Source organism: Ischnura elegans, chromosome 10 (assembly GCF_921293095.1).
Source record: "Ischnura elegans chromosome 10, ioIscEleg1.1, whole genome shotgun sequence".
NCBI classification, from domain to species: domain Eukaryota; kingdom Metazoa; phylum Arthropoda; class Insecta; order Odonata; family Coenagrionidae; genus Ischnura; species Ischnura elegans.
In genome coordinates, this window is record NC_060255.1 from 95,525,335 (window position 1) to 96,036,819 (window position 511,485).

The window sequence follows — 511,485 nt, forward strand, 5'->3', positions numbered from 1 at the left end:
AGTGCAGTTTCACGATATGCCCTGCTGCATTTTCTATAAAATCCACTGATGCAGGTGCTTTACTATTGATGTAAATTCAGTGGAATTTTAAAAAATCGGGAAGCAAGTCATAGAAATTAAAAGTAGAAAGTTACGATGAACCCTGTCACATTCATTCTACTCCTGGGATGATGGATCGATAGTATCAGGTGATCAAACTACGGTCAGGTTAACTCATTCTAAACCTTGTGTATATACCCAGGACTAGACGATCATCTACTTTTGCAGAGTTACCTTCAAGTGCTCAAAATGTGGAAAAACACTATTGATGAAATTGGCTTTGGATTTTGAAGGAAACTGTTTAGGAATGCTGTGACCAGGATTCGAACATGGATTTCCCAAATTATTATTATTAAATTGTTACAAGTAGGCCATTGGCCTGATGGTAACATGTACATATGATGAAAAAACAATTGAAAACATTGAAAAAACAATAGAAAACATTATCAAAAGCCATTTGTTCTTCAACCTCTTTTTAAAACTGTGTAAATTTTTCGGGAAGGACTCAAATAGTTTAGCTGGTAGGTCGTTCCAGTCCCTTATGGTCGTATTCAAGAAGGAGAACTGCTTTGCATTTGTCCTTTGTGATCGGCACTTTATCTTGAACTGGTGATCATTTTTTCCAACAAAGCTGGGTTTTGAAATGTCCTTCCCAAATTCTTTCCATGCTTTTTCCCCACTCATTATTCTAAACATGCCACATAGCCTGCTTCTTTTCCTCCTCTCTTGTAAACTCTCCCACCTCAGAACTCTGAGCATTTCTGAAACACTTTCCATTTTCTTGTGCTTTCCCAACATGTACCTAGCAGCTTTTCTCTGCAACTTCTCCAATTTCTTCACCTCTCCTTTAAAAATGGGTCCCAGACAAGAGATGCGTACTCTAATGTTGGTCGTACTGGGGTTGTATAGGCCATTTCTTTGGTGGCCCTGGTGCTTTCTCTGAGGTTTCTCATCACCCAGTGCAAATAATCAGAGATCCCAGTAGTTTATTTGGGAGAGCTCCTGGCCCTGATTCAGGAAATCTGTGTTTAAATCTCAGTCAAGGCAAATGATATTTCCTTGATGGCATTTTTGCACGTTCCCTTCTATTAATCACCATGTCTTATTTCAGTTATTTATATAATAGAGTAGATTCCGGTTAATTGGGACGTATCAGGACTTGTGCATTTTGCCCCAATTAGGGCCCTCTCTTGTATATGGTCATAAAAAACTTTGAATTGATAGAAAGAAGACTAAAGAACGTTTATAATACAACCTAAGTTTATTAAACCATTACTTTCATTAATAAATCAGATTTTTTAGTTAAATTATTATCATTTGTAAGAATTATAACAATTTAGTTAAAAATATTTTTCACAGCCTCGAGCAATGCCGAATGAATGTCTTTTACTAAGTCCTATTAAAGAAAAGTCCTATCCTCTTGCGGATAGTATAACAACAAGAGCTTTCAAAATAGGGCAAGAATAGGAACATTTGTGAAAAATAAGAGTAAATCAAAGGAGAAAAATATAAAAAAATAGCATTCTGAAAACAAAAAATTTTAATTTCGTCGCGAGTATAGACTCTATGTCGCCGACTCATGGCCCGATAAAGCAGCATGCTGTCCCAATTAAGCTGAGAATACTCTGGGATATTCCTCCACTGGGTTCTGTTCTTCAAGATCTGCCCCAATTAAGCGGCTGCCCCAAGTAACCGGTGGACCCATTAAGCGGAATCTACTGTATTGGGTATTATTGGTTTATTGAACCTCTGGGTATTTTATTTGGCTTAGAATTAAAAGAAAAAGATAAAATTTTAGATTATATCCATATCTATGTTTACAAGACTGCCGAGTAACTGCTGTAGACAGACATGTAACCAGAAATGTGGTGTGGGGGAGTTTGAGTGGTATCCGAGTTGCTTGCTCCGATATTTTCCTGTCATTTCGCATGCATCAGAAAATAATAAATTTCATCAAATCAGTTATATATTTTGTTTGTGTAGTGCAGAAAGTTGAATTCCTTGTTGGTTAACGGCAGACATTAAACCCAGGGGCGGTCAGGCCAGGTCGGCTGGTTGGCAATCGCCGAGGGCCCCAAGCATAACTAGCCCCCTTAGCGCTCGTGTCTATTGTGAAGCATATTTGAGAGGGTGAGAAGCCAAGGGGTACAAGTGATTTTTTTCTCAACAGAGTTGGGTTAAGTTAATTGTTAAAAGAAATACACAAAAATTGGTTGCCATGGGATACGAGTAAGTCTTTTTTTTGTGCTGAAATAGAGTGGAAAATCAAATGTATTACTGAATATCTAATTGATGTGGTTTGTTTTCTTTACCTAATTTCTGTACCTAACTCTGTATAGAAAAGAGAAATCACTTGTACCCTTTGGCTTCCAACCCACTCATATGAAAGGTGTAATAAAAAACGACTGATATTACTCGAACGAAAGTTTTTTTGCAATTATAAAATTTTAGATTTTCATTAGTTGCTTTATTTACTACATACTCGGTGTAAAAAGATTATATAAAAAAATAAAGGTGTCAGAAGGTAAAAGAGGACCTGATACTTTCTGAGAGGGCCATTCGAAAAGGATAATTTAGAGGTTTAATTTTTTTATATTTCAGTGCAGTTTCAGGGAACAAATTCACTAAATGCATAACAGAACAATAATACAGCATTTTTATAAGCTGTGAAATTCTATCTTTACATAGAATTTTTTCTTATTTATTGAAATGGATATTTTTTATTAAATCTTATCTAGTTTTTAATAGCCAGAAAAGTGTCAAAATCTATTTCACGGCATGCTAAAATTTTCCGGAGGAGGACCTCCGCATTCCCCGGTAAGGATGACCACATCATGAGCCCCAACCGAGGGTCCGTAATCACCTCAGACCGTCACTGATTATATCGTAAAATGGAGTGTCAGAGGATAGGTGCCTGTGGGCTTGTGGTCTGCTCAGCAGATGTATCGCAGGTAGTCGCTAAAAGGGAAAAAATTTCGGTGGCTCTAGCCCTCGAAGCCCCATATACAAGGAGCTTAGAAGAATATGTGTAATATATTCTTATAAGCTCCTTGCCCATATACGTGCCTGGCTCTAGAACCTCTTGGATAGCGGATGACTTTTTTATTGTAACCTATTACATCGATACATACGGGTATCGATTACAGCAACTTTAGAATTGCGTGTCTACACAACGTGGGGTAGGGCAAACGTTCATTTTTAATGTGAAGTCCTTGAAGCGCGTGACTAATTGCTGTCCACAGCGGTCGCGTGCTCGCGGTGCATTCTGGAAAAGGTTCGTGCATATTTCCCAGAAATTCGCCTGCACTATTCTCAGATCTCCGTGTTCATCGCAAGCCAAGCGTTCATTAAGGCCGTTTTACAAGGAGCACGTACTCGCACAATCTGACGTGTGTACGAGGGCGCAGTTACGTCGCGTAAAGCGGTGAATCGCTAGAACGCAAGCGAGAATGCGTGGATGTGAGATGGAAAAATAGTCCCTGCTCTAATTCCGTTCGTGCATTTACGCAATAAAGATAAATGCAGTTGTTACGTACGCAATTCTGTGCCCCGTTTAAAACGGCCTTTAGCAGTGGCGCCGACTCCATGTGGCTTGAGGGGGCCCGAGCCCGCTCAAAAATTCCTTATGGCTGTGAGGAAAAAATGTGTCAGGCTTGTCGATTTTCCCTTGAGTGTCCAGATATCGAGATTCGAGTCATAAGGGTTCTAATGTTGATCATACGACTCTTCTAAAATGCTTAAAAAACCTAAAACTACTACTACTACTTATAAAATTTCCCGGGGAAAGATCCCCGGTTTGGGCCCCCCTAATATTTTTTGTAAGTCGGCGTTCCTGGCCTTATAAGCTACCGCAACTGTTGCTGTTCATTGAGCAATTCTCCAGTCCAATGGTCGCGTTCATCGCTCCGGTCTCAGGTTCAAGGGGGTGAGGTCGAGCAGATATCCTGGAGCGTACATTTTCTCCGCATCTAATTTATTCGTAACGTCATCTGATGACGCGGGAAAAAGTTTTTTTTTATCTTTTACCAGTATAATTTCGCCGCTGAATGTTTCCTGAATAATATTCTAAATTTGTGGATTATTTTCGCAAATACGGACCCGCGGAACTTTAATGGTTTGGATAACTCGTAAATAGTTGCCGCCAAGGTGAGTGCTTTTCCGGCTACCCTATTAGAATAGGGGGATATTTCACTTTCTTTCGTTAAGCTGCCGATGACGTACGTAAACAGATACGCCCATTTATACATGTCGCCATTAAGGTCGCTCAATTGGGACACAAAGGTTATATTTTCACCAGAAGAGCCAATTCATGTCATGATTTTCAGCTAGCTGTTTCGGGTTCACGCATCTACAGCGCGAATGACAAGGTTTGTGACGTTAGTGGCCTAGCTCCTTATGGCTGCTCTCACGCAAATGTTTTGACTGTGGGAAAATATTTTGTCCAAACAATTCATTAACTTGATCGGAATGTCGATACGTTGGATTTGTTCCTGCTAAATGCGATGCGTCGAGAAGTCACGAAATCGGTCGCTTGGCATGCGATGCGGGGTGTAATGATCGCGGGGTAATTTGCGGAGCGTGGACAGAAATATTAAAGGGGGAAAGGAGATAAGGAGGAAGCGATGCACGCCATTCACCGTGCCCCATTCAATCCCATCGAATTGGCGATAAAATGGGGCGAGTTAATTTCGCGCGGAGCTTGGTTGAATTGTCCTTGCACCCTGTCTAGTAGAAGTTGCCTTGGAAAGAAGACGAATTACCATTTTAGAAGGTAATAGGGTAGTTTTCTTCATCAAAGAAAACGAAAGGCATTGATTGCGATTCGTTACCCACCATTAGTGTATTCATAATATACAAATTATTTGGTTTTAGAAATACCGGTTTAGACGCATGGCAAGGGTCAATTTTATCCTCATTAAAAAAGGTCAGATTGGCGCCCATGCGATGCCACTTCACGTGACGTCACAGAACCTAGTTTCTATACGAGTAGATAGGAGTTTTACATCGTCTAAGGTTACCAATGCATGCATGAGGCACAGAGCTCAGGGAAACATGTCTTAATAATCACCTATTAAAACTGGCTAAGGTCGGAAAGTTTTCTTCGCTTGATAAGGTATTAATAATCCTTATTTAAGCCAAGCGCTACCAGCGCAGAGTACTCTGCTACCTGCTAGCTATGCTAGGATATCCTGCGTCGTATCAGCGCTCAAAGCCTCGCCCCAAGGTCACCTCACTTGCGGCAGCGGGAACCAGAACGACGTCACACGGAGATTTCCCAGCATTCATACTTATCCGTTGCGTTTTCGCGCGCTTGAAAATTTTCACTTTTCATTTAATCGCGAAAAATAGATATCGTCATTTAAAGATGTAAAAGGGTGAAATACGTTCTCCAGGAGTAATAATCTTTCGATTTTGGCATTAAAAAATAATAGGAAACCACCCAATTTGCTTGCTCAACTCAAGTATTGAAATAAAGCGAGAGTTTTTTTTAAATTCCGATGCTTTTCTGCGTGTGATTTTTGGAAGAAGGTGTATAAAACTGAAACTGAATCCATTTCGGATTCCAGTGACTTTCAATTCATCTAAATCTCGTCGTTGGGAGATTTCAAGAGAGTGATGGTCAGTCTCTTTCGTTAGTGAAATAAAAGTCTGTTTACCTGGAGCTTATGTTCTCTCCACGATTATTCGAGGAAGAGAAATCCATTCAAATCGTTTGAGAGTTTATATTGAAGATAATAGTTGGCGTTTGAAACATTTGGTGTAAAGTGGAGGATTTCGAAAGACGAAAATGCCAGGCAATACTCTGCAGATTGGGTTCCAAAATGGAATTTTACCTGGTTCTGAAGGTATCTCTTTGGCTTCCAAATGAATATTTATCGATGACATTATATTTCATGAAGTAGTAGTTCCATCCTTTACTGTGTAGGATCTCTAACATCGTAATTTAGTGCAATGAATCCCTTCAGGAACAAATGATATGGCGGTAGAACTCTTTTTGCCTTCACTCAAGATTTGGAATACCAATTTTCATGCAGTACACTTTAATGATTTTTTGTGAATTATATATTTAGATATACTTTCAAGATTAGTTCATAGTAGCTCTGCAAACAAACAAAACAAAATTTTTTAAAACAAATACAACACCCTAAGTCAGTCAAGTGAAAGAGGGTCTGTTTTTCAATACAGTAGCGTTTAATGCAAAAAAGAGAGATCCCTTTAGAAAATGTTAGGAAGAACCAAAATATGTGGAGTTGAAACAATACGTTGAGTTGAAACAAATTGGGGATGAATATTAAAGTTATTGCTATTGTCTTGAACGTCGAAGAAATTTATCGAGCATGCGATAAGCGTTGTTGTTAAAAAAGACATTTAACAATCATAGAATATACACGAAAATTATGCCTAATTACCATAAAATATTCGAGAAGACTTTAAAGTATTCCTGCGACATCATATCGTGACGGCACATATTAAAATTACATCCTTGTGTTTATGCCACCCTTTAAGCACGCGTGCATGTTTGGTTGGCTATATAAAAGGGCTCTGGAATACAATGAGCTAATGTCCATTTCCAAATTAAAGCGACGTGAGTTTAAATAATTGTGATGGCAGTGATAAATAATTGCTCAGAGAAATAACATATATCGATATGAAAATTTTTTATGATAGATACTGGTAATTAAAATGTTTTTGCATTTTTACTAACTATTATAGATTATGCTGTAGCGTTAAATTGAAAAAAGGGATCTAATATTTTGATTCTGCTATGAAAGGTGTAATTTTGGTGATCTTTAACATCATTGTGTATAATTAAAAATCCTTTTCAGTAAATGGGATTTGTAGTATTTTTACGACAATGATTAGCTTTCACAAAAGTATCGACACTATAATAGCTATTGAAAAATTACAAAATCAATGGTATCTAAAAAAAAACTGGCGATTCCATCTCCTCAGAAAAAAATTTCAGCGAGTGTATGACAGTTTCTTTCACGATGTTGAAGTGTTTACCACAGGAGACATACCATGATCAATACTGGATTTTTTTAAATTATAAAACTGCAAATGTGGAGACAGACTTTTACAAAATGAAGAGGGCCCTGCCGGCCCACTCTCTAAGAAAGACCCATTCATGTATTAATCAAAGAACCTGCATAATATCCATTATTTTTTGCGTTGTCTTATTAATGCTGCATTTCTTTTGCAACAAATTCGTCGACAATTGAAGATGGTTGTTGCAAAAGGTAAGGGTGGTGTACAATGGTTATTGAAGAGACCTCCAAAAAAACCAGAGAATGGTTTCCACATGATTGCCAAGGACTTTCTTTCATCCTCATCCATCCATGGAGCATCGTTGGTGGCTGCTGCTCCTCGAAGGACAATACTTGAGAGGCAAGAGAAAACCTTGTGGACCCTTATTTTTTGTGCAGCAATTGCCTCTTATCTTAGAGCATTTAGTTTTTTAGTTGTAATTATTATATATTTAATAATCTATTAATTATTTGAATAATAATTAATTTAATTAAATATGATAAATTTTCCTTGCCATTTTTGTTGGGAATGATGAAATCCATAAGTCTGTGCAAATTAAAAAGTTTCAACGCCACACATATTGATTATAAATTGCTCAAGCATTCATGTGAAATTGTTCAAAAATAGAAGTTTTCCTGCTTTTGAAAAAGTTAATTCATTCCCTTGTCCTTTTTTCTCATATTTTTTCTATGGCTTGAAACAGTCTGTGAATAGGCCAATGATTTTTAAAATCATTTAGCCTGATAAGACAATGGACCCTTTATTGGGCTTCCTCAGACCCAAAACTTGAACTTCAATATATCTGGCAGCTTTCAAAATTGAAATGTGTTGTTTTGAAAATGTCCTTTTTTTAGGTGCCATCAAAACATTAGCGTACTTGCCAAAAGTCATGAAAATTCCCCATTTCCTGATTCTATCATTCCTTTGGCTGCGTGAATCATATGTATATTCACCTTTATTTAAATTTCCTGGATAACTAATCAATTCTACCCTATAAGAAAACGACATTTTTATTTCAAATGAATGTTTCTAAATTGCTTCATATTAGAATGAGTTTTGAACACAATTTTATTTTTTAATTTAATAAAGAGATACACATACAGCAATACTGCCAATTTAAAGTGCACTTATAACAACAAATGTTAAATAATTAAAGAATAATTATTTGATTACAAATTTTAATAGAATATAAAAGAAAAACAAACATTTATCCGGCTATCTAGTCATTTATGCGATAAATATGTTAATGCCGGATGAGTAAAATTTTTAAGTGTCAGACCAAATGGATCAATATCACTGGGTAGAGTATTTATTAAAAGGGAAAGCCTATGGAAAAGTGAGCGCTTAATTACAGATAGCCTGGGTGTAGGAATGTGGAGTAAAGAAGTAGATCGGGTGTGGCGGGAAGGTACTCTAATGTTGAGGAAGGAAACAATGTCAGGACTGTCGAAGTGGGAGTTAAGGGTATGATAAATGAATTTGATGTCTGATTGAAGACGGAGAAGAGAGAGACTAGGGACGGATAAAGAGGATAAAACTGCACTAGAAGGTGACTCGCGGAGATTTGGGTTTCTAAATTTTACAATTTTTGCAAAAAAGGTTGTAACACTGTTAAGGGTGGCAAGATTAGACATTGACCAAATTGGGGAGCAATAGTTGATCACCGGAAGAACTATGGTTGAGAAGTAGGATTGGAGTGCCTTAGTACTGGAGATATCCGTGAACCGGTAGAGTAGTCCTAAGAGTGACATGGCTTTAGATTTGATCGCATGAATGTGTTCAGAGAACAGAAGTTTTTGGTCCACAATAATTCCAAGATCTTGCATAGATGACACACGATTAAGAGGCAAGGAGTTAATTGCATAATCAAAAAGGATAGGATTTTTCTTTGCAGATATTGTCATTGTGGTGCACTTTTTAAAGTTCAATTGCAGCCTCCAGAGAATGCACCACTCTGTGGTCTTTTTTACAGCAGCCTGTAGCATATTACAGTCTGCGAGATTATTTATCTTTTTAAATAGTTTGCAGTCATCAGCATAGAGTAATGTATTGACTTGGGAAGAACGGACAATAAGGGCAAGGTCATCAATAAATAGGTTGAAGAGGTAAGGTCCAAGAACGCTACCTTGAGGCACTCCAGAGGTAACGTTAGACCAGGAAGATGAGATACCAGCGAGTATTACTCTTTGGGATTTGTCACGGAGGAAACTGGACAAGAGACTGAGGAAGTTGCCATGGATATTAAAGCGGGAGGCGAGTTTATGCAGGAGAAGTTTATGGTCAAGGGTGTCGAAGGCTTTGGGAAAATCCAGAAAGATGGCGTCAAGTTGGGACTTTTCGGCCATCGATTGTACGGTATGTTGCAGAAATATAGATAGGTTTGTAAGACAAGAGCGACCCGGAAGAAAGCCGTGCTGATCAGGGGAGAGAAAGGGAGAAGTAAAGTAGTAAAGTCGGTTAAGGATGATCCTTTCACAGACCGAGGAAAGAACGGGAAGTATTGAGATGGGCCGATAATTAATGATGTAGAAATACACCTTAGATTCACCTTTGTTAGTAAAAGTGCCTGTTTTTGGGATCTGTCGTGTTTGTCATGGTACTTAGATTTGGTGATATGAATTCTTTTCATAATTCTATTTCATGAGCTACTGATCATTTAACTTTTATTTTCGGTTGAAATTTGGCAAAAAAACTGAAATGTTCATTGCCTTTAATTTTCTTACCTGGCATCAAGCCACAGAATAGCTCATTCGTATTATTCACCGAGGAAGTGTTTCATGTTACATATTAAACTGATGGTTCATTCATGCAAAGATTCATTTATTTCTCAGACTCACCTATTCAACCTGCGGGTTGGTTGGGATTGGTCAAGGTAAACTCTCCCCACACTAGCCTCAGGCATGGGAAATTATCATATTTAGGTCAGGAAGGCCAGTTCCTTTGCCTGATCCACCTTGAACTTTGAGGATTTTTGATCGGATGTCCAGCGGCTTCAATCAAGATTTGAACTTGGGAACTTGTGTTCAGTATCTATGCCAGTGGCGGCTGGTGGTAATTTATCTAGGGTGTGCATTAGAGCAGATATATAGGATGATTTAATTATATTATGTTAATCCTAATCCATGAGCATCGTATTTCGTTGTAATAGAATACATAGCAAGCAAAACATATCACTGGTACATTCTACCCTTAAAATTGCATGAACATAAATAATATTAGCATGCATGAAAATAATTATTCTCAACACACCTTTACAAGTGACGGTAGTTGAAATTCATTCTCTTTTCCTTACACCCTATGAGGAAGTAGTGTAGAAAACGGCCATACAGATGGCTCTGTAGACGGACTAGGATCCTGGGCGCAGGTAGTGTAGGTGGCGGCTACAACCTACACTACCTGCTAGTCAGTCACCAAAAATATGCGTGTGCGCACTTGCATCGTTTTGAGTCTGCTCCTGCTCCCATCACCCATTTGAACTGTACATACCCCCCGCATACTTCATCCCGCCAGAGCACCCTCAAGCGATCGCGCAGACCGAAAATGCGCCCGGCATGATGCCACGGGATCGCACACTTGTAGAGCGGTGAATTCGAAAAGGAGATAGCTGTAGCGTTCGGAGGCTCATGTTTCTTGCATATGCAGACAGTACTTTTATCCTTCTCGTAGCAAAGGAATAGTTTTCTTTTATAATTTATTCATCTTTGGGTGTGCACTTGCTAACATGCGTATACGCACGTGCCGCCACTGATCTATGCAGCTTTGTTTAGAAAAGCATTAGCCCTTAACCTGCTCCCATAATCTGTAAACGATCGCCTTAGCAGACTGCTCCCATTGTTTATTGATGATTTTCATTTATTAATATATTTTGAAATTATTTTTTTGCATAATTGTAATACATGTCCTGAAGTTCATCATTTGAAGTAAAATCAGCAGAAAATTGGTCAATTAAATATTTTTGAAATATTTTTTCCTTAAGTAAAAAGCTATAATTAATAAAATTATGCAAAAACCTAATAAAAAAAATGTTATCATTTTTTTGCGCCTGTGGGGAGCTCTATTTAAGCTTATTTGCGCAGTTAAAGGGTTAATAGAGGAATTAAATATTTAAAAAAACGTTTTCCAACTTTTACAATTTCCACTCAGTTCATTTTCCGGCTCAGGTTTTGGAAAAAGAAAAGCCAGGAAACCTCGTTTAATGGATAATACCCTGAGATCAAAACTTCCATGCCCTCTCCCTATGCTAGCTTGCGGTAATTAAAGTATTCCAAACTCGCAGGTTTTGCTGGTTGCTCTTGATGATTCTTGCTGCTGGCGGTGCTGTTTCTGTTAGCCTTAGCACATGGTCCAGGTTTGCTGACAGTCCGACAGTCATCTCGGTGGAGCGCGACCACTGGGTGTGGAGGACACCGGTGCCAGCTGCCACTATCTGCCCTCGGCCCCCACCTCCTGATCCCACGGAAATTCTGGAAGTAGCTAAGTGGTCAGTCGATCTTCACCAAGTTTGGAGGTTTACCTTTGAGTGCATACCTATGTTTGGGGGCACCATCTTGAGAAATTCTCTCTCCTAACATTATACCTGATTCAAATTGAGATCTGCAAATCATCTTGTGTCACAGGATCATTCATTTGGATCCATTAATCAAAAGATATAGATTCTAATTATGTAATTAGTTTGGTATGCATATCATTCAGTTGAAAACCATGCACTTCTAATTTATTCATGTTATAATTATCTTAAGTGTCAGTGTGTCATTAACTCTGAATTGTATTTATTTATGCCTTCATGAATTTAATATTTATTAAATACACATTGATTTTGATGAAATTGTTGTGGATTAGAGTACTTGAATGCTTTATGCATCCCCTTAACAAAGCAAGAAACAAGTAGATACTACAGAAGGGCTTAAAAAAGATTGGATGGCCTAATTTAAATATAAATAATTTATTTAAACATAATTTATTGTGCAACCTATAAGGTAATAATCGTAACAATGTAAACCATATCTTCAAAAGCTTGTAACGTATTCACAAAGATTGGCAGCCCATCACGATACCATACTTAAAGTGATCTCTACTGTTTTTGCCTGTGCCATCAGTATTCCCAACATCTCTATCTAGTTTAAGTTGGGTGGCGTCATTTGCTTCTGTCATGCCTGCCTAAGTGGGAGGAGGGGAACACACAAGGGATCTGACTCACGTTGGAATCCTCTGCAAAATCCTCATGAACTTCTCCTTACAGTAAGAAATATGTATACTGATGAAGCCTCATTATTTCTTGTCTCAAAATTTACTATCATATTAACCTGTTTCTTTTGATGCTATAGGGTGCAAAGCCGACATGACGAGAAGGAATCAGGCACTGTTCCAGCGGACAAAGAAGAGGCCTTGGTGCTTGCCTTTCTGGAGGCGTTCCGTACAGCAACCCTGGGCTCCTTGACCAACCTCAGACCATTTGCCAACAGCCAAGACTTGTTACCACCTGCCAGTGACCTCAAGGACCTCTTCATCAAGGTGAGACATTTGGTTTGACATGTGACAGGAACTGTCATTTGTCATTCTATCTCTGGACATAATTCATGTATACTCCAGTGGTTAAGGGTGGTTGTAGAAACTTAACTGTTGCAAAGAAACATTGAGATGATAATGCTTAGGATACAAACAGAATGGGAACAAAAGGAAGAATGGTTGGTAGGAAGAGATAGAGTATAGGATTTTAAGAAAGAATGAAAGGGAACAGGCCTTATTGTCGATTGAAGATGGAACTCCTTGATGGGAGGGTAGACGTCTGAAATTATTCACAAATTCAAACTTACCTTAACTGGTAGAACACTTAAATAATCTTAATATAATATTCATAGCCTAAGAAAAATGATATTTTACGTGAAATCACGAGGAAAATATTCATAAAATCCATTACAGCAACATTCCATTTATGTTACAGGCTACTGTTTTGGCTGTTATCCTATTGCTGCTGAGTCAATTTTCCAGACACCTGAATTCTTCCTCTCTTTTCAGCTTCTCAACTTCTAGTGGGAACATAGCATACCAGGGGGGACCAAAAAATAACAGGAATTACGCACTAACTTTTTTCTAAATAAATATTTTCCCACCAAATTTTTATCACCTTCAAAGTAATCCCCATTAACTGCAACAAACGTATCTGATCATTTCTTCCACTGTTCAAAACTATTTTTAAATTCACTTAAATCAATGTTCTTCAGGCCTTCGAACGATTTTTGTTTCACCTCTTCAACATTTCCAAAACATTTTCCTTTCATGAAGTCACAGGGGCAAGGTCCGGTGAATAGGGGTGAACAATTTGTGTCATGCCGTTTTTTGTCAAATACCGCTTCACAGACAGCACGGTGAGGGGTGGGGGGTGCGTTGTTGTGGTGGAAGAACCAATAACATGTGCTGCCAAAGATCCGCCCTATTCTTCCGAATGTTTTCCCTTCACCTCTGCAAAACCTCCAAGTAGAACTGCTGGTTTACCATCTTGTCTGGAGGAACAAATTCCGTGTGCACAACACCTCTGCAGTTGAAGAAGCAAATGAGCATTATCTTGATGTTCGACTTCACTTGGTGTACTTTTTTTGGGTGGGGAGAGTCGGCTGTCTTCCATTGACTTGATTGCTGCTTGGTTTGTAGGTCGTATCTATAGCACCACGATTTGGGTGCTCTTTCAGCTGAACTTGCAGCTCCAGGCAGGCCTTAAGTCGACGCTCCTTTTGGTCGTCAGTGAGAAGGTGAAGGACGTTAAGTTCATCATGGGAAAGTATATTGGCGAAACACTGGGAAACTTGTTGAACATAAAAGCCATTTCATTTTCTAACTCTGCTTGATCATTTCCTAGCCTGCAACAGTCACACTCAGGCTTAATTTAAGTTCTGAGAAGGTTACATATATTTTTTTTTTAATTTCCTGGGAAAGATTGGATAAATTTCCCTGAGAGAGGTTGATGTAGGGGTACCCCTCAGATACCCCAAAGGGTGGAAGGTCCACTGGCCCGAACAGTGGCGCAGTGAGGGGGGAGGTTTTGGGGGTTAAACCCCCCCCCCCCCCCCAGAGCTCAGAGAAATGCTTAAGTTTAATCCATTTTACTTAATTGGATTTATATTACTGATAGAATAGTGTAAGGATTAATAAAATATCCCTCAGAAAGCCGTAAAACTGACCATTTTGAACCATTTATCTTAAAATTCTGCAATTTATTAATCACCTAATCGCACTTATCGCTTATCCTGGTGGATATTCCACACCCCAAACACCCCGGTATTAGTTGCACCTAAACCCCCCCCAGCCTTAATTCCTGGCTGCGCCCCTGGGCCCGAAGGCTACCCCCCTCACCCAGGTTAGAAAAGGGTTTCTGTACAGAGCCTTGATCCTTCAAACAGAGTCAGTCTCTATGTACATGCCTTGACTTCTGCATTTTGTGCTAAACGGATTTCTTTACATGATTTCTTCCATGCAGCTGCAGCCGAAATTCAAGTTTAAGAGCAGCATCAGCGGCCTCTCCACCAGCCAAGAGGAGCCTCCTCCATGGCATGCCGTCCTGAATGAGGCTGGACTCTGTTACGTCGTCTTCTCCGGCCTTGACCAGATGCAAGCAGCCAGAGCTGCAGAGAGGTGTAACTCTAGCATCCTTAGTCAAGTGATAAAAATAGCATAAAGTGATCTAGTCAAGTCATCTAATGGGAATTTTTGTAATTAATGCTTGGAGCCACTCTAAAATGGAACCAAAATCCAATTGCTTTTGGTCTCATGACTGTAAGTAGTGTATATTTATGAAAGGTTGAGTGCCGATTGAACCCATGGTTATGTTTATACTGTTGACTTTTGCAGTGGGCTGGTGGCTCAACAATGAGCAGGCATAGTAGGTTTTCAATATCTATGTGATCCTGAACAGTATTGTACATGCGTCAAATTATAAAATTATTGCATGCAGAGTTTGTTTTCTTAATAATTGTGAGGAATGGAGCAAGATAATACCATTTAATTAAGTTTGTGCTGACCCCTTTCAGTGTTGTTTCTTGAGTTTCTCAGCTGCTTCTTACCATATCTTCTTATCATATAGTATATTGGTTGTCTTTTTATTAAATGATAAATATCACTCGCAAAAAAACTAGGAGATGTACCTAGTTATGTGCATGTCCAACCATCTAACTTATCTTTGACACTAAGTGGGCCTAGGGCAATGTGTACAAAAATCTATAACAACTTACCCTTGATTATTAAGAATGAAAGGAGAGCGCCTCAATTAAAAAAAGCAGTCTTTTCATTTCTCATTGATCAATGTTTCTATAGTATAGACGAATGTCTGTGTTTTATAACAAATTGAGATGAACATCTGTGAGTTTGAGTGATTGGGTTCATTGTAATTTTGGTTTCTTCGACGTGCCTTGTATACATGCCCTGTTCATATCAGTGCATTGTGTCTGCTGGCAGATAAAATTGTTATTATTATCAATTTGGAGGAAGGCCGAGGAGAGTGAAGTCAAATACGCCATGGTCACATGCTCTTGCTGGCTTTGTTTTTGGCCCCACATTCTCATTTTGAGTGCCCTCTCCTGATAGACTTACTCAGTGGATTATTTTTTGCAGGGACAGCAGACATCCGCTCACTGTGGCGGCTGGCAACCCACTAGACGGTGACGTGAACATCCAGCTAGTGCAAATCAGTCACGGCTACAAGGTGTGTGGTTACACTTCTGAATGTTGTCAGTTCTCTTTTTTTTCCTGTTTCTCTGCATGTTGCTTTGTCTTAACTCTTTCACTGCCACTGGGCTGATATATCAGCCCTTGCTGGTTGAGCAAAAACTCCCAGGGGCCGATTTATTGGCCTGACTCATTTGACTTTTTTTTTTTCGTGATTTTGACCTTTTCAACGGCTGCAATTTAAGCAAACCCTCATAATCTTACTGTGGCTATAAGATATACATATATCTTAAGTATTGTGAAAAAAATCTAGATAGTTTAAATAATTAAGTAGCTGAAAAATTTTAAAATCTGAAATGTTGAAAACTCCGGAAAAAGCCTGATGTGAAGTCTGATTTTAGGATATGTTGGCGAACTTGCTAAATAAGCTGATATTGTTAAAGGGTTTAAATAATAGCTGGTAGCACTTTTCCGTAATAATTTAATGCATTTCGGCTGACAGAGCCATCTTCTGGTACAAGAAGTGACAAGAAGACAGACAAGAAGGTCTTCTTGTACCAGAGGATGGCACTGTGAGCCGAAACGCATCATACGTATTAAAATATTGTGGAAAAGTGCCACCAGCTTTTATTTAGATATGTTGAACTTCCACCATGTAACGCCTGAGTCTGTTGAACTTATTGTTAAAGGGTGTTTACGTGGTGCATTTACCCACCCGAGAGATGCGTGATCATGTTCTCCATCAAAATTGCTCCGTGTAAACACCCAAAGTGTGCAAATTGTGTACAAATAGGAAATAGCTTCTGTTCGAATTGAATCTATTCGAGTATGGCTTTAAACACCAAGAAATCCCTAAATATGTGAAATAAATTTGATTCTTTGGAGTTATATATTTATAGCTTTTTATTTTTCAAATTGTAATTATTCCTTGTACCTTTTGTAGCCATAACTGAGTCCAGTTATTATTTTAGCAGCCAACTTGTATATTCGAGTTACATACCTCCATTTCAGATGTACTTCCACAGTCCATGGGACCAAGCAGATGTCTTCTCGAGACCTCTGGCATCAACCGTTGGCCACTACGTGAGTGTGGATCTCGCTGCCGCTGCCATCATCACGACTGATGAGGCACGAACTGGACTTGGGGTGGCTCAGAGAAAGTGTCGCTTCCAGGTGAGAGATGGAGGTGTAGACATTCCAGGATAGTGATTCAGACCCCTTTGGAATCTGTGGACCACTTAACTTGAATCTAATTCATTGTCTTGGGTGTAACTTCATGGAATCAACTAGGGATGAGTCAATTCCCCATTTTTTTGATTCCTATTCTAATTCTGATTATTTCAAATCGATTCCCGATTCTCGATTCTGATTCCACCGCCTCTTATTCATACTTACAGGTGGGATATCGATTTGTCAGTCATATTGCTGTCATTAGAATTTAAGAATTGTATGGAATAAATCAACAAAGACCATTAAGTGGTCCAAAAAATATATTTAAAAAAATCGCAAATTAGAATTATTGACATACATCCTCAGCTTTAAAAATAAATATACACTTTTACTGTTTCAAGGCATAAATTAACTTAACAATAAAAAGTGCACAATAACTCAGGTGTGTGGCGGCCTTTATGTCTCAAGCTTGGAGTGTATTTTAAAAATATTTATCTTCTTGGAATTGATGGAATCCAGAATCGACTTCAGGCGATCAATTCTCGATCTGGTTCCGTGCTCGAGAATCGGTGGAATCGAGAATCGACATTTGGAATCGACTCATCCCTAGAATCAACTTAACATAATGATATGTAAAATTTCTATACATAGGTAATTACACATTCATTTAATACTTTACAACCTTGGTTTTTATGTGACATGTGGCACATCTGGTGATGATGTGCCACTTTGACGTCTAGGTCATAAAGTATAAAATTTATGTGGAATTATAAAATTCTTACATTTCATCTCTCAACTTTAATATTAAATTGTGGATGGACCATCCCTAACCATACTCCCTATCAGATAAAAAAAAAGTCAAATGTGATGTAGTCCAATCTTAATTTTTCATAACATGGTAATAATAGCTTATAAATCATTTCTTATGGAAGAAAAAGAAGAATTTATCATATTAACCCCAATTCAATGTCCAATATTTCACAATTACTATTGGTGAGCAACTTGTTAATTTTTCCTGTGGACCAGTCCGAAGAGTCTCATGGACCAATTGCTGATGGAATTGCTGTTCTCGGCCAATTGATTTGAGGAAGGAGTGGTCCAAAATTAAATTCTTTTTCTGTCAATGTCAGAGACCAATCTACCTATTGAATTTTCTGTGATTCAAAACCTGACCTTTTTTATTGAGGCAGGCTATTAATTTATCATTTACCAAAGGGTACTCACAGTGAGAGGAGGTTCCATGATGCAAAGTACCTATGTTTGGGGGACCTCCTGAAAATGTATTTTGGGGGAGGATCAAAATTATATCCAATAAAATAAATTACCTCATGAAAATAGCTGTAATAATTGATGAAGAGAGGCACCTGCTATTCATATATTTCAAAAATAGTGCAATGAATCAAAATATAGCAGTGTGATTGCTTTTAAGCCACATGAAAGCACTAGTAATGGAGAAAAGGAAGGTTGATATGCAAGCCATTTGTAGGTAATTCAAAGACGCTTTCACACCAAAAGTTTAGGTTGCGGCATATTTGTCAGATTCTTGAGGAAGGAGGGCTGTAAAGCTAAGATGGTGGTCGTTCCTGTTTGCTAGTTTATAGCCATAGTACTGTAAGCAAGGCATGAACAAAGTTTCCACTCATTCTTGTTAGTGAAAAAGAAATAGTTTCTATGGTTCAATCTCTAATACAACCACAGCCACCCATGCAGGGATGGTAAATGAAAGGAAATGAAAATGTTTTGTTTCGACCCTTTGGAGGGAAACGAAAATACAAGGCCTAGGTTTAGTTTTGATCCGGCATGAAATTAAAATCAATAAGGAGCTTAGTTTCGACCTGGGATGAAACTTTACTCCCGGGGAAGAAACTAAATTAATCGAAACTCCGCTGCTCATAGCTACGATTCAATCCCAAAAGTTGAGTGGAGGGGGAAAAGAGGGAATAGTTGCCACCCATTACGTTTGATATGCTTGTAGAGAGGTTAAAATATTGAACGTAAAAATCGAATGGCCAGTTTGCGTTCTCCGTTCTCCTGTTAGTGGTAAAAATATGAGTGCCCCATGTATCTAATGGCAGTAGGCCGTACCTCTACTTCATTCAAGTATACTTCATGCTTGGTGTGTGGGTCGAAACTGATCAGTTCTAAGGTGAAGCACGTGGTCCCTCTGGTGCGAAACATTGTTTTCGTTGCGTCATTGCGTTTCGTTTCGTCCCAGAATTTTAATTTAGTTTTAACCCAAAATAGTTTTGACTCTGATTTCGTTTCGACCCTAAGTTTAGCTCCCTGGGTTTGAATCCATTTCATTTCGCTTCTAGATTTCGCTCCCGGGAACAAAGCTATTGAAATTTTACTGGTTTTGACTTTCATTTAGTTTCTATTGCCATCCCTGCACCCATGTATGTGCATGCGTTAGTCTGGTGATATAAAATAAATGCAACATGAAGTATGATGCAAGCCCAGAACTAGGGGAGGGCAGAAAAGTACCCTGGATGGTAGATTTCAGGGGGCGGCAAAATTTAAAAATTTTGTTTTAAAAAGTTATTTAATTTTTTTTATTAAATTTTATAGCAATAATTATTAATTTATAAATAATTAAACAATAATATTAATAAAACTTCTTAAAAGCAAACATACAGTGTGTAATTTTAATTACTGCATGTAAAAAAATAGCTTATGGGTATATTATATTTTAGTGGTGGGAGGGAGAGGGCAGGAGCAAGGGGTGATCTAGGCAGGGGGGGGGCAAACTGATATTTGCCCCCCCCCGCAGACAAAACTCCTAGTTCTGGCCCTGGTATAATGTATGTATGCTGATTTAAACTAAATACCTATCAAAAAAACTGAGAGGTGGCTAGATTCTGTTCATTTTATCCTTGTAGAGTTGCTGGTGTGTTTAAAGCAAGTGGGGGTGGGGGTAGGGAAAATTTCTCCAAACGTTACTTTCCCTTGGCCAATCAGCAGACAGCAGGCATGGCCTAGTGCTTTGGAAATTCAGTCACTCTCAAACCTCCGTCGAGTTAAACTTGTAAATCTTCTCGTGGAGCAGTGTTGACAAACCTCACGCAATCTCCTTGTATGTCTTTAAGAATGCCTTTTACCTACGGTGCTTCATTCAGCCTGGTAGCTGACAGTGTCATGGGCTTCTGTTAAGGGATTATCCACAATATCTTCCAAATGAGGAGGTATATTGTCTCGGAACTGGGGCCAAAATACCTGTGGCCACCTTTGACTCACATGTTTTCAGTGACAAACTAGGGAGGCTATATACATTTTGCACCGTTAAGTTTGCTCCTGCTCTCAGTGTTGGTATTACCTCTCCCCCATTAGCGAAGCCCACAAAAGCCTCTCCACAAACATAAGTGATTGATCATAAAATGAAAGATTATGTGGGAGCTTGCTATCTAGTCAGATGGACTAACTTGTCCTCTGTTGGTACTCAACTGATTTTACCTTTGCTTGCAGGATGAGCCAGGGAGCGAGAGTAGCAGTCCTTTGCCTCACGGAGAACTTCACTACTCCTTTAACTCATGTCGCTCACAATGCCGTGCTTCTTTGGCCCGCAAACTGTGTGGCTGCCATGCTGAGCACCTGTTTGGTGGGCGACTGCAACCAGTGACAGCTTCATCTGACAGCAGCCGTAAATATGCAGGTAAGGACCAGGACAGGAAATGCTGATAATGCTAAACAGGCACTTATGTAAAATACTATGTAATTCTTTCCGGGTAAGTTATTGGCGAGCAGCCTTCTCAGGATTTTGATTGGTTTGAATCGTTGGTATCACCAATGTTTCAATGGACGACTCCTTCAACGTCATTGTTTGCATCGCAGTGGTCGCAAATTTATTCATTCACCTTGATGATGATGGATGAATTTTTCATTAAAATGCTGGTGATAACACTCATTACCATCCTATACTATTATGTTTTGGGGTAACTCCCCTCCTGCAGCTAAGGCCTTCTCCCTACAGAAACAGGCCATTAAGGCCATCTGTAAGATTGCAATCCGAACAAGTGGTCGGCCACAGTTTGTCTCCCTCAGGATCCTCACACTTCCATGTGTTTATATTCTTACATGCACCACGTTTGTGAAGTGTTATCCTCATTACTTTCAAGTTAACTCTGACTTTCATAGTCATGACACTCGCTCTAAAAATGACATCCATAGTAATCTATATTCATTTAGCCTATGCCTGAAAGTCCCCTATTACTCTATTGCTGCAATTATTTACAATAAGCTACCATCTGGTTTAAAATCCCTTACCTCACCAATGGTTTTTAAAAATAGATTGAAAATCATGCTGTATAGCAAATGTTATTATAGTGAGTTCAGGAATTTTTTAACGACATTCTGTAATCTGTGTTTTACTGCAATTCTTTTATGTCTCCCCCAATGTAACCTGTATTTTTGGCGAAACCCACAGAAAATTGTATCCCTACGGTGTTAATAAATATTATTATTATTATAACATATATAACCCTAGGAGACTTCACACAATATAGGGCACTTTAGTTTTTTGTATTTTATCTTTTTTTTTAATCTCCCCCTCCCAGAAAACAGCACAATGAGACAAAAGATAACAATGGATGAACGCGAAAGCTATGCCATGGATAGAGGTAACCTTCCCAAACAGAACTCGAACCCATGACCTTATGGCTGGCAAGGATTTTACTCCTCCATCATCAATGCTGGCAAGTTTTGCAGATTTTCATTGGCTAGCCTTTGATCAGACATGCTATATATGTGTCATTATGAAGGCAATGATATGCATATATCCATGAAAGCTGACCATGAATGCATTTGTATGATTAGGGTCTCAAAGATACAGAGTGCGAAACGGATATGTGGGGCCAGTGGATTTGTAATAATATTGAAGAGGGTGCCATGCAGGGGCGGATCCAGGATTTTTTTCTGGGGGGGGTACAAGCAAGGCCGTGTCCAGGATTTTGTTTTGGGGGGGGGGACACAAGGATACTTCGTAATACAAAACGAACGCAATGATAATGGGAATTAATTAAAATCTTCCATATTTTTTAAGGTTCTGGGGGGGGGCACGTGCCCCCGTCTCCCCCCCCTCCCTAGATCCACCTATGGTGCCATGAAAATTTGTTCTGGTACACAGAATATTTGAATAAACACAGGGCCATAAGGAAAAATAATTCAATTTATGCTCTACTTTGCGTTTTAAAATAGATATGTATATGTAATGCATAACTTTTACATAAACACCTTCATGGATTGCATACTTTTTGAATGCCATAGTCTCTGATTTTTACTCTTGCTATTTATATGTTTACCCGGTTTGTCCCGGTTACTAAAGAAAAATTATCATAGATTATTAAGATTATTTTCTGCACGTTAAATTTGACCACATCAGATAATAATTCAGTATAGAATTAATAGTGTATGCACATGGCCACTCCCATTGTACATATAGAAAATGCCTAAGTTATAATACAATAATACAATGCTAAATCCCTATTTCATGCTTTCTTGGCGTTTGAATAATGTAATTTTGTATTTATTTTCTCTTGTAGGCGATGCCACCCCTTGTGACATTGCTGGCCTTATCTGCCTATCACAGCATGAGGGTGAGTGATTCTCTAAATAAACTTAGAAGCTGCTGGGTTTCTGTGGAAGGTTTTCATGCCATTGCACTGAAACACGTACCTGTGTTTTGGGTTTCATCCTTGTTCTGCTCATGGTGGTGGAACGTTACTCCTATTATGCTGCCAGCACCCTCAGACCAAGCTGTAGTGGGTATGCCTTTGAATCCTCATTGGAATCTGTTGAGCAGTCCCCAAATTACCCGAGATCTACTAATGCTGGCAGATTCAAAGGCATCTCTACATAAGCTTAGATTGAGGATGCCTACAGCATAATAGGATAAACATCACCACCATATGCAGAATGTGGATGAAAACCCAAATAAACAACCCAAAGATTTGAAACTATGCACTTGGGAAAGCGCTTTACCCACAAGGCTTCCACTCTCTCACCGATAAGAAAAAAATGGACAATATATAAAAAGTATCCATTTATGCAATTATCCACATCTTCAGAAGTTATTAAACATTAGTGGCCATCATGATTGAAAGAGACTGTATCAAATTCCTATTTTAAAAGCCATGATAGAATGACATGTTTCAATTGCAAGTGTGCTAGGATGCACTATGATCAAGGTGGTAGATAAGGGTGGGGTGAGTGGAGGAATTTTCGAGGACTCCATTCTAGAGGAAAATTCCTAACCCTGGAGGTTCTAAGTGTGGAAATGTCAGCTAAATTGTTAGCTAGGCAAAGGGTGGGAAGGTGGGAGCCTTGAGCCAATGGGTAAAGACCTGAGAGAAAAAGTCATAAATTTTGATGATTTTCTGTGACTCTTGGAGACTGTGACTATCTTCTTCTTCTTCTGCTTCCACCGTATTGTTTGCTGTCTGATGCAGTGGCGCCGACTCCATGGGGCCAAAGGGGGCCCGAGCCCCCTCAAAAATTTGTTATGGGTGCAGGAAAAAAATGTTTCAGGTTTGTCGATTTTCCCCGGAGTGCCCAGATATCGAGATTCAAGTTATCAGGGTTCTAATTTTGATCATATGGCTCTTCTAAAATGCTTAAAATACTTAAAACTCACTACTTATAAAATTTCCCGGGGCAAGATCCCCGATTTGGCCCCCCCAATATTTTTTGTAAGTCGGCATCCCTGGTCTGATGAAACCAGTTTCATTGGCAGTTCCACCTATATCATATGAGAGCTAGTAGCTGTCCTCTCTATTGAAGTGTTTCAGCAAGATCCATAGCCTTTTGGATTAACCTTTGGAAGTAACTCCTTTCCTTGCCAATCACTCTGGAGTTATTGTCACCAGACAACAAGCAACAGGGTGGGAAACATGATTGCATCAATCATTCACTGCACAAGCTACTGATAAGTGTAATGGGTGGATTGCCTCTTCCATTAGCCTCTCTGGTGGAAGTTCCACCACGAATATCCACCGAGTTGCACCAAGGAAGGAATGGCTCCACCCGTGGGCATAGATAGGGTCATATTAACATCCTATTTTTGGGGGAGGGGCAGTTTATCATCAGGGGCATGAAACACCTCTCAGCGAAAAAGAATCGAGGTATGATATGCATAGACAAGTGGAATTTAGATATTCATCATTCATTTTGTCACATTCTTTTTAAGCTGATGAGCTAAAAAATTTAATTTGAGAGTCACCTAAAATTTGCCATTTTTTCAATGTTTCCAAAAACTGCAGTGGATGATATCGCCTCCCCACACCTAACCCTTAATCCGCCACTGGGCATAGACAGTATTTAAACTGTGCCCATGCAGGGGGGATCAGGGGCAGGGGTGCAGCTAGGAATTAAGGTTGGAGGGGGTTTGGGTGCAACTAATACTGGGGTGTGTGAGGGTATGGAATATCCACCAGGATAAGCGGCGGGTGCGAGATTAATAAATTGCAGAATTTTAAGATAAATGGTTCAAAATGGTGAGTTTTACGGCTTTCCGAGGGATATTTTAATTATCCTTGCACTATTCTATTAGTAACAGGGGTGCAGCCAGGAATTAAGGCTGGGGGGGGGTGTTTTAGATGCACTAATACCGGTGTGTGTGGTGGTGTGAATACCTACCAGGATAAGCGATAGGTGCGAGATTTTTAAATTGTGGAATTTTAAGATGAAGTGTTCAAAATGGTGAGTTTTACGGCTTTGCGAGGGATATTTTAACTATCCTTACACTATTCTATTAGTAATATTAATCCTATTAAGTAAAATGGATTAAACTTAAAAATTTCTCTGAGCTCTGGGAGGGGTTTCATCCCTCAAAACCCTCCCCTCACTGCGCCACTGATCAGTGGTGTCATGGCAAAATTAGTACTGCTGGAACGCACTTTTCTTAACTTTTTTTACAAGTAAGTGTTATTTGACTATTTTGTCTTTTCTTACCCAGTGCCGGAACGGCGTTACGGCACCATGACACCACTTGGGGGGGGGGGGGGGTATGGAACCATATGACTGGCCCTGTCTAGCAGATTGTGACTGCAATATATTAGCATAAGAGGCAGCTGACATGTACCTTTCCACTTATCCGACTCACTTAGCATCTTTTCACTCCCAATGTCCGCCACCTCTTGCCGGCCACTGCGATTGCTTATATGCTCAAGTGATGTGAAAAGTTCTTTGGAACGAAGCTTAAGAGGGCACGCTGACCAATGGGATGTAAGTGATGCTTCCTGCTAGGGAGAGGGCGAAAGGCAATGGGGCAGTTGGCTTCTACCTTCTTGTATGGTTATGTGAATATGTGCAGTGGAATGAAGGAGTTTGATAAAGGGGGATTTGGTTGGTGTGGCTAGAGTGTTGGCTTCCCACCCCATGGGCTCGGGTTCAAATTCCGGCAGTGGCAGAGAATTTTCAGAGACTCCCCGATCCCTGCTTGAATGATGTGTGGAGGATATTTCAAGCGTATACACTCCGTCCGTCGGATGGGACATTAAGCCATGGTGCCCTTGGGGCCTTTTGTTAAGAGCAAGCTAATGCTGATGCTAGGTTTCTCTCCATCCTTCATTACCTACCCATCCCTTGTGGCACAAATGACTTACAGTAAACTGTCGGTCGCCTCCTACAAATACCATACCATACCAATATGTAAAAGAAATCAGTGTTTCCTTCCGATGTTCCCTCCCCACACTAAAGTTGCATAATTTACATCAGCTATGATAGTTTCGGGGGGAGGCAGCTACCCTATCCTGCCATCCCATTAGCTATTCTTATGTTTCCATAAAACATCACTCAAAACAGGTCTTTAAGTCCTCTGGTGGCTAGTGGCGCAGCGAGGGGGAGGTTTTGGGGGTTAAAACCCCCCCCCCCAGAGCTCGGAGAAATTTTTAAGTTTAATCCATTTTACTTAATTGGATTGATATTAATAATAGAATAGTTTAAGGATAATTAAATATCCCTCAGAAAGCCGTAAAACTCAACATTTTGAACCGTTTTTCATTAAATTCCGCAATTTATTAATCTCGCACCTACCGCTTATTCTGATGGGTATTCCATATGCCCACACACCCGATATTAGTTGCACCTAAACCCCCCCCAGCCTTAATTCCTAGCTGCGCCCCTGCTGGTGGCCATCTCACCAATGTCAGCTCCTTTTGTTTCCTTTCCACTACAGATCTTCTGATTAAACTTCCAGCATCCCATCACAGTCTAGAGAATTCCTGCGAGTGCCTTTCCCCTTGTGAGGACGTCACCTACGTGGCAGCGAGGACGGAAATCATCCAATGGTGTGTGATTCAATGATCTTGCCATTGTTATTTTAATAGAGATGCATTTAAAAGAACCAAAGAGTCAATATGAGTGGATCACTGATAGGAACTGGTTGTAAAGTGAACAGTTTTCCAAAACTGCCCATTCCCATGATATGTACCGTAAATATATCTGCACAGCACTTGTATGGCTTATACTTGGGCCTGCAGGCTATGATATCTAAGATATGATCATGATTTGCATACATATTCATAGTTTTACTTCTATTCAATGTTAATTTAAACATTAGGTTGAACAAAATCGTTTTTGATAAGTGATATTTTTTCTGTAAAATTGCTTCTCCAAAGCCACATTTTGAAATTAATTTATTTTAAAAAGTGCTATTCCATTTGTATAATGTATATTGATATGTATTAACAATCAATTGAGTGAAAATGTATTTGTCTGAGCATTACTTATAGTCTTTGGTGGGGTATTGAGGGACTTGAGTATTCTTCTGCAGCACAACACTGCCAAACACTTGGCTTTTCTATTACTTAAAATATTTTTGGCTATTCAATAACAAAATTGAATTATGAAATATGTACCTAAGGGGAGTTGTGTTCTACCTAGTTTGGGCATTATTGTTCTTCTTGATTGTCTCGATTTAAAAAAAATCATATGTCCACCAATTTCAATGTCATCTACAAAGTAAGAGTGGTTTTTAACTGGAATAAATTTATTAATATCACCTCCTATACCCCCCCTTCCCCTCTTATATTTTATGTTATATTAATCCTTTATAAAATGGGGGGGGGGGGGGGTGGACAGTGTATTCATCCCTTAAAAACTTTTCTATTAGCTACCATATCATATGCAATAAAAAGCAAAGAAAAATGGTCATTTTAACGTTTTTTAAAGTTTTTTTTTTCAATTTTCACCCCCTAAATCTTTTCAACCCCAGTCAAGTTTGTCTCTCTCCGTGACCCTTATAGCCTTAAAACGTCAGCTTTTTCAATCAGAAGCAGATAACAGTGGTATAAGTCACTTGAAAAGCAATAAATTTAGATACGGGGTTGTTTTCCCTAATTTAGGGGTTGCTCGTAAAAATGGAGGGTGATAGAAAAAAAAAAACGGAGGTCATTTTCGGATTCAGCGACCCTAAATTAGCCAGAAACACCCTAAATTGTAGCCGGGCATTTTTTGAACTTTTTTTTTGCAGAACAGGGTAATAGCTGCTCCCATCCTCATTTCCAAATTCTAATCTAATTCTTTGCTTTTATTTCCTGGTTGCTTTACTATCTGGAAAGGCCCCTGGGCAACACTGTCAGGTGGGGCATCTCCAAGTACCCTAGGACTCGGCACAAGAGAGACGTGCTCTTTGGATTTTCAGACTTGTTGGGTAAGTAGGAAGTTGTCGATTTAAATGCATTGGATTTTGATAGCTTTGGATTTTGATAATACATAATATCTTACTGGGTAAAAACTTTGTAATACAGGGTTTCCCATTTATCTTGACCATCTGAAATAACTTTTTGTCCAGATGCAAATTCAAAAATGTGTCAAGCAAATGTTCATTAGCCGTCAGGGGGACATTAATCAGCATGATTGCCTTCCTGGTAGCTTTGTTATTTGCAAAGATATGAACAGCGGTATGTCTTTTTTAAATGGCACCCTATATTTTTTATTCGGCAATTCATTACCTCTCCTACAACTCCTCTTGTTCATATCTTTGTAAATAACAAAGCTACAAGGAAGGAAATCATACTGGTTAATGTTATGCTAATATATGTATCATGCTAATTAACGGCTAATGAACATTTGCTTGACACATTTTTGAATTTGCATCTGGACAAAAAGTTATTTCAGGTGGTCAAGATAAATGGGACACCCTGTGTAATTAGTTATGCTGATTATAAATTTGGTGTTATTTTAAAAATATGTACTATTTCCTCAGGCTGCTGTACTCTTAAAAAAGATGATAAGTTAATATTTCTCTGTTCTGTTTCGTCATATCACTGACAGCGACATGAATAGTAGTGACAACTCTGCTAGGATTCCATTATAGCTCCTTTATCTCTCCATTATAACTTGCTATCTATGACTATAGTTGCATAAAAACAAAAGAGGAACAGTAAAAAATGAAACAGTTAACTGCCTAACTACTCCCAGTACAAACAAAGCATTCAAAAAATGAATATAATACTATTTCTTCTTAGATGCCTTCCTATCTGTAAAATAAGACTATTTTGTTTCATACCATTCAAGCATGAAATCAGACATGCTAATTCATAGTCTCTAAATACTAACATGATAGTGAAAGAGGGGCTTTCTGAACATTTGCTGTCATTTTGTGGAACCTATAACCCTGCACATTCACAAAATCAGTCTATGTCAAAACCTTCCAAAACCATGCTAAAAGAATGTCATGAAATATTATTTCAATGATTAGAAATAGAAAAAAAAACTTCTTCAACATGAAATATTTTTTCCTGTTGAAGAAGTTTTTTTTTCTATTTCTAATCATTTAAATTTTCCTTATGGTGCGATTAATTTGAACATTTAGTTTTTCTATCTGGAAACTGATGGAACTGATCTTTATTTTTTTGCCTATTCCGTTGGTATTGTATTCCTGCAGGACTGCAGTCCTACAATAGTGGGTCCACATGTGTCCTTCCGTAGATTGACTAAACTAATATCTAGTCCCTTCTTCATCATGCAATCCAACTAATTAATATCTTACCGGTGGACATGGATCTGAATTGCTCCCTCTCCTGTAGCATATAATAATTCAGGCCATTCCTCTTTCAGTCATATACCACATCCCCAAACACAATAAGTTAGCTGCATATATTTTATGTATTTGACTACAAAAATATTCACTAAAAATTCTTTCTGTCGGGGGAAGGAAGAAAAGAGGAAATGAGGTTGAGACCGCTCCTTGATAACTGCATCCCTGCCCTTTCAAAAATTTTTCTTTGTAGTGAAGTCTATTCGAGTTCTCCACCAGGTAATCTCCTCCATGGCTGCCGATGTTTTGGGGTACGAGTCGTACTCTATCTTCAGGGCTGAGTGTCATTTCTCGGAAGTTGTTCGCCTTTTATAGCGTGCCGGGATATCAGGTTCCCTCTGATTGGCCCTTGGTACATATTAGCCAATCGGATTTTATTCAATTCAGGTTTCCATACGTTACTAAGGGAGTAACCGCCATCTCTGTTGAAGTTTTTGTCCGTTAGCCGGATCTCTATGGCCTCCTTCGTAATTCTTTCCCAATAATTCTTCATTGTGGAAGGACACATGTGGACCCACTATCGTAGGACTGCAGTCCTGCAGGAATACGATACCAACGGATTAGACAAAAAAATAAAGATCAGTTCCATAATACGAAGGAGGCCATAGAGATCCGGCTAACGGACAAAAACTTCAATGGAGATGGCGGTTACTCCCTTAGTAACGTATGGAAACCCGTATTGAATAAAATCCGATTGGCTAATACCAAGGGCCAATCAGAGGGAACCTGACATCCCGGCACGCTATATGAGGCGAACACCTTCCGAGACATGACACTCAGCCCTGAAGATGGAGTACGACTCGTACCCCGAAACGTTGGCAGCCATGGAGGAGATAACCCGGTGGAGAACTCGAATAGCCTTCACTACCAGCATACGCCGGGAAAGCATCCGATCTTTTTTCAATTTTTCTTTGTCTTCATACCATCCAATCTCACTTCTTACTCAACATGCTGGTATGGATGTCTCCTTCTGCAGGTTCAATGGGTGGTGCTGCTGGCCTCTTCCTTGGCTGCAGCCTGCTCAGTGCTGTGGAGTTGGTGTACTTTGTGACCCTGAGGGCTTTCTGGGCGCTTAGGGAGAGGCACTCGCGACGTCGGAGGACTGTCCATTTTGCTAAAGAGGCTCTTGATAGAAGTGCAACACCTTCAAGTCAACAGAAGGCCAAAAAAAAATCTGGAAGCTTCACACATTCCCACTCTACCATAGACTCTTGCAGCACTACTTTCAATAGTGTAAGACGGAGTAATCTGAGGATGGGATGGTTCTAATCTTTTGTCTGTTCTTATTCCAGTTTGGTTCTTACGATTGGTTTCCGTTCAGGCTCTTTATGAAGCCATTTTTTTTCATTGAATGATTTTCAAAGTTACCAATAATTTTTTTGTTATTGTGAAAACTGCCAGGAATAATGTATCAAGTTATCTCTTAAGTTATTGGATCCATAAAATAACAACAGTTATACATACCTAGTATGTTAGCAAAATCATGCTCAAGAAAAGTTTTAAAACTAGGTTTTGTCATAATTTTTTCGGTTTGGATTCAATTTAGATTTGAGTTTAAGGCTTACCAAGAGAGAACCAAGAATCGAACTTATCCACTCATACAATGTTTCAATATCCCACAAGCGATAAACTCTGCATTTTTTTATTTTGTAGCATGCCTAGTCATCATACCATCACGTAGTAATACCAGAACATATCCAGTGTAATCTGGTCACCTTTTTAGGTGTAAAAGCTCATTACTGCATACATTTTGGTGAGTATAGCTTATCACAAATTTATTTAATATATAAAGTTTGTCATCCTTAGTGGCATACTTCTTTCAACACATGTGAAATGCATGGTGGTAGGTTACTCAGAGCCTGTTTGTTAGTTAAGTTTATTACTCATCAGCCAGCAAAAAGAAAACTTAAAATAGTGTGTCACAGATTGCACGTTGCAGCAGAATCATTTCTAATGTCAGATTGTCATTCATATCTTTTTAACCCTATGTTAATTCATAACTCGTTCTACTACAAAATCTTTCACTCACTCCGTTTGAGAACTGAAAATTGGTTTCCCCAAAGTCACACCAAATGGCATCCCTAATTATCCGTCCCTAGTTCACTGTTGTTTTCCTCTTACCACTTACACTAAACCTAGACCAATAATTAGATACAACATATGTATGTACTTGTATGGACCTGAAAAGTTGCATCATTAGGCCAGATTTACCAATTGCGAGCATTGCGGTAGTCACAATTCACTGGGACATGAGTGTGGCCCCGGATGAAAATCTTTTTAAAAATTTTAAGGAAAAATGTAGTACCTAAAAAGTATGGTGTGGTTGGTGTGATAACATATATCATAAAAGTCTCAGTTATCCTCTTGGTTGCCTAACTTTGATGCTTTTGTAATGGAGCACTATAAAGGACAATGATTCTGCATGTAGAAGCACCTTAGGAACACTTTTACCTATCTGTGCGGAGCTCTCTGGAAAAGTAGGTGTACCAATTGACCATCCTTGGGACCAAACAATCTTCATAGGAAGAAAGATCTGAGGTTTTCGCGGCGTATGATGTTGTTGAAGTTATTTCGGGTTTCCCACCGGATAAGGTTCTCCATCTCTGCCGACGTTTTGATGGACGACACGACCATCTATATATATCCATCCATCCATCCCGGTATATGACCAAAAAAAATTACCTTACAAATCATTCATTTTTGTTTAATTAAATGATTCTTGTGTACTTCTATGCAATAAAATCCTTTACATGAATTTTTAGCACTTATATTAATTATGATAAAATAATTTTTTATAGTTTTAGTGAATTGTATTCCTCAATGTCCATTATATTACTGCTAAAATATTGGTTGAAAATTGTAAGGGTTCAGCATTAAAAAATTGGTATGTTTCATGTTTTAACATTTTTATTCACTCGTAGAGTATTTGTTCATAAAAAATTGCTAACACTAATAGATTGCCACAAATTTATTTTTCCAGTTATGGAAAATGAGTCAAAGGGTCAGGTAGAGGCCCCGAAAAGTGGGGATAATCCCTCATTAATCTACGTCATGAAGGGAAGCGGCATGCCTGAGTTTATTGCTTGGGATACCATCACTCTCTATCTTCTCCATCAACCATACCTAACTTTTGTTCTTTTTCTTAACCTTTTCGCGCCGAGCTCCTTCACGGGAAGTTGCTTTTGGCTCTACGAAGGGTTTGAGAAATTCTTTTTCGCCCCGTACGGCGTTTTTTCTTGGCTTGGGACTGTGCAGGTAGTCGCTTCCTCCCCTTAATGACCTTTCCTAGCAGGGTCCCGGACCCTTTCCTCTGCAACTGGGCAAATATAATCCTCGACCCTTTTCCCCGAAGGCAGCCCATCCCAGCGTACTTTTGCGGTCAGTTTATTGTTGCCAGTGCAATTTTAATTTTTTTAAATTGTTACTGTTGCATTAAATGTCAGTTCATCAATGTATTCCTTTCATTTTGCAATGCCTGTACAACTTTTAAACGAAGTTCTACGGTTATTTTTAGGGTTTTCAGCAAAACGGCACTATATCATAGCCAAATGAGCTTTTCCGAGAAGAGTGAGGTTATCATCTTCCACGTGCATATTTCAGTAGGAGAATACTTACACCAATATACTCTTGGGTGTTCCAGTTGGAGGATAATAAGTTTTTCCAAGAAAACATTAATGCTCTAATGTGTCCCGAAATAAGCCCGTGAGGGGCACAGGGCAGACCACCTTAATGGATCCTGACCAGAGAACCAAGATATGATAGTAATTACCTGGGTAGAGCAGTTCTCTTTCATTCATGGTATGGGCTGCATCGCACAGCAGGGTTCTACAGAAACCATCCCTGGTATAGGTAGCGGAATGCATACAGATAGTTAACGGCTAAATTTGAATACACGCCAAGAAAATTTTGAAAAGAAAATGAGGTATTCCGAGAAGAGTGAGGTTATCATCTTCCATGTTCATATTTCAGTAGGAGAATACTTACACCAATATACTCTTAGGTGTGCCAGTTGGAGGATAATAAGTTTTTCCAAGAAAACATTAATGCGCTAATGTGTCCCGAAATAAGCCCCTGAGGTGCACAGGGCAGACCACCTTAATGGATCCTGACCAGAGAACCAAGATATGAGAGCAATTACCTGGGTAGAGCAGTTCTTATTCCTGCAATGGTATGGAATGCTTCTAACAACATGTGTCTACATAAAACATTCCCTATTGGTACATTAAATTTACGAATTTTTAGGATATGCATTAATCAGTATTTGTGGCAAAATTCATTTATAATACCTTTGTATTCAAAGGTTGGTTATTAAAAATAGTCGCTGTAATTTTGGCTCACGACAAAGACATTAGGATATTCTATCGAATTTCACCGCAAATGTACTCTTAGAATGTAGCTAACAGAGTAACATATATTTTTAGATCTAAATCATTACAATATCGCTCCTATAAACTTGCTAGTAAGTTATAAAAATAACAATTAAACATCTAACCTTAGCGTCTCCAAAAATTGTTCTAGGTGATGATCAACTCCGTTAATATGAACGCTAGAATTTTTGTTTAAAATTTGGAACCAATCAGCAGAACATACAGAATGTAATTCCTCGCATTGATTTTCAATAAATGCAACATGAACGTTTTTAGTTATTTTAACTTATAAACAAATAAGTGGCCATGAGCACCTTCCTTGAGTGGGACACTGAGAGCCGGAATGAGTCAAGGTAATCCCCACACGGACAATAGGAAAGGCGCGCCGAGGGGCCCTAATGGCGGTTGGGACCCACTTGGCATGCTTGACCACGAAACCGTGAAAATACGGCCTTTGGCCTTTTGCTTCGAAAAATTCAAGCCGTGAAAAGCCAACCCTCCTTTAGCATCAGAAAATTCAGGCCATGAAATCACGCCCTGCGTAGGGAAGAGGTTAAGAAAAACTTTGATATCTCCACTGCAAAAACGCTCAACAATCACCCACGGAATCAAATCCGCTCATCTATAGTAGCCCAACAGTACGAATCCGCTCAGCTGGCAGTGTCCAGAGCATAAACACTCATCTCCTATTCTCCAAGCTAGGAGGTGAGCATTTATGCTCCAGACACTGCCAGCCGTCCGGATTCGTACTGTTGGGCTACTAGATGAGCGGATTGGATTCGGTGGGTGATTGTAGAGCATTTTTGCAGTGGAGGTATGGACTTGTTCAGCTATAGCTTAAATTAGTATGTTCATATGCATGCGAAAATCTAAGTTGGCTGTAGCCAACCATAGATGCAGATTGGTTTAGGATTAAATGTGTCTTTTTTCCAGATTCTGCCATAGGATGAGAAGAAAAGCTCAGCTGCCTATGAAGTAGAAGATTTGTATACAAGAAATTCATTTACATATTTCCCAATAAAATTTAAACGTTCAGCCAACTTGGCTAAGTAACCTTTTCTCTTCACTCCACAATCGACACTGGTGTCAGTATGGAATATAGGAGCTAAATCCTACCAGGGACACGAGTTAACCCTTTCACTGCTGTGGACGTACTTTTTCTTCCTCCCTACCATGCGGTCAGCACTTTTGCCAAAGCACTTCGAAGGGTCCCTAATCCAGGACCCTATCCCCGACCAGCTCACCCATGCAGGACCATCTCCTCGACCCTACCAGCAGGCAGCCTACCTCCCGCAAAGTGACCGCTCTGACTGCAATTTGAAAATCAATCAATCAATCCGATCATCAAAAAATGATTGTTTTCATCGCACTCCTGCCAATGAAGCAATCAAGTACGTCTTTGAACCGTGTTTCTGCAACGAAAAATAACGATTTTGTTAACATTGTTAAAATGACCATTTTTCCTGTTGTCCGCAGCCACGTTTTTAGCAAGTTAACAAAATCGTTATTTTTCACAGTAGAAACACGGTTGATAGACGTGCTTGATTGGCAGGAGTGCGATGGAAACAATAATTTTTTGAAGATCGGATTGATTGATTGATTTTCAAATTGCAGTCACAGCGGTACTTTTCGGGAGGTAGGCCCCCGCTGGTAGGGTCGAAGAGACGGTCCTGCATGGGTGGACTCGTCGAGGATAGGGCCGCGGATTAGCGACCCTTCGGAGGGTGTACCACACCCATCCTGGAAGTACCTGCTCCATGGGCCCACGAAACGCATTTTAACCTTTTCGCCGCATGTGAGGAGAATGTTTTCGGAGATAGAGCAGCAGCGAAAGGGTTAAATGTTAAAATAATAGTAACAGTGACTTGTCCATCACACAAATGACCTCCTCCCAAATGACCTCTGCCAAAGAAATTCCCTCATTCCAAGTGATGGGAGGAATACGGCAGTTTTATACATACTGCAAGTATGCTTGGTAGATAAGTATGCGGCTTGTGAAAATCCTGTTGAGGATCTCCAGAAATTGGGGGTGGCTCCGTATAGACTAGTGCGTGGTTATTTCCTTACATAATTATAACACGATTGCACGATGATGAAGTTCATGGAGTAATCTAACACATGGGTTTTCAACGAGAAATTCCATACCAAAATGGGAAAGTGAGAAGAAAATAATTCTTCGTCAAAACTTTCGTAGGTACTCGTCATGATATAGGTAACATCTTCTTGGGCTATGTAACCGCATTATTCGTTGATCTCTGATCCGATTATGACTCCCTTGAATAAGAGACCACCTTCGATCGGGAAACGTTGGGGCCACCAGAACTTTGACGCGGCGACACAGCCAAAAAAGTTTTATAGTTTTGTAATATGTAAAGAAGATTCTGACGAAAACTGGGAGAGTAAGATGGAATTAACTGCACACTTAGTGCTTACCGTTGATACATTCTGCGTTTCAGAAAGAAAGAAAATTTTGAGGTAGGTATTTGGCAAATTTACTCGTTGTATCATAGCGAGGATCTCCTCTCCTCTCTGATCATAGGTGCGGCCGTCTTCCCGACTAGAACGCGGCCGTCCAAGGTAAATAAACCTAAAGCTTCAGCAACGTCAAAACAAGGCGAAGATAACACGCAGCTGCCGTAATAAGTTCGGTTAACATCATAATAACAGCATATAAGCGAGAACGTGAGCAATTTGAGGTATACATTAACTTAAAATGAAACGCATTTAATGAATAGTGTTGATTTCTCCATTCATGACCACTTTCGATGGCTGCGTCAGACCCATAACAAGATAAATATCGGTTACTATTAGCAGAATCATATGGAAATTCTGTAATGCGGCTAACTAAATCAAAAACTTGATAAACATTTCAGAAAATATTTCTTGTCTATTTCAAATGATTTTTGTTGACAATCGAAAAGTTTTCATGATTCTGACTTGAACGCTACCTACCGGTACATATTGGAAGCTGAGTAACCAAATTTACGTGGATGGCAAGCACTGGATTTTCAGATTGTGCGGAACAATTTATTTGTTATTCAATTGAATTGAAGATATTGTAAATATGAAGTAAGTCATTTGCTATATTTTTCGAAGGTATTTGCTGGGGTTGGATGCTTATTCGTTCAATGTATTACGTTTCTCTTCTGTTAGCCATGTTGTTTGGGCAGGGCTGACAACTCTGGTAATTTCCTCAAAATAATTCATAATATGTATTTATTTTGTTATTATCGTGCAGCCCGTTCACAGGCCTTGATGAAACTTCTTTTGAATTACACTACAGAAATGAATGAACTTCAGTGCCTATGCATTAATACGTTGTTAACGTAGTTGACGGAGTCTAGGTTATTAATTATTTTTTCATTTAATAATATCGTTTGTACTTTTCCATAAAATACTAATATTTTTATATTTGAATAGCCTATTAAAGTGCGTCACTATTTAATAATGTGATTCCGAATAATCATGTAGCTTAAATCCCCTTACATATTTCAGTTGCATCGAGATGACGGCAGACACTGAAGAGCAATTGAACGTTGTACCTAGAGATACTAAGTGTTTTATTTGTAATGCCAGAGTAGGGACGTCCGGAAGAAGCAGTTTCAACTTCTTTCAAACGGATACTGTTACTTCTTCCTCACACAAACAAGTGTACTTCTGTATTGCATCAATATTGGAATGTGAGCTCCTGGAAGAATCAGTGCATAGCCAAGTTATATGCAAAAAGTGTTACAAAACAATAAATGAAATAGATGAATTAGAATGTAAGACCACTGAGCTAAAGAATGAGATCTACCAAAAGTATCAACAAACTTCCCAAAACCGTGGCGAAGATTTGGACTCCTCAATGGACTTGTCTGATTCTGAAGTGGGCTATGATGATCAGAATGATGACGATTACTTAGGCAAGAAGGTGCAAAAAGTCAGAAAAAAACCGCCGCCAAAGAAGTTCAAATATGTGAATCCTTTGAGTAAAAAGAAAGAGCTAATTCAGAAGGTTAGTTGGGGCTCCTAATGTAGCAACATAAGTATTGCATGCATGCATGTGCCCTAGTGACACGGAACTAGAACCTTAGTATCTTACGTAGAGCCAGGTTAACTTGGCATATTTACTGAAGTGCAGAAGTGGCAGTTTTGGTTCCATTAATATGGGCGAGATGTTTCTTGCTGATCCGTGTTACGTGGGTTGGCCTAAGTTGTAGTAACTGGATCACTCTTTAATGAGTCAAGAAGGAGATAAGTCAAGCCTTTGTACTCTCGCGATAAGTAATTTTTCCGAAGTATATTTCTATCAATGCTGTTCGTAATAGAGCGATGGTCAATAGCGCAATAATTATTACGACCTATGCTCACAGAAGCGAAAGAAGCACATCTGCGCACGTAATCTCGAGTTTTATGTGTATGTATAAGTTTTGTGTGACTCAATGCGACGTAAACTGCTGTCCAGTGCAAGTCGTAAATCTCAAACTTGTTCCCTGTTTGTTGTCATTGGTACAACGTAGTGTTCACAGTTGCATAAGTAACTTGAATAAAAGGAGACGCTGGAATAATTGGCCATCCATTTTATTCCATTTATTCATAATATAAATATTGAATTGCATATAGTTCATGGGCAGGGATTAACTCTTCTTGTGGTACCTCTTAAATATAATTTCTTCGTTACTTTAGTTCGAGACACTCATTTTATGGTTTTATGCCGTTCTTTGCTCAAAAAATTGTGTCCCTACTATTCTAATCAAATTGTGTTCGTATAGTGATCGAATTGGTTCCTTGTATGCTTCAGAAAAACGAGTCATGTGATGAGGTGACCCTGGATGGTAGTGCTCCGGAGAATGAGCCTGTGGATCCAAAGTTCCCCTCGGAGGTGCCAACTAGGGATCAAGACTCCGCTGGGGAGGAAGTTCAGCTGCAGAAGAACGAAGTGAAGGACGAGGGCAGAGAGGAGGAGGAAGGAGGGGATAGGAGGCTGATGGAGGGACAGCAGCAAGACCAAAATGCTGATTCCAACACAAATGTCGTACTAAAAGATGGAGATTACTTCAAATGTGTCCCATGTGACCAGAAGCTTCCAAACACATCATCCGTTCAGGTGAGTCTCTCTTGTTTTCAAAGCATTCTACCGGTTTAGATACCTATCTAAACCGTAATCATGTCCATGTAATCCTAGGATTACATGGACCATTATGCTGATTACCCTGGCCTGTCTCCCCTCCCAACTTCCCTCTTTGATGCACAACAAGGTCTACTCCCTTATCTATAAATCCTATCCTCTTCTTTCCCATTTCTCTCTGACGTAACATTCTTCCATCAAACACTTTTTGTCATCCCCTTCCTGCTCAGTACGCACTTTGTTCAAACCTGTTTCATCTGTATCTCATGAAAAACTTCTCACCCACCATGTCCAGCATTTCATTGTTCCTCCTCCTGCCTGCTAACTTCACCTTCTCCATTCTCCTTGACATCAAAATTTTTAATGCCTCCAGTCTTTTAATGCCCATAGGGTGATCAAATAATGGAGGATATTCTGATTGTATAAACTATTGGTAATACTAAATCATTGGGATTGAAAAGTAAGCACTTCATAATAGTGGAAATTTATGTATCTTCAAAAATTTTCAATAACTCTTATGAAAAGTTTCCTTTTGTTTTTCTAACTTCATTTTTCTTTAGGGAATCATTTGAAACATTAGGAAATGTTAAGTTAATTCTTTTTGGATATCTATTAACTTGTTAACGTATAAATATTATAATTTATAGTATATATATTATTTATAATATTTGTATGTTGTTATGTTCTTGTTCAAACAATCTGTTGACCATTACTGCCTTTCATATGCTGCCATCTAGGTGCACCTGAGGCGTGTCCATGGTGTTCGTGCATTTGTGTGCATCCTTTGCACGCAAGAGTTTGATCGCAAGAAGGACTTGGCACTCCACATGTCTGAGGTGCATGGTGAAGCATCTGGGCCTGAGGGTAAGCTACAATACTTAGGATGCATGATTTTAACATTTACTAATGGAAGTCAGTTATTACAATATAGTCAGATATTAAAGTGTCATTGATTTTTAAGCGTTGCTGTTTAACTGCCAAGATTTAATTATTTATAATATATGTGCTTACTGAAAAATTGAAGTTACTAATCAATTAGATCCTCATTACTTCTCTTTTGGATGCAGTACTTTTTTAAGTGCATTTCACACACAAGAGCTTTTCGAACTTTTATGAATAATTTTGCTGGAATTAGAACACATCTCCCGAAGCAGGTATGCAACCAGATAGACCACCAAGCCATCTTTCTCCATAGCAAATTTCAGCCTGGGTTTACTGAATAATGTGTTGACGTCTCAAGTCCACTCAGTGGTACAGGGGTTGTAGTGCTACAGAAAACATTCATTTCTTTAGGGTAGGTTTTTACTCTGCGGAAGTGTCTTAGTCCACACAACCTCCATCTTCTGTGCCACTGTATGTGCTCGGTACATCAACACCTTGTTCAGTAAAACCGGTCAGAAATTTGCTAGGAGGAAGGTGGCTAGGTGATGTAACTGGTAGAACAGCTTACCTAGATCTGGGATCAAATCCCAGCTTAGCTAAATGATTTTACAAACTTTTTCTTAACTTGCTTTGTTGGTATTTGTCATTTTGTCCAGGTCAAATCTTGCCAGTTAATTAAAACCCTCTTTCCGATTAGATATCTCGCTGAAATTTTCAGGATAACTTGGAACCAGATGACAATACACACACATTCTAACTAGAGATGGGTCAGTTCTGGTACCCGGTTCTCAGTACTGCTGGTTCTTGGCCTGTGGAACCGGTACCGAGAACGGGTCGCATAAAGTTGGTACTTAGTAACTCGCTCGGAATGGTGGCGAGGATTTGAATTTGGCACTTACAATTTTGCGTTAATTCATGGTTGCCCAGTTTATCCATGGTGTCAATGTACCGATGTGTTTAGCAGTTTATTGTTGAGATTCTGAGAACTGTGACAGTGAAGCATGCGAATAAGTTGTCAATTTCAGAAACAATTTAAGGTACATCGAAGAATACAGAATATATTTTGAACTGACTCACAAGTTGCATCAAATTAATGGGTGATGTGTTCAGTAGTTGGGGGAGTTTCACTATTGCCCCTGATGTTATGCAGTATGTGAACTGTGGTCCAAGCATATTCCGTGTGGCCCTTTAAAATCAACATTGACCACTTCTGGTTTCAGTGAACGCCTGTTCAGTACTGCAGGCAATGTTTCTGCCAAAAAAAGGAATAGATTAGACCCATATAGGGTAAAAATGTTGAATTTTTAAAATCAAAACCTGGAGAAAGAACAGTGGCTGGCTGATGTAATTTGACATATTGATCGATCATGTATTCTATAACAATGTGTTATTTAAACTATTTTTCATGGCAAATAAAATTATGGAGAGGATCTTAAGTTTTTTTGCAGAGCTTTACTGCTAATTTACATCTTTGGTGAATTTATTTTTATTCACTTCTTGTGGTTGCTCATTTAAATTTGCCATTAATTCAGATAATAAATCCAATTCATCCTTAGAACCAAGTATCGAGAACCAATTTTGGAAAACCGTACTGGTACCGGGAACCGAAAATTTTTTTGAACCGACTCATCCTTAATTGTAACACTTATATTATGATTAGAACTTTATCTTGATTTTTGTTCAAAATTAAAAATGGATGACCCGATGGCGACCCTGTGATCCTTAAAAGGAAAGAGTTAATAGTATAATAAAAACAAATTTTTATAAATAAACAACTCTTTTCTCACTAATTAAAAAGAATAAATTTTCTCTGAGCGTGACAGAGTCTCCAAATAAATTGCTTCAAAGACAACAAAATACTTAGGGCACATATTCCATTATTACACTCGATTTACACCTAACACCAATTATGATATAATTACTATGGAACAGATTCAGGGTGTGCCTAACATTTTTTGTTTTGTATGAAGCAATTCATTTAGAGACTGTCAGGTTCATGGAAAATGTATTTTATTCTTATTAGTTAGCGAGAAAAATGTTTTTTCATAAAAATTTACTTTAACATTGCAATATTATATTTTATTGGCAAATTCACCCTAGGTGTAAGAAGTATTTAAAATTGTTGGGGTTTGAGGAGCCATGCCATATGAAGGGGCCCCTCGGATGTCTCTCCAATTCTCTGGCTATGCATGATGCTCCAATTCTGTACACCTTGCAGGCAATGCTCCAACAACAGTGGTGAAGAAGGAGAATGGCGAGGAGACGGTGATGTACCTTTGCGAGCTGTGTCCAGAGGCACTGAATACTGCAAAGGCACTGCGGGAACACAAGCGAGAGGCACACGGAAAGGCCAAGCATAAATGCAATGTCTGTGGAAAATTCTATGGGTCGCGAAATCTCCTCTCAGAGCACATGAACGTACACAATGGAGTTCGCCCATATAAGTGTGAGCTGTGTGAAAAGACATTTGCGTCAAGGTTAGTGCTTTAGGAAGGAATGAGGAAAGGTTTTTACCCTTATTTGTGATAAAAATTATATTTTGAAAATGCATACCATCACACTAAAATCAGTGCATTTGCTCTGTTGTGCATATTAACTTCTTAGGTCCATTGGCCAATATGCCACATTCTCAATTACATCTGTCTTTTACTTATATTTGTACATCCACATTATGATCATAAAATTATTTTCTTCTGATGTCAGAAGAAAGGACTGTTGTTATTGAGGAGGATATGTATTTTTCATTAATCATTATTTTTAAAAAGTATTTTTTTGGAATTGAGAAAATTTTCTTTTGTGGAATCACTGTGATCTATCCCTAGGATTGGAAAAATCAACAGAACATTTTATTTATTTATTTTATTTTTATTTTATTCTCAAACCACCGGATACAGCTCTTACTGGCCATTTTACACCGGGGTGTTCAACAAATGTAACAAGTTAACGTACACAAACGACCATGCCCTGGATCGGGGAAACCTACCCAGGCGGGACTCGAACCCGCGACCTCTTGTTTGACAGGCGAGAACGTTACCCCACCGCCACCGAGGCCGCGCCCGACATCTCACATTTGATAAAATCTTAGGATGAAGATTGGAAAATTAAAAAGAAATATTGTATACAAAATTATATTTAATCACCTTTAATTTAATCAAGAGAAGATTATTTGTTATCTGAGTTCAGATGGGGTTGGCCATGTACTAAAATACCAACTAATTGATAAAAGCAGTCCTTGGTTAAAACATCATAATAATTCTTAACATCACACTTATCAATTCTAACGTAAACAATATATGAAACTTTCCTCCTACAATGCAATTCAAAATTAACCAAACAGCATATAAACATATTTTCACTACCCTTCAGGCTCACGCTTAGGAGGCCTTGCTAATTTTTGCTTTTCGTTGTTTTGAGCCACTTAATGAGTGATAGTAGGCTTAATACAATCATGATTGTAATATCTCCTTCCTAACTTATCCTTAATCAGACACTTGTACACCAATCAACCCTCAAGTGATGCCCCTTTTTCAAGCTCTCATCACTGTCTTTCTGCACGCCACCAAGTTTTTCACACAACACCCTGATTCTCGCCCTCTTCCATTGTTTCATTTATTTCCCACACTTTGGATTGGCCTCAGCATAGCATAGAGACAGATGTTTCCCTCCAGTGTCAAGTATTGCAGTGTTGGTTTTGGCAGCTCAATTCTTATGTTAGAAATTGAAATATTTAATTTTATATTCAATGGTGCCTCAATTCAATAAAATGTGATTCTGGGCAATATTTTCATCATCCTTCTTCCACTTCAGGTACTGTCTAAAGGTTCATGTGAAAATCCATGATGCCAGGCCCCGCCCTCACATGTGCCAAGAGTGTGGGAAGACTTTCCTGTGCTTGCAACACCTACAGCAGCATGCAAGGACACATTCGGACAACAAAGACTTCGTCTGTGAAACTTGTGGAAAGGCGTTTGCCACAGCACGCAACTTGGAGGTGAGGTCTTCTTTTGTTTCATTTTAATCAGCACCTATTCCCTTTTGTGTTCTCTGCCATAGATTTCAATTTGGTGGCTTATAAGTTTGGGAAATGGTGCCACGTCTTTTTTAGTGTAGCTTCTATGAAAACATTTTCACAGTCCCACAAGTCCATCAGTCAAGGAAACTGGCACTAGTGTCTTGACCCTCTGACTCCCTTCTGTGTTATTGCACTAACTGAATCCCCAGTTCTGGTATTCTTTCTCAGCATCTTGTTTAGTCTAATTAGGTTTGCAAGGGTCCATGGTCTCTTGGAAACCAATAAATCTGGGAATTAGGTATGCTTGAATTTTCAGAAGTGGTTCGAAGAAGAGTTTCTGGTTGAAGTCCAGAATTTTGTTGTTCTAGCTTATAGGTGCAAGGTAAAAAAACCATACTTTTCAATTAAATTAACCATGAAGGGTGTACAATAAAGATTTTGGATAGTAATTAATTGTACCTAACATAATCTAAATAATTTTTTTATAAATTAATAAATAAACCAAAGGCAAAGCTTGCTTTAGTCACACCCACTCAGCCGCAAAGATAAATTGAAGCAGTTTTAGCCCTTTAGATTTTTGTGCATACTTATATTGTAATGACAATGCCGACACCATTTCGAATGAATTTTGCAGGTCCACATGGTAGTGCATTCTGGGGCCAAGCCATTTGCGTGCAGCGTGTGCCAGAAAGGCTTTGCGCGGCGTGCTGAGTTGGTGGACCATGAGCGTACTCATACTGGTGAGAAGCCATTTCAGTGTGAGACTTGTGGCGCAACATTCAGTCAGCGCAGTAACCTCATCTCTCATCGGCGAGCCACTCACCTTGACGATCGTCGCTTTGTCTGCGATGATTGTGGTCGGGGATTCAAGCGACGGAGGCTCTTGGATTACCATCGGAAGGTAAGAGAGACTTCTGCACTTCGTCCTTTCCTCTTCTACTGCTGCTTCAGCTGACTGACCACCCCTTTTTTTGTCCAACAATGAATTTTTGTTTGACACCCTGACTGCCATGAAGGTTCAATTGATAATGTAATTGTAATTAAATTGGTAATGGTAATGAAAGATCCAGCTATGCCATGCCTCTCAGTGATCAGCCAGTGAGTGACTAAATGCTTGTGAATTTCTGATGCTGTGGGTGACCTTGTGGTCACTTGTTTAGGCATGGATAATGAGCAAAGTGGTCATGAAGACTGCAGTACTTCAAGACTGTAAAATTCATTTGTAATTCATTTCCATTGATATTTCTACCGGACATGAACCAATCATATACAACTGATAGAATAAAATACTAATGGTATCATAGGAAATGTGTGCTAAAACTCAATGGAGGTCTACAAATTAGGAAGTGAATTTCCTGGAAGTACAAAACTTGATGATGCAGCTGTAGAATTAGAGGGTTTACAGCGAACTAGCATCTCTCAATCTGTGATACTATGATACGATGTGTGTACTTGGTAGGTTACTATCTAATATAGCAATCTCCACCCTATCTCAGCTTTAAATGTTGGTGTATTGAATCTTATATTGATCAAATTTTGAATCTTTAGCAGGTCTCTTAAATTATAAATTTAGGGATGGATTGGTTCTACTTTTTTTTTTGTTCTGATTTTGATTCTTGATTATGGCCCTCAGTTTAGCCCTCAAATTACTCTATTTTCATTGTTAAAGAAGTAATTTGTCCAATTTGTATGCTCATCTAGGATACAGATAATTGCATCTTTGAGGATGCTTCCGTTTTCTATTGCTGAAAACATCGTAAGACAATTGTAGCCATCTTGAATAGCTTTAATAATACAAATCCTGTAAACAGAGCCGTCGCTACAGCGATCCCTCTGTGGGGCAAAATATAATTTTGTGTGGTATGAGAATGGATTATAACCTAGATTTTTTCACTATGAGAGGACATGCAGTAAGCATGAAAGGGGTGAAAAATAAAATCGTTAATTTCAATAAGTGAACTGGGTTCTAACAAGTTTTCCTGCCATTTTTTTCAACATGGATTCTTATTGTCATTGATTCTGGTTCCAGTTTAAAAAACTGTCATTTAATGCTTTTTTGCAACCCACTTACTTCCAAGTGAGCAGGTTTCAAACTTTTTCCTGCAATATTTTCTCTGAACTGAACTGAGCTTAACTATGAAACTGAGAACCAAACCAACCCATCCCTACTAAAAATATGCCTAGCTGTTTAGCTTAATCATCAAGTTTTAAAGTACATATTAACATCAAGTTGCTGATCTATCTCCTTAATTTGCTTCTCGCTCTCTTCATTTGGGCAGGCGGCACATACTGGAGAGCGCCCTTACACGTGTGGGACTTGTGGTGCGTCGTTTGTCTACCCCGAGCACTACAAGAAGCACATCAGGGTGCACACGGGTGAACGCCCCTACGCCTGTGAGGTGTGTGGCAAACGATTTGGCTCACGGGACAACCGCAATGCGCACCGCTTTGTGCACAGCGACAAGAAGCCTTATGAGTGTGTTGTTTGTGGGATGGGCTTCATGCGCAAGCCCCTGCTGTACACGCATATGCAGTCCCAGGGCCACCTGCAGGACGCCATCGTCATCAACCAGCCGCGCATCACAAGCGTGTACGAGGAGCGTGGGGTAGGGGGGCAGCATTCGGCAGCTGCCGGGGGACAGGGAAGCGGAGCAGCCAGTGGTGCCACCACCCTCGTCAATGGTGCGACGTTGTACGTGTCGGAGCGCCAGCAGGTTCTTTCACCTGGTGGGTCAACACTCAATGGTTGCGGAACGTCCTCTACGGGTGCAGTGGTGGTGGAGGGCGTTGAAGTGGTTGATGTGGGAGAAACAGGCGGTGATGACCACAGGCACAGTCCCACCCGTGGTAAGTGTCGAAGCCACTCATCTCCCTCATTGCCTGGTTCATGTCGTGAACTCTTTTCCACCTCGGTTATAACAATATGAACATGATCAAATTAAAATTTATCAAACTTATTACCATATTTCTCCGAATATAGTCCCCCTCTGATTAGAGTCCCCCCCTAATTTTGAGTCCTCAGTTTTGGGAAATAATTAAAAAATATGCTTGAATGTAGTCCCCCTCTTTACTTTTTACACGGGAATTTTTGGAAAAAAAGGGGGGACTATATTCAGATAGATACAGTATTTAATAAGAAAATGTATCAACTCATGTAACGATGTAAAAATGCTAACGTGGTCCCTATATAGTAGTTATCCATTCTAGTGGACCAGTCAGTAAGTGAATTCATCGTATGTTGAACTGAAAATTCTTTTGGTATAATAATATCGGAATCAGTCTAAAAAACAAGCATTGGTGCCAATCCACTCTCTGTATGCTACAAAGCCAATGCATGTGAATTGTCATGGGTTATAATTATTAAAATTTGTATTATATAATATACAAATGAAGTGAAAGCTCCTTTTAGTGAGTATGGAATGTACAGAGAATTGTTATATAATGAGTGATTGGCGGTGTACAGTCAAAAGGCCTATGATTGACTTGTAAAAACAATATGGATATAGGAAGGACAAGAAGTCCCTGCCATGCTATGCAATTAATATTATGAGGCATATCTCATTTGAGCAGTGCTTAAATATTTTACATGAAAGTAAATGGGGGTCTTCCATTTTACTCATGAAAATGGAAAATAATAACGCTGAAAACAGATGGGCATAGATTGTGCCACCAACTAATGCGTTTTCTAGTGGTATTGTTAGTTAATTACATTTTAGAATGCAAGATTTTCCATGTCTACATTATGAATTCTGAGCTTCACCTTTGAAGCGACATCTTGTTCAAGACATGCTGCTGAATCAAATTGTGGGTGTGTCTGTGACCATGTTATATTAAAATCCCTTCCTTGATGATCACTAAATCATCTCATCACATAGGAATTAATTTTTTTCCTCAAATTTAATTTCTTGAAGCAAATTTCTTCAAATTGGCGAGTTGTCAATCACTTAGGCCCGTATCATATAAGTCCCCTCGAAGTTGAAGTTGAGGATGGCCTCGTTTGAAGCCGGCCTAGCTCGACGAGGAGATCCCTCGACCGCGTCATATCATAAAAGTCTCCTCCAGCTCGGCTCATAGGAGGAGGGGTTTGAGCCAGCGGAAATGACGCATTATTGAGGACGATGTTTCTGGTTTCAGAGTTGACAGTCTTCCAGCATTGTTCCATGTTCATTTTTTCGAATCGTACATGCGCAGTAGCGATATATCGAATGAGGCCGGGGATATACCCGCCAATATCAACAATAGAAACAGAAATGGCTAACAAGGGGAATACACGACCTTCGGGTGGCCGTTTGAGCTCAAATTTTCTGATTCGGTAGATCACGGCTATCAACTAAATATGCCGAAGCAAGGCGACGCACTTCTCAAAACTTTTCGAGAAAAAAGCAATTAAAAATCGTAAAAAACGGGTCTACGATATATATCCGGTATTTCCTTACCTTATACAAAGCAGCGGTAGCCCAGTGGTAACGGTGGTTGACTGTGGATGTAAAAGGATGGCGAGGCTATAGGTATATTAGGGTATTGCGAGTGTAAATTGTCTTCTGTAGGGGTGGGGTCAGAATAATGACATTTAAATTATTAATTGGGAGGGAAATCCACCCTATCGACGGATTATGCTTTCATTGGGAGTTTAATTGAGAAAATTATTCGTAAGCGTGAATGACGCGTGTATACCGTCAAAAATACAGGGCAGTCGATGCGGCGGAGGAAAGAACGCGTTCTCCGTTTGTTCGAGTAGTATCCCGAAACTTGCAAACGAAGAATTTAGTAAAATAAAAAAAGTACCGTGAGGGAGGATCGAACTCGCCGTCCTTACATCCACAGTCAACCACCGTTACCACTGGGCCACCGCTGCCTTGAATAAAAGGTAAGGAAATACCGAATATGTACCGTAGACCCGTTTTGCTTCGGCGTCTTCTTGCTTCGGCATATTAAATTGATAGCCGTGATCTACCGAATCAGAAAATTTGAGCTCAATCGGCCACCCGAAGGTCGTGTATTCCCCTTGTAAGTCGGAGCGCATGGCCAGGCAGTGGCAGGAAATTTTGTGCAATTTGGTGGTCAAGTACATGAACATTCATGTATGTATGTTCATGGTCAAGTACAAGGACGTAATTGAGTGTAAGCGCTCGGATGCGGAGTCCGTTTTAAGCAAGGCAAGATGTTGGCAGAAAATAACGGAAAAGTTTAATAATCATGGATGAATAATCATCATCTTCTCGCAATGGCGGAAGTCACCTCAAACGCTTTGAGCCGACAATAATCTAACCTCAAAGTTTGAGCCGAGGCTGGCCTCAAAATTCGACGTTTTTGAGGTTGAGGTCGGTTTTATGATATCGCATCTCCTCCTTCTGACGACAATGAGGTGGAGGCCGGCTTCGCGGGGACTTTTATGATACGGGCCTTAGGCTGTACATGCATGGTGTTATCGGAGTGCTGTCTCAGGGACAAAAAATATGTTAAGATGCACATTAGATTCACTCACCAAATATTTATAGCCCTCCCTAATGTATTTTTTGTGAGACTGCTTTGTTTTGTATTTCTTTTTCTTTAATTATAATGCACTGAGCGGAAGGAGGAGAAGCATCTTGCCAATTAGATAGCAACAAAGAGCAGTGGGGTGGATGACGGGCAGAGTTAACCTTGAGTTGTGTCAGGTTTACGTGTGGTAGATTTTTTGGAAAATTGATGATGGGATAAGAAAGTAGTCGGAATCAGTTTGCATATTCCCTGCACAATGAGCAAAGACAACCTTGCCTACGAAAATATCTTTGGCTTTAAGTATGTATTTGTATCCAAGATGAAGTCAGCATTTTTGGGCTTCCTCTGCATATGCTGACAAAGATTCATAAAAGTTTTGCAAGCAATCCTGCTGGTGTCATCAGGTGAAGAAAACTGTTGTGAATCTTTGTCAACATATGTGGATGGAGCCGGAAGATTCTGACTTCATCCATTCAATGCCACGGAAACTTGCAACCAAGATCTGCCCACGGCTGCATCATGCCCGATGGCAGGATGGCATGTTATTTGCCTTCTTGAGAGCTCTATGTATATTGTTTCCAAGTGTTGCAGATAGTTTGATTGCATTCACACAGAACCATGTACCGCTATGACTGCCTTTCATGCTACTCCATGTGGTGCAACTGTTTGGTACAGTGTCAAGAAAATGGTGCCTGTCGTAAAGATGAATATTTTTAGCCTTCATCCTTCACCTTCGAATATAATGAGTGCCTGATATAGTGAGCAATTTTCCAGGGATTATGAGCACTCGTCAAGTCCAGCTTCCACTGTATATAGGCAGAATCATTTCAGATCAAATGTTGAATCTATCATTTGTCAAGCCTATCTTGAAGGGGTGTTAAATTTATGCATATGTCTCCTCCTCTCTTGGCAGTGGTGAAGCGAGTGGCATGGGATGTTGGTGTAGACAAGGCGTTGCGCAGTGAGAGGGTGCACCACAAGGGTGGCGGGCTCTCCATCCCCTTGGACGATGATGGGACAGACGTTGACCAAGGGGATGTTGTGAAGGATATGGGTGATGGGCGCCATGTGTACACCATTTCTGCCAAGGAGCACATAATATTGAGGCAGGCTGCAGATGGTGCTGAGCAGAGGCTACGAGATGATGCGGACGATGGGAGTCAGATGGCAGAAGGAGAGGAGGTAAGATTGAGGAAAGGAGGGAAACATGAGCATTTCTATTCTTAGACATATTCTTTATCTAGGAAAATATCCTGCTTCTTTTTCCCCTCCTCATTTATTGTCTTCCCTCCCTCCAATCTCATGTAGCCTGCATATTTCCTTTGACATAGATTTTGGGGATCCCTCACCCTTTATGCTGCTGCAATTATTATCTCTATCAGTCTCTCCTTTCTTTCAAAAGTTTTCTTTCCTTGCGAGCCTTTTCAAATACTTTGTGGCCTTTTTTATCATCTACCACTTCTTCATTTTCCTCCAACCAACCTTACCCTTGTTTTGGTCGTCTTTAGGCTTTTCTCATTTAGTTTCTCAGATTCCCAGTTATTCTACTCTGAATTGTACAGAAGACCATTTTAAGTTGGTATTCTTCCAATCTCTGGCATCCAGTCGTTGAGGTTTCATTAGGCCCCCGTGTCAGTTGTGTTTTTCCTTCCAAAGAAACGTTGCTTTTTTTCTCATTTTAAGTGGTAATGATTGCTAAGTTTTACTTGAACCAATTCCGGCTTGCTACATTGCTGATCTTTCCGTGTCTGGCTGGCAGGTGGGCGAGGAGGGTGAGGATGAGGAGGTGGAGCACCTGATCATTGAGGGCCCCGTGCACTTCACGGAGGAGGGCACCGAGATTACCACGGCACTGGGAGGGGGCATGGTCATTGACCGTTACCACCACCACCCTCATCAAACGACTACTGTGGTGGGGGGGGATGGCAACGAGAGGGGAGCGAGGGTGGTGACGCTGTGTCCCACAACCAACGTGCCCTCCATGCACCACGTCACGTCGACGGCAAACCTTGTGCACCAGCACTCGGGACAGCATGGCACCTCGGCACTTATAACACATCAGCCTGTTTCAGCAGGGGTTGGTGGTGCTGTCACTGTTCATCAAGATCTGTCTCCGACAGTGGTTGTGCGCCAGAATGTGGACGCCCCGGTGCACTTGGTGCAGATTCGAATTCCATCAGAGGAGACAAGCCGTGCGGCTTGGCTTAACCTTGTGAACCAGCAGTGATCCCTCGTGAGTGTGTGTGTCCTAATTGTCACTTGGCTTGTGTCCATTGAGGACTTTGAAAGAATGATAGGAGAGACATTTCCCAAAGGAGGCACTGTGGATGAACTGCGTGTCTATCATGTTTCAACTCTCTTAATCATTTTGCTTGTTGCCCTCCTGGGTGTGAAGAGGTCTGGCTCTTTCTCTCTTCTCTGCTGGCATAGAGATCTGTTATCATTTATTATTTATAATGGAGAGAAGGGTTGAGTGTTTGCAACACTTTGATGATGATTTGTGGTAGACCATGCTTGAAGAATTTTCCATTGGAGATGCTAAACGTAAAGATATGAATAGGGAAATAGACATCTCCTTTTTCCATTTGGTTTTCCTTCCATAATTCTCTAGTTTTTATCATCTTTCCTAACTCTGGTTTAAAATATTATTTGGAGTAGTGTCACATTGGCATAAGTGGAATTGTATAAAAATGTAAGTTCCTAAATGGTGTTGAAAATTTGTGCAGCTCAGTCACATTAGTTTGTTTACTGGTTCCCAGTTAGTTAATCAATTGCTGGTGTTTGTGCATTGGTACTTTTTCAATATTTTTTTCTCTCTGTCCTTCAGCTTTACAATTTTTTTTCCCTACAACTTATTATCCATTCAGATTCACATACATATATACAACCAATTACCGTAATGCCATTCTTTTAAGTTATTGTTAATTTCCATTCATAACAGCATTTCACTCTTCCTGCTATCTTTTTTGAAATCATACGTGAAAGATTTTTATGAGGATAATTTATTTACCTATTGCCATCAAATTTCTTCTTTGAACTTTGTTTCTATCTCTGATAAGTAATTTATGTTGCATAAGTTTTCCTCCCAATACCCAGGTAATAAGTGATAGTAGTCTAATCAGCAATTTGGGTGTAAGTATATTTTACTGTCCTAATTTCATCACCCACTTTTTTGTGAGCTGTTCCATACTTCATGAGGCTATGAGATAGTTATCAATTTCAAAGTGGACTCCTTATTGCATAGTGCCCAGAATTTTTGCCTACAAAACTTTAGGCTGCAATTGGATTTCAATTTTGTCTCTTGTGGGTCTATGTGTGGAAAATTATGGTTTGATAGTCCTATTTTTTCGTCATATCCTTTTGCATCTATTCACAATGTCTTTTTAACAAGCATTAGTAATGAGTTTTGGGAGTTTTGCTGCCGGGAAATCGATGGAAGTGGCTACTTTGGTGGATTTTGCTATATGATTCAAGGAATTACACTGTGTGCATAATCCAGTTTTATGGAGTATCAGGCATGGTGGACTACTCCAGTGATTTACTCTGCCAAAGAGCTCATCCCATCTATGTCGAGGACAAACAAGTATATGACCCTCCATTGTATGACTCTTCAGAGGTGTGGCATGTTGCTTTGCACAGTTAGGGCATATTTCATCTGTCTTGCCCAATTAATGATGTTTTGGAGGATAAGCTCCTAGGAAAGACCAGTTGTTATCACACTGGCTGCTCTAATCTCATGTATCACCTCCTCATATCATGAATTGATGATTTTTCATGGGCTGCATGTGATTTTCCATTGAGATGGATACTTGGTTGTTCCACGCTGTTGGTCTATCACTGTGGTTGCTATCGTTGAAATACTCCTTGCCATGAGGAAGAGAAGGGATGAGTCAGAAGGCTGCAAAAGTGGTCTCCCAAGTTTTCCTTGAAAGTGTGGATTTCTGTTGCGGCAGGTATCAAATCCTAGAAAGTTGTACATTCCTTTCAAACTTTTATAGTGCCATTGTTAATAAAGTGGATGGTCCTATCTGTCATTTGGAGAAGAAAGCTTGCATCTTATGTGCTCATAAGTTTCAAGCCAAGGAGGCACATCTTAAGACTGTCTTCTTGTGAAGAGAATCAATTTAAGTTACTGAAGTGTGGTAGTGTAATTGATTGGCAAGGAATAGAGGAGTGAATGTGTATGTAATTATTTGGTGTGCATGAATATTGAATATATATTTGAGTGAGTGCTCATATCCTGATAGCCAGTGTGTTTGTATGGACTTCTTCTTGCAATACATGAAATCAATAATAAATAAATGGTCTAGACATTTAAGTCTGTATTATAATTTTTCAAACACAATTGATTAATCAGTGTAAAATACTAGTTGTTTCCTTCAGGTCTACATAGTTGAGCTGGACAGCAATGGCCGAGGTGATACCAATTTCGATTTATTTAAGATATATATCCCTAAATAAAGAAATATTCTCTAATCCATTATGTCAACTAATACCTTCATTTATTTTAATATTATCATCATTGAATCACTGGATTAGCCAGAAATTAAATCTGGGGGTTTTCATGATGATTGAAAATATTTTTCATAATACCTGAACTTTCTATGGATATTATTTGACATTACTTATGTAATGGGTAAACATTAGGTTGAACAAAAAAATAAACATTTGCGTAACTAAGTAGGTATTAAATATTCTAGATTTTGAAGGATATTTTTAACAGCCTATTTTGTTTCAAGAGGGTTGACTTCTGTTTTGCATATACTTCTAAGGGCTAATGTATTCTATGGTATATGCAACCATGTTCTTTGATATCGTCCAACCTTTGGCTTGTTGAGAGTTCTCCCTGTTCCATTATTTTAAGAACAGCTGCTTTTTAGGTTGGCTTTGACCTGTGTACAGTAAATTTTGGTCTCAATTTTGGACCCACTTTGGACTGGAAAACAATAAGTTGGATCAGAATTTGGGACTATTTTTAAAGCACTATGCGGTGAATTTTTTCAGTGCTTTTTTTCTGGGACCAGGTATTTTAGTTACTTCATTTTTCCTCGTGTTAGAAATATTGTCCTGAAATAAAGATGAAAAGATGTGGTAGTTTCCCTAATAAGTGTCATTTGGTGATAGGTTTTAATCAGTGCTCCCAGTTTTTGTTACTGTCTCATTGTTGCCGTATAAAAAGTTAGGTAAGAATTGTAGTGATTAATAATTTCTATTGGCCTTCTGTTTGCATACTAGAAACTTAGAGCCCTGGTTAGATTGAGGCTTGGGCTCAGCACTGATAGCATACTCTTTGATTTGAACTCATTATAAAAAAATATTTTGACCATCAGAAATAACTGTCCTAGTTATACATATGTATTTGTTCTTGGATAACCTAACCTATGACAGTAGTACTTTTGTCTGATGGACAATTCTGGCTGCTTTAAAATGTACTTTTTTAGGAATCAAAGTTGGTCTATGTTAACTACAATATTGATCTGAGTTTATAGTGAAAAAATTCCTGAGTATTAGGCCAGAGGCCAATGAAATACTATGAGATTCATAAGCATAATAAGTGATAGAGTATCACATTGAGGCTCTGTGATTTCATAGTCCCAATTTAATGCTAGTCTAGGTCAGTGGCGTAGTGAGGCGGGAGGCCTGGGGGGTGCGGACTCCCCCCTCGAAATATAAAAATACAATTACTTTCCTTCATAACCTTCATAAAGAAAAAAAATAATTGAAAAATCATGTACATATTTACAAAAGGTGTCTTCGACAAATGAATTTTTTTCAATTGTGAAAGGTTTTAAAATTAGTTTAAAACACTCTACTTAGCACCCTGTTTTTCAAAAAAATTTCCCCCCTTGGTTTTGGACCCCCCGAATGAAATTCCTGGCTACCCCACTGGTTTAGGTGTCCAACTATTGAAGCTTAATATAGATTTTGAAGTTTCTTGTTAAAATATGTTTTTTCACCGATGGTGGTCTTTTTTGATGCACAGTGACGGAAGAAATTAATGCAGATACTCTCCATTGTTGCTTGTGGTGTCCAGAGAAACTGCAAGGAACAGCTCTGAGTTAGACTTTGTGGCAACTGTGAAGAGAGCACAATTCACTTAGGGTGTTTTGTAGTGGATGGGACGTGAAGAATCAAATGACAATAATGAGTCCAGGCACCCTACTCATTGGTGGAAGGAGGTTTTTAATTTCTTTATCAATCCATTTCTAATCAATTTGTACTTCAATGTAAGCCTGAAGATATTAGGAAATATCTCTGCATCCTATATAACAGCATACCTTGTGGCCTTTCGGTTAGCCATGTGGACTCTATAATCAGAAATTCGTAAGTAATAGTGATTTATTTTGGCTATCTAAGTTTCAATAGTGACATTGGTGTGTAACTATGACTTGTAAATGTAATATATATTCCAGTGGTTGGACAGGAGTCTGGAAGTATACCAACAAGGTCGAAGTAAATGCAGGAAAGGTTCAGAGGATGGTAATCTATATAAACTTTGCATGTCCATCTCCAGCATATTAAAGCTGACCTGAATAAATTAGCATTTACATAGTTGGATGAAACAATGAAGATTTTAGTAAAGTTTAAAAAGTTTGTATAAATAATATGAAATATTGTCTCACCAAAGTGTTTTATGTACTTAAAAAATAATTCAGAACCTGTTTTTTTATCTTTCCCATGTCAGGGTGGAGTAAATATTGGTGACATTTCAAGTTATTGATTCTAAGGTAGGTTAGAAAGATGGATCTATTTTTATACTCCCTTTGAGTCATGCTGAAAATAATGCTGGAGGTGTGAAGGAAGTGTAAATATTGCCATTTAAATTTGCATGCAGCATGCTAGGGCCGCGTCAAACATAAGGATCAATGCAGATATGAAAGATAAAATTGCTAAATGTATTCATTGTATTTCTATCACATGCCTTGAAAACCTGAGACATTTGGACATTACAATCTAGGTGTGCAGATTTTCCCAAAGTGCATTGGGCCCCTATCCTTAAAACATATGTATGTACTTATCTAATTTTCAAGAAGCATATAAAATTTTTATAGTTTTTAATGCCATGAAAATTGTAATGCATGTCACACAATGCAAATATTTTTTTTAGTGATTTCTTGTTTCCTGCATTAACATTCATAGAGATTTGGAAAAGATGTTTTACAAGTGCAATATGTGCATGGAGCCACTGGATTTCAATGTATTTTATCATTGACAATTGGTCTCTGAAGTTTTATTTAGTGTTTAAATTAAGTGAAAATGCTAATTGAGGTTTACACCTATGTCGTCAATGGGAGCCAGAGATGTTTCTCTCATGGCTACGACTTTTCATATAACTGCATGGAAATAACTGATCCAATTGATCAGAAATTGAATAAAGTGCAAGCTAATTGTATTTGAAAATTTGGGGTGATGAATACAATTTTTTGAAAAAATTGTATTCATCACCCCAAAACAGCACTATTTGGATTTTACATCAGGGCTACGACAAATAACAATGGATGACCACAAACATCTGTACTCTGTTTAGGTGTAACCTACCCAGGTGGGACTGCAACCCACAACCTTCAATGTGGCAAGTGAGGACTGTACCCCACCATCACAGAGCCAGACATATGGTGGATTCTGCATATAATCTCAGCTGATTATGAATTCACTGTTTACAATTTTCAATTTTCCCAATTTTTTCTCTACTTTCACAGTGAGTGTTGAATCGTGTAGTTTTATGCCTTATTTTTAAATGCAGCAAAATTTGCATGCACTGACACTATTCAAACCGATTCCTCGTCTGAAAATAAAGCTGATTCAACGTACAATGGAATTTGCTTTATGATTGGTCCTCCAGAGTGAATTAATGTGGTAAATCGTATTAATGAATATGTGTTAGAAGAAAGATTTGTTGCTTTCCCAGTGAAAAGACTGTGTGAGGAATTTTTGGGATAGCTACTGGGTCAGGAACTGCATTTCTGCTGACGTTTTGATGTCTGACTCAGCCATTGTCCTCAGGGTTATGAGGACTTAGCCTTGAGGTCGATGGCCGAGTCGGACATCGGAATGTCAACAGTAATGCAGTTTCTGACTGGGTGGTGATCCCGAGAACTCTTCATGCAGAATATCTATTGGGTCTGACCTTAAATTTCGATCAGGAAATGAGGTGATTTAAAACCTAATCAGGGCCTTTTATGAAATATGATTGGGTCTGATCTAAAACCTGTGTCCTTAAGAAGGCTCTCTTCACCATAATTATGTTTGCCACACCAAAGCAGTCACTCTTACCCATTGGATGGAATCCCTCACCAGCCAAATTGGCAAGGCCATAATTATAATTCAGGAAATTTTAATGCAAGTTTTAATCTTACTACAATGCTTGATTGATATAATGCTATCCTCCTCATACTTAAAAATATCAAAGCAAAGCCTCCGTACGCCTTCTAGTGTATGCCTTTTCTTCGACTCTTTTCATTGGTATGAATATTTTCACAACTTTGTATCTCATGGAAATGACTTATCTCCTGATTATTTTCTCTTAGTTTACTCTTCATAGATAAACCTTCTGCATGATAAGATGATCATTAGGGCTATCACAACTAAACTTTTAAAACAAAAAACTATAATTTTTTTTAAGGTGATGATCAAAGTTAAAATGACTCTGTGGGTGTTGCATTGAATGTGTGGATAAATACGGTGCAATAGTGTGGGTGGTAAGGTTCAAGGAAACTGAAGTTGGCTCTGATAAGAGAGCAGCATTATCACTCTACCGTCATTTTTTCATTCTCCAAGTGGATTCCATTCACGGCGGGGAAGTGTCAGCTACATGCTTCAGTCTCCACTACAAGTCGAACTTTTCAATTAAGGCTTAGAAATCCACTGATTTACTTCAGTTCTAAGTAGTCTATTTTGCTTGCCATGAGCTCTTTTTTCCATTCCTTTTCTTTCCCTTATCCATGCCATGCATTTTGCCTCCCCTGCTCTGTGCATATAGAGTACGTAGGCTTTTGCTAGGACTGTGTGGTCCCCATCTTTTAAATATGCCAAGAGCAAGAAAATGGTGACTTGTATTGGACTGACGGAATAAAAAATGAAATCTATAGATAAGCATTAAGCAAAATGAGGAAGTGCTCATTCAGAGACCACTTCAATAGGAGTGAGGAGGAACTTGAATAATTTTTCAGCAGCCACTTTACATGCAGGATCAGTGCAGTAGATGATAGTCAGGGATCCTCCCAGACCTTCCCCAAGGTGGCAAGAAGCTCCATTCCCTAGAAACTCGGGGAAAAAAATTTTATGCTCGTACAAATTAGCACTGCAAACAAGTACAGACTAGGCTCGGTTTTTTGTTATGGGGTTTCTGTATTTTTTTTCCTTCTTTGGTGGTGTGCATTTTCTCTCAGTGACAATCCATCTGATTAGAGAAATTAGTTTTATATCTCCTCCAATAGGGTAGTTTCCTTCATCAAAGAAACCGAAAGGCATTGATTGCGATTTGTTACCCACAATTACTGTATTCATAATATACAAATTATTTCGTTTTAGAAATACTGGTTTAGACGAATGGCAATGGTCCATTTTTATCCTCATTTGAAAAGGGCCAGATTGGCACCCATGCGATGCCACTCCACGTGACGTCACAGGGACCTAGTTTCTATAGGAGAAGATAGGAGTTATACATCGTCTGAGATTACCAATGCATGCATGAGGCGCAGAGCTCAGGGAAACATGTCTTAATAATCACCTATTAAAACTGGCTAAGGTCGGAAAGTTTTCTTCGTTTGATAAGGTATTAATAAACCTTTTTTAAGCCAAGCGCTACCAGACAGCAAGGTACTCAGCTACCCTCTAGCATCCTGCGTCCTATCAGCGCTCAGAGCCTTGATCAAGGTCACCTCACAAGGCGGGAGGGGGAACCAGAAATACGTCACACGGAGAGATTTCCTTACCCGTCGCGTTTTCGCGCGCTTGAAAATTTTCACTTTTCATTTAATCGCGAAAAATAGATATCGTCATTTAAAAATCTAAAAGCGTGAAATACGTACTCCAGGAGTAATAATCTTCCGATATAGGCAATAAAAAAATAATAGGAAACCACCCTATTACAGTATCCTCTACTTACGAAATTTCAGAGATACAAACATCAAAAAAATGAAAGCGTGCCCGAAATTTCAAATTTGGCACCTTTGAGGTTGGACGACGCAACGCGGTGTGGCATAGAGGCATGGGCGGTCTGGGGTGATTAGGAGCCCTCGGGTGGGGCTCATGATGTAGACCTCCTTACCGGGAAATGCACTTGTCATCCCCCGGTTATTTTTAGGAAATTATATGCTCGGAAATGGATTTTTTGATGCCATTATGGCTCTTAAAAAATAGTTAAAAGTTAATAAAAAATAGCAATTTCGTAGTAAATGTACCATGAAAAATGAGAGTTTCACAGCTTCTAAAATTTTATAAGTTTTTATGGTTCTATTATCTATTAATTAGTGGATTCGTTCCTTGAAACTACGCAGAAATAAAAAAAAATACCTCTAAAATAACCTATCCGAATAACCCTTTCAAAAAAGCATAAAGTTCTCTTTCATAAATAAAAACGAACAAACTTTGTATTAATCCACTTAGTTTCATTGAAATGAACTTCCACAAAGTTGAGCCTGTGACTATAGAGATTATCTTTCATCTTGTGACACTTTTATTTTAATTTTTAACATAGTCTTTTTACACAGAGTATGCATTCAGTGTGGAACATGTAGAATTTTCTAATTGCAAAAAGAAACTTTGGTTCAAATAATTTGAGTATTTTTTAATGCTCCTTCCATATATGCTTCACGATAGACGCGAGTGTTGTGGGGGCCGCCTAAGCTCAGGGCCCTCGGCGATTGCCGACCAGCCGATCCAGCCAGACCGCCACTGCACAGAGGAATTCGCTTTTTGGGCACAGTCTAAACCAAGTGTCGATTAAGCCGTGGTGAAGTCATGAACTGTTCGCAGCGGTTCGCGCGTTTTCCCTTCCCGCGGGGAGCGAATATGTTTCTGCTCCGGCCACGTCGCGCGTGCAGCAAGATCAGTTCGTCACCATTGCGAGTTTAACGCAAAATTGTAATGCACCAGTGGCGTAATTAGGAATGTGCTTTGAGTGAATGTGGGGGGATGAGGAGGGGGTTGTGGGGCTACCCCCCCCCCAGAAAACGGGGAGTTAAGGAAAATTTCTGAAAAATAAGCTGCCTGAAAATGCATTTTACATCATTTTGGGACTAAAAATTTAACTTTAATCAGATGCATTTTTTATGAATCAAATCCAGACAAGGCTTTTAAATAATTTTTTGATTTCTCAGACGCTTTGGGGGTGCGCTTTATCCCCTCCATGGTTACCAGGCGCGCCGACTTATAAAAATATTGGGGGGCCATATCGGAGGTCTTGCCCCGGGAAGAGTTATTATTCAAAGTGTGTCGCAGCACCGTAACACTATCATAATTCAAACCACTTGTTTTCAGTTAACCTGCTTACTACCTGATATTTATTTGTTTTAACACATTGTTGAATGTATTTTAAAAGATAACTATCGTCAAACATGGGAAATAAAAAATACCAATATATTTTTGTGATTTCAGCAAGCATAATGTAACTTAATTATTATCTTGAATTGTTGAGGGGGCTCCACCCCCCCTAACGAAACTTTGAGGGGGCTCGGGCCCCCTCAGGCCCCATGGAGTCGGCGCCACTGATGGTTACGCACTGTAATGCAGTGTTGTATTCCGCAGGATAACTAAACTTTTCGTAGCCTTGCTAAGGGTTTTCAACTTACGAACGTGGTCTCGGAATGCACCTTGTTCATATGTTGAGGACTTACTGTATCTTTAAATATTTTTGTTGAGCTGGTGTCATAAAAAATTGTATTCGAGATCCATCTTACATTAGCTATTTCCATCTTTATCACTACTTTTTCAATAATTTAAGGAGGGGACGGTATTCCCTTCCCTCAATCCGCCCCTTTGGACAAAAAGCGGATAGGTAACCCTTACCCTCAGGGAGAGCAGTTGTTACACTCATTTTTGTTAATGCTGGTGCGCTCAAAATCCAATTGACATGAGCATCAGTGGAATGGTTCCTTTTGGGGAATGGTGAGGGAAAGAATGGCGAGACATAGTGAGCTCCTCCAGAGCTTGACGTTTGGATCTGAGCCTTTATAAAACATAAATTTCAATGGGCGTGATGCTTAAGGTGGAGAGAAGATTGAAGCTATTTTCATGCACTATTAAGCCGACAGAGAGCCAGTAAATTGAATTACACTCGTGAACGACTACCACGCAAACACGCACTTCCGTGTTTCTACGAATATTTCCTCGGATGACAGGTGCTTACCCACGGATGGATGATAGTGTTGAAAGTAAGCGATAAGCGCCTTTCTTGCGCCATCAGATTTCCGCTGCCCTATTCTGCCAATTTAGGCGACCGGATATTTGCTACTTCCTCTCTGCCGGAGCTTTTCTCCGACGTGTATCCATAGCCGATGTCGTAATGACTGCGAAAGTGCTAGCGGACCCTTTTGTATCGCTGGAATGAATGGAACTCCCTTCTGTGGGTCTCGAAGGTGTGGAAATTCACTCGGAATAAGTGGACCTCAAGGTATTTCATAAATGCCGTAGAAGGTGGTTTGTCTTCCGGTCGAATCAGCCAATTTGAAAAACAGGAAGTAGATGGCCCAATTTGTTTTCAAAGGATGGCAGGGATGAAGAAACAAGGCCGTAAGCATACAATTTTTCTGGAGGGATTAGAGTTAGTGGCGAGTATAATAGTTCGTGTCTTGGGAGAGGGCAAGATCAATTCGAGTTAAGGTTGAGCAATTTTAAATAAGCACTCTCCCTGATATATTGAAAAAAAAACAATCATCAATTTTCACTGAATGATGTAGCGACCATGTCCTCGCACATTGATGATTAAAGTGATTCCGATTGCGGATTTTTTCCTTTATTGTACTTATAACGGGTGGATGGGTTTCTTGCCCCCCCCTTTTTATAGGTCTTGAGTAGAGTGCTAAAAAAGGGCGATGAAACTTTGAAAAAAAAAAGAATTATGATAATAGCTCGGGTAAATGAAATTACTGGAGGGGGTGACTACCCGAACAGTCTTTTTCCTACTACGGCCCTGCGGCTTCCTGTCCGTCACTTAATTTAGTTAAATATCAATGCTTTATCATGAAGGACTATCGTATGCCTGAAGAGGGAAAGGTTGTTCAAAACGTTTTTGAAATAGGCCTTAAAGGAACCATCCCCAAATGAACTTACCTTCCAGTGGCGTGACTAATGCTTTGGGGGTTGGAGGGTACATTTTACATCATTTTTGCTCAAGAATTTAAATTTAAATAGATACAGCTATTAAATGTCATAACTAGACAATAGTTTTTAATATTTTTTTATTCCTATGGGGCTTTGTGGGGGATCTATCCCCTGATCTGTCCCCATAGTAACGCCACTGCTCCCTTCCGAAATACATCGTCTTCTCCAAAGAAATCTATCGTGGAAAAAAATAATGGTTCGGCCTTTCATAGTGGCAATTTTATCTACTAAAGGGTTAAAAACATGAATCGATACGAGGGAGCAAAGAGAAGCTACCAAGGAGTCGAAATATGAAAAAAATGGGGTGCGTATACCCAGAGGTTTTCGTAGTAAATAAGGCGGGTAGGGGAATGGGTAGAGCAAGGCCGTAGCCGCCGTAGCGAACCGAGTCAGGGGGGGGGAGGGAGGTTCAAACCACGTTCACAGAGATTTGCAGGCCCGCCTAGATTAGATACAAGGTGAAAGGGCCTTTGATAGATCAAACAAAAGCGGCTCTGTAGTTGAAACCCTCCCTCCCCCGAAATCTGGGTGAGATGTGATCTAAAATGTACTTGTACACCCTCTCCAAGAAATCCCCCTCCCTAACTCTAGAAATGTTTTCCCGGCTACGACTGGGGTGGAGAAAAAAGTCCTTAAGCATTCCTGGTCTGGGGCGCAGCTAGGAATTGAGGCTAGGGGGGGTTTTAGGCGCAACTAATACTTACGGGTGTGGGGGTATTGCATACCAACCAGGGTAAGCAGGAGTTGCGGGGGCCCTCCTCCAGAAAAAAATTAAGAATAATGGTTCAAAATGGCGAATTTTACGGCTTTCTCAGGGATATTTGATTAATCCAAACACTGTTCTATAAGTAATACTAATCCATTAAGTAAAATGGATTAAACTAAAAAATTTCTCTGACCTCTGGGGGGGGGGGGGGGGGTTTTACCCCCCAAAACCCTCCCTCGCTGAGCCACTGTTCCTGGTATTTTATCTCGGCGGCCGTGCGTGGAATTTTATCTCGGCCGAGCCGCAATTTATTAATCTCGCACCTACCGCTTATCCTGGTGGGTATTCCAGACCCCCACACACCCCGATATTAGTTGCACATAACACTTTTATCAATTTTGGTCCTTCAAATGTTTTAATATATACATTCGTTACCATAAAAAATCATTTTAATGTATATAAAAGTGTAACTTGTAATAAAAATCACAAAGTAATAATATTTAGCTTGTAAAAAAAGTTAAGAAAAGTGCGTTCCAGCAGTAATTACTAATTTTGCCACGACACGACTGATCAGTGGCGCAGCGAGGGGGAGTTTTGGGGGATGAAACCCCCCCCCCCCCCCCAGAGCTCAGAGAATTTTTTAAGTTTAATCCATATTACTTATTAGGATTAATATTACTAATAGAATAGTTTAAGGATAGTTAAAATATCCCTCGGAAAGCCATAAAACTCACAATTTTGAACCATTTATCTGAAAATTCCGCAATTTATTAATCTCGCACCTGCCGATTATCCTGGTGGATATTCCATACCCTCACACACCCCAGTATTAGTTGCACCTAACCCCCCCCCCCCCCCAGCCTTAATTCCTAGCAGCGCCCCTGGCTCATTCGGCCGGTCCAGTTGATCTTCAAAATCCTCTCCTCTCTGGTTGTACCTAAACTCCCCCCAGCATTAATTCTTAGCTGCGCCCCTGGGTGGGCATAACCTCTAGACATGGATAAATACGAAAGTCAAAATATAGTTTAAAACATTTATTTATTGACCTCTCATGAATGGCACCCCTTTCCTGACATATGCCACGCAACAAAAATAAATTATCCCTCAGGCTTCCACGCGTTTTCGGGAGTGCATTCATTTTATATTCTCTTGAAAAACAGCTAAATTGATTCCACTGAGAGGAAATCGGAACTCTGAAAATTTTAATTAATATGGAAAATACAAAATTGTTAAGCAATTATTGACGTATACGACTATAGTGGTTTTCCATGTTATGCCTATCTATATATATAAAAGAAAGTCGAAAATCGTGTTAGTTAGAACACTTATAACTCGAGAACGGCTGCACCGATTTCAATGAGATTTGGTTCTTTGGATTCGTCTCAGGCGGGGTTAACATAGTTGTATAAAAATTATTTTTTTATAATAAAAATTCGGACTTCGATTCTGAAATTTGCCCGTCTTATTTGGGTGGGCTAGGGAGTGGGCCGAAAAAAATTGGGTGGGCTCACCCTGTCCCACCCCTGGCGTCTGCAGATTGTTCTCGGCAAGGAAGTCGAGTTCCTTGTTACTGCGTAACTCATGAGTGAGTTCGCTTGCACAGCCTCTGGCCGTGAGGCCAATGAAGCATTGCTAATTGAGTGTGTGTGGGTGAGTGTTGCTGATTAATAAAGGAATTCATTCCATGCCGCCGAGAGTGGGATGGAATTTGAGCTTGTGCCTCACAGCTGTAGGGCGTATAACTCCCCCCTCCCCTATTCTTCTTCGCTCCCGAGGCCCTCGAGCGCACAAACTCCAAGATTTTTTTCTTTCCTTCATTGCGCTCTGTTATACCAACGAGGTCATATCCATTTTTTTTGTGGGAGGACATATGCTATTTCAGTTTGATTACATGAAAATAACGAATATTCGGCCATTGGTATTTAAATTGTTTCATTTCCAAAAGACGCACTTTGGACGTCAACTCGTTTTTAAGAACCGCTCATTCATGAACGGTAACTGGTTCACTCAATTGATTCGATCACTACATGCGAAACAAATTATATGATAATTACTCAGAATTGATACCATTACTTTTCTTATAGAACGTTCTATATATTTCTATGTTATAAATTTAGTGCAGTCTAAAATGGTTTAGCGGGAAGAGACAGGTGATAAAATTTACACAACAATAAATGCGGTTCAAACAAATGGGGTATTTCTTAAGAACGATTCATTAGTGTTTCAGCTCATCAGTTATTTATTTGACCGGTATCAGCCTGGAATTGCACCTCATTGAGAAAACAACTCTAGTTTAGGCTTTTAATTTTGTTTGTGAGTGAATTTTTGTACTGACCTTATTTGGATACCGACCACCTGTGCCTGAAATGTTCATGCGACGAAGGAAGCTCTTTCGAAGGTTGAGTTGCTGTCGTATTACTCATCACCACGTAACCCATTGAATACTGCGTAGACAACATCATACTTCCACCGATCGCAACCCTGAGTGGCTGTGGCATTTTACCTCCCGTACTTTTGTTTTGCTCCAAATTTAATCCCAGCTTATCCATATTTTGGTATCAAATTTTACTACTTAAGTTAAGTAAGCCACAGTAATGTCTAAACCAGCAATTGCATTGGCAGTATTTTCGTCAGTAACAATACTAACTGTTTGGCAATATACAGAGTAAGTACATTTTTAAGATCACAGTACAATGACGCAAGTGGATGTACAAATTTGTTGATGTTATCGGTGTGCAGTTGGAGTTTTTGTGACCTAACTGGGATTTGCTTGGAAACAAGATTCATTTTACTTTTCGCTTCTTAATGCTTCACTTGCTTTTGTAATTTGTGTCAGTAAGTTAGTTTGTGCGTATTTACCACTGATTTATTATTATTTTCGCGTTCAAATTCATTGTACATAGTTCAATAAGCTTCTCTCATAGCATAGAATTCAACCATATTTGGACCCCCGCTTGTAGCTTATAGTATTCATCGTATGACTCACCTTAATTTAGTGAATATTTTACTGTAATTTAGAAAATTTTTGTAAGAATTGAATAATTTATTTAATTTTCCTTTAGGTTTCTAAATGGAATTGCAAAAATTGTTTGTTTGGCCCTTTTCTTCATCTTCGGTATCATTCCACTTACGTTCAAGTATTCCTATACGTTTCAACGGAGCATGTTATTTTTACCATTTGGTAAGTTATATTCTTCATTCGGAATAAAGTAATCAATCATATGCGCTAGATTATTCTCTAATAGGATATTTTTCTCATGTAAACAGTAAGGTGGCCGAGAAACGTAGATTTCGATAAGCCAGAAAAGCTGGGATTGCATGGAGCTCGAAACTTCTATGTCACCTCTTCAAAAGGAATAAGACTTGGTGCTTGGTAAGTTTATTTAATTTAATTTTTTATAAATCTGGAATGTTTTTTATTAGTTGATAGGAACATTTACTCACTCCCAAAATTGTATTCTGTTTTTATAAACATGGGTATTCATCTCTCAATGCGTTTTGATGGTTGGAATTGTTATCTAGTCATAGTTATTTGAGTCAAATTGTGAATAACTCTGTATTTCTATCGCGTTAAAGTTTTTATGCATATTTTTGGGTTATGTTAAAATAGTGTTATGTGAATATCCTTATATTTCTGAAAACTTAATTCTTCCAGACTTAAGTTATGATTGAATGTTACATCTTCAATTTTGTGGGGCCCTTGTGGATTTTCAGTGATCGCTGATTATCAGTTGTGTTTGGTCAGTGATTGTTGTTGTATGTTGTCAGTTTTTCATTATACTTGGCTAGTTTTATTTTTTGTGGTGTCAAGAACTCAGAAGTGCTTGTTCATGTTGGGGAAAACCTTTAAATGTCATACTAAGTCAGTAATTCATGATCATTGACCATTGACAATTATGTTGTTGATGACTACCTTGGACTTAAAAATGTACAATTCCCGAGTGTATTGCCATTGGAAATCAATGATTAATTCTATTAGCATTGATCAAGCCTAATTCACAGAGAATGTGACTGTGCCTTATATCTTTGATTACCCATGCTACCTGGATAATGCCAGGCTGTGGAATGCAGCATGCCTGGGTGTGGCTAACATAACATTACTTGAAATTTGCCCATCTTCTCTCGTTGTAGGCACATCCTTCCTCAGTCCATGGTGAAAGAGTCTGAGAGTACGAGTATTCCAAAGGAGGAGTTCTTTGAACAGGCTCTTTCCAGAGGTCAGCCAGTCGTTCTATACATGCATGGCAACTCGGGATCCAGGGCTGGACTGCACAGGGTAGAACTATACCACGTCCTTCAGAAACTGGACTATCACATCATCGCCTTTGATTATAGAAGTATGATGTAACCGTTGTCTGTTGAATTAAACCCTTTATCTTGCCTGAATATGATCGATGTCATAACTCACAAGACATGGAGAGATGATGGGCTCCTTCACTAGTCTTTCTATGATGTCTTCTATGACAATGTTTTGAAAGTAAAAAAAAAACTTGAGTATTTTTGTACAACTGCATTTTTCCTTATATCGATCTGTCACCTTTGTCTCAAGCTATTGGTGGCTAAGAATTGATGACCGTAACACTTTCGCAATTAGTGATGTCACTAACTCATGCTGGGCAGTTCATAGCTTTTCCATTGTCTCTCAGCCTAGCGCATCTGCCTCTTGTGGTTGTTGTTTGCAATATTATGAGCGATTGCTTAGTGAGGGGTTTTCCATGAATGAGTAAATGATCCAGGATTCTAATGATATCACTTACTCATGAAAGGTTAGCAGGAGCTAACATGTTCTCTTTTATTAGACTTACAATAGATTGGCTCAATGGGGAAAGATTCTTGTCATAATTTGTAATTTAATAACAAAAAACTTGTCATAATTTGTCTTTCCATTGCCTTCACCGATACCTGTAAATAATTTTGTTTAGTAGCCCACACAGAAATGAGTTTACCCTACTGTGTACAAACTTATTACAGTAAAACCTCCATGTAGTGAACCTCTCTATATCATAAACCTCCATACTTCATACCAACCCTTTGGTCCCATCATATTTAAAAGTAAATTTATGGGCAAACCTCTTTGTAGAGAACCTCTTTATCGTGTAAAACCTCCACTTATCATACCAAGGAGATACCCCCGAGACAGTCAAACTATCTCTGCAAATCGTACCGAGACAACTAGAGACCATTAATGCTGCCACGATTACATGCATGGAATGACATTTTCAGCGATAAATGTTTCACCCGTATTTTTTTTCTTATACACCTTTATTATGCTGTAATTTTCATATTAATCATTAGTTCTGGCCATTTTGTTCCATATGAGAGTATACCTAACAGTAAATAAGAAAAAAAGTATCAAACTCTCAAAATCATTTTAAGTGACTGTTGAATTAAGATAGATCACATCGTTTTCTCTCGAATCATGGCAAAAATCGTGTGATAGCACTCGCTTTCTGTAATTATTAAATAATAAATGCATGTTCACTAATGCATGCATGTTTGTTTGAACACATTAATATAATGGTTTAAAAGACAGTAGTGCCTTCATTTCCAAAGATGTTAAAATATGGTGCCTATCACTGAAATTTCTCTATAGTGAACCTCTATATATCAAATTGCCCAAATTTTGGTCCCCTCCATTACAATGTAAAGAGGTTTTACTGTAAGTAATCTCTTTTAATCACCTTACAGGTTATGGAGATTCAAGTTCTGTGGCACCCTCGGAGAATGGAGTGGTGGATGATGGAGTTTGCATGTACAACTGGACGAAACAGAGGACTGGAAAGGCCCCTCTCTTTGTTTGGGGCCACTCACTGGGCACAGGGTGAGGCTTTCATTCATTCTCTCTCAATAGGCTCTGTATTTGTAATACCTATTTTCCTTAGCACTATATCAGTGAATAGGGTGGTTTCCTATTATTTTTTTATTGCCTAAATCGATAGATTATTACTCCTGGAGTACGTATTTCATGAATTTACATTTTGAAATGATGATATGTATCTATTTTCCGCGATAAAATGAAAAGTGAAAATTTTCGAGCGTGCGAAAACGCGACGGCTAAGTATGGATGCTGGGAAAACCACATGTGACGTAGTTCTGGTTCCCGCTGCCGCAAGTGAGGTAACCTTGGGGCGAGGCTTTGGGCACTGATACAGCTCAGGATGCTCGCAGGTAGCAAAGTACCTGCTAGCAGGTAGCGCTTGGCTTAAATAAGCATTATTGATACCCTATCAAACGAAGGAAAATTTCTGACCCTAGGCAGTCTTAATAGGTGATTATTAAGAGGCGTTTCCCTGAGTTCTGTGCCTCGTGCATGCATTGGTAACCTTAGACGATGTAAAACTCCTATCTACTCGAATAGAAACTAGGTCCCCGTGACGTCACGTGGAGAGGCATCGCATGGGCGCCAATCTGGCCTTTTTCAAGTGAGGATAAAATTGACCATTCCCATTCGTCTAAACCGGTATTTCTAAAACCAAATAATTTTTATGTTATCGATACACTAATGGTGGGTAACGAATCGCAATCATTGCCTTTCGTTTTCTTTGATGAAGGAAACTACCCAATTGCTGTTGCAGATGTACCAATCAGCAGATTAAATGTTTGACTGGTAGAGATTGATGCTTCTCCAAATTTTTTGTTAGGCTACCATTTATACTTTCTCAAAAAGAAGCATTTATTTTGAATTGGTTGCTTTTGATCTCTTTTAGTACATGTATACTTAACCTATAAACTTGAACGTACGGCTTTATATTTAGCAAAAGCAAATAAAATGTATGAAGTAAGGTTTTTCGAGTATTGAATCTTTATCGAAAATTTTTTTTCTCAATGTTGCTGTACTTTACTTTGCTAATTGCAATTTTTTCCTTGCATGTTTGCTTATTTCATAAACATATACATGTGTACGTGAAGGCCGTAATGATTTTTATTCCTCTGTTTGCTAAGTAATCGTATTTTAATCCTAATTAAAGATTCTAATCTATACTAAAACTATTGCAATTGAAAGGAATGGTAAAATGAGTAACACTTCACTTTTAAGAAAACTTAAATTTTTTTAATTGACTCAATAGCAATTAAAAATTTTCTTACACTAATGGGATATTTGCACAAAATGAGATTAATAAAAATTTCATAAAAAATAGTTTTCAGGTAAAATTACTGTAAAAGTTACCTGTAACACTAATTGTATTTATTTTTGATTAAGTATCCGCCACCATTTTTCATTTGGCACCCTGACCAGAGGTCACAACCAAAGATATATCTCAATACGGTATGAATTGGGGTTAAGTTTAGTAAACATTACTCAGTTGTTTAACTGGTAGGTTGGTTTAGATAGGTCATGGCTAGAGGTCCGTGAAAGTGGTTTTATTCTTTGCCAAAATTCGTTTTAAAACCATGTGATTTCGTTGTTATAGAAAATCTTGGCGGTGTTATTATAGTGCTACAATTTTCCCACATTTATAGGCAATTTATTATTTTATGGTACACGTTTCATGAATACTTATACACCCATGTCTCGTATAGCGCAATTTCGATATAGCGCAAATTCGTTCCTCGGGGAAACATTGCAACGCAGTGTAGCCTAATCAAAAATCGTAAACGCTCTCGTGATAAAACGTGAACTTGCGCTAAGTACACACGAAATTTCTATCAATCTACGTATATTAATATTATTTCTTGCCTCAAATCTTCTTTTTTGTTTATATATTAATCGAAATCCATTGCTGTGCAATGGCCAAAAGTATTACTCGTCATTGGGTCCAGATAGCCGGCCTACCGAAGTAATTTATCTCGTCTCCTTAACAGAATGAGTTAATTTAGATCATTAATTAAGCGTGGGGCTAGTGGAAATGAGTTTTTTTCAGCAATACGGTTTGAGACGTAATTTTTGCCGTCATAGGTTATCGGGCGATTGACTTCCAGGTAGAGAGTCTACGCTGAAGCCTTCAAGGTCATCGGTATTCACGGGGGAGAAATGGAGCGGTGGCCGAGTTGCGCATGAATAGCATCAACATATAAGAGGGTCCGCTGTAGAGTCTCAAACACAATAGCTTCGTTCCCTCCCCGCAGTCGTAGGCCCTCTGCGTCTCAAGAATACAGTTCAGCAGTAGAAGGTGATGTCGATAGAGCCATGCAGAGTAAAAACCAAGATAAAATGGCAAAAAATAGGAATTCGGGTAGAAAAATCAAGAATTTATCAAGAAAAACCATAAACCCAGAAGAGAAATTGATATAGGTCAATTGCTTTGAAAATGGAGAACGTCAAAGCGATATTGCGCGGAAGTTTAAACGCACGATGCCTTATTCTGAATAAAGACGAAGTTAAAACATCTGTGACCTCAGCCGCACCAACTTCAACCAAGCGGTCTACACATACGGAAAGTTCATAGTGAATCAGTGCAAAAAGACGAGAGTGGTAATCGCTCCGAGACATTTAGTGAAAGCTCCGGTTGGTTCCAGAATTTAAACGGCAAGCAGGTATTTTCAGTGCGGCGATATCAGGTGAATCTGCAAGTGTTGATAACGCAGTCACCACAACATTTTCTGATGAACTCCAAGCTGTGATTGAAAGTGGCTCCTTTCCCCCTCAACTAGTTTTTAGTGTTGACGAGACGATATTCTATTGGAAAAGAATGCAATCTCGTTCATTCATTTTCAGGGAAGGAAAACCTGGGTCAGGTTTCAAGGCATTTAAAGACTGTTTCACGTAGCTGCTAATGACTCGGAGGACTTCAAATTAAAATGATTTATCATTCATAAACTCCGCTAGCTATGAAATGGCATTTAAAGTAGCATTTTCCTGTCATTTCGATGAGCGACAAAAGGGCCTGGATGACACAATAGTTGTTTTTAGACTAGTTTGAAAAATCGTCAACTGCCAGCAACGCATTACGATCCCCTGAGATAGCAGATCTTAGCCCACCCGCACGACAGGATGGAATTTCGAAAGCACGTAAGAATTTTTTTTAGCGTGAATACTATCTTTAAAGATGTTTTAAACTATAAATATTTATAGAAATAATGTTTTCTAAGGCTTTTTATGGGAATATAGATGTTTTAGAGGAAATTCAATACCCAAGACCTATGCTACCAGGAACGCTTCCCTATCTTCCCTATGTTAAAACGCTCTCGTATAACGCAAATTCGTATAGTGCAAAGACCCCAAGGAACGCATCCCTTGCGCTATATGAGACATGGGTGTATGTACTTTTATTAAGCATTTTACGTAGCATTGAACACAATTTCGATTGTACAAAATTACTGATAAAAGTAAATGAAAAAATGGTTCAACTTATGTTGGTTCAAGGTATATGAATGGTTCAAGTATGTAGTCTTGGTGAATACGATCGGCAAACTGCAAATTCCCACTACCTCTGTGCATACTTCGAGAGCCATTCCAGAATTTTTGGATTGTCAAGTTTCTCTACACTAAATAAAGCCTTTAAAAATGCTTCAGTAGTAGCAACAACAAGCTCCTCCTTCGCTTTCTTTGACTGAGTGACTGTGTGTTCAAATGATAGCTGTCTTTTTGCGGGTCCCCTTTCTTTCGCACGTTTATGTGTATAGCTACTGATGTGATTTAACAATGTGTCACATCTTTCAAATTCAAATCTTTTATCGCAAACTTCGCACAGTAATACTCTGTCTTTCACATGAAATCCTTCTGAGCTGAATTCACTTGCCCTGGTATGAGCGGTATTACTAGTTTTTGGCATTTTAAAATTCCTTTCCTTTTTTCGATATTTAAAGCTGGAACCACGAAAAAAAAACTTTCCACTGCAAAACATAACCTGTCACGATGGTGTTTTCAAACTGAGTGCTGGATAGCTACGGCATAACCATAGTACTGTATAACTTACAAATTAGCTGAAATGTTTCATGTCGTGGGTTCCCTTTCGATACCCCTCACCCAGGTGTTGAGGGAAGGTAGGACAGCAGCTAGATACAACAAAATCGCTTCGTTTTGATTACAGCTGATGCCAATCGGTCAGGAAAGGCAGTGAAAGAAGCACACATAGCTAAAAAAAAATGGGATTCAAAGAAACTTGAAAAAGTATTTCCCATTTACCAAACCTGAAACATCTAGATTGAGACACTTTCTCACCTGAAGAATTAGATATTAGGTTTGGCCAATGTCAAAATGATTTTTTTTTGCATTGAAGCTCAGTGGAGAACCGAATTTCCGACGATCCTTCCGCTAATAAGGAGAACCCCCTCCTTATTAGCGGAAGCGGAACCCCCTGTTCCTTCTTCCCCAACTTGCTAGGGCTTCGTGCTTTGAAATAACCATGCGTGTGTATGAATGTCTTTAAACGAATTGAATCGTGCAGTTGACGGCATGGTGCCGTTGACGGCCGCCGTGGTCACCACGGCACCCATTTCAATCCGGCCCGGCACCGTCTACGGCGTGAAATACAGGCAGTGATACATTGAGGCCGCTTTCTGACGAAACAACTTTTTGCCGGCCGCTGTTCACATCACGACGCCGTGAAATTCAGGCCGCTTTGAGACGAGATGACTCTCTGCCACGCTGTGGGCCTTGCCGTGAAAGGTGGCTCACAGCCTGCGGCTGTGTTTAATTCAACAGAACTGTTACATTAGACCCACACTCAAGGTTTTCCTGCGACAAGTTATCCAATAACGCTGTCTAATGCATCGTGGTGAGTCACGGGAATTACTGCTCGGCACTGCCGCGTGCCGTGCGCATGAGCTTGTATTTTTGCTCTTCCACGGCCGCTTTAAATTTCTTTCAGCACTTTTTATTCATAATATCAAATTATTCAAGTGAGAAAGCGCTTAATTCTAAATATTTCAGGATTGATTCATGGGAATCGAAGAGAGAGGCTGTGATAAATTTAACAGCAAGTTCTTGCGGAGAAATCACTACAGTGCGTGATTTTACGCGGATGCGTTATATGCGAGACTAAACGAGCCAATTGACCTTGGAATCATAGTGAGATATAGCAAATGAACGTCGGCAGCGTTAAACAATGGATGATGACTCATTAGATGTGACATTTTCGCTAATTCACCTAAAACAGCAAAAAATGCAAAATTTCGTTTTTATTTACCGATTTCGCGTTATTTCGCGATATCGCGTCTCGCGAATTTCACGGAACTCTAGTTATGGCAGAGCTCATCTCAGACCATGGCTAGGCATGTGAATAGCAAACATTCGAGATAGGTTGGCTAGTTCCTTTCCCTTGGCCACCTTACACTGGCAGAATTTTTTTTACTGAAAGTGTCTGCAGATTTCACCTACAACTTGAACCCAGGACCGTTTGGTGGAAGCTAAGGGCTCTACCATTTTACCAGACAATCGCAATGTGTCAGGAAATAGTCATGAGCTAGTATGTAATCTGCTTGGAGGAGGGTAGCATTGACATTTTTGTCTGAAGATTTTCGCAGTTTCTTTTATCCATCTTGTTAGTTCCTTTCGGGAATGGCTGTGTTGGTAACATTTTCTACTCAAAGTTTCACTCCTACTGGAAGCATTTTCAAGAGAAAGTGCTCCCAGTTGGAGGAGTGAAATTTTGAGCCGTTTATGCAGAATCACCCGAAAGGAACAATGATAATAATAATAATACTAATTTTTATTGTTCCTAGAGATCACATATGTTCCAGTGACATTGCACAGTGGGCGGAAATCGAAAAAAGCTTGACAAAACTAATATCTCCGTTATTATTCAACGTAGATCCACGATTTTTTCGGTTTTTAATTATTTTTACCTCCTTAATCCGATTCTAATGTTATTTTTGCTCTAGAACAATCAGGGGCCTCTCTAAGATGGCGGGGATCCGAGATGCGGCAATGGCGGAAACAGTAAAAATCCCCTGATTTTAATATTAAAAGCGCTGCATGTTAGATGCTTATTATATTCATACAAGTACTATAACTGACTTAGAAACTTTGATACATAATCCTAAACAACTTTACCGTGATGTATCGATACATCATAGAATGTATAGATGCGTGGTATCTATATAATATTAAGGATATGGATTTTACCAATGTATTCCACGGAAATTAATGCAAGTATTTTTCGATTATTTTCATTAGAAGTTAAAACCATATTTCTGTATATGAAATGAATGACTGATGAAATGGAAATAATGCATACCTGAGTAAATACAGTTTTAGGTCTTCGTCACCTGAATCAATCTCGTCTCCATCTGACTCTGCGTTCTCGTCAATCAGAAGGAGGTTCCTAGCTCCCTTAGGTACCTTCACATTTCCGTATTTCGAATCGATTGATGAGGATACTATTGTGTCCGAAGATAGAAGAAATCTTCGAAAAATAAAATTTTGCACTGGAAAATTTTCTGGAGTGCTGCTCTTTGAACCTCCTAATATCCTTGTGCCTCGATTCAAGGGCCTCCTTCGACAATTGTCCAATGGGTAGCACTGCTGCGTTTACAATACACGCTCCATGTATTAGAATCTGATGCACAGTTGGGGGTATATAATACCATTCATAGTGCTCCACATAAAGGGCGGCAGTGGAAGAGCAATACCCGCGGAAACAATCTTCATCAATTAGAAGTCGCTAATTTCCCAAAAAATCCTTTATCTCTGCATCTCCCCCAATGCTGAATTTTTTAATAGAAATTTGAATGCCAATAGTTTTTTCGACTCTACCATCTACACCATTCCTTGGAACATAGCATCGAGCAGTTCTTTTCGAGTCACTTTCCTCCTCTTCATTTTCTCCCCTGTCGGAGATAAAAGCTTCTAAATCTACAAGCCACAAAAAATTGCTACATTTTCTAACGTTGCCTTATCGACATAAAATATTTCTACAACTAGTGGTTTTAATCATACCTGTGACCGATTAATGTAATCTCTCCGTCGTGTACGACCTCTCTGTATTAGAGTAAGTTCGACAACCGGTAACCAATCGATGGGCTCACCTAGGAGAACTCCTCTGTCAGTAGTCACTGTGGCTAAAAGACGTCGATGTTTCAACACTCACCAGCTAAGTTAGACTGACCGTATGAGTAAAACTGAGGAAGCAAGACATTATCTAAGCCAATAGAACGTGTGAATTTTTGGGAAAACCGCCCGGTAAATTGCCAGCTAACTAGTTCACTAGCGTGGTCCAGAGAAGCGATCTTTTGGAGGGCATTAACCGATGCACGTGCGCTGCGGTGGTAAAACAAATAGCGGCGAGTTTCAAAGAAACAACCTAGCCCCAAACACCAAATTCAAGAGCCCCACATTTTGAAGGAACAATAAGCTGGAGTAGTCAAGAGGTGTTACTTAGAGAACTACCCATGGAAGTAGTGGAAGCGGATTACCGCCCCAAGGAACAATTGCGGTCTGTCGGTCGTGTGCACTCACCGCGCCTGCTTCGATTCTTTCCTTCTTCTCAAGGTTGGAGGGATTTCTAGTTTGAAGGGACCTAAAGTGCGGGAAATTCCCTGTGCTTATGTATGTGAGAATAAGTACGAATAAGGGAACAAAGCATTCTGCCGACGTATGGTCACACGTCCTCATCGGGCTCATGGGTGACCGGCGGCAGCGGCAAATTTTCTACTTTCTATGTTGCAACAAGAGAGTGCGAAATTTTTTTGGACAAAATATTGCCTTTACTTTTAGATTTCACATCTTTCCTAACAATTGGGGTAAAAATAATAGTGGTGGAACCATTATTTGCTTTAAACTGGAGCAAAAACCAAATCAGGGTAACCCGCGGCCGGGCCGGGCGGCAGCGTTGACTTTTTATACATATCCCATCTTTAAAAGCAAGGTAGCAAGTTGGAGCAAGATTTTTCTTTTGGATCATATAGTCAAGATTCAGGTCTTTATTTCCATATGAATTTTAAGATCGAGTCTCGTCGCCCTCATAAAGTTTTTTTCCACTTTATGTCAAAAATAGTCAAAAAACAATGCACTTTTAAATGTTTAATTATTATATGAAAAATTGATAAAAATAAATAAACTATCCCGTGTAATTCTTAGGAAAGGTTTACTCTTTTACAAAATATGTGTTGAAATTTATGGAAAACCATATTAACGGCTCAATAGCGAAAGTAAATACTCGATGTTTGCAGAAATTCAGAATTGATATTTTTTATAATTTTTTCTCGTCTTTAACGGATTCTAATGATTTAATGGATGGACCAAATATTAAAATAGCCATAGTTCCTTAATCCTTGGACATTATTCTATCGGACTGTACCATTTTTGTTTACCAAAAAAATAGTGAAAATTTAGGGTTTTGTCACACCTTTTTCGATTTCCGCCCACTGTGCATTGGAACTAACAAGATAGTGATATTAATATGTTTAAAACTCTGGGTGGAATCTTGGACCTTCTAAGTTTACCTTTAGTTTGAGTGGAATATTATTAATTTGTCCGTGGCATATGATTGCAATGTTTTTAATCACTTTCTTTATACTCATTAGGATCTCAGCACATGTCCTTGCGCAATTGACTCGGCTTCAAATGGACGTGAGGTCAGAGGATGGACAGCAAATGTATATCCCCAAAGCCCTTGTTCTGGAGTCTCCTTTCAATAATCTCCGAGATGAAATCCAAGACCACCCCTTGGCACAGGTGAGTTTAACTGTGAACGTGGATTTCAATGGATTATCCTTTTAGGACATGACTATGGACCAGTCAGCAGTAAGCATTTACATTTTCACTTGCCAGTGAGAGGGCTGCAGACACTATTGGATGTGTTAGAGAAGCGTTGCAAGGACTATGGCAGGAGGATTAAAAATCAAATGGAGAGCTAGGTGGTGTGCTTTTGTGAATCATTGCGAGTTGAAAATGTGAGGCTCTACGTAATAGTTGATTGTCACAAGCTGGAGTTGGTGGAAGAGTTCAGTGATTTGGGTGGCACAATAGAGAAAAATGATTTTGGACCAGGGACAGAGCAGTAAGGATATCAGGGAGGGAATTGCATTCGGCATTCATGAACTGGAAAGAGCTGGTAAGAGTATCATCATTTAAGAGTTTAAAGAAAAGGCTAGCAAAGAGTCTGATATGGAGTGTAAAGGCAGTTTTCACGGGGCTCGTACTAGCACAATCAGAGGTGTGTACGAAGGGGCAGTCAAAATTGTGTCGTGTGAAGCGGTGAATTGTAGAACACATAGGAGAATGCATGGATATGAGATGGCAAAATAGCCCCTGTTCTACTTTCGTTCATGCATTTGCGCAATTCCACGCCATTTTAGAAATCAATCCAGTTCTAAACTGTAATTCTGTGCCCCTTGTAAAGTGGCCTTAACACTTTTAGGTCTAGAAACATTGGCACTTAGGAAGGAAAATGAGAAAAGACAGGAGGCACTCAAAATGTAGGTGTGGGGGAAGGAAGAGATGCAGTGGATGGAGAGGAGGAGGAATGAAAAAGTGCTGGACATGGTGGGTGAAGAGGAGCAGTTTCTAAATGAGATGTTGAGGTGACAGAAGGGTGGGATGGAGCAAATACTGAGCGGGAAGGGGATGTTGAAAATTGTGTGTGAGAGAGTTAAGCAAGCTTGAGAGAGGAAGGAAGGGGATAAGAATGTTAGTTGAAATGAAAGAGATTACTCCTTGTTGCAATTGAAGTCCAAGAGATGTGTAGATTGGCAAAATGCTCCATGTTAACGTACATTACCAGTAGAATACTTTGAATAAATTGAACAGAAATTCCATCAGATAAAAATCATTTTTCTTGTCCTGGTTTTGAACTAGGAACATCCAAATTTATGCCTAATACTCTATACTTTGATGCCGAAGTCAGAGGATGGACAGCAAATATTGCCCAAAGCCCTTGTTCTGGAGTGTCCTTTCAATAATATTCGAGATCAAATCCAAGAGCTACCATTGTTTAAGGTGAGTTTATAATTAGAACTCCGATGCATTATTTTTATAGGATATGAATATGGCCAGTACTGGTCCATAGTCATTAGAAAAAAATAAGGGCAATTGACTATTGTAAATGCATATTCCAGAGAATAACTCAGTTATACATATTACTATTAGAGCCAAAAATTGTTGCCAAAGAAAACTCAGCTATAATCCTAACTTAAAGACTGTCTATAAATGTCGGCATCACAGAGGTACACTATGGACAAAATTTGTAGTTAAAATTGAAAAGGTGTATTATTTTCTTTGGTATCAACTTGTTTTTGTTGTACAAATTCTGTGCCCAGGGTTGCTCAGCGGAGGGCTGCTAGCTTAGCTTGGGAACTATTAGCTTGCTGCCGAGTCGATGCTTTTCATGAGTGGGACCAAGTGAGTTTTTATAACTTTTCTTTAGCAACAATTCTTGGCTCTCATACTATTATGCACTACAGAGTTATTCTCTGGGAAATGCATTTATAAGAGCCCTTTTGTTCACTGTTTTGATTCTTATGCCAAGTCATAGAGAAGTACTTGAAAAATAGCAAGCAATGTGGGGGTACATATTGTTTTTCAAGCTTCAAAAACCCATACCTTTTCTCACACAATGTCGGATAAAAAAATTTTATTGGAGTAGTTACTGATTATATTCGGGAAACGTAGAAGTTAATTTCCTTTCTTATCTATTTTATTTCATTACAACCAATTGAGTTATTACAGATACTTTCAACTCTGGTATCACGACTTTTTGCAAGGACAGTAGTTATATGTATCAAAATTTTATCCTTCATTACTAAAAAATATGTTATTATTGAAGTTGTAATATAAGTGGGAATAAGTGGTATCCTGAAGTTCAGGGAATTCCTGATATTTTAGGTCTTCCTGAAGTTTGAGACAGGAATAGGTTGCATAGGGAAACATTTTTTTTTTTGTTTTTGAATTTTTGGCCTTAACATGTGTTACACTAATATTGAATTTATTTCATATTGGATTTGCACTATTTGGCTCTGTTGCACTATTCCATTTGTAAATGAGACTGGGTGAATGCTACAAGCATACATTTTTATAGTCCAACATTGGATGATAATTGTTACTATGTGAACTTCTTCCATGTTTTTTAAATTGAAAAGACTGGCACAGTTTTAAGCACTCACTACATCAGAGTAAAGATATTTCTGAATTAAATTTTACCGCATTGTTATGTACTAGGATGCGTTTTGGGCTCATCAGATTCACCTTTGTCATTTAAATAGCTCATTTCTAGGTATTCTATCAGCCACTTTTTTGTATTTTTTCTATTTGAATTAATTGTATTCTCTAATGATAAGCATTTCATACTGGTAGAACCCTTATATATTTTTCTCCCAAATAGTTTTCTATTCTCTCAGTTAATTTATTTTTAACTTCCGTTTGTCTGCATGTCAGTTCTTCACGTGGATGCCGTGGTTCAGTGCTTTCTTCCTTGATCCTGTGAAGCAGAATGGTCTTGTGTTTGAAACTGATGTCCACGTCAAGAGCATCCCTATACCCATCATAATCCTGCATGCCGAGGATGATGCTGTTGTCCCCTATAAGCTGGGACGTAAAGTAAGTTTTGCTGCACAAATGTGCGTGAGATGCAATGAGTGTGAAATTCACGAGAAGGAAGAATACTTGGTGGAACACCATTATTGCATCCAGTTTAAAAAATTACCTTAAATAGCTAAATTTTGACTGGTGAATACCCAGAAGGCCTAGTTAATTTTGTTTGGTTAATAATACCTATAAGAAGTAGTGATGAAATTTTAATCATTAAAATTTGTTGTCTCCACAAACTTTTGTAATTGATGTGTACAATCTACAATTTGAAGAACTTGGGTTTTAGCATTTTATTCATATGAGTTACCTGTGAGCGTAGGATTTAATATGCTAGGATGGACATATTGAATAACCAGAGAATCTGTGGTAGTGTCTTTTTCATGGTTAGCACTGAATTTGGCTGAAGGAGTCATGTAAGTATTGTATTTAATTAGCCATATTCCTATGCTTGTGCTCATTGTTATATATTGTCTAACTCTATTACTCCAAAATATTTTAAAGGAATATTTAGGTGATTATTATTGGATTATTAGATACTGTGTACGTGATGAAGCATTTAAATCATTCATTTCATGAAGTACCAAGTTTACCATACCGTATTCTTCTGACGATCATAGTCTTTTATAAGATAATTAGATATATTGTTATATATAATATAATTAGTTATATTATTTTTAAATAATTTCTTTATTTTGGATGCAACGAAATTTTTGGAAAAAATATAAAATATGCCAATCTTTGCTCTTGTCCTGTAGTCACTCATTTGTAATTCAAGTGGTTAATTTTCTTTATTTCTTTGGAAATACACCGTTATTATTTGTCACATTTACACATGCATGCAGTATCTGATGGTGAAAATATTTTTCAAAGAGAGAAATGTTCCATTAATTGGTATCTAAGTGCTTTCTGTGAGTGCCATAGTGCTTGTAGATTGTGTGCCAACAGTGTTTCCTGAATTTCGCCCCATTCATTCTACTAGGGAGTTGAGCATAGTTGCACACAGAATTTAAGAAGCGATAGTACATTTTAATTAACGAGCGTGATGCGCCCGCTCCCAGAGGGCTTCCCCCGCTCTTTTCAATGCAGGTCCACAGAGGGATAGGCGCGTTTCTAATTTTAAAATGCAGAAAAAAAGGCAGGGTCTTATGTACAAATTTTATTGGAATGTTCATGTACAAATTGAGGTCAGAGGACCTCTTTAAACACAACATTGGAAGTAATTACACTATACTCTGTTAAACGCACATGGTGACTCATACTTACATATCAACAGGAGACTTGAATGTGGAATCAGCCGCATTTGATAAAAGTTATTTAAGAATGCGAGGTATTGTTGCAAATGAACAAATGTATCAGTTTGTGCCCCGTTAACGCCAGGAATATTTACCGTTTTTTTTGTTTTTTTTTTATTATTTAAAAACCAATTTTAGGAAACAATGGCAATATTTAGGAAGAAAGATATGCCGTCGTATGTTCTCTGATAAATTCTGTGCATTTTGGTACCTCATTTGTAGAGTTTGGTTGCGTATAAGTTGAGAAAAAGGTATCTATACAGTAGAAATAAAATAGAAGATAGATCCTCCTACACAAGTTAAAGTGCAGTCCGTCTTAGATGAGAAAAAATGGCCTCTAGTTTCATCGTGTTAATTTCATAATGTGGTCGACTGTCAGTTGTGTAGCTGACTCAATCATCGATCATTGTTGAAATACCATTGTTATTCTTATCTGCAGCTGTACCACACAGCCGTGCTGTCTAGGAGCCCAGCAGATCCCCCAGTGATGTTTGCCAAATTCGATGGCTCACACGGATTTGGTCACAAGTACATTTGCCGGTCTCCAGAACTGCCATCCATCGTCTCGTAAGTAAGACTTGAGATGAATGGAAGTGGATGAGGGAGGAGTGGAATGAATGTGAATGATGAATTCATCTGAATCCATGATTATACCTATATTTGCTTGCAACTGCAAAGATCAAGAATTTTATTGGTTTTGAATTATCAAGCACAAATGTGTAACGTGAGGTTTAATTCATTCATTTATTATTTTCAGTGACTTCACGATTTGGGTTTGTCCTAGATTCTGATGAATACAAAAATACAACCCATTTGAGTGCATGGTTTGCCATTAATTGTTACATCCATTGATTAATAGGCAGAAATTTCCACTTTGTTTAAGTTATGCTGCAGTACACTGCTCAACTTATTACTGTGTCCAAGTAATTGATATCAATTTTTGATCTCCTTCTGTGTGAATGTGCAATTTGAATTTTTTTGTTTAACATTAGGAGGGCTGAAGGAGTTAATTTTGACTCATTCATAATGCTGCTAAGTTTATCTTAAAATTAGACTGATTTGCTGTCCTTGGAATTCTTTGGAGGCAATGTCTGCAAGTAATTTTTGTGGCTTGTGGCAGCAAACAGTTTTCGATGCCAGTTGTCGCCATGGCAGGTATTGGTCACCAACAATGGAAAATTTTGCTCAAACCAGTAGTTAGAGCAACATAGGCCTCAAGTATTGAGTGTGAATTCTTCTGTTATTACCTATTAATGCTAAATAAATTTTGGGAGATCCATGACTTGGTTTTGAGCTACTCTATGTTGGCAGTGTATTGACATGCATCCTGTATTTTGATGTGAAGCAACAATCAAGTTATCCCCAGCAATGATAGGTCAGTGCTATGAAGTCCTTAAAATATTCTATTTAAAAATATATATTTTTTTCTTATTGGGATAGAAACAACCCACGCAAAAATGTTTTAATTTTTGCGCTTATAATGTACTAAATTCATGTAATAAACATTTGCTTGGACATAGAAAACAGTTAACGCAAGCATTTCATCACACTTGAAGGAAGACCCAACACTGACTACCAGAGTATTGAAAAGTGATTTTTTTGTACATAAATTTTTTTTAACAACAAAGCAAGCAAAGAGGCACGAATTAATTATTTCCAGTGGTGGGTTATACTTAAAGGAATATTAGAAAAAAAACAATTTAGCTTGATTCACGTATTGCCTCAGGTCAAAATTTGATGTTTTATAGAGCCATGTTTTTGATGCAAAATTTTCTAAAATCTCATGATACATATGAGTTCAGAGAATTTTAAATATCCTTTAGGATATTTTTCAATTAGTATTTGGAATCATTACGACTTCTTTGGTAAACCTGCAAATTTTCATAAAAATTGGATGAAAAGTATGGCTGAGACAAATTATTTCCCTCTGGAGGTGCAAATGCCTCTGGGGACTGCATTCACTGAAAAACTGGTTACACCCAAACTTCAAATGGTCGTGAAAAAAAAACTAGAGGAGCTAGCCGAGAAATATTTTACACTGTTTCATTCGTGCATGGAAGGATGGAATTTGCCAGGTTTCATCAAATCTGAGTCTGTGGGTGTCATGCCTGGATGAACTGACTTGGAATTACCCTAGTTTAGATCTTTTTGGTGAAAAAGAAGGCCAGCTGTGATGTAAATATAATTAGTGTTGGCCTGCATATGATTTGGTATGGTTGTAATGTTTTCTGTCCTTCCTTTATCTTCCAGGAAATTTTTCAGCGACTCCCTGAAATTAGGGAATGCCTCGGAAGGATCAACCCCTTTCAATCACCAGTGATGATTCACAGTTCTTTGATCGAATTTGCTTTCCACCGTGCAGATATCATTGTATTTCATGGAGATGTTTTTTTTTCTGGGAGGCGGAGAGGGCAAGTTGTGGGTTAGTAGTGATTAGGGGAAGTACTCAGTATTGTCTCCTCATACATGACGTGGGTCAGTTGTTGAATGCGGAGAATCCAAAGATTTTTAAAGATTACCAATAAGTCCTTTGAGCACATCAGACTGTTGCTTAGTTAGTTGAATGAACCATTGAGTGAGAGCAAAGCTGCTCTATGATAACCAAGTGCTCTGAAGTTGCAGCCCTTCTGTGTCTTGCAAGTGATAAGATGTGTCTGTTGAATACAAGGAGAAGGAAAAACCAATCACGTGAGTGTTTTGGGTTGGTATGTGAACCATATGGCACAATGGGCCATGTAATGTAATTTCTGCAGTGAAAGAAAAGTCTTTATGCTGCCATTATCCTTAGTCAACTGAACCAGTTTATACATCTTGAGTGTGTTGTGTAAAGATCTTCAAGTATTCCATTAAGTTTTAAGGTTTTATGCTTGTTAAATAAATGCCAAAGAGAAGGCCAGCATCTGGGTGGATAGTCTGCTTTGGTGCAGACACAGCTAGTCATTAAGTTATTTCACAGAAGTTGGGAAAAATGATGTCAGGTATTTATGGTTTAATGTGAGAAAGCTTGATGCTGGTTAGGAATGACTGATTCTATTTTGATATTTTTGATTATAAGATGGGGTATTTGCTTGATTTAGCTCTGTAGTTTACTCAAAACAGATACCTTTCCCATTATGATACCATTATTATCCTGTAAATGTGGAAAATGATATGCACATGTCCTCAAATTCAAAATCACCACTCTTAAACGATTTCAGTGTCAAAATTCAAAACCTCCAGTGAGTAATTTACAAATGAAAAGTAGTGTGTAAATAGGATAAAAGCTACAGCACCTGTTCAAAAAACATGTGGGAATGTGTTGCTGAAAGATTATTGCTTCAGTAACATAATCAGTTGCTTTTACTATGGCTTATCTTCATCATGAGATAATTCTACTTTTATGTTTAAGTTAGCATGCATACATATAAGGCTGTAGCAAAAAGGGAGAGTTCTAATTGCTGAAATGTATTGGATATGAGGGAATGGAAAAGCTATGGTCTATACAGAATGCTAAAGATATGGTCTTTAGTGTTGCCATTCTAAATGAAACACCTAAAAAAATGTTATGCCTATAGCCTTGATGCCTAGCCATCTCATACAATGAACATCAATTATTCATCATCCTTTTGACTGATTATCAGATGCATATTATTGCAGCAAATGTTGTATCCAGTTTACTTACAGGAATAAGAGACCAACTAAATGCTTTTGATGACTTGACTAAGATACTGACTTGAATTATTTTTTATATTGAAACATTTTTTACTATATATTTAGAATATTCATTAAAAGTATATTATTACACCTATCAGTTAGGTGAATGTCATAATAAGCAGGAAACAGGGAATTAAAAAAATCAGAGGAACATCTTTTTTTTATATGCTCACGATATGCAGTAATGTTGCTGTGAACTCATATTCAACATTATTTTTGGGAATGAGTTAGAATAATTTTAGAAATGGCTAGCCTGCCAGGATTTTTTTTCAAGTGAATGACCAATGTTGAAACCAAGCCCTCCAACCTAACTATACTTCAATGTAAATTTAATTATTTTGATCTTCGAATGATTTAGTGGTGAACCTTTATGAAGTTGACTGATAGTACACTCAATAGTGTCTTTTATTATACAATTGTTAATAACTAATTAGGAATTTTTGAAGTATTTCACATGAAGATTCATCCATTTCTTTTAAAAAAGAACTGACCAATTTGTGCTTCTTAAGTGCCAAATTACAGTAATTATGTTATTTATCTTATCATACAGTAAAATCATCTGCAAGGGGTCATTCTTCTTGCTCACTCAATGAAAGAGAGTGAAGATTCTGCACATAATTAGTTTCTGAGCACATCCTAGGGGGAATAAATGCATACCATGTGTGTTTGGCTGGTGAAGGTAATTGGGGATAAAATTGAGTTTTTTTTTGGGGCTTTTTACCTCTTTTTTTTATTAATTTAATCATTCATTGAAAAGTTCCCTGTCATTCAGTGGAGTTTTTAGCTAGCACTACCAAGATATTTTTAATTGAAAATGGTAAGACTGAGTTACCTACTTGTACTTTCTGCATATATTTATCCTTTGAATTCAGAGTTGAACCGTGCAAGAAAGAACAGATAAGAAAAAATGCAATGATGGCCCAATAAACCTGAATGGATGGATGCATTTCTGGAAGAATTGCTTGATTTTTAATTTTGTCACTTTCATTCAAATGTACCAGAATTAAATAATGTAAATTATTTATCTATTTATTTAACTTTTTCTCTGTGTTACTGGATGTTAGTTTAATATTTAGTCCTATGTATGGAGAGGATTCCACTTTAAAAGACAATTAATTTAAATTATAGACTAGGGCTGATAAATATTCTATCAGAAGCTTAATTCAATTTTTTACTATGCCTAAAAAAATGTGTGCAACCTAATAAATAATCAGGCCCATAAATTTTATTTCAAAACCTTTCCGTTATTACAGCCGTGAATGTAATATTTTATCATCTGGTCAGGAAATTAACTCATGCTGTCAAGGTATTTGAAAAAAATAGTTTTATTTGGCCCAATTACAGTTGTTTTTTGTCATTCCACCTCTGGTTTTGTCATTATTCAGATTTACATTACTTAACATCAATGCTTGGACGCTACAGTTAATCCAAATGATGGACTTGCATCTGGCTAGTGAGCTGGATGCAAGTGTTGGAGATAAACTGGACTAAGCGTTGACCGTGCAGTTTTTGTGCCCCACCATAATCTCAGTGAATAATATGAGTAAATTTACTCTCTTCTCACCATGGGGCTAGTTGCTTGAATAAAATATGGATTGAATAAAAATGTGGGCAATGTATTTGTGAGGTTTTTAATGGTGTTTGAGACCTGAAGAGGATGTTTTTTTGTTTCAGTGCTATTTGTTAGCCTTTGGGACTTTGCTAATTCTCTATAAAGGATTGCAAAGCTTTCTCTTTTATTTGAAACTGGGCTAAGACTGGCGAATTTGTAGCTTTTGATATATAAGTAAAGCTGTGGTGATCTTTTTGATGTAAAATATATGGAAAATAATGTTCAGATATTGTACATTTTTTACCAAATAAAAAGGATGTTATTTATTGAAATGTGAAAAGGTATTTTTGTCACTAAATCATTTATTGATGAGTAAGAATGTTACCATTTAATTACAGCTTTCTGCGGTTGAATCTGAAAGAAAAAATCTAATCCGAAAAAATGCAAAAAAATGATTTGGTGGCACACAAAAGTTTATTTTAAATTAGGTACTTCCAAGTTTTAATTAAAAAAGGCAGCCTGCAGAAATGGAGAGGGAAATTTTGATGATTGTTTTTGCAATTGAGTCCTGATTAAGTTCATCCTTATGCCACCAGCTTAGGAGCATACACTCTTGTGTTCAGTCTTTCCTCTTGAAGCGTCTGTTCTATGACAAGCTGGGCCAAAGTGTTTGTGCCATTCTTTTTTTTCTCTCTTTTAGTCCCACTCTTTTTTTATTTGTTTGCAACACTGGAATGACAGTGACATAGCGTAGAGTCGGGGTCATATGGGTCTCACCATTGAGGTAGATGGTGCAGGTGCTTTGTCTATTCCTAGTCCATTGAATCTTTCATGCGAACTTGCGGCCAACCAATTGCGTGGCGATGGTTGGTGTCTTAATTTCGGATACTCTTTAAGTTTTCCCGGCATTGGTATTGAGTTGGCCATCACAGTCCTGAAATATCCTATTTTATTTTTTTAGTTTTTGTTTTTACTTGAGTAAGTTGGGAATATAATGAGGTCATTTCGTATGTTTGTAGTTTTAAAAATGACATGGGGAAACGTGGTTCTCAGTGGTGTGTACAGTATGTGTTTGTAGCAACCTATGATGAGAGATAATGATTGAAATTCATATTTATCATTGGAACTACTAGTTTCTAAAGTGGGATGTCAGGGTATTAACTTGTTTTGCAACCAATTGTGCCTAAATAACATGCTAGGTAGGCAGTGGTATACCAAGGCTACTTAGATAACTAGATGTTAGCCATCCCCAGCAGTGGCAGATTCAGGATAGAGACATGGTGCTAGGTGGGGGGTAACCATCCACAGTTGTAGGAACAAAATTACAGTTTTATTTAGTGTAGATTGGATACAGAAGCGGGTGACTATAGCCCCCCTTAGACCCTCTCTGAATCTGCCACAGATTCCAGTATGTACTTCAAAGGTTCAGGATCGATGACTTAAGTATCAATTTTGGTCACTGGTATGCTGATGTAAATAGGTGACACAATTCTATCCAGGACCCATATTTTTCATTTAGAGTATTGTTTCTTATCACCTCAATGGCTCTGCTTCGGGTTAACATTTTTTCAAAAATTTACTATCTGTAGACTGAGAGCAAAAAGATTTTTTGAAATAATTTTAATTGCATCCTAGGGGATATATATCGGCTCCAAGTAATTTTAGCTACACCCAGCGAAAATTCTGTGAAACAGGCTCTGATCATCTAGCTATATTAATGAGTCACTGTGGTTTTGATTAGTCTGTGAAACTAAATTATCTGGAATCCAAAAGTTTGAATTTTTGTTTCATAAGGTAAAAGGAGATTGTGAGAGAAGTTACTGAAAATGCAAAGCACGTGAGAGTTATTCAGTTGCATAAGGGGAGAGTTGCCTCTTAAAATTTTAGTTTTTATGAGGAATTACCAATATATAGCTGAGAACTTCAGGATTGATTCAGGATTGAAAACTCTCCATGTTGGTAATGGAGTTAAACTTTGTCAGGTTCATTATTATATTAATATGGGCACGACCCGGGTTTTGTAACGTATGTAGTTACATCTATAACGTAGCTACAAGATGTGACTACGTTACGAAACCCGGGTCAGGCCCATATTAATATAATAGTGAACCTGACAAAGTTTTACTCCTTTATTTCCAATTACCAATATGGTGGATGGGAGCTTCATTTATTACGTCCTATCTTCTCTGTTCACCACATTGACCATCACAAGTGTGTCTAATCTGCTGGTCATGCCGTTGTGTGACGAAGGTGGGAACCCATCTTGTTCCCATCATACACTTCCTCTCTGCACAAACATCGTTCCTCTTAGTTCCTCCTCAGATTCCGGAGTCTGGGTTTTTGATGATTTCCTTTGCTGGATCGCCATCGAGGAGTTTATCGTTGGTGATGATGCTCTCTGGCGGCCTGAGGAGGTTTGTGCAAGTGCCATCTTCCTGGTCAACGCCTGCCCTCTTCTTGCGAATGAAATGCTTTCCCACTGAAGGGAACAGTGGACGGATGACGGGCGAGAGCAGCTTTGGGTCCATGTGCTCTAGGTCGTTGAATCCGGTGGCCCAGGAGACTGTTAGTCCAATGCTCAGCACGATGATGACTCCAATGGCCGTGTACCACAGGTAGGAGATGGAATACAAGAAGAAGGGGCTCTCCCTAGATTGAGGAAACCAAAGCAGTGCTATCAATGTAATGAATAGACACACATCACGGCAAATGCTGTCGGCTAAACTTGCGAGGCTGGTTGAGGACCAGCTTCACAAGTCAATTGGTGATCCCATAAATGTTACGTAGGAGGATTTTCCAGTTGCCTCTAAGTGTGCTGTCACTCACCACGTAATTGAATGGGTTTACAATAGTTGCAACTCTACAAAATATGATTATCGCTTAGCATAATGATCATCGTGCCATTCAACTGTAATGTAGCACATTTATATTTAATAATTTATAGGTCCATGCGACCACTTACCACGCCTCCAAAGCCCACTAACAAGAGACAGTGATGGATATTGCATGTAATCATTAAAGAGTAGTATTGAGTTTTATAATTTTCAGACTTAAGCCATTATATTTATTGATAATTTTTTTCAGTGATAATTTGAGCTATCCTTGAAAATTGAGCACTCATATTTTTACCACAAACAGGAGAATGGTGAACACAAACTGTCCACGTAATTTTTAAGCTCGATGTTAACCTCCGTACCTCCTATTTCGGGAATCTAAAAAAAACTATCATCGAATGGTCTTAATGGTCTTAATGGTTTCGTTTCGTTTTTGCAGTCTTTCCTGGGTCTTTTTCAGTCTATATTCCTAGGTTTTCATGGTCTATTCTCTCTTATCCCCCTCCAATGAGCCTCTGGGATCGGAACTTAACTATAAGCAGTGGAATTTCGATTAATTTAGTTTTGTCCCTGGTCGAAACTTAACTCCTTGGTGATTTTAACTTTTTGAGGGAAGGAAACTAAACCTAGGCGTCCTATTTTCGTTACCCTCCTGGTCAAAATGAAACATTTTCGTTTTGTTTCACTTGCCATCCCTGCAAACTTCTGTGGTTGGACATCCTGTTGGGTAGGCACACCAATTGACACGCTTAAAGGGAAAACATAACTTACAGGATTCTACACTTAACTATTAATCCTCTTGTAGCAAATCTTTTTGCTGGGGCATGCATTCAAACGACATTTTTGGTCTGCACACGTTCGTTTTAGAAATCCCAGTTTAGACCAATGGAAATGGTCAATTTTAACCGCATTTGAAGAAGGCGAGATTGGCACCCATGCGATGCCACTCCACGTGACGTCACAGGGGCCTAGTTTCTACACCAGTAGATGGGAATTTTACGTTGTCTGAGATTACCAATACATGCATGAGGCACAGAGCTCAGGGAAACATCTCTTAATAATCAACTATTGAAATTGTCTAAGGTCGGAAAGTTTCCCTCGTTTGATAGGGTATTAATAGTCCTTATTTAAGCCGAGCACTACCTGCTAGCTGTTTACTTTGCTACCTGCTAGCAGTCTGCATTGCAGCAGTGCACTTATTCTCGCCCCAAGGTCACCTCACATGGTGGCAGCGGGAACCAGAATGACATCCCATGGGCTTTTCCCAGCATTCATACTTAGCCGTCGCGTTTTCGCGCGCTTGAAAATTTTCACTTTTCATTTAATCGCGACAAATAGATATCGTCATTTAAAAATCTAAAAGTGTGAAATTCGTACTCCAGGAGTAATAATCTTTCGATTTAGGCAATAAAAATATAATAAGAAACCACCCTATGGAAGGCCTGGAATGAGTTAACCCAGAATATCTGACGCATGAGATGATGATTGCCGCTCACTTTTCATAGGCCTCCTCACTGTGCAGATATTCGGCGGCAGAGGTGGCATTCCACAGCAGGGTGTTTGTTGTGGTTGGGGCAGCCGAGATGTCCAAGGGCCAGCTCCCAACGGGGCATTCGGCCGTTGTGGTGAACTTCTTGGGGAAGGTGATGCGGCCTGCCGCGATTGCTGCCTGGGTGCCCAAAGAGATCCACGACACCATGGCCATGCTCACCAATCCACCAGCAAGGGCACCCTGCAATGGCACCAAAGAGAAAAAGAAAGAAGTTCAAGGATTAAAGTGTAAAGGGAAAGGGCAGACTCGGAGGGGGGAGGGGGACCGTGGTCATGACTCCCCCAAATTTTATCAAACATTCAAAATTTTATTAGTTTAGTAGTTTTTGTATCCTTGAATTGCTAAAATTGTTCAGTTTCATCTGTTATTAAGAATAAAAATGAAATTTTTGGCTCCAAAATGCTTAAAAAAGGGTAAAGTTATTTTAAAAAAATTTACGTAGGAGAATGTCCCTGTCTCCCTGATTGGTATTCCATACTCCCAGACCCAGGTCATGATACATTTGATGCTGAATTCACCCCTGGGAAAGAGTAGGGAGGCGTTCATGTACAACATGTTATCTACCATAGAATTCTGTGTCCACTCACGAATTTAAATTCTCTATCATCAGTCACCTCCACCAATATGCCTTTGTTATATTTACTCAGCATTGCATTGATCCATTGACCTGTTTTGTTTCTTATTATTCACCTGTTTTTCTGTTTTTTAATCTTAATAATTTATTTATTACCTCACCCAATGTAAAAAGCCTTAATGCTGTTTTTGGGATGTTTAAAAAACATAGATAAATATATTTTCATTGCAAGTGAAACTTTAGAGGTAGTATTGCAGTGGCTATAGCCACTGGTACTATTCTAAACTGTCTACTGAACTAAACATTTAAATGCACTACACTGAAACTTGGCTTTAATATGCTATTTCAATTTAATGTGATGAAGTAAATATAGAATCTATATACCTAATTTACTATATTGCTCCTTTTGATGGTCCGATGGGTGGAACCAGTTGTTGAAAGCAATAATACATCGTTGATGTTATAAAAAGTTCAGTTTTCTATTTCTTTATGGAAAGACTCCTTGGTGTCCATACCATATTAAGTATGTAGTTATAAGCACTTTTTGAGTGTTTGAGAAACTATTTGGGATGAAGAAAGGTTCACTTACCTTTGAGTTTGCCCATGGGAAGAAAAGTCCAAGAGAAAAGATTCCTAGCAGGGGACCGGCTGTAATTGCGGCCATGCTCTTTGACGCCTGCAATCGGTGAGAGAAAAAATAAATTTGCTGGAGAGAAGTGCACTGAGTTCAATGGAAGCATCCCCATTCCTGATCAAAGTGAGCCAGGTTCTCCAGAAACAGCAAATCATTCACCATTCCGATGGAGGAAACTTTGTTGTTTCTCAATTCATATTTAAATTGTCTCAGTATTTACATCTAGCGATAAATTTAATTTTTTTAAACCCAGTTGTTTCTTGATCAGAGATATTGATCACAGCCAAGAGCCACTGAAGTAAAAAAACTGGAATGCTAATACCCCCTGCATTATTGAAGCCAAATAATTGTGCATCTGGCAAAATGGAGGATTACCTCTTGAATTGAGTCCCCCTCTGAATATAGTCCCCCCCTCCCCCCCCGCTAAATTTGAGGCTTCAGTTTCGGGAAAAGTTAAAAAAAATTCGTTTGAATATAGTCCCCCCTTTACTCTTGCCACAGGCTTTTTGGAAAAAAGGGGGGACTATATTCAGACGTATATACATACGGTAAGTAGGTAAATGGGAAATCATGCAACTTTGAAAATTTTTTTCCCAGCTAATATTATTTTAGATAAGATATCAAATTGGGAGAAAAATTACTTGAATCCATTATGAAAGCTTTTGAGTCTCAGAATCTGCACCCTTTTTATTCTGTGCAATTTCCTATCTAAAATCGATACCTCCAATGCACTCAACAATCACCCACCGTATCAAATCTGCTCATCTAGAAGCCCAATGATATGCATACGCTCAGCTGGCAATAGCCGCAGCACAAACGCTCACCTCCACAGCTTGGTGGATTTGTATTGTTGGGCTCCAAGATAAGTAGATTTGATTCGGTGAGCAATTGTTGAGCACTTGTGCAGTGGAGGTATCAAAATATGTGAAAGTTGACTATGTCTGGAAAGAGAAAGGGAGCCCTGATGGACTTCAGACAAACTTTATATGCTGCCATGTGTGGTGCATGGTGACTAGTGTTCCATTGTTTTGAGTCCAGTGGCAGCTGCTAATGAAATATTTTTTAGGATAAATGATGTCTCATTTCTGGATCAAAAATGCCAAAAAGAATTGGCCAAGTAAGTATTTTATTGACTCAGCTACCCATGAATGTGTAAGTTGGTTCTAGTAAAGTGCGATCTAGGTGCTTTCCCATTATGTATAGTTGAATGAGGTTGTTTTATACAAAATGTTTGGTTGATTTGGACCAAATATGACTCACCTGAATAAGTGTGCCCAGCTTCTCAACTAGGAAGACCAGTGTGACACAAACACAGCCGATTATCACTACGGCAACCTTGAGAACAATACTGGCTCTTGCCTCTGTGTGCTTCCAGCCAGACATCGGGCGAATGAAATCCTCGTAGAGCACACCTGTCATTGAGTTGAGGCCAGTGGACATAGTGCTGAGGTGGTTACATGAAAATTTTTATAACCATGGTTAGTTGCATTCTTTGATTTTATTGCGTATTTCATAAGGTGTGATAGGCCTTGTAAGTAGAAATGTGATAAAAGAAAATCTAACTCAGTTTTGGGTATTGCAATGAAAGGAATACAGTATCTTAAGCTGATTGTTGGAGATAAATGTATGACTGAACACAAACAGTATGATCAAAGATAATTTCATTATTTCATAATTTCAAGATAATAAGTCATTACAGTGCGAATCTTACGGTAAAATTTTTGATAATTCTGTCAATAGAATGGTTTAATGGTAATTGTGGTCTACCATTGACATGCAAAGCCAAAGTTTTGTGGTAAAATTTCTAGGCAAGTGGAATTTTTATCTCTTATATATTTATGTGAAATGAACAGGTAGTCAAGAGCATGTTATGGGTAAAATATGTGTACAAAACTGAACACATTCTTGGGTTTCATGATAGATTGACCAGTCTGCTGAAGACATGCAAATGAATCTCATTTGAAATATGTGTGCTGGTGTGTTTAAAAATATTAATTCTTCGGGGAATAATAATAAGGAATATTGATACCTTGGGGCTTTTTAAAATCAGATAGGAACACTTAATCCTCAGCAAAATGTACTATGTATATTGTGGATGAGTTTGCTCTTTCTCTGAAAAGCCGAAATGAATTGTAAATTATATATAATGTAAAGCATTTCAAGTTTGTACTATTATAGCATTAACAATCTTATCATGTGCATTTTTGTTATTGTAATATCTATAATTTAATTCTTATTTTGAAACTGCTCCCAATAATCACTGTGTTGGCTTTTGGGGATGAAACCATATCAAGTTGTCACTATTCACAAACTTGGCTGATGTTTCGAAATCATTGTAGGACTCCATCTTTTGGGCACACTAAATTATCAGCTGGAGAGAGGTGACTTGTGCCTGTTGTAAGGGTGTGGCAGCAGAGGAAGCAGGTGATTGCTAGAAGGTTCTAGTATCTCTTCAGTTGATTGCTTTAGGGGCCCAGAAGATGCAGTGCTGCATCGCATCGAGTAACAGATACAGAAAAAACTCAAGGGTGGGGGCGCAAAAGATATTTTGAGCTAACTTTACTTTTTATCGTAATGAAAAATAATCAAGTTAAATGAAAAATTTAAAATAGTTTTATTTAAACTGATTGTATAAGATTTGTCAGTTATTTCCACAAAATAAGAATTACATTATAGGTATTATAATAACAACAATACACATGATAAGATTGTTAATGCTATAATAGTACAAACTTGAAATGCTTTACATTATATATAATTTACAATTCATTCTGCTGCATTGCATCAAGTATATATAAGTATGAGATACTAAAAAAACTCAAGGGGGGGGGGGGCAAAAGATATTTTGAGCTACCTCTAATTAATTTTCTTATCTAATTTTTATCGTAATGAAAAATAATCAAGTAACTTGCAAAATTTAAGATAGTTTCATTTAAACTGATAGTATAAGCATACAAAACACAATACCATCTTATTATATAAAAAAATTACAATTGTTGTTCTGCAATGTTCGGCAATGTGGGCACCCTTGCAAGGGGGGGCTCGCCTGTGTCCCCCATATATGCATCAACCACAAAACCATTGATCGCATCACCAGGTTTGTGAAGAGTGAATAACTCTACATTCTTTCACCTTGAAGACCAAGGTAGTGGAGTGATTAAGTTTATCCTAGAAAGCCTGCCTTTTAGAATCGCTCTCAAGAACTTTGCAATGAAGGTAAAGAAAATTGGACTTACCTGAGTGCAGCACTGAATACACCTGATATGAAAACACCAGGAAGACCTGGGATAGTGGACGACATGTCCATGACTAGGTACGGCAGCAGCTGATCTGGTTTCTTGATTGCCTTTTCTCCGGTGGTGTGTGTGTTGCAGACAGCAAAGCAATTTAGGTGATGGGAAAGAAAAAAAGGAGATGAAGAGGAAGGTGTAGAACGAGGTTGTACCAAACACGTAGTCGCATTTTCTATGTCCTTTCAATAATTCGGGTACAGCTGTAAGCAATAGAATCAGTGGTGTAGCCAGGGGGTCTGGACCCCCCCAAAATATAAAAACTCAATAGTTTTTCTCCATAAAAGAAAAAAAAATATTGAAAAATCATGAATTTACAAAATATTTATTTAACAAACGAAGTTTTTTCGATTATGAAAAGTTTTAAAATTAGTTTAAAAACCCAAAAATTAGTACCCCGTTTTTCAAAAATTTCCCCCCCTGGTTTTGGACCCCTCCTGAACAAAATTCCTGGCTACACCCCTGAATAGAATTTTATGTATACGGCCTTGGTGGACTCTATGTATGTATTAATAATGTCAGTTACCTCTGAAGTCGACAACAGCAAAGAGATGTTGGTGATGGAGATAGAAGAAAGCAATGAAGCCGAAAGTTATAGACCCATGTTTGCTCAATGCTCATTAGGGATGGACTCCAAACGATAGGCCTTCAGTGCTTAATTTATAAATATTTAGGTACAGTAATGGAACTCACACATTTAATCCACACATAATTTTCAAGTGTAAGCATACCCCTCCCCCCAAACTTCCAACTTTTTAAGCTAATTATTACAGTCAAAATGAGGAATCACGTTTTTCCTAAAATTAAAAAACGATGAATTTTTTTATAACACCCAATTTTCCTTGAAAGGAGCCGGAACACTGTTCGTGTGAGTTCCAGCCCTGGGAGGACCCCCATAACACCCCAATGAACTCCTATCTGCCTCATTCACACCACATTTTTTTCAGCTAAAAGTTGTGAAACTAGCCCATTCTGAACTAGGAAAACTGAATATGTATATGGCTTACCATTGGCTGAAACTATTGAAGCCAGTGTTACTGAACGATGGAAGAGTTGATTATTGATATTTGTGGTCAACATGCAATCATTAGAACTTGTTAGCATTTATTGATGGAGATCTTACAATTAACCCTTTCCTGCTGGCCCCCACAATTGAAAATCGTTTTCCATGCTACGAGTAGCATTAGAATATTTTAAACCTCTCTGTGTGGGGCCCATTTATGGGGTGGAGTTACCCTGGTATTTTTGTTCCTCAGATTTGGGACCCAACTCAACTGCCCGTCCGTTACCCCAGCCACTGGACTAGACACTCTAACCCTATCATAGCACGAATCCATGGTCATCTTATTGCATTACCAGTGTTTTTTCAATCAAACATTGTATGTATTTGATTTTCAATAATTTACTATTCTGAAAGAATTACTAACACTTTTTTAAGCATTGTGGAATTTTAAACGGATTTCTAGCATTAATAACAAAAAAGTCAGTAAATACAAGGTAATAAGGCTATAAGTCTAGAAGTCCGTTATTTTTAACGCTAAAACTTCAATTAAAAATTGCTTGGGTGCAGAACAAAATGAAGGATTCATTTCAAAGTATAAAAAAATTGTAGTATGCAATAAAATATATCACTGAAAAAGCTATTGAAAATATAACCACTTTGCAATGGATTCCTGCAGTGAGGATGGTCATAAATGAGTGGGAGGGTCGTGCGTAATTGCCGAGGAGTGGCTCTAGGAACTCGCTAAGCTGGGTCTCAGGCCGGGCCTGAATGCATCTGACAATTGCTAATGCAGCAGTCACTTCCCTTCTCTCGCGTCAGTTGGAGCTGACATCCGGTCGTTTGCATTGAAAAATCCATGACACCTATACCCAACGGCAGGTGCTCTGCATTTGAAAATACCTGTTGGCTCCACCTGACGTCCGATATCTCAAGTAAAAATGTTTCCCTTGAAACAGAACTGATTCTGGGCTGAAACTCGACTGAATGGGGGGAAACTGCCTTGAAACAACCTTGTTACTGCACTTCACTGCCTTGGCCTCAACAAGAAAAAGGTCACTCAACTGAAACTCTGATGCTATTCTCCCTTGCAAGTCCATTGCTTTTGAACTGATTCTCCCTTGCTGCATGAGTGCTCCACTGACACTGGACTGGACAGTTGGCTCAGGCCAGGCCGAATTTATGACACCACTGCATCTCTCTTGCCGCATGTCTTTACTGCCTTGCCACAGAGCTGCGGCAGCATTGGGTATCCCCTCTCCCTCATGGATTTGAACTGCTTCTCCCTTGCTGCACATGAGCTCTACTGGCACTGAGCTGGACAGTAGGCTCAAAGGCCAGGTCAACTTAATAACTCCACTGAATCTCTCTTGCCGAATGTCTTAACTGCCCTGCCACAGAGCTGCAGCAGCATTTGGGTATCCCCTCTCCCTCATGAATTTGAACTGCTTCTCCCTTGCTGCGCGTGTGCTACCCATCGTAAGATTTGCCAACATACGGAACTCTTCTACCGGACATATACGCGACCCCTGTTTCCAGCGGCAATGTATTTTTTTAATTTAGCTTTTGGCAACACGTATACCTTTTCCCGCGCGTCAAGCTGTCGGTTGCCGTTATTTCTCTCGAGTTGCTAGGAGCAAGGTGAGCGTGGGTTTTAGTATGAAAAGATCGATGGCATGAATATTTTCCTGGTACTTCGACGTTTGTTAACGGCAAGAATTAATCGAAATTAAGGTGAAGGGGAGAACGAGGTCGGTGGTGGTGACTGCAGTCATATTTAGAGGTAAGCGTTTTAACTTCTCAGATGGCATGTTTATTCCTTCCATGTTTAGCCATGAGAACGTTGACATTGAATTCGTGTTTTAATCCAGGCACGTTTAAGGATTTCAAGCTCCTTTTTTGGGGGTCATACAGCCAATAACGAATTCTTCTTTCAACGCGTTGGCGACTGCCGTCCACTTTTCCTGCCTCATGGATACCCCGGACGAGGAGGATAATACACTGACCGGTCATCAATGCCGCGGATGCCGCGCCGTCCGTTAGTCATCCTACGGAGGACCGGACTCAGTGAGCTCGAGCGGGCTTTGGAAGAAATAAGGAATGCGGGTATGTTTCGCTATAGTGCAATGTATATTTACTGCTTATACTTATTTGTTACTGCTGAATGCTTTGGAATCTTACGTGGTTTTCGTTTGGAGTTCACACATAGCCTAAGTAACGAGTCATCGCTTCGTTTTTCATTTAACTATGATGCAAAGCGCATGCTTCCTCAGTGATAATTTAAGTTTTGCTTTCTATAATTTGAATGGTTCACATTAATGCACCATATAACTAATAAGCCAAGTAAAGGAGAGTTTTTCATGTGCAATTTTGCTAATTTGATTTTGAGTTAACTCGTTTGTGACTCTCATCAGTCATGTTTCCTCTCTTTTTCAGGAGCATCTAACTTCCATGACTTCTTTCATTTGGAATATTTTTGTATGTGCTTTTAACAGTTATTAATTTATTGATGTATTTTCATGTTCTAATAAATTGTGTCTTGAAAAATGTTGTGGTCATTGCAGTTATAATAACTATTGTTGATCGCAATCACCTATCCACCCTTTATCTCTTATCATGCATGCAAAATTGTGGGAGAAATCTGTTATGTGATCATCCACTGTTGGCTGGGTTGCGCAAGTTGTTAATTGGCTGTGTTTCATATGATTTGACAAGGGAATTTTAATGGATTGGGTCGGGGAAATGTATTCAGCCAAACAAGGGAGTTTCAGCCTGGCATACAAGGGAGTTTCAGCCTAGCTATCCAATGGAGTTTCAGTCTAGCTGGCCAAGAGAGTGTCAGTCTAGCTGGTAGCCAAGGGAGTTTCAGTCAAGTTAGTGGCCAAGGGAGTTTCAGTGTAGCTAGCCAAGGGAGTTTCAGTTTAGTCAGCCAAGGGAGTTTCATTGGAGTAGCTGGAGTTCTTAATTGCACTGCTACTGCACTGCCATCCCTCTCCCAAACTCCACTGGTTTGTTTCAATTTCAATGCAGTTTCAGCATAGAAGCAAGGCAGTGAGTTTCAAGGTAGTTTCAGCTCAGTTTCAGTCAAGTTGCAAGGGAGAAATTTTTACTTGAGCGAAAGGGTTAAATACTATTGGTATTCTGAGATCTGACATTCCACACTACATTGGTTGATGATCACCAGAATATGGATACAGATTCCTCTGGAATAATAAGGCTAAAAAGGTCACTCACCCCTCTGAGCAGTGGGTCACATCCATGGAAATTGGCATAGACAACAAGTCCTGTGTAGCAACTGAGGCTGACGATTGCCATGATGCCCACTGCCAAGATCATGGTGGCCCTGAGGGAGGAAAAAAATTATCAAACTCACACTAACTAAATGGTAAATGGCAAAGAAGAGCCACCACCAGGAGGTAGAACATTATGTTTTAAAGATTAGATGTATGCATTCTAATTTGAGTAGCTTGTATGGGAAAATATATTAAAACCAAAGTACCTATTGATACTTTGCATTTTTATTTTAAGCCAAAGAGTGTTATCAATACCTCCAAATATCATGAAACAATTCATGGTGAAATAAAAACACAGTACTATTCCACAACCTTATATTTTAGTTCTGTGTTTTTATTTCACCATGAATATCTCATCGTTCCACCAAGTAACGCCTAAATCTGTTGATTTTATCATGAAACAATTAGAAATGCCAATCAGTGGTGGAGCTTACCTCCACAAGTGGAAGCTAATGAATTTAATCACTCATTTTTTAACCATGTTTTTCAATTTTTTTATGATCAGAAAATGTGAAGTAGGTGATTCAGAAGAGATGGGGTACCAAAAAAAACCTATAGTAATATATAAATTCTAGTTAACTTTAATCAGTTTCGTTTTTATTAATTACTGTAAAAAAAACAATGGTTTGATAAGATAACAACAGCAATGTATCGGCAATGCCTCTATCACTATTAACCGTCTGCATTAAGTTTAAAAGAATTTCAATTAGCTAATGACATCTGTTGGAATAAGGGTTTTGATAAATTTAAAATAATGTAATAGGTAATTTATTATTTTTGAACCAATTTAAAGGGTAAAAATCTGGAGGTTTTGAAGCTAATCACTTGGATAATAATCAGTGGATCAAACAATGGAATGAAATGGAGTCTTTTTATTTGATTAACTTAATCAGAAATAAAAAATGTGGGCAAGTAAACCGGGATGGAAGTGGAGACATCTAGTTAGAAGTTGGTACTCACGCGCGGGCCTTTTTCAAAGATGACATGGCCAGGCAGCGCTGAATCATGGCCTGGTTGACAGCACAAGACGCGAGCCAGCTCACATAATTGCCCAAGGTGACGTTCCAGAAGGTGTGGCGCACTCGAGGGTCCAAATCAAAGCTGGAGGAGTACATAACAAGGAAGCAGATGATGAAGTCAAAGGAAGTGTCCTACTCACACCGTTTCTGCACCGTTCATTTTGGGGACGAATTTGACAATAGTGTTGATGGTTCAATACCACATAGTTTCAGTAACCATGTTCATTTTATGACATTCTATTGCCAGTTGTCAATGACCGTACAGTTAGTTGACTATTAATATTTGCGGTCAACATACAATCAATAGAACTTGTTAGCATTTATCGATCAACATTTGACAAATACATACTATGTACTGGTATTCTCAAATTAAACATTCCACAATTCAATTGTTTAATGATCACCAGAATATGGATACAGATTCTTCTAGAATAATGTGGTTGAAAAAAATTCATTTTCTCGTGGGTGAAACCTCATGAGATATCATTTGGGTTTAAAAAATTATTTTTTAAAAACTAGTTTAGGCAATTAATTGACACCTTGCCGATTATTTAGATTAGTAGTTATTTTCCCAGGTGTATTTCCCCATGGCGGATACATATGGGGTCATGCAGGGACGCCAGCATTGCTGAACATTGCAAAACCAAAATTGTAACTTTTTTGTATCATAAGATGGCATTGTCTTGTATGTGTGTATAATCAGTTTAGATACAATTGTGGCGGAGCTCTTAGTTTCGAGTGCCACCACGAAGGTCAGCCACCTGGCTGAGGTCATTACCCTGGGGCCCTGAGGTCCCTGCCGATGCCAACACGGTATGGAGAGCCTAGCGCCAGGGAGGCGCCGCAATGAGACGCTCACAGAAAGGCAACGGAGAAGGACTTTACTTTCGTGTAAGTTGTTGAAAGTGCTGAATTATACAAATTCCTTCACAACTTTCTTTGCATGTGACTTGATTATTATTTTATTATGATAAAAGTGAAGGTAGCTTAAGATATCTTTTGCCGCCCTTGAGTTTTTTCTGTTTGTTAACCAGCTTATTTACATGAAACTTTTGTTCGTCAAACATTTTGGTAGCGGACAGTCTCGTATGCTATAGATTCCTTTGTTCAATGAATTTTGTAGAAAAAGAGTGCATGTTTTTTGTTGAAAAATAGATTCTGGTGTAAATTTTTAATATTAAATTCCTTTATGGGAACAAATGATAATAACTGACCTTTGATTCTAATTGTAGGCAGTTATTTCATGAACCGTCAAATGTGCTTATGATTGGGTGTTGACCTGTAAGTATGGGCCAAACCTCTTAAATCATCAAAGACCTTCATAATAGTCGTATGGTCATCTGGTGCTACAATAGGGAATTTTAAAGCACATCAGGTTTTTTTTATTTCAATATAACAGGCAGTATAATTATCAAAATATCTTGTGAAATTTGAAAAAAAAACTTGAAAACCATCAATTAGTATTGGAAAAATTAAAGGTATGTGCTACAAAATTTAATTGTTTACTTCGCTTTTTTGTATGAAGCCTATAGTGTAGCCTACTAATTGTGGTCTCCTGAATTAGGATGCCTTTTGTTGCTCTGATATGTTGGGGTAGATGCTCGAATTGTCAATGATAAATTATGATATGTTACATAGATTTCATCAGATAATTATATAATGAATATACGAGTGGGTTGTTGATTTCACTTCATCTTAACGTTGCTCCTAGAGTCCAAGGGTAAGAATGATTGATTCCATTCAGTTCTGGGTTCCAATCCCAGTGGTGGCAAATATTTTTTAGAGAATGCCCAATCCCTGCTTTGAGAGCTTTGTGGAGGCCCCTTCAAGTGCAGCACTCCATCTGTTGGATGGGACGATGGGCTGTTAAGCCATTTGGCTCCTTTCGTTTTGAGCCGATGCCAGGTTTCTCACCATTATTTTGTCCCTACCCTTCCCTAACTGTGCAAATGATCTCAGCTGTCGGTCACAGTGGCAGATGTAGGGGGAAGGGGATATATGGTGTACCCAGGATCAAAACTAGCGGGGGGGGGGGGGCCTTAAAATTTTTGCATGGAAAAGGTGAAATAAACCAACATTTTAAGAAAATTATTACTGCACTTGATTTATAAAATTGTTTGCTTGAAAAAAATATTTTAGTTAGATGTCTTAATATAATATAATTTTTCATGGCTCAAAAGAAAATTTGTTGAAAACTTTCATTTCAATCCAGCTCTGATTTTCCCTAAAGACTTCCGCAATTTTTGCTTCTATTGGGGGCATCTGCCTCCTCCTGCCCCCTGCTAGGTACGCCCATGAGAGGGATCACAATGGCCATGTCCCCCTCCTAAATTTTATCAAAAAGTTTGCTTATCATAACTGTAAATCTTTTCCAATGAATTATTTTCATATTTTCTGTTGAAAGAAACATTAATACATATTTTAAAATTATTTTAAATGTCAAGTTGGCTAGTTATTTCCTCTCTATAGGTATATATATTTCTGAAATGCCTAAAGTCGTTCAATTTCAGCTGTTGTTAAGAATAAAAATGAAATTTTAGTCCAAAAAAATATGTAAAAAATGGGTATTTCATAAACTTTTTGCACGGGAGAATACCCTTCTCTCCCGTATTCCATTTCCCACAGACCCAGGTCATGAAAACCCCCCAAATTTGATCCGCCTCTGGTCGGTCATCTCCTCTTAATACCTTTTCACCTATAATATGCAGCGACCCTATGGGATCCAGAAGACTTAATCCGTGAACGGAAAAAAAATCAAAGGAAGGCTGCGCGGTTCGTCAAAAACTGCTACGGGCGAACAGACAGCGTTACCCAGAATGCTGGGAGCCGCTGGAGACTCGGAGGTTGCGCGCTAAGCTTATAATGCCTGAAAAATTGAGAAAAGATATCTTTAAGAGCGACACGGAGAACATCATCTTAGAGCCCCACTATATTTCCAGGTCCGACAGAAGCGATAAATTATGAGAGATATTTTTCCGAACGAATAGTTATGGAAATTCGTATGGTATGGTATTTGGAGGAGGCGACCGACAGCTGAGGTCATTTGCGCCATGAGGGAAGGGTATGGAAGGAAGGGTGGAGAGAAACCCGGCGTCGGCATTAGCCTGCTCTTAACGAAAGGCGCCAAGGGGACATCGGCTTACGTCCCATCCGACGGAAGAAGTGCCCTCCACACGACATTCAAGCAGGGACCGGGCAGTCTCTGAAAAATCTCTGCCACTGCCGGGATTTGAACCCGAGCCCGTCGGGTGGGTAGCCAACACTATAGCCACCACACCAACCCGATCCCCCCTGGAAATTCGTTTTTCCCTCGAACCATACAGGAGTTAAATAAATGATGGTCGTAATATTGTCTGAACATTTGCTTTTTATATATAGACGAGTGGTGTCATGGTGCCCGAACGCGCCGGAATGCCTTTCCGGTACTGGTTATCAAAAGACATAGTAGTCAAATAGCATTTTTATCAAATTTGTTGCCTCAAAATTTCTAATTTATACATTCGTAACCAAAACAAAAAATTTAGTGAGAAAATGTAAATAATGACTTGTAATACAAACACACACAGAGTAATATTTCACTTCTAAAGAAAGTTAAGGAAAGTGCGTTCCGTCACGGCTAACTTTGCCATTATGTCACTGATGCAGATGGCTGGTGTCCTAACACCCCCTGCCACACGCCTTATCAGGCGGCTGGCGGGGTAGTTTGTAGATGTAGAATACCATACCTTGTTGGTCGCGCTACAGCGTGTGTGTGGTGTTTTTGATTTAATTCGATATGAGGATGAGCACACTCACTTGAAGAACTCGATGCGTCCGGTTACCTGGTTACGGCGCCATACTTCCGCCACTCCTCCGGCTTGTATGGTTCCCACCACGAGGATGGTTATCACGCCGCCGAACATCACCGCCGTCTGCAGTGTGTCCGTCCATACGACCGCTTTCAGCCCGCCCTGTAACACCATCGTAAGATATATGTATCACTCCTGTAAAAGGGGTCTCGCAAAAACTACGATACTTCGGTAAAACTCGCTTATGATGAATTTAAGGGGACCTTCTTTCTATTTTGTTATAAAAGAGATTTCTTTATATCTATAATAAAGGATTTTGCCTCTTAAATCACATGATTGCCTGCTGATATTCCGTAAATAGTCTGTATAGGTACTGCCACCGCAAAGCGAAATGCATACGTAGATGCTATGATCTCCATAATCAGGCAAACGCTGAGTGCGGAAAATATTCTTCCCAACAAATATGGAAAATTATTTCGCCTTTCAGTAACTCCCTATACAATGGAACTAATTGTAAGCAAAAAACTCGTGTGACTTCATTCCAAAACTTGGATGATGTCCCTCTGCGTGATCGTTAATTGTAGTATGATGAACCCATAGAAACGGTGTTTTTGGGATCATGTATCATATAGCTTAAATTTAAGTATACCGGGACTAGCTAGAACTATAAGGTCTCCCTCAATCCACAAATTTTGCGAAAATTCCACAGAGAAAAAAATCATTCGCTTAAACCGGGATTCGAACTCAGATCCCCAGATTTCCGATCGAGTGCTTTCGCCAGTTAAGCTATCGAAATTTGTCGACGGGAGGGGAAATCTGTCGACCGGAAATCGCTGTATTCGGGTTCGAATCCCGGTCAAGGTGAATGATTTTTTTCTACGTGGAATTTTCGCACAAAATAGTTTTATTCTTAATACCAAAGCACCCAACCAGTCGGGTGGAAAAAAATTTCGTACGTAAAACGATTTTTTAATTTTGTAGATATGGTATGATGATATTGTTACTATCATGGCATCCATATTTTCTAAATTAATGCTTTGAGAGAATCTATTACTCCCTTTACCTGCAGTTTGTGAAGTGTGTTAGACCCTTTACCACCTTCTTGAGCACGTAAATGAATTCTTTATAATGTATGAAGTGATACTACTTTGCACTTTTCTTTATAGCATCACTTCATACCTTATAATGGATATTCACAAATTATCTGCTTCTTCCATTCAATTTATAGAATTTTTATTTACGCTTGTTATAATTTTCATAAAATATTGCTTTCATTCCCCTTTTACATGTTAAAATGTTACAACTCCAACGACCACGGTTGGCCCCCCCCCCACATCTCCCCCAGTTTTGATCCAGGGTACGCCCTTACAGTCTAGCCGGCGAGAGTTGTCCTATGGCACTTTAAAAGGAGGGGCGGAGAACGCTGCACGGTTTGCAGCCAATCGCTGTCCCCCAAATGCACCTCACACCCTTACCTTGTCATACTTAGTAGATACAGGGGCTGGAACCAAGGCCGTAGCCAGAAAATATTTGGGGGGGGGGGGGTTTATGGAATAGTAGACAAGCATAAAATTATTTTTATAAGATAAATAAATAGCGTATACGGTTAAATATACATATTTATTATAAACCCTTAAAGGAAAATATAAAAATATTATTATAAAATTGAATTTAGCCTTCTAGCTTTTTTTGCAGCGACCAAATGAATTAACTCCTCGGTGTCGATGTCAATTCTGCGGTCCCTCAGGAGGCTCATAAGTCACTCACCTCTCTACTAATTCACAGCACTATTATTTCACACACTGCACCACAACTACACACACTGCACCTACAAATTTGCTTAGATAATTGACTTAAGTCGCATTGGACTGCTAGATGTCCCCGCGCCGCTATATAATGTCGTCGTGTGAGCACCAAGCGAGCATAAAGTATCCATTTAATTTTTTTCATTTCGGGGGGGATCAATCCCCCTTGATCCCCCTGGCTACGACCTTGGCTGGAATTAGGAGTTTGGTCTTTTGGGCTAAGAGGAGTTCTCCCAGTTTTACCCACCCCTTCTCCTGATCCCTCCTCGCTCCCTCCCCCACCACTAAAGTTAAATACACCAGTAAATTTTTTTTGTAAGATGCGTTAGTTCAAATACACACCTTATGTTTGCTGTTAAGAAGTTAATATCATTTAAAAATATAAATTAATAACTTTTGTTAATTAATTTAATTAGAAGAATTATATAAATTATTTAATTTTGGCCACCCCCTGAAATCTGCCGCCCGGGGCACGTGTCCCAGCTGCCCCCCCATAGTTCCGGGCCTGCAACTACGTCGCACAGTGGCCATAATGATATACAAAATAAATAGCCTGTCAAAATGATTCCAAATCTCCCATATTTTAAAGTCAGAATAATGAAATCCTCGTTTTTCTGTTAAAAGTTTTGATTTTCATGGTTCTTAGGGTAAGGATTGAGTCTGAGCCGTTCGAAATCCAAGTAGAGGAAAGAAGAGGATAGCGGGTCAGAGAAAAAACGGGTTGGGAGTACTTGGCAACCGCTCAGTGATCATAGGAGACGACCACCGCTTCCAAAGGCACGCGGTTCAATTGTCCGATCTATTTAGAAACCCTTGCCTCCCGCTCATTGCGTAACTCCGAATTTATAATGTCATTGCGTGATTCATTCCCTTGTTAGTCAATTGGTGGGACAACGGAGGAGAGTGCAATGGGGCCTTAGGGGGAGAGATTAATGAGGGCAAGAGGGCCCATTCGATGCTATTTTCGTCATCCATTTCGAAGGCTGAATGCAAGTCCACGTTGGATGTGAGGAAATCTAATACTGAAATGGTAGCCGTCGTATTTATATTATTTCCGTAAGTGGTTGTGAATTTCGACTATTAGCATCTAATGAGCGTTATTTGTAGCTGATCTTTGGATGTTAAATGCAATCAAATAATTTTATATTGAAAAAATATGGAATCTGTTGTGCTATATAGTACAATGAACCATCTTGAAACGAAAATCCTGAAATATCCTCTGAAAATTTCGACTATTCGTATCTAAAGGGCATTGTCTGTAACTGACCTTTGCATATTACATGAAATTAAATAATTATATGTTGAGAAATTATGAAATAAGTTGTGTTATATAGTACAATGAACCTACTTGAGACGAAAATCCTTAAATATTCTCTTGTGTTTTCCCGGCGTAAAGCGTTTAAGAAGGTTCCTACCAAGTGATTATTGACGATGCTGCCTGAATATGGGAACCAAACAGTGGCGGATGCATATTGGGGGCTGCCCGCACGGCCGAACATTGCAGAACCACAATTGTAACTTTTCTATATCATAAGATAGCATTGTCTTGGATCAGTGGCGTAGCCAGGGGGGGGGGGGGGGGGGGGGGGCCGGGGGGTCCGAACCCCCCGAAATATAAAAGCACCATTATTTTCCTTAATAAAAGAAAACAAATTATTGAAAAATCATGAATTTTCTAAAGTATTCTTTTAACAAATGAAGTTTTTTCGATAGTGAAAAGTGTTAAAATTAGTTACGCCAATGTCTTGCATATGCGTAAAATCAATTTAAATGAAACTATTTAAAATTTTGCATGTGACTCGATCATTTTTCATCAGGTACGATAAAAGTAAGGGTGGCTCAAAAGATCTTTGTCACCCTTGAGTTTTTTCTGTATCCGTTACTGGAACCGACTCGGTTTTTGAAACGTCGGCAGCAATGGCAATAGTAATCCTATGGACCCGAAAGCCTTCATGGATAATATCCTTAATTTTACGGTTGCCACTTACGCCGCAGGTAAGGTTGTTGACGTAAAAAATATTCACCGGTGGCTATGATTATATTCTTCTTTAGATTTTTTATCTATTTAGGTATACACACATGGAAATTAGAAATCACGACGGTCATCAATCTTATTATAGATGTCATTTCCATTGCCAAAGTGTGTATCAAATAGATCTTAATCACCTTCCTCCTGTTGTAGTTGGTGATCATCAAATACCGTTCAGTGACTCTGTTCGCACTCTTGGACTAACCCTCACAAAATATTTGTATTGGAACCAACATGTCAATGACATCTGTAATAAAGTCAATATCACAATGTATCAACTAAAACTTCATAAGCACTTATGTACTTCCTACATCCACTCGAAAAATGTTAATTTCTACCCTGGTATTCCCTTCCTTTGATTAATGTAATCTTATTTATAATGACATGCCTAAAGAGCTGGATAAAAAGTTACAAAGGCTACTTAATTCATGTGTAAGATATGTATTTAATTTAAGAAAGGATGTTCGTGTATCACAGTACAGAATCAGCCTTGGTTGGCTAAATCTTTGTAACCGAAGAAAATATATACTCGGTGCTCTTCTTTTTAAGATTTTCAGGGATTTCATCATACCAGGAATCCCTAATTATCTCCGGGATATCTTTATGAACAGATCAGTAACCACTCTCATGTCATCTCGCAAAAAGGACTATTTGCGTTATCTTACTCCACGTACAACTACCTACCAGAAATCATTTCTAGTAACGGCATCTAAATTTTGGAATTCTCTCCCTGAGGATCTAAAACAGAAGGGCTCCAACCATGCATTTAAATATAAATTATACATGGATTTACTCAATGGAGAGCGAAAATAAACTCCCACATAAAATACAGCCAACATATTCCGTGTGTTGTCAAATTTCAATCCTTGTTTACGAGCCATTTCTTTATTATTTGTGTATCAAACAACCTTATTATGTTATTACTTGATATTTTCATGAACTTTGTGCTTTTGATGAGCCAATTATTGTAAATTGTGTTTTCCTCCAAGGGTATACCCAGAGCATGAATAAATATCAAAGTACCAGTTCACTAATATTCCAATCAAAAAGAATATCTCATTTTTATCTTCTGAGAGTCACCGTATTCTGCAGAACCCACGAGAATTTATCGGGAAGACCCATTGAAGCCGCACCATTGATCTCTGCCAGCAACCTCAAGGGTGATTCAGGGTAGTGGCCCTGATCATGGCCTCCTTTAACCCTTAATCGGTGACGTGCGGTCTGAGAGACCGCTGCGTTTCTAAAAATTATGAATGTTTTCAATATTGCTATTTCAAAATATCTATAATCATCGTGAGCGTCATAATTTAATATAACAAGGACTCTCAAGCACTCTTAAACTTTAACGCTATTATTATTTATTTCTGAAAAGTTGAAACTGAATAAGAGTAGCGGTCTGTGAGACCTCACGTCACTAAATTGGAAATCCAATAAACGCAATGCTGGTGGAAATAATTCAAAAAGTTGTTTAAAACAATTCCCAGTGATTTTGCAAGAATAGTAACTATATTATAAATTTGTAAGGAAACATTTATAGTTGCATAATGTGGATAATTAAGTAGTAAATTAAAAAAAAGTACCATGGTAAAAATAATAACTCTAATGTTTTTGATATCAGTTTTTTTATCCTGTTTCAAATAACAATTTTTACTGAAAAAGTTGGTTCGTATTTGGAATGCATAATATTAAATATATGTATTATAGTTGAGAAGTCAAAGAAACATTAAAATAGACAATAAAAATCTCTGCAACGCTTTACGAATTTTTGTTTTATTGCGGTATATCCCAGACCGCACGTCACTGGTAGTGTAACAAGAATTGCACGTCACTGCTTAGGGGTTAAATGAAGGGTGGAGATGGAGCAACTCACCAGCGTGGTGTAGAATATGCAGACGATGCACACAATGGGCGTTATCAGATGCAAGTTGAATCCGGTCACTGTAGCAGACAGACATGCGGGGAGAAAACGGAGAAAGGTATCAGTCAGCTGCGAAGGGAACTGCATTTTCCATCGCCTTCAGGGACCGGCGGTGTCTTGAAGTAAGGCTCTTCACCCTCGTGAGTAGATACGTTGCAGTTTTTTAGAATTTCCATTGAGTGGACTTGGTCGCCGAGTAAGAGCGCGTGTTACGAAGTGCTTGCGTCAGGCTGGTCTCATAATTTAATGAATGATATCGTAACACTAATACGCAAGTATTCTCACCTAGCTCCAGTGGCGCAGCGAGGGGGGGTTTGGGGAATAAAATCCCCCCCAGAGCTCAGAGAAATTCTTAAGTTTAATCCATTTTACTTAATTGGATAGATATTACTAATAGAATAGTATGAGGACTAGTATAAATATCCCTCAGGAAGCCGTAAAACTCTCCATTTTGAACCATTTGTCTTAAAACTCCATAATTTATTAATCTTGCACCTACACCTTATCCTAATGGGTATTCCATATCCCCCCAGTATTAGTTGAACCTAAACCCCTCCCCCCCTAGCTAATTCCTAGCTGCGCCCCTGCCTAGCTCTATGTTCAAGATTTTGAATGAGTTCCAGGAACTCCGCTAGAAAACGAATTTTTGAGGTGGTTTTGAATGATTTCTTCTTGCTCGTATATTGTAATCTTAAAGAATATATATTTTCTAAAGCTATTAGAATAGGACGAAAATGAATATGTAACTATTTGTACATTAAATAGTTTTTTTTCTCGTGGCTGAGATTTAAGCCAGCGAGTGCGTCCACCGGGCTTCGGATAGACCTCTTAAAGGGATAAAAGCGAATATTATTGCCGAATTAGTAGTAGAGATAAAAAGCGACGCACAGTGGGATGAAATCGAAAAAGAGCTGGCCAAATTTCAAAATATCGACTTTTTCATTTTGAACCGGGAATGCTATATTATCATTTTAGAAGGTCCAGGGCATGTGAAACTTCTGAATTTAATTTTCTGCCAAAATTTTTGTTTAATTTTTATAGCTCGCCAAAAATCAATAAAAATCTATGAAATCGTGAGTACGCGATTTATACGTAAAAGTGCAACGTTTGTTCTCCACGCAATGAAATACAGTTAATAGTTCGGAATTTTTGAGGATATTTATTGATAGAACCACTCTTTTAGTGAATTAAGAGCAAACTTTTGTTTTAGTCAATTGTTATTTATTAACTTTATGAATGGTTAAAAATATCACTGTTTTTCGTTAATTTTTTACCTAATGCTGGGATAAAAGTAGTTACCGCATCTTGCCGCTCCTAAGATATTTACACCAAGAGTTAGAATGAAGTCTATATTATTAGACGGAAAAGAATAACCTTGCTCCAACTTGCTCCCCTCCGATTTTTTCGTGGTAAAGCAAAATGATGTCGGGCGATTGTCGCGCCCCATGACCCGCAATACACGGAGTAGGCACTCGGGAACTTACGATGACATGCGTAGTAGTACATTTGAGAGACTGGATTTCCCCTTAATTGTGAGTGCATTGTACTCAAATACTTGTTATTTGCTGTTATTTATGGTTTGTGCCCTCTTCTGACGGTTATACCCCTGGGTCTTTCCGCGGGGGCCGCGTGCGGATGGTAAAAAACCAAACGATTCGCGCGCTCTCCAAGACCTTTGTCCTCGGCGGCTACCCCTATGCATCCGGATTTGTTCTTTTACTATGAACACGTGCAAGTATTTCCATTCTGAAAATTGGGTTTTCCCAAAATACGCCGTCTATGCGATTGGTACGCTCATTTCTAACCGAGTACTCAGTATCAGTCTCCCTTCAGTATTCATTGCTGAAGTGTGTGCCGAAGGACGTTCACCGTTTAGTTCCCCAGTTATGGATACAGCATTAGTGACTCGCCACGATTTACATAGTGTGATATTGGCAAATAGAAGGGGGACCATCAAGCAGAAGAAATCGTAAGTACTGGAGTTTTTCACGAAACACTTTTTTGGGAGGAGATGAGAAATTAAAAACTTTGCTTGCGGCCTTCATTCAAAAAGTGTTTTTTCATGAATACTTTCGAAAGTGGGATGCGTGCACCGGAGTGAATAGTAGATTTCTGAAGTTGAATCATATTTGGTTAAAACAGCCAATAACACTTCCTGACGCTGTTTCTCATGTTCGAGACACTCCAATTTTAACTCCAACGCTCAGGTGAATGCTAATGTTTACGGATAAATGATAATATGTACTAAACGCATATACAAATGCGCAAGTATTTCATTCCTTGTTACCTTAGTCCGTGAATTGTAATTATTTCGTAATTTATCATTGTTTTAGGCTTAATAACTGAAAGAACTCCTCATGTAAGACCGTCACTGCATTTCGACAGTGTAAGTGAGAGGTCTAAACGTGGAAAAAAATAAAACTGAGAAGTTCTACTTCACTGGAGGAATCAAGTGTAGCATTTTCCATGGAATTCGTGTAAAACACACCAGGAAAATTTCTAGAATTTCCACAAAATATGACCTTTTCCATAGGCTTCTGATTACGATCTATTTCATCAGATCCTTCCATTTCTTGTTCTGCGGGGGTTCCCCTTAAAGTAAAAAAAAATACCAGAGGAGGTGAAAAATCTTTTGGTGAATAGCAAAAATATGAGGAGTCTTTATCCTCTGACTCAGAATAGAATTTAATGCGGCACACCTTTGTTTTGAGAAATTTGCAATAAAAATATTTGTTAATGGTATTAATTTTTATCATTACTCTTCAATGACCAAAATTTCAGGTTTAAAAGACTCATGAGCGATTTTCAACCATCATATACCTTATGAGAAGCTACCAGATAGCTTAAACATAGTTGAAAAAGGAAGAAATTCTGAATTTCCCTTGATATTCCCATATCAAAATATCGACTTGCCCCTGGTAACTATGGTTCCCGCGTAACTTTTCCCTATTTTTAAATTTTATTGCCCTCCTAAACAACGCTCTGAACTAAATCATCCTAAATAAGTTTCATTGTGTCCATACAATACCCAGTTTACAAAAAGTTTCATTCATTAGCAATACTTAAGCCTACAGCGATTTTTGGCCGCCTTTTTTCGATTTCAGCCCACTGTGCGACGGTGTTCGAAGGTGATATGGGTCCGTCCCTGGGTAAGATAGGTCATCTAAATGACACATTAAGCCTGTGAAGATGCTGTGACTTGGCAAGAAGGAGGGCGCCAACAATTATGCCTCCCATCACCCGGGTGAGGGGGCAGCAGCCCTTATGCATGATCACTCACAATTACTTAAACGGCTGTAGTACTGCGATGTGGAGGGCAAGGGGAAACCACCACTTACTATTCCGAGGAGTCGCAGGCACTCCAATTTTAAATAATCAGACATGATGGAATTCTCTCAGGTAGGATGTAAAAGAGAAGAAATACGTCACTATGAAAAGGCTAGCGGAAGGGAGAGCTGCTTCAAACCCATCTTAGGACTGTTGAATCATGATGACGATGGTGATGAGAGATGATTGGCGTTTTCCCTAATGCAACTTCAATTTAGCAAGACTTTTGATCGCTCTAGGAAACCCTGAATCACTTCGGGTTGTGGCCTTTGTTCACTTCAACCCACTTGTTGAGGATAGTCACCTTGACTGAATGCCAGCGCGGGAACGTAGATGACAATCGGAATGTAGAGTATCTGTGGACAAACAAAGAAAGAGAGGCAATGAGCGCATTGGATACTCCATGGCGTAAATAAGACCATAGAGTAAGTTGATACTAAAGGCTGGGACACAACCAACGCAAACGTGAGACGGTATACGGGATCCGGGAGAACGTGAGATGGGGAACGCCACCGTGCGGTCACAATTGACGTTCCCGTGGCCGGAAAGAAAATTGACTTACGCGCGCGCAGTGGTTTTGTTTGTGGTCTTCAGTCTTTTCGTTTGTGTGTTGGAAGAGTTTTGAGGAATGTTCGAAATCGACGAGGATAGTATGCACGTAAATTAAATTAAGTAATGGCTTACCTTAACTGACTTCTCTTCAGCTCACGTTGCACGACAACAACAACTGCTATATTCAGCAATGGGCGCCAACAATGATGTATCGCTGTGATTGGCTTCTCGTGTACGGGACACGGGAAGAGATGAAAGTTGCCCATCTCTCGCGTTTACGTACTCTCCGTAAACGGTGGTTGTGTCCCTTCCATAAGCTTTCCTTTCCGCCATATTTTTACCGATTCCCGTTAACGGCTCGCGTCTCACGTTAGCGTTCATTGTGTCCCGGCCTTTACTCTATGGTACTACCTATCATAATTTGTGGATTGTTTTGATGGTGATTACTGATTATTGCGACTTTCTTTCAAATACGGTGCAATTTGCACAACAGTCAATTAATATGTGACTCTGAAGCATGCGTGAATAGCGTTTTCAATTTGAATTAATCACGGTGCACAACTTACCATTTTCGTTATGAAGATGGCTGATCCCAATAAACGAACGCTGGTGTTGAACCGGTGCTTCAGGTACTGCAAAAATAAAAAAGCCAAATAGAATCATGTAAACCTTTATCTGCGCACTACCCGAAAAACCACCACGAGATCTTTTAAGGAATTATGCCATAGGAGTTAAATAATTCTTAGGTCTTCAACCTTTAGTGGATCTCCCCTTTTGAAATTGGAACTAAATCATCAACATATCATCATCAAATTCAACCTATCTACAGAGAAGTTGATGAAGCAATCGACTCCTTATCGAAAGGTACACCGCGCCTCAGCTACTCCTTTAATTGGCATCCTCCTCTATTGTTTTCACTCTTTTGAGCGATTCCTTCCCCCAAACGGAAGTTTCTCCCCCCCCCAAACGAAAAACAAATAAAAATTTAATGACGTCACCAACTCATGAAAAGTAGGAGTCAACTTAAGCGTTTTTTCATTTTAAAATTAGGAGAGAATGAGGAGTATTCTTGTCGTCTTAACATATATTTCACTTCCATCCATTTAACGAATCACAATTTCGGATTTGACTTAAAGGCCCCATTCCGATCGTATTGCCAACGACTCTGAATCAAGGGCTTGCATTGGAAAGCGTTCGGATGAATGTGAAGCACGCCCTCTTCAATTTCCTTCTTGTCCACAGCGGCCACTCACCTCGTAAGATGAGGTGATCTTGAGATCGTAGAAAACGGGTATGTAAGCGATGGCCATGGTCGCGCAAACGAACACTTCCGAGAAGACGATGACCCAATACTGCGTCCCGAACGTGTAGATCTCGGCCGGAAGTCCCAGAAGGGCGATTCCCGAGATGTAACTGCAAGGTGTGCAAAGGTTGAGAGTTAGTTATTTTTGTTCATTTCGGTAACTGCTGCGTCGAAATCAGACTCTCCTGATAACGCTCCCAGTAGGAGGATCGAAAAGTCGGGTTTAAAATGACTCCGACTCAGTAGTTCCCGAGAGGAAGAAATATGATCGATATAAAAGGCTGTCACAACCTCAAAGAAAAACATGAAGAATTAGTGAATTTTCAAAACTTAACCCTCTCTAACCCAGAGCTGATTCTGGGAGAAACCGAATTAGAAGATTTTTCAATTTGAAAACTTGAACATTTTACACTCAATGATAATTATCGTGGCAGTTTAATATTTCGTCATTAAAATGTGCACTACAAAATAGTAGGTAATTTAGATATCTCCTAAATAGAGCTAAAAGTTTAAGCATTTTTGATGTTGCTTAGAAACAACATTGGGTTATTAAGGGTTAACTTAGATGCATTGCTGTTTTGTGTAGAGCCAACCGTACACTTTCACAAAATTTAATACTTCTCCTTTTTGACCTATACAGAGTGGAGAGAAATTTTGCCAATAAATTTTAACCCTGAATAGCTGATGCCAAAAAAGGCGAGAATGTTATGTTATCAGATGTAAAGTCTGAATTCCAGTCTATTCCATGCTATCGCCTTTAACTGCTCCCCTCCACTCGAGGATGGGCAGATTTTATTCTTTAATAATAATAATACATATTATTATTTGGGGATTCATATTGTTTAACTTAGTCCCCCTTTATTTCAAAATAAATAATGCTTATTAAATTAACGATTTTAATAAAATCCGATAATCAAGAAAAAAACAAAATACAAAATAATACAGCAATGTTTTTCCCCGCAAGATATGCCACATCCCGGCCTGGCAAATAATCAGGATTCTGTGTGAAGAATAAGTGCAATAGATGTGGTGAGAATGAAACCACATTCTCCACACAGACTCCTGATTAACATTATTTAGAAATCCTGAAGTGAGAAGACATAAGAGAGAAGAGTACTCTGAAGAGGAAGGAAGAAGAGACTTCGTGAAATGAAGAAAGAAGAAGAAGAAACTGCAGAAGAAAAGTACAGAAGAGTCCGCAGGCCGGGATGTGGCATATCTTGCGGGGAAAAAAATTACTGAATTATTTTGTATTTTGTTTTTTTTCTTGATTATCCGATTTTTTTGATTATCCGAATAGGAGTACAAGCTGATGCCAGTAGGAAAAAATGACTGATGATGTTTCAGCAGTAAACGCACCATGTGTAAACTAAAGAAACTTTAAACCAAGCGCTCCTATTGGGCGCGAGTTTGCCCTGTTGCCGGATGCTCTGGACAACTCATGACTTCTACTGCTTTGTTTGCCGGAGATCGCGATTCATCCAATGCATCCGGCAACAGGGCAGATAGAAATTTTTGGTCCATTATTAGAGGGACTGACTGCGGTGTGGATCGCGGGGTGGACTTGCCTGGCGATGAGCGACATGGAGATGGGTAGGATGCCCATGGACCGCCCTCCCATCAGGTACTGCGACGTCGTGTCCTGCCTCGTCTTCGCGAAGAACCCGAAGTAGACGCCCACGAGGGCAGAGACGACCAGCATCGCCGCGAACACCAAGTAGTCGAGCACCGCGAAGTGCTTGAGAGCGACATCCTCGTCCTCGCCGCCCGTCGACCACGCCGTGGTGCTGTCGGTGGTGCTCGTGGTGTCCATCGCGGCCGGCCCTGAGGAAGACAACACAATTAGATTTTTCAAATGTGATTGCTGGTCAGTTATCTTCCCTCTCCTTAACCCATTCGGGTAAATAGGTAGCGATTCGCCGGCGTGATACAATTTTCCTTAAGGTAAAGACACAGCAAACAGCCGGTAGAGTGACTGTCGTTAAATTTTAAATTTTTTATGACTGATGAATAAATATTATCCTGAAAATAAATATAATGTACTCAAATGATTACAATTATCCTATTACAACAGAAACTATGAATTATACAATAAAATATTATGTTGCATACAATATTAGGTCGGTAAATGAAAACTTCAAGAAAAATTAAAATGGTATTTAGGCCCGAAATTTCCATGGAAAATTAAGAGGCGAATGGGTTAAGTGGGACTGATATTATTCTAGTTATACCCTTGAATTCAGTGGCGCCTCCTCCATGGGGCCTGAGGGGGCCCGAGCCCCCTCAAAAAATTCGCTTTGGGTTCGAAGAAAAAGTGTGTCAGGCCCATAGATTTTCCCCGGAGTTTCCAGATGTATAGATTCGAGTTATCAGGGTTCTAATGTTGATCATATAACACTTCTAAAATGCTGAAAAATCTTAAAACTCACTACTTATAAAATTTCCCGGGGCAAGATCCCCGGTTTGCCCCCCCCCCAATATGTTTTGTGAGTCGGCATCCCTGCCCATGATTACCCGTTGATGTGTAAATTACAAGGAGTTCATTTGAAACATAATCACATATACAATAATATTGTATGTTCCACAAAGTTTTTAACAGTTTGATCCAGGTTTCGACACTGTACAGTACGCCATTCTCAAACCTTTTTGGAATGACGTAGTGTACACTTCCACCAAATATCGCCATCCACCCTAAATTAATTAGTCATTTATTCAGTGGGTACCTATCCAATCGAAGGGGTTAATACGATGGCCTCCCCCTTCGTGGACCCGGGCTCAAATCCCGACGGTGGCAGAGAATTTTCAGAGACTGCCTGATGGTTTTGTGGATGGCACTCCATGTGCAGTACTTCGTCCGTCGTATGGGACGTCAAGCCATGTTCCCCTTTGAACCTTTCGTTTAGAGCATCAGAGCCTTATGCTGACGCTGGGGTTCTCTTCACTCTTAGTACCCTTCCCTATCACGCACGAGTTCTTAGCTGACGTTTGCCTCCTTCAAAGTAGGCCTTCCGACTGTCCAGAAAAGTATGGTATAGCCATATTTACGCTGTGGAACAAGGTTATAAAACAATGCTTAATAAACAAAGCCATATAGCATTTTCAGACGTCCAGACTAGACTGCTACAAAGTTATGTAACATAGTTTTATAACATCTTTTAATCTTTACCGACAATGGTTTGGGAACATTTTACAGTTTTATATAACGTATTTTCGATGTCATAAAACGAAGTTATATAACTTTTTTGTTTTGTCAAAGTGGTTTTCCGAAAAAGTGTTATGTAACATGACGGTACAACTCTGATATATAACATCTTGATTCTGAAAACTGCATTTCATTGCAAAAAGTTATATAAGATGGTTTAGTAACATAGTTTAAATGCGTCTTACTGTTGCCGCGAGTATCACAGCTAATTTGGAAGTTCACGGACTGGGTGAGGTTGGGGGTTTTACTTTTGAATTTTATTAGAATTTGTAATATAAGCTGCTCTTCTTAATTATTTATTCATATTGACCTCTTTTGAAAATTGGGTGAAAAATGACGTTAAAACTGCCCCAGGATTTTTGACCAGTTGATTGCAACCTTTGATATTAAATCCGGGAAGAAGTTATTCTTTCATTGGTGGGAAATATGAACAGGAAACTTAGCGTTCTTAATTCGAACAAGATTAAGATTCCCATGGCAGATATTTCGTTACTACGGTGAACGCCTTACGCTTTATTTTTATTATGCACAAGGTACACCGATAAACAAGCTAATGTCGTTTTCATGAAATTTTCAAAGTTTCTCTTCCTTATTGTATCCAATCCGCCGATACCTAAAAAAACGTGGAATTTTGACACCTTATTATTTCAAACACCGTTTATAGTATCCAATAAGTGTTAGACTCCTGATATATGTTTTATTTGCGAGTTAAATCACCGCAAATAAAAAATAAAATATAGATGTACTTTTGACTTCACGATTGTCGTGCACCATTTATGAGAGTTACTCTAAACGATCGAAAAAAGACAGGTTACTTTGCCACTTACCTTCAAATAATTATTGTAATAATATCATAATAGTTTTATTTTAATGAACATTATGCTACCCTCGACGTAAAAAATAGGAAATTGTCACCAGAAAAATGTATGCATTTACAAACAGCATTTTATGTAGCATAAATTTGATTTTGCAATACCTCAGGTTCAGTGTTTTTTTTAAACACCTTATTTTGTCTTATTTTTTATATTTTATGGCGTCCAATCAATATTTGGATGGCCCTAGATAGCTGATGCCAGTGAAATATTTAATCGTGACATTTTAATGGGGCGCCATGTATTTTTTACGTATTTTTGTAATCGGGCGATATTTCACATTTTTTATCGGACCACCGTATTTCTCCAAATTTCAAAGCTTACTTTCGGATTCTCGATTCATTCAAATATCATGATATATTCCATATTTTTTTATCGCTCAATTGTCGAGAGGAGCACGGTGGATGGGTCGCGTCGCACAGTGGGCTAAAATCGAAAAAAGCTGGCCAAAACCTCAAAAACATTTTTTTTGAGATAGGAAGTAGAAACTTCGCATGAATATTCTCGAATAAATTGTACATAACTTTCCAAATTATTTCTTTCCTGTGTTTTCTCGTTAACAATATATGTGAGGTCAAAGTTGAACAAATTTAGCGAAAAACGACCAACTTTTTTTTCTGAAAATTGCCAAATTTATCCTCATGCAGTGGTTTCATGTATAGTTTTATCGACAAAAATGTTATACAATCTTAATTTACACTTCTTTTTCTTCCATTTGAAGGGTTTAAACGATTTTTTTCATCAATAACTATAGATATATAACAAAATGGCGGAGCCTGTTTTCAGCCCTTTTTTTAAATAAACGTAGAGGAAAAGTAGATATTACCACGGACTTCCGCCAAGTGACTGATAGCACGTCGTTCTATGAAGCTTCTACATAGTGGATCTAAAGTAAAACCTTATGCCAACTTGCAACTCCGAATTTTAAATAGTTTTTTCGAGCGTGTGGTCTACTCCGGTTCTAGCCGGGGGCGGCGGAGAGTACGGCGACGCGGCACGCGTGTGGATGCAATATGGTCTCATTCACTTTTATATGTAGATAATAGATATAATAGTGATAGAAAATAATCACCAGAAAGTGAATTTAATAAATATTGCTACGAATGACTCTTATTATGCAATCACTGGGTACTGCAAAAGATGCATTGAAAGGTTTCTTTCTTTGAGTGCATTCCATATACTACTACGGAGAATGGACTTAAATCGTGCGCTTAAAGTAGGGAAACGGACTCTTTTATTAACTCAAAAACTCTATTTCTAGGCAAGAGCCCTTGATGATCCATGGCCTCCACTTCTTAACCTCCCATACATATTTAAAGGTCTACCGAGAAGATACACGCCCAGTATCGCTTCCGCTGTTACCATCGTTACCGTGTTTCAAACTTCTTCCGGTAAAGGGCGTCTTTCAGTTCTAGAATCGCTAATATAGTCTCCAAAGAGACAGCATGGATGGGGCCCAATTCCATCTCATAGAAGGTTCGTTTCTGCTGCCACTTCGGTCGCATTTTAATCGGCTTTCAAAAATGTCCGCGGCACTGAGATTAGTGCAATTCGATCCACTTTATTCCAATATTTAACTAGTAACTTATACCTATAACTATTACCCGAGTAAAAACGGAATAATTCTGGTGTATAAAAGGTCTAATGTCCGATAATAAACGTGTATGCACAAGGAACCCGATAACGGGACCGTTATAGTTATTCCTTTCTCCACCAGGGTTAGGGTTTCTCGTTGATGACCGAAAAATGGCAGTGACCATGCAAACGGTGGCACTTCACTTATACTAAACGGGTAAAAGACATAGGCAACATATTAAGTAGTAGTATATGGGTAGTAGTTAAGTTAGTAACTGCGAGGAATAGCACTTAAGAGAATAACACATCATGTATATAAATTCTGCTTAACACTCCTAATCACACCTTATTTTTCCCTTAAAACTCGGATCACTTTGCTCGTCAGCGACGCTGGTGGCGATTTCTGTAAACCCATTTAAAGGCGCCGAGAGTGAGGACACGTTTATTTTATTTTCACACCACCGAATACAGATCATATTGGCCATTTTATATCGGGAGATTCAACAAATTTAACATTTAAATGTACACAAACAACCATGCCCTCGTCAGGGGAAATCTACCCAGGCGGGACACGAACCCGCGACCTCTTGTTTGGCAGGCAAGGACGTTACCCCGCCGCCACCGAGGTCGGCTAAGACGTTTAGAGGCAGTCTTGAGGCAGTCTCTTTTGTAATATACGTGATCGCGACCAGTACCGCAGCGAGGGGGGGGGGTTTGGGAAATAAAACCCCCCCCACCAGAGCTCAGAGAAATTTTTAAGTTTAATCCATTGTACTTAATTTGATTGATATTACTAATAGAATAGTGTAAGGATTAATAAAATATCCCTCAGAAAGCCGTAAAACTCACCATTTTCAACATATTCTTCAACTTTCAATTCATATATCGCACATACCGCTTATCCTGGAGGGTACACCATACCCCCACACATCCCGGTATTAGTTACACCTAAACCCCCCCAGCCTTAATTCCTAGCTGCGCCCCTGGTCGCGACTATAATCTCCATCACCCCTTTAAGAGCGCGGTTGCCTCTGCACCCACCTTCTCCCTGCTCCTTTCCCGCGCGCCTTGGACTCCCGCCGGGGCGCTGCTGAGGAGGCCGTGCACCGCTGCTGTCGCTGCGTGTGGTGCACGCGAGGGACGGAGCACCACTGCTGCTCCTCAGGGAGGGTGGCTGGGCCGCCGCCCGTTGGCCCACCAGCCAATGAGCGGCGGGCGCGCGTTCGTTATCAAGATGCCTCCTTCCACGGCGATTTGGTGCCGCGATGATGGCCCGATCGGCGAGGAAATCAATTCACTTAGCCGTCCCAAAGTGCCCACATCCTCCGGCCGTGGACACCGACTGCTGATTTCGTCGCTGCAGCCAGCCGAGAGCACATCGACTCTCTCTCCACGCGCGATTATCAAAAAGGCAAAAGGTGCAGCTGCAGCCATACACCCCCTCACCTTACCCTCCACAAGATTTAGTTGGAGGTCTGCCAGTGTCGGGCCTTGCCAAGACACTGCCTCAAGTTACAATTCATGTAAAAACAATCTAACTGTTCTACACTTATTATTATTATTATTAAAATATTCTACCGATTAAGGCAGGTTACCATGGAGTACTTAAGAAGAATTCTGGGAGCCTCCCCTTCCTTTACGCACTTCCCTCTTAAATTATGATACGGACCCCGAGGATCTTGTCCACCTCGCTGCCACCTACGCGATTCCATCCGAGGGTTATTCGATCAAACTGCATGTTTTCAGGGAAGAGATAGTTGGTAGGGTTTCCCACTTCCATTCCAACAGTGTTTTTTTACGTGACAAGGTCATTTTTCATCACAAATTTACCGTAATAATGATCGAGAAAAGTACGGAGATCGGAACCGCCATAATTATGTAATGAGGCCATGAGCAAAGACCTCTCAGAGACGCTCCTGAGATGTCTCACTTGTATCATAGAGTAAGTATATATAGAGGGCTCACCGCACGTACAAAAATCGTATACAGTTTTGGTGTAGTTCTGGAACAATTAATCAGATGGCGAGGAACAATGTTTTGCGATTTTTTGAATTTGCTCGTTCCACAAGTCTAAAAATATATTCTGAAGCAGAAAGGGTCGCTACGCTTAGTGGAGACAATAGTAATTCGATTTTGTTTATAACAATTGTTGTAAAAAATATTTCCTCGAATTTCGGCTAGTAACTTAACTTTTCCGAGTTTATATAATAATCCATTTGCCGGCAGACTGTTCTTATTATTAAATTGAAACTTACAGGAAATGTTTATTGTACATATTTTTCTATGCTGGTAAACTTTAATTTGTTCATAACTCAGATTCAACGTTGTTATGTGTGTTTATATATCTTTTGGACCAAACATCTGAAATTTTGTAGGGTAAAAATCAATCGCCTGCTAACTTTCGTATCTTACGATATAGGTCCATACATGCTGCGTATGAAATTTGGATAAAACTATAAATTTATTTTTGGTGAAAAAATTGTAAAGAAAGAAAGAATATACTTACTCTATGCTTGTACCTCTCATGTGTCATGAGACACGTCAGAGACTTTCCTGAGATGTCTCATGTGACATCTCCGAGACAATTTTTTTGGACATAGTGATATCTCGAGGAAGTCTCCGTAGGTCTCATGAATATCTCTGACAAGGATAGTGTAACAAAAGTGGGTCTCAGATTTCAACCAAATATTTTAGTGTTGCAATCCATCGGGGGCTTTCTACGAATCACCCCCACATGGGATTATATAACCAATAGTTTAAACAAAAAACGCAGTTAAAAATTTACAGGTTCATGTGGGATGATTCATGGACAGCCCCCGATGGATTACAACAAGACAAAGTTTGAAGGCCGATTTACACGGGGCACGGAATTGCGCAGGTTAAAACAGCATTAATTTCTAAAATGGGGTGGAATTGCGCGAATGCATGAACGAAATTAGAACATTGACTATTTTGCCATCTCACGTCCACGCATTCTCGCATGTTTTCTAGCAATTCACCGCTTTACACGACGCATTTTTGACTGCGACTTCGTACACACGTCAGATTGTGCAAGAACGTGCCCGGTGTGAAACGGCCTTGATTGAAATATGAGACCCAGTTTTGCGACACTCCCCATATAATATTCGAGATGTCGCAGAGATGTATTCGGGACGCATTTCTGCCATGTGGGCACTGGGTGGGAAACAAACATTCTGGGCGTCATCCCAACCCGATCCCTACCGAAGATGAGCAAATCCTTGAGGCTTTTTCTTTAACCCTTTGAGAGCCAACCTGTTTTCCAAGTACTATGATAAAAGTGCCGAGTTACTTTTGCTGATTTTGCAGTAGGTTAGGAAAAAATAGGTCTCAAAAACAACTAAAGGTTCATTCTAACTCATAACTAATTCAAAGGTTCAACTAATTCAAAAACTTTAAGAAATCCTTATTATATGTGGTTTCACCTTTTCAATGCATTATTTGACGAATTTTTGGTAATATGAGTTAATTTTTTATAATTAAAAGAAAATAGTTGATGTTAAAATAAAATGAATACTGACTATTGAATTATTAGTGAACTATCAGCAATTAAGAGAGACATAGCAGGAGGCTCAAATTAACATTATTGGCTGATGGATTTGCATTCTCATTCTGAGACAACGATTATAAGTAGTATATTATAAGTAGTACAATTGTATACATTGTATACAATTTTTACAAATTTGTATACATTGTATAAACTTGTATACAATTTCGCTTTACAATTTATACAATTGTATACAATTTTATACAATCTATGAAAATGTGTAAATTGTATACAATGTACACAATTGAGTAAAGTAAAATTTGTGTACAATTTACACATTTTTTATACAATTTGTAAACAGATTTATACAGGAAATCCTGTGTACATTGTATACAAAATTTTCATTGGGGGAGCGCTATCGCGCTCCTGGCACTTTTCGCGAGAGATAGGAGGATCGCGATAGCGCTCCCCGTAAGGGTTAAGACCAACCAAATGATTAAAGTGATGTCCCTTCTTGTCTTTGGTGGACCCTCTCCATTGACCCGATTCTTCTCTTGAAGACACCTTTGCTGACGGAACGACCACTATTACTTGTGTGCCCAACGCGGAAGAGTGAGGGTGGACCGAGATTTTGGCGGCCAATCAAGCCCTCGTCCCCGCTCTCCCCGACGCATCACGGCGGTTTCATCCGGATCCCATGGACACGCTAATGCGAGGTCACTGCAGGGTGGACGCGGGTTACGAAATCACCCTCCTCAGGGATATCTCCTTTAAAGTTCGAACATGCCCGTTACTCATTTCTCCTTCGGTGTCAAGTAAAATACATCAATAGAATATGGTCTTATCAGGGGCGGTCTGGGGTCAATGGGGGCCCTCGGGAGGGTCTCAAGTTGGGCCCCTCCTTACGGAAGGATTCCGGAAAATTTTACGAAATTGTATGCCCGGAAATGGAAATTGACGCTATTTTGGCTTCTTAAAAACCACATGCAATTTTAAAAAAAATTGCAATTCCGTACGAAAAATACCATAAAAAGTGAGAATTGCACAGCTTATAATATTTAATAATACATTATGGTTCTATAATCTATTTAGTGAATTTTTTCCTTGGAACTGCACTTAAGTCCAGAAAACCTTTAAAATAACTTTTTCAAAAAATCATCAGATTCTCTTTTATCTTCCGACACGTTTATTTTATTTATTTTTTTGTACAATATTTTTACACCAGGGATGCCGACTTACAAAAAATATTGGAGGGGCCCAAACCGGGGATCTTGCCCCGGGAAATTTTATAAGTAGTGAGTTTTAAGTTTTTTAAGCATTTAGAAGAGTTATATGATCAAAATTAGACCCTGATAATTCGAATCCCGATATCTGGACACTCCGGGGTAAATGGGCAAGCCATACACATTTTTTCCTCACGCCCATAACGAATTTTTGAGGGGGCTCGGGCCCCATGGAGTCGGCGCCACTGGTATTGTATATATATTGTGTGTTATTATGGGATAGTTTAGTGGATGAGAGGCCAAGGGGTGCAAGTGATTTTTTTCTGAGTAGAATAAGGTACAGAAATTGATTGAAGAAATAAACAAATTCCTAATTTGGTTAGTTAGTATATGATTCTGAATATTATTTGAAATATACCGATTAGGTGATTTTTGAGTATAGGTTTATGGATCCAAGGGACGGTGGCTCGAAAAATTTTGGGAAACTCTGGTCTACGAGAACCGAAGCGGTGAGGAGGTGCAGATCCATTTCGTTTGGGCTCTGGGTAAGATATCTACCGCAGAGCTTGTGGGTGCAGGCCGCGCTCGCAGGCGTAAATCTTATGCGGGAGAGACACATGTTACGCAAGAAGTGGACGGGGATTTTTTTTATTATCTCGGAATCAGTGACGAACACGGGTGTTTAAGGAGCAGTGGGAAGAACTTTACGACCTTATAAGACAATGGACCCTCACATGTGCAGTCGGGCGGCGGAGAATCTCAGATAAGGTTGTCCAGGAATGAGCTCCCAGAAGTCAATGGGGAGAATTTTGATACGAGAAGGTCACGGGAAGAGAGGAGCCTGAATGAAAAAAAATATGCATGGAAAATTCAGATTGAAATGCAATATAAGCATCACTCCTATCCAGGGGCGCAGCTAGGAATTACGGGTGGGGTGTTAAGGTGCAACTATTACCGGAGTGTGTTGGGGTATGGAATACCCACCAGGATAAGCGGTAGGTGCGAGATTAATAAATTGCGGAATTTTAAGATAAATGGTTCAAAATGGTGAGTTTTATGGCTTTCTGAGGGATATTTACGTCCCTGTAATAGCTGCAATTTGATTAACTGATTGTATGATTGATAGAAATTAGCAGGCAAACTGTTATATGTGTGGGTATTTGAAATGTTGGACGTAAAAGTAAATTCATCGGGAGGAAAAATATGAAATCATAAAAACGTCAATTAGTTTTCGGGGTATATCGACTTGAATTAACATGGGAGCCTTATTGGACTTAAACTTTTTGGCTTTTATTTTGTACTTTTAAATGTCTGAGAAACATGACATTCCCTTGGCATAAACTATAATTTTTGGTTGATTTTTTGGTGTGGTTGTCATTGCGATGAATTGATATTTATTATCTTTTTTAATTTTTTTGAAAGTGTCCAATGCTTTTCTTACGGGAATAAATTTGGAATTTTTTTTGACAAACTTGCAATAATCAAAGGACAAATTCCTTGAAACGTAAGATACTAGATTTTTTCTTGATGTTTTGGCTATCTTGGAATTTTCATACGTTTAAACAATTCCGAGGAATAAACGATTTCGATTTTCCTTTATTAATCCTTACACTATTCTATTAGTAACATCAACCCAATTAAATTAAATAGATTAAACTTAAAATTTCTCTGAGCTCTTGGGGGGGGGGGGGGAGTTTATCCCCAAAAACCCCCCCTCGCTGCGCCACTATCCCTATCATACAAGAGGATATGTGAATTGCTAAAATTCGAGTTCTTCAATGCAATTTGACTCCCATTGTGTGTAGACTAACGGTTTCTATCCGTAACTACTTCTAAAACATATGAATTTAGCTCTAAAAAACGTATTTATAATAATAAAATCAGGAGATCCAAGCGTGATGGAGTAGAATGATTCCATACTGGAATGAGCGCTCGCAATTTTCCACGGTTAAATTTTTTTTTATTCCGACCTAGGTTCCGATGATACCATATCATCTTCAAGGCAGAAAATGATTCCAGTATCATTTTGTTTTTGTGACCATTTTGTACTTTGAAGGTGATGTAGTAAAATGGAAATCTAGGTCGAAATACAAATTTTATAATCATGGAAAATTGCAAGTGTTTATTCCAGTATTCATAATAATATTCGCTCGTTGAAAAATCCTAACCCTATAAAATTGCACAATACGATGGTTTCCTTTTTTTCATTGCCTAAATCGAAAGATTATTGAATGAAAAGTGAAAATTTTCAAGCGCGCGAAAACGCGACGGCTAAGTATGAATTCTGGGAAAACCCCGCGTGACGTCATTCTGATTCCGGCTGCCGCCGTGTGATAAGACCTTGGGGCGAGGCTGTGAGCGTAGCAGGTAGCAAAGTGAACAGCTAGCAGGTAGCACTTGGCTTAAATAAGGATTATTAATACCCTATCAAACGAAGGAAACTTTCCGACCATAGGCAGTTTTAATAGGTGATTATTAAGACATGTTTCCCTGAGCCCTGTGCCTCATGCATGCATCGGTAACCTCAGACGACGTAAAACTCCTGACTACTCGTTTCACATGTGACGTCACGTGGAGTGGCATCGCATTGGCGCAAATGTGGCCTTTTTCAAGTGAGGTTAAAATTGACCATTCCCATTCGTCTAAATTGGAATTTCTAAAACCAAATAATGTGTATGTTATGAATACACTAATGGTGAGTAACGGATCGCAATCAATGCCTTTCGTTTTCTTTGATGAAGGAAACTACCCTATTAACACTCAGTTATATATGATATAGTATTGGGAGGCGGCGTGCGACAGCTACTGATATTTGCGCCATGAGCGAAGGGTAGGGAAGGAAGGGTGGAGAGAAACCCGGCGTCGGCATTAGCCTGCCCTTAACGAAAAGGAATACTTCATATTTTTGTGGAGTGGAAGGCAGACAACAGTCTCCTAAAGTTCTCATCTTTTAAGTCACGTGGTAAGTTTAGTCGTTGTGAACGAAACTTTAAAGTCTAATTAATTAGAAAAAAATGGAGAAATGCATGTCATTTTTTAATTAAATACTCAGGCTCCATATTTTGTAAAGAGCAAACAAAATAAGAAAGCATATACATTATGAATTGTTCAATTTTGGTGGTACTTTCTTTTTCGCTCAGAGGTGGGAACCCAATTATTATGAGCGAAGCGTCGTTATTGAGTAATTGGCCTGCTAATTTTGTCCAAGACAATCAGTTCAGTACCACACCAATCACAGCTCATTTGCCGGCTTCGGTGGCGCCGGGGTAAAGTCCCCGACTGCTAACTTAGAGGTCGCGTATTCGAATCCCGCCTGGGTGGATTGATCACCATTCAGGGCATGGATGTTTGTGATTGTCTATCAAGTTAATTGTAAGAGAGGGCAACGCTGTCCTAAATTCGCTTGAAAAATAAGACTAAAACTATATTTTGTTCATGAATAAATATATTTATTTATTAAGAATTTACCACTTATATTGGTAATATTTAGTCCAGGTGTGTCAACAGTTCTGTGTGCTGAGGGTCGAAGAAGTGTTGAAACTAGTCAAGTTGACTACTATATACCTTGCAAAAAAATCATTTTTGACGTTTGCATTGAGCTGAGGTGCAAAATTGCTCTCACATTTCTTTCCTAATCACGTTTTCTTTTGTTAAAAATTTTTGGCGACTCTTATGCGTAAATAATAGGTATTCCGAGTACATCAGTTGACTTCAGCCGATGCCGCTCCAGTTCCAGTCGTATTTTTTCCGAGACAAATTGCTCTGTTTTAAGAGGACGCATGAATCCTGCTCAACTACTATTTCACCTTCGTTTGTTTAGCTGTTCTCCCATCTGATAACTGACTCATTCTCGGTTTCTCTGTCAGTATAACCATCAACGTGTTGTCTTTTCACAATATCTTGTAGATTACCCATAGATTTCACAGGAGTTGTCTCCCGTGTGTTTTGCTGAAGGATTCTTTTAAGACTGATGGTTTTCTCAAGTTCTTGATAACTTGATCACTTGTAGATCTAACAGAAGCACGTACTAGCCGCAGAAGACTTGCTGTTTGATTTTACTCAAAATCCTTGGTGGATGACCGTAATTGAGTCCGTTGGTACAGGTGAGCATCATTGGCTATGATTGTAGGTGGCGATTGAGATTTTTTTAAGCAGTAAAAAATTAGAAGTTTTTTTTATAGAGGAAATTTTATAGTTGCTCCTATTTGCAATATTTTATTTTCCTAAATTGACTGTTCCTATTCAAATAACAGAAGTATTCATCACTATTTCCCAAACTTTTTCATGAGCCAGGGGGTGCTAGTGCAATTTTTATATACTGTACATGCTTAGTTTCTATGACAAACCTTCCTTAATTACTGTAGCGCCTATACATGTATGTAACATTATTGGATAAAACACAATCCTGTCTGTGCAGTTTAACCATGCTGAAGAATGAAAAAGAATTGGAAACTTCTGCATTATTTTCCATACTTTTTCACTATTGAAAATTCATGGCGCTGTCAATAATTGTAACGTATCTATTTTGAATCTCTCACAACTCTAGTGTCATTGTTACATCCATTTCGTTATTCTTCTTCAGATGTCATCAGCATTTAAACCACGGCTCTATTTAGGCCTAATGAACGTAGGTTAGTTATTGCTTCTATATTAGGCCATAATTCAACTCAAGCGATACAGAGGGCCCGTATATATCCCTCATCAACCCTACTCTTATCTTTTCCACCTCTCCGAGAGCTGTTGGTCCTATTTACCCCTTTCGCGTTGGTGCCCTAAAAACTCTGGCCTAACATTGCATGGGGTCTTTTGACATCGTCTAGAAAATTGAAAATATTCATAGGATTTATTTTGGTGGCGTGCACAGCGTAATTTTAAGGAGGGAGGGGGTTAAATTCAGTGTAAGGTTAGTTTGATTACTTTAAAAGAATCCCCTCCATGGCATTTATACTTAAAATGTAAAAATTAATTTTGAAAAATTGGGTTAAAATGGTAGTAAATGCCAAAATTTGGGACTATTTGACGAGAAAATGCGATAACTACTTGACTTATGACGTGAGTAACTTTTCGACATGGGCGAACACAGAAACTATCCAAGCAATTTTAGCCTAAAAAACGAATATCAAAAGTGTAGAAACAAATTGCGGGAAAATCTCCGGAACGCCGCCAGTAATTACTACATGTCATAACTTCAAAAGGCACATAGAAACACTAAATTACAATGGAATTTGCTTAAAGAATTAATTGGTGAAAAACAAAGAGATATGATGCAGTTAGAATTAAATGGAATTGTTATTAATGATAAAAAACATTTAGCATCTGAATTTAATAAATACTTCAACAAAATTTTTGAATGTGCAAAAGTAAAATACAATAATGAGAAGAGGCCATGTACTCAAAACCCCTGTGCTAATAAAAGTGAGTTGAAATCCTTTTTCATAGAACCAGTCGTGCCAATTGAAACAGTAAATTTAGTAAAAAATCTTTCGTTTAATAAGTCCCCTGGACATGATGGTATAGATGTTAGAATGTTGACATTAATCATTGATGATGTTGCTCCTGTGTTTGCTCACGTTTGTAATGTTTTATCAATGGCGTATTTCAGAGCCCTTTGAAGAAAGTTGTTGTTATACCAGTGCATAGAAAAGGGGACAGACAACAAATCACGAATTACCGACCGATATCTCTTTTGTCAGTATTTGCAAAAATTTTAAAAGCCGCCTTCTGAAATTCCTAGATATGACCACATTTTTTTAGCGAAAATCAATTTGGACTCAAACATGGATTGGGAACTGAAGGTGCTCTAGAGAAGCATATGACCGAAGTATACAATTCAGTCAATTCAAGCTCGCGAACTATTGGGTATATATCTAGACATAGCAAAGGCATTTGATACACTCTCGCACAAAGCACTGCTAATGAAACTTGAGCAGGCTGGAATACGTGGATTATCACTGAAGTGGTTCGAAAGTTATTTGTCGACGAGATCACAATGTGTAAAAGTGATTAATTATTTTAGTGAGTATGTTAATATTGAGACGGGAGTACCACAGGGCTATGTTTTAGGACCAATTATGTTTTTGATTTACGTAAGCGATTTATGTGAAAATAAATTCAATGGTGAACTCACAGCCTTTGCTGATGATATAGCACTGTGCTACTCAGCTCCTAATTGAAGTTGTGCTGAAACATTTGTTAAAGAGGATCTACGTTTCTTGGGAAAATGGTTTGATTTCAATGGGTTAGAGTTAAGTGAAAAGACGAAGTTTATGTGCTATGACATATGTAATACAAGTATTTTTAATTGTAAACTTATATTTCATCATTCAAATTGTTTCAATTGTGCCTGTAACTGTCCAGTCATTGATAGAGTGAATGAAATAAAATACTTGGGAGTAATTTTGGACAGTAATCTACGCTGGGATAAACATTTAATTACAGTAAACAAATGCCTTAGAAGTGCCTTGTCCAAATTTTACTGCCTACAAAACAAATATCCACTTCCAGTTAAAAAAAAACATTTATCATGCTCTTGCTCGTTCTAAAATTTCTTATTGTATAATCTGCTGGGGCAGTGCATACATGAGCACATTTAAGTGTGCACTCGTTTTGCAAAAAAAATAATTAGGGTAATATTGTATAAAAATTATTATGAGCACTCATTTCCGTTGTTTGTGGCCCTAAATTTGATGCCACTAAGGCATTTGTATTTATTCAAAGTGCTTTAATTGTTTTTTGTCAGAAGTGGAAATATGCCGAGTGGATGTGATAAATCCAAATGCAATTTAAGGAGTAAATCATTTCTAGTAGCCAAACAGACCTAAGTTAACATTATATAAACGCCTTTTTCTTTACTTGGGGCCAAAGTTATTTCATTTACTGCCCACTAGAATTTAAAAAAATAAATCCTCAAATGTAATGCTCATACTTGCTAAAGACTGGCTTTTCTCGCAAGAAATAGTTGAAAATTTATTTTGATGTTGTTTATTTAAAACACTCTTGTATCATTTACTGCCTTAATATATTTTTATAGGCATACATTTTGTTATTTGATGGTGGCTCAATTCTGGTCCTATGACCTTGGAGACCACCTAAAGCTCCTTCTCCTGTTATTTTTGTATTCAGATGTAAAAACAAAATGTAGGAGTAAATAAATTATTATTATTATTATTATCATTTGGGTTCAATCATCCACATACTACCCAGCATTCCACTAATTTATTGATGAGAAGCATGATACCATATGACCTATGATAGATTTCACCATTCTTCACGTAAAAATTTCGCTCGTCAAAATCACTCAGGCATGTTCTACTTTGTTCAGTTATTTAAATTATCTTGCTCTCCCTCCTAAAGGGAGTGTAGGAAAAGCGGGTCTCACAATTCAATCATATTTTTTAGCGTTATCCTTCGGGATTTGTCCTCAAACCCTCCAATATGGGATTATATAGCCAATGGTTAAAACAAAACAAAACAGTTAAATCTTTACAGGTCAAATACAATTCCATGTTAGAAACATTATTTAATGTGTGAGTCGAAGTCCAGTGGTTACGATATTCGACTGTTATGCTGATGTATAATGATCGACTCTAGGTTGAGGCACTTGTTTCATAGCTTCTTTATACTTTTTATTTCACAGAAACCTGAAATTCACCATCATTATCATGATTTTCACTGAAAATTTTATTTTTATGCGCCTACATTTTTTTCTGCAATTTTCACATTTTTTCTCACATAAGCCTCTTTCAAGAATGTTGTCTCTGTGTCGTCAGACGGCAAAATTTCGACAATATTAATCAGAAGTAGCCATCACTTCTCAATTTATTCCGGTCTAACTTTGCTCCGCGCCGACAATATCGCTGGTATTCCAGCCATCGTCATAAGTTCAAGCGCTGGTTGGGAATTTTCCGATCGACTTACATCGGATACATTGGCGACACTTTTCAGACTGGAAGCTGATTGGATGATTTTCTTCTTTTCTGTAGAAATTTCTTACACGAACGATGGAGCGGGTAACAGTCTTCTCTATTCACACATTATTTGTATCCTTTATTATTTCAATGGCCTTATGGCTTTGGATAGTATTTATTTTCAACATCATCGGCAGTTGCTTCTTGAAAGAGAATGTCTTGGCCAGATCCACTCCAGGCGTGTTCCGTAATAGTGGAGAGTTAGATTTTTTTGCTTTTCGTTGACGTTTTAAGAGAATAAATGTCGAACAATGCCGAAGAAAAACTAAGAGTCAATATAAATCAGCAGTTTTTGGCTGGTTTGCGCGAACTTCATTTTTCGGCTTTTTGGATTTTGGCCCTCGTTGCGTCGCCATGTTGCGTGATTTATGGTCAAATGGGGTCAGGCGGAGGGTTCTCCTTATTGCTCCGCACACATTCGCACGCGTCTATTCGACAATGCGAATCATTCTGGCGCGCGAACGCCGCTGGTATTCTCGGATGTGGGCGATAAAACCGTCAGAGATTGCGAGTAGAATTAAAACGCAAGTCATCTTAAGGTATCTCGAGCGCCAATGCGTTCGATTTACGTAAAGATGTTCTTTAGAATGGAGACAGCCATTGATTAAATTTTTTGGGACTTCTGCATACCTAAAGGATACCTATATGCACTCGATATTGAAAGGAGACTAGATATGTGCCGGATCAGGGAGTTTGCCGGAACTGTTCCGACAGGTGAGCAGTGTCAGGAAACTGTTCACCGCCGGAATAGTTGCTCCGGCCACTCATCAGATTCGTTAAGGGATTTAAATTAAACCGATTCCAGGCTGTGTACACAGTTCAAATTACCATGCTACTTCACTCTTGTTAAACTTGTAGTTTAGACTCCAAAAATCCAGTACATTATCTAATATTATATTTACTTCGTGGACGTAAAAAAACAAAAACAAGCACTTCGAGAAACTTGTCTTTTTTATTAAAGGTTGACAATAATACGGTACAATGCTTTCTACATTAAGTAATAAATATCATAATGTAAGTATTTACAATTTTGATTGAAAATTTAAATGAAGACAGTGCAGAAAACGAACAAAAACACAAATATTTATTTAATCATCCCAAAAATAAGGGAGTTTGAGTCCAAAAAATTATTTGTTGTACCTTTGATGGCGTAATAATTTTGTGAGACACATGTGATTTGTGATACTAATATGGGAAACTTCCCCCCTGATGCGAATATGGGTTATTTTAGAACTTGTAGTTGGATATGAGTGACCACTACAAGTTCTAAAATAACCCATATCCTGAAACATCTTTAGAATTAGCAAAGGATCAACGTAAGGATAGGTTAAGATGAATCAAATAAGAACATCTCATGGTATTTTATATTTCAAAAGAATGTGAACTTTAAAAAAATTAAGTAATTACAATAAAGCTAGTAGACGAATAGGAAGTTCACGATATATCCACGGTAGGCAGCTAAACACTTGCCGTGCTGAACTTAATATAGTAGATCTGTACCCCTGTGCTGGCCATTTTCAATTTTGTGTTATTTAGTTCAAAGTATACCAGGACTAGCCACGGTGATAACTTATACGGGAGTCACCCGCAATGCACAATCATGCGAAATATCCACAGAGAAAAAAAATCATCCGCCTTGACCGGGATCCGGGTTCGAATGATTTTTTTTCTCTGTGGATCTTTCGCACGATTGTGTTATTTATTAACAACCAACCTTTGACGAGAAGAATTAGAGTTTATATCATTTTTAAGAATGAATTTTTCTTTTTTTTTTCAATTTTTTTACTTAGGGGTTAGTGCCACTTGGTTTAAAAAAAATGGCAAACCACGATATTTAATAAGGCGGATGGCGTAATATTACGCCCGTAGCAAAAGTCGAAGGATCTCACGTCGCTTAATAGTACGTCCATAGCACGCAAAATGAGAGATTTCAAGAAAAAAGAGACCCACTGATATGCTTTAAGAGTACATGCAGGGGCGGATCCCGCATTTTTTTCTGGGGGTGCGTCGGGGGCACAAGTGTCTGACAGATCTTCTCATATTTAAGATTTAAAACAACATACAATAATTGCTGTTCGAAATATTCTATTTACTTTAATATGAAAGTATTTAATATTAAATTAAATGATTGAGGCTCCGTATTACACAAAATATAACGAACGTAATGACAACCGTATAAAAATCTTGTCTATTTTTTGCGCATCTGGGGAGGGGGGCACGTGCCCCCTAAATCCGCCTATGGATACAGAGGTCTACTCTTTGGGGTTTACCTCCCCAGGGGCGCAGCTAAGAATTAAGGCTGGCGAGGGGGGGGGGGTGTTTGGGTTCAACTAAAACTGGGGTGTGGGGGTATGGTACACCCACCAGGATAAGCGGTATTTACGAGATTGAATTTTAAGATAAATGGTTCAAAATGATGAGTTTTACGGCTTTCTGAGGGATATTTTATTAATCCTTACACTATTCTATTAGTAATATCAATCCAATTAAGGAAAATGGATTAAACTTAAAAATTTCTCTGAGCTCTGGGGGGGGGTTGATCCCCCAAAACCCCCCTCACTGCGCCACTGTACCTACTTCCCTATCCCCATGAAGGACCCGCAGCAAGATTTGAGAGGTTTGACTATAATATTCTTAATATATATTTTCCAATAATGTAGGAACCCCTCTTTTCCCCTCCTATACTTACTTTTAGAGCCTCTTCTTCCCTTTGAGTTACATTTTGTTCTACGAGAAAAATTAAAAGCCCTTCTGTTCGATTCCTCGTGAAATGAATATTTTTCTAACGGCAATTTTTGTGAATTTCACCACCTCTCACGCTGCGGGTTTGAACCTGTCCGTCTACTAAAGAGTAGGGATGGTCGGATCGGATACCTCGGATTCAAATATCCGCGGATATTTCCCTTCATCGGATTCATCGGATCCAAAGTCGCGGGAGACATCGGATCTGGATCCGAAATTTTGAATGTATTCAGTGAATGCAACGCCCCATAAGGGTGGAAAGAGTTCTGATTCTATCTTCGAATGCGCCGTTGCATGCGATTATTGTCCTACTCATGAACCGTTTTGTTTGAAAGCCCTCGCAAAGGTTTCGTAGGAGAATTTCAGCCGTGGAAAATAAAAAAGGCAAAATACGACTGGCACATAATGTGACTCTTCCCAAGAGATTGAACAATCATCGGGGTAATCTCAGCGTCAGGAATTGAAAATGCATTTGGATCCGAAAATATCCGATCCGAAAGATCCGGCTCCGAAAAATCAAGGATCCGATCCGAATCCGGATCCGAAAAAATCCTGGATCCGTGCATCCTTACTAAAGAGTATTAATTCATTGAATGATCGGGATAGGGAGCTTGAAAAATGAAGTGCACGAGGGTAGAGAAGTTGGGTCATGCAGCCTCATAAAGAACAAACAAAAATGTCGACTTTCTCATTCATTGTGCTACTCAAGTTTTTCTCTGCCTGATTCATGGGCGCACCCAGCGAGGGGCGGGGGGGGGGGCAGCTGCCCCTCCCCCCTAGAAGCAAAAATCGCAAAAGTCTTTTAGCAAAATCAGTAGGTACTGTATTGAAATGAAAGTATCCAACAAATTTCCTTTAAACCCACGTAAAATGATAGGTATTAGTATAAGATAAGTAACTACAATAAAACTATTTTTTCAAATGTCACTACTTGGCTTGCCCCCCCTGGTTATGATCCTGGGTACGCCTTTGACTTGATTCATTTTGGAGATCGGGTGGCTGGCCCTATCTTATGTACACCCAAGAAAAAGTCTTGTCGGAAGGTTTTTTTTAAAGATAAACAAATATATCTTGCCATAAATCTTACTCGGAGACTTCTTAAGTTAAAATCGTAGCTAGTCTTTATTATCTCTTGTTCTATTCTAGTCGAGCGAACGTTATTTGTACTAGATATCTCAAAATCACGGTAAGTAAATTGAGTTCCATCAAAATCAATTTGCGGAGTAGGATGGGTTTGGCTCTAGGTGACTCGCTGCATCTGTTGGCACGTGGCTCGCCCTTCCCCGCTCACTCTGTCGCCAAGGGCAACGACATTGACCTAAGAGGTGTCCGAAAGATTTAGATGAATAATCAGTGATGTCATTCAGTGGCGCAGCGAGGGGGGGTTTTAGGGGATAAACCCCCCTCCCCAGAGGTCACAGAAATTTTTAAGTTAATTCTATTTCACTGAATTTGATTAATGTTGCTTATAGAATAGTGTGAGGATGAATAAAATATCCCTCAGAAGGCCGTAAAAATCACCATTTTGAACCATTTATCTTTTTTTCCGGCGGATGGATTTTTTTACACGATCAATAAATTTCAATATGAGTGCCCTTAGTCGCTCCGCGCTCGACAAGAGAGAAAGCAGGCTTCAACATTAGCCTACTCCTAAAGAAAGGCACTTATTGTTAGTGCACAACGGCTTTACGTCCCATCCGACTGACGGAGTGCTACACATGTAGTGCCCTGCTAAAAGCACTCAACCAAAGATCGGACAGTCTCTGAAAAATCTCTGCCACCCTATCCCTCCTATCATCCTATGAATTGCTAAAAACGCACCATTCTTTACCCTGTGTACTAACATAAGTACACTTATAATCTATTCTGCAACAACGATAAGCAATCGATATGTTTCAGTAACCGTAACATTTAATTTATAGTTATTGTTACTTAACTATACGTTTCCAAGAATTTGCGTCTTTTCCACGAATTTGCTCATTCGAGATTTAAAATCCAGCGAATATGATACGAATTCATTGCATTCTAATATCAAAATATCACCTATCCATAGCGAATAGAAGCATAATGTTTACCAGGCAAGAAACGAGACTTCCTGCTTCTGTCCCCTTGGCGCCTGTAGCAATACAGACCCTTTCAAATTATCTTTTTTATTTGCGTAATACTTGCTTAAAAAATTAAGTTATCATTTTGAAATTTTCAGCACTAATGAAACAGACCGTTGCCAATGCATGCCCTAGATATCAAATACGATTGTTCACCCCAGAAGAAATGCTATGGTAAATTTTCTTCTTTGAGATATAGGTAAATTTTGACAAGTCTATTTTATATTTAGGAATTTCATTTGGGGTAAACAATAATGTTTAAGATAGAGAATAATGTTTAAGAAACAGGCGAATCTTGAAAAGTTTTTACTTATTTCGCATTGATTCGCATTGGATTGATGCAGCTCTTCGCTCAATTATCCCATCAGCTGATCTTTTAACAGCTACGTAAGTCATCATCCTTAATCACCTGCCCTACGTATTTTATTTCTTGCCTACCTCTGCCTTTCTTCCCTGTTAACTGCCATTCAACGATCTTTTTCATCAAATCACCGTGCCTTAAGATGCCATGCTAAGATTTCTTAAATTGTGCCATGTACTATCCAAGGTTTTCAAAATAGTTTTCTCCTACTATTCTTATGGCCGTTTTACATAGTACATGGAATTTCGCAATCTGACGTACGTGAGACGGCGCAATCAAAATTGCGTCGTGTAAAGCGGTGAATTGCTAGAACACATGCGAGAATGCGTGGATGCGAGACGGCAAAATAGCCCCTGTTCTAATTTCGTTCATGTATTCGCGCAATTCCACGCCATTTTAGAAATTAATGCAGCTCTAACCTGCGCAATTCCGTGTCCCGTGTAAAACGACCTTTAGAGTCTATTCTATAAACGCTGAAAATTCCAAGATGATGACGCACGTTCATTATCGTAAGGGATGTTTCAGGCTAAAAGGCAAAACTCGACCTGATGTTGACGATTACTCCGGATAAATCGGCGCTGGGTTTCTCTCCAACCTTCCTCCTTTGAATCAATGGAGGAAATGACCTTGGCTGCTCGTGGCTTCCCTCAAATAATTAATGTGCCCTTGCTACCACTCACTGGCGTCACCTCTGAAGAATGCGCTTATCTGTAAGGTTTGGATAGTCCTGCTTCGGCACCGGGGAAAGTAAATATAGTTGGGAGAGATCTTACATAATGGAGGTATACAATGAAAAGGCATCGCACTCGAGTAGTCAAACACGGGCGACAGTCTTAAGTCGACCCGAGGAAGCAGGAGACTGCATTTGGTGAGGAATGAAAAAGAACAGTTCAAGATGGCTGGTAGGAGAATGCTAAAGCAACATAAGAGAGGACAAATAAAAAACTGCGGGATTCTCCCATTCTCTTAAAATATCTTTACTTATTCTTAAAAACACATAAAAAATCGACAAGTACAATCAGGGGCGGATCCAGGATTTCTATCTGGGGGGCACAAGCCGTGTACAAGATTTTGTTCTGAGGGGGCACAAGGATACCTCGTAATACAAAACGAACGCAATGATAATGGGACCGTAGATATTAAAAAATCTAGCATATTTTTTAAGGGTCTAGGGGTAAGGGAAGAAGCACGTGCCCCCGTGCCCCCACCCTAGAACCGCCTATGAGATAAACCCCTTTCCTTTCCCAAAACACGGTTCCACAACATTTTTGCAGTGGCTATCAACTCGGGCGACATTTTTCTATGACGACTATATGCAAAAGCTTGATGCTCGATATGATAGGTGCCTTAATATTACCGGAAAGTACGAGGAAAGTGTTTTAAAATTTGGACTTCTATCTAAAATAAAAACAGTTACAAAACATTTTACTGTTTTTCTTTAAACATTTCGAAACTATACTTACTTAAAATACGCGCCTCGTACAATAACGGCCGCGAGCCGAGGTTGTCAAATACTTAAAAAAAACTTCTCCATCGTGGTAAGTTCCAGAAGAATCTCGAGGTGAATAATACCTTTGTCCGCATTTCTCTTATTTGATGCAAATGTGCCGCCTTGGTTGTGCGTCACTGGCCGCATCTCGCCATCCAGTGGCGCAGCGAGGGGGGGAATTTTGGGGGATAAAACCTCCCCCAGAGCTCATAGAAATATTTAAGTTTAATCCATTTTACTTAATTGGATCGATATTACTAATAGAATAGTTTAAGGATTATTAAAATATCCCAAAGAAAAGCGTAAAACTCACCATTATGAACCATTTATCTTAAAATTCCGCAATTTGTTAATCTCGCGCCTACCGCTTATCCTGGTGGGTATTCTATACCCCCAAACACCCCAGTATTAGTTGCACCCAGCCCCCGGCTTCTCCCTACCTCTCCCCTGCTGGCTCATGCGACCCTTACTGTCCGATTAGTTCGTCATTTTCACCGCTGGCGCTACTTGTGCACTCGTCCGACGTCAGCCTTGCGATTGCATGGGAAGTAATGCGTCTTGGTGATTCATTGCGATAAACCACGTTTTTTTACAGTCTTTTCCTGCAACGGAGGCCAGTTTTACTTATGGTATATCGTTGATCGAGTGTTTAGGAGTTGGAAAAACTCTCTATTTCAGTTTAAAAGGAAAATGGTGGGCAAAAGATGTATCGTGCCAGGTTGTATGTACCTCTGGGTATGACTCTAACTTAGAAAAGGTGCATATCTTTTTGGTGTCAAGGGAAGAAAGACTACGAGCTGAGTGGCAGAGGTGCATTCCTCGTGATAATTTTATCGTCAAGTATCCGCAAGTTGTTTGTGAAAACACTTTATTGAATCCGATATTCTTCGTGAGAAGATTATCACGGACAACGAGGGAAACGTCGCACAGTGGTCCGGATCGCGAAAAAGTCAGACAAGCATCAGATTTTCGTTGGATGTTTTGAAAAATTGCTCCCTACATGTTATTTGGCGAGCTATTTTCATTTCTGCAGTTATTTTTACGAAAAAACTATTATTTCATGCGATATCGTGGAACTTTAACTTATTAACTGGCTAATTGTAACGCTGACTGCATAGATAAACGGTAATCATGATAAAATATGAAAATAAATGATAATTAGTTGTATAGAATGAGTTAATATTCTTTCAAATTAGTCAATAAACAAAAAAAAACTGCTAAAAGTAGGGTTTTTTGGTGCACTGACTTACGTTAAAGAGGTACGATTTCCAGATTTCGAGAGATTCTTCTGTATGGACTAAAAAGTAATTAATAAATTAGTGTCAAAATAGTATTTAAGTGACTCTTTTATTCTCATAAAAGCATGGTTAATTCCTCATAAATTTACAATTATGTATTACAATTGTTCAGCATCAGATTCTTCTGAATCCCTCCCATCCTCCTCTTTTCATTCATTCGAAGAATTTTGAGACTCTTGCAAGACCAAGAGATCACGAACCTCCTGCGGAAGATATTTAAGGCCCCGGCATTTGTTTAGTTCAGTTCCTAATGTGCTAATAAAAGGATCCGATATTAGGATCAGTCTCCGGAAAATATCCTCATTAGTTTGAAGTCGAGATATTTTTATCGCGTGATGCTCACGATATATTCTAATGTCTTTATTGCGAGATTCCTGGGCCTCCTCCGATAGTTCTCCAATACGAAGAAGAGCCGACTCGATGTCATCTGCACCACTTTTTGCACAGTGGGTGGCATGTAAAACCAACCATAATGTCTCACAAAATTTTCCGCTGTATCCATACAGAACTTTTTAAATTTTACTGAATCAATCAAAAATCCGCAAGACAAAGACCTTAAAATTGTTGAGAAGTGAAAGATTAACTCTTCCTCTACTCCTGAAAATTAATTAACTATGTTATATCATGTGAAAAATACTGCATAAAGCAATAATAAAAAGATGTTATATTGCAACAATGAAAAGAAAGCATTCAAAAATATTGACCCTCGCCAGTAGGCTCAGCCGATAGGCGAGAATTTTTGAAAAAGCCCCTAGCTGAGTTTTCATCACTGGATGTACCATATTTTGGCTTCGGCACATCAACTAAAAGGCCCATTCTCTTTTTAAATTCGTAGGTACCAATTAAAAAATAAGACTACTAGGACAATATCCCAGGGGACCCCATATCACCATTAGAATACAAGGAAAATACGAACCTGAGGTGCTTTGAAGGTTGCGAAATGCAATATCAGGAAAATCAACAATTTTGTCCAACCAAGTGCAATTCCGCTTCAAGTGCGATTTAAAAAATATGGCAAATGCTGGAATGCCAGCGAACTTATTCTTAGTGATATCCTCGAAAGGAACGACCTTTCCTTCCCGTGCAGTGAGCATCGAGAAATGATGCTTGCTGCCATCATTGTCCAGTTTTTGAATTCAAGGATGAGGCAAGCTGCACGGGTGGAGAATGCCGAGGTTGGCCGAGAGTATGCCTCCAGAAGGAGAAACTTAAAGTTTTTGAAAAAATAAATGCTATTCATTTTAGCCTTGTAGAAATATCTTTTTTGATCGTTCACACCATTATATTGTTTAACCATTCCTTTGCTTGTAGTGCTTGTAAGTATAAGTATGCCGTGTGTTGCTTTCCAGATGCTGAATCTACAATTACAGTTATCATAAGGATTAATATTTTCAGTTTATAGGAATTCATATTGGTATCTATCCAAGGAATGGAGCAGCTAATACAGCAGTGGCGAAACAATGGGGGAGGCGTGAGGAGATAGATAGGAAAAAAATTAATGAAAAGTAGAAAAAAAGATGATTTTCGGTGGGTATTGGAAAAGAAAATTAATTGGTCTGAGCTATGGAACTCGAGAGGTAAATATTCGGTCTTAAGTTTTACTGTTGAGAGGACTTACTTAGCAGTTACGCTTGTTACAAATAATCAATGTGAAAGCTGTAGCGGCAAAGTTACGCGAAAGCTTTTTGGCTAGGTCGGCACTCGTTTCTCCTCAACTATCTAGGAATAGTAAAGGGAGATTGCCATTGCTTCTTTATTGCCGCTTCATTTACTAAGTTTTCAGCCTAATACTTCTGTCCATGCTATTGAGTACCTTACCGATATTCTCCGTTAACACTTCGCAGTTTTGCTTCCATTGCAAGGTAATTTCGACCGATGTCCTTTTCAGGTGGGTATATTATCTTCACACCATCGTCCTATTTGTCTAAAATGGCTCGCGGAAATGGGATCTACAAAAAACACACCTTTATTATTTATCCCCGCTGGATTAAGCATTCAAACACCCGATTTCGTAGACTATTTTATGACCGTTTACGGAAGCTACTGCACCAGTTTTCACGAATAAAGCTATTTTATATTCTTTAAAACTGAAGCGCGTAAGAGTGAGTACATGCGCGAAGCACGGCTTACAAAATTTTTATAAATATAGTGCATCAAGTTACCTCACAGCCATATCAACCCATGTAATACGCCCGGAACGACCGGACGAGTGTACTGCTAGCGCTTGACGGCCGGTATGGGAACTAATCGGACAGTAAGGGAACGTACGTGGAGCCGCGGACGCCGGGGGCTGGTTGCACCTAAACCCCCCCAGCCTTAATTCATAGCTGCGCCCCTGTCGCCATCCATACGAGGTTGGGCCGAAAAATGACTTTTTTTCAGGAACGAATTTGCCCTGTGCGGGAAAGTTGCCAACTTATATCAGAGCCTCATTTCCGAATTTTTTTCATGATCAGATATTGTTAACCACTGCAAGGGCGCAACCAGGATCATAATTAGGGGGGGCAAGCCATGGTCTAGAGGGGAGGGGGCAAGCCATGGGATTTATGAGATTATTTCCTTGAAAAAGTAGTTTTATTTTAGTTACATATCTTATACTTAGAGATACGTGAAAATCGCACTTTCATTTTTATTTTATCGCACTTTCAATAACAGTTTATCGCATTTTGTAGCGTCTATTTTTTATTTTCATAATGAGGTAGATGACGATAAAATGTAGTGAAACACATTTATATGACAAAATACAGAATATTTTAAATAATTATGTTGTAGAACAATAATAAATTAAGGAATAAGACATATAGTGGCGGAGGTGTAGCTTGCCCACGACATATATCCTTGAAAATATAAATGTTGCAGATATCATATTAAACTAATTTTGCGCCTGGTTTTTATGCCACATGGCGTGAATAAAAGGGTATTTAAGGGCATGATTAAAAATGCAGGGTGATCGTAAAAACATCTCCCAAAAAGATTTTTTCAACTTTAACTTTTCATCTCTCCAGGAAAGTATCAAAATTTTTAGTTGCTTATAGGTAGTTTTGATCGTCAAAAGGAGTAATTTTAATGCTCATTTGGTTCATATTTTTTTTAATTTTTCATAAAAATAGCATAAGACTTATTGAGGGTACAGATTTACAAGCAACCTTTCAAAATTGACAAAATATTTTTCACACACATTCAAATTGATAAATTAAGTTGAATTACATTCGTAGTTTCCTCTAGTATGTGGACATTGTGATTTTAGGTTTTAGATTAAACCCCATTCAGAAAACGCATTTTCTCCAGTAAATAGGCTTGGAAGTGGACGTGTGACTTAATGGGGATCGCATATCAAATCAACCATCACTTAAGCGACTAGCGTCAGCGGTTGAATAAGAATATTTTTAAGTATGATACCTGAGTCATTCAACCTCAATTCAACAAAAAATTGTCCTCTAAGGTCTAAGATTTTTATGAAAACATGTGCGTCGGTCTATCACCTCAAACTAAATACACCAAGGCCGTTTTGCGAAAAAAAATGTGTGCGACTTATGATGCATTTTAATATTTACGCATTTTTGCCAAAAACATTGAGCCTTGAAACATCCTTATAGTTCTTCACTAACTTGCCGCAGAGCTATGATTTATGGCTTATTTTAAAGCTAAAATATTGAGGTATGAGATCAATATTTTAAAGTCGATGAAATTGTCTGTCAGATTATAGTCACATATAGATGTGTTTAAAAAATGTTAATTGAATTTTCTCAAATACTCCATCTCAGAATAGGCCCAAACTTTTATTTGCAATTAATAAATATCTACCTTTGCCAAAAATAAACTCGTGGAAACTCGTAACTGAATTTACTTCAAATGTTTAATAATTGACAATTAATTTTCTCTTGCGCGGCGTTCCGGCTGCCCCATTCGAAAAAATACCTACGGTAGGGTGTTATACAAGTCTTTGATGTGGTAACTGCTAAAGTTTAACATTTCTGAAATTTTTTGCCGATTTCGTAAGCAATCGCTTAGTGAAATAAAGTCATCATAACTTCGATTATTTTAATGGCAACTTTATAATTAATTATAAGTAATTATAGTTTGTTTCATGAAATCTAAGATTTTACCTTACGAGCGATTTGAAAATAAATTTATAGCACGGGCAATATGCATTCCACCAAACATTTCTCACTTAACAAATTTCCTTTAGGAGGTCAAGTTTACAGTAAATTGGAAATAGGCCCCCAGCGAAGATTGTAAACACGCGTTACCATTGTTACGTAAGAATTGTATAAATAATTTGTCAGTCCAAATAATCACCGGAGCACCATTTCTGTCTATTTAAAACCAATTAATCTGGTAATACATCCACTTTCAGGAGTTTCAAGAGCATATAAAGAAGGAGATCAATATTTGGTTGCACAGTAGAAGATTATCGCTCTCAGAGCATTTAAAATGAATTGAAATCGTCGATGAAAACAGAGGGTTAACGAAGATTGAAAGAGATACAGCATTTCCTCTTCATGATAGAGCTAAACACAGTCCGAATGCCGCAATTCAATTTCTTCCAGCCGTCGACTCAGATGATTGACGATTCGCTGAGCTCCTCCATGGATGTAATCCGTTGCACACAAGATGCAGCCAGAGTCATTGGAAGTATCATTCAGAAAACATCTGGGATGAAGAAGGTTGGGAATTATTTGAAAGGAGTGAAAAGAAAACGAGCTAAAGAAACTGAAAAGAGGAAATCAGCAAGCAAGGTGAGATTCAATCTCGTTGATTTAATATATATCCTATCTACTCACCTACCATTAGGAAGCTCTAAGATTATCTTTTATGACTAACATGGATAAAAGTAAATATTAGCTAATTCCCTGATTTTTCAAGTTCCATGTTTTTCTTTCTGGCGTCATACGCAATAGGAGACGTCAGCCAATAATTCCTAACAGTTCGTGTAGAAGATAAGCCCCTCCATATTTTCTGTATGTTTTAAGGCTGTTTTACACTGGGCTCGGAATTGCGCAGGTTAGAACTGCATTAATTTCTAAAATGGCGCTAATGCATGAACAAAATTAGAACAGGGGCATTCCATCTCACGTCCACGCATTCTCGCACATGTTCTAGCAACCCAGCGCTTCACAGGACGCAATTTTGACTGCGCCTTCGTACACACGTCATATTGTTCAAGTACGTGCCCCGTGTAAAACGGCCTTTAAAATTTCATTTGGCAGTCTCTAAAGATGTATTGCTACTCGTGCGCAGAGCTCACCTCAGAACTTAAATGAGCATGACACCGTAATAATTTTTGATGTACTAAATTAAATATTGCCTTCAGTAAAAAAATGATCGTCTTTTCAGCGGCTAATTAGGATAACTTTATCATAAAATAAAGTAAATTATTTGGTTCTAATCCACACTTTATTTTAAATAGCACTACCCGGGTTTCAGCATCTTATGCCATCATCACCCGGGTTTCAGCATCTTATGCCATCATCACCCGGGTTTCAGCATCTTATGCCATCATCACCTGATGATAGCATTAGATGCTGAAACCCGGGTGATGATGGCATAAGATGCTGAAACCTGTGCTATTTAAAATAAAGTGTGAAATAAAACAAAGTTATTTTAATTTAATCTATAATGAAGCAATTCCACAAAGTAATGCCTGAGACCGTGTCTTATAGGATAACTTCAATTCCGCGCTGTGAATTCAATCGCAGTTCTATACAAATCATTATTCCTCTATACTCAATCAATAGAATTCAAGATAACGTCAATAGATGCTTTAATTTGGATTTTTTTCATTCCATTCCAGAGGCCCAAGCTGCCAGTACCTGGTCTTGCTAGGGAGCGTAGGCCTAAAGTTAGTAAGAAAGTAAAGAGGCTCTCTTCGGACTCTAATTTGCGGAAGAAAGGAATGGGCGAACTTGAAGACTGCGGAAAATATCCTTCGGCCTCAGACTCTGGGATTGACCCGTGGTGTTCCGGAGGAATAGACCCGAAATATTGGGGAATGGATTGGGAGACGCTGATTCCCATATTTGGACTAGATTTTTAGTCACAATGTCACAATTATTGTACCAAAGGAAAGACTTATATTTGGTGATCATCATGGGAAGGGATGTAATAAATATTCATTCGTCACTATTTAGTGTTCTTTTTTATTGAGGAAAAACTAAACTATTACTTATGTATCTTGAATTTTTTTAGTATGAACAGAAGTAGCCATGTCGACAGTTGCCTCTAACTCAAATATTAATAGAAATACACCTGAGAAAATATTTGACACCTCATACGTGAAACTTTCAAATTTGCGATGCAGGAAAATGCTCACTATGGTCTAGTGAGTATTGTCTGAAGTATTAAAAATGGTATCTTAAGTTATAATCAAGTACTATGCCACCAAAGAAAGAGGACATGTGCATCCTCTTCAGGGTCTAAATGAATAGAAACAAGCAATTACCCTGGGTCGAGGCAACTAATAAATCTGTAGAAGCAAGGGTCTACCCAACTGCTGGCTCAAATTATCCCTCCACGAGGAGATGGAACAGCCATCTCGGAATGGTGTGTGGCTCCTCCTCTATTGTCCCTGCTACAGCCCATAGCCACTTCTCTTCCAGTATGGATCATCATCCTCCGTACGTGGGGATATTTGAAAATCTTCATATTCTTCGATAATGGTTTCCAAGTATTCATCTGATGAATACAAGGGCGATGGCGACCTTATGTCTGCCCCTTGGACCCCAGTCCAGTCAATGACGTGTCGTTTAATGGACCCATGGGAGTCTACATCGTCATCATTTGCACCTTGGCAACAGCCTGCAAAAAATCAGAAAATAAATAAAGTGACAATGATTAGTAATGGGCCAGATGTACTGGTCATTAGAGTAATATCTTTTCCGTTTATTTAGAGGCTCTTCAAGGCCATCATGCAACGTCTGAAGTATTTTTGGGGGATAATTATTATCCCATGAAAATTCCCCTGGACCGGGAATCGAACCACAGACCTTTGGCTTTCCGGGCCACTGTGACCACTATGCTATCCAGGTTCTTTAATTCCCATGGCAATTATACCGGGGCTCATAGTACTAAGTGTGGCGCAGTGGCCCGGAAAGCCAAAGGTCCGTGGTTCGATTCTCGGTCCAGGGGAATTTTTTCTCATGGCAATTCTTGTATATTTCACCGCCGTTCATGCGGCAGGGTTAAAAATATTACACTGAAACATTTATGTCAACCTAATGGGTTATTAATATTCTACCATATAACACCATTTTCGAAATCCCCTCCCCACTAAGTACCCGCTCCATCCAAACTTCCTGTCTCCTCCGTATTTTATCTAAAAGTTGCCTCTCCTCACCCACCAAGTCCAACACTTTGTCGTTTCTCCTCCTCTCTGTCCATTTCACCTTCTCCATTCTTCTTCATACCCACATCTCGAATGCCTCCAATCTTCTCATGTCCTCCATTCGTAGCATCCATGTTTCTGCACTGTAAAGACGTACACTCCAAATCAAACTCTTCACCAACCTGTGCTTTAAACTCTTACATAACGATCCTCATAGAAGCACCTTCCTGTTCATGAACGCTTCCTTTGCTAGTGCACTCCCTGATGTCCTTGCTACTGTGTCCGTTTTTCTCTAATGTGCTGCCCAAATAGTTGAATTGCTCTACCAGCTCTAGATTTTCCCCACCTACTTTTTTCTTGAGTCTCACATTCCTCGCTCGCGATGCTTTACAAAACCGCATTAACTTTGTCTTTTTGTGATTAATCCTCATCCCATACTCCTCGCACCGCTCATCTAATGCATCCACTAGAGCCTGCAGTCCCCTCGCTGACTGGCTAATCAGCGACTGATCATCCGCGAACCTTACCGATTTAAACATCAGTCCTCCCACTTTCACTCCAGCTTCCAACTCGTCCCACGCTTCTCCTACCATCTCCTCCTGTCCATTCTAGGCTCATGTTTGAAACTTTTTTTTTTTAAGAAAAGAGTGTTGCCTCATTGACCTTGTTATAAAATAAACATTTAAAAGCCATGGATTAGAAGGTACATTCTTCCATGAAGAAGGTAGACAGCTGTAATAAAAAGCTATAGCTAATAGGAATGTACTTGCGAATAATAATCCTAGCCAATCTAAGGACTGTGAAGGATCACCTTCCAGCACCAGCTAAGCTAAATTCTGTGGCCATATTATCACTGACCACCCTTCTCATAATTCACCAGGTGGCATCTCGGGCAGCATTTCTTCCTATCATCCTCGAGTAGACTACCTGTTTAATTGTGATTGGTAGCATAGAGCATTGTTTATATAGCCAACATGACATATGGTACATTGAAATATGAATGTCAAATACCTAAATTTTGGAATTACATGTCCTACCATTGCTACCATCTTATCAGCAAAAGGTTCATATTTTAAGTGCTTCCTCCATGGTCCTTAACTCAGCCTCTGTGGATATGTTTAACAATGCTCAATAAGTTAAAATTTAATTATGGATTAATATTCTCTCGGGATTCCCACTAGGCTAGAAACTCCATTTCTGCCGATGTTAAAAGCTCCGACTCCGGGCACGGAACGTCGCAACGCTGACGCATCGATGGTAATGGAACCCGCGGAGGGATTCCCGAAAGAAGTTAACCCACATCATTTGCCGGGAAAATCTTTTTCAAAATTTTACTCACCTTCTACGAACAGCAGGTGCTGAGCTTTGCGGGGCGATAGTTGATATTTGTATTTCCAGTCTTGACAACGCAGCAACTTCAAAATTTTGTCTTCGTGAAAAATTGTGGTTAACTCTGGGACACTTTCGTGCGATGACTTTTTACGACTTTCGTCGTCAGTTATGAAGACCTCCATAATATTTGCATTAAATATCTCTCTTTACGACATTATACTTTATTTAATGATCATAACACAAGCGCAATGTAAATTCTGTGCATAAAAAAGGGTAAATTAGCAATGGTATTTGGATTACTCTGTGGGCGCAGTATCCGCCACAACACTGTGCGATTACCAATCGGACGGCCCGCGTTCGATTCCCGGTGCCGGCCTTTTCAGAGAAAATCCAGAATGTTCCAGGAAGTTCCGGCGCAGCGTTCCAGAGAATTCGCCGTCACTATGTAAACAAGCCATCTCGGCCAACAATTAGTCAGTCTCTACTTTGAAGTGGCAATAAACGCTCCGCTGCAGAAACCACACCAGTGTGTTATTCAGCGCAGTAATCGTTACGAAAGTGTTATTCAGCGTAGCAATTTTGGTTGGTGACCCCGACGTGATCCGACCATGGCAGACGCGCAGAGCAACTCGCCAAACTGCAGGCACAAATTGCGGAACTCCAGCATCAACTCGCCGCGTCGCCGCACAGCAAACAAACCACAGCCAACAGCACTTATCCAAGAACAGCACCAACAGCAGCAATGAGCAGCAAGCAACGCCTTCATCGCAGCAGGTCTCACCACCTCCATTATCCTCCGGTGTCGACACTGCTGGCATCTATCGTGTCACTCCGAAACTGCCTCCTTTCTGGCCATATCAGCCTGAAATATGGTTCGCCCAGGTCGAAGCCCAATTTTCTTTGGCCAACATCTCCTCGGACAAGACTAAATACAATTACGTCGTAGGAAAACTAGACCATCGTTTTGCCAGGGAAATTAGAGATCGTAGTGAATCCACCGGCCGAAAATCTCTATCAATTACTAAAGAATCTATTGATGCAGCGCGTCTCTCTCTCCGAGGATCAACGAGTGCGGCAACTCCCCACAGCAGAAGAGCTTGGTGATACCAAGCCTTCGCTACCATTACGACGCATGCGGTCCCTCATTGGCACCACAAGTGTGGAGGACTCTTTCCTCCGCACATCATGGTTGCAACGCCTTCCGTTCAACGCTCAAGCCATCCTGCAAGCGCAAGTTACTTCATTCCCTTGGTAAACGTGCAGATATGGCTGACCGCATCGTCGCCGTCGTTCCGCCTCCAACTTCACCCGCCATCCATGTAGTACGCCATACCACTGACGATTTGGCATTGACCCAACGGGTTGAGGAACTCTCGAAGCAGCTGCAAGATATAAAAGCTCCTCTAAGAGAACATCTCCATCCACGAACTTGGACTTGAAGTAGCCCTCTACCACATTCCGTTCGCTCCACAGATATTTTGCAGCGCCCCTCTCAACCTGTGATATGTTACTACCATTGCAAATTTGGGGCCGAAGTAAGACGTTGCATCCAGCCATGCACCGCAAATGCAGTGAATCCGGTGAACTCCAACACCGACTTGTAACGGTGGCTACGAATCGTTCTCTCACAGGCTGCCACCTCTTCGTCACCGACTGCTTCTCCCAATGGCGTTTCCTCGTAGACACAGGATCGGATCTCTCAATTTACCCGGTATAATTATGCCCTGAACAATGGACCTGCACTGACTACAAGCTCTCCGCAGCCAACGACAGCTGGATCCGTACATACGGTACTTTACTTCAACGCCTTCAGTTTGGCCTCCCTCGTGACTTCCTTTGGAGATTCATCATTGCCGACGTTACTGAGCCAATCATCGGAGCAGATTTCCTAACCCACTTTCAACTCATTCCTAACATGGCCACCGCTCAGCTCATCGACACAATCACTGGCCATGCTACATCGCGTCATAGGGTCAATCTTCCCAAGGCAGCGTGTGCGCTCTGTCAGGTTCTTCATCCTACCACGACCTCCTGGCCGAGTTACCTGGTATCACCCGCCCACCAGGGACTCCTCTGGAGATCCACCATCATACAAAGCACCACATACGCCTACAACCTGGACCGCCGATCTACCACGGTGCCCGCCGTCTAGCCCCAGATCGACTTCGAGATGCACAGGCAGAATTTGAGCTACTAGTATATGAAGGCACTGTTCGTCGCTCGCACAGCTCTTATGCCTCACCACTTCACATGGCTCGCAAGAAGCATAGTAGTTGGCGACCTTGTGGTGACTACAGGGCCCTCAATGCACATACGATACTGGAGCGCTATCCCGTCCGCCATCTAAGGGATTTCTCCCACCCTCTTCAGGGATGCACCATCTTCAGCATTATTGGCTGTGCCAAGACCTTCACTCAAATCCAATGGCTCCCAAAGACATAGAAAAGACAGCCATAATTACATCCTTCGGCCTTTTTGAATTCCTATTTATGCCATTTGGACTTCGTAATGCTGCCCAAACATGGCAGCGCTTCACCGACAAAGCTCCCGAAGGCCTAAATTTTTGCTTTCCTTACATAGATGATATATTAGTATTTTCCTGTTTGTAGGAAGAGCATCATCAACACCTACGGATCTTATTCCAGCACCTTTCTGACTATGGTGTCATCGTCAACTCAGCTAAGTGTTTTCTAGGATCTTCCAAGGTCACATTTCTGGGCTTTCACATGAGCGCTTATGGATGCACGCCATTACCTGACAAGGTAGCTGCTATCAATGACTTCCCTCCACCGAAGACCATTAAGGACCTTTGGAGATTCCTCGGTATGCTGAATTTCTATCGCGGGCACATACCACACGCCGCATCTACACAAGCCCCTCTCAATACACTGCTTCAAGGTCCTGATATCAAAAACTTCACTCCAATTTGCTGGACACCGGAACTTCAGCAGAGTTTTGATGCCTCTAAAGCTGGACTCGCCCAGGCTGCAACCCTGTCTCATCCAATCAACTCGGCACCTCTGGCTCTCATCATCGATGCTAGCCAAACCGCAATAGGTGCCGTCCTACAGCAATTTTCTGGGAACTCTTGGCAACCATTTGGTTTCTTCTCTCGCAAGCTGACGCCTTCTCAGCAGAAGTGGAGCACTTACGACCGCAAACTCTACGTTGCCTACTAAGCAGTGAGGCATTTTTGACCAATGGTAGAAGCCCGCGATTTCGCCATCTTCAAAAACCCCTGTCTTATGCCTTTGGCCCTAGAAATAGGAGTAATGACACCTGCTCACCACGACAATTTAATCTCCTGGAATTTATCTCACAATTCACCACCGATGTGAGGTATATCTCCGGACTGGACAATGCCGTTGTGGTCTGTCTCTCCAGGAGAGAATTTATATCCACCTCGGCTGCGATTGACCTCATTGCTCTCTCTCGCTCCCAAGACGATGACGAAGAACTACACGGACTACACCTCAACAGTATAGCTCTTCAGCTTCACAGGAGGCCTGTACCCGGAACGAACATTTCACTGTGGTGCGACACTTCCATGCCAACTCCACGCCCCTACCTTACTCCACCATATCGTCGGCAAATCCTTGACAACATCCACTCCCTTAGTCATCCTGGTGCAAACTCCACCATAAAACCCGTCTCCCGTCGATAAGTTTGGCCATCCATGCGTAAGGACTGTCGCGCATGGGCTCGCAGCTGCCTCTCCTGCCAGCGTTGCAAGGTGTCTCGTCACATCACAACGCCACTCTGAGACTTTGTTCCGCCAACCAGGCATTCCGAACACATACACATTGGTATAGTGGGACCTCTTCCATTTTGCTGCGCTACCTTCTAACAATTATCGACCGGTTCTCCAGCTGGCCAGTTGCAGAACCCCTAGTAGACATCACTCTGGACAGCATCTCCCGCACCTTTCTTCTTGGATGGGTCGCTCACTATGGCTGTACTAAACATATCACCTGCAACCATGGACGACTGTTTGTGTCTTCCCTTTTCCAGGGACTTTACTCCACTCTGGGTGCAACATTACACCACACCGCAAGCTACCATCCTCAGGCCAACGGACTTGTCGAATGACTACATCGCGTTCTCAAGGCAGCCCTCATGTGCTCTTCTCCCAACTCATGGATGGATGCACTAACCACAGTTCTTCTCGGCCTCCGCACAACTTTGAGAGCCGACCTGTAGATAACCCCTGCAGAACTTCTCTTTGGGGAGCAACTGTGTCTTGTGGGTGACTTATTTGTTGACTCTGACCAGCATTTGGATTCAATGGATCTAGTCTCTCAGCTGTATGACCACATGAGTTAGATGCATCCGACCCCTGCGTCGTACCACAACTCCTCGCAGCGTGTCTATATCCACATGGACTTGGCCACGTCTTCGCAGGTCTTTGTCCTCCAAGACACTGTGTGCGGCCAGCCCTACAACCACCGTATAGGAGACCATACCCTGTCCTCAGCCACAATAAGAAGACTTATACCCTAAACATGAATGGAAAACCTTCCACTGTTTCCATCGACCATCTCAAGTCAGCCCATCTTCTTGAGGAGGACTCACGTCTACTCCATCAGCGCAATCACCAGATACGACACTCGCTCCAGCCGCACCGTCCATCCTCCGAACCATTTTGGGGTCGACGCTCTATCTCTCTTCCAAGGGGATGAGTAGTGTGGCACAGTATCCGCCAACACTGTTCGACTATGTATAATTTAACACTTTCCCGGCGAACAACATGCGGAAACTTTTCTCGGGATACCACGCGGGTAAGATTATATGAGAGCGCCAATACCTCAATGGCCATAGTCACATCATCCTTCCCAACGTGAAGCTGTTCTTTCCACCCTGATACATCGTGCGAGAGCAATTTCCGACGCGGAGCGTCTTCCTTCGGAATTGGACTATCTTAAGAATACCTTCCGCCAGAATGGGTACGGAGAGCGGCAGATCTCTTTGGCCTTCAGGAAATCCTCCGAAACTGCAAAGGGCTCGGTTATGAAGGAAGACCAATCTAAACCGACAGCCAGGGCCTTTTTACCCTATATTTCCACGATATCAGGCAAAATTTCTGGGGTTTTGAGGAGGTATAATATAGAAACCATCCATCGACCTATGACAGGTTTAAGAGACCGCCTCGTCTGTGTAAAAGATCCAATTGGGCTAATGACTCCTGGAGTTTATAAAATCCCCTGTGAGTGTGGCAGTGTCTACGTGGGGGAGACTGGGCGGACAATATCTACTCGTCTCAAAAAACATCAAAGGCATTTCCGACTTGGTCAACCGAAAAATCAGCCATAGTGGAGCATAGCCTGGATGAGGACCATAAAATACGGTGGGATGACACCAGAGTTTTATGGCGATCAAATCAATTCTCGGACCGTTTAACCAAAGAGGCTATTGAAATAAGACTTGAGAATAAGAATGTAAACAGAGACACCGAATTTTCGATCAGCAGCTCTTGGAATAGAACCCTTAAAAGAGTTATGCTTGCCAGAGCTAAGTCTACGCTGGTCCACGGTCCTCCGCGACAACAATTGGGACTCGACCAATCCGGCCCCTCCTAATGCTGAGCTTCAACGGTCACTTCAAATATTCTGTCAGTAGCCGTGAGAATGGGTAGTGAGTCGGTACCCGAAATGTCGGTGCTCTCATATAATCTTACCCGCACGGTATCCTGAGAAAAGATTTTGCATACTGTTCGACTAGCTGATGGCAAGGATGGCAGCCGGTCTTCTTCTGGCTGTTCTGAAAATCCACAGACTGTGGGAGGATGCGCTGGATGTGCAGGGAACAAAGGCAAAAATGTGCTGTGTGGGCATTAATTAAAAAATACTGAATCAGCGTTAGGGTACAGTAAAACTTGGTTATATGATAAATCACTAATGTGAAAAGTATTTGTGACAATCTGTAATTTAGGGATTTTAAGAGCAGATGTAGGCGGCAGATCCCGGATTATTTTCTATGGGCAGCAGATGAGTCTGAAAGCTAAATGATGTTCTACTTGAGATTAAAAACACAATTACTGTATGATATACTCTCATTATTTTAGTACGAAAGTTATTAATGAGAACATAAATGATTGAGGCTCTTTGATACAGAAAACGAAACAAACATAATGATAACCACATAAAAAAATTTGTCTAGCTTTTAAGCGTTTGGGGTGACACATACCCCCATCACTCCCCTCCCTGCATCCGCCAATGAGCAGAGTTATTGATTAAAAAAATATGTACATCATTTGACTTAAAAATGGAAAAGGTCATTAGCAAAAAGTTTTTGCTGAGAAATGTGCAGAAAGCAATTACTAATGCCTGCAATTTCATTGGAATGTTTAAGGCCTACATCATAGACATGGTTGAATTTAAGTTTTATTTAACGGACAAATAGATTTCAGGTTATTTAACAGCAAGTATAGTTAATTCGTGGTTGAATCACTTTCTACATTTTTAAAAGAAAGGTTTTGTAAATACATGATTATTCAATGTCTTTTTTTCATTTATGATGAAGCGAACTGATTGGGTTTTGAGGGGGTCCATACCCCCTCCCTCGCTACGCCACTTCCCTAAGCCCGAAGCCTTATATGCCAACAGGAAAATCTGGCCCGAGGTTTCACTTAGACCTACGATATTCCTAGATTTTTCAGAGGGGGTTTCAAACTCCTCCACCTTCCCTCACATATTGTGCGATGACTACAATTGGGAAGACCTGACATCTGTGGAACAAAATATTGTATTGGTCATTCACAGCTTCAGTGACTCTGAAGTTAATACGATAACTAATAATAATAATAATAATAATAGTTTTATTAGCCAAGAGAACCAATACAGATTAGTAATTGGTATAGGCTTTGTCAATACAATACACTGATGAATAACATGGGATGATATATCAGGTAACATTCACATAAAAAAGTATACATTTAGAAAGTCACATTTGTCACAGCATAAAATTTTAAGTACAAGCACTGCTCATAGAATACGTTTACAAATGTTTTCTTTACAATAGTTCATATATTCATCAACACTATACAAGGTATTTTTAATTAGGTATCTTTTGAGATTCACTTTAAAGAGTTCAATTGATGATAAATTTCTTAACTGTTCAGGTAGAAGGTTATAAAGTTTTGTTCCCTTATGGAGGGGACCATCACTACTCCTTTTTGTCTTTCTAGGAAGAACATACAGGTAGTCTTTTGTTCTTGTCATATGCGAATGGTAGTCAGCATTTTTTGGGAGAAAATGTACACGCTTTTTTATGAATACCATTAAATTCAGAATGTATAGGGATGTTACAGTCAATATTTTATGTGTTTCAAAGTGAGGCCGATGTATTATTAACTATTACCAGAATATGTAATAATTTCAACAAAAAATAATTTGAAGAGTGGATTTCAGCATAAAATTTCAATCTCATCCCATTTCATTTTTTGCAGCGTATTAATAATCGATTTTTTTATAGGGTTGTGTTATGTAACAACTACTCTTTCATTTACCTTTGCCTGAGCATTTGCTTATCCTTATTTGTGCATTTTGGACTCGTGTTCCCATTCAAAGCTACCTACTCTGAAAATTTTCATGTGATTTGTACTTGTAATGAATCTGATTGCCCCATGCTATTTTCCTCTGTAGAGAAGGTGTAATAGGTGTGACTTTCAAAGAAAAGAGAGATGGCTGTCAGAAGTATAGGTACACTCTGGTCAGATCATTAGCCCACCCCAGTATTATAACATAGGGAAAAAATCCATTAGGTATTGGAAGAGAATATGATGTGCGTATTGAGATATAAGTACCTACTCTAACTAAATATATATATAAGTATAATAAAATGGCCTGTACCAATGCTGCTTGCATTGATTCCTGGCATAGGTTGATGTATTGGAAAGAAAAAGAACATGTGTTCCTTAAAAGCAAGATGCTGAATAATCATGTAAGAGCAAAGGTATATTATCTTTTGGAACACTGGAGGATAGAATCTCTAACAGAGTTTGGCACTTGAGACATTTATTTAAAATACAAAACAGGAAAGTAATGGCAAAATATTTTGTGCCAATTTTTCCCTAGTAACATCTCATTCTCTCTCACTCCTGTTACACATGTTACAATGTGTGAGCATATGAGATGCCATTTGTTTGTGTCTCATTGACACAATTTGATGGAGTTATGGCGTTTAGATCAGAGGTCAATGAAAGACAATTATCGTACCAGAGGAAAGACTTATATTTGGTGATTACCATAGGGAGGTTGTAAGAAATATTCATTCGTCACTATTGAGTGTTTTTTTAGTAAGGAAAAACTAAAAAAATACATATGTATGTATCTTGAAATTTTTTAGGATGAACAGAAGTAGTCTTGTCAACAGTTGCCTCTATCTCAAATATTAAGAGAAATACACCTGAGAAAATATTTGACTCCTGATATGTGAAAGTATGAAATTAATGATTCAGGAATATGATGACTATGATCTAGTGGGTATTGTATGAGGTACATATTAAATATGGTAGCTTAAGTTATAATCGTGTAATATGCCACCAAAGGAAGAGGACATGTGCATTCTCTTCATGGTCTAAATGAGTAGAAACAAGCAATTACCCTTGGTCGAGATGCATAATGAATCTGTTGAAGCAAGGGCCTTCCCAACTGCTGCTTTAAATTATCCCTCCGCAAGGAGATGGAACAGCCATCTCGGAATGGTGTATGGCTCCTCCTCTATTGTCCCTGCTACAGCCCGTAGCCACATCTCACCCAGTATGGATCATCATCCGCCGTGCGTGGGGATATTTGAAAATCTTCATATTCTTCGGTAATGGTATCCAAGTATTCATCTGATGAATACAAGGGCGATGGCGACCTTATGTTTGCCTCTTGGACCCTGGTCCAGCCAATGACGTGTCGTTTAATGAACCCATGGGAGTCTAAATATTTGAATTTAGCCATAGAACTACACTGAACAGTAAATTTAATCTATATTACAGAATAAGACAACATTATGGTGTCAATGACAATATTTATGAAATATTTGAAATCAGGTTTCGATAGTGATTGATTAACTTACATTGATGCATTTCCATAACGGCCCGGAGGGACGAATTCGTACCACGCCTACTTTTCCTTCGATTTCAAAAATTCTGAAACATTAACAATTAGATATCACATTTCAGAAAACCGAAAGGAATACAAAATAAATTTTAGAAACACATAATCTTACCTATGAAAGCCAAAAAATAAAAGAGAAACACCACTAGCAGACGATCTTCAACGTGGTTTGCTTTTAGTTTTTGCTAGTAAAGTCTTAGTTCTATCTTACCTCGCTTGGAGTCAACACATATTACTGTCGGCAGATATGAATGTTCTCCAAACATCACAATGGGCTATACTGGAATAACTTACTTAACTAATGAGGAAAAATGAATGTGGAGGTATGTGCCGAACCCGGCACACTTTATTGAAGAGGTTTCATCATGAGCAAATTTCTCAAGGTTCGATTTTAGTCCAAAAAAATTTAATACCATCTCCATGTTGGAGACAACATTTAGGGTCATCCACTGGGTGGCAATGTGTGAAGTGGCAGGTATTTATATAGTTAAAAAGAGGATTCGATAGGTTGAAGGTGGTTTTAAGGTTAAAATTATGTCACGTTTTATTCAGGTGCAAACACCATTAACTTTTTTCACACTTTTAACATAAATACCTTGTTCCTGAGGAAGGCATGAAGTTATCACAACCATTTCTTCTGTTGTAAATTCTTCTTAAATATTATTATTATTATTGCTCGTGAATTTAATCATAAAAAATTAGAATTAGTAATGAAAAATATGGGTTCAAATCCATCTTTAATCGGCCTGAGTGATTATCGGCTGTGTTACAGTGTGCCGTGTACATGTATTATTTTTGGAGTCACAATAAACTCCCGTTAAATTACATTGGTGTTGGGAGTCTTGTTATTGCTTAATCACCCGTACTTCAAGTCTTACAAGGGTCATCATTCATTCAGAAGGCAGTTTTGGAAAATACCAAAAAAGAGAAGGCTCTCGAAGCTGATGTTATTCCTTCCAAAATCAATTTTGTGAGGGTGGCAATGAATTCGCCAAGCTGCACCGCTCAGATTCCTCCTCGATTGTCCTGTGGCAAGTAATACTCCCACACAGTGAAGTGGCTTTATACTGTGATGTTTCTTCTTCGAAAGCCCGCCCATTTGTGCCCTCCCAGTTACGCCGATGAGTCATCCTCTCCCTTCACGGCCTGTCCCATCCGTGTGGAAAGTCGTCTGCACGTCTGGTCGGGTCCATTTACGTGTGGCCCTTCATGAGGAAGGATTACATATCTTGGACAAGATATTAACTCCCCTGTCAGTGCTTGAAGATACAACGCCATGTGCACTCCCCTATTGGTGCATTCCCCACACCCTCACACCGCTTTGAGCACACCTACATGGACATTGTGGGTCCATTACCACACTCCCGAAGCTGCAGGTTCTCCCTCACGGTCATCGTCCGTTACACACATTGGCCGGAAGCTATCCCCATGGTGGACATCACGGCGGAGACAGTGGACCAAGCCTTCTTCCACGAGTGGATCTTCCGTTTTGGCGTCCCACAGTGCATCACCACTGAACAGGGTCCCTCTTCCTACAACTGGCAGATTTCTCTTGATCCCTTCACCTGCAGACAATGGCTTACCAACTGGTCTCAAATGGTTTCGTGGAATGCGTTCATCGGCAGCTGAAAGCCGCCACCCGCAGCCGTGAGACTGAGGATTGCGTGGATATACTTCCGACCATCATCCTCGGCCTCCGCTCCATAGTCCAGGAAATGAAGCTCATAATAATGCAAAACCTTGCAATTTTTCAAACTGAATCGATTTGCACAAACATTCGGGATTAGAGTAATCATACCCCCTTCTTCAAAATCTATATTATACCGAAGGGCGCTTTTTATTTTTTAGGGGCGAAAACTACCCCTAAATACTAAAACTTATAACATTATATTTTAAAGCTAAATACGGTTAAAATTTTGTTTAAATTATTTTATAATTATTTTTTTAATTTGGAAAATAATTTTAGAGTGTTTCAACCCTTAATAATCAACCCTTATTGGAGGGTAATGTAAAAAAGTTATTTACCTGAAAAATATAAATTATTTATCACATTGTGTTGATTTAAGAATCTGTTGCTTGAAAAAGGTACAATTTCATTATGAGAATTGTCAACCATTAAAAACCATTCCATGTAATATATACTGCAATGCTTATTAACTACTATAATTATGTAATTGGCATGTATAGGAAAAAATTCAAATCACAGTTCATTTAACATTTATTCAAACAAAAATACTCTGAATATTTACACACAGAGACAAAAATAAAACTTATGCAAACTCAGACAAAAATTATTTTTTGAATCATTTTAATTTACATTATCATCGTCATGGTCGACGTCATCCTCGTGTATTTCTAATACAGGTGCCCTATTGTTACAATTCTCACCAGAGCACCCAGAACATGTTGAATTGCAATATAGTCCAACTTTTCTGCAGCCACATGAAATGCCACACCCTTTTTTACAATTACAAAAAATCGTGTTTGGAAATTCTCTAGGTGCTGGCAGTTTATTCATTTTAACAGGGTGCAATGAACCTTCCTTTAAGAACCATCCCCAATTGTCTGTCGGCTGAATGCTTTTATTTCCAAGCCACTGCTGAATTTGGTAATGTGTTCTTTTTGTGTGTTCGTCTAAGGCATCAACGGTGCGCAGAAGAGATGAAATTTTTACGGCATTGAGTTCCTCTGTATCATCACAACACATAGAAGTAGATTTACTCAGCTTTTGCTTCGGAGGGCTAAAAGATGCTATATTTTCTTCTTCTTCGTTTTTGCACTTAAAAGCTTGAACATTAATTGGATGGGTATACATACTGGCTTCTGCAGGAATTATGAATTAAAACTTCTTTCGAAAAAATGAGTTTGGCAAATTTTACATCGCCTCTCTCATGTAAAACCTTTAATTTTTTTTCTTTAGGCCTACATTTAAAAGTTTTTTGTTGCCTCTAGAAGTACAAATGGCACACAAATTGCCATCTGAATCCTGAGTGCTAATGCTTCCACTAGCTGCTCCATGAATAAAATCTCACAATTTTAACATGAATTCTGAAGATATTGTAAAAGAAATGCATTTAACCCACAAAATTCTGAAATGGAAAGCCCCTCATTGATGATGATGGTCGCGTTCAAAAGATGTACTGTATCTTCCTATTCTTTTTCTTATCCTTTCATTATATATTCACTTTTTTCTCTGATGATTTTAATCACAGCACAGATAAGATATAACAATAGGATAAACAGAACAAACTTCGTCATGGTAACGTAAACAAATAAATCTATATTTATGTAGACATTACAGGAAACACTATCAAATGGAGATTGTATGGCTTCCAGTTTTTCCACCACATGCATACACACAGGTCACATGCGAGCGAGATCACACATATATACTAACATATGTGTATGTATGCATAGATCTTATGGGTGTTTATTTTTTAGTAAATTTGAGTGTATTGTTAGCTTCGAACGTAAAGCACACAAAGTATATACTGGTTATGAGGAATGTTATGCTCTGAATTTTGGGTTACGAATTTTTCAAAAATAAATTTGACTGGTATTTCAAACAGCTCCTTTATTTTTGATGATAGAAAGTTCATTTAAATAGTATTATGTAGGTTTTTTTTTGAGGACTACGAGGTTATGTGAATTAAATTTCTTTTAAATCCTTAATTTTGAAAGGGGAGGGGTTTAAAGGGTTCAAATAAGGTGGAGCTCCCTTGTAAACAGAGGTTTTAAACATCTGCATCTCACCAAATATTTATTGTACAGAAAATTTAAACAAACTGAAATATTTGAAAATAGAGAAGCTACAATTCATTGCTCTTGCTTTTTTCATATCTCCAGTTTTTTTCGAGTTATTTTGAAAAAAAGAGAATTTTAAACAAAATTGTAGAAAATGGCTTTTCACTTTTACCTCCATTTTTTTAAAAATTGAGAATCGTAAATTACCCAAACTTCTAGGATCAATTAACAATACTTAAAGAAAGAGAAATTCTGAAGGGCATTGATCAATTTTAACTAATGTGGTAATAAGGAGTTGTTTTCACTGATTTATTTGTAGAAAAAAGTATGGACTGATTTTATTTGTAATTAGAACTTGCTCAAATTTCGTGATAAATTTTATTTTCATTATAAGAAAGTGTTTAAAAATACTTTTAAACAGGTTGCATAAGTTTTCCTTGAAAATACAGTTTTCCCACTATTTGGTATTGAATCATTAAAATTTAGCGTTTTACAAACAAAAGATAACCGTCAACAAGTTGTATCTCGGTCCGAATTGGTTGTAAAGGAAATATAAAATAAGGTTTTTATTTAATATTTTACAAGCTACAGTTTTGTAACTGACAATTTCCTGATAAAATTAATACTTTTCAAGTTATTTGCCAATAACTGATTAAAATCGTTGATTTTTTTGTCAAAAAACTGTTTCTTTCAATCGCGAATAACTTGAGAAATATTTATTTGACAAAAAAATGGAAACACCATTTTACTCTAAGAATTTGTTTTTCTATCGATTCCTATGGTCAAATTATAATAAAAAATTTCCACCCCCGAGATGGGGTGGAAACCACCCCCAGGGTAAAAGCCCCCGTCGACATGATATAGATTTTGATCCTTGGCATATTCCCTACTTATTCTGAAAATTTCAAGAAAATCGATTCAGTTTGAAAAAATTGCCAGCCAAAACGCTTCATTTCCTGAACTACCTCCTGGAAGGACCTGCAGACCACATCAGCAGAGTTGATGTATGGAGAGGGTGCTTGGCCAAATGGGAGATTTCCTTTCTCCCCCCGAGAGCCACACCGTGGATGACCAAACCAACAATGTTGTCCAGTTGCAGCAGCATATGCAAAGCCTTCGCCCCCAACCTGCTTCACGCCATGGGGAGTGATCAAACTGGCCTTCACCACCATTGGTACCTCCACAGGGGGTCATAGCATCAGAGGGATCACAGAGTGAACCCCGCAGAGTGCCCACGGCACCCGAGAAGTAAGACTCGACGACCCAATCAGGAAGAAGAATGCGCTTTCCAGAGCACCTCCAGGAGTTATGGTGTTTAGGTCAGAGGTCAATGCAAGACAATTATTGTACCATAGGAAAGACTTATATTTAGTGATCATCATGGGAAGGGATATAATAAATATCCATTAGTCACTATTGAGTGTTACTTTTTAGTGAGGAAAAACCATGTATCTTGAATTTTTTTAGTATGAACAGAAGTAGCCATGTCAACAGTTGCCTCTATCTCAAATATTAAGGGAAATACACCTGAGAAAATATTTGACGCTAGATACGTGAAACTATCAATATAGTGAGTATTGTCTGAAGTATTCAATATGGAAGGTTAAGTTATAATCGAGTAATATGCCACCAAAGAAAGAAGACATGTGCATCCTCTTCAGGGTCTAAATGAATAGAAACAAGCAATTACCCTGGGTCGAGGCAACTAATAAATCTGTAGAAGCAAAGGCCTTCCCAATTGCTGGCTCAAATTATCCCTCCGCGAGGAGATGGAATAGCCATCTCGGAATGGTGTATGGCTCCTCCTCTATTGTCCCTGCTACAGCCCGTAGCCACTTCTCACCCAGTATGGATCATCATCCTCCGTGCGTGGGGATATTTGAAAATCTTCATATTCTACGGTAATGGTGTCCAAGAATTCATCTGATGAATACAAGGGCGGTGGCGACCTTATGTCTGCCCCTTGGACCCTGGTCCAGTCAATGACGTGTCGTTTAATGGACCCATGGGAGTCTAAATCTTTGAATTTAGCCATAGAACTACGCTGAACAGTAAATTTACTCTTAATTACATCATAAGACAACATTATGGTGTTTATTTATGAAATATTTGAAATCAAGTTACGATAGTGATTGATTAACTTACATTGATGTATTTCCATAACGGCCCTGAGGGACGAATTCGTACCACACCTACTTTTCCTTTGATTTCAAAAATTCTGAAACATTATAACCATTATATATAACATTTCAGATAACCGAAAGGAATACAAAATAACATTTAGAAACACATAAGCTTACCTATGAAAGCCAAAAAATATAAGAGAAACACTACTAGCAGACGATCTTCAACGTGGTTTGCTTTGAGTTTTTGCTAGTGAAGTCTTAGTTCTACCTTACCTCGCTTGGAGTCAACACATATTACTGTCAGCAGATATGAATGTTCTCCAAACATCACAATGGGCTATAGTGGAATAGTAACCACTTCTCTCCCAGTGGATCATCATCCTCCGTGCGTGGGGATATTTGAAAATCTTCATATTCTTCGGTAATGGTATCCAAGAATTCATCTGATGAATACAAGGGCGATGGCGACCTTATGTCTGCCCCTTGGACCTCGGTTCAGTCAATGGTGTGTCGTTTAATGGACCCATGGGAGTTGCCAGCTTATGTTATGAATCTTGGTTGTTTTGGTGACCAGTTGACTTATTACGTGTATACTATAGCTGACCCAGCAAATGTTGTCTTGCCATATAAATTATTTAAAGTAAATATTTTGGTGGTCAAATAAAAAATAACTAACTTATTATAAGCGTGTGGGGATGTGGTACGTGACTGAAAGAGGAAGATGCTGTGAACGATGTTAACATGTTCAAAACAGTAGACATTTATTTTTAAAAACTTCAATATACTTTCATTATCTTTTATATATATAAATGAGGATGTCTGTTTGTCAACCAAAGTCACTTCATATGTGAATCTCATGCTCCCAAATCATGTAGTGCTACTTTTGGTTCGGTCCGATGCGTCTTTGTGTCCTTATTTCAATAACCATTAGTTACGCCACGTCATGCAGCTTCTGTGGCTGCTAATCCTGCTGGGTAGACAAAACCCTTGACACGGTCTGGTAGAACATAACTAAAAGGATTCTACTCTTACCTATTAATACTCTTGGTGCTAAACTTTTTTCCGGGGAATGCGCAAGTTCATCCTGTGCAGAATATACAGAAATCATTGTTTATATTGTTTGCAGTTATATATGTATACCATCATCAGACCTGCTTTGTTCTTTTACCTAAAAATCCTGCAATGTGACCATGAATTACCAGTTCCATGTTTCCCACTTCTCTGGGTACTATACTTCCCAAGCAACAGTGGCGTGCTAGTAAGCAATAAATTTCAAATTACATCTCTATCACAAATTATGACTATTAAAATAAACATTATCAGCGTCTTAGTTCAATGGAGTGTGCGATATTTTTAGTAAATCTATCTTTACCCAAAACAAACAAACTGGATTGTTGACCCACGCGTGAACATGCCACATGTAATTGTCTGCATGAAGAATACGTTGTGCCTCAAAGCCACAAAAAGACATCATTTGGCCTTGAGACTTGTCATTGTGAATGCCAATCTAATTGGAAATTGAACCCGTTTGTATTCAATTGGCACATCTGTCAGAATAATAGGGATTCATGGTAGCAATACATCTCCTTGGAACATGCCATTCATAATTTATGGTGAAAGAAAGAGATTTCAAACGACATAAACAATACTGACGGTCATCAAGGGTCAAGTAAGCCAAAAACGGTAAAATTTCAGCTTTTTTTGGATTCTTTTTTCTAAATTCACTTTAAATCACGTGATGAAATTTGATTGCAAGAATAAGAATATGCGTTTCCTTTTCTTTCCAATGGTATATGTCTCAACTTAATTCGACCATTATTAATAATTAAAATATGCAAAAGAAAAAAGGTCTGCAGTCATTAAAAACAAACTTTACATGTATTTCTTATGGAAATGACTCAGGGCCCATTCCAGGGCCTCACGAGCCCTGAAGAAGAATGAAAAATAGTTTACAACATATTCTCAGTCCTGCTGAACATACACACCAAATTTCATAGGAATCGGTCCAGCCTTTTCGGAGGAGTTTGTCTACAAAATAACGTGACACGAGAATTTTGTATATTAGATTGTTTTATCGAATGAGTGATTGGTATGTATATAGGCCTAGTTGTAGTTGAGTTAATTGAGTTAATGATTGTTAGTGTTTTAGTTTTATTGATTGTTTTGTGTATTAATGTGTCATTGCACAATAATTGTAACTTTAAATGTATCACTTTTCTTGTAATTTTCCTTGCAGTTAATATTTGTAAATTGGGTTTACTCCCGTAAAATAAATATTATTATTATTATGGTCTCGCCAGTTTCCAACGATGTGAATTTAATTATTAGAAATGGAATTAAGGGCCTGGAACATAGGATTGAGCTCAAGAATTTAGGCTCCCCTAGGCCTATACTAAATATAAATCAACAACAAAAAGCCTCTAAAGCACGAAACAGCTTTTCCAATAATTTCTACAACTATGCTGATTGTATGCTATGTAATGTGGGTGCAAAGTAAAACATTCTTTTTTTTATCCTTGTTTGGAAATGGGAGTTTCAGACCGTGCATGGACGGTGGATGGTGTCTCGGATTTAAAACATTTATGTATATGATAAAGTCAAAAAATGTAAATTGAGTAAAAAACATATAAATGCTTGCATTGAGTATGCCATGTTAGGCAAAGTTGATTTAAGAGTCCAATTAGATAGTGGGTACAGATTAAGAATTCAAAAACTAAACGAAGAAGTGTCAAAAAATCGTTACCGATACATATTAAGTACATTGATAGATACCAATAGTATATTTTAGCTTTAGATTATCTAATAGTATTTTTTAATCAAGATTTATTAGGAAAACTAGGTATTTTTGTTGAAAAAAACGGAACATATGGAATCACAAATTTAATGCCTAGATTGCCTTAAAAACTCACTAAAATACACAAAATGTTCAAAAATGTTGACCCCCGGGTGGAGTTTGCCCCCCCCAGCATTAGACACACAAGCCACCACTGATTAGCAGGGAGGTTTGGTTGATATATAGACTTTTTAGAATTTTCTCTCAAGGTAATCCAAGGTAAGAGAAGAGTGTAAAAGGATGACCAGGAAAAGACCATTTTGGTCAATCAGTACCAATGTAAGGCTACTATTTCTCAGCATTAGACAATTAACCCATCAACACAGGTGTCATATGCCACCTAAGTGCAGTGCCGAGCCAATACTCCTGCAATGCATTTAATATGTGAATTTTAGCATATGTTTCTGTGCACATACTTAGTAGAAGGTTTCCTCTATTATTCACCCAATTTGAATTGTGTTCATTGTGTTGAGCTCATATGTACATATCGTATTTTATAAAAGTGAAATATATGCGATTTAAAAAAAAACTTTGGGCGCTGACAGGTTAAAATTATATCGCTCCTAGCGCATTTTCATTCCTTACCTGAAGATGCTAGAATGATGGCATGAAAAAATGTAGACACTGTGGGAGATTGCTAGAAAGCCACTACCGTGTAAAGATTAATGCTTAATTTGTGCTAATGGAGAATTTTGAATGAGAAAGTTATCTGTTGAATGGTACACGTCTGAATGAATGGAGACAAAATAATTAGAAGGAAAAAGTGGTGGTTTGGAAATTTGGGAAAATGATAAAGTAAGTACTGTATTTCTCTGAATATAGTCCCCCTCTGAATATAGTCTCCCCCCTAATTTTGAGGCTTCAGTTTCAGGAAAAGTAAAAAAAAATGCGTTTGAATATAGTCCCCCCTTTACTTTTACCATGGGCATTTTAGGAGAAAAAGGGGGGACTATATTCAGACATATACAGTATTTGATAGGATTCTTTAGTCTTCATCTACATTTCCTTAATATCCCACCAATCACCGAAAAGGTGTCTGGTGAGAGGTGCTAGGAAAATAGCTGTCAACAAATAAGTGGAAGGAAATATTTTATTAATGAGTTCTACCTAACATTTCTTTAAGGCCTGTGTTGTTCTGGGGGATAAACAAATGTTGGGCCTAAAAACATAGTGAGCTTCTAATATTCTAATTCTCAGTGAGTTGCTCTGAAAGCCCTTAGTAGCTTTTGATCTTTCCTGGCAATCAATTATGTACTTCTGATAATTACGAGGTGTGATCAAAAAAAGAATGAACTGATTTTATTCTGTGCAAACCGTTCACAAGTCAAAATGAAACAAAGTATATTGCGACACATGTGATGATGAAAACGAAGCATTTGCTTACATCGAGTCGTTATGTAGCAGCAGCGGTACGTGTCATAACCCTTTCTCTGCTGTGAACGTACCCTGTACGTTTGCACGGTGGGCTGCTGTGAACGCACCTTTACATCCTCCCCTCCATGCATTTAGTGCTTTCACCGCATGTGACGGGTAGGTTTCTGAAGGGTGGGCTGCAACGAAATGGTTAACCAGTTCCGTGGGCAATGGCAGCAATGAACGACCTAGATGATCCGCAAAGTGTGTGCGAAATTTTGTTCCAAACTTGCCAAAGGTGCTATGGAGACATTTGGAATGATTCAGTAAGCCTTTGTTAATGAAGATATTAGTCCAAGCCAGTGTTTTAAGTGGTACAGTCGTTTTAAATGAGACGGAACCTTCACAGATGAAGATTTGTGAACCTTCCACATCAACAGACCCCAGCCATGTAAAATTAGTGAACAATTTGGTGTGAGAAAATCGCCATTAAAATGTTGGGGAGGTAGCCCAAGAAGTGAACATTAGCTCTGTATCCTACCAGACAATTTTGATAGACATTTTAGGCATGATTTGCGTCGCATCAAAATTTGTCCCTCTTGATGGCATATCCGCCACGATAACACGCCAGCTCACCCACTGATCGTGACAGAGTTTTTCACCAAAACCAGAACTTCCGTGATCACGCAGCCACCCTACTTGCTAGACCTTTAGACCTTTTTTGTTTCCAAAGTTAAAATCAACCTTGAAAAGGCACAGTCACAGCTCTATTGCAGATATTAAAACTGATTGTACAGGGGACCTGAAGAGGAGCCTTAACGAGGCTTACCAGGCAGGGTTCGAGAGCTGGAAGAAACATTGTAAACAGTAGCGCCGACTCCATGGGGCCTGAGGGGGCCCGAGCCCCCCCAAAAATTCATTACAGATGTGAGGAAAAAATGTGTCAGGCTTGTCAATTTTCCCCGGAGTGTCCAGATATCAAGATTCGAGAGATCAGGGTTCTAATATTGATCATATGACTCTTCTAAAATGCTTAAAAACTTAAAATTCACTAATTATAAAATTTACCGGGGCAAGGTCCCTTTTTTGGGCCCCCCCAATATTTTTTGTAAGTCGGCACCCCTGATTGTAAAGGTGTTTTGTAAGCAAAGGCATTTACTTTAAGTGTGACAGGTTTGATTTAATTGTATCAGTCCAAATGAACAAGTATTAAAATCAGTCCGGTCTTTTTTTGATCACACCTTGTATGTAATAGCATATTAGATTATATATGTACTTTCAATCATCAAGCTTCTTAAGATCCTAAGGTATCATATGCATAAATGACCATGTTCCACACCATCTTTGTAGTGAGTACACAAAAGAAAGAAAATATGATTCATTTGATTGGGAGATAGGATACTTATCTTAACAAGTAACTAACCACTGCTACTAACAGACGGGTTGGGTAATACTAAAAAAATTGAAGTCTCCCATTGCTGTGTGAAATTGATTATCGCTGGTTGTGTTTGAGCCATTTAGTATCATAACTATTCATAAATGAATTTTCTGGAAGCCATGGATCAAAATCCTTGTTCAAATTCAAAAATTCCACATTTATTTATTAAGTAACAAAAACATCAATTTGAGCTTCGTTAAAAACAACCTTGAGATTCCATATGGTAATTATACAGTGATCATTCCATTAACCATGGTGCATAGTGATAAAAATTTTCCAAGATGTATTTGAGCAAAATTTATCAATGATGATAAATGCACCATTAAACCTCCTCATGGTAACACTTGATACTGAACTCCCATCTTCGAGCCGGTGGCATTCAAGTATGAGTTTTACACTTAAATTTGAACATTTTCATACAGAATCTGGTTACATTACTGCCAGGGAATTTTAAACCAAGTACCCCCCTACATGCAGCTACAAATATAGCAATGATTTCTTTCGAATTGCAACTATTTCTGTACCACAAATTGATTTCGAGCTACAATCCATTCACGTGAACAGAAAAATGGCATCAAAATGTTCAAAGCATAACACCCTAATTGATCTGCAAAACCTTATCATTCATGATAAACATCCAATGGCATTTTTAACTGAGGCCACAAAGGCAAAAACTAATTCTTTTTCTCTTCCACAAAAATTCCCACATTTGTCTTCTGGCTCAAAGATAGCTATTTCTTTTTCGAGTGAAAGGAAACCATAAATTTTAACATGGAAACATCACATCACACATTTATTCCAAATACTTTCATTGAAATGTGCAACAAATTTAAGGCATAATTTCAAATTATCTATAGAACAAAATTCACATACGTAAAATGACACATTCAAGTCAAGAAAGTTCATTTTTGGATTTGGTGTCGACATGTAAAACCCAATATGCCACTAAAACATGGCGAAATAATTTGAAAAATCTAAATCCAAGTTATACCTTTTATGTAGGCATGATAGAAATAAATTGAATTCCTTGCAACCAACAAATTAAGTAGCCACAAAGGCAGAGCTGAGCCAAATATGCCACACAATTCAAATGATGGAAATTTGATGGAGAAATAAAGACTTTAAAAAACTTATTACTGAAAATAAATGAAATGATTTTTTCCACTCTATAATGAAATTGAAGATTTGAACAAATCTTTCCAAAAAATAACACCAAGAAACTTTGATACATCGAAAGAATTTTTGAAAATATGGATAAGCACAGATGTTTCAGTTTACATCGAATTAACCTAAAGAACTCATCATTCCAATATCAAATTGGTGACAAATTATAAGAGTAAATTGCCAGCAGCAGATTTAGAAGTTAAATACCAGTTAATGTTACCAATCATATGTGTTTAAATGCATGCACATATGTATGTAAATACACGTAAAAAATATTTCGTTTGCAACACTTGATTTCTACGCTAGTGAACAGGATGCTAATAAAGTTTGATAGTGTGAACACAAGTTGGTGCTAAATATGATCGATCCTTCCTAAGTAGTTTCACTCAATCCTGTTGCCAATTTAGAAATAATTAGTTCACATATGTGGCATATAATACAAAAAGAAAAAAATGAAGAAGAATACAACATAATACCAAGAAGTAATGTGCTCCCAAGTAGCATTTTGGTCACAAATATTAATAAAATAATATGCTTCCCCATGATATTGTATAAGATATATAAGGTATTTATTTCTATTTTTCAAGACAAGTAATTTCCTGAAAACAACGATGTCCATTTCAATTTGTTTCACCCACAAATTTTCTATTCCGGAGGACTCAAACTAGCAAAACTCAAACAAGTGGTAAACTGAAGACAAAACCAATCAAGGTCAATCCAGTGTCTGCAAATTTCAACACAAAATAGAAAAGACAGCAAAACTTCTTCTCTATCCCAATAGCTCAATGTCATTGTTAAGATTTTTTTATTTACACATTTCCAAGAGTTTGAGTTAATTAAGGATCTATAAAATCTGAGTTATAAAGTCTTTTCTTCATAGTGCTATTTCACTGAAGCATTGAACTTCCGAAGTCTTTGATGGAAAACAATGAGAGAAGTTGTTAATCTGAATCACTGATCCCATGGATGCAATGCAGCATTCAATCATCTCCTCGCTAACTATATTCAGCAAACAAACTCAGTGCTGAACTGAGTCTTTTGATGTTTTGGGAGGGCACGAACTGACATGATTTTTTAAATTATTTTTTTACTGATTGGCATAAAGTAGAATATTTTTTTCCCCTAAAGTATAAACTGAAGCACCATATTTTGGGGTGTTGTTTTTGTTGGAAACCACCACATTGTTGTTTTTGGTGGTAAAAGTTTTGCCAATGCTCAATTAGGAGCTGTTCAGGTCAAAGTACTACAGCTGGAAATCAGTTCCATTGAAGAGGTGAGTGCTCTCCTCCGATTGATTGGTCATTATCTCCGATTCGTTTTGGTTTCATTTAAGGATGAAGTTCGCCATGAAAAAATATTTGACTTAGCCGGGATTCGAACCCGGATCTCCCGATTTCCGGTCATTCGTCGTCGCAGACCAGCAGCAAAATAAGGGTTTTTCACCCCGACAGTGGCTTAGTCAGCACGACCCTCGCCACATGTGCCACAGTGTGGACTTGTGGCGTCAACATCTTGTTTGGTAAAACCCATTCCGAAGTTCACTCTGAGAAAATGGCAATCGGGAGATCCGGGTTCGTATCCTGGATAAGTCAAATATTTTTTCATGGCGAACTTTATCCTTTGGTGTACTTAACTTTGCACCCGTGCGCGTGACTACGTACAAAGTCACTTGTTCCTGCAGTGCTTTGGTTTCATTTTGTAAGCAGCCACAGATGGAAACAACAAACCAGTCAGGGAACAGAACTCTCAGATATAGAAGACCAAATCCAAGCAGCAAGAGTTTAACAGGGAGACAACTGTATATAATATGCAGCGATATCAACACAACTATTTCCCCCTAAAGCAATGGCATAGTGAAACAAATGGAAACATTAATTAATGGGAGTATTAATCTCGTTAAACCTGCAAAGGCATTGGAAATTGTCCCAAAAACAAGTTTTCCATCAATTCACGGAATTTATTAACTTAATTTGGCTCCGTATATTTTCTTCGCTTCTTTTTAAATGAAATATATTTATTATTTTTGGGATAATAAGTCAATTCAGGCTATTAGATTTACTTTTCAGAGGTTTCCTGATCCCATCTGAGTACTGTACTGAGAGCACGCCAAGTATAACACTCAGACCATCACTCAGCAAATAAAAATATACCCATTTTTACATCACCTCTTCAGAAATGAAATTCTACACCTTGAAATTTCTATCAGTAAATTTGTTATACGTACATATTTCTTTCATTTGGTAAAAATAAACTATTTGACCAGAAAATATTGAATTCCAAGAATAACAGTATTTAAAATTAACCAAATTGGGACTTTATGCTAGACTAAAAGGACTTGCAGCCACTTGAATTTCAAACCTAGTGTCACATGACCTTAAGTAACATTATCATAGTTTTGTTTTTAATAAATAAATTTAATTTATGGAATGTTATGTTGAGAGGTGATATTTATATCCAATCAAAATTCTTTTTCAACAATAGCCAAATGTAATGAATTTAGCAAGACTTTGCTTCTGTTTAAGTGGTTTAAATTACTTTTACTAAAAATTAAAAGTTTTTTGTGAGCTTATTAACATAATTTCTCAAAAATAAATTTTCAACACTGTTTTGCTACTTGAGGTGACACTTCTTAGCTTTGAGACACTGAGAAATGACGCAGGTAAACATTATGGACTCCTGAAAAATGAATGGCAGCAGTTATCCTATTTTCTTGGCAAAGTGGTGCATACATTATTTCCATATACAATATATAAATTTATTAAGAGTTATTACACTTCAAACATAATCTGCTGCTGACAAATCTTCATGTAGTGATTCAAATATCTCTGAAAGCTTAATTTTGAATATTAATAATATTATTTGAATTACATAATTTAATCAAATGATACTGAAATAAGTATTGGTCTAAAAATAGGAACAGTGTAGAAATTCGAAGTTCCATTTAATCTCCAAATCATCAAGTATGCAAAGCAAACTCCTTCCAAAAATGACAGAAAAAGACATCAACAGACAATTTATGCACCTCAAAATACATCAATTTAAGGAGAAAAACATCCCCAGTTGATATGTTGAAGAGAATACGGTTTGCAATGGAACATAAAAAAAATTAACAGTCATCTTCCTCTGTAGCAGCTTTCATACAAACCAGATTCTTACCTGAGGATGCGAACGTCTTTGGCATCTTTTCCTCCTATGACCTTTTTATCTAAACTATTGACCCATGCAAAAACAGTTAGGCTTCTCACCACTTTTTCGACCCAACTTTAAACATTTTCTGTGCTATTTGGGATGGAGTCTTCACACAAACATTAAATTAAACCTTCCAATGCAATTCATGCAATGTTTGAGCTCCTGATATTGCTTACAAGTTCTTCACAAGAGGCAGTTCAGTTTGCCGTATTGAGCATTTTAAATGTTCGAATCCTGCGTTCATCAGTTACTCCAGCTGATGGCAGAATTGTTCCTCACACGTCTAATGCAGAATCTAAAGCAATTATTCCTAGCTCCAAACATACCATTCACACCAAAATGAAAGGAAAAATTATTTATACACACATGCCACTTGCTTTATCTTCTGTCCTCGATTAAAACTATGCAACGTTTGTTTCCTATTTTGGGAACACTAGTCGAGTGGCTTTTCTGCATATCTCCTTTGAGAGAAGTCCACCTCCAAAGCCACCACGTAAAAAGTTTCCACGTCCTCTGCGCATCGTGATCGACTCACCATGGCAATGAATTGAAAGACAAAAGTATTACGGAATGAAAACATAACACAACAAATCACAGATACTCAACTATGTCACACTTGATAGAGATGTTAGGGCACGAAGCTATTGAATAAGAAGTCCCCCCACCAGATCCGCCACGCCTACTCTTATGTCTTTCACTCAAGAGCTTCTGGAAAATGGGAAGTATTGCTAGGTCTAAGTCCGCATCACTTGAGCCATTGTTGTTCATGCCACGGTTGTTGTTGTGGTTCTGGTGGTGGTGGTGGTGAGTGCCCGACGTGACGCCTGCGCCGTGGTGACAGCATTTACCTTGGTGCCGATGGCACAGGCGTGCCACGTCTGGCGTACTCTGAACATGACCAAGTGGAATGGTGCTCCCTTGGCCTCGCAAGGAGCCCGCCGCCCTCTCCCGACTGCGCTCCGACACAGAGCGCTGGATCATGGTCACGTCTTCTTCTGCACCGCATGCATGCATAGGGAAGTGAGATATCAGGTCAGTTTAAAATTTAGAGAAGTAATTACACCGAGGTACATTTTTGGCTATTTGTGTTCTCTCTGCCCAACTTGTGAGCATTTGCCAAACCCTCTAACTTTTATGCGTAAGAATTATCATTATTTATAATACATGTTCTGCAATAATAAAATTAACATTTTTTGAAATGAAAATACACAACCTTGGTAACTTTTCACTGGAAAATTATTTATTGGTACGATGCGTTTCGACGCTGAGGCGTCATTCTCAAGTACACTCGACGCCTCAGCATCGAAATGCGTCGTACCAATAAATAATTTTCCAGTGAAAAGTTACCAAAGTTGTGTATTTTCATTTCAACATGGATTTTCACAATGTAAAAGCCAAATCAATTGAATTTAAAATTTTTTAAATAACTTTTCACATGATGTGGAACTTAATGATGTGGAATTTTCACAAATTGATAAAATAAAAGTTACTGGAAATTGTCTATGAATTGCTAAAGCTTGTGACTGGTTTCAATTCATTTTGTGCCTCAAGATGATACAAGGAATGTAAATTTTGTCATAAAATTATACAATTAGAAGAAAATTGTCGGTAACTTTCAATTCATTAATCACTACTTTTTGAGTTTTTTAAAGAAATTGTTCATGAATACCACAAAAAATGTACAATCAAGTACTTCACTATAATTTATCAATAAATTATTATTAGTGCTCATAAAAATACATACTATCTGGGCATTCTGTATACAATAAATTAAGCCCTTCTGGACCTTTCTACTCTGCTAAAATATTGAACTGTCCTGTCTAAAGCAAGCCCTCTAAACCTACTACGAATCCAAATTCTTGACAATAAGTGCCAAGACCAAGTACCAAGGAGTGAAAAATAGAATACCAACACTGCCCAGAGAAAAGAAACATTATACATATAAAAAAAAAAGAAAAAACACAGAGAAAGAACACAAAGATATAGATAAATTGAAAGTATGAATATCTATATAGATTACAGAAGAACATGTAGGAATTAGTAAGGTCCATGGAAAGACCTACTGTATTAACCCTTAGAAGCTGCGCACCTTTCTCCAAAAATTTTGGTGAAAAAAAGGGCACATGGCTTACACAAATCCTCCAAATTTTCATGCAAAGCCATGTAACATTTTCCCTCAAATTCTTTTTGTTTATTTGTGAGCCAAACCCGCCCAACCCCATTATCTCCTCTTGTGGCAACCCCGCCTAAACATTTTAAAGTCATCACGTTTATTCTGGACAGCAAAAGATTGGATAATAGGGTGGTTTCCTATTATTTTTTTATTGCCTAAATCGAAAGATTATTACTCCTGGATTACGTATTTCACGATTTTAGATTTTTAAATGACGATATCTATTTTTCGCAATTAAATGAAAAGTGAACATTTTCAAGCGCGCGAAAACGCGACGCGTAAGTATGAATGCCGGGAAATCTCTCCGTGTGACGTATTTCTGGTTCCCGCTGCCGCCCTGTGAGGTGACCTTGAGGCGAGGCTTAGCGCTGATACGACGCAGGCTGCTAGCGGGTAGCTGAGTACCCTGCTGGCTGGTAGCGCTTGGCTTAAATAAGGATTATTAATACCTTATCAAATGAAGAAAACTTTCCGACCTTAGCCATTTTTAATAAGTGATTACATATTAAGACATGTTTCCCTGAGCTCTGTGCCTCATGCATGCATTGGTAACCTCAGACGATGTATAACTCTATCTTCTCTTATAGAAACTAGGTCCCTGTGACGTCACGTGGAGTGGCATCGCATGGGTGCCAATCTGGCCCTTTTCAAATAAGGATAAAAATGGACCATTGCCTTTCGTCTAAACTGGTATTTCTAAAACGAAATAATTTGTATATTATGAATACACTAGTGGTGGGTAACGAATCACAATCAATGCCTTTCGTTTTCTTTGATGAAGGAAACTACCCTATTGTTTCTGTGGCTAAAAAACAGGGCAAAGTCTAAGCTGAATTATAGAAATTGCCACAGCTTCTTCTGACTCCATGACATTGAAAAAAAATCAACAGGAGCAAAACACGTTGAGTATAATAATAAAATGATGAAAATAGACAAAATTCTGGGGATGTCTCAATGTGAGCTATCCATAAATGCATTGACTAATTAGGTACTACAAAGATCACCATGATATCCTCCAGATAGAGAATGATTAATGTATTCCAGTTCCCCATCATGTTTGTTGCCTCTGGTGGACATCAGTTTATTAGACAATCCCTTTCTAAAATCTTTATTACCCAAAGACAACAGCCAAAACTGAACAAAAGCTGTGTTATCCACCACATTAACACATGTGAAGGGAATCTTGAAGATGCATTTGACAACGCATTTCAATTTCTCTTTCCAATACATATTATGTCTTCTCACGAAAACCAGATGTAAATCTGCTGAATATCAATACAAGTATGTATACCAGGACTGGCCATGGTGATGACTTATAGAATCACCTGCAATGCACAAACTGTTTGACAATTACACAGATATGAATCATTTGCCTTGAGGGGGATTCAAACCAAAATCCCCTAATTTTGGAAAGAGTGCTTTAGCCAGCTAACAAGGCATCCTTCCCCTAAGTGGAAATTTGTAGATTACAGTGGACGAGATGGTCTAGAATGCTGAGCATTTAATGCAACTACTGAACTGCCTTCTGAATACCTGTAAAATTGGTGATGGAAAATCTCTGAGAGTACACTCAACTAAAATAATTGACTAGCAAGGCTTGAACTTGATAAAAGGAATAGGATTCTTACTTTTGAACTTAATAATCCATTATAACCGAATGTTGCTTCTAAGTAACATCAAAAATTTATGGATTTTCAGCTCTATTCAGGAAAGATTTAACCCTCATATGGATTATCTGCGCCTGAGCGGCGCTCATGGTTTTAAAAGTGGTGTAAAAATTTTCCATTCCAATGGATCATTTTGAAATTTTCAGTAGTCTATTATTTCAGCTTTCTTCGTCTACCTATAAAATTTTGTTTGAATAGTGTGAATAGTTTACATTTTATTGGCCTCTAATGAAAAAAGTTACGTCGTTGGATTTACGGCACCACTGCGGCGCTCAGTATTTCCTCGTCGCTACGTCGGGGACTGCACTCTCAATGTTAATGTCGAAGCAATTATGTTTCGTATGAAATGCTATAATCTATTTCTAATATTATTATTTAATTTTCTGAACTTTATAAACAAAATGAAATTGTTAAACAAAAGGAAAATATAACTATACCAATTTTGCTTTCTATTTTTGCTAGGAATCATAATGTTTGCCTCGATGTAATGTTCATTGACAAAACTTCATCTTTTCACAAGAATTATTCATAGAAACTCATGGCTAAGCTAGGTTGTTTTTTCCTGGGCCTCCTACTTAGTTAGTGTTGCTTGGGCCGAGAATTTCTTCGTCGCTACGTCAGGGACTGCACTCTGAACGCTAATGTCAAAGCAATTATGTTTCGTATGAAATGCTATAATCTATTTATAATCCTATTATTTAATTTTTTTAAACTTATAAACCAAGTGAAATTGTTTAACAAAAGGAAAATGTTACAATATCAATTATGCTTTCTCTTTTACCTAAGAATCATTATGTTTGCCTCGTTATAATGTTCATTGACAAAACTTCATCTTTTTGCAAGAATTATTCATAGAAACTCATGGCTAAGCTAGGTTGTTTTTTCCATGGCTTCAGTCTTAGTTTTGCTTGGGCACCTTCTCCGCTCCGCTTCCACGTACCTGCCGTGGTCATAGTCACCTTTGAGTAAATCCCAGTTTTACTCTGTTTAGAATTACACCAAGCAGCAATTCTAAGAAAATTTTAACACAATGCATTATCCGAATTCGTGGAATAATGCTTCCTCACCGTCGTGTGAATATTTCTCGTTGAATGAGCAACTGCAACTTGCCAGGAGATTCAGAGGTTTCACCGACTACCGTGAAGAACACATTGCACGGTCACTGTTATATGTCTTGTACCTCTAATTCGAAAATATTCCTTTGCGGCTACGATAGTCAATGCAAAATTGCTGACATTTATATAATTACCGATGACGCGACAGTTTACCATTGGGGTGAAATAAAGATAACTACCCAACTAATTGTGTGATAGAAAATAATTTCTTTTTCCTGACCATTAGTTCAGTATTTACATGGTAAAAATCGTTTCATGATGAATAGGAGAATAGACAATTTACCGTGAAGTGAAAATTTGTAAATATATTTCTCGTTTCTTTGTGTACTCAAATGCACAGATATTTTATTCATTGGGATTTTACTAACGTGAGGGGTGAGTGAGGAAGAGAAAGGAGAAGGAATGCCAGGTAGGTTGTTTTGAGGTGAAGGGGTGGTAGTGTGTCGACTGCCAAGGATCAGGGAATACCCAGATCGTTAGGCCAGGTAAGAGTAGAAAACCCTTATCGCGAAAAAGGTTGGGAGTGCAAGGAGACAATTAGATACAATAGCCTGCTTTTTCTTTATCTTTCCATCGCTGCATGAGGGACAGGGAACAAAAGCCTTCTCAAAACGCCTCGCGGTGGCCCTCCCTTCATTCCAAGAAGGTCCAGCTCGGGTGGGTCATTAGGGTGGAGAGAAGTTCAATCAACTTTTTTGGGCGGGGGAAGAAGGCGATGAATGATGAATAAGGAAGCTTAGTGGGAAGGTGTGAATGGTCTCAATGTTTGGGTCAGTGAAACGCTGCGGAAAGAAAAGGTGAGGGAAGTTCTCTCAGCTTTAAGGTATATTTGTCACCCCAGAACATTCTTCCTTCAGTGCCTCACGTAGAGCTGGACAAAAGAAAATAGGCGCCTGTTCCTTTTTCCCTACCACCTATAACCCATACTTCTAAGAAGTTATTTTCTTGGATTTCCCACCAATCCAGGAGTAAAACCTCATCTGGTACACTCCCACGCATCACATTTACTCGTCCATCTCTAAGGAAACGTCCTCAGTAAGGGAATGGGGCTCCGCGGTCGGAAAAAAATACCGGCTCTTCTAGCTCCACTTTCGAAGCGGCATTGGGTTGTTGGACGCGTCGCTAATTATCCCCTATTCATTATATTTCAAAACCAATAGGACTTTAATTTTTTTTATTGCAGGTTATGAGCTCCCAGAATATTCGTAAGATTTGCCTTGATCGCCAGAATCCTGTAAAAATCACGAAAGTAACACTCGTCTCTTCTCACTTCACCTACAGCTGTTTCATTATTAACGTTTAAAAACTTATCCTTCAGTTTACACTACAAAGATGAAACATATGGGTGGACGCAGTGATGCAAAATTATGTCGTACGGGCATAAACGAATTTTTTTCAATACTCATTTTTAGTATTAAGATACATAAAATAAACAATATAAACATTAAAAAGCGGAGTTAGTCCAGCCCTGCATATCAGAAAAAATATTTTAAACAACTAATACATGCGAAATTAGAACTTTCATTCAAAAATAACAGACAAAGGGAGCAGAAATAGAAAGCATTACGGCAAAAAATGGATAAGAATGCAGCGTTCAAGATTTTTTGTTATAACTTCCACAAGAATGGGTTAAATCTAGCAAAACATGGTGAGAAATAAAGATAATAGATGTATTTACCATTATCAATCAGAAAACTTGTAAATTCTGGCTAACTTTGAAAGATAATAGCAAAAAAATGACGCGGCGCCGAAAATCCAACGACGTAACTAAATTTGTAAATCCATATGAGGGTTAAACTAAATGTTCTTTTGTGCTGTAAAGTTTGAAGGCAAAATATGTAGCTGCCACAATACCTACTTATGATTGAGTGAAAATTTTTAAAATGAGAAATCTTGAAATTGAATTCCTCCCAGAAGCAGCTCTGTGTTAGAAAGGGTTAATAGGAGCAGGGAAACTTACCGCCTTCGTGGATGGCTCTGGAGACGTTGGGGGAAGATGCCCCGAGTTCCTTTCCCCCATAACCACCCCCACTACTGTCCAAGCCCTCCTCCGAGGCATGACCACTGTCCCTCCGGCTCCCCACACAAATGCCTTGCCTCCCATCCAGCATGTCCCGCCTCCCGCTCCCCCTTCGACCCCCACTCATCGACACATACACCTCCGTGTCCTTGATGTACGGGTCGTCGAGGATCGAGGGGTTGGAGAACGAGGGTGGGGGAGGGGGGTGCGAGAACCCAGTGTCAATGGGATACATTCGGTGCGACTCGATAGCAGGGAAGTGGGACTGTTGCTGGTGTCGGAACGCCTTCACCGCTTCCATCTGGTGGTGGTGGTTCGCCTCCTCCAGCTCCCTCTCCTCGTCCTCCGGCAGGACGGGGTTGGCAAACTCGGCCGGCACTGGCGGGGTAAAGTCTGTGGGCATGGGGTCGACGTTCATAGGGTCCGGAATAGGGGGTGGCACCTGGGTGGGGATGATTGTGAACGGAACACTCGTGCGGCGCTGGTGTCGGGTCGTGGAGGACGTGGGCTTCGTGCGACTTTGCTGGTGGATTGCGTCACTCACCAGGGTGGGGGCAGCACTGGATCGACGGCCAGATGAACCTTGGTGGGTCGGGAACCTGTATTAAAAAAAAGATCCACATAAACGATTCATAGTATTTTTTCCTCTCATCTAAGTGGAAACATTTTTTCTTACTGCAAATAAGATTGCACTAAATAACTTCATGAGTTTTACACCACAGGTTACGGTATCCTAGAAAGGATAAAATTTGGCAGCCTTATCAAATATAATTTAAAGTTTTCACAAGGGAAAAGCACACGAGAAAGCAATGAATTTTTTCCAATTTTATTTTTACACATAAAGAAAAATGGTTTAGTATTTTTTATTTTGCACCATAGACAAATATCAGAGTTACCACTAACTTGACTAGGCCCCTCATCAAACTGAATCTCATTTAGCTCATTAAAAATACTGCACCACAAAGCTTCCATTAGCTTGAGCAAATTAATAAGATTTAGCAAAAATTTGTTCATGCGATGTATTAACCATCTCATTTATTACATATTGCTAAAATTCACTGCAGTCAAATATGCTCTTGTAAGATCCTGCTAATTTATTTGAATAATTTATGAAATTATTTCCAACAACTTAAGGAAGGGATAAAGAGAACTTTGCTATCCCACCTTGGTAGTTAAAAAAATTTGAAGTGTTTTTTTTATCAGCTCATAAAATTTTTAAATTATTTTAAAATGCCATATTCATATTAAACAATGCAAATATTTAATGGTATTGGTCACCAACTCACACATCTAATCAGTATTGGTACAGGTTGTGGTTCTTCGATAGGAGCTCACCCATAAAGGGCAACATATAGTCTTCCTCATACTTCAAATACATTTACTTTAATAGCCACAAAATAATGGATTATTTTATCATCTGCAAGTTTAAACATTTTATAGGGCACTGAATTTTTCAGTAGCAATTAAGCAGGATATCTACTGTATTTATAATATTGATAAAAAATAATTTTCAAGAATTTAACTTCACCAGATGAATATTTCCTCTATTTCATTAATCATGTATTCATAAATCACTGCAATTTATGTATGTATTAGAATCTGATATTTGTCATGCATTAAACTACTTTACTTCATGATGGAATTCACACCATGAATGAACTTGTGGAATAGACAAATACCATAAAATAGGGGTTTACTGTACTCATGATTGGTCAGGAAACTAAAAAAATGTAATAGCTTTCTCAAAGAACCTATCAAAATTATGGCTTGAAAAACAATGCCAAAGTAAATTCTTGCGTTGGAAAAACTAGGTACGGAGTCATTCAGCCCTACTTCTTCCTAATGTAACAGCTGCAATTTTTCCATATGGTTACTTCATATATTTACTACAACTAAAGATATTAATTTACTATTTAATCAGGAACTGGTCATCGCACTTGACAGCTTAAAACCTTGCTACTCACCACACCTCAACTTTACCAACCCACCTCAACTTTAATACACACTGAAGCATTATCAATATGTAGCCATCCTAGAATGATCAATAATTTACATGATAGAATCCATAGTTATCAGAAAACTCATTCCAAAGATGTTAAGAAATAGTGACTATGCATACTGAAACTGAAAGAATCATAAATAGGGCCCTAAAACATTCATGCACATTCTTCATGGGAGTAAAATTTTTAGTGCGAAGACCATTTATTGTAGAAGCAACTGCTGATGAGAAAACTATAGCTCCAGGAGCTTATTTCTATTCAAATTCACTATCCAAGCATGTGTAATGGTTCTACTTCAACAACCAACCAGGCAAAGTTGCTCAACGTCACATTCATCATGCAGTGATTAAAATAGTTAGACCAAAAACATACTTTGTTAATCCCCTAAATTGTTTCCACCATCAGTGCTAGACTTATTCTTTAAGATCAATACCTGCTAGCAATAAAAACTCTGCAAACACTTTACTAGAATTCGTAGACCCTTTAAGTATAACAAATTTGTCTCTCCATATAATTTTTAATCTCAATTTTTACATTTCAAAAATCAGCACATAGCACACATAATGTTGACTGCAGTTATTGAAAACTACCCCTGTACACCTAGAATATCTTCAAAATTTTACACCCTTTCAATGAAATTTGAAAAGTTTTGTTGATTTTCATAAAATTTAGACAAAAGTTTTCAACATGTTTAGGAAAAGAGCTATGGATCTACCTAAAATAGTCAAAGAAAGATGAAACTTGTTCAACTGACTTCTCTTGTGCAACAAATTCTAAGCCAAGGTTACGAAGGTAACATGCACCGAAAATTATTAAATCAAAGCATACAGATAAAAAGGAATTATAAAAACTTACACCACTGCATTCAATAGCTTTAAAACAGAGAAGTTCAAATATGCACAGTGATTAAATTGAAGATTGAATCAACTTACAAACATAAGAAAAAGCTCTGGACTAGCTTTTACTTAAGAGATCTTAGGCAACACAAAGTTAAAACATAACTGATTACCAACTTTTGTCATTGGTGGAAGAGTCAGGCCTTTCAAATTAAAAGATAGACTAAATATTCAGAGATGCCGGTTTGATGGAACAAAGGACTTCCCAGTATCCCATGCTTTAAATAAAAATACAGAACAGCCACAAGGAACATGGAACACACCCCTGGTCAGCAAAATAATTTCAACTCATCCACTCAAATGCTGAGGTTAAAAATTGTAAAACAGAAACAGAAAAACAGCTGATATCAGCAAACTTAGAATGCCTGTTTCCACAGAACTTTACCAAAAATGCAAAGAATGTTTTAAATACATAATAATTGAAACAGGTAATGTGAGGTAACTCACATAGTTGGGATGAACGATTAAAAAATTTAAGCATTAAAATGAATCATTAAATTCAGCCATTTAATTTAATATTTACTTTTCATAAAAGTTAATTTTATACTTTCATCTGTAAAAAGTTTATATTAACTGATACAAAACTAACTTGAGTTAATTTTATTTGTTACATTTTAGTTAATGTTGATCGGTTCGAATTAGGGCTCCAAGCTTGTCAAACAGACAAAGGTAAAAATAAAAGTCTCGAAGAATGCAATATATCAGGATGTTAGAAAGCAACGAATAAGACTATAAAATTGCATGCAAACAAAAGCAGGCTTGGGTGTATTGGTCTCAAAAATGTTTCAGATTGCATCCTCAGACATAGTAAGAATAAATGATACCACTGAAAGACAATGCCTTTGATGGCACAAGTGCCTCTCCAGCAACATTGTGTTATTGAGTGTTGAACATGAGAAAGGGGTAGAGATGTGCGAGTACTCGAAAATCCGAGTCGAGTACATAGTTGGAACTCGACTCGAGGGTTTTGAGTAGCATTACAAATGTCGAGTCGAGTCAAGTAGATTTGAACCGTCAGAGACAGAAACCTATGGCTAGTATTGAGAAGGGGCTAATTCAAAGAAACATTTATGTAAAACATGCCACTTTACACACTATAAGCAACATCCTGTCATCGGTGGGGTTGGGGAACGAACGTAAGAGTTTTGTAATGTATTCCCAGATGAAGAAACACAAGACCAATCAGAAGAAATCATCCTGGAGGGTTTATCGGATTTTTTTGACCCAACACTGATAAATATAAGAAGAGGAGGAAATAAACAAATTTTTTAACTTTAAAACTAGAAGTGACAGCTATCAAAATACCCCTTCCCATTTCTGCTTAATTTTTTTCTTGCTTATTTGCCAAAGAGGCGAGTTGTTTTTTGAATTTACATAACGTGGGAATTAGTCTACTAATTTGAGGTTTTACCCCCTTGTTTGGCCACTGTATCATTTTCTGTGTGATCACACATCATTTACTGTAAAAGAGGTCATTTTGACCTCCTCTGAGTTTCACTTTTACACATCAAAATTTTAAGTAAACCAACAACTTAAAATAGAGTACACAGAAGCAAAATGTGTCAAACAAATAGAAGAAATATTATGGACAAGCAACAGGCAGGGAAAAAGTGTCTATGAGTGTGACAAGCTACTTGTTAAACTTGATAGGTAGCAGTAATAATTCATTTTTACCACGTGATGGTTTAGTACTGCTCAAAGGCTCACCTGAAATATGATGACGTTAATGTGCCTATCACGGTAAAGTAGAATATAACTATTTTTTTTTGGGCACTGTGTTTTCTGTTGTTTACTGGTAAAAAAAATACAAAAATACAACTATACCAAGGCTAAATTGGAAGCTAGGTCCAAGGATAGGGTGGCAAAAGTATAAATATGCAACATCATTTTTCTGCTTAATATTTTCAGAGCTTACAGGAATGCAGTGGCCAATTAGGAACTTATGGAAAATTTTAGACTCCAATGTGCTAATGCCTTCCTTCTCATGAAATTGCTCCATTGCAGAGGAGTACCGTGGTTACAAAACATGTATCATACCTATTTGGGCAACAGGAATTTGAGCTAGAAACTTTTAAGACTAAACACAAGTTAAATTATTCTATTCTTAATTTCATGTATAACAGTAAAAACTTAATTTTGGCATTTTTAAAATGAAAACTACACTCTTTTTTCTTGCCTTGAATAAAATTCAGTGGAAATATGGATTCCCTTCAGTTACTTATTTCCACCATTAAAAGGACTCCTTTAATTGTTTTCTGAAATGACAACATATTTCACCGAGTACACACTCATTTTTACTAAAAGAGAGAGTGATTAAAAAAACACAGAGAAGAAAAGTCATACAAGGAAAAAAAGTAAAAATGTCAGCACTCTTCAGCATTGCCAATTCAATGCCACACCATATGTTGCAAAATAAGGCAATGTAGTCCTTTTAAGCCTAAACCTAACAATTCATGCATGGAGAAACAAAAACATCATGCCAAAAAGCGAAAATGGGTGGGAAAAATACTAAAGCGTCACAATGACTCCTGAAGCAACATGAAAGACTGCAATTCTTGAGTAAAATTTAACTAGCTACTTTTTACCAAGTGAAAATTAAATTTTAATCTGTTAATACTCTTTGGTAACTTTCCCAACAATGGTACCTCACATATGGGCAAGCGAAAATCTGATATTTGTTTGATTCACCTTTTTTCCCCTGCATTCAGGCAACACACCATACACAACGAGTTACCCATTTGCTTGACAGTGAGGCATCGCAGGAGCTCTGACAAAGGTGAGCTGATTTGAAAACAGGTCATTGAATGTTAATTACATCAGCTATTTTTCCTTTAGATTTGGCTGTCAAGAATAGCTTATAAAGCCTAATGACAACCATAAGGTTCAGCTCAGATAACAGTCAAAGAACTCACTTTTTAGTTTGAAGCATCCACCAAAAACTTGGCTTGGTGAATCACTAAAATACTTTTATTGGAAATCATGAGCTGGTAAAGCTTGCAACTAGTTTTTAAGCTAAAGATCAGTACAATGCAAACTAATGCAGCCCTATGAATTTAAATTTTTTTATAAAGAATAACATACTGACAAATCATAAGTAGAACACTGATTAAACTGTTTAATTGGAAAGTTGCCTCTGAACAGGAATAGGATATTGAGAAACATGCAAAAATAAAATACTTAAATGCCTATACGTACTTGATTAATGACGAGACTAACAAAAATGGTGAGGAAGATGGATTTAAGAACATCCTTTTAGTCTTCAAATGCAATGAATCACATTGGCTGACTTGTCTTGAATAATTAACGCTTATTTACCCCAGTGCAAGTATATGGAGCTCATATAGAGATCATAGTGTGGTACAGAGAAACCTTTACAATTGAGATAGATGAATTCTATGCTTGCGTGTTGGTCCTTGATAGAGTTAAAACAAACATCTTGGAACATCCTATGATGGTGTTTAAATCACTTGTGTAAAATACGTAAGCTGGGCATACCTTCCATGGATGAAGATGCATGTTTTAAAATTTTACATCATCAATGGTCAACAATCCTAAGATTGTTTTGATGCAGCTCTATACTCAATTCTTAAGTCAGCTTATCTTTTCATACCTACGTATTTCTTCCTTTGAACATCCTTCTTTACCTCATCCATAAATGGGCGATTAGGTTGTTTCATCTTCATATCAAGGTTTTCACTAGGCTTATCTTCTCTCCTAATCTTCTTAGGAATCTCTCATTACTTAATCAGTCTAAGCATTAGATCCTCATCATTCGTCTGCAGCACCACATTCTGAAAGCATTTACCCTTGATTTCTCCATGGCTGTCATTGTTCATGCCTCACTTTCGTAAAGAAGCATACTCCAAATGTAAGTTCTCATAAACTTGTTAATAAAGTTATTTCCTTACTTCTATGCTTAAAATGCCCATTAAAGTAGATGATTCTTTCCCTTTGCCTAGGCTATTATGCTTTAAATTCCTTTCTTTCCCATCGCTAGTTACCCTGCTTCCCAAATAACAGAATTCATCCAACAATTCCGGTTATTGTTACTCTATTTTAATGTCAGTCTTGAATTCTTATCTTCCACTGCATACTAAAATATTAGTTTTTTTCGCTAATTTTTCAGCTAATATCAACCCATTATCCATATACCATCTTACACATTATTGAGATACAACCTAGGTTGAAAAAACTGAGTTCATCACAAATAACCCAGCTCTACTGAATGAATTTCTCTAAAACCATAAATGGTAGAGAGATTAAGGATTAGGTAGGCAGAGTTTTTTTTAGAAGAGGTAGTAATTACTTCAGCAGTAAGGTTTTAATAAATAGTCCAAGGTCTCCTCTTACGCTCTTAGGAGATGGGGAACATTTCAGGGGTACTCTGAAGATTATTAATGGTGAAGATGATGCAGAAACTCACACTTTACCATTAGATGGCTGCCAGATATAGCAATATATATCTGAATACTCAATTTCTTCATGGATAGCTCCCTGCCTTTCATTTAAAAGGATCAAATTCATGTAAGCTTGCAGATATTTAAAAAGATACCCATTTGAATATTCAGAGGATTACATAAAGAAAGGATACATGCTTTGATTGTATCAGTGCTTCAATAGACGTAAAAATTAGTGTGATTGCCAAGTGTTTAGGCTGAGAAAAATAAGTTTTCAGTAATTAAAATGGGAATACATAAAAAAATTCTAAAACAACAGCAAACATTGTCAGGAATCACATATGCCTCGTAAGTTTCAAGAGCAAGCTGGCAAAAAATGAGTTTTTGATGGGTAAAAAATCTAAAAAATAGGAAAAGCAACCATGTAAAAATGCTACAAAAAATCTGACCAAAATAAAATAGGATGGGACTTCTATTTGAGACAAATCAAGGCATCCAACCACTCCATAAATGACTGGTTAGTTAAAAATCAAAACGTCACATAAAAATGCCACTTCCACATCATATCAAAATACTGACATATGAAAGAAGTGAACTTTACAATCACCACAATCTCACCTAAAGTGGGAGAGAGAAGGCCTGCTCTTCTGCCCTGAAAGTAATAATTTTTATCAAGAAAGTGAGACAAAACCTTTTCCATGGTGCAAAAAAAAGTTAGGCGCGTCTCCTTTTACATTTAAATAATGCAATGACAACCAGTTTGTACATGTGAATTGATTAATAGCATTCCAACAAAAAGCATTGATACTTTAAAAAATGTAAGCATCACTTAGATTGGAATTTGCTCATGTAACATGCTAGCACAATATCACCTATCAATACATCATTCACATGCTTTTTAAAAGAGGCAACTTTTATGATTCAAATATTGGGTATTTAATTTCATAATTTCAGCTTATTTCCCTTCATACAAGCTTTATACATGCAAATTAAAGTTACATCAGAGTGTAAATCAAGCTATTCCAAAGGCAAAATATAACGAAAATATATTTTGAATTCAACAGAAAAATATTTATATAATCTGATATCTTCCCATTAAGAAGTCACTATTGTAAGATGTATTGATTTTTCCCGAGTAGCTTTCTCAATGCCTCTAGAAAAATGATAGATTTCCAGAAAACATTGAAGTATAGTCATTATAATGTCAGAATTTGGTCATTTACTACACTTTTAAAAAAATTTAGCAATAAAAAGGCTATAAATGGTATGATGATGGGATCATATACAAACATTTATGCTACATGGTGAATTTGATTGATGATTTAAATTATTAATAAAAAAAAACATTTGTCTTGACTGGAATTCCACCAAGTATCTTCCAACTGATGATCAGGTGCATTTAAATTAAGTCAGGAATTTTTTTGACGGGAAATGCTCCAAGCAGTGCTGCTGATAGACACATCTGACCATGAATTGGGAAACCAATTTCAAAATTCCAGTCAAGATGAATGATATTGTATGCCAAAATCCATCCTTAAAGCCATAGGTTAACATTATTCATTGCTATAGCACCGATGACGGTCACATAAGCATAAGGGAGCCGCAAATGTATCCATTAATGATCACAAATTTCATTTAATTCACATGTTTTATTTATGGTATTTAAGGAAAAATTGAGTTCTCCAGGCAGCGAATGGTAAAACCCATGAATAATGCTACACTTGTTTACATGAATAATAAAAAAGAATGTACCTTGCTTTTCTGGCCTGTACATTTCTGTAAATTTTTAATTATTTTCTGCATGGCTTTGGGCCAATTCATATATTTTGACATTCTTTTTGGAAGCATTGTTAATGATTTCATCGTAAAAAATTATAGACAGAGAGAGCAGCTATTTAAAAAAAATTATGTAGCAAGATTTTATCAACAGCTATTTACTTATGCAAATACTGGAAATTTTATAAGGTTAATGGGGTTAGAAATGTCATAATTTAATTATTGCTATGGATGCATTAACTCCACAGGAAAATTTGACACTCGATTCAGAACTAATTTCAAATTATAAGCAACGATTCTCATGACCATCAGCTGTTTATGCAAGAAAAAAAAAAATCCTTTCCATTAAAATGAGTATATATTAGGTTGCAAATAACTGTGCATTGATTGCCACTAAATCTACGTGCCAACTATTTCTATAATTTCAATCCAGCAAGGTAGGGCTGCTTTCTATGAACTTACTCCACCTTCAGAGTTCAACAACAGAATTTTGCTTTGTTTCTTCGGATGATATCAGGTCTTAGCTTATCCAGTGGCTGGAATATATCCTTCTTTCAGGAAATTAAGATGCTAAAAACTAGTAATTACATTCCTACTAAATCACAGACAGTATTAAGAGAGTGCAGCAGTGAATTCTTGATACTTTGGTAGTATGATGCGGCTGTGCCATAAATACTAAATGGTGCAGTTTAAATTTAATTAGTGCATATATTACTTCCTTTTAAGGCACTTACTCATAATCTCGCCATAAAGATACTTCTACCATTTGTATGCCCAGATTCAGCATTGCATAGAGAAAATTGCAGAGATGCAAATCATGGATTTTAATTCTTCAATTGGGGCTCAATATCCAGAAACCTACTACATATTATCCCATGGGGTGAATGATATTTCCATATCCCTCACTTTCCTTATCTCAAAATGATGAAAATAATAATTCATGCATTTTTCGAATAAAATGAGATTCCATGTAAGCAATAACACTATGCAATGGTAAATTAATTCTTTAAAAAAAACATACATGTTCTTAATATATTTCTGCCTCCTGAATTCGAAATATTTATTCACAAGGTCGTATCACCCACAATTGGTGTGAAAATCATATCCTTCGTCAATAATTATAATGCATAGAATGCTGGTAAATAGTGCCTAAATGGCAATCAAATGATGCTGACGTAGGATAAAAGTTTAAACCGACAACATAAGGAAATGTTCACACAGCAAACAGACGCATACTGGGAATATGGATTCAGACATTCTCTAACATATTTTACACTGCATTTCCTTAGTTATCATGGCATAGGCTGGGTGCTTGCGGTGAAGTATCCTCCAGTTTTTGGCCATTATCTGAACATCTCAAAGTTTCTGACATTGCTCTTCTTTTTCCTCAATATTCTGATGGAACTTTTTACCCCATTTTAAAATTACAATAGCACAGGATATACTATAATATCATATTGCATTAATGGATAACGTGTGCAATATGTGAAAAAACTGCAGGTGATACGATGTGTTCGATATCATTTTCGGACGCAGGAGGTTGAAATACAAAGGGGTTATTGCATTTTCGAGAAAATTTTTTGTAGCCCTGCAATTTGTTGCTCAGTGCAATGTATGATTTATGTGTGTATAGTAAAGTCCGCTAAGACAAAAATAATGAAAGACTGCAAGAAGATTTGGTGCTATCTCAGCAAACTACTGTATAGTAAATAATTTTTGGGCTCTTCACAAGCCCATAGACAAAAATTGTTTTGGAACAGGGTTTATTTCTATGGTATAAAGATGGTATGCACATTTATGAGGGAACACGGTGGTTTAGCTGGGAAAGGGTTGTGACCAAAGTGACCGAAGGATAATGGGTTTAAATCATGAGTGAACCTTCAGGGATTAGGAATTGAAATTCCCTATCCTAAATGTGTGAAATTTGTGTACCCAGAGCTTCACTTTAACTAGATCTACCCTTGCTTATGCAAGCAAGCCTTGGGATTGAAGTACAGAGAGTGCTGAATGCATTAAAGTAAGCAGGTGTTATTTTTAGACTTACCTTATTGCTCTGAGTATAAAGAGTAAAAAACCCTTTTTCACCAAAGTTTCCATATCAGCAAAATTATGTGTACCATATTTGTGGACAAATGACTATTTCCAAAGTTAAACTCTCTAGAATTTCTGCAGGGACCATTTGGAGACATGTCAAATTGGAACCAAAACAGGGTCAATCATTGACTAAAGATGACCTTTTCAACTCTCATCCAAAGGAAATACAGTCATCATAGTCTCCTTGTTCTAAATTGGCAAAATAATTAGAATCAATCCTTCCCCTCAAGGTTTCAGCTTTATTATGATAATTTTTTTCTAAGATTTTAAGCCATCCCCTAACCAGGGCTTTAACGATGAGAAATTTACTGTACCTTGTGTTTGAACTCTAAAAGCAAGACCAAATGCTAATTATTAGCTGATTATGACACTGAAATAGATTATGAGTAAGCACCATATTCTTTATAAAAATAAGTTTAAGATATTAAATTGCTTATAAATGATATTTAATGATATTTTAATATGCTTTTTAACTACTTATTTTATTTTTATATTAGAGCATACATTAATTTTATCATTATGTTATGTACATAAATGGAGCTAAGTTAAAAATTCAGATTTTTTAGAAAAGAAAAAAAAAAGGATTAGGATTCACTCCCATTAAGGGATATTATATTAGTGCATTTTTTTCCAAAGTTATATGTTTCAAAAAATAGTTAGTGATAGATTAGTTAGTGCTTGCTGCTTAGCTACCACCTATAAGTATTGCTAATTCTATTTGAAGCCTTACTGAGAATATGTGCGCATGCTCTAAGAATAAAATATATTAACTTGCTTCATCATTCTCTATACTGAATGAAGAATTTTATAAAACACTATCTCATCCTCTACAAGAAGGTAATCAAAATACTCCAGTGCTTATTACTGCCAAATCAGTGTGAAAGTTGGTTCACAATTTACAACCTTTCCAACTAATCTGTTACTGCAACATACTACTGCAAGCAGTGCTCTTTCCTTTCCTATGAGTAATTACCACTAATTAATAACTTATCCAACAAGAAGAGGTTCCTGGACGATGATGAACTCCTGCCTGTTTCTCATTAACCATTATAAATAAAAATTATCAGCTAAAAACTAAACTTACAATCAAGGGATTAATAATTCTCACTTCAAAGAAATTGCTAAAATTACAATTCCCAAGCACTAGAAACATCAATTGAGACACACATATTTATTGTTCCACTAATAAGTGGATATGACTTTCATAAACCACTCCAAAATAAATTAAAACTGCACAACCATGATACTCCTTGGTCACCTCTGAAAAGACATTGAGTAGTGGAAAGAACCAGTATTCTCACGGGATATTAACTTCAGTTAATTATTTGGATAGGAAGATTGGTGCCTCTTTTTACTTCTTTTTACCCCAGGAATCCAGGGAGATATGTATTCAAATCGGAACTTTGATGGTCCACCTGAAAATTCTAATGGCGAATGCAATGCAAAAGACAAAACTGTGGTAATTTTTTTCAAATGACTCCCAGATTATGCTGCTGATTGGGAACTTATCCCTAAATACTGCCAACCAGATGTGATTCATGGGAAAATATCGAAAACCCCAATATTTCCCCTCTCACTCCCAAAAATATTTATGTAGCATTAACCTTTTCCCTACTAAAGACGCAAATAAGTGTGTGAACGTTTCTTGACCCGGGAGACGAAAGCCGTATATTTCCATTTGAGATGTTCCTGACCAAGAGAACGAAAGCCGTATATATGCGTTTTCTAGCTCTCCCCCTTTTATGACGGTCGCGGGTGTACCTCTTTGTTTCGGGACCCAACACTGCAGGGTTTAGGCTTTATCCTCGGAATCCGGGAGCAGGTACCCTGACCCTTTGTCTTTTATTACCCCTCTTAGCGGTAAGGGACCGCGGTCATGAAATTGTTAATCCAGTCAGTTTTTGAAATAAATATTTGTTCTTTTCTCAAGAAATATAAACTAAGAATTGAATTCTTTGTCTTTTAAGCAGCGTTTAACATTTTTAAACAAAATTCTACGATAAATATTAACTTATATCTCGAGTTCTGTATAAACATCAACATGGAAATTGTTGCTGCATTAAATGCTTTATTATTGACCTTAGAACTTTGTTTAAAATTTGACAATGCTCAGAAAAAAATGAGGAATTCAATTTAAAGGCTGCAATTTACGTGCAAGCAACAATATATCCATGTGCTAAATACATATAAGCAATACATAAGTTGACCGCGAACCAATGCCGCAGGTATGGTTGTAAGCCCGGAAAGGACGGAGCACAACTACTCTCGAAGTCCGAGATAATGCGGAGTCCCATCAAGGAGGGGTCAAAAAAGTTTCTGCAAGACCTTTCTTAACGAATGTCCTCCAAAAATGCTCCGTACCATGAGAAAGTAGTCTCTCTTGGGGCTCAGTACAGCAGTCATGCTAGGATGAAAACTCTGCCGTCTCAAAAGGGTTAATTCCAGTAATTTCATGGATACATCTGGTTGATAACCTCCAAGGCTGAAAGCATGGACATGATAGGGAATTCCTTTGAATTTCCTTGGAGTATTAAAGCAAAAAAATTTCTTCAATGATCATGCTGGTATCACTTGGCTGCAAAATTATGAATGAATTTTGTGGTATAAAAAAATAAAAAAAAATCCTGATAACTCACAATTACCCCCCTGCCACATCCAATATAAACTATTGGCTGAAACTTGGCAAAAGGCATTGTAAGCCACACTAGCTCCTGCTCTTGATAGGCTGCATAGCTCATTGCAATGAAAAATTAGATGTGTGAAAACAAGGCTATAGGTCACAATAAAGATAAAATCTTTGGATAATAGCTCAGAAGCCTTTAAAAATATTACCCTTAACATACATGAACATTCTAATGGATAATAAGATACAACAAGAAATACTATTTATGGTCTATGATTCATGGGAATGTCATTGCAATACACCCATGTCTCGTATAGCACAAGGGATGCGTTCCTTGGGGTCTTTGCGCTATACGAATTTGCGTTATACGAGAGCGTTTTAACATAGGGAAGATAGGGATGCGTTCCTGGTAGCATAGGTCTTGGGTATTGAATTTCCTCTAAAACATCTATATTCCCATAAAAAGCCTTATATAACATTATTTCTATAAATATTTATATTTTAAAACATCTTTAAAGATAGTATTCACGCATTCAAAGACTTTTATTCACGTTAAAAAAATTCTTACGTGCTTTCGAAATTCCATCCTGTCGTGCGGGTGGGCTAACATCAGCTATCTCAGGGGATCGTAATGCGTTGCCGGCAGTTGACGATTTTTCAAACTAGTCTAAAAACAACTATTGTGTCACCCAGGCCCTTTTGTCGCTCATGGAAATGACAGGAAAATGCTACTTTAAATGCCATTTCATAGCTAGCGGAGTTTATGAATGATAAATCATTTTAATTTGAAGTCCTCCGAGTCATTAGCAGCTACGTGAAACAGTCTTTAAATGCCTTGAAACCTGACCCAGGTTTTCCTTCCCTGAAAATGAATGAACGAGAATGCATTCTTTTCCAAAAGAATATCGTCTCGTCAACACTAAAAACTAGTTGAGGGGGAAAGGAGCCACTTTCAATCACAGCTTGGAGTTCATCAGAAAATGTTGTGGTGGCTGCGCTATCAACACTTGCAGATTCACCTGATATCGCCGCACTGAAAATACCTGCTTGCTGTTTAAATTCTGGAGCCAACCGCTTGCACTAAATGTCTCGGAGCGATTACCACTCTCGTCTTTTTGTACTGATTCACCATGAACTTTCCGTATGTGTAGACCGCTTGGTTGAAGTTGGTGCGGCTGAGGTCACTGATATTTTAGCTTCGTCTTTATTCAGAATAAGGCATCGTGAGTTTAAACTTCCACGCAATATCGCTTTGACGCTCTCCATTTTCAAAGCAATTGACCTCTCTCAAGTCCTCTTCTAGGTTTATGTTTTTTCTTGATAAATTCTTGATTTTTCTACACGCATTCCTATTTTTTGCCATATTCTCTTGGTTTTTACTCTGTATGGCTCTATCTAAATCACCTTCTTCTGCTGAACTGTATTCCTGAGACGGAGAAGTCTTATGACTGCGGGGAGGGAACGAAGCCATTGTGTTTGAGACTCTATAGCGGACCCTTTTATGTGTTGATGCTATTCATGCGCAACTCGGCCACCGCTCCATTTCTCCCCCGTGAATACCGATGACCTTGAAGGCTTTAGCGTAGACCCTCTACCTGGAAGTCAATCGCCCGGTAACCTACGACGGCAAAAATACGTCTCAAACCGTATTGCTGAAAATAAAAAACTCATTTCCACTAGCCCCACGCTTATTTAACGATCTAAATTATTTATTATCATTCTGTTAAGGAGACGAAATAAATCTTCGGTAGACCGGCTATCTGGACCCAATGACGAGTAATACTTTTGGCAATTGCACAGCTATGAATTTCGATTAATATATAAACAAAAAAGAAGATTTGAGGCAAGAAATAATGTTCATATGCGTAAATTGATAGAAATTTCGTGTGTACTTAGCGCAAGTTCACGTTTTATCACGAGAGCGTTTAAGATCTTTGATTAGGCTACACCGCGTTGCAATGTTTCCCCGAGGAACGAATTTGCGCTATATCGATTTTGCGCTAATCGAAATTGCGCTATACGAGACATGGGTGTATATCTATTGCATCTTAAATCATAAAGACATAAAATCATCTTTTAGGCTTAAGCACTGAGTAAGTGAGTGATAGATTGAATTAAAAATTTTTCAATTGACTCAAACTCATTGATTAGGTGTGCTCACCGAAAGATTCAGATATCCACTGATGAGTTAAACAATAACAAGGGAAGTCCTGCAAGTATCACGACCAGATCTCGTTCAAATTTTGCCAGGTGATAGGAAGTGGATACTCATGAATTGCAGTTTTTGTTTCAGCCGCCAACACTCAATACTTTTAGAGATATTAGCGATGGAAAGCATCAGGAAAACGCTTACATTTATACAAACCCTGGCACAACAATACACCATTTTTCATTTTTTTTTCCATTTTTGTTTTCTTTAATGAAGGAAACTACCCTATTGCGCTTCGAATATATGCACGCAGACAAATGCGTGGACAGTGTCTGCGAGTTACTGACCTTGAAACATGATCGACATATCGATTTTTCTTTTGAACGGTCAATTGTAGCTCTAAAATCAAGTTTGAGAGGACTTCAAGGTTTTACGACGAAATTCACGGCTTTTTCCAGGTTTTTTCATGGCAGACGAAATTCACGGCTTATTCACGATTTTAAGGTTTTCACGGTTGAGTGGGAACCCTGTATTGAGCAAAGGAAGCAGCCAAAGAGTTTGATGGTGACAGATATCAGTTCATCTGGAAAATCTTGCAATACCAATGAATTCTTTAATTTAATTTTATTTTTTATTTTATTTTATTCTCAAACCACCGGATACAGCTCTAATTGGCCACTTTACACCGGGGTGTTCAACAAATGTAACAAGTAAACGTACACAAACGACCATGCCCTGGACCGGGGAAACCTACCCAGGCGGGACTCGAACCCGCGACCTCTTGTTTGGCAGGCAAGAACGTTACCCCGCCGCCACTGAGGCCGGCCACGTTTGCCTCAGGGTTGATTGATTTAAATCACTTTGATTTAAATCATGATTTAAATCATAATGCGATCTATATGTTTGATTTTTAAAGAGTCAAAAAAGGAAGCTGTAAGTGCATAACTTTGATTTTTATTTCTTAATTAATACAATGAATCGACAGTTATCAGCACAATGGTGGCTCTTAAATAGAAATGATACTGTAGGAATGCATTAAACATGAGAATTTAAAAAATGGCTTTGGTTAGAATACTAGAGTATCCGTTGAAAAAAAATTGTTTTCTGATTTAACTTCTAAGCGTAGGCACCATACAAAGTTGCAATTACAGAATTTTTCTAAACTTCATATGCTTTAGAACCGCAAAATATTGCACATTTGATACTTCCAATGGCAATGTTATATTATGCTGGTGTAATTTTTAATTTGATACCATTGGCATTTCCATAGTTCTCTCCCCTGATTGACTAAATGTTGTATTAAGTTTAGAGCATGTTGCCTCTTATTGTTTCTGCAAACGATCATTCTCCAATATGCTGCCCAAATACCTAGTTAGTTTTGCAAATAACTGAATTTTTGATGAATGGAGAATCATAAAAATCTCATTTAAATCAATAAAATCCGATTTAAATCAATAAAGTCTGATTTAAATAAAAAAAATCAACAAAAATGATTTTTTTGAAAAAAATCATGATTTTTATCAACCCTGGTTTGCCTTCCCGTGTTGTCATGGCACACGGACTAATAATTGCGCTTCGAACATTTCTCCATATATAGTCCCACTCTGAATATAGTCCCCCCCTCTTATTTTGAGGCTTCAGTTTCAGGAAAAATTTAAAAAATGCATTTGAATATAGTCCCCACCTTACTTTTACCACAAGAAAAAAAGGGGGGAGTATATTCAGACATATACGGTACGTACGCAGGCAAATGCATGGACAGTGTCTGCAAGTGACTGACCTTGAAACGTGATCGACATATCGATTTTTCTTTTGAACGGTCAATTGTAGTTCTAAAATCAGATTGGAGAGGATTTTAAGGATTTATGACGAAATTCCTGGCTTTTTCCAAGTTTTTTCACGGTGGACCATATTCACGGTTGAGTGTGAACTGTGTATTGAGTGAGCAAAGGAAGCAACCAAAGAGCTCGATGGTGACAGATATCAGTTCATCTGGAAAATCTTGCAATACCAAGGAATTCTTTAATACGTTCGCCTTCCCGCGTGAAAGGTGCATGTCTCAAAAAGTGTTTCCCATGCATTGGCTGTGGCTGGGCTCACCTGTTGGATGGGGTCGGATGCGAGGATGCTGGCGGTGGGGTGGAGTCGCTGAAGGACACCATTTTGGAGGGATGCTGTTGGTGGGGGGGCGTGGGGTGCAGGGCGCACGACGACAGGTGGTGCGAGACGTCGCTGTCCGGGAGGTAATCGTCCCCCTCCCTCCTGCTATCCTCCTCCGTCTCCTCGGGAGTCGTGTCCATCACGTGGCCTGAATCGCCCTCGCCCGGCTTCTGCTCGGCAGCGGAGAGCACCACCGTCTCCTTCGATGCCGAAATGGTGGGGAGCTTGGCAAAAGTGGTCTTTTTCCTGAAACATTAACAGTAGTATTCAAAACATTTATTCAACCTAAAGATATATATAGAAAGTTTATAGAAAGACTCAAGAAAGGAAGGAACCCAAATTAAAATATTTGCTATGGATAGAAAATAGTCACAATGAACAGACTTGGACTATGGACTCTCAAAGGTTGGTAGCAAAAATGAATTTTTTTTAAATACAGTAAAAATGTGGTATAGTTAACATGGATAAAGAGTAATTTTGCTGAAAGGAACATTACGTGCAGTTTTAAGATAGTGAAACTCTCAACATAAACTCAGTAATAGACGGAAAAACATTATACATATAATTATACTTTAGGACTTTTGATTTCCCAGAACTCAATTTTCAGTCATAATTTACAAATCTGCAGTGTTGATATTGACACCTGTATGCTGCTGCAGAAAAATATGCCCACATGCTATATCCAATGGCCAGCAGACAATTTTCTTACATAGGATTAGTATTTTTTCGTAACAGTACATACATAAAAAATGGGTATAACTACCTTCAAACGTTGATAAAACATGGATATCATGAGCAACCGATATCATTTTTAGATATATTTTTATCTACATTAAAAAAAATATAATTTACAAGTTGATAAGCTGAATGTATCCAATGTTAAGGTATCCAATATTGGTTTCATTAAAACTTTTATTCCAATCTACTGCATGATAGAAAATTTGAGTTTATGTTTCACAAGAATTTGTGAAAAGAATTTTACCTTCACAATAACATATTTCACAATAACAAACTCGCTATTTTTTGAGTCCTGTTGATTTCATTATAAGTATTGAGGTTTTATCGTGATTATACACATTACATTGTATTTCAATTATCAATTTTCATTACGACAAAAAATGTTGAGGATAAATAAATTATAGGAGACTTTAAATATCTCCATCCAACAATGATCCAAAATTTTGGGTATTATCTTAAAATATTACAAGTACATTTCAAAGCAAGAATTCTAATCCTAGATGTTCTAAAACATGGGAGTGGTCAGCAGTTTTGGCATCCATCTTAGCAGGACAATGAAAACTATCACCTACAATTCACCCAGAGCAGTTTCTCTCAAAACATTCACCAAGTACATTGGTGTCGTCTACCCACAACTGTTACCAGTCACGGTCCAACTAAAAACAAAACTTTGCGACCCACACAGCCTTATCAGATTTATAATGCAGCCTGTAGGATTGAAAATGTATTCTTAAAAAAAAAAAAATCACACAAACCAAAATTTGTTTTATGTTAAAAACTTTTCAAACTTTTTGAAAAAACTTTTAATCTTTTTATGAAATTGATATACATACTTGCATACTTTTTGAATTAATTTAACCATCTTTTGGGTCGGAACACTGTACAAGCAAGAGAGAGATGAAACTTATTATTGTCAACTGGTTGAAACTTACCGCTGATTAGGTGTGTCTACTGACAGGTTCACGTACTCCCCATCCACTGATGAATTTATTGAACACAAAGAACTAATATCAGTTGTTTCTGTTCCAGATGGTGCTGTTGCAAGAGAAAGAAAAACATAGTATCATTCCATGAGACATTGGAATTTTTATTCCAATTTTTTAATTGATACTGTATTTTCTACCACAAAACTTCAAAAAGAGCAATAAAAGTGTGTATTGAATATACATTAAAATCTTTTTCAATCAGAAATTTACAGATAGGCATTTAAAGGAGTTAACTATGGCCTAAATTACTTTTTCTCAATTAAATACATATCTTTCATTTTTTGCTATTATCATAATATGAACCAATCAATTCTGTAAAGCGACAATAATTTTGAAGCTTAAATTTTGCATTAAAAGTAGAATACACTCACCAGTAATTATCGGCAAATTAGAAAAGGAAGGAGACTAATTATAAATATAGAACTTACTACAATACATGTGCATAAAGATTAGGAAATAAATTACATAATTTTTCAAAAACTTACTTAATACTAACTGATCTAACAGAGATACTTTGAGCAAATTGCGTAAAGAAAGTATGGGAATGAGATGCAGTTTGAAATGTTTTAAGCACAAAATTTTCAAACTTTACTTGACAGCATATTTTCTGATCAGCTTTACATCAATGGCCGATGGATTACTTTCTTTCTATTGTTTATGCTTTCTATCAATTTAAATGAAAGAATCACACGGTACCCAAAATCCAGATAAGAAATTGCAATAATGAACTTCAGTTCCATTCAAATGAAGGTTTCTAGACCTCGTATTATCCTTAAAACTACCACAAACATGAATAAATTATTATTACCTTCTCTTTTAAGGACAGAGTCATTTCGAGGAACAGCCAGCCTGTCCATGCCCCCCATGTCTGAGTCGATTATATCCTTGGCTGCATCGGGCCCGCCCAATTTTGAAACCAAGGACTGTCAAAGGATTGAAAGAGATATGTACATACTTTTCATAATATACGGCATTTTATCATTATAAAGGGAGAAGCATTATAGCATAAGCTCTGTTAAGTTGCATCAGCGTCAAAAATGGTAAGACACCATCAGCCATATCATCAAGGGCAAACACGCTGTAAATCCTTGTAAGTAGTTTAATGCACTTCATCCAAGTACGAGGGTTGCCCAGAAAGTTATGCACCACAATTTTTTTCTCAGCCGACCACAATGTAGGAATGCAAAACGTCACACATTCATTATCTGCAGTTTCATTGGTGGGCGCACAAAACTTTTGGCTCTTACGACTGATTGTGTAGTTGGAGGACTGTTCCATATTTATAAAGTCAAATAAATACATGAGATCTTTAACATGCCTTCTCTTTTCTAAACTTTGACAGTTAAACAGTTTCAACAGGCTTTTATACGGTACATAATTCTCTTGAGTTGGGTAAATATTAAAACAAATATAATACAAGTATCTAATGAATTTCTTTTGAATTTTTTCAATCTCATCAATGTATTTTTTGGAATATGGCGCCCAAACCATTGATCCATATTCTAATTTACTTCTTACTAAAGAGAAATACAGTATTTTCAGAGCATCGCATGAGTTTGTGTACTTTGATTCTCTGTAAACAAAACCCTGAGTTCTACTGGCTGACAGGGTTACATTCAATATATGAGGTACAAAGGTCATTTTTACGTCAAACGTAACTCCCAAATGTTTGACTTCATTAACTGCATTCAAATTGTGACATTGCATTGTGTATGTACATATACTTTATAGGGTGTTTTTTCTTGAATAAGACATAGTTATACATTTTTCAAAGTTTAAGTATCAGTGATTTGTATTTTACCATGTTATCAGACCAATTAAATCATCTTGCAACAATGAGCAATCCATTTCATTATTAATTTCTTTAAATATCTTAACATCATCAGCATACATTAAACACGCTGAGTTATTAATCATTTTAGATAAATCATTAACGAAAATCAAGAACAAAAGGGGTCCTAAATTGGATCCCTGAGGCACTCTGGATACACTATAAATCATGGTTGTCATTTTTTCTTTTATATTTTAGGATCATTCTCCAATTTATTTTTTCAAATGCCATTCTACTCCAGATAAACACTATTTATTGTTTCAGGTCTAATTATGCACTGAGTGGAAGTTGATATTGCAATATGGAAAGTACAATTTATTTTCTGTTTAATTCAATTAGTCTGTTAAAGCTCTTCGGTATTTTTTATTATTTCTTATAGCTTTCTAACTGTAAAAGCAAGATATATTTTTATTTCTGTAAAGTCATTAGGACCTTTCGGATCTATGAAAATAAACATTTATTATTATAATCATTATTTAACTACGATAAAGAGCGCATTTCTGCACTTGACGCAGGCCATACCTGTATCTCTGCATCCCTTTCCCTGATGAGCCTCCTCTTCCTGGCGTTCTCTTCCGACACCTCCCTCAGCCTCTCGCCTGCGTCCGACGGCTCGTCCGAGTCCCTCCTCCTGCTCCCCAAATGGCCCCCTCTCCCCCCTGCACCCACCCCACCGCCACCTCCCCCTCCCATTCCCCCACCACCCCCGCCGCTGCTCTTCTTCGACATGGGGCGCAGCGTGGCTCGTATCCTCTTCTCCATGCTCCCTTGCGGGTTTCTCTTCAGCTCAATCAGCTGCCAAACGAGTCAAATGACATTCAGGATCAAAAAATCACCTCACCAGCATCACTATTCGCTATCGAATCGAGCTCAACATGCAATCTCACCTTGGGCACGAACACGAGGCAGAGGGTACCGGTGGTGCAGAAGAGGATGAATATCGAGACGATGAGGAAGGACGCATCCTGGTGGTCGGAGAGGACAAACGAGACTGCCGCACCAGCGATACAAAATATTACACAGTTGTACACGGAGAGGCCGACCAATCTGGAGTCATTCAGGGCCGGGATACTCACGTACCTCGTTTCCCAAGCTAGGAAAGCACCAAATATCTGGAAAACAAGTACCTCATGAGTGCAATGTCAATCAGCAAATAGAAAAGTGTACTCCTGAGAGTTGAAGCAATTAGATGGTTGTCCATTAATGCCATTTCTGATCGCTAAAAATACAGGTTGGGATAATAATTACCAATAGTAATCCTTTGTAAGCATATATTGAACCAACAAATACTGTCATATTTCCGCTTTGACAGTACTCATTTTCAGGTATGATAACGATATCTTCACTCGAAGGATGTGGCTGCAAAGAAAAAAGGGATTTATAACAATGAAACCAAAGAGAGCATGCTTAGACAATCAACAAGACAGTAGCAAAATATTGGTGGTATGACTACATGCAGTTTAACTCATTTAAATGTCTCCATTTCTTATTTGGACTATACATACAATCAAAAGCATAAATGCTGATCCTCTACAGCAATCAAAGAATTGATAAATTTCAAAACTAATTTAACCATCATCTAAATTTTAAAAAAGTGTTAACAGTCTATGATTTATAGTCAATTATTTATAGCAAAAATGCAAAATAATGGAGTGCTTATAGATGCTGGAGTAGGAACTTATTGACATAGATATAAAAAATTACTTACATATGGTTCCATTTGTTTCGTTTCTCTATAAAATGGAGCAGTTATTTGCCATGTTGTCATTATTGCTAAGTCTATTACTAATAATACGCCCACTACCATGAACAGCTGGTAGTCTTTTATCACCTGTTGAAAAATCAGATAGCGTTTATGATGATTGATATTTAAAAATCACATAGGCTGTGAGAATATGTAGTACAATTAGGATAAAATTTTGCTGCCAATGTTGGTAGACAATACATACAATGAATTTAGAATTTTAATAAATGTTAACTAGGTATTTAGAGCAAAACTTAATATTATGAAGTTACATGCATTAAACTTCTCAATATTTTCTCACAAGAGATAATTTTACGCTTTGTTTAGAATTTTGGCGCGACAAAGCGATACTCTACATGGAAGTGGATATTGCTTATCTTAACAAGCAGTACTTACCTTCTTGTTGAGCTTGACATCTGTAAAAATTGAATGGACTCTCCAGGTTTTTGAGAACATGGAGCCGAAGGCAAGGGAGAAGCCAGCCATGAGCAGCCAAGCTCTTGACGTACAAATTATAGGGAAGGCTGACTCAGAGGTTAGGCGTGAGTCAAGGCCAAGGAATATAACAGATAAATAGGTGAGGATGCAACCAATGATGATTAAGTTGTTGAGGTGAGGGCTTGACATTTTGATGTACCTGGAAATGCAAAGAGAAGGAAAATGTGATAAAAGGAAGTGCTTCCACACCTCCTAATAGTAGTAGTATTTAAAGTTAGGGTGCATCGACGGCTAGGTCATTTTGTACCACCACTGTGTCATTTATTTCCAAAACTTACGTAGAAAGAGAGCCACTTCATATGGTGTCTTCGAACAAAGAGTGAGCATAATTAGAGTTCATTAAAAATATTTATTTCTTTGAGGAACTGAAATGTATAATTTAAGTTGGTAGGGTAGGTTGGTGTTAAGTTGGTGGTCTCCTAAAAGGGCTTCTAGGTCTCCCCCTAGATTAATCCGTCTTCGCGCGTCGCGGTACTCAACACAATCTATCAGGATATGTCTAATACTTAACGGGCACCTACAATCATCACATTGGGGAGGTTCTTTCTCTTCAGTGAAGAGATACACATGGATCAACAGGCTGTGCCCTATCCTCAACCATGTGAGTACTACCTCCTCTCTCCGATTGCTCCACGCAAAGGGTCAAACGTAAGTCAAATTTTTTTTAATTTCTGACATTCTTGATCTTGATAGCCTGATTACCTTTTAATCATTGCAGAAAAATTGAAATAGACAAATTTATTCAGAGTATTAATCAATGATTCTGCAAAAATATCAGAAAAACTGAAGACAGAATTTACTTGCACATACATATGTAGCATAGATGTCCCTGAATTGTGGACTATTTTACTAACAAACTAACAGATTTGAGACTCTCGAGGCTCCACCAATGATAATGTAAAATTCATACAAAGTTATTCAAAGAAAAATTATGATGAAGTCTTCATTGGAGGTAAAGGTGGATTAAATCATATAACAATATCTGGAATTTAAATACATGAGAGAGTGAGGAGAAACAGTCAGCTAAATTGTAGCAGCAGATATTAAGAATCATTATTTAGGATTAGGATTTCCATCAAATGCAGACCACAATGCATATCTGGCCAACAATAAAAGCCAGAGGAGTTAGAAACTTGTCAACATTCTAGTCTGTACATGATCTGGAGTATTCAATAGATGAGTCCTCTTCTGTAACTGGCTTGTAATCAATATACTAAATGAAGCTGTCTGTAATTCAGCTATTTGACTTTCAGTCTACAACAGATCTAAAAAATTCAAACGTCCTCTGTTTACTCAGAGGTTAGGTATGAGTCAAAGCCAAGGAATACAACAATTAAATACAAAGGTGAGGATGTAATGGTGATAGAATTTCTCATACAAATTAAAAACCAATTTATATAATAATATTATTATATAAATTATAATTATATAATAATATTAATATAAAAATATGAGGGTAAAAATGATATCCATAATTATGCTATACAGCAGTGCAGCAAGGGGGAGGTTTCAGGGGATAATACACCCCCCCCCACCCCAGAGCTCAGAGAAATTTTTAAGTTTAATCTATTTCACTTAATTGGATTGATATTACTCATAGAATAGTGTAAGGATCAATAAAATATCCCCCAGAAACCTGGAAAACTCACCAATTCTGCAATTTATTAATTTCCCACCTACCGTTTATCCTGGTGGGTATTCTATACCCCCACACACCCCCGGTATTAGTTGCATCTAAACCCCCACCAACCTTAATTCTTAGCTGCGCCCCTGATGCTACAGTACTATAATTTTAGTGGGCAATGAAAGTATCATAAAAAAAGGAGCACTTACCGCTGATGCCGATATTTGATGTTTATAACGAGGAAGCACACTGCCATGAGGATTCCAAGTGTGGATGCTGTGGCTAGGCAGGCAAAGATTGGCAGATGCACCCTCCCTTGCTCTGTGAGCGTAAGGGTTCGATCTTTTGGAGGACCTCCGCTTTTCCACCTCACAGGATGCACCACATCCACGCCCATATCTTCCCAGTCAGTAGGAGGCACCCCTCCCTCACTGATGTCAAGCCTGCTGTCTCGTTGATCAGGCTGGGGACCCAACTCCAAACGACCAGTTGCTCCATCATACTCTCCAATCTTAACTTCATGCCCCCCTACATAAGGAGAAAAAAGGGACATGCCATTATTCCCGAATCAACCAAGGCCCTTAGCTAAAATCAATCATTCTTGAAAACTATCTACAAGTGTTTCACCTTTCCCAGAGCAAGATATGAGCTTATTTACTAACCCTTTTACTGCCAGCCCATTTCAAGTGGGATGTACGAAGACTGCCAAGGCTTTTTTTTTCGGAATTAGCAACATTTCAGATTTAAAAATTTTTCAGCTACTTAATTTTATTTAATCCGTCTAGATTTTTTCCCAATTCTTAAGATATATTTACATCTTATAACCATAGATACATTATGGAGGTTTACAAAAATTACAGCCGTTGAAAAGGCCACAACTACGAAAAAAAAGTTAAATAATTTGGGCCGATAAATCGGCCCCTGGCGGTTTTCACTCAACCAGCAAGGGCCGACATATCGGCCTGATGGCAGTAAAAGGGTTAATTTACAAGTAACAATATCTATAATAGCTATTCCATATCGTATTAATGATCCAAGGTCATATTAACCCTTTTGCTGCTACAAGCGGGAATACCCGCAAAAAACATTATGGTTATTGCCTGCGACATGCGGGGATATTCCACGACTTTCAAAAAACTTTTCCTTTCAACACGACATCCAGGTAAATATCTACGTTTTCGAAAAACCCTCCCTTCGGTCGTAGGTGCTGTCATCTGCTCGAAATTCTAGCGGAACTACATCCATTCGTGTGGCGACATTCAGCGACGTCAAATGAATGATTCAATTCATTTTTTTCTGGATAATAGGCAAAATAATGGAACCGATGAAAAATCTATTGAAGCAGCAAAAGGGTTAAATGAATAGGACTGTGCGTCACAGAGCTACACTTTCAATGGCTGGAAATAATAATAATAATAATATTTATTTGCCCAAAGGACACATTATATCATGATACAATCATAACACAAACTATATAGGGCAGGTCAAAATACAAATTCACATTTAAAAAAATGTTACATTTCACATTGAAGATACTCTTTTATACTATAAAAACACTTCTCTAGTAAGTAAACTGAGACACTCTTTTTAAAAACATTAATACTTTCTATACTTTTAAAATATACAGGTAAGTTATTATACAATTTAGTACACATGAACTCAGGCCCCCTTGATACCAGAGCTAGGTTTGATTGTTTGACGTGAATGTCATTACATCTCCTGGTTTCGTAGGAATGTATGCTATTATTCTTGATAAAACTACCCTTATACCTTTTTACATATATGACACTCTGATATATATATACACATGGTACAGTGAGTAATTTAAGGCTTTTAAAAAAAGGACGACAATGAGCTCGACACTTTAGTTTGCACATACTTCTCACTAATTTCTTTTGAATAGTAAACACATCATGTAGTAGGGAGGAAGATCCCCATATCCCCAAATAGCAATCATCCTCAGAGAACCATTTTACACGGCATATTCAGGGGGAGTGATATGCTCAGAGATATTGCTCAGCACGGAGTGGATCTCCATCTAGCATATTCTGAGATGGAATGGAATGAATGCATGGATGGACGGAAAGGTTGACAGAGTGTGGGCTTTAGAGTCATCTCACGACATGCCATTAGCCTCCGAGAATTACATAAAATTTAAGCCCCTGCCAAACGGCAATGAGTGCTTAGGCAAGTAGTGGCTGAAAAGACCACTCAAAGAAATGATCCAGAACAGATACTGAGCAGCTGTGTAGCAGTTGCATTCAGGGAAAAATTCCAAAACAGTGGTGGAATACACTCCCCTGCATGCACCCATTTTTTAATGAAATGCCAGTGAGTGAAAGCAGACAAGCCTAGCATTATAGAAACTACACTGACCTTGAAACTGCTTCAGGAGAATGCCAGCCTTTCGCTCGTTTTCGTAAAACCTTACTGGACCCTGTGTAAATATAAAATACGTCCATGAATCACAGAGTAATAATAGATATTACATTGGAGAGTAAGCATAATATAGATTTTTTTCGCTGAAAATGAGCTTACAGCATGACATAAAAAAGATAGGGTAATGTAGAAGTAATGGAGAAATTTCTTCCTAAAGTAAATGAGCAGAATTTGTGACATCAACACTAATGAAAATGGAATAGTAAATTTGAGTAGAGAGCACAAATATAAAGAATATAGTCTTCCAATGAGTAATACATACACAGGACTGGGCAGTATACAGGCCAAGGAGTATTTGAAATACGAAATACAAATGCATTTGAAATATGTACAAAACATCTGCTCCAAATGTATTCCATATGCAAAATACCTTTGAGTTGGGTATTTGAAAAACAAACTACAAAATAGTATTTTGAATACAATACAAAATACATTTGTATAGAAACAATAGTATAAGATGTATATAACTTATAAGAGGTCTTAAAAAAATAATACCTGCCTTGGCATGTTTGGATAGTTTCAAACATGAAGAAAACAATTCTTACAAAAACAAAGTAATCTCTAAAGCATAATGTTCCACTATTGTTATCAGAGCTGCTCCAAAAGTATTTTACAAATATATTTTTTATTTTAGAATGGGAAAATACCAAAAATCTGTATTTGAAATACAAAATACATGCATTCAAGTCTTTTATTTTAAATACTGCCCATCCCTGGTAATATATATTTCCTCACCAAATTAGGAACAAACACACCAGGCAGTACAGTTAGTAAAGCGAAGTGAGGAAGACACAGAGATTCAAAAAATCTCAGAAATGTTTGGAGGATATGGCATAAAATGCAGTCCTTTCCACTGAACCATACCCGAAATGTATGTACTTGCCCATCTACATATGACCCCCCCTAAAGTTTTGTCTGTACCAGAAAGTACCTTTGGGTTGGTATCTATGGACTTCCGGACCATGAGAAATGGTGAAAGACCTAAGGTTGGTACCGGTGGTCACTTCCGGTTCCTCATTACAGTAAAGTGATAATGTGTACCTATGTGTAAGAGCTATGATCAAATAAATACATAGCCATCCAGTGCCGGCTTGTTCATTTAATTCGCATCACCCTCCTGGACCAAATGCAACATTGTCTAACCATTGTCTTACGCTTACAAATAGCCAGCCACTGAGTACTGAAATTACGCGTTATTCAATAGGATGGGACAGCATGAAAAATACAAGTAATGTTGCATTTAACACATGGGTGAAACCTCGATTCACATACTATCATCAACCCTGTAACTTCTTTGAGTATGTCACAATGCATGGACATGGGCGCAAAATACCTCTTAACATGTTGGTCAGCGGTACTACGTGACGTTAGTCTTGAAAGAAATATGCAGAGTACGGTAATAATATATGCTTATAGTAATTTTAACATAACTAACAAGGTAGGTACCACATTTTCCTCAGGAAATAAAATAAAATGACACACCCCAAGTTATTTTAGAAATGATGTTTCACTCCCTGGATTTTTTTAATTTATCGGCGATCAAAACAAAAATAGAGATTATTTAAGTATACCGGGACTAGCTACGGTGATAACTTTTACGGAGTCACCCGCAATGTACAACTTGTGCGAAAAATCCACAGAGGAAAAATCATTCGCCTTGACCGGGATTCGAACCCGGATCCCTCGATTTCCGGCCGAGTACTTTAGCCAGTTAAGCTACCAATGATGTGCGAATTTTCAGAGGGGAGAATGACGCCTCGGTAGCTTAACTGGCTTAAGCACTCGGCCGGGAATCGAGGGATCCGGGTTCGAATCTCGGTCAAGGAGAATGATTTTTCCTCTGTGGATTTTTCGCACAAAAATAGAGGTCTTAATGCAATTTCAAATATATTCACACTACCTCAGGAACAATCAGAAGAAATCATGCAATGCCGAGTGCAACAAATTTTCGGGTAAGAAAATAATAGGACGTCTAACAGTACACGAATTGAAGAGGTAAGCCCCCTACCTGTTACATGGGCGATCTTTCCGATGCAATCCGGGAGTATTTGCAGATTATTTATGCCGATAAATTCGTCTCGCCTTCATTGCTGCACTTGCAACTCCCTCTCATTGACCAATTTGACTTATGCGACATCTACACAACGATCAATAAACAAAAAAAACTGCCGGACGAATTACATCATTTAGAGCGGGAGTTCAAAGTTTCATACCTGTGTTTCAAGAACTATGGCGTCGCGGACAAGCGATCCGCTACCTTTCACGTCGTCAATATTTATTATATTATATTTAACAGTAATAAATATTTCCGATATTTTTTCAGACTTTTTATTGTCGAGAAATGCCCTGATTACGAAAATGAACATTAGTTTGTACCGAATGCAGTATTTTTTCCTGTCGGTGGTTTGGAAATAAAATGCTATTTTGGGATTAAATAGAACAATTAATGAAGAATTCGGCAGTAGAAGTTTGGAATATGTTCAACGTCATAAAAGCGTTAATCACAAATCCACTCGCATCGATTAAACTCAATATTTCATATCATTTGTTTCCAGCACTTAATGAGTCGCCGGAAGGGAAAATAATATGTCTGAATAGCTCCCTTTCGAAATTCATTCCGAAGAAAACAAATATGTGAGGCAGGTGGGGTCTGAATAGGTCGACTGGTCGTCGATCGCCGAGGGTTCCGAGATTAGGGGGCCCACCGCAAAGCTCGCGTCTATCGAGCAGCGTATACAATTGGTGTAATAAAAAAGACTCAAATAACTAGAAAAAGTTTTTTTGCAATTATAAAATTCTGCTTTGTCATTAGTTTGTTTATTTACTACATACTCAGCGTTAAAAGAAATTAATGGAATTAAGTTGTCGGAAGATAAAAGAGAACCTGATGAAAGGCTTATTAGAAACGGTTATTTTTGAGTTTTTTTTTAGATTTCAGTTCAGTTTCAAGGAACACATTCACTAAATCGATAATAAAACCATAATACATTTTTAAATTTTATGAGCTGTGAAATCCTCACTTTTAATACGCATCATAGTATACAATGGTAACGAAACCCTTGGGTCGGGTTCGCGGGATACACTCCTGAGGCGAGGACTATAAGCGATTAGCTTTTTTCCTCTGCCCCCAGAAGGGGAAGGACGAGAGGGAACAAGGAAAGCAGGCGCCGCCGCGATAGGAGCCCGACGACGCCTCCAAGGAAAGGACGGGGAAGGAAGGAAGGGACGAGGAATCCTGCACCGTCACAAAGGCGGGCAGGTCCTACTACCAACGAAACCAAGCAATACGCAATTAATATACTACCAATTTTAGTAGATTTTCCTATAAGGAAGAAAAATCTATCGATCAAATCGGTAGATACACCATAGTATACACTGTATACATATTATATCTGTATAAAATACATGCAAATGTCCTCTACCACGCAGATAATATCTAGATATTATGCATATGATATCCGCTGCCATTATATGGATTTAATATAGATGAAATACGTATAACTCGTCGTAAATCTGTATATTATACATATCTTATATACATGTCTGATGATCCCTGTTACGCCGTAAGGATATTATTTGTATATTTTAAAGATTCTGGTATACATCAAGGACCATGGATCATCAGACATGTATAAAATATGTATAATATACAGATATGCAAATATGTACACCGATGTATTTCGAAATCTTAAATATATACAGATATAATCCTTTTGGTGCTACTAGGGACTAAGGGTCCCTAAATCACCCCAGACCGCCCCTGATAGGAGTCCTCCTCTCTTACCGTCACTCCTTCGAAGCTGGTGTTCTTCAAGGCCTCTAGGAATAGCTTCTCCCACGTCTCGTCCCGGTAGCGGAAGTCGGCGGCGACACTCCGGAGTCTCCTGGGAGGCTGCCCGGGGCCTCCTTTCACCTCCACTGGGTTGGTGCGATGCAGCAACCGCCGAGAAACGTGCTGGATGGCCAGTGCTATCGCCCACACCCCGTCGTACGTGTAGCCGTGGAAGCGGGAGTATTCGCCACCCCGCCGCAGGTCGTATTCCTCCCGGTACTCGCTCGCCGTCTGAAGGAAGAGAAGAAGGAGGAAAAAAATTGAGTAAACAATATATCAAGCCACCAAAATACACTGGTATTTTGCCCAATAGTTCATAGTATGGTGAGAAGAAAGGAGGTAATGAATGAGCTCTATCTAACGCACAGATTACAATAATGAAAAGTATGATCAATTAAAATGAATGTGTCTTTTAGAGTAAATTTTATGTTTAACAAAATGAAAATAGGTACTTGTCTATTTCCACTCTTCTTTATTTCGGCACATAATATCATTTTGAAGTTATTGTCAAGTTTAACCTTGAAAATGGCATAAATTACCGAAATCTGGGTCGGGAGAAATAAAGAAGTGTGGAATTAGACAAGCAATTTAAGTGTGTTAAATATAAAAGATTTCCTCTGAATTACGCCAGAAACTGTATCGTTTTAATTTTATAGCTACTTCCTCGAAGTAATTTATCTTGTAATCAGCTTTCCAAAAAAAGAGTTGTCTAATATATGATCATAGTTTCGCAAAAGAATTAGCATATCCTGATAAGTTTTTTCTGAAAAACTTCTTCAAGAATATGGGTGTAGCCAATGTTGGCCTAAACTATAAATGAATCGTTCTATTCACATTTTAACCTGGCCAAACGACTCTCCTAATATGAACCCTGCAACAATACGACTCTCTTAACATGAACCAATCGCAACGCGTTTGTTTAACCATTGAATTGAATTGTTGAAAAGTTTGCCAATCTCGGATTCGAGATACCGATAGTCTTTCGTCAATCTCTGAGCATGCTCATCCTTATGAATATCAGCTATCGTCATAATTTTGAACAAATAAGCACTTAAGTTTCTATTCTTTTGTTCATTTTGAACGATGATTTGATGTTTGCCTCTCTTCTAATTATTTTCAGGCTCGCTGCATTTCGCGAATATCTTGATGCATTTGACGGTAAAATTAAATTCCTCATGTAGAAAAGGCTTAAAAAAAAGTGAATCGCTGTCACCATGTTGAAAACATAAACTAGAGTCAAAAGCATTGAATTTTTAAAATTATAATCATTAATTTATTGATATTTAAGTAAAATAACATATTGATGAGACCAAAGGAAAAGACTTAAACCAAGAAAGAAATATTTTAATAGTAAAAAATTGATATTCTCCGGATAAAGTCACTTGAAGATAAAAAAAACTATAAAATCAGTGTATGATACAATGCAGGCTGAAATTGTTACTATGAAACAAAGTGATGACTTTGCTAGGGCAACTTAATTGACAAATCAATCGTTAATTGTTCGATAAATATAAAATGTCTCCGTCGTTCAAGATACGAAAGGTCTGAATTAACTGCAAGCAGCTCTTTTTTTTATTAAAGATACGGTCAATCTCCGGCGAGAGTGAGGAATCAACGTATTAAGGAGATGGCCGGTAATTTTAAGACGCGAGAGAGGGAGAGGGTGGGTGGGGGGGAGGTAATTTGAGAAGGGTGGCTTGCGAGGAGAGAGAAAAAAAAATTAATTCGTGCGAGAGTTTCGCCCACTTGTTCGGCCGGAGGAGCGTTAGTGGCGTGTTCCTCCACCCTTAGAGGAGGGCGTAATGGAGCGATTAACGGCAGGCACTCCCGAGTGTGGGAAGATAATGGCTTGGGAGGAAAAAGAGAGAAGGGGAGAGCTCTGCTGACGATAATACGACAATGTGGAGAGAGATATGAAGAGAAGACAAAGGGCGCGGAAGGCCGTATTCATGCACTTTCAAGTACCTAGACATCTAAATGCGTAAATACCATGTTTTTGAATTTCGCGAAGAGTTATCGGGATTGCTACCGTAACAGGAACTACATTACTGCCGACGTTTAGATGCACGACTCTCAGAGATATGAGTGAGAGAAAATACAGGGTGTTTATAAATGAATATCGGAGTTTTCACGCTTTATAATATTTATTACACTAAACTTACAGGTATAAATGATACATCAAATAAAAGAGCAACTCAAAAAGTTTTGTTTGTTGGCAACAATGAGCATGTGCACTCACTTTTTCTGCCGCCATCCGTTAGAAAGCGCTAGTAGCGAAGATGGCGACCAATGAACAGTAAGATTTTTTCTTTTACAGTTTGCAAAGATGGAATCTGTAGTTATTGTGCAACGTGTGTTCCATACTAAGTTTGGTTGTGACTTTCCGGGTGATAATAAAATCCGTGCCTCCACTGCAAGCTGACCATTCCGAATTAATGCAACATGATTGAACGAGCTGTTGCAACAATTACTCGAGGGACGTTTGGGAGGAACTCGCATTTCGTCTTGATGTGTGCCATATGACGAACAAAGCACACATTGAACATTTGTAGGCTATCCTAGAAAAATGTTTGAGTAGCTCTTTCATTTGATGTATGATGTATAGCTGTAAGTTTAGTGTAATAAATGTTACAAAACGTTGAAATCCTGATATTCATTTAGAAACACCCGGTATTATTAAACAATTTGGACTCATACCCCTCAGGATGATCGCCGAGTCGGAAATCGAAATGTTAAATTAATGTAGTTCCTGACCCGGTGGCGATCCCGAGAACTCTTCACGCTATCCTTTCGCCGGGAAAGCACAACATTTTTCTTCACCATGTTTTAAAGCCGTTTCACGTGAGTAAATGCAATATATTTTTAATGCAAGTGTTGAGGAGAAGTGATAATTGTGTCGTGCACAACTATTGCGCAACACTAGGGATGAGATACGGAATATTACCTCTGTTCTAATTCTTTTCAGAGGGCAAAGGACGTGAAAGGTGGTATTCATGCACTTTGAAATACCTACCCCTATGAAAAAATTGTATAAAGCTGTATAAAATTTGTATACATTATTATACGTTGCCATGACAATTTTATTAGAATGTATACAAATTTTATACAGATTTATACAATTTTTTTCATAGGGGTAGTCATTTAAGTGCGCAAATACCATGTTTTAAAGCTGTTTTACGCGAGGGAACTGGGGTATATGGTTTAATGTAAGAGAAAATCGGAAAATATACGTATTATAAGCATTTAAGTTGAAAGAAAACGACACTCGAGCATAAGAAATGACCAATAGATAAAGTGGAATGCTTCAGCTAGTTCAAATCCAATAATAAATAGGAGTTCCTGTTGATATTATGGCACCTAAGGGTATGTAAAAATCGTAGGAGGACAAATAGACGTTCTCAAGGTCTGAAAAATGTGTTTTCTAATTCGGGTGTTTAGGACAGTGAAAATTGTATCGAATAAAGGAAATGACGAATACACAATAATACGAGTGGGATAAGATAAATTGCCTCCGTTATAATTTTTTTCAGGCACGCTGAGGGAATAACTTGATGTATAAAAGTGTACATTTAAATGATGCACATAAAAAGGGATTAAAAAAAGTGAATTGTTCTCACCATGTTTAAATCATTAATTAGAATCAAAAGCATGGGATTTTCCAAATTAATCGTTAATGACTCGATATTTATGTAAAATGTAGGATTGATGAGATAAAAGGAAAATGAACGAAAACGAGAAAGAAAGAAATGAATGTAAAATAGATATTCTCTGGTCAGAAAGAAAAGGTTTTTGGAAACGCAGCGAGCTTGCATGTAGTTTATATGATGCTTACAAGTATTGTTAGATATCGAAAAGTGGAATTAAGTGCTTAAATCCCTGACTTAGAAGAAAGTGCGGGACTTAGCTATGGAGTACGAGTGAGAGGAAAAAGACAAATGAGACACCTCTGCTGACGATGATACATCAGAATAAATTGCTAAACCGAATGCACAAATTACATCATTCTAAGTCGGGGTTAATATATATTCCTCTGATCCTTCAAAGTATCTACACTGTAACTCATGAATAATGAACTACATTATTGCAGTACGATTTATGGTCATATTTATTTGCAGTCAACAAGTAGAAGACAGGTACGTATAGTTGCGTCAAAATAACCTTTTTTTTAACTGACCGTTTAGTTCTGAACTTAAATCCCTATTAGTAATGATTTATATTAGCAACAATCCTCGAATATCTTTACATATTTTCGCAGGATAGGGAACACTCATGTGAAAAATATTCATTTAACAGGGAAAATATCTATAAAAGTTTACTTCAGGCCTCAGTCAAAGGTATTAACTCAGATTCCAAAGTTGATCTGGTTATTATAGTTTGTGTCTTGGTTTTCCATGGTATTAAATAACTATGTGATTAAAATTAATATATTTAATATTAGCTATAATCCTTCCTCAGTAGTTTGCCAGCACCAAAGGTGACTAATAAGTATAATAGCATTTTTAGAACAAATGCTATTTTACAAATTTTTAGAATCAATTAAGACTTACAAGGGAAGTCCCTCAATATCACCGCCAGATCCCATTCAGATTTTTCTAGGTAATAGGAAATGGATAACCATCACGTGCAGTTTTATTTTCAGCCGCCAACGCTTTTCGAGATATTAGTCACGGAAAGTAACAGGAAATCACCGAAATTTATGCAACCCGTAGCACACAAAAGGACGGAGTGACGGTGTATTGCCGTGCTGGAGGTTGCATACATTTAGGGGGTTTCCCTGATACTTTCCGTCGCTAATATCTCGAAAAGTATTGAGCATTGGCGGCTAAAACCAAAACTGCATTAATGGGTATCCATTTCCTACCACGTAACAAATTTTGAACGAGATCTGGTGGTTACACTTGCGGGACTTTCCGTATTAGATCTGTCGCATACCAACAAAATGTGCATTGCTTGTATCCCATGCATTGGCGAATTATTTGAATTTCTCCGTGGGCCATTCGCGAGGCTCTATCGGTTGATTCGGGAACCGCTGGTCCGGATCAATCGAAATTTCGAGCAGGCCTTGTTTGAGATGCAAGTCCATGGACTTCCCTTTCAGGGCCCTCGAATGTCCCCCCGAAAAGTGTCCCCCCCTGTGAGTGCATATTTTATGCTCCTCCATAATCCCCTCGAGTTTTACGATGCCAGAAGAATGGGCGGACGCACCCTGGACCGTAAAGAAGAGCCCTGTGGGATGAGACGATCGCCTAAAGGCAGAGAGAACACAGCGCACATAGGGTCGGACGTCAAGCGCCAAAACCAACTAGCGAGTTGCCACGGCTTCAGGCATGGCCACACGTTGCACCGACACGTAAAACTTAATGTCTCAATGCACGAACGCGAACATACACCGTGTAAACACGTAAATTGTACGTGGGCATGAAGAGAAAATAGATCATTTTCTAATTTGGTTCGTGCATTCGTATAAATTTCCCAGTCAACACAACAATTGTGGCCACAATGTGGTCGTACTGTGGTCATAGTGGGCTGCCATTATGGTCCCATAGTGGTTTTGACCCCCGGCCAAAGTGTGGCTTAAGTGTGGATAATACACTTTCTTTATATCAATTGAATCAATCAACTTCCATTTTAATAAGTTACCAACTAACCTGTATCAATAGCAACCGTAATATACTTATGTTTACAAAAGTTTGGTTTGCCAACCTGTGGCATTCCTGAGACGATCCATAGTGTGGCCATAGTTTGGCATGTTTGGCAAGCCAAACTATGGCTTGCTGCATGGCAAACACAGTTGGGCCATAATATGGCAAGCTGTGGCTAGCCATAGCCATAGTTGCCACAGGTAAACCACAATTCGGCCACAGTGTGGCCATAATTGTTGTGTTGACTGTGTTCGTTCCGGTCCACTAAAATCGTCAATGAATTCGTACATTACCTGGTTTTCGTACATTTTGGTTATTTTAACTCAAATTTTCCCCGTGGAAATATCCAATCTTGATAAAGTTTTACCAAGCTTAATTTATTTTAACAAGAGTATACCTCTGGCCAGTCTGTGTTTATTTCGTAGAGAATGTAAAACTGAAAAGCTCTTTGATGTTAAACTCGAAGCCTTCACCATATCAATCGTATAACAGGGTTCCAGGCCAGGTTAATGTACTGCGCAAACAAGTCTTGAAGCTAAGGTAGGGCTCCGAAAATTTTTCCAAATAAATCTAAACTACAAGTTTCCATACCACTTGCAAAATGGGCGGAAGAATTACTCGCACCAGTACTTCCAGTGCAATTCGGGAGATAATTCCGGAAAATATAACTGGTATAAGCATTATAGTTGTAAGAAATCGACAATAGAGCATTAGAAATAGCAAATACTCCAGATAATAAAATCGTGTAAGAAATGTGAGTTTTTTAATTGATTTAATGAAGGTTAGGTATGTGAAAAAGTGTAGGTTGACAAATAAAGGTTTTAAGGTCTCACAATGAAATTAAATAAATGACTCAAACACACTTTTGTAGTTAACTAAACATTCCGAACTAATAAATTCTAGACGACAGTTCTAACTGTTCAATAATGAAGATTGGATTCATTTTGAGTAAAGAGTCACTCACTCAGTGATTCAATCCGAAGGTTAGTTTGCGCTGGTGAGAATAGAGCTCGCCTCAGACTAAGCCACAGGTGTACGCAAATTAGAGTAAAGAATTAGGATCATTGTTTGCTGCAATAAAAAAACAAAATTTTCTTGCAATATTATGCTCAAAATTTCACATATTCTTAGTCTCATAATTCTGAGACATAGAATTTCAATCTTAAAAACATTTTTTGAAAGCAAAAATTTCATATATAATATATCCAATCTTGATAAATTTTTACCAAGCTTAATTTATTTTAACAATATATTTCCGAAAAACCTCATCTCGTCTCGATATTGTTACTTCCGTAATGTTTAGGCTATTCTATTAAATACTACGGCCAGTTTTGGAACAAAAAGAAATATTTCACAAATTATTAAAGCTTTTTAGATGGAAGTACCACTTAAAGTGCAAGGAACCGTGAGTAGTACGGAAATTTGGCGTAAAAATGAAACTATTTCTCATTCTGGAATTTTCTTCACCTTTAGTAAATTTGCGGATGTCTATGAAGAGGTATACCTCTGGCCAGTCTGTATTTATTTCCTAGAGAATGTAAAACTGAAAAGCTCTTTGATGTTAAACTCGAAGCCTTCACCATATCAATCGTACAACAGGGTTCCAGGCCTTACTTCAACGTGATCTCAACGTGAAGGAAACCTTTGGGAAAAACCTGTGAGGTGCATAGAGCCGAACTCAGAGAGTGCATATGGAGAAGAGGAACTCGGTATGAGTACAGTCGGTCCCATATACACGGAAGTGGATGGAGTCGATGCTGTGACGACGGGAGAAGAAGAGTACCTACTCCATGGATATATAGGGACGACGACGTCGTAAAGGACAAACAAGAACGGTTACTAAGGGAAACGACACCTCCTGATGAGTAACTAGTGTCATTTTGAGATACTTAAGCCTTGTATCGTTGTACAAGAAATGAAGTAATTCGGAAATTCAGCCCAAAAAATCAAAGGATTTTTCCTTTATAGAATTATCATACCTACTATACACTTCGAGAGCGTTCAACTTCCTGGAATATCGTGTCCTTAAAAGAAATTTGAAATAATCAGCTGGATTGAGAGGATCCTATGAAGATCTGGATCTGAAGCGTACTTATTTTTTGCAGGTACCTCGATAACAAAGGTAATTAGCAGCAGCACAATTTATTTTTAATGTGATGTCCGCGAAAAAGTTTTCCCTATTGAACAAATAGATGTTAACTATAACCTCCATTAACCGTTAAATTAGCAAGTGAAATTGAATGATAACGGTTTCAAACGTAATACTTAAAGTATTACACCTACGTATAGTGCATTACATTTCCCGTAAGAGTCAATGAAAGCATATAGAAATTAATTTTTTCCATAAAGATCTTAACCAGAATCAAATAAACGTATGAATAACGTTTTCTCCAGAACCTAGAAGATAAACAACAAAGGTTTTTTGTTTCTTTGTTGTTTCTAGTTACTAGAAAATAATAAAAAAATAAAACTATTATTCTATTTTTTCTTAAGTGAAATTTTACGTGCCATGCATTTTAAAGTTTTGGCCTCATTGATATTATCGTCATGTGGTAATTGACCAAAAACTCAAAGAGTTTCTCAAAGAAATTGTGAGGAAAAAAATGATATTTTCACCATTCACATTGCACTAATGATACTTCTCTCGAAGTTAAATCTCTTGATACATGTACGACTCATTCGCGCAAATACGTGAGCGCTTGGCTGATGACGTTGTTTCTTGATTGGAAAATAAATGTTAGCTTGCAAAACTGAATAATGTATTACATTCTATATAAATCTTGCACGTGGCGAGAATAGAAAAAAAGCGAACTTACCCAAATGATAAAATATTTAACAGGCAGCGTTGAATGAGGACGAGGTGGGAATTCTAGATTGCGTAAAAAAAATAATGGGTAGCTGAAATGAAGATTGATGAGAAGGAAATAAAAAAACTCGTATTTGTACAAAGAAACAATGGGGAAATGTCACGGCGAGGTTAGGGAAAAATTATCTAGGGCACGTTGAAGGTTTTTGCTAGGCCTGTGAAAAGTGGGTCAAGCAGCAAACAAATGGGAAGAGAAACGAATATATATTGAGTGGAGTACCGCTAGCAGTTGAGGTATTTGCTTCAAGAGGATTCAATCAACAGTTACCATCGCTGGTATCTATGCGACGAAGCAAATCAGGAAAACAAGTCAATGATTCTCAATTCCCGAGATAAAGACTATATCCTTGGACAATATGCACACAAACAACAAATTAGATAAAATTGGGAGCGAAGCAGTGTTTATATTGACGGAAATGGATGAGCATGATTGCCAATCAATAATTTTATAAAATGACTGATATAGGTTTTTCAACACATGATGAATAAGCCAGATGAATAGGAAAGAGTTTCTAAACTTATTTCTAACATCAAATTATGAGAATATACTAAATAGGCACTTATGGTTTGATAAGAATCATTAAGAAAAACAACTTAATAGCCTTCTCGGGTTCTCGAAGAATGGAACTTAGTATAATATAGATATTAGAAACCTAAGCGTCTATGCTGCCTAGTGGCGCAGCGAAATGAAAAAAAACCTCACGCTGTGCGTGTCAGATCCATTGCGCCTGACGGAGGGTTAAGAAACTTTTTGATCAGAATTTATGTCTGTTCATACCACACATATTCTTAAATGCATAAATGGGGTTCGCTTCGCATGGCGTCACGACAAGCGAAATATCGAGTCAAACCGTCAGTCAGTCCAGTCATGACGCCATTAGCTCATGAAAAGTGGGCGGTTACTTTAGCATTCTCTAATTTTAAACATACCCGAGCAAGGCTATAATAAAAACGTGATTTTCGACGTCAAAACTATGCATTAACTTCAATATTCTGAATGTTTTTTTTAAAGGAATTGCGATTTCGGCTCTTAGCTTTGCTGAAAAAGTGTCCTCAATTTCAGGGAGAGTCGTCAAAAAAAGGAGCAAGCGTTTTATGAAAAAGTACCTAAAAATTATTAGGTACTTTAAAAAATACTAGCGAAATTCTTCGTGAGATAAAAACTCACAAACAAGGTAAGGAATGACGTACACAGTTGACGTAAAGAAGTGATTAAGAAATAACGGAACTACAGTCCGGCCGTCGATAATTTTTCGATGACCGCGCAGAAGGAGGGCGGGGAATTCAGTGCCAGTACGGCTGTAGACTGGGGGAATTCGAGAGGGAAAAAAGAAATTTTCACGGAAGAAAATAGGAGGGGACTGTTTCAAGGTAAAAATTACGCAATATCTGGATAGAAAAAAACATATTGAAGGATCCTATCGGTGACAGGTCTCTGGACAGCCAGAGAAAGTCTTAAGACCGTTTTACACGGGGTACGGAATTGCGCAGGCTAGAGCTTCATTAATTTCTAAAATGGCGTAGAATTGCGCGAATGTATGAACGAAATTAAAACGGGCTATTTTGCCATCTCACGTCCACGCATTCTCGCATGTGTTCTAGCAATTCTCCGCTTTACACGACGCAATTTTGACTGCGCCTTCGTACATACGTCAGATTGTGCAAGTACGTGCCCCGTGTAAAACGGCCTTTAAATTTAACAGGTGGGATTGCATGGAAAATAAGATGTCATTACAAATGGCATCAGCCTATTAACAACTTCGAATTTTAATAAATCCTGCTTAGACCCTTTGTCAATAAAACGTAAAACGTTGACGTTGTACAATGTAAACGATGACGACAAAATGACTAAAAAACTACTCCTACAGAGTATTCAATTTCGTTCAAAAGTTAATTTTATCTACGAAAGTACCTACTTAGAGATTGAATCTTAAGTTTAAATCACCATCTGCATTATAGATATCTCCAGGGCTATTAATAAGTTTAAAAAAAAAAATAGCTTAACCCCTTCATCAACACAATGTAAAACAGTAACGTCAAAAATACTGAAAAAAATTACTTCGGAAGAGTATCCAATTTTCTTTCAATAATACATAGGAAAGTACTTAGAGATTAAATCTTAAGTTTATATCGCCGTCTGACGTTGGTTTCCATTCACCCCTGAAGCGGCTTACGGAGTACTGCTTTGGCGTGGGTTTAGAAGGGATCCGTACGATTTCTGGAGTATCTAGAAGGGGACCTGGAAGGTATTTTAGGATGGGAATTGACCGCAAGGGAGGGGATGGGGGCGAGGATTACTCCGTAAGGTACGGCAAGTTGCGATGCGGACTCGAAGATATTCATTGATTCCTCGTTTCAGGGGATCGGAGGATCGGGTCGCCCGCAAAAGAAAGCCTTTCTGTCCCTTTCACCTCGACTATCCGATAAACTCGCAGTCTCAGCGACCTCCACCCTAAGGGGGGTCCCTTCCCAACTAATCGCCCCATTCCACTCCTGCTGCTGCGGCTCCACCCGAGCTCCCTCTGAAACCGATAGCGTGAAATAGCTTAAAAGGTCGAGTCCTTCTTTAGAGTGGAGTATTAACGACTGATAGTGACCGAAAAGAACATTAATTGCTGAAAAAGAGGTTTAAATCTAAGATAGGCTCACTCGAATGGAGGAAACGGTGGGAAATTAAGACATTTTTTCATTACTTTTTTATTTATTTATTCTTGTACTACAGAAAACTGTACCGTTGGCCTTTTACATCGGGGATTTTAACTTAAAATTTACACGGATTAAGGCAACCTACCTAGGTGGGGCTCAAACTCGCGACCCCTTATGTAGCAGGCAAGGACATTAATTACCATGCCGCTCCCTTTAAAGGTCGAGTTCTTCCCTAGGGTGGAGTATTAACTACTCATTATTTTAATCCATATAAGGTGAAAGTTAAATACGAGACATTCATTGGGTGTAACTGGGAATAGTTTTTAAATGATAAATATGACCCCGCAAGGAACAAAATAGAGAAAGAAACAAAGATAGACAAGTGGTTCATCACTTATATAGGTGTTTACGCTAGATAAACAATGAAGATTCTCTGATTTAGCAGGTGTTAAATCGGTTTTGGGCGCATGCTTTATTCTACGACCCAGTGGCGCAGCGAGGGGGGGTTTTGGGGGCTAAACCCCCCCAGAGCTCAGAGAAATTTTTAAGTTTAATCCATTTTACTTAATTGGATTGATATTACTTATAAAATAGTGTAAGGATTATTAAAATATCCCTCAGAAAGCCGTAAAACTCACCATTTTGGACCATTTGTCTTAAAATTCCGCAATTTATTAATCCCGCACCTACCGATTATCCTGGTGGGTATTCCATACCCCCATACACCCCGGTATTAGTTGCACCTAAACTCCCCAAGCCTTAATTCCTAGCTGCGTCCCTGCTACGACCATTGCGAAAACCATGATTTCTTGGTAAATTCTTTCCAAATCCCTCTTTCCAATACTATGGTAGTCAGGTGTGTGGAGCGCTTGGCTGACGGTTGAAGGGCACTGGATTCAAACCCCGGGTAAAGCTTTCAGACACTCCCAAAATAAATTCTGGAAGTGGGAGGTGGCCCAGTGAACGGAGGAGGCCTCGTTACCCTCGTGAAATTCACTCGCCCGTTGCTTAGTATGGGGTGAGCTCTATTCAAACCCACCTTAGGTTGGAATTACTGAGTGAGTGAGAACCAAATTGTTCCCTTTATAATCAGTATTCGTGTTTGAATTTCAAGCCACTCATTATAAATATAATACTGAAGATATTTATTTCCTAACTCTTCGAATGATAAACAAATAGGGGATCGGGTTGATGTTGTGGCTAGAGTGTTGGCTTCCTACCCGGTGGGCCCGGGTTCATATCGCGGCAGCGGAGGAGAACTTTCAAAGACTGCCCGATCCCTGCTTGAATGTTGTGTGGAGGACGTTTCAAGCGCAAAACTCCGTCCGTCGGATGGGACGTTAAGCCGTGGTCCCCTTGGTGCCTTTCTTTAAGAGCAGGCTAATGCCGACGCCGGGTTTTTCTCCACTCTTCCTTCCATACCCTTCCCTCATGGCGCAAATGACCTCAGCTGTCGGTCGTCTCCTCCAAATACCATACCATACCATACTATACCATAAGCAAATATATTGTCCTACCGACTAATTTTATTTAACAGATTACTGCACGTGTTTCGATTGCTTTACAACCAACATCAGCTACTGTTGATACACGTATTGAATGCGTGTTGTAAGCTGTTTAAAAAAATAAATGAGTAGTACGATATCTTTTTTTACCATTCGATATGTTGTATTTTTCTGTAGTTTTTTTAGACTTAGATTGCTTGAACAACTGAGAATAGATATCTTTAGGAGTGACACGGAGAACATGATATTAGAGCCACACTATATTTCCAGGTCCGATAGAAGCGATAAATTAAGAGAGATATTTTTCCGAACGGATGGATATGGGAATTCTTTTTTTCCCCCGAACCATATAGGACTCTTATAAATGCTGGTCATCGTTATGTTTGATCATTTGATTTTTATATGCAGATGGCTAGTGTCCTAAGACCCCCTGCCACACGCCTTTTTAGGGGGCTTGCGGGGTAGTACGTAGATATAGATTTTATTCCACGATATTTTTGTTTTACTTAAATTATGCCAAACATGGTTATTAAAAAAATTCACCATTACGTAGAATGTGTAAGACATATAATAAATATTGTAATGAACTTAATTTGTTTCAACAAAGAAATGAGTATTGTAAGGCTCTAATATTGTTAATGAACTATGTCGACTAGATTTGATGTGTTATATTCCAAAAAACTGGGATTGTATTTTTGTATTATGCTTATATACTTTCCATCAATTGTGTTTTTCCTGTTATTATGTTGTTGGGAAAACAAAGAGAACTAATAAATAAAGAAATAAATATCTCTCCAGAAAAAGTTGACTTTTCTAGCTCTTCGTTCACTGAAAGTATTAAACCCTGAATGAATTAAATAGGGATGAAAGTACTCAAACATTTGCCAGCTTTGAAAGAGAGACCGGTGAAGAGATGAGTCAGCACTCTTTAGCCGTTAAAAAAGCTTTTTTAATGCGTGTGTTTTTTATCATGGATGTAGTAAACGAAGGAAAATCTTTCCGATTACGCAAAATAAAGCTAAAAAGAAAACTAAGCAGCCGCGCTTTTACAGCAGTTTTATCGCAAAATTCCAGGGTTTTCGTCTTCCTGCAAACCAAACGGACAGCCATAAAAGTGGAAAGGTAAACAAATAAAGAACAAGGCACCCTCACTATGTTCTTCCGAGTATAACGTTCTTCTCTTGTTTTTCTCCTCTCCGATAAAAGATTATCGCCATTATCCTGAATTATTTCGGGTCGTCTTCTCCGAGGAGGAGGAAAGAGGTTTTTCCCCCTCCGAGGCAATTTATTACGTGTTAGCAACCGTCTCGCAGTCTACCCCTTCCCTCTCCACGCAGGGGACCTTCAGAGGCAGTCCCCTATGCGTCTTCCTTCCAACCCACAAAGGCTCCAAGCAGTACACATAAACTTACGTCTTTAACTCGTGGGTGGATATTTCGACGAAAAATCAGTTTTTAGACGTCGTCGTGCATGGAATACCTCGTTTCAAGGCAACAAAGTAAGTGTTTAATACTATAAATTACAGTCAAACTCACTCATAACGAATTTCAGGGGACTATCATTCTGTTATATTATGAATCCCGGGTGATGTTGCAATGTTATGAAACAAAAATCTTCAGTTGATGTAACGATATATTGTGGAACCCTGGTCGTGCGCTTTCTTGAAAGAAAAAAATTAGCGAAACTTACATAGTTTATTCTTTTATTTTCCATAATGGAAAGGTTTCACATAGTTAAGTCTGAATTTATCAGTTACATTTCCAAGAATACTTTATCTTCTCTACGCCACCGGTTTCAATACATTTTACGATAGCACAAAATACATTGGAACAGATTGTGTATGAAAATTTATATATTATGGAAAAGTGTTAACCAATATTAGAGATACCTAATTAACTAATTAGTTTCCTGGACTGATAACGCGTAGATTAGACCCCTTCTAATTTCCAGTGAGAGATACTTGGGCCCTGTACCGTAATACTCGCGCGAGAAACGGCAAACGTTAACAGCAGGCTACTGTCGAAGCACAGTTTCTCTCCCCCCTTCCTTCCATACCCTTCCCTCATGGCGCAAATGACCTAAGCTGTCCGTCGCCTCCTCCGAATACCACACCATACCAATACTACCACGATACGATGCCATATTAATCGATACTATACCGGCGATATAGTTTACTCCAAGGCTACCGCAATGCGCCTTGTAAAAACTCAGACGGCGGCGTATTTTTATATCGATACACAGAATCAGAAATGTTTCTCGGGTTTTCCACCGGTTGATATTTTCTATGTCTCCCGAAGTTTCGAGCAGCGACTTGCAGATCATCCTCAGGGAATCTTCCGAATGGTTCGGAAATCGGAATTCGGAAGGGGATGGAATCAGGGGATCTTCCGGATTCGGAAGTCGCTGCTCGAAACGTCGAGAGACTTGGAAAACCTCAAGCGGTGGAAAACCCGAGAAACTTTTCTGTACCTGATACGCCGGAAAATCTAAGATCATACGATATACAGTGCAGGGGCGCAGCTAAGAATCAAGGCTTTAGGGGGGGCAGAAAATACTCAGGGGTATGGGGGTATTGCATACCCTCCAGGGTAAGCGGCAGTTACGGGGGCCCTCCTCCCGAAAATTCTAAAGGCCGCTAAATACGGCGAATGATTTCATTCGCATGATCATTCAGCATGATTATGCGCATGATTATTCACCGTGTATGACGGAACAATTCGCGAATGAACCTTCATGCGCATGATCATTCAGTGAAATATAGAACGTTCTATTTTGCTCGCATGGTCCCGTGAATGATCACGTGATCATTCAGCATTATCATTTGCATGATCATTCACCGTGTTTAGCGGCCGTAAGATTAATGGTTCAAAACGACCTGTTTTACCGTTTTATGAGAGATATTTGATTAATCCTAACACTAGTAGGGGAGACAATTTAGAACATTTATTGTCCGTAAACATGAGGTCGCAACTCCTTAGTCACTGAGCTATGGCAAACCAAACATTTTTTAATTACAATTTTCAGTTACCATGAGAACGGTTTTTCTTGGTTACCCAGCCATGTCGATGTTTTTTATTTTACACCTACTCTGAATTTTTAAAGGCATTAAATATAATTAAAGGTGGACGGCAATGTGCGATTATAATTTTCTAAAACAATCAATCTCCAAATGTGTGTGATTTCGCTATCGTATTGTTGATATTACTCTAAGCTCGCGTTTAATTTAGCTCAAAGATTGTTTCAGACAATTATTGTGGTACTTCATTTTTTGGAAAGGTTTCTCAGATTCACTGATCACAATTAATTATTTACTTCACGAGGATGTGTTTGGTATTTGCTTGAAATATTTTAGATTCAGTCATGATTAACATGTGATGAACCAAAAATCTGCAAGTGGGCAAATAGTATCTCTTTACTTATTACAGCTGCATGTAAGAGTTTGGTACAATACGAATTTGGCTGCCGGGGCAAAAAGTAGAGTACGTTAAGATATGCTAATAAATTTATGTCTTGTCGCAGAGAGATCAATGGATTCTGCTGACTGAGAAAACACTGTTCACTAATTCTTGATTTACTTTGTGGTATTACATTAATTTATTTTTTCCTGGATATCAGACAATTACCTATACCACTTATTTTTTATCAGAGCGCGACCCAATTTTTAAATTTTTTTTACGTTTTAAAATTCATCAAGTAACTAGGTAACAATAAGACAAACAAATCATAATTAGCGCTTGAAGATGATGATAATTCATTGAAAACCGGGTCGCGCTCTGATAAAAATGAGTGGTATAAGTAATTGTCTGATATCCAGGAAAAAAAGAGGAAACACTAGAAATTTGTTGAGAGTAAAAGGCGGTAGGACACGAATACCTTTGGAATATAACAAATACCACACAACCACAATGTGTAGGGTGCCATTAATGAAAATATTCTATAAAGATCCAGGAAAAGAGCTATGGTAAGAAATCAACGAAAATGAAGATTATTATTGGAAATTGGTTAGAAACATCAATCAAAATTTAAGACTCGCGAAAAAGTTACCTCCTTGCCATACATTATTTTGAGTAAATTATAATGAACATTTATAGTAAGGTACATGTGCTTGCTTGCGGGGAATATGAAGTGGATGCGTGACCTCGATTTTTGAGCAATAACTGATGTACAGGCGGATTTTGTTATCAAATCTTTTCAATCGTCGTTTTCCAAAATTACTATTGACTTTGTGAATCGCAAGGGTTTAGTAATATTAAGTAGGAAGATTCATATAGAATATTCGACATTTGAAAGCGTAATTCGATATTTTATTCTGTACCAATCTGTAAAATCCCAAGAGTTTATGGAATATCGATGCGTATCGAGCCGACCCAGTCTCCGTACCGCCATCCGCTCCTCTCGCGGTAACAGTCTTTCGATATGACGCCACGGCACGACGCCCCAGTTTCAAATCAATCACTTCCTTCCTCTCGACGCTTCGGAGATATTGAGGGATGCGCCCCGACGCCATATTGCCCTGCCCCATTTTTTCCCCTCCCGACTACGGCTACGTGAGCGCACGCCACTTTGCGCGTCACCGATATTCATTCTTTTTCCCCGAAAGGGGGGACGTTAATTATGCCGGTCCACGTTAAAAGGTGGGGACACCGTCGCGCGTGAACGAGAAACGGGGAAGTTGAGGGCCGAGAGAGGCGCTTGTGTAGCGGCCCGGAGTGTTTACTCATCTCCCCGTTTCCATGGCAACCCAATTTTCTAGGATGCGGCCACCCATTCATCTCCCATTTAGCCATCCAATGTTTGTCTCCACGGAACGTCGGCTCGTGCTGGAGCATCCGGAGACATGCGCCCATCAGCGGAGATTGGGGACGCTAAGGCGTAGAAAATAGCAGGGCGTCACTCAAGTGAAGGACTCATGCAATGCAATTACCCAAACCCTTAGTACACGGACCACCCTAAGCAATATGCGTCAGCCATTTGGATCGTGCTGAAGAACGACCGATGCTGTTTGTGAAGTAAAACATTGTCTTCCCATCCTGCTGTAGTTTGATTTCCTCCTTTTCTGTTTGCCAAGTATTCTAGTGTAGAAATAATAGAGTCATAGCATGCACGTTTTTTTTGACGGATTCAATTATTTTTGGTTAGGTAATTTAGAGAGTTATCATCTATAAAAAATTATAAAATCACTACAAAATTATGACGGAAAACCCAAAAATACTACTTTTAGATGCAGGCAATTTACATTTTTGTCAAAATTGGAAGAATGAAGTTTACGTAGACTCATAATAGATGATAAATAAAATATTGCATTTTTGCTTGGTCTCGTCACATTAAGTAAGGAATTATATTCACTGATGAAAAAGTTTGATTCCAAATCCGATTTAGACCATACGGAAAGGATAAAAAATTGATGAACGGAATTAATAAAATTTTTACCGATTAATTACCAGTAGCTAGTTTATTAGAGGAGTTTGACGAGGAATTTTTTACTTTGATGTTTATCGATTGCTGAAAATTATAGTAACGGGAGAGGAAGTGTGAAATTACTCTCACTTATCAACCCATGGGAATAAAAATACGATCGCGTTTACCTCGCGTACTTGGAGTTTTTAGCCGCAGCCGGTGTGAATTTTAAATTACAATTTCGTGTACATGACGACCAATTTCTTTGCCGTTGCGAAATTCATTAAGCTTCCGTTTATACACAATTTTTTTGACAATAAATAAGTTACATGAAAGGAACAGTTGAACGGAGTTTAGCACCTGTAGTTGCTAGTTATGGAAGAACCGAACCGATAGCCAGAATCTCGAACCAAGGGCGTACCCAGGATCAAAACTAGGGAGGGGGGGAGGGGACAAGTGGGTTTTTCAAGTTGTAGGTTAGATTTCAGCATAGAAAAGGTGAATGAAATCAACATTTTATGGAAACCGTATCAGCTCTTTATTAGTTTTTAAAGTTATTTTCTTAAAAAATATTATTTTCCTTAAAAAAATTTGCGATTCTTGTTACTAGGGGGGGAGGGGAAGCTGCCCCCTCCTGCCCCTCGCTGGGTACGCCCATGTCTCGAACCATAACGGATGTTTAACGGGAAGAATTTTGGTGTATACATTCCACGTACTCCTACAAGGAACATCGACTCGATGTGTACGTGCTTTGATGCAGTAAAAACTGCATCGGGAATAAACCAGGAACAAAAAACAAATACGCAAATGCATTACTGCGAGATATAAAAAGGCTCCTGCTCTAATTTTACCAGGCGCGCCGGACTGCAATAAAAGCAGTGTGTCAGAGCCTACGTACGTGAAATCCCTTGGCGTGAAAACGTCTTCCAAATCAGCGAGAGTGCATCGTCGATTAAGCGGCAGAGAGGAAAAAAGTGGAAGAATTAGAATGTGGTGCTGCTGTTGAGATATGAAAAGGAAGAAACGAATTGACGCGGTGAGGAATGCGGAAGTCCTTGGAAGAGGGGTTAGGAAGTCTTCAAAAATGCCAGAATATGATGACGACTCAAGGTAATCGGCCAGATCATGAGGTATCATCTGATGATGACGATAATTGAAGGGAAAGAAGGTGAAATGAAAGGCGGAACTGGAGGAAAAGATTAATTAAAAATGTGATGCAGCTAAATCGATTAATATTGATCGATTTTTATTATTAACTACTTATTTTCTTGAACAAAATTTGCCATTCCCTATTGCTGTATTTTATTTTCCTATTTTTTAAAAATTTTTATTTCTTTATTTTCAAACAGCGCATAGAGGCTTTTACAACGGAGTAATTAACAAAGCACTACCTACACATCCATGCTCTGAATAGGGAATACCTACTCAGGCGGGATTCGAACCCACGCCCTATGGTTTGGCAGGCGAGGACTTTAACCCAACGCCACCGAGCTCTTAAAGAACGAAGTAATTTGCGGAGGATGTTGACTATTGTAAACTAATGTATTTGTTACCATGTTGCTATTCTTCATTTACGTAGCCGTATAATGACATGCAGCAAAAGAGAAAGTCAACCTTTGTCCGAGACCACAAGTGGTGACACTCCATTCGTTGGTCCACTCTTATGACCTCGATGAGTTTTTTCTCTAGCAGAACTTTCGAGCAGTTCAAACACACAACTACCTGGCCAGCTTCCACAGGCGCCATCTTTGGCCCCCTTTCACAATGCCGGCGGGACTTAATGATGATGTGTTCCGTTAGGAGGAGGAAGACAAAGGACCCCTTAGGGTCGACGTGTGCAGGGTCGCCGAACGGATACGGCGCAGGGGAATGTCACGCGAGGCGCAGTGCAACCCGTCGAGCAAAACGGTCATTTTTCTCGCCCGTGATAAGCCCACCTATTCCACATCTCGCGACTCGGGGAAAATTCAAATGCGCCGGCGACTCAGCAAGCGTCCGTCGCCAAAGCAAAGCGTCCGGCTGTTCCGGCAGCATCAAAGGGTAAGCTGAAACGGCATTGCTCCCGATATTTACCGCGGGAGACCCGGCTTATCATCTCGAAGTGGAAAGCTCACCTGCTGTTTCCTTAGCTCGGGTTCAACTGTTTTATTCGAGATGAAAGTGGGGCATTGTTGGCCTTTATCATTGCATTTTTAACAGTGCTGTCATGGAGCCGGAACGCAGTTGGGGCACTGTTTAACAAAAGACATAATAATCAATCTAGTAGACAACTTTTGTAAATTTTGTTGCCTCAAAATTTCTAATATATACATTCGTTACCAAAACAAAAAAAATGTAATAATATTTTAAAATATCCAGTAGTAAAAACACACAAAGTAATATTTCACTTCTAAAGTAAGTAAAGAAAAATGCGATCCGGTGATACTAATTTTGCCATGACGCTTCTGATTTTTAAGGTGCAAGACAGTAGTATGCAGTAGTAAGTTGCAGTGGCATAATAAGCAGTGTGTTGCGCGTGATAAAACTGTGCGTTATGTTTGGCGCATAATGCTAGATATCTTCTCCACTAGAATTATTTGGTACCACAGACTCAAAACCCATCTTGATAATGAGCACAGTTAAGAGATATATATTCATACTCCCACGTTAATATGCAAAAAAATAGCTGAAATAATGGTGCATACGTTTTTAGTCATCCCACGCATCTCTTTGGATAAAAGATAAAGTTTCCGACGTGATTCGGTGGAAATATTTGATGTTTATCATAATGAAAAGTATTTTTATATTTCCAGACTTATTTATTCCAACCAACCCAGATTTCGGCATATAATGCCATTTTCAAGATGAAATAAATGTTTACGGGATAAATATTTTCTTAAACTGGGTAGATATAATGAGAAATCATCGTTATTTATGGAAATAAATTCATTTCCTTATGAAAGGAACCAGCTGAACCACGTAATTGTGAGATCCTCCTCGTGTTGTTGGAATCTTGCTAGGCTTCACTTGAAATATGAAGTTAGTGAAGTGTACCCCGATAATACGGAATTTCTATAGGGATATATGGGATATAAATGGAGTACTATGCAGCAGAAATTTCCTATCTTTCCCTTTCTAACTCATTCATATAGATACTTTCCCATCGTAAAAATTCGTAAAAAAAACCGTAATTTATATTTAGCTACGATGAATATTATAGATATTTAGGGTATACTTGATGTATCATTTCCATTTGGTGAGAAAATAAATCGTGTAAATTATTTTTGCAATCGGACGCCGGGAAAACGTGCCGCATCGCACTTAAAGTTTAGAAATTTTGTGTTTTTTGGGTGTTTTTTGGACATAAGATAATGTCACTCTCGGATTATTCTATCACTTTTCTGTTTTTTACAACGACTTGTTAGACATTAAGATTGTATCATCTCATATATCTTTCATTTCTGCCCATTGGTTCTCGGGATATCGCACCGAGAGTGAGCGCGCGCCACCCCGGGCAACACTTTGGGCTCCACGCGCGTTGCATACTCTCAAAATACCTATGTATACCTAATAATATAACCTTGAATACTATATTAATCACTGTTCATTGTCAAAAAGGGGCTTACATTGTATCATGCAGCAGAAGTGAACGGTCTTTCCTTTTCTCTCGCATTCATAAGGAAATCTACCCATTTCATATTAAAAATACTAAAGAAACCGGGTCGCAGATGATCTCTTCATTCTATTCAGGTTTTTACCGCGTCCGTTAGTTTTTTGGCGACAACATAATATTGGAGCCACACAATATTTGCAGGTCCGATAGAAGCGATATTTTAAGAGAGATATTTTGCCGAACAGATAGATATGGGAATTCGTTTTCCCCCCGAACCATAAAGGACTTTAATAAACGCTAGTCCCAACTTCGTTAGAGCTCTTCCTTTTTTTTTTTAGCTGCAAACGGCTGGTGTCCTAACACCCCCTGTCACACGCCTTTTAGGCGGCTTGCGGGGCCTCTTATGAAATCTTAGTGTAGATGTAGAACAGTGTATTGGACGCGGACGCGGTGAAAACCCGAAGAGAATGCAGAGATCATCTGATCAACGCCGCGAAAATCTTCGTACCTACGGGTCAAAGATGTTTCTGTTAACTATTGGCTCCGAGTAGGCTATGTGAGAATCTAAAAACTCACTATTTCAAGATGGCATGCATTTATTTGAAAACGTAAGAGGTAGTTCATGTTTAATATGAGGTAAGCCTACAAAAAGCACTGCATCACGCTGTAAAGTGCTTTGCATGCTGTCATTACTAATCTTATCTTAAGGCCGTTTTACACGGTACACGGAATTGCGCAATCTGACGTACGTGCGAAGGTGCAATCAAAATTGCGTAGTGTAAAGCGGTGAATTGCTAGAACACATGCGGGAATGCGTGGATGCGAGACGGCAAAATAGCCCCTGTTCTAATTTCGTTCATGCATTCGCGCAATTCCACGCCATTTTAGAAATTAATGCAGCTCTAACCTGCGCAATTCCGTGCCCCGTGTGAAACGGCTTTTATATTAAGTTAGCTGAGATATAGAAGTCTATGTAAGAGCTATGCTACAGGGAAGCTTGGATATTATACAACAGATGATAGCTCTGTAGACTATCATCCGAGTAATATCATGGAATATTAATGATTATTTTATAATTAATATCAAAATAATTACCACATAAAGTTTATATACATTAGTTGACTTTTAATTTCACCGTTTTTGAGGGCTAAAAATTTCAGTATGGAAAAAATAGAGAAAATATTCTTAATGCTCTAACTGGCATTATTTTTTAACATGATATGCCAGCCTTCACGGAGATGAAACAAGTGGGAAGCGAGTTTTCCTCTCGACTAATGCTCAGAAATTCAAGGGTGGTGGAGAAATATTCAGAAAACAATTCGTGTCACGGTAATGATGTACTTTTTTCACTTTAAAGCTAAATTAAAATAAAAGATTACCTTCACACAATGAAGAGATAGATTTTAATTTTTCTACGTTCATTTTCAGTAAATATCCGAAAAAATATGCATTCCTTGCTCATATTTTTTTAGCAGAACACATAAACAAAATTTATCTTGTGAGCCTAAATTTTTTTCGAAATATTTCTCTGCGAGATGAGCTTGGTTCTGCTGAGTCATGAAGCCACTAGGCATTGTTTAATAATTGTTTGTGATGCATTGAGCTGTCTGAGCATAGTCGGTCCTCAGCTTCTCTCTCTAGTTAGTTAAATGAGCACGTTTTTGTATTATACTTGTACAGAATGCATGTTATGAATGCGAAGCTCATGCCAAACCCCCTTCAAGCCACTATCAAGTTACGGTATACCCGTCTCGTTCCCTCACTGCTCACCCTCTGTCCTAAGCGCTGGTAGCAGCCCCGCCAAATGTTTACCCGTAGTGAACGAGAACGCCCCAAGGGGCAATGCTCTTTTATATTCCCCAAGCTCTCGGCTGTGATCACCATGTCAACGAAAGGAATGTTATTAACCAATAAAGCACAGCAACCAGCCTTAAACGAGGACATGGCATTCCAGCGCGGAAATGCTTCTGATGGAGATATTTCGCTCGATATGCCCTGATCTGCACCATCGTCCCAGATTACTGAAGCCAATTGTGGCCACGACGGAAAACACTCGCATGAGATGAACAGCTCAGCAGGAAATAAATTTTCATGACTGCTCACTGAACAGGGAGTCGGCGTTCGAAAACAAAAACAGTCCAGTTCTCAGTATCCTCATGCATCCAGAAGGATATCCCAACGGGTAAAATGGATGGCGTTTAATCTAGATTATGGTGTAGGAGGAATTGAGTTGAAGGAGAATTTCAAATTCAGTTTGCTGCCACTGGTATCACGGTAAACCAGTTTGAACAGAAGATATTGAAGAAATACTGCTACGATAAAATAGTGTTGAAATGGAATGAATCGAAATGTAACAACTTTGACGAGATCAAGTTGAACCTCAATAAACCATAATGCTACGAGGCGTAAAAAGATGGTTCAAGTTCAGAAATTCGTCTTGCATATGAATTCGTTTTCTAGTGAATAACACGTAAATTATCGAAAGATTTAATCAAATAAACGTATCTGAAACTAATCTGATCGAAATTCATTCAGCAAAAATGATGATGCTTTGGTATATTATTTTAAATTCTGCCTCAAGTAAAAAGGGGGAAAGTTACTCATAACTTCGGTAGTCAAATAGAAAGTGAAATTGGCAGTTGAAGGAATTTTATTTCCACTTTTCTAAGAGAACGCGAACCAGCTCCATTATTACTGGTGAATAAAATGCTTTCTGGGAAGCCTTTCATTGCCCTAGAAATGGTAATTCAGCTCAGGCTTCATGTATTTCGTGCGAGGAAAAAATATTTCTGGAAATTGAGAGACAGAATCAGATAAGGATTGAGTTAAACTCTTATTAGGATAGTCTTTGCTTTTTGAAACATTGCGTCGGTGCTTTACGTCAATACTACTCGGTTTGAATGAGGGAAATATTTCTGCAATTAATACGCTGGGGATAAGTTTAAACACTTCATTTATACGATAATTTTTCTAGTTGAGCAATGATGTGATCTTAAGTGAACTAATATATGGCAAAGCATGAATAACCATTGCGCCACGGTAAGGATGTAAGGAAGACTCGTTGTTGCTTTGGGTCAATACTGCTTCTTTACATCTAGCGTGACTTCATGAAATCGACTTAGCAAAATGAAATATAAATTAACTTTATAATTCCACCTAAATTTAATACTAAACGATCAAGGATTCAATGTGTCAGGTGATCTGGAAAATTTTTATTTTTTTAAAATAATAATAAAAAAAATCTCCGTATTCGATGCTATTATAACAGATGATATCTCACGTCGAAATCTAGGTAGTATAATATTTAGTTTGTGTGGAATTAAAAAGTTTTTTCATCAGTACTACTTTGAAGGAACAAGGGTTCTTTTCCTATAATTAATACGTTGGGGGTCTTCTCATTCATGCGATGAATCTCCTAGCTTAGAATTGATACGATCTTAAGTGTATTAATCAATGACAGACGAGAATTTAGAGATGTTATTGATGGCGCCGAACATCGTCAAGGAAACTGTGCGATCGGTGATCGATGAAAAATTATCCGCTCAATATCCCTCCCCCATTTCTTTTCTAATCGCTCGCTAAGCAAAATTGACGATCGGAGCGCGCACGAGAAAAGTTGAGCCTCCCATCTGATACCCAATTTGAGCTCTCAATCTCCCGACGCTCCCAACGTGTCACTCGGAGAGAGAAAAAATTAGATTACTCCTCCTCGGGCCGCGTCTTTCAAGCCCTCTAATCTACGTGTATTACATTTTTTCAGGAGCGTGGAAGGACGGAAGAATAATTGAACGCTCTTTTTAACACCGGAGGAATAATTCTCTTATTTCCCGCTCACCCTCCCAGCCTCGTCTCTCCATTAATTTTCGGCTCACGTCCTTCGCACCCCCCAGCCAACCTTTAAGAGGACTCCATTCTAGGCCAAGTCCCTTCGCCTTCTTTAGTCCCTGGAAAAAATCATCCCCTCCCCTCCAGCCCTTGGAATTAGGGGTGGCGGAGCAGAATGTGGAAGGGGAAAGAGGTGGCATGGTAGGGGTGGGGTCACAGCCTATATACAGTTACGTCATCCCGCGTAATTTTTCCTCTGTCGGCTTGCAGTATCCCGAGCCCAGCGTCTATGGTGGTGAGCGAGTATGACTAGAGTACAGGATATATATCGTGTGTTAATATGGGATACCGTATTTACCCATAGAAGCCGCGCAACTTTTTTTCGGAAATGCCGATGAAAAAATGGGGTAGCGCGGCTTACACGAATCCTCCAAATTTTAATGTAAGCCGCGTTCCATTTTCCCTCAAATCGTTTATTTCTCCAGAGTTTAGCATTGAAACCTTTGCATAAATTACATTTATAACATTATTTATCCTTATTGATCATGGAAACGCAAATCTTTCGATTTATCAACGAATCACGAGTACCCTTGCGTTAAGAGTAGACTAATGCCGACGCCGAGTTTCTCTCCACCCTTCCCTGCTTAATATATATATTCGGTCCTACATTTCTAGTAAATACTGAATAAATTTTGTTGCATATTAATAATAAATTAGCCGTAGCGGAGCACGAAGCCCCGGGACACGCGATCGGTTTCAAGAAATCTAGAATCATTGCGATGGCGAAACATTTCAAAACTCGACTTATCCCCGAAGCCATAGAGATAAAGAAAAACAAAAATAATTATGACAGAGATATTGGATTGAGAAAGGAAGTGCTCTAAGGACTAAATGCTAGTCGTAATATGCTTAGGGCACTTCCTTTTTATTTGTAAACGGCTGGTGTCCTAACGCCCCCTGCCACACGCCTTTTAGGCTGCTTGCGGGGTGGTATGTAGATGTAGATGAGCGCGCAATATCAATGAAAATATAGAATTAAATATAATCGAGTCGTTCACTCGGATCCGAAGTTGTATCTAATGAAAATAATTCGGGAAATTGTAGGGAAAGATAAGTGACGACGGAAAAAGTCTCCACTGTTCCATCATTTACTCCTAAATTTAAAATGAAAACACGAAAATTGTGGCTCTTTTTTATCGGTCGATGACGTCACGGGAGGTTTTGCTCGTTAACTCTTACATAGAAACCCGATCGTTGACGGAAAGAACCGCTTATTTGAGTGTTCATAACAAAGAAACACGTGAGATAGCTTTAAGAGGCAGAGGAATAACGTAGAGGCGGTGAGTCGCACGGCATAAGTTCGTGACGTCATAAACTTTTCTGCGAAACGATAAGGCCACCGATACTTTTGTGACAGATAGCTTGAGAAGTAGGCGGTGGATCGTAAGAAATGGAAAATATGGGTAATTTCACTTTGCAAACTCTATAAAAATTAATATTAATAAAAAAATTGGAGAAAGAGCTCATTAGGTACATAATCGCATCTTAAGTCATCTTAATTAGCTCAGCACAGCCCCTCCACAGTCCGCATACCGTTGTACAAATAATTCATCTTCCCCTTATCCCCCCACCGCGTCTCAAAGTGGAAGGAGATTGAAAAGAGGTGGGACCCATTGGAAAAGTCCCCAAAAATTCCTCCCTACATCCCTGCTCGTCCTTTTCCCCGAATTCACTGCTGCCAAAACCCTCTTCAGCAGCTTCAGATAACGAAAGAAGCCGATTTCCTTTTCCTCTTGGATTAATCTGCTTTCTGGGATAAGCCAAGGAGTAAAAGATCACCAGACCACCTCAGTTTTTATCCCAATTCGAATATATAATTATTTATTCGCATTATAGCCTCGGTGGCGGAGGGGTAAAGTCCTCGCCTGCCAAACCGAAGGTCGCGGGTTCGAGTCCCGCCTGGGTAAGTTACCCTTTCCCAGGACATGGATGTTTGTGATTGTTAATGTTATCAACCCCGATGTAAAGGCCGAATAGTGCTGTTTTCGGTGGTGTGTAAAATAAATAAATAAATTATATATATATTCCTGTTCCTTTCTCCTCTGTTAACAAAGATGGGCTGCGTCCCATCGAAAACTAGAACTACCCCCGTAAGCTTCAATATTTTTATCATTATTTTCTATCCAATCAAGTGCTTTATGTGCTCACCCTAGAAGTTATATTTATGACCCTCATGTGAGTCTCTTTCAATCGTACGATATGCAGGGTAAATTCCTCGCCTGCTAAACAAGAAGTCGCGGGTTCGAGTCCCGCCTAGGTGGATTGCCCTATTCAGCACCTATATTATGTAAATGTGATAGCAACGACGGCGATAGATGACCATCACGTTCTCCTATCACGTTCCGCTGTATCATGCGATCATGTAAGCCACCGTCATCGCGCGTATCATATAGGTACGAGCGCGCGAGGTTGGTATCATTGAAAAATCTGAAGAGCCAATGAAATCCTTCGACACATCTCTGTCCGAGAATTCGTCGTCTGCGGAGAGTTTGAAATAACAATAACAAACAACTAAAACATAAAATGGAGGCAGTTCAAAGCTAAGTACTTCGCTTCGCCAATAGATAATATTATAATTAAGTACTCGTATTATGGTAAAGTTATGGGGAAAGTTTAGTATTACTTTTCGATGTGTGATAACGTAATCTATTATGCTAATGCTCACCGGGAGATGCTGCGGTCATTTTATTTGCTATATCGTTGAGAATGTTCGAAAAGTCGTAACCTTGGATTGAAACTAATTAATGTTGAAATGATAATGGTAGTGTAATCGCGCTGGCTATTTGAATGTATTAAATCCCTCTCATCCTTCTAACAGTTACATAATTCTTCTCACAGTTACACACATCAGGGTGCAGGGCATAGTTGTTCGCGCACGCATAATCGTTAAATTTGTTGAACAATCCAATGTAAAATGCCCAATATGTGGTGTATTTGGTGGTATGGGAGTAAATAAAAAAATTAATACCCATGGGAAGGAGGAGAGGAAAAGAGGGTGAGATTGGAGAGGATGAGGGGTGACCGAGGCGCCCATTAAGTGGCGGAAAAAGGATGAAAGAGGGAGGTGGGAGGTAACGATACATCGATAAAGAGGGTAAGTGAAGGAGCAGATGAGGAAGATAGGCTGTGGGGAGACGACCCTCCCCCTTCTTTATCGACAACATTCACCACTCACCTACCCTGATCGGTGCTTCCGCTTGAGTTTGTAAAAAATTTCCTCTCTCGTATCCAAAATATCTCAAGTGCCCACGTTGGCAAACATTAATATTACTGCCGATGTGTCTGCAGATCTGTTGTAACCCATCCCATATTTAATGCACTGAATGCTAAAAATATGCGCAAAATCAATCCACTGGTGTAGGGAAATTTTTGTGATTTTGTAGGAGCAGTGAGTAAATGAGACCAGTAAAAATTTGCGAAAATGAATTTGCGAAAATTTATCTACGGATTTCCCTCCACCAACACGTTCCGTGAGGTCTGACATCATTTGAAGGGACCGGAACCAAGAGCGAGAAGGCTCTTGAAAATGATGCGTAAGCATTGAAACCGGTCGAGAAAGATTTAAAAAGTGAGGAATATTACTATAGTTGTTTCAATTATTAATATCCATGGATTTCCACAAAGTCAACTCGTCGACAATCAGTCTGACCGAAACCTTATTCTTTAAACCTGCATGATTCAGCCACGGACAAAAATTGTTTAGGGCGATTAAAACTTAAAATAAAAAATTCTTTAAAGATTAAATATTGAGGTAAGCCGAAGTTTTATAAGTTGAATGCAAGTTCTATTAAGACAATCCCGTTACAAATCTTGGATCTATGAAGAATATCGGGAACAAAATAAATTTCAGAGCGTAGTCTGCAATTTGTCAAATATATTTGGTCACAGAAAAGGGAATTTTGAAGGATGAAACCTATTTTATCAAAATGATATGCTTAATTTGTTCCTGGAAAACTTAGACATTAATAACAGCATTGTGTTGAGTCATATTATGATTTTAAAAAACATCTCCAGCAATTAAAACTAGCTACACGACATCAAAGAGGCAAAATAGAGAAAAACTACGACGCTTCTGGTGCATTTGACCACAGAAGGCCACAATTTGGCCGTGGTCATTCTTAAATGATATGAATGACACTCAATTTAAGAGTAAAATTTGTTCCAAACCTGAATTAAAGTTTGATTTTACATTAACGAGCAAGCGAGTTTGAAAAAGTTAATTACTACATATACTAACTGAATCTCGTTGCTCTACGTTCTGAAGATTAAAAAATTAGTTTGATTTTAAATCATAGCAATAAAATTAGTGTGCATCATATTTTTTTCACATCTCAGCTTTTTTCCCTCGTGAGTATTTAACTTTGTAGAGCAATATTTGAGGGGAAAGTTGCAACTGAATTAAAAAAAACTACCAGTGGTGGCACTGGTATTTCCCCCCGTCAACGAGTCGATGTAAAAACCCTCTTGTGAATGTCACGTTGAAATAACAACGGCAGCGTTTTTTTGCGCGATCTCTCTTAACTATCAACGAGGGAGCAATTGAATCACAGGAAAAATGGGAAAGCTGACTTCGAAAAACATGTGACTCTCAATTCCTAAGAGATATCAAAGCAGAGCACAGCAATTGAGCTGTTAACAAACAAATCTAGATTAATGTATATAAAAAAAATACTAATTAGGTTTATTTGCTATATATTTTGAATTAAAATGCAGCAAATTAGGAATATTGCAGGGCATATTGCTTTTTTTATTCTTTATGAATGGGAAACGTTATCTCCGTACGCTAAGTTACAGAAGTAAGACCAACACCGTAACGTAAAATTGAAAAATTGAGGAAAATTGATCCAATTCAGCTTGAGATACAATTAGATTCATTTTTTAAATTACGATACTTATAAGTCTATAGGCTCACGCGTCTCATAAATTCTTTATCACCGTTAAAATTCGGGATAGTGATGAAGATCTCACATTATTTGGAAAGGAATGAAATAGCAGTATAAAAATACGACTTGTGCAGTTTGCCATTTAATATGGACACTTGTATCTATTTAAAAGAGGTTGACATCGTACATATGAGGAATTATCTCCCATTCGTGCCAGAATTGAGTGGTGGTATGACGAGACGATTGGCGGTACCTGAAAGAGTTGGTATCAATTGCTGTTAGTAAATAGTGGTTCTTTTGCTCAGATGATTAAGTTGTCAAAACCAGGATGTACTACAAAACATCAGCAGAGTAATATTGTAAATGTAGAGGGGATGGGATTAAAAAGGATCGGAGTGTTGAGAATTTCATTGTTGCGGTGGGGGAAGGTGAGGGTGGGAAAAGTGAAACCATGGCAATAAATTGAACTAATTCAACGCAATCAGCAAAGAACACTTATCGCTTCTCTTTATGAAATTGTAATCACTCAAGCAAAAATATTTACATAAAAACAGATATATTTTAAGAGGAGAGTGTTTTGGATGCAATCAAATATTTGATTTAGCCAAGTTTTAACCAAGTAATTTTAATAAATCACTTCTGTGCCTTGAAGAAAAGAAAAGAAGCTTATTAAATTTTTAAGAAAGTGTCTATGATTTACTGTTTAATCTACCGGATATTTTGGGCATATATTTATGGAGCGCCGCATGAAGAAAAAAACAAGTCTATTCAGTCAGGTCGAGAGGGGAAAGAAAGTGGAGTAACCTCGTACCAAGATACCAAAATAGAGAATCGATACGAATGAAAAAGGCTATGCGAGTCTCAGGAGGAAAAATGCCCCGCAAGGCTTTTTTTAAGCCCTGTTCCCTTTTACTGTGTGGATTTGTGCAACGAGTAATCTTAGCAATAAAACTTGCTTTGATGCCATTTGCGTAATTAAAAGAAGTCGATAGTATGACCATCTAATTATTTTTTAAATAAATTTTACTGTAGCCATGCTTATAGATGGTGGACTTATTCATCATGGGTTCTTCGCCTTGACTGCTACGTTACTAAGTAAGGAAAGGATAACGGGTCTCATGCTGCTGCAAGTATTCCGCGGAAATATTGGCATTTACTCTCCCAAATTCCTAGCTGCATCGGAAAATGAGGGAATTTTACGCGCCTCTCATGATACGACACATATTTTTGGAAGAAAGAATTCACAAAAATGTTCTTCTCACGCTGTACGACCGAAAATGTAAAAAAATGCCTCCGAAGACTAAAATCTTTTCTAATTTCGATGACGCCCACCATTGACTCGGCTTCCTACGGCAGGAAAAATGTGCAGATTTTTAGACTGATGGACATAATTGACTTGAGAAAAAAATATGTCACCAAATCCGAGGCATTTCTCACACTCAGGAGAGCTGGAATTTGTGAAATAAACGGTATCAATTCGCGAAATTCTTGGAGAGATGAATGGGGGAATATTTTGGAAATTTTCTCTCCATTTTCCTACATTGCGAACCGATCTGAGAGTATTGACGACCCTCCTGGAAAGGTATACGTGGATTTTTCTCATTTATTTAAACCCGAGGCGAATCTTTTTTCCCCTGCCTATATCGGTCGTTTACCGTAGTCTTCAATGTCCGCATTCCCTTCTCTTTCTGATAACAGCAGGTCAAAAGTCCCTGCTATTCTCTCCTTTCCCCTCAACTGAAATATCAGATGACCTTTCCTGCCGAAACCATCCACCGTTCTCCTCGTCTCAGAATGGAGGCTTGTAAAAAAAAGACAAAAGGTAGGGATGGATTGCATAATTTTTTTTACGGAGAAAATTCCATTTCTGAGTTTCCCATAAATTCCCCAGATGCTCATCTGCTGGGACGATTCCCGCTCTGTTGAGCTGTTTTCCACGCACCGTTGTGCAGTAGGTAGTTGTCTTTCGCCATGAAGGCCCCCATATCCAGAACAAAGAGCCTGGAAGAGAGGGTAGTTAGCGTCGCGAGAAAGTGAAATTCAACTATACCTCGTTAGGAACTGAGAGCACAAGTTTTCGAGTGTGTCAATGATCAAGTTAAGTTCAATTGATTACGTAAGGCAAAGGCAATTTGCTTATAGAGTTTCTCTCACGGAAGATACATCTAGCGGTCATTTCCGCGTTAGTGACCTCGTTACAATGCGTGCATACTATTGGAGATTCAACGCTAGGATATGAAGAGCGTGTCTGCTGGAAAAAATAGAAGAACGTAGAAAAAACGCTAAATACCCTAGGAACTGCAGTTATTACAGGGCAGAATTTGAAATCAAAGCATTTCATCCAAAGGAAAACTACTTAGCATACAGGCATTCAGAAATGAGTCCCAATTCATTTAAAAATAAATAAGCAACGTCATATCAATGTAGTTTGAGGGGTGTAAGTCCAGAAAATTTTACAAATCATGCGGTCTTTAATATTCATCATTAATTAACTTTATTTAATGCCTATTATTAACAAATATCAGTTAAAAAATAAAATTATCATAAATAATAATCTTAGAATGAATGATTAATTACATGATGCCTAGAAAAGTCTCCATTCTCTTTCGTCAAATCAATTGCAGGCTTTTAAATGCCTTAACCGAGGTTGCAAACGTTATACTTATAGGCATTTCAGTCTCTTAATTTAAAGGCAAAGCAAGAACATAGAATAATATTTGCCGGCATAGATACAGGGACAATTTTATTCCATTTTTCATAGCCTTCCAAAATTTTGGACTAAAATATTAACAACACTATCGAATATCTTTTACTGAAGTATTTTTATGATATCAGTTAGGTTTACGCAGTTTTTACCATATTTTTAAATATTAAAAATCTATTGGCAATGTAGAGTAAATGGTGCGAACGACTAGTGTGCCGCAGCATAGAATGGTAGAAATGAACATCTCTCAACAATAAAATAAATTTTTTTTTCCTATTAATGATGCACAAGTTTTCCTTTGATACCGCTACCAGACAATTGTATTTCGGAAACGATTGCGTATGCACAGTAAAGGGCAAGTTTAATGAGGAAGTATTTTAAAAGAACCTATTAATGCGGGTCGCATTAGGATGACTCTCAGATTGAAGGATCTCAAGCCAACAACATAGCTTTTCAAAAGTAATTTTTTTCTCTCTCTCTCGGTACTATCATATGAAAGAGTTAATAACTTCACGGACTAATGTACATCAAAACTGTGCGCCATAAATGTGCTTGTCTAGCGTATTCATCGGGACGGTAGTGCACGAGTGTGCTCCAGTTAATTAATGTCACGACCGCTTTACAAATGTTAAAAGCTCACTTGGTTGAAAAACGCTTGTCTGACGGGACGAATAGAGTGTGCGCGCATGAATCACGGCGCAAAAATGCGATCCCTTCTTTTGTTTATGCTCTCCGTACCCGCTTCGTGGAAGGAGAGGACAACTCCTTAAACTGCTTAATAATTAGCTGGGCTAGGCTCGTCCTCTCGACGGACTCGACTCCTTGAGTTTCAAGCGCAGGGCCTATTAATCTCGTCATTGTTTTCCCGCCAGGTGCATCTGACTGTTCTCGCAAAAGGATCGCCGACTTCCCAGCATATATTAAGCACGTTGCCAAAAGGCAAAAGATAAACCGGAAAAACACAGAGACTGTGCGATTCGAAATGCTAATTTTTTTGCATTAAAAAAGAAAACGGAGTGAACCTTTGCTTGAGTGTATCAAGGTAACTTTTACGCCTTGGAGACGACGTTGAATATTTTTGACATCGTCGAGAAAAAAAAGTTTGAAATGCCAGCGTGCACATTTAGCGAGACATTTGAATTTTTGCACCGCATTATTCACATGCGATAAATTAGTAGTGAGTCTTCTCACAGTGACATGAAATGCTTTTGGTCTTATAGAAGTTGCTTTGCCGGCATGAAGTTAAAAATTCTACTGTTTGAATAATTTTGAAATGATAAAATTCATTCGTCATTCTCCAACATGGCTCAATGGCTCAAAGGCTAAAACAATGGGTAGGTAAATAACTTTGAAAATAACGTCGAGCGCTTCAATGGATAAAAAATAAAAAAAAACTGCATGTATTGAGAATAAATAACCTTTAAATTTAGTATTTAAAATACTAAGAAGCCTTATTTCTGTTGCATCCTGTAAAGAACTGACACACTTATCTCATCAGTGATAACCAATCCTGAAGTATTTTATATCGGTGGCGGCGGGGTAACGTCTTCGCCTGCCAAACAAGAGGTCGCGGGTTCGAGTCCCGCCTGGGTAGGTTTCCCCTGTCCAGGGTATGGTTGTTCGTGTACGTTTACTTGTTAAATTTGTTGAATACCGCTATGTAAAATTGCCAATATGAGCTGTGGTTTGAGAATAAAAAAAAATAAAAAAAAGAATGTCTTCAATTTTCAGAAAAATACGCATAAACACTTGTATCGTGTAAAATTACATATATATGTATTATTTTGAAGTGCCGCAAGCTCACAAAGAGTGGCCTGATGATAAGCTTACAGTTGGCATCAGTCCTTGACTGATGATAGGCTTACAGTTCGTACTCAATATTTTTAATGGTCACAGCGAGGTTGAATACCATCTACCCTGATTCTTAGGGCAACGAAAATGAGCCACTTCTATCGGAGACCTGGAAAAGCGCCGTGCTTTCATGTCAACGTATTCAATTTCCTGGAATGGCCTAGACTGTCCCGAATAACATGACTCCCACATTTAAACGTTCATCCCCAGAAATGAAAGACCACTTGACGGCTTTGTGCTCATTATTTTGACCGACACGAACAGTTCCAACAAGGCACACTGCCTCGGTGCTTCAAAGGATGCAGCGAGCATTTTTCCTCTCGCATCTAACCGTTAAAATTGTGTTTATGAAACAGGGAAGGGACCGGATGATTAAAATGACAATGGGTAAAAATAACTGGCTCAAAAAAGGCTGCAATTTAAGTCAGGTCAATTTCGTTGTAACGTAAACTGTAATTGGGAGTCCCAAAAGACGAAAGGCAACATTACAAGTCAGTTGAACAGATAGAATTTTGCAAAAATTTAGCCAAGGTAAAGTTGAGTGATAATTTTTTAATTCTTTAACGTTTTTTTTAATTTTATCGCAGAGCCGATTTTAGCCCCATTTACCCAATGACGATAGATCTATGCCCGATTCGCGGAAATACCGTGAAATTAAGTAAGGTATGGATGAGTAGCTAATTAAAAAGCCTAATTACTAAATTTTCCGATTTATGAAGTAACAATAAAAAAATTGTTTTAAATTGATGGAAGTAGGAAACATCATAGAAGAAACATAATTTTTTTAAAAACAGGGTTTGAAACTGGGTCTCCTGAATATACGCTAGGTTTTTTACCACTTAAACTAACTTGCAGAATTTTACAACTCAACGTGCACTTATGGGTGACTCCGTGAAGACATGCCGGCGGCTAATCCGCGGGTAGATCATTGAAGAAATGTTTAATTTTATCATCCCTTGGAGTTTTTGCAAATAAATTTCCTTTTGAGTGCCGAGATTACGATACGAGAAGCAGGAGCCTAGTTTCTCCAATCAATGATATGGTATAAGTGTGCATTGGGTAAATATAAGGAATAGTGATGCATCATTTGGGTGATGCCCACTTAAAGGTATTGATTGCTACGGATTCCACGGAATTTGGATGAGATTTATGACACTAAAAATTGTCGGACTAAGTGTTCAGGTAAGAAATAGGTAAAAATTGTTCCGATAACCATTTGTTTGACCTCTGCCTTAGGAAAAAGGGACAGATTTACAATAGAATTATTAGTATTCACAGGAAAAAATAAAACAGATCGTAGGAATATGAGCTTATTTCAATTCTTGAAATTTTTGCAAATCTAAAACTTTTCTACTCAATTGTTATTATTCACAATCGGTGCTGTTCCGGAGACTCAAAACTTACCCCATCTAGCCAGTTTACAAAGGTGCATGAACTTAAAAAGTTGTACGTGTATTGTTGTTGGTGCAAAGTGATGTCTGTGTGAAAGAGAAGAATAAATATAACAATTTTTACAATATTCAGAAAAAATGATCGGAATCAGAATAAAGATCTTAAATTAATGTTTGGAACAATTTTTTCATATATTGTCCATTATTATTATTATTATTATTTTTTATTTCCCATAATTCTTATTGCTTTTATTGTTCCAATCTTGGATTTAAAAATATTTATCCAATTTTCATTTAAAATTGCAGAGCAAATTTCAATGGTTTTGTATTACATTTTCACCAAGTTTTAGATAGTTTTCTCGCACATTTTAGAAATTGAAAATTCGTTCACTTGAGTATTCATCGATCCCGCTGCTGCGTTTTACGATTCACAACTCGTGACTCTATGAAGCCTAGAATGGGGTGCTCTCATAAAATTAAAAAAGTAATTTTTTTACAAGTTTAGATAAGTACATTAAAGTTATTAACGTCTGCAAAATATGACTTCATAATTCTCAATATTCTTGTTGCTAGAGAACTTAAAAGTTCGCAAAAATTACTCAAGTCTTTCGCGCTACAAAAACGCCCTGTGACGCCAGAATGCGAGTAAGTAAACTTGCTCAATGGCAATAATAAAACAGTAACGACGATAACAAACATCTACGACGACACTGATTCATAACGTGAAGGGTTTGTGAAAAACAGATGTGAATAGTTAAAAAGTTTTTACGGTACTTGCATTGCACAATGGTTGACTCCGACTTCGTAAAGACGCATTCTGGGAAAATTCTGAAGGTAGAGTTATTCATGGCCGCTTATTTCTTCTCCAGTAATGAAGATTACTCGGCGCGGAGTTGAGGGGCCGCGAAATTGAAATGTAACATAAATTAAATCAACAATCTCGTTCGCTAGTAATCTAAAGCTTGGTTTGTCTCTCATTTTACCCCTGTCATTTGATGATTGCTTTTAATGTGTACTTGGTGCAGTGTTGGAATATGTGAAGTTAACGCTTTGGAGAAATATAACGGATAATATTTTACGCCGATTTACTAAGCATTCATAAGGCCTGGAAGAGAGATATTCGGTGTTTCAGCAGTTTGTTAGGTTCAAGTGTTAATAAATTTGAGCGTTTGCACTGTTGGGGCTAAAATAACACCAGAACATTAAGTGAGAACAATAATCTCACACTGTGGAAATCACCGTGGATGAGGAGGATGAAAAAATCATAAACGCTATTTGTCAAGATTGTGCTGCATCTTCCACTATGCATACATTCTTTAAACCTGTCAATTATTCAGGATAAATATTTCACATGACTGATGATGGAATTAACATATAAAAAATTTTTGTATAGAGAGATTCATAGGTTTTTCGAAAACTGGGACAAATAGTCTACTGGCACCACGTAAACCTATTGTTTACTGGACTCTGACGTCACGCTCAGTCAACAAGGCGAAGGGCCGTTTTGAGCGCAAGATTAATACACAATTTTGAAATTGGAATTTTACGAATAAACGCAGGTTAGAGAAGAACTGCTTTCACTGTAATTTTCAGCGTGAATGATATTTTTGTATCGCATAATCATCCATTTTCCGTGGAATTCCCTATCGGTCAAGTGTACAAACTGCGTTGGCGAAAGAGCAAACCCAATGCGTCGGTACATTCAGAGAGAAAGAGAAGTAAGTGGTGGTGTTTTGCTTCCTCTTCGGGAAGTAGTCAACTTCTCGCCCTTGCGGACTTGAAGTTGTCAGTGCTTTCCGCTACGCCAACGCTGAGATTACACTCAAAGATGACGACGAAGATCCGCAATTTCTATCTCAGACACAGGTCCAGCTGCCGGTGTGCACGCACTGTGCACCTCTCCAGCGGGATTGAACGTGCATTTAAACGTACGAAGACGACAAATCGCTCAAAAAAGGGTAATATATCAGTTATAGAGGGCACGTGCCCCCCCCCAAAACCAAGTTATTTCAGCAGAAAAATGTTAACCTATACAACAAATTTATTCCACTCCACCAATACAAGGAAGCAAAGCTAATATTGACCTTTATTTTTGTGAAGTGACAAAAGTAACCACGGATCTTTGGATATTTTAGCAAATTCGCTTCCCTAACACCCATTAATTATGTAATTTTAAGTGCAAAAATAACATAAAATGAGATTTCTAAAAATAAAAATGCTCACATTTTCTCCAGAGGGAAGTTCTATCTTATTATTAGTGACAATAGTAACCATGGATCTTTGGATATTTTAGCAAATCCGCTTCCCTACAACCCAGCAATTGTGTAATTTTAAGTGCCAAAATAACATAAAATGAGATGTCTAAAGAATAAAATTCTCACATTTTCTCCAGAGGGAAGTTTTATCTTACCCCCTGGTCGTGCTTCCCTGCAACACATAGTCCTGGACACGCCTTCGGAGTTCAGTGGCGCCACTGGGGCTTGAGGGGGCCAGAGCCCCCTCAAAATTAGTTATGGGTGGGAGGAAAAAATGTATCAGGCTTTTCGATTTTCCCCAGAGTGTCCAGATATCGAGATTCGAGTTATCAGGGTTCTAATGTTGATCATAGATCTCTTCTAAAATGCTTAAAAAACTTAAAACTCACTACTTATAAAATTTCCCGGGGAAAAATCCCCGGTTTGTGCCCCCCAACATTTTTTTAAAGTCGGCGCCCCCGTCGGAGTTATGATGATGAACTTATCTTCCGAATTGTTTCATTGAATCGCGATTTAGGGTCTGAAAGGGTTTGAGAAATTAAACTGGGCCGTGGTGAATGAATACCGGCTTGCAACAGCTCTTTCCATCCATGAGTTGCTCCGTGCGCTTCAAAAGTCACGGAGTGAAGGAAGACCTTCCACTCAACAATCTTTTCTCTTTGGCGTCTCTCGAGAGATGCTCACCGCTCTGACACATCTCTTTCACTGGGTCTCAGGTGCAGACGCGAGGTGGCGTGGGATTCGTAGCCTCGGCGGGGCGCGTGGGACGAGATCTCGCGTTTGACGAGACAAGCGAGGAGCGACCCACGCTGAAACCACACCGCACTACACGAAAGAGGAGTAGTCTTTGAAGAGGAGTCCTCACTCGCCTAAGAACTCCTCTGAGAAAAAACTGCAAAAGCGTGTCACGGACAGCCTACGCGAGCCTATGGAAGAGGGTCATAGGTGTTTGTATTCCATTCGCGGCGAAGACCGTGAGGGAGAAGCTAGACTTCTAAATTCTTGTCCTTTCTGCTGCTAAACGAATTATTCTTTTCAGTTCGTCAAAAGGAAGTCACATAGTAGAGTCATTCATTTCCTATGAACAGTAATTAGTGCACAATAATTGCTACATTAATTCAAATATTTCGATTCATGCCAATTTTTTAAAGCGCTAAGCCGTATATTTTTTCATGCTCATTGAATTTATTTTTAATAGTTTTACTACGGCAAAATCCCCCCGAAAAGTCCCTGTATTTGTTGATGTTATTAATAATGCGAAGGAATCAGAAATATCGAATTTTGGTTTTAAGAGGTCTGTCGTATGACTGAATGAAAGGTTTTTTTTTTGAGAGTCAAAATGGAATCTATTTCCCACACTCAATCCCCCATTGACGAGCGTTCGTAGCGCAGCGTAAGGGGTATCCAACAACGCATTCGCATACGTTTTCAGTATAAGAATATAAGCCTACTTTTCGAGATCTTGGTTAAGCCCGGATCCAGAAAGGGAGACGAAGAAAGCCCACTCACTGTGCGCAGCCTAAACATTCTGAAGAAACGGAGAGAGGGACATAAATATATATAAATAAAAAAGATTGATCAGGAGAGCACACGTATTCACGTCGAGGGGAAAATATGAGTAAGCAGCAGTCCGGGGAAGGGACGAGTACAAAGGGAAGACATGAAATTCAGGGGGGATTGAGGTAGGGGTGGCGCCGCTATCGCTGTGTCGGGAAGCGGGCGGGAGGCTCATCCGTTCGCATCCTCGTTCTCAGAGGGAGAGCACACATGTACACGAATATATATATATATATATTTATAAAAGGGACGGATTTGGACGGCGAGGATTTCTCACGAGGGTGTATTTCTTCCTCGGAGACACAGCACTTTTTCCGGATGACAACACTCCGCTCCGCGCTCGACGAGGATAAAGATAAATACTATGAGATGCAAAGCATGGGGATGAAAATAAATAAACCAATAAAGAATACGACGCAAGCAAAATAAATTTATGATGGCACAAGCGTATAAAATTTTCCGAGCTCCACGCAAAAACAATTTGTTGATCTAATAAATTTAACCCCTTGAAGTGTTGCCTTCAGGTTGTATAACTAATTGTTTTCCGAGTAGCTGAAAAATTTAGTCCGCTTACTCCACATTAATTTCGTCAGTTACGAAATATTATTCAGTTACCACCTCTGCTTGGCCCGATTCCTTCATTTTATTTCATTTCGATCAATTTCAGATTGGAATAATACAACACTTTAAAGCCAATTTTTTCACTCCCAAATCCATACTCGATGAAATTTGAATATTTAAAATGCCTGAATTGCTTAAAGCCTAAGATATAGGTGTCAAAGCTTGGGGTGTCAGTCGAAGCTTCATGCTTGTTGTAATATATATCTTTAGTAATTTGCAATCTCCATTTATCGTCAGTCATCTAGCATCAGAGGCAACTCTCAGAGATACGATATGCGATTCTAATCTATGCTAATACTCCCTGGCCCCATTCCCTCATTTTATTTTCTTTCGACCAATTTCAAAGAGGAAGAATACAACACTTTTAAAATATTTGATTACTTCCAATGACATGGTTGATGAAATAGAAATATTAAAAAGATACAGTGTCCGGCGTGATGAGGTGGAACTCTTTGATATTCAGCTCATTAAAACAAATTGTCTGTTTCCAAACTATTTTATTTTCACCGGTTGTCAAGGTTGTCCATTGTCAAGGTTGATAATGGCGCAAGTGCCCGAAACCATGGTCGGTGAAAATAAAATAGTGTGGAAACAGACAATTTGTTTTAATAAGCTAAATATTAAAAATGCCTGCATCGCTTGAAGCCTAATATATGGACGTCTATAAGCCTAATATTATGTCATCGCTTGCAGTGTCACTCGAAGTTCAATTGTAAAATACATCTTTAGTAATTCGCAATCATCATTTATCGCCCTAGCAAGTAAATTCTGTTACAGCATTTCACCTTGGTTGTTGTGAATGCGAATCTTTCATAGTAGAATTTTCAAAAATTTGTTTCCATTAACTAATCTAATTTGGACGTTTACAGCTGAAATTGAATTTTATGAGGTACTCTTACATGTAATAAACTGCGTATACACCCCTATGTTAATAGTGATACGCTTTGAGTCAACAAAACATATTCACACATATATGCTTTCACCGCTGTGTCCACTACACTACCTCGAGGTTGGCCCGAATACAAAGCTGATTTCACGTGAAAAATGGCTCGCTTAGGAAATGAAATACGACTGCCGGTGAAAAGCGATAAACCTTTTCTTCCGACCGCAGAAACATTGCTACCAATAAAAAGCATAAGCACTTTTGTTTAATTGCGTAATCAATTTTCCAGAATAGGAATTAAAACGAGGAAAAGAATGGTTCAAATATTCGTATAACTTTACGATTCAATTCGGGAGCTCAAAATGTATTGGGATATGACGTCACCCGACGTCTGAATACTTGATTACCCTTGCTTATTTTCCGGTTTTAATTAAACGATAAGATTAGTGTTTGCTTTACGGGGAAGTAAGGCGTGCAATATTTCTCCTGGAAGTAAAAAAAGATCGGGTCCGGCGGGCAACAAAAAAGCATCGCGGGGTCTGGCCGCCCGCATAAAACATAGCCGTAGCACTCTTCCCGCTCAGGCGTTGCGAAGCTCAGCCGGAAAATTAACCCGACGATTTGTGGAGAGGGCGTAAATCAAGAAGAGCAGGAAGTTGCTTGGATGGGTAGGGTTGGAAACAGTGGCCACTGCACAAAAGGGTCGCGGGAGGTTGAAAGCGGAGTGCACAATGCCCAGGAGCTCCTGTCCACCCAACCCAAGCACTGAGTGGTCAACAATGCAAAGTCAAAACGCACCACCTTTTACTATGCGCAAAAAGGAGGCTGGGATCTCTAATGGCCTGCTTTCACACGTAAAAATATAGGGCAGATAAATGGGTTACAAGAGCTGGGGAATTATTACAGTACCTATTCTTGGCGTAAAAAGGTGTTTCGGAACCAACTATGAGAAAATCTTGGGTTCATCAACCTTCGATGATAGGTATAATTCATAAAATATATTATGCCACTTAGATTATGTGTATTCAAATCTTGGTTACGCGTTTAATAAAATAGTGCGAAAGATACCAATGTTTCTATTTCATTATGGGTGTTGTATTCCTTCAATAATTAGCCAAATAGAAGATAGGGAATGCAGTGATGCAGTCTTTAAAAATGAAATGCATCAGGGCATTTAATAAAGACTTATTTTTGGCGTACGAAGGTGCATCAAAATTGATTTTGCGAAAATCTTGGGAACATCGAAGTTTGAATAAAAAAATCTGGTCAGTAATTCATACGACATTTCATTGCACTTCGACCGTACATGCTGAAATCTTGGTCGGTGTCATAATATAAAAGTACTGTACGAATTTTTTTTGCATATGTTTTGCATGTTTTTGCATGTTTGCATGTGTTTCGAAACTAACTTTGGGAAAATTGACGTTTATGTAACAGGATATGGTCGGTAATTCTTAAAATATATTGTTCCACTTCGACCGTATGTGCTCAAATCTTGATTGAGTCCATAATAAATAGTGCAGAAGATACCAATGTTTCTATTTTATTAGGGGTACTGTATTCGTGCAATGAGTGACCAATTAGAAGGTAGGGAATTGATAGTATTTTCAAAAGCAATTGTGTATCTATGCTAACTCTGAAGGAGTATTTGTTTTCAGATAATTTTCAGTATGGTTTCCAAGTTAATCAATTGCCTACATTGGTAAAACCTAGGTTGTTGGGATAATAAAACAGCGTGGAAAGTACCAGTATAAAGTATTGAGTTCTGTATTCTTACAACGTATAACTGACTACAAAATGGGGAATATATTAGACTTAGCAATGTATTATCGCGAAGGGAATTACGTGATTTCCATTTTACGTTTTCCAACTATACACGTGCTAAAATAGAGCTTCATCATATTATAATCATGTATAAAGAGACCCGCCAAGATGGACAATAGCATGGCATATCAGTCGATAGTGGATCAGGTGACATATGTTGATAGTTTGAATCCCGAGACCCGAACTCCGGCTAGGGAATAAAATGTACCACTAGATTGTCTATGAGCTAAGAGTGAAACGAGAAGTAAAAAAAAGATAATTCGTTTTTACTCCCAATATAACTTCCAACCACTCAATAAGAAAACAAACACACTAATTTAGCACGATTCAGGACCCAAAAATTTTCTGTCCTCACAAAGGCAATGCTGATGGAAATGCGGAAAATCCAAAAATTATTCAATCCATTGTTGACTCTGCAGTTCAATCTTTCATTTTCATTAAGGTCTGGGGTGATATATATGATGACTTAATGCACTAGTAACTCAAATTAAGGCAAATAAGGCGATTTTGCTGCATCCTTATGCAGGTTTTTCGTTGGGCATTAGGCTAGCCTCATAATCTATATTAACCGTTATCACTAATGAGATCTCCCAGCCAAAAGATTGTATGATTATGCTTCCATGTTTATAGAACATATTTATTGTTATTTTATCTTTCTTGACGGATTAAATATTTCTATATGTTTATACAGGGCGGGGAAAAATTATGTCGCGAAATTTTAATCCTGGATAGCCCATGCTAGCAGTAACTAATATCATTGTTGATATTAAGTTCGGAAACGGGCCAATATTAAACTAAAACAGAAACTAGAGCCAAACGCTCCGATTGGCTGCGAATTTGCCTTTTTGCCGGATGCTCTCGATTACTCATGACTTCGAATGCTTTACCTGTATTTGCCTTTTCATTTGTCCAGGGCATGGCCCTTATTAAGGACCATGGTCCAGGGCATCCGTCATCAAGGAAAAATCGGAGTGCTTGGCTCAAGTTTCTGTAGCTTAAAAATGGTGCGTTTTTGACCTAAACTTCATTGCGGAGCATGCTTCGAGTGAACCCGGACACCAGATACTGTTTGACAAAGCAACAGTTATTGCAAAAGAAAATCAACATTATCCCAGGCTAATAAAGGAGGCTATCGAAACACTCAAGACACCTGAAAACATGAATAGAGAAGACGGTTACCCTCTCCACAACTCGTGGAAGAGGGTCATACGAGAAAAAAAGGAGGTGGACCAATCAGCCTCCAGCATAAGAAATTGGCGCCAAGAATGCACTATATAAGTCACCAAAAATTGAATCCCGACATCGACCTGAAGACGCCGGTTGGAATACCGGAGAAACTTTCGCCGCAAAGAAAATCCACGCGGTGAAACCCAGAAGAATGGAGACATCTTCATTGGTAATTTTGGTTCCTACTGGAATCAGCTATCCAGGGTGAATTTATCGTTTTTTCTCCACCCTGTTTATTATTAAAAATGTGTACTCTAGCTAATACATTCCATACACAACAATAAATTACAACACATACTTACAACAATAAATTGTGTATAAATAGGGTAGTTTCCTTCGTCAAAGAAAACGAAAGGCATTGATTGCGATTCGTAACCCACCATTAGTGTATTCATAATATACAAATTATTTCGTTTTAGAAATATCGGTTTAGACGAATGGCAATGGTCAACTTTAACCGCATTTCAAAAAGACCAGATTGGTACCCATGCGATGCCACTCCACGTAATAATTTCTATACGAATAGATAGGAGTTTTACATCGTCTGAGATTACCAATGCATGCATGAGGCACAGAGCTCAGGGAAACACCTCTTAATAATCACCCATTAAAATTACCTAAGGTCGGAAAGTTTCCTTCGTTTGATAAGATATCAATAATCCTTATTTAAGCCACGCGCTACCTGCTAGGAGGGTACTCTGCTACCTGCTAGCAGCCTGTATCGCAGCGGCGTACAAATCCTCGCCCCAAGATCACCTCACACGGCGACAGCGGGAACCAGAATGACGTCACACGGACTTTTCCCAGCATTCCTACTTAGCCGTCGCGTTTTCGCGCGCTTAAAAATTTTCACTTTTCATTTAATCGCGAAAAATAGATATCGTCATTTAAAAATCCAAAAGCGTGAAATACGTGCTCCAGGAGTAATAATCTTTTGATTTAGGCAGTAAAAAAATAATAGGAAACCACCCTATTGACAGCGTAGGCGACCCGCATGCCAACCAAGCACCTCCCGAAGCATATGCCCAGCTATAAGCCCGCTCAACGAAGAAATGGACGCACCAGGGTCTGACTACACTTTCCCATTCGCCAGAGGATCCGCGTTAAGGTGCCTGAAACATTCGGAGGAAGTGAAGTGCGGAATATGGAGACGGGCGGGCCTTGCGGTTTGAGGAGAAAAGGGACTAACTGACGAGAAGACAGCCAGCCACGGGTGAAGCGCAGGAGGAGAATTACGGAATCCCTCTTTGATTCATTGATGCCCTCTCTTCTCCGTGCTGCTCACATTTTTGCCACTTCTGCCACCAGGGGCCCTTCTAATTCCCTTTCTCTCTCTTCCGCGGCTGAGGTGGACCCGAGGAAGTGGTTTCCATGACTCCCCCTGCCGCCTGAATGGGTTTACGCGCCGCGATTATTGCGACATCCTTCTAGACTTAAACATTCCATTAACCTCGGCTAAATACTAGCGTTCCGAGATAAAAAGAATTGTCATTAGTCCGAGTGATTACAGTATTCCTACTACGTACACACTGCCTCAACAAGTAACTCTTCAATGAGTCTTTCCTATGTCTTAACATCCTTAAAAATCATTGGTTTTTATTTATGAATGTTTTGAGTCTAATATAAAAATGATAGAACGGGAAAAAAATGCTAAAATAGAGAAAGGAATCACTAAATTTACAGCGGCAAATTTATTACTAAAAAAAGAAAAGATAATCCAACAAAATTACTATTTGTCTAAAGAAAAAAAATTATGAAATCACCAAAATAATTGTATATATCTGCATTCTTGTACAATAAATTATTCTTGCGAATGAGCCAAATGATTATTAAAGCTTCCTCTCCACACAAACAATATTAGAAACGACAACGGTACATATGCTCCATTAAATTTTATTGTTGTAAACTGGCTAGTTGAAGTGAGTAACGCGCTTTCGGTGCGGCCACTGAAGTGTTTCCGGATTATCCCGCCTCAGACTTACCTTTGATTAACTTGCCCAAACTGGTACTCAATTAACGGATAAATGCGATACATCTCGGAAATTCTTAACGTTAAAAATGGTAACTGGGATGACCTCCTATTCCTACTCAGATTTTCAAGCACCTCGATCGATTTCAACAACTTAGCGTCATTCACAAGGGGGTGGGGGTACTACCTAGTCTTTCTTATGAGATCAGGATACTTACAAAGCTATGTGGAAAGTACTAAGCTGTTTCACTTGCCATGCTTTATGACATTTCACTAGTTTCTGGCTTCATGCTTATTTGTCGCCACCTAAGTGGCCAAATTTTCGCCTTCCCAAAGGTTTGAAGAACTAATTTGCCATGCAATCGATAATGCGCACCTCCAGTGCGCAAAAATGAAGAGGAAATATCAGGTAAACTGGGCTATTAGAGGGATAATTTCTTATATCCGATGGAAAGTAAAAAGTACTCAATGTGACTCGATGCCTTTAATCAATCAGCCTAAGTAATAAAAGAGAATAGGTGTATTTAGGCTTCATCTGGAGAAAGTGTAACGTACTTATATAAGTGACTGGAGTATTTCTGAAACAATTTTCATAAAACCAAATATGATATTGTAAAGAGAAAGTGCAGAGAGGTCTGACACTCCCAAGAAGACTTTCTATTCAGTAATGGGAGCAAGCGTGCACACACAAAAGAAAGAAAAAACTTCCACTAGAGACGGCCAAGGCAGAGAAAACAAGCATTAGAAAACAAGCATTGATGCACTGAATTGTTGAGGCCTTTACTTTGTAGAATTCCATTCTATGGTTGGAAGAAAATTACAGTAGATGTAGAAAGGGGTTCCTGGAACGGAAGTGGTTGGCCATTTTGTTTTTTAAGAGAATGAGCCAATGAAATCGCTGGATTTTGAGGCGGGAGATTTGAAACCGAGAAACAGAGACGCAGCGAATGCGCAATAGAAACAGAGACGCAGCGAATGCGCAAGAGAGACAGAGGCGCAGCGAATGCGCGAGGGGTTCGCGGGAGGTTTGAAATCGAGAAACAGAGACGCAGCGAATGCGCAAGAGAGACAGAGGCGCAGCGATTGCGCGAGGGGTTCGCGGGAGGTTTGAAATCGATGAACAGAGGCGCAGCGAATGCGCTAGAGAGAGAGAGACAATTGCGCAGCGAATGCGCGAGGGAAAACGAGAGGAGCACAGCGAATGCGCGAGGGTTGCGAGCGATGCGGATCGGATGGGATCGGATCTTGGGTGATTTCAATGAAACACACTCACTCAGCTCGGTTTGAATATTTCTGTTTTATTGTATAAATAAAAAATTTTAATTTATGAGCACGAAAATCAACTTAGTACGAAAAGGGGGAGAGGGAGTTGGAAGAAAAAGACTGTCGGATGAGAAAGTCAAAAAACGGATCATATAAAAGTCCAAGAGAGTACAGGAATCGGATGGAGAAAGCCACAGGGATGGCTATTTCCTTCTCTTCCGAACAATAATCCGAAGGAGAATATTAATATTTTCCTTCGAACTAGAGTTGGGAAGTGAAGGAAATACCCACGCCATAAGCTTTCTCAAGCCGATTCCTTACTCTCTTGGACTTTCATAAAATCCATTTTTGAACAGTCCCAACCAACAGTCTTTTTCTTCCTCTCTCTCTCTCTCCCTCCCCACAATAACCATCAAATAAAAAAATTCACTAAAAATCTCACTACACCAAAATAAACACATAAATTTAGTCACTTTTTCCTTCAAAACAAATTATAGGCACTTTTCAAATCAAAACTTTTTTTCAAGAACAAACAACAATCACTTTCCATAACCATCAAATTTAAAAAAAATCACTAACACTCACTACACCAAAATAAACACATAAATTGAGTCACTTTTTCCCATTAAAACAAATTATAGACACTTTTCAAATCAAAACTTTTTTTCAAGAACAAACAACAATCACTTTCTCAATTACTACTAAAAATCAAATAAGTACGAAAAGGGGGGAGAGGGAGATGGAAGAAAAAGACTGATGGTTCGGAAAGTCAAAAAACGGATTATATTAAAGTCCAAGAGTGTACGGGAATCGGATTGAAAAAGTCAAAGGGATGTTTACTACCTTCTCTTCCGAACAATAATACGAAGGAGAATATTAATATTTTCCTTCGAACTAGAGTTAGGAAGTGAGGGAAGCAAACATCCCTGTGGCTTTTTCAATACTATTCCTGTACTCTCTTGGAGTTTAATATAATCCATTTTTTTAACAATCCGAACAATCAGTATTTTATCTTCCTCTCTCTCTGTCCTCCTCACAATTACTATCAAATAAAATATTTCACAAATCATCAAAAATGCGCCTCTGGGAAAACTCGCACTTTAATTCTTTTGACCTGAACCTCCTCCTCCTCCACTGTCGAGTGTCGTTCGTCTGGCGAAGAACTGTGGTACATTTGCAACCGTCGCCTCAGCAAGGGAAAATCTTCATACGAAAGCTTATGTTGATGTTCCTGCTCCATCTGCTGAGGCGACGGCTGCTGCTGTGGACGCGAACTAGCAGCGGGGGTTGGCACTCGTTCACAGCGCTGTAGCTCCTCCTCCTCCCGCATCTGCTGTGGCGTAGGGTGGTGTGGACGCGAACTAGCAGGTGGGGGCAGCGTTCGTTCACCACGTTGTTGCTGCTCCCGCGCGTGTTGTGGCGGCGGCTGCTGGGCTCGCATGGGCCGCAAGCACTCACCACCTTCTACAACAACCGCTGTGGGTAGTTGTTCTTGCTGACGAATCAGCGGAGGTGTCGGCTGCTGTTCTTGCTGGCGAATCTGTGGAGGAGGGCAAATAACCATCGCCTGACAGCACTCTGCACACTCCGTCCACGACCTCACACACACAGCCAAATTTCTCTTGCAGCAACTGCAATTGAACACCCGAAGGTGTTCAAGGGAGAGAAGATGTCTCCTTTCCCTAACGTTCCATCCGAAACGGGATGCGCAGAACAAGCAGAGCATAGCCCTTGCCGCGACCAGATGGTAAACGTCGACTATGGCGCACAACATTTCTGCGAGAGGTGGCGTTTGGCGAACGGGAGGGAGTTGTCCAGGCGGGCTAACCCGCTGATGGCGCCTCTTTGATGTCCCTGGCTGCGGCCGATGGTAAGGCAGCGGTTGCAGATGATTTCAGGACAAAAGTGAAAAAAGGCCCTTAAGAGGGCCAATGTGGCTGAATATGCTGGTGCCGTGCAGGAATTAAGCCTCAGCGAGAGGAGTCCTTGAGGGCGCTCGGCTTGTCTACTCCTCTGGGTGCTGTCAAGCCGGCTACCCGAAGAATTTTTGGAAGTCCAAAAAGGTCCCCTTAGGGGCCTCGGAGGCCGGTGTATCTTGGCGGGAAGGTCCGCGGGTGCTGCACGGTGGTGTTCCTAGGCTGCGGCCGATGTCCTGGCGGTAGAAGCAGCAAAAACCGAAGTTTAAGGAAAAAAGGCCCTTAAGAGGGCCAATGAGGCTAAAGATTCGGAGGTTGTGAAGCAATTAGGCCTCAGCGGGCTGAGCCCTTGAGGGCGCTCGACCTCTTTGGGCCTCCGGTAGCCGTCCTAGGTGTCGTCCGGAAAATTTTGGTTTTGAAGAAAATGGCGGCCGGACAACGCACCATGCGTCCTCAACGGTCTGGGAAGCTGGCGCCGGATGGCGCTGGTGACGCTCGCAGGCGGCTCCGGTGTCGGCTGGGCGTTTGAGGCGGCTCAGGATGCAGGAGGCTTGAAAACTGTTCAGTTGACCAGCTGACCGGCGGTATTGAATGGATGGAGGGACACTGAAGAGAGCTTTTATATGAAAGTCCTATCACTCGACGAGAGCTTTTTGCGCAAAGACTCAACGCATGTGATAAAAGGATATTTGCGTCTGCTCGGGAGAAGATAAACAATGACCGGATGCGCGAGGCGTGAGAAGAGAAAAGATAAACTTGGCTCGGCTGAGTGGCGACCGGATGCGCGAGGCGTGAGAAGAGAGAAGATAAAATTGTCTCGGGCGAGGTGTGAGAAGAGAGAAGATAAACTTGAGACGGTTGAGGCAGTGTGTACGTGACTGCTGGAGCGTGTGAAAAATTTGATAAACCCCATCATGCAACTGTTGGTGTGAGAAGGGAACCCTCATGGGATCCGTGTGAGCGTAACCAGTAGAAACCAGTTTCGCTTGCGAGTGGGATGGGTAGGGATTCATATAAATATAAGTCCAGAGAACATAAAAAGACATTCGATCAACTGTACTTCTGTAAAAGTATCACAGCTCTCGTAAAGAAAAATATTCTGTTGATCACGCTGAAAAATCATCATCTGGATATAAATTATAGTAAGTATATATATTTATATTCATTATTAAATTGAAATATTTAGTTATAAATCCAAACGTTATTATTTTAATATATATATTTATACTTTTAGATGGAATCCATCAAAACGCAACTTCTTAACCAACAGAAGAATGTGGAATTCCTCAAGAGGGAAGACCTCATCGAAGGAAAAGAATATTCTGTTACAAAACTGGAGGCAACAAAAACCAAATATGGAGAGGCGCTTTTGGCTACGATAGAATTTGAAGGAAGAGACAGGAAGATATTCATGCCTAAATTTTTTAATTTGAGTGAAGCGGAAATTAATTGTTTCAACGAAAACTCATGGGGGGAGAATATTGTATTAGTTAAAGTAAAGGGGTACCTCAACGTTAAATGATTGAGGCAGTAAACAATTTATAAAAATTGATGTATACATTTATATTTAATAATAAAAGTGTCTTCATAGCTGAATTTGTGAGTGTTATTTAAAATATTTCTTCTCATAATTTCATTGTGGACAAAACAAAGAGGAAACTTAAGAGTAAAAGAGAACATTTTTTGATTAATAATCATTAGTTCCTCTTGAGCGAGTCTGAACTTGTCTTGGTGCACCATAAGTTCTGATACAATGGTAGGGGTGAGTGAAATTAGGGAGAGTGTGGGGGGATTGAATGCGCGCAAACGCAGATGCTTGCCAAGATAGAGGATATATAAAGGGAAAATTTTCTCCCTAAAATATCAGTTTCAATACAGAAAGGTAGACGGCAACGATGGAGGATCTTGTTCTTTGTGAAACCTGTTACGTGTACTATTGTCCTAGATACTTGGCAGCACACGAAATGTCTGGTGTTCATCATCGTCATGCAATTCGAAGAGGAGGAGGATTGGAGGATCAGATTGGAGGAGGAGTTGGTCCATCACTGACGCTGATGGAATCTGCTGCTCGGAACCGTCTAAAAACCTATTGGGTGAGTGGTGGGGGAGTGCATACAGATGTTGTAAATTTTTTGAGTAGCATAAAGAATAATTTGAAGGAAAAAATTGAAGAATGTTTAGAGAATACATCTCTTAAAATCAATATTTTGGTAAAGGCAATGTTTCAGAAAGATGAAGAAGAGCAGGAGCGATGTTTCAAGACAAAAAATGTTAGGGTTTTACAGTCGGACGATGTGGGTGAAATTTTAGAGGAATTATTCGCAAAGATTTTAAAAGAAAAATCTGAAAGTTCCGCAAAAGGGTCTGGATGGACCCTTTTTGATGTGTTAGGGTTAGAACTTAGGATAAATCGCTATCAACCACTTAGAGGGTCATCTTTCATCAGATTACCACCGAAAATTTCTGGTACAAAAGCAGTAATTAATGTGCAAAATAGAGATGCCTTTTGCTTTAAATATTCTATTCTGGCAAAATTTATTGAACAATCACCACATCGCGTGTCAAGTTATGATAGTGTTGAATATCCTAAATATTACGATTGGGATTGTATTAATTACCCCGTGGAAATTTCTAAAATCCAAGTGTTCGAAAGAAAGAATTCTATTTCTATTAACATTTTGGGACTTGATGAAAAAAATAACGTTTATCCCATAAAGGTTGTGGAAAAGGAGCTGGAGGACCATCGCGATCTAATGTATTTAGTTGAAGGGAATAATTCACACTACTGTTGGGTCAGAAATTTCAATAAACTCGTCCATCATCAAATCAGTAAGCATAAGGCAAGTATTCACGTCTGTAAACGTTGTTTCCTCTCGTTCAATTCAGAAAAAAATCTCCTCTCTCACAAGGATGATTGCATACGGAATTCACCCTCAAAAGTTATTCTTCCTGAAGGTACGGATTCTTATTTGAGTTTTAAAAATTATTCCAACATAATGAGACTACCATACGTTGCATATGCAGACTTTGAATGCATTCTTCCCAAAGTTTCAAGTTGTACTCCTAGGAATGAGCATTCATACACAAAAACGTGTCAGCAGCATGAAGTCATGTCGTTCTGTCTGCTCATGGTTGCGAATACCGGTGAGACATTCGAGCCTTTTCTTTATAGAGGTAAAGATGCAGTGCAGGTTTTTCTGGAAAAGCTAAAGGAAATGTCTGTTTTTGTGAGTGAAGTGTATGGAAGAAAGGTGCCGTTGGAAAAGTTAAGTGAGGAAGAGATAAATGCTTTTAATAATGCGAGCATTTGTCATATTTGTGGGTATACATTAGGTAATGATCGTGTTAGAGATCACGACCATCTTTCGGGGAAATTTCGAGGTGCGGCTCACCGTAACTGTAATGTGAATTGTCAAGTTCCTAAATACTTACCTATTTTTTTACACAATCTTTCAAATTATGATGCCCATCTCATTGTACCACATCTAGGTTATGATAATTTGAAAATCACTTGCATCCCACACAGCGAGGAAAAGTATATTACATTTTCTAAATATGTAGATTCTAATTTCTCATATCGGTTCGTCGATAGCTTTAGATTTTTGAGTACATCCCTCTCCAAATTAGTCGACACACTTCCTAGGGATAAATTCAGGCAAACAACCCAAATTTTTAAAGAAAAAACTGACTTGATCACAAGAAAGGGAGTATTTCCTTATGAGTTTGTAGATTCATGGGAAAAATTGGAAGTCCAATCCCTTCCCCCAAAAGAATATTTTTACAGTACTATAACAGAGGATACAATAACCCAAGATGACTACGAATTTGCTGAAACAGTTTGGGTCGAATTTCAATGTAAAAACCTTGGAGAATATTCAGACTTGTATTTAAAAACGGATGTTCTTCTTCTAGCTGATATTTTCGAAAATTTTAGAGATTTTTGTCTTTCGACATACGGGTTGGACCCTGCGTGGTATTACACTCTACCTGGTCTCTCATTTGATGCTATGCTAAAATATACAAGGATCACACTTGAGCTATTAACAGACTATGACATGGTTCTTATGATTGAAAAAGGAATTCGTGGAGGTATAAGTCAGTGTGTAAAGCGTTACGCGGAAGCAAACAACAAGTACATGGAAGCGTATGATCCCTCAAAGGAGTCATCCTTTTTAGCATATTTAGATGCTAACAATTTATATGGATATGCGTTGTCTGCCCACCTTCCATCGGGAGGATTTATGTGGGTTGACCCTCTTGACGTCACTTTAATCCCTGACGATTCACCCAAAGGGTACATATTAGAAGTTGACATAGAGTATCCCAAAGAACTTCACGATTTTCACTCAGACTTGCCATTTTGTCCAGAAAAGAAAACACCACCGAATGGTAAACACACGAAATTGATGACAACGCTGCATGATAAAAAACACTACGTCATACATTACAGAACCCTCAAACAAGCCTTAGCGGCGGGGCTTAAATTAAAAGCAACCCACAGAGTTATCCAATTTGATCAATCTCCATGGATGAAACCGTATATTGATATCAATTCGGAAAAACGGAAACTCGCAACATCAGAGTTTGAAAGGGACCTATTCAAGATTTTTAATAATAGTGTTTACGGGAAGACGCTTCAGAATGTTCGAAATTATAAAAACATTGAATTGGTCAGTAATGAGAAACGATTAGAAAAGTTAATCTGTAGTTCATTATTTCTCGACCGAACAATTTTTGCTGAAAATCTAGTTGCTGTTCACAGAAGGTATAGCAGCATTAAAATGAATAAACCTATATATATAGGGCAGGCCGTTCTAGATATATCTAAAGTGTTGATGTATGATTTTTTTTACAATCATATTAAAGTGAATTATAAAAAAGACGTATCATTACTTTATATGGACACGGACAGCTTTATTCTAGAGCTTAGAACGATGGACTTTTACTCCGATATGGAAAGAAACATTTCACTCTATGATACTTCTAATTACCATCCAAACCACCCGTGTTATTCAAAAAGAAATGAAAATGTAATTGGAAAGATGAAGGATGAGTGTGGGGGTAAGATTATGACGCATTTCGTAGGTCTCCGAAGCAAACTTTATTCCTATCGTGTACAAGGCAAAGCAGAGGGAAAGAGAGCTAAGGGGGTCAAAAAAGTCACAATAGATAAAACGATCACTTTCAATGATTACTTAAATTGTCTGCGCGAAAATTCTATAGCCTTTAGAAAAATGTTTCTAATTAGATCGCAAAAACATCAGCTCTGTACAGTTGAAATAAATAAAACAGCGTTGAGTTCAAATGATGATAAACGCTACATACATGATGACGGTGTGAACACTCTTGCGTGGGGACATTACAAAATTGATAGGAAAAGAAATTATGATGATGCCTTTAAATGCAATTGATTCTATTATTAAGATAATTTCCTTAAATTCTCATGCATTAAATATTTGAAGTCATTCGTCAGATATCCACCATGGCACACACATTGTGGTTTCTCACAATTTTGTTGACTTCGTATTATCCAGTCAAATGTGATATTAACTTATGTGTTGCGCAATACTTACATCAATTTGGTTACCTCGATGTGAGTGAAAATGAATTAAGAAATGTGTCGGAGGACAGTTTTAAGAATTCTCTTAAGATCTTTCAGGAATATTACAATTTGAAAGCAGATGGAACTTTAAATGAGGAGACGTTGAATTTGACGAAAGTTCCACGATGCGGTGTGCCTGATGATTTCAGTTTCACTGTTTCGAATAGCAAGTGGAGTAAAAATGAAATAACTTGGCATTACCCACTAGCGAGTGAAACACACGTAAAATTAGCTGAACTAGCCTTCAATGAGTGGAGTGAGCACTCTAATTTAAAATTCAGACAAGACTCTCTTAGGCCTGATATTACAATCGTTAATACCATGCAGTTACACAGATATTATTCTAAAACTGGAATATGTTCTTTGCCTTTAGATGGACCTGGTAATGTATTAGGTCACGCAGAGTTGCCATCGAATAAAAATAACCCAATTGAGATACATATTGATAAAGAAGAAAACTGGTATTTGAGGAGAGATAATAATCACTCGTATGAATACAGTAATTTGTTTAAAGTGCTACTACACGAGATTGGTCACAGTTTGGGCATTCATCATTCTAGAGATAATAGTTCTATCATGTACTCTATGTACTCACTCGATGCACCATTATCGTTACAAGAGGATGATATACTCGCGATTCAGAGCCTTTATGGGAAACCTGAACACCCTAAAGAAGAGAGGAAGGATATAGATGAGGAGGAGAGGAATGAGGAGGAGGTTGAGGATGTGGATATTGAACAGGGTATTTCTCCATGTGATGTTGAGGACTTTGATAACATTCTTATAATTGATCACATACTGTATTTATTCCGTGGTAAACTGTTTTGGATGATTGATTTAATGAGGAAGAATGAAGAGCTGCCAAAATCACAAGTAATCAGTGATTGGCTCCCTTTTCTCCCATCAAATATAGAAAAGATTGACGCTATTTATCGCAGACCTTCGGGAGAAATTGTCATTTTTATCGAGAGGAGAATTTACATGTTTCATTACGAAAGCCTAACACTTGTTTATGGCTTTCCGAAAAGATTGGAGGATGTACGCATCCCACGTCACGCTGAAATTCAAGCAGCGGTTAACACGTACACAGGTAGAACGTATGTGATTCACAACAATGTTTTAGTAATAGAGATGGATGAGTGTAGCTTCGAACCAAAGGAGTTTATGTATCTTTACACAAAATTTCCTCCTATACCGGGCAATATCAGTTCTGCTTTTAGATTTACAAATGGGATGTTATATTTTTTCAAAGGGGACAGTTATTATGAGTATAACGAATTCGATATGACCCTGCGGAACGCAGGTAAGAAAAGTTTATCACTCTTCGGAATAGAATGCGCAACTGCGTCAACTCTCTCGAATGTTGTCGATGAGTTAAAAGGTATAGTATCGAAGCTTGAGGGACAAGTATAAACTCAGCGTCCCCTTCAATTCACGATCAGTGATGTCTACATCATTGATGTGGAAGCATCCATTTACATGTATATGCGCAGGTCCTTCATGTTGTGGAAAAACTACTTTCGTTATACGATTTTTAGAGAATTTAAAGGAGTTGGTAGATGGCAAAATTGAAAGAGTAATTTGGTGCTGCAGTCGACAAAGTAAACCTGAGAAAGAGCTGAAGGGTGTAGAGTTTCAATACGAGGTTCCAACATTCGAGAATCCACGAAGGATACCCACTCTTTACGTTATAGACGATTTAATGCATGACTGTTATAACAAGGGGGTCAGCGAACTCTTTACTCGAGGTTCTCACCATTCAAATATTTCAGTAATTCTCATCACACAAAACGTATTTTACCAGAGTCCACAGGCTCGCAATATTTCCCTCAACGCTAAATATATAACGGTTTTCAAAAATCCACGAGATCGGTCTCAATTTCGATTCCTCGCAGCACAGGTTTACCCGGAGAATCCAAGTGAACTTCTGAGGGTTTATAAGGAGGTAACATCAGCTCCATTTACTTACTTTGTCCTCGACCTTTCACAAGAGACGGACGATCTATTACGGTATAGGACACATATATTTCCGGGAGAAATAGCTTCCGTGTTCGTTCCATCACATGTAGAAGACTATGAGGAGATTGAAACGACACTGTCACCTCATCAGGCTGTTAAACACCGCCGATCCGAAATTGCGAAAATCAGTCATAGAATCCGTAAACGACGACGGGATAAAAGCCCTTTGTGAGTGTTGTCTGAATACATTAAACGGAAATCATAAAATTAGTGGAACTGTGAAGAAGAAGTTGGTTCACTATAAAAAAACGCTTCGTAAATTGAGTTGTCCTAAAGTATCCATAAAGCAAAAGAGGCTTTTGTTGAAACAGAAGGGTGGTTTTCTACCGGTTCTGTTAGGATCACTTTTGAGCGGTGTCCTGGGAAGTTTGATAGGATGAATCTAAAAAGGATGTTTCTCATCGATCCACAGACGTTAAAAAAGCAGCGGTTGATGCGAGATACCTCAAGATTAGATGACGAAATGCAAAAAGTGCTTGGCATGAAAATGAATGATACAAAAAAATGGCATCATTATCGCAAGATATTAGATTCGTATTTAGAAGCTGTAAATAGCATGAATGATCCCATTCCTATATCATACGCAAGCGAGGATAGAAATCCTCTGGAAGGAAGAACGGAACAGAAAAGAAAGTTTGGAGAGAAGCTAACTGAAGGAAGGAAACATTTGAAAGGGGAACGAAGGAGTGCTAAATCATGGTCAAAAGCTGTAAATCGAAGGGTAGCGAACAAGGAAAGAGACATGGACGATTTCGCGAGAGAAGTACAATCAGAGGAAGAGGCACACACACCTCCTCTCAAAGAACGACTAAGAAGAGTAAGACAAGCTCCGCGATGGAAGACTCTAGGTTAAAGGCAGTATATTATGACCCTGCTAATCCTGCCAGTTATTCCACTGTTGATAGACTTTGGAGGGGTGTAAATAAGATAGTGAGTAAGAGACGTGTTAGAGAATGGTTAGAGAGACAGGAAACTTACACTCTTCATAAGCCCACGCGAAAGACATTCCTCAGAAATAGATATACTCCTGAATACATTGACGACACTTGGCAATGTGACCTTAACGATATGAGAAAGTTAAAAAAATACAACAATGGTTATACGTACCTTCTCACTGTAATTGATGTGTTTTCCAAGTATGCATGGGCCATCCCTCTCAAGAGCAAGACTGCAGAGAATGTGATTGAGGCTTTTCGAGAAATATTTGTCCACAGGAAACCAAATAAGGTTCAGAGTGATAAGGGGACTGAATTCTCTAACGTTAAGTTTAAACGCTTCCTTGCAAATCAAGGGATAAAATTTTACACGACAAACAATCCCGATGTGAAAGCTGCCGTAGTAGAAAGATTTAATCGCACGCTCAAGGGACGCATGTATAAATATTTTACCAAATTCAATACCTTAAATTATGTCAATGTATTATCGAAGCTTTTGAATGGATATAACGAACGTGAACATTCCAGCACAGGTGTACCTCCGAAAGAAGTGAGCGATAGAAATGCGTTCCTCGTCGCACGTCGTTTAGCGTCTATTAAACATAAAAAACCTAAATTCTCCATTGGCGATTTTGTTCGAATATCAAAAGAGAGGCTACCCTTTGCGAAGGGATACGAGCAAAATTTCTCCACTGAAATTTTTAAAGTTTGGAAAGTTGATAGAACACCCATTCCAACATATAGATTAGAAGATCTTAATGGTGAACGCATAAAGGGATCTTTTTATGGTGAGGAACTGTCCAAGACGAGAGTCAGTTCTCGTACCGAGTTTCAAGTGGAAAATATTTTGCACAGACGAGGAAAGGGAAGGAATTTGGAATATTATGTTAAATGGAAAGGTTATGGTGATGATTTCAACAGTTGGATTCCAGCAAGTGTAGTGAGAAGGTTGTAATGACTGAAGATTTTTTCGTGTTTCTTTTGAGCGATAGCTCTGGGAAATATTTCCCCGAAAATTCAATCGCGAATTTTCGAGTCAAATTACCACAGCGCATAGCCACAGAAGACACTTGGAGAGTAGGCCTCGCAGAAATTTATTTCCCAAGACTTAACATACCTTTAGACCTGCCATCCGAAGGAGAGACAAAGAACGAAAGTGAGGAAAAGTCAAAGACAGAAAGCGAAGGGAAGACGGAAAGCGAGCATGAAGGTGAACGTTCACCATCCAAAGAAGAGAGCGAATCGAGAGAATCATCGATCTGTCCTATCGTAAAGGTTAAAGTTTTGGATGATGAAGTTGTAAATTTGGAAACGAAAACTTATGCTTTTGATGAATTGTTAAAGTATTTTCACAATGAACTCGCAGATGAAAAAAGATGGAGATACATCTTATCCCTTAGCACATGGTTTCAACACAAACTTTCCACTCATCTGAGGGGTAAGCCTTTTATCAAACGTTCCTCACTAGACTGTTCTTATACGTTCGTTAACGTCAAACGGGTTGGTAAAATACCACTTACAGCCCCCGAATACACTTTAGAAGAACTTCTCACTTCGATCAGAGAAGATATTGGCGATAGTTCGACAGGAAAGAGAGAATTTGACACACAATTCATGAATACATTCACAAATATAACCATTCCTGACTACAAGATACCTAGGATGAGTCGGAAACGACGACTAAGTTCAGAAAATGAGACCGTTATACCTGATGAACCAGAGCGTCTGACGAGTCAGGTGTTCGTTTACTTGGATGTTTTAGCACCACAAATTATTGGAGATGTTATGTCAAAATGTCTGAGGGTGGTGATGGGTGATAAGGGTAATCATCAAATTTTCACTCAACCATATTATATGCAACTCGATAAGCATGACTTCGACACCGTAGAAATAAAACTATTGAATAAGATGGGCGAATTGTATCCATTCCCTGATAGTATAAACCCATCGACTGTCGTTCTGCATTTTGTTAAGCAATAAATAGACGAGTAGAGTTTGTAATTCTCATTAATTAACATGATGTTGGAGGATGTAGATCGTTATCGTCGATACTTTTCACAGGTCGGCGGAGGTGATATTGGTACTGTATATCGGTCAAGTCATTATAGACAACGAGGTAGAGGGTTAGGAAATTTTTTCAGAGGACTTTGGAAATTCGTCAAACCATTGGTCACAGGGGGAATTAAGGCAGTAGGTAGAGAAGCTAGGGATACAGGTATTAGGGTGTTATCTGATATTGGCACCGGAAAACCAATCAAGGAGGTTTTGCAAACGAGATCTTCTGAGGCTGTTGAAAATTTAAAAAGGAAAGCAGAGGATAAGATATCCAGGATGGCTGGAGCCGGTTTACGTGCTCCTAAGCGAGCAAGGGTTAAATATAGCAGAAAGAAAATAAAAAGGGTAAAGAAGAAGAATCAAGTAGGAGGAGGGCGAAAACGCAAGACGCGCACTCGAAAGAAGCTACGAAAACGTGTCAAAGATGTGTTTGCATAAATATTTAGTCACATGCTGTGATAGGTTTATTGAACGTTTTGTCACCGAGGTGATAACATCATGGAGGTTAGCGAGTACATTCCCGACTGCTTAGACTTATTTCAACGTCCAAGTCTCCAATCGAGTGTGCTCGGATGTACTGTCGTACCCTATAGACCGATTGCTTCCATTGATAACGCTACTGAATTAAGATTCGCGATCAAGGATAGCGGTGATCGATACAGAGATTTGAATGGTATAGTTTTGAACATTAAAGCAAAGTTATGTAAAATCAGTGGTGAAGATTACAAATCAACGGATACAGATCAACCTGGAGCAGTTAATAATCTATTGCATTCATTGTTCGAGCAGTGTCATGTGTATTTCAACGGTAGTCGGATAACTTCCTCGGATAATTACCATTATAGATCCTATTTCGAAAAATTATTAAATTATGGTGCAGATGCTTCTCGTACCCATCTCGAGTGTGATGGATGGGTATTGGATACTGGAAAGGATTTGGACAAGCAGACTGCTGATAACAAAGGATTCAAAACAAGAAAGGGATGGTTCACAAATAGTAATGTTGTAGAATTTGAGGGGAAACTTCACGTTGACTTATTCAATCAGCCTCGATATCTAATTAATGGTGTGGACGTGGACGTCGTTCTGTCATTGTCCAAACCTGCGTTTTACATAAAGGAGAAAGAGAATGGCAATTCAGTGTTAAAAATCATTCAAGCTACACTATTCGTTCCACATTACGAAATAAATCCTTCAGTTTTGTTGGCACATGAACAATTGATCAGGAAACAGGATGTCATATACCCATATAAACGAGTTGAAGTCAAGACTTTCACAGTTCCGTCCAATGTCACAATGATAAATAATGAGAACTTAATAGTTGGTCAAATTCCCACAAATTTACTTGTGGTAATGGTAGATGATGATGCTTATCAGGGTAAAAGGGAGAAAAATCCCTTTAGCTTTAAGCATTACTCGATGCAATATTGTTGTGTCTACGTAAACGGTTCCCCGAACCCTGTGGGTGGATTAGAAATGGATTTTCACAGCGAAACAAATAATTATGCCACTCGCGTGTACCGCCAGCTTTATTCTGCTTTGGGTGCACATCATAGTGACTGGGGTAATCAAGTATCTTTGGACATGTTCAAACACGGTTACACCGTGTTAGCTTGGGATCTTACTCCAGATCGAAGTGGAGACGAAAGTCACGTCTCTAAAACAATCTCTGGTAATGTGAGATTTGAAGCGAAATTTAATGATCCTCTTCCAAATGCTGTGACCGTTATTACATATGCAGAGTATAATTCAGAAATTTCGATTGATTTTAATAGGATGACACTCGTTGATAGAGTTAAGTAGTCGTTGAACATGCAAACAGGTGATATCAATGATGTTTTATCGAGAGATCCTCGAACTAAACGAAAGTTTAGAGGAGTATTTCCTTCCGATCAGCTTCCTAACCGTGCAATCCCTGGAATTTATGTGATAAATTTTGATCCTTCACACGAGCCTGGAACCCATTGGGTTGCAGTATGTGTGAGTAGGAAAAATGCTGAGTATTTCGACTCGTATGCTTTTCCTCCTCTAGTTGAGGGCATAATCAACTTTCTGAAACCCTTTACCGTGATAAAAAATTCTGTTAGACTTCAAAATTATAAATCAGATCTTTGCGGGGAGTATTGTTGTCTGTATGCACTCTTTAAATCCATCACTCGCATGTCTATTTCCGTATTTCCCTCACTGTTTCATAAAATACCAACTCTTAATGACTGCAAAGTTTCAAAATACTTCCTCCAAGAGTTTGGTAGACTACGACGGAAAAGAAAATGTCACCCCATGTCACAGAGGTGCTGCGCTCTAGTGGAACGAAGAATCACCTCACGTGGACGTCTTCATTTCACCTCACGTGGACGTCTTCATTTCACATCTAGACGTTGTAAAGAGAGTGTATAGCGATGGAAGCTGTGAACGAAGCTATAAGAGCCTGCCATGCCTTGGGAGCTGATGTGGAGAAATTAAGTGAAAAACATATAAAGAACTTACCAGTAGCCTTTTTGGAGGTTGTTCGCCCAAGACAAGTGCACGTTCTGATCAAGAGACTTCATGGAAAATGTGACAGTGAATACAACCTGTGTTATGAACACTATAACCTAGGTGTTATATGTTTTGATGGTCGACCACCCATGAAAAAAAATTGTCCTGGATGCAAGCATCCCACCACTACATTACTATAATCATCCACCCCTACCATGTACCCCTCATTTCCCCACCCCACACACTCATCCATTCGCCTATAAAAGCTGATTGAAAGACATCGGGATCATCAGTTGATAATGTCTAAGCCTGAGATAAAGAAGAGGAGGAGATCATCATCACCCTCCAGTCCATTGTCGCACACCTTGCTGCAGTCATCGCTGAAGCTGTGCAAGACGAAGAGCGTGCGCATCGGATGGTTGGTGGAATGTGCCGCACCATGCGTTGAAATATCGTCTTCAAGCCAAACTGTGATACTCAATCTGGAACAGTGGACAAGCTTGGAAAACTACGCTGCAGTCATTACAGACTATTTCGAAACGTCAGTGATTCCCCCATACGTGAATTCATCCGTCAAATTTGTAAAATATTTTGGGAAACCTCACATTAATCTAGGTGGTAAAAATGCTCGTGTGCCCTTAAACGCTTGCGATTGGAAGGTACTGCTAAACTCATTTGAATATATTAATTCTGCACTTGACACAGTCATCCGCAAGGGTGATTTGGTTGTCAGTTATTTGAACAATATCACTCAGGCGTTGAAAGATTCGGACATCGGGAAGGTGTTTATCACTTTCGGTGACGAACAATCAAACGTCTTGAGAATTAAATTCCCATGAGACGTCGACAAAGATTTTTACCCCCATTCGGACCTGAAATTATCAGCGCACTAATTATAGACTTTCAAGCATTAGTGCAGAAGAATGGAGTGGTGAACGAATTCGTCATCAGGGAACTAGCCATTGAGGATTACGAACACAACTGGCGAAAGCAATGGGTGTTCCAGCTTCCTAACGGCATGACTGAAGAGAAAGAAAATAAGTGGGTGCAAACCTATTACCATGGAATACCCGATGATGTGGGAAATATTCCATATGATCAATTACAGCAAATTCTTGATGAGCACACCTGGTCATTTCATTATTTACTTGCAAAAGGGAATGAGAAGTGTCAATTCCTTTCGCAAGCTTTAGCACGCGAGGTAATCGAGCTTGAAAAATTTTTGAATGTACCATCATTGAAGCAAATTCCAACATTCCCATTGGGGAAGTGCTCCTTAGCATGTCATCAACAGACGGATAAGTTCACGTGTGCTGTGAAAAACTGTGTAAAATTGAAAATGTGGATTATTTGTCACAATTCACGGAAAGAATTACTTTTAAAATTGAAAGCAGAAAAAGAATAAGTTTTGTATTCATTAATATGCATTGATTGTTTGTTGCATCTTTCACTTGACGAACAAAGCGAAATACATTGTACCTCTCATGCAAGAATAAAAAATGTGTTATATTATCCATGCGTTTCATTTCATACTCAAAAAATACCCCAAGCCTGCGATTCCTTCCTGTTCAACGTTGAGTCGAGTATATCTACTCCCTTCTGACGCACCACCTGCTTCCTGTCATTGTTCCCACCGTCTCGAACTCCCTTATCACGCTCCCCATCCTGGCATTGTTCCCATATTTTCCCCACACTGTTGCCAAGTGTCTCCCTCTGTAGACTTTATATAAGCAACGCTTTCAGTTCTTTCTCTCACACTATGAATCCACTCCGCCCGATCTATTCGTGTAAGAGGTGTGTTGCTCGAGGGGAACATTGTTTGTTAATGGATTCCACTGGACCATTATATATTTGTGTGAGGTACACAAAGTATCGCATACATGGAAGATTCCTTAGGAAGAAAATAAGGCACTGGTTTCCCAGAATTGTTGAGGTCTGCGAGGATTGTTTTTTCAACCTGAACATGCCATTTTTATCAGTGCTGCAGGGGCATGAAACCTTGAGGAGTGGGAGTGATCATCCTCACGCTCGCCAATGTCAACTGTGCTCAACCCACCCGGTTCTGTTAACAAGGCCTGCTGTTGATTGTAGAAAATGTCGTAAGGTAGTGCCGATGAAGGAGGAGTATGTTGTTGTAACTGTGCTGCCTGAGTGTCGTGTCGATGATGCTATTAAATTAGAATTTTTTTCTGATGGATCAATGGACAATGACTATGGTGATGTAGATCGTGTTAATGGTTTTAATCGTAATAATGATGATGCTCGTGATGGTGATGATGATGATGATGATGATGATGATGATGATGATGATGATGATCGAAGTACAGTCATAAGTTCACCAGAAGATTAATGATTTTGCTCCTTTTTGTTTGTTTTGACAAAGCTTTGATTGAAAAGTGACTTGAAATTTTTATTTGATGGTAATTATGACGCGTGACTCCTCCTTCTCCGCATATAAATGATTCCCGGATGATTATTAGCTCATTCAACGTTAGCATGGCTTCCAGAACTGACGCTGAGCTGCAAAGAGATCCCGAAGCCTCCCTGGAGCACACCAATCTCCGGGTGGAGAAGCAGTCAGATCCTGATACTTACATCGTATACATCCCTCATCGAGGCAAAGATTTTGTGCTCTCGGTACCTTTTAAGGCAGTTTATTACTGTGTATTCCGACACCAGAGAAAGACATTTGAAGTGGTCGGACAGAAGGTGACCTTCTCCGGCTTCGAGAATGAGAATGGGGTAGTGGAGAGATTTAATGTAACTACTCAGGATGACATTACCGATCCGGAAAAGCGTCGCCTCGCTGAAGATCAACACCCAATCATCTGGTGTGATGTGTACGAATGCATCCGGCCTCGAGTCTACGCAAAAGGAGGAGGAATTAAAAGTGATTGTATTGATGGTCCAAAACCTGTGTGTTACACTGACCATAGACGATCAAAAGTGAATTATGGTATCACAGATGCTACTAAAGGTGTCCGTCTGAGAGTGATAAAGTTCATACTCAAAACTGAACAGAAAATGTTTATTTATTGACAATAAAAATGTCTTAAAAGATTTTATGTTCTTTCATTAAATAATATCACAGGATAAAGGTTAATATTTTTTTATTTTAACAAATGTGGTGTCCATATAAAAAACGCGGATCCGATCCCATCCGATCCGCATCGCTCGCAACCCTCGCGCATTCGCTGTGCTCCTCTCGTTTTCCCTCGCGCATTCGCTGCGCAATTGTCTCTCTCTCTCTAGCGCATTCGCTGCGCCTCTGTTCATCGATTTCAAACCTCCCGCGAACCCCTCGCGCAATCGCTGCGCCTCTGTCTCTCTTGCGCATTCGCTGCGTCTCTGTTTCTCGATTTCAAACCTCCCGCGAACCCCTCGCGCATTCGCTGCGCCTCTGTCTCTCTTGCGCATTCGCTGCGTCTCTGTTTCTATTGCGCATTCGCTGCGTCTCTGTTTCTCGGTTTCAAATCTCCCGCCTCAAAATCCAGCGATTTCATTGGCTCATTCTCTTAAAAAACAAAATGGCCGACCACTTCCGTTCCAGGAACCCCTTTCTACATCTACTAATTACTTTGCTTTTCTACAAAACACACACTTTATTACCGACTGGTTTCGGTACACTGTACCATTTTCAAGACTAGTGATACACATATCGGCAAAATCTTATGTGTATCACTAGTCTTGAAAATGGTACAGTGTACCGAAACTAGTCGGCAATAAAGTGTGTGTTTTGTAGAAAAGCAAAGTAATTTTCTTCCAACCAAACAAGCATTGGTCCGGTTTCGAAACATCTTCAGAAGATTTAATTACTTCAGCGTAGGACGAGCTTCGGAAAGAACTTGAATGGCCATTATTAAGCACCAATAATAATCATATCCGCAGAGAGAAACAGGGATTCCAAAAAACAAATGCTAAAAATTTCCTATTCCTCAGAAGGACTGCTATTGAATGGAACCAGATATCACTAGGCTTTTAGCCTTTTCTAGGCATTAAAAAATAAATATAATAAATGTATCCATAGAATATCTTGCATGATGTTGGGCACGATATGGTGGAAGTTCTTAATATTATTAAAATAATACATTGCAATATTTCCACTGAGTTTTATTGTTAACAACGCGTTTCGGTGTTACACACAATCACACACTTGATAATGTTGTTTGTAACGACGAAACGCGTTGTGTAATAATAAAACTCAGTGGAAATATTGCAACGTCTTATTTTAATAGTGTTCATAGAAATTGATGAGCAATGTACGCAATGCTATTAGACCTATTAATATCCTTATACATGCTTATATTTCATGATGTTTTTTATGCCCCGCTATTTCGCTTGTAATTAAACTAAAATGGTATCTTTTATATGTAACGTTAAAGTACCAACTGACCTTTGTAATTTCGCATTGATCTGTGAAAATTAATAAATAAATGCAGGGAATATTTTCCCCAGAATACACATTATGACCGGAGAGGGCCATGCTAGCGCACAAATGACGGGAGAGGGAGCTTTAAATGATGCAAACGCCACGTCAACATTCCACGGACCCAACCACCGCAGATATCATTGCTGAGTCCACTCCGAAAACTTGGTGCGAGGTTGGTCAGAGCGGAGGTTTGCTCGAGGGGAAGACCTTCGAAAGGAATTATGGGTACGCCGGGCTACTGGGGGCAAAAAGTGATTTGTGCTCCCTTCGCTGCGAAAATGTGGCGCTGGTGGTTTTAGCCTTCCTCCGCTCCTTCTCCCCCCACACCACTCTGGGATGGCCATAGAAAATCCCCCAACCCCCTTTTCTAAACAGCGCAGCAAAGTCATGATGGGGCCTCTCGCTTCAAAACTCGGGGATGAGCAACACAACAAAACAAGCGGCGGAGGGGAATGGGATACCACTCGGCCTGGCTCACGCTTAATGATGTCCAACTGCTTACCCGACCCTGTTACCATAACAGCACCAAATATTTACCAGATCTACAACACGGTCTCAGTGCCTTGGGAATCTAAAATTTTTACTTGATTTCTAAAATTTAAAGGCCTTATTATATATAACCAGGCTACGTCTCGCTTGCCTTTTTACATTGGAGGCCTTACTTTTTATAGTTATCATTTTATAGTAGAGAATATTGAAGTAAATTGATACAGATGGTTTCAACTATTGTTGCAATTCTGACCTTAAATCACTCGGTACTAAATATAATATATTAACTGTGAATAGAATGCTGAATTACAGAGAATGAATTATTATAGAGAACTATTTCAAAAAAGAGCACAAAATTAAATGTAATAATACACATTCTATGCATACACGTAACAGTCCTTTGTTAAAAACGTATCTTTACAATAATATGTATGGTAAAAGATTGCTGAAGTATGTTGTTCCTCATACCTTCAATTGTATGCCAAACGCTCTATGTAATCTAAAATCTTTGCCGATATTAAAAGAAAAGGGAAAAAATGGTCAATAAGTGAAACTGTAAACTTGTAATTTCCTTAATGAATCTGAAATGTTCAAATTCTACTAAATTCTCATATTTTAGTTTCAAAGCTCCTAAAACTTTTTTTTGCCATGTTACTGTTTTTTGTTTATGAAATTGTTACTTGTAATATACTATAAATACTATGCTTTCAATTTTGCCTCTATGTAAGATAAATGGAACCTTCTGACAAGCCATATGGCTTAGAAGGACCTAGTTTGTAATTGCTAATAAAGGCCATGTATATATTTATTTATTTATACGAGGCCTATATATTACGATTAAAATCCAATTAAAAACGTTTGTTCGTTACAAACAATTAGAAAGCGATTCAAGTAAATTAATCTAAATTAAATTTCATACATTTTAAATACCAAATGAAGATATAGAATGAGGAATAAACATGTAAAATATGCTCTAATGCTATGTGTGAGTTTGCACAATGGTAGCAGAGATCGGTTTCCAGAATAAAAAACCCATTGGCACACATTCATGCCAATTTTTGTTCAGAAGAAGCAACAATACTGAGGTACTTGCATATTAGTACATAGGGGAAATCAGATAGCATCTTTACAGAGAGGCTATAAATGGAAAATATTCTGAAAATTATTTGGAAAATTTTCGAAGTTTAACATAATATTAATTGGTCGATGAAAATAAAATTTTTTCTCATCATAAGCCGTTCAAACAAAGAATCCACCCAAAATTAGGGCATTCTACCTAATTATAAAAAAATCGACGCGGGTGACGTACACGCGTGATGTGATGGCTATTTTCATGAAATCATCGACGCAGAATAAAGAAAAACTATCATTTTGACCAATAGTGATACAAAACCACGAAGAAACAAAAAGAAGAATAGAAAAATCTCATCTCAAAGCAAAAAACAGCTATAAACCTCCATTTGCCGAAATTGAAAAATGACCTCGTTGAAAACGTGAGAGGTAATTTTTTCCGAGTTCCAATTTCCAATCTTTGACCCTTCAGATTTTGAATGGAATATATCATCGGACGCAATTATTTCACGTAATTAGGTATAATATCTGAATATTTCCTTAAAAAAAAATGCGATTCCCTTTATCAAGCACGCAGACTGCACCATGACCCTTGAAAGTTTTTTTCCATGCAATAATTTGATTTAATAAAATGTAATCATGCTTAAAAAATATTATTGTATAAAATAGACCAAAAAAATGCATGTTTGAAAACAAGCACATCATAAAATGCTCTCGTTAAGTTGTGCGGAAAAAATTATGAGGAGTCAAAGGGAGAATTAATTTATCGCGTGTTCATGAGCTGCAATGAAGCGTGTGCATCCCGCAATATCAATCACCGATTAATTGAACGGCTACGGTTTTGATTACAGCTGCTCCTTGCATACACACACACACACACCCTGTGAAAAGCCATTTGCATAGTAAAACAGAAACGTTTGAAATTACCATGCGGAGAACCTTTCAATTATCACATTTAAAATTAGCAGGAAATTCAAGGCTATGTTTGAATGCGAAGTACTCCATTGAAAATCGGTTCTATCTTCTCAAGTGTGTACTTGGAAGAATGAATTAACAAGTAGACATGGTATTAAAAAAATAGAACGCCATTGAAAAAGCGCAATCCGTGAAAATCCGTGGATTTAAAAACATTTCACTCGGTACATTGACTCGATTATGAGCTGTAAAGTGGTTTTTTCCCCGATAACACCGATTGATGATTATTTAACCGAAAGCAAGGGGTTATAATAGGTCAAAGCGGAGCTGTCGCTGGAAACACATTAAAATCGTATTAATTCGTGTTCTATCTCCAAGCACTGGAGGAAAGTAATATCAGAATATTTGATATACCTGGTGGACATCATTGATTGCGATTTTACCACAAAATGAGTACTAGTGGTTGGGTATGATTTTGTAAGACAATGCTTTTCGAGATATGATAAATTTCGTATATATTATAAATACACTAATCTTATAGCGGCCTAATTACTTTCCCTAACCAACTCAATATTTCAGGAAAAAATAGAAAAAACGATAAACGATTTAACCATTGGAAAGTCTTGTAATGAATGTGAACGCAGGTTTTGTTATTATGCATAATGTTTTTTTACTGTGTGGTATGGATGTGAAGGTCCTCTTGCATGCTGCATATTGGTGATTGATCACCCCCTGCCAAATACTCCAGAGGTGGCTAGCAGGATATTATGTAGGTAAAATAAAATAATTCATTTGGGAGTCATTCGATTACTGAATTCCTTAACAGTTTCAAATCGGCAACTGACTGCTGTACTAATTATTGCAGGAGCTAATTAATATTTGAGAATGATGAGAACTATTTTTAAAGGGCGCAGAAGGATACTATGAAAATACATTTAAAAATGAAAGTTTTGAAGTCTTTATCTTAAAGCTAATTACAAGCTTCAGTTATTTTATTCACACAAAATTAATTCACCGAATTTTAGACGGAGAGATGTATGTAATAATTAAAATAATGGATACTTAAACCTATAAGAATAAAGATCTCAAAGTTAAACATATGGCTAGGTGACCTATTTTTTAATGGGTGTTCTATTTCGTGCCTCCTAAAGGGAAACATGGTAAAATAGAAGATAAAATATGTAAAAAATAGGGAAATATTCAAAGAAAACATGGACAGAAGTTCCATATATTTTGTTCTTGGTCTTCCTTTTCCGTTCTTGCCTTCCTCTTGTCCCTCTACGATTGTCTTCATCAGGCCATCACGTCTCAAGATGTGGCCTATAAGGTTGTTCCGTCTTCTTGCTAAGGTTTTCATGAGGCTTCTCTTCTCTCCCACTCTTCTTAGGACTTCCTCGTTACTAACTCGGTCGATCCATTTGATTTTCATCATTCTTCTGTAGCCCCATATTTCGAAGGCCTCTATCCTTGCTTTCTCCGCTGCGGTCATTGTCCATGCCTCACTTCCGTATAGGAGCATACTCCAAATGCAGGTTCTTATAAATTGTTTCTTTACTTCCATATTTAAGTTTCCCGCTGTAAGCAGGTCTTTCTTTTGGTGGAATGCTCTATTCGTCTGGGCTATTCTGCTGATGATTTCTTTCTTGCTTCTCCTGTAACTAGCTATAATCACTTAAATAAATAAATAAATCATAAGAAATGACTATGAATGCTTTTATAATATTAATTTTCAAACGCCTGTATGCTGCCAGGTTAATACTTAAACAACTCTGGGAAGGTTTGAAAAAAAAACGCAGGTACATCGCAATATTTGAAAATAAAAATATATAGTTACTTACATTCTGAACTCCGCCTTTTTTACTATTTGGAGAAATTCAGTGACCAAAGCCATTATTCCCGAAATAGCGCGGCCTTTTTTAATGCTGGAAAGTCACCTGAATACTGCGTGGAGGGCCAACAAAAGAATTTTTTTTATTTTCCAGGGGCACCAAAAAGTTCGTGGCTTGGTGCGGTGACCGGTACGCCGTAGCACCACGCAAAGCCATCTATGATTCATGTCAAAGCAAGAGGTCTCGGCGAAGGGGGGTCACCCGTGAAAAATGCAGGGGTCCATCCTCTCCCTTGCAGCCTACCCTCACCCTCCTATCCCCTCCCTCCCTCACAAGCCATCCTCCTCCGAAGGACTGGGCCTTTGTGTGCGTCTGAAGGAGGTATGGGCCAGGCCAGAAGGTGGGTTCGGCGAGTTGAATGGGGTGAGCGGCCGGCAGCGTCAAATGCAGCCGTCGCCGCTCGAGATCCCCTCCGTCGATAGGGCGATGGCGGAGAGGGCTTCGTCTCCGTGGCGACCGGGTCCATTGTCGCTCACCCACCGTTCGACCTCCGACCCATCCCCCCTCTTACCCCCCCCCACCCTCGCAATATCCACAATGTGGCAAAGCTCTTGAATAACGTGAGGGCTTGTCAAATAAAAAAAATGCGACCAGGAAGATGTAAGAGCGAGCAAAAAAAAATGGGAGAGCGTTCGCTACAATGTGACGTGTGTAGGTGCGCACCCAGGGCGGACCAACAATTATTTTTATGAATCACGAACAAATTATCGCGATGAATGAACTGTGTCAATCAGTGGCTTAGCCAGGAATTTCATTCGGTGGGGTCCAAAACCATGAGGGAAATTATTTGAAAAAAAGGGTACTAAATAATAGGTTTTAAACTAATTTAAACACTTTTAATAATCGAAAAATTGAATTTGTTGAAAAAATTGTAAATTCATGATATTTTTTAATATTTCGTTTTTTTCATGAAGGAAAATAAATGTGATAAATATTTCTCGGGTTCTCAGCCAGGTTAATGCTTTTATATAAGCCGACGTTTCGAGAGACGACTTGTCTCCCATCCTCAAGGCCGTGTTACTTTATGGAAGTCCAATTTCACACCCAAAATTTCACACAGCATGAAATTGGACTTCCATAAAGTAACATGGCCTTGAGGATGGAAGACAAGTCGTCTCTCGAAACGTCGACTCACATAAAAGCATTAACCTGGCTGAGAACCCGGGAAATATTTATCAGTAGTATTCACCAGGAGAAATTAAAATAATTGTGGTCTTATATTTCGGGGGAGGGGATCCAGACTCCCCGGACCCTCCCCCTGGCTACACCACTGATGTCAATGAATACCTAAATTCATCTACGCGTTCGCTAAAAGGTGACGTGTGCAGATTCGCCCGGGCTTAGGAGAAAAAATTTTAAAAGTTGCAAAAGCGGACAAATTTTCGCGAAGAATCAACCGTGTCAATGAATTTTGCCTCTATACACTTTCGCGTACACTACAAGTTGACGTGCGCGGATTGGGACACAGGTTTAAGGTGGACAAAGATTTTTTAAAGGTTAAAAGTGTGAACAAATTATCGCGATGAATGAACCATATTACAGAATACCTTAATACAATTTCGTGTTCACTACAAGGTGACGTGCGCAGATACACCTTCGACGGGCCAAGGGTTAGCGAAAATCAAGGAAATTTTTAAAGTTGCTGGTGCGGACAAAATGTTTGCGATGAATGCATCACGTCAATGAATGCCAACACATTCGCATTCACCATAGGGTGACGAGCGCAGATTCTTATCTAGGGTTAAGGTGGACCAAGAATTTTTTCGTTTAAGTTACTGGTATGAACAAATTATCACGAAGAATGAACCATGTCAATGAATACCTCAATACACTTTCGCATTCACGAAAAGGTGAGGAGCGCAGATTTGCCTCCGACGCAACCATGGACAAATTTTTGGCGAAGAATGAACCATGTCAATGAATAATTGAATAATAAATCTTCGCTCTCTTTCTCCACGAAATTTATCGATTTTAAAAGACTCAGCGTCTTTTTATGGCAATAAAAAGTGCGTTTGAAAAGAATTGTGACCAGGTAGAGCAAAAAATCGGCGCATAGACTACAAGGTGAGGCGCTCAGATTCGCATCCAGGGTTAAGGTAGACGAAGACATTAAAAAAAGTTGAATGTGCAAAAAAAAACTCGCGAAGATTGAACCACGTCGATGAATGAATACCTTAATTCAGTTCTCCTCTTTTATTTCATGAAATTAATCGTTTTTAAACAGTCGGTGTCTCTATCCAGCGATAAAAAAATTTCTCTTGTAAATTGCGCGTCGTTGAAAACGATTGTACTAAACGAGTGTAGAAGTCATGCATTTTGCCGTAGGGGGGGTCTAACAAATTGGGTTTAAGGGGCTTCAGCCCTCACCTGAAATCCTATCATTATTGGCACCTACTGTCGTATACGGGAGTCAGAATGAAAGACCTGGCCTTGGCTTTGCATGCCAAGGCCAGGATTAGACTGCTCACTCGGACTTAGGCGAACATGTGTCTCGCTGAGGTCCAGTGACGTCACGACCTGGACTTCTTTTATTAACAAAAGATACATCATATCCTTCACCTAGCCTCGATACATCTGATGATCACACCACTATCCCAGGGGCATATATCAGGGGCAATTTTTCGAAATAGCTACATATCATGATGCCAAAACTATAGATTTTCGAAGAATTTAACTTTCAGCATTGTGCAAACGAAATATATACTCGACTCAATGGAAAGTACGGTTTCCCAAGCGTGCGATTTGACAAAAAAAAACTTCAGTATAGGCTACCGACATACCTCCCAAGGACCACCCAACCCGAAGGAAATTTTTCTAAATATGCTGAAATTGAAATTTATTCCTTATATAATATACAGAGCTTGAGTAATACAAAAGTTTTTACATAAAACAAGGAAAATTAGGTCCCCCTTTGGGATAATTCCTGTTTGGGGATAACCGACTCTTCAAAATTCGCTCTTTTAAGATATTAGCAACATAACACTAAGTACATAACACACTGCAGTTTCGCTGATTCACAAAATCAGCACAGAAACATAATTTTCTTGATTTCAAATGACCAATCTATTACATTTTAATGAAACATCTCTCTTTGTTTAACAAAATGTGTGATGAGGCAAGAAAGTAAATTGAAAATTTAAATTAAAAAATGTTCCTGGTGATAGTTATTCATTGATATTGTCACGGTCAAAAAACTCAATAGAGTAACACTTGACTCCATCTGTGGAATTTCAGCGCACGACTGTATATTTATCCAAACCTCAGGTGGGTCAAAAAATGTTTTTTGAAAGCTGCAAATGGTGATTAGTTTTTTGGCGTAAAATCTTTGAAAATCAAACCACAGAAAAGAATAAGCTTCATCACACAATTTATTTGAACCAGCCTTATTGCGTTTAAAAGTTCAGTTTCATTTTAGGCGTTAATATTTCGTTTGCATAATACTGAAAGGTAAACTCATCGCATGTTATTGTTAGACAGAATGGAATGTTACCATATCGAGAGAACGAGTTTCAGTGGATAAATTCCCATAATCCAACGAACTCATTAGCTGATGTATCGAGAATAATCGCCGCAAGGGAAAAAACAGGAGGCAGAGCTGGGGCGAAGGTGAATTATCTTTTTTATTAACGAGGCTGTTGAAATAATAGCTTAAAGAAAGCCACACCATGAATATGCGATTGGGAGTGACAACATGGCACTTGCCAAATTTCCGTATATATTCTTTGAAATATACTGGTTCAATAAGTGACCTCTTCCTATGTTAAAATCAAAATTTGGGTAAAAAGTATTTTGATTGGTTAAGGATAGTGTATTTTAATACACCCTTTTTCAGTGAGATTGGTCGGAGCTGTATCATTTATTTGAAAAGGCTTTTTTACGTTAACTACCGCAATACTGAGTTCACATCTCATTCAGACATAGAATATGGAGGTAAGCTACAAGTAATACTAAGACTTAAACAGCGAGCTTATGATATGCTGCCATACTTAACCATTAGTTTGCTCAAAAAATGTTGCAGTTTAAGCAGGAAGCTAATGATGGAGTAATATGAGTTTGTCTCATAATTTTATTGGGTGAAAGTGAAACTAAGTCTAGATGATAAAATAAGATGTATTACTAAAAAAAGCACTATTGTGACACACTTTATATTAGTTTTTAAATAAAAGGATGTGACATTATAACATCCGTCTTCATTTTTCTGCATTTAGTAACACACACAAACCAGTCTAGTAGTCTAGAATGTTGAGCATTTAACCCAATTTTGCTTCAATATTTATAACCCAATTTTGCTTCTAAGTAACATCAAAAATTTATAAATTTTCAGCTCTACCCAGAAAAGATTAAAACTACGTGTTCTTTGGTGCTGCAAAGTTCAATTGCAATATATGTAGCTGCCACAACAATTATGATTGAGCAAAAATTTTTCACATTTTTAAAATGATAAGTCTTGAAATTTAATTTCTCCCAGAAGAGGATCTGGGTTAGAAAGGGTAAAAGTGGAATTTCAAAAATGTTATAAAGTGGTTGCTAACGGCTTCCGGGTGCAGCTGTGTGTTGCGCTTTGTCGTGCAAGCTTTCGCGACCGTTACAGGGCGCATCATCAGGCGATGAATGATATTACGGAATTGGTTGTCAAGTTGGTCGAGTATATTAATTGACAACCAATTCCGTAATTTCATTCATCGCCTGATGATGCGCCCTGTAACGGTCGCGAAAGCTTGCACGGCAAAGCGCAACTCGCAGCTGCACCCGGAAGCCGTTAGCAACGATGCCTCACGCTGCGAAAACCAAAGTTCAATGTTATAAAGTGGGTCCAATGCTATTTTTAATAATAACCAGTGGTGTGAAATAAAAAGAACATGCTTTTGAGTGTACAATATTGAAAAGAACTTCGCTTCTTGGCGGAAAAACCTAAACATTTTTCCTCGCATTTTAGAATGCGCAGTCATTATTACCACTCAAGTGACAGGATGCAAATGGAACAAGACGCTCTTTCGCGTGTTGACCATACATTGTAATTACTCTCTGAAATATGCGTTGGGCGCCTAACAAGAAGGTTATCAAATTTACTGGAAACAAATAAGCTACAGCGATCTTATGATATGCTGTCATACTTAACCAGTAGTTTGCTCAAAAATTTTGAAGTTTAAGCACGAAGCTAACGATGGAGTAATGTGATTAATGTAATGTGTAATTGTCTCATAATTTTATTGGGTGAAAGTGAAACTAAGTCTAGATGATAAAATAAGTAAGATGTATTGCTAAAAAAAGTACTATGAGAATTAACACTTTCTACCTCAATTAAAATTTTTATGAGAAAAATTGAATAAAATATTCATGGTTAATAATAATAATAATAATAATGTCATCATTATTTCACAAGCGAATTTTAGGACTAGATAGTCCTCTCTTACAATTCACTTGATTGACAATCACATACATCCATGCCCTGGATGGTGGTCAAACCACCCAGGAGGGATTCGAACCCGCGACCTCTAGGTTAGCAGCCGGGGACTTTACCCCGGCGCCACCGAGGCCGGCAAATGGAAATAAGATTAAGAGATACGAGTGAACTGGACGTACTAGCTGGCCTTTTAGACCACTCCAATCAGCTGAAACAGAGCTATTTTAAAATATTGAATACCTGATAAAACAATCTATGTTTTTCTATTGGGTTCTATAAATAGAGTTATTTAAAGTGTCAGGAATTAGAGCCCTAAATTTCAAAACAGTACAAGTCCGTTCAGCAAAGTTTTGGGACTTACTACTTTTTCTGAAAATTTCTAATGCAACCAAAGGCACTAATTTCCGTCATACTTAGATATTTCTATAGATGAGGCATCAATTGTCAAAGCAACAGCTCTATTTGCCAAACAAAAAAAAACAAAAAATTGAATCCAAAATTCCTAGTATGAAGACTGGTGCCCTATTGGAGATAATGGCTTAAATTGATTCAAAATTGAAATTTCTATAGCAATTTATACTGAGATAACTTCAGCATGCTTAATATTTCTCTAATATCACCTCAATATTTTCTAACATTTTGATTCATGAAATATATAGATGATGCAACGGGTAAAGGTTAGTATGAAAAGTTAATAATGTTTCTTCCTACGCAAGTGAACATTGTTGAAATCACAACTGCCTTTGCAGTTCCATTTCCATTGAATATCCCACTCCCCGTTTCCCCATCTTCAACTTTCTTTCCCCCAACAATGCAACATCACGCCCTCCGGCTTCCTATTTCCCTTCGGTGGCCACCAGGGATCAGCACTCGTCCTCGAATCTTTCATCTCCTCCATATCACTCCGAAAATCTTTCGATCACACACTCGGCCATTCCTCATGTTTCCTACGCCTTCTTCCCACTTCTAACCTCAAGGATGACAGCGGAGTCGAAATTCCCGTCGAAACGCTGAAAAAAAATACTTTTATTTCGTGTGGACAAAGGATTTGACTACCTCTGAAGGTATGCGATGTAAGCCGACGTTACTAAGCATATGCTCACATACGTCAGCATTTCTTTTTCTCCACGTATATACACCCATAAAATTTGATGTAATATTTTTGTGGTCTTTGAATATTGACTTGAGAACATGATGGATTTGAGCGTAGAGGATTGGGTTACTGATTAAAGGGGCCGGGTTCAAATATAGACGAATCCTTTATTATTATTAAAATAAGACATTGCAATATTTCCACTGAATTTTATTATTACACAACGCGTTTCGCCGTTGCAAACAACATTATCAAGTGCGAAAAGTCTTAAAGAGTTCCTCCTTACATATACATCTTACCCCCTCCCTTCAAGCACCCAAGATATTTTATTTTATTTTTTATTTTTATTTTAAAGAAATATAACCACATACAGCATATACTTGCCGGTTTTATAGTGGCCAGGTAACAATACATAAATTAGAGGACGAAGACGCAATATAACATATAGAAAACAATAATTACATTTACAAAAACAAAAGGACAACAAGAAACTGCAGGTACAGACTACTTCGGTGGTGGTATAGGATAGGGAAAGGCTTATGAAGGATTTCAATGGAAGTGCAAAGGGGTCGATGTGTGGAGGGAGTGAGTTCAACACAGAAGTAATGCGGTATAAAAACGAACGTTTAGTGAGTGAAAGTCTAGGAATGGGCATGTGGATTAGGGGATGAGAACGGGTAGGGCGGGGTGGAACTTTAAAATTGATAAAAGATAGCAATGCTGGGCAGTCGATGGTGGAATTGAGAATCTTATAAATAAGTTTTAAATCAGCAGTGAGCCCATCGGTAGTGAGATTAGGGATGAAGAGGGAGGAGAGAATAGCATTAGTGGACATGTTGCGTAAATGCGGTATTCTATTTTTTACTATATTGGCAAAGAAATTGCTGACACAGTCCAGGGATGAGAGGTTGGTCTGTGAAGAGATAGACCAGATGGGACAAGAGTAGGTAAGAATTACATAAGGAGGAACTCTTATGCTTTGAAGGATTAAAGGTAGTAATACATAAGGAGGAACTCTTATGCTTACACTCTTACACTCTCTACACTCCAAAATCATCTGGAATACTATTTACGAGTTGGAGTCACCTATTTAGAAAACTGCAACAATTTATTTCTTTTATTTAAGTTTTTCGTTCAATGGGTAAATTTATTCAATGCAAATGATAAAGCAGAAAATGGAAAATACTATCCAATTTTGGCTCAAAACAAGACCTGTCAAAGCAATATTCCAGTTTCCGGGAATTCACAGAACATTTAATGAAATTCTTAATGATATTTATACTTTTCTTAGGATAAAAATATAATGTTCACTACATTTCGGTATTCTTCTTCTTAACGCATGCAAAAAGTCTGATTTTCATTTAATTTTTGTCCATCTTTTGTATATTCTCCCACTACTAACTGTAATCCCCCATTTCTCCCTCAGAATTTACTCAAAGATCCATCTCGTATATTGATAATCTTTAATAAATGATTATTAACCTCACTTACGTAGCCAGTAACTAAGAATTATTGATAAACAATTTGAGAGGTTAGTATGTGGTCTAATTTGAATTGCACATAGAAAATAATTTTCTTGCGGCGTCTGACAACAAGATCTTTCATTTGGTTGTGTTTTGGATGAGTTTAATGCATTATACACAATAGGGCTGCGTTTTGAAGATATGAAACTTGTATACGTTATGTTTCCAAGGGTTTTATTTTTTTGATTTGCGAAGAGGATTGAAGGAAAAGAATGGAAGAATTGAAGGCTACTGAAAAAATTCCGTTTCACTAATTAAAAGGAATAAACTTTGTTGAAATACGGTCACAAGTGTTCGTCTGTACAATCTTAAGAAATTACGCGAGCGATGCATATTTGACGTAGAACTCACTAGATGTGTAAATATGATGGATCCAGTTATTAAATTGAGTGTTGCTGGGCAACATCATCACTAACAAACGCGCTCGCAAACAGGAGTAAATTCTTTGTCATCAAACAGAGAACTCGCGTCTCCAAGTATCGAATGCACGCGGAGATAACATGGCGCAATATAATTTCCGAAATATTCCCGCGGAGTTTTTACGACGCCATTCCACTTCGAGTGCAATAAAAAGTTTTAATCCATTAAGGAATGGAGGAATTTAATATTCCACTCGCGGCGCCTTGCGCCAACAGCATTAACGGCGTCTTAGTGATTAAAATCGAAAAGAAGACGTAGCTGTGGACACTCACGCTCATATTCACCTAGCAGCGTCGGATAGGAAAAAATAAAAAAACAAGACACTTTCGACGGGATAGCAATTAAACGAACGTTTAAGATCGTTTCCACTCGTAATTGAAATCCTCGGCTTACTCATGGCTCATGACTCATCCAAAACGTTCAAACAAAGAGACGATGAAATTACGTTGGCGCAAGTAAGAATTGGAAGGGTAGATAAAACTTGGATGCAATTTACACACATTAATTTCTCGAAAATGGTACAGGCATGTCTTTCGGAACATTAACAGTAATTAATAGTTTCGCAGGGTTTAGTTCAGTGTCCTATTTGGGCAGAGTTGTGTCAAATGTGTATTTAGATGTATAAATGTAGCATGATTTTCTCTCTTTGAGGCTTTATTTTTTCTCTTATGGGGTAGAACAAATCTTATTGAATTTTAGCTCACGGATATAATTAAAATATTTCAAGTTAATACAATCTGAGCTCCACACCTAACTATTATTTATGGCTAATGGATGAAATATGCCGGGAAGATTGTTTTGACCATCGTATTTTTAAGCACGCAAACAAACACGCTTGATAAAATGTGCAAAAAGATATTCAACTCGTATGTTCACGGCACAAATTTTAGCCTTTTTCATCTCTGTCCTAGATTTTCCGATCGTGTTCCCTAACTCAAATCAATATGCGGTCAACCACTCCTCAAATTTTCCTTAAGTCAATATCTCTTTCCTATTTCAATACGCCCTTCTCCAATGATAGTATCGAGCAGTCTTTCACCCCTAGCGTAAGGTCCATTCTAACCCTATACCCTCTTTCATTATGTAAAAGTTTTCTCCACTAAAACATTTTGTCGAGCTCATTCCCGGCTATGTTACTACGTTGTGATTTATTGATTTCCCTTTATTTTTTACTCCGGCAGGAATTTGAACGTATGTTCACAGGAATGTGTAATGGTTAATTTCTACAGGTGCGTCCACCTTATCATAATTATCCCGTGTTCACTCAGTCTTCCAATATCAGATATTATTCCCTTATTCTGCATCCGGTCTTCTCAAATTGTCCCCATACACAGTTTTTAACTTCCAGTTTGTCCTTCCTTCCATTCCTATATAGATTATGGCCATTGAAATAGCCAAGGGGGGGCAGAGGGGCCCTGGCCCCCAAAATCAATTAATTATTACGGGAAAATATTAATATAAAGAACAAAATTACTTTACTCCAACAATACTAGGAAGCAAAACTTATATTGACTATTACTTTAGTGAAACGACACAAAAAACCACGGCTTTGCGTTCCGCTTGACAGGAAATCTAGCGTATGAATGTGTAAAAATATCCACAATGAGCGTGCAAAATGTATGTTATAGCCTAGTATGGTTTAGCAAAATAGCTTCCCGACGATCCATCATTTTTGTAATTTTAAGTACCATGTTAGCATAAAAATGTGATTTCTAGAGATAAAAATGCTCACATTTTCCCCATGTGGGGGTTCTACCACCCCCGATCCCCCGAGTCGTGCCCCTACCCTTATACATCGTCCTGGCAACGCCGTTGATCATGACCTTAAGCGTCTGTGCACAACAGCGTATTGTTAAACCCCAAACTATGCCACTTTTTTCTTACGTAAGAATTTTAACCACCAGGTCGAACACATCCGCAGTCGCACTCCTGGTACGCGGATATTGGGCAATGAATGGTAAATTAACTTGTGAAAGTATCGCATAAAATTCGCCTTTTTTGTCATCATGAAGGGTATAAGAACCTCGGAGGTGAAAGTAAGCTTCTGAAAGCATTTTTTGATACTCAGAGCGAGCTAATTCTATGCCCCGAAATTTCCTTCCAGTTAATTCAACACATGATTTCCCACTTCAGTACGCATATTTTCGTCCGACACTGTTCTCAACGAGGCATGTATCTCGTCCTCAAAAAACGTACTCGTGGGGGTGATGAAAAAACGAACTGAAATGAATAAGATTTTGGCGATAAAAGATGAGGCTCATTGGTTGAAAGCGTAGTCAGGCTCATTAATTAATTAATATGAGGATGGGTGTGACTCTCATTCAAATGGGGAAAAAAGGTACAAGAAATTCTACTCATTCAATTAACTCTCTTGCTGATGAAAAGGTCACATTTATACGATGTAAATAAAATTAAGCTTGCTATTCAAATTAGGCTTGTTAATTTCAGTTATGTCGGTAAATAAAATCTTAAATTTCAAGAGAAAATATCGATCCAAATGACTTTTTGTTGTACCTCCTCGAGCAATTTCGCGGTTTTGGTCGCTAAGCCGTATCAATCCGGGAAAAATAGTCAACATAACATACTGTAGCAAATAATTGTATGAACGACATATTTATAAGCCGGGGAGAATTAAAAACAGAAATATGTAAACAACTTTAAAATAAAGGAGTAAAATTGAAATGCCGTGAGATTGATGATGTGAATGCACATGTCATGAGGATATATATGTTCTGTGGAATGTCATCATAGTTTAATAAACCTACTTTTGGCAAATTTAAAATAATACTGGCATTAAATACGGAATGGGATTGTATTGCGTGAATAATAATAATTGCGTGCTTGTTTTAGAAATAGAGATTTCACCTGCCTTATGATAAATATGTTTTTGCGTAAATAATAATAGAAAATAGACATACGAATTTTTGATATCGTATTTTGAACCAAATCCCCTTTGGGATATAATTCAAGAATAATGTATTGAACAGAAAATGTACCTTATAAAAATGTACGATTATTTTCTTCGTAAAGACTGATGCATAAAAGATGATAACAAATAATGAAATCAGGTGTACCTCTATTCGCATTAGCAATACCTAAGCTTGGTGCATGGTTTTGCATATACCTCAAGTAGGTAGTAGTTGCTTCACTGAAATTAGATTGACATCATCTTCGTTTTTTTAAATATTGACCGCAAAAAAGACGGAGCAAACACCTGAAAACTACAGCAAGCGAATATATAGCGTGTATACATAAAATTTTCTAACTTCGAGTCGCAAAGAATTTGGTATTGAATCGACGAAATGAGATGCCGACTCTCAACAAAAAAAAATTATCCGGAGACATTCAGACCGGGCGCAGGAACACATTCCCTGAAGCACGCATTAAAGCCGAATGGAGCTGACCGCATTGAAGAAGATGCAGCAAAAAAAATGACATCAGTGTTTTTTTCGCGCTCGCCAAAAAAAAAGGTCCTTGATGACTTAGAAAATGACTAGAAAGCCTCTCTCTCCTCCCGGTGGAAATACAATTTTTCGACCGAGGGCAGAATTAAAAGCATTTGCGAGTCACACAAAAGGCACGGCCGTCTACCTTCTTTTTTTTCCTCTCTCTTTCTCTCCTTTATCAACACATCCGGGGTTAGAGCAAAGCAATGTTCATAGCGGGTGTCGCAGCTGACCATTTACCTCCATGCTCTCTCTCCTTCCCTTTTAATCCTGACCTGCCCCTTCCCCTCGTCCCAGGGGCGGACTCTAAATGATTTGAACCCTTGACGGGGCTCGGAAAACATCTCTCAGGGCCTCCTCCTCTCTTCAACTTCCTCCTTCACCCTTGCTACCCATGGGTACCCGCGCCCAACTCCTTCCCCCTTTTCACCTGCAGGCCAGGCCCCTTTAACGGGAATGGGAGAAAAATGAGGAAATTCCTCCTCGTATCTATTCACACTCCGGAGGCCAATAGCCAAGCGCCAACGTATACGAATACTTTTCATCACCTCAGTCCCTCTCTTCCAAGAACCGAGAGGAAATGTTATAGAGACGGATATATATTTTCGGGGGGAAAACGTCATTTACATTCATGGCCGTCGCCTTAATGCCGAGTGGGCTTTTGCTTTCCGGGTCTCCATACGGCTCTGGTTTTTTGATAAATGGCTGCTATCAATTCGGAGACAAAAATTATTTATAATATGAGAATCGTTCATTTTAAATATATAACATATATCTACAAGAACTCTATAGATGATTAAAACTGGGATACCTAAAATAATTAATTATTTTAATGCAAACTACTATTCCATCTGTACATACTAACATTGTTCGGAGGCTTATATTGATTAAAAATAGCAAATATATATGAATTTATAGCAAATAGCGTGTGGAATAATTCGCCATACAAGTGTTAATTGAATAAATTTCATGTTATAAAAACTTATGAGTATGAAAAAGTGTAAAATAGAACCGTCACGTAAATTAAAACAATACTGTTTGTGTCCTAGATAAATTAATAAATAATTATATTTCATACTTGCAAAAATGTTTAAATATGCCTAATAAACGCTAAATTTCCAGGAATACACCGGTAGTAACAGAAATGATCACTGCAGTATTAATTAAAATGAAATTCCATTGGGACCAATTTTGATTTATTATCATAAAAACATTATATTAATCGAGGCAAGTGATTCGGAATATTAAAAACGATTGCTATGACAATGTATAGAATATTAAATTTTACTCAAAATCATTCAATATTGGACATTTTATTACTTTACTGAAGCTTTTTAGCATCATCTATTCTAATATTTAGAAGTTTTTAATAAATATTAATTCACACAAGTTTTCTAGCAGTATAAAAGGCATTAAAGGGTTATCATAAATCCTAAGTCTACGATGATTTGCACGTTTGAGAATACTAAAAAACTTATTTCGGGGCACAATATTTGGAAATGATACTCACGTGATGTCGCAATGAAATAAACCCGTGTTGATAGCTGAAGTTATTGTGTTTCTCTTGGTATCTTATTTTGATTATTTAGCTCGTAAGGAGAAGATGAGACAACTTAGCTGGTAGCATCACAAGACAAGAAGACCTGAATAAAACAATCGTATAAGAACAGGTGAAAGGGAATAAGGACAAGGGACGGCCCCAAATGGGTTACATTGGACCGGTAAAGGGAGAAGAAATACGTCACTATGAAAAGGCCAGCGCATTGGAGAGCGGAATGGAGAGCTGCGTTAAAACCAAACCAAACTTATGAAAATGCTGATGACCATGAATTAACGTGTTTACCGCTGTTCCAATAAATTTGCAATGTGTTCGAGGAAATAAGGCTTTTAGATGAGATAAAAAGGAGGAAATAGGACGCAACAGAAGTTAGAATTAAATAACGAAGGGTACATGAAACAGGTCTTACATGGAATAATATTGGGTCAGCGGATATGAAATTCAATCAATAAAAATCAGGTAATGGAAGATAAAATGTAATTAAAATATAGAGCTTAGCAAAGAAATAAATTACATCTGGACATAGGATCCGACTATAATCAATAAAAGGTATTTATGACATTTATAAGGACTGAAAAATCCAGATTAAGTGTAGCAAGATATAGTATACCGACATGACATATAATATATAACTTGTAATGTGTAAATATTTCTTTTTCGTTTCCGGTGGTTATATTCTTAGGTTCTAGAAAAGTATTTGAGTTTAAAAATGTAAATAATTATTTTTATGAGTAGGTTTTTTTGAAAAGAGGTTTTACCCAAATTTTCTTTGATAACAATAAATAATACTATAAAGTTCTAAAACTAAAAATAATTCATTTTATAAGAAAATTCAATCTTTGAACTATTTTTTTGAAGAAACAATTTACTTATGATTTAATTCCACCAGCCTCATAAGAAGGATTTGCAGTAAAACTTTGCAACAAATCCTAATCATTTTTAAATATTTAAAACTTAGACTTCAAAGATGAAATGAAGACCCATGAAGGAACTCACTAATTTAGCCATAGAATAAATACCTACATGAAATTACATCTAAAACTTTGTTGTGTTAGAATGCAAAAACGGTCACTACTTGAAATATTTCATGGTAAAATATATATTTAGCTGATATAAATGAACTTAAATCATTCGAGTAATCACAAAAAAAATGAGCCATTCTCATTTGACCCCTCAATGTTTAGCATAATGAATTCTATAATTCAGAAGTTTTTACATTAGCATTAATTCACTGAAGTTTACTAAAATTTTTATGCAGTATTTAGCAATTTATTCACAAAGATATGTAGGGGAAACAAATAAGGAGGAAACAGAGAAACAGCTTCCAGACTTTCACATCTATCTTTGCAATAACCATAGTTAAATGTTAGCATGCGTATGGAGTAAAATAAGTGTTTGGCCCTATTTCAGAGTTTAAAAGATTAAACCTTTTTTTCCGTATTAACAGTGTTTAAATTTTTACTGAACTGAGAACGTATCTTTAATTAACGGGATTAACTTTTTCACTGATTTCGCCACAAGTATACTGACCAAAATCTCTGCGCACAGTCTGAGAAATTAAATATTTTATCTTCTTAAAAAAGCTACTCTTAAAAAATATTAATTTAATATTTTTTTTATCCCACCTTAATTCATGTTTTAAAAATATGAGTAGCCTTTCCTTAATTTTCCTTACACGTATCGCAAAAAAAATCAGCATCCATTTACCAGACGCAGCACTTTCTAAAATATTCAGCGATACCGTATATACTTGCTTCATTAATTTTTAGTAGGGTTGGTACAAAGAGGCTTGACCAAACTCCGAACGCATCGGCCGATAAAGGTCGATAATGGGAAAACTAACGATTTCCTTTTAATTATACGGGCTCTCTAGTGCTTTGCATTAACGCTTACACAAGGCTGTTTATACTGCTACGACTAATGAACGCGCTACGAGACTTTTTTTGTGGGATGAGATTTGGAACACGATCTACGGATGACTACTCGCGGACACGATTAAGTAAAAAAGGGAGTCTGAGCCTCTGAGCGTGCAATAACTCGGTTTCAGTCCGCGGGAATGGAGAACGCTAGCATGTGCGATGCAGATTACAAATGAACATATCCGAAGATTTCTTTGTTGTATAAATATTACTTAATGCACTTCTGTTTTAAAATAAAGCTACCCGAGTTTCCATGAAATATCACCATCATCAGGTGTAAATTATTATTGATTTCTCTCATTATTGTAACCTTGGTTACTTATTTTTTCCTTATCTTGAACTCGTTTAATTCATGTTAAAATATTTCTTGGAGTGTAGGTCAACGTATGTTATGCAAAAAAGTTATAGCCAACTTTTATGTTTATTTTAAACCATCAAAAGGGCTTTGGACATATTTATTGATAAATATCAACTTTACACGTATTTATTAATAAATATCAATAAATATGTGCAAAGCTAAGCCCTGATGATAGCTTAAAATAAACAGAAACGTTGCCTATAACTTTTTTGCATAATATATGTTGACCTATACTCCAAGAAATATTTTAACATCAACCTTAGTCACGCAACGGAAGAAGATATGAATTTGAAAACGGACGCATTTTTAATAACCAGGACAACGCTATCAAAAACGAATATCTTTATCCATCCTTTTCCCCTATTCTGGCGTCCGATTCAAAATTCGTCATTCTCTAGAAAATACAAATCTTCAGGATAAGCAAATTTTTGGATGTATGAAATCCGAAATAATATATGAATTGCCATCTCCTGTTTACTTATACGATACCTGCATGTAATTTCATAAATACATCAAGAGGCGTCCATTTTGAATTTCCGTTCGGCATTCGTGTATTTCCGTCAGTGGGCTTATTTTGATCGGCTTCAAAAATTAATTAATAAGTGGATTAAGTTATTGCAAGCTTCAACAACATATACGTGACAATCCAACAGCAATAAAGAAATGTGAACTATTTTCAAGGGCCTCCTATGCTCAAAATAGTAGGATAGAGCCGTTTGACCAGGGTGGGCGGTAATGGGTGAATAATTATTACAAATGAGCTAAGATAAAAATTAAAAGATAAAATATGAAAGAAACAAGGATAAAAACACTTAAAACAATATATTCATTGTATTATTATTTTTTGAAAAATGTTGGGCGCATGTTCCTCCGTAACACTCAATTTGCAAAAAAATCTGTTGTTATGACTGCCTGTCATTCTTGTTACTTTAAATGATCGAGAACCGCCAACGAATTCGGGTAGCCTTTTTTAAATCTTAACTCCATGTTTACTCTTAAATTATCAATAACGATCGAGATACAGTTTTGAAATAATAATAAAAGTATTAGAATATTTTACTGCCATCTGGTTCTGAGCAAGGGCGTACCCAGGATCAAAACTAGGGGGCGGCAAGCCATGGTTGTTCAAGTTGTAGGTAAGATTTAAGCAAGGACAAGGTGAATGAAATCAACATTTTAAGGAAACTGTAACAGATCTTCATTAGTTTTTAAAATTATTTGCTTGAAAAAATATTATTTTCCTTAAAGACATTTGCGATTTTTGCTTAGAGGGGCTGCCCCTTCCTGCCCCTCGCTGGGCACGCTCATGATTCTGAGTCATCCTAAAAATTTAAGCTTGTTTGCCAATCCGAAAGTGGGTTACAATTGAGTTGAAATATTTGACCTGGACAAGATGACAAACGACAGTGCAAGTGTATAAAAAAAGTTATAAAATGGAGGAAGAGGGAATCAGTGTAAAAAATCTCATAGATATCATCAGCCAGATATTTGCATTATACTGCATTTGCTAAGTTTGCAGGGAAAAGATTTATTTCTTGTGTTTCTGTAAGCTGTCTGGCAACGGTAGGAAATTCTTCAAGTGCGGAGTCCGCGCTAATAATGGAGAGTGGATGTGGCCAGCGTCACAAACACGCGGCCATAGATTCCCAGGCGGGCGGTGGTATACAAGGGGGCGCCACTGATTAGATTGAATTCGCTCGACGCTGCGCAGATACCTTCGACATTGTGCACCCAACTGCACCTGCCCGAGAAAATGCTTTGGCGAGAAATAAATAATCCAGCCTCTTGTAAAAAGCTACACTATTTCAGACTCAAAATACTCTCTTTACCTTGCTTATTGATTACGGAAGCTATTTAATCGCTAAAATAGTGCTCTTACCTTGTTCTACTCCACAATTGACGATTTCAACACTTCATTTATCATTATAAAATTATTATTTCCAGAAAAAATTACCCTTTTCTCTCAGATGTTAGTCTTTTAAATGCTATGACCAAAATTCGTAGCCAACTGCCAGAAGGTGTACGGGAAAAGCTTAAATAATAGATAAAAATAAAGAAAAATATGCCCCAAATAAATAAAATTCCGCTAAATATTCCAAGATATATACTCTCCACACTTTGGCTTATTTTATATGCAATGGGTCGTAATTTTTATCTTTATCTTCGGTAGTTTACATTGATTCACAATTGAAAATTACTTCAACTTGCAGTGAATCACATTTCCTACCTAAGGTAAATGTAAATAAAATATTCACCTTATGTTTAAGGAAAAGCCTTGTTACCCAGACCATTTAAATGAATATTAGAAAGGCGATGGTGACAGCCAATGCTATCGGATCAATCAATATCATTCACTAGATAAGATAAATAACGTAAAATAATTTTTATTGATAAAAAACGCGTTGTTTTGAAATCAAAAGTAAAAAGCAAGGATATAGAGAAAGACCAATTAAGTACAAGCTTTATACCCTTTTCTCATCGTGAAAAATGGCTAACAAATGTTTCGTTACCTTCTTATTCACATACTATTTACAAAATTATAACTGAATAAAAATGAGAATTCAACTCAAATTTTAAAGATCTTGTTCGTACCTGAAATTAAGCGTGAGTGGATGCCTGATACAATTTTGTGATACCGAATTGCTTCTGAGTGTTTCTTTTCCCATTAAGTGCTATCACTTTCACTTGAAGGCGGCATGGCGGATAGAACGGAGGCAAGGAAGTAATAATGTCTTGGGAGATGGTGTTTTCCACGGCAAGGGTCGCGGCAGGGAGGTATGCGGGAAAGGGCCGGCCAATCGGTGCGCTTTCTCCTCCGCCGCCGCCGCTATCAGGGGCGGCAGCCGAATAACTTCCTCCCTTTTGCCGACCACCAGTTCCCCCGCCGCCCCTGTGAGAGCTAACCGCCCCTGTTTCCTCCTTTGTTTGCTCGTTATTTATTCGTCGTGTTATTGTATCTTTCCATTTGCGATGCGGAACCCTTTATTTTCTCAATTACTCGATTTTTAATTAACTTTAATGGGTTTCCTCCCTTCCTCTCACGCCCGCCGCTACACTTCTTTTTCCCAACAAGCCCTTCGCCTCTTCCCTTCTTTATTTTCTTCCACCGTCAACTCCCTGGGGACCTTCACCTCCGCGAGAAAAGTAGAAATATATATGAAAGGCAATCTTATCCTTTAATTCCCCCAGAGTAAAAAAATATTGATGAGGACAGTGAACGGTTCTTTGAAAAAGGTACTTTTACTCCTGCTTTAGAGATCGTGGCTGGACTCCGTAAAGTTCAATTACTTCGGCCACGATCAATAAATCATTCTAGTGCTAAAACGCTTCCCTATCATCTGTTACACCTTCTTTTAGACGGAAAAAGTACTTTGGTGCTATGCTTTAAAAGATAAATAATTAAGAAAATGTTGATTGATGATGAAGTTCTCTTAGTCGACTGTTTTAGTAAGGTTACAAAAAAATGATTTTGCACATCCATTCACCAATCATTTCATCACCTATCATTATAAAAGCTTAAAGGTACCCCAAAAATATTTTCGATGTGTAAGAAAGAAGAAAGGAAAGAAAAGAATAATTCCGACAATTTATGTCTCACTACTAAGCATTGTAATTTTTTTAAACTGTCAAGATTACTTGTTTACGAGAAAATCATCCTAATTATCAGTGAGTTTGTAAAAAAACATTGTGCTTAAGTCTCCACGAAATTAAATGTTCACGCATATCATTTCATTATGTATGAGATAAAATTTATATTTCCCTGGAGTTGATGTTTGTGTAGTTACCAGTAAAATCCTCTGCATGACACACCAACAAACGTCTGTTTATAATTGAGCATGTGGAATAAGCAAGCTGTTTGGTCTCTGCTCCTCTAACAGCTCCCAATATAATTTATCTGAAAGCTGTGTGACGCTCTATTCTCGCTAAAAGCATTATTTACCACAACATGCAGCTTTAGTGTTGGATTAATTTATTTGAAGCCGTTAATTATACGTGCTATTTTAGGTCTAATAAAACCCTTGCGCCATTTCATTAGGAAAATCAGAAACACGTTTACTCTGAGAGTTAACAAAACGACCCAATGGGGGATTTTAACTCGCAGCCTCTCTATTTTCAATGGAGGATTTCACTCCGCCACCACCAAGGCGGGTGTATCGGTTATCGGATTTAATGCTTCTGTTTGAGGTTACTCTTTGTCAGGAAATTGTAGCACAATGCTTTCAGTTTATGCCTTTGAATGGATGATATTTTTCAAAATATTTATTAGCTAATTAGCACGAAACCAAGAGAAAGTTTCAAAGTTTTCTGAAAATTTTGAACAATAAAAATATTCTAGAGGTATTTTTCTCTGGTGACGGCTAATTTTTAAAGGTCTAGAATATTCATGTTAGTTGCAATGAAACACTACACACAAGTGTGCACTACACACTTTTCCCTTAACATATTCCAAGCAGGCCTGACTCATTTATTCTTTTAAATTACTTGTTAGTTTCCCCCTCTCATCGTTATCCTAAATTTCAAATCATAATATCGAACACTGTGGTCTTTTCCTTGATTACGCCCGCAAACTTGTACCTCCTGGAAAGTTTTTTCAAGTAATTTGCAAGATACACACTTGGAAAGCCTTGCATGTTTTGCTATGTTTTAGAAAACTCAGCTTAAAGGTCAGGGTTTTGCTTAACGAGTTTTCGATACTCAAATATTTTTTATGCTCCATGTTTCACGGCATAAATATTGGCCGAGTTTATCACGTTCCCTTAGAAAGTTTTTTCCACGTACATAGTACCAACAAACACGACAGCCTTTAAGCACACCCTCTATAATTTGGAGGACCTTTCGATATTAATTACACTTTTTCTCTCTAGAACTAAATATTAATTGGAACGAAATAGCTTTTATAACTCAAAAAAGGTGTTTCACAATTGAAAGGATTTGTTGAAGTAGACAAGAGTACACAAGTAAGGCCGTCGAAAGTGGAAATAGTCATTGGACTCAAATCTTCTAGAATATTTTGGAAGTTCTTATCTTAAGTGTTTACATTTCAAATTGCAATGAAACGGCTACCGTTGCTCTGCAGAAAAATACAATTAACAATAAATTCTCAATTTAGAGATGATAACTTTTTAATGAATGAGAAAATTGTTCTCCCAATGTCAATGAAAAATATCTTCCTAAATCCAACAAACAAATATCACGTTTTTAAAAGGAATTTCTACTTGTATTGCTCTTTTTTCAATGATTTGCTTGAGTATTGAGTAAATATTTCCACGTGCGATTGAAAAAATGACTGAAAATGAGGATATAGTGATGAGTTTTGAGGCATTCAGAATTATTCTTCACCATTTCCAATGCTCATGGGAACTTGGTGCTATAGCTGCTTACCGTCTGAAGACTACTGCCCTCAATTTTTTAAAATGCGAAAGAGCTAAGGAGTAGGGATGAGCTTAGCGTGAATTTGAACGAGAAAAAGAGTAAGTTCGAATCTTAGAAGGAATGAGGGTTAGAGGGAGATATCGGAGAAATTGAATGAACAAACTAAAAAAAGAGAAAAGCGTCGTGGGTGTAATATTACATATTAGGGCCAAATATTTCATAGATATGTACCACAACTCTTAAAAATGAAAACTAAGACCCAAAATGTGATATTTAAGGAATGAATGGTTTTCCATAAGAAAAGGTGCTCTCATATGAGATAATTTAAAAATTAAGAGATTTTGTATTTATCTGACCGTGTATTTGCTTATATAACCTCCATGACCATATATATATCTTCCCAAGGCCACCAACTTTTTGTATATTTCTTATATCAATTTCTGTACTTAACTCCGTTTAGAGGAAAAAAATCTCATGTACCCTTTGCTCCCCACTCCTTCGTATGAGGTATATTTCTATGACATCCACATGAGATTTCAAAAAAATTTACCTTTGCATTATTTGATATGCGAGCTTTCGCCTGAAATCTAATAATTTTTAAGCGATCTCATAGGAGGAGCTGAGAAGCGAAGGAGTGCAAGTTATTTTATTTTTTGAACAGAGTTTGGTACGGAAATTAGGTAATGATAACGAACGAGATCAACTATATATTGATTAGTACATTTGAATTTACGCTCGATGTCAGCTCAGAACAGTGACTCATTCGTATCCCTTGGCAACCAACTTTTTGTATATTTCTTCTATCAATTTCTGTATTTAACTCTGTTTAGAAGAAAAATCACATGTCCTGGCTCTTCACCCCTTCGTATGAGATCAGCGGGAGGTAACGGGTTAAACGTCGTTCATTTACCACTGTGGAGAGAGTTAAATACGGCGTAAATTATTAACCCTTAACCAGTGACGTGCAATTCTTGTTACACTACCAGTGACGTGCGGTCTGGGAGACTGCAATGAAACAAAAGATCGTAAAACTTGCAAGGTCATTTTTATCGCTTTGTTTACCGTTTCTTTGACTTCTCAACTATTATAAAACTTGTATTTAATATTATGCATTCCAAATACAAACCAACTTTTTCAGTAAAAATTGGTATTTGAAACAGGATAGAAAAAACTAATATTAAAAACACTTGAGATATTATTTTTCCTGTGGTACTTTTTTAAATTAAGTACTTAATTATCCACGTTATGTAACTAGAAATGCTTCCTTATAAATTGCTAATTATTAATGTTATTATTCTTGAAAAATCACTAGGAATTGTTTTTAACAACTTTTTGAATCATTTCCACCATTGTTACGTTTGTTGGATTTCTAATTTAGTGACGTGAGGTCTCACAGACCGCTACTCAAATTCAGTTGCAAATTTTCAGAAATATATAATAAGAACGTGAAATTTTAAGAGTGCTTTGTCCTTATTATACAAAATTAAGACGCTCCCGAGGATTATAGATATTTTGAAATAGCAATTTTGAAAATACTCATAATTTTAGAAACGCGGCGGTCTCTCAGACCGCACGTCAACGGTTAAGGATTAAGAATATGGAATGCACTACTAGTTCTCTAGACGGAAGAAAGAAAGAGACAGTGAACTTTGCTGCCTCGAAGGAGAGCAAATGGAGAGAGAGAGAGAGAGACAGAGGAGGTCAACGAGTAAGGGGTTTAATGAGCCAAGGGGGCACTCCCGACATATGCGGCGTTCATGGCAGGCTGGATAGAGGAGTCGAGGAATGCATATGCATGAAGGTCGTTATCTCTTTCTCTCGCTTGGCGGATAAGAGATGGGGAATGGAGAGGGATCGAGGGGGCTGCCCGAGGGAACGAATATACATATATATCCCCTCGTGTCCGCGAGGGGGACTCTGAGCTCTCGAAATGGATATTTTCCTCGCGGCCCGTGCATCCGTGCCAAGAGGAACAGGCAGTCCATGGATTTGGCTCCCATTTGGATCTGGCTCGTCAGCGAAAGTCGAGCCATGCGCCTGAGTACCGGAACCAACCGTATTGGAAGCCTTTATTATTCATATTCTTAACCCTTTATAGCCCAATGTTGCTTCTAAGCAGCATCAAAAATGTGTAAATTTTCTGCTCAGTTTAGGAAATATCTAAACTACGCATTATGTTTTGATGAAAACTGCAATGACGAGATATTTAGCTGCCACAGTGATGGTGATTGAGAGCAAATGTTTCAAGTTCTCATAGTGAAAATTTTTAAAATTTGATTTCTCCCTGAAGCAGCTCTGGGTTAGAAAGGGTTAAGGCTACACTCAAAAATTAAGAGATTTTGTAATTATCTGTCCGTGTATTTGCATACCTAACCTTCAATCCAAAATCTATAGGTATATTTCTATGATATCCGCATGAGATTTCAAAAAAATTCTCTTTGAATTATTTGATATGCGACCTTTCGCCTGAAATCTAATAATTTTTAAGCGATCTCATAGGAGGAGCTGAGAAGCCAAGCGGTACAAGTAATTTTATTTTCTGAACAAAGTTTGGTACAGAAATTAGGTAATGATAACGAACGAGATCAACTACATATTGAGTAGGTAGTACATTTGAATTTACGCTCGATGTCAGCTCAGAACAGAGACGCATTCGTATCTCTAGACCACCAACTTTTGGTACATTTCTTGGAACCAACCGCATGGAAGCCCTTATTATTCATATTCTTAAGGCCGTTTTACACGGGTATCACTTGAAAATTAAGAGATTTTGTAATTATCTTCCCGTGTAATTGCATATCTAACCCTCAATTCAAAAGCTAAAGGTATATTTCTTTGATATCCGCCTGAGATTTCAGAAAGTTTACCTTTGAATTATTTGATAGGCAAGCTTTCGCCTGAAACCTATTAATTTTCAAGCGATCTCATCTGAGTAAATATTTCCGTAATGTGCGATTGAAAAATTACAATGAAATTGCAAAATCTTAGGTATATACGAAGGCGCAATCAAATTTTGTCGTGTGAAGTGGTGAATTGCTGGAACACATGCGAGTATGCGTGGATGCGAGACGGTATAATAGCCCCGGATCTAATTCTAAGCTCGTATTCTCGCAATTTCAACATGTTTCCAGTGCTTCCAGTGCAATGACGTTCCCCGTGCAAAATGGTTTTAAAGGTGAATAGGGAATAACCTCTTTTACAGTTCGAACATTTAGATCATATACTTCGAAAGAAATAAAATTTATGAGTACCAAGATACACGTATATGCCCATCAATATATTCATCTTGGAACAGCAAAGATTTCCTTTTTCTTCTTGAAAAGATACTTCCCCGCTATCTATTCTTAATCATTTGCTAAAAAATCCTACCAAAATTTGAAACTGGTGATCTAATCTCTATTATAAGAAGCCTGAAAAAATCCGAAAATAAATAGTCTTTATGGCGTAAAGCCTCAATGCCACAAATCCATTCACAAGTATTTTCAAAATTTCCTTTATTAGAAGGCAGCCTGCACTCACCATAATTGGCGATTTAACACTGCGTCACATGGATCATCCGTCGCTTACCCAGATGGAAAAAGAATGGGAGCAGATTATCCTACGCTGATGTATCTCGCTTTACAAAAATGGTTTGCGTACTGCTGACACATTAGGATAGGATCATATGAAATGTATCCTAAAACATCTACAGATTGCAGAGCACTTTTTGTTATAGTATGGCATACCTTCCAGGATAACTGAAAGAGAGCAAAGGCATGAATGGTGAAAACTTCATTTTTTCATTATCGCGGGAATAAATTCACCTATTTCGCCCAACTATTTCATATATATGTACCAAAACTGTTGAAAATGCAAATCAAATCACAAAATTGCTAATCGGGGAATAATTAGTTTTCTATTTGCCTCGGTTAATAAAAGAGAGACTGAAATACTTCATTTACATCACAATTTCAGATTAAAAAAAGTATGGCGAGGTTCCTATAATATACGTCGGCAAACATTTACTTTTAACTCTTGTCACTAGCAGTCACTTGTTTGCCCTTGCAATGAGGGAATAAATCAGTTAGATCAGGGAATATATATTCATCGGTTATTTGCATTTTTAACTGGTTTAACGATTTCAGTTAGCCAACTTTGTCAAACCTTACTTAAAGGAACAGTGCGGTATATAATATGAAGAATATTACAACATGACTTCAACAAATATAAATTTGTATTCCTACAGGAACATTTTCTTTCGTGGATGAAGGTACGTAAACAAATCCTATGGAAAAAATATATTTCTTTGGCTAATTAGCTCTACACTGCTGAGACTGTTACTTAAAAATTTACAAAATATGTTTTGTATAATGCATCAGAAAATATATATAAATAAATACAAAAAAACTTTATTGCCATTTTAGCTTAAATATATATGTGAAGGCCTTGGAGTTCATGGATTACGGCCCTTTGGTTTACACAATAATAATTTTACACAAGAATAATTTTACACATGGATAAATGTGATTTTGAGAGCTGAACTATAGAAGGGATAAAAATAGTAGAGAATTGCAGGGAAAAAGATGATGTATCTCAACGAAAAGGGATAAAAAAAACGAAGCTACTCCACAGAGTGGGACGGAATGGAGGAGGCCTGAGATGCGTGTGTGAAAAATATCGGAGCGTGTTTCTATGGAGCTTTGTAGCGTTGCTTTTCCGTTGTGAGGGAGTGACCTCACCTCGGGGGCAGCCATTAAGGCCCATGCATTATTGTTACGGAGTGCGTTGGAGACAGGGCCACAGAGGAAGTCGACACGGCTTATTGTTAGGGACGGGCTCTGCCGCCAGGCGACGAGGAAAGGAGTATAAGGGCGGCGGCGGAGGGTGTGAATAGGCCAAAGGGACCACGCCACTTTTATCATCCCTCGACGACCATATTTCTAAATCACGCAGCGAGCATAGGAGTATAAGATGGATGGGAAGCGTAGAAAAATATGGGAAATATTATGAGGCTGCTTAGCGTCATTAAATATGGAGGAATGAACTTATAAGTTGTCACCATTGCCAGGCTGTAGCTTGTATTTAGAAAATCATCTTCATAACTGCAACACATAAGGGGATGGTCGGATTATGTCAATTGCTTAATTATCCTTCGATCTTCACTAAATTTAGGATTTATAACTTATTTAGCATTGTAAACAATCTTAGCCATTGCAAAAAGCGATAGCACAACTATTTCAATATGACGGTACGGTACATATCTTTATTAGGGTGTGGCTACTTTTACGAGGAGGCAGCCATCTTATTTGACACATATAACTTTGTTTTCCTACAGGAGCATTTTCTTTCGTAAATGAATGTACGTAAGCAAATCCTACGGCAAAAATATATTTCTTTGGCTAATTAGTTCTACACTGCTGGGACTATAAATTCAAAATTCACAAAATATGTTTTGGCACTATGCATCAGAAAATATCTAAAAAATTACAAAAACTTCATTGTCATTTTAGCTTACATTTATGTTAAGGCCTTGGAGCTCATGGATTACGGCCCTTTGGCTTACACAAAAATACTTTTAAAATGTCGCTGTGGAATATTTCATATTTTTCTCTTCACAGCCAGAGATATATGGGTGGAGGGCCGCGAATAAGATTAAAGTGATGGAAAAGTAACAAAATAGAAAGAAAGATAAAAGAGGAGGGTGCTCTTTTACGTGTAAATTTTGCGAAAGAAATTGTACCTCCCCTTCTATATACTTCCTTTCAGTATAGCAGAAAAATAATGTTCTGGCAAGTATACCGTGATATTTTTACATACAACTAGGCAGCGTTGAAAATAACATCATACAATATACTTGAAAATCCATGGATCCAAGAAGTTAAATCATGCGACCCGCGAGGATGAGGTAAAATTTTTCCTCCTACACATTCGCAACATTGCGGTCAACGATTGGTCGGTGGCATAACAAGTAATAGCTGAAATCTCATAAAACTCAGATTTTTTTATTGATAGGTAGCTATTTGAATGGTAAGGATCCCACACTATCCTAGGCTTCAAAATTCAAACAAATATATAAAAGAGACCAGCGCCTTTGTATTAGCTATGGGGGGCTATCATTTCAGAAAAATAATGACATTGACACACATACAGGCGCTGTGAAGCATACTAATATCCTTAAAAATTTAAGGAGAAAATAGTAAAAATATCAGTATCAACTCGATAAATTAGAAAATTTTAGAAAAAGTACCTTGGTTTCATTTCTTACCAAAGTAACAAAAATATTTCGAGTTTTTCACTGGTTATGACATGTATCTTAACATGCATATACCTCTATAAGTTAGATTTTTATGAAAATGGGGAAAACAAAAGAATATTTTAACTAGAAATACCTCCAATATTTTAGATTTCTAATGATGAACACCCCACACTCAAAAGCATTACAGTCTCGCGATATTTATCTATTGCCGAAAGTCTCTTGGACACAATGCTTATTTGATTGACGGATTTATCGGAGAACATCGATTTATATCCACATAGGATATAAATCGATGTAACCGGGAAACATGGAAGGGCATACCATTGGCTCTTCTACTTTATACCGCCCCATGTACACAAACCAGCATTATTTCCTTATTACTTGAGTCAAGAGACTAAGCGTTCTTATTTAAAAGGTCGATATAAACCCTTTTGAGTGTCCGGATGTTTCACCTTCTCCGAGATCTTTGAGCTCAAACATCTCCCTTACTACAGCCCAGCCGGCGAGAGTTGTCCGATGACAGTTCAAAAGGAGGGGCGGAGAACGCAGCGCCAGCACGGTTTGCAGCCAATCACTTTCCTCCAAACGCAACTCACACCCTCGCCTAGTCATACAACGTTGTCACATGCATATGAAGCACCGAAACAACTCTGAGCCACCAAAACAAGCCCTTGATTCGAATCACCAAAACAAAGGATTCTTCCTTTGTTTCCTTCACGCTCGTCGTCCCTTCTGGCTGCTTTCTTCACGGAACTCTATTGTTTACATGTGAGGTGGGCGTTTCCCTTTCCTACCTGGCAACCTTGCCCCCCACCCCCAACTAGACCCATCTAAATGTCATCGGACAACTCTCGGCGGCCGGACTGTAACAGCAGCTCTGACGAGATGCCGCGGTTGCCACGGAAACGGCGGGGACTCGGAGCAGGTGGCGCCGCCGCACGTTAACCCACTAACTAAGCATTCACTCCGCGTTTCGCGGTCATTAAATTTCGACATCGCATCTCCACAAACCCTCCCGAGAGCTGAATAAGGTCAAAGAATACCCATCATTCGTCACAAGAAATGTTTCATGTCACTAAATGTGGTATTTGACCGCATTTAGAGACTTAAACGTGGTATACATTAGCTTAAAGTGTTGGGTTTACCAAGAAGAATCGCCCAAATTAATTTATCAATACACCTCGACATTTTGAAGCAAAATAATAATAATTGGCTATTGCTGGTGTATATTTTTATTGACTTTACTCGCAAAAATAGTACTTAACGCTAATTTCATGGCAAGCTAAGCTAATGCAAGTGGGCATCTACGATACACTATTATTTTTTCATATGAATGCAGATCATATTTAAAACTGCCACTGCGCAGAATTTTACCATTTGAATGAAAAATGCACCTAAACAGGCAGGAATTAGACAAACTTAGGGCGGTAATTCATGTTTAAACTTCAGCGATTGACTTCGACCCAACAGTAACCAGGTTTGCAAGTAATTAAGGTGCACAAGAGCAATTATTTGCACAAAAAAATAAATCACTGTAACATGATTATAAAAAATTTCCTCGATCAATAAAAAGCGCATACACTGGGTAAATTTACGTTAATGGTAAGTTCACAAATAATCCCAACCTTCGATTAAGCCTCTCAATTTTCCTGTACTAGATAATCCAAAATTATGAAAACTAACCCCTGAAATATTTAACACTAATTAAATGTACGACACTCAGGATTATCTCGTTAAAATACAAAAAAGGTTTATTTTAAATATAAAACTCATCGCTTTTATAGACTTGAAAAAAATGTATATATTATACTTTTTTACAGATAAAAACAATTTTTAAATATTTTTCGGCATTTTCTGAAATCGTTACCACACTGTATTATTATTAATATTATTGTATTATTATATTATACAAGTTACAAGTTGGCTATTTGCCAGGTGGTAACAGTTTATACAAAATAAAAAAACTAAAATATTGAAAGTGGAAAAAACATCACCAAAATGAAACTAGATAGTGAATATTTAAAATGCAATGATATTAATTTTCCTAACGTTGTTAGGGTAGGGCTTAAACAGTTCTGCAGGGAGTCTATTCCATTCCGTAATCGTCCTGTTGAGGTACCAGAATTTCTTTACGTTAGTCCTTTACGTAATATACATTAAGCCGATGTCCCACGGTCAAATTTGCGTCAAAATTTGATGCAACTGGCTTTTGGTCCTATAGTTTGTACAAAACACCGATTTGTACAAATGTATAGGACAGGTTCTAAATTTTCATCCAATTGGATGAAACCAACCAATCACAGGGCCTTTGACAAAAAAGCATCGCCAAGCGCTGACACATAGGCCACATAGGTTAAACTTATTTATCGTCTGCATGAGCATTTTAATTAATAAATATATAAATTATGGACACAAAAATAAACGTTGTTGTATTCCACACATTATGCATCAAAAAGCTAACCGATTTCCACCTTTTCAGGTGATTATCATTATCGTAAACCTCTAGATAAAGACCTGAAAAGATCGAAACCGGTTGAGTTTTTTCACTTGTACTGTACTAAAAGGTTTAGTTTTGAATTTATAATGTCACCATACCGCGAAGTGAATTCACAAAATATATTGCTGGTGTATATTTTTATGAACTTTAATTGAAAAAATAGTATCAACGCTAAGTTGAGGTACGAGAATTTCTTTACGTTAGTGGTCCGCTGCCGACCATGTCCTGAATAAGTCACGCAAATTCATAGTAAAAGTTGTACTAATACAAAAGATTCAGCAATGGGACATCGAGTCGCTTAGAAAAAAAATAACTATTAAATTTAGTTTGGGAGGCAACACCAGAGGAACGGAGGCAGATAACATTTTAACCCAGTGAACCCGACTCAGCATTCCACACGACTATAATCTCCCGCATCGCGAAGACATGCCCGCTTAGCACAACGAAAACATCCTCTAAAAGCCCAAAAAACGACACACTGTGAAAGAAAGAAGTGGGGCTGTTTTTTTATTTCCTGCGGCACGAAGAGGGATCACCCCGTGAGAGAGGACAACAGGAAACTGGAACGCCTCTTTTTACCCGATCATTTTTTCCCCTCGAGCGTCTTTTTTTTCATTTAAAATAAAAAAAAATTGAACAGCGGGTGCGAAGGTAGGCAGCGCATTCGTTTGTTTCTCGCACCGTTTTTAATTTTTCACTCTTTTTTTTATAACCTTCCCTCTTTCTCTTTCTACAGGAAATATTTCGCGGCAGCTTCAGGATATGAGTAGGGAGGAAAAGTAAGCGGATAATGTAGAATGGAGAAGGTGTCTGGTGTGGGGCAAATGCCGGGGTGGTCGGGATTTAGAGCCTAAAATCTTTTTTTCCTCACCCTCCTAAAGCCCACAGTCGAGGTTAGGCGTGAGGGAGTGTGGATGGATGAGGTGGTAAGTTGAGAATGCTCGCGTGCGGATTTGAAAAGTGAGAAAGAGACGGAGGAGAGAATATATCCCGGGCGGTTTTTAGACCACGTCTTCGCACACATAAGTATTATTTCAATGTGTCGGCTCGGAAAGAGTTAGCGCCATTGCCAGCCGTAATTTCCACGGAGTGCGTGCAGCTGTTTATGTGCCAAGTATTTATGCATCTTGTTATTTTATCGAAGAATTTTACCATAATTTTGCTCTTGATGTTGCAGGATAGTATTTTAATATATTTAATTTGTGGGAGTGCGCTTAGTACCTACCATATAATAAACTACAAAATAATACAATGCACGATTTTAAAAATACGCACAGTCATCCTTACATTGTAAAACACATTCAAGATGGTATTTAAACCGGTTACTTTCAGATTGGAATATTGAAAATTTTTCACCACTGAGAGAGACATCTTTCACTGTCGTTATCAATAAAATTGTTGTTAAACTGTTGTTCTTTTCTTATGTTCATGTATCCCTCGTGGACAAAAAATGGCTCCAACATTAAAGATAATCGTCAAGTTATTTATTAAAAACGTTATGATGTTTTCATGCAATGTAAATCTCCTGAAACTTTGACTGTAATTATAAGTGAAATATGAAGTGAAACACTTTGCACTTTCCACATAAAATATTTTTATTACACACGAGTCAACATGTTTCACTGCACTGCAGCATTTTCAAGACTAACCAAGAAATTAACCGTACCAATATATATATACACAATTGCACACTCGCAACATTTGAGAAATGGGGGTGGAAGGTGGGGTGGAAAGGAGGGTCGGGAATTTAAACCGACCGTTAGTCTGGGTTGCGGTAGGGGAGGGGGGGAAGGTGACTGTTTTCAGGTGCTCGGAGGGTTTTTTCCCCGATTAGCTGAGGGAGGTCAAGGATCGGAGAATGGAAGGGAAAAACATGGTCATTAGTAATAACATCTTTCCTACTAATGGCAGAAACGATGTACAACTGTTCCCAGATATCCATTTTTTTTCCCTTTATTAACTCGTTGCAGCATTTCTGGGATGAAGTCAGCCCGGTGTCCATCTTCTAGGAGGTGTGCCGCGAACTGGGATTTTCCTTCCCTGTTTTCAAAGTCCCTCTTATGCTCCTCTGCTCTGACCTTCAGACTTCTCCCCGTCTGTCCAATGTATGACGCCGTACAATCCCCACACTTAAGCCTATAAATTCCACTTTGGTCCCTGATATCCACACGGTCTTTTACACTGGGAAGCAAACATTTTAGGTTTTTTCTATTGTGGAAGGCTGGTTTGATGCCAAGGTGATTAAGAAATTTACCTACTCTTAGGGAAGCACTTCCAATATAATTTATTTTTCTCCAGCGTTGAGCTTCTCTAGGGTCCAACGAATATATCTGCCTAAGGGAAATTTCTTTTTTCTTTTTCGCTACCATGTTGAAAACTCGCAATCGTATTGACAGATTTGAGTCAATTTTTAAAGTAAATTAAAATTCCTGGGATGGGGTGTCATACAAAATACATCGATAATTAAACTTTATACGTAAATATCTGGCCATACTACATGAGAACCTGAAAATATCTATTTTCATAAACACTCTGATAACAAATTTTTTTCCTAAAACGCTCACAAAATCATGGCGCATTGAATCTCAGCGTGGATTCATAGAACGACTAAAAGAATGAGTGGGAAAATAACTGTACTCTGACAAAAGCTTCATCTGTGTTTGAAATGGGCCCATGGTGCAGAGTGCTTTTTTTCAATCTCATGAATAGTACATGCAGAACCTCACGTTTGCAAACTACCGGCCTCTAATCCGTATCGCTCTACTGTTTCGCGGGCGGTCGTATTGCTGGACCCAGAACGACGGATAGAGGAAGGGGAGAGGTAGGGGAAGGTGGGGGAAGGGGGTGGTTGGTTACCCGCGCGCCACCAAGCGGAAGTCGTAATTACAACGAGGCGGTTTCGGAGGCCAGTGATCGAACAGGCATCCGCAGCTTGTCGCTATCACCGCTGCTAAGCGACGGCTTGTCCCATTTGGGGCCCGAAACAACAAGGGGGTCAGGCGAAATAACAGAGGGAATTTACAAAACGTACTTCACTGGCAAATTCCCCTCTGGCCTGGCGATGGCGAAAATTCAAAAATAAGAGGATTCAAGCGCGGAGTTTTCCCGAGTGGAGCGAATGTCTACTTCAGAGCAAGAAAGATAGAGCTCGGAATTTAAACAATAAACGCTGGCGAGGATGGAAATGGAATTGTGATAAATACAACTGGACAAATAATGAATAATTCGTTTATTTCCCTCGTTGGAATTAGTGGCTCCAGAGGTTTCGTAAACCGATTTGAATATCGAATTTAAGGTTTTTTTTAAACCTTTTAGATGAAATTGTTCGAAAAATGTACGCTTTTAACAAATTAATACTTTTAAAAGCTACTTCAGGAAACTAAATAAGAATCTTGACCGATAGCAGTTATTGTATTACCGTTGCATGTGGCAAGTTTATTGTGATATAAGATGGGTTATTTCACCGTAGTTAACCACCCGTTTAACATGAATCAATTTCTCTCCATGTTTAGTTATATTATGTGACTTTAAACCAAATTTGAGTAAATCAAAGTTAAACTACATACCATATTTACATAGAGGTTTTGGTTGTACTGGGAATTTTCACGGCTAAAAAGATTTTATCCTTAAGTCTGGAAAGGAACAGTATATAACATAACGGAATTTAATCTCGAAATAAATCATATTTCCGAAATAACTCAAGAGTCCGAGATGCGAAGCAGGAGTATGAAAAATAGTGCCATTTAACAGTCATAAATGAAATTGGCCGTTTTAACCAATGGACAAGCTTGGATCGGCGATAAAAGCAGTTAGTGAAGCGGCATGAGCAAATGGAAGCAAACAAGACCTCACAGAGGGCGTTGTAAAATATGCCTATCCACTTTTCAAAGAAAGAGATGCATTTCTATAGAAAACAAGAGTAAATATATAAAAAAATAGAAAATAAAAATTAAAAATATATATGAAGCAAAAATGGCTATTGAAATAAATTGTCAATAATAAATCAAATTATATTGTGAGATAAAATAATAAATAATATTATTATAAATGTAATCAATCTAATTGAGGACATAAAAATGTAATTCAACACAGCAGATGAACTTTGTAAAAACTGAGAACCACTGACAGTAGCAGGACCAAAATTGTAACGATTATATATAAAAGAAACATAATTAATAAATATACCACAATTCTTGTTTATGCGTTAATATGTTATACTAAATTTATTATGTACAATTTCATGCTAAATATTAAGTGTGAATAAAAGTCAGTATTCGTTTTTAACCGTGAGTAAGAAGAGAAAAGCCACAATGGCGATCTATATCCAAGATGGAGAGTGACGGAAGGAGGAATATTAGAGGAAAGTTTTATCCGAGATAGGTTTGGCCGCAAGTGAGAGTTAATGGAAAATGTGGAGCCACACCATATTATACAGGTACATTAACTTGTCTTTCGTGAATTATCAAACTCAGTTGACACTTTTGGACTCCCATGCTTAACTTTCAATTGCCATGTTGAACAAAAATGCGGTAGTCAGTCCTTCGTGATACGTGGGGTTTTATAATTAGAGGTGGTGGAAGATGAATGTGAACCAGAACGTTGATGCACTTTCTTTAGAGTGACCACATACATGTTTGTAAAATATTCGCCGAATAGAGTGTACGACAAAACTATAAAAACACAAGTTATACAAACGTTCTCTCAAATATTTTAGAATACCAGCCAATATTCCAACTCGATTTTCACCAATAAATGGACCAGATTCAGAGTCTGAGGATGCATATCATCGCATACTGTTGCATTTATAGGATATGCTTTTGTTACGTTTTATATATTTAATTGCGAGTAGCTTTCTCTCGGTTTGAACGAATCTTAAAAAAAGACCTTTCAATTGTACCTGATATGAAATTGCTATTCTGTAAGGATGATGGCTAAAATTCATTGAGGCATAATCATTTGGATATGGAGACAGTTAGTTAGAATTTTAACTGATTGGACAGGTTTATTGGCGGTAAGGTTTTTCCTGTTCGTTGGAGCATAGGACAATCGAATTTGCCATTAAAGCCATGATTACCGTAACGGCACAAGTTCATCTCTGAAGGGTTAGATATTTAAAGCTTGTTTTATACCTTTAGGTCTTTGAGGTCTTTTTTATATTTTTTCTGTGATTTCTCATTAAATTAAGGATTTATTTGTTTCGAATATGCACAGACAAGGTAGGTTGCTTCGAAATCAGGGGCGAAGTAGTGGCGAAGGTTCCCGGCGGCCATGAGGTCATAGGGCAAAAATAGGCAAACGCTCCATTGGAGAAGTGAAATTACATTTACATTTATGTTTTAAGGACTTCAATAAAAGAGTTCATTTAAGACTTCAACTGAAGAGAGTAGTTTCCTTCATCGAAGAAAACGAAAGGCATTGATTGCGATTCGTTACCCACCATTAGTGACATTCTTAATATACAAATTATTTGGTTTTACAAATCCCAGTTTAGACGAATGGCAATGGTCAATTTTGACTGCATTTAAAAAAGGCCAGATTGGCGCCCATGCGATTCCACTCCACGTGACGCCACAGGGGCCCAGATGCTATTACGAGTAGTCAGGAGTTTTACATCATCTGAGATTACCTATGCATGCATTAGGCACAGAGCTCAGGGAAACATCTCTTAATAATCACCAGTTAAAATTGCCTATGGTTGGAAAGTTTCCTTCGTTTGATAGGGTATTAATAATCCTTATTAAAGCCAAGCGCTACCTGCTAGAGGGGTCCTCTGTTACCTGCTAGCAGCCTGCACCGTGGCGGCGCTAATAGCCCCGCCCAAAGGTGGCCTCACAGAGCGGCAGCCGGAACCAGAATGACGTCACAAGGGCTTCTCCCAGCATTCATAGTTAACCGTCGCATTTTCGCGCGCTTGAAAATTGTCACTTTTCATTTAATCGCGAAAAACAGATATCGGCATTAAAAAATCTAAAATCGTGAAATACGTACTCCAGGAGTAATAATCTTTCGATTTAAGCTATTAAGAAAACAATAGGAAACCACCCTATTGTATCATAGTTATGAGTACTCCTCAATGAATGATGTCGGGCTTCGGTAAGTACTTATGGGTCGTGAAAAGCCCAAAGGAGTGAAAAAATATCTTGCCGTATTTCATCATCAGGGCTGTTGTTGGAGTACGACTCGTACCCCGAAACGTCGAGCTTACGCAGTGGAGAACCCGAGAAACCAGCAATCCCAAAGAAGCCTTTTCGAGGCTACATATCTCCTCTGACGACCCGTGATGAAGTTAGATGTTAGAAGAAAGTAAAGAACGTGCACTCACGATTCCCGAGACGGTGATCTCGCCGTTGGTGCTGAGGGGGAGGAGGTCGGTGAGGATACATCCCTCCAAGGCGTCGCTCAGCTCGTCCGGGGAGCAGTGCGAGAAGTCGTTCTCCTCCTCTTCCTCCGGCTCCATCTCATCGTCCTCCGACCGCAAGATCTTTGGCGGCCTCTTCTCCACCACCTGAGATAACACAGGCCAACGATGAAAAAACTTTTTTTTACTGAAAATACCTTATTCTTATGTTTTTTAAGTTGCTGAATCCAAATATGATGTTTTAAAGTTGTTTCACTCACCATTTATTCACATGATGAATAAAATTTGAACTTTGTTTTTCCACAGATATATATATTTATTTATTTATATACTTCGAAATGTTCCTCGGCGAGGTAAATAACATAAAAAACCCTAGGATGGGCAGTATCAGAACACACACGAAAAAGATTATAAACTCATACTCACTAAATTTTCGGTGGCATTACCACCTTCCTCGGAGTTAGGTAAAATACTGTAGGTAGAGGGTAAAGGATAGCTGAGGGAAGGGGAAATAGAGGGGAGGTAGGGTTCAAAGAGGGGGGGAAAGAAGTGGGTTGAGGCAATTAAGGGATTAGCGGTGGATGTTTAAGCCGGGAGGAAGAAATGCTTTGAATAGCCAAATGTAACTTAATTTATATATATACTACTTCATTCATTCTCACGGCGCCTTAAGCGCAAACATACATATAAATTCAAAGGTAAGGAAAGAAAGGGATAGGAACATGGAATAGAAAATGGACGAGGACAACGGTGCTGTGGTAGGTGGAAAAAAGCCAGAAATCAGAGGGTAAAAATGCGGCCTGACTGGGACACGAGGCCGCATTTTTACCCTCTGATTTCTGGCTTTTTTCCACCTACCACAGCACCGTTGTCCTCGTCCATTTTCTATTCCATGTTCCTATCCCTTTCTTTCCTTACCTTTGAATTTATATGTATATATATATATTTAAACACTACCGCGGTTTCGACGCACTGCGTCATCATCAGGCGAGGAGTACAATGAAAGGTCATCTTATATACCTGACCATATAAACCAGAAGTGGTCGGGAGGGGTAATCAAGAGGTAGGGGGAGGTTGGGAGGGAGGAGGGGGAGGGGTTAGGTCTTCCCCTGGTTGTAAAAGCCGTGGGGATGTGAGAGGATGGGGAGGTGGGAAGGGTCGATGCACCCAAGCTGACTAACTGCAGCGAAAGGTGGGCAGAGGAGGGAGAGGTAGGGGAGAGAGGGAAGAATACAATAGGACATTAGCAGAGCAAAACATTTTCCATATTTGTTCAGGTATATATGGTTTTTTCAATATATGGTCAGGTATATAAGACCATCTTCCATTGTACTCCTCGCCTGATGATGACGCAGTGCGTCGAAACCGCGGTACTGTTTAAATAAATATATATGTGGAAAAACAAAGTTCAAATTTAATTCATCATGAGTAAATTCCATAAAGTGACGCCTGAAACCATCAACATCAAAACCAAATTTATTCACATTTTAAAGTTAAATTTATGAAATCAAGCATTATTTTTAGAATTTAACAGCTTTTTTATAGTTATAATAAAATTGAAAAAGTAGGTCTAATGAACGAAGATAATGGGGGATAATGGTATTTCACCGAGAAGTTCAGCAAGCGATCCATCGCAGAAAAAGCTACACAAGAAGCTTCAAAGAAAAAAGGGAAAGAAAATGTAGACCAATTCCAGTTGACAAGTGGACCCTGTATTATCACGCTGTAGTAGATACAAACAATTTTATCACGATGTAGTGAACAAAAATACAAACAATTTCATGATGTAACTCAGTGTTTCGTTTATTTCCCTATATACCGTATAGCGGTATTAGAATCAATATTAAAATACATATTGCTTGGAAACTATGGGCAATACAAAAAAAACTAAGGCCAGGTTTGGATTCGGCACATACATATCTATAAAGATCAGCTATTAAAATAAAAAAGTTATTTAAACAAAGCTCCATAAATGGAGGACTGTGAAACATATTGGTGTGAGTCAATTTTTGTCGATTTTTGAGATGTCCATGGCTACCGACTCCAAAATAATCCATCTACTTATGAATACAATGGTACATATCATAGTTACCTTTGGATGGCCAAGTAGCAGCACATACTGGGAGCCCTCAGCTCAGTTCCAACTTTTTTGTGATTTATGATTTAATTATTGGAAAACTTTGATTTTTGACTCACACCAACATGCTTCCACGCCCTTCAAATGTTCAACATCCGAACCATAAAACCTATTTTAAATTTTTTTTCAACAAATGCGTTTGGTTAAAATGCATTTTTAAGGTATTGACAAAAAATTATCAACCAATTACAATCCAAAATATGAACAAAAACTGATATAATTTGAATAAAAAATATAAATACATATCTAAATAGTAATAATAATGAAACTAATTATAATTATAATAAATGAAAAACAATATGGAGTATGTAACAGCGTTTTTTTAACGCATATTGTCATTGATGATACCGAAGACATCCCAAAACAAATATAAAATGGTTTAAAAACATTCATCCGTAATCCAAATACAATAAATCAAATCGTAATACAAATATATCAAACTGCTAAAAGCCATAATAATTTAAAATTGCCACATCACGAGACAATTTCTCTAATCAATGGATCAGTGAAGAGTTAGTTTGGTGGGGACCCGTACTCTTTACATGAAAAACCTTAGTGGAAACTGAAAAAAATAATGAAAATAATTCTAATAAATAAAACATTGCAAGTTATCCAGTCTTTCGCGTCTTCTTCTTCACTATCTGCAAATTTGCAGGTGCAGCACGGACCTTCACTATATGTTCACTCGTTTATTGCACCTTATTAAAATCGAGTACAACAAATTTTTAATTTCCGATAAAAACTGTAACTTAAGTTTTACAGCAATACAAAATTCATTACAATATTTATAAATGTATCTAATAAATCAATTGTGACTGGTTGTTCATGCAGTAGGAGTCAAAAATTAGAAATATATATAATGTGAAAATAAGAGATGATTTATCATTTGGATAAATTCCATCCCATCGGACGGATATGACTGCATTCCACAGTAAAAGGGATTTGTCGTGACTATTACTAACTTCATACCTGGGAAAAACTTTAAAATGTTTATAATTGATAAGCAGTGCTCTCATACTACACAATTTCTGCCTAGTGGAAAGGAATCACTGTGAGTTAACAAATTTACTTATAGGATCGAATCAATTTGTCACAACATTTTTGGCCATTATTTTTTAAGTGAAGACATAGAAGGCTTCCCGTAAGGTTAAGTATAAGTTTACTGCCTCACAAATGAAGTACTTTACTTTTATTAGAGATATTAACTCCATAAATTCCTCAGAAAAACGAAAAGTTTTCAAAATATGGCATGATACAAAAATGGAGCTCATTGCCTTGGAATTATCCCTAGTGAAAACCTTGACCCCCAGGAAAATATTTATCTTTGAATACAAGTATTGAGATTTTCTGAATAAATCCAGCGTCTCATTCCCTACTTCTCCAAAAATCATTCCAACTTTATGAATATATTAACAATTTCGACACTAATATTAAATTGAAGTGGGGTAATTAATATTTTAGGAGATATGAGATCATATTATCGAGCTATTTGTGCGTACACTTGAAAGTTTTCCCATGTATAAAAATATTTCATAATTTAAATTAATTTTGTTTTTGCGATACGACGCTAAATTATTTTCACGGAGAAATCAATTTATAGAACGCTCTTATATTTTGTTTAAGAAAAAAATACAAAATTCGTTATCCATTGGACATAGGCATGAAAAAGCAGGCCGCATTAAAAAAATTAAATGAAAAAATCAAGTTTCATTTATTTTAATGATACAAAATGCAATAAATGAACATGAGATATCAGAGGAACAACCAATTTTTTATAATTTCTATGATAAAATTATCTATTTATTAATCTCCAGCACCAATTAGCAAAATCCTTGAACCAGTTTGAAAATTTTATTCATGTGGCAACAGTTTCATTGCAGCGAACGTAATATGAGGCCATCGTTGTAATTATTGCCGTAAAAATAAATCCGATGTTCTATTATTTTAATTTGTGATATAAATTGCTAAAATAAGAGAGACTTTCATCGAAAGTAGCATAAAATATTAATTTGTGAATTTAGACTATTCCATGAAATGCTCCTACTTAATTTAAATCGTCAGCTTTACTATTGTACCTCATAGGCAAAGGATTTATCATTAGGGTTTTGATGTGAATTAAAATATTCTGACCTCTTGTATTACTGTTGCCGCGAAAGCAACATATGCTCGAAAAGTTTGTAGAGTGATAATATGTCAGTTAGAATCAGATATTCCATTTTAAATTTAACTCATTTCCATGAATTCAATTCACTCATCACTCTATTTATCCACATGATGAGATATTTTTGCTGGGATTTGCTTGTTTAATGGGGTGTTTTATTTCCCATGTACCAAAAATAAATATTGTTGGAAAGAATATAGTGATATGAACAAACGTACGAGATCAACTAACGCAAAATAATCTTCTTAGCGGATAAACGTCTTCTCAGTAAATCAAAATACGCGCCTGTGGTTGAAAGACAAGTTAAGAAACACAAAGTTGTTATGTTATCGAACCAGCCCGCTACTCCCCACGGTTATAACGCAGGAGATTCATCACAGTTACAATCTGTAAACTCGCATGACGGAAAACATTCATTTCATTGCATTAATACACTGTAATAAATACGACTTGCTTATTTCCAGCATTATCTCTGGTGCCAGAGCCATATAATTAGTGAAAATCTGTACTTTATGCTAATGTGAACATATTTGGTCATTAGTTTCCTCAGTATAGTGATGCGAAAACCCGGATTAAAACAGAAAAATCAATGAACGGAATATTACGAGCTCTGTTGTTAGTAAATCACATAATATATTTAGATTTTATTTTTTCACTTACCTTGACCTCATTTAACTAATGGCTAAATAATTCCTTGAGTATAGGTAATTATTATACTCTCATTTTTTCATTCATATGAATGATTTTGCATCCTATTTAAATTTCTCATTCAATTCCATCATAGGTACTTCTTCAGACCTTCAGATACATTGATCTAAATTTCATGCCTTTTTACTTTAAAAGAAGCTTTTCAAGAGTCTGAGGTGCCCAAGGCTAATTTCAATGCTCATTCAACGGAGTTATTTAAAGCACCTATGTTTAAAATCTCACAAACACGTTCAATATACCCTTTCCTTTGCAGAGAAATGAAAGTGAAAATCAGTTTAACTAAACAAAATTGATCCTCACCACACTTGACAGCATGTTTTTGGATTATTTTAATTTGAACTAAAGCATCAAATGTAAGGACTACTTTACTAGCGACTGAATTCAATGAAAGAATTAGAGAGATTGTGAGAGTGGAAAATCATGATTATATACTAAAATCAGAACATTTTCACCTCATAGCAACATGCAAGCAGAACTGGGTGAATCAATCAAATGCACATGAGTTGAAGACGGTATTAGATGTATTTGAGGGACCTGCATGAGCGCCCATGGAATGCGAGACGCATCGCAAGGGGAAAAATATATCACCGCAGAGCACGCCGCGAGCAATTGAGAGTCCTTTTGCGTGCTGCGGTTCGCTTCAAAGGAAGAGAACAGGAAATCGCGACTGCTCCAACAGGTGTTACCCGCTTTCACCCTTTCAACGCAAAATCTTAGCCCTAGAGGCGCAAAATTTGGCGGATGCTACCGCATATTATATCAAACTTCGGGCAGATTAATTAAGAGAGGCACAGATGAAAATTTGGATACACTCTTTTTATGAAAACAGCCAGTTTCACCTACAGTAATGTAAAATAGCATTTCTTTGAGACTTCTAAGCTCGAATTATTAATTTTTATGGGCATATTTACTATTTGCACCGAAATTTCATTCTAAATATGGGAGCAAAAAAGGCTTGTTCAAATACCAAGCATGTGGAACCAATCACCTGAAGGTATTCCAAATATCAAAAATCTAAATGAAATTAAAAAGATGTAAAAGAATGGCTATTTAAATAAATCACGGGATAAATGAAATATGTATTGCACGATAAAATAAAGATGATATTATAATAAATATAAACAATTTTATCATTTTGATGAGGACATGAAAATGATAAGTAATTCAACACAGCAGCTGAAATTTGTACTTTGAACTGGCACCCGCTTACAAGTCCAAATAGAGTTAGCAGGACCAACATTATAGCGATAATTAATAAAAGATACATGGTTAACGGATAAAACAAATTATTTTTTATGCATTAACATTTTAATATATTTATACTGCATTGAAAATGTATTATTTGATGTTAATTGTCAAATGTCAATAAATGCCATTATTATTGTTTATACCTTAACTTTGTGATATACTATACTGCATTGAAAAATATATTTTCAATTCCTTCCCAAAAAGCAGCATGGTATGAAATGTTGGCGTGTTATTCTAGTGGGTAGAGCCATCAACTGCTGATCGAGGGATTTCTATTCCAAATAACGGCTTAACCCTTAACCGGTGACGTGCGGTCTGAGAGACCTCTGCATTTTTTAAATTATGAATATTTTCAAATTGGCTGTTTTTAAATATCTAAAATCATCGTTATCTTCAAATTTTTGTATAATAAGTGTATAAAACTATTAAAATCGAATGTGTTCATTATTTAATTCTGTAAATTTACAAATTAATTCGATCAGCGGTCTGAGAGACCTCACGTCACGCCTGCAGAATGCATCAGGAGAAGGAGTAAACGAGAGAAATTCAATTGTTTCCTATTAGTTAGACATCTTTCTTTGAAATTCAAGCCCTTATTTTGAATTATGGCGAGATAATGACGCTTGAAAACGGTAATAATAACTCAAGTGTTTTTATACCAGTTTTTGGATCATGTTTTATATTATTTTTTTTACCGAAAAATTGAATCGAATCGGTGACACATAAAATATAAAGTTTGGAATTGTGTGTAAGATAAATAAACATAAACGTAAGCAATAAAAATGCCGTCGCAACATTTGTATGAATATTTGATTTATTGCGGTCTCCCAGACCGCACGCCACTCGTAGTGTAACAAATATTTCCCATCACTGGTTAAAGGATTAATTCTTTGAATACCACCAAAATGAATTTAGGGAGGGGGAAAAGGGTGAAATGGAATTAACACTGACCACCCCAAGTGGCCCAGTCCGGCCTGATATCTTCCCTTAACTATTAAAACAAACCTTCAGGTGGAGTCAGTGATCAGTTTCCGTTATCTTCTATACATAAAAATGCAGTGATTTGAACTTGTAATGAACAATCAGTTTTTCGCCGCCAAGGTTTTACTAGGATATTTTCATAAAAAGAATGTAACCAATCTTAGAGAGCTGATTGAGTGAGTATCGCAGCCCAAGAAAATGGCTCATATTCACATCTATCTTCATGATGGGCGACAAGACTGCACTAATGCAGCATAAACGGTTATGATTGTCACCAAGTTAAAAAAATACTCAGGTATTTATCAGGGATTGAAATCACACCTGGTCAAATGGTCTTTTTTTCACGACGAATTTAACTTTTAAAGCTTGGGCGCTCGTATGAAAAATTTCAGGAATTATTGTCATGACCCTTTTGAACTCAAATTGGATAATTTTACCTCAATTTTTTTCATCGGAAGTAAAATATTTAAATCTGGGGAACTCGCATATGTTTACAAAGTTTCATTGAATCTTCGAAAAAATTTGAAGAAGATTTACGATACGATTTTAAGATAAACGACAAATTATGACCGGTTGATAGGAAGCGATGTATTCAGTTTATTTTTGTAAATTATTAAAGTTCTTAACCCTCGTAGTTCCACGGGCCGATGTATCGGCTTTTGCTTCGCGGGCGGAAAGCGCTACGATCCGATATATTGCCTCGAGCGTGTGCTGGATTTAAAATCATAACAAGTTAATAAAACTTGTTTTTTCCTTAATCAAAAATAAACCAAGCATCACCAACGAATAATTCTTTCTTAGCAAAAGAAAATAAAAGATTACATCGATACCTGAAATATCTTCATAAATAACTTCATGTTGTGTTTTTTCATTCAGTAAAGGATAATTAGGATTTATGATAATTTTAAATTTTAGATACGTGTGCGTTGAAGGATGATTCACAATCCATAAATTGTGCAATACTTACTAAATGACAAACTCATTCCGAATCTGTCCGTGAGTATAAAATACCAATCTAATTAAGGAATCATCTTGACACGCTTTAAGAGGGGTTGACAAATAAAGTTATTATTTCGGAAGCTTCCGCGGTGAGTTGATAGGTTTTTCGGGTTCATTCCGCGTTGACTCATATTTTGCGGACGACAGTTTCGGGCGCGTTCCAGCTCCCGTCTTCGGCTCAACGCGGTATGAACCCGAAAAACAATCACCAAATAAAGTTAGTAATAGTATCTAACACTTGAAGTGCCGGTCACTAATTTAAAAGCCCTAATGAAAAATCCAGCCATTTTTTACTAAATTCGTACATTTTTTAACACATTATCATCAAAACTACATTTATAACGATATGAATTCCAATAAAAATGAACTTTTATCTTGTTAATAAATGAGTTTAATAAATTTTTTGCTAATTTTAAAATAAATAATTTAACAATGAAAACCTACTGTTTTTGAAAGATGAAAAAGTTGAAGCAAATGATGTGCAGCAATAAAATGCATATTAATTTATTTATTACGCTCAATTTGAACTCTTTAGACCAAGGAAATCATGAAAAAAGCATTGTTCCAAGCAAATCATTCAAAATTCCGAATGACAAAAAGGGTCACTGCACCCTCAACGAACGGTTCTTTCCTCCAAAGAATTTTCACACAGAGTGGGCTAAGATACATAATTAGATACAGAGGAATTTTCGTCCTCAAGACATAAAGTGAACTCTTATTCCATCGAGGAGTTGATTTTTGAAATAACAGAACCAATAAATAGTAAACTGGAAAAGTTCCACAGGCGAAATATTACGGCTTCACGCAAACAAAGTCAATAAAATAGAAATACGTATTATTACGTCCATGGCATTCTTCAGAAAGATTATCAGGACGTAATATTACGCTCATGGCACGCAAAGTGTTAAGAAGAGATTTCATGATTAACCGAGTGACTGGTTTGGGAATTTATCTCGATCAATGAGTACTCGGCTATTTGGCATCCCTCGTGATGGTAAGCCCACGAGATAACAGTGACGTACCTCCCACCAGCGCCTGGAGTATGTTCCGACGAGCAGCCACTGGTATCGGCGTCCGACCAGCCCCTTGGCCTTAGCGGCGCAGAACACCCTCCGCGCCCACGTCTCGTTGAAGTTGCCCAGGATGACCCGAACGTCCCGGCGCCGAAGTCGCGACAGCGCCGTCTCCAACTCCCGGGGAACGAAACTCTGAGACTCTTCGATGGAGATGCCTGCATCTTCCAAGTCGGCCACCAGACGGTTGTGAGCCTAAGTGGGGAAGAAACAGAAAGAGAACGCAGTGGTAAGATAAAAAAACTTGTGATTTCCCGAGGAATTATGAGAATTTAGAGCGATCATCGAGGGGGAATGATTTTGTCAATTCCGCGTGAAAAATGCGTTTCTATTCAAGCAATTACAGAAAAATGTACGGACGAAGTGAACGAATAGTTCACAGCACGTCCTTAAAGGCGTTTCCTGCGAGACAATATTTCTGGGGAAATATTAATTTTTTTCATTAATTGAGATCAACGAAATAAACTCTTTGCATAAAAATTGTAAATTACAAATTCAAAGAAAATGTAAAAAATAAATGTTCACTCAATGAAAAGTCATAAAATAAAGACTATTACAAATTATACACGTGGTGCACACAGCATTTGACACTTTTAAAATACTAAAATTATATTTAAGAATACAATACTCAGCACCTACATTAATGAATTAAGGACTATATTAACCAACTGGTCAAAATTTGCACGAGATTTTGAACAAAATAACAAAATTCTCGAATCATCTCCCATTATGTTATTAAAAGCATTGAGCGCATCAAAATTTCAATCTTTTAAGAAGTTGATCATATTTGTGGAGCATGCAATACAATCTTTCCGCAATACGAGCCTTATATTATATTCCATTTAAATAGGAAGCACTGAAATATTTGAAGGATTGAAAATATTATGTGACGTTTAATGTGCTCTCTGAAGTCTAGCCAAATGCGTGACTAGGTTCGAATATAAATGGCCACTAAAGTCCCAATGACTTCGAATAAACAGATTTTGCGATGCCCTCTTTCTTAAAATGTGAAGAGTAAGAATGAAAACGTTAAATCGTTTTGTTATCGATAACTATCTAATCAATTGATCGATCTACCAATCCAATATTATCTAATCAATTATTATCTAGAAAAGTTTTTCTATAACCTGTCCACATTCTTTCTTTGTTTCTTTAATTCATTCATTCTTTCTTGGTCACCGCGTCTTATCTCTGGAACACCCTGCCCAAAAACATAAAAAAATTCTTCTGTCGCCAGTTTTTTGATAAAATATTATAAAACGTTACTTTCTGGCCACTAGTAGTTATCATTTATCATATTTTAGAAACATATTGCAGTAGTTGTGTATACATATTTAATAATTGCTTTTTGTGCAGCTATTATTTTTTTAACTTTAAGAAAATTATGCAGATGAATTGTTTCACTTTGTTAGCTCCAAATTGTTGATTTTTCTATTTATGTTGCTCAAAAAATGTATATTTATTTTGCACTGAAGGGGAAATTAATAAAATTCATGCATTTAGCTTCATTCATGCATCTATTCATTCACATATATCTCCGTAACTTAATTTCAGGATTTTATCCATTCCTGGTAATTGAGTCGCCACAAAATCAGATCCTCTGAATGCGAGGGAGAGGAACCGAAGCGAACCTCCAAACCTGGACGTGTGAGATTCACACGCTCTTGGCTTAGTTTGCGGTGAGCTCTATCCTCACCTTTCCAAGCCACCCATCGGGTTGATTCACTGAATAAGTGAGGTAACTTTGGACTCTATTCCCAAATAATGTCATCAGGCTTTGCTCATGTGAGACCCGAAATGTATTGATTATTCAGCAGCATTCCTTTTGACTTGGTCTGACGGTAAAGGTCAATTCACGTTCACCACGGCTGCAGTCGGTGCTAACAAAATTTGGCTAAAACAGAAGGATAACCTCTTCATTTACATATTGTGCTTGGCATTGCCAAACTCGTGTTAAACAATGAAGTTATCGAGGTAAATGAAATCACTAAATCCCTTCATAATGAGTGAATTATAGAGCGACCCGAGCTAGCAAGTGTGGTTTTGAAGTTAAATTTATGCCTGCAGTATTGTTATATTGTACAGAAAAGTTTGCAACAGGTTAATAAATATAACTCACGTTAAAAAAAACACATCCCCATTCATTCAAGATTTTTTGTTTGCCATTTAGTGTGTAGGCAAACTTATAACATTTTTAAAACATTTTGACTTTTAAGCCTTAACGCTATGGATATACATATCGCATTTCCATACCATTAAGCCTCAAACAGTTTCGTAAATTCAACTAAAATATCTCCATAATAGCTTACAGAGGTATTATATTTTGGTTTTGGGGGAGGGGACAGGGTCTTGGGTAGGGGGAGTGAGAGAATAGGGGGCTAGCTGCTGAGGAACATCGTGTCCACTCTCGTATCGAGCGGAGTTTTATCACGGATCGAATTCCTTCTCTTATTTCCAAAAGATTCCTGAAGCAATGAATAGTATGTGGCATCAGACTAGGAAAAACATGCAGTAATTAATTTTTACAGCTAACGATTGAAATAAAATTTTGCTAGCCTATGATTTACCATTTTACTCCTTACTATGATTACTAAAGGTTTAAAATATCCAAGGAAATCCAGAACTTAATATATTCATGAGAATATGATGATATCACATTACTCCATTGTATTCTTTAAAATTTTGACCAATCAATTGAACCACACATGGAATGAAATTGGTCTTTATCTACGACTTTCAACTAATAATGACTTTAATTCATACAGTGAAGATTTAATACTTAAACAATTAACAATTTTGTTTCTATTGACCCGTAAACATGATTCGTCAAATGAGTAAATTGCCATTTCAATGGTCATTAATCCCAGTGTTGGATTGAGTACAGTTACTCGAATTTTAAAACAGTCCGCTGGAGCACAAATATGAAAGTTAACCCTTTGAGTGATGACCGATTTTCTAGGTACTATGCCAAAAGTGCCGAGGCATTTTTGCTGATTTTGCATTAGGTTAAGGAAAAAAATTAGGTCTCAAAAACAAGTAAAGGTATATGTAAAAAAACTTTAGGAAATCTTTTTTATATGTGGTTTCACCTTTTTATTGTATTCTTTGACGACTTTTTGGTAACATGAGTTAATTTTTATAATTTAAAGAACATAGTTGATGTGCGAAAAATCCACAGAGAAAAAATCATTCGCCTTGACCGGGATTCGAACCCGGATCCCTCGAATGACGCCTCGGTAGCTCAACTGGCTAAAGCACTCGGCCGGAAATCGAGGGATCCGGGTTCGAATCCCGGTCAAGGCGAATGATTTTTTCTCTGTGGATTTTTCGCACAATTTGTGCATTGCGGGTGACTCCCGTAAAGTTATCACCGTGGCTAGTCCCGGTATACTTAAATTTAACATAGTTGATGTTAAAATAAAATGAATATTGGCAATTGTATGATTAGTTAATTATTACCATCTAAGAGTGACATAGCAGGAGGAGAGCGATAGCGCCTCCCGGCACTCGAAGGGTTAATACTTGATAATCTTAAGATATATTGGAATGATCCATGTATTATACTAGTTCACTATACGTACGGGAAAACCGGAGTTAAGTTCTTCATCCCTCTAAGAGAAAATAGGTGAAATTGTGCTACGAAATTGCTACACTATCTTTCCACTGAGTCAAGGAAAGTTGAAAAAAAATAAAGCAGTGAATAGTTTTGCAAACCAGTTGCGGTTTTAACTCTCACTCTTGATTTGAAAACGAAAGTTAGTAAAATAATAAAGCACCGATTGGTTATCTTCGTGTTCTTATAAATTCTGCATGCAGTCATTGGAGAAAGAACGCTGTCAGAGCACGAGGTATAGATTGGTACGTAGATTAAGTTAGCGATTTGATTAATTCCGGACGTTCCCTTCGTTGAATAAGAAACGATGCTTCTGGTCCCTCTGGATTTGAATTTCCGTTCATTTGGAACGCGGCCGAGACGAGAAAGAGAATGCCACGAGCTTCATCGCCCAGTTTTTTTTTATTGATAAAAATCCATCGTCCGGAGAGAATCATGCGTTGCTCAATAATTTACGATAAAAGTATTGAATATTTATCATTCTTTGGCACCTGAATGCTTGTACGAATGGAAAGTAATACATACATGAATGACGTAGCAGTCATGCATCGGCTGTTTACCAGTAATGAAGTTATCTCAGGTTTTCATCCGGGCTGGTATTGTAACGTCGAGCCTTGTCCAACTTCATTCTTATTTATTTATTACTTTATTTAATTTAGTTCGTTATTGGTTTTTTAGAGTGTTAACAAATGTTTTACTAGGTTGATGTTTATGATTGTGTTTTGTTTGCTTGAAATAACGTTGCTGTGCGCCACCCGTCAAAATGACTGGTTATGCCTCGTACAGGTTACGATTGCTCCAGCAATCGTTGGAACTATCGTGCATTCACACAACGGTGGTTAAAATAAGTGCTGCCCTCTAGTGCTGACATATAAAGTGAAGGTCAAGATATTACTATGAGCAACGTGTATTTAACGAATAATTTTTCTTCCGCCCAATATCTTCCTTGCTCGGACAAATCCATGAATAAATATAGCGAAGGGAGCTTCACGAACTTTTCGTCTCTCTCTTGTCGCTTTCTCTTCAGGTCTACCAGCGCCTAACCATCGTAAAGTGGCAACGTTCGGAATTACGTCAACTATTGTCAGTACATGCATTCACATGGATAGTTCGGTAAACTATCGTTGGGACGATCGCTCGGACAATAGTAATGTGAACGAGGCATTAGTTGTCTCTATTTTATTCGTAACGGTAACTCGTGTCTTATTTAAGAAATCATTAGTCTATAGTACGCTTGGCCATTTTGATGTTTTCGTTAGCTAATTTATGAATTTAACATTATTTATTACATTTTGAATGAAAATAAGCATTGTCAAATAAACGCACTTCATATCTGCCATATCAAGTGGCCTGTGGTATCCCAGGGTAGGGGAAGCAGGAGCGACATGACCGATGTTCATTTTAAATTTTTAATTGTAAAATGAGTTGTAGAAAATAACTGATTTGCATAAAGATAAAGGCTATATTTAACGTTTATATACGTTAATTTGAACACAAACGATGATATGCTTAATGTGAATAATAAAAATAATTTTGTAATTCATGAAAAAGTGGAATAAATATTATTATTATCATATTTAAAATAATTACTACCCGTTACAATGACTGTTAATGATCCTTTTGGGTAGCCACTCAAACCTGGTCATTCTAGTGTTATAAAAACTGGGGATAGAAAAGCAAGACTGCTATCTACCCTGTTTATCCGTCAATTAGTGATCCCATACTCTCCGATATTTTGATTTGGTAGTGCACCAATAGTCTCACATATTGTCTGTCCCTTACGCCGGAGGGCATCGTGAGTGTTCTCTTTTGTTTGCAACGAGACCGACTTCAGCCAGGTTGCTTAGGCATCCTCAGCTCCTAGTTCCTCACCTCGCCGCCAGAGCTCATTCCATTCGCAGCAGTCTATTCGAGGGCAAAAGGGGCGAGGTCACAAAGCAAGAACGTGCAGCTCAAAGAGCAAAAGGTAGAAAGGAAGAGGTATACGGAGCTTAAAGGAATTTTCTTGTACGTCAAAAACCTCCATGTTAATTAAATGCGAAGCGGTTCAATGGATTTCTTTCAACTTCAAAGCGATGTCCCACCTTTTTCACTTTTGCTTTCATCCTCTCGGTGTTGAAATGGTATTACTGGACTGAGAAATGCACTGAGGCGTAGAGAAGGTAATTTTATCTCTTTGTATTCGCCAACTTATGAAGTCTTCCCGGCTATTTATGACTATGGAACTCTTTGGTCACTTTAAATAATTAAATAGGGATTGCAAAGTATATGCTCAATCTATTGTAAAATATGTATAACAAATGTTAATTTCCATACTTACATATGTAACTCCACTACCAGTGTGGAGTGTAGTGGAGTCATATATTAAATGTGGAAATTAATATTTATTGTATATATTTTATCATGAATATATCGCATTTCCACCAAGTGAATCCTGAAACGACTCTATACCATATGCTCAAAGTTATGAATAGGGACATGCAAAAGTCGCAAATGCGATAACGCGAATTTTAACGCGAATTCCGGGGTTTTCCTGCGAAATACGCGATTTTCGGGGTTTTCCCGCGAATACGCGAATTTCATGTTAATTGTGATTTTCTCCAACTCATGGGCGATTTTCACTAACTCAGACGCGATTTGCACCATTTTTTTCTTCTGCTTATGCTACTCCCACGAAATTGTTTTTCGAGGCGTACATTTAAGCCGTAATTTTTTCACTGCATTGTCCGCTTGCCGACGCGACGAATTTTCATGGGTCGCCGTTCACGGCACAGCGCCGTGAGATGTCTCGTTTGAAAGTGAGAGAGATGTCTCGTTTGAAAGTGGCCTGAATTTCACGGAACCGTGCCGTGAACGGCGGCCGGCGAAAAGTCGTCGCGTTTGAAAGTAGCCTCAAGGAAGCACGGTGTGTATTTCACGCCATAAACGGCGCACCGCCGGGCCGGAGTGAACCTTGCCTTTGCTGACCGTCAACAACGCCGTGCCGTCAACTGCGCGATTAGACTCGCTTGATGGCATGCATTGAGACCAATGGTTATTTGAAAGCACAGTGCCGTGCCGTTGACGATGGCCGGAGCAACGCAAAAGTCCTAAAGCGGCAAAAGGTGGCTGTGCGCCGTCTATTCCGTGAAATACACACGGAGTTACATAGTGGCAGCTTTCAGTCGAAACGACTTATCGCCGGCGGCCGTTCCCGGCTCAGCGCCGTAAAATTCAGGCCACTTTCCGACAAGAAGACTCTCTGGATTTCACGGCGCTGTGCCGGGAACGGCGGCCCGCGGAAATTAGTCGAGTCGGTGAGCGGCCAATGCCGTGAAAAAATTACGGCTTAAATTTACGCCTCGAAAAACAATTTCATGCAGAGCAGAAGGAAAAAAATGATGAAAATCGCGTCTGAGTTGGTGAAAATCGCCCATGTATTGGAAAAAATTCATGGTTTCCACAAAGAAACACTCGAGGAAATAAGGCAACTTGTTTGTCCGGAGGATGTCTAAACCGCATTCACGATGTCTACAAAGTAGCCAAAATGCCATGGGAATCTGATGGTTGACTTAATAAAATTACTGGAGGGTTCAAACTATTCAAATGCTCAAAAATAAAGAGTTAACCCTTTCGCTGCAAATGACAAAAATATGCAGCAGGACGTTTCTTGACCCAGGAAGCGAAAATTTTCGTCTGAGATTTCCCTATGCAGGCCTAATGCTGAAAATACGTTTCCTTGCTCTCCTCCTTTTATGACATTCGTGGGTTCGCAATGTCTTAGTTTCGGGACCCAACACAGGCCAACACCATGGACTGGCAAAATCTGTAACTGCCGAAATCCGGAAGCATGAACCTAGACCCTCGACTCTTATTACCCCTTTTTGTGGCAAGGGACCTCAGTCATACAATTCTTCATTCAGTTAGTTTGCGAAATAAATATATGGTTCTTTCTCAAAAAATATAAACTAAGAATTGAATTCTTTGTCTTTTGGCAGCGTTTACAATTTTTAAATGAAATTCTACCGTAAATATTAACTTATATCTCGATTTCAGTATAAAATCAACATGGAAATTGTTATGGCATTAAATTCGTTAATGTTGACGGTAGAGCTTCATTCAAAATTTTAAAATTCTCAGAATAAATCGAGGAATTCAATTGGAAGTCTGCAATTTACGTGCAAGCAACAATCATACATATAGCTAATTCACATAAAGCATGAGTTGACAGTGAAACAATGCCGCTGGTAGGGTTATAAACCATGAAAGGAGGGAGACCAACTGCCCTCAGAGTCCAAGATAATGCGAAATGCCCACTAGGAAGGATCAGAAAAAGTTGGAGTTGAGAGTGTTTGATTATCTGCAAGACCTTTCTTAACAGATATCCAACATAAATGCTCCATACAGAGGGGACGGAAGAGTCTCATAGAGCTCAGTTCTGCATTCATGTTAAGAGAGAACTCCACCATTTTGAAAGAGTCAAGGAAGTTAAAAATGAGCCTCGAGAATATTCATAAGAGTACTTTTTTTTTTTAGATAAAACCACTTATTACATCTGCAAAACATGAAAACCTCTAAATCAGCTGCTTTCAGTCAATACCTATGCAGATGGCTGAAAAGGCATCAACCAAACTTAGTTCTCTTATGGTAGAAGACCTAAGCAGAAAAATAGGTATTTGAAAAGATCTCAGTTTTTGATCCCCAAGAAGTTCCGTCTACAGACATGAACCCTGACTTAAAAACAAAAAAATTCATGGCCTGGAATCAATGGAGACAGAGAAGTTGGGGTTGGGAGAATTAAAGAAATTACTACAAAAGCAAAATTCCTGGGGTTCAGTGGATGTAATTGAAGCAATCCAGGAGCTCAAATGTCTGAGACATCGTTTGCATCTAAGTGTCTTCAAGCAATTTGGATCCCTTCTGCAAAGATGGACTGAGAAAGATTTCTTTCCTGCTATAGCACTGTGTTAACAGATAAGAGAACAAATGTAAAAGATGACAACTTGATCACAATAGCAATATTTCATTTGAAATTACAGACATTTAAAAGTAATTTCTCTCTATGTAAGCTAGATATATGTATACGCGAAGGATAAATATGTAAAATAGGTGAATTCAGTCAATACTCCATGTATATTATTGCTTAAATTATTCCCGGTCAATAATATCCTAAATTTAGGGCAATAGGTGGGCCACTGAAAGGATGGCTCTCAATCAACATCAATTATTTTTCTGTTAAAATAACACCGATTTTAGGGCAAAATAACATCGCTTTTGTACAAAAATAACACCACTTTTGGCTATAAAATAACCCCACCTTTTGCATGTCCCTAGTTATGAATCATCAATAAAAAAAATGTAAAAGCCTTAAAAGCGGCGTTTATGAAATATTCATTTACATAAGAGTTTATCTCTGCTTTACGGTAGAAAGTACAGTTTTATTTCTATATTTTTGAATAATTTATTTTGATTCCGAGATATTTTTAACTTGCAGAATATCACCAAAGAAAATTACTTTTTTCTCGAAGAAAATAACTTTGTTACGATTTAATAAATAGATTAGATAGTATAGAATAATAGTTCACCAACATGTACGAATTTATAAAAAAAACTGAAACTTATTTTATAATGTTAAGTCATCTTGAGGAAATACAGTCGTTTACTTCTTTTTTGAAAGAAATTCACACTGTTTGCAATTTTATCGAAAATTCCCAATTCCATAGGTTAAGGCTATCTATATGTGGAAGAGTATAAGTATGGAAGAGTATAGTAATTGGATTAAAACATTGAAATTATAGGAAAGCTAAATTCAACAGATATTATAAGATAAGCAATTTTGAAATTCAATCATAAAAGATTTTATCGTAAAAAATAAGAATGCAAATGTGAAGGGGTATACTATTATTATTCTCAGAAATCATCTAGAAAAAACTGATTTTTATCCAAGAAAATATCGTGAGATATTGTTTCGGATACATGGAGATAGTTAACGGATATTTTTGACGATGGGAGCTTGGTGAAAGAAAAAATATGCTTATTCATCATCATCATCTTGTGGTGTTCTTTCCGTCGGCAGGTCCCCCGCGCCAATGCTGTCTCCACTCCCTCCTGTCTCCGGCCATCTCCTTGAAGTCTCCATATCTTCCAATTTTTATGTTGTCAATGAACTTCAGCCTTCTCCTTCCCCTTCTTCTGATCCCTTCCACCGTTCCCTCCAAAGCTACTTTCAAAATTCCATTCCCTCTCATCAAATGTCCCAGCCAGTTACCCTTCCTTTGATATATTTTGTCCATCACCGTTCTTTCCTCATCTATCCTATTTAACACTTGCTCATTCCTAACTCAATCCGTCTACCGTATTCCCTCCATCTTCCTCCAAACCCACATCCCAAACGCCCCAATCCTGTCCCTGTCTCTCTTCCCCACCGTCCAATAGGGCGGATCGCAAAAATCGATTTTTTTCAAATCCATCTGGCCCAATGAAAAAAAGTTGTGGGACCGATCAAAAATAAGGCCTGAAAAATTTGAGACCTGTACGTGAACCCCTGACCCTCGCTCAAATGCAATTTAGGGGGGGGAGGGTCAAAATTCGAAAAATATAATATTTAATGGTCATTCCCTATAGATTTTGTCGAGTTACTGCCCTTTTAGGGCAAAAATTTCGTGCATTTTTACGTGTCTGCCACCGTTTAGCCACAAAATGCCTAATTTGAGTCCGCGTCCGCGAAGAAAATATTCCAACGCCCACGCAGCGTCGCGGATACCAGAGCCGCAGGCCGATCCCTTCCCCTCCACGCTCGCTTCTCCCCCTCCCACGTCTCTATTGCAGCAAAATTCATCCCGCGCATGCTGCTAGGAGGTAGTTTATCTTTGATAATATAAATCAGAAGATGGTAGAAGGTAAAAAACGATGCGTAGTGAGACGACTTGTCCCTTATTTGGCGCCTCGTCGGCGTTAAACAAATCGATGTTACCAACTTTTAGAGAATTGATGAAATATTTTTAGATCTGCGCACGCAGGAAAGGAGACTACGGTCTATGAAGACGCCTCTCGAGTGGCTATGAAGGTTTGGGAACTTAGGTTATGCACTTATATTCCGGTATTGTCCGACAGCTGTGACTAAATGGATTAATGAGGGTGAAGGCCGCCGGCGTACCCTCCCCGCTACCCTCTCGAACGCCCCAGATGCACCAAAATTCACACCAAGTGCGTCTTTCTTCGTTAGTCTTACTAATATTTGATGCATCAGCATCGTCCAGTGAGGAACAATCACGAAGGAATTACTCAATTACCTGCTTTCCAGTCTGTATTTCTTATTAATAAAACGTTATTGTACTTTTCCACACGATTTAATTAATACGACCGGTTTCGTCGCAGAGGCGACATCATCAGGTACAGAAACCGTTATAATAACAGTTATTTTGTTCTTGTTTATCTGGTTGCTATTTCGCCTCTGCGACGAAACCGGTGGTATTAATTAAATAAAAAGTTTATTGTATTTCTTATGTTAGTGTCATTCCTCGTCTTTTGCTGCTGTCAACAAAGTTTTGGTGAATTCTTTCGCGAATCTCTCGTCCGTATGTATAATTAAAGGAATATTGAAATTCAAATTTGAGCTTTCATCAATAGATTTTTAAACACCACAGCGTTAAGCTCAGATATAGCCGAAGGAACCGGAGTCTCTCTCCAATATATCATCAGCGGGTAGTCCTTTACGTCGATATTAAAATCCAGCATTTAAAAAAATCTCGGATTGGTCGCCAAACGCATCCTTGCAGGAAACGCAAATTGGGTCCTTAGAATACCCTCCCAACGTTTATGTCGCAAATCCAACTCAACATAGTGCAATTAGGAAATAGACCACTGTAAGGGTTGAAATACGATTTGATGCTTTCCCGGCGAATGATATGGGTAAACTCTTTTCAGGGTTCAACAAAATTTATCCCTTAGGATGAGCCCCCAGTCGGAGCTTGAAATGTTGACCATTATGGAAAAATTAACCCGGTGGGAATCCCGAGAAGAGTCTACCCACACTGCAAGGGGTGTTGGAATTATGCTTTTAGCAAAGGGATGATGCCTCCTTTTTGGGCGGTATTCGCTTGGTACCATCACAATCAAATCCTTTTTAATTCTGTATATCCAATTTTCACTCGGAAAGGAATCGATAACCGCAGATTTTATAACTTTTTCTAATCCTCAGATGGGGGAGGAAAACCTCCAAAGTAGGACCCTGTTTCTTCAGCTAACACCACACATTCCCCTCTAAACTTGTATTGATAAGTCCTCTTCCCTTTTTTCATAAGACAAGAGCATAGTCATTCATTCCAATAAAATAAGGCCCTTTGATGACACCTCTCTTTTCTTATTCACAGTAATTAGCATCTTTTTCTGTGTACGTAAGTAATTCTGGTACACTAGTTTTGATGTATCTTACGAAGTTATGACTTTTGCGTCAGCTAATGTTGCGGGAACGATCATTGCTTTTGCTTGGTTCTTGCATATACCTCTATCACAATTGGCAGACGCATTTTCCCCGAAGAAGTTCCAATTTGAGATTATAGTCCTTAATGTTTATTTTATGAGGAAAGTAGAGATACAAATCGGCTAATTTCTCGCCAGTTTAATTTTCTTCGGATGAATTGATGAAGAAAATTTTTGATACTATTTTCCCGTACAAGAATTGACGATGATGACTCAACGCTGTCCTACGATTCCCTTTTTTCCTCAGTTGTCGAGTTTCTTTAGGATTCAATCCAGCAGCCATCATCTTTCTTTTCGTCAGATTGTCTCTCAAAATACTTCTTCATTGGGGGAACCTTATGCTCCTCCATGCACTTACACGCAAAAATATCGCATATAAAGCAGGTAATTGAGTAATTCCTTCGTGATTGTTCCTCACTGGACGATGCTGATGCATCAAATATTAGTAAGACTAACGAAGAAAGACGCACTTGGTGTGAATTTTGGTGCATCTGGGGCGTTCGAGAGGGTAGCGGGGAGGGTACGCCGGCGGCCTTCACCCTCATTAATCCATTTAGTCACAGCTGTCGGACAATACCGGAATATAAGTGCATAACCTAAGTTCCCAAACCTTCATAGCCACTCGAGAGGCGTCTTCATAGACCGTAGTCTCCTTTCCTGCGTGCGCAGATCTAAAAATATTTCATCAATTCTCTAAAAGTTGGTAACATCGATTTGTTTAACGCCGACGAGGCGCCAAATAAGGGACAAGTCGTCTCACTACGCATCGTTTTTTACCTTCTACCATCTTCTGATTTATATTATCAAAGATAAACTACCTCCTAGCAGCATGCGCGGGATGAATTTTGCTGCAATAGAGACGTGGGAGGGGGAGAAGCGAGCGTGGAGGGGAAGGGATCGGCCTGCGGCTCTGGTATCCGCGACGCTGCGTGGGCGTTGGAATATTTTCTTCGCGGACGCGGACTCAAATTAGGCATTTTGTGGCTAAACGGTGGCAGACACGTAAAAATGCACGAAATTTTTGCCCTAAAAGGGCAGTAACTCGACAAAATCTATAGGGAATGACCATTAAATATTATATTTTTCGAATTTTGACCCTCCCCCCCTAAATTGCATTTGAGCGAGGGTCAGGGGTTCACGTACAGGTCTCAAATTTTTCAGGCCTTATTTTTGATCGGTCCCACAACTTTTTTTCATTGGGCCAGATGGATTTGAAAAAAATCGATTTTTGCGATCCGCCCTACCGTCCAAGTCTCACATCCATACATAAACACACTCTACACATAGCATTTCACCTATCTCTTCCTCAATTTTAATTTCAGTGCCTAGTTACACAAGGCTCTTTTCTTCTTCTTAAAAACTTCTTTCACCATCCCTATCCTTATTTTTATTTCTCCTATACTTTTCCAGTCTTCAGTTAACAAATTTCCCGAGTAGCTGTGGGTTCTCACATTCTGTATTTCACCTTCTTTTGTCTTTACCTTCTCCATTTCTCACTTTTATCACTTTAGTCTTCTTAACGTTTATTTTCATTCCATATGTTTCCATTCCTTCCTCCAACGCTGTTACCAATATCTGCAATGACTCTGTGTCCTCGGCTAAAACCACCATATCATCAGTAAATCTAATGCATCTTACTTTTACTCCACCAATACTTATTCCCTCTTTTCTTTCATCCAATGTCACACTTATCATGTCTTCAACATACATATTGAAAAGAGTTGGTGACAAACGATATCCTTGCCTAACCCCTCTATCTAGCTCCACCCATTCAGTCACTTTTTCATTCACTTTCACTGCTGCCTTTTGTCCCAAATACCATCCATATTTAAGCCAAGCGTTACCTGCTAGCAGCCTGCGTCGTATCAGCGCTCAAAGCCTCGCCCCAAGGTCTCCTCACACGGCGACAGCGGGAACTAGAACGACGTCACTCGGAGTTTTCCCATCATTCATACTTAGCCGTCGCATTTTCGCGCGCTTGAAATTTTTCACTTTTCGTTTAATCGCGAAAAATAGATATCGTCGTTCAAAAATCTAAGAGCGTGAAATGAGTACTCCAGGAGTAACAATCTTTCGATTTAGGCAATAAAAAATAATAGGAAACCGCTCTATTCTAGCTAAACATGGAATAGAAAATGGCCTTTTCCTCGCGCTGATATCGAAATGACCCGCCACGACCGCGAAAATAAAAGAAAAAAAATAAAAATCACGAAAAAGAGAAATAAAAAGGAGAAACCAGCGCACTTTCGGAAACATGACGCAGTTGTGTTTCCGACCCAAACATCTCTGTGTCCACAGTGAACACTTCTCCTTCAAACATGGCCCGAGAATTTCTCTTTAGCCACACTCCGTACACCCTCGACTATCATGCGAGAGACCGAAAGATAAAGCACGACGCGATTCTTTTTTGTTTCGCATCTCGATCGAGAAAAACAAAATGCGGAGGCCGCGGAATGGGAGTCCGCTGCTCCTGGTCCGACTCGGTGTTTGCGACGACAAGGAACTCAATTTCGGCCGAGCAAACAAGAAAAAAAAACCAGGAGATCTCAAACGCTTGCCAGAGCGCGCTATATCCGCGGCCGAACGCCAAATACTTACCAAGTGCTGCCGCACAACGCCTTCTTTGCGTCCTGTATCTCCTTCCCATGTAACGCTGTGTCTATCCCATTACATACGGCGCAAGGTGAGTTAATTAGTCGGAGTGGTCCAGTTTATCGTCATAGTGTGCACGAGAGGGATATTTGAAAATACTGGGTAATGCAAAAGAACACTTGAAATCAGAATTTTACATTCGTCATCGATTTGAGTTTTCTATTTAACCAATAATATATATGATATTATATAAAGTACAATAAAGTATATATGAGTGGGTCGGAAGCCAAGCGGTACAAGCGATTTCTCTTATCTACACAGGGTAAGGTACAGAAATTAGGTACAGAAAACAAACCAGATCAATGAGATACTTTGCAGTGCATTTCATTTTCCACTGGATGTCAGCACAGAACAGAGACTCACTCGTTTCCCTTGGCAACCAGGTTTTTGTGTATTTATTTTAACAATTAACTTTACCTTACTCTGTTGATAAATAAGCCACTTACACCTCTTGGCTTCCAACCCACTCATTTGAGATAAATAAAATATTTTAGTAAATTTAGTTATATAAAGACTAAAGGATGACGAAAAGCAATAAATCAATAGGGAACTAGGCCATTAAATTAATATGATAATGTAAACCAAAAGGTCGATAAATCGAAAACGTCGATGGCTCTTTGAAAAAAAGTTCGTACAAAAACATGGTTGTTATTCATTCGAAAAACTCTCTAAATATAAATCTGAGTAATAGAAACAATCTGTGTGTGAGACGGTAATAATAATAAATTGCTCATAATCAGTGGCATTTCTATGGGGGGGGGAGGGGTCTATAGCCCCCCTTGGGTATCCAATTTACACTAGATAGAATGATAAACTTTTTTCCGACCCCCACAACTGCCGGAATTTCAACCCCCACTTAGCCCACCCCTTTTCCCTATCCTAGATCCGCCACAATACTACATACTATATGAAAATAATAATGCTACATACTATATGAAAATGCACAATTAATTGCTTTCAGCTATTTTGAAATTGGATTTAAACAACTTTAACCTCTTAAAATAAGAAAGAAAATTCATGTTCCAAAGGTTAAACATATTCTCTGTCAACCAATATACAACCTATTTTCTACGTAAATAAATTAAAATTTAGTATTTGATAATACCGTTAAATGTGAGAAAATTAGCTTATCTTTTTTTCTTGGTAGATTTGGAAATAGGGAAGCAAAGTAATAAAATCAAGAGAAATAAAAATAAATTCTGAATTGCTAGGAAGTTCAAATAGCCCAAAATACAGCGCTAAGGATGTGACTGAAATAACTTATAATTTTTCACACTAAATGCACCGCCGAACACATGGTATTGTTCCACTTCCTTAAAAAACCCCCGAAAGATTAAAAATAGTTACTGTCATTTAAAATTCGTGAAGTATATAGCTTTGAATTATATTATTAAAACTTGTATTTTATGTGGTTAAACTGTATCAGGACCAAGACGTATTTCTCTCGTTAAAAAGCAGAGCAAGTTAATTGTCTTTCAGCAAGACTATTTTTACTGACCATGCTAAATGTGATTTTGTACACGAGATAGATATACAACCTGAATGAAATTTTAATTAGTTCTCCTTAAATTAAAAGTTAGGGAAAATTTTAGGGGGATTTTTTAATTTAATTGGTATTGACAAAACTTTTTGAAGCTGAAATTTATTCGTTATATTTTTCATTGTAATTCGTAACTAACAATAAGAAAAAAACAAATGAATGCTTTTACAAAAACGCTGAGTAAAACTTTAATGATGATAATTAATATTCATTGCAGAGTTTGGTAAAATATATGACCGCAGCAATGAACTTTGAATAGATAATTATCAAGCATTGTTTTTGCTTCGAATAAATAATTAAAAGGAAACAAAAAAATTATTAATTAATGAATATTTCATGTCTAGGTCATTGTCTATTTCTCACCCGCAATATTTTAGTGAACAGCATTAATATATTACCGTAATGAGAACGCCAAGTATGCGGTACATCGTTTTTTCCACAATTAAATGAATAGCTAATAATATTGTTGCTGAATAATAAATTTAATCGCCGAATGTTAATGCGTGCGGAGCGACAATTCTAGCGGCGGTCCTGAGAATCCTTTTATTTCAATATTGCGGTAATACTCGCGGCTGTAGACTTTCAATACGACGAAACAACGCACAGAGCTAGCCCGAAGGGGAGTGAATATGAGAGGCTCGATTCCACCCCATTGTAGGCTACTTTCTGTAGCCACTTCGATCTCATTTTAATCGGTTTTCAAAAATGTCCACGGCGCGGTGTTGAGTGCAGTGCGATTCACTTTTTTTTCAGTATTTTTTTGCAGTATAGTGTTTATAACTGCGAGGAATAGCATTGAAAATTTTAAAATTTGATAGATCACTATCGTCATGCATATAAATTTCGGTAAACACCCCTTATTATATAATATTTCCCCGTGAAACTCGAATCGATTTATTCGTCATCGACACGAGTGGCGACTTTCGCAAACCCATTTAAATGCGCGGTGGTTGATGACACATTTAGAGGCAGACTTGAAGATTCTCTTTTGCAATATTCATGGCTAGCCCGATGCAGTTCTCCGTCGGCCCAATCGGTCGACCCAGCGCCCATTCGAAGATATTGTCGACTCAGCGATTCCAAGCTCGCTTAAAGAGATCCCAACGACTTTCTCTACCGTTTGGCGGCGTTCGTCAAGGCTACTGCAGAGGAGCTACTCGACTTTATTTCCTGTCGAATCGGCGAGAAATTCCAAAGGGATAAAGGACGCTCAATCACTTCATAGAAGGTACCTGTTCAACTTTTAATTAAAGCCAAGAGGATTCGACCCTATCTATGCAGAAAAAACGCAAATAGGTGATCTGATGACAGAGATCAAGGGAAATGCAAATTTGCTCATGAAAATTAAGTACCTACCCTTAAATGGGTTTTTAAATGTTTGATGAAATGTAGGTATTAAATTTTGGCACATAAAAATGTGAAATGTTAAATCATTGAATTAGTGTTGCATTTGTTACAACAATTTTAATGGCAACTTGGTGTTTTTAAACAAACATTTACGGTCAAGAAAGTTACTTGAAGCTTGTATTTGCGGAACATTGAAGTTACGCACTTTCTCTGAAAATCGTATTCTTATTACAGTATCCCCTCTTGTAGACTTGTGCCACCTTATATTGCAGTACCATTCACTCCTGGCTTATAAATTTATACAGGAATGACATACTTCTCCACCTATCCCGAATCTTGATAGTTATATCTATCATAGCGATAAAAATCCGGTTGACGGAATAGCGCTGAATCATAGCCAAGAGAGAAAATTTGTAACGATTCTATTTTAAAATCATTATTTAGTCTTTGCAAGCCCTATAGAGAGTATTTTTTGCGCGTTGTTTTAATTATAATTTCATGAAATCTACTCTCAGAACTTCCTATATACATTATAACAGCTAAAGAAGCACTTCGTAAGAAAATAGGTTCATAATAAGTTCTTTCCTGAAGAAATTATCTAACTTTACTGTTTAACTTCCTAAAATATATAGTAAGTGAAGGTTTGCTCATGAAGCACACTAAAAATGGATTTACTTTGGCCCGTGGAATTTTTAACCGTAAACATGAAAAAATCAGGTACAAGGATATATTTAGATTCGCCCACACTTCTTCGAATTTTTACAATATTAAATTGAACAATTCGTTGGAGTTGGAATTCTTATTTTAAGCCAAAAAATAGAAAAGCTCGGATAAAACTTGAATTTAATTAAAGAAATAAAAAAAACCACTAGAAGGAAAAATAGATCATGCAGGAATCCAATTTTTATTCTGTATAATTAATGACGAGGAATTGAGAAAAAACGCGCGTCTTGCCTCGGTTCACCAATTTTCGATTTTAAGAGAGATTATCACGTCTGATACTTGCTATGGAAAGAGGCCATTGGTTTAAGAATGCAGACGCTCTTTTCTTAAGTGTGAGAAAATACATTTTTTCATTCTTGGGTAGTATTTTTAGGGAGAGCCTTTAGCAGGATCAGGAATTCGGAAAGAAAAAACAACACTTTTGGGCCACGTCTGTTTGGGTATTAATTATTAATTTTTTTCTCCTTATCTTTACCTCATCAAATAGATTGAAAATTGAAAAATTACCATCAACCCATTTATGGTTTTAAATTAATGCTATAACTAAGAATTTATTACCTATTACAATTCGTAATGCTATAGCTTCACTTCTTTGCATAAAATGAATGTAGCACTTGCACTAAAATTTATAGCTATGAATTTGAGCGATAAAATATTTCACGAAAAAAACCTTAAAATAATCGAGGAATTTTATGGAAAAAAAAAATCATTTTCCAAAAAAAACGTATACTAAACGTAAAAAACGTATATTCTATTCTTCACACAAACAACGCTACACATTCGTGTTCTCAAAATTCACTAAATAAAAAAGATTCATCAAATACAACATCCTCATACCTTGGGATCATCTATATTAGTAAATTATCTGAACAAACTACGAAGGTATTCAATAAAATAAACTATAAAATTGCACACAAAAATCACAACACTCTAAACAAGCGTCTAAACAAAAAAATAAAATACGAAACCCATAAATATCTGAAAAGTAATATAATCTATGAAATTTCATGCCTCGATTGTAACACTTGCTATATAGGAGAAACATCTCAATATTTAAAAAATACGATTTCACAACACCAGTCATCAGTAATAGGTTGTATAACACTGTGTGCTCTTGCTAGCCACAGCATAAGCAATGACCATGTTTTTGATTTTGACTACGCAGAAATTTTAGATCATGAGGTTAAGTTGAGTAAAAGACTTTTCAAAGAAATGGTTCATACATCTAAATCAAGTAAGAGTTGTAATAAAAAAACAGAAATTAAAAACCTCAGTAAAATTTATTCTTATTTAATTAATAAAAATTAATGGTAACTAGGGTTGGTAATAGCTTAGTAACGTAATATCAATAAATATGTGCAAAGCTAAGGTATGTAAAACATTTTTGTGCATATTTAAATTATATTATTGCAAAAAACACTATCGTAACATTTATTTATGTAAAAATATTGTATATCATTGTATTTTATATTGTTCTTATTTCATGTTTTCTTTCATAGCCCTGATGATAGTTTAAAAATAAACTGAAACGTTGGATAAAACTTTTTTGCATCACATACATTGACCTTTACTCCGAGAACTGTTTTACCATGTTATTAATTATTTGACGACGACCTATCCGCCCATTACAAAAATCTCCACGACCTCTTTCCCAGAATCCCTTGAGGAAATGTGGGCAAGGGGCAACTATGCCCCACGAACACTTTAAAACGAGGTCGTGGAAAAGGTCCCACGATACTTCAATGAATCGAAAATCTTTAGCCAGCGGTGAAAAAACGCTACGCTGGGCGAATAAATGTGTTGGTATTCATTTCATCGAAGTTTGGACCACCGCTGTGAAATATTGCGGAGAATTTGTGATCGCGCCGAGTTTATTTTTCATCCATCTCCTTCGTGCCTAATAATTCACGCCCTGCGCGTAAGGGGAATTTCATAAGTCAGCGGATGCGAGCAATCCCGTTGAGGCTCGAAGTATATCGACGGAAATTTCAACAAACACTCTTCTGGTTGCGCGAGATTCTACAATTGGAAGTTCATCACCTCAAATTATTCCTCTTGACCATATTAAGCCATTAAAAATTAAAGTAACTTTATTATTCTTCTTAATTATACACGATGTTGTTGCCTCTTTTAACTTATTTATTCAACTGCACTATTAACTAGTCAACAACTTTTTCTTACCCTTGACAACCCTTTGCTTATTTATAAACTCCAACACTTAATGTTGTTGATTTAAATTAACATTTCGTTAAAACAATTACTTGAACTCTTTCCCTTGTTAATTAATCAATCACACAACTCTTGGATTCATTAATTTAGAAAAGACCCATTTTAGAGCTCAAAATCTTCAATCGAGTAATGCGCTCCAAATCGCCGCTGCCCACGAAGACAAAATTACTCCTGTATAATGCTACGATAAAACCATTATTAAGCTACGCATCACCGGTTTGGCTGCATGCAGCGGCAACTCACTTGAAGAAAATACAAACCACAGAAAATAAAATCATCAGAAAAATCATTGGCGTGCCTTGGTTTATCCGGAACCAAAACATCAGAAAGGATCTCAAAATTACTCCTATTATAGCGATACTAAAGTCTGCTCTAGAAAAATTTGCCCTTACATTTGATAAAACAAATAATGCACTGTTAAAAAATCTTTGGGACTACGAACCTCCGCTGAAACCAAAACACCGCCTCCCCAAATGTGCCTTCAACCCTTCCCATATCCCTATCCCCTAATTCCCTGTCCAGTACTATTATGCCATGACTCTTTTAATCTGTAAAACGTGATCAACTAATCTGCCTGCAACATTACTAAACGAAACGCCCAGGAGACAGCTGCAAAGCTGGGAACTGCGGAAAACAACAACGAGAAATATACTTGGACTTGGACTCTTCAATCGAGTGGAAGTGGAAGGATTTAAATTAACATTTCGTTAAATTAATTACTATTACCTTCAACAAAAATCCCTAGATTTCAAGGTTACTAAGCCATTATTTGAACTTAAATATAAAGAAAGGAAAAATACATACGAATTTGGAAAATAATAAATTGAAAAATTACCATCAACCCATTTATGATTTTAAATTAATGCTCTAACTACGAATTTATTTCCTATTACAGTTCGTAATGATATATCTTTACTTCTTTGCGTAAATACAACATATCTTATTTAATTTGTCATGTAATCGAAATTGAAATACATATACTATATTTATCAAACTGTATCAAAATCCCTGAATTATAAAATTGCTACCTTAAGGCTTTCATTTCCTCTGTAGCAAGAAAATACAGTATTTTTGTGCCATGCCAGGGTAGTGTAATTTTTTTAGCCGACATGTTTTTGAAAAACAGAACATTTACTTGAAGAGAAAAACAGGGATAATTTCCAAATAATACATTATCATCATCACTGATCTATCCTTAACAAGCCTAAGATTGGTTTGACGCAGCTCTCCATTCAATTCTCCAATCAGCCAATCCTTTCACCACCTACGTATTTTTTCTCTTTCACATGCTTCTATACTAACCGTCGTCCTGAACTACTTTTCATTACCCTAAATTTTAAATATTTTAAGTCAAGGTTACGACGGTATCCTTTTCGAGTTAACGCTAAATAAACATTGTAAAACCTACGCTTACAGTTTCTTCAGAACTTGCGATCTTTAACCATGAATCTATCATCTTTATTCATGAGCAAGCATCACGTTCCAATGAATAAGAGAAGAACACACGATTTTACTGATCTCTTCCTTGAAGAGATGTCGAAGCTTCGATTTCAGTTCCTACAAAATGTGGAATAACTTCTATCCTTTCACACCAGAGAGCTTTCATTTTTAAGACAAAAATAACATTTGTATGTTAGGTGTATCGGTCTATGGAATTTTAGGATATATTTCAACAGATTATGTAATATAATGGAGACCCTTTTGGGACACATTGCAACCATCTAATTATTAGGATTTTCCCAGAAAAGTTTCCTTCCATACGCTACTCCGTTTTTAATCCTTCACCCATTATAACCCAATACTGCTTCTAAGTAACATCAAAAATGTATGCATTTTCGGCGCTATTACGGAAATATTTAAGCTACGTGTTCTTTTGTGGAGTAAAATTTAATGCCGAAACATGCAGCTGCCATAATAATTATGATTAAGTGGACAATTTTCACATTTTTAACATGAGAAGACTTGAAATTTTATTTCTCCCAGAAGCAGCTCTGGGATAGAAAGGGTTAAGTTTCAACTTTGGGGACTGATCGATTTAAAACGAAAGAATATTCGTCCCTCAGTTTGCTAGTGCTACCATTGGACGAGATTATGTCAATAATCCTTTTCCAAGGTGATCGTCGAGGAAAGCGAGGACGAGCGGAAACGGTTTCTTATAACTTCCTCCCGTGTTATTGCTGCAAGCGCTCCCCCTACCGATATTCGGAGGAACTAATAGTTCCCCTTCGACCCACTGGATAGAGCGCCTCTCCCGCAGTCGCTCCATTTCCCTCGTCCGCGACAAATGTCGCATTCGATGAGGACATTTCCCCGTTCCAATATCCCGATATCCATGCCTTTCCGCCCTCGAAGGAAATCTATTTTCTTTTGCGAGAGTCGCCTTGGGCAACATCCTATAGGGAGATATGCGTGCATTCCCCGGCGGCATCCTACTCGAAAGATATGAAATCGATTTCCATTCGGGACCTTCTCTGCGGCCATTCCAATGCCGAGAAGGGATATGGACCAATAGGCAGGCCGGAGACCCGACTGGAAATACCCGAGCTGCTGGGCACGTTTTATTCACGGATGGTCGGCTAATAAATGGCTGGATTAGATAAAAATGGTAAGAATATATATGTGTCTACGTCATTCAATATTTTTGCAAAAATTGAGCTCAGACTTTTTGTTAATGGCAGGCAGTGATGTTTCACTCTGACTTCCCACGAATGAAGCCTACGAAATTCGATGGAAAGGTAAAAATAGTCAGAATTAATGAAATTATTTGCAAAAATGTGTATCAAATTGAAAAGCTAAAATTTATCGGAGGAGTGGTCAGTCTGTTGGCATGGAAACAAACCAGGATATCCCGAATTCGTGCCGAATATTTCAGAGAAAAAACGTTTTTATTTTCTTGAAATTTATCAGTAGCATTTGCGGAAAAGTTTGTGCAAATTGAGCCGAAAGAGCTACGCCCCGATGCTAACTCGAAAGCGCTTATTGCATCACTGGTTACAATGTCTTCGACGAACGTAGAACACTGAATAAAAGGGATGCTCTCTATATTGTCGCATTCCTACAGCGACCGGGACCTTGCTATCCGGAATCGCGGACCGCCCGGGCTACAACCGGGGGAGCTCGGGAGAAATCAGTGTCAAGACTTCAAAACACATAACGGATTTATTACAGTATTATTTAGAGTATCTATATCTCTGGTTCACTGGGGAGGCTAGTTCTCCTCAGGGTGTGTTCCAACGTTGGGTCAAAGACTGACAATAGGGTGATTTCCTATTATTTTTTTATTGCATAAATCGAAAGATTATTACTCCTGGAGTACGTATTTCACGCTTTTAGATTTTTAATTACGATATCTATTTTTTTGCGATTAAATGAAAAGTGAAAATTTACAAGCGCGCGAAAACGCGACGGCTAAGTATGAATGCTGGGAAAACCCTGTGTGACGTCATTCTGGCTCCCGCTGCCGCTAAGTGAGGTGACCTGGGGGCGAGGCTTTGAGCGCTGATACGATGCTGGCTGTTAGCAGGTAGCTGAGTACCCTGCTAGCAGGTTGCGCTTGGTTTAAATAAGGATTATTAACACCTTATTAATCGAAGGAAACTTTCCAACGATAGGCAGTTTTAATAGGTGATTATTAAGAGACGTTTCCCTGAGGTCTGTGCCTCATGCATGCATTGGTAATCTCAGACGATGTATAACTCCTATCTACTCGTATAGAAACTACGTCCCGGTGACGTCACGTGGAGTGGCATCGCATGGGCGCCAATCTGGCCTTGTTCAAATGCGGTTAAAATTGACCATTGCCATTCTTCAAAACAGGGATTTTTAAAATCAAATAATTTGTGTATCAAGAATACATAATGGTGGGTAACAAATCGCAATCAATGCTTTTCGTTTTCTTTGATGAAGGAAACCACCCTATTGTGGAGCAGAATGCTCGTCCCTTTATACATATGAAGCAGGACTGATAGCTGAAATCACTCGAGTACAGCGCAGGGCGGCCACAGTTATGATGACTTTTTTTGTGAAAAAAGTGCAGCTTTTCCAGTATGTTACACGGGTTATGAAGGGAATCTTTACAGGAGCGTTGATTAAAGTATAGGCTAAATTTACTTAGTGAATTTGAAGAAGATATTTTCTCAGATGACGTGAAACATATCCTTCGTTTATCGTCGTACTATGGTAGACGTGGTCATGAGAAGAAAATAAAAGAAATAGACTGCAAAACAGAGATTTAAAATGATATTCTTCCATCGCAACCTTGTCTTAGTTTATAGGAATAAATGCGTCACTCGCTAGGATGACTCAATGCATGTGATTTCTTCCCTAGTTCTCACCTCGATTGTAGTTGCAGAGATGGCCCACATCTGGGTCGAAAAGGCGTTTGAAACGCCCGGGCTAAACATTGCCCATTAACAGCCAAAGCAAACCCTATCCCCCCAATCCATTCCCCCCTCTCCCCTTCCCCTTCTTCCACCCCACTACTTCACCAAGGAGGACTACCGGAGAAATTTCCCCTGCCTGCAGCAGTTCACTTTCGGCACCGAAGATAGCGGGTAAACCCGCTGAAACGTCTGCGAGTTTTTGTGAGTGTCCTTTCTTCATGTTTTTCTGTGTTTTTGAAGTGTCAAATTTTGTCCGTTCTCGTCAAGGGATAGGAACATATAATGGAAAAAGGACGAGAACAACGGGGCTGAGGCCGCATTTTTACCCTCTGATTTCTGGCTTTTTTCCATCTACCACAGCACCGTTGTCCTCGTCCTTTTTCCATTATATGTTCCTATCCCTTTATTTCCTTACCTCTGAATGTATGTATATATCTATAGCGGTAAATCTTTAAATGTTCACACGGCATCGCACTTGATATGTGTATACTTCGACGGTGAAAATGTATTATCTTTTGATGAAGCTTGAGTAAAATTATAATAATTAATATATCAGAGAGCTGTGAAAATATGAAAAATGCTAAGTATCAGTGGTGCCGACTCCATGGGGCCTGAGGGGGCCCTAGCCCCCTCAAAAATTCGTTATGGGTGTGAGGAAATAATTGCCAGGCTTGTCGATTTTCCCCGGAGGGTCCAGATATCGAGATTCGAGTTATCAGGGTTCTAATGTTGATCATATGACTCTTCTAAAATGCTTAAAAAACTTAAAACTCACCACTTATGAAATATCCCGGGGCAAGATCCCCGGTTTGGGCTCCCCCAATATTTTTTGTAAAACGGCATCCCTGCCTAGTATTAGCTATGAAAGAGCGCCAATAAGCAAGTAAATGACCAATGGCATGAAAAAGGTAACTACATGAATCCTACAACAAGTGAAGCATATTTTTTTATCGTTTGTCTTCAGATGGCATGGTATAAAAAATACATGGATCAGCCCTCTCAACTCGCACTATTCTGCATACAACCAGTTTTATTGCCATTCGATTTGGAATGAAGACTTTTTATGCGCCGATGTTCATATTTTCTCCCGCTTAAGGCAGTAATGGCATGAACAGCTCGACTTCCAGTGATCGTAAAATGCCTGAAAAGGCCATAAAATCAGACGATCGGAAGGGGTGGATTGTAGTTACAATGATATTTCAAACGGGAGAGGATTCTTAAAATGGGACGTAGGCCTTGCATATTCTGAATTCTGGCTGAGAGGACGTGGAAATATGTGTCAAATTCAGAAAAATTCGTCAGTAATCCTTGGATTGACCTCAATATGAACAGGATTGGAAATGAGCGGAGTGTTCTCAGTGGACGAGGAGGATAGCTGGCAAGATGAAACCTATATCATTTCGCTGACATTCAAAGAATATTCACATTCAAAACTCATCCATACCCCCAATAATCTGAAGATTGTGCTGGTTGATAGTTGTTGTACATATAGCCAGGGGCGCAGCTTCGAATTAAGGCTACGGGCAGTTTTAGGCGAAAAACACCGGGGTGCCTGGGGGTGTGGAATACCCGCCAGGGTAAGCGGGAGGTGCGGGGACCCTCCCTTAGAAAAAAATTAAGATAAATGGTTCAAAATGGTGAGTTGTGCGGACTTATAAGGGTTTTTTATTATTAATATTTACACTATTCTCTAAGTAATATTAATCCTATTAAGTGAAATGGATTAAACTTCAAATTTTATCTAAGCTATAGGGGGGGGGGTTTATCCCCCAAAACCCCCCCCTCGCTGCGCTAGTGCATATAGCTACATCGAGAGCCATCGCTGTACGACATCTACAAAAAGGGAAAATAAATACGAAAAATAGGTGGCTCCAGCGTCCAAACTTTTACGAAATTTTGAATTAAGAATGTTTACACGTTGAATACAAAGTTTAATTGCCTCAGGCTGTCATAAGAAGGTTCTGATAGGCTACGAAGGTTCATGAACGCAATTTCTATACAATCCAAGAAATACCCTCAATCGAATTTAATTCGTAACAAAGGAAACTTGATGTTTTCTTTATAAACTATAGACCCTTTGAAATAAGTCTGATAATCTTCCTTTTGAGTTTCTCGATCCGGCCCTGGAGTTAAGCGTGCAAATAGCTGCTTATGGATATTATATTTTAAGTTTTATCTGCCATTCAGGAAACGAATTGCGATATGTACTTCATCAGGTTGAAGAAGGGGTGGAGAAATATCAACTATATAAATATTTGAACCCTTATTATACCTATGAAATGGAAATATAAATGCAGAAGTAATCTCAACTGGTAAGGTTTGCTCTTGGGGTGAGCGAAAGGTCAACCATCTCACGTGCCAATTTCCTCGGCGAACGTCTCTTCCTGGCTCTTTTATGTTGAATCCACAGGATAAGAAGCCGGGAGGGAGGTCGCAAGAAAGGCTTCGGGAGAAGGGTGGAAAACAATGAAGATTTGAATCGAGAATACATCTCATTTCTCTCCCACCTTTTCGCAAACACTCCACCGCATCTCAGTCCTCTTAAGGAATCCGGACGGGGGAATTATCTCAAACCGCAGATCCTCTGATTACAAACGAAGATTCCACGATTTATCTCTTACCCTTCTTTCCATCTCTTCCCCGACAGAAGTGGCGCCCTCATTAGAAAGGGATTGTTGTTTTGCCGCCTCCCCGTTCTTTTTCGGGCGATCCGTGAATGGGGAAAGGATGAAGACGAGGAAAACCCCTTCCTCCATGTTCGAAAACAATGAAAGACGCGATTACCGCCCGTCTCGAGAGCTTTAATTCTCCTGTTCCGCCTTTATTGCCTCAAAGTAACGAAATCTCGCTTGGGATCGTTAGCCCAGTGGGCACGGCGCGTTGGCCTTCGTTTTGCCGTCAAAACTCCTCCTCCTCCGAGATGCGAGAGATGATTTCTGTGAAGAGGGCTTGGGGGGGCGATGTCTTTAACGATATTAAGCGATCGCATTCTCCGGCGAGCCGAAGAGGGAGATTAAATGCGAAAGGTTGGCAACACTACCCGACGAGGAAAGCAAATGAGACGCTCGAAGCAAAACACTCTCGCTCGAAAGAATTTGATTTGGGGAAGTTCAAGTGGTTGAGTGGCGGGCATTCACCCCTATCTTTTCATGAGACACCGCGTCCCGGCCGATTTGGTGAAATTCCCACGCAGTGGAGGCACCTGCCTGGTTTGGAATATTTTACGATTACTTTCCATTATTTCATCAATCATTTTTTCAAAGGGAAGGGATTTTTACATTTTTTTACAGACTCCCTCTTTCCTCTTTCAATACCATTTCGACTACTCACCCTTCCCTGGATCTCTCTATGCCCATCAGATCATTCAAGAGGCAGCTTCGAAAAGCCATCTTATGAATCCCTTTTTTTCTTTTTTATGTCCTTTATACAGTTTTTTTACAGTTTGCATTTGTTAAAGCTGCAGATTTTATGTTGTCTATTCAATTTATAGGCCATTTTGGCCGTTTTTGAATAAGTCAATAAATAAATAAAAAAATAAATGTTATCCTCGCAGCATTTCCCGAAAGCAACCACCAGTACTGATATTTTTGACAAGACCACCATGAATTTTTGAAAGTTTAAAATTTTTCCAACATTTGCAGATTATTTGATTTAGATATTTTCAATATTTAGTATTTTTTTATATTTTCAGAAAAAAACCTTGCATTTTTTTGTGAAAATGTAAAATCATATTTAATCTTCTCTTCATTCAGGTCCTGGGAACTCATAATTCAATAATTATAACAAAATGCAAAATAAAGTAATGCACACCACTTCACTTCTCAATGGTAATTACTGGGGATGGACGGATCCAGGATTTTTTTCGGATCCGGATTCGGATCGGATCCTTGATTTTCGGAGCCGGATCTTTCGGATCGGATATTTTCGGATCCATATGCATTTTCAAATTCCTGACGCTGAGATTCCCCCGACGATTGTTCAATCTCTTGGGAAGAGTCACACTATGTGCCAGTCGTATTTTGCCTTTTTTATTCTCCACGGCTGAAATTCTCCTACGTAACCTCTGCGAGAGCTTTCAAACAAAACGGTTCATGAGTAGGACAAGAATCGCATGCGACGGCGCATTCGAAGATAGAGTTGGAACTCTTTCCACCTTTATTGCATTCACTGAAGCTATTATTTAAAATTTCGGATCCGGATCCGATGTATTCCGCGACTTTGGATCCGATGTATCCGATAAAGAGCAATATCCGCAGATATTTGGAGGTATCCGAGGTATCCGATCCGACCATCCCTAATTTTTACTATTTAAATGATTATGCCTGGAGCAGTATTTTGGTGAGTTTCTTTGCAACCCATTCCCTTATTTGTTCTTGCAGGAGTGAATGATTATATTCACACATAGAAATTAGTAATACGCTTACAATTAAATAGAAACGAATGGAATGGAATAGGAATGATGGTATTATTAATTAAAAAGAGACAAAAATCTCTTTAAACGTAAAAATTACTGGAGAGAGGAACACAAAAACGAAGGATGTGGCCGAAGAAACCGTGGGTGAATTGATTTCATTGCCAATAGCAAACGTTAGTTCAATCGTCACGACTCTTATGCATTTAAATTTTATTTAATAAGTATAGACATACTAAAGAATGAAATTGCTACATCATTTCATCAATTTGAGTAAAAGAACTTACCGAGCATGAAAAAAATAAAAAAAGAATGATTTGTAAGAAGGCATTAGAGAAGTTTTTGAGTGATTGAGTAACAGACGGACACTAATAAATAAAATCTATAAAAACACAAATAAATCAGATTGGTTGGCACGTAAATGAGGCTTAGCTACAAATACTTGCTAATTTCATCTCATTCTCTGGAACCTATTCCTATTCCAAAACAAGTTTCAGGTAATAATACCCAAAAGGATATCTAGAGGATATTTAGATGCCAATGTCGTCTGGAATCGTGAAGATTTATACCTAAATGGATGAAGACTAATTAAAAGTAAATTTATAGAAAATAAGAATAAGTTGAGAGGACTGTTGAAATATTTCTTATTGTGCTTATGCTTTTTCCCCTGAGCTATAGTGCACTTGCAACATGCAATGAGATAAATCTCAAATAATACCCTATCCTTCCCTACAAGGAAAATATTTTTTATCCGCCTTCACCCGTATCGTTCGAGCATTACCGATCACGTAACCTTTGAAACCATCCTTAACTCATATTTTCTCGAGGTTTAGGAAGTAATGGAACGAACAGCACGACTTCCAGTGGTCATAAAATGCCTGAAAAGGGAAACGGTCATAAAGTCAGACGATCGAAAAAGGTGGATCATAGTTACCACGATATTTCAAACGGGAGAGGATCCTTAAAATAGGGGGTAGGCCTAGCATATTCTGAAGTCTGGCTGGGAATACGTAGAAATGTGTTTCAAATTCCGCGAAATTCGTCAGTAATCCTAGGATTGACATCAATATGAACAGGATTTGCACTGAGCAGAGTATTCTCAGTGGACGAGGAGCAGCGACGTAGCCGGAAATAACGTTCGGGGGAAATCGGGGATCCGAAATCGGGGGAAAATTGGTGAAAGACAGGGTACTACGTAGAGGGTTTCAAACTAATTTTGACACTTTTCATAATCTAATAAAACTTCATTTGTCGAATAAATCGCTTTTAAATTCATGATTTTTCAATATTTTGTTTACTTTTATGAAGGAAAGTAATTGTGTTTTAAAATATCGGGGGGGGGGTGGGGTGGTCCGGACTCCCCAGAACTCCTCCCTCACTACGCCACTGACGAGTAGGATTGCTGACAAGATTAAACCTGCATAATTTTTCTCACATTCTAAGGATATTCACCGTTAAAATGCTTTCATGCCCTTTAGAAATAACCTAAAAAACAGATTGTTTATATTTTTAGTGATTCTGGCTTTATCAAGGCCCATCGCTGTACGGCATCTCCTAAAAAGAAAAATATCAGCAAATACGAGGAATATGCATAACTCCATCTTCTGAATTTTTATGAAAACTTGAATGTAGAATGACAACAGTGTTAAAATACCTTAGGCTCTCATAAATAGGTTCTTAGAGGCTTATAAAGGTTCAATGACCTTCAAAACTGCTGTAAATTCCAAGGAATGCTCTCGATTAAATTTAAAGTTAGTTGATAGTAGTACTGCTGGCTTTACCGAAAGCTGATGCTCTCCCTGGTATTACAAACCAATTCCCCAACTTCCTCTACAAAGAAAACCTTCGCCCATATTCTTCGAACATTCCCGATCACGCAACGTTTGAGACCATCCTGAAAGATATTATTAAAATGAGACATTGAAATATTTCCACTGAGTTATTAAAATGAGACAGTGGAAATATTTCAATGTCTCATTTCAATAATATTAAGAACTTCCACCATATTGTGCCCAACATCATCCAAGACATCCTGAAAGAGTCTACTTCCTGAAATTTCTAGCCCACCTCAGTCACCCACTCGTCACAAAGATATCTACCCAAATGGATGGAGGCTAACTGAAAGTATATTTATAGAAAAAAAAAGAATGGTTAGATAGGACTCTTGAAAACATTCTCATTCTGCTCATTCTTCCCCCCTGAAGTTTAGTGCACCTGCAACATGACATCGCAGCCAAGTCCCCACTTCACCAATAAGGAAAAACAAATTTTCACCTTCGCTCATATCCGTCGAACATTCCCGTTCACGTAGCCTTTGAGACCATCCTCAAGGAGTCTACTTCCTCAGATTCTAGTCCACCTCAGCCACCCACTTTGGCTTCTTACCCACTTCACCTGGCGACGTTAACCCTACCCCCATTCCTCTGACCCTACTGCTTCCCTTTCCACGCCGTTAACAACTTCCCAGCAGCAGCCCATATATGAGCTCCGTCTTCGGCCTCATTAACCCTGTGACTCCACAGAGTCTCACGTTTCCTTAGCAACACACCCCGACCGCACCCACTCCGTCATTTAGCCGGGCCGCCTTGAGCAACCTCCCCCACCACCCCAACCTGAATCTACCCCAACTCCTTAACCCCAAAAATTCACGGTCTCCCCACCTCCCCACTTCTCATCCACTCTGGGAGGTTAATCTCTGCTAATGAAATGTGCTTTAAGGACCTTTTTTTTCTCCCGGAGGAAATTTTCGCGAGGGATATGGGTATAATGAGTCAGGAAGAATACTTTGGGCTCTCTTTAAGGAATCGTCGGTATCAGGCCCACTAAGAGAGTGGAAAGAATCATAATAAGGTTCTTTCACATTGGAATAAGTAGGCGGAAGTAAGGAGCCTACATTACATCTCATGATGATGATGACGATGTTCACTGTTTCGAAAACTTTATAGACTCTCTTTCCTAATCTATTATAACTTTGAGGCGTTGAGCCCGTTTTCAACATGACGAGCACAACAGTTGGGTAATAATGGAGTAATTTGACCTAAGTATTAGGAAGCTGCAGAAGAAGTTGAGTTGTAATAAAATGGGCAGTGTAGCAAGTACGACATAATGGGCGCTAATTTGTAAGTAGATACGCGGATGTACGAGTCAAAGGCTTTTTAATCAAAGCAGAGAGGAGATGCACGGTCATAGACTTTGAGATTATTTGTGACACGCAGTTGTGCCATAAGACCTACTATTTTTAACTTTTAGGCCTCACAAGTATAATAAGTGATGAAAATTTTTAAAATGTTGATACAGAAAAACGTGTTCTCATTGGTGAAGCATTGAAAAGCTAAGTCTTATAATGTTGGTTAACTAATCACTCAAAGGAAGTGGACAAAATTATAACTATGAGATGTAAAAATGAGCTTCAAAAAGGGGTCGGATTGCAACACTTAAAATCCACCATAATTGACGGAATTGAACTTAAAATGAAAACGCGACTACCATACGACTTATCAAAAATAGAACAGGAGTCATTAGTAAAAGTACTTCCCTATGCAAAGAAGTCATTAGAAATATTATTATTAAAGAAAAATATTTAAAATAGTGCGAAAAAAATGTAGAACTAAAAAGATGGTAGACCTTGAAAAAAATGAAAACGATGACGTGCTATGAAAATGTTATGCCAAGTGAATATTGTTGAAGCATTGAGTGAGTTTGTGAATGAGCGTTGAATTTACATCTGTGAGGAATAACAGAGAGGTTCTTAAGAAATTCGATTTCGGAGACTGAGATAAATTTTCAAAGATCAATCTGAAGATCATATGGGAATCAGAACTGCATCAGAAGGTTGATACAGGTATTGATGCGGCTAAGTATCAACTGAGATATAGGTGGCCCAAGGAGTAAGGAAATAGCTGAAGCTAGAGAAGGAAAATAATTTTTATTCAACTAAGACACTTCAAATCTGTATGGTCGAGGTACATTATTAATATATTATGTAAAAATTAAACTAGAAATTTCTCGAGCATGGTTGAAAAATCGCGCATGCCATTTAAAATAGGCAGCAGATATTTACCAGGCACCATAGGCCAAAATATCTAGCACATACTACAAGTGAGGTGTTGTGGAGCTATGGAGCTAGAGCACAACTTGTAAAAGCTTAAATTGGGAGACTCAATCTTTTGAAGGAGGAAAAATGAAATATATTAGTGATATTTCCCATTGTAATTCGGTTGTATTTTAACGAATTTATAGGGGTGTCTGCAGAAGAAATTTCGATTATGGGGAGCGCAATGATTATAAGAATTTAAGTTATAAACATCCACTCAATATTTTAGGCACGCCAATAACTAAAATCGCATATCCGGAAGTTGAAACCACGCTACTGAAAGCAGTTGTACATAAAATAGAAAGAGGAGTATCAGTAGTGGAATTCTTTTTAATAATATTAGGACAATCAAAGAACCCGCTCACGAGATATAGTTATGACCTTTTCTACGAATCAATATGATAGGGAAATTTTTATGGAACTAAGAATAACCTCTTCAGTCCCAATGTACGATATGTCTGTTTTTAAAAAAATGGTTTCCTAATCTAATAGTGTCTCCAAGTGCTTATCGCCGCTTGTGTTGTATTCTATACATTCTGAACTTGAACATACTAGGCTGTTTTCCATCTCTCTCTTGGATCTCACGCGAGGTCGATGACGGAAGACTCGAAGAGAAAGAAAGTTATGGTGTTACTCTACAATGAATGGCATTCAGAAAGGTTGGTACTATTTATTGATACTATTTAATTTTATTTCGATAACATGACCTATATAACATCAATAGTATGTGTAAATGCAATTTATTTCTTTATAAATAAAAGCCTTTTCTTGTGATAGTTGAATTATGTTTATGTATCATAGGTGATACGTAAATTAGGTATTTCTAAATGATTTAACAGTTTTTTTTGCAAGTGGATTAATATATTTGTGTTCTATTTCTGTAGAAAAATGAGGGAAACACAAATTTTCTTCGAAAAATACACTTTCAGGTCTGAAGAAGATAGCCCGAGATGTGGACGGCAATGATCAGTGGCATAACTAGGATTTGGCTTTTGGGGGATGGATGAATGAGATTCTAGAGCACACCACACCACAATTATAGAAGAAATTTTGCCGTATAACATCATTGTAATTTAGAATAGATTATAGCATTTCATACGAAACATAATTGCTTTGACATTAACATTGAGAGTGAAGGCCCCGACGTAGCGACGAGGACATACTGAGCGCCGCAGCGGCGCCGTAAATACGTAACGTTTTTCATTAGAGGCCAATAAAATGTAAACTATCAACACTATGCAAACAAAATTACATATGTAGACGAAGAAAGCAGAAAAAATAGACTACTGAAAATTTCAAAATGATCCATCGGAATGGAAAATTTTTACACCACTTTTAAAACCACGATCGCCGCTAAGGCGCAGCGAATCCATATGAGGGTTAGAAAAACATGGCTCGGTGTAATATTTGTAACAGAACGGTGGAAGTATTTTAGTTTTATTGTCACTGAAATGATGGCGATATGTCATAAATGCTCAGTTAGAGGAGAGGGGGTATGTGATAAAGATTACTATGTTGTGGAGAAAAATGTTATTTAATAAAATAATAACGACGAAAGTTATAAATCTGCACTCTATGTATTCATCATCATCACTGGTCAACAATCCCAGGATTGGTTTGACGCTGCTCTCCACTCAGTTCTCCTATCAGCTAATCTTTTCACACCCACGTATTTCTTCTCTTTCACATCTCTCTTTACTTGTTCCATATATTTTGTTCGAGGTCTTCCTTTTCCGTTCTTGCCTTCCACTTGTCCCTCGACGATTGTCTTCATCACGCCATCATGTCTCAATATGTGGCCTATAGCGTTGTTCCGTCTTCTTGTTTATTTTTTCATGAGGTTTTCATGAGGCTTCTCCTCTCTCCTACTCTTCTTAGACTTCCTTGTCACTAACTCGGTCGATCCATTTGATCTTCATCATTCTTCTGTAGCACCACATTTCGAAGGCCTCTATCCTTGCTTTCTCCGCTGCGGTCATTGTCCATGCCCCACCTCCGTATAGGAGCATACTCCAAATGTAGGTTCTTATGAATTGTTTCTATTCTTCCATATTTAAGTTTCCCGCTGTAAGCAGGTCTCTCTTTTGGTGGAATGCTCTCTTCGCCTGAGCTATTCTGCTGATAATTTCTTTCTTACTTCTCCCGTCACTAGTTATCTTATCCCAAATAACCGAATTCATCCACCTCTATCAGTTTTTGCTTCTATTATTACTCTTTGTATTATGTACGCAAATAAATAACATTGCAGTACCCGAAGATGAGGGCACGCTATTGAAAGTAGCTAGCTGTATCTAAAGTAGAAAGAGGAAACTAGGAATAAAAGACCCAGCGCACAGGATACTTGTATGACCTGTTCTACGCATTTACGCAATTATTACGTTGTTACATCTCTGGCCCTGATGGAGATGAGGCAACCTGACAACCAACGTTACTGTCGCCCTTTGGCTTGTCCTTTTATATTTTGTACAACTCTCTAGAGCTTGGTAGAGATGAATTTTTCGCGATTAAACCAAGCCTTTCCGGTGTATCCGAAGTTAAAGAATTGGAAATATCAAAATATGTTTAAGCACATATTCCCTGAAAATCACTAAAAGTAGTGCAAATGGTTTCAAACAAGAAGCATTCGTGGGTTTCACCGCGTCGATTTTCTTTGTGACGACAGTTTCGCCGGTATTCCAACCGGCGTCTTCAGGTCGACCTGAAGTCGCCGGTTGGAATACCGGCGAAACTGTCGTCACAAAGAAAATCCACGCGGTGAAACCCAGGAACATGGAGACATCATCTAGACAACGCCGCGGAAAACTACGCATCAAGAAGCATTCGTATAATAGTTGGAGTTAAATTATTTAATTTAGCTTCAGAGAGAAGTGTGAGTGGATGCTATCTGCTTTAACTCTTCTTAATTCCGTTAGAACGACCGAAGTTTTCAGTGCACTGCGGACACACTTTGGATACTAGATGTGCTCCCACAAAAAAATGGGCTGACTGCTTTTGAGTTCTTGGCTTCTCCGAGTTGACGGCTCGGTTTTCTTAAGCCCCCCACCCACACCCCGTGACCTTCCCTCCCCTCTCACCCCCGCCTCTTCATCCGCCCTCCATTTGCGGCGGCGGCCTTCATTATGCAAATGCTCCTTAGTTCGTGGGGTGGCCCTGGGCAGGGCAGAAGGATGTCCTCAGGGCGAAGATGAGCCCGGTCCGGGCGGTTGGTTGCCATAGTACCCACCGTCCGGAGCAGAGAAACCCTTGCCTGAGGGGTTTTGAAGGGCGATGGGGGTCTCCAAAAAAAAGCAGGGCTATCTAATTAAGCCCGAGCCGCAAGTCGATATACCGATAGAGGTCGATATCTTTTCCGCACCAACCCTCCTGCTGCAGCAGTGGGGTTTTTTTTCAAAGGGTGGGTCCTAATGGTTTTTTTCAAGCAAGCCTGAAAACTTTGCTAATAACCTAGCGGAGGCAATTTTTTACTAAAAAAACTGGAAGGAATAATGACCCTTTTTACGGCATGTAACACTAAAATGCTTGAAAAATTGATTGAATGACCCGATAAAATTGGTTGCAAGTGGTAAACCATTAGCCTATATCATAACAAAAATAATGGGCGGCAGAATGACACTTTTTACGGCGTGGTCCACGAAAAGGTTTGAAAACGGATAAAATAACCCGAGCCTTGGTAAAAGTGGTGAACCATTTACCTATATAAATGTCAAACACGATGGGAAGATCAATGAATAAATATGTGCTGTATATTAAAATAAAAATAAATGCAGATGGCAACGAGCTGTTTGATTGATATAATTGATATGTAATGATTTAGGAATGTGAGCATCAGTTATGCTAAATAAATAGCAGGGAATGCGGCGAAATGAAAAGTTTAATTATAACTTTTCAAGCACTATACACTATCGAAAGTTTTTGATTTTGTCTATATATTAGTATATTTTTCAACCAAGTAACTCATTGATGTGGTTAAATTTGCCATGATTGCATTAATGTAATATACTCCAATATGATAAAATGAATATAGAAATTGATTTTTGTAATCTCTGTAACATTGTACTTTCATTCACTCTACCTATTGTTGCCTTCGTTATATTTTTATTATGTTATTATTGCACCGTTGCTATTGTTATCTACATATTATTGTTCACTCCACTTATCCATTCAATCTTTGTGTGCATATAATTCAGGATTTTTAGTTTCATTCATTTATTTTTTCTTTAAGTTATGATCCATTCACTTGTTGTTTATGTAAATGTATTATTTTGGTTGTACATCCATCAACGTCTAAAGGACTCAGAAGTACGCGATGATAAATTTTTATTGTTACTGTTACAAGGAAAGTACTCTTCTCGATCTTCACTTCCACTAGCAACTGAAATTCGTTGTCTCCCAAGAGTCTATTTACCTTCTTGAGTGGATACGAGGAAATTAACGGAGAGCGAGCGAGTGTAATTTGACGAGGCAAGGAGACGCTCATGCTGGCGAAAAGACAGGTGTTGAAATTAACGTCCTTCCCGGGAAACCTGTTCCACTCGGCTCCCTGACTTCCCGCATTGATAGGGCCGAGGCATGCATGCACTCCAAGCGGGGTGGTCCACTCAAAGAAGATGGCTGACGGAGCAAGACGGCCCTGAAATCTCCCCCATGCCCCCTGGCTATCCGAGTGTAAATGGGCGTAAAAAACGAAATGTATTCTGGGAAGGCCGGAGGGAAAGGACATGAAAGGCGAAACTCAGTGGGTGTAAGGTTGGAATGGGACGGGACATTAACGAAAAACCGTGAAAAAAAAGTGTGCGAGGCAGATAGGCAGTATGGAAATGAGACGGTGTGGATCGGGAAGGGAGGGTTTCTTTTTCCCGTTTTTTTTCCATTTCGGAGAAATTTGAAGAGACTCAAAAAAGCCCCCAAACTCTTTATAAGTCCTATTGACTCAAAAGATATCTCTCTCTCTTTCTCCGTTCGGAGAATCCTTCCGTAAACGATTGAGAGCATCATATAACTCCATCGATATTCGATAACGCAAAGGCAAAGAGATTAAATTACGTGAAAAAAGATACGCGAATAATCTTTTGTGGAAACTACTCCATTTTTTTGGAGATAGAACAATATGCAAAAACTTTTTTCTTGAACCCATGGCCTTGTACTTGAAGTTCTCCGTCTCACACAAGGAGTTCAGATAGAAGTTGACCAGTCTAAATAGCCTTATTTCGTTGGAAACGCAACTGTACACCGGAAATAATGAACCCTTTCATTCTTCTATTGTCTTATTTATAGTTTTTATCAACGAGTGGGAATTTTAATATGATATCACAATCTATTTTCAAATAGCCTGTTTACTTGTAGTACTGATACAGTAATCCCCATCGTTATCTCGCTTTGCTATCAATTACTAAGTAGCAAAATGCAAAAGAGTAGTCGCAGCTATGTCTACTATCAGTGGCGCCGACTCCATGGGGATTGAGGGGGATATTATATGAAATATAAGTGTCGGCTTGCCATTGCTACTTAAAATTAGACAAATTGTGCCGAGAAAATTCAAATACTCAAATTAGATGTGTCTTTTCTCCTGAAAGCATATTATTGAACACTTAAATATGGCTCAAGATTATTGCTCCAGCAAGCATTAATAGCAATTATTTCATTTCGGCCTTTCTGCAAGGATGCTAAAATTTAAGAGCAACACTCGCTTTTATGAGTAAATTGAAAAACAGACTAAACATTTTAGATAAATTCAAGAGCAGTGTCTTTTCTAATGAAGTTAACCATATCTTACGGACGCCAACATGCTACGGAAGATCAGATCATATAAATAAAATAAGAGATATGGATTGTAGAACAGACAGATTCAGAATGTCTTTTTTCCACGATCAATAAGAGATTACAACGGCAGCGATAGAACTCATAAATAGATTGCATGACTTGTAGTGTAGCCTATTAACCTATTTTTTGCGGCATGCGCTAAAGAGGAAATATTTTCCTATAACGGGGACTTTCCTTACTGTAAATAATTATAAAACCTGCCTCACTATGTAAATATACAAGTAAAACTGCCGAGTTGGAATAAAAATTTTAATTCTGAAATTCTACACGCCCATACTTTGGACCCGAAGAGGCTGGCAGGATAGGCGAAAAAACTGCGGTTCTCAAGCAGACTATTTACTTGGAATTCGTTAATATTCTAGTATTAGATATTTGTAGGCTAGTTCTCCACGGGTACCAGCGAATTTTAGAGTAGTTAAATAAGGCGTGGTCGCAAATTTCGTCAATTATCGCGCTGCTTGTTCAGTAGCCACCCACAGGCAGCGCTTAAAAATACAACACGTGTTTGAACGAGCTTTGAACGATTTAGGCCCACTGTAATTACATTTGCAGTTCCCACTTTGCACAAATAGTTCTGAAGGGACGTTTTTTAGAAATTCGTACCGAGATCCGTATGATGTGAAAAAGCCAGGCAGCCCTCAGCACGTTATAGTAACAGCTCTTTACACAAAGCCAGAGTGCCTGCGAGGTTAAATTTGCGTCCATTTTTCGGTGAAATGTGCAAAAGTTTACCTAATTTAGTGAAGTTTAATGTAAAAAATCGCTTGCATAGATACAGGGATGCCGACTTACAAAATATTTTGGGGGGGGCCTAATCGGGGATCTTGCCTCAGTAAATTTTATAAGTAGTGAGTTTTAAGTTTGTTAAGCATTTTAGAAGAGATGATCAACATTAGAACCCTTATAACTCTAATCTCGATATCTGGACACTCTGGGGAAAATCGACAAACCTGAAATATTTTTTCCTCACACGCATAACGAATTTTTGAGGGGGCTCGGCCCCCCTCAGGCCCCATGTAGTCGGTGCCACTGCATAGATATGACTGTATAGTAGTAGCAAACTTATGGATTTCATAAGAAACCAATCTTAACGATCACCTTTATTTGATGAATTACAGTGATATAAGTTATATTTCAGCTTTGCAAGTTGAAATGCTATATTCGACAGGGAAGTTACAGCATCTACTGTCGAAGCAGCTGCTTAGAAAGACAGCAAGGAGGATTATGAGACCTATCTGAATCCATGGAAATCACTTAGGCACCATATCTCGTCAAGAGAATCTCATAATAGATGATATTTGTCCTTAAACCTCGATGCTGGTATACGAGCACTTTATATTCTAAGTCTAAGACTGAAAATTAACTTGTAAAAATACCATCAAAATCAATGAAATGAAACGAGGTACATATTTTGCCTTTGAAAGCAGAAAAAAATGCATCTTGCGTCCTATTCATATCGGTTCAATTGGTGAACTAAAATGCTAAATGAGTTTAAGTGGGGTTCTATAATAAATGACTTCTCAAATTATTAGTTGAATGTTATGTGAAAGAGTATTTAGACTTTCTTAGAAAAGCAGAAAAGATGCATTAAGGTTGAAATTTACATTTATCAAATTTCCAGACCAAAGAATTTTGATATACTTCCTTAAACTACTGAAATTAATTGCGCAGAGAAATTTACGTAAGTTTCAGTCATGTTTTTCGCTATTCTTGCGACAGCTTCTCATCAACGAAAATATATGAGTTTGTCCTAGCAGCCTAACCTATGAAAGCAATAATATTTTACAGCCTAAGGCTAAGGGTGAAAGTGGGTTCCCATAGTAATAATTATCTCGGCTGAAGCACGTCATGGTCCACTGTCTGATAGCGAGGGTGGAATTGGTCGAGACCAGCGAGGGCACTGGGGACATTTTCTCCCGCTAGATGGGAGGAAAGAGAGGGTTAAATTAGCCATTTGGGTGGCTGTGAAGGGCCCACGGGGAACACGATTGCTCCTTGCTCTCTGGGCGATAAGCGGGAAAAGGGCCAGACCCGGGGGGAGGTGGTTGCAGGCAGAGGAGTGGTTGGAGCGACATGGGGGATGGACTATCTTCCGAGCGACATTAGCGCGACCTGGGCGGCCAAAAACCCAGTTGGACGAGCCTCTGCTGATGCGTGCCCACTCGCTATCTCCTGTCCGTCAGCCTGTCTGGAATCCACATGGACCACCACCAAGTGTGAAATCAATGGTTTGCGAGTTCACTTTCAGGCATGATCACACGATTTCCAAGAAAGTCGAGTTGCAGCATTTTCTGCGATTATACATTTTTAAATGTTTCATTTCTGATTTACACGGTACCTAAGCCACTTACCCATCGTAAGTTGCTGAAGGGTGCGCGCAACTCACAGAATTTTTATTTTGAGCCTGTTGCCCTTTTACTGCCTGCCAATTTCGGGTGGGATGTGCGTAGACTGCCAAGGCTTTTTTCCGGAATTTGCAACATTTCAGATTTTAAAATTTTGCAGTTAATTAATTTTATTTAATACAGATTTTTTCACAATACTTAAGATATATTTATATCTTATAGCCATAGATATATCATGAGGGTTTACGTAAATTACAGCTGTTGAAAAGGCCACAATCATGAAAAAAGTCAAATAAGTAAATCGGCCCCTGGCAGTTTTTGCTCAACCAGCAAGGGCCAATATGTCTGCCCGGTGGCAGTATAAGGGTAAAAAATAAACCATGTCGTATTACACACAGTATTTATGAAAGAAATCAACCGGTTTCGACCTTTTAGGGTCATTGTGAAGAGGTAAAATGACGTAAATACGCAGACAACCCTGTCTGTACGAATGATATAAGCTTTGCTGTTTGCTGCACAAGTATTTAATGAAGAACCCATCCGGTTTCGACCTTTTCAGGACATTATCAAGAGGTAAAAGAACAAGTAGATAGACGTATAGAGATAATGTTTTCAAAAATAGATTTTGTTGTATTTCACAAAGTATTTATTTAAGAAGTCAACCGGATTCGACCTTTTCAGGTCATTACCATGAGGTAAAGGAATAATTACATGCACTGACAACCCTGTCAGTATATTTTTTTGTTTGTACCTTTCAGGTCATTTTCAAGTGGTAAAAGAACACGCAGACACACAGAAAACCCTATCAGTTTATCTATGTTTTCCTTTACCTCTTAATAATGACTTGAAAAGGTTGTTCGGTGAATCAATCGTCAAAGTTGTCTGAACGGCAATTTTGGGAGTCAAAAATCGCTGTGTAATTTTTTTTTAGTTTAAGACTCACTTGTTTCTATCAAGAGAGAGAAGACATTCAGATGTATCTAAAATAAATATCTCTTCCGCAGTTAAGTTATTTTTAGTTAAACTTGGATCAACGAAGTTTTAGTGATTTAGATAATTTCTGACCTACCATATCCATTGATAAAATATGGGAATTTGTTTATTCTAATAAATATGACCTGATACGTGGACTGCTACGATAGCGAGAAGGTAGGTAAGTATATCTGAAGTTAAATAAATGCATAAATAAGGAAAAGTTGAAGCGCATAATTACCTTAAAATCACTAAAAAATGTCCACATAATTATGAATTAGAAATAGATGGTATATCTGAAGTTGAACAAATGCATACATTAGGAAAAGTTGGAGCGTATAATTACCTTAAAATCACTAAAAATTCTCCACATAATTTTGAATTAGAAGTAGACGAATAGTAACCTGCGTTAACTCATTTAATTTAGCTTCAAAGTAAAGTATGAGATGATGTTTGGTGGTTTGACCGTTTAAATGTCGTTAGAATGAGCCTAGTTTTAGTGCACTGCAGGTACACATTTGGAATGCCAGATGTGCTAATAAAAGGGGGCGACTGCTTCTGAGTTTTGTCCTCTCCGAGCTGAGCCCAGTTTTCTTGAGTATCTCCTCTTCTTTATCCGTTCTCCATCGGCGGCGGCCAAAAACACAATTGGATGTCCTTACGGTGCGCTGATGCATGTCTGCTCGCTATCTCGAGACCTGGAGCAGTAGGTGGATGAAACAAGCTCCCAAATGTGTTTATCAAAATTGGGGAAGAAATTTTTATTGAAACTAAACAGGCTCAGAAATCGCATCTCTCGAAACAACCCTGGGGCCGTATTCTGTATTTCGTCGGTGCCGCTCCGGTCGGTTTCCCTTTCAAGCCCACCGACTGGACATCAAACCGTACCGACAACGGATTCCGCACCGACGACGACACTTTCAGCGAATCTGTAAGGTCGTCGGTTTCAAACCAGTCGGTACGGTTCCCTCTCCTTCCCAAACAGGGAAAATCCGACTATATCCGAAGTTTCACGTGTCTCCACCAATGAAAGAAGGGTAAAAACAAGAGAAAACTCATTGGCACAGTTTGTTGTCGTCATTCTCAATCTTTTATTTGCGGAAATTACGACTTATTGCTGGATAAAGATAAACGATATTGGACAAGTTGTTAACAATGCTTATATAATGTGTGGTAGTAATGCTGTACCTACAGAATCGAAGGAAACAATATTACAACATCACAATAAAGTTTGTATGTGATGGAGATTGTTGTTGCTGGAATGAATTATTGAAACTATCATTGAGATCGTAGTTTCTTTTTTTAAATATTGGTTCCGTATACTGCTATTTATTCATGTTTTGGTAATATAGTTGTCATTAAGTAAGTTCCGTATAAATGTTATCAACGGAAGGTTATGCCATTGGCACCGTAGCAGACGAAAATAGCATACCATGGAACGTGAACGTAGGATTCAAATGTAAATGTCATATTAGAGGAACAAGTTAGGAAATTGTTATAAAAATATGGAGCTGGGTGTAATAGGGTGGTTTCCTATTATTTTTTTATTGCCTAAATCGAAAGATTATTACTCCTGGAGTACGTATTTCGCGCTTTTAGATTTTTAAATGACGATATCTATTTTGCGCGATTAAATGAAAAGTGAAAAATTTCAAGCGCGCAAAAACGCGACGCGTAAGTAGGAAAGTCCGTGCGAGGCATTTCTGGTTCCCCCTCTCTCCTTGTGAAGTGACCTTGATCGAGGCTCTGAGCGCTGATAGGACGCAGGATGCTAGCGGATAGCTGAGTACCTTGCTGAATGGTAGCGCTTGGCTTAAAAAAGGTTTATTAATACCTTATCAAACGAAGAAAACTTTCCGACCTTAGCCAGTTTTAATAGGTGATTATTAAGACATGTTTCCCTGAGCTCTGTGCCTCATGCATACATTGGTAACCTCAGACGATGTATAACTCCTATCCTCTCGTGTAGAAACTAGGTCCCTGTGACGTCACGCGGAGTGGAATCGCATGGGCGCCAATCTGTCCTTTTTCAAATGAGGATAAAATTTGACCTTTGCCATTCGTCTAAACCGGTATTTCAAAAACCAAATAATTTGTGTATTATGGATACACTAATGGTGGGTAACGAATCGCAATCAATGTCTATCGTTTTCTTTGATGAAGGAAACTACCCTATTAAAAGAAGTGTAATGACGAGGAAGTAAATAAATTGTGATTGGGTGCAATACATATGTATAAGTTGCGCATTCCAAGTGAGAGAAAATGATAATATTGCGGTAAACCTCATACTTATTAACAAATATCTTCTTTTATCGTGAAGGGAATCAATGGCTGACGATGAAATGAAATATAGTTGCCCGTTACAAATGAAAGAAACTGATACCGTTGTGGCAAACTTCATACTTAAATAAAAAGATCTTATTTCTATGCCGAGAGAAACGCCAAATTGATGATGGAGTGAAATAACAGTCGCCTATTCAGAGTGATATAAAGTGATAACATTGCGGCAAAACTCATATTTAATCAAATATATCTTTTATATGTCAAAGGAGCAATTAAATCATGATAGAGAGAAATAAAGCCTATTACAAGCGAGTGAAAATGGTAACATAAATGAGAGAAAGTCATTATATGTTAGCAAACCTCATTTTTATTAACCATTATCTTATATTTCTGTCAAGGTAATCAATGTAGATGATGACACAGTGAATTATAGAGGCGTATTCGAAGGGGCAGAAAAAGATAACATTGCAGAAAACCTCTTTTTTATTTGGTGATGAGGTAAAAACAAAATAAAACGTACAATGCGCACCGGGGAGTTCATGAAACCCACTAGTCGGTGGCCGTACCGACACCTTTTTGCTGTCGGTACGGCTACCGACGATCTCCCGTCCTCTCGTCGGTGCCGCACCGACCGGGTTCGTACAGAATCGCACGACTTCTTACCGGGAGTCGGTGTGACGTCGCACCCGACGAATCGGTGCCGCACCGATCGGTTTGGAGTTACAGAATACGGCCCCTGGATAGCAAGGTTGGATCGCTTACATGCAAAGGGGCGAAGAAACTTTTTCTTGCTCGTTTTGTAACCCAACGACTGGAATAGGGTGGTTTTCTATTATTTTTTTATTGCCTAAATCGAAAGATTATTACTCTTGGAGTACGTATTTCACGCCTGTAGATTTTTAAATGACGATATCTATTTTTTGCGATTAAATGAAAAGGGAAAAATTTTAAGCGCGCGAAAACGCGACGGCTAAGTATGAATGCAGGGAAAACCCCGTGTGACGTCATTCTGGTTCCCGTTGGCGCCGTTTGAGATGACCTTGGGACGAGGCTTGAGCTCTGATAAGACGCAGGCTACTAGCAGGTAGCTGAGTACCCTGCTAGCAGGTAGCGCTTGGCTTAAATAAGGATTATTATTCCCCTTTCAAACGAAGGACACTTTCCGAACTTAGGTATTTTTAATGTGCGATTATTATGAGATGTTTCCCTGAGCTCTGTGCCTCATGCATGCATTGGTAATCTCAGACGATGTAAAACTCCTATCTACTCGTATAGAAACTAGTTACTTGTGACGTCACGTGGAGTGGCATCGCATGGGCGCTAATCTGGCCGTTTTCAAATGAGGATAAAAATGACCATTGCCATTCGTCTAAACCGGTATATCTAAAACGAAATAATATGTATATTATGAATACACTAATGGTGGTCAAGGAATCGCAATCAATGCATTTCGTTTTCTTTGATGAAGATCACTACCCTATTATAGTTGAAGCCATTTATTTAACTTCAAAAAAAGTCATTGAAAGGTACACTTCAAACGTCCAGGGCGATGGTAAAGATTTTTACAACGACCTGCCTCAATTATTACTTCAAGTAAATCTGCCAACGAGAAGATAATTATTCGTCTACCTTCTTTGATATTCACTTATCACACAAAATGTACGAAAATTTAGTCATTGTTTAGCAAAATATTGTGGAAAAATTCCTATTAATTTGGTTTATTTGTACAGTATTAATTTGCATCAGCTCTAAAAACATCCAAATTTAAAATTCTGTTTGGGCACTTTTATTACCCTCCTGGCATTAAAACTGCTCAGTTTATTTGTTCCAAGAAAGATTTTTTCTGACCATTTGTAAAAAAGATGACTATGAGTCCCAATTATTAATTAGTCCTTAGTAATTAAATTCAGGCAAATGGGCTTGTATGGAAAAAAATTAGAAGGTCGATAGCATAGCATGGATTCTTCGCAGGAAACATGTAATTACGAACCAAAATTAGGGAGAATTTACCTTTCACAACAATAGGGTGGTTTCCTATTATTTTTTTATTGCCTAAATCGAAAGATTATTACTCATGGAGTACGTATTTCTCGCATTTAGATTTTTAAATGACGATATCTATTTTTCGCGATTAAATGAAAAGTGAAAATTTCAAAGCGCGCGAAAACGCGACGGGTAAGTATGAATGCCGGGAAATCTCTCCGTGTGACGTATTTCTCGTTCCCGCTGCCGCCCTGTGAGGTGACCTTGAGGGAGGCTTGAGCGCTGATACGGCGCAGGCTGCTAGCGGGTAGCTGAGTACCCTGCTAGCTGGTAGCGCTTGGCTTAATTATTAATACCTTATCAAACGAAGAAAACTTTCCGACTAATGTATAACTAATATCTACTCGTATGGAAACTAGGTCCCTGTGACGTCACGTGGAGTGGCATCGCGTGGGCGCCAATCTGGCCGTTTTCAAATGAGGATAAAAATGACCATTGCCATTCGTCTAAACCGGTATATCTAAAACGAAATAATATGTATATTATGAATACACTAATGGTGGGTAACGAATCGCAACCAATGCCTTTCGTTTTCTTTGATGAAGGAAACTACCCTACTCACTTTTCAGGTGCGAAATAAAGAATAAAAGTGTTCCGAGAGATGTGATTCCTGTGCCTTTTCGATTTCAGTAAAAATGTCTTCCTCAATTTTGATAAACACATTTTGGAGCTTATTCCATCCGCCTACCCGCCATATTACATTGACTTGTTCGTGATTTCATAACACCAAACACAGATGTGTTCAGTACGTAACGAGCTCTTTGAAGATATAATTTCTAATTTTAATTAACAGACCGCTAAAGTGCACATATTTCTGTCAAAGTAACCTCTGCCGAAAACGTCAAGAGTAGTTGTGTTCTAATGTCATGAGCCGCAGCATAGATTTTTGTAAGCTTTACAAATAAACAGTACTGCATGTTAAATTACAGATGTAATGGGCAGAGCTGGCTCATGAATATTATGTTTTCCTATACGAAACCCCTTCCAATGAAAATAAAAAGAATCTCACTCCGAATGATATTACGTAAGTGGGGATATTGTAGTTAATGGCTGCTATATAACCATGATGAAAAGATAAAGGTCGGTAAGTATTTGCTCTGGCATACTATAAAACAATGGCTATCTGTCATATTCAGTCTCAAGGTTTGTGATTTTACTACGTAGCATTGCATCCCAAGGTATATCATGTGTGAAATATCGGCATATTATATTTGAATTAGATTCGACAAATATGCTAGCCGTGAGATGGAAAGATATGTGGCTGCATTTCATCCCAGGGAATTCAATCATCATATTTTTTCAGCTAAACATCATTTTGACCGCGAGACCACCTCATTTTTTATAAAGCACTTCGGCTCCGGATAGACTGGTGAGATATTTCTTTTTTCGCGTTTAAAAAATACGCTCCCCCAATATTCCTGATTTACATCACCTCCTGTACTTACAGCCGCGTCACGCTAATTCATTTTTTTGAGCGAGAGGAAATGAGGGAACATAAATTAGTCTGCGGAAAAATCATATTTGACCCCCAAGGGAGGTGGCGAGTAACAAAAGAGAGAGGCAATGCGCGCCCAATCGCATTCCGCTGCGACATTGTTTTTTTTTATTTTTCATTCCGACGCGGTGGTGGGTGGGGGGCGCGTACGTACGTATCGGAGAGGACACGTAATCGTCCATTTTCCCGCATCCCTGAGCGAGTGACGGGCACCTCATTGAAATGGCGATGTTTAAGCACGGAATTATTTTATCGCGGCCGCAATTCAGTTATGTGCTCGTGTCGTCCTCTGTCTGTGGGGGGGCACCCAACGTGATAGTCCATAGCGGCCCTTGCCTCGGCTTTTTGCTTATCGTCGCCATTGCAGTGCGAGAGCCAAGAAAAATGAGGCCGGAATGAAATTTTGGCAATTCGGCGAGGCCGTCCATTTTCACGGTCCCGTGAGGGGGGGAGGGAAATGATGGAAATATCCGGGGGTCGTCGGAGCCGGACGGGGGAAGGATCGAATAAAACAATAGTGCGGCAAAAGGTTGGAGAGAGCAAAAAAAATAAAACGTACGGACACATTTTCCCGGCATTGTGGACAAGGAATAGAGGAGAAGCTGAGAGAAGGATAGATACAGAGCGCTCAAAAGTAATGGGAGCGATTATTACCCTGCAAAGGTTTATGTTTTTAAAGGCATTGATCCGTGAAACCACCAGGATTTGTAAACAGCCATTATGACACACAGAATATAAAGGGTAGTCGAGGGGATGGAAAATTTGGCGGAAAATTGGATGGAAAATAAATCAATGAGGTCAAAAATAGTGTTGCTTGGGGGTAGAAATTATTTTTAATATTTCCTCATTTTCGTTGAAATTCATAGGTAATATCATTAAATATAACCTTTTCATTTATTTATCAATATAACTGAGTAATGCTTTAAAAATAATTTTACAATGAGCAGATGTCACGTCGCTCCTGCTTCTACTGCCCTGGCCTGGCAGACATGCTGCCTATTTCCGTTCAAAATGTAATAAAAAATGTTTAATGTATGTGCTAGCTTAAATATCAAAATGGTCATGTGTAATATAGTATAGTGATATTTAGTATAAAACACGCGACATCGTCACAAAAAAATAGAAACGCTTAACCAATCGTTTTGACGGGTGTTGATCTTTTAAGGTAGACAGTTGGCATAACTCCATTTCTATGTGAAAATAAAAGTTCTATTTTAACAGAATAAATGAATGAAAGCCAGAAAAAATAAAACGACAGAATAAAATCCAGGAAATATCATTGAGTAAGTAGAGGTTGAAATCACAAAAAACCGTCATAATGACGGATCTGGTCCTTCTAGTTTAATTAAAAGAATCAGTATTTTCTCACACCCATTGTTGCTCGAAGATTCAAAATAAAATACGTCTACAAAAAAAAAAATAAATAAATACGAACACAAAAATCTCAAAAAGGATTTTCATTAAAATTCTTGATTATACTATCATTGACAATTTGATGCATATTGAATGATTATGAATAATAAATTACTAATCCTTTGCTACATGTTTCAAAGTGAAATGAACTAATTCCATGATCTTTGTCGAAAGCTAGACCGATTGGTCGCCTGGTATTCCCGCTATGATACAGTTTTTCCGACGTAAGATTCTTGGATACAAAGACTGACATAAATTTAGAATAACTTTATAGAAAAGTGTAAGATAATACCAGAGTAGAGAAACCTCAGTTTTTGATTGTATCAAAATTTTAAACTCAGTTTTTAGACTCTCTGCGGAATGCTTGGATTTTATCAAGTAGTCGTTATTCTCACAAAACTGAAATATTGCGTAATAAATGCTTTGTGATTTCACTCCATGGACGACGTAAGAATAAAGACTTTTTGGCGAAGACTTTTAAGAAGAAATGTATTTTGGCGTAGACGCATTACACGGTCTAGAATAATTCGTAACTAGAACAAAGCCCATTTATAATACTACGTTGTACAGAAAAAACTTTGGACACCGTGCGATGGGTTATGAAAAAAATTCTCTCCAAACAGATAAAGTTATTGTTCCTAATTGGCTGAACAAATTTGATCAACAGCAATTTCACCTCTGGCATTCATTAATTTTGAATCATATTGCTTCTGTTCCGGGAGAACAACACGCTTCAAATTATGTATCTGCGCGTTTCCTTTCCTAGCAATCTTTCCTCGTTCGTTTGCAAGTGATGAATCCGGATAAATATAGCTACGCCACCTATTCTCCTGGATCCCTGGGGAAACTCACGGGCATTCAAAACACCGCAACCTCGCCTGCCACTCAACTGATTTCTCCAGAGATACATATGTTCGCTAAACATTGCGCACCAGAAAATATTCCATGAATACCAAAGCACTTGCAGGAAAGTGAAAACTAGTCCAGCGGAGTAAAATGATAAAAATGCTCGTTGTTTCATAAGACATTCCAGCCGAAAACTTCGCAATCGAAACACAATTATGGCATTTATTGGAAAAATACGCTTATGTGGAAGCAGTTTTTATGCAGCTGAGTTTAAATGTTGGCCGCTTGTCTTGAAATCACCCTGTTGGCTGCTGAAAACATTTAAAATATGTATCCGCGAGATATTTTGATATCCTTAGACTACAGACAGATCCTGTTCGATGTTTTGTGGGCTCAGTTCCATTTTGATCCCAAATTATCCATACCTGTTTTCTGCGTAGCGTTTACAAGTTGGAGATATACTTACTCGACAAAAACGTTTTAAGTATCTTCATGAATTTATAGTAAGCTACATTTTGAACAGTAACAATGGCTGAGGCTAAAATAATGTACTTCTACACGAACTGCTGATTCAAAAATTAACAACATGAATTGGAAAAGAATATTGCTTCTTCTCTGATAATATTTTAAAATAACGCCTGTAATCAAAGGGTGAATTCTTCTAAAAATGCTTTGTTCGACATAATTAATAAAATCGATCGATTACTAACAGCTCTCAATAACAATTACATTTTAATATTGTTCCCTTCCATATCTATTAATGCCTGTACTATTCTTCTGGAAAACAAAAAATTGAATCATGACTTCTATCTTTTAATTTACATTGTAACGGGCATCGACACTTCTACATAAACAGTCTACCCCTACAAAAATGTTCGCTTTGATGATAATTCAACATTCCTGGAGATATTTTTGAATCAGGTAACCTAAAACTGAATTATCCCAGTTATCCAATATTTAGTTTAAGAATAAGTAAAAAAGGATGTCAGAACTTAGTTTAGTTTTATTATTTATCTTAGCCACTTAAAGGGCGAGATGGGCGCTAATTTTAGTTGACTTTAAGTATAGCGGAATTTAAATAATGCGAATACCATTCATTCAAAGGCCCTTGAACTAAAAGGGAAGGATTTTGCGAAAAAAATATTTATCACACAAAATAAGCGTATTTTTCCAATCGATATCAGATTTATGTTTCGATTGGTAATTTATTGCTAAAATTTCCAATCAGCGCATTATAATATTTTGATTAGGCTACAAGCAATCTGCCTGTAGTCTAACTATGGGTATCAAAATATCTCGCGGATACATATTTTAAATGTTTACCGCCACATATGTTTATATCAGATAAGAATCAATATTCTTTTCCAATTCATGTTGTTAATTTTTGAATCAGCAGTTCGTGTAGAAGTACATTATTTTAGCCTCAGCCATTGTTACTGTTCAAAATGTAGCTTACTATAAATTCATGAAGATACTTAAAACGTTTTTGTCGAGTAAGTATATCTCCAACTTGTAAACGCTACGCAGAAAACAGGTAAGGATAATTTGGGATCAAAATGGAACTGAGCCCACAAAACATCGAACAGGATCTGTCTGTAGTCTAAGGATATCAAAATATCTCGCGGATACATATTTTAAATGTTTTCAGCAGCCAACGGGATGATTTCAAGACAAGCGGCCAACATTTAAACTCAGCTGCATAAAAACTGCTTCCACATAAGCGTATTTTTCCAATAAATGCCATAATTGTGTTTCGATTGCGAAGTTTTCGGCTGGAATGTCTTATGAAACAATGAAAGTTTTTATCATTTTACTCCGCTGAATTAATTTACACTTTCCTGCGAGTGTTTTGGAAAAACAAATCTTGGGATCAATTTCTTTGACCCGGGTTTATCGTTAACGAAATTCATCTTATAAGCCCTTGCTCCGGAAGTTCTTCTCCTTATGTTTACATTAGCTGAAAATCTGACACTGAAGAGGGCTTTCGCTGTATCAAGTGCCAGAAATTGATCTATGATCCAATTAATACTCTTAAGGGGAAATTAGTTAATGCCCTCGTGTATAAGTATTTGCTTGGGCTATATATACTAACAGGCTCTTCTGACCCTTCCTTCAAATAGCTTAAAAATTTCTGTTTATTTCATCATATTAGGCTCCATAAGTTGTGAAGTTAGGAAATATATAACTTCCTAACCGTTAAAACCAAAAAGATTTTACTGCCGAAAAGGAATTTTCATGCCTTTGAGGTTTTCACCTCAACTGGTGGATTAATCCATTAATATGTCTCAAGCCTATGGAATCACCATAGACATATAAAATAGCTTATTTTTTCAAGCATCCATTACATCATTAATTAAATCATGATTGCATGGAAAATTTCAATATTTTATTAACACATACTTAGCAGAAAATACCAAAATCTACTCAGTAACGTGTGAAATCTGATTATTCATTAGGCAACAGTATATACAGACTGTCCCAAGGGTCGTGTGTCATTTTTGACCTGTAATTTTAGTAACTTTCCATTGAGCAATGTTCATGAAAATTGGCACACTAATGGAGAAAGGTCCTAAGTTTTGTTGAGTGTAAGAAAAAGTTTACAATTTTGACCTTTTGACCTCACAATTTGGGTCCAAACCAAAATTTTGAATTTGCCTTATGGGGTTTCAATGTTAAAAAAATCGAGATAAAAAAATGCCTGAATTTCATTGACCAAGATGTCAATTCTTAGGGTTTCGGACTCGATAAACCCGGAAATAACACTTTTATTGACGAAAGTTTAACCGTTGACCCAGTAAGGTCACCGTCAAGGTCACAAGCGTGACAAAAAGAATGGCATACCAACAAAGGTGTCGATGCATGGGTTTTATAGGGTGCCCGAGTCATTGGTATAGTCCAAATACCCGTATTATTCATTAATTGACCTCCAAGGGTCACAATGGGGGTCAAAGGTCATAGAGTTAAACGTCGGGCCATCATGGCAACCAACGTGTCAAACCATAGGTTTTGAAGTGTGCCAAAGTCGGTTAGGCAGTTCATAGATCCGTATTGTTGGTTTTTTGACCTCCGAGCGTTACAATGGGGGTCAAAGGTCATAGAGTTAAACGTCGGGCCATCATGACAGCCAAAGTGTGGAACAATGGGTTTTAAAGGGTGCCTAAGTCGGTTTTCATAGTTCATAGTTCCGCATAACAGATGTATAACCCAGGATAAGCTTTTATACGTAGTATGAATTTCGCTAATTCATGCAGGGCCATTAGAAGATGCAGAAAGGAGGAATTTATTTCCGAGCATCTGATTGCTTAATCACAAATTTGAACTCTGAACCCTTCAGTCACTAAGTTAAAAGCTCTATCCAGTAGGCGTGTGAATAAAAATTGTACGTATTAAATACAACTCCAAATAACGCACCAGACCCAGCTGTTTACATTTTGCTACATGTTAAGAGAAATATGATTATGAAACTGGTGAGGTATTCGTTCATGTGCATTGCAAAAAATGTACTCAGTGTATTCCACAACTTAAAAATTCATCTTTTCCGTCGTCGGTTTTCTCTGCACCAAAATTATTTTCACGGTGCATTTTTCATTTGTGTGAGTTAATGCGCCGTAAATTTTCCTTGAAAATTATTACTGTGAAGCGGGAAACTAGGTCGAAATTTAAGTTTTGAGTTGTGAAATGACTTAGCCAAATCATCCCCATGTCTGCGACATAATTCCAGAAATTTAAACCTGCAGTTACTTCTGTGGACCCTCGAGTCTATTTAAACGGAAGCATTATAACAAAATTCTAGTAGGGTAGGCCTTGATTCCATGTCCTCTCACTCAAATATGTCTCTAGGAATGTTTTATACTGCATTTCGCATGCAGGAATCCCAATAATATACGAAAATAAGCACTACTCAATTATAGGTTCTGGCTGGCAGTGGCGCTGCGAGGAAGGGGTTTTGGGGGTTAAATTCCCCCCCCCAGAGCTCAGAGAAATTTTTAAGTTTAATCCATTTTACTTATTTGGATCAGTATTACTTACAGAATAATGCTAGGATTAATCAAATATTTCTCAGAAGGCCATTTTGAACCATTATCCTAAAAATTTTTCTAAAGGAGGGCCCCCGCAACTCCTGCCTACTCTGGCGGGTATGGAATACCCCACACCCCTATGTATTATTTGTGCCAAAACCCCCCCCCCCCCCCAGCCTTAATTCTTCGCTGCGCCCCTGCTGGCTGGAGCTATGACAAAGAATATGTAAATCAAATGATGTGTACGTGTACATAGCCTTAAATGATGGATGAAATTTGGAAAAGCCTCACGGTGGGATGGTTATAAAGCGTAAAGAGGTGGATGGAGGGAGCTGCGGCTGTGAAATTCGAACGCAATTTGTAGAGGTTTGTTTGCTTCCTACTCGTTACACCTTCCCGGTCTCTCTACTAAGATATCTTCGATTATTCTTCGAGGTTTCTCAATTTCGTTGTAATTTCCGCCTTTTTGTGGACGAGGAGTCATCTTCTCCTGCACTAGCGGTCGGACGCTTGTATTTTTATCTCATAGTCCGACCGCGATATTTCCAATTCACTGAATTTCTTCATAGTGCGACTCCTTGGCAGTCACGTAGAATCTCTAAGCCCCATTGGGTAGATCCCCTATAGTGCCTTCAGTTTTTGAGTTCTCGTGCATGCTGGCGTTGCTCTCATAGCTGGTTTTGTTCAGAATGTATTGGCATTCTGAACAACTTACAGTCGTTGTAGGTGGGTTAGGGTACTCGCATGGTAAGGAGGTAGAGGTGGAGGTTGAGATAGAGGTAGAAATGGAGATTGAGGTAGAGGTAGAGGTAGTATCGCAAGGTGAAGAGGTTTACGCACGCAGCTTTCCCATAGCCTCGACCACGAGCCAGTCTTTCACCGTGTGGCATCAACTATAATGGTTATTTGGTTAGTAGTAACATTCTTACAATGTTAAGCGACAGTAGCGGTGATGGTGACGACATGTCATCAGCATGTATGTGGTGGCTGATTGGTCGTTAAGTAATCACGAATTCAGTGCCCATCCCATAAATCTAGCGCGCTGGGAGAATATAAACGTCTGTATTCGCAACTTAAGTATTACCCAGACATATTTCAGGAAAACATTAGGATGTCACATGAAACGGGCCTTGAACGCACCAGTCACGGAGAAATCTCCCGATATACCTCGCGACACACCGCCCGAAAGACAAACTCGTTTGTCTTTGAAAGCGGTCCCGCACGATCTCCTGGTGAACCTTGAGGTACACCTCTACCTCGACCTGTTCACTATGCGGTAACACACAATGCATTTGTGTTACCTAGAGGTACCGAGACCTCTACCCCTATCTCCACCTCCACCCCTTACCTCCTCAATATGCGAGCACCCTTAGTGGTGCTAATACCAACAGAGGAGATGCGTGAGTCACTACGGGTAGGGCGCATGCGCGTTGAAGGCGAAGCCTTATCTTAACCTACACTCTTTTATAAATGCTTTAATAGTGGCAGAGAGTTGATGTCGAAGCTCAGAGCTTGTGGATTCAGTATTCCTCTAAGACTGTTAAGTGCAGTGAAGGCTCTTTCCCGTATCCGGAGATCCGGACAGTCTCTGGAGTTTTATCAGGTGGGGAATTTCATTCTCTCACTCAGGGATACAATGCAAAGGTTGGTTTGGATAGGTGAGGAGATGAATCAGCCCAGAGATAGCGTGTGAAATATTCACAAATTCAGGGTAGCGTGCCGCTTCCTTTCCCTGGGCCACTTAGTATTTCGAAGATTTCATTGGAGAGTTTCTGAAGTATCCACTCGGGATTTTAACGCGCGATCTCAGTTTGCAGCCAATACCGTCAACCAAAGGGTTACCATTCTCCCATTGGATGTTATTTATTTATTGCATATGGTATTAGTGAGATTTGATGGCCTGATGACGACGATCGTTGAGGGACAAGCAGATGGCGAAAGCGGAAAAGGAAGACCTCGATTGAAATGTATGGAAAAGTTAATGAAAGATGTGGAAGAGAAGGCTTACGTGAATAGATTATCTGATAGGAGAATTAAGTAGAGAGCTGCGTCAAATCAATCTTAAGATTGTTGACCATGAACGAAGATGATTGCTACTACTAGGATATCGCCTGGTGGTTGCATGACATTAAAAATAAACGAATGAGAAGGCTACCTGCCCAAGAGTAAATCAAAGGAACAGAAAATAAACCTATGGGAACAAAGAATACATTAATTCGAATATCTTACTCCTATCATATGAAATTTGTATCAAATAACCCAATTTCCAACGTTCTTTAACTACTCAAAATTTCATGAAACAAGAATCGAAGAACACTTTCTCTTAAAAATGTTAATACTTGCGGGGAAGATCTTAAAATTTTCTTTAGGTGGACATTTAATCCTTTTATTCCTCTATGCAGGCAGAATGTCTTTCCGTCCGTTGTCTGCTTCTTGACCTTAAGTTTGAAATTGTGATCGTCCCTCCCTATGTAGCAGAGTGAGTCCAGCTTTTTATCTATTTCCTTTCAATACTACGCTTTTATAAATGCTTAGAGAAATGTTTTATAGCGAAAAATATTTTTTCCATCCCTTATTCATCATAAACCAATTAAATAAGTACTGAAATTTGATTTCTTAACTATCTTTTAAAAAACAATAATCTTCCTCACCCGCTCTTAATAACGAATATCGTAACAAGGGCTGAACAAGTACGCTCAATCAATTATGTTGACCCAAAAAACGCTGTAATGTTACGCACGGTCGTCCAAAACACACATGTGAAAGCCACATGGTATCTCAGGCTTTTGGCCTCCGCTACAAACTAGGATCGGCTAGGCAAAGCATGGTTAGCAACGTATCTAGCGTGCGAAAAATCCAAAGAGGAAAAAATAATTCGCTTTCACCGGGATTTGAACCCGAATTCCCCCATTTCGATCGAGTGCTTTAGCCATTTAAGCTAAGCTTTGAGGATACTGAAAGTTTGTGGACTTACCGGACCTGATGGTCTGGACTTCTGTGCATCCGATGCGACTAGCAGTGTCCAAATAGTGCGCACTGCGCCACAGCCGGGGAGGAAAGCCCTAAATTTGAACACTAAGAGGTTTTCGCTCTTGACTGTTTTAAATTTATATAGCCGCGGTGATATCTTAATGGAGTCACTCGCAATGCAAAAATTGTGCGATAATTCCACAGAGAAAAAAAAATAATTCGCCATGACCGGGATTCGAACCCATCAAAAATTTCCACACTGGAAGTCTATGGACTTACTGGACAATATAGTCTGAACTGCTGAGCAAGCACAAAGAGTAATGACGCCTCAGTAGCTTAACTGGATAAAGCACTCCACTGGAAATCGGGGGATCCGAGTTCGAATCCCGTTCAAGGCGAATGATTTCTTTTTCTGGGGAATTTTGTACAATTAGAGTAGTTTACTTCATCTAATAAAACGAAAGGTATTAATTGCGATTCGTTACCCACAATTAGTGTATTCATTGTATACAATTTATTTGGTTTAAGATAAGACAGTTTAGACGAATGTTAATGGTCAATTTTAACCTCATTAGAAAAAGACCAGATTGGCGCCAATGCGATTCTACTCCACGTGACGTCACAGGGACCTAGTTTCTATACGAGTAGATAGGAGTTTTACATCGTCTGAGATTACCAATGCATGCATGAGGCATAGAGCTCTCTTGATAATCACATATTAAAATAGCCTAAGGCCGGAAAGTTTCCTTCGTTTGATAGTGATCCTTATTTATGCCAAGCGCTACCTGCTAGCAGGGTACTGTGCTACCTGATAGCAGCCTGCATCGTATCTGTGATTATAGCCTCGCACCAAGGTGGCCTCACACGGCGGCAGCCGGAATCAGAATTACGTCCCACGGGCTTTTCCCAGCATTCATACTTAGCCGTCGCGTTATCGTGCACTGGTGAAAATTTTCACTTTAAATTTAATCGCGAAAAATAGATGTCGTCATTAAAAAATCCAAACGCGTGAAATACGTACTCCAGGAGCAATAAGTTTTCGATTTAGGCAATAAGAAAATAATAGGAAACCACCCTATTGTGCACTGCGGGTGACTGCGTTATAGTTATCACCGTGACTAGTCCCGGTAAACTTAAAACGTATATGGTGCCTTGAATGATCGAAGAGAAAGTGCTGAGGAAGAAAGTTGGAATAGCCTCTGGTTGGACCGGCGATAAAGCAGGAAGAGAAGGGCACAGGGGGCTACGGCTGGGAGACCCGGACACTCCGCAGGGATTTATCAGTCGCGGAATGCGGGGGTCGAGGGAAGGGAACAGGGTTTGAGTGGGATATGGGAAAAGGGTTGTAAAGGGAGGGAGTAGAGTATCTGGGGGTCCCAGGAATGTTGGAAACCTGGGATTAAAATAAAGGAGGCGGCGGATATATAATCCAGAGGGGAGATATGCGCGGAAATAACGTTTTCGATAACTGAATTCCGGTCGGTGTCAAATAATAAAATATTTAATCCTTAATGCGTCGAAAAAAAACATCCTCCATGCATAATGAAGGGTGAAAAAACATTGTAGCGATATTAAATTCTTCAAATATTTATATATCCATTCAGCGAACCGGAATGTCCGACCGCAGCAGCAGATGGGTTGGAAATGTGGAGAGGACAGTCAAAAATTGAATGTTGGTTGTAAATCATACCACATTTCTGAGGGCAGCTATAAAAAAAGTAACAATTACAGGCAGTAAATTCGTGTGTGCTTCAATTTTTTTACTTTTGTTTTTTTCGGCAAATGTCGGTTCCATTTCGATACGCATTCGTTGCTCATTGCTCACTCGTGAGGATGGATGCAGAAAGGCCACGAAAGGTGATGGAGTTTTCTCAGTTGACGAATATACGGTTGGACGCAGATCACCCACTCATGCATAACTGCATTCCAATCGACATTCGTGACGTGAATGCATCGGTTTCAGCGAGAAATTTGTCATCCTAAAGGCGTCGTTACTTTTTCAGGTATCTGACATGGCAAATCACAGAACCGAAAAATATTGGGTCTAAATCCAGAGCTATAATACTATAGCAAAAATATGACTGATTCTATCGAAAAATAAATAGTAATTCAAAAACCTTGAAAGGTCGAATTGCGTCAGAAAAAAAGTAAAATTGCCGGCATTTATGGAGCAGTGTCCCAGTGAATCTGAAACGGTTTTGACGAAGACGTACAATTAGTGGTGGAAAAATATAGTATTTGACTAGTACAAATAAAATTTGTACATAAGGTCAAACTTAGCGTTGAAATCTATTGCCTTCCATGAAACTATTAAGTGAAAGAAAATTAAACATAATGAAAACCATTGTTAGCAATGATGGTAACCATGGATATGCAGACAGGCATTTGATGGCATGAGCACAAGACCTAAGACAGAGAATGAAAACGTAATAATGATTCTGTAGGGAAAGTATCAGGACGAAAAAAAGCTGAATAATGCCTTTTTTATAATTTTAAAGCGAAGATAGCGAGGTAAATTCATATCATATGGATCGACTCTCTAATGCGTAAAAGACATCTATAGAATGCTTTTATAGAATGAAGTTTTCATTGCCCAGAAAAAAGCTTGAAAATAATATCGAATACAGCACTGAGGTTTTTATGAACTTAGTTCTTTATTATACAAGGCCTATAAAGCCTAATTGGTTTACTTAATATTTGATATAGAGGGACTGGAAAACAGTACCTCTATATCAAATATTAGAGTCAGTTCTCATTACAAGATACAGTGCATTGCGGAGAACTAAAGGAAACAGAATGCATCTCAAGAACACCGCTGAAATACCAGCACTGTAGAAGTTTAACCTGTATCTCCTCAGTGAAATAGTAGTGTAAAACAACAGTTAATATTAATAGTGCAATCGAGAGCCATACAGAATATTCGATAGTACCTGCCTGCCGAAGGATTCCTTGTACAACACGACCGTAGCATCTTCAACTTGATGCGGTCGAAGTGTGTGCGAAGCGAATGAAATGGGATTAGCATTACGGACAATAGAGAGTTTTAGATGTAGAAATGAGTGAAAATTTAGGTAAAAGTATAAATGGAAAGTGCCTAGCGGGAATGAAACCTGGAGACTGAAATTTTTATGCTCTTTATTCCGAAGATATCAAGATATCAGTATAGCACAGGGCTAAAAAAGCAAATGAAAAGAAAAAAAAAGCAAAATTCATTCTTTAAAATAATACCTAACACCTATTCCTCACATAAAAGGTTTGTTGTTAAGAAACAACAAAAAAGTGTTGAAAATAACCAACTCTGGGTTACCGATCTAAAGTAATATGGTCAGAACGGTAGGTGTTAATATTCTGTAATTTACCTCAAAATAGTTAAAACCGCAAACCAATGCACTTTGCAAAACCGCAAACGATGAAACAGAATAATTCCCAACAACGCCGCAGTAATATCCGAAGTATAAATGTTCCACCCGCTTCGAGGGAAGAGTGGAGTAAATTACCTGTGTTGTCGGTACAAACAATCGCTCAATGGAGGGCAAGGAAGGGAGATTCGATGGACGACCTCCAGGAGAAGTATTTCCCGCCCAAAACGACCGCAGAATCATCAGCGCCAAAAGATCGGAGCGTGTGGGTGAGGGGATCCATTCTTGGCGGATAAAGGGAACGGAGCCAGGCGGTGCAATATATCGCTGGCGCGGCAGCGGCGAGGAAGGTACTCGGTATTCTCAGTGTGTCCTAGAAATAGAAATTTAGACCCGGGGGGAGGAGGGGGAAAGGGTTGTTCGCTCCTTGAGCCAGTAGGCGAGAGGCCGCCTTAGAACTCTCCCGGAGTGAGTTATGAAGAGCGGGGGAGGGCACAGGTGGCGGGATAAGTATCTCGTGGGGGTGAATGTGAGCGGAGATCGGCGAAGACAAGTGAATGGGAGAATGAATTGCTCCCTGGAGGGGGTTAAGGCTTGTGACATACTATGGTAGGTGGGATTAGGAATCATCTTCCGCCTTTTTTTTTAAGGTGAGGAAGATGGCAGATGAATTTCTGGACCTCCCGGAAGAAAAAGATAGGGCCAGAATATAAGTTATCTAGAGAAAGCTGAGGGTGAATAATTTGTGGTGAAAACTACCAAATCCACCGGAATCTGCGAGGACAAGACAATTTGTAATGTTACCCACTTTCTTTTTTTGCTGAGTCCCAACCGATTTTTGAGTACCTTATTCCCTAGAACGTTGCATGGGATAGTCCATTGACGAAAAATTGTTACGCGTTCGCTGTTGAACGATGTGAGCTGGTCACATCGTTCAACAGTGAACAGAGAATTGAAATTTGTACATAATTTTCAGTTAAAAGTTTTTAAAATGTAAAACTGGCATCGTCTAACAGCGGAAATCATCAGGCATGCGTTAAAGATCCACAATTTCTTATAAACATGTCGTCCAAGGTTGAAATGTGTCAGCGAGCAAGATCATCTTGAGAGTGCTTCGTGAATTTTTGCAATTGACGTAAAATGCGAATCAAGTTTTAATTGCACAAAAAATTGAATTAAAATTCTAAATATCTTCTCTAGGGGATAACTTTTTTTTCCTTATGACACATAACAATTTTGGTTTTCTATAGGTATTTTTATTCTCTCTGCTTGCCATTCCATTCCAAATACATACTTTAACCATACCTAGCCCCCAAAATGTTCAATACGGTACAATGATGTCTGATACGATAAAATACTTTTGGCCATTTTGTATGAAATCAATGGTTTGCGTGATCAATTCGTGGAATGGTGAAATGATAGATTCAAAATTAAACTTGGTTATAATCCACACAGTATTTTTTAAAACAGTCTACCTGTTTCGACCTTCTCAGGTAATTATGGAGAGGTAAAAGAATATATAATAAAAAAGTTCTTTTGGCTCTTGATAATAAATTGAAGAGGTAGAAACAGGTAGAATAAAAAAAATAGTATGTTGAACGCTACAAAATTTATTTTTGAATGTATCATATAGCTCATTTAATCACAAAGTCACAAGGACATGAACTGCGCAACGTGATTTAAAGTTAAAAATTCCGATTCTTTCACATTCCCAAGGGATGAAATTCGATGGATGGGAAATGTTCAATGCTTGAGAGAGAGTACCTTCGAGGGTCGCGGAATATATGAGCATTGGTTGAAATTGCATGGGCGTGTCTCGGATAAGAAGAACCCGGCGAGTAGTACCTCCAGGAGCCTCAAAGGAAACTGGTGGGGTCGAGTCGTGAATCTCCCGGAGGCGATAATTCTTTCGCGCCGCCGCGACGAAGTTGTGAATCCCAATTCTGGAAGAAACCGTTCCCCGGCTGTATAAGGCGACGGCTGCCTCGCGAAAACAACCGCGTTCGGCACTACGTAGCTGGGAAACGGAGTGAATTGTTGCCGCAAACGACGCGGAAAAGTCCTTGAATTACCCCTCAAATTATACGGGAAGACTGGAAAGTGAGAGATGGCTTACTTAGCGATGGACATGGAAATAAATTACCTCTAACACTGTTAATCCGTGCGTGCTCAAACTATTGTTGTCCCCTGAATCTTCACAACTCTACCGCGTAAACAAAATTTTCACGCAACGTAACGAACCAAGAATAAAACCCTCGAGGAGATAAATAATTGCTTCAACTCGATTTCAAAAGAGAAATCTCCTCGATAATCCAATTAAGTCCCTGTTCTCATCTGCAAATTTATTGGGGACGTAAATCGATTTAACTGGAGTTGAACGGGGAAACATTTTCATGCACACTTCATAACTCACTACTGTAAAACACATGCTACCGTAGGTGTATAGGCATGTTTATAGGCATGCTTTAACATTCTAATGGTAAATAATAGCAATTCAATTTCTTTGTGCGCATAAAAACGTTGTGGGATACACTATTGCCTATTTTCACGATTCAACCTTATATTACTGAGAAGCAACTTGATAATTAAATATTTTTATTGTATTGGTTCCTGTACTACCAAAAAACAGCACCATTGGCCTTTTACATCGGGGTTTTACACTTATTAACTTAATAATTAAACGTACGCGAACATCAATGCCCAGGATGAGGGAAACCTACCCTGGCTGGACTCGAACCCGCGACCTCTTGAGGGGGCAGAAGAGCTTCACCCCGCCGCCACCGAGGCCGGCCACATATTTCATTAATAAAAATATATAATTCTTGGAATAATGGTCTTCTTTGTTGGGCATCAACATTAAATATGGGATAGGACAAATAAAGAATGATTAAGCTTCCGAATCTGCATTGAATTCGCATTTAAAACGTTTACTACTGTAATACTCACGAGTCAATGTAGTACCTAACCCCTCCCGGAAAAATAATATTTTAACGAATAATCTTATTAATAAAAGTGTAAAATGTTCAGTAGTTAGCTCAAGCGTATGTCTCATGCACGCACAGGCTTTAGGGAATGCAAAACTAATTGAATTAAAAAAATCATAATAAACCATAATGTAACTCTAAACATCTCAAAACCACACTTTATGAGAAAAGTTGATATAGTACAAATGAATAGTTTTGGTAAAAGTTGCGAGGAAAAGTAACTGGGCTAAATTCCAGTTACTTCGTAAAAAAGTAATCAATTTTGAGCACAAATTACAGATTTTAGAAAGTGATCAGAAAATTTCAATTACTTCTTGTAGGATTTCCGATTCGGGAGACCCAAAGGCAACTATCGAATGTTAGCAGTAAAAATGTGGAATTATTGATTCATGGAAATTTCTAACCTTGGAATTACACTTGTGATACAAACAATTGTAACCAGTGTAACTACACAAGGGGTGTCAAAATTTGTAGCCATTTTAAGTGGACTAAAACATGTGAGTGGATTGACCTAGACTATCAAATAATAGAATTCAGGGATTTAAATTATCTGTAGGCCTGAGTAAATCAGTGAAGTCAGTTCAGAAGTAAAGAATCGACGATTACGAGTAAGTAACAATTTCAACGAGAGTAACGGTCTCAATTTCACCGTAGGGAGTAAATTACAAAAAATTAAATTTCGTAAAAAGTAATCGTTAAAAGTAAAAATTACTACAAAAATAAGCTTTAGAAGTAATACGATTACTTATAAAAACACAGGGAATCAATTACACGAATATGATCCCGATCGGTATAAAAAGCGAAGAGGAAAAAAGAAGAGGTGATCATAAATTGTTTCCACGGAAGAGAATAGACGTAACTGATAGTCCGTAAATGCCAGCATAAGCATTCCGCCTCGCCCCATATTTTATAAAGAAATATAGAACTCATGGAATAATGATCCCCTTTGTTGGGGATTAAAATTCAGAATGGAATACGACAAATATAAATCATAATTGCACTTCCGAATCTGCTACGCGCGATTGAATTCGCATTGAAGATATTTCGATGGATACAATTTAAGAGTAGATATAAATCGGAGTAGATACACTCGTAGGTCATTCGCTCAGGGGTAAATTAAGAGGTGGCTTCGGATTCGGCGTTTTTCACGCCGCTGGTGAATAATTGGGAAAAATTTGAAATTCAAAATGATTCCCACGCCACGCTCTCCTGCTGGCCATAGGTAATTTATGACCGCCAGGGGTCACAGCACTGTCGCCGCGTGTCATGGCCGCAGTTTCGAAGGCCATGAATAATTGACAACCTGTTTGATCTCTATCGAGCGCAAAAATAAGTGATCCCAAACTCAAATTCCGCATCGGCGCAAGGAAAAATCCTTTATCAACATTTTATACCATTACCACTGGCCACCACATTGGATTCATCCCTACAATTCGATGGGAAAGCGTTAATTACGGAGGCAGGGCACATATAAACCCATCCATCCCTGAGGGATAATCATCGCCATGGCTCGTGCACCTCTGAAAAATACCGAGAGATGTAGCTATGAACATCGTTTTTTGAAAAACCGCATGAGGGATCAGATATTAATTTTATCTTATTCGAACGGATCATTGCTTTTTCGCTCAATGAGGTTTGGATTGCGTCATATATAAATGCAAAGATTTTTCTTAAAAGTGTTTATTACCCTAAAAATGCAGTGGTTACATTGGTTACCGCTTCGAAAGTAATAAATGACGGCCGATAAGAAAATTATAATCAATCTTTTATTAATCTAACTAGACTCCCTGCCGATTTTAAACACATATTTTTTCGGAGGATAAAAGGATGTACAAAAAGAGATCATCAAAAATTTCCTTTTATCATACAACGCTTTTTCGTTCACCTTCCTTGATCGCAGGCTATGTGCTTATGAGTTGCCTACGCTTGAAATTTATAGAATTATGAGCTTTGAACGGTGGAAGATGGATGGTAAAAGAGGATTTTTTTACCCTCCCCTTTTATTCCACGAGCCGTTAATTTAATGATACTTGAAGATTGAATCATCATCCGTAAGAATTCTATGACATCAGCAATAAAAGCAAGATTTGAAAAAATGCAATTGCAATTTTAATGGCATTTACATTGAATCAAACCTGATATAACAATCTGATAAATTTCAAAAGATAATGTCCCACTTAATATTTTAGCTAAATCTAACCCTGAAAACTTAAACTCCTGTTCACAAAATTATTTAGAAAGTAATGGAATTTTCTAAAAAGGGTCCTACTTACTATTAACTTCAAGTTTAAGATCGAACTCTTAGTTTTGGCAATGGAACACGGACCGTGCAGATCTTAGCGCTTAAAATCTTTTGGTATAGATGGATACTGAGACACTGGGGAATGAAATGGAAGTCCACCGGGTTTAATTTCACCACATTAAATATCCATGAATTAACAGAGCTCTGTTATGAAGCAGCAGCATATATCCACTGATGAATACCGGAGAGTGAGTTATGACAGCTGGGAACCATTTGCAGAATTAGAAAGTGGAGCACATCTTATCTTCGCATCTCTAAGAAAAAACTCACGGCCCTAGCTCTTCAATCCGCGCTAACATCATCCGCAAACTCTTATCGCTTGACGTAAAAATGAGGATTTGCCTCACGTACATATATTTTCAGCGCACTGGCACGCGAGGTAAAATAACATTAGGGACAACGGTGACGAGCATTAAAAAAAAAAAAATAAACCATTCACATGGCGGGTTGAACATTTTCCTCTCCTCATACGGGATTGCACTCACGTTCGTGACGTGGCAAAAAACATCCGAGTGACGACGTTTTCCGCATCACCGCCTCCTTGCCTGCTTGCTTGATATCCGGAACGGTGCATTTTTCGGGGCCTGAAACGCATATTCCCATATTTCCTCAACGGCGAGTAAATGTATCAAATATTCCACACATGGTTCTCCACGCGAACAAACCTTCCCCCCCCCCCCCCGCGACAAAAGTATGCCAACGGTGGTAGGAATAATAAGGGAGGAAAGTACGTGGAGCATTAAGTTTTTCGCTAGGTGCACACGAGAGGAAAAGGATAGGATTGTGTCAGGAAGACCAAGGGTCTGCCTCTCTTTCGAATGAGAACTTTATCCGAGAGAGACAAGCAATGGTGAGGCCTTCAGGGAAATTCAGGATGCGGGCGCGTTTCTTAAGTACTCGCTTGATGATCTTATAAAAAAGATTTTAGCGGAACAACTGTCGTCTCGGTGGGCGGAGTGAGATTCACGCTTTGAAGGATAGAGCGCGCTCTAAATACTCCATGGGAATTGCGTCCCTAGAGACAATTGACATGAGAAAATATAATGGTAAAGGGGATCGACGGAGTGTAGGTGGCTGTTGTATCACTGCTCCCACATAAATATCATGATTTCATACCTTTGCCTATGGAAGAATTCCCTTCTGCATCGTCTTAACAACATATGACTCAGGATACTTAGGTATGTTAGATAGGAGGTAGTTCACGGTGATTTTAATGTTCGCCCGCGAATAAAAAAAGCGTGAAACTAAGTAATTTTTATAGATAATCTAAGTTCTTTATCTGCGTTGGTTGTTTTTACTATCTAAGGTAGTTCGTTTAAATCGTTCTTTTGGGACAATCAATTAGAGATACCTGTATTCATTTTTTCATCGTAAACTGGCGTAGTATTGCTTGTCAGAGATTCGCATTTAAAGTTATTGATACTGATATGACTATTACCTCGTATTACTCTTATATAGTGTATAAATATGGGATCCAAAATGAATGTCTCAATTTCAACCGTATTGACCAGTTTGAAAAAATTGATTATTGCTTAATTTTAGCAGCATATATCTTGACCAAAAATAAATTATGGAAAATAAATCAACCAATTTTCTATGAACCATGCTAAGGAAATTTAGAGAGTTCAGACCACTAATTTTAGTTAGCGGTCTGAAATTTCTAAATTTCCTTGGCATTCCTGATTGGTCAATACGGATATAAGTAAGGAAGTCATTTTGCATCCCATATCTATACACCATGCAGGAGTAATATGAGGTAACAGTTATATCAGTGACTTAGAATGCGAATCTCTGACTAGCAATGCTACGCTAATTTGCTATGAATAAATGGATGCAGGTATATCTTATTGATTGCCCCAAAAGAGTGATTAAATTATCCTTAGAAGGCGAAAAAAACTAATTAAATTTAGATTTATCAGGTTTGTCCGGGCTTTAGAAAATGTGATCTGTGATCTTTAAGGCCTGGTTACACGTTACATTAACACGTACAAGTTAATGTACGTTTGCGTGAATGATTTTGGTAGACCGGAACGGAACATGTACGAATGCATGAACCGAATTAGAACAGGTTTTATTTTCCGTTCATGCATTCGCACAAGTTGGGTGGTTACACGGTGCATTTTCGTGTTCGTTCACGCGATCATACATTTAGACATTAACCCGTACGTGTTAATGTATCGTGTAAACAGGCCTTTAGAAAAAGGTTTGGAGGTAGTTTTCAGCTGGAACAAATCAAGGGAAAATTTAAGAAAAAATACTTTTCTACTGGCATCACTGACTAAATGTATCCAACAACTATTGATGTTTATTAGAGGGAAACGGGTTCGGTACAGAATACGCACGGTCTGAAACTGTAATCTGCATACTTTTAAAGTCCCGTCAACAATACTGTTGCAAACGATCCGTTGATTCCGTACGGAAATTCTATGGCTTGAAATTGCTTCAAAATTACTAGGGATAGTCTCAAAACGATGCCCACGAATCACAAGTTCAGCGGGTGTTCGATTAAATACACCTCGATAAAAATATTTAATAGATCTTCATGGAGGTATATCGACTGGGTTCGTTGCGTCCATTCATTTCTATTCGCAGGAGTAAAAGAGGGGTGGGGGGTAAGGAATATCACCACGTGTGAATTAGCACTCAACCGTCCACGTCACCTGCAATTCAAATCACACGATGCGCATCGGAGCGGGCTCTAATGCTGATTGCTGCATGCACTGCGGTCGATGGCGGCGCCAAACACCAATTGACGCTGCAAACACTATACGAGGAAACTTGCAATGGCAGCGGGAGTTTAGCACGAGGAAATCGAGTTTAGCGGGAAGATAACTCGATTGCAGCCCAGAATTGAGAAGTGTTTGATTCGTTATTATTATTATTATACATTGATGCAAGTAGACTATTGTCTGGTGGCAGCATAAGATGTGTACATGAACAACAAATGTGTACATACAAAGTTTCTATCTTTCTAGCACAAAACAGAATAGACACCCATTGTAAAAATAATACACTTATTCTAATATCGTACTACTAAGAATATAACATTGTCCCAATAAACCAATTTCCAGCAATCCATTAAATACATTAATTCTAATATAATGCAACTAAAAATGAACAATGACCCAATTAACCCAATTTCACACCCCCCCTTTTAAAACCACTATGTGATTAATCAATAAGTGATGGACACTTCTTCCTAAAAATTTTCGCATTTTTGCATTTATTATGCAATATTGATATAATGCTTCTGGTGAGCGCGACAGTTTTGAGGTTTGAATAAATTTTCATAGATGGATCAACATAGATCGCAGCTATTTGTGAGAGTAAATGAAAAAAAAGTTTCTGAATATACAATATTCCATATGAGGGATTCAAATTAAGATTATTTAGTGTACAATAACGAAAAATAAAGAGATGATACTCATTTATAGGCATAAAAATGCCTGAAACGATAAAAATTATGCAGAAAAACTCAGCAATGCCTATAAAAACATCATTAACACCATATCGGGTCAATGGCACATCTACACTACATCCAATATATGATATTTCAAAGGTCAGTATAGACCAAGGCATGGTAAATTAAACATTAAAAAATCGAAATGGGAATTAATGTTAAGTTTTAGTGATGTTTAATACTATGTGAATAACTATTATGTATGATATTTATGAAGTCACAATGGAATGCCATTTTTAATTTTGGCATTTTTTCTATTTTCACGGTTTTACGATGCATATTTTTATATTAAATTACAAAATGGTATACCTAGATGCTATGCTTTCTTATAACAATTGAAAACTTATTAAATGTAATAAGATATACCCTAACGTAGATGTCTCCCTAAACAATCATCAGGTCATCAATAAGTCAATTAATGTTCTTCAAAGCCTTTAATTTGACTCACGGTTTGAGAGCGGGTTCAGAAAGGCTATTGTGGATATCAGTGCTATACGTTCTCAACGAGTTTCCACTAAATGATTTTAGAAGACCATTGTCGAGAAATGGGAGATGATTCCTTTCAAGGGATAACCAAATGGACTTGAGCGAATGTTTTTGACCGGGAAATTGAAATGCTCCAGTCTATTATGTCGGCGTTTCTCTTTCAGTTCCGTGCCTTGAAATTGAATGATTCCACATGGACTCGGAATTTAATCTGTCGATTTTCAGGCGGAAAAGGTTGGAATGCTAACGAGGGAGGAATATTAATTATACAAATGCTATGAAAAACATTGGATCCGAAGATCACCTGCGTTTTAACTAAGCCCAGTCAAACATAAAATGATTTCAAGACGGAATCATCCAACTTGGGTTCAAGACTTTGTTTGAAATTTGTTTCATGTAAAAAAAAACATTTAGTCCATTCAAATGCAAAGAGTTTGATGCTTTGGGAACAGAAGTAGTTTTTATCTTCTCTCACCAAATTATAATTTTTCATGGGATATCATGATTGAAATCTTTTGTGCTGTAATGCTGCAAATTCCTCAGTCTTATATCCATATTTATAGAAACTGTAACATATTTTGTACGCAAAATGATAGCTGAATGATGAAACTTAATAATAAAATAATATTAAAAATATAAATAAACACGGATTCAGGATCATGCCATGGATTATGGGATACTAAATCTAGCCTTTTTGCAGGTCATATGAGAATTCAAACTACTCATAGTCTCATAAAAAGACCGCCTTGGAACCCAAAAATATGATTTTAATCTTGAAATCACGTATATATTTTTCATGGTACGATTTATTTAGTTTATTTTATTTTTTTTAAATGAGGTCAAAATAAGAAGAAAAAATCTAATTCATATAATAGTAATAGTAATAATAAAACTTAAAAATACAGACTACTGTATATATGTAGGTGTATTCGTTAATAATTACCCTCAGAAAATGTATAATCGATACTATTTACGGCAAAAGTATCGAAATTAAGTATTATAAATACAAGTATTTTCGATACTGCCCATCTCTTTTTATGACACCAGTTGGATAAAAAGAATAATAGAGCGAGAATACAGAAATTATCAACATCGTTGATAATATAAACTCGTGCTGGAGCCTTTACGACTTCATAACACCTGGGCTGCATCTTTATCTCTTCATAATCGTACTCCCTGGGAAGTGTATAATTCTCCTTTGAAATATAAAAGTAAACTTCGAGCGAAGAATTGGAGGACATTTTTTTTCTAACCCTCACCGTTTTTATGGAAATATTTTGCTTCTTTTGATGGTAAAATTACCCCAATATTAGGAGCAGCTATTTACTCGGAAGATCAAATGAAGTCTCCGATTCGAGAAAAATGAGCTATCAAGCCATAGCGTCAATCTGAAGGAGACGAAAAAAATAAATAAAACGCGGCTCCTCCACGAATTGAGATGAATCAAGGTTTTCATCGGAGCAGGAATCGGCGTGCCTGCGGAACCGTGAACGGGAGTGCAAAATTTTGCTGAGCACGAATAGGAAATGCTTCTCTATATTTTCCGAGCGGCGGAGCATTTCATGCAGCGAACGCTCACGGCGCTGCGATCGCGATGAATGAGGCCTTAGTTTATCTCGTTGAACGTGGGAAGCGTTGTCATGGCTTTTCGACGCCATCATGCGAAAGTTATTTATGACAGCCTTTGACAAAAGGCTGAGAGAGGGAAGGTGGAGCAATCAACCCTTCTCATCAGTCTCTACGTGGCGCGGAACAGAAGCAGGCAAGAGAAAATGGTAGTGCGTTAAGGTGGATGACAGACATCTGCCGGCAATAAAAGGAGGAATGATATGGATTTTGGAAATAAAAAAAATATACAAACGGAAACAGAGCGGAGGCAATTCATATTACATAACTTTCGTTTTTCTTCGCTGGATATCAAACAATATTCCCTCTTGATGTGGCCAAAATTATAAACGGTAAAAGTTGAAAACGTATCCGCTGGAAAAGAAATATGACAACTCCATTTATTTAGCCATGAATAAACAGACTTGACAGGCCTTGGTTTTATTCAGTGGTAAAATCACCAAAAACCGAAAAGATGATGGAGCTATTTGACTCAATGATCGCGAACAAAATAATCCAATTTTATTCCGTAAAATAGCAAGATAGAAAAAGGATTGCATAAAATATTAGCGTAAATTGACATTTAACACAAAGGTCAAATAAAATAATTAGAAGCTTTAGGGTCATGTCATGTATTATGGGATACTTAAATGGTAAATGTAGACTATTGGTAGGTCATACGAGAATTGAAACATGGAGCCCAAAAATATTATTATAATCTTGAAATCACACCCGTATTTATTTTTTATGATACGATATGTTAGCTAGGTACTGATTTTTCCAGGTAAATTACGAAGGTCAAATATAGCAATTTATTCAATTGTAAACAAAGGAGAAATATTTGAGACGATGCATATCATGGTTCAGCTGCTAGAAACGTCATGAAAATGACAAGGAAACCCAGAAAAAATATTCTTGAAAGCTTTAACATGTTGAAAAATATTTCAGTCCTTAAAAAACAATGTATATAATCCGATATACTTAAACTCCTAGACTAATTCTAATTAAAAAGAAAATCAAACCCAAACTAAGCTAAATAAAATCTCCTCGATTCTCTTATGAAGTCATTTTTAAACTCTTCCTGAACGATACGCAATAGCCAGTGATGTTGAAAGACCTCAAATACTTTTGATTTTAAAATTCCGTATTGAATGAATAATATCATTCGATTTCGTGGAATAAATATTTGGAAAAGGGCTCAGAAAACATAGGGTCATTTCGAAATTTTTAAGTAGAAGTTAATTTCGCTGCTGAGATGAGGTGTAGTCCCTGCTGGACTCAATAAATTATGGAGACAGTAAAAACAGTATCGCTTTTCGTTAGGCCGGTTGTTTTTGTGGCAGGTTGGCTTAGCGAGAGTAAGAGACGGAGGTGTTTCTCCGCAATATAAATAGATCTAGATGGGGGCGGTAAATACCCCCATGTATAACTTACCCCCACACGACGACCTCGCCTCTGAAGGGAATGTTGGATTCGGCGGCGCGGCTTCAGTCGGAGTGGCGGACAGGGGGGGGGGGAGGGGGTTTGAATTTGATTTGGAAATGGGATTGGTTGGGGTTTTGGAAAGCCGTTGGAGAGAAGGACCTCCCCCACCCGCCTCTTGCACCCATTCGCTGGCGGAAAATGGCGGGGAGAGAGGGAGGGAGTGAAGGGTTTTGAAAACCGAGGGAGGACTTTCAAATATATGTACATTTGCAGCCACAAAGTGAGACTTACCCTTGAGAAGGTGCCTTAAGAGGTGAGCAGCTCCTAAGTAGGCACTTCAAGGATGAAAGTTGCTAAAAATTTTGTATTATTCTATTGTTGGGAGCGAATTAGAATTTTGTTCCGCGATTTGGATCCCCTTTACAAAATAATACATTGATATGGAAAATGAAAGGATTGACGCTCTTTGTTCTTTCTGAGGAAGAAAATAAAGTATTGTGTGAGGCTCCCTAATATATTTGAAAACGCACGAACCGGGTTTCATAACATGGTTACATCGTCAAGTTCTTACCATGTTATACGATAAAAACCGGGTCGTGCATTTCAAATATGTTAGTGAACCTCATAAACTTTACACTTTCCCGGCGAACGGTATAAATAAAATTTTCCCGGGTTTCCGCGCGGGTAATATATTCTTAGAGCAGCAGTATTCGATCAGCAGTTCTTGGAATCGAACTCTAAAAATAATTGCGATTGACAGGGCTATGGCCTCGCTGTCAAAGGTCCTCCGCGACAACAATTGGGACTAGACAAATTCCGCCCCTCCTGATTCTGAGCTCCAACGGTCACTTCAAATATTCATTCAGTAGCCTTGAGAATGGGTGACGAGTCGGAACCCGAAACGTCGGCGCTCCTAGAATTTCTTACCCGCGCGGGAATCCGAGAAAAGTTTATTTACTCATAAAATTTATTTTTTCATTTTCCATAGTTGAAACCGGGTGTGGTATTGGGTTAATTCTCCCAACGTTTCAATGACTGAGTCTGCCATCGTCTTCAGGGGTTTACTCTTAATGGTACGTTTTTACGGTACTTATTTATGTATTTATTCATATCCCTGGTTGCCGTTATTGTTGTGTGCGGATGTAGCGATTAACTATGGCATTCCAGGCACTGCTCAGTTGGAAGCCTTTATCTTTGTTTAAGCTCTTCTCCTCAAGTCTAACACCTTTACAATTCTATCCCAATAGTTATTAGTGCGGCACAAAACCTTCGTATTTTTGAAGTCCATCCTGTGACCAAGGTTCAAGCAATGCTCCGCTACCGCCGACTTTAGCGGATAAAACAGGCGTATGCATCTTTCATGCTCCGTCAGACGTTTTTCGATTGTGCGGCCAGTTTCCCCAATGTAAACGTGACCGCACTCATACGGGACGCTGTACACTCCCGAGGTTTTGAGGCCCAAGTCATCTTTCGGTGTCCCGACGCAGGTTTTAATCTTGGTGGCAGGTATGTGGATTGTATTTAAAATTTTATATCATCAGCTATATACGTTGATATGATTGAGAGAGTGCAAAAAAGGTTTTTGAGGTACATGTATTACGTCCGGTATAATTCTTACCCTTTCATTGATAATTACGTAGAAAATGACGGTTTAATACAAATATTTGAGTATCAAAAATTATGTGCGAGGAGTTACAAAAAGATGTATGGCTTTGCATGACTTTATAAATAAAGATGAAAGTAGTAATCTGACTAAAAGATTATGCATTAATGTTCCAAGTAGCAAAGAGGTATTCTGACGTACGATTTTATGGACGAATTTCAGAAACTTTTTTCAGAAAATCTTACTCATACGGTTTTGTGGACAAAAACTTCAAGATACCTCTGAATGGAACGTTATTTTAAGGAAATACTTCGCGGAAAGGGGTGGTCGATATACAGACGGAACAGAAATGGTCCCTGTAGTGCAGGTAATCTTTGGCTATAGTGAAGCATCAATGTACCAAGGATTAGACAAGAGCGCAAAAAATACGCTGCAATGTATACCACAGCGGCTATTTGTACGTACGGGAAATCATAATTGGTAGGGACATCTCTTTCTTTTCAAGTGCACGCGATTAAAATGCTATTCAAATTGATTGCAAGCACTCCTCTCGAGAATAGTACTGAGTGTCTCCGTCAGAGGGTACCCGTGTCATTTAGACGGATATGAGAGCTGAAAGCACAGTCACATCTCATGCTGCAAACCAACCGCTACTCTCACAATCAGATATCACCCTGAGCACTGGTTGAGTAGAACACGTCTTCAACTGTGATATACTGCTAACTCGAGGAGACGGAAAGAGGTTATCTCATAAAATCTGGAGAGAGCAATAAAAAGTCGCAGAGAAATGAACATAAAATCACAGAATAGGGTAGTTTCCTTCATGAAAGAAAACGGAAGGCATTGATTGCGATTCGTCACCCACCATTAGTGTATTCATATTATACAAATTATTTGGTTTAAGAAATCCCAGTTTAGGCGAATGATAATGGTCAATTTTAACCGTATTTGAAAAAGGCCAGATTGGCGCCCATGCGATCCCACTCCACGCGACGTCACAGGGACCTAGTTTCTATACGAGTAGATAGGAGTTTTACATCGTCTGAAATTACCAATGCATGCATGAGCCACAGAGCTCAGGGAAACATGTCTTAATAATCACCTATTAAAACTGGCCATGGTCAGAAAGTTTCCTTTTTTCAATTGAGATGTTGAGGCAAAAATAAGGTATTTTTAACTCTCATCACTGGAAGGAATCCTGAAATTTCGCTGAAAATTTTGATATTTTGCTTTCTTTTCCGATACCCTATTCCAAATAATAGACTCGATTTATTCAGGCGTCGCCTTTTGGAAGACCATTGAGGTCAATTTTAGAGGCATTAATGTTAAATTCACAGTTTTATATCGATATAACTATTACCTAACATTAAGTCTCATCTTCAGGTGTCCAATAGTTTAAAGTCACCAGATTTCAAGTCATGTATAGTTTGGTATTCGGAGGAGGCGACCGATAGCTGAGGTCATTTGCTCCGTGAGGGAAGGGTAGATAAGTAAGGGTGGAGAGAAACTACAGTTGTCAGCATTTGCCTTCTCTTAGCGAAAGTCGCCGAGGGGACTACGGCTTAACGCCCCATCCGACGGACGGCGTGCTTTCCTCAAAATAATAATAATAATAATAATAATAAATTCGTTTATTTCGTGGGCCTGTGGCCCATGAGAAAACCATTGCACAACTTTCACATGTTAAGCATGATATTACATTCCCAAAAGAAAAGAAAAAAAATAAAAAGAAACGCATAAGATACACTTGTTGCGGACAGCCGCCAACTTACAAACGATTAGGCAAAAACAATACCAACGAAAGGAGAAACAGTTTCCAAAATGGAGATACTTTAGTTTCCCCTCCTTGGTGACATCATATTCATAAGGAAAAACAAAAAATGAAAAGAAATACAAAACATTTAATCGTTGTAAACCGCCGACAGCACACAGACAATACGGCAAAACAACAGCAACACAAGGGAAAACATCATACTGCGGAGTAACTGACCAACCATCGCAAGAAATCAAGGCGATAATTTAATATAACAATAGTGTCAGACAAACAGTATTAAAAAAAACAAAAAAAGTAAATAACAACTTAGTATGACACTCAAATTTAACATAATTTTACACTCAATTTTATGCAACCATATGTTAGAGCCATTCGATTTAACACCGTTCTAATTTTACTTCAATCAGTTTTAGACAGACAGCATTTTAGGGTTATTTATTAAGATATCGTACACCTGGGTTTTGAAGGCATGTATGGATTTAGTATTTCTAATTTTGGATGGTAGGGAGTTCCATACTCTAGAGGCGATTATTGTGAAGGATTTAGTTACGTAAAGTGTGCTATGTTGAGGGATGTGAAGATCTACGGAGTGATTCCTAGTGGATACTGCATGTAGATCTTTTTTCCAGGTAAATCTAGCAGCTAGGTAAACGGGATTACGAGTGGATAAAATTTTATAGGCAAGCAGGATCACATGGTATAAACGACGCTGTTTTAGTTTAAGCCAACGTAATCGAACGTAAGTATCAGATATCCTATCCCATTTTTTTAGGTCATAAATGTAGCGCATTGAAGAGTTCATTGTTATTTGCAATTTGTTGTTACTTTCTTCGCAGAGATTAGTAAACAGAGAGGAGCAGTAGTCAAGGTGAGGAAAAATTAGTGACTGAACCAAGGTGGTTCGAATTTTGGGCGGAACTATGTTCTTGGTTCTATACAATTGATGTAGTATGCTCAGACATTTCTGTTTTGTGACATGGACTTGTTTTTTCCACTTGAGTTCCTTATCAAATATTATACCAAGGTTTTTAACCGTTTCTTCGTACGGTATTACACGATTTTCTAATTGAATTTTTCCAAGAGCGGATTCATCAATTTGAGTAATAAGATGTCTAGGACCAAATATAATAGCTTTAGTTTTTTTTTCATTGAGTTGCAGTTGGTTTTTCCTCATCCAGGAAGCTATTCTTTGGATATCATTATTGATTAATGTTATGGTGGAAGATAGATCTGATACTGCCGTATGACAATAAATCTGGAAGTCATCCGCGTAGAGATGGTATTTGCAATGCATTAGAACCTCAGGAAGGTCATTTATAAACAAGGAAAATAGCAGGGGGCTTAAGACTGAACCTTGGATTACCCCTCTGCGGTTATACGTCCAGTTGGATCTGGTGTTGTTTGTTCCGATGACTGATTGAGTACGGTTACTTAGGTAAGACCGAAACCATTTTACAGTACTCGAAGAGAGATTGTACTTAATAAGCTTACAGAGTAGTATTTCGTGGTTTACCATGTCGAAGGCTTTAGATAGGTCAAATAGTACCAGTATTGTGACCTCGCGCCTGTCCATTGCTCCTCTGATATCCTCGGTGATATTTAACAAGGCAGTTAGAGTGCTGAATCCAGTTCGAAAGCCAGATTGGTAATTAATTAGTATATCATTTTCAATAATATATTTATTCAGTTGCTCGTAGACCACACGCTCACATATCTTGGCAAAAGTACATAGGATACCTATTGGTCTATAATCTGATGGATTAGAGGGTTCAGAGCACTTCGGGATTGGATGAATTAGAGAATGCTTCCAAATGCAGGGATATTGTGCGGTTTGGAGGGATGAATCAAAGATGTTTAAAAGAGCAGGAAGAATAGCCGGGAGGGCATTCTTTATTATTACAATATTTAGTTCATCGTAGCCTGTAGCATTAGTTATGATAGCTGTACATGCTTTCATAACTGAGGAGATAGATACGTGAGAGAAATAGAACTGGTTTCTCTTAGGGCCATTCGGGGCGTTATTATCTATGGGTGGAGTAACATAAGTAACGTTTTCGTGACGAATGTCTCCCGATGAGTAATAATTGTTGAGGATGTCTAAGTTTATATTTATAGGAGCTCTATTTTTTGATGATATCACACCGAGATTGCGAACAGTTTTCCACATTGTTCTTGAATCTGCACGTTTTCTTATGGCGTTTTCACAGTAGTCCCTTTTGGCTTTACGAACCATGTCCTTGACTCTATTTCGAATTTCTTTATATTCAGCAAAAATAGTTGGACTCTTGGAACGTCTGTATAAAGCCCTTAATTCATTCCTTTTCTTTATTTTAGCCTTTATGTCGAGAGTAAACCATGGTGTAGGAGGGTGGGTGACACGAACTGTCCTCAGAGGAACATATGCATTGAAAGCAGTTAGAAGTAGTGAGTTAAGCGCCTCAACTTTTTCGTCGATTGTTTCAAGTTCCTCAATAATACACCAGTTAATGTTAGACAGTTCTTCAAAAAAATTTTCCTGATTAAATGATTTATAGTCTCTGAAAGTGACTAATTTTGGCTCAAATATAGGGGTTTTCATATTATAGTTAATGTATACCTGATCGTGACAAGAGAGAGGTGGGTCAGGTGATTGTCCGTAGGACGACACTTTTTTGAGATCGTCGACAAGAATTAGATCCAGGGCGGTACTTGTTGTTTTTGTGTGACAGGTGGGCGTCAGGGGGATAATACTAAGATTGCTGCTCTCGATAATATTCAAAAGGATGTCACTGCGTACATTTCTGGTCGACATGTCGATGTTAAAGTCTCCCATTATTACCACATTGTCATACATAGGGACCTTGCTGGCCAACATAATTTCAAAGTCAGACAAGTTATTGGACTTTGGTGGATTATAAACCACTCCAATCAGCATTTTACTGTGGTTGTTGATTATTTCAACAAGGATATATTCTAGCATAACCTCACAGGAGTTGGTAGAGCGACCAACCCGTTTTGATTTCAATGATGAATGTATATACAGTCCAACTCCTCCCCCACGTTTCGCTTCTCTATCATTCCTGTATAACGTAAAGTCAGGAAGTGAAACCACATTTGATGTAACCGAAGGTTTTAGCCACGTCTCACTCACTCCGATTACATGAACAACATTAGTATGATAGTACAGTTTAAATTCTTCGAAATGAGCGAGCAGTGACTGCGCGTTAACGTGCGACAATTTTAATAAACCTGAGGAAGTTGTTTTTGCTACCTGAGGGTGTGAATTTTTAGGTAATATAACAGGGGAATTGCGATCAAACACAAGTCTCCTGTGCTCACGACTGATCATGTGGATTTCACTTGCAGGAGGATCCGTGAGAGGAGGGAATAATCTGTTCTCTATAAAAAACGATCAAGGTCTTTTTGTGTGGATATGACTACTACGGGAGCTCCCTCCGACTGTCTAACCAGGATATTTCCATTTCTCACCCACACAAATTTCACTTTTCCCTTCTTTTTGAGGTCTCTAGCTATGGCGAAGAGTTTTCTATTGAATGGGGTGAGGGCCTCGTCGATATAGATTGTTTGTTGGGGAAGAGGAAGATTAGACGCTAGGCCAATATCATCAACATTAAGTTCTTTCCGAACCCGACGTTTGGTTATCAGTTCGTCCCTTTTATTCAGTCTGAGAAACCGAACAATGATTGGAGGTGGACGAGAGTTAATTGAGCTAGCTTGTCTTGGCCTTGGCCGAAACACGCCATCTATATCCTCAGCTGACATATTCACATTAAGGGCAGTACTTATTTTTAGGACAATACTTTGGAGGTCTTCGTCAGTGGTCAGCGGCACCCCTCTTATCTCTACCGAATTTTTGAGTCTCTCTTGTTCGTTTCTGTTCAACTTAACCTCAAGGTCAAACACTTTTTCTTGAAGTTCGTTTACTAAACCAGTGACATTTGATAATTCTTTCTCGATGGCATGTAGCTTCACTGTAAGACCACTTAGCATGTCACTGTTTTCACTTACTTTATGAGAGAGTGCAGTTTGGTCTGCAATCAGAGTATCCAGCTTCTCATTGATCACTGCGAACAGGGATCGGAGCTCCGGAGCTGACATCTCTGGTGTGTTAGGTGTTACAGTTGATAGGGTCCTAATTGGAGTATCATCACCACGTGTTGACCGGATCATATCCTGGCACTTCCGACAACTCCAAACCTTCTGGAGGTCCTCCAGAGTCCTCAGATCTTCTTGGTAGACTGATTGGCAGGCCGGATGATATAAGTCGGAGCATGTACCACAGGAAATACCTACGCCGCGCTTAACAGAGAGACCACACTTAGAGCAGTTGCTCGGCATTATACACTCTATGCCTGAGGAGAGCGGTAGACACGACAACAAAATGTCCTCCACACAAAATTCAAGCGGGGATCGGGTAATCTCTGAAAATTTTCTGCCTCCGACGGGATTGGAACCCGAGCCCACGGGGTAGGAAGCCAACACTCTAGCCACCACACCAACCCCCACACCAACCCGATCCCCGGAGAATTCAGGATAGGGACCAGGGGGAGGGCTAGGTCGAGGGTGTAACACTTATTTTTGAGTTGTTTTTTGGGTTGGATGCTGCTGTGGCGATTGATGGGAGGAGGACAATGAAAGGGGCAATAATGAGCAGCAGAGGGGGTTGGAGCAATTGTTGTTGACGGCGCGGGAGGGAGAGTAGAGGGAGTTGGATTGTAAAAGTTGTGGAGTACAGGTGTGTCTTTGCTCCCGAATTTTTTACTTATAAAAAGTGTTTAAAGTGTAATACTATATTTGTGAAGTTTGAGGAGGAAATAAAAAAACGTTATAAGGGCCTAGGTGGAGAGATGACCTCCCAGCAGTAATATAGGTCCCAAAAAAATTACTATTTTATCTAGTGCAAACTGGATAGCCCCTCTCTGGATCCGCCTCACCGATTATACCTCACTTAGACCAGGCAGATGTAAATATTTTAATCAGATATAGAGGTCAAAGGTGATTGCCACGTGTGCTAACAAGGAATTCGTGTTCCCTTGCACACATATGTATGATTCAGAGCAGAAATAAAGCGGACTGAATTGGGAAGGAAAAGGGTTTAGCGAACGCACTCGAAAAGGTTTTTTTTTAAAGCGGGAGTGGGTTCTCGAGGCAAAGGATGCAATATTACGGAGGAGATGGGTTCCTCTCGAGAGGGGAAGGAGTTCGCGGCATAAGAGAAGGAGCGGCGCGCGCTCGAAACGGTCCGACATAAAAGGTTGAAAGGTGGTCGGGGAATGAAATAGAGCAGGATAGGGTTTGGTAGACATTCTGTGCGGCAGACGGACTGGCGTGCATTCTCAGGAATGGAAGAAGAAGAAGAAGGAGGAGGAGGAGGGGATTGCGAGAGACTCGAAGGGAAATGTGGACGGAATAGAGCAGAAAAGAGGAGAAGGTGGGGTAGGAAAGAAGCGGGAAAAATAAGGGGGTGCGCCCCCGCCCGGAATGGTAATTCCAAATGGAGAGAAATGTTCGCTCAGGAATTCCAAAAAAAAAATCGTTTTGTGCAATGGCGCGTATGGATGGGGGAGGAAAGAAGTAGGATTGGGTGAAGGAAAAGGAAGGGTTGGGTGGCATCACGGGTAGCTGAAAAAAGATTCGGCCGTATATATTCGTTCGTATGCACTCTCAATATCCTCCCTCACATACTGCAAATGGAACTCTTCACACAACGGTCAAAGAGGGTAGGATTTATTTTTTTTAAACATCGAAAAATCTAGGAAAGTGGTTTCATCCGGCCAAACGTCGGAATAAAAGTTTATAAAAATTCTGAAGACCTAAAAAATATCGTATCTGTTGAAAATGCTAGCATGCATTCTGACCAGTTGAAGGAATCCAAAGAATTGGGAATTTTACCTTAATTGATTATGAAAGAAGTAACTTAATTTGATTATTTAATTAGGCATACAATGGATAAGAATTTATAAAGAAATCGTGTTTTTAAGCATCTTTGAAACTGAGCAACCTTAACTTTCAAATGCTTTTATTTTCCTGTTATCCACAGATATTACTCCCGGTAGGATTTCATTAGAATGAATAGCTAGTTACTCTTTTGCTTTCACTGTGCTCCAATTATTTGCAAGATTCTAGAAACGTGCTAAAAAAACGAGTCCAAAGTTTGATATGATAATAAGAAAATTGAATCTAGTCGACCCATGCATGAGGATAAGCGGAAATGATCCATGAGGTGGATACAGAAGACATTCTTTAACATTAACATTCGACTGCTCGCCAATGAATGTTTTCAATGAACTCTCAGATGGCGAAATAAATATTGATTTTGAAAAAATACGAATGTACATGGAGAGAAGATTAACTAACTAATTCACATTTCACATATATTTTAAGCACCATTTCATCACACGTTGTGGAATCCCACTGTAATGAGTATTATTTTGCTGGCATTTCACAATCAATGAGTGATAGGATAGTGGGGTTGATTATTAAATTACTTAACTTTGACTAATGGAAATTAAAATAATTCCTTATGTTAAGAGGAGATACATTGTTATAGGGACAAAATGAAACCAGAAATGTACGTAAGACGAGGCTGATAGTGGGATAGTTTAGTTGTTAGTTGTTTTGATTCCTAAAGCAATCAGATAGAATTTGTAGCTACTTGATACATTAATAGCCCTTATTGTACACATGAGTAGAGGCAACTTACTACATGAAAGAGACGTTTAAGTAGTCACTTTACCTGTAATTGTACCAAGGTTTATCACAAAAATAGTGAAAAACGGGTACTTAAAAAGGTGATATAATTTTTATATCATAATAATATATATAATATATATATTTTTATATCATAATAATATATATAATATATATATTTTTATATCATAATAATATATATAATATATATAATAATATTTATAATTATATTATTATTAATATAATTATAAATATTAATTTAATATTTACTGACCGATTATTTATTATATTTACTGACTGCAATTAATTGAAAGGGAGAAATTTGTGAGGCATTAAAATTCAAAAGTTTTGACTAGTGCTGATGGAGTTGTGGACCTCAGTCTGATCAGTTTAACCAAAAATTACTCATAAGCGAGTGAAACAATACAGAAAAATACTCCTTTCAAAAATTCTATTCTCTTCATCTTTTATTTATATCATGATGGCCAGAGTAATATTATATTTAATTTAACTTAAAATGTAACATTATTTCCGGTATTGAATTACAGATTACACCTAATGAATAATATTTTTTTAAAGTTCATCTAATCGATACTTACATGTTTTTAATGGAAATGCCATCGGAATTTATTTTATATGTTAAACAATATGATGTATAACCTTGCAACTGCAATATAATTGGCACAAGAGCCAATCGGAAAAATAAATTCAGCTTCCTTTCTGGTTAAAAAGCAAAAAAAAAAATAAAAAAGCATCAGCAGTCATAATTTCAATCGGGTCGGATGGCTTTTCATCCGTCTGTGGCACATTGAAATAAAATGTGTTCGGCCTCAGGGAAATTAATTTTAAGTCCTTTAGGAAGTGAAGAGCACGATAAATAAGTTGGAATGCAATAAATCTCTGCGTCCCATCAACGTGTGACCAATAGGAATATCGGTGTGCGCGCCCGTTAAAAAAAAAACTTCTGAGTGGTACGACCCCTATCCAGATATTTCGGAGTTCAGAATACCTTACCGTGCGGAAATATTCACTTTTCATTCACAACAAGCATCAAATTTGCTAATTCAGGCAAGTAGCTGAGATGGAACTAAAAGAATAAGCGACGATTTGTATTTCGAATTATATTACCTACACATATAAATGGCTGTCATTCAATTTGGAAATATTTATTACGAAAAGGGTTTCTATATTTATAGCTAAAATTTATTCAATATCAAAAATCGTTCCAGAGGAAGCGTCGCACATAAATCACCAGATGTCGTCCGATAGGAAATGAAATGACTGGCACACATACCCGATATAGAAATTTGCGGAGGACATTAAAATTTTCATCCCGATGCACGTGAATCATGACCTCCTACTGACAGAAAAAATAACAGTCTATACTTTTATCGCTCGTGTAAAATGACAATAAATAACAAATTGCATAACTATTTACAAAAATATCCTCAATTTCCAACTGGTTGGAGCTGATATTCCGAAATATCAACGTAATTAATGGAAAAAAGTCTTTTATGTTTAATATTCAGTGATTCCCTCTCTTGACACACCAATGTACTTTACAATGTGTGTGTTTCATATTAAAGGCTCGTATTGCATTATTAAATTGCTAATACGTAACTGAAGCAGGAAGATATTCTAGCATATTTTCATAATGTATAAATAATAATTTATAACTGGTTGCGTTTGGAATTACTTTTTTTTTGCATTCTTGTAAAGACATATCGATGGCTAAGTTCTAACAACACGTATCTTAAAAATAGCAATTTTTCAGGAGCGCAAAAAATATTAATTTTTTTACTAGCACACTGAAATTAAAAGCCAAATGTTCATAAAACTGAAAAAGAAGCAGTCATCTGCAAACAAAGAGTTGTTTTTTTGTTTATATTTTATTTTTTAAAATTTTATTACAATTTGTTTAAGATACCTCTCACAAACCGGCCGAATTTGAGATACGTGCTGTTAGAACTGAGCCATCGATATTTCAAATGACATCTATCGAAACATGGAAATATATGACGATCTTTAAATATCATGTTCAGACTCATAGTTATCACCAGCATGAATCAGTGATAAAGGTGATGAACCATCTATAATATTAAAAGATTCCTTACTCTTTCGAGGACTAACTCACTCAGATAGGCAAAGTGTTGAAATAAAGCATTCAGATAGCGTATGAAGTGTTCATTGATACGTTGAGTATATTGTTTTCCGGGTGAAATAACTGAAAATCAAGGGTGAATATATAATGTAATATATAAATATGTTTATAAAATTATAGAAAAGTTTGAATTGTGGAATTGAGAAATTTGAACTGAAGACATAAATAATTTGGATATCCTGAGGAATTACTGCAATTGGATCATGGAATGATACTCTCTTGATTTGGCTCTTGCAGATGAATCAATAAAAAATAAAATAAAATACATCGAATTTTGGATATTCCAGATTGCTCCTTTAACTATTTATGAAAAATCTGTTCTCACTCAATCTTAATTTTTCACTACCAGAAAATGAAAAGTAATCGAAAAACAAGTGTTTGCATAATGGAGTCGTTGAACCTATTACTGCAGCAGACTTTTCTCATGTATAGGTAGAAAACAATTGAATAGTAAACCCAAGCCGCGCGAATTCCTCCAAGCGATTTTATCTTAGTTACAATCATAGGAAATTATGAAGAGTCCAGTTGAATTAGGATATTTCAGAATACTCTTTTATCTTTATCTAAAATCTACATACGCCAACTCTATATTATTTTTTTCACTGGGGGACAATGTTACTTAATCGGAAAACTAGTGTTCTACCAGTAGAATCGCTGAGCATCTAACTACAGCCAGAATTTTTTATCTACGTGTTGAAATATATCCAATGATAAACATAGCCACGTGAATTCCTCTCAGCAATTTTATCGCAGTAAAAGCAAGGGAATGAGTCCAGTTGATTTAGGAAATTTCAGATTACTTCTAACCTTTATACATATCCCACTACTTAATCTTACTTTTTATCAGCAGAAAATATGATTTAATAGTGGTCTATCAGTATAATCACTGACATCAAGTATTAAACCAGATCCTAGTGAATTCCTCTAAGCGCTTTTATCGGAGTACAAGCATAGGAAATGATGAAGAGTCCAGTGGATTTAGAAAATTTCAGATTACTCTAATCTTTATAAATATCTCACTACTTAATCCTGATTTTTATAAGCAGAAGACATGATTTAATAGTGGTCTATCAGTATAATCGCTGACATCAAGTATTAAACCAGAGCCTAGTGAATTACTCTAAGCACTTTTATCGGAGTACAAGCATAGGAAATGACGAAGAGTCCAGTTGCTTCCGTATCCATAAAAAATGTAGCTTTTTTTTATTTTCAGAGGAGTAGAATATGAGTCGATTGAAATGACGGAAGTGTCCCACGCCAACCGATCACATTCGCAATTGGAACGCGAGCGGGGGAATGGGGTGAATTTTAGCATTTGGTGGGGGGAGGTTGAAGTGGGAAGGATAAAAAGATGGTTATGGGAGGAGAGGGAAGATAGGGGAGCAAAAAATAGGGGATGAAACGGTGTGGGAAGGATGGGTAACGGGAATATTTGAATACATTTCTGCCTCCCTCTGGATGAAATTCCCGGAATACCTCCACCAATCTCTCCAATCCATCGCATATTTCAAACGTGATAGGAGGATGTTCTGGGAATGGATAGGTTATAGGGAAAGCATCAGAGATCAGTAGACGCATTGGATTAAAAATTCCTGCTCGCTTCCGAATCTAATCTGGCGAAAAGTGTTGCCTGCAAAGTACAGAGTTGGTGGTGAATATATGGAGGAGGTTATATTCCGCATCTTGCTGCTACATGCAACGTAAAAAACAAGTTCTATTCCAAATAACGCGAAGATTTAATTTTTTTTAGCTCTCATATTCCAGGTTAAGATGGTGAGTGTTTTGTAAGAGTGCAAATGCATGTTAAATGATGCTAGAGTTTACTAAAATATTTAACCCATATTTTCCATTTAAACTGGCCGATTAAACATAATTTTTGTAAACTTGTTCATATTACATATCAAGTCGGCTCCAATATCATGATTTTTGATGTTTATCAGAAAATATCAATAGCGTGTATGCCATGAAAGGAAGACTTTCAGTATATGAGAATGGGAAATCCATTGGAAGAGCTCATGGTTGGTTTCTCTTCACCCTTCTTTGCCAATCTCTACTTTACTATGCATAGCCCCTAAGTTAGGGGTATCTTTCTCAGAGGGTCATACCAAACTTTTTGGACAGCATACAACACATTACAACTATATGTCTTTAAAAATTAAGGAACTTTATTTAAAATGATTGTAAAATACTTAAATGAGTGTTATGATTAAATACAGGACAGGGCCTATTTTTCAAAACAAAAAGTGCAAAATTCGTTTTAACTGCTTTATTTAAAGAAAAATTAAACGATAATAAATAGATTTTTGTTATTAAATGCCAAATGGTTTGATTAAATTATAAATAAAGGACGATTCAACCCTTTTTCATGACAAAGTAATGCTACTTGGCGTGATATTTGGGGATTAGAACTTGAGAGGAGATTCTTAAAGTTCACAGAAGCTTACGCGGCGAGACTTTGTACCCGAAAATTTTCAAATCAATCAAATTCTACTATAATTTAATTACCTGAGGGGTTGTGGCGATGACTATAACGGGCTAGTTAACATGACTTCTCTCCTCCTACTCAGGGGTATCAGGCGACCTAAAGGCCAAGACAACCTCGTCCCATTGAATTCACCACACATAGCCACGCCCAAACCAGGTTCAACCTTTGGGAGTAAGACAGGTTTGGGTCGGGAGATTGGGAATTCAGCATGAATGAAACAAAAAAATAACACCCTTCAACTCGTGGAAGCATTCACCAATGGATAAGAAATTTTTCCGTAGTCTTCTCTAACAAGGCACGACTTTCAATGAATTAATGATGGTAAAAGTATTGAAGAATAATACCTACCGTTATGATATGGAGTGTCATAATGAACATGTCTTTAAAATTATTTTTTTGGCGATAAACACCGGTCAAAAGAGATAGGCATTCTGTTTCTCTTCTTAAAGAAATTTAGCTAACATTTCAAAGAAGCGGAAAATTTCTAGCTACTATTGGGCAGAGAATCCATACTGATACAAAGCCCAGCCAATCTATGCAAGCTGACACTAAGAAAACCAATCAATAGAGCGGGCGAGGAACTATACATCCTACTGGCTTCCGTGAACGCGAGAGTGTGTGAAAAAAATTATATAATATTTCACGCTCTCACTCCAAACTCTCCATAAGAAAAAAGAATATTTACACCACTGAATTGTTTCTACTTGTTGCAATGTTGCGATAAATTTTGGAGTAAAATGAAATAAATAAGATCATTAAATCAATTTTGTTAAAACGAAGGTTGGTTTGAATATGTGAGGGCACAGCTCAAGTATGAGTAAAGAGAAAAAATTCAATATGAACCAGGTTTCTTGTTTTCATATTAAGAGTGGTATTATGAAGGTGGAAAAATAGTTCGAAATCAGCTGAGAATCAATAACCAATCTTTGATTACTTCGCAGCGTTGTTGTGCCTTTTCCTTATGTAAATAGTGAGAGAACACAACATTTTTCAAGTGATTTGCTATGGAAAACTTTTAAACGAGAGAAAAATATGCGTACTGAATAACCCAATTTAAAATAACTGGCCAGGAACTTCCGTATTACCACATAAAGACTTGATTTTTTGTTAAAAATTCTCACAACTTGGGTAAGAAGAGAGAAAACACGACAGGGACAGAAAATGCACCTAAGACAGGATTAAAAATTGCACAAAAACTGATACACATGTAAACAGAGCTTTATTTATTCAGAGCTTTTTATAGAAATTTTAGCTAAAAATGAGCACACAATTGATCTGACTGAAAGTGTACTATCATTAAATTATGAATCAACAAAAAAGAAATGAACTTTGAAATATATAAATCTATGCTCTACAGCCTGGCACGAATTAAATATTTACAATATCAGGCTCCACCACGCATAGGCAAGTGTTCCCTTGCAACCCCTCCAACAATTACTCGGCCTCATAAACAGAGAAGTAATTGCAAAAAAAATCAGTAAAACTAAGTAATCAGCGGATAAATACTTGCAAAAATAGTTCTGACAAACCTAAGGTACTTCCCTTGTGAATGAGGCCATATGATATAACGCCAGAAAATAATTTACCCCAAGGTATTCTGCTTTATTTCGGCGCAACAGTGGGTCCAAGATAATTCACTATCAAACTTGGTCATCCTCCATGTATAGCTATATCCCGCACTCTCACGATTATCGTCGATTCGTTGACGTTTCGTTATAAGCTGGAATAAATGAAGCTCTCTCTATTTTTCGGGAGTATCTCACTCAGATTCTCTCCACCATATAATCCTCCCATACGGCTCCAAGTGTCCGACTCATTCAAGCTTTTTTTTTATTTCCATCTGCTATTCCAGATCAGCGAAGCGCGAAATGGACGCCAGACAAACTGGGTCTGAATTTGAGAGCCAATGTCTGACGCGAGAGGCCGATATAGCCGACCCATTGAGGACAGAAATGTAAGATAAAATTATTGATACAAATTTTAACCATTCATCGACGGATTATTAAGGAGCTAAATATGTTATTTAGTGATAGCAAAGGAGATAGCATCTCATGAAGGACTAAGAGTTAAGAACAACTATGGTACTTTGCTGTTTCGAGCGTGACTTCATGAAATGGACTTGACATAATGAAATTCAAAAGCTTTATAATTCCACATTTTGATGCTGGTTTTTACATGGCAAATCATAATATTCATAGGTTTTCATCGAAGAGACAAAATATATAGTCACACAGAATTTCAATTCAAAAATTAAAAAAATGAATTGAATGTAGAATTAAGTGTTTCCCGGCGTAGGCTCTGCAGGAATAGTTCTCGGGTTTGCCACCGGGTGTAGATCCGGGTCATATATCCCAACGTTTCAATGACTAAGTCCGCCATTGTTGTTCAACCCCTGAAAACTATGGTGGACTTTGTCATCGACACGTTGGCACCTGTGACCCAAGTCTACACCCGGTGGAAAACCCGAGAACTATTCCTGCATGAAATAGATGAATTGAAATTAATGAATGATCTGTAATGAAATTATTATTTTTTTAGGTCTATTATTTACAGAACGAGATAACTTACATGTGCGTGATTGTTACATTTCAGGCATAATCGTTCCTCGTTGAAGATTTGAGCAGGGGTGAATATTACCGGTTTTTTCTCCATATTTTGGCACCTGAATGAGCATGTTTTGAAGTACAAAGATGGGTACTGGCTGTACACGGGTAAGATTTCCCGATAAAAAACCAACAGAAAAAATTATACTTAAGTATATAAAAACATTATCATAAAAACCACGTTTTGTTAAAAAGAAGAAAATAACTGCCTACGGCCCCTTAAATTATTGAAAATTTCGAATATGATTGATGAGAAAATAAAGTTAGTTTTAGAGAAACTGCAGATATCAAACACGAAAAACATGGTGCGCATATGATATTATAAAATTAATTATTGATGGTCTACATATGCTAGATTTGTCTCCAAGTGTACGCAAATGCAATCTTACATGCACACCACGTTTTTTGTTTTTGACATCTGAAATTTTCTTCAAAAAAATATTATTTTCTCATCAATTATCTTTGAACATTTAAATAACTAAAGGGGCCGTGGGCAGTCATTTTCCTCTTTTCAACAAAAACATGGTTTTTATATACTTAATGATTTTATACTTTAATATAATTTTTGACTTTTTAGTTTTAAAGGAGAAGAATTTTGCAACGATTTATTATTTAAGTAAAAGCAACCAAATTCTCATATGTTGTCTTTTAGACCCGATAGCGAAAACGATAATTATAATTTAAAGCAGCGAGAAAAATTTTCTGATACATTTAAAACATAATACCAGAAACTACTTGGATGACAGAAAGGATGATCATTGAATGATGCAAGCACTTTAAATCAAGTAGGATAATTATTATTGATACAATTGCTCTATATACTTCCGTTTACTTGTTTACGTTTTTCTGAATCAAGTAAATTAAAAAATGTTTCCATTTATTTTTAATAATGGATAGATTTCTATTTAGTTTCATTCATTATTTATCTGACTGCAAACTCAGGAGTATTTTGTATAATTTCTACTTTTAAAATCGACAAGAGAAATGAAGAGCAATGCAACAGTTTCAGTAAGAGGTATCAAGAGTTTCGTAAATGATATCGCGTAAAAAATCATCATGCGATGTATTTGATAGGTTAATATAATTAAAACATATTGGCCTGAAAGCACTAATCTGATAAAATATCCTAATGTTGCTACTTTTGCTGATAATTACAGCGGGAACGCAAGAATAATGATATTTAGCATTAAAATAGGTCATTAACTAATTAAAACCGATGGCTAAAGTAAAAAAATCTATCCAGAATAACATGGGAGAGGATAAAAGACCTTAAAAAACTAAATCAGAAATAATTAACTTTTTCTCAACGAGAGCTTAGGTTGTTGAAATCGGTGATCGATCGGTAATTAATTAAATTTCATTAGGTGCTCGTTAGATTTCGTCACCATGGCCTTCCTGCTAATATATATCAACAAATGAACACGTTTACCGAACTTTTATTATGCTAGCGCCAGAAATGGTTGTGGAAAATGCAAATAATGATATTCAGCACGAAATACTCCGTCGACTCAAAATTCATAGCCCTTTTTATCAACGAAAGTAAATAAGATTATCTCCTCAGGCCGATTTATCGAGGGAGATAGACAGAAAAGGCAGCGGTCTCAAGTTTTGAAATTAGCTACATCAGAGAGAAAAAAAGACACCGACTGAAGTCTGCGGGAAATTGTCATTTCACGAGTAATTTGGAAGGAATCCAGAACGTAAGGCAGAATATCATCCCCGGCTAAGTGGATTGGGGAAACGGGAAAGTGGACTAAGATTCCGATGGGATTGCCACAATGTGTTTTGTGCGCCTGAAAGGGACGGGGGAGAAAAGACGTCTCAGAATGCAATATTTCCTGGAGATAACTCAGATTGAGCGGGCAGAGATGAAAATGTCCAGATAGCGGGTGCTGGAATGGAGTGGGAATGGGAGGGGTAGGTATAGTGCGCACATAGCTGCGCAGCTGAGAAAGCGGCAGGAGAACAATCACTAAGTGACTCAAAGGGGGCACCAGAAGATAAGACAACACATTGAATGCGTTTATGGTCTGCAACTGCTAAGACTGAAGCTTTCTTTATCAATTTGATGGTATCGGACGTATATAGGTCAATAAAAATTCACAATTATTAAGTAAATGCCGTACTTTTTCTTCTAATCTTTTTTATAACGTTCAATTTTACTATTCAAATGAATAATTACTTTTTTCTCCTTATCTTTATTTATTGATATGATATATGATATTTAATACCTACATGTTAAAATATTTCTTGGAGTGTACGTCAACGTATGTCATGCATAAAAAGTTATAGCCAACGTTTTTCTTTGTTTAAAACCATCATCAGGGCTTAACTTTGCACATACCTATTTATTTATTTACGATTTTCAATATCAATAAATATGAACAAAGTTAAGCCCTGATGGAGGTTTTAAATGAACAGAAACGTTGGCTTTAACTTTTTTTGCATAGAATACGTTGGCCTACACTCCAAGAAATATTTTAACATATATTCAAATGAAATTAATACAAATTACAAACACATTTGTCCAGGAAAAGTACTCAGGAAGAAAATCGAGAGCGACGATGTATACTGTTATTTCATGAATCCATTTAACATAACTTGCGAATACAATTGTCCAGGAAAAGTACTCGCGAAGAAAATCGGAAGCTACGGCACGTACTATTACTTCGCAAATCAAATTAAAGCCATTTATGAACACAATTTTACAGGGTTTTTACTCACGAAGAAAATCGGGACCGATGGCACTTACCGTTCTCACAAAATGAAATTAATAAAATTGCACAGGAAAAGTATTCACGAAGAAATTCGGGAGCGACGTCAAGTACTGTTACTTCACAAATCAAATTACACACAATGCGAACACAATTAATAAGTGCTTAGGGAGAAACATCGGGTGCGACGAGGCGTACAACCGAACGCCGCAATTTTCACTACAATACTCGCTTTATGTTTGTTCCCCGTCGTCAACCGGAACTGTCGTCCATTATCACGTGACCCTCATTGTCTCTTCACATCGTCAACAAGAACTGTTACAATTTATTAGACAAAAAAGTAATGGTATAGTCGAAATATTGAGTTATATTTCCTTGCACTTGAAGGAATCAGTGAACAAAAATGGGGTTATTTCCCCAGTAATTGCAATATGTATTTCATTTTCAAAGTAGATACGAGTGTATTTCCTCTACAGAATAAAAGCTTGTAGGAGGTGATAAAAATGTTAATAAGGAAAAATAGACGAGTTATTAATATGCATTATAAAATAGTGTAAACCACTATCCTTACGAAAAGCAGTGACAATACGGGAAGCAATTCCAGAGAATCAATTATTTTAAATGATGCAATACGATTTGAAATTCATATATTCCAATAAATAATCGAATTAAGTGAAAAATAGAAAATTTCATCAGGGGATGGGGATTTTCTGCTTGCGTACCAGAAAATGCATTACCTACCTACTATTATTTCTAATTGCACAGAGGATTGTGAAATATATAATAGCCATCAACAAGAGTTGCTTTTGCCCCTTTTGACGTGAACCAACGATGAGAAGACGGGACCTGCGAGGTTAGAGAATAAATGGACTCTTAAGACGAGGATGAGATCGGAGTAAAAACTCAAGACGACAAAGGGGAGGCGCGATCCTGAGTCGCAAAAAAAGAGACACTCAAGGGATGGGAGGAAAAAATTCCTCGGGCGGTCGCATGCTGTGTGCCACTGCCGGCCCTGCTCGGGGCAAAAGGGGGCGTGTTCACCGGCAGGGACGCTCTGGGCGACCAGTCCAAGGGGAGAGGGGGAGCTAAGTGACGCAATCACAGGAAGGGAGGAGGGCTCTCTCCACCGTAGTAAGACTTTCTACTGCATTGTGGTCCGAACAAAATCAGCACCGCAAGATGGGGTGGGTAAACTAATATCCATAAATTATTTAATACGAATATTCAACAACCATAATTACCACGAGAACGAAAGAATATTAATAATTAGCAAATGTTAGAAGTGTAAGACTCGGTCTCAGGCGTTATTCAGTGGAATTGCTTCATTATAGAATAAAATAAAATAACTTTGTTTTTATTCCACACTTTATTTTAAATAGCACGACCCGGGTTTCAGCACCCTGATGATAGCATAGCATAGCTAAATATGAAACCTCGAAAGTACATTTGACAAAGGATTGTCGTATACTCTATCATTTACGAAAGAGACTACTGATAATGAAGGACAGGGGCTGCAACAGCTACCTGGAGCTGAAGAGGCTGGCGGATGACAGACGGAGATGGATGACTGCTGCAAACCAACCCAAGGGTTGACTACTTACAATTAGAAGAAGACTACTGATTACATTTAACAGTTAACATTTAGCGTATTACAAAATTTGCACGTCAAAGTATAAAGCACATTGAGAAGTCATTTAAAATTTATTCGATGCAATTGTTGCCGTTACACGATAAAAGTTTTATTTAACGGGATAGCATCATCCACTCATGATGAACGGATCGGTCATATTTTACGCGATGCATTGCATGTTTATCCTCATATTCAGCCTCTACAGGATGTTTGGTGTACACCGTGTAATGCCTACCTATAATACCCTTCCAATAATAATTACTAGAAGTGTTCTCCCCCTTGATGTGAGACCCCTGAAAATATTTTCTGGCGAGGAAATTTTGTGCACTGGATCATCTATGAAAGAAAAGTAATTCCATTTTAATATAACTGATTAGCAAGTTTCAATATTTGAACATCAAGTTTGAGAGAACAGTATGAAGCCTTTGGAAAACTATGCCCCAACACATGAGCTTTATTAACTTTTAAAAGATAAATGAAAAAAAACCTGACGCGAATTTTGCGACCGCCTCTTTCAGCCATATATTTTATACAAAAAGTTAACTTGGAATCAAAGAGAGATTTAAGGATCAAAAGTAGCCTCTAACCAAATGAATTTTGAAAATGAAGATAGATAAAATCGCTAATCTTCCATTCACTTCTATTCTAAACATCTCTTCGATAGCTGGGGCAAATTCAGCACCTGCGCAGGCTCTCATGACTACAAATTGCGAGTTATTCCAGCTTCATGCCTCATTTAGAATGCTTTGTTAGAAACAAATGTTCAGAATTGGGGAAAAAATCACAATGAACTCATGAAAAGTTGAGAACAGTTAGAGGTTTCAGGTTGTTAAGGGGGCTATAATATGTATAAATTTTACAGGTACCTACTGTCGGAATATTGAACTAACTTAATTTTAATAAAGGTTTGTGATGTTTATTTACAAATCCGGAATATTAATTTTTTTCCTAGAGGAATTTGGAAGATACGGAAATAAATGCAAAAATGAAATGTAGGTTTATCAGTAGATATTAATATTTTGGTTCTCGCGAGCTGATTTGCGAAAAATCTCTCCAGATTTAACTTCATATGAAGTTATAGAACTTATATATTCATTCCCTGAAGCCACTCTTTGGCTACTTTCTCCCATGGCAAGTTACTATACTTTATAATTGACTCGCAATTTTATAAAAGTTTTTAAGATAATTCGTCTTCCATCATGCTTCTACTTTAAGAGCAACGCAGAGAACATAATATTAGAGCCACACTATTTTTCCAGGTCCGATAGAAGCAATAAGTTAAGAGAGATGTTTTGCCGAACGGATAGATATGGAAATTCGTTTTTCCCCCGAACTATAAAGGACTTTAATAAACGCTAGTCCCAGCTTCGTTAGGAAACTTCATTTTTTTAAAGCTGTAAACGGATGGTGTACTAACACCCCCTGCCACACGCCTTTTAGGCGGCTTGCGGGGTATTTTGTAGATGCAGATGTAGATTTGATTAGTTACTTTCCAGAATAGTAAAAGTAATTACAATAGGATTTATCGCACAATATTTTCATACGCTCTGCAGTGAAAGTGCTGCTATGCAGGTGAATTGGAGCGTGCAACCTACGAAGCCTACCCAGGGTTTACCCATTGCCTAGAAAGTTCACTGATGCTATAGAGTCCATGAGGTCCAATCATGTTTATCTTCTCGATGAATCCGTTACGGCAAGGGGATCAGATGTGGACGCGAATACAGCACCACCTTTAGCTCAACCCTGATGATTAGTCTTCGGAAAGGAGGAATTGCAAGGCATATCGTTTCCATGGTACGGGTTGGCCAATGGTTTTATTGGCCCTGGCGACGAAATAGATCACGTGACCTCTCGGATTTGGGGTCTCACCTGGATGCGACCCGCCGAGTGATTTACACCCGAACATCTATCGCGCCTTCCTGGAATCATGGGACGCCGTGACGAGGACCAAACAGATGAGGATCAGGGGGCGCACCTACCTCGAACGGCGCCATATACCTGTCATTTCCCTGTAACTCAATTCCGATTTACCTGTCTATATCCCGTGCACAAAACTTAGTAGTGCATGTTTATTGCTACGTTGCAATACCTATGCTTTTCAAAGACTGTCTTTTACTGTTAAATTGATTGATTCAGGCCAAAATTTACCCATGTCATTCATGTACTGATCTCCTTCTCCCAAATGGATATAAATATGCTCAGTAAGGTAGCCAAATTAGTCTTTGATACCTATTATCATTTCCAAATTCAGCATTTAGAAAAATACTTACTGCGAATATGGACAGGAGCTCATAGTGTCATCAATACAACAACAAAAAAATGTTGGAAATACTGTCCATGGGCACGCAATGAGGAAACTTACCAGTTAGTTATTGATATCTGTATTTTATTTATATGAATAAATAATCTTCCATTAAAGTAATAAAAAAGCCTCTGACTAATTGTAATCTGCAATGTGATTACAACTCCATCTAATTCATATACTGATATAGTTCACCCAAACGGGTATAAATATGCTCAGTAAGGGAGCCAAATTAATATTTGATACCTATTATCATTTCGAAATTCAGCATTTAGAAAATGACTTATTGCGCACATGGTCAGGAGGTCATAGTTCCATAAAAAAAATTGGGAATACTGTCCATGAGCACGTAATGAGGAAACTTACCAATTAGTTATTGATATTTGTATATTTATTTATATGTACAAATAATACTTCCATTAAAGTAATAAAATAGGCTCTGACTAATTGTAATCTGCAATGTGATTACAATTCCATTTTGACTTTCAATTTTTTGGAATTTCTCTAGGAATTGGCTCATTATAGGTTATTTATTGCATCAATTTGACCACTCATGCTGATCTTCAAATTGATAAAAACATATTACATAATTATAACCTACATATGCTCACAAGAATTGAGGGGAGATAAATTCTCTATTATAATTTCAGCGTCGTTAAACATTCATTGCACACAATGAGTAAAAAAATTCATAGTGAATTGAAATAAAAATTTAACATGAGCATTTGTGGATAACCTTGTCTTATCGACCAAGGGTCTGGAAAAAAAATCGCCCTCCTTAACGGTTGCTCAAGCGATTCAAATCGCCAATTTAAACTTTTCCGAACAAAAAGTCGGATTTCGTTGATGTATGCATGAGACTCATTGCGAGAAGTTCCAAAGTTGGCAAACAGGCCTCATCTTTAAGCGAAATCGTCATTTCCTTCGACAAGGACGGCATGAATGGTGGCTCTTCTCCTCGGGAAACTAAGTTCCCACGTCGGGGAAACTGAAATAATCGTCTGTTGCGAAATTCCGAAAGGAGGACAATCAATGGATAATCATCTCAATCAATCTTTGAGCATTTTTGCTGACAACTCAGTTTCTCAACTTTTCTATTCACCCGAAGACTGGAGCTCAAAAGTTTGTCAAAAGTTTGCAACTCTTTTGTCAATCACTCACAATGGAGACTGGCGGAAAGTTCCGACTTTTTTAAGGACCTCTTCAACCTTCATTTCTTTAAGAGTTTTTTCCCTTTTGATGAGAGTTTTCAATCTGTGCTCTCTTATTAATCTAATTTTTGGCTCAGCTTTCACCGTTGGTGCAATTTCTCAATTTTAAAGAAAAGACTAACTCACCTGTTTGTCGGAAAAATGGTTAGAACTGTTCAGAGAAAGGGATAAAAATGGTTATAATTGGTGCGGTTCTAGAACTGAGCCGATGCTTCAGTAACACATCAAGAAATTACTAAGGCAAATCGATAAGGAAAGTTGAGTTAAATGAATGTAAAATAAAATACGATGAAGTGTGTAAAATGCAATACAAGTGTGTCAACGAAGCTTAACTCCGCGATTACTCATTTAGAATGCATAGGCAACATTTGGACCCGAAAAAAGCCAGCTAAGATGACGATTTATTTCACCCGAACAGGCTTTTCGTTGTAAATTTGACACAATGGTTCTTATGCAAATTTTCTTCCATGAATTCTAACAAGTCATATACCAAGTACCTACAACACTTTAGTCGAGTCACTTCAAGGTGCCAAAAATGGATGAAAAAAACTTAAAATGGTGTTAATTTAAAATAAATATAACATAATGCTACCTTAGAGCATGATTTATCAAATCCGGGTTTTACAATCAACATGGCCATTAAATGGGGAGTCCAACTTTTCTAATGAAGATTTATAGCAGGAGCAGTCAACTAAAACCATCATATGGGCCACTTTGGACATGCTAGATAGTTTAGAAAGGAGAAGGCATGTTAAAGATCTCATGTATTTATTTGACATTATAAATATTGGTGAATGCCAGTTTTGTTTGGCGAGTTTAAATTTTAATGCTTCAAATGTTAATTTGAGGCGCAAATCTTTGTTTTACTTAAATTATGCGAAACATGATTATGCAAAAAATTCACCATTACGTAGAATGTGTAGACATATAATAAATATTGTAATGAACTTAATTTGTTTCAACAAGGAAATGAGTATTGCAAGGCTCTAATATTGTTAATGAACTATAACGACTAAATTTGATGTATTATATTCTAAAAAAACTGGGATTGTATTTTTGCATTATGTTTACATAGTTTCTATCAATTGTATTTTTCCTGTAATTATGTTGTTTGGAAAACAATAAAAACCAATAAATAAATAAATCCGCGAGCCTCATATAAAATTGCTTATCGTTAATTTTTGATGCACTAAATGGTTAAGGCCTTGATTAATTTTTGAATAAATTAATGAAAGAGTAACTTTATTTATTAATAACAGTTCCTTTACTTTGTCCCTTTCATTTTCTTCCAACAGTTCTTTTCATTTTTGTACTCATTATGAAAGGAATTTCCTCAGATTTACACATGACAATAGACACAGGTAAAATGTGAATGCCTCTATAATGCACTTTGGCCGAGTTTTCAATATTTTCCTGACTGTTGATAGGTAGGTAAAATTATTTAGAGGATCCTTTTCTGGCGAGACTCTTGCCTTTAAGTATTAGTTACCCCACAAGTTCCCTCACGGAAAGACCATGTCCTATCCAAAGGCCAGATATTTACTTTGTTAAAAGTAAAGATACCGTTCCACACTTTTATGTAATAAACATGTTTTCTAAAAGTACCGAATTGGGCGGGCCGGAAGCATGTTCAAGTACGGCCTCGAGTTTATAGATTTATTGGAAGACCACTCAGGATCTGACCCTTTCGTAGTATGTATGGCGTTCTTTAAAATTTCCGGGGAGTTTGTAAATTACATGTACCATTTGGCCCAACAGGAGTTTATTTATTAATGGCGGTTACTCTACTTTAAAAAATAAATGTATTTTGTAAAAGTGTTGAATCTTGAGGGCCGCAAACATGTTTATAGATGACCGGGGATTGGCCACCCTTGATTTATTTGAAGATCATTCAGGGCCTGACCCTACTTTAGGTGTGGCACTCTCTAAAATTCCCCGGATGTTTGTGTAACAGGAGTTCATCTGAGAATCCGCCACGTTGCCCGGCACCCGTGGTGATTATTGAGTGAGAGAGAGAGAGAGAGTGAGTGAGTGATTGAGGCTTTGAAGTACATAGAGAGAGAGAGGGGCTCCACCCCCTGTTCCATCCCCAATTCCACCCTCCCTTTGAGCTTCCCAGTTCCCCTACGACCTCACCCTGCTCGCTTGCAAAAGGTCGCGTATATGCGCCGACCTACAACTGACTTCTCTCCCTGCGAATCACCCTTAACTCAACCGAAATCACCCACAGACTCAATCAGCGATGTTGCAGCTAAAAGGGAGGTTTGTAGAAGGGATAGAGGATACAAGGCCTCACCAACCGTGGTTCCGTCGTCAAAAGCAAGGGGTGGTCCATTCAACAAGGAACCACTCCGTCATTTTAACCCCCTTGGGAAAATTGTTGACGAGTAAGACGACCCACATGCCTCGCAATTTTTTTTCGCCAATCAGAGCGAGGCTCTAGGGGGAAAAAAATGTTTCCCTCCAAGTCCCAAGATGGGAGCTCAAACCAAGTCGTCGGATTCCTCTCACATTCCTCATTATCTCATGTTACCATCCCTCGAAGGCATTCTTTCTTTGATTCACAGTCTCTTTCCCATTCATTTTTTACGGAGGTGCTTGAGTAAAATATTATTCCGCTGGAATGAAAACATCTAAGCAATATTCCGTCAGCCATGAATCAGGGGAAAAGTGGATCACCCTAACCAAATCTGTAAGTTCAAGGCAAATTTAAGTTATGACGTCATCAAAATGCCAACCTTCTGAAACATCAAGGGGAAAAATTCTTCCTATATCACAAATTTTCACCTTGAAACTTATGCTGACTGGGAAATTCTTATTGAAGAGTAAAAATATCCTTCACCGTCTAAAATAATGCACATTAAGATCCAAGCTGTTGGCCTCCATTTGAGGAGAAGAAACCGGGTGATAGGACATTTTTTGCCAGAACCTTAACATATTTATCTTAGTTATTTGCAGTCAGAACAAGCCATAGAACATAGAAAATTATAGTATAGTCGGTAAATAGGTATGGAGATAAAGTTTTAAGCCAAAAACATTATTTAAGACAGAAAGTTAAACATTAATTTTTGGTATTTGATGATTTCAACTAATTCCACATGTAATAGATATGTATTAGATTCCATAACCACTCCTAAAGCGATTGTATTAGGTATAGGAAAGAATAATTGAACAGTCCTGAAATATGACAGTATTTTTGTATAAACCTAAAATATATTTTTTATATACCAGCAAAGGTTTTTGAATAAAAAGTTATCCTTAATTACAGTATTATAAAAGCTGAATATCAAATAATAGAATGATCGGTTGCATTAAACATTGCTTTGTTACTGTCATTTCTCTTATATGAATTTTTACTGCGTTTGGTCTCACTCCAGTTAGACTAGTACAATTGCAATTAGAGGAAAATACTAACTTAGCGGCTGGAGGTTCAGGAGAACAGGCAATCACACGGTTCGTTAAGCGTCCCTCAATTACTCACAGAGGAATTAAAAGGGGGGAAATACTTCGGGAGTAGGGGAGGAGGACATCTAGCGGAAAAGAAAATAAAAAACATTCAAAAGCACGGATACGGAGGGGTCGGAGGTCGTCGCGGTGATTCATGGGAAGAATGCGGCGGAATTCCCGGGGCAAAGGTGGAGGTGGAAGTTGTCGGGGGTTTGTTGCAGGGAAAGGACGATTCAAGTGGTACATACGAGGCCAGGGTGATACTTAAGCGGGAGATGAAGAACCTCCCCTGGGCAACCGTTACTGTGGGGCGTTCACCTCTCTTAGCCAATCAATACAACGTTTTCCCTACAAATCATGTGGCATGGCAATATTATTACAAAACCCAATAAAGTCTATTTTACCAGTCCCTTTCCCTTCTCACCTTCCACCTGTCCATCCACGTTTCTTCTCATCAGCCGATAAAGTCGCATAAAATCAAAGATACAGTATCCGGCGTGATACGGTGGAAATCTTTGATATACAGCTTATTAAAACAACTTGTCCGTTTCCACATACTTGTATTTAAACCGACCATGGTTTCGGCAACTTGTGCCATTATCACGATTGATAATGGCACAAGTTGCCGAAACCATGGTCGGTGAAAATAAAAGGGTGTGGAAACAGACATGTTGGCATAATAAGCTGAATCTCATACAATCGCCGAATAAATTGTCTTCTCCTTAGAGACCGAACTAACTTACCAACTGATTTTTTTAAATTTTTTTTGCTTACCCTATTTATTTCACTCCCAATTAAGACTTATTATGAAAGAAAACCAGAGTATAAATTTTTAAATGCGTTCTCAAGCATGCGGCAACACGCCACAAAATTTTGCTATTGCCTGAAAAATCGGTAGGAAAGGTGTTATAAAATATTGTTTACTCTACACTGCCATTTTGCTGCTGTCCTGATCACTGCTTCTTTCTGGCTGAGGAATACTACGAAGTATGGTCCTTGAAATAAATTGTGTACATTTAAAAGAGATCCACATCTGTTTACAGCACTGAATAGAATTACAGGTTAGCTAGATATTAGAATCAAATTTATTTGTCTATTCCACCATCATTAGTGGAAGTTTTGGAAAATAAGTCATAAATTAGCTAAAAATTATCATAAATCAACGATCCTAGGATTGGTTTGACGCAGCTTTCCATTCAATTCTCCTATCAGCTAGCCTTTTCATAGCGACATATTTCTTCTTTTTCTACATGCTTTCTAACCTGCCCTATGTAGATGATTCGGGGCCGTCCCTTGCCCTTCTCCTTTCACTCATCTTTCTGCGATTGTTTTCATCAGGTCATCATGCCTCATAATGTGGCCAACTAATATGTCCCGTCTTCTGCTTAAGGCTTTTACAAGACTTCTCTTTTCTCCCACTCTTCTTAGCACTTTCTCATTATTTACTAAGTTGATCCATTACACCTTCAATATTTTTCGGTAGTACTACATGTCGAATGCTTCCACTTTTAACCTCTCTGCTTCTGTCAATGTCCAAGTCTCCAATCCATTGAGGATGCCAATATCATTGCAAAATCCACAAAAACTTTGTCCATTGACGACAATGTTATTGGAAAATCTACGATTACCAAAATAGGTATAAAATTTATCTATCCTTATTAAGGAAAGTGGCCTAATAATGGCTGCAAACTTACATTGAAACACAGTTCGGTATTAAAGAACATGGTTTCCACTATAGAGATTTGTGGCTGCTATTCTGGTTATGGCTTCTTTCTGACTAGAAGATACTGTGAAGTATGGCATTTAAAATCAATTCAATATATTTTAAAGTCATAGACGTTTGTTTACAGGACTCAATAGAGGTACATGTTAGCTTCATAGTCAACCAAGTTTATTTCTCTAGACCACCATTCTTAGGGGAAGTTTTAGAAAATAAGATATAAGTTAGCCACAGAAGTATAGTTTTAACAGCTGAATGGCACACATTTTCCCATCTCTCTCATTTATTTGTCAACTGCTACTTCTTTAACAGATCGTCATTGCCTATTTACAACCGCAAAGAAGCATAAATAGGAATTAAATGCCTCCAAAATACTTTCCTTTCGTTTTTTTTACTGCCGTGGTCACATTACGCAAAATATCTACTAATAATACGAGGGCTAGTCGTGAAAATTGCGGAAATTGGGAAGTCAGTAGAAGCTACTAAAATATTTAGCAATACAGTCTATGAAACATTCAAGTTCATTACAAAATTAGAGAGTATAATTTTTCCACAGTAATAATCATCACGGTTTTATACAATTGTAGCAATAACATGCCATAACGGAGCAAATAATTTTGCTCTCAGATCTTAATGTACATCCTAAGATAAATTTGCAGGTTTTGAATACTTTCAGCAGCAGCTAAGAGGGCAAAATAAAAGGAAAGAGAAGAAATTTCCCTCTTACCGTGACCATTGACACGAACAGGAAAATTCTACCAGGAGTAGTAGACATACCTGAAAAAGTAAGATATAAAATCATTAGGATATAAAATATCAATCATGAAAAATATTTAGTTTCAGTTTAAGGATGCCCAGTGCTATAATTTAAGCACACTTTATTATGACATGGCATGTCATGGAATAATAACATCTTAAAATGACACGCCATGAGATATAATAAAGTGTTTGCAAAAAGAACACATTCAAAATTATTGCTGTGAATGAAAATAGCCACAAAATGCTAAAAATATTCTGAGAAAAGATATTCTGATTTTCATAACACTTTTTGGATTTAAGTTACTATGTAAATAATTTTTTTCATAAAATTATGCCTTGGAAGATTGTAAAAATATGTACGTAATTTATCTAAGCATATTGTTCAATTTATAAAAAATGACAATTGAGATTGAAATATAAATCACTACTAACCCTAAATATTTAAAATCAGACACTTTTTATAAAATAATACAATCGTAAAAGAAACTAAGAGTGTAGAATTGACGGAGTGCTTTGCCATACATATCGTTAATGCTAGAAATGAGATACGTTAAATGCATTGTGTTAGATTTTATTAATTTAAAATTAACATTTTGGCATGCTATTTTTAACGTTCTGCATATTACTAATATCTTTATAGAAATTTACATGAATCGATATCAGGACTGTGTCATCACCATAGAAAAGGAGGTCACAATATTTTATTACTCACGTACATCATAGCACAAATAAAATACAAAATTGATCCCAGAATCTATAACGGTATCTCTAACAAAACCAAACGATCACCACTGCCTTTCTATAAAATAAATTGCATAATTTTTTAGCATTGTATGATTTACCATATCAAAACCTTATTTTAAGTTAATTGTCAATTGTTGTAATAAGATTATTTATTAAACTATGTATGTGTTTATGGATTATTCAATTTACATCTAAAACGTCAACAGTTTACCCGCCACATTTATTTCCTATTTTCTACGTAAACATCATAATATTGATACCGGCCGATAATTCTAAGTTTCTTAATGCTGTCAACTTTTATTGTAAAGCATAAACTGCTTTCAGTGCATCAGAAAACATGAAAATTTTAATGCTGGAGGTGATAAAAATTTTAAAATTATTATTAGCAATTGCTTAATAGGGTAGTTTACTTCCTCAAAGAAAACGAAAGGTATTGATTGCGATTAGTTACCCACCACTAGTGTATTCATAATATACAAATTATTTTGTTTTAGAAATCCCAGTTAAGACGAATGTTAATAGTCAATTTTAACCGCATTAAAAAAGGCCAGATTGGCGGCCATACGATGCCACTCCACGCGACGTCACAGGGACCTAGTTTCTATACGGGTAGATGGGAGTTTTACATTGTCTGAGATTACCAATGTATGCATGAGGCACAGAGCACAGCGAAACGCCTTAATAATCACCTATTAAAACTGCCCAAGGTCGGAAAGTTTCCATCGTTTGATAAGGTATTAATAATCCTTATCTAACCCAAGAGCCACCTGCTGGCAGGGTACTCTGCTACCTGCTAGCATCCTGCATCGTATCAGCGCTCAAAGCCTCGCCCCAAGGTCACCTCACACGGCGACAGCGGGAACCAGAATGACGTCACACGGGGTTTTCCCAGCATCCATACATAGCCGTCGCGTTTTCGCGCACTTGAAAATTTTCACTTTTCATTTAATCGCGAAAAGTAGATATCGTCATTAAAAATCTAAAAGCGTGAAATACGTACTCCGGGAGTTCGATTTAGGCATTTAAATTAATTTTTTAATTAATTAAATTTTAATTAATTAATTAATTTAGGATTTTTTAATTGCCTAAATCTTTCGATTTAGACAATTAAAAAATTATAGGAAACCACCCTATAATAGGTATTAAAGTTTAATCCAACCTTACCAGATATTTTGGGCACTATAGCATAAATTCATCCGTGACTAAAATCTTATTTTTCAGTATGCTGGGAACTTATTAAACAGGATCTCTCCTTTGAAATCTTGCTATTCGTCTCCCAAAGCTTCAATGTCGTTGATGTATTTGTTCAATTTGGCTCAATACTAAATTTTTAAGTCTTTTCTCTTAAGACCATCCGTTAAAATGACTACAATTCCCCCGTGGCCATCGAGCTTACCATTAAAACCGGAGCATAATTCGTAAAAATTAAAATATTTTACTCCAAGCGCGGACAAATATTTTGTGATCTCCAGCAAGTCAGCATTGACATCTTGCTTATCACCACCTGTCTCCGAAGTCTACTTCTGCCAGCAGTTGATACATGTTTATCTAAGCCTCCATTGTTTTTTTTGGACACATGCAGATTCTTTGATACCGGCGCATTCATAATGAATGCCACCGTGCCGAATACACTACATATCTCGTAGTCCCTGGACGACAGTCGCAACATCACACACATTTCATGATGTGCGATCAGATCAGTTGCGGAATGAGAATAATTCACAAGAATAGAGGTAGAAATATTTCGCAATGCCCTTTTGCTTCACACAAACAAATTAGATATACGTAACAAAACATAATGATATAACTATCCCGTTACATAAAATTGCCACCTGCAAACAATAAACACATTGCCTCCTGCAAACAATAAAGTAATTTTATAAATTATGTGAGCACAGCAACCAAGAATACTTTGATCCAATGGGTTTCATAGTAATTTTGAATAATTTAGTGCAGCATTTGCTATAATCAACACCAATACCACAAATGAACACAGGAAGTTAAATAATTAAATGTAAGGTCGCTCAGATATTGACGTACGTGAGACATAGGGGAGGCCCAGGCAAGAACCACAGTGCGGGAAAGAAGAATAAACAGTTTTTTCACAAATCGCTAATAGATAGCGTCATGATATGCATACGCCGGGTCAGCGGATTGGCCGGTCGGCGACACAACAGCTTAGACCATTTAAGTAAGTAGACCTGCCGTTCGGGCGGAACGCTGTGGCCAACATCGCACGGCGGGGAAGTGAGTGGGATGAGGCAGCGTGACGTCACGGTTGGGACCGCCGACGATATTCCGTATGCGCGCTTGAGATATTTTAACGCTCATCCGCTGCAAAGTCGCTGAAAAGTGACGATATTGGACACGCAAAATGATTATACACTTAATAAATATATTTTTACGATGAACTAAGGCATCTTAAAGCCTTGACTGTGCGCAAAAAGCTAAATAAATCAAGATAAAACGAGAAGCAATCGTATTAAATAAATTGATTAAGAATGTCATATGTAAACATGGGCGTACCCGGCGAAGGGCAGGGGGAGCAGCTGTCCCCCTAGAAGCAAAAATCGCAAAAGTCTTTAAGCAAAATCAGTACTGAATTGAAACGAAAGTATTCAACAAATTTTCTTCAAACCAACGAAAAATGATATTTTTATTTTTTATTTTATTCTAAAACCACCGGATACAGCTCTCATTGGCCATTTTACACCGGGGTGTTCAACGTATGTAACAGTAAACGTACACAAACAACCATGCCCTGGACCGGGGTAACCTACCCAGGCGGGACTCGAACCCGCGACCTCTTGTTTGGCAGGCGAGAACGTTACCCCGCCGCCACCGAGGCCGGCAAATATGTATTAGTATAAGATAAGTAACTGAAATAAAACTATTTTTTCAAGGAAATAATCTCATAAACTAATAAAGCGCTGCTATAATTTTCTTATAATGTTGGTTTCATTCATCTTTTCCATGCTAAAATGTCACAACTTGGCTTGCCCCCCCCTCATAGATCATGGCTTTCCCCCCTTGACCATGGCTTCACCCCCTCTAGGTAAAAAGAAGGGGTCCTTGCAAGTATCACGTAATTTTTTCCGCAAAAACCAGTTTATTGCGATCTCGGTAATCTTCAATAAAAATAATTAAACAAATCGTTTTATTTATAAACCCAACACAATGAAGCCTAGATTAACGTAGTTACACTGAAAATACGCATTTTGAAAATCCTACGTGAGATTAGAAAGAAGGCGTGGAGCAAAATCCCACGATATCTCACAAAGGATGAAGGGAGGGGTCCATAAAAAGGCAAAATTATTTTAGAAATATTACTTATTACTAGTAGATTAACCTAACGGTGACATTCTTAGAAAATGAATATTAAGACTGTCCCAACGGTCGTGTGTCATTTTGAACCCGTAATTTTAGTAACTTTTCATCGAGCAATATTCATGAAAATTGGTACACTTATGGGGAAAGGTACTAAGTTTTGTTGAGTGTAAGCAAAATTTTACAATTTTGATCTTTTGACCTCACAATGTGGGTCCATACAAAAAATTTTAATTCGCCTTATGTGGTTTTAATATAAAAAAAATCGAGATAGAAAAAATTCTACATTTCATTGACCAAGATTCTTAGGTTTTCGAACCCGAGAAACCCGAAAATAACACTTTCATTTACGAAAATTCAACCGTTGACCCAGTAAGGTCACCATCAAGGTCATAAGGGAGGCAAAAAGAATAGCAAATATGATGCATTAAAAATTAAGTTTAGTATAATTTTTTCTTTGGCATATTTCTTATATTTGAGTGATTTTTTTTCTTCATTTCTTTTGCGGAAAGGGACGTGAAATTTTTCACTCGAATTTGTTTAGTTATATTTCACACATTGAATAGCTTTTCTTATGCACACACTTCATTTACAGTAGAAAAAACGCGTTCAGTCGCAGCAATTGCTTGTGGTAAGGGCAAAGAATATTCCTTAATTTTATGGCAATATTGTATGGAATATATGCTTTGTTTCAAATGATGAAATATTCATATCCATTTGTACTCTATCAAGATTTGTGCTGAAGCCCAAGATTTTACCCTTTTCTAACCAATATATTTTTAAAAATAATGATACCTCATTAAAAAGATCGTTTTTGGAAATATTATTGTATGGAAAATTTTATGCACAATGATCGAATGATTTTAGAACATCATTCCAATTAAGTTCATCTTTTAATGTAATCCAATGAAAATGTTCAATATAATTTTAATATAGCGTCCACTCTTCTAAATAATCTTTGCAGTTACGATAGAAATTTTTAACGTGAATCATGATATCTGCATGATTTATTGCACCCACTTCGAGCTCACTTATGCTCTTACCGATGGTTAATGGAAGAAAATTACTTTCTGTCCGCTTTTGGTTCAGATATTTTTAACTTCATTCGCTACTTCGATTACCAAAATTTTATTATCTTCAATAACTTCAATAGCATTTTGAAAAAGAGGTGATTGATTGTTTTTAAACTCTAGCTAAATTTGAGGATTCTTTTTCAAAACTCTCTTCTACAATTCTAGGACATTAAACCTGATATAGAAAGTAGGAATTCATAGTGTGGTATAATTTAAAAATTCTATCTACAGCTGACGAAAGAGCTCTTAGGTGACTAGCGCGTTTTACAGTAATCAAGTATTTTCTTATACATGCGACTTCCGCAGTTTCACAAAATTCTTTCAGCATTTGAAGACGCACAGTGTAATGTAGAAATAAAAATGTATTTTAATAACAATATTTTCCACATCTGCGGGCTACAAAACAGCAGCTGTTTGAACGGCGTTATGTATCATGTGCGCTGCAAAACCGATTTGATAACTTGTGATGTACAGGCCTTAGATCTGAAGGAATGACTATGAAAAATAGCATGGAAAAACATCCTTCTGCTAATGCTAGTTTCTTTTCTTCGTCTCCATAAATTGTTTTTACTAAAAATTTCTGTATTTTGGAGGAAGATGCAGCAGTATTTAAATATCTTTTATGCTCTTGCGACTCCAAGTGCTTCGAAATATCATACTGCCGTGAAAAATAGAAAATTATCCGTTACATTTCACACATTTGACAGAGTAATCGCTTCTGGATTTTTTTAATAAAATAAGATTCACTTCTTAGATGATCTTTGAATCCGCATCCTCTTTTCTTACGTATTGTGACAAGAATATAAAAAATTAAATTATATCGTAAATTGTTTAAAAAAAATTAATTGAAAACTCTGTAAGTACATACGTACAACATTACATGAAAATATTTAGTAAGTTATTCAATATATTAAATATAATTGATTGTTATAAAGTAAATTTATTTTTAAAATTAAATTAATCCAATCCTCTCTTTCTTTCTAATTATAAATATGTTAATAGGTATTATTTATTCCCAGAATTTTCCGTAGCGTACTTAAATCGTAGGTGTCACCTGCAAAGCCGGCGCTAGACCTTTTTCCACCATCGCAAAATATAAATAACACGAGAGCTGTCTGCTAAGTAAAAAATTATGCATTTATGAAATAACTAAATTACTTACCTAAATCATATGAATGCTGATTTGTTGACACCCCTTTTTAATAGCACTAGCGCGCAGTTCAATGTGCATCGCATAATTGACCGCGAAGGCGTTGCCGCGTTACTTCGTGGACGACCGGAAAATTCTTTACACCATGACACTTTTCCTCTCTAAAATTCCCCCCGTTTACAACTTTTGTGCAAGATTTCATGTTTTTATAACGATGTTCCGAATGATGCTAGATCGCTAACGAGCTAAGAAAAAAATCTGCGGAAGTTTAGTCGGAAGAAGGGCTTTGTCTTCATTCTACTGCCACAATATGTTTTCGTCGCTGCCAATGCCGAAAAATACCACTGTTCATTAATTGTAAGTTCACCAATCCAACCATGGCTGAGAGAATACTTCTCGTACATAACGCAATAAATATTAGTACTTTTAATTGAAAAATCGCGAAGAAAATGGTCAAAATACCGCAGTGATACAGTGAATCCCCATTCGTAGCCATGCGCTACGACGATGAGCGTCCCAACCGTTACGTCACGCCGCTTTAAAAGTGGGTGGGGAAGGAAGGGAGCGGAGGGGAGATGTTGGCCACACGGCGAGACATGGGTAGGGGTGGGGAATGGCGGGTCTAGTTCTTATATGGTCTAAGCACAACAGTTAAAACAAAACAATACCGTGGCGCGTCTGTCGTTAAAGCGAATAAGAGTGATTTCTGTTGTTTTCTTACAATTTCCGCAAAGTTCTGTACATATGCTTTTTGCAATAATTGTCTAGTGATCAAAAACACGTTTTATTTGTTCGATGGTACATTTTTAAAGTTTAATTTGAAGCTTTGGTCTTCAACCAACCGTAAAATATGTTAATGTTTTAGGCATCCCTCCAATATTGTCGCTTTGGGAAATGCGGATAGTGGTAAAGCGGATAGGTATCGTTTTGGTGGAGAAACACAACTTTGATGTAACTAACATATATAACATGGGTGAACGGAGGTGAAGAGTAGCACCGAGCCCCACCAAAATTTCTACCTAGCAAAAGCAAAAGACAAGTCGGAGTAGTAAAGCAGTGCAGAAAGGGTCCACTAACCACCGTTATTTGCTGGTGCAATGATTTTTGCAAAGTTTCTATCACATTTTTGCAACAATTGTTTAGTGATAAATTAAACGTTCTATTGTTCAACGGCATGATTTTTGCTTTTATTCGTATCCTTCAAATTCCATTGTATCCCAAGTATTGACGTCTATTACTGTTACAGTTACAGTTGTGCAGGCTATGTGAGATATGAAAAATTTATAGGAGAAAAAGACAAAGAATTCTGTATAAGCATGTCCCAGCAGATACAGAATGACAGAGAAATCTAAAAATAAATCAGATTTGTTTTGCTTGGTGTGTACTAAAAAATACAATGAATCTTTTATCAAAGACTGGATATAGTGCAGCCAAGGCAAAGGATGGGAGCACGAGAATTGTACATTCCATAAAAGAGTTGGCTTCTACTTCTCAAATGATTGTCCAGACTAATTTGTTACTTTTTCAAGTTATCCTTTTTGCCCTTAACGCGTACCATTTTGCCAGGGTACTAGGGGAAAAAAGGATTGTTGAGACATTTATATTTAGTCGATTTTAGGAGAAGTTATTACTAAGTTCTTATTTTTTTTAGTTGAGTCCAAATTTTTTTAACAAAGTACTAATAATTAAAAAGAATGTTCTCTTGACCATATATTTCTACAGTTTTTCCTTCACTTCCCCTTGAAATAAGCGTCTTTTCCGGGCCTCCTTTTGGTGCAAGTAAATGAATATTCATGAAATATTAATAGAAAATGTATAGCACGAAAAATATGCGTGGCTAATGCTTGGAAAAAGTCATAATAATGCATTTCGATTTCATTTTACTACAAAGCATGCCTTTTGAACGATTATATATGAAGTTATGCTAGGCTAAAGAAGAGATAAGATATACATGTTGGGTCTTTAAGTGGATGACCTGACTCTCATATACTTCTTTAAGTTAGTAATACAGGTGCCCCCTGTGATAGCATCAATATGATTCTTAATTTATTTTTTATGAAATAATCGCGCAGGTACACTGTAGAACACTCCACGAGGAATGTGATTCTCCCGTGTAAAGGAGCTTATTGAATAGCTTCCTCAATGAGAATCCTCGCATTTTTATTCAGGCGATAAATATCGAATCCTTAATCCCAAATAGAATTGATGAATACATTTCCATTGATAAAAATGCATTGAAAGATATCAAGGATTATACGCTGGATAGAAATCACAGTATAAAAAATTCTAGGGAAATATTATGCGGAAAAAAACTCAAGAATTTAATGAAGAGGTAAAGGAATTCATTCTAGATACGTAAATTAAATAAATTCTAAATAAAAGATTATTGAGTCGTAAGAATCATCAGACATAACCTGTGGTATACACAGATTAATCAGTAAAATATCGTAACGCGGTTTTCCTTTACCAAGCTATAGTGCTTTTGACCTATGCTTAAGACGTCTATTTAGAACATTTTGATATCATTATATATGTTTCATATGTAACAAAATTACAATTCAACGATATTTTTTTAAAATAAAAAGACTCAAAATAATCTTTCCTGGATAATATTGCCCAGATTACCATTACACAGGAATATTATTATAATTAAAGTACAGTTAAAAGTCGACTATTTTCTCGGGTGGATTATAGATACTATTAAATTTAAATAAACTTAAACATAAAAAAACAACACAATATAATCGATAATCCAAACATAGTGAAGCATACGAAATGAAAAGACCCTTACAATTCAACCTTATTTAACTTTCTCGTAAAGGACTTAATATCTCGCGGGAAGGGTTCCAAAACTACCCCAGGAAGACCGTTCCAATCCCCTATCCACCGGTGCAGGATAGAATATTTAATCGAATTGGATAGGTGCTTCGGAGGGTAAATTTTGTGCTTGTGATATTTTCTTGGCAAATAGTGCGGGTCTTAAAATATATGTTTAATATATATCCATCCAGGATCACTAACGTAGGATTTAAAAATCTCTCTTAAACCGCGCTTTTTTCTCCTTAATCAAGGGATTCCAATCGTAGTAATTTTATGATCTGGCCTTCCTTTTGAAATTCCAAGTCACGAATCTGGCGGCTAAACGTTGAACTTTCGATATTTGTTTTATATCTTGTAACGATTCCGAACTGACCCTCCATATTCTGAAATAGCCCTTACGAATGTTTTGCCGGAAAAATCTTTCGTTCTGGTTTTCTATGATTCACATGTTTAACAAAATTTAACTATTAATCATTGCCGTTGCTAGGCTTCGCTTGTTTATATATTATTTTTTTTCGCACACCCTTCAAGTCAAACGGGGAAGCGATAACAGTGTTTAAAAAAAACTCCCTCGCTCCATTGCCATCGTGGCACTTGTAATTTTGAAGAGCCCGTGTACGTAGGTATCTGCACATATATGTATTTATTTATTTTATTTTTATCCGAGAGGGGACCCGGCCAACGAAGTCTCCTCTCCTGCACTTTTCGTCTTTCAATGCGATGAGAGAGAATTGTGCGTCGGAATTCTTTTTATTTTTTTAAAATCTCGCTTCCCCGATTCTTCATTGCTTTATTCCCTAATGATTTTAATGTTCAATATACGATATTAAAGTTGCCTTAATATTTGTGCGACAATAGCCATGAACAAGGGCGGATCCAGTATTTTTTTGGGGGTGGGTGACTGAGGTCTGGCAGGCGAACGATCTTCTTATACTTGAGATTAAAAACTATATGCAACAATTACTCTGCGAAATATACTCTAATTTTAATATAAAAGTTATTGATATGTGCATATTTGAAACTTTTATATTAAAATAGAAAATTTATTAATATATGAATAAAAAATCTCGTCTATTTTTAAGCGTCTGGGGTGGTCACGTGCCCCTGTCCCCTAAATACGTCTATGGCCATGAATGAAATTTAAAAAATTAGAATTCTTATAAAACCTTAACGTGATCCATAAATTTCAATTTGATGCAAAAGATAAATTAAACACAGCGGTGAATAACCTCGGACTTCGGAGTTCTTCCTTCCCACTGAGGCCCCTCGAAATGTCAGGCATTGTTAGCTACTCAACGCCTTAAGACACAAGCAAAGTCAATGCACCTTCCCGGTTTTAACACCAACTTGGGGAAATTCAGTGGGGGTCCGTGAAAAAGAAAGAAATCTCATATGACTGAACCTCAATAAAAACTCGAAATAAGTGCACTGGCGACAATAAATTGGGAAAATTCTAACATAAAATGGAGCGTACGGCTATAAAATACGGAATGTAGAACTTTCAAAGGTCTTATACTCTCAGTTTGGTTGAGGGCGCCTAAAGTTTGCAAGAGAGGTCAGCAAGAGTCCCTGTCAGACTCAATAACCCATGTGATACCGATCCCGAATACGTCTTCATATGTATACACTAGATAAAATAACCAATTATTCAATAAAATGCCACCCACAAGTTGCAAGTAGTACACTATTCTTATAGTGAATTAATGAACGAGTTGTAAAAATAGTTTTAGGCATCAGATGCAGGACTTGAGGGGATCGGATTGGTGTGGTGGCTAGGGTATTAGCTTCCCACCCCGTGGGCTCGTGTTCAAATCCCGGCGGTGGCAGAGAATTTTCAGAGACTACCCGATCCCTGCTTGAATGATGAGTGGAGAACATTTCGAGGAAACCACGTCGTCCGTCGGATGGGACGTTAAGCCGTGGTCCCGTTGGCGCCTTTAGTTAAGAGCGGGCTAATAAATGCCGACAACTGTACTTTATCTCCACCCTTACTTATATACCTTTCCCTCATGGAGCAGTTGACCTCAGCTATCAGTCGCCTCCTCCGAATACCAAACTATACATGACTTGAAATCTGGTGACTTTAAACTACTGGACACCTGAAGATGAGACTTAATGTTAGGTAATAGTTGTATCGATATAAAACTGGGAAATGAACCATAATTACCTCTATAATTGACCTTAATGATATCCAAAAGGTGACGCCTAAATGATTGAGTCTATTTTTTGAAATGCGGTATCGGAAAGAAAGCAAAATATCAAAACGTTTAGTGAAATTTCACGATTCATTACAGTGATGAGAGTGAAAAATACCTTATTCTTGCCTCAACATCTCCATTGAAGCCTGATCGAAATTTATTTTCTTCTAATGTTGAAGGACCAGATTTACAGTTTGAATAAATTCGTAGCAAGTGAGACCTGGATTTATCTTCGTTCCATTCACAGAATTATGAAAGAGCTTCAGGGCTACTCAGCCTTTCATGAGTCGAGAAGAAGGGATGTGTCGCAGCGTCTTGGCGTTTTAATTTCCATTAGCAACGTTGGAAATCTTTCATTTCCTTCAGCCTTTGTCCTTGAATTTTCATCGAGTGTAGTCTCTGTCCTCAGCGTCTGTGACATTTTATCTTCCAGGCTCATATCCCATTAATATCGCAAGAATTCAAAATTCGCGAATAACTGCTCAATCACCAGTTACCAGATACCGATGTCTCCGAATTAACTATTTCCCTACATATAGTTATTGACGGTAGAGTAATGCACGCATTATGTCATTATTACTCCTGATGACATTGTTTTATTAATAAGTTTTTAAAAGGTAATTTTGAAGTCTTTTTTAATCTACGGCATAATTTTAACTTGTTTTTTGTAATCGATGTACAACCAATCCTAAATGAGTTAATGATCAGTATTGAAGAACAGTACAATCCCGATTATCCGGGCACGAATAATCGGAAAACACGGATAACCCAAACGTTCACTTAAATGTCTGGCAATACTCATAATTTGCCTAAAACATACAATCTATTATTATTTACGCAGCTATTCTGTTATTTTAGAGTGCTTCCCGGACTCATTGAGAGCTTTCTTCGCCAATTCGCGATCTTTTTCGCGGAGCGCGGTCGCGCACTGCGAGGCTTGGAAAACGGGAGCACGGTGCTCTCGTGAATGCAGCTAACCCGCAATCACTTCCATTTTTACGAAGGGGATTTTAACGGAAATAATAAACCCGGTTTATCCTAGCATTAATGCAGTAATCCTACGATTTTGCGTCCGATTTTATTTTTGCATATAACGATCGCGGAAAAAATTGAGCGAGAGCAAACAATGATACACGGATAATCCGAAACCTGGATAAACCGCAGCTGGAAAATCGGGAGTCTGCTGTGCATCAAAATCATAAATTTTTCTCATTTAGGTATTACCCATGGCTGTATTTTATGCCACTGACTCACTCCTTGATTTAACCCAACGGTTGGTTATGATAGGCGAGGGTAGAGTTCACCTCAGAATTAGCCTAAGGAATGTGAATATTATATATTCAGTGCTGGGGGGGCAGTCATTCCCCAGGGCCTCCTCGCATAATCGAGGATTTTGTTTGGGTGTCTAAAGGCCTCAATCGGGATAATGCCAACCTGAGTACAAATCCATAAATACTCTACCTATTGAATAGTAACTCGGCCCATCTTACTAAAAAGGAAAGAGAAGGCAGTGCATTCGCCTTCGTTCCATTCACAGATTTATGAAAGGGCTCGCTGCAGCTCGCCGTTTCTTAAGCCAAAGGGTCGCGTCTCAGCGTCCTGACGTTTTATTTTCCGCTACTCCACGGTTCGCCTCCCAGATATCTCCGACCTGCAAGTCCCTTCCTTCAGAGGCTGATACCTTTTCATCCTCCCCGGATGTATATTCGCTCCCCTTCGTGAATACGTTCTAGACCGGGCCGAATGAAACATAAAAAGGACGCATCGTCTCATGTCCGCTTCCCTTTACTCAAGTGACCACCGTGTTCTCCCCAGCTTTTCGAGTTTAAAACCCAGGCATTCGCATTGGCAACGGTAAGCGCTTACGCGACTTATAATTGCCGCGGGAGCAGAGAGAGATATATATATTTATGCAGACGAAGGATCCAGACGTCTGAGCTCTGACGAGGTATCTTCAACTTCCGTCCCCACCCACACCGGCTGGACTACGTTCATTATTTCAACCTGGACCTTTCAACTCTTCCCAACGTTTCAAAGGGACCCTTACCCCTTACCTTCTCCACCCTCCCTCCTCTCTTTATCCGTTACCCCAACCGTCCTCGTTAGCCGAGGGACCAATTGTCGCCGCGGGCAACAACGTCCCACGCCATTTATCGAGAAATGTTCCGCCGCCGCATTTCGGAAGCCAGAAATAGCATGCTTGATGAGCATAACAGCTCGACCTATATCGCACGCTGCAACGCACAGGTCCAAAGCAGTGACCGAAAATGGCACTTTTATTTTTTAGTGTCTCTGTTCTTGAGTCTCTGAAATTGAGTTAAATAGAAAAGATAGTTTGGTTGCGAAGAATCGCAAAAAATATCTGCAGGAGAGAAATAAAAAAATAAGCAAACGTTTTTTTCTGTAAGATTTCCATGAACTTGCTAGGCATTCATTCTTCAATGAGGATTTCGCGGTCCATGTTTGATAAAAATAATTAAGTTATTATTAAAGAATTCGTGATTATTTCGATGTAAAATTATAATTTATTCAAAATTGAATTTTCAGTGCTAAAATTCTGAGTTTAATCATCCATATTACTGCATTTTTCCAGTTCGTTTCACGCAGTACAGTATGAATCGAGAAAAATTACGGACGCCTTTAAAAGCATAAAAATACGTGCAAAACAACATTATGGCTAGGTATTATTAGAAAGATAAAAAGAAAGAATATTTAGAATTACCATGGAAAGGAAAGAATTACCATAGTTAGATACCTTTAAGGAGTTTTCGATGATTTAAAATTCACTTCACGCTGCACATTATGAACCGGAAAACAGTGAGTATTGAAGTGAAATAAAGCGTGTAGTAAAGAGAAAAATAAAAAAGGTAATAGTGGAAATGACTTGAGGAAGATCTAGAATTAGTTCAATGCCGAAAGTGGTAAAGGAAGTAAAATGAGATGAATAAAAATATGAAATTAAATAGCAAGAGAATAGAATGAAAAGGGAGGAATAAGAGCTATAATGGCCATGTGTCGAGCGAAAAAGAAGTAAAAGATGAAATTGGAAGCTATAGGTTTTTAAATGTATGGGTGGATTTTCTTATTCCATGCAAATCTCTCTTAAATAGCGGGTTAGCCAATGAAGGCTATAATTCAAAGCCCGATGCTCTTAAAAAATTAGCCAGGCTTAAATATGACACTAAGGCCTTTCACCAAATTACTCTACTTACAGGCACGTACGTAGAAATAATTTAATCATGAGCAAATTATTATTAAAATTCTTGTGAATATCTTGCTCTTAAAAAATTATATGTTATCAAAAATGATTATGCCGGTGCAAAAATGATGGGTATCATAATCCAAGATGGACTTATTATTGCAGTTTATATGTCATTTCGAGTTCCCTTCACGCCACATAGTATGGACCGAGCAACATTAATGACGCCCATAAAAATACGATGATACGTGCATAAAGTTACAACATAACATCGAGTATTTTTACATGGTTACACTGGCTTTAGATGCCAACAAAGTGAATCTCCTTCATTCTTAAGCCAAACGTGTGCAATAAAAGGCATCCCAGTTCAGAGAAGAGATGGAAACGGAGGTTTAAGTGAGGGAGAAATGAGGATTAGATCGTAAGAATATTTGAATAATCAGCCAATAATTCATTAAAATTGCTGGGTTTACCGGCAAAAATCATTCCAACCTTCGCGTTAAAAACTTTCCTGGAATCATATAAAAACCAGCAAAATTCATTCTCAGCATTTTGAAATAACGCAGCATTCTTAAAACGAAAAATTGGATACACTTTAAAAACTAAATAATTCATCATCAGCTCCTGCTACACAAAAATAACGAAAAAAATGACAAATAATTAAAAAAAATTAATCTTAAAAATATAGCTGTTTCCGGTTTTTGACAAAATCTTTGACCAAAAGGCCCGTCATTCAGCGTACTCCTGACCGACACTTGCGGAAGGCACAAGTAGTCTTAAAAAAAAATTGCCACGATTTGTAATGTTTTCGATGAAAAGTATTCCTCGCTTGAAAAAATATGATTTTAATTACGAGTATGATTATCTTTGAAAGATACCTTTTTTCAGTTTTCGTCGATTTGAAGTTCACCTCACGCAGAGCAGCATCACGAACACAAACGTGAAACTGCGAGCAAAAACTTGCAGTATCACACGTCGAAATGTTTCATCGCTATACTGGCTTTAAAGGTCACAAAAGTCAGGCTTTGTCCCTCAAAAAAAGCAATTTCAAGCGTGCTGAATAAAAAGACATTTTGGTCCAGGGAAGAAATAAAAAAAAACGAAAGTTAAACCGAGGGAGAAATGATGATTGGATCCGGAGAAATTTGAATAATCAGCCACGTATTCATCGTGATGATTCGTTCATTTTTCAGAGCAACCTATTTTGCCAATTTTCCGCGCAATTTACAGTCATCCGAATCCTTTGACGGGAGGAGAGAAATGAAAAAAATGAAGGCAAAAAGTGCATTGAACTTTCCAAGTGGAAGGTTACAGGAGTTTCTTTGCTACTTTTGGTTTCTTTTTTAAACAGCGATTTCACAGAAGAGATTATTTTATGCTAAAAAACAGAATGCAAAAAATTCGCACTTTCTTATTTAATGAGGATATTTAATTGGCGCTTTTTCAGAAAAATGAACCGACGATAGATCCTTCCTTGATACAGCGTAATGAATATAATCGACCGATTATATAATGAGAGTATTTTTAAATTAGCTCTTTTCAAGCTTAATAAGTTGACTGCAGCTCCTCTTTAATTTATAACGTATTTTGACGAAAATGAAAACATCAATCAAAAAATATCTTACGCGAGGTAGGCAGGTGCGCTATTTTGAATAATGAATTAAAGTGAAGGGCTCTAAATATCAGTTTATTTTCAAAATCACATCTACTTACATATTGAATAAATGACTTTTACGCATAGAGTAGCCTTATCATAGAAGTCTAATGAAATATATTATTTCAAATTTCTTTTCCCAAGAAATTTGACATGGAAGGCCTAATTTATTATAATGCTAATACTTTACGTGCCTTGATTATTCTATATCTAGGGATATACGAGGCCATTTGGTTCTCCTCTCCTCTCTCCACAAGGATATTTTATTCATTAATATTATCAGTAGAACATTTTAGGCACACAGGCCGAGCTATGATAACAAATTATTTCTATTTCTGTTCTGCAGTCATGTCATCTTTAATGTCTTACAATTTGTGAAATTTCCGCCAAGTTCTTCAGTTTGGCATTATGTTAACGCATAGACTGGTAACAAATTAACAAAAGTAACATGTTACTTACTATTTTTCTGTTTTGCTTGCACTCAAGTCATCTTCAATTTCTCACAAATTTTGACATTTCCACCAATTTTTTCAGTTTTGCATTACGTTGACGCATTTACTTGTAATGAATTAACAAAAGTAATATGTGACTACCTACTTCTTTTATTTTTCTTGCACCAAGTTATCTTCAATTTCTTCCAAATTATGACTATGTCTACAATTTTTTTTTAAGTTTGACGTGACGTAAACGCATTTTTTGGTAAGAAATTAACAAAAGTAATAAAATATTACTTCAGCTATTATTCTCGACTCTCTCGATTATATTCGACTCTGCACCCTGTTAATGAAGCCGTATTGGCCGGCGTTTCGGGAAAAGACTTTTTTCCATTCTCAAGGCGTGTTAATACCTGATTGTCGAGATTCACACTGAACTGTGTTGACAGAGCACAACAATAAATCTCAGGTGTAAACTGATTGGCTAAAGTTCTTTTGGAATTCTATCTGTACTTTCCTTATGCTTATTATGCATTTGTTTGCAGGTGCCCAAGTATTGCCAAAACGAATGCAAGTATCGAGATTAATTTTTTTTAACTTTCACTATTAATTAAAAAAAAACTATTTATTTTATTCAGGAATTCTTCTTGTGCTCTGCACCAGCTTAATTAAGTCGTATTGACCGACATTTCGGAAAGTGACTTGTCTTCCATTGTCAATGACACTACACGTCTTGAGAATGGAAGACAAGTTGCTTTCCGAAACGTCGGCCAAGATGACTGAATTAAAACGGTGAAGAACCAGAGAAGAATTCTTGAATATCATTCACCAGGAGAAATTAAAATCGTTTATTACTTTTACACTTTGCATGGAGTCAAGCCGTCTTTAATTCCTTCCAAATTGTACCCTTTACCATCCCTTTTATTGTCAGTTTGGCATCACATATATGCATAGAGTGTCAGAGAGGAAAGTAATTTGGGACTATTTTAAAGTTTTCTGTGAAAATGGTTCGACTTCGTTTCGGGCTAGGACCTGCTCAAAGCACGAATGTCGCAGCTGCGAAATATTCGCCCGCATTAGCCAAATGAGAAGAGCGGGAGAAAGTGGAGGAGAGTGGAGTGGAGCGGAAAGGCTGTTGCTCCGCCCATTCCCCAGGGCCCAAGCCTCTCCCAGGGGCCCCACATAAAGACCCCTCCCTCCCCCTTCGTCCCCCAGACCGCCCACTCGCGCCATGCATTGGCCGGAATCGATACGAAAGGACCGCGTTCGAAAGGTTTCTCGCGGTCACCCACGTGAAATGAAGCGAACTATTTTCTCTTCTCGCTTGCTCCGCACTTGAGGAAACGCATGTCACAGCTGAGCACTAGAAGATACATTACCGTTATTAGTGTATATATAGTGACGAGAGAAGTAAGAAAGAAATTATCAGCAGAATAGCTCAGGCGAAGAGAGCATTCCACCAAAAGAGAGACCTGCTTACAGCGGGAAACTTAAATATGGAAGTAAAGAAACAATTTATGAGAACATACATTTGGAGTATGCTCCTATACGGAAGTGAGGCATGGACAATGACCGCAGCGGAGAAAGCAAGGATAGAGACCTTTGAAATGTGGTGCTACAGAAGAATGATGAAGATCAAATTGATCGACCTAGTTAGTAACGAGAAAATCCTAGGAAGAGTAGGAGAGAAGAGAAGCCTCATGAAAACCTTAACAAGAAGACGGAACAACCTTATAGGCCACATCTTGAGACATGATGGCCTGATGAAGACAATCGTCGAGGGACAAGTGGAAGGCAAGAACGGAAAAGGAAGACCTCGTACAAAATATATGGAACACGTAAAGAAGGATGTGAAAGAGAAGAAATACGTAGGTGTGAAAAGATTAGCTAATATGAGAACTGAGTGGAGAGCTGCATCAAACCAATCCTAGGATTGTTGAACAGTGATGATGGTGATGATGACACATAATTAAGGATTTAAGGTTTTCCCGGTGAATAGACTTGAGGAAGAGTTCTCGGCGGCCCAGCCGGGTACCTGTGAATCACCCTGAAGACGATGGCAGACTCAGCCTTCGAAAAATCGGTGCTGAAAAACCCTTGGACTCGGCTGGAAACCTGAGAACTCTTCCTACACTATATACGCATAGTTTGGCAAATATTAAAATGATATGGCAATAATTAGACGTTTTCTGTGAAAATGTAATGACTTAGTTTCAGAATAGAGCCTTCTCAAAGCATGAATGTCGCAGCTGCGAAAATTCGATTTAGCTAGCCATTTATATACAAGAACAGTTTTTTTAGACACATGAGAAAATAGTCTTCAATAAAATGAGGAAAATCAAACGATAAATCGATATAATTGCAGGCCATATATGAATTCAAAGTTTAAGTAATGATATTGTTTGATTGTAAAAAACCGAACAAAATATCAACTACCAAAGGAGTTAAGAAACTTTTATGCCTTATAAAACCATATCGTTACTCAAAAAAGTAATTAGAAGTAATGAGGGATGCATTAGCACTATCGATAATTAAATGAATGCTTAATAATCATTCGCGAAGAATTTAGATATTATGCAGCACTTCCTGAGGTCATAATTTTTTCCAGCTAGTGCATTACACGGCGTTGATATACGGAAAAAATGTGTTCAGATTTGTTTGAATCGTGAAGTTGAAAGTATTCCCTCAGAGGTTTTCATTATATGGAAAATGCTACATTACCACGCGAAAAATAAAGAGCAATATTCATTCCTACGGTGACACGTGGAGAAAAATCTATTCAGTCCACGGAAAAGTTTACCACGTGCCATCTCACCCCAGCTTAGGTGCCTTTTTCCTACATTACTGTTTCAGCGGGGAACAAGTAATTTACACGTTCACGTTGAAAAATATTCTTGGAATCATAAAATGATGAGCTAAAACGAAGCACTACATTTTGAACTGAAGCAACTTTCGTAAAAGGAGAAATTGGACGCATGTTAAAACCAGAATAATTCATAACCAGTGCATTCCTGCTCCACAAAAATATTTCGGAAAATAATTAATTAAATTACGTTACGAATTATAGAAATTACCGAAAATATAGAAATTATTTACGAATTCAATACCGCAAGATAATAGTTAAAAGGCATTGGATGAAATTAGGCTTTATGAGAGAAAAAATGAGTACAATATACTACATATGTAAAAAGTATGAAAAATAATTAGGAAAATTATTCCTTCCATTCTCTTGATAACGCTCCCAGTAGGAGGAGTGAAACGTCGAGTAAAAATGTTTTCTACACAGCAATACCCGAAAACCACCAGCAACATAGATAAAAGAAGCTGTGAAAATCTTCAGACGAAAATTATATAAGTTTTTTCGCTACCCATTGTTGTGCCGGATTTGAATTTTAGGCGATAGCCGTTGGTCAATATATTGTGCTAGGAACCCTCTCCATATACGGCTGAGGATATACCCATCCTCCCTATTAAAGTTATTAGGTCTTTTCGCTATCTCGATGGATTCGCGTATAAGACGCCGATGGTATTCTTCCGTCTTCGCTAATACCCGTGTAGCGTCAAACATTATTCTATGCCCTATTTTTATTCCTTCCATTCTCTTGATAACGCTCCCAGTAGGAGGATTGAAACGTCGAGTAAAAATGTTTTCTACACAGGAATACCCGAAAACCACCACCAACATAGATAAAAGAAGCTGTGAAAATCTTCAGACGAAAATTAATATCCTCTACGGGGAGGACATTTATAAGAAGATAAAAAGACTGGAATGTCTTCGAAATAAGAAGAGTAAACTTCTCTCATCCCTTGCCTTCCTACAACGGTGCCGGGATACGGAAATAATTCCAACTTGTGTGAGAGTGAAACACCACCTGAAAACTACAAAGGCCAAGAATATTCTCAAGCGAACCAGCCTAGCTCTCCTACGTGAACGTGTTCGTGCTACGCGTATGTCACTTTTTGTGGTGGCGGAGGAATTATATCACCTTCATTTGGAGCTTTCTGGGATATTGAATCGTGAGTACTGGGACATCGTAGATAGAATTACTAATAGTTCATCCGCTCATACTCTCAAAGATACCACTCTCAAGCAGAAGCGCAAATTTGAAAATTTTGCATTGAGGCAGGAGAAGCCGCAGACTGAACTACCAAGTGCGGTTTATAATCTATCAAAGAAGAATTTGGCCCAAGAGACAGTCTCAGTTCTTTCAAAAGGGTTGAACTTTGCAATTGCGCCTAAATACCTACCAGCGGAAGACATCATTGCAGGAGCAGAGGCTGCAATACGTCTACTTCCTCCAGACAAGGCTGACAGCATGAGACATGAAATTGTGCGAGTGCTTCGACGTTCAAAAATGCCTAAATTAAATTTATCAGCAGCTGAACTACGTTACTTGAACGAATTAAAGTGTGATAACAACATCCTCGTACTTCCAGCTGACAAAGGCAATGCAACGGTCATCATGAATAAGGAAGAATGTGGCAAGAAAGTTCTCTCCCTTTTGGATGACGATACTTACGAGAGACTAAATAAAGACCCGACAGCCAGAATCAAGCGCAAAGTGAGAGAATTGATCAACAGGTCTTCAATTCCCGAGGAAAATCATTGGAAATTAATGCCCTCCGCATCCAGAGCTCCACGCTTATATGGTCTACCAAAAATCCATAAGGAAGGTACACCTCTGAGACCTATTGTAAATACCATTGGTTCGCCGACCTCTAAGTTAGCGTTAGGTAGCTAAGTTAGGTAGAACGGACTCCTTCATAAAAAATTCGGCGCATTTTATAGAGATCCTGAAAGACCTTCGAGTGACCGAAAGAGATATTTTAGTCAGCTTTGATGTCACGTCGCTGTTCACCAAAGTTCCTGTCCCCGATTCAGTGGAAATTTTAAGAACTCTTACAGGTGATGGACTACCAGAAGACTACCCAAACTTGGTAGAATTCTGCCTTAGAAACAATTACTTCCTTTACAACGGGCAAATTTATGAACAAAAAAGTGGTGCGGCAATGGGTTCCCCACTTTCACCTGTGATTGCCAATTTATATATGGAGTTTTTCGAGAAGAAGGCACTTGAGACGAGCGCGAAGAAACCATCATGCTGGTTGAGATATGTGGATGATACTTTTGTGATCTGGCCACATGGAAAAGAAAAACTTGAGGAATTCCACGTACATCTAAATACAGTACATCCAGACATAAAATTCACAAAAGAACTCGAAGAAGGAGGTTGTCTCCCCTTCTTAGATGTACTGGTTAAAAGAAAAATGGATGGAAGCCTAGGCCATTCAGTGTACAGAAAGAAGACCCACACAGACAGGTATCTGAATTCAACATCGCATCACCACCCACAACAAAAGGCCTGCGTCATTAAAACGCTAACCCACAGAGCCAAAATCGTGTGTGATGCTGAGCATATCAGTGATGAAATGCAACACCTTATGTGGGCACTGAAAGGCAATGGTTATAGTGTCTCTATCATTAAAAGAGCAATGAAAGAAAAACACCCTCCTCAAGATGACAGCCACAAGGGGAAGAAGCCACTTACATACGCTAAAATTCCATACATCTCCGGTGTCACCGATAGAATCGCCAGAATCCTCCATAAAGGCAACATTAAGACTCGCTTCTGCACCGTGAAGAAGATTCAGAATATCCTACCTTCACCGAAGGATAGCCATCCTCCCCTTCAATCTATGGGAGTGTATGAGGTTCCCTGCTGCTGCGGCAGAAGCTACGTGGGACAGAGCAAGCGTTCAATCTCCCAAAGGCTTAAGGAGCACGAAAGAGCGTTAAAATTACATCAGTGGGACGCATCAGCTGTTGCTGAACATTTTGCCTCCAGCCCTGGGCATAGAATAATGTTTGACGCTACACGGGTATTAGCGAAGACGGAAGAATACCATCCGCGTCTTATACGTGAATCCATCGAGATTGCGAAAAGACCTAATAACTTTAATAGGGAGGATGGGTATAACCTCAGCCGTATATGGAGAGGGTTCCTAGCACAATATAATGACCAACGGCTATCGCCTAAAATTCAAATCCGGCACAACAATGGGTAGCGAAAAACATATATAAGCTCGGGACGAGAATAAATTCCTTCCATTCTCTTGATAACGCTCCCAGTAGGAGGAGTGAAACGTCGAGTTAAAATGTTTTCTACACAGCAATACCCGAAAACCACCACCAACATAAATAATTAGGAAGTTTATACTTTTTAGGGGAGATAATTATGCAAAGTGTATGGAAGATGCGAACAAAATTTTGGGATACAAGTCACAACTACTGTAACGTTAGGGATGGAGGATGATGTGGATAAATTAAGCTCAGCCTCTGAGGAAAAGAGAACCACCATTACTAAAAGTTCGTTGATTAGGTTACACACTGAGCAAAACTAGAAACTCAACGAGACGACATTTTCAATATGATGATGTAATTTACCGTTCCGCAAGTAGAAAAATCACGGAGATTCGCGTTGGCAATGAAAAAAAATACTCTTATAGCGGCGTAAAAATCAGAAAATGAGTTCCTAGACAAAATATTGTGTACAAAATCCCGCGATAAAATGAAGGAATGTCACTTATCTTTAAAAAATTGCTCGTTTTATCAATCATTTCACATTGCTTAGACGCTTCAATGGATACATATATAGATGTATGTATTTTTTAATTAGATAACTTATACATTCCTAATTGATTCTTGATTGGTTATAATTAAACCAATTAATAATTAATGTGTCTTAATACGAGTGAATTTCTTAACTTAAAACTTCTGTAAAAGAGAAAAAATTAACCCACCGAAAACTTCACTAATGTGACTCACAAGATACACAGTTAATGTTAATGAAAGGTGAAAATGCCGAAAACAATCGCCAAATTTTATTCATGCAAAAAAAAAAACACTTGAATTTCATTGGTATAAACGAAAAATATCGATTCTTCATAAATTACGTTAACTTCGATTTAACGCTTGCAAAGCTCTATTACTATATTTTTAATTTACTGGCAGAAATGAATTTTCGCGTCACAGCTGGCTTGGGCATGGGTTAACAAAACTTCTATCTGCATTGAACGATTATTTTAATTATCACTCATTGCTACAGGAGCCGTGAATTCTTATGGAATTAAATAGCCCGGAAGTTTCTATTTCTTACTGTATAACTGTTATCAAAACGATTTAAACTCTATTCCGGAGTTACTGCTCTTAAATCCATAAAAACGATGCAAAAACGCTATAATTGGACCAGGATAATGAATTGATAATGAATGTGTAGAAGTACCGTTTATTCTTAGAGCATGAAGATCTGCCAAGTAACTCTGGAAGGAGTTGAAATTATGATCACTCTATTTCAAAATGATACATTCAAAACTCACTTACATCATGCGAGAGATTATTCGGCACATTCTGCCCATGAAAGCATGAAAAAATACTGCAAATGCAATCTTTATTCTCACGATCAATGGTATCAATTAAAAACAGGAATGATTTCTTCTTGATCACATCCTTTCATCTTATTACACGGAATCAGTCTTGTATTTCTTTCCATTTTAATTTTGTTTTTCCTTCGGCTTGCCCCCTCTGGAAATTTCATGACGAGAAAACCTCGATTGCAATCAACAAGTGGCATCATTAGTGCAGCTCGTAGCTAGGATACCGACGCAATTTCCTGAGCGAACCAGCATATCGCTTGATCGCCGCGAGATTAATTGGTAATAAAAAAACCCACGATTTTAGAGTCTCTAGCGTTTGGTTGGCGATCATAATTTTGACGGATGAGCACCATCGCTGTAGAATTCGAAATGTTTTTTGTTTTTCCCCAGAATTCAGATAGAGATGATGTGAAGCCTGTGCATCCTGTAATTAGGTCAAGGATGTTTGGTGAGTATAATGATGAGAAATACCGACTACCCACCGTATCGTAATCGTAACCATTAGCAATGGTTCGAGGATGGAAGGGTTACAAATGACATGATAGATACGTTGCTGTTTGAGCGACAAAAATATTCAACTGCACAAATAAGCACCTCTATTTATTAGATGATTCGAAGATAAAGGAAAAGGTCGAGTTGACTATCAAGGCGGGGATATATTTCATGAGGAAAAGGTACGTTTAATTGAATAAAATTACAGTAGACTAATAACTTAATTCGGCGCTCATTTAATTATCTCTAATGGGGCGAACTACCTCATTAATCAATTAAGATAATGAACAAATATTCAACATTGGTCTCCTCATTTCGAGTTGCAAAAATAACTGACATTAAATATGTTGCATCAATGCAATATTAGAAAGCATATACTTCCTGCTGGGACTGTGGGATAGTCATAATGGTAACTTGGCTATAACTACAATACGCTACGCGACAGAAGAGGAATAATAAGGGCTGGTTTACATTTTTAAAATGGTCTTAAGAAAGCCAAGTGACGAATTTGATATGCACTATTGTACACAGCACGTAATACACACAATGCCCCCTTGGAGCATGATAGGTATAAAAATTTGACCCTCATAATATCCAACTGTAGCTATGCACTTGATTAAAATGTTTAACCTTTTCGAGCCGAGCTCCTTCGCGGGAAGTTGCTTTTGGCTCTACGAAGGGTTTGAGATTTTCTTTTTCGCCCCGTACGGAGTTTTTTCGGCTCGGGACTGACCAGGTAGTCGCTTCCTCCCCTTAATGACCTTTCCTAGTGGGGATAATCCTCGACCCTTTTCCCCGAGAGCAGCCCATCCCGGCGTGTTTTTGCGGTCAGTTAATTGTTACCAGTGCAATTTTAATTTTTTTAATTGTTACTGTTGCATTAAATGTCAGTAAATCAATGTATTCCTTTCATTTTGCAATGCCTGTAGAACTTTTAAACGAAGTTCTACGGTTATTTTTAGGGTTTTCAGCAAAACGGCATTATATCATAGACCAACAAATACTTTAATATATTTCATCTCGATGTCCTGATGTATGTGTATTTATGACCGCATTCACTTTTGTACGTGTTTAGTTTGTTTTTCTGTTTTGGAATTCATTTGTTGTGTTTTATTTGTCTGTGAGCATGTTTGTTTTTGTTTTGATTTCTTTTTGCCGATTTGATGCTATGGTGATGAAAGATAAATAAGAGATTGTTAAGAGAAGAGCCATCTTGAAGTGGATGTGTACAATAAGATTAAGATTAAAATACAGTGCCAAGTGATATTTATATGGAATTTAATCGCTGTTATACGTAAGTCCTTCTATGAATTGCAATTTCCTTGGAATGCTAACGATTTTATATCGTAAAAATAGTAATTTACGTATTTACTGCGTATTAATTCGGCTACTTGGGATCCATGGGTTTATACCATAGTCACGTGTATTATATAGTACGATTATCCAGTGGGCTTCTGGGTCTGCTAACACCCTCGCATAGAATAAATAAGTTAACAAAACTCGCCAAACGGGCCGCTAACGGTCGATCGATCCGAATTTCACGTCGTAGTAAACAATAATTATGGATGTTAAGCCTTAACTAGTGACGTGAAATATTTGTTACACTACGAGTGACGTGCGGTCTTGGAGACCACAACAAAACAAAAATTCATAAAACGTTGCAACGGCATTTTTGTTGTTTTGTTTACTTTTTCTTTGTCTTCTCAACTATTATGAAACTTATATTTAATGTAATGCATTCCCAATGCGAACCAACTTTTTCAGTAAAAATTGTTATTTGAAACAGGATAAAAAAACTGATGTCAAAAACACTTGAGTAGTTATTATTATCGCACTTTTTTAAATTAAGTACTTAATTATCCACGTTATGCAACTAAAAATGCTTTCTTACAAATTATTAATTATTATTCTTGAAAAATCACTAGGAATTGTTTTTAACAACTTATTAAAATTATTTCTACCAGCATTACGTCCAATGGTTTTTCCAATTTAGTGGCGTGAGGTCTCACAGACCGCTGCTAAAATTCGGTTGCAAAATTTTCAGAAATAAATAATAAGAACGTTAAATTTTAAGAGTGGAATGTCCTCATTATACAAAATTATGACGCTCACGAGGTTAAACATATTTTGAAATGGCAATTTTGAAAATTTCATAATTTTGAAAACGCAGCGGTCTCTCAGACAGCACGTCGCGACGCGTCGTTTGAGGGTTAAACGAAATTAATATTTTTATTCTTATAAACTATCGAATTCATGACTTATGAAGAAGATTCCTCGACAAAAAGGTATACTTTAAACGTTGAGAATAAATGGAACGCACAGCCCACATCGCCACGCTGCGGACGTTTTTGAAAAGAATTTACAAAGTGACAGAAGTGGCAACACTAATGAAGCTCAGAAGGACGGACAAGGCAGAATTCTATTTAGTACCCCTAACCATAGCCAACTGATAAAAAAGAGCTGGTGCATTAAAAATTTTAAGTCACCTATTGGTTTAGAAATGATGAGACTGCTTGAGTAAATGAACCTACTCAGACCCAGTGCCCCCTTTGGGGTGAAATAATAGCGCAATTTTTGTCTCGTCTCAGCATGTTCGTTACGCGATTTGTGGCTAAATACAGCACATTTTGAAAATAACTCTAGGATAACCAATCCGAATTATGTTTCGGTCGAAGAAGTCAGTGTGGAATACGCAGTAGACGAAGTCCGCATGGCTGATTCCAAGATGGCTCGCACTGAAATCGGTAAATACTAAATTTATTATCCAGGTTTAAGCTACTTTCATTGTGTCCATTCAATTATACTAAAATGAATGTACGTAGACTGAAGAAAGAATGAGAAAAGTCCGTTTTTCCCCAAGAATTTTTATTTATTTTTATAATAAAAATGTGAAAACCTCAACTTTATGCAATTCAATGAGGCCCATTGTCTCCTTAGAGAGAGACATGACCAACTCAAGCAAGATCATTAGCAAAATTGGTAAAGCAAACTAATAAATGCGAAGGTTTAAAATCTATAAATATACAAAACTTTCAACATGTTCTCAGAGTTGTGTCTCTGGGTTTGAAGAGGTTAAAATAATAGTTTGCCGAGAAAACACTCTGTCCAACGTGTTGATCATCGGAGTCAAGCAAAGGAATCACTTTCCGCTTGAAAAAGTTCGTCCATAGAGAGAACTATCCAACACGCTCTTTATCACCACGGACATTTTTCACCACCATCACACGATCGTCCCTTTCTGTGAGAGATTGTTTCTCTCCCTAGAGCATTATTATCCCTTTGGCTCATTGCACATAAATTCACAGACGAAGGGATCTCACAAGCGAGAAGGAGGGATTTAAATTGTTCCAAAGGAGTTATGACAGGGCAAGCGGATGGAAAGAGGCATGCCGGGATTGCGCGCAATCAAAAGAGTGAAGTTGGTCCTCTGGATCGATTCCCAAAACCGCTCTCTCCCAACGGGAGAGTTGTACTCGCGTCGTCGGTGTAAAGGACAGGGGGGGTGGGTTTTTGGGTAGCAGAGTGAGGAGGAGAAATCCTTATATTTGTCCAAAAGTGCGCGAAAATAAAACGGAGAAGGGACTAATCTGTGCCTTTGAGTCTCGCGGAGATTGTCGGATCGATGGAGAGCTTCATATCGACGGGAAAAGGCGAACCCGACTTTTAGCGAACATCAAAGTGGTTTGAGCTTCCTCGATGAATTATTCATGTATCGAGTAAAGTGAAATCAGGTTTCCAAGGCCTCATTAACGTCGCTTAGCCGTCCGAGAAGAAATAAGTAGTCCCTTCAAAAGAAGGTTTTATTATATATATCCAGAAAACAGCTCCTTGGGAGCACCGATGAAGAAATATGACCTTTCATTCGCTCTTAAAAACTTTCCGTGAACCTTTCACTTTTGTAATTTTTTAATACTTTTGATTAGGAATACTTTCAAGTACTTCGGAGATAACTTCACTTAAACCGACTTTCAGCTCATCGATTTTTCAATTAGGATTTGAAGAGCTTTTAAGTGTACTTAGCGAATTTTTCATGCCTGAAAAACTTTATGCAATCAAAAACAAACAAAACATAGTTGAATTACTGGTTCCTTGCATGTAACTAAACAATATTCTACGAAGTAAATGATAAACACAGTTCGTTCATAGCAATTCAAAGAAATAACCATAGAACAAGTCACGCAATCAATAACCATGGCTGTTGAATTTCATTGACAGTAGAGTTTTTATGTTAACCTCATATATTATTCTTTATTTTTATATATTATTATTTATATTATTCCTTATTTATCTTTCCTGACCAGCACTCCCAAGCACACAAAATTATTTTAGAGTAGGTGATAATGTATTTAAATACTGCACATTTGTTTTCATGAGATTAACATAAAATTATACCAAATATCAAATAACGGTTAAAGATAAAAACAAAATATGATATAAAACAGGCTATTCAAGAGTTTTGATCCGAGAATTCTCAGCAGAGCAGTCGCATGCTATAACAATGAAACTTCGGCGATATACTATTGTAATTACGTTCTAAAGTCATTAAATACAGATATAATGATTTCAACGCCCGTATATTGGTGACCGTTATTAGAACTCCAGATTTAATTTTTATTTCAAAATATTTCGCGAAATACTGTTCCGATCGTGGAAAAAGAGCAGGCAAATTGCATTGTTATCAAGTTCTGACTTATTCTGTAAATTTCAGCGCAATAGGTAATCAGAAAGTGGTTGAAATTTGAGTTGTAAGATTTTCCCCGGAAGGACAAACAAGAAAGCGTGTAAAATAAAACGTGGTAATGAAAATATTGATCAAAATGAGTGGAATCGGTTTAAAACGGATGTTGTTATTGAAAACAAATCTTTCTTTAGAGTTTAAGAAAAAAAAATGTGTTGTTATTAAAATCCACTTCATTGGTCGGCAAATATAATATAAGTACTTTCATTATACAGCAAAATAACTTCCACGCAGTCATGAAAAGTGTTTCAATTAGTTAAAAATCCTCTACTTAATACCCTGCTTTCAAAAATTTCCCCCCAGGATTTGGACTCCTCGAAAGAGATAACTGGCTACTCCACTGCATAGAACTAAATTATATAGGGCTCAAATGTTGTTTAGCTGTGACGGCCCTGTTAGCTTTTATAGCAATTTGCTCCTGCAACAGCCCGAACCAAATATCTCCTGCGCGAACAGCTCATTTTAGCCGAAGGAAAATGAAGTTGATGAAAAAATGCAGCTATATCTTAATTGGCGCTTCTTTTACAATGCCACGGCAATTCTCACTTTATTTTCTATCGGCACCCACTTGCACATTCTCTGGTTGAATGGTTTTCACTTCAATTCCCCTTAAATTTCTCATTTTTAAAGATATTCCCTCCAACTGAACTCCCCTCGAATTTAAACCTCGAAATCCCTATTCCGACGTGAAACCTTCGATCCTTAAATATCCTTTTTTCAGACTTAATTAGGGTGCTAAAGAAAATTTTTTAATTTGATGGGCACTACTCGATGTTTTCTTCGTGTACTCTCTTGAGATACTGGTAAAACCAATCTCGCTGCGGCACGCTGAAAATATTTATGGAAGGTTTCCAGTGATATTTCCATATATTCCAGGCTAAAAAAATATCACCAGCATCATTGCACACTCCAACCTCTCTTTTTTCAGAGAAAGCGCCAGCGAAGGTGATTGTAGATAAAAGGTAAGATCGAGGTGAACAGCTAAGAAGAGATATCGTGCCAGATAATGACGTCAGTGGCTGGGGAATCCTCTCGCTAGAATATATGAAGGTCGTGTACGTATACGGAGAACACTGCATTGTGGGGGATGTTATTTTTTTATCTCCCGGTGCCACCCAAACCTACCAGCCATAGCATAGAACTCGAGAGGTTGGAGGGGAGGGGGAGGGAAGACTTCGAAGTGAAAGCTGCGGATCTCGCTACTCAATTTTTTCTGCGAATCGTAGCCGAGGGTGGTGGAGTGGGAGGGCGAATCTTTCGGCAATAGCCCCGTTCCGAATCGAGCATAAATTGCGCAAATGGATGCGACTAATGGAGGCGGGAATCCATATGGATGGGGAGAAAAGTAGGGGGGAAGCGGGGGGGGAGGAGATATATTGGTCGAAGTTCCTCGGTTTGCGAGCGAAAAGCATCATGGGAGTGGCGGAGTTAGGTAGGGAGAAGGTGTGAGGAGGTGTGGGAGGGAGAGAGAAGCGAGGGAATAGGGTTGGAATGGGTTGAGGGTGAAAATAATGCTCCTAGAAAGGTCGTAGTAGCCAAGAATAATGAGAGATAAAACAATGGTCCCGGGAGAGAAAAATGTGAAGGCATCGCTGCGACTGACTCGGAGTAGGTGTTCATCGGAACAGAAAACATAAATCTCATATGGATCCCTAGTTTGATTCCCCCACGAAATGAATATTACATAAAATATCCGACTTACAAAAATTTTGCGTTGATATCGTCAAATGCATGGGACAACGGATCCTGGTCATGAAAATATGTTTATACTTTAAGTTTTTCCTGGATATACACAATTACTCATACCACTTATTTTTATCAGAGCGCGACCCGGGTTTCAATGAATTATCATCATCTTTAGGCGCTAATTATGATTTTTAATCATAATTAGCGCCTAAAGATGATGATAATTCATTGAAATCTGGGTCGCGCTCTGATAAGAAATAAGTGGTATAAGTAATTGTGTATATCCAGGAAAAACTTATAATGGAATACCACAAAGTAAAGCAAGAGTTCGTGAATTTTTTTTATACTTTGCAATTTAATACCGAGTTATTATCCGAGTTCGAAAACGTGCACGTGAATGCAAAGTGGATTGCAATTTTGGACTTTTATACAACTCGTTCCATAAATTAAATTTGAAATGTAAATATAAGTAATTAATAGAAATTATGAATCATCAAATCATATTCATTTTTCATATTTTTTTCATGATAAAAACTACCAAAAGTTGTCATTAAGACCTATGCATGCTGAAAACCTGGGCATAAATACTGAAAAATAAATATTTGGCTATATTTTCTTCTATAGGTTAGATTTGATGCATAATTTCCTTAGAAAATAATCTAGGTAAAATTGTTGCATAACTATTACAAATATTTATTGAAAAATATATATTTATTAACTTTAAAACATGCCTTCACGCTTCCATATTTTTGAAAGAAGTTTTATTTATTTAAAAGTCTTCTAGCAAACATTTCATCCGAAAAAATTTCACCAGTTCGAATTCGTCTTCACCCATTAGCAAATATAAATTCCTTTTTTCCCTTTCACAATGATGCATAAATTAAGTTTATTTATCGTTTCAATGGGGTATAAAAACATCATTGTATGTTATTTTCAGTGAAACTACTTCTCTGTAATTACGTCTTGAAAGTATAAAAATTGAGATAAAAACGAAGTAGATAAAGATAAAAAACTTCGCAAAGGAGAAAATAGCTATGTCATATCGAAGAATAAAAAAATTACTCGCTAGCTATTGATCACAAAACCAAAACTTGTTCTTTTTAGTACGAAAAATATGAATATCATTCTTAACCCGTTAACGCCTAGCGGTGCCATATGGTGCCAGCTGGTAGTGCATTACTATGAGTACCTTTTTGTTTTTTATTGTAATTTGTTAGGCATTTTTGAGAGTTTTAAACATTTAACCACATTTATAATTACGTTTTTCAGAAAAGCTTGCTTTTTAAAAGCAAGATTCGACATTTTTGAGTAAATTTGGATGAAAATGAATCTTTATTTTCGCGAAAAAAGAAAATATTTAACGTTTTTGGCATTAAAATGTAAAACTCGAAATGCTTATTTAATTTCGATTGTTTTTACCCCTTAAGGGCCCAGCGGTACCACATGGTAACAGACTGTATCCTCAAGACAACTAGTGATAAGAGTATAAAATGTGGACCTAATTAATCGGAATTTAATGTTTTTAAAATTAAATATTACGAAAAAGTTCGGATGAAATTTTTAATTCAGGCGTTACCGGGTTAAGATGCATTTCATATCCTGGAGTGAAGATCATCTTTTAGAAGCGTTAAATACTTGTGAAATGCAAATAAATGTGAGGAATGAGGCTGCAGGATTATGATGTGACGGCTAAATATTGAATGATGGTGCAAAATAATTGTATAGCATACTAATAAACCTGCAGCGATTCAGTTAGAAAGATAAACTCTATAAAATTCAATTCCTTCTTTCGAAATTGGTTTAGCAGACAAAAATACAGAATAAAATGAAGTTATGAGCAAAAATCTAATACAGGCAATTGGTCCGCTGCAGAGGGTTTACACGGTACATGTCTCACCAATTTACTAATTAACCTTATACTAATTCATTTATTTTTGGATGAATTACCAAAGTAACTCAACCGAGCTTTTAGTCGCACCCAGACTTCTAAATTTCGTTTTTTTTAAACTGAGGTATAATAATAATAAAATAATTCTGTCTCCGTGAAAGCAAACGTTAGGGCAGAATTAAAGTTTTGACTGAAACCTGATTTTTATAGCACAATAAAAAATCTTAGAAAAAATTAAAGATGCAAAATTATATTGAAATACAAACTAAAGATATAAAGAAGCTATGCCGGATAAGTTCTAATACAATCGAAAACACTTCATTACAGCATAGTTTTATTCTGCCGAAGATATTAGCGCAAATTTTTATCTGACGATTGAGGATTCGTCACAGTTTCAAGTTCATTTGGAGGTCAAAGATGTTGGAATCACAATCTTTTCGGAATTTCGATATGAGAGAGTTCTGCTTTATGCAAAAAGTTGTAGAGTGAAAGTGTACTTACCAGAGAGTATCGCGGTTCGTTCTGGTAGAGGGTGCCCACTCTGGTCCAGTTGAAAGCGCGCAGCAGCGCCAGGCGGGGAGCGTTGAAAGCAGTCTCAGACGGCACCACGCGGAAGAAGTTCGGATACGACTTGTTCGTGAACATGGGATGAGTGTCCGCGTACGACAGCTAATCGAGAGAGAGGGAGAAAATAAAATAGCATATTAAAATCAACTTAGCCTCAATTTGGCCCATGCTAAAATTATGAAGGCATGGTATGGTATTTGGAGGAGGCGACCGACAGCTGAGGTAATTTACGCCATGAGGGAAAGGTATGGAAGGAAAGGTGGAGAGAAACCCGGCGTCGGCATTAGCCTGCTCTTAACGAAAGGCGCCAAGGGGACCACGACTTAATGTCCCATCCGACGGACGGAGTGTTGCGCTTGAAATGTCCTCCACACAACATTCAATCAGGGATCGGGCAGTCTCTGAAAATTCTGCCGGGATTTGAACCCGAGCCCGCTGGGTGGTAAGCCAACACACTAGCCGCCACACCAACCCGATCTCCAACTATAAATGATTAGGGAAGGATGTACAAGCAAATTAAGTATACCATTTGGTAAATTAAAAAAAATATTTAAATGTAAAAATAATAGGAAAGTAAATTTAAACAATTATTTACCCTTTAAATATCTCACATAAAGTTTTACCTTTGCAATAAGCCATGAAAATAATGGCTCTAGAACAATTTCATGGAGAAACAGAAGGATTCATGATACTTTTGCTCGGCACAAATGTGAGAAGTAAAATTGCCCATAAAGCGCAGATTTTTTTTCGCAACACGGTCTTGGTGCAGTCAGTTTGAAATGAATATATACACTCATGCAGATATTTTCATCTTTCATTTTCAATTCAAAATTTAGGCTCTAAGAGACAAACGCTATTTGAATTGAGGTTGAATGACCCATTTATCAAATGTATGACAGAGAGAAAAACACAAATGGAACGGTTAAGGCATCTGAATGAAGGGAGACAGTTAAATCTGATTTACAATTATAATGGAATGGGATGCAGACAACGTAAAATCACGGCAATTTTTACACAGTTTATTACTTTGTTTATATTTTAGCATTGCAACACATATTTAAAAAAAAATCAGTGAATTAGGCGACCGTAGACGGATCCAAGACCTTGTCTTGGGAGGAAGATGAGAGAGATATCATCGTTACTATTATCAACGACATATCTCGGAATAAGTGGACACTCTTATCATCTTTTTTAGGAGTGACATTCATGGTATCTGTCTCACCAATTTACTAACTACCGTTTTGCTACTTTATGTCTTTGTAATGAATAACCTAAGAACTTAAACCAGCTTTAAATCATACCCTGATTCCGACATTTCGTTCCTATTTTTAGACAGTGGTATCAAAATAAAAATACCCTGTAACTGTAAAAGCAGGCGTTAGGGCAAAATCAAATATTTGAACTAAAAATTTGATTTCATTGCAAAGAAAAATCCAAGAATTAAAAAAACAATTTACCTACGAAATGAAATCACGTCACAGGGCGAAGTCATTTAATTTTTCACCAAGGGAATGCTCAGCCAAGGCTAAAGTTTTGATGTCAGATTCTGCCATCATTCACCAATCCTAATCCGTGCGTCCTTAATCATCATCACCGGTATGATCAAAATATTGTTGTTTGCGTATCATATAACCATGGGCTAGGTCGTTTCTGAATCAACATCGTCCATCTTTCCAGCATTTATTCACTACGCCTTAATTTTCACGATAATTTCGCCTGTGCATGGATGATCACGTATTCCGTGTCGTATATTTTATGGCGGTATTATCTCAAAAATCAGGATAAACATCCAATAGATGATTGACCGATGCAGCGGTGATTTTCCGTAACTCAACACCTAGCGTATGTAATTTACAGCATAGCGATTAAAAAGCAACCAATTCAAATTTCGGGGTTGTATCTTGAAATAAATATATTTAAGCCTCAAATTTATAAGTTTATGAGTTTCTCAGATCTACGTATTGATGCCCGAATTTCTCCGCAGCGGTGATGCGAAAAAAGTTCTCCACAAAACCAAAAAAATTAAGTCACAATAAAATGAGCGAGTCTTATATTACCTTTTTAAATAAGCCAACAGATTTGTTCACGATTAAGAGTGACGTAGATTTTCAAAAATACATCAAAAATCATGATGAACAATAGAATGTTAACCGATACAGTAGTGATAATTCGAAACTCAACGCCGAGCATCTATCATGTACACGGTACAGCAAAGCACTCACAATGCAGCAAATTAAGTTTTTAGGGTCATATCTTAAATTATATATATTTTAACGAAAATTTAGCATAAATTTATTTTTTTAATCTACGCATTGAGGCCTGACTTTTGTTTCGTAGTAATGATACAAGCAAGTTTTCCAGAATTTAGGAACAAAAAATATAAATTCACAAAAAATAAAAATGGCATATGCTGCACTTTTTTCTAAAATTATCCAATAACTTTGTTTACGATTAAGAGTGATGGACTTTTATGAAATTGTATCTATAATGTTCTGCATAGCAATTACAAAGCATTCAATTCCATGTTCAGGATTGAATATTCAAGCGAAAATTTAAAGATAAATTAATTTCTCAGATCTACGTATTGAATTCAGATTTTCTCCTCAGTCACAAGGCAGTCAATTCAATTTTCTGGATTCTATCTTAAATAAATATATTAAAGTCTTGATGAAATTTATGGGTAAATAAGTTTCTCTGCCCAACGCATTATTGAGGCTTGACTATCCCCTCAGCGGTAATGCGAAAAATAATTTCACCAATTTTGAGTTCAAAAAATGATTTCACACAAAAACATTAGCATGGGCTGAACTTCTTTTTTTTAACTAAGGCAACAATTTTGTAAACGATTAGGATCAGTGACGGAAAATTTCTAAAATATTTTCTCGCCTTAGTGAGTGGACATGAAAAGTCACTCGGCCCAATTTTGAGGAAAAGGATTAGCTGTCATTGAAGTGGAATCATTCGGTCCTCGATCACGGCGGGATACGGAGCCAAAATCCGCGGCAGATTGAGTGATCATTGTTGGACGCGGATATCTCCGGCGGAAGAGCAGAGGGGGGAGGAACGATTGAAAGCATTACTCCGAATGATGTCGAATTGTGGAATTAATCCCGTCGTCTGGAAGGAAAACCCACGGGACGGTCGGAAAACGGATGACCGAGGTTGAAATCGCAATCAGGGATCGATTGAATCGCTATCGAATTACTCTCTTTCGACTAGAAATACACCCGTAAAAAAAAGAATTGCCGTCTCTGAAGCGATTAAATTGGCCAGTGCGATGATACATCCTGTATGTTACGATCTTGGTGCTCGAACACACGAGAGAAAAGAAGAAATTCGCCGACAAAAGAATTGACCCTATTCACGCGATCCATTTCATAGTCCAGAATTAGAACGGTTATTTTAAGCCAAAGAGAAGTAGCTTAGCCAGTGTGAATAAAAATATTATCTTCTCGAATGCTAATTTAGGAAAAAATCTCAAAATAAACTTGCATACTAAAATACTTGAAAATGGATATTTGTTAGGTGCCGTTTGCTTTTAGGCGTAGTTTTATCAAAATTATATTTAATTTATTGTGTTGGAGTCCGTTTGACAATGAAATCATGATTCACTATTGATAGCCACCCTATTTAATTCAAAGGAATAAAATATTTCATTTGGAATTTCACCTGAATAATGAAAAATAATAAAAATAGCAAATGATTTAGTACAAATATTCTCCTTCACTGAAGCGATTAAATTGGCCGATGCGATGATACACCCTGCACGTTACGATCTTAATGCTCGAACACACGAGAAAAAAAAGAAATTCGCCGGCAAAAAAAATTGATTCTTCCCACGCGATCCATTTCGTGGTTCAGTATAAGAACGGTTATATTTAGCCAGTGATCAATTTTTGAACTGCAAGGGAAAATTTTCTTCTCGTTTGATAAAATATAAGCATTGTAAACTCAAAACATGCTTACCTACTAATATACTTGGAAATGGAACTGCCGTTAGTTTTGTGGCGTAGTTTTATCGAAGCTGTATTTTATTTCTTAAATTGGAGCCCATTTAGCACTGGAATAGCATTGATAATATTGTTGAGAAATGAAATACATCATTTGAAATTTCACCAGAATAACAAAAAATAATATAAATAGCAATAGATTTCGTACAAAACTGTTGTTTTGCGTGACCTATTATAAAATGTACGACCTAGACGGGAAAAATTTACAGTTCCTGCTTATAAATCGCCATCGAACTCTCCTTCGCCTAGAAATACAGCCACGAAGAAGGATGATAATAGAACATTTCCGTCACTGATGTTATTTTGGCCAGGGCGATGATATATACCACGCGATACGATTTGTTGCTGGAATACTCGAGGGATAAAATAGGAAGACCAAAGAGCAATCCAGCCAACGCGAAACTATATTTCGCTGTCCAGCATCAAAAAGAGCTTGGGAACATTTTCTTGTTTATTGCTGATTCAAGACCTTTTCAATATCAAAATTTGCTTTCTTTCTCAGAAATTTATCATAAACGGCTTTTTATAACGTCCATATTTATTATTCAGCTGCAAATGTACCCAAATTATATCTCTTTTTATGAGTGAGAGGCCGTAATAAAATTTGAAAAAGTTATAAAATAATGTTCCATAATAAAAAAAAAACCATTCAGTTTAATAAAAAAAAAACATTTAATTTGGAATTTCACCAGGATCATGAAAGTGATTATAACGGGACTCATACTGGATTATATATGAGGAAAAAAGAAATAAACCCACACTAAAATATGTTTCGCGATCTAGTACCATAGCAGTTTGATTCTCGATTGCTATTTTAAGGAGCTATAAGATATAAGGAGCTATAGATAAGCTATTTTAGTTAACAAATTTATGCATAACTTAAGTTTTCAGCCATCTCATGTCAGTGATTGTACAAAAATAATTGTTGGAAACGGATTGTTGTTATGCACTAATCGTTTATCGATGGCATTAATTACATTGCTACAGGAACACACGAGGTATGACAGAAATAGGAAGACCAAAAAGCAATCCAGCCCTCGCGAAAATACATTTTCTATGGTAAAATATTCTTCTCTAAGGTCAAAACCCGCAAAATTAGGACTTCTGTAGTCTAACCAGCCAATTCTATCAAAAAATAAGATATTTTATTTGATTTCTTTCCTGGATATTAAGAGTTAGTGAATTTTATTTTATTTGATGCCAGAATCATCTTATACAGGGGTCTCCAATTTACTAGACCACGAGGGCCACATTCCAAGCAATCTTCGAATCGCCCCTTCGGGCCGGATAGCAAATTTGCCTATGACTGAAGTATTCGATACCAACCATTCGATATACCGAGTCTACTGAAGTATCCGGTGGCGTATTTCTTATTTACGAACAGTTGAAGGCGACTTTGACGTGCAGTACAGAGCTGCAGTGCTCCTAGCGGCGTCTCACAGAGTTAAAAGAGCTATTTGAAACGAGTGCGCGGGCCGGATGAAAGCCCTTCGTGGGCCGGATCCGGTCCGCGGGCCGTATTTTGGAGACCCCTGATCTAGTAGATTACGTAAAATTCGGGAGTGGTTTACTACATTTACTGGAGTGCTACTGTTCTTGTGAAAAATATCGAGAAAAAGTAAACTTCCAAAATCGCCGTCGAATTACTCCTCTTTGCTATGAAGTACACCCTCAAAATAAAATATTTCCGTTACGGAAGCGAAAGATTTGACCAGGCTGATCCTCTGCTGCAAGGTGATCTCACGTGGGTAAAATAAATATATTACGACAAAATTAATTGGGCCCACGTGAAAATATATTCCATTGCCCACTATTAAAACAGCACGGGAACATTACTTTTCTACATTTCTTTCCATTCATTATGACTCATGAAAATATTTCAATCTAGAGTAACCATTATTGTGGGCCTGCAAAAACTTAAATTCAGAAATTTGCAACGTGCATTTAAATACTAAATTAATAATTTTATTGCAGTATAGTGTGAAATACAGGGCCCTCTATATAATAACATGTTTAATTAATTTAAAAACTCTTTTTCTATCGACAAAGAAAAGTGATAGGGCCTGATTTGCTCCCATAGTATTTCATATACTGACGGCGAAAATATGGGCTTTCCTTGCTATTATTTCTAGAATTGTTTGGAAATTAAAAGTTTTTCATAGACTTTTTTCTTTCCTGGAATTGCTTGCTAAAGCATAGAATAGAAAAGAATTCCAATTAATATTTCTGGGTGCGAATCCCTGAATGCAATATGACGTTAACAAAAACAGTGTAGCTCAAGAAATGAGTTTAAATTGATCATAAAAAATAATTTTTCACCCAGAAAATGTTTTTGTAAAAACAGAGATTATTGATATCGTGTTACTTAAACTATTTTAGCATTTGGGTATCGACAAAAAAATTATTGCTGTTTGAGCTGATAATTACAATAGGCATTTACACTTACATAATCCGTCTAGTTAGAAGCTTAATGTTTTTTAGAATTGCATGACATACAATGGTAGAAACAGCAATAATTGATTTTGATCGTTTTAGTATAGCTAAAATGTTGAATTTAACTCAAATATATTTGTCGTGGTTTAAAAACTGATGTAAAGTTCTCTATATCATAGGAATCAGGATAGAACAAGGCTCGTCATCAAACTAATTTTTTACCAGCGACGAGATAAAGTACCAAATGATACACTGCTAGTTTTTTTCCGTAAAAAATAATTTTTCTATAAAAATTACCATATACTGAAAATTGGCGTCTAATTTTGTCCCTGCGTTGTCATTGTCTTGAGTTTTCTCAACTATGCGCTCCGAATCAGTTTGAGAAAAAGTGCTACAGCACTGATTAACACTAATATTAGCATTTCGGATTACCTGAAATCATAATATTTCCTAAAATTCTTTGGTTTAAGTCATTGTTCTAAAAAAATAGTTGTGGCAAAGTTTGTAAATTAAATAGTAGGATGATTTTGGAGCATGTAATTGTAGCTCATTTGCTGACAAGGGTATTGTCAATCATACGCAATATGATTCATCGCAGATATTCAAATGGGCCCTTTTGGTCTACGTTTCATAGGTAGAAAAATTGCGTTTACTCGGTAAAATAAAAATTATGCTTGTAGAGAGAAATTTGTATACTGTACCTGTAAATAAATAATCCCTTTATTAGTCATTCCCCAGTTTTCACGGGTTCAATTTTTTATTCAAGAAATGCAACTTCACTAAGCATACATTCTAATCAAGAGAAGTAACACTGCCAGCTTTTAACACAGTCTGTGCTGTCTTTTAATGGTCAGTATTTAAAAACAGTAATTATAATTATTTTTTTCTTTATTAAGGTTTAATTTTGAAGTAAGATAGGAAACAGCACCAGTTTTTTAAATTATACATTCTTCATGCTACCACTAGGTTGATGGCCTATTCCAGAATCAATACAAATAGCTACAACAACAAGATATGACCATGATAGCTAAATATCTGACATGGTTATGTTCTCATGAAGACCCTGTTTGCAGATTATAATTAATTCTATCTAAAAGTCAGAAGAGCACATTGAAATTTAAAGAATACTAGTGGCACAGACAGGAATACTTAATTTCGTTACGGTATCAAACCCAGCTGCCTTCTGAATGGATATTTTGGAGCCTAAGGAATGACATAAATCCGTGCTTATGGAGTAAAATTGTTCGCTTGAATCGTGTTATAATGCCAAAACTTGTTAAAGTTAGAGAAGAGTGTTTAGCTATGGGAGAAATTCTGACATTATAGTTGTATACTCTGAAATTATGCTACCATTTATACGCATATGATCCTAGAAGTTACACTGTCCGCATGCCACGCGGTTGGACGCCACGAGATGGCACTGTCAAAATATAGATACTATAGTCAAAGAGGTCAAAATTGTTAAGATGACGGAAATACTTGGGCTCTGGGTTTATCAGGTAGTTTCATGACAACTTCAAAATGTACTGTTTTAGTTGACCAACTACTGACTCTGCCTCTAATTTTACATTAATAGATGGCACAAAAATAGTATCTCTTAGTTTTATTCTTTGAAAATTTAATTTTAAAATCCCCATTCTTCCATTTTACTGCAACTTTTGCTTAAATTTTGTACAATCATATAAATTGTTTACGATTTGTATTAATGGAATACTTTTGTAGTGATGATAGAAAATGTCGTGTCTTGTTAAAAGTAAAACTAAAATGCATCAGCTGACCGCTTTGGAGTCATAATCAAGTGAATACCGTAATTTAACTCAGTTACATGAAAATGACGTTGCAGCTGATGATTATGTTATAACAATAATCACCACACCAACTCAATCTCTAAAGTAAAATGTTAAACGGTGCAAAACTTTGAAGCGCTTGTCATTATAATTTGTGAATCACTGGAATAACCTGAGGTTTTGCTACTTTCCAGAGATGATGGGTAAAGAAAGCTAAACCGAACTATTCCCAGCATGATGCAGATAATACTAGTTGAATATTAAAGCTACACGCCAAACACATACATACTATAGGTAAATATATTCAATGGTCGTTGAATTATATTTAATCAAGATAAAAAACAATATAATTATACTTAGCATATTTTCCGCATTATACGTGTATGGAAATTTAAATAAACGAAGATTTTTGGTGCCTGGTGCGGAAAAACGAACTATAGCCACCATGCCAACGCTCCAGGGTAAACAAAAAATTGTCGAACTAACGTCAAGCTTATTTTTAGATTGTTAGTTAATACGCCGAAGAGTGCGTAGCACGCATTGTGTGTGTTTAACTCTCCTATGAGCATTTTCCTAGACCTAAAAAAATTAGTTACTACATATTTCACATTAGGGCAGTAGCCACAAAAACTAATGCAATATTTTATTTTCTAGGAGACCCCCTAATGCTGAAATATGATCTAAAAATGATATTGGCAAAGTTTCAACTCAATATGCCTTGAATCCTGCCTCATTGAGGGTAAATTTTGGAACATATATGGCAAGACCTTATATTGTAATTATTAACAGAACTATTGACATGGCTGATATTAAAATAATTACGGGTGTTAAATTGTTTTAAAAACAACCATAAGTTAACCCTATTTTTCCCTAAGCCTAACCCCATTTAAGCAGTAGTAAATTGAATTCGACGCCGATATTTTTGGTCCCAAGAATTATCCTGTATGGAATGCAAAGCATTCATAACGACCTTACAAAATAAATCTAAATACAGTCAAGATATACCTGTTATACCAAAACTTAAATATAATAATTCTTACCATTTAATGCCGTATCAGTGTATATTCTAAGATCAATGGTTTTCATTTTGTGGGTCAAAAGCTTTAATGATCAAAAGTTGGTTGATTATTAATCAAAGAAAGTTGGGCACGGAAATTTCCCTGCCCAACCTTCTGCTATACATACTATCAATTTACCTGCATTTTCCACCTTGATAATGTTACCCTGTAACGAATTCATGGTCGGTGTCAATAAATTACTATGTGGAAATAGCAAAGTTGTAGATCCTTCTATTCATGCGATTATGGATTTCCACCAAGTTACGCCCGCTACTACTAATTATATGAATAATATTTATGGTATTTAAAAATAGAGGTCAAGACAAGAGAAAAAAAATTGTTAAAAATTTCCTTCATTTCCAAACTTTAGCCTCAATGTGTTCAATTTATCGGGTCGAAAATTTTAGGAAAACAAATCCCATACATTTTGTGTCATACTTGGATACATTGAAATGCCTATCCTTATTAAAACTAATTTAACTGATAAGGGATCTTGCACTTTCATCCAACGGAGTATCATTGAGTAAGGATACTGAGGGTGGGCGAGGGTGTCCAACACTCTACCCCAATCCCATCATCAACCCCCTTAAGCCTCCTCCGCCCTCCGGCCGATGGATGCCCACAGAACGACGCCATCAGCAGTAGTCGTGGAGAATTGCGCCCTCTCCGGGGGAGGCGAGAGAGAGAGAGAGAACTTGGAAATTGCAGATGTACGCACACCCCTATATTGCCCATCCCTTTACTTTTTGCCACTTCGGCATAAACGCTCGGCCGGAATAGGTTTTGGGGGGAGCGGGGGGTGGTTTAGACCCCTCGTCCGCTCACACCCGAATGAGTTGCTCAGCTGAAGGACCTCCATGTTCGAACATTGCCATAAATCTGTCAAATGCGGCCTCCGCGTATAAATATAAGAAGTCGAAATGCATTTCTGCGGTAAGTATGGGCCTGTTCGTGAAACCTCGATGTTCCCTCTTCGGTTGACGATCGGAGCGTGAAAAATGATGGGGAAAATGATAACTGTGGAATACCAACCTCGGAACACCGATGAAAAATTATAATCAATAATTACGCTTACTAAAATGCATGAAAATCAGAAATTATTAGTCATCCAATTCCTAAAGTAAAATATTAAACGGCGGAAAACTATGAAGCCCTCGTCATTATAATTTAGGAATCACTGGAATACCCTGAGATTTTGTTACTTCCTTGTTGTTTGATTTTGATACATTTTGTTACCTCGCGTTATAGCTGACAAACATAAATTGAACAGGCTGAAATGGTTTCCTGTTTCAACACCAGGTTTGCAACGACAATTAACAGTTCCTTCAGCTTAAATTTGTTTGAATAATTATCATCGATATTTTGAGGGAAATAAAGCTGCTGTGTTTTTTTATCCCTAGAATTTTGAAAAACTTTCCGCTAAGTTGCAGAAAAATACTAAGAATATTTAAAGGCTGCGCATTTATGAAATAGAAATTCATTTTTTGTCATAGACCCATGAGTTTATCTTGCCTAGGCATCTCGTAAATTAGAATTCCTATTCCCACGGAGTAATTAAGAAAACTAAGGTAAAGAAAATGTCGCTCAATTTTATGAGAAAAGTTTCAAATAGGTCACTTTTCATCAGCATACTAATATTAGATAAATAAAATTTCATGTGGCTCTCTAGATTTGGTCTCCTTGTTTGTGACCGCTCAATTAATATACTATTCTGGATAATGAGCATAGGTGCTTAAATGAAGCTATTATTCTTAGCCTAAGAGTCGGAGTTAGACATGCCCATTCTCAATGCTCCATAAAGAATATGCACTTCACATTGAAAAGCAAGTATTTTAATGGTTTTCATTTCAACCGTTCCAACGTTCCCATTTGGGAATATATTTATAAAAAATCATGAAAATTATATTTATCATCTATGATTACTTCTACAGGTTTTGCTATATTAATAAAATATGTAAGCATTTTTTAAAAGTGAATCGCAGGACTTGTGTAAACATTGGTCGTTAATTATGCCCTCTCAAAATTTGTTATTTTCATCACCCCTATAGTGAGTATGCGGTTTCTTCGATATTTTCCCATACACTCGCTCTCCAGTAACAAATGCTCAAATATTCAAAAGATCGATATGTAAAACATTGGTTCAAACTTAGGTTTTTTGGTCAATTGTATATTTATTATTCAAGCAATAGCAAAATTTTGTGGCCTGTTCCCATGCTTGGGGACATGCTTGAAAACGCATTTAAAAAATTTGTCCTAGTTTTCTTTCATAACATCTTTACTTAGTTGTAAAATAAAATGGATATGCAAAAAATAAAAAAAAATCTGTTGGTGAGTTACTTCGGTCTTTAAAAGGTTAATGAATAGTTTAGATTAACCGTGGTAGTCAACGTGAAGCAAATGTATTTAGTAGTCTTCCAAAACTCTAAGACAATGTATGATCATACATTTTCCCGGCGTATCAAGTGGAGAAAGTTTCTTGGATTTTCCACCGGTTAATATTCTCCCTATCTCCCGAGTTTCGAGCAGCGACTTTCTGTTCATCTTCAGGGTAATCTTCTGAACGCAAACCCGAGAAAATTTTCCACACTCTAAGGCAATATGAACTAATTGTATATGGTGTATTTGCTTACTTGTGTTTACGTTCAATGTTTTCTGAATATTTTGTGGGATCCTCAAATATTCTTGTAGCCCCAAGGATGGCACAAGACTATAACGTTGGCTAAGAATATTGACTTCAATAAAGGACTTATGCTCGCTATCCGGAATAGTTTAATTTGATTCGGACTGATATTAGCTTGAGCCTGTGCGGATGGGAAGACGAATATGTCTCACTATTATTGATTGATGTATTACGCAGTGCTCCTGACGAGGAATGTTACGACAGACGCTTAACAATAGTATAATTTCCTGGGTTACAGCGTGAAATACATGATGACTGACAGAGGCGGACGATTCATGGGAGAAGGGAGATAGAGGACGTGGAAATATCCAATCCACGGAAAAATGTTTACCCAAGAGTAAAGATAATTTAACTTTTTAAAAACCAAGTATCACTCGAAAATGAAAAGGTGACTTCGTTGATTTCCATTTATTTATTTTGTCCGCATGACATGTTTCGAACCATAGATGTCACTATCAATGTAATTCGAAATGATTCGAAACATGTCGTACGGACAAAATAAATTAGTGGAAATCAACGAAGTCTCCTTTTCATTTTCGAGTATTAACTTCCACATAGTTGAGCCTAATACAATTGAACGAACCAAGTATCACCTGCAAACAGGATGAGTTTCTTCTTCAAAAAGGAATTTATTGATGAAAGAAATGCTATATTGTAGAAGTTAAAAAACATACATGTACATTTTGTTCTACCCTTAAAAACTAAAAATCACCATTTTCCTAATGCATATAATTTATATTTTTTAAAAGTTCATGGCATTATCTCCCCATGGCATTAAAGTTCATGGCATTTTCAAAGCCAACTCTGACTGTTCGTGGAATACCCGCGGACTAGTCAGCAGCGTATCTTTACGGAATCACTCGCAAGTGTACACACAGTGCGGAATGCCCATTGAGGAAAAAATTATTTACCTTGGCCGGGGTTCGGATCCCGGCGGATTCAAATGATTTTTCGCCGTTGAAATTTTACCTCTGCTGGATTATTCCACACAGAAATCGCTTGTATGCATGTTTGAACAATTCTGACGCGATGTACTGCATGTCGTTGTGGACTCACACCCCATGCCAAACACTCCAGAGGTAGAAAAAATCACTAACCCAGTGAATTAACAGTTAGACTAAGCAATGGTGCAAAATGGCGTACCTCGATGCACTTTCTCTGAAAATGGCTCATCATTTACCCATGGACAAATTCCGCATGGCTTTTAAACCTTATGCCACTCTAAGGAGACTGATTGCTAAATGTAAGGATCAGATAGACCAATGGGATAGATGTTGAGGGTATTCATTGAAATGCAGCGATTGCAATGGTGTATACGTGGGGCAGACAGGAAGAAGTTTTGAAATCAGGAAGAAAGAACATTTAAGTGCTTGCAAATGTAATAAAGATAAAAAAGTAAACTAACTAAACACTTAAAGGTCGGGACACACATGACCGCACCGAGCCCGCGCCGACACACGGCCGAGTGTTGTACGTGCTACGGCGAGAAAGGAAAACAATGCATTCAAACGCGTTGGGACACACACCACCGCACCGTGGCAGCACCGTCATCGTGCTCGGAGACCGCGCCGAGGCCGCACCGTCACCGACTAGTTCCGTTTACCTTTTGACGGTGACGTTGCGGTCTCGCGCAACATGGAGAGCGAAAAACTTACTGAATTTTTTTGTGTCCTTCGAAAATATCCGTATAACTTGATTTCATCATCCATGAGACGATGAAACAGGGTATTAAATTCTCCCTCAATGGGTCTTGATTTCCACCCAAGTTCTCTTTCTTCGCCTCCTAAAAGTTTCCTCTTTTTCCTCTTCATCTAGAGCCGCGGCAATCATCGCTTGATCACTGTTCCGAAAGCTTGAAAACATGATCGAGATCAGAAAAACACACCACGCAGAACTGAGACATAACTGACGGCCGTCGCTTGAAGCAGTGACGGGCCAGTGTGTTCTCCTACCACCGTCACCAACAGTCATCATCCGTGCCGGGGCCGTGTGTCGGCGCGGACTCGGTGCGGTTATGTGTGTCACGACCTTAATATGCAACTGCCATAGGAGCGATTTTAAAATGAATATTTTAAAATTTTGCAATGACCGCCGTGAACTGGACTCTAAAGAGCAGTTGGAAATTTTAAAAATTATTGAAAGTCATGACAGTAATCTTATTAATGAAATCTTTACTCATCCTTTTCCTCTATTCTGGCGTCCGTTTTAAAATTCATCAAGTAACTAGGTAACAATAATAAGATGAACAAATTATATTTGCACCTGAAGGTGATGATAACACAGGCCAACAATGAAAAAACGTTTTTACTGAAAATACCTTATTCTTATGTTTTTCAAGTTGCTGAATCCAAATATGATGGTTTTAAAGTTGTATCACCCACCATTTATTCAAATTTTACAGTTAAATTTATGAAATCAAGCAATATTCTTAGAATTTAACAGCTTTTTTTTAGCTATAATAAAATTGAAAATGTAGGTCTAATGAACGAAGATAATGGGGATTACTGTTGATACTTCACCGAGAAGTTCAGCAAGCGATTCATCGCAGAAAAAGCTACACAAGAAGCTTTAAGGGAAAAAGGGAAAGAAAATGTAGACCAATTCCAGTTGACAAGTGAACCCTGTATTGTCACGCTGTAGTAAATACAAACAATTTTATCACGATGTAGTGAACAGTAAATACAAACAATTTTATGATGTAACACAGTGTTCCATTGATTTCCCTGTATACCGTATAGGGGTATAAGACTCAATATTAAAATACATATTGCTTGGAAACTATGGATGATACAAAAAAACTAAGGCCAGGTTTGGATTTGGCACATACAAATCAATAAAGATCAGCTATTAAAATAAAAAAAAATTTCAAACAAAATTTTGTTGTTGGCCTGTGTAATTCATTGAAACCCGGGTCGCGCTCAGTAAAAAAGAAGTGCTATAAGTAATTGTATGATATCCAGGAAAACTCACTCCCGAGGTACACACCGCGTGGATGTGAGTGCATACGCGGCGGGCGAGAGGTTTAGCGACATCTGGACCCACTGCACCACCCACTGAATACTCGACAAAGCACAAAAGGGGACCCTCAAAATCTCGTGCTCTTGGTCGGGAGGGGGATGAATGGGAAGAGGACGAGGGACCTCGGGCGGTGCGAAGAGCAACATCCCCGGGCTGCAGCTGCTGCAATATTCATCGGGCCCTCGTGGTGAGAGAGATGCCGGATTGGACCACGTGGCTTTCTCGCAATATTTAGCCCGAAGTAAGAGGGTAGCTGAAGAGTAGGGGGTTAGCGCTGCCGGCCAATGAGAACCGCATCTGCATAATGACAACCGAACTGAAAGCGAGATTGCTTGGCAGCAGGCGAGTTTTCACAGCTAAGATCCGCGCTTGACTCCGCATTGTCTTTCAAAACATTGCACAAACACACTTCTGAATTTTGGCGTGTTTGGTTTATATTATTGCTGCAATAAAACCCTCCCCGAGCGGCTACTCAACGCTCAGCGGTCACATCTAGAAACGACCATTGATACTTCATTATTTTTCCCTTTCATTTATTGCAAAAAAAGGTCGAAAAAGTCTTTGCAACAGCCACTCAAGAATTAGCAATGGTTAGAATGGAGGGGTTTTCATCCTCCAAGGCTTAGCTTTGTTCTTAAATTAAGATATATATTACGGAATAAACGGACTTGCTGTTGTTGTAGGGTTGATGATACTGCATTTTTTTCATTAGAGTGTTACAATAAATGATCTGGGCTGTGTTTTGACTGACACTGCAGAGAGTGTACTCAATAGTATGTATGCCTTGAAGAACTAAGTTTGTGGAAATAACCCATATTTCAGAGAGATTAAATGTCCATTTATGAAAATCGCTCTAGTGGGTAGTTTTTAAGCATCCCGAATCCATAATTTGTCGCATAATAGGGACTATGTAGATGTTTTAGTTCTATTTTATTTGAAAGTAAAAACACCACTATATTAGGAGTAAATAGATGATTGAAATCAGAAGGTAAAACTATAACGATCCCTGTTAAGAATTATGTGAATAATTTTGTATTATCAGCGCTATCTGGTGTGTGTTGTGTGCGCATGCGCATGCAAATGGTAGACGCTCGATGTGTGTGATGTACGTGAGCAGGCAGTCAGTCACTCACTAGCCATCGAGCAGTTATGTCGGTAGAAGAACAAAGCGATCTCATGTATAGATCATTAGTTCGTTACAATATTAAAGCGTATCTTTATCTTAACGGCTTATGTTACTTATCACACACAATACCTTTCTCAGCAATCCCAATTACATAAACTCCTTAATTCGCTAAAGAGCTAAAAAGAAGTTGACCTGCTTGCTTCGCTTACACATAGGACGCATTCATGGTTTATATGATTCTCGCATAGGATAGAGACGCCCAGCGGGTGACATTGCGATGGAAGATGGTGAGGCTGGGGCGCTGTTGAGCAGAGTGGGAATGAGAAACTTGTGAGGGGTAAGGGGAATGAAAGGGTACGGATTAAGATGAAAAGGGGTGCTCAAGGGGTGGCAGGGGACGAGGGTTGAAGGAAAACACGAGGGAGGGAAAGGGGAGGCCTCGCTCAATGGCAATGTTTTCACTCCCTGAAATGGCTTCTCCACAGAGCCAGGGGAGGTTATGTGAATGCGAAGGGTACGGGACGAGGTGATGAGATGACAAATAAAAATTGTGGTGTTAAGTGTACTGTGGAGTACAATTTTATTCTCGTCCAAACAACAGCAAACGGAATGAGAACTAGGTACTACCATCATCTTGTGGTGTTCTGCCCGTCGACAGGTCCCCCGTGCCAATGCTGTCTCCATTCTCTCCTGTCTCCGCCCATCTCCTTGAAGTCTCTATATCTTACAATTTTTATGCTTTCAATGAACTTCAGCCTTCTCCTTCCCCTTCTTCTGACCTCTTCCACCGTTCCCTCCAAAGCTACTTTCAAAATTCCATTCCCTCTCATCAAATGTCCCAGCCAGCTACCCTTCCTTTGATTTATTTTGTCTATCAACGTTCTTTCCTCATCTATCCTATTTAACACTTGCTCATTCCTATCTCGATCCGTCCACTGTATTCCCTCCATCTTCCTTCAAACCCACATCCCAAACGCCCCAATCCTGTCCCTGTCTCTCTTCCCCATCGTCCAAGTCTCGCATCCATACATAAGCACACTCCACACATAGCATTTCACCAATCTCTTCCTCAATTTTAATTCCAGTGCCTTGTTACACAAGGCTCTTTTCTTCTTCTTAAAACTTCTTTCGCCATTCCTACCCTTCTTTTTATTTCTCCTATACTTTTCCAGTCTTCAGTTAACAAAGTTCCCAAGTAGCTGTAGGTTCTCACCTTCTTTTGTGTTCACCCTCATGCCATCTATATTTCTCACTTTTATCACTTAAGTCTTCTTAACGTTTATTTTCATTCCACATGTTTCCATTCTTTCCTCCGACGCTGTTACCAATATCTACTAGGTACTTTAATTGGTACTTTAGGTACTACCATCATGTGAATAACTTGAGAAGGTTCATACTCAAAGCACTGAATATAAAAAAATCTAAATTTTCGCCAAGGATTAAATTCTCCTTGAAAAATAATTTACGGCATTCGAAATAACACGTAACACCACATTGTAACACCATGATCAACTCGAATCTGAAATATTTGTTCCACATCTCACACTAAAAAAAGAGTGAGATAGACTGGAAAAAAACAGTTTGGTGAGAGGGGCGGAGTAGATTTTAAGCTACTAAGTAGCTAAGCGATATAACCAAATCACCCTGGAAGTAAACAACAAATTTACCACCACCCCGCTCCACTAGTTAAGGGTTAAATATTGTAGACATTATTCGATGATGACAGAAATGGAGTCCATGTATGTGTGTCTCTACAGCCTAAAAATTAAAAAAAAGTTTTATATCCATTAATTTTAAAATGAAAAACTAAATATTTAATTACGAGAACAATGACGATTAAATATATTAAATGAGATGGAAAACGCAAGCGCCCTTGACCTGAATGGGTGAAGTATAACCTTACTTTATTTCTTAACTTATTTCTTTCAAAGTAAGAAGGCCCAGCCACATGGGAAGCTACACGCGAAGATTTTTGTGTAAATTGTAATTTAAAGCACATGAAGATTACATTAAAAATTAGCGAGAGAAATTCAGGTATATGTTATTAATTAGACTTCCTGCTGCTATACATTAAGACTTATTTTTAACTCCTGCACAATAGTAATACTTTTAAAACGATATAATAACACAGGTATTTCTAACATTGCTTTTTGATTCTGATTCAAGAAATAATTTTTACTGAAAAATTGATTCGCATCGGCGATGAATAAAAATAAATGTAAATAATAGAGTAATTACAGAGAAAAAGAAATTTAATTAAGCCGTAAAAAACGAGTAGCAACAATGAAAGAGCATTTCATTTATCCCGATCTACCATACAGCTGCTTGTGTGACAAAATGGCACGTCGATAGTTAGAGGTTGAAACTCGTGTGAAGATGAGGGGAAGATGAGACACGTCATGCGAAGTGGGGAGGGTTGATGAAAGGGGGGAGGGTAAGGGGGGCGTGGTGTTAATTGGCAGGCGGAGCAACCTTCTCTCGGGCACAGATTAAAAGGCCCTCGCTGCGAGCACAAACTCGTGCGGTCAAACTTCTGCGTAAGACAGCGTGAAACGTCTTGTCGGGCTTTTACATGCATGAGAACCGCCTCTCGCTTCTTCTCCTCCCCTATAAGGCGCGCCTCTACGGAGCATAATCGCCGATCCCTGCAGTGATTCAAGCGAGGATCGACGCTCTCTCGACACAGCCGCATGATCATCAGTCGTGGGTACTCGCGAAGATTTTGAAGCCCCCAAGTTTTGCGACTACACTCACTTTCGCAAAACAACGCTATCAAGTTGTACGCACGGGGTAAAACCCTTGCACTAAATAAAAGTGTCATCGACAAAGAGGTTTTGGGGTGAGACTGTAAAAAAAATTCACTAACTCTTGATTTACTTTGTGTTAATCCATTATAAGTTTTCCTGGATATCACACAATTACTTATATCACTTATTTTTTATCAGAGCGCAACCCGGGTTACAATGAATTATCATCATGTAGGATCAAGGTAGGTGAAGTAACAGAGTTAAATTACCTCTCGTAAATATTAACGAAAATTTTAATATTTATGCACAAAAAAATAAAAAGCATATCTTTATTGGTCATTATTAATTGAATCAAAGTTATGAGGAAATAAAAGTATTTCAGCGAAACTAAATGATGAAATCAGCTAATATTTCCATGCATCTCTTTAGGCGCCTGAAGATGATGATAATTCATTGAAACCCGGGTCGCGCTCTGATAAAAAATAAGTGGTATAAGAAATTGTCTGATATCCAGGAAATCTTAAGAATGTGTAACTAAGGGTTGCTAAGTGTTACTTCAGTGCATGATGAACTATGGAGTCGTAAAAAGTTTCCCATCAAATTGGATGGCTCCACAAATTTTTCTGGATGATTTTTAATTTCCTCGATTGCGGCAAGTTATTTCAAGGCCGTGTCCATGAAGATCGTCACGTTAACACCGTGATGTCATACGCTCTTAACCATGATATTGCGACCACTGAAGTCCTAGCGAAATGTAATTAAAATGTAAACTTTAAATAAAAAATGAAAACTTCTCTCCAAATATCCTATAGTTCGCGTGAAAACTAAACAAATTCAATTTTTCTTATGCTACCCTTATGCGTAAAAAAACCTTATAAAAAATCCTTCACTGATCATAAGTGAACTGGAACGAATGTTTTTTTTTGCGGCAAACGAAGTGCTTCATCTTACGAGAATTTTATTAAGTATAGTCACTAAATGACATAAGCATACCGTTTAATATACACGCTCGTACCTGCGTTTAATTGCCGTGATCGCAGCGAGGCTTAGGAATAATATACCAGGACAGAAATTATCAATTTTTTGTGGTTTTGGAGCCACTCCATTTCATGAGTAACTATTTTGATGAATAAACGCCTGAAATGTATCAAATTTGCATATTTGAAATGGTTTTGGTGTAAGCATATGTAACAAAGGGTCGTTAAAGGGTTCTTCATTGCATGATGCAGGCACATAAAATTTAGATGACGGAAAAAGGCATATAGATAACGGCAAACCATGCATCATTAATGGGAATAATTTCTATAGAATTCTGATCCATAAAAGGGAACTTTGTACCCGGCCCATGGAGCGAATATTTGCAGGAAACAATTCCTTGATTGAGAACACAACTACTATGTAATACTTATAGGATAGTTGAGGATAATATTAACCAATATTGATTAGGTTATATTTAATTTGGGTTGAGTAAGTGTTATTGATCAACGTTAAATAGACAGACAAAGAATAATTTTATTTTATATCAATATTTTAAAAGTCTTTGTATTCGTAGCTACCCCTCAACTATGGAAGGTGAAGTAACAGAGCCAAATTACCCCTTGTAAATGTTAACGAAAATTTTAATATTTAAGCGCTAAAAAATAAAAAAAGCACAATTTATTAGTCATTATTAATTGAATCAAGGCTATGAGGAAATAAAAGTATTTCAATGAAATGAAATAGTGAAATTAGGTAATATTTCTTTGTATCTCTTGACTTTTAAAGTTTGACAATAACTGTACTCGTATAGGGAAAAAGAAATCATACCAGCGCCTGCTCACGAAGGCTAAGCATTTATTTCATAGCCTCATCACGCCACGTTAAAAAAACTTTATCTGCAGAGCCCGCTGGAGTTTGCACATAAATTTATAGTTGGAATGGAATTGGAATTTTTTTGGTGTAGAGAAGCATGAATCGTGAATGGAGTGGTGAGTTATTTCAAGGATGATAACTAATTTTTTTACATGACTATAGAAAAAGGAAACAAACTAAAATAAAAGATAAGTGTTAAAAAAATTGAAGGATAGTGTGTCAAGATATTCATAGTGAAATTATAAAGTTCAAGAACTTTGGTTTGAAATTTCACTCATGCTGACCTCGCTGTATATCAATATGAAGTCATATTTATTCAGTTAAATACCAATGCTTGGATGATGAATTACAACGAAAGTCATTTATCAAAAGCTAGGTTAAAACCTCACGTAATTTCTCATCCTTATAGTCATACATGTTTTTGTTAGCAATGCTAAAACTATTAATGGGTACTTTTCCCCCAATTACAACGCTGTCACGTGGACAAAATTGGATTTGTTTAGCTAGAAAATGTAATTTTATACGGTTGATCTGTTGTTTGATGATGACAGGGCCGCTAATTATTCCATCTCCTTAAGATTAGGAACGAGATATTGTGGTTTCTAATCAATGGTCTTCTGATTAAGGCCCGTATTCTTAGTCGACCCTGTAGGGCCAACCGACCCTGGATACGTCATAAGTCCTTACGTAAACCGATCTCGCCCTACATATGGCCGTTTACGGAACTAAACGGGTCCTACTTGATATAGGGTACCCGAATCAGCCTTACCTGCACCATACAAAAACATTACGGCCAATTATCGCCTGCTGATCACTTCGATTAAAGAATCTGCGTTATAATGCATATTATGGGAGGCGAGCTAACACGAACCATTTTAAAATGTACAATAACGCAGCGGAAAGGAAATAACACTACCACCTTATACCCATCAAGTGAAATAAATAATAAAATTGGCTGAAGAATAATGAGTACAATATAGTGGTATACATCACCTAGTTTCTGCGAATATATAAATTAATATTTTTCACGTTTGGCGCTTGGTCCGCTTTTGAGAAACCAATACTTCGTTTACGTAAAACCATAGAAAACGTATTTTCATGTCGCTGTAAGCCGCATAATAAACTTAATTTCGGCAGGTAAAAGCGAATGACGAACCTTGATGGTGCTACATAAGTTCCCACGTCAATGATCATATTTGTCCCGTCCTTATTACAATCTTGAACAGACCGCTTTTGAAGTAATTAAAAGACAATATGGTCCTACTTTTGGCTCCATATGATAATTTTTAGCGATAATTAACATACCAACACAACCTGGCGGACGACACCGATTGTTTATTTATCTTGAGCCGTTGCCCTAACAATACGCCCGAAAATTATCGGACGTCTTTTCTTACTTACGTAGTTAGTTCTCATTACACCACCAGAGTGGAAAATTGGCGCTACGCTATCATCTACGTCATTTCAGAGAACTTTCTTAAAACTTGACAACAATGGGTTGCTAAAGCACTTAGGAAGGGTCTGTTCATGCAGGTAAGAATCACCAGGGGGGCACCTCAGGATGAAGCGATAAGCTGATGCAAAATGGGAAGACAAGTGAATCCCTCAGATGGCCTGTGATGCATTTCATCTCATGTTAGATCCTCCCTCTTTGGCGGTCGCTTCCTCATCGTCCCTGGTAGAGATTTCGGCGTACGTTCAGACTTTACGTCGTCCCCCGGGAAAAAAACTACGAGGAAGATGAGGTATTCCCGTAGAGTATTACGTCTCCGTTCTGCGATAATCGAGGAATCAACGAGTCGAGGCAGAAACACGCTGCAAATAGGTTGTTAATGGTCGAGGGATTGAGGACATAGGTTGGGAGAAGAATATGCGCCCGTATGAGGCACGGCTTACTCCTCTCCTGTCAATAAGAAATTGTATGGCTCCATTGAATCGCTCCCCAGACAAGAAGATTAACCATCCCACTTGCCCGCATTGACTCCGTTTGCGAGTAAACACGAAAAAAATTAGCCGCTCAACACTGAGCAAGAATTGGGGCTGCTAAGGTGCGATGGGGATTTTCAGTCTCCTAGCGAATATTTGCACAATCAACCCCATATGGCAAACAACATTGTAAGCCAACTCTAGATATCAAGGTGCCAAATATATTCAATATTATATGAACAGTTGTAACTAACTGGATAAATGGTCTGAACTTGTATAAAGGTTCTAGAATCATTTTCGTCGAATTTTAGAGACACCAAAAATATTCATTATGCATAGATCGTATAACTTAGAGCTAATACTAAATGGTAATATGGTATGCTATGCTAAATTAGTAAGGTTTCAGTTTATAGTATTCAAGAGACCTGATTCGACGCAATTTTAACAAACTATTAGCGTAATTACAAGATTCTAGACAATATATGCATTGAAAGGACTTAAAATACATATAATATTGGTGGAATGGGATTCGTAATTTGATGGATGAAACTATTTAGAGCAAAATAATATATTTTTTCCGATGAGAAGACTAAAATGGCAATAAATTTAGATATAAAATAAGAACGCCATATCAGATGAAATGTAAATGAAAGTGAGATAAATACAAAACCCATCAAATTGATGGACCCCATGATGTATTGTGAGACCAGATCACTTTTTTTATTTCTGAATGCATAAATTTCGATTAATGGCGAAAGAAAAATCTTTAAAAGGCGCAAAACGCTGACAGCAATCTCATGGTGCATTCCATTACTCAGTAAAAAAGCATTGAATATCTGCAAAAATTTATGAGGCGTGAATGAAAGGGTTTAAATTTGTTTTGAATTCCTATTGCTAGAGCAGTGCATTAGTTTCACATAGCTTCCCATTATCCTACAATAGAATAAAGGCATTGAAAGTTTTCTATGCAAATTTTCAGAATTAGCCCTTGACAAAAGAGCTAACTGTGATTATCACCTCTGATAATCTATCGAAATACATGTATTCATTCATAACCCCTAAATAATGTGCCAACTCTTACCTGGTAACGCAGAATTTGCTGATTGCGTACGATTAAAAAACCGACAAAATTGTCAAATGTATACATAAATCTCTCAAAAAGAAAGTACTCCAAGTAACGTTGTACTCCTTTGAGAATACTTATTAACTACCTCAGAGATGTGTATGTAAATATATTATTATTATGTATTTATTTAAGGATGTATTTAAGTGTTTTAGTAATGTATTACAGAGTTTTTTAAAATTTCATTATGTTAAGTCGATTCTGTGAAGTCACGCCTGAGACAACGAATTAGGACATTTACTGAGTCTTAAACTCTGTATTCTGAAAAATTTAAACTGAAAGGAAAAAACATGTTCGTCGTGTTTGAAAGACGACGCATCATAATTAAAATTTGTACGGAAAGTTTGAAATTTACGAGAAAAATAACAACATTTTCTTGCTCGCTGCCAATAAGACATTTCCCCATGCTCTACTTTCTCTACTATTTTTTCTATCTAGAACTAACTTTTAATGATAAAGCTTAGGTAATGTCAATTTTATACATGTTACTATAGAATTAAACCTTTCTACGGTACTTTTATGAAAAAACAGGTACAGCTTTTCGTTTGAACAGCAAATAAACAAAGAAAGTTGCGAAACATTTCTTTGCCCGCTGCCAATGAGAGATGTCCCCATATTCTACTTTCTCTACCAACTTTCTAGAATAATCTTTTAATGATAAAGTTACGGTAATTTCAATTTTATATATGCTACTAGAGAATTAAACCTTTCTGCGATACTTTTATGAAAAAAACAGGTTCAGCCTTTCGTTTGAACTGCAAACAAACAAAGAAAGTTGCATCAAAGCGCAATAGCTTCAGTATTTCCCACAAAGCAGCCAGCCAGTGCTCTGAGAAGGGGTAGAACCAACCCGAGAGCCATCTATGATACCGTGGGAGAAGCTAGAGAGAGAGCTGGTCGCCTAAGGGAAAGGCGCAGATTCGTGCAAATAGCACGGGGCAATCGGATCTAAGGCCGCACATACACACAGGGAGAAAAGGTTCGCTGAGCAAATAGAGAAAGCAAGGGTGCCTCGGAGTGGTACAGCGCTCGAGGATAAAAAACTTACAAGAAGAGTATGGGAACGTTATCAGTTGGCAAGTCTGATTTCCAGTCTGTTTCAATTCCAAGTTTCCTGGATATCAGACAATTACTTATGACACTTATTTTTTATCAGAGCGCTCCTTCAATGAATTATAATCTTAAGGCGCAAATTATGATTCGTTTATTTTATTATTGTGGCCTAATTACTTGATAAATTTTAAAACGGACGCCAGAAAAGGGGAAAAAGATGGGTAGAGGTATTGATTTTTAAGAGTCCAGACTTTCAATAATTTTTAAAATTTCTAACTGCTCCCTAGAGTCCAGCACACGGCGATCATTGCAAAATTTTAAAATATTCATTTGAAAAAAGGAGATAAAATATTTATTCATTTTTTTAGGAGCGATTTTAAAATGAATATTTTAAAATTTTGCCATGATCGCCGTGTACTGAACTCTAGGGAGCAGTTAAAAATTAAAAAAATTATTGAATTGTCTGATATCCAGGAAAACTTATAATGGAATACCACAAAGTAAATCAAGAGTTAGTGAATTTTATTTCAATTCCTTTCCCGTCCCGCGTACAACCTACATAAAAACCTTTGAGAAACATCATTGTTTCCAGGAAAAAAAACAGATACGATGTGAATCACTATGACATAAGCTGTGCTGTTGACCAATTTCTCGGAGTACAGGTCTGTGATGCGCAAAAATATATTTTTTAAATCAGTAAACAAATCTTTACTAATGAGGTGATATAAAATAAATATGCCGAAACGTTGGCAAAAAATTTTCCATATCATTCTCAGACGTATATTCCGAGACGTTATTGATATTAATAATTAAGGTCAAGATAAAGAAATAAGAAATCGATTTTTTGTATCAAAAAACAGATTTAGTTTACAATGTAAATTCAAAAAAGAGGTTTTCACGACATGAAAAAATCTAATTAAAAACTTAGTAATACGTTTGTTTTGATAGCTATTGCTAAAGGCATTATAACGGATAAGACAGGTTTACATGGGGCATTTAGTAAATCACCTCGGCCTGTCCCCAATTTCATCCTTCTTAAGATCCTTTTACCATGTCTGGGATTTTATATGTAAGCAAATGGGGTGAAAAGGCCGGTTTCTTTCATTGCAATTCAAATTTATATTAATACCATCAACTTTAAAATATCGTCTAAAAGACTATGGCCAAAGTTGACCACTTTGGTCGGTATGGAGCCACCCTTAGAAACCTTTCCCTTTGACAACTAAAGATCCATTGGCCTTCATACTCTTTAAATAGCGACTACAAAAAATAATATTGCTTATATAAGGTTAACGCAGAATGCAAATTTTCGTCGTCTTCGGCTTCCCCGCAGAGAGGAGCCACTAAGGGTCTATCGTGACGTAAATAGCCTGGCTTCTTTGAGGGTCGGAGATTATCTTTGAAATGGCCAGTGTGTCACCAAAGGCATCAAATAATCCAGAAAAGTTACATTATTATTCGTTCGTAGCAACGGTTTATATTTTGAGATGTATCGATCATTGAATTTAGAAAAAAATGTAATTTGATCGGCCAAAGGCTTTGACTTGGCGGTCGCTGACGGAAATTCGCGAAGAAATTATCGACTGACGATACAATTGTGACTATGCCCTATTATTATGCCTATTTTATGCTAGATGCCGCTAATAATTAGAGACAAAGAGAACAATAAGTAATATTTTGGGGTCGAGTAAGCTCTGAAACTAATGTTTACGATCATGGTGAAACAAAACCCAGTACTATTTCACAAACTTCTTAACCAAATAGTGCTGGGTTTTGTTTCACCATGAAAATTTCGTCGTTCCAACAAGTAACGCCCAAATCAGCTGATTTCAATGTTTTCGAGTTCACTTTGTGCAATGGTGACATGACAGATGAAAAAGTAAACTTTTTTGTATTCCACACAGTGTTAATTAAAAAATCTTATTCAGTTTCGAATTTTTAGTTCATTACCTCTTCCTAATGGCCTGAGAAGATCGAAACCTCTTGATAATAACATGATAAGGTTGATATCGGTTGATTTTTTAAAAATAGATACTGGGTGAAATACAAAAAAGTTTACTTTTTTTATCCATCGAGTAAGCTTGGAAATATTCTCCCCGTGCCAAAGCCTGTGGTGGCTGGCAGGGCACCGCGCAGATCCAGCTGTACGGCTCAGTTCCCAGTCTGCAGGGAGGTAGACATTTCGAGAGGAGCACTTTCCCTGGGGTTGGTTGCTAAGTTGGTCCGCCTGCAGCGCAGCCTCTCTTGGGGAAACAACAGAACTCACGGTCCCCATGGCCTCTGTATGCACGCCGTTGGATGGGGAGGTGGGGGGGGGGCGGAAAACCACCCCCTCCCCCTGCACCACTGCTCCGATCTCTTCAAGGCAAACAGCGCGCCCGTCTATTTGCTAGCGCTGACGCAATTAATGTCTCCTCTTGGCAATAAACACATTCCACCCACTGCGAAGGTACACATACATATCCCTTATTTTTATGCAAGAAAGTAAAATACTGAAATTACCCTGGTTCTGGCATTAATTTTATGCATATTTCTCGCTGGGTTTAGCTTCAACTTGGGGAAGGGTGACATATTTGAGGGACAAAACAATCAGTATTCGCTTGTAAGCAACATTTAATGATATCACTGATAGTTTGTATGTTACACTATCCTTGTTTAAAAAATTGCATTGATAAATTAAAATTTTGGCACGTAAAAATACTATCGAATCTCATTCATAATTGTCCCTCTCTCATGCATTCGCTTTTACAGCAGCGTATCTTCACCTTTACAAATCAAATGAATAAATACATTTTTGTACTTCTTAAACCCATATTTGAGATTATTTTTAAAACTCATCCATTTCTCATTTAAAAACTCTTCGGAGGCCAATTTTTTTTTCAGTGGAGCGCATATTTTGGGAATTTAAGGATGTTGAATATCCATTTCATTTTGCGGCCCACAGCAGTGGAGATAAAAGGTCTTCAGCAAGGTGTCGCGACATTGTACCCAAATCCAGGTCCATTCCTCACTCTAAGTCTGCTCCATCTACTACAGATTTCCTTTACGCCTCATGTCGGTATCTGAAGTCACACCTGCGCACTAAAAAAAGGGTAGGCATCGGATTCTATTTTTTTTATTATTATTTTTTTTTCGAGAGACATCTCCTTCCATTTGGAGAGATTGAACTGATGTGGCATGGCCTCATAAATCTTTGGCCTGAGTGGACAGGCGCCGAAACGATGGCTAAGGGAAGCAACCATAAAGCGAGGAATGTTCCCCGGATAAAATAAGGGAAAAAAATATACACCCATGCTCTCGAATTCATCCAGGGTTTTGCGACAAAGAAGGTCGCCACCTTGGCCTACAGCGTCCTCGGGAGGAAATTGCGAGTGGGCGGGGTAGACGGGGGTGGTTGAGGGAAAAGGAGATGGGGTGAAGGAATGTGTCGCTCTCGGAATGGATGAAGATGAATCGGCTGCGGTGAGGCGGAACGAAAAAACTCTTCATTATATGAATCATCAATTTTTTTCTTCACTCGCGAATCGGTTCTGAGAAAAAAATAATTTAGAGAAATTCAAAAAGATAAATGAACTCTTTCAACAAATCAGTTTTTAACATTTTCTGATTTTTCATTGTAAAATGCTGTTGCTTTCATCACGATGCAAGAAGTTACCACAACGAATACTTCGCAGGCGCTTTCATAAACTGATGATTAAGTCTCATTTTAATCAAAGGATACAGGTGATATAACGGCTTATTTATGCATGTAACAGAGACTGATAATTGTTTGTCCAAGTTATCCTGAAAGGAATCTTGATAAAACTTATTTCACTGAATAATTAAAAAGAAAGCTGTTATAGAGTGGAATTGCCAGCTATCACTTGCTTTTCTACAACCTTGAGGTCACAATAACCAATGAAAACACACTTATACGTACGTAGCTTTTTTTGGCAAAGAAATCCTTAATACAATCTGTAAAATGTAGCAAATGCATTCAAAACAGGGAAATTGCATTTTGTGTTGAGCTAAATCGCTGACAAGTTTGGTGTATTTTGAACAAGTTACTAGATCAAAAAGTTGCTCTGGAAATTCATTTTTAAGTGTTCCCCCTAAAAATGAGCCACCCCTAAAATTTATCACGTCTTCATAAGGACCCCGCAAAATATTTTCCTTTTCGAGTTAAATGTAGACGTCTCGTGCGAAAATTCCACAGAGAAAATAATTATTCGGCTTGACCAGGATTCGAACCCGTATCCTACGAAGATTACAGTCGAGTTCTTTAGCCAGTTAAGCTACTAATGTATCATTCCCCTCTTTGGAAATTTGCGGATCATACCTAAACTGAAAGATTCGAAAAAGGATAATCGCGCCTCGACAGCTTAACTCGCTAAAGCACTCTACCGGATATAGGGGAATCCGAGTTCGAAGCCCGATCAAGGCGAATGATTTTTTCTCTGCAGAATTGTCGCACAATTTGCGCATTGCGGGGGACTCCATAAATTTATCACCGTGGCTAGCCCCGGTATACTCAGAAAAATATGTCGACGTCTCGGTGTCCAAACGTCATGAGGTAATTTTCACCCGGAGGAAGACCCAAATATCTCTGTCGCGTTGGAACCTTCCCTTCCGGTCACGGTCTCCCTTGCTGGTAATCTTCCGTCACGGCTCTCCTACAGAAGGGGGTGCCATTAAATTTTTTTCCTCTGCGGTAATGTCACACAATTTGCGTATTACGGGTGAATCCGTAAGATTATCAACCGTAGCTGGTTCCGGTATACTTTTAAAAAAATGTTGACGTCTCGCGTCTAAAAGTATGGTATGGTATTTGGAGGAGGTGACCGACAGCTGAGGTCATTTGCGCCATGAGGGAAGGATTTAGAAGGAAGGGTGGAGAGAAACCCGGCGTCGGCAGTAGCCTGCTCTTAACGAAAGACTCCAAGAGGACCACGGCTTAACGTCCCATCCGACGGACGGAGTGTTGGGCTTGAAATGTCCTCCACACAACATTCAAGCAGGGATCGAGCAGTTTCTGATAATTCTCTGCTACCGTCGGGATTTGAACCCGAGCCCACCTGGTGGGGAGCCAACACTCTAGCCACCACACCGACCCGATACCCTCGTCTGAAATTCAGAAGTGGTTTTTCACCCGGAGGAAGAGCCAAGTAGCTCTGGCGTGTTGGAACTTTCCCTTTCCACGCTAGTATTCCTCTCCCGTGAAAGGCTTACGGCTCTCCTCCAGAAGGGGGTGCATGGCAGGATATGTCGATGGGGGCATAAAACGGGAGAGGCAATAAATAGGGGATAAGGTTCAGACTTCATTCCGATGGCGGATTCGGGGCAGGGATAAAGAAGGAGAGAGGGAATGGGAGCCGGTCTAGCTCCTTATGTGCGGTCGATAGCATTCCCACTTTTCCGCTCTTTCCCCGACTGCGGTTTCCAAGCGGGCCCCCGGCAAAGAGGCAGCCCCCTTTGGGGCCAATGGGTTGGATGGCGTTGGCCACCCTCTGCGGTGCGGTTCGTTTTGTAAGGAGCACCCCTGCATCGCCATTACTCGACGCGCGTGCTGATTGCACGAATCGTGGGAATGAAACGTTTCCAGACACTGGTGTATCGCCGCTCGTGCTCCCGAGGACCGTAAAAAGTGGGAACGAGGAAAGCTACTCCAAAAGGTGAAATTACTCCTCAGAACAGTTGAGCGTTTTCCGTCTCGCATTGAGCGTTTGATCGACACCGGTCTCGGAGGTTTTTCGTGGATAAGTGCCGTGCACGTTACATTCCGATCCGAAATGACTCGGGATCTCGCTCAGATTTTTCTACTCATAAACTTCAAATCCACTCCACTTGGCGCTTGGAATTTATTTCAACACCGATCAAAAATGGAGTATGCCATTTCTATTGGTTTGATACTGGAAATAAAAATACTTTTGCTGGGTATTCAGGGATTATTAGAGGATCAGGTTGATATGGTGGCTAAATTGTTGGCTTCCCACAACGAAGAATCGGGTTCAAATCCAGGTGGTGGTAAAGGATTTTCATAGGCTACTCAATCTCTGCTTGTATGTTATGTGGAGGACATTTAAAGCTCAACTTTACATCCGTCGGAATGGACGTTAAGACGTGGTCCCTTCGGAGCCTTATGTTTAGGACAGGCTTGTGCTGACGCCGGGTTTCTCTCCATCTACCTTTCCTTGATGGCACAAATGACCATGTCATACCATGCCATACCATCCGGTGTCATCTTTAAGACCAGTCGGAAAGGAAACATTTTATTTGTTCAGAGTGATCGGGTTATTGTGTCTGTACTTTGACGCTATGTGAGCGAACATTTTGAAGTAAAAGATGCAATGGAAATAGTGTACCATTTTGACCTTTGAATCAAAAAATAACTGCAGTGAAAAGGATACATCGGCGGCAAACGGTCCCCACCGGACACAGAGCTGAAATGTCACCAATTATTTGCATCAAGTTAAGTTTTATGTGCCAGGAGCTGATACACATTATTTTCTTGACATAAAGAACAAAGTAGGTCCAGAATTTTAAAAGAAAATTGATGACAAAACTGAATGTCGAATATCTTCATTTGCTGTTCTAAAAACATCAGTACGGCATTGCTTTAAAGATAAAAACAAAATAACTATAATTACTGAGATAATCTATTGAATTTATAGGCTTGGAGTCTGCTAAAATGGAATTTTAAGCTTGAGAAATCAATGTGCCGGGCAAGAACGATTTTTATCGTCTGAAATACTCAACCTGATGCCTTTGCTTTGGCATTTCCCGCAAGAATTCGCCATCGGAATGAAGTCCGCACCTTATCCCCTATTTATTGCCTCCGTCTTTCCCGTTTTATGTCTCCATCGACATCTCCTGCCATGCACCATTCTAGCGAAAGAACCGCTCCTCCCTTTTAATGAACCCTCTCGCCTTTTCATCGCCTCTTTTCTCCCCTCTTCCAATCTCTTCTCCACATTTACCCCGCTCCCGCGCATCAACGCACCCCCGATCTTCATCTGTCATCATCTGCGCCATCTTTCGTTGCCGTCATTCACTCCTCGGATCTCATGCGATGGCGAAGGCGCTGCAAAACAGCGGTGATCGGCGAGATTGCTCTAGTAAGAGTACTATAGGTTCGAAGCGGCGATTTTCGCGGCGTTGATCAGATGATCTCTGCATTCTCTCCGGGTTTTCACCGCGTTCGTCGGGTGCTGGCATTGACAAGACGCTGACTGCAATGTCAGCGAAACTGTTGTCGCCAAAACCCAACGGACGCGGTGAAAACCCGAAGAGATGCAGAGATCATCTAGTAAGAGTACTGACTGCTTGCACCATGAATAGTGCATCAAATTTTTTAGACGATAAAATCAGTACTTTACAGCCAATAGGGTTACAGAAAAGATTAACGTTCATTATTTCCGCATTTCATACAATGAATAGATACGATTAGAACTACTTTTAGCTCTCGGATAGTTACATTCTTCTTAAATGAATCTAAAATTCACTAGCTCTTGATTTACTCTGTGGTATTCCATTATATGTTTTCCTGGATATCAGTCAATTACTATACCACTTATTTTTTATCAGAGCGCGACCCGGTTTTCAATGAATTATCATCATCCTGAAAGAAGATGATGCAGTTTTATTTGCACCTGAAGATGATGATAATTCATTGAAACCCGGGTCGCGCTCCGATAAAAAATAAGTGGTATAAGTAATTGTGTGACATCAAGGAAAACTAAAATGAATCTATCTGTCGATGTTATAAAGGAGGTCTAATAATTTTAGCACAATGTTCAGAGTCCTTAAGGATGGGTAAAATTTTCTGCAATTATTTCCTCCTGTGAGACTAATGGGGACCTTTCTTCTGCAATGAAGTTTTAGTCCAATACAGAGCTGCTTTCATTTAAAAATCAAATGAAATACCAAAGGATATCATTCTCTGCCTCAAAGTTTCCCTTGACGTCAGCAAATATAACCTCCTCAGAAACTTGGACGACATTAAGTAGTATTTATTGTAAAAAACACTCGAATAACCATTTTAATACCATTGCAATTCACCCTGGGTCCATTAAACAGTTAATTATATTTCATGGTAAAAATATATCCTTAATTTCCTATAATTACTTCAAAAATATTGAATATTATTACTACAAGTCTGCCCAACACTCTAATGTGACGAGCTTACGAATAGATTGCCAGAATAAGAAAACGAAAACGCAGATAAGATTTATTTCGGGAAAGCGTAAAAGCAAAATTATAAGAGCTAAACGAGTTCAATGTGATTAGCGCTTTAAAAAAATTTGGTTGTACGATGTCTTTAGGGATGGACTCAAAAAATTTCGGCCAGTAAAGAGTCAATATGATTGGTGCTCAGAATGATGGAAGCTATTCTTTCTGCTATAAGACCAAGTGACTCCAGGTGCGAGATAATTTTGAAATGCTTTGGATGTTTCTCAGGTAAAATGAGTTCGTTTCTAAAATTCGATGAGGTAAGTGCGAACCCCTTCAAATATGGGAGTCGTAACTTCGACCAATTCCTTGAAAAGGAAAGCACCTCTTGCGGTAAGCCACAAGTGCTTTGCGGAAGGCCTGAAAAGAGGAATTTGGACATAGACTCTGGGTTATACCGCATAAAACTTTTATTGGCCATGGCCCGTGTTTAAGCGTGAAATTTAAGAATTGCGAAGGGCTTCTAAAAAGACAATTTATTCCTTAAAGTGAGGCTTGAATAATAATAATAAAAATTTTACGCGAAATAGACTGGTGAACTTGTTTAAATTAATGATTCATCGCTTTTTTATGTGCACAAGAAGAATTCAAGCTGATAAAAAAAATGAATGGAATTTCAAGATTAAACTAAGAAGCAAGAGTCACTGTAGGAAAGAGTTGTGAGGCTTCTCACTGTGATATCGAAAGCAAAGAGTATTATAAAATCTAATATATAAAATTCTCGTGTCACGCTTTTTTGTTTCCAAACTCCTCCGAAACGGCTGGACCGATTACAATAAATTTGGTGTGTATGTTCAGTGGGACTGAGAATATAATGTAAACTATTTTTCATTCTTCTCCAGGGCCCATGAGGCTAGGAGTTTTACATCGCCTCAGATTACCAATGCATGCATGAGGCACAGAGCGCAGGGAAACATGTCTTATTAATTACCTATTAAAACTACCTAAGGTTGGAAAGTTTCCTTCGTTTGATAAGGTACCTATTAATAATCCTGATTTAAGCCAAGCGCTTCCTGCTAGCAGGGTACTCTGCTACCTGCTAGAGCCTAAATCGTATCATCGCTCAAAGCCTCACCCAAAGGTCACCTTACTTGCGGCAGCGGGAACCAGAACGACGTCACACGGAGTTTTCCCAGCATTAATACTTAGCCGTCGCGTTTTCACGCGCTTGAAAATTTTTACTTTTCATTTGATCGCGAAAAATAGAAATCGTCATTTAAAAATCTAAAGGCGTGAAATACGTACTCCAGGAGTAATAATCTTTCGATTGAGGTAATAAAAAAATAATAGGAAACCACCCTAATTGATATGAAGTGATTTTGCCAGCTGTACATTTTCCCTGGTTGAAGAATTCATATTATCTTAATAATAAAATTCAAATTTGCATGTTAGAGCACAATATTCGGAATTTTTCCTGAGGCGACCCTGGAACCCTGGCTGTGCCGCTGACCCTGCCCTGCTTCGCCACAGCAACCCTGGCAAAGCCACCCCTTCGCCAACAATGGCCACACAAGTATTTACCGCGCGCACCATGACTTCCAATCTCAGTCACATTTCTCACATGGCCGGAGGGCTCGGAGGAATGGAAACGGAGAAAATATTGGCAGATGGACGCCCGGGGACCATGACAGGAGAGGAAGGAGAGCTCAAGGTCCATTCAATCGCAAAGGCATAGACAAATAGAGTGACGTCGTGCTTGGATATCGGTATCCTTCCGACCGTATAAATTTTTCAAAGCACTGCATGCAACACGTAATTTCGTACGCATTCACGCACACAGAAATAGTTTAACCCTCCGCCGACATTTTGGAACGCCTTGGGTCGTCTCACAGACACCATTTTGTAATGGTTAAACAAAATGCATGAAAGAAGAAATAACGTTTTAGCAACTATAAATCATTAATTGCATACCTACTTAATTTCATGAATTCATTTTTTTGAAAATTCATGAAATTTCATGAATTACAGCAAATTAATTCGGAACGCGCGTTGCACTGTAATTACAGATTCCGTCTTTTCAGCATGCAAAACAAAAAAAAACTTCCTGTTCACTAGTCGCCATCATTGCTACTAGCGCTATCTAACGGATGGTGACGGAAAAACATGTACATTGTTGCCAGTAAACAAAAATTTAGTTTTAATTCCATATAATGAATCATTTTTGGTTGTAATTTAAGTGTAATGAATGTCATAATGCGTTTAAACACGTTTTTCATTTTGAAACACCCGGTATAAAGACGATGTGTTCGATAAATATGATTATTTACTTGGTGCTTAATCAACGAAAGCTTCGCTATGCTGGCCTAGTTGACTGCGATGAGAGCGCCACAAACGACTCGTTAAATATTCAGGCGTGCTCTGCCTGATCTCTAACCTTACTCCCACGCCTGAGCTTTCTCCTTGTATCATTTCGTTTCGGCCATTATGCCCTTGGCACTCCTCTATATCCCCTTGTGTACTTGCTGTTTGAGAGAAATATCAGAGGTCACAATGCATAAAATAGTCCCAGGAGAAAGTGAATCCATCGGCGTACCTGGGCGAAACTTGGCTATTGAGTAACTGAAATTAGAAGCCAATATTTACTACATGTATTGAGGATAATGCCAATAATTATGGAGAGTACACTCACTTTTTTATCAATTCAGTTTAATTACATTTATACAAATGGATGACTAAGTTAATTCTGAGAATTGGCCATAGCGATCTTTATTCCGTCAAGAACAAAATTTAAAAACTAGCGACTCATACAAAGGTGTGGCATTATCAGAAACTACACCTTATTTTTTCTACAAGACTTTGCCTAAGAGAAATAAATATATAAAAATATCTTGTAATTCACATGTTTGTCACTTGCTATTAGAATATAATATATATTTTTTCTCAAATTTGAAAATATTTTATACTTCCCACTGTCACAAATGATGGAAAGTATAGATAGACGTCGAATTTGAAGCTATAAATAGCTCAAAAGATACAGTTTCCGGCGTGATACGGTGGAAATCTTTGATATTCAGCTTAGTAAAACCACTTATCTGTTTCCACACACTTTTATTTAAACCGACCATGGTTTCGGCAACTGGCTCCATTATCAAGGTACAAATCAAATCAATCAATCAAATGCCTTGATAATGGCACCAGTTGCCGAAACCATGGTAGGTTCAAATAAAGTGTGTGGAAACAGACAAGTGGTTTTACTAAGCTGACTATAAAAAGCTACATTAACCATGTAAACTCATTAATTTACTCGTATGTATTAATATGATAGAGTAAGAAGTCCCATATTAATTACTAAGTGCATTAATAATAGACTTTAAGGCCGTGAAAATAGAATGCATTTTATTGATTGAAGCACATCCTTTTCTTGTTGATTCCGACAACCATGCTGATTAAGTCACTAAATTACCTTAAAAAAATACCGCTGTCAATATTGCGATGTCAACCACGATGCTCAAACGGAAAGAGACATATGCAAGTGTTCTCTACGGTCACGAGACGAAAATCCATTTGATTGGGAGCACATTCTGAGTGAAACCGCTCTTCCCCCATCCCTCCACTGTCATTCCTACTCATGGCTCGCGACATTAATTATCCCAATTTCCACGTAATGAAGTTGAAGCGCCATTGCGACACCCTTTGAAGTCTCGTCATCATCACGAAGGTCTCTCTGAAGGCAAACAGGGCATTTGGTGGCCGGTAATTTTTTCCTCCCACCTGTGTAGTTAACATGATCATGCCAGGGGTGAAATTCCTCTCTTCCCTACCCCTACCGGCTCTATTTTCTGGATATTCGGATGCTTCGGTTTTCCCACAGCTGGGACGAAAATTACGGCGCCAGGCTTTTATTTTTATTTCGCTCGCAGTCCGTCGAAAACATTCAGTTTACGTGCTGTCGGTACGATGACGATGTGTGGCATTAGTTGATGGGAGTGTGTCCTGAAATTTCTTGAAGAAAGATTCGGCTCATATTTGATCTAGGTAAGAATATATTTTTGAAAGCCTTTAGCGCAAAAGTCCCGGAAACTTATTGTGCGATGCACAATGATATTTTTGCCTCTCTTTTATGCATATGTATGCCTTATAAAATACTATCTAAATATTTCTTAATTACCTTTCAAAAACTTTGAGTCAGTTACTTTCTGCATAAAATGTATCTCTTGTGTTTCGACTGGCAAAAAGAATTCTATATTCAGTTCTGGGACGCCATTAAATGTCTGTTGATACGCCAGTGTATCTCTTTTCATAATTTTTCCAAATTTCTTCGCTATTTTGCGAGTAATTTCTAACTTGAAAATATAAAGAGGCAGAAATTTTATTTTAAATAAAAAATTTATTCATTTTTATCTACTTATTGTTCCAAAATCTATTTGGAAATAGGTAAGATTATTTCTTGAAGCGGTGCATTATTTATAAGAAAAGGAGATACTGTGTGTTATATAATTAATTGGTATAGAATATTTGTTATTGCAGTAATTTTCCGTTCTTAAATCTGCATTTATTTTTCCTATGTTTATGGGTTTCATTGGCGGCAGCATCCTAAAGGGGGCAGTTTTGAAATCTTTCAATTCCCCTTCTTTTCCATTCTAAATCAGCGATAGTTTCTAGTGACGATGCACATCTAATGAATCTTCATTCCTGCTATAGTGATATGGATAATTACTTTTATCTAAGTATTCACGTCTCACCTAAAATTAATCGTAACACAGTTTGACTCATTTTTATTGAAAAATTGCTCAGATATGCCGCTTTTCCCTAGCAGGAAGTGAGGTTGTTTCCTAGTCCTGGCAAATTTTTCGACAAATCTCCCGATAAAGCCCATATACGCCCGTGATTTAGTGCCTGATATTTATTTTAATCGATGAAATGAGCCACAAAATAAATACATTTTGCTACTCGCCACCTCCCAAGCACAGAGAGTCATCCCCTAACCGATTGGCTGGCGTATTATTGATAAATGTTTGCCTGCAACAACGACGGGAAAATTCTTGTTTTGGATAAAAATGGCTTTATTAGCTCATTAAAAGCTCGCATACCAGTAAAATAAAGATAAACGTTTTTAAGTTACGCTAGGTAACTCTTCAAAAATGTATTTGTTCCGGTATGATTTACATTTTATGCAGAGATAGCTGTTATCCTTCGGCCTAAATAAGTCAATGACATTTCCAACTCTGATATTATGCGCGCATTTTACATCAAATGTGGGAGAGAAAGAATTTTTGGGCAAATCCACGACATATGGTTCGTAATAAAGGCAATTTGGTGCATCAAGATTAAGTTTCAATGCGAATATTTGCTTTATATCCTTGATCTGGGAAGAAATACGTCCTTTTTTTGTTTAACATTCAACCCTAAGAATCATAAGAAGCCAAATCTGGCTTGATAACCTCGCATGATTTTGATTATTGAATACATTTCGTATTTATTTGCACATTTTTTTACTAAAAATGTCAAAGCTGTCTTACTTTACTGGCATTGGTATCTGTGATGTCGCAACCTTTTTGTTCTTCTTAAACAATAATATTCATTTATAATCTTTAGAGCTTTATTTTCTCTCCTGCATGCAAAATGGCTCTCTTACTAACAGTAACGTCGTTTACCCCCCATCACCATAGCGCCCTCAACTCCAAAACAGCAATATAAACACAAACACGCATGCAAATAAAAATACAATTCAAACATCATGTATAATCAATCACGCCGAACATCATGGACGCGACGTTACCTATCAAATGGTGAACATATATCCATGGCAAATAAAAAATTAAAAATTTTTGTCGCGTCTCCGGTTTATAAGGCCGTTATTTATGACGGATTTATCAATCTCTTTCATCTTTATTTTAACCTTAGCTTTATGAACGAGTTTTTATACATGTATTTATTTGTGTGGTACTGAAATAAGCTTATTCTTCCTGCGACTGGAGTTGAGAATTCCGATGTGGCAACTTGGCTGACTGCTCGTGAGAAAGAGAAAGAAAGAAAGCCTTCCATTCCGTCCACGTATTCAATCGTCCGCTGCGAACGACCGCCCAGCGATTCCAACCCAATTCCCCATCGCTCATGGACTTTAATCGTTATTCCACCTGCGTGCAATCGCCACTCTTAATAGCCGATCCCATTCTTTCTCAGCCCAGGTGTAAACATCGGAGGCATTAGCCCAAACTTTCTTCTCGACATCTTCTATAGTGACGATGCCTCTAAAAAGCCATCTCTTGGGAATGGGTCAATACATTATTTTATGTCTCATCATACAATAATGCATGCGGTCTACGAGGTGTTTTGCTGGTTTCCCTCACGTCTCGAACGAATGTCGGACCAGTAGCCATCCCGGGGGAAAAGAGTTCCAGATAAATATGTATAACAATTGCTGCTACAAGCTCACAAACACCTGTAAACTTAAAATACCTATGACAAGCCCTGAAGAGGAAAATAAGGTAGTTTTTTTCATCAAAGAAAACGAAAGACATTGATTGCGATTCGTTACCCACAATTAGTGTTTTCATAATATACAAATTATTTGGTTTTAGAAATCCCAGTTTAGGCGAATGGCAATGGTCAATTTTAACCGCATTTGAAAAAGGCCAGATTGGCGCCCATGCGATTCCACTCCACGTGACGTGGAGTTTCTATATGAGTAGATAGGAGTTTTACAGCGTCTGAGGTTACCAATGCATGCATGAGGCACAGAGCTCAGGGAAGCAATTCTTAATAATCACCTATTAAAACTGCCTAAGGTCGGAAAGTTTCCTTCCTTTGATTAGGTATTAATAATCCTTATTTAAGGCAAGCGCTACCTCCTAGCAGGGTACCCTGCTACCTGCTAGCAGCCTGCATCCCAGCGGCGCACACATCCTCGCCCCAAGGTCACCTCACACGGCGACAGCGGGAACCAGAATGATGTCACACGGGGTTTCCCCATCATTCCTACTTAGCCGTCGCGTTTTCGCGCGCTTGAAAATTTTCACTTTTCATTTAATCGCGAAAAATAGATATCGTCATTTAAAAATCTAAAAGTGTGATATTCTTACTCCAGGAGTAATTATCTTTCAATTTTGGCAATAAAAAAATAATAGGAAACCACCCTATTGTCCTATAACGGGGATCATGCTGTAAATATGTCTAAAAACTACTAATACTATGTAAATATCTATGTCGTTACACTGGCAGCATTGGAAATACACTCTTTTAGAATTGAATTGAATGGAATAATGCACTAACACACGTGACTTGAGATAATTAATATCCACCGTAAATATTCAAGGCATAATACTTATTTTATCACCGTATAGGTAAGCATATTTTTTACATGTAAAACGTGTAAAATTTGTGTTTCAGTTGTCCGCTGGAAGATTCTTAGCGATAGAAGAAAGAATCAAAGGAGGAAAGGGGAGCTACTCAGTTCATTTTCCCCCAAAGATAGAATGGTATCACTGACATTTAATTGTGGCACCAACATATGAATTTATTTACCGCTCATAAGACATATTTGCTTTTTTACATTCCCAAAGTTGATTACTTTTGCACTATAACTATGTTACATAACTGCAAGACTTAATAGTATCTAGTCGTGGTAATTGTCGTTATTTCGACAGAAAAGCATAACAATACTATTTTTGATTTTGTTTAGATATGGCTGCTATCATTCTGCCTAAAAAAAGTCCATTACGAAAATAAAACACGGATACCATGCGCGCATTTAACGTCAAATGTGTGAGTTTTTGGGAATTATAGCGACTTATAGTTTGAAATAAACGTCATTTTGTCCTTTGCACTTTACCGATTAAATCTTACAAAAGAGACAACATGTTACAGTGCTATGCAGCGTCATCAGGAATAATATAGAAGTTAAACATTCCAGATTAGATTTTCAGTTAAGGAGGATTGAAGGAGAATATTGTCCTATTCCTGGAGAAGAAGGGTGTGTCAGTCGAGTAATTAGGGAAGAAATACGTTCTTAGTTTTTTAACGCTCCATCATAAATGTTTGCGAAGTCAAATCTGAATCAATAACCTCACATTATTTTCATTACTAAATATATTTCTTTTTTCTATGCAATTTTTTTAAATTAAATAAGACGAAGCTGTCTTAATTTACAGTTATCGGTACCAAAAAGGAACATATATAAGTAGCTCATAAAAATGACGAATTTTTTGCAGCGTCTCAGGACGATAAGGCCATTATTTCTGACGGGTATCAATATCTTTCCTATTTATTACAACCAGAGCTTTGCGAACGAGTTTCAACGTGAGGGGATTTATTCGGTGTCGCTTCTTTTTTCCTTGATTCTCTCGTCCAACACGCCGATCCGTCCGCAGAAAGACATTCCGAGAATCTCCACGATGCGTCTCGTAATCCCCAGTGGGAGAACAGACATCTCCTGCAGTCCGATGGATATCATGCTGTGCTAAGGCGATCCCGCATTGTGGCCGGCTGAAAAAATTGGGACAGAAATGAGCGCAAGAGAAATTAAATGAAGACGCAGGGAGGCGAGAATTTCGATCGAGCATCTCGGTTGACCTTGCGTTGCCCACGCGCGTAGTGCCAGATCCCTTCCCATGAGGGGATATCTTCCTCCCACGCGGGAAGCGCTCCCTACACTGCTTCGTAGCTCCTCGGAGTCCAGGCTGCCGTTATAGTTAAGGTCAATGAATACAGCAGGAAAAGTGCTTAGAGCCACTCGAACTTGGAAGGGGAGACCATAGCTTTCTTCAAATTTATTTCGAGAAAATCCTCTTACTCTCTTGTTAAGCTATTGTTGTAGTTTTGTCATTTTCCATAAAAATAGAGGTATAAAGAATAAAATCAACTAATTTGGGCGTTACTTGGTGGAGCGATGAAATGTTCATGGTGAAACAAAACCCAGTACTATTCCACAACATTTTATTTTAACTGTCAACTAGTTTCGACGTTCATACCGTCATTATCATGACTTGTTAGTCTTGAAATTGACGGTATAAACGTCGAACCTAGTTTAATGTTTAAATAAAAGTTTGTGGAATAGTACTGGATTTTGTTTCACCATGAAGAGGTATAAAGCTCCTTATGAAAAAAGCTGATTTTTTCCCG

At 38.1% G+C, this 511,485-nt stretch overlaps 7 protein-coding genes across 16 annotated transcripts; 4 read left to right on the forward strand and 3 right to left on the reverse strand.

Moving 5' to 3' along the window:
- Positions 1–11,246: 11,246 nt before the first annotated feature.
- On the forward strand, positions 11,247–30,729 carry LOC124167324 (acid-sensing ion channel 3-like). Its single transcript, XM_046545304.1, has 10 exons — positions 11,247–11,548; positions 12,393–12,579; positions 14,540–14,694; positions 15,670–15,760; positions 16,735–16,896; positions 20,356–20,542; positions 22,428–22,481; positions 26,060–26,171; positions 27,444–27,535; positions 29,901–30,729. Exons 1-10 carry the CDS (start codon positions 11,364–11,366, stop codon positions 30,191–30,193), a joined length of 1,518 nt encoding a protein of 505 aa, XP_046401260.1. The 5' UTR covers positions 11,247–11,363; the 3' UTR covers positions 30,194–30,729.
- A 5,528-nt stretch (positions 30,730–36,257) lies between these two features.
- LOC124166614 (zinc finger protein 835-like) lies at positions 36,258–55,992 on the forward strand. Of its 4 annotated transcripts, none has more exons than XM_046544213.1 (10): positions 36,258–36,360; positions 36,787–37,288; positions 38,075–38,380; positions 39,139–39,265; positions 41,502–41,760; positions 43,091–43,274; positions 43,930–44,196; positions 45,575–46,142; positions 49,690–49,958; positions 54,760–55,992. In XM_046544213.1, exons 1-10 carry the CDS (start codon positions 36,356–36,358, stop codon positions 54,760–54,762), a joined length of 2,490 nt encoding a protein of 829 aa, XP_046400169.1. In that variant the 5' UTR covers positions 36,258–36,355; the 3' UTR covers positions 54,763–55,992. The 4 variants fall into 4 exon arrangements, with proteins under 4 accessions (XP_046400169.1, XP_046400166.1, XP_046400168.1 ...); XM_046544210.1 differs by lacking the exon at positions 54,760–55,992 and adding an exon at positions 50,536–53,094; XM_046544212.1 differs by lacking the exons at positions 36,258–36,360; positions 54,760–55,992 and adding exons at positions 36,408–36,475; positions 50,536–53,094.
- An 8,655-nt stretch (positions 55,993–64,647) lies between these two features.
- LOC124167295 (lysophosphatidylserine lipase ABHD12) lies at positions 64,648–88,310 on the forward strand. Of its 6 annotated transcripts, XR_006866651.1 has the most exons (11): positions 64,648–65,470; positions 65,868–65,986; positions 66,073–66,178; positions 66,937–67,142; positions 68,494–68,626; positions 77,212–77,362; positions 78,485–78,625; positions 80,060–80,221; positions 81,944–82,071; positions 83,755–84,192; positions 86,070–88,310. XR_006866651.1 is itself a non-coding variant. In XM_046545232.1 (10 exons), exons 1-10 carry the CDS (start codon positions 65,400–65,402, stop codon positions 83,822–83,824), a joined length of 1,287 nt encoding a protein of 428 aa, XP_046401188.1. In that variant the 5' UTR covers positions 64,648–65,399; the 3' UTR covers positions 83,825–84,911. The 6 variants fall into 6 exon arrangements, 5 of the variants coding, with proteins under 5 accessions (XP_046401188.1, XP_046401190.1, XP_046401193.1 ...); XM_046545232.1 differs by lacking the exon at positions 86,070–88,310 and having other exon boundaries at positions 83,755–84,911; XM_046545234.1 differs by lacking the exon at positions 86,070–88,310 and having other exon boundaries at positions 64,649–65,203; positions 83,755–84,911.
- Positions 86,870–122,439, reverse strand: LOC124167294 (sodium-coupled monocarboxylate transporter 1-like). The gene is made up of 14 exons (XM_046545231.1): positions 122,358–122,439; positions 117,236–117,491; positions 115,618–115,777; positions 114,931–114,996; positions 114,117–114,168; positions 110,438–110,505; positions 104,741–104,895; positions 100,887–101,027; positions 99,868–99,976; positions 95,580–95,689; positions 93,604–93,787; positions 92,299–92,385; positions 91,080–91,315; positions 86,870–89,398 (listed from the first exon to the last, which is right to left on the reverse strand). The coding sequence occupies exons 2-14, from the start codon at positions 117,478–117,480 to the stop codon at positions 89,068–89,070; spliced, it is 1,944 nt and encodes a 647-aa protein (XP_046401187.1). The 5' UTR covers positions 117,481–117,491; positions 122,358–122,439; the 3' UTR covers positions 86,870–89,067.
- A 23,674-nt stretch (positions 122,440–146,113) lies between these two features.
- LOC124166735 lies at positions 146,114–148,132 on the forward strand. The gene is made up of 2 exons (XM_046544403.1): positions 146,114–146,745; positions 147,801–148,132. Exons 1-2 carry the CDS (start codon positions 146,509–146,511, stop codon positions 148,041–148,043), a joined length of 480 nt encoding a protein of 159 aa, XP_046400359.1. The 5' UTR covers positions 146,114–146,508; the 3' UTR covers positions 148,044–148,132.
- An 83-nt stretch (positions 148,133–148,215) lies between these two features.
- On the reverse strand, positions 148,216–151,488 carry LOC124166736. 2 transcript variants are annotated; one of them, XM_046544405.1, is made up of 3 exons: positions 151,002–151,488; positions 150,670–150,919; positions 148,216–148,804 (listed from the first exon to the last, which is right to left on the reverse strand). In XM_046544405.1, the coding sequence occupies exons 2-3, from the start codon at positions 150,842–150,844 to the stop codon at positions 148,578–148,580; spliced, it is 402 nt and encodes a 133-aa protein (XP_046400361.1). In that variant the 5' UTR covers positions 150,845–150,919; positions 151,002–151,488; the 3' UTR covers positions 148,216–148,577. The 2 variants fall into 2 exon arrangements, with proteins under 2 accessions (XP_046400361.1, XP_046400360.1); XM_046544404.1 differs by having other exon boundaries at positions 150,670–151,488.
- Positions 151,489–175,348: 23,860 nt separating this feature from the next.
- Positions 175,349–469,503, reverse strand: LOC124166859 (gamma-aminobutyric acid type B receptor subunit 2-like). Its single transcript, XM_046544568.1, has 17 exons — positions 469,340–469,503; positions 331,575–331,820; positions 322,283–322,465; positions 214,328–214,606; positions 210,481–210,541; positions 208,314–208,632; positions 206,379–206,619; positions 205,947–206,069; positions 205,487–205,597; positions 205,126–205,350; positions 204,959–205,033; positions 204,761–204,871; positions 203,216–203,330; positions 202,354–202,456; positions 200,624–200,929; positions 182,529–183,187; positions 175,349–176,608 (listed from the first exon to the last, which is right to left on the reverse strand). Exons 1-17 carry the CDS (start codon positions 469,481–469,483, stop codon positions 176,205–176,207), a joined length of 3,705 nt encoding a protein of 1,234 aa, XP_046400524.1. The 5' UTR covers positions 469,484–469,503; the 3' UTR covers positions 175,349–176,204.
- Positions 469,504–511,485: the final 41,982 nt, after the last annotated feature.

What these genes read in the sequence shown, in the direction of transcription:
- LOC124167324 (XM_046545304.1), top strand. Translation starts at nt 11,364, where the DNA reads ATGATTCTTGCTGCTGGCGGTGCTGTTTCTGTTAGCCTTAGCACATGG. An exon ending in ATTCTGGAAGTAGCTAAGTG is followed by an intron (nt 11,549 to 12,392) that starts GTCAGTCGATCT and finishes TTGATGCTATAG; the next exon opens with GGTGCAAAGCCGACATGACG. An exon ending in CAGCAGCCGTAAATATGCAG is followed by an intron (nt 20,543 to 22,427) that starts GTAAGGACCAGG and finishes TTTCTCTTGTAG; the next exon opens with GCGATGCCACCCCTTGTGAC.
- LOC124166614 (XM_046544210.1), top strand. An exon ending in CCACAGCACGCAACTTGGAG is followed by an intron (nt 43,275 to 43,929) that starts GTGAGGTCTTCT and finishes TGAATTTTGCAG; the next exon opens with GTCCACATGGTAGTGCATTC. An exon ending in AGATGGCAGAAGGAGAGGAG is followed by an intron (nt 49,959 to 50,535) that starts GTAAGATTGAGG and finishes TCTGGCTGGCAG; the next exon opens with GTGGGCGAGGAGGGTGAGGA.
- LOC124167295 (XM_046545232.1), top strand. Translation starts at nt 65,400, where the DNA reads ATGTCTAAACCAGCAATTGCATTGGCAGTATTTTCGTCAGTAACAATA. An exon ending in ACTGTTTGGCAATATACAGA is followed by an intron (nt 65,471 to 65,867) that starts GTAAGTACATTT and finishes ATTTTCCTTTAG; the next exon opens with GTTTCTAAATGGAATTGCAA. An exon ending in GAACTGCCATCCATCGTCTC is followed by an intron (nt 82,072 to 83,754) that starts GTAAGTAAGACT and finishes TTTATCTTCCAG; the next exon opens with GAAATTTTTCAGCGACTCCC.
- LOC124167294 (XM_046545231.1), bottom strand. Translation starts at nt 117,480, where the DNA reads ATGGACACCACGAGCACCACCGACAGCACCACGGCGTGGTCGACGGGC. An exon ending in AGATCACCTCATCTTACGAG is followed by an intron (nt 114,997 to 115,617) that starts GTGAGTGGCCGC and finishes TTATTTTTGCAG; the next exon opens with TACCTGAAGCACCGGTTCAA. An exon ending in TCTTTGAAAAAGGCCCGCGC is followed by an intron (nt 99,977 to 100,886) that starts GTGAGTACCAAC and finishes TTCCTCCCTCAG; the next exon opens with GGCCACCATGATCTTGGCAG.
- LOC124166735 (XM_046544403.1), top strand. Translation starts at nt 146,509, where the DNA reads ATGATAGAGCTAAACACAGTCCGAATGCCGCAATTCAATTTCTTCCAG. An exon ending in AGAGGAAATCAGCAAGCAAG is followed by an intron (nt 146,746 to 147,800) that starts GTGAGATTCAAT and finishes ATTCCATTCCAG; the next exon opens with AGGCCCAAGCTGCCAGTACC.
- LOC124166736 (XM_046544405.1), bottom strand. Translation starts at nt 150,844, where the DNA reads ATGGAGGTCTTCATAACTGACGACGAAAGTCGTAAAAAGTCATCGCAC. An exon ending in GCACCTGCTGTTCGTAGAAG is followed by an intron (nt 148,805 to 150,669) that starts GTGAGTAAAATT and finishes GATTTTTTGCAG; the next exon opens with GCTGTTGCCAAGGTGCAAAT.
- LOC124166859 (XM_046544568.1), bottom strand. Translation starts at nt 469,483, where the DNA reads ATGTTCACGAACAAGTCGTATCCGAACTTCTTCCGCGTGGTGCCGTCT. An exon ending in ATCAAATATCGGCATCAGCG is followed by an intron (nt 206,620 to 208,313) that starts GTAAGTGCTCCT and finishes TTGCATTTCCAG; the next exon opens with GTACATCAAAATGTCAAGCC. An exon ending in CAGAGCCATCCACGAAGGCG is followed by an intron (nt 176,609 to 182,528) that starts GTAAGTTTCCCT and finishes CATGCGGTGCAG; the next exon opens with AAGAAGACGTGACCATGATC.